This window comes from Rousettus aegyptiacus, unplaced genomic scaffold, assembly GCF_014176215.1.
Source record: "Rousettus aegyptiacus isolate mRouAeg1 unplaced genomic scaffold, mRouAeg1.p scaffold_m13_p_3, whole genome shotgun sequence".
Taxonomy (NCBI): Eukaryota; Metazoa; Chordata; class Mammalia; order Chiroptera; family Pteropodidae; genus Rousettus; species Rousettus aegyptiacus.
Window position 1 is genome coordinate 57,479,528 of NW_023416306.1, and position 576,716 is coordinate 58,056,243.

General features: G+C 37.2%; 3 protein-coding genes, 4 long non-coding RNA genes and 3 pseudogenes across 24 annotated transcripts; 5 read left to right on the top strand and 5 right to left on the bottom strand.

The window, feature by feature from the left end:
* The first annotated feature begins 316 nt into the window (after positions 1–316).
* SNAPC3 (small nuclear RNA activating complex polypeptide 3) lies at positions 317–26,827 on the top strand. Of its 4 annotated transcripts, XR_001598419.2 has the most exons (10): positions 317–672; positions 1,384–1,461; positions 7,581–7,665; positions 13,824–13,928; positions 15,737–15,886; positions 20,033–20,115; positions 21,364–21,528; positions 23,950–24,057; positions 25,179–25,789; positions 26,417–26,827. XR_001598419.2 is itself a non-coding variant. In XM_016157335.2 (9 exons), the coding sequence occupies exons 1-9, from the start codon at positions 356–358 to the stop codon at positions 25,324–25,326; spliced, it is 1,239 nt and encodes a 412-aa protein (XP_016012821.2). In that variant the 5' UTR covers positions 317–355; the 3' UTR covers positions 25,327–26,827. The 4 variants fall into 4 exon arrangements, 3 of the variants coding, with proteins under 3 accessions (XP_016012821.2, XP_036095100.1, XP_036095101.1); XM_016157335.2 differs by having other exon boundaries at positions 25,179–26,827; XM_036239207.1 differs by lacking the exon at positions 20,033–20,115 and having other exon boundaries at positions 15,737–15,891; positions 25,179–26,827.
* Positions 26,828–28,601: 1,774 nt separating this feature from the next.
* Positions 28,602–63,367, bottom strand: PSIP1 (PC4 and SFRS1 interacting protein 1). 4 transcript variants are annotated; one of them, XM_016157330.2, is made up of 16 exons: positions 63,198–63,354; positions 62,458–62,670; positions 59,333–59,409; positions 50,177–50,315; positions 47,877–47,981; positions 47,115–47,177; positions 42,688–42,784; positions 41,613–41,688; positions 37,206–37,434; positions 36,278–36,396; positions 33,542–33,597; positions 32,870–32,940; positions 32,585–32,686; positions 32,239–32,452; positions 30,963–31,068; positions 28,602–30,181 (listed from the first exon to the last, which is right to left on the bottom strand). In XM_016157330.2, exons 2-16 carry the CDS (start codon positions 62,527–62,529, stop codon positions 30,121–30,123), a joined length of 1,587 nt encoding a protein of 528 aa, XP_016012816.1. In that variant the 5' UTR covers positions 62,530–62,670; positions 63,198–63,354; the 3' UTR covers positions 28,602–30,120. The 4 variants fall into 4 exon arrangements, with proteins under 4 accessions (XP_016012816.1, XP_016012820.1, XP_016012818.1 ...); XM_016157334.2 differs by lacking the exons at positions 28,602–30,181; positions 30,963–31,068; positions 32,239–32,452; ... (1 more) ...; positions 32,870–32,940; positions 33,542–33,597 and adding an exon at positions 34,324–35,006 and having other exon boundaries at positions 63,198–63,367; XM_016157332.2 differs by lacking the exons at positions 28,602–30,181; positions 30,963–31,068; positions 32,239–32,452; ... (1 more) ...; positions 32,870–32,940; positions 33,542–33,597 and adding an exon at positions 34,324–34,871.
* Positions 38,811–38,929, top strand: LOC118601448 (annotated as a pseudogene).
* A 34,848-nt stretch (positions 63,368–98,215) lies between the features above and the next one.
* CCDC171 (coiled-coil domain containing 171) lies at positions 98,216–343,744 on the top strand. 8 transcript variants are annotated; one of them, XM_036239088.1, is made up of 28 exons: positions 98,216–98,494; positions 99,882–99,936; positions 104,662–104,814; positions 115,011–115,133; positions 117,831–117,966; positions 124,445–124,619; positions 128,373–128,563; positions 130,164–130,295; positions 140,471–140,617; positions 151,521–151,613; positions 154,997–155,157; positions 160,494–160,632; positions 172,538–172,640; positions 185,265–185,371; positions 187,108–187,197; positions 188,219–188,419; positions 191,034–191,201; positions 192,722–192,910; positions 204,179–204,683; positions 205,435–205,551; positions 217,785–218,020; positions 218,478–218,660; positions 223,811–223,996; positions 260,199–260,344; positions 262,274–262,328; positions 276,619–276,750; positions 301,376–301,528; positions 343,346–343,744. In XM_036239088.1, exons 5-28 carry the CDS (start codon positions 117,862–117,864, stop codon positions 343,565–343,567), a joined length of 3,936 nt encoding a protein of 1,311 aa, XP_036094981.1. In that variant the 5' UTR covers positions 98,216–98,494; positions 99,882–99,936; positions 104,662–104,814; positions 115,011–115,133; positions 117,831–117,861; the 3' UTR covers positions 343,568–343,744. The 8 variants fall into 8 exon arrangements, with proteins under 8 accessions (XP_036094981.1, XP_036094979.1, XP_036094984.1 ...); XM_036239086.1 differs by lacking the exon at positions 115,011–115,133; XM_036239091.1 differs by lacking the exons at positions 115,011–115,133; positions 343,346–343,744 and adding an exon at positions 311,198–314,371.
* On the bottom strand, positions 266,934–267,827 carry LOC107505809 (annotated as a pseudogene).
* A 43,222-nt stretch (positions 343,745–386,966) lies between the features above and the next one.
* LOC118600411 lies at positions 386,967–387,840 on the bottom strand. The gene is made up of 2 exons (XR_004950065.1): positions 387,767–387,840; positions 386,967–387,265 (listed from the first exon to the last, which is right to left on the bottom strand). It is a non-coding gene; the product is annotated as an uncharacterized LOC118600411 (long non-coding RNA).
* A 4,332-nt stretch (positions 387,841–392,172) lies between these two features.
* LOC118600422 lies at positions 392,173–393,117 on the bottom strand. Its single transcript, XR_004950079.1, has 2 exons — positions 392,936–393,117; positions 392,173–392,512 (listed from the first exon to the last, which is right to left on the bottom strand). It is a non-coding gene; the product is annotated as an uncharacterized LOC118600422 (long non-coding RNA).
* Positions 393,118–410,908: 17,791 nt separating this feature from the next.
* On the bottom strand, positions 410,909–411,027 carry LOC118600459 (annotated as a pseudogene).
* A 7,184-nt stretch (positions 411,028–418,211) lies between these two features.
* Positions 418,212–429,866, top strand: LOC118600395. Of its 5 annotated transcripts, none has more exons than XR_004950031.1 (4): positions 418,212–419,260; positions 419,795–420,833; positions 422,903–423,068; positions 427,993–429,866. It is a non-coding gene; the product is annotated as an uncharacterized LOC118600395 (long non-coding RNA). The 5 variants fall into 5 exon arrangements; XR_004950032.1 differs by having other exon boundaries at positions 418,212–419,067; XR_004950030.1 differs by having other exon boundaries at positions 418,236–419,912; positions 420,701–420,833.
* Positions 429,867–472,701: 42,835 nt separating this feature from the next.
* Positions 472,702–480,039, top strand: LOC107505813. Its single transcript, XR_001595792.2, has 3 exons — positions 472,702–472,852; positions 475,917–476,035; positions 479,750–480,039. It is a non-coding gene; the product is annotated as an uncharacterized LOC107505813 (long non-coding RNA).
* The last annotated feature ends 96,677 nt before the right edge of the window (positions 480,040–576,716 follow it).

Here is a 576,716-nt window from a genome sequence, read left to right on the forward strand (position 1 = left end):
GGGAAGCAAAAAGTCAGATCGAAGGACGAGGCGAGGAGGCCTCACCCAGCAGAGAGTGATGCTACGTAACTGGGAGCCAGGACCCAAAACCTACATGCTGCGCTGGATGAAAAGCCGCAACCGCTCCCCGCACCGCCTCAAGAGGAGAACAATGCGCTTAGCTCTGAGCGCTGAGGTTTGCGGTGCCGCGCCCAGAGGCGGGCCTGACCTGCAGCCTGACGGGAAATGCAGTGTCTGAGTTCCGGCTTGCGCAGTCCCGCTGCTCGCCAGCGTGAGCCACGTGCAACTACAAGTCCCATCACGCCCCGCAAGGCCTTGATCGTTCGGCTTTTGTAGGGAAGGGAGTAAGACGAACATGGCTGAAGGCACCCGGGGCGTCCCAACGTGCAGTGGGGTGGGCGGCAGGCAGGACACGATCCCCAGCAGCGGCGGCTGCGACTTTCCAGAGTACGAGCTTCCCGATCTAAACACGCGCGTTTTCCACGTGGGCGCCTTCGGGGAGCTGTGGCGTGGCCGGCTGCGCGGACAAGGGGACTTGTCGCTAAAGGAGCTGCCCGTATCCGCGATGCCTGGACTTGGCGGGGTCGCCGACTCCGGCCGGGAGGATGCCGCGGTGGCCCGGGATCTGGGTTGCAGCCTGGAGGCGGCGGCCGAACTGAGGACAATCTGTGGGTGAGTGCGAGGCTGGGGGTTCTTGCTGCTTGGCCCAAACCGGGTGCCGCCTTGCTCCTGCGCTTCCTTGGGAGGGCCTGTGGTTTACTTCTGGGGTAGATGGACTCTCCTTTTAAAGCTTTCAGCCTCTTGGCGCTTTCCCGGAACATCGGGAGAAGACCCGTGATCGGAATGCACGATTTCTACGAGTTAGAGTGAAGGTACGAGAGAGCTGCGTAAAAGATTAATTTTCTGTTCGCGAATGTTTAACGTGCTTGTTGAGGTAGAAAAAACAATCAGTAACAGCGACGTGTATCTGCCATTGACAGACGCTTTGACAATAGCGGAACCTAAGTAAGGGTGAGGTTGGAAGGAGATTTGACCAGAGGAGTGTTAAAACTGTGATTTACTGTTGTCTCTTTTGGGGACCTCCCGGGTATATTACTGAAATTTTCTCCCAAAGTGCTTTTTTTTGGGGTGAAAATACAAAAATAACCTTAAAATTTTTTTTTCTTCTTTACATAACACAGTATTGGCCTTCTTCTGTTGGCCTTATATCCGTTTCTTTTTAGAATATACGCCCAGAAATCATTACTTTGCATTCTAGCCTCCTCAGAGCCGCCTGCTGGGTTTTATCTGACTTCATAAGTATTCGGTGATGTATTTAGGGCACAACCCTGATTCTCTACGGACAAGATGAAGGATTGCTTTTCCTTTATGTTTTCCTTTTAGCCTTGATAAACTGAAGTGCCTTAAGGAAGGCGAGGATCCAGAAGTCATCCCAGAGGATACTGACCTAGTGACTTTGGGGTATGGAAGATTTTGCTTTTATTAGGTGCTGTTATGTACTATTAAATATTCTTTCAGCATATTCAAAAGTTAACTATGGTATTGTCATCTTAGACGTTTTTGCTTCAGCAGTATGTGTTTGAGATACCTTCTGCCTTTTTCTGTTGCTGAACCATTCATTCAGTTAGTTGCAGACAGCATGATAATTTACTCCTAAATACATGAGCATATACTCCTCAAACTGTCATTCTACTACATAATCATTAGTATTACACCTAAGAAAATTAACAGTAAATACATACCCTCTAATATACTATCCCTATTCAAATTTGTGTTTATTTTTAAATGTGTGTTTACAAAGGTACAGTTAATCTACTTAGATTTGAGGTGCAAACTGAAGACTCTGTGCTTCTCAAACTGTGATAAAAGACCAGTTTTTTTTGTTTTGTTTTTTTTTATTGTTGATACGTCCATACTTTTGTAAAATAGGATAAAAATGATTTATTAGAAAAATGGAATTAAAAAATAAACACAATAAAAGTTCAACAATTTGGGATGCATGTGACCCACCTGAAACTTACCCCATCTTTGAGCCCCTAAGATTCCTTTCCACATTGCGACAACCCCTCTCTCTCTTAGGGGGTAGATGCACTTGGAATGTCTAAGTCTTCTGACATTTCTAAAGTCTTTGAAGGCCCATTGGGAATCCAGACTCGTTGGTGTATTGCTTTTAAACCTGTTGTACTGCCCAGCTCCGATTGGTGCTTTTAATTGTTGATTGATTAGTTGAAGTTTTCTAAACTGTGTATCTGATTGTGTCACTCTCTCTTAAAACCTTTCAATGGCTCTTAAGCAAAAGTCCTGAGTTCTTAAGAAACTCACCAGGGCTTTTATAGAATGGATCTTGCTGATCTTTTCAGCTCTGTCTCTGCAGTGCTGCAGCCACAGTATAGTGTTTTTCAGTTCCTGGAATGTGTTCTCTCACTCCATGCGTTTCTCTAGAACACTCACTCTTCCTTTCCCCTTCAGTTTGCTGGCTTCTAGTCATCCTTCTAGTGTTAGTGAAGGATTAAGGAATCCATTTAGATCCCCTTTTAAACTTATGTAGTCTTCCATACTTCTCTATTGAAATACTCATCACACTCACAATGTACCTGTTTAATTTTCTATCTTCCTAGTTAGAGTTTAGAGTTCCATAAGTTATATCTGTCACACGCCTGCTGCTATATCCCCACTTCCTAGAACATGGTACGTAATTGGAGAGTTAGTAGATGTTTGTAGAATGAGTGAAATAATGAAATTTTCATAAACCTGAGAAAGTGACTTTTAGAGATTGGCTGATGATAATTCCAAACAAAGCAGACTTTGTGTTAGTAACATACTAATTGGCTTATAATGGTTTTATTAAGCCATGTTATATAGTAATTTTCAGACTCCTTTACACCTTGTTTCTTCTGGCTCTTTTATTAGATCACCTTGCTCTCCTAGGTTGTCTTTCCTTACATAAGAAATGTGGGTAGAATTATATATATAATCTAACATAAAAGTTAAATGCAGCCTTCCTCAGCTGGGATTATTTTGATGTACTTTGAAATTATTATCTTTAAAATATGACTAATATTAATCTTAACAGTACCACAAATAAATTAGTCTTATGTCAAAAGCCAAAATCTATATCTCTACATGTTTTTTCTCTAAACTGTCCTTCTCCCCACCAATAACTTAAAAACATAAAAATAAAAACAAAACCTAAGTACCTGACCCATTTAATATGGCAGAAAATAAATAAATTTCTCTTTTCCTAGTCTAACAGAAAAGCTTACCGCACTCATTTTGTGCATGTAAGGGGGTAAAAGGTAGTTGGTAGAGATCAATTCTCTACCATGCTGCTCTCCTTAATCCATTGCAAGCTAAATAATTTATCTTCATCACTTTTTAAATTTTTTGATTACTTAAAGAGAAGGTTTTAATTCCTAGGAATAGGAGAGATAATTGTTACTGCATTGGTGCTACTGCAATGTATCTGTCATCCCCAAAGCTTCAGCAAAATTATTTTTAATATAATAGCAATTTCATCTAGATTAGTCAGCCCATCCCTCTCATTTCTCTGACCAAGAAAGCACTGTTCATTATATCATTTAAAGGATGAAAAGGAGGAACTTTAGAATTCTACAAAAAAAAAAGAAAACCACACAATTGGAGGACTCTACCAACGAAACAAATAAAAAAAAAAAAAGAAAGAAAAGAAAGAAACCCTCTAAGATACCCAGGCTTCGTTAGAATGACAGAATAAATAAAATAAAATAGCCAACTTTATAAAACAAAACTATGGAAGATGGAAGGAAATATAACTAGAAACACAGTAACAATAGGACACTTTAATCTACCAGTTTCAGTACAAGACAGACTACTGGTTTAAAAAAAAAAAAGAGAGAGTTAAAAGCTCTAAACAACATAGTAGAATATGTTGATATCCTTATGGAGATATATATACACGTAAAATTTACAACCTGATAATGGAAACTGTGGCACATTCATAAAAATTGATTATATATTAGATCACAAATGAAACAGTAACTTCTATAAAGTAGAAATACTACAAACAACACTCTCTAATCACAACATAATAAAACTAGAATTTCCTAACGAAAATAAAAATCAGGCTGTTCATTTGGAAATTTTAAAATTTATTAAATAACACATGGGCAGAAGAGAAAATACACAATGAAATTACAGAATTTTAAAGAAATAGTGACATTGAAAACACCACATATTATAATATAAGCAATATATTTATAACCATGATTAGAAGAAAATTTATTGTAACAGTCTATTAAAAGTACAAGAATAAAAATAAGTGAATTAAATTCCCGGCTCAGAAAACTAAAAATGAACAGCAAAGTATACTAAAAGAAATAAAGAAAAGAAATAATAGTAATAAAAGCAGGAATTAATGAGGGAGAGAATAGGAAAAGGATGAATCTAATTAATCAAAATCTTGGCTTTTTGAAATAATTTATAAAATAGGCAAACCAATTGCTAAATAGTTAAATTTAAAAAAAAAGGAAGAAAGCAAAAACATACAAAATGAGGGAGAAATAACCATTGGAACACATTTTTATAAGAGACTACTTTGCAGGGTTTGGCAAACTATAACTTACCGGCCACCTGTGTTTTGATGTAAAGGTTTATCGAGACAGCTATACCCATTATTTTATGTATCGGCTCTGGCTGATTTTGTACTACAGTGGTAAGTTGAGTAGTGAAAGAGACCATCCAGCTAACAACCTAAAATATTTACCACTTACTGTTTGGCCCTTTAATGAAAAGTTTGCCAGTCCTTGCTCTACAGAAATAAATTTGAAAACCTAGGTGAAATGGATAGTTTCCTAGGGAAATATAAATTACTGAAATTAACCATGTTAGACTTTGAACCTTAAGTAGACTGATTTTCATAGAAAAACAAAGTTTTCCAAGGAACTATTCCACAAAAATTCCAGGTCCAGATAGTTTTACAGGAGAATTCTACCAAACATTCAAAGACCAGATAGTCCTAATGCTCCTGGGCCTTCTTGCAGATGAACCTTGAAAACATGTTAAGTATAATAAGCCAGACAGAAAAGCACAAATATTTCATGACTTCATTTATATGAAGTTATCTGTGCTAGGCAAATCCACAGAAACAGAAAGTAGAACAGAGGTTACCAAGGGCTGGGGGGAGGGAGAATGGAGAGCTATTGTTTAATGAGTATAGAATTTCTGTTTGAGTCCTGCAGTACACATAGCCTCCCTAGTGCCCAGCTCCTATAGTACCTATCAGTCATTAGCAACTATCACCCAGCAGCTTTCCCTGCCAATCCACTCCTTAACAACTTCCCTAAACAGCTTTTTCTGAAACCCTTGAGAGTGGATTTGAGCAGGATCCACTGATGAAGCATCATGGCAATTTCTTTGTTGTTTAGTGAGTCACAGCCATGCCCTCTCCAACAGGGCCTGATTCCCAGTCCTGCGGGGGAGAAAAGGGAGACTTCTTGGGCACCCTTTCTCAGACCAAGGGGTAGGGTACTCCTTTTTATTATTATTTTTATTTCTGTATTCTCTAGAGTTGTCTACTTCTTACTTGCCAATCCTTCATTACTCCAGCCCTTTGTTAAAGTTAATAATATTTTAGTTTAAGCTTTCTTGTTCAAATTACTCTTTAATTTTTTTCTAATTGAACTCAGAGTGATGCAGAAAGGAATACAAAAAAAATACACAGATGTCTTGTGATTCGAGCAAAGGAAATGGAAAGGATAAATCAAAACTATAGAGATTGGTTGCCTACAGAGTTGGAGGGTAGTAAAGGGATAGAAAGTAAGGGGGAATAGGAACAGGATAGTAGGGACAGAGAGGGAATGACATTTTACTGAGTGTGTGTGTGTATGTATGTATTGAATCTTAGAACCATAATGTTTCATATGTCTTCACATACCTCAAAAGTAATTGGACAGTTAAAACCAACTAGGACGGTGGGTGAGGGAACTCAGAATAGAATACAAAGCTAACAAGTGAGATGTGTTATAAATGAATAACATAATGACACTGAAGAAAATGGGGGAGGAAAAAGCTAATCTGAGCTCTGTACAAAAGCATATTTTGATTTAGTGCTGTAAGTCTAAAGACTAAAGAACTGTTCATGAGATAGTGTTTCTCACAGGGATGTTGGTTAGCAATTCTAAAACTATTTTCTAGAATTAAACAGATAAGTTAATAGATTGTAAATAATGGGAGTTGAGTTTCTCACCTGTGGAGGCAGAAGTTGTAAACAAGGAAAGGTTAAAAGCTAAAATGAATCCTGTGATTTTAATTTGAGGTTGGAAGTATCCATATTAACTCATGGTTTTAAATATATAACAGATAGAAAATTACCAAAATACAGATATTTGTACATGTATGGGTTGGTACATGTATGTGTTTCCTACCTTTTTCTGTTGAGAAGCCTAGAAGCAGTGACTGTAGTAATGATGAGGTTGTCTAGTGCCCAAATACTGCTCTCCAAACACTTTTCTCCATTAAAGGAACTAGAACTCCTAGGTAAAGTGGTTTATTCCAGGGCTGAGATAGGAAAATACAGGATGAGCCTAGAGTATCTTAGGGTGCTGGAAAGGAAGGAAATGCAGTAAAAAAAAAATTAAAAAGATAATGGTTTGTTGAAAGAACTGGAGCCAAATCGAAGGAACTCCTAATGGACAAAACTAGAACAATTTGAGCAACAAACTAATGTTAATATTAGATTTTATCCTATAGAGTAAAATAAATATGAGTTCATGCCAATGTAAATGATCAAATAAATGAGAGGAAAGACATGGGTCTTCCTCATAATGTTAATGAATAAATGTAGAATGAGGGAAACTGAGAATCTCTACTAGATATATACCACAGTAATAAATGTTGCAGACAGAATCTGATGAATGCTAAAATTCCAGGATGAAAATTTAAGGAGAAACAAGATTTGCATAGTTTCAAAATAACTCCTCTAAATACTTATCAAATACAAAGGAAATAGGAACCTGGCAGACAAGAACTTAACCAAGGTAAACAACTCCAGTAATAAAACATATTAAAATCATGAATGTCATGATGATACAGTGAGAAGTACAATATCATTCTTGTGATATTCTTGCCAAAAGTCTATAGGCTTACTCCAATCATGAGGAAACAGCACTCAGTCCCAAATTGAAGGACATTCTACAAAATAACTAGAGCTCTTCAAAGGTGTCAAGATCGTAAAAGACAAAGAGAGACTGCAGAACTATAAAAGACTGGAGGAAAAGGGAGAAATAAGAAATGCAGTGTGGCGTCCTGCATAGGATCCTAGGACAGAAAAAAGGCATTCAACTTAAAAATTTGTGAAGTTTAAAAAAGGTCTATGGTTAATAATACTATATTAATGTTAATTTCCTATTCTCGATAATTATTCTGTGACCATGTAAGTGTTTAACATAGGGAAGCCAGGTGAGAGATACAAGTAAGGGAACTCTTTGTGGTATTTTTGCAACTTTAAGTCTAAAATTAGTTCAAAATAAAAAAAACTAAATATTACAGATGATTTTGAAGCCCCAGTAAAGAATGAAGTTTAATTTTTTCTTGTATGTATACAGAGTAAGAAAGAAGCTTTTGGAACATCGGGAAGAAACCATAACGATAGATCGTGTCTGCAGACAAGAAACATTTGCTTACGAAATGGTAAGAGTCTCAACTTTTTCACCTTTTGCCAAGAAACAATATACTTTATCACTGAGTGAGTGTCAGTGATGACTGTATGGTAACTTTATATTAGATATGCTTAGTCAAGAGGAAACTAGAGAAATGTCATTGGGACTGGGAACTAGTAGTAGAAAAAGATCCTCAGAATTCAAGTGATTGCCTGTTTTACTCTTAGATCTATCTCTGGCTTTGTTTTTTCATTTGGCTTGGTCTTGCTCTCTGTGTTAGGATAAATTCATGCTTGTTAGCCACCTTATTTGTATTTTTTGTTCTGCTCCTGATTTTGGTTTAACCACATTTTTTTTCTTAATCTATTATCTCTTATGTAAAACCCTCAGAAAAATTCAAGATGGTAACAAGGAATTAAATGTTAGCAGATGTGATGGGTTTACTCAGTACATATTCTTGAGGACCTACTATGTGCCAGACACTATTGGGCACGTAATAGTATATAAGAACATCTATTGTTTCTCCCATTTTTGTGTGTGTGTCTGTGTGTGTGCTAAAATATAGCATAGAACAAAATTTACTGTTTTAACCACTTTTAAATGTTTAGTTAAGTGGCATTTACATTCACAATGCTTTGTAACCATCTCCACTATTTCCAAAACTTTAATCATCCCAGAAATTCTATATTCATTAAACAGTAACTCCCCATTCTCCTTCCCCCAGCCCCTGGTAACCCCTGTTATGCTTTCTGTCTCTGAATTTGCCTGTTATAGATACTTCATATAAGTGGAATCACACAATTTATGTCCTTTTGTGTCTGGCTTATTTTACTTAACAAAACATTTTCAAGGTTCATCTGTGCTGTAGCGTGTATCAAAACTTCATTCCTTCCTATACCAGAATAATATTCATTTGTATGGGTATACCACATTTTTTTAATCCACTCATCTGTTGATGAACATTTGAGTTTTTTCCATTTTTTGGCTTTTGTAAATAATGCTGCTGTGAACATTAATGTACAAATATCTGAGTCCGTTTTCAGTTCTTTTCAGTATAAACCTAGAAATGGAATTTGTTGGTCATATGATAATTATTATTTTAACATTTTGAAGAATCACCAAACTGTTTTCCAATGTCTGGATAATTTTTCATTCCTCTAGCAATGCAGAAAGGTTCCAATTTCTCCACATCCTTGTCAGTACTTATGATTTTCTGGTTTTTGATAATAGCCATCCCAGTAGGTGTGAAGTGATATCTAATTATGGTTTTGATTTGCATTTCCCTAATGATTAGTGATGTTGGGCATCTTTTCATGTGCTTGTTTGTTACATGTATATCTTCTTTGGAGAAATATCCAAGTTTTTACCAATTTTTTAATTGGAGTGTTTGTCTGTTTTTGAGTTGTAAGAGTTCTTTATATATTCTGGATATTAGTCCCTTACCATATATATAATTTAAAAATGTTTTCTCTCATTCTATGGGTTGTCTTTTCACTCTTGATAGTGTCCATCGATGTTCAGAAGTTTTAAAATTTGATGTTCAGTTTATGTTTTTTTCCTTTATTATCTGTGTAATTGGTGTCATGTTTAAGAAACTGTCATCCAATGTCATAAAGATTTTCCTGTTTTCTTTTAGAGTTTTATGCTTATAGCTCTTAGTTTAAGCCTTTGTTCCATTTTTAGTTAATTTTTATATATAGTAAAAGGTTTGACTTCATTCTTTTGCATGTGACTATCCAATTTTCCCAGCACTAACTGAAGAGTGGCCTTTCCTTATGCAATGATCTGAGCACCCTTGTTGAAAGTCAGTTGCACATAAAGTTTATTTCTAAGTTCTAGTCCATTGGTCCATATGTCTGTCTTATCCTGATACCACATTGTTTTGATTACTCTAGTATTGTGGTCATTTTTGAAACTTAGAAATGTTAGTCTTCCAGTTTTGTTCTTTTTCAAGATTGTTTTGAGTATTCATGGTCCCTTAAAATTCCATATGAATTTTAGGATGGGTTTTTCTATTTCTGCAAAAAAAAAAAAAAAAAAAAAAGCCATTGAGATTTTGATCAGGATAGCATCGAATCTGTATGTAGTATTGCCACCTTAATATTAAGTCTTTAATCCATGAATAAGAGATGTCTTTCACTTGACTAAGCTTGTCTTTAATTTCATTCAGTGTTTTGTATACAGGTCTTTCATCTCCTTTGTTAAATTTATTAGTATGCATTTTATTCCTTTTAGTACTATTTTAAATGTAATTGTTTTCTTAATATAATTTCAAAAGATTGTCCTTTGCTACTGTATAGAAATGCAACTGATTTTTGTATGTTGGTTTTGTATCTTGCAGGTTTGCTAAATTTGTTTATTAGTTCTCACAGGGTTTTTGTTTTTGGTAGATCCTTTAGGATTTTGTACGTAGAAGATCATTCATGTCATGTCTCTGCACAGATAACTTTATCTCTTCCTTTCTAATTTGGTTGTTCGTTCATTCTGTCTTCTTTCCTTTTTTTATTTCTTCCTTTTTTTTCCTTGCTTGAATGCTCTGGTTAGAATTTCTAGTACTGTGTTGAATGTAAGTAACAAAAATGCACATCCTTATCAGTCTTTCACCATTGAATATGATTTTAGTTATGGGTTTTTTATATATGGCCTTTATCATGCTGAGGACATCCCCTTCTATTATTAGTTGATTAAGTATTTTTATCATTAAAAAGTATTGGATTTTGTTGAATGCTTTCTTTCATCAGTTGAGATGATGAATTTCCATCATTTTGTTAGTGCGTATTACATTGATCAATTTGCGTATGTTGGACTTATCCTTGCATCCTGACGATAAGTCCCACTTGGTTGTGATATATAATCCTTTACATATGCTGTTGAATTCAGTTTGCTAGTATTTTGTTGACTTTGGCATTTGCAATTATAAGGGATATTAGCCTGTAGTTTTCTTGTAGTGTTTTTGTTTGACTTTGGTATTAGGGTAGCTGACCTCATAGAATGATTTAGGAGCCATTCCCTGAACTCCTCAGAGTTTTTGGAAGACTTTGAGAAGTATTGGTGTTACTATCTTTCTTTGCTGTTTGGTAAAATTCACTAGTGAAGCAATCTAGTCCTGGGCTTTTATTTGTTAGGAGGTTGTTGTTGTTGTTGTTTTCTTCTTTTTAAATAATTTTTTTATTTTTTATTTACAGTTGACATACAATATTATCTTAGTTTCAGGTGTATAACATAATGATTAGACATTTATATAATTTATAAAGTGATCCCCCTGATAAGTCTAGTACCCATCTGATACCGTGCATAGTTATTACAGTATTATTAACTATATTCCCTATGCTGTACTTTACATCCCTGTGACTGTTTTCATAACTGATAATTTGCACATCTTAATCTCTTCCCTTTTTTCACCCATCCCAATAACCCCTCCCCCTGTCTGGCAACCATCAAAATGTTCTTTGTTTCTGTGAGTTTGTTTTCTTTTTTGTTTGTTCATTTATTTTGTTTTTTTTATTTTTTAGATTCTACATCTAACTGAAATCATATGGTATTTGTCTTTTTTTGTGTGTGACTTACTTCACTTAGCATAATACCCTCTAAGTCCATTTGTGTTATCACAGATTTCATTCTTTTTTATGGCTGAGTAACATCCTATTGTATGTATGTACCATATCTTTATCCATTAGTCTGTCGATGGACACTTAGGTTACTTCCATATCTTAGCTATTGTAAATAATGTTGCAGTGAACATAGGGATGCATATGTCTTTTCAAATTAGTGTTCTGGATTTCTTCAGATAAATACCCAGAAGTGGAATTCCTGCATTCTTCTTTGTCTCTTGTTATAGCCTTTGATTTAAAGTCTATTTTGCCTGCTGTAAGAATTGCTACTTAAGCTTTTTTTGGTTATTATTTGCATGGGATATTTTTTTCTGTCCTTTTACTTTCAGCCTTTTTGTGACTTCATATCTAAAGTGAGTCTCTTGTAGATGGTATATAAAGGAATCACGTTTCGTTTTTTTTTTCAATCTGCCAATCTTTTGCTTTTTTAATAGAAGCATTTAGTCCATTTACATTTAAAGTAATTCCTGATAACAATTTACTTCTGCCATTTAGCTATTTGTATGTCATATATATCTTTGTTTCTCAATTACTCCATTACTGCCCTTTTTGTATTAAGTTGAATTTTTGTGGTATATTATTTTGCTTCTCTACTTATATTCTTAGTGATTACGTTGGAGGTTACAATTAACATCTTAAGATTTTAACAGCCTAATTCAGATAATACCAACTTTGTTTCAGTAATATCCAGAAAGATATCTACACTGTTCCTATACATCTCCCTCCCTCTATCTTTATCGTTATTGTCACAGAGTATGTCTTTATATATTATGTGTCTGTTCACCTAAATTTATAAATATTGTTTTATGCATTATCTTCAGGAAAAAAATTAAAACCAAAAGTACAGTAATGCTGGCTTCCATGTTTACCTACATTGTTAGGTAATAATAACACTTTACCAGTATTCTTTATTTCTTCTTATGAATTCAAACTAATCTCTAGTCTTTTCATTACAAATGAAGAATTCTCTTTAGTATTTCTTATAGGGTAAATGTATTGATAATGGACTCCCTCAGGTTGTGTTTATGTGAAAATGTCTTAATTTCTTCTTCATTCCTGTAGGATAGTTTTGCCAGGTATAGAATTCTTGATATTTTTTCCTTTCGTGGCTTAAAATATGTAGTCCCACTGCCTTATCTCCATAGTTTCTGGTGAGAAATTTTCTCTTAATCTTATTGAGAAACCTGATTTCCTTTAGTTTTCTGTCAGGTGTTCTTTAGATCATTGTTGAGTGCATTTAAGACCATTGATTTAAAATCTTTGACTATTAATTTCAACACCTCATCTTCACCAAGTGTGGTCTCTGTCAAATTCTTCATTTTTCTTGTGAATAGGTCTTATTTTCCTGTTTGTTTGTTCGTTTGTTTGTTTGTTTGTTTTATAAGCATTGGAAACTAGACATTATGTTTTTTACTTGCTGAGGACTGGAGCTGTCTATTTGTGACTTTTACAAACTATTTTACCAGTGTGTATGTTCCTTGTTGTGTATAGTCACTGATGTTTTTGTTTCATTATCTTCGTGGTCAGCCAGTATCCTGAACAAGTTTTCTAAAATGTTGCTTCCACAAATGAGAAAAATGGTTCCTGTCTCTTTAAATTTTGTTATAGCCGCTGCTAGGGAAAGCCACTGCTGGCAAGGGAGCCAAAACCAAGGCAAGTGTCTACACCACACCCTTAGGCTATTGCCAACCCAACCAAAGCACAACCCCCAAATTTTGGAGAGCAAGGTCCCTACTTCCAATCCTGGCATCAGCCATCATTTCCAGTAACACAGGCTGGTATCTCCATTTCTTCAGCAGAGCTGAGGAATGAGGAAATGGTAGTTGGTTTCCACCTGCTGCTTAGATCAGCAGCTGTCCCTTCACCAAGCATTCCCCTGGTTGATAGAACTTCCAGAGATCTAAAATAATTGATTCCAGTCTTTCTTCTCATCTTATTGGTTGCTTTGGTGAAGGTACTGGTCCCTAGAGTTTCCTACTCACCATTTTGCATGACATCACTTCCACTTATTTTTAAAACACCTTTTGCATCTTTACTTAACCAGTCTACCCTGGCAGCTCCGATTTTATAGTTATTAAGCACATATAAAAGAGTGTGGAATATTAAAGATAAAACAGTGTTGTAAAAAGCAAGGATTTTTATAACAGAGCTATATTTGCATCCTAACTTATTGATTTACCTTGGGTAAAATCTGAGCTTCATCTGTCAAATGGCTTTCATGATAACGGGAGAGGAGGTATATAAAAGTACTAGTATCTGTAAATGCCAGTGTTATGCTAACATTAGTTGATATTCCTGTTTTATCATCAGTTGCTAAGCATTTAGTACCAAACATCTTATTAGATGCTTTATGTACACATTCCCAGCAAAAGTTCTATAAAGTAAGTATTTTTGTTTTTTTATAGAAGATAAAACTAAAGCTATCAGAGGTTTTAATGTTTTTCTTAAAGTAGAATTAGGAATCAAACCCAGGGCTGTGTGACTCAAGTTCTTGCTTATGTCATTGTTGCATACTGTCTCTTATCTGTCCACAGTGCCTGATTTTAATGTCTCTTGTTAATTTGTTTTCTTGCTTCAGGAGTCACATGCCATAGGGAAAAAGCCTGAAAATCCAGCAGACATGATCAAAGAAGGGGAGCTTATCCTATCTGTGAATATCTTGTACCCTGTTATATTTCATAAGGTCAGTAGTAAAACCTTTGGAGTTCACAGATAATATGAGTGACTTCTGTCAAAAGGTTTATTTATTTGAAGAGTTACATACCTTAGGGTTCAAAGTAAATGCAAGTATATGCTATTGTAACTGGCATCTTGTCTATATTCTAGGGTTTTAATAAGGAATATTGTAAATAAGGCAAATTTCAAATAATCTCTTGACAAATAGGATTACAATTCTTATAATGTTATATCCTGTTTTCTGCACTGGAAGCAGCTGAAAGTATAGAGAAATTTATAATGATTCTAATTATATGAATTCTTGAGGGTATTTTTTGTTTTTTCCCCAATAGGTAACTAGTGAAATGTAGGTTCACCATTTTAGAAATACTTAGGAAGTTACTGAACTAACTAAAGATGCTCATCTTTGATGAAAATGTAGAAAGTTAACAGGTCAGGGGTATCTAGGAATTCCTTAGGAGTCTCTAATAAAAAGAACTATGCCAGCCCAGAGTATGTGTATTCTTGATTTCCTAAATAGATATGTCATAAACTTTTATAAGATTTAATTGAAATACTGCTATACATAAATTGTACTTGTGAATTATTGGGCGTTTATGACGCATCTGGGATATGGTTAATACTAATTACTCAAAGATCTCAAATTATCAAACAAAATAAATCTAATAAAACCGAATATGAGTTATAACATTAGGGTAGTGAATAGATTGCTTCACTACAATGAGGTAACTTCCAGAAAATTTTAAGACAGTGCTGTTAGATGAAGTTATAATCCAAAGCCCCTTTATGTTAACATCATTTTAGTAGCATCTTGATTACAAACTTATCTTAAACTAAAAAAGCTCTGTTGCCAAGTGTCTTAGTCCATCCCGGTTGCTATAACAAAGTAACCCAGATTAGGTGGTTTATAAACAACAGAAATTTATTTTTCACAGTTTGGGAGGCTGGAAGTCCAAGATCAGGGTGCCAGTATGGTCAGGTAGGGGTCCTCTTCTGGGTTGAAGGATTCTCACATGGCGGAAGAGGCTAGGGAGCTAGCTCTGTGGGCTCTCTTTTTAAAAAAGCACTACTCCTATTCATGAGGGCTCTACCTCATAACCTAATCTCCTCCCAAAGAAAGGCTCCACCTCCTACCAGCATTGCTTTGGGTGTTAGGATGGTAGCATGGGAATCTTGGGCTGACACAAACATTCAGACCATAGCTCTAAGTGTGTCAGTTGTATCTATGGTTTTCTTATTTATGAACAACTGAGTGACAACACTTAGAGACCAGTGCCATTGAAAAAAATTTTTTTTTTTTTTTTTTTTGTAACTTACATTTCCTGAGAGGAGAGGTGATACACCATGCTAAGCAGGGTCAAAGGGGAATCACCAGTGTCAGTCAGGAGGCAGAAAAGTAGGAGTGGAAGGCATATATATGTTAAAGCCTTTATTGGGGTTTCTGCGGGAAAGGCAAGGCAGGGCAGGATGAACAGTTTAGGGGGCTTTGGGGTAGTCCCTAGTTGTCTGGTACCTGGCCCTTGATTTAGGATAGCGGAAGTGTTGGCTTGGTGTGTGAGAATTAGATAAAGGAGGTGGTTTCAGAGTATAGGCTCTGGATCATAGAGGAGATGTTAACAACTTTGGCCATTAGTTCGGTCCCGTAACTAATGGATGCCAGATAGGCAAATACAGAATTTAAGAAAACACAGAACTCTAAGTTACGGGGATAACTTAAATTAAGAAAATCAATAACTTAATTTGGATCTGGTCATGACAGAATTATATTTAATTGCTTGTTTATAAGTGGACACTTATTTACTGTTTGACTTTTAGCACAAAGAACACAAACCATACCAAACAATGCTGGTATTGGGCAGTCAAAAACTCACGGAACTAAGGGATTCAATTTGCTGTGTCAGTGACCTCCAGATTGGTGGGGAATTCAGCAGCACTCCTGACCAAGCCCCTGAGCACATCAGCAAAGTAAGGTGATTTATTTTTTTTACCCCCATAAAGCAAGTAGAAATAATAATAATAAGCTAAGGAAGTAATGATGACTCTAGCAGAATCATAAATATTCCAGTAAACACTTTCTTCTTCTAACCATTCCCTCAAGCCTATCTCTTCTGATCTTTGTCATCAAGACCTTTTCAAAGATTAGGCTACAGTCAGTTTTGATTTCCTTATCTCACGTTCATTTCTCAGCCGGTCTATGTACACTCTTCCTTCTAAGATCGTAGTGACCACCAAATCGTTTAACCAATTGATCTCTTTCCCATATTCATACAGCTTAACCTCACTGTAGCATTTGAATTTGTTGTTCAAACTCTCTCCTCTTTCAAACTCTGTATGAGTTTGATTGTCCTAACTGCCCCCAGTAAAGGGTTGGAGTCTATCTGAGAGTCCTACTGCACCTGTCAGTCCATTACCAATACCAAAGAGGGACATAGCATCTGATGTTGGTCATTGCTAGTGCTCTCAAAAGGACAGAGAAAACCCTACTTACCCAGTGAATAAGGACAGAAAGAAGAAAAATGGTAGATTTAGCCACCCATGAGGTTTTCAGTAGAGTAGTAGGGCCTTGATCCTCCTGAATTTTATCTTAGGGTAAGCTCGAACTAACTCTATTACCTAATTCAACTCTAGAAGACGACCTCAGGATTTACTGTCCCTCTTAAGAGGGGCAGCATTTCCTGTAGATCAGTAAAAAGATATTTGGATCAACTAGAATGGACATAGAGTTTGGACGAGAACCATCACAGTCTATTTTTGCTGGTTCCTATTCAACCTGCCACTTACATGTTCTAGCTTGGTTTCATCTTAGTTGTTCTTATTCTAAATTCTTACCCTGATCTTTCTCCAGATTAGTATTCTCTTCCCCTGTCATGCTATATTTTTCTGAATTGTTCTAATCTCTACCTACACCATGTATTTGTATGTCTTCCTTAACTTGAATATGAATTCTATCAGGGTAGGGACTCTGATTTGTTCAGTGATATACATATCTTTATTCCTCTGATGATGTGTGGCACAAAGGAAATGCCCAAATAGTTGTTAACTAAATGAATGAACCACAGATAAATCAAGGTCAATGTTTAAATTAAAATTAAACTCATTATTTAACCCTCTCCTTTTTTCTTCACCTGAAACTCCCTTTTCATTCCTGTTTATTCTGCCATGATAGCTCTCTTTTTTTCCATTGCCGTATATTTTCGTTAAGGACTTCCTAACTGGTCTTCCCATCTTTAGACCTTCCTATACATGCTACTCAAGCTGTCTTTCAAAAACAAGTCAGACACCCAAAGTGAATCCTATGGATGTTGGGTGATTATAATGATGGGTCAATGCATGTGCATCCTTGGTAACAAATGTACTAATTCTGGTGAATGATGTTGATAATGGAGAGAGTCTGTGCATGTGTAGGGGCAGAAAGTATATGGGAAGTCTCTATACCTACCTCTCAATTTTGTTGTAAACCTAAAACTATTCTTTAAAAAATGAAATATTTAAAAAGAAATTGATCTTATCATTCTCTGATATAAAAATCTCAGTGGGTCTGCATTGCCTATAATCCAGACTTCTTAGGCTGACATATAAGGCCTTTTGTAATGATGATTCCCATGTTAACTTTCCATACTATTCACCCTCTACTTAGATACCTTGTGCTTCAACAATGAATGTGTTTATCTTTCTCAAGCATACCATACTTTTTTGTGCCTCTGAGTGTTTGAACATGGTAGGAAGCCCTTACCCTCCCTCTGTCCATCTAGTGAACTCATATTCATATTTCTAAACCCAGCTGAAAACTCATTTGTTATATAAAAATTTTCCTGACTGTTCTGTCTTTGCCACTCTGGCACCATTTCATTTGTCCATTAGAGTGCTTATAATAATATGCTGTTACTATTTGGTATGTCTCTCTCTGTCCCATAAGACTGGTGATATTCCAGCCTTCTTGGTGATTGGCATGAGACCAGCATCATGACTCACATAAATTTCACTTACGTAGTTTTTGAATTAGGTTGAAATGGTTTCAGGATATTTGGGTTCTTCAGCTTTGCCATGTTGATGCTCTTGGAGATAAATATTAAAGAGAAACAAGTGGAATTTCAAGGCTGTATGCAGACCAGAGAATAAGTGATTGTTCTTTTAAAGGAGAAGCAGTCTTCTCGTTTTTCAACCCTACCAGAAAAAGGTGTTACTGTAAAACTTATAAGAGCAATTAATAAGAAAAATCTGAATTCGTCCTTTTCATTCCAGCTGTTATCACTACTCAGAGATTTTGTGTCAGATCGAGGAATCAGCCTTAGTTTCAGGAACTCTGGGGGGTGTTTTTAACCAGCCTTGGTTGTACATCAGTGCTGATGCCTTCAGCAACTTTCTAAGCAGGGGGCTAGATGACCCAGTGTCCTATTTTAAAATGTTTACACATATATTATTGTTTATGCCTCTTCCATCTAGTAATTAACATCCTCTGATTATTGAATACTTACCATATGCTAGATGTATAATATACTATCTTTGGAAAGAATTTTCACCATTTTACAGGTATGAAAAAGATGGGTTAGAGCATTGTCATGAGTTGCCCATGTTCAGTAAGCACTGGTGGAAGCTGAACTCAGACGCTTGTCAGCTAGCCTTCAAAGCCCCATATTCTTTCTTTGCCATATTGGCATTACGCCTGGCTTGAGACCTCTTTCTCTACCCTTTTATTTACTTGGTGAACAGGCACTAAGTTTTGCAGTGATGACACTGAGCCCTAAATCACTTAAAATGAAGTTCTATAGGAACATTTTGTAATGAACAAAATTTTATATTTGCAAAACTTTATTTTTGTTTCCAAAATAAGGTAATAGTCATTTTTTCAGAACCTTTACTTTGGATCCTAGCTTACCTTTTGAGAGTTTGGATGTATATTAAGTGGCAGATTTTGTGTTAACAGCAGCTAGACATGGCATTATTTAGTACATTACAACCTTTTATCTCTGAGGCCACCTAGGAAAAAGGTAATACTTTACTCATATTTTACATGAGGAAACAGAGGGCCAGGGAGATTTTGGGAGTGATCCAAGGAGAAAGCATCTTATAAGGGTGTCTGACACCAACACCAGATGATCTGTAAATAGGGGAATGAAGACAAAAAAAAAAAAAAATGGAATTTAAAGAAGCAGAGAAATTAGGTTAAGATAAAATTGCTTTAATACCTGAAGTTTATATATCTTTTATAGTTCATAAACTGCTTTTGATTCTCATCACAATCCTGTAAAATAGAATGCCAGATATTACTCTGATTTTACAGGTGAGGAAACTGAGGTCTGAGGAGGTTAGGTTAAGGAAAGGAACACAGGTCTTCTTACCTACCCTCACCCGGGAGTCTAAGCCTACAGCAAAAGACAAGTCTAACAGTGGTTCTCAATGCTGCTTGTACATTTTAATCTCCTGGGGAGCTTGGGAAAACACTGGTACCTGGGCCACATCCTCAGGGACTTTCATTTTTTAATGTATCTGAAGTGAGAGTTGGTCTTTGATGTTTTTGTGATTCTCTTACGCAGTTAGGGTTCAGACACACCCCTCTGATAGAAAGTCTGGTAGACTGAAAGTTAAGAAACCTAAGGGTTCAGACAAGTTGTGTAAGTGCTGTGATACTTCACTGAAAATATTTTTTAAATGACAGATAAACAGAATTCCACGATCATTGTTGTTATCACTGGGGAAACACCAAAGTTGTCACTGTTCAGTTTTTAGTTCAAATATCTAAATAAATAACTGTCATGGCTGTGTATCATATAATAAAAAAATATTGAAGTTTATTTCATTTCAAATTGGGTTTCTTTCATGAATTTCAAGGGAATAAACATATTTTAAATTAAACCTAGTGATCAAAACAGCAATAGGATAAGACTGAAAATAGCCGCAAGGATCATGTCTTTACTTATCCCTGGTAACTAACATAATACTTGTCACATCGTGGGGTCCTATTAAATATTAAATTAATGAGCTGAGCATATTCTGTGAAGTTATTGTTAAACAGATTAGTGTGTTTTTATGACATAACAATTTTGAATTAATACTTAGAGCGATATCATAATTGTTAATAGTAGACTTTCAATACTATCTGTTTTCTCGTAGGATATATACAAATCAGCCTTCTTTTATTTTGAAGGAACATTTTACAATGATAAAAGATACCCTGAGTGCAGAGATTTGAGCAGGTATAGTTTCCAAAAATCTTTTCAAAGTCTTTCCTAGTTCTGGTTCTCAAAATGGTGTTATCTCCACAAATCCTATTGGTCTCTTAAAGATTTTTTAACAAGGAATTACTTTGCTAGGTTTTTTTGTTTGGGGTCAAAAATTCTCTCAATTAAAAAAATATTTTCAAAGTTATTTCACCTGGTTAGTCTGGGTACTAGTAAGTTAATCAAAACTTTTTTACTCCAAGAAAATTTTCCTACTAGAAACATATGTAGACTATTTTAAGATCTTTGCCAGCAGTCTAGAATTGTTTTTTAAATGTATTATCTACTATTTTAGAAATTAGAGTAAATCTTGTATTAGGCCTTAAATGCATCTAAAAAACAGTGTAATCTCACTTAAACATTTTCTTAATATCTGTTCTAATTATTAGGTGATAACAGTAAATTAATCTTTGTTTTTCTGCTTGTCCAGTGTATACTGCTGTTTGCCCTCAATGATATGTATGGTTGCTTAAGTCTAAATCTAATATCATGTTAATTAGACCATACTTTTTTTATCAGTGTCCTAGAAGCCAAAGTGTGTGGATGTATGTATGTGTATATATATATATATTTTTTTTTTTTCCTGAATGTTTATATAAATTCTCTTATAGCCATTTGTATCTGTATTCTGTGGCAGTTCTCAAACTTGTGGGTCTTAGCACTCCTTTATACTACAAATAATTGAGGATTCCAAAGCTTTTGTTTATGTAATAGCTATCAATATTTACCATATTAGCAATTGAAACTAAGAACTATTTTAAACATTAACATTTAAATAATCCCATTACCTGCTAACATTGATAACATTTTTATGAAAAATAACTTTTCCAAAGCAAAAGAATGGCATTGTTCTGCATTTTCCATTTAATCTAAAGTGGTAAAGCATGTCACATAGCCTCCAGAAAACTAGTTGTTTATGACAGAATAGAGTTGAAAGGGCAAATGACATTTTAGGATTATTGTAAAAATAATTTTGACCTCGCAAACCCCTGTGGAGTCTCAAGAACCATATTTTGAGAACTGCTGCTCTGATGGATGAAGAGAAATTTAGAATTCCTCATTCCAACATGTACCAACCAGTATGATTTTCATCAAGATGGCAACTGCCCAGTTAATTGAGAGAGCCAGGTTTTGTGAAATACTGCAGTCACAAACTGTTTTCTGTCATTTTTAGTTTTTTTGTGGAGCAGTGATATATCCCTCCTTGCCTTTTTCTCTCCTCAGAACTATCATTGAGTGGTCAGAGTCCCATGATAGAGGCTATGGAAAGTTTCAGACTGCTAAAATGGAAGATTTCACATTCAATGACTTGCATATTAAACTGGGTTTTCCCTACTTATACTGTCACCAGGGAGACTGTGAACATGTTGTTGTCATTACCGACATACGGTAAGTGACAGCACTCAGAACATTTTATTCTGTTTTCCTTTTCTTTATTTCACAGTATGAAAGCACAAGTAGGTCTCTTTTAAATTTTAAATTAAAGGAATAAAAATAATTATCTCTGCAGCTTGCCTTGAGAAAAGCAGAAATAAATGCTTTTTGTGCAATCACCAACTTCTCATCCTTTATTTTTTTGAAAATCTATAATAAATACTTTACTGTTTATTAAAGCTTTTAAATCTATAAATACTTTTTAAAATATCACCATTTGTATATTACCTATTATTCAGGTAGCAGTCGTCCACCCTGTATATCATACAGGCCCTTTGCAAATTTGCAGTAGTATTTCTAGGTTTCTTGTCTTTTGCCAAAATTTTAAGGAGATAAAAAGTAACTGGGGGAAGAGAAGAGTAATTTTAACATTTGACAAATGTGAAGTCTTAATGCTTTGATGAAGATTTAAAGTAGGAAGGACTAAGGTAGTCTAAAATGGGATTTTAAGAAAAGTTATAAATTTTGAGTAGCTGGTATCTTCTTTCTTCCTCATGAAAAAGACTATTCACTTCCTTATTTAGGAAATCTCAGTTTATGAAAGGCTAATATATAGGAATAAGCCTTGCTCTATCCCTGGTTTGATTTCTTTTGAGAGACCGTTTTTAAGTTTTTTGGGGGAATGGGTAGAGGCCGCAATGATATACCCATGTATTTATTGTACCAGTAATAGAAACTAATGCTTTCAGAAAGTCCTTGCTGCTTTTTGGGGGTCTTAGTGACCAGTCTCCAAAAATTTACCTTCCATGCACTGATACTCAGGAAGCTACCAGAGGAAGTACTTCACACAAAGACTAAACCTTAAAAAGGAAAAACATGGAATGCAAATCAGAATAGATATAAGACATAAAAAGAACTCTCAGAATGATGGAAAGGGAAATCCCAGAACGAAGGCTGTATGCAGACCTGGAGAACAACTTAGTTCAGAGACTGGAGCAGGACAGAGGACTCGGGAAGGGTGTCTAGAGCTGCAAGACCTCCTGTTGGTGCATACCATATAGAGTACTTTTAATGTTCTGTCAGAAAACGGAACTGAATTAGCAACAGGTACATTGAAAGCTAAGCAAATGCAAACATGAGAGATCTAGCTAGAAAACAAAATGCTACACAGTAAAAGGAACCTATAGGCAATTATGTGGTTTACGTGGCAATAATTCAAACTCCTCATAATTCAAATATTAAATATGTAACCAAAGTTATAGTAGTTCTATAGAGAGATGTTGAGGAGCTAAATTAAAAAGAAACAGTTAAGAATGTAAAACAGTTGTCCCAATGAGAGAATTTCTGAAGCAAAAGCCAGGAGAGCTCATAAACTGTATAGATTTATATGACTTTGAAAATTATATATTTATTTTTTTGATTCTATGTTCTTTAAATTTTACATAAGCTTGCTCTTCCACTCAGATGAGGGGAAATGTGTCTCAGAATAAGATAGAAGACAATCCACTATTCTGATTTTACTTTTCCTTACATTTCTTACAGAAGTGTAGACATATTACTGCCTGTAGTGTCATTCCTTAAACACAAGGAAACTTGGAATGTAATTTAGACTACAAGTCATTTTTCTCAGTCATTTTTCTTGCAGGTGGATGTCATTCAGTGCCATTTCATAGTTTAATAGTTGGTAAACTGTTAGAAGCTTATTAATCATTTTCTGATGAAGTTGATATAATGCTACCCTTCCTTACTGGAAAAAAAAAAAAGAATCAAATTTTAGAATTGTCAGAGACCTTTAGAGTACTCTTGTGCAGTCTCTTCATTTTTCAGAAGAATCTGAGGTCAAACATGGTTAAAGGATTTACCTAAACCCACTCAGCTGATCAGTGACATAGTGGAGATTGACTTTCACTTGAAATTCTTAATTTTGACACCTAAAACTAAAGTCCTACCAGTTCACATTATACGAGGAACCAGATATGGATTTTAATTAAGGAGACAGTAAACAAGAGCAATGTTGTAAGACATCACCCATTAATCTAGGTAGAATAGATAGATAAAATAGGATAAATAAGTTACTCAAACTTTGTTCCATAAAAAGGTACTAAGGAGTAAGACGCAAGGATTCTCTATCGGAATACATTCAATAAATGTCATATACAATGTCTCCCTTAGTAATGGCGCACATCACCATGAAGAGATTTGGAATGTTTCATAGGAAAGAAAAGAAAACATCATTTGATCCAAAATGTTTTTTGGGGTTGTTTTGTGGAATACAAGTTTTATCAAACCTGGTGTAACAAGTCAGTTTATACCTAAATCTTTTGTAAGAAAAAATTTGAAAAATATGCCTACTGTGTTAATGTCAAAGTACAGATATATTTGATTTACGTATCACAAAAATTTACACTTTAATCTTTATTTTCTCATATACAAAAGACTTGTGCATCGTGATGACTGCTTGGATAGGACACTTTACCCCCTTCTTACCAAGAAGCATTGGCTATGGACCAGAAAATGTTTTGTTTGTAAAATGTACACAGCCAGGTAGGTGATACCTGTATTTTTTTGAGGTATTTGTTTTGATTTTTGGCATTTCAGTTCTTTTCTGTTTTGAATATGAGGACTTATACTTTGGGGTAAACAATATATAGGGTTTTATCTAGTAGGGAAGTGCTGCAGGTCATTAGTTCAGTACGTTACATTATTTTTAAACAGTAAGGAAATGAATCATCACGTATAGTAGACGTCCAGGTGTAGGTTAGACTTTAGGCTGGTTACAATGGTCAGTGCCATCAAGTAGTCACATAGTCTTTCTGCCTCTTGTCTAGTTTACAAAATCAGCATCATCTACAAGTTCTCAAAAAATAACAGCATCTCATATATAATAGTCAAAATATGGTTTTATAAAATTTTTCTTTGTGATTCTGCATGTTTAGATTGTTTAACTACAGATCAGAGTCAAAAAACTATTCAGAGGAAAAGGGAAGAATTTAGTCTCAAAGAAACAGCAATATGTTTTCTTAATGATCAGTAGGAAAACATAAATCAGAGTTATCAGATGAAAATGGAAATCAGGGAGTATTAAAAACATTCCATTTGATGCAGAATTCAGGTAAACTGGAAAATAGTATTTTTATCTGTGACCAAACATCTCAGGTAAAAAACCAAAAATCTCAGTTGAATAATGTTGACTATATTTCTCACTAGTATATACTCTAACATTTTATCCTGAATGCTAAGTAAAACAGCTGAAGTTTTCAAATTAACCAGTACTAATTTACCAATTAGATAAATTAAGCAAAAAGTTTATCCAATCTGTAGCATCTGATTTATTATGGTTTTTCAAGATGGCCTTTTACAAGAAAATGATTGTTCATATTAAATTAGTTGGAGGGTAAGCTATGTCATAGCGAGTGTATGATACTTTCATGTATGGGTTTATAATCTACTTACCTTTAAGAAGTCTTTCAAAGAAACAGCATTCTGCAGCGTGTTAGTTGCCCTTTTGCCTTGAATTGAGTGATATTTTTGTGTGTATTATATACATATAATATATATATATAACCGTACAAAGGATTATAACATATTAGAATGAGAACGCAATAGGAGAAATGTTTACAACTTTCAGCATGTAATGATGTACATCTTTTTTTTTTTAACTACAGATGGGTGACAAACAATGACAGTTTTGCACCAGAGGACCCATGTTTCTTTTGTGATGTTTGCTTCCGAATGCTCCACTATGATTCAGAAGGCAACAAACTAGGGGAATTCCTCGCTTATCCTTATGTCGATCCTGGAACCTTTAATTAATAACCAGCAACAAAAAGTGAAATAACAGTCCTCTTGGTTATTTATTTCCAAGAAATGCCAGAGGATGAGGGTCACCCTGAAACAATCAACTAAAATTATCTCATCCCCCCCCAAATTCAAATCACACTTTTTCTTACAAAGTAACTTTATTGTATTTAAATGATTAGAAATATATTATTTTGTTATTTATTTTGAAGTATAATTTTTATGTAGTGCTTCTAGCCCATTTTTAAGTATGTTGTTTATGAGTTGTAGAGTGCTTTTATAGTCTGAAAACAAATCCTTTGTCAGGTACATGTATTCTGATTTTCTCCCAGTCTTTGGCTTGCCTATTCCTTGTGTCCAAAATGATTTTTGCTAATGATTATTAGCAAAATTCAATTACTGATACATCAAGCACTGGAAGGGTTTTGAAAATTCTCTGAAGAATGTGAGCTACACCATGTACCATGAAGCTTCCAAGGTAAAGACCTTTCAAATATATAATAAAAATGAGTCCAAGAAAAGTAGATTTAATAAATATTAATAGCTATTGTATAATGTAATCTCACAGTGGGCTCTTTTGTTATGTTTTGGTAGAAACAAGGCACTAAACATTTTAATGAGACTCACTGCATAATGAATGTAAGATGATCTTGGAAATGTGCTCATCTTTACAGAAGTAACATTTAATTGAAGCTTCATTTCTTGACTTTTTATAAATCAAAATATAACCAGGGAGATGTGGGAAATCAAGATCCTATGAATTGCTAGCTAGCTCTGGCTCACTTATTCTTCGACAATTACATCCAGTATTCTATATGCAAAACAACACCACCACTAAATAGTTTTTCTGGCATAGCTCTTCATTCTTTGGCTCCCTTACTATGGTGATCCTATTTATTGTCTCATTCTGGGCCAAAGCACAACTATGCAAATTTCAAGGTCTAGAGAGCATTAGGGGAAATTGCAGTTTATCTATACTGAAATGTTTTCTGGGAACCTTTTTTGGTGAAAAATTTAATTTTGTGTTTATTCTGTTTAAGATTTTTAGAAATGCTGTAAAATGATTCACTTTTAAATGTGTTATTTAAATTTCACTTTCTTCCAGGTTATATTTAAATTCACCTGAATTCCACATTCCCTAAATGGGTAAGAACAGATATTTACCACATAAATCAAAAACTGACGAAGCCTAGAAGCCTATAAGCCTGTGTTTAAAAGGTTGACAGTGAAATGTTTTATGGACTTAAATGCCACACAGCCAATTTGGTTTGTACACAAGCACCTGTTTCTGGTATGTCTAGCTCTGTTCTTACCCACTGATTCAGTCAGTACACCAGAGGATCAATATAAAGAACTAAGTGGTCCCTCCACAGCTGCTGTTATTGCTTAAATTTTTACTTTGTTTCCAAAGATGCTAAATTGAACTGATTTAAAATTCTGTTGGAAAATCACACTTTACCTAATTCCTCTAAGTTTCAGAAGTAAAAATAAATGTTTGCTTAATTTTTAAATTGCATTCCTTATAGGTCTTACATTAGTATGTAAAGGTCTTTTTACTTTTATTCATTTTCATTTTACATTCTCAAAACAGAAAATTCCAGAAAGGGAACTGTAATGGAAACATTAATCCATGTGCAGTGCCAATCAATTCACTATAGTGGATGAAGATTGTTGGTTAAAATAATACTGCTACTGACATTCTTGTTTTATCATTTATTGAGAATATTATCCTTAAGGTTAACTTTTCCACCAACATTACAAAGGGTCAGATATCTATTATCGTTTCTGGTGAAATCTAGAGTGGAACGGCCAACCAAGCTACTCCCAGAATTTGCCAATGTATCGTGCACCAGTTACACAGGTCTCCACCAAAAGAAACTCCTAACTTTCAAGTAGGCATAAATGATGTTTTAAATCAGGGATTCTATGGCTGCATAATGCAATATTAAACATAACATTATGTTAAATTACATATTTTATCTAATTAAGAAAAGCAAATATGAAAATGTCATGAACTATTAATCAACATCCTCTATTGAAACAAATTACATTTTGATATAATAGTGGATAGAAATGCACAAAATCACTAGAAAGTCAAAACCTATTTCCTTAAACATCTTTTTCAGACTTCAGTACCCTTTAATGATAATTTGATCTTTCTCGCAGTCCCATCACAATGTCTTCATCCCCATGGTTAAAGAATCACATAGCACAGTTTTGAACACATTTCTGCCTATATATAGCAGCTTCTTCATTTCTTAAGGTGTAATTATGGGTTTGCTATTTCCAATAGATCAACCTTTTTCTGGCCAATGGGACAAACTAAGTTGTTAGTGAAGCCCTCACAGAGCCCTGTAAAAGCCTTTACTCTTGTATAAGCCAACTCATCCTGACATCTTCAACCAGGTAAGTGTGTATGAGTACACTACAGTGTATCCTACTATTTGAAACCACAGGCAGGATATAACAACAGATATAATAGTAATTATAAGGCTTAAGGTACTCCAATCAAGCTGTTGACTCACATAAAGTCTGATTTAGGTTCCTTGATTCAGGATGGTACTTCTGAACTTTCTCCAAAGCACCTGGGAAAATTTTCCAACGATTGATTCTGCTGGGCAATGCATAACTTACTTCTTTTAAACATTATTCAATGGTTTAAAAAGCAGCAATGAAATAGTTGTTTATACATATCAAAAATTGGGGTTCGGGGTTTTGGTGGGCAAGGGAGTCTATTTCATTTAAATTCTCTCAACTTAGTGACATACTCAGCTGTAGAGTTTTGACCCAATACACAATTTAAATTGAGCCAATGTTCCTGAAAGTTCTTGACTTTTATGATTTTTTTTAAGAGTTCTGAGCGTACCATACTATGGTAGTTATCTGTGAATCGATGACAAAGAAAAATTTCTTGATATGAGGGTTAAGAGAGAAAGCAACTACTGTGTTTTAACACCACGTAAATTAACTGGTTAAAACAAGGTCACCCTATACAAGCAGACAGATTATCAGAATGCTCCCATACTTATCTCCAGAAACTAAATATTCTGTGGTTCTTGGTAAAACTATATAGATCTCTTGGGTCACCAAAAAAAAAAAAAAAAAAAAAAAAAAAGGAGGGTGAACAAAAAATAACAATTTCTTTATTTTCATAATTTTAAGCTTATTAGTTTCCTTGTCTCCCCAAACAGTATAATTTCTATGACCAAGTTAACTAAGAAATTACTCCCTTGGAAACAAATCCAGAATTCCAACACACTTTTATAAATAGCAAAGAAGTAATTTACTAGTAAAGTTTGATAGAAAAATTCTTTAATCAAAACAAGTTTACATGTTGACACTTATGGCTTAACTAGAATAAATCTGTCCAAATTTTAATTGTACTAAGGACCAAACAGATAAAATAGCAAAAGTTCCCTCAAAATAGTAGGTCCTAAGTTCCATTGTAAGACCTCTCAAAAGCAAAACTCCAATTATTGAAGTAATTCAAACTTTCCATGTATTGATAAAAACAATTATTCGAGAGGTCACAACATACAATGCATGTCACATGCAAACACTGAAATAGTAAAAGCCTTTTCCCCATATTCATAGTTTCAAAACACGAGAAGTGTCTTAGCTACTAAAAAACCAACTGACCTAATCAAAATATCTTAGAAATGTTTATTTGTTAAATTACCCTTAAATTTTGTGTGTTAAACTTGGTTCACCCTAATTTAGTCCATATACACGAATATACAGACTATTAAAAAGTACTCCCTTATCTACTGCCTCAGCACTATTTCCACTTTTTGCAGTTGTCACATGTATGATACAGAAATAAATTCCCTTATGATATAGCCACATTTTCAAATAGGTTAGTTTCCTTATATAGTATTTATTTTTATTTACTGCATAAGCATCATGGATTGTTTCCCAATTAAAAAAATATTACTTAGTGACTTCCTTAATGAGTGTGACTTTTTAAAAAATTCAGAAATGTCTCAAAAATAAACTTTTATCATTCAGTTTTCAGTTTCAGCTACTAGTGCCTAAAAAGGATCTTAGATTGCTGAACCCTAAGACAGATCATTCCTATATACACCCATTCTGTTTTCTGCAGGAAAGTCGTGTGACTTCACTGAATTCCCAGCCACAAAATTACATTACCTTCAACAGTTAACATGAGTTTTGTACCTTGTAGAATTGTCAGTTCAATGTCAGTTGGATATCTAGTTATACAAAAAGGCAATACAGACCACACATTGTTAAAAAGCAGCAGGATAATGTAGCACAAGGTAGACTGAGATTAACCTTAGATCAGAGAAGGGCGTGAGTACTTATATAGAAGTAACATTTTACCTACCATAAAAATGCATAACTTCTACAAAACCCACAAACAGTGAAAAGACAGTCTGGTAAATCCAAGATTTGTAAAAACTGCACAAAACTCACAGTATTTGGGAAAAGAGGAAAGGTTTATACAAGTAGCAGTTTTAAAAATGTAACTTTTCCCTACTATCAATTACACATTAACATACACACACTAATTGAAAATATGCTACAACCAATGTCTGGAAAAGCAGTTCAACATTTCCTAAATGGATTTTCTCCTCACATTTACTGTATAATGTAGCTGTTAATACTGCACAAGTACAATTAAGCAATGTTTAATTATTTTAAACAAAGATAAAGGATTTTCTCCCTCAAAACAAGTTTTAAACATCAAAACCTATGCTTATAAAAATTTAAAACTTTTAGCAGTCTAAATATTCAAATGAAAACCATTACAAACTTCTCAAATATTCTTTATATTCCAGGTATGTTAACCTAGTTATCTAGCGTAGAATCCTTCAGAGATATTTCAGTCTCTCTCTCTTCGCTGGATGGCCTAAAGAAAAGTGGGGGGAAAAAGGTGTGATAACTGGAATTAGGGGAATTTTTTTCCTCAGGAGAAAAAAAAAGACATTAAATCTGGCATTGTTTTTTAAATTGAAAGATTTAAAATTCTTTCAGACTTATTTTTGGTTAAAATATTTGTTTTACCATGTTGTGCCTTCTTCCCAAAATATGCAGTTAACTCAGGGAAGCATTCACGGCTTAGGCCCTTTTCCCATCATATCCAGCTTTAAAATGAATTCTCTTTAAGAACTAAGAATGTCATACCTGTGATACCAGCATATTACAAACCTTAATGAAAAGAGGGGATAGTATCACACACACGAGATTTCTCTTGTTTTAGAATTAGAAGGGATGCTTGATTCCAAGTCCTGATGTACAGTGGAACAAACCAAGACTTGATAACTACAGTTCCATATCTAGTTAGAGTGGGTATTATACTACAGACTAGCCTGTGATTAAGGTCTAATTTTTTTATTATCCTGTTGAAATTCAAGAAAGTGTGGACTTAAGTCATTATTAAAATTGTTATCAGTGAAAGAAGTCCAAATATTATTTTTTAAAACCAAGTTCCTGCCTTGCTCTATTCCCTTGAATACAGTGAAATTAGTTATAACTTAATTTCTACATCTTTTTGATTTGCAACTTGCTTCCTCAATTCAGGAACTGAGTGATCAAAATATAATCCCTTACTACAAATAACCTTGGAACAGCACTGTAATTTAAAAATTAAACAAAAATACACATTACGACCCATTAAAACATGTCCTCACTTTTTCTTACTGCTGGCCTCGTCTTTGCTTTCTTCATTGCTATCTCCATTATGCTGTGGTTGATTACTGTCTTGAGCATCAGATCCTCCATTTAGAGTCTTTGAACCTTTAGGAAGGATTCCAATGAAAAACTGTTAGAGCTTCTCTATAAAGATCCAAAAGTCAAAAAACATGGCCTTGAAGTTTCTAATACTTAATGTATTTTATTTGAAATTACACTGTAATCTTTACGGTAGCTGAGGCACACAATACAAATCGGTGTTACTAAATATATTTATGGGTAGAGGAAACAAATCGTTAATCTGATTATTCCATTTGTTACTGTTAACGAGATACAACTCTTTAGAGCATTATGATTTATTCTAGTTCTTAGAAAAAGTAAAATCTCTCATCATTATTGGTGTTTTAGAACAAAAAATGTCAAAGTATTTCCTAATTAACATGATTTTGTGCCCTATTACTAAATAAACAATGAAGGTGTTCATGTATATCTTATTTCATTAACAAATCTCTAAGAGGACCAGTATCATTCCTTAGTAACTCCTTTTGAACACTGGTTTCTTCATTAAAGCAGCTGCTGCTAAAACATTTAATAACATCGTATTGGGCAAATTGATAATAGTACTAATTGTTTTAAAGAGTACATCACAGATATATCCTAAAATATTTATGGTTTAAATGGTGTATCTAGAATTTGCTTCAAAATAATCTTCAGGGGTGTCACAGAAAAAACCTGATAAGGGTATGAAAAAGCAATGATCATGTATTGATAACTGCTGAAGCTAGGTGGTGGGGGACGTAGGAAGTTCATTTCTACTTCTTTTATGTAGGTTAGAATTTGTCCCTAATTTAAATGAAAAGAGAATAACTGCCACTAGTACAGCTGACCCTTGAATAACGTGGGTTTGAACTGTACTGGTCCACTTATATGTAGACTTTTCAATAAATACTGTCCTTATTTCTCTAGCATACTTTGATATAGTAGTATAATACATATACAAAATATGTTAATTGACTTTAAGTTCTGGGGGAGTCAAAAGTTATATGTGGATTTTCAAATGCAAAAGGAGGTTGTACCCCTAAACTCCACACTGTTCAAGAATCAATTACAATAGTAAATACTACTAGTATTTAACTACTACTATTTAAACTTGAAAAAGAAAAACAGAAGTTAAGATCAAATATGTTACTACCAATTTAATGTCATTAAGGTATTGAGATATATCAAAGCCATTTTTTAAAAGCAGTCTCAACAAATAAATTTTCAACCACATACCTGTTTGTTCCTTTTCTAGCTTTTTGTTTGGCCCTTTCTTCCCTTGATCTTTGGTTTTATTTGCTTCCTCATGCTGTCTTTGTTCAGCAAGAGATTTATTCAGCACTTGTGTGATTACAGAATCTCCTTCACCAACCAAAAACATGTTCTTAAACTTGTTATACAACATCGTAGACTTTTCCATGATAATCTGACTCACTTTGAATCGTCGTATCTGAGAAAACAAAATATACATTCATTATTGTTTTCCTCATGATTGTTTTCCTAATTCATTTTTAAAATGTTACTTTTTAATTAAATGGTTTTGAAGAAATTTTTTAAATCTGCATGACTTAAGATCACTTACTTTTTTCAGTGTTGTAATCATCTCTGTGTGTTTCTGAGCTTGTTGCATTGTTACCTGAAGTGAAGCAAGTTCATCCAAGGCTTCAATACATCTGTTCACATCCTTCATGACAAAACAGTAATTTCATAACTGTTAATTACCACAACCTATATAACTTTCTAAAGATTACTTTTAAAATCTAAAAAGGCAGTATACTAGTAATGGTCCCTTTTACTTTATAAACTCGTGAGAAAATAGGAAGCTATAAAAGCAGCACTATTTTTAAATGAGGTATTAAACACTTACAAGATTATCAATTTTGAGTGAATTTTTTATTTCAGCATGTATCCTTTGAAGTCGAGAATCCATTGATGTTTCTATAAATTAAAATGTGAAACAGTAAATAGTTTTTCCAAAACCAGTATTTCTGTATAATATGAACAAAGTATAATGCATAGATTTGGCAGTTTTTAAAAATGTTCTTAGTAATCTGCCTACATTGCTAAGAAGTTTTCTGCCATTTTTAGTGTTTGGTTTAAGAAAGTAGCATTCACTATATAAGCAAAAAAGCACCATCTAGCTATGTTTCTAAAATAAGCAGTCTGCACCCAATAATATACTCCTCTAGTCCAGTCTTTTAAGCACCTGTTTCATCTTACACATTTAACAAAAATACAAAATGTCTGAAACTAGATTTGTCAAAAATGGGAAGACATCTAGTTTTTGGCATGTTACAAAAAATTTGACTTAATCAGATAATAAACATTAAATTAATAACAAACATGTCTCCCTTAACATGTTCACCTGATTATACTTATAATACAATGCAATGTATATAGACTCAATTAAGAATTTGAAAAAAAGTGTATTTGTAGGATTTAAAAACTAAATGACAAATTTTAAAACCTCTACATAAAAAATTGAGTGTATAACTTCTTATGTATAATTGTATATATAGTAGAAAGTGAAATAACTAACCTCGCTTCTTCTCCACTTTCTTAACTTCTGGCTTCTTTCCTTCATCTTTATTCTGCCTATCAAATGTTAACACAGATATTTCAAAACATTGGAACTTGTGACTGATTACCAAATGCTCACAATCCCTTATGTAAGTTAAAATCTTTTTCTTTAAAATAATAAGTCAGTAGCCAAGATCACAAGGAATTGACTGTAATTATTAGGACTCTGTAATGCCACAGCATTAGAATTAATTACTATAAATATAAGCAAAACTCAAAACTTGTAAAAACATGCTAAAATAAATAATCTAACAATCTAATTTTTCAGTGCCATCACAAAATAATTTTAAGTCATAGTGAAATTTTTTTCCAGCAATAAATAGTGTGTTGTTACAAGACCAATATCAGGGTCAGTGGACAAACAGGAAGAGAATGCCTACAAATATTTCATGAATTCTACATCACACCTATTTTAAAAAGTAACATGTCAAAATAGACTGATTTAATTATTCCCACATCTCCAAAGGGTAGATAAATCTGAGAGGTTGAAGCTGGTTTCAACATTAAGTAGGCTGTTTAAAGATACTATCATATAAAAATGTTTCTGCCAATATATCAAACTTGTGATATTCACTAACATTTCCATACCATTTCACAAATGAAAAGGTACCATATTACTGTAAATCACAAAAATAACCACTGAAAAATGAATTCTTATTAATTTCTAATACCTTGGCTTAGAGTTTGAGCCTTATAAACCAATTCAAATAGACAAGAACAAAAAAAATATCTAAAAATCAGTTGTTTTTTGTAAAAAAACTTTATTTTAAAATTTTGGTTACAGTTTCATTTTTGTTTTCTTAACAAGGCTATGTTTAATCTCTCGATTAAAAAAACAATTAAGATTCTAAAGAATTAAACAACAAAGGAATGTCAAGGAAAGGGCACAACTGCCCCATTCTCTGGGGTATAATAGCTATTCCAATTTAACACCTAACTTCAAAGCAAAATTAGTTTTTATATTTTCTAAACGAAATAATGTACAACCACCATTTATTTCATCTGAGCTTATGCTAATTTTCAAACACAAAGCTTCACTTTAAGCTTGGAAAAAAACAGGAATGATGGCCGACCTTAGTATGTAGTGTGTACCTTACAGGAATTTTTTTTTTTTTTTTTAACAATCATAACACAGTAATAATGCCATTAATGAAGTCCTCAACTTAGAGAATCTGGAACATTCTTCCATCAAAAGGGGGGAGGGGGAAATTCAGTCCAATGAGTCTGTCTCAAGATCTTCATCTCTTGTTTGCTCCACTTGTATTTTCTTTTCAGTAACTGGATTAATGCTTTGAGCCCAAAATGAGATATATTTTTTATTACTGTAGATTACATGTTGTTTGGCTGGGAATACAATACAATAAACTTTATTTTGCATAATGCATTTCACACAAGCTGCATCTGAAATGCTTTACAGAGCAAAACTGTCCAAGTACAAAGTTTTGTAATAACAGGAGAAGGAAAGAAAACACAAATATTAGAATTTGAGAAAGTTACATTCGGAGGACATTCAAAAAGAAAATGAAATACATAAAGATAACTTCGGATTACTAAAGAAGATTTGGGCTAGATTTACTAAGCAATGGCTAATTTCCTCTCTTAATCTGGAGAGTACAAAGTTAAAAAGAACAAACAGTCCAACAACTTTTCAGTGAAAGGATGGAAAAGGACAGTAAGAAAAAATAACTTTAATATTTATAGAAAGTCTAAAGGATTAGAGGGAGTACTACAATTCTAAGTTTTAAATTACTCCCTCAAGCAGCTAAAACTGCTTATAATATCCTCCAAACTAAGAAAGCAGATAGTCAAATGTTATACTTGTGAAGACTTGGCTTACAAATGTACTATAAAATGAAAAAATACAGAATTATTTAAGAATACTCTAAAGAATTTCACTGTCATTAAGTCTGTCTTAGTAACCTAGAGCATGTTTTTAAAATCCCTCCTCACTAAAACAAAGTTTAATCAGAATAATACAAGATGCTCCACAAAGGAAGAAATGTTTTTTCAGAGAAAACTCAAAAGTGACAGTCTAAAGATAATCAGAAAAACAAATGTAATAAACACATGAAGCCTAGCCATCATTGCCATTGCTGTTTTCCTTCCAATAAAATTATTTCATAGACTAAAAGGGGAAAGAAAATCCCCATGGTTAAGTATTATCTCCAAGTATCAAAACTTAAGAGAAATCAGCGTTGAACTTGATTTATATTGCACACGTCTAATGCAAACCCTGTTAGCCTTTAGATTTATTTTTACTGGCTTCTTGGGTTTCCAACTGTGCTTTTGTTCTTTTTGCTGGTCTTTTGGGGGAGGCCTGCTGATATAACAAATAAGGATATTTCTTTTATTCTTTCTCCACTGATACTTAATCACCATTCTGTATTTAAGACTGCACAAATAAATAATATAGAGGATGAAGACATTTTCTACAAAGCCAGTAACAGTTAAACCTTATCTGCACTTTAATTTTAAAAAATTCACAGGGTGATTACCCTCAGTGAATTTCATCCTCTTACTAAGAATGGAGCCTGAAACATGATTATCATCATATACTAAAGATTTTTCCTAACGTATGGGCAAAGTCACATCTTTAAAGGCTTCAAATGTATGAAAAAATGATGCCATTTGTTTAAAAATTTCATGCTAGCTTAAAAAAGAAATCAAAATTTAGAATAAAAAAAAAAATACTTACTGCTCAGTTTCCATTTGTTCCTCTTGCTTGCGTTTTCTATCCGCTGCTTCTTTCTCATGTTGGCCTTTCAGCATATTCCTTCTATGAGCAGTCTGAAAGTTTCTTCCACCTTTTCTCTTCTGTTTTGAGAATTAAGATGGATTTAGTTAAATATATATATATTTTTGAAATCTCAGCATTACGCATGTTGTCGCTATCTAAATTTAACCTTTCCTTGATTTTGGGAATTAAAATCTATTTTCTATACTACTATAAGAGTGATGTCTTTTGCTTAAAATGATGAATGTATACTAGGCTATTTGCTTCTATGCCATGACTTTGAGTTCAGTGCATGTTTACTGACAAGTCTACACTTCAACCTGCACAATTAAAATTGTTCAGCTTCTAAAGTATTAAGTAATCATATAAAAATTAACAGTTCTACAAAACCTGGATATATAGATCCCCAAGGGTACACACGGAAAAAAGATGCACAGCTTTAATGAAATTCTTGTTAAACAGTGGTGTTCAAATTACCACTGATAAAATGTACACTTAAATAGGCCTGAAGAATGGTACAAATTTCGCGGGGGCAAATAACAAAAATGTACATATAAATGTACCTCTTTTACATGTTTCTACTGGTCACAGCCCATTTGGCTTAATCTCTACTTTCCTAACCTCTTCTATGTAGGTGGGGTTATTAGAAGTTGATTATATTACATTTACTATCCATCCATATCATAATTCTGAAAAGCTAAGACAAATTTAGAATGTAAAATGAAGTTTAAAATATGCTTTTTTAACACAACTAATTCAGAAAGGGAAATTCAGTTTAACTTTTAATCATATTTATAGACTTTCACAAAGATACTGAATGTTTCATAAGATTAAGAATTACATAGTAAACTAAAATTAGAATATTTTATTTGATATGTAAACATTCTACCTTTTCACCCTCTTGATCATCTCCTTCTTCTTCAGAATCGGAGGTTGATGTGACCCCCGTTTTAGCTAAATTTTTCCTTTTTGATTCAGTTTCTTTCTTCCCCTCTTTTTTATCTGGCTCTTTTCTTGGCTTATCTTCTTCCTTCTGGCCTTCTTCATCCTTTTTAAGCTGCTTTTTAGGTTGTTTTTCCTCTTGCCCTTTTTTCTTACTTTTGTCTTCTTCAGTTACCCTATTTTAGAGAGTACAATAATGGAAAATGAACTTTTATATATCATTAATACTTGTCATTCAACCATATTCTCCCAGTCAACAGAATAAGTATTTCAGATAATAAGCTATAATGTTATTTTAAAGACAAATTTCAAATGTTTAAGTAAAATATAATGGAGTGTATTTTTTATCCAATCATAGAAGTAAAAGAACATCTTTGAAACAAATTAAAAGATACAAAAATTATAGTGGCACTGGGATAAGAGAAAAGTGATTCCTTCCCCCCCTTTCCCAGATTTTTTGTAATGTGACTCAATCACTGAAAAAAATATCAAATATTATCTTTCTTGCCAAGGTACTATTGTCTTGACTCTGGGGATATGACAGTGTATAAGATAGTTGAGATCCCTAGACCTTATGGAATTTATAGTCTATATCTAATAAATTTGTTTAAAAAGTAGACATACTGGAAAAATATAATCACAGACATGAACTGCATATGGTCATTTTAGAAATCAAAGAAATATTGTTCTTCACAAGAGGCTCCCAACTTACACATATAAAATATACGGCCAGTCAAGCATAATATCAAACAGTGCTTAACTCCCTAGCATATCTCAGCATTCTCATCAGTTCTCAATTGCACAGACATCACTAAAGAAGTCACTATTGAAATTGCTCAGTCATCCTAACATTACCGCTGGGTAGTATTTACACGAACTACTACAGCAAAAGTAAATGAGTACTTATGATAACAGCTTAGAAGAATGAAATGATGCTAGTGCTTACCACATAAATACTTTTATAGGGTGTGTGCGTATATTCGACTAATGCGCAAATAAAATACAACTACAAGCTTCAATGAGTAGTTTAAAATCTAACCCCTTTTTACTGTTCAAAGAATTTCACTGAAATTTTCACAAATTATTGTATAATGACTTCAGTGGATTTGAGAGCTGGAAGGGACCTCAGATGATACAGTCCAGCCCATTCCATTTGACCAATGATAAAAGGTGGTGCAAAAGATCAATAATTAGCCTAGTATATCAATTCCAAATCCACTGGCCTCCTACCAGACCAGTGCTTCCTTGAACCCTCAAGATATTATTAAATTGGAAGAGAAAAAATTCGCTTTTTATCTCTTTAGAAATTTTGTCACATTACTATCATGGGTATGCTTATTTTCAAATGTCATATGAGTTTCATCCTTTTAACTGAAATAAAATCATTTAACTTCAAGATTTCCACGAATGTAAATATGTTGATAATTTGAGATGGGAATAGAGTCAAATATAAAAAGTACTTCCCAGACTCCTAACAGACACCGACCAATTACCTCTCCCCAAATGTTACCCCGCTATGGAAGGAAGCAGATATTAAAAATACAAATAACCAGTTTATGGCCATGCTACCCTGAACAAGCCGGATCCTGTTTGATCTCGGAAGCTAAGCAGGGTCGGGCCTGGTTAGTACTTGGATGGGAGACCACCTAGGAAGACCAGGTACTCTAGGCGTAAAAAATAAAAAATCAAGGGATAGTAAGCTGGCAAGGTCCTTGCCATCTGTGAGGTCAACCAAGGGTTGCCTCACCTTAAAATAAAAATAAAATAAAATAATAAAATAAAATTACAAATACCCTTTGACCCAGTAAATCTGCTTCTAGCAATGTATTCCAACCAGTACATTTGCACATGTACAAAACAAGATTATTTCTTGAACAGTATCAGAGAATTCCCACAAACATAATAATCACTACTTGCTACAAATAAGTTTTCCCAATGGTCCTCCTTACCATCTTCCATGAAAAACAGACTGCCCTATAGTGATGTTTCCTTTTTAAAAGGTCAAGTTACAACAGGATAACAGTTTTTGTAAATACCTTTAGCTTTATTTTATGTTACCATAAACAAAACTAATGCAAACATACCCCAAATATCTCAGTGCCTTGTTAACATATTTCTTTACATGAGGATTTATGAGATGGTTTCAGTTCTGGGCTTATTCCACTGTCTTGGCATTTCAGGACCCACTGCAAAGAAGCTCACTGACAGATACTTTGTTCTCAAGGTGGAGAGCAGAAGTTTCAAAAGTTTATATAGTTCAGCTGTGCACTCCACTGAGTTTGTGCCCAGATACACAGCTAAAAGTAGCTATTGCCAATGCCCACCTTACATATAGTATGAATGAATAAAACAGTAAGCTATTGCTATTTGGGGGTTGTGCATCACCTTAGCAAAAAGCTGACTAATAGAGAAATCTATACCAGTAACAAAAACCTGAAACATATGACACTGGCTTTAGAGCTGGGAAATTGAACTCTAATATACTATTACAATAGGAAAAACTGTCACATGCAGTAACTCTCAAGAAAATAAATTCAGTGAACTTCTGGCTTTGGGTGAAACGGTTTCAGGATAGAATGCTGGCATTTTGAGTTGGCTATTATCATGAAAAATTTGATAGGGTACTTCAAGAAAAAGACAAGTTCAAAAATTAGGAAGACAAAGGAAGAACAACTTAAAAATTCAATGTATTTCAGTGTTGAAAGTCACCTCCATCCTGTAAAAAGATTTTCAGTTTCAAAGACTGGGGTCAAAAATCCAATCACAGGTAAGCGGCCAGCCTTTCCTTAAGAATTTAAACTAGGCTACCTGGATCCTTCAAATGGACAAATGGTTCTAGGAAAATGACTAAGCAGTGGTTTCTCAGGAAAACCCACAAAGTGCCTGTAATTATAAAAAGATAAGCATGTCTGGGAAAGTCTTTTGAGTAAGACTATTGCACATGAAGCTGACTAGAATGAAACACACACAATGACAATAGCCTACATTAAAAAAAGGTAATGGACACCTAAAAAGGAACCTATGGCTCCCAAATCTTTAGTCTGAAAGCAAAATGAGAGCTGTTCAGCTGATAAGGAGGATAATATTCTCCAATGACCTTTTTAGATGCAACTAAGGATAATGAAATCGTGAACTCTCAGAAGAATTAGCCAAAAGCCGTGGAGAGAAATGGACTAGGAAGATACTGTCTGGAAAAACAGGCCCAATCAAGGGAACATTCCTTATATCTAAAATAAGGGGATCTCACAGTATGTTCCCAGCATAATTTCAGATTGCCAGGGAACAATGTTGTGTGCTTCTTAAACCTCTCCATTCCAAATGGGGGTATTCATTATGTGATATGTCACAGATCTGCATGTGTGTATAAAGGGGAGAGAGGAGCATATAGCTTGTGTTTTCAGTTCCTTCATCTCCAGATCAAGGCCTTATGTTGATCATGAAAATCCTAGACTTTGTGCCTGATGCCATAATTAGATAAGACATCTAAGGGATGAGATGAGTGCAATTTATTTATTATGTATTACAACAAAAACAAAACTCACCTGCATGTGTACCTCACCTTCTTTATTTCACTACAGTAGTTAAAACTATGTTGTAATTCTATGCCACTATTTTAAGAAAACCTTAACAGCTTGGCAGTAAAATAAAACTCTTAAGTATATTTTTGTCGAAGAGCCAACCCTTCAGTGTTCTGTAACTAAAACTTCCTTTAAAAATGTTTCATTCAAAACATTGTAAATCCATTCTTAAATGACATATTTACTTGAGCATTCTCTAAAAAATCTATAAACACGATAGGTAGAAAAGGTTTTGCCATCTTTGTCTAACTATACATTCCTTTTGATGAAGTTTCTACACAAAAAAGACAACATAGAAAAAAAAAACACTGATCATTTTGTTGATAACTAACTAGCTATTCCAAAATACTTTAAAATTTAAATTTTACCATTATAAAAATAAAATAATTTTAGCATTATTTTAAAAGTTATTTCAGAGGAGCTAAAGTTTGTGGAAATTGCTTCAAAAATATTTTGTCAAAAATATTTTTGACAATATTTCCCTATTACAGATTTTACCCTGTATTATCTAAGTATCTTTATATCCTGATACACCAAGAAAATGTCTTATTTAGATTAATGAAGTGATAATCACATCAGATTTTTTGATTATCAATTTTCAATTTTTACTACCTAATAACTAGAACAGGTTTTCCCATAATTTTTAGAAATACAGATGAGTAATAACAACTATCCTATAAAATGAAATTGGTAAAAATGCAAAGAGATTTATACATATTTTAAATTCAAATGTCTCATTTATTGCATAAATAATCATACATTAGAAAAGAACTCACATGTCGCTCTCTGAAGGACAGGTCTGTTTTACCATTTTGGGTCTGCCTCTTGGTTTTGGAATCTTTACTTCTGTAGCTAACATTCACAGGGGGAAAAAAAATTCATAACTACCAGCTTTACCAGACTCACATATAAAGATTACAAATTATTATATATCGAGCATTAGTATGGTTCATTAGAGGTACCATTATTTTAAGTTTTAAAGATAATATTCACCCAATGGTTCAAATGAGCAACAGAAAATTTGAAGAGGTGGATCAACAGAGTACTTCTTAATTTCTCCTTAGAATGACTGAAAGGGCTAAAGATCCATTCTTCACTTGAGTTTTCACATGAATATAATAAAATGATAGTAGCACTTACATTCACTATGAATGTATATATAATATCATATGTATATGTACATTTACATCTTTGAAAATTTGTATCAGAATTCACTGAGTGTTCATTAATTTGACCTATTATAGTATTAAATTCTAAAATAAATTCTTGGGAGGTTCTCCTTTTTGGGGCATTCATAGACTCCTATTATGAAGTAGATAAAAATTGGCTCTATTTTTTGTTAATTTTATTTTACTTTATATTAGTAGAGCCTTGCAAACTAGTTCCAATTTGCTAATTTAGGAAAATACTTTAAATGGGCAACGCTGATGATAGCTGTATACTGTAAGGGTCCTAAAAAAGAATGCAAAACTTAAAATATTAATGGCTTTAATTTCTAAAATGCTGTTTCTTATTTTTGCTATAACTGTTATTTGGGAAGTTTATGCTTTCTAATGTGAGAGGTAAAATAAACCCATCACTCATAGAATTTAAACCTTACCACAGCCTCATTTGCCGCTGTTAAGAGAAAATACAATAGGGATAAAACAAAATGAAAAGTCCCAAGCAATTATTTCAAATTTAAATACTTCATTACACAAAGCAGAAACCAAGTTTATCTTCTTTGAAATTTGTATTTAATATTAGACATAACCATCTGCCTGTCCAACTATTCCAAAGTATCTGAGCACAACCCTTAAATGTATTGGAATATTAATCATAAGCCAGAAATTTAAACATTAACAATCCTACCTGCAGGTCGTCCTCTTTTAGGACTCACTTTTAGATTAACAGATGCTGTTGCTGTTGTCACTACTCCTGCCTCCTCGGTTTCTACTTGCTTTTCTGCCTGAATCACAAAGATTTAATTAACTTACTTAGCAAACAGTAGGCATTCCAAGTTTAAGTCAATGGTAAAACTATACAACTTTAAGATAACAAATCCAAGTATAACATAATTTCTATATGATCTTCATTACTTTCAAGTCAACTCACAAGACTGACATCCTCAAACTTACCTTATAATTCTAGTGAACAATTCTAAGAAACAAAACTTCACTTTTTAGGTATTCTCAACCTAAAAAAGTCATTTTAAAAATAAAGGTAATATTCTGATGCAAAATGATGACCAAAGCATAATGTAATTACACTGTAACAACCCACGCATTGCTCATAAATGTACTGTATCTAAAAATGCTAACTTTATATTGTGTACTTAATAAAACCTAAGTTAATATTCTAATATTAGAAATGGCAAAAAAGTTAAGTTGCTGATATTTCTTATTTTTTAACTTTGTTAATATAATCCCTTTTTATTTTTGAACTGAGACTGAGATCTGCTGTTCTTCTCTAGGAGTTATTCTTATTTTCCAAAAAGAGAACTACCATGTAGAGAAAGAAATCCCAATGACCCTTTGCAAACTATAGTACCCCTAAAGAGACAATAGCCCCAAATGATAATCATTTTAACTGATCCAAATATTAGAGTAGAACAAAGGTTAAGAACCTCTAATTAGAAAGAAGTGTAGTCCTGATCATAATGGAAAAAGGAGAACAGTCAAGAGAACAGGGAAGTGTGAGAGGACCACTAGGAGCTGCTTCCCTTCTTCCAATCATTTAGAATTCAGCATAAACTAAATCAACAAAAATAAATGCAATAAAGCATGCAAAAACATCCACAATCCAATTTTATTGACAACAATTGAAAAATTTTAAATTAACAATCTGATTTGCAAACCTTTAAGAGATAATGCTGGTATTTCTAAGAATGTGGAGAATCATTCTTATATTGATTACTGATGATCAGTAATGTAATGATCAATAAGTTGGTAACACCCTTCTGAAAGAATGTTATTATGAATACTGCCCATAAAGAATATGTAAATCTGACTCAGCAATCCCACTTCTAAGAATTTATCCATAACTTTTGTTATTTTTTAAACATTATTTTTACTTGTATAATTGTAATATAAAAATGCATGTTTAAATCATTATTAAAAGTCAGTAAATTCATCTAAGGTACCCTTTGAATTGTTTTCATTTGCTCCTTAAACATTAGTCCAGGTTGTATTTCTAGAATTTTGAGAATTTACAGACCACCTACCCCTACCCCAATCCTGATTCAATAGACCTGGAGTAAGGCTGGCAGCTAGTTGTGTTTTTAACAAGCTCCCCAAGTACCAAAGATTGAGCACCCAAGATTGTAATTAGAGCTCTTTTCCTGATGAGGCATTAAGAGGGCAAAAGTTTTCTAAAATTCAGTTCAAATTGATAAGCGTTTCAGTGCAAAATAAAACCTGTTCACTTACACCTTCTACTTTTGCAAATAAATCAAGACATCAATTAAGAATTATAAATGAAATGGATCTTCTGAGGAGAAACCAATAAGAATAACAAGCTCAGAAGTAACTAATACAACAAATAAAAATATATTAACACTAATACTAAGCAAAAAAGCAGCCCTGCCATGGACACATTTTCCTATGTCAAAATCATTCAAGTCAAATCCATTTCTTATGAAAATAAAGAGTAAATATTTCATCCAAAGACTATTATTTTAAATATACATTTAAATATTTCATGTGCAAATATTCTTACTGCAAATTAACTTCTTCCATATTTTACTTGATCTAACTGAAACCACTAACCCTGACACATTTTCTCCCCATTTTTAGCTCTATTCCCTTTCATGACCTTACCTAAAAGCCTGACACTGACACACTGACACACACACACACACATACACCCCACCCACCCCATGGGACTAGTATTTCTATGCATGCTCAAGCCCTCTGCATTTTGCTGCACCTGTCCTACAAATCTCCATACTTTCCCTGCTCTATTATTCTCTGCTACTGAGCCCTGCTGAAAAAAATTATAAAAAATGCATTTATTTTATGCATTCTCCATTGGGATCTCAAAGCTACCCATTAATCCTTTACCATGTCTGACCCCCATCTTCCCCTTGACTTATATAAACTTCCAATCCTTTCTTCCCACCTTATACCATACATACAGTCTTGCTTTGAATTGAGTGCGGGAGAAAGGAAAAACAGGCCAGCAGGATGGAATTCCCTTAATATCCTAATTTCCAAGTCTCCCCCCACCTTGCCCTTTAATGTTAAAAAGGATGAAATGTCCATCTCCTTCTTCCTGGTAAGTCAGTTCCTTCAAATGTGCCCTTCTCATTCAGCATGTCCTTACATACAATAATTTATAATCTTTCCATATCTTTGATCTTTCCTAGTTTTTCAAAGAAAAAGTGTTATCTCCATTTTTTCACTTTATACACTCCCCCTTAACCATGCAAATCCCTGCTGCTACAGTAGGCTTTCTCTTTCCCTTCAAAGAGTAACTTTAATATTTTATTTACCAATACACTTATTAACCTGTCCTTACACTTATTAATCTGAACTTAAAGTATCCCGGGGAAGCCTAATTGTCACATATCATACTAGAACCCCTCAACACCATGGCACTACTGACAACTCCCTCATTCTTAAAATTCTCTCCTCCCTTTCAGTATTCTCTTCGATTTTCTGACAGTTCATTCTTAGCAGTAATTTTACAAAGCAACCTTTTATCTCTATTATATTGCCTCAGGATTCTCATTTCTGCATTCTTCCCAGTAACTTTCTCCCTTGACTACCTCATCGGTATTCATCTATTATTCTATCTTTATATTGGTGATAGCGTCTTGAACTTTTACGTTTGCCCCACTTGGTGTCAGAACAACATGCATGTGTGTGCGCGCACGCACACGCGCGCGCACACAAACACACACACACACACCCTCAGTCTAATTTCCATAGGTGTTTCACTTCCTCTTGCCTCTGCACCCTAGCCAACATCTCCTGCATTCTCAGTATCTAGTCATCCAAGCTAACACCTTAGAGGCATCCTAGATTCTTCCCCACTCCCTTCACATCCACTTCCAATTATCGACTTTACCTCCTAAAGTGCTCTTAAATCTAAAAAGGAACAAAACAAAACCTGCTATAAAGTTCCTCTTGCCCGTCCAATCTCATGCTAACACCCTGAAAGACTTTTCATAACTTAGTTGCCAAGTCATTATTATAACTCTCCACTTAGAACTCTCTTGGTTCTATGTATTTACTATCTGTCTCAACAGAAATGTTAAGTTCAATGAGAACTGAGACCTGATCTTCCTTAGTCACTGCTCAATCCTCTGCCTGGGCCAGTGAAATTACAAAAATTCTAAATGAATTAATCAGTGAACTGGTTTTACCGCGCCGATCCAATCCCCATCACTCACACTGCTTTAAAAGAGGAGGCATCTAAAATTTAAAATGATTCCATGGCTCCCCCATCACTTCTCTAAGTTCAAGTTATTCAGGATAACATCAGGTGTTTTGTACCCTTTTCCCTGTAACTTTACGGTCTGGTAATACTGAAATGCAATACTTGAAATGAAATTTTCTCTACACCTCGGTATACACTGTTCAAATTGCCTCAGCATGTCCTTCCCCTCCATCTGGCCGACAAAATTCTGCCTTTTAAAATCTTGTTATAGTTATCATAGCCCCTTCCACACATACCCTACAAGGAATTGAAAGCCACCATAATTATTTGTTTTCCTATTTTACTTCCTCATGAGATACCGAATTCAGTATTTTCTGTATCTCTGGCTTATAACAACAGTCTCAGACATAACACGTTAGAAAAAGGTATGATGAACAAAATTTCATATAGGAAAGGAGGAATTTACATTAATTAAAAGCATACAATGTACCTAGTCTTAAACTGTCACTCATTTCAAGCAGCAATACTGTGAATAACATAATAATGGGCAACACTTACACAGCACTTACTAATACCAGAATTATGAATATTACATGTGTTATTTAATCCTCTCGACGACTTTATGAGTATATATTATCCATTTTACAGAGATAAATTTAAGACAGCATCATTAAGAGGAAAGAAAATTGGTGCAGTTTACTTCCTTACCATTCAACTTTAAGGGTCTTGTATCGCGCTAAGAAAAGAAACATAATTTTGATTAAGTAAACATAACCTACCCTTTAAAAAAAATTAAAGAATTTAGCGTAAAAGGCCAAATTTAAATTAAATGGTTAAGGTTTCATTATCTCTACTCTTCTTTAATCCACCTAAATTAAAAATTATTTTAAGATCCCTCTGGTTACTAGTAAAATTACCTTTCTCTTTCTCCCTCTTCTGGCAGCTTTTGGCGTGGTTATGTCGATTGCTTTAGTCATATCCTAGAAAAAAATACAGATGAAATTGAATAACTTTTGCCAAGACTGAAAAATTTCTTAAAAAGTCATAGCATGATTTACTAAAAGTACTAGGGAAATTTGTTTTGCTTCTCCAACCTTTGAAATTATAAACATTAAAATTCTTAACATTATAAGGTGAAAGTAATAGCCAGTATCTTCACCTTAAAAAAAAAAAACCTTTCCTCTGCCAGATCAAATATAAAAGTCACAGTTGCTAGTACACCGGGAAGTTTATATATTTAAATTTATAGCAGAGAGTCCTGAATTTTAGGGTTGCAAATTTTCAGAGGTGGCTAGGACTTTGGACATCATCAATAACCATTTCATGAGGCATAGAAGGGCTAAATGAGTCTTCCCCACTCAAGATAATCAAATACAGAATTGGAAATTAAGTCTAGGTTTTTAAAAATTCAGTTCAATGCCCTTCCCAGTACACTCATCCCACAGTACCTTGCTTTAAAAACATTCCTACCAGTAACCCACTCTTCTATAGCTGGACCTATTTTGCACAGCAAAATTAACTTCAAATAAAAAAGTCCATGCATCAAGATGCAGAAATTATTTCCTTGTTCATTACTCAACTACTCTAAAGACTACTTTCTACTTTGCATCAAAGGAGCAACTCATTTTACACTTTTTTTCCTTGCAATAAAATGGGTTTAGAATCCAAGAGAAACACACCTCATTGCTGCCTTTTTCTTCATGGTCAGTATCTTCCTTTGAAACACTAGTTTCTTTTTCTTCAACTTCAACATCAGATGATGCATTTGATTGTTTTGCTGATGCCTATGAACAATCAAGTCAATTAATTTCACAAAGTAAGATTTTACCAACTTAAAAACTTTTTACCAATGAAAAATCAAAAGCCTGTTTGTAAGAAAGTTAGAAAAGTACCCTTATTTTTGTCCATAGGACACTTTCAATATATACAGTTTAAAATGCTACTATGTTTAGTAAAGTCCTATAAGGGATTGTATTCCTACAATTGAACATATATAAGTGCAGAGAATCAAATAGTGAGGCCTGAGGCCGAAATGAAAGTACAATTACAAAGAATACTATTCTGATGCTCTAACCAACAAATACCAAACAAGATACAATATAAGTTCATTTAGAATAGCACAGACCTGGGCTGTATTCAACTACTGAAATATTCTGGAGAGAGCAGTCTATCTATGTACTCTAAGACAAACAGCCTTAGCAAAGGATATATATCATAGCTTTATTTAAAGACTTTGATATATATTTCGAATTTACTTTATTTAAAATGCAGATTCCCAAGGCTCAAACCTAAGTGATTCTGATTTAACAGGTACTGAGTAGGAGTCCAGTAATCATTAAATTTTAAAAGTACCCCCAGATGACAGATACTTATGCAAGTGATCTAGGGGCCCTAGACTTTCATGACACCAACCAAAAGGATGAGTAATGAGGCAACAAAGTACACTCTGGGAGGTGAGGGTAAGCACAGATCTAGGTGATAGCATTATAATACAAAAAAACTGTGTCCATTTTTAGCCCTGTTGGTCCCTTAGGCAAGTTTTTTTAAACTGTAAACTCATTTCCTCTTCCATAAAAAAGGGCAATGCTGATAAACCGCAAAATTATTATAGTTATAACAAAAAAAATGTAAAAATGCCACACAAAGTATTTAAGGTACTAGTAGATATTTTTATAAATTATGATGGCCTTTTTTTTTTTTCTCATTTATATAAGTTTGGGCATCACTGCTTTTCCCAAACTCTAGGAAATGCACCACTGGGGACATATTTGTGCCAGGAACACTAAGTACATCACATCAGCACAATCATTCATACTTTTGTTAAAGACATAAAAATGTTGGGTTTCGTGCAACCTACCAAAAATTTCATTGTGAAATGAGAAATTTCAAGTATATATGGTGAACACTATTTGGAGATAAAGTAGGTAGATAGGAACAAAGGATAGGGTGACCATGCTGGGCAATATGGAGGATGAAAAAGACCTTGAAGGTACAATCACTGGACACACAATTCAAGTGAAGTTATAAAATGTTAGTTTCAGGAAAACGATCAATTGTTTCTTTGGACTCCCTTTACACAGTCAATGCAATACTGATATGAAACCATTCATCCATTCTTCCAGTCATGCAATAAGTATTTAGTGAATATCTATTCTACCCACACATACAACAATGCCTGGCACACAGGACATATGACTTCTTTGTTCACAGAGCTAATAATTCTGTGGCAGTTAAGACAACTACAGAAGCAATTATGTATGGTATAGTATGATGAGTACTGTAACGAATAAGTCTTGGATGGTAAAGAAGATGCTTAGGATCATCTAATGCAGTCCTGGAACATCAATTTAAAACTTTAAATGTTCCACATAGAAAAGCATCACAAAGTTCTCAAAGAAAAAGCAGGGCGCATGCAGAGACCTAAAAATATAGAGAGAGATTTAAAAGTACAAAGCTGCAAAATATTCAGTTTGTTGCTATCTCCTTCCTTAGGTTTATTCATACTCTTTCTGGTGTTTACTACAAGTCTAATATAAATGAACAAAAGCTTTGGGTGCATGAAAAAAAAAAAGGAGGTATATAGCTAATCTTCTAGATTAAATATAATTTGCACAGTGCTATAAGTACTTTTGTCACATATTTAATTTAACCCATGTGAGGAACATATTCTAATAAAATTTCATGGATATTAAAATTAAATAAGAAAACACTTCAAATTATCAACCTGAAAATAAGAGAATAGTACATATGGCTTTAAATCCAATTATACATTAAATAAACTCTCAATCAGAAGGAGTTAAATAACTGACTATATTCTAGTCTTCTGACATCTGTTTAACCATGCAGGTAGTGTTTTCATCAGTTCATCCAGATAAGAACAATTTAATCTGAAACTTACAAGACTCTTAAATATTTTCCTACAGCTAAAATTATTCCTCAAATACATAACACTAAACTAAATATTATGAAGATGACGCACCTGTTGACTTGAAAATTTCACTTTCGGATTGTTATCTATCTCCCATAAACCTTCATTAAAGCCTTTTCGTTTATTTGGTTTTCCGTACTTTTCCTTATTTTCTGAGTAAGGAAATATATCCTTTGGGCCTAAAAAAGCACTAAAAAAAGGAAAGGGGGAAAATATGAGTGTAAAGCAATCTCAGACATATAATAAGTTATTAAACAGCACTGCTTTATGATGCGATTATCAAAAATTCTTAATGTAAAATGCATTAAAATTGTTCATAAAAAAGGTAGACACAATTATATTTAATTCCAAATACTTTTATTAAATTCAACTGCAAGCTCCATAATCCTATTTTTTTTAAAAAGTAAGTTGCACAACAATGTGAATGTACTTAATGCCACTGAAATGTACACTTAAAAAATGGTTTACATGGTCATTTTTGTGTATACTTTACAGTATAATATGCATAAAAATGGGAAGACACGAATGCATTAATCGATACATTTAATGTACTCCAAATGTAATTTTATTTCAAAGTAATTTGGTGTATTCTACAATTCATAAAACACTGTCAATAAGATAATTACTATATGTATGTGTTTTGTATTTGTATATATACAAGCAAATTTTTTAATGTGTTAATAATTTTACTTTATTAAGGATGAAACCAGATGTTATAACTGGTTCATTTATTCATTCATATACTCACACATACATGCAAGTCAATTCTTGTATTTATGGTAATTATGTTCTATATAGTCATCGCAAATTCTGAATTAGTGGATACTTCACTACTGGCTCCAGGAGAAATACAAGGTAGGTTTCCTACGAGTCGCTGGTCACATTTTCATCAATCAATCAAATACATAACTTGTTTTATGTGTGTTTCTGTTTGAAGATACCTTTGTTACCATCTGAACTCTGGTGCTATCCAGTGGCATGGGGTCGGGGGCCGGTGGCAGCAGCTTATTTAATATATATTAGTAATTCACTAACAATGAACTCACAGCCAACAGTTTACGTAAAACATACTTCCTCCATAAGGGAAAGCACAGCATTCTTGCACTTAGGAACACTAAACAGCACCTCAGCACTACATTGAAGGGTCATTATAAACAGCGAAATGACCCAAAAAAGCACAAAAATGCAAAAACCATGGAACTACATAGACTAAAAAGGACCCTTGTTTACAGTATGAGAGCTGAAACAAGCAGGCAAAGCACTGTTTGTTCAGCCTCAGCTAGGAACAGTGCATCAAGTTACTTACATTTCTTGACATTTTGCACCCAGACATAACCACAAGGATTGACTTGAGATTACAAATTTTATTGACTAGGCAAATTCACAAATATGGAATCTGCCAATGAAAAGATCCAACTGTATTTTGTGTGCACATACGTATGTATTTAGATTTTTTCTCCAGAAAAGACCCCTTGTATTTCCCTATGTTTGTTTCATAGAAGACTGTCAACTCTACCAAGGTAAATAAATGCACAGTATGTACTAGTTTTTTGTTGTTGTTGTTATGAGGGTTGAGTATGTACCCTCCAAAGAGGAAAACAAAATCACCACTCATTTCCTCTACAATGTGCTATGATTTAAAATTATTAATTAGTATAAATCACAAATTCCTTTTCTGCTGAAATTCTTTAAGAATTGGGAACCTAATTACTATAATTAGCATTCCAGTTAGAATATTTTAAAAGACTTTAAGTTAAAATTTCAGTTAAAAAGACTTAGAGCTCTATTTAAATATGAGGGCACATAAAAGTCACTTTATCATTCAAATTCTGTAACTGAGAAATACTCATTGTATCCACATATTTTAACTGCATATCAATTAAGGCACACTTAAATCACCATTATCTCATTTGATCCAGAAATTCAGACTTTTAGTAGGCATCATTCATTCCTATCCCTAATCTCTAATTAGGAAAATTAACATTTAAACAGTAAAACAATTCCTCCTACATAATCAGTTCAAAATCCAAGTAAATGACTAGTATCAAACCTCCATCAAAAATAAAATATACTTCTAGTCAGAAAAAAGTAATTCAACACAATTCAACACATAAGACCAAAGAGACTAGAGACAATAGCAATTTGGAAGCTGGAAAGAAGACTGAAAAAAAACTGGGTTCTAAGCCTCAATGTATAGTCAGACAGCACCCTCATTTACAATTCAAAATCCCCTAAGGGCTCGAACTTGGTGACCATCAGGAAATTCACTAAGTGGAAGGTACTTAAATACTTCTGTAAAACTACAGAAAAAAATATTTTTAAATCCTCATACATGGAGCATTTTTAGGTATGATTCTAAACCTAAAAGCTATTCAAAGGACTAATTCTACCATGATGTTATTTAGTGTATATATGTTTGACAAGTTAAATTTACAAAGATTTTTCTTTTCTCTAAACAAGCAGTCCTCACTTTTCTTTTTAAAAGATCTAACTGGCTTTACTGAATGATTCATGAGTTGGACAACATCCCATTTAATAAATAGAAAGATGCTCTCTGACAGTCTTCACTTGGCATGACAGTATTAGACCATAAAGATGCCCGTGCAATGCAATCTTAATAAACAATTAGAAAATTATGGTTCTTCCACAACCTTTAAGTAATGTGAAACTTTAAACAATATCACTGATAGTGTGCAAGGAAATGAAAAATAGTAAAACTAAGACTTGTTTATTAGTACACTGTGATTTAGAATATCAAAAATATTGAGATTTAAAGTGTTTTATTTCAGTTTGAACAGTGCTTGCTGCCTTCTGATCACATAACCTATGATACGGAGTGATAACCTATGATACGAAGTGAACGTATTTTCAATGCCTTGGCAAACTGTCAAATTCCTTTCTAAGTCTGATCAGCTTCCAACATTTTATCTTTTGCACTACCTTTGGTGCTGTGAAATATCTTTAATTTTTTTGGCATCACCTCCTGAGACATCTTTATGTTATGTATATTTTTAAAAATATATGCACACATGGAAAGAGGCGCAAAATCATTAGCTATCAGTGAAATGTAAATCAAAACCACAATAAGATGCTATCTTCTCACCTGCTTCAATAGCTCTAATTTAAAAAGACACAACAAGCCTTAGCAAAGATATGGAGATATTGGAATCCTCATACATTGTTGATAGGAATGTAAAATGGTGTCAGCCAATTTGAATGGTCTGACAATTCCTCAAAATATTAAAGTTACCATTTGACCCAGGAATTCCACTCCCACAAAAATGCCAACTTGTCCACACAAAAAAACTTGTATACAAATGTTCACAGCGGCATTATTTATAATAGCCAAAAGTAGAAACAATCTATCAACTGATGAATGGATAAATATGGTAAATCAATACAAGGGAATGTTTGGCACTAAAAAGAAATGAAGGAAAAAAACAAAGAAATAAACTACTACCACATGCTACAAATAGAGGAACCTTGAAAACGTGCTAAGTGAAAAAAGCCAATCATTAAAGACCACATGTTATATAGTTCTATATGCTTGAAAAGTCCAAAAAAGGCAAAAAAAAGATGAGGGTAAAACAGGAGAGAGAATTTAAGAGAGATGAGAAGTACCAGCTCATGGGTAGAGTTTCTTTTGGGGGTGATGAAAATGTTCTAAAATTGTGTGAATGACTGCACTACTATCTGGATATTCTAAGATCTACTGAATTGTACACTTTAAATGGATAAATTGTTTAGAATACACATTATCATCTCAATAACGCTGTTAAATTATTTTTGTGACTACCACATCCTAGCAAAGAAAAAATGACCCATAATTTTACCAACTATAGATGGCCACTATTTTCAGCCACTTTTTAGTTATATACACATAAATATGTAATTTTAATGTATATGACATAAACTCATCTATAAATATGTTTTAAATTAAAATAAACATCTCATATCAACAGTTACTGTTAAGCGCTGCATACTATTTCACTGCGTGGCTATCCCAAAATTAGTCTATTGTTAGACAATTTTCTATTATAAAATAGTACAACTGTACTAAACATATTGCTCGATCTTGGTACATACCTTTATAATTTCTAAGTAGAACAGCTGGATCAAAGCGTGTATTTATTTAAGACTAATAAGCCCCTTAACCAGACAAAAACCTGTGGTGGATAAAAAAAAAAATCCTCCCATGTGTTCACAAAATAATAATGATGATGGTAACATGATGGAGATGCAACACTATGGTGGTAATATACTGCAATATATAAATGCATCAAATCAACACACCTTAAATTTACACAATAGTATATGCCAAGTACATTTCAATTAAAAAAAAAAAAAAAAAAAAAAAAGACGGAATCCTCTCTGGGGATGCAACCCACAGGTTTAGTGAATAGGGCCCAGATTAGACAGCCATCAATAGTCCCAGGAATGTTGCTGTGGCTGATTCATTTGTCAAAGTACTCCATTTTAAAATGACATGCAAATCTCAAAGAAAATATATCAAAACATTAATATTATGTCTCTAAAAAAAGAGTAAAAATGATTTGTTTCCTTTACAGAGAACTTTCCTTTTATGCTGCTTTAAAAATTTTTAACAATTAATAGATATACAGTAATTTAAAGTAAGTTACCCACCAAATTCCCAAGCCTAAAGGAACGTTAGGGATCATCAAAATTCTCATTTTAATGATTAGAAAACTAACAGCCAGAAAGATGAACTAACTCCGGCAACATCATCTAGAGCCTCAACTCTGTACAACATTCCTTAAAAATTTTCAGGGTTTCCTTTACCCAATATGATACAATCTTTGAAACATCTACTAATAAAATATTGATGCCATAGCCTTACATGTGTGGAACTCAGACTTCAAACACCAATGGCAAAACCTGTAAGAATCAAGTCTAACGTAAAATAACCCAAGAATATAGCAAATCATTAACTACAGTACCAATTTTTTAATTCTGAAGCAACTTAAATCCTCCAAGTGTATTTCTTACATAGCATACTCCTAAAGGCCATCAGTGTGTTCCTGTGTATCCCAGTTTTCACAATATAAGCACACAAAAAAGCAGCTATTTCTCTAAATTCACTTTTTTGTAAACAATGTGTATATCCACAAGCACAAATATATCCCTCACAAAAGCTCAGTTATCACACCTAGAACACTTCCTTTAAAGCAAACCAGAAGTTACACACACAAAAAAACGGGAAAACTCTCCAACTTGCTTCTTTTCTCCATTATTAAATCACAAAATATGTAACAGTATCTTGTAACTAGATTTTATATTTTATAACGGCATGTTTTTATAATAGAAAATTACTCGAGACATTGAATATACATCTACCATGTGCTACAAACCTGCTAGAGTACAGGGATGAAGGAACACCTCTGCTCATTATTTGGTATGAAGCTTTTAACTATACAAATCCCACACCAATACATGCAGCTTTGGCGAGAGTACATAAGTCATACAGAAGAACTAGTGCAGAAGAAAATAAAATCTTACCTTATGATTCCTTCCTTTATTCCTTTCTTGTGGACAGGTTATATAAAAAACTGACTATCACCAGTACCTCCCCATACACCTTCACTCTTAAAACTGTACATTCGGCTGGTTTTAAAACAACCTATGATGGGTAATTTTTAAGTTCCTAGAACTGAGCACCCAACTTTCTTTGTATTAAGTAAAAGCAGTTAGGAGATAAAAGTAGAAAAAAAAATCATCATCATTTAAATCTTCTAGACTTTAGAGAAATAGATAGGCCTAAGTGAGAATATTCCTTCAATTGGCAATGGTAGTAATTAGCCAAATTCAAAAAACTGCATGTCAAAAGTAATTTAAGAACACTATTAGTCTTAGATAAAATATGCAACATTATCTTTAATTAATAATAGCTGACATTTATTAATACATGCCCCTGTTCTAAGCATTTTTTCATGTAATATTCTATTTGCACCCCAAAATCCTAGGTAGATTATTCCCATTTTACAAATAAGGTAGAAAAGGACACAAGACCAAGTAACCTGCCCAAAATCACAAAGCACGTAAACGGCAGTCATGACTTAAAAACAGCCTTCTTGATCTAGTTGGCTAATAAACACATAAATGTTGGTTAATGGACGGCAAATTCATAATCAACAAATGATTTTTTCTAGGGCATAGAGCCTTCAATCTATCGCCAAACATTTTTTTAACAGCTACTATGTGCCAGACAACTTAAATAAATGATGACCAAACATAAAAGACAAGGTCCCTGCTCTCAAAGCTCTTCACTTGTAGTTGAAAGATGAAGAGGAAAAAATTTCAATCATGCAGTAGAGAAAATAAGCATAAAAAGGAGGATTTGAGCTAAGATCTAGACCTGGAAAATCTGAAGGCACTACCCAACAAAGGGAAAACAAGCAAAAAGGGCCTAAAACAAAATGTATTTATGTAACAGTAAAAAAAATGTGATGAGGTTGGAAAGGAAATAAGCATAGGTTATTATAAACAGCATTTGTAGAGAAATTTGGGTTTTGTTTGTTGGTAATTAACAAGAACACCATTGAAGGTTCATGGGCAGGAAAATGACATGGGCGGGGAAGTGACATGCTCTGACTGGGATATAAAGCTCACTTTATGTATGAAGAGTAGAAACTGAGGCCAAGATAAGGATAGGACACTATCTAAACAGTAATTGTGGCATGGACTTCAGGTGCAGCACAGGATATGGAGAAGAGTAGACAGATCAGCATGAACTTTAAAAGAAAAGAATAAAATCTGCTGGCTGACCAGATGTGAGGAAGAAGGTGGAAGACTAATATTTAATCAAAAAGAACATCAAGACTTTGGTCTCCAGTAAAGTACTGGGTCAATGTCAGTCTCATCTACTAAATCTGTTTTAAAGATGTTAGTTTTAAGATATCTAGTATATGGTCACAGTTAGTATACCTTTATTGTTGTATAATACTCAAAACTTCACTGCTGGTTGAATTAACTGTGACTGTTAAAAAACACTAAGAAAAGCCAGATGTTTTCATTAAAAAGTTACAAAAGAATTCTACTATAAATTCGCAATAAAAATATCTTCATCTATAAATCAGTTATGAATAAGCCATTGTCTAAGTTGCCATTTGATCTTCTATGTTCCTCCTTTCCCATCTCCCTAAACTATGGGCTATTAGCATAAACTGCCATTAGTGCAAAATACAAATTGAAAGAGGTTCAAATAACCCCACCTCGCCCTACCCCCTCCAGACTTCTGAGGTGGAAAAGGCACATCATCACAGATCTAGTTTCTAAAAACTAACCTTAAGTACAAAAAAGTTAAGTCATCAGATCAATAGATAGAGCAGCACTGCCTTTCCAAATATACTTATGAGAACACTAAGGCACGAAACATTACAGGTGCATTTTGAAATGAAAATGTAATATTAGCTTTACAGTAAGTTACATTCTAATTCTTTAAATATATTCTAATTTCTTGAATATCAGTAATTGTATTCATTAAACTCTTACTACCATTGTTTTGTTATTAATCAAACAATGCTTATGAAAGTTATTTGGTGTAGTTGGATTTAAAATTTACATACACAATGTAAAAACCCTCATTCTTAAATGTTAGGGAAAGGTATGATCATTCTTCATCTAAATATGACATAAGAATGAACTATGTGTTCTATAAAACTATAAGGATATATATAAAAGTATAAAATCTACCCCATTTCAGAAAAATTGAATTTAAAGAATTCTGAACTTGTAAAACTAAAAACTTCTAAGGGATGTCTACTCGCATTATTCTGATAGTGTCTGCAAACTTCACATGCATCAGATTCATCTAGAAGCCTTGTTAAACAGACTGCTGGGCCTCAACACCTCAGTTTCTGATTCTGTAGGTCAAAAGTAAGGCCCAAGAATTTGCATGACTTAGTAGAGTTTCCATGTGATGGTGGTGTGGCTTGACCTGGTACCACGCTTTGAAAATCCTTGCTCCAAAACAGTACACAAATATTTCATTAAAAGATACATTTCCCTAATAAATTTATGAAAGAGTTCTTTAAATGGGAGATCATCCTATGGAATCAGATATTATTTCTTACAAAATTAAGTTTTTATATAGAAAGTATACCTAAACCCAACTCAAAGTAATTATGGTGAAGGCCAATCCAAATCTGGACCCAAAACTGTAGTTTAAAGAAAATAGTTAAGTGGCGTTGTATGCTAGAATGTCCAGAATTGGCAAATCTAGACAAAGAGTAAACTAGTGGTTGTCTAGGGCTGGAGAGGAGGGAATGGAGAGTGACTGCTAATGGGTACAGAAGTAAATATTCTGACATCCACTGAATTATACACTTTAAACAAGTGAACTTTATGACATAAATCACATTTCGATAAAGCTGTAAAAAAGTAATTACAGGAACATTCTTATAGTCACTAAACAACATTAAACCGAATGCTGGCATTGTAGACTCTTAGGAATACATAATTTTAATTAGTATATTAACAGCTTTGTTTCTCCCAGTCCCAGTAAACAAGCCCCACTTTACCAAAATTATCGCAAATTTGAAACTTCAAGTCCAAATTGGAGATTATATAGTACTTGTGAGGCAATTAAATTATAGGGATGTAGGTTATTATTTTCCAAAACTGAGATAGCCCCTAGAGCAAGCCTATGCACCTAGAAGTAATAGTTCAATATTCAGTGGCAATTTCTGAAAAATTTGTTTGTTTCACCAAAGCAGGTTCTCTGCACACATATCCACCAGGGGCAGCAGAGCAGTCACAGTGGCTCTCAAGACCATGAAAACACACCGAGGAACTATCCCACAATATACCATTTGTGTGGCTAATGTAACAAAACCTACAATAAAGTGCCAGGTTGTCCTTATGAAAAGCACTGATATTAAATATGAATACCAAATGCCTTGTTAAAACTTTCCTTACATTCTTTCATGCAAGTCATTCTTCTAGTTGCTGAGAGGATCCATATATAATAAAATATCTCTTCCAATGAAAATTAAACCTACAGTGTTCAATTTTTCAACCCTAAAAATTAATGTAAAAATGGAGACGACTTTTTCCAAAGTTCAAAGATGATTTTAAAGTTTCCTATTATTTTACTGTTTTCCCTCTGAATTAATCTCGAATTGATTTTATTTTACTCCTAATGACTGCTAAATCAACTCTGATCTGCCTTTAGAGCTAAAAAAAACTTACGTCTCATGAGTTCCAAAAAAGAAAATGGGTAGTTTGTTTGTGGGTGGTTTTACAGCTCCATCAGGAACTTCATCTACCTAAAAGAGAGAGAAAAATTAAAAGCTTTTAAATCATACACACCTCATTACAACAGAATAAACTGGGAACAAGACATCCAAACAGGATCTGATATAAAGTGGACCAGTTCTATAGGTCCATAATCCCTGATCCCTAGGTTCTGAAACCCATGAGGCTCTAAAATCCTAGATATTTCTAAAAACTCATTTGGTAGCAAAACCTGGTCTGACAGTGAAGCTATTCCATCATTTCTTTTATCTACTTAGTGTTTCTACTGATGCTTCTCTGCAGAAATATTGAGATTATGTGCCATCCTAGACCCTACCAGGAGCAAAATATACAGAGTATGTACCATCATTACCTTTCTAAAATCCCCAAATTCTGAATTTTTAAACATATCTGACTCTAAACATTTCAGAGAAGGGAGTCTACACCTGTTTAAAAATCCTGAATGATATTTCTGCAGGGAGACTATATCAGAGTATATATCAAAGTAATATAAAAGGAGACATTAACAGAAATTTAAAGCACTATTTCCCAAAGACTGAAATACATATTCTGAAAAGGTATCATAGCTACATGGTTGAATCTCATGAGGTTACCTGTTCCTTTTTATTTCTTTCAATCTTTCTGGTTAGGTAAAGTAAAAAATTATCAGGTGCTGTTGTTATGTCTAACATGTCTGTAGTACTTGTTACTTTCGCTTATCAATAATGGGAAAGCAGATTTCAGGGATAAAGCCATAAGGCAGTTGTATCTATCCAGAATCTAATAACATTTCTTTTTCATAATTGCAGAGACACTTTAATTGAAAAATCAGTTGACTTTGTCAAGAAGGAAGCAGACCATTAGAGGATCTACTATTCTCTGCATGCATTACCATGTTGAAGAAAAGACCAGGGGGTGATTTGACTGGCTGGCAGTCCGAAGGTTTCAGGCATTAATAGAATCTTTACCACTCAACCCCTATAGGGACTTTAATTTCTTCACCTTTCCAATGATTATTTCACTTGTCATTTCAACTTGGTGAGAAGGTGCCGAGAAGTGTGACAATCCATAGAAGCCTTAACAGGTGTTTTCTGTCAACCCAGTTCAGATGCTTCATTTAGCTAGTAAATAGCTTTAAGTCTGTACAAATGTCTAGCACCTACAGAGTTTAATAAATGTTAGGTAATTTTTTAAATTTGACGATTAGTACTGGTACGGAATTACATGAATGTTCAAGACTTAAAAAATCATGAAGTTTGGGATATGAAGACATAAAATGTTAAAATCAAAATAGAAACAATAGTTGTCACCTTCAGAGTTGAGGCCTTAAATATATAGTCCAAGCTCTCTCAAGCAAAGATTTAAAATTAATAAAACTGGAGACAGGAAAAGGAACATAATTTTGGACATAGGTAATACATCAAAACCAAATTCAGTTGCTGCTTCTAAGAAAAAAGGGAAAAAAGGAAAGACAAATTTCTATTCCAATACAAATGAACTTGTTACATATAGAAATACTCTGGCCCTCTTAAGGCTCCTTTTTGTTTTTGTCAGCACTAACTCTTAGTCACCTAACATATTGAAGCATGTGGGGAGGATGATCTGGAAGAACAGTAAATAATTTTTAAAACATTTTCATTTGGCTTTTAACTGTACTGTGGCATAGAAATCTGAATACAAATGTATCCCATTACTTCAGATTTTGTAACACCTCTAAGTAATTAAGCATGGCAAAACCATGAAAAAAGTATCTTGGAAGGGCCTTAAACCTGCCAAGTTTCCCTACACTCTATTTAAACATGAAATACAGTGTTTTATGTGTGTGATTATGTACTAAGCACCATGGGAGTATTAAGAAATTCAGTTTTTCCCTTGCCCTCAACACTCTTACAAGCTATTTCAAAAGCAAAACATATAAATAAGAGTTAAAATAAAAGGTATCACAAAGGAAATAGATTACTGTATCAAATTTATAGACAAGAAATATGATTGACTGGTCAAGTAAGACACTGAAAAAATAGTCTTGATACATTGGGGGAAATTTTTTTCCAGATTGGGGAAGGAAACTTATAAACCTGAATCTACAAAGAGTTAAATGGGAAAAATCAAGAAACACTGAACAGTTTAAATTTGGATAGCACTCAGCAAAATTCCATCGTCTTCTCTAACCAATGGGTATGTGTCCTCCAGCTGACATAATTTTAATTATCTTTAAGAAATACACAGAAGTGAAAATTACAACTTTAGAATATCACATGTTTATGAAGGATTATGAGCTTACTAATCGAATGGATCTCAATATTTTTTAGGTTAGGTTCCATCACTATCTTAGAACCCGAGTCCTACCATAAACAAAAAGATCTCTTTTTCTGAAAATGGAGCTTGGGTACTTAAACAGTCTCAATTCCTAAATGACACAAAATAATCCTTGGTCCTTAATCACCTCTCTGTACTGCTAAGATGTGCATCCAGGAATCTGGGTATACGCCTTTTGCTCCTGGGAAACAGTCAAAGTAAAACAACTTCTTCAAGGTCACAAAGCAAACTTCACGGAAAAAATTGTGAAAATAAATGTTCCAGACTTTCCTTGGTGCTAACTTATTATACAATTTCCGTGAATATCCCGTTCTCAATCTCTTCCATAAACAAGCACATCCAGAAGGCCTCCCCAAATACAACACATGAAAAAATATATATATCTCGTTGACATCTAAGAGTATGCATAGATTTCATTGATATTACGTATTTTACTCAAAATTGAGAATATGTCAATGTTTCATTAATTTTTAAACAAATCCATACTCGATTATTTTCACCTACAATGAAACATTAACTGGCATCACATTTAAATATCTATTAAGAAAACCTGTCAAAGTCTCTCAAAAACAAATCCCTAAGTATGTAGAAAAACCTGGATTTTCACAATTACATGGGAGATTACTGGACAAAAATATAAAATGAAAGGTCAAGCGAATGAGAGAGAGAAAGGATATGAGGGGGGAAAAAATTAAGAGAAAGGGCAGAATGTAGGCCTCTAAGGAAGGTAGCACCGCTAACTGCGAAGGCAGAAAATCACTTACTCGAGCTGGCCAATGAGGATAACCTTTCATCTTGGCGAAGATGAGGTCTCCAGGTTTGAAATCGCGAGTCATGTTTCAGGAGGGGCGATGCCCGGGGTCCGAAGCCCAGGGAGGAGGTGCAGCGGTACAGCGGGAAGATGCGGGAAGACGGACCAGAGGCGAGGCTCCCGGGGCGGCAGAAGCTGAGAGAATGCCTCGGGAGTCCCGACAAGCCTGCGAGGGAGAGCACCGAGGGCGGTTAAAGCAAAGAAACCCGAAGGGAGGGGCCTACGGGGAGAGGGAGGACCAGGGAGGGGAGGATCGAGAGGGGTGGGAGAGTGAGGGGAGAGCCGCCTCCCGCTCCTCCCCCGCGAGTGCGCGGCCTCCGCAGCCCCAGAGCTACCCCTCCAGGTTAGGGCAGGTTCTCCGCTCTACGACCGAAAAGACGCCGCCACCTGAGGCAGAGATGCTTCTCAGCCCTAGATTCCCCTTTCTCCCGCTCTATCTTTCCTCTGGCTTTTTTTCCCCCCGGGCTTGAGCCCCAAGTGGGAGGGGGTTTGGGGGAGAGGAAAATAAGATGGCAAAAGGGGAACGTTCCCTTTCCAACCACACACAACCTCTCTCCCCCAACCTGCTTCCCGACGGTCTCAGCCCCAGGCTGCCTGCCACTCAGCTCCCGAGCGGGCCGCGGCCACTTCCCCGCTACAGCCAGGAGCGAGGCCACCGAGGGGGGGCGGGGCGAACCTCCGCCGCCCGCTCACCTGCCGGGGCCGCGGTGCTGAGGCTGCAGTGGCGGGCCGGCCGCCTCTGCCCGCGTCCACGCAAGCCACCTGCGCCACCAGCTGCCGCAGAGGCGTCTCAACCGCCCCGAATCGCAACCGCCGCCGCTGCCGCCGCCGCCGTCGCTGCGCTGCTCCCGCGCGGCTCCCGCTCGGCGCCCGCTAGCACTCGGGCGGGACCAAATGCTCGCCGATGAAGGGGGGACAACGCAGCACCCGCCTAAGGCGTGTGGCTCCGAAGCAGGACAATAGAAGACCCTAGATCCTCAAGTTCGCTTTTGCGTAATAGTCATAGCCAAATGGAGGGAGAGACGGATGCGAAGGAAAAGGGAGCGTGCGAGAATAGATCGGCCCGCTGCAGCTTCCCCCTGCGGCTTGCGGAGTGGTCCGGCTCGGCCCGCCCCTCCTGGCTGCTCTGCGTGTGTGTATTTGTATGTGTACTGTATGTAAAAGGCGGGGAGAGAGGAAACGATTGTTGTGGATGGGGTTTGGGGGCGGGTATCCGGGCCTCTAACCCTTGGCTGTGTGTTAGGGAGAACCTGGCACCCTGAGCTGCATGTTCTTGCATCGTTTCCCAGGGTGGAGAGGCTTTAATGTTGCACTTGCGCGGTTTGCACCATCCAAAAAAGAAAAACTGTACAAAAACCCATAGATGAAATCGGAGCATGAGGCGGTTGCAGGGTGTGGAGCTTTTAGGCCTCTTACACCTCGCTGAATGGGCCTTGCAGCCAACTTTTCCTTGAAATTGTAATATGAGAAAGCCTATTTCTTTTCTTTTAAATTTAAAGCACCAAGAACTGTTAAGAAAATGCCGTCCTAACGAATGCAAAATGTGATGGGTAGAACACAATGACAGGAAAGCTTAAGCCTTTTAAATAGGATGTGGGTTTGGGCCCTAAGTAAATTTTAGCTGCATCTAAATTTTAGTTCCCTACAAGAATTGTAGCTGGTAAGTGGTAGTATAGAAGTGTTACCAAACCTAAAATGGCTTGTTTCTTAAAATGCTTCTCAAGGGATTTCTAAAATTATTTTTTTATCCTTTTGCCAATATGTTTTTTAATATGTAAATAGGAATAGGCCAAGCCTTCTGATGTAAACTATTTCAATATTTTTATTGTACCAGAACTACCTCACCAGAATTGTCTAATTTTAACCATTAACATTCACCCAAATTCCAATCAATGTAAATATGACATTGTGAAAATTGATAAAAATTAAGTTTCGTTTCATTCTTCATTGAACCCCCCCCCCCCAAAAAAAAAAGTACATACTGTGTGTCACACTCTTAAATGCTGGGCATACAACCATGAACAAGCACAGATACTTCTCATTAAAAACAGAATGAAAATATGAAAAAAAAGCATCAGATTATTAAATATATACATAATAGTATATAGCTTATACTGCTTTAAATGAAGGACTCACAAGCAGGAATAAATCAGGAAAAGCTTCAAGTAGGTACACATTGAGAAGTATTTTTTGAAAGAGATGCACATTCCTTTGAAAGCACTTAAGACATTCCCAATGCAAAATGTCCTACGAGGATTTCAAGAGACTAAATCGTAACTCAGCAACACGCACAGCAGTCCAAGTGGTACAAAAAGAGAAGAAACTGGCTAGGGAGAGGGAAGGCTTGGGGAAATGTCTTGAAGATTCTCATCCTGACTTTGAGTTTGATATGATGTATACTGGGAGCTACTACATAGGTTGCTGAGCAAAAAAGGGTTAAAGATGATTCTTTAAAAAGTTGTTCTTGCTTGCTGCAAAGTAGATGACAATAGAAAGAGGCTGCAGGTCACTGTTTTGCTCCCTACATGCCCCATGTCTGGATGAGACTTATAACTATGAAAAGCCAAGGAAGAATCCCACTAAGTACACAAAGGAATAATTGTCAGGTGTTAGTCATAAAACGTGCACAGGAAAAAGTGGAGGAAGATGTATTTAAGAAATTACAAGACACTAAGTAGGAGAGATGAAGGCATCATTGAGCAACCATTTCTTGTGCACCTCTTCTAAGCCCTGTAAGGCTTTGCAACTCCAAGTGTGGTCCAGGGCCCAGCAGCATCGGCTTCACCTGGGAGCTTGTTAGAAAAAACTCAGCCACTCCCCAGATCTGCTAAATCAGAATCCGCATTTTAACAAGATCCCCAGGTGATTCTTATGCACAATCAATTTTGAGAAACTACAGATACAGAGGATATTACAGACTATAGAAACTTAAAATCAAGTAGGGAAGACAGACATATAATAAATAAATTATAATTAATATTAAAAGATAACTTTTTATTTTTATTAAATGATAGTACCAACATGCAAAGAGGGAGTGGTTACTGTGATGGGAGTTCCTTAGAAAAATGAAAAGTAGAAAGAAAATGGAAAAGAATTGATGTTTTAGTATTAGTGTTTTTTTTTGTTTTTTTTTTTCAAAGTACAAACATAGCTCTTTGTATCTTTGAGTTTTGGCAGTTTCAATTTGATAGTCTGTAGAATGGTCGATACCCTGTAAACAATAAGTCAGTACAAAACAGGTGGTAGTTTACGGCTCCAGAGAACAAAAGGCCAGGATCCCTGGGAGCAGCAGTTCCAGATGGGAGGGGGAGTAGGAGGGAAGGTTGGGCTCATCAGGAGAGTTTTTCTCAACTACAGAGTTGTGCTCCTCTCTAGCTGGGTTTGATGCACCATAACCACACGGTCACCCTTCTTAGTGGGGATGCCAGCAAATATATAGTAAGATAGGAATTAGAGTAATGAGAAAGGTGTAAGGAGAAAGAATACAATTTCCAAAACAACTGAAGCAAGAGGGAAGGGGACAGGAGATCTAAATGAATTGAGGCAGGAGCTTGACCTACTTTCTCTCATTTAATCCAAGTTACCATCCCCATTTTACAGATGAGAAACAGGCTCAAAAAAAGTTCAGCAACTTGCCCAGAATCACAGATCTACTCAAGCTGCCAAGGCAATGTTCCAGCCCATCTGTACTCCAGTCGTGGCCTTTGTGTGATCCCACACCACCTCTAGGTGGAGCAGGGGGCTTGCAGAGCGCAGGCAGAACAGCTTATAATTAGAAAAAGATGCTGGAAGAAAAAGCAACCCAGCAGCACTCTTCTACCTCTGTCTTTGGACTTGAAAGTATTCTCAGCTTCAAATTTCCTAACAACCTCCCTCTATTCCACCCCATTCCGTAGCTTGTCCCCTCCACCAGCCCATTCTGTTTAACTCCTTCTAGTCCTACTGGCCTCAACTCAAAAATTTCCTCTGGAAAGGCTTCTGTAGCGTAATTTCTTATTTACCGCCTTTCTGATTAATCTTTAAACTCTTTAGAAGTAGGGGCACTGTCTTTGTGATCAGTGCCTGACATTTAGCAGGCACTCAATGAAATTATTCTCAATAAATATTTGTTGAATAAATGAGAAGAAGTTAAATGAAAAATACTGACGGGGATTCCCTCATTCTTTAGGCTGAGAAAACAGATGACACATGAGGGTATTTATATTTGTTTTGACTTTGTGAATTTTTCATGTACTTAACTCTTTAAAAGCACTGACATTAGTCATTGACTACAAATACATTCATTGTAACCATTTTAATGGAAATCATTCTAAATGAGATTTGATAACTATTCCCCAAATTTAGTAATGCTAATCCTTTCCTTCACATATTTTGCATATAATATACATCACTCTACACCCTAATACACCTTAAAATTATTGGTATGAATAGCAATTATTGAACTGTTTCCTCATATGTGATTTTTAAGCTTTGTGAAGGTGAAGTTAGCAAGAATATGGGAAAGATAATGTGCATTAATCAAAGAGCTAGTTCAGTCAGAGATGTCATCAATCTGGTCTAGGCCTACCTTCCCCTAGAAATCAATAAGCATTTGGAACTTTGGCCCTTAGGAGGGGAAAAATCAAGATGTACTATTCTGTGAGGCAGTGACTGGTTACACCGCTGAGCTGGTTTACCAATGAGAAGAGCGTTCTCAGTAGGAGAAGCATTGTTGAGGCTGGATGGTCATCAGAATAGCTGGAAAGAAGCTAGGCTAGGACAGGGATTGCTAGATAGTTAATCTGTGTGTGCTGTTGGTGTCTATACTAAAGATTGCTTTAACTGTGTGCTGTTCCGGTGGAATGTTTTACATCACTGTATGACCTCTCTGTAATCACTTCTCTGAGACACTCGATTTGTTTCTTTCTTACATCTCCACATCCAGTTTGTTAAGACTTCTCTTATTCCACGTTTGTGAGCCACACTCCTCTTTACTCTTCTCTGTGTGTGTGTGTGTGTGTGTTTGTACATGTGTGCCTTTTTTCCTTCTTCATCTTCATACTCTTTCTTGTACATTCTTTCTCATTATTCTGCATGTTCTCACTTTCTGAGTTAAATATCTAAGAGGCGTGGCTTGGAAAGTAGAATGATCCCTTTTCTGGTGAACAGGCCTACTAATGCAATGATGTCTTTAATTATCTTTGTGCCTTTGATTCTTCTAAGGGTGGAGAAATGATTTGCAATTGCCAAGGGTTAGAAATTGTAAAAGCAAGGGGGATGGAATGACGATAAAGTGGTAGCACCAGAGAAATATTCATGATGATGGAGTACCTCTGTATCTTGATTGTGGTAGCGCTTGCCAGAATCTACACATATGATAAAATGGCATAGAACTATACATACCCATTGTACCAATGTCAGTTTCCTAGTTTTGTCATTGTACTACGTAGTTAATTTAGATGTAACAATTGGGAGAAATGAGTGAAGGGTACGCAGGAATGTTCTGTTTTATTTTTTCAACTTCTTATGAATCTATAATTATTTCAAAATAAAAAGTGAAAAAATATATTTATATATTGAAGGACCGAGGGAAGGTAATTGGTAAGGAAAATTTGGTTGTGTTTATAAATATTAGGAAGTTATTAGGAAGAAAGCTACCAGAGAGAGAGAGAAAACAATATTTGTAGTGTTTCCTCAACTCTGTGTGTGTGTGTGTGTGTGTGTGTGTGTTTTAACAAATGGTCTCTACAATGCTTTCTTTACCTGCATTACCACAAATATCTCTCTAGTGCTACCACTTTATAGTCCCTCCATCCCCCTCCACCTTTCAATTCTCAACCCTTGGCAATTGCTAATCATTTCTCCATCCCTATAATTTTGTCCATGCAAATTTTGTCATTTCATTCCATTACATGTAGAATCATATAGTATGTAACCTTTTCAGATAGGCTTTTCCCACTCATCTTAATGGCTTTTGCTATTAATTAAGTTATTCTGTGCATCAATAGTACATTGCTTTTTGTATCTGAGTAGATTCCATGGTATCTACGTACACAGTTTAAGCATTACCTATTGAAGGATATTTTGGTTGGTTCTAGATTTTTGCAATTTGAATAAAACTTCTATGAACATTTATATACAATTTTTGTGTAGATGTAAGTTTTCATTCTTCCGAGATACATACCCAGGAGTGTAATTACTGGGTCATATGGTAGTCGCATACTTAATTTTTTTTTTTTTTTCAGGCAAGGCAACCCTTGGTTGACATCACAGATCACAAGGACTTTGTCAGCTTACAATCCCTTATTTTTTATTTTTTACACTACACCTACAGCACCTGGTCTTCCTAGGTGGTCTCCCATCCAAGTACTAACCAGGCCCAACCCTGCAGAGATCAGATGGGATCGGGCTTGCTCAGGGTAGCATGGCCATAGACACATACTTAGTTTTTTAAGAAACTACAAACTGCGTTCCAAAGTGTTATACCATTTATATCCCACCAATAATTAATGTATGAGAAATCTAGTTTTTTTGCACCTTCACCACTATTTGGAATTGTCACTACATTTTCTTTTCACTGTTCTAATAGGTGTGCTATTAAACATCTTTTCACGTACTTATTCACTATCTGTATATCATCTTTGGTGAAATGTCTCTTTATGTACTTGGCCCATCTTCTAATTGAGTTGGCTTTTTGCTGTGGAATTTTGAGCATTCTTTACATATTCTAGGTAAGAATCCTTTGTCAGGTATGATTTGTGAATATTTTCTCCCAATCTATGGCTTGTCTTGTCATCTTCTTTACAGGATCTTTCACAGATTAAAAGTTGTTAATTGTGAGGAAGTCCAACTTATTCTTTTCTTTTATAGATTATGTGATTATTGTCATGTCATTTCCAAGCCCTAGGTACCAAAGATTTTTCTATATTTTCTTCTGAGTCTTGTAGTATGATCTCTTATATTTAAATCTATGATTCATTTTGAGGTGTTTTTCTTTTGCTTTCTTAAAGTATGACATTTAGATGGAGGTTCTTCCTCCCTCTCTCCCCCCATGGATAGCCAGCACCTATACTGAAAAACTATCCTTTTATTGAGTTGCTTTTTTACCTTTGTCAAAGATCACTATGTCATACTTATGTGGGCTTTTTTGTTCAGTTGTTCGCTGTGTCTTTCTGTCTGAGCCATAGTCAGTTACTGAAGTACTATACACTGTCTTGAAGCTCTGTAATAAATTATAAAATCAGGTAAGGTGATTCCTCCCACACTACTCTTGTCTTTCAATTTTTTTTCTGGCTATTTTAGTTCTTTGCTTTTCCATAAAATTTTAGAATAAGCTCGTCAATATCTATTTTTAAAAATCTTTCCGGGATTTAGATAGAAATTATGTCAAGCTTATATATTAATTTGTGGAAATTAATATATCTCTACTAGGTTTACTAAGTTGAGTTTCTAATCATGAACTAATCCGTGTCTCTACAGTAATTCAGACAGTGTTTAATTTCTTTCATTAGAATTTTGCAGTTTTCTGCCTACAAGCCCTATATATGGTTTGTTAGATTTACAGCTAAGTATTTGATTTTTTTTAGCTATTGCAGTTTAATTTCAGTGTCCGTATGTTAATTGCTAATATACAAAATTTGTTTTTTTATGTTTATCTTGTATTTTGAGACCTTGCCAAACTCACTTAATAGTTTTAGGAAGTTTTTTTGTTTGTTCATTTTCTTCACAGATTTCGTGGGATCTTCTTCTACATAAGCAACCAAATTATCCGCAAATACGGACAAAGAACACACTTTATATGATTTCAGTTGTTTTACGTTTTTTTTAAGGATTTTTTTATGGTCCAGGATATGATCTATCTTGTATATGTTCCATAAGTGCTTAAAAAGACTGTATGTTCTACTTCTTTGGGTGGAATAGTCAATAAATGTCAATTATATCTGGCTGGTCAATAGTACTGTTCAGTTACTCTATATTCATTATGTTCTCTAGTTGCCCTATCAATTGTTAAGAGAGAGATGTTGAAGTCTCCAAACATAGTTGTGGATTTACTTATTTTTTCTTTCAGATCTATCAGTTTCTGTTGCAGGTATTTTATACCTCTTTGGTGTATATTCATTTTGGATTACTCTGTTTTCTTGATGGATGGACCTTTTTATCATTATTTAATGTTTCGCTTTGTCTCTGGTAACTTGTTTTGCTTAGAAATCTACTTTACCTGTTTAATATAACTATTTCTGTTTTCTTTTAATAAATGTTTTCATGATATGACTTTTGCTATCCTTTTATTAATATGTTTTTATTGAAAAGTGTGTTTCTTATAGACAGCAGTTTTTAAATCCATGCTGTCCATCTCTGTCTTTTAATTGATGTATTTAGAGTATTTACATTAATGTAATTATTGGTATGTTAGGGCTTAATTCTGGCATTTTTTATGTTTGTTCCCTTTATTTATTTCCTCTTCCCTACTTTCCCTATTTTTTTATAATTCCATTTTGATTTATCTATAGTGCTTTTGAGTGTATTTCTTTGTATAATTTTTTTTGGTGTTGTTTTAGTTATTACATTATACATAAATAACTTATAGCCTACTTTTGTTGATGTATTACTAGTTTGAGTGACATGTAGAAAACTTACCTCCCTTTAAGTCTCTTTAATCTCCACCGAGTGTAATATGATTGCCTTAAATATTTCCCTTACATACAGTGAGAACTACTTTAGACAGGATTATCGTTTTTGCTTCAGCCATCAAACATGATTTATAATACTTAAGGGAAGCAGTAAAGTCTATTGTGTTTACCCACATTTTTACTCTTTCCATTGTTCTTTCTTCCTTTCTTATGTTCCAAGTTTCCTTCTTTTATCATGGAGGTAGGATCACAATTTTTTCCAATGTGTTTAGTTAAGGTAGTTGGTAATTGTATAAAATTTTTCTCTCTTGTTAGGCTGCCCCCTCTCCTGGTTCATTGGCTAGAGAGAGCAGGCTTTTCTTATGTTTTCTTTTGTTTGTGTCTGTTCGTGTTTCCAGTTGTTGGCTTCTTCAGCATCTAGTCCAAGATGTATGAAGCAAAAAGAAAATCCAGCAGGGAACTCACCACTGTGTCATACCTTAGATTCCAAGGTACCTAGCCAGTCTGTATTCTGTTCACCTTTCAAAGACTTCTCATATTTGTTTTATGTGTAACATCCAGTGGACCTATTTTTCTCCTTCCTTTTGTCACCAAGATTCTGGGGGAAAAATAGTTTATTTAAAAATAGTTTGCGTCCATTTCATCACTCACATCTCAACTTCATCCTCAGTGAAGTTTAACTCCATCAGGGCAGGGGCTTTGTTTTCTTCATGACCGTGTCTCAAGGATACAGTGTCTGGCACATAGCAAGCCTTTGGTAAACATTTCCTGTCACTACATTATCCTAGTAACTTTCTTTACTTTATATTCTCAATGCACCACCCAGGATAGAAACTCATTACCTCATGCATGGATTTAGGTATTGGTTTTGTTTTATGATTTTCTCCCTGTGCCTTTCTTCATACCATCATTCTCCTAAGAAATGTCCTTCAATTATTCCCTGCTTACTCATTTTTTTTTTGCCCTTAAGAATCAAACCTAGTTACACCTCTTAGTTCTCATCCTCTTAGCCTCAGCATCCTAAAATCCTGCATTCACTACTTTCTGAGTACTCATTTGTAAATTAACATTATCTCAGTTAAAAATGCTTTGAGCTTTAATTGAAACTCTGTTATAGTGGCTTATGCATAGAAGTTAGGAGATAAATGCTGATATTGCAGCTGGATGACTTCAGAGCCAGTGTCTTTTCAATTTGCTAGGCCTTTTCCTCATGCTGCCTGGTCTACTCAGGAGCAGGTGATTGCTCCTCTGGAAACCACATCTGGATCTTAGGTAAGAAGAAAGCACATAGGATGAAGGGATAGGCTAACAAAGTCCATTTCTTTTCATTTAGAAAAGAAAGCTCTCCCAAAAGACACATCCAGCAGATTTCTTATGTTGTCTCATTGGACAGAATTCTGTTACAAATCCACTCCAAGCTGGAAACTACAAATGAGAAAGGGGTTGTGTATAGAAATTCAGTTAGCCAAACAATGATATCTGCCACACATATGCATAAATATCTATATAATCAATTCAGATAAATCTTATGTCTCCCTAATTAGTTTGGAAGGTCTTTGAGAGCAGATATCTAATCAGAGTAATTTCATACTTCACACCGAATTATTGTTAGCATCCTCCTAATTTCATATATTTCTGCTAAAAACAACATAAATGTGGTGAATAGAGACTTTAAGCCAAAAATAATTATTTCGGAATTTTTAGTGAGTTCAGCTTCTTCTGAAATTAAAAACTTTCAGTCAGGGAGAAGAATTCCTTTCATCTCTTTTCTTTTTCTTTTTTATAGGAAGTAGATCATGCACAAATATAGTAGGAACTGGAGAAGTGAAGATCTAAGAAGTCTATTGGAAGATTAGATGCAGTAACTAACAAATGAACCTGAGAAACCAAGCATGTCCAGCTGTCAAAATAGGTCTTCATAGGGGCAGGCTTACAGGGTGTCTAGGAGAAGTTGTCCCTCCATTCAGCTACCACCTCTGTGGATCATCTGCCAAGCATCTGGTGTTGGGCCTGTGGTCATTGTTGGTCAACAGGATCAGGAGTTGGGAAGAAAAGCAAGATGTGGATTGGAGGAGAATGAGGACAAGCTGGACCCTTCTGATCCTTTACCTCTGTCTCTTCGTGCATCTAACCACAGTGAACTTCAGAGTAATGGCTGCTGCTTTACTTCCACCTTCCAAATCTGTCTCAAATTCTTCTTTTGGCCAACTCTAATTTACACCATCCAGGGAAATGGATTTGGGGAAATGTAACCCGACTAAATCATCATTCTAAGTAAGTTTACTATACAGATGAAGTTGAATCTCTGACTACTAGAGTAGTAAAATGATTATACTTCCTGGAGGGCTAGAATTATGTCTTAGTCCAATTCTTCTGTCCCCTTTGTCCTAGCCAATAATTTGATTCTTAAATTACACATCGACTTCATTGATATCCCCGTGCAAGCTATTTTTCCTCTGCCCTGATACACCTATCTCTCAGAGGGAAAAGGACTCCATTCTTTGGATTTAGGCTGTAATGCCCTGCCCATGCAGTCTTGTTTTTTCAACTTTTTCTGGTCTTTTTAATTTACTCTCTTGTTTCTTATATTTCTGTTGGCATTCTTCTCCTGTTTCTCTATTCTGGGTACAACTCTTGTACATTCTTTGGTACATATCCAGCTTCTCTCCTGCCTAAGCATGTTTATGAACCATACTTCCAGCTAATAATTTATCTTTGGATGATATAGTTCTATTTTTGTTTTTACTAACCAGTATGTATTCAATTACAGGTATTTATTGAACATCCAAGATATCCTACCCTCCGTAGGTGCTCAAAGTACAAAAATATTTATAAAACAAGATAAGAAATAAAAAATACCAGTATACAGCAACAAATAAACAGCTTTCAGAATTCAGAGAGAAGAATTAAGTTTGGCTTTCGTACGGGACCTTTATTGACCTTTTCCAATCAAGGAATTTTGTATAGGATTTCCAGATTTTTATACTATTGCCTTAGTGTTTATGTCGTAAGTTAGGTATGAACAGTAAAATTAGTTGTTTTAGTACATTGAATTCAAGCAATAATAAATAAACAGTATTACAGAAAGCTGTATAAATATATTTCTAAAGGAAGATATAATTAATAATTTTAAACAATATAAAAATTGAAGAGACACTGATTGTGAAAATATAAATATAGAACTAAGAAAACTAGGCTATAATTTTATTTCCACTGACTATTCAGAAATTATTTTTATTTTTGTGGTATTTCAGTGGCATGGACTTCTGGGGCTCAGAGTCACTTAGTGTTGCATGCATTTACTCGAGCTTACTTTTCTCATCATAAAATTTGTAATTTAATGACATGAATAAGCAATACTTAGTAGTTTTAGGGTGGGTGACCCCAAACCCCTGGTCACAGATTGCTACTGGTCCACTACTGGTCCTTGGCCTGTTAGGAGTCGGGTTGCACAGCAAGAAGTGAGCAGCAGGTGATCGAGCTAAGCTTTATCAGTATTTGCAGCTGTTCCCAATCGCTGGCATCACTGCCTCAGCTCCACCTAGGTCATCAGGCATTAGATTCTCATAGGAGCTTCGGTCCCTCATGCCAAAAACGGTTGGGGACTGCTATTTTAAAGCATTCTATCTATATTCAATATCATCACTGATGAATGCCAGAACAGTTCTTTGAGGACTATGCAGACATATATCATTTTATCTTTTTGATGCAATTATACATTTCCTCTTTGTATAAAAATTAAATACCAGAAACTACTTAGACTATAGCTTTAATTTCACAGTAGTATATATGAATGGAGAAGGGAAATATGACCGTGTTTATTATGAAGTTCAGGTGTGGATTCACACATAGCAAAGACAATTGTCCTGCTAGCTGCGCGGCTGAGGAAATGGTCATAAATGTTATGCAGGAGCAATGCTGAGAAGCTGTCATGTGTTTTCTTTGCTGATATTTTATGTAAAGGGAAAAATAGAATTATTTCTGAAGGATTCAAAACTCAGCTTCCCATTCAGTCTAGTCTCTTCAGTCCAGCTTAGATTGGTCAAGCCTCTCAAGTTCAATTCAGTGTCTTTACCCAGTCCTACTTTTTGTCTCCTGGTTAGGGGAGAACAAAAAGAGAGACAAAGATATACTGAATGTTTATGTTTATTTCCTGTTCTAATTTACTATCAATATGGTACCATTAAGCTTTCAAGGAATTTTTTTTCTATTCCAGGGTACCTTACAAAAGCTAGAGAAGCTGCATTAAAAAGAACATGCCTTTTTTTTGTTGTGATTAAATATAACATAAAATTCACCTTTATAAACTTTTATTTTTTTTGCACCTATAGCATCTGGTATTCCTAGGTGGTCTCCCATCCAAGTACTAACTAGGCCTGACCCTGTTTGGCTTCTGAGATCAGAGGAGATCAGGCATGTTTAAGTAGCATAGCCATAGACCCTTTTAACCTTTTTTAAGTGTACAATTCAGTGACATTAAGTACATTTACACTGTTGTGCAACCATCACCACCATTCATCTTCAGAACTCGTTCCTCATCCTAAAACGAACACTTCTTGTCCTAACTTAATAATAGGAGGATAGCATCATTGGGATAGAGAAAAAAATAGGGGGAAAAATAGAATATTCTATGTGTCAAATATATCCCTGATGGAAAGAGTAAGTAGGAGAAATTTGACCGTGGTTAACAGTCTATCTCTGGGCCTCATGAAGAGATACGTAAAGAGAACCTCTCAAATAATACGCACTGTTCCTTGCTGTGACATTGTATATTTGATCCCCTGGGTGTAACCCTTGGATCTGTTGCACTGGGTTGAATCGTAGTATTTTTTTTTTTAAGCCTTATAGCCTCAAACCTTATGACATTTTATAAAAAGCCCTATAGCTTCAAACTTGGCCATTCTTAAGGGCCATGAAAACTTTTCTCTAGAGTTGAGGAAAAAAACTCAGGAAGATAAAGCCAAAAAAAAAAAGTGATAAAAAAAAAAGAGAAGCATTTATCTTGAAAACATAACTTAGAGTAACTAGTCTGAGACATTTACACACTTCTGATCTTCTTAATCTTGGGCCCCACTCTCAATTCTCCTTAGTCTTCTAGTCAGGGTAGAGGGTAGGAAAATGAGAATCTAAGGCTTCTTACTACACCTGCTACACTGAAGGGGATGGTATCATGCAACCCAAAATAATAGGATGTTCTAAGAGAAAGAAATTGCAAAACCAAAAGAAAACAGAAAAGTCCAAAAGGAATGAAGCAATCAAAAAAGTCTTCCCAAAGGATTCTAAAATAATGATAATAATAAATTATCGAATACTTATGTATTCACAAAAATTCTATGATGAAAATGCAACTTTTCCCCATCTTCTGATAAGGAAACCGAGACACAGAGAAATAACTATTCAAACCATTTATTCCACTAATGTTTATCTGCTTGGTGAGAGGTGCTAGGGAAACAACACTAAATGTAATTGATATTGGCCATTCTGCCTTCATGGAATCTACAATCAAGTGGAGAACACAAACAAACAAAAAGGCAAACAAGTCAAGGAATAAAATAATTTCAGACTGAGTCAAGTGATATGAAGAAATGAAGAGGACGGTGAGTCTAGGACTAATTTAGGCAGGATACTCAGGGACGACCTCTCTATAGAGATGAAATTTATACAGTCTCTTAAAGGAAAAGAAAGAGCTAGTCATCGAGGAGTGAAGAAGAGGTTCCAGGCAAGATTAAATAGCATGTGCAAACAGCTTGGAATATTATCGAAGTTGAAATAAAAAACTTTTGGCTGGAATGTAGAGAATAAGGCATTAGATGACATTGAAAGACTCCAGATCATACAGAGTCTGTAGACCACACTAAAGGGTTTAGACTTTACTCTCTCTCTCTTTTAATGGACACAAATGTATTAACTGTCATTCATTCTTAGTAGTAAGGTTACATTGGTTTTTATATTTTTTCTTCCTTTTTTAACCTATATTTCTCAAGTTTTTAGAACAAATATATATTACTTATAAAAATGAATCTTTTTCTTTTAAAAATTAATGTGACATTATAGGATTCCATTTATATGAAATATCAATAAATGGTAAATCTACAAAAACAGAAAGCATATCAGTGGTTTCCTGGAGTTGGGGTGGAAGTGGGGAGGGACTACAAATAGGCCTGAGGGAACTTTCTGATTTTGAAATGTTATAAAACTGGATTGTAGTGATGATTTTTATAAATTTATAGCTCTATAAATATACAAAAAACAAATAAACAAAAACCAACGTCATCGCACATCTACAATGGGGAAATTTTCTGGTATGTAAAATTATACCTCAATAAATCTGCTTTAAAAAACGAAATTGAGAACACCCATGGGATGATTTCTAAAACTAGAGACAAGACAAGCCACTCGTAGAAGGCAAAAGAAAAGTTAAGCTGTTCTGGAGCCTGTAAAGGACCCTAAAGCTTTACCCAGATTTGCACCCTTTTGCAGAATTGCCTGTGCCTGCCACTTCTAGGCGCTCTTGCAGCTTGCTTCTGACATCTGCCCTTAATATTTAAAAGTTGAAATGAGTGGTGGGGTGGGGGTATGGGAAGAATATAAGAATTATAATTAATACTAAGACAAAAATAATAAAATAAATCATAACAGAAATAAAAATAAGGGCTTGGGATGTGACTGTCAAATTCTTTGACTTTCTGGGACAGCTCTTAGGGTTGAAAGTTTTTCAGATGCTTAGCATCTTTTGAAACAGCTTCTTCACATTTGGGTAACTCTCTACAGTAGGAATCTCCTTTCTTAAATCAGAATCCCAGCCTCCCTCATTCCCAGTCTGTGTCCAAATACCACCAAGCAGAAACATTTACACAACCTTTGATTCAGAAGCGAGGGCACTGGTGGGAAGCAAGCATTTGGCTGGCCAAATTGCCCACAGGGACAGCGTGTTTCCAAGACCGGTGACAGTGGCAACTTTCTTAACAAGTTGATTTGTGGGCTGGTTTTGGAAGTTTTTTTCTTCAGAGTTTGAGAGCAGTTTATGATTATTTATTGCTGTGTAACAAACTACTTCAAACCTCCGTGGCTTCAAACAACAACTGTGTTGTTATATCTTATAATTCTGTGGGTCAGGAATTTGAACAGAGCACAGAGAAGATATTTCACATCTGCTCCATGTGGCGCCTACAGGAGCTGGTCAATCCAAGATGGCCTTTTCACCTACATGTCTAATGCTTTGATTAGGGTAACTCAAATGGCTGGAGGCTGGCTGAAAAAGTTCAACGCAGGTCATATGTCTGGAGCCTTGTCCTCAAATTGACTGGGTTCCTCATGTCTTCAAGAGCTAGTGTTGGGCCTCCACCTTTCCATGCAGTTTCTATCCGGCTCCTCCCATAGTAAAGTTGGACTTCTTATAGGTAGAGAGTTTCCGCAGAGTACAAGAGCAAATGCTGCCAGGACTTCCTAAAACTTAAGCCCAGAACTGGCATAGTGTCACTTCATTGCATTCTGTTGATTAAAATAAGTCACAGGGCCATTCCAGCTTCAAAGGACAGGGTGTCCATAAGGGTTTACCAGCCAAGAGGCATGATTCATTATAGGCCACCAATGTTTACTACCCTCAGCCTAGAGCCTTTCCTCCCATTCTTCCAATTATTCAGTAAACTCTTGCATGAAATATAATAAATACTTTTCTGCTTGAAATATCAAGAGAAGATTCTGTTGACAATAACAAAGAGTTCTGTCTTATGCAATTAGCAATGCCAATATTTTCTCTATAATTAAAGAAAAAAAGGATCCCAATAATAGTAGTAACTTTATTTCTCTTTTTCTTAGCCCCTCTATGTAATTATTCAGATTCCAACATGAGCCCCCAAATTCCTCCACAATTATTTCTAGAAGCCTTGTGGTAGTTTCAAGTTACAACTCTTACTCTTCAAAAAACACTAAGGATAGGTTTGAAGTTGAGTTTTATCAACCTTTCGAAGAAACAATTATTCTTACAGATTTTAAAGATGAATATGAAAAGATCTCTAATTCATTTTACAAATCCAGTATAACTCTAAAACTAAAACATATGAAAGATAACATCATAAAAAACCTATAGCCCATTCTCATTAATGAATATAATCACAAACTTTAAAAATGACAACTCAAATCCAACAGTTATGCTAAGTAAAATAACTATAAATTTAAATGTGATGATCAAGTAGTTTTAGGATTGCAAAGGTGACTCAATGTTAGAAAATATTAATATAATTTGTTATATGAATAGGATAAAGTAGAAAAAAATGATTATGCAATAGGATATTAAACCTGAAGTTTTAGGTGAGGTACTGAGCAATGATGGATCAGTTCCAAAGTGAGTCAGGAGACAGACCAATCTGTAAATTCCCAAAGAAATAATAACTCATTTTGGACCCCATGCCCACTCTAAGAACATTAAAAAGGGGTCAGATTTAAGGGAATTCAAGGAAAATTTTTTTAGAGAAAATTTACGGTATATTTTGTGTCCCAAATACACCAAGCAACAGGGGTAGAAAGTTCCTCCAGGCTCCTCAATCAAGGGTTTTAATAGGATCCCTCAGAGAACTTGACCCACTGTCTCTGAGGTGGGGAACAGGGAGGATGGGACCAACTGAAGCCTTGTTGACTCCTGACCAAGAAGAGTTATGCAAGGGGAAATAAGACTGCAAAAGAGAGACCACATCGAGTACCATTGGAAAAGCAGAAGCTGAGCGGAGGGCAGCAGACAGAAATGCTGTTGCCCATGTCCTAGGAGTCGTAGGTGGAGGATGCCAACGAGGAGCCTCAGCAGAGTCCACGCGAGTTTTCAACAGAGGAAAAAAAAAAACAGCTTTAAACATTTACTGGATCCTTTGACATGGCAATTCCAATCCTAGTTAGTGACCCAACAAAAATATATACACGTGTACACCAAAGACGTGTACAAAATGTGTATAGCAGAATTATTCACATTAGCCCAACTGAAAGCTTCCCAGATATTTATCAACAGTAGAATGGATAAATAAATATGATATATGTTTATACAATGTAACATTACTGAGTAATAAATAAAAGGATGCCTTTCTGAATCATTCAATAGCATGGATAAATCTTACACGTGTTGAGTGTAAAAAAAAGGTACAAAATAGTACATGCTCTGCAATTCCATTCATAAGAGCTCAAAAAATAGGCAAAACTAACCTATATGGATAGAGTTCAGCAAAGAGGTTGAATTTAGTAAGCATAATGACTAAGAGGTGGTACAAAGAAGAGTTCTCGAGTCTGGCAACACTGTTTCTTGATCTGGGTTCTCAGTTATAGAGATAGTCTCATTTTGTAAAATTTCGCTGAGCCATATGATGTGTATTTTTTTTTTCTGTATATTTGTAATATTTTAATTTTAAAAAGTTGCGTGCACAGGCAAATTTTCTATGCCCAGAGAGTATGAGGTAATCTAAAGTATTAGAAATTAAGTGTAAATTGTCTGCTCTTCTTTCCCTTCCTCTTCCAGTCAGTGAATGTGAACAGAGAGAAGAAATTGACTATATTTCTTTCAGTAAAAGCAGGCAGTCTTCTGACCTAAAGGTGCATGGGTAGAGAAATCTTATCTTTGAATGCAGATTGACATGTCAATATACAGGTTTCCGTTGTTATCCAAAAGTAGAGCATTCTTATGAAATCTTTGGTAAGCTGAAATGTCACAAAGCAAAGCAATTACTACTAATTTATATGGAAAATTTTTTGAATGTTCCCAGACCCAAAACATAACCTACCAAATTGTAACAAATACACTTAATTACATCATTTTACACTGAGCAGAACAGCTTTATGAGCTCTCTTAGGTTTTTATGATACCTTAGAACACATTTTGCTAAAAGGATGCACAAAATAAATCAAGACACAGTACAGCCACTCATAGACACAGTTTAAAGAATTGATGCTGAGATCCTGAGTGTAGTCCTGGCGAAAGGAATCTGGCAGGGCCCATCACGTTGCCTCTGTAATGGTTCACTGCAAAAGATATGCTGAATGCCATTTTCATTTTTTGCCTTTTTTAAAAAAGCAAAAATCCTCTTTGGAGTTCTTTGAGTTAGCAAAAACAGGTACTAACGTAGGTCTTTTGCAAAAACTGAGCAGCGTAACGCTAACACTCAAAAAGTAGGGATACCTGTATGTCAATTCATATTTTTGACAAGACATTTTAATTACTAAATTAAATTTGCCTCCACCAATGATGTTTGGACTTCCAATTACCTAGGAGTGACCAGAAAAGTCAACCTTGAGTTTCATTCAGAGTAACGGAACAAATCTCATTCTTAATGCATCTTAAAGGGACCAACACATAGGTGCATTTTAGGACCAATATATAGGTGCATTTTGACTATATCTCGTTGGTTTGCTTGTTTAATATACCAATTACAGTGCTCACTACAGATGCAAAAATAGGCTTTTCAATTTAAAAAAAATAGGATATTAGTAAGAGAAAGATACTTTCCTAACAAAAATAATTTCTAATAAATACCAGTCATATTTACATTTAAAGGGAGTAAATACAAGAATTATTTCACATTAATGTCATGAATAAGATAAAAGTTATCACCTCTTTTATTCAAAATTGTTCTGAGAATTCCATTCAATGTAGTAAGCTGGGTAACAAAAGTAAGTTATAACTAAGAAGACCGAAGAGAACAAATTGTTATTATTTAGAGGCAATATAATTATTACCAAAATATTCCAATAGAATAAACTAAATAGAAATTACAGTTAATTCTGAACTATCTTAGGGTAACTAAGTGGAATATATTAAAAATTAATAGTTTTTCTTAATATTCTATATGATTACATTTCTATAAAGGTGAAAAATAAACAACAAAATTAACCTGTCCTGATAGAGGTCAGGATGGTGGTTGAATTTAGAGTAGCAAGCAGTGACCGAGATGTGATCCAGTTAGAGAAAGTAATGGGGGAAAATTCCATTTACAATCTCAAAAAACCAAACCAAACGAAAACAAACCTTCAAAACCTAGTAATAAACTTAAGAATCGATTCATGGGACAAAAACAGTTAAGGTTTACTGAAAGATGTAAAAGGAAGTCTAGAATAAAGAGAGAGAGATAGCATTTCTGCATAGGCAGACTCATCATCATAAAAACGCCAATTATTCCCTACATAATCTAAACATTTCATGTAATTTCTTAAAAAACTGATTTCAAAATTCACCTGAATGGTTGCCCATGTCATTTAGAAAAAAGGCCCTATACAACCTGTTTCCCTCCTATTACCTTTTAATTCTCATAACCAATCTCTCTACCATTTTATCTCTCCTCTCTACCCATAACGGATTCCTTGTTACTTCAACATGCCAAACATGTTGAAGGCTGTCCTGCCATATACATCCTTTGCAACTGCTAGTCTTTCTTTTTGGAATGCTCTTTCTTTAAGTAGCTGCATCCTTGCTCCCTTACCACCTACAAATCTTTGCTCAGATGTCATCTACTCAGGGAAACCTTCCCTGATTACCTAATCTAAAATCAGAAAAACCCACCTACCTCCCGCCACTCTCATGTACTTTCTTTTCCACTTCTTTGTCTATTTTTTTCACAGCACTTACACTCATCTAGTATGCTATATATTTTTTACTTACTTGTTTATTGCCTGTATCAACTATCAACCTCTAACACATGTACACCCACGTGCACATAAAAAAACCTATTGATCAAAAAAGCTAAGTTTATTTTACTTTCGATTTGGGGAAAACATCACCATGACAGAGTCTAAGAGGTGTCTCAAGATGAGAAAATTAAAGAAAGGCATTTACAGAGATTTAGGGCCAGGGCAGGGTGATTTTAAGGTAGGTCTTGCAGGGTGAGGCACTGGTTGGGAATGAGCACACTTTATGATATAACAGCTTTGGATTACTGGGCTCAATTAAACAAGAATTCTGAAGCAAGTTCTGATGAGCTAGCAGTTTTGATAAATAAAATGTTTAGTTAATTCCCATTACATTTTCTAATCAATAGCCAATGCTTCTGCTTTGTTATTATTTAACACAGGGACTTGAGACTTATGTTAGTTTAAATTCCCAGTTCTCCCTTTTTATGATTCTGCATGCTGTTCTTGAGGACCATTATTATTTGGGGACATCATTGATCTGGATCTGCTCCATGTTCGATGGATAGAGTGCAGTTTCTAAAGGTAGCTGTTTCAACCTCCACGAGCGTCAACTTTTTTGGTTCTTTTTGGTAGAAGATCATCAGGAAGTACAGTGACTACTCAGCAACATTTAATGATCTGGAGTTCTGCATTTGAGCATTGCAACACAAACAAATGCTAGTCTAATTTGGGTAAAAGTGTCCAATTAAGCTAAGGGAATAGATTCAACCATGAAGATCCCACAGAACCAGATATTTGGGTATTAGCCAAATTACTTAGTTTCATGATATCTTTATTTGTTTTCCAGATCTTTTGAGAGTAATATTAACAATCCCAGAGAATCTGCAGAAATATAAGTACAACATTATTTCCCTTAGAAGCCAGTATTATATCTAATGACTCAATCTTGTGAACCATCACCTGTCCAGCTTTATGAAATTCTTAGATGAGAAGTTCGATGGCCTTAGATACAGTACCTAGTTTTCCGAACCATAGCATATATAATATTACTTCTACTTTTCAGGCCTCTTGGAAGGCATAAAATGAAGAGCCTTGTGTGCAGAAGAAGGCAGTCCAAAAAATTCCCTTTAGTTTTAAAGTTTTTGAACTCAAATCAAAACACGATTTTCCTCCATGTTGAATTAAACTATTTAAAAACTTTTCTTCTGGTAGTGGGAATTTGTGGGCTCAAATGAACCTTGGGTAATATCAGGGCCTACCTTAAAAGCAGATATCAATTAACCAAGATAACAGATCTCTGTTCAGTCTGTTGGTAGCAGTCAGTTTGTGTGCCACAAATTTAATACTAGTTGCAAAAGCCAACCAATGGTATTTTTGGTATTCCTATGGAGCTGTCAAATGGTATGGTAATGTTTTTCGCTATTGCATAAGTGAACTGGGAACTGGGAACAAAAGCCAGCCAAATTATTTATTACACGTTTTCTAAGTATTGCTGCTTTGAAGGGGAACATGCTAGGGCATTTCTGACTATTGTTACTCTTAGAAAAGTCACTTAGTGGTTGAATCCAGGAAATCAACTGATTTAACAAGAAACTAATATAAAAGGAAAATATATGATACCCAAAGGAAAGAGTATATAAACCCAAGATTCGGTTTGATTTTGTGTTTTAGCCAAATCACAAGAAAATTGTAACCAAGCATTGGACTTTAACCAGGGAGTGACCAGGAATTCAAAAAGCACTATTAAAGATAGGGATTTTATAGTGTTACAGTTAACAACCTAAAATCTTAAAGCAACCAAGAGGAAAGAAAATAGCTTGGAAAATAAAAGATAAAAGCTTATTGATTAAAGCATAGCAGTCTGACTTCAATCATTTTGATGTTTTTTGCATGGAAGCTATGTACTTCATGCAGTCATTTTGTTCTAAAGTCTTAGGAGGAATCTGCCTCCCCCTGATCTTAGAGTTTCTGGTCATTACAGTTTTCCAGTAATTTAAGGGTGACTAAAATCTCTTTACTTGAGAGAAGTGGTTCTAAGGCTAAGCACCCTAGAGTTTTGGTATAGTGTTTATTATTTACAGTTTCTGATAAGATTCTTTTCATCAAGGCTCAAGGGCTATTTTTCACTGAGGTCCCTTCCTCAAGATGAAATCTCTCAGAGCATTACCATAAAAAAAAAATCAGAGCAGAATTTTTCTTAATATAAAATTGATACATAAGTATATAGCAATGATTATCCTAAGAGTAGAAACGGTTTACAAATAGGAAAGAGATTCCAAGAATTTTTCACTTGTACCACAAAGTATATTATGATGATGGTCACCGATTTACAAGGACATTGGAACTTAATAGCTTGGAAATAAATCTTTTTGGAGATGGTCATTGTACAAGTCTTTGGACATGAACAAAAACGTATTTCTAAGATTTGTCTGTCAGGGACCATTCAGGAGACAGAAACCGCACCAGTTTTTTGAACAGAAAAAATTTAATATAATATGCACTCATACACACACATGGAATTATTCACTAATAGGAGATAGAGATAAAAAGAAGACTCTAAGGGATCCAGAATAGCAGGTGCCAAAGAGCAGCTACTATCTCTAGGCTAAGGAAGAGCAAGCAATAAAAGAACTAAGGACTAGGAGAAGAGAATTCTCACACCTCTTTAAAGAGAGCATGCCTACCACATATACAGCTACATAGCCTGCCACAGATGAAGAAACTTGCTAGAGAGGTCTTTAGAGTAGTTAACTACTGCTGGAGATTATGGACAGGCTGAGTCAGTCAGTAAAAGTGGCCAGCTGCTGCCAGAGGATCTGGGTTAGTTCATCTGAAGTACCCTTGAGAAGAGGAAGCATAGCCTGAAAAAAAAGCTGGAGCTCTTCTGTTGTGTTCCTGTGTTGAAGAATGATGATGGAGGACTAAAGGCCAAAAGAAATGAGTCTTTCTGTAGCTGCTCCTATACAGTGTTACTTCATTGCCTTCTGTTGATCGGCCGTAACATCTCATCTGCTGATAAAGGAGAAATGATTATAGGGTCCAGCACTAGTATCATGAAAGTGTAGATTTGGAGTGGGACAATAATATTAAATTAATAACCAGTGTATAAGAAGTTCATAGTCATTGAAAAATATCAATAATTTTATTTTTACTCTAAATTCGATGAAGAGTTCTCACAGTTCTAAGTTAATGAAAAATTGAAGAATGCCAAAAAGCTAAATTATTTCTATTATCTTTCTTTATGAGTTGATAGACCAAGTCTTTGGCTGAACTGGTGGCTATTCCAATAAACGTGAAGAAATTTTTCATTTATTACAAAGCTTAACAATCCTATTATTCTGAATTTGAGGCCTGAATTTGAGACAGATAAAATCAAGAGTTGTCAGAGAATAGAAACATAAGTCATTTTATTCAAAGGCAAGGAATAACTAAGGTAATAAATAGGAAACACACAAAATAAGTAATAATGTTTATTAGGAACTTAACTTTTGTTTTTATTTTTTATTTTTTTGTCAAAATGATTCAACAGTATGCCAAAAGTCCAGAGAATTAACAGAGTATTTTGGGAATAAAAAAGAATTCTTGTTATCTGAGATAGAATAACAAAATTGTTTTAGAGACAGAAATTATAGATTCTCATTTCACCTTTTGTTCTCCATCTATATTATAATTTATGGTAAAAAATACATAAGCACTCAAATTTGTCTCTTATTATAATACAGCTTTGAAATATGTTTAATTTTATCAGTATTAAATAAAAAGAATGCATATATTATGTTGTTGGATTTAACATCTTCATAAGCTGCAAAAATACCCTTTAAAAGCAAACTGGCATGTCATATTTATGGTTTTGATGGCATACTCCTATTTCTATTTAATGATTCTTATTATTATAAATAACCAGAGTAATCAATTTTGGATTTTTCAAACACAAGAGAAATTAGAAAGTAGGAAACTAAAAGTATCTTATTAATTTTTTCCACTGAGCATATATATTATACTACTTTAATACATTTTAAGGTGGCAGAAGAATATATCTATGGAAATGTATACATACATATAATATTTTTAAAAAATTTGCACATATTGCTAATCTATAACCATTTTGTGTATAAAAATAAGGAGCAGAATAACTTAAAACTATGCTTAGTGATTAATGCCTTTACTTTTTTTTTTACAAACACAATTTTTTGGGTAACCAGCATATATTTGTTAGTTGACTCATTTTAATTGAAATTTAGGGTCTTATAATTGACTAAAAATCTGGAAATTACAATCTGAGTTAACCCATTGATTGAATCCTTAACATATATAGTATTATAAGAATCACGAAATTAAATCCTTCAGAAATACTCTTTAATGTAATTTCATTTAGTTAAACACAATTTTATGTTTGTAATCTTAACCTATCTGTGAAAATAATAACTTACTGAGCATATAAAATTAACATAGAAATTTTAAAAATTTAAATCATGAGAAACTAAACCCAAGTCTTACATTTAAAATAAATATTGAGCTCACCTTTTAATTTTGTTGCAAAGTCAAGGAGATGACATAAAGTTGTTTTAACCTAAAGTTATATCACTATATATTCAAAGAATCATCTATTTATCAGTAATATTACATGGACTTTTAAAAACTATAAGTAAAACTCTGCATTTATATATAAAACATTTTTAGAAAAGACTTGAAGTCATGTCAAAAGAAGAGTGTCTAGCTTTTCTTCTTTTCTAGGGATCAAGGCCATTACTTAAATTCACTTAGGTAGTGCCTCACAATGAAGAAGTTAGGAAAGAGCCTTTTAAAGGGAGATTTTTTTTTAAGGTGAATTTTTCTTGCAGGGGACTTGTAAGGATGGCTGGATTGTTGGGCACAGTGTGGAGGAAGGTCTTGAAACAAGTCTTAATGAGAAAGCCATTAGTCTTGGTAAAGAAACTGTTTAGCTCATTCACAGTGTTATCTTTCAGGAATAGGTGTTTTCTGGAGCAAATGACAAATTATTTTTCATTGCTGTGATAATTGTTTAATATAGGGACAAGAAAGCATGCTTAGTCCCATGATCGTGTCCCCTCAATAAAGTGTAAGCTCCATGAGAGTGGAGATTTTTGTGTGTATAGTTTACTTTTATATCCCCATCACCTATAGCATCTAGCAAATAATAAATGTCGAGTAAATATTTGTTAGTAAATTTTAATTAATAAATGCATAGAGTAGTCAAGAAAATTTTGAAAAATGAGGAGAGATGACCAACCGGTTAAAAAAGATACTACTACCAAGGTACAATAATTAAAACAGTGTAATACTGGAACATAAACAGCTAGATAGATCCATTAAACAGAATAGGAAATCCAGAAATACATATACGTATATTCTAAACTTTCATTCCTCTTAAAGGGTTATTCTTTTCAAGCATATTTTTTAAAGGGAGAGGGATTTGTCTCACAGTTGCCTCTGAGTTAACCACCGATTCTGTGTCGGTGAGCCCCTCAATCCCTCTGTACCACTTTGGGCTGCTCACAACCCGGAAGCCATGTACTGTGTATTCCCCCTTCATCAATGCTGACATCTCCACAAGAGCTTCTACGGAGGGCTAGAAGAGGGTAATATGGGGCAACCCTAGCTTTTCATAATGAAGCAAACCTTACTTTCATTACATCTCTGACTACAAAGCTGTTAATTTCTTTTGAGAGTTACATTTTTAAACTATGCATTAACTGTGACTTTTCACAGGTTTGGAAGAAAAGATGCCCACTAGGTTATACACTTTTTATGGACTCACTTGGATCTTTTTCTGCCCCCTAGTCTTTTTTTTTTTCAGTTAAAAAAAATTTTTTTTTGAAATTACTTCAAACATTTTAAAGGTATAAAAATACAATAGTACAAAGAACATCCATATACTTTTTTTGCATTAACATTTTATTTATTTTTCTTGTTTTAATTTTTCTTTTTTTAATTACAGTTGACGTTCAATATTATATTAGTTTCAGGTGTATAGCATAGTGGTTAGATATTTATATAACTTACAAAGAGATCTCCCCGATAAGTATAGTGCCCACCTGGCACCATACATAGTTATTACAGTATTACTGACTATATTCTTTATGCTGTATTTTACATTCTTGTGATTTTTTTGTAACTACCAATTTATACTTTTAAATCCATCCGCCTTTTTCATCCAGCCCAGCCACTCCTCCCATCTGGCAACCATCAGTTTGTTTCCTATATCTACAAATCTGTTTCTGATTTGCTTATTTTATTTTTTAGATTCCACATATAAGTGAAATCATATGGTATTTGTCTTTCTCTATATGACTTATTTCACTTAGCATACTACCCTCTAAGTTCATCTATGTTGTCACAAATGGTAAGATTTCGTTTCTTTTTTATAGGTGAGTAATATTTCATTTTATACATGGACCACATCTTTTTATCTAATTGTCTATTGATGAGCACTAAGGTTGGTTCCATATCTTGGCTATTGTAAATAATGTTGCAACGAGCATATGGATACATACATCTTTTTGAATTAGTGCTTTGGATTTCCTTGGATAACTACCAGCAGTGGAATTGTTGGGTCGTATCATAGTTCTATTTTTACTTTCTTGAGGAAAGTCCATTCCATTTTCCACAGTAACTATATTAATTTGCAATTCCAACAGTGCACGAAGCTTCCCTTTTCTCCACATTATCACTAACACTTACTGTTAGCTGATTTATTGATGATAGCCATTCTGACAGATGTGAGGTGATATTTCATTGCGGTTTTTATTTGCATTTCTCTGGTGATTGGCGTCTTTGAGCATCTTTTCCTATGTCTATTGTCCATCTGTATATCCTCTTAGGAGAAATGTCTGTTTAGGTCCTCCTCTGTCTAGGATATTTACTTCTCTTCTCAGGGCCACCCTAATTTCTGCCATAGCGCCTATTTTTCCCTTTTGGCAAATTCTAACTTTGAATTATGGAGGATAGTCTCACTGAAGGAGACGTTCTCTTTCCCAGAAGTATGGTTCTCTAAATTTGAATTATTTCATCTAGAACAAATGCTCAAAGTTTCAACATGGAACTCTAAGGTAAGCTCTGAGAGATAAAATCCTATCTAGCAGTCTTACGCAGGTTATTAACAAATCCGGATCTTTTTCAGATCTGTCCACCAGAGATAGATGCACATATACTCTTTAATGTTTGTGGAAGTCTATTGGGTGAGTAACTATGGGATTAGAAATATATACATTTATATTACTTAAGGATAAATATTGGTTAATGTTAATCTAAATTTACAAGTAGGAAGAAAAACACTTTTCCTGTTGCCTATAATATGCAAGAGCATCACTACTTATATTGGAGTAGTTACTTCACATTGTTATACATACCTATTTTGGTTTCTTTCTTCCATCATTGCCCTCACTCCCATCCCTTAACATTTCTGTTTTCAAATTGTGCTCTTTAAATCAGCCAGGAATAACAATAAATAGGCTCAGTACTTAACAGTATATATCTTTAAAGAATGTATCTTACTTACAGACACTTGAATATAGCTTTATAATTATTCACCATAAGGTTATGAATTAAATTCTTAGACTTGCCAATTCTCCTCTCTAATTTCTAATGGCAGTGGTGGTGTAGTAGTGGTTTCATGCTTGTAGTTATATAAGACAAATTTGGTATTTCTAGATGTTACTAAACTTTATTAATAATCAGATAAATGCAAATGAAAAGAACATTTAAAATGATGTATCACTTTTTTGTCTATCGGATTGGAACAATTTCAATATCACAAAAACATCTCATGCTGGCAATGGCAGCGGGATATAGACACTCTCACAATATGTTGATATTTCTTTAATTTGATACACTCTTCATGGACTATGTATAAAAATTAAAATATGCCATCAAATTTTGTTGACTCCTCAAAACTCATCATAGAAACAACTGATGAAGCAAAAGGTGTTTATTGGATTTACTGCAGTAAGGAAGTATACCACTTTGACAGTGTCTCAAAATAAAAAATTAGGGCCACTTATTTTTTTGGGTTTTAGGGATTGGGAATGAATAATTTTAGGCAGGTTGTTGCAAGTCAAGGAAATGTTTGGGATTGGGTAATAGCATTAGATTGGTGGGTACAGCCAGGCAATAGTTTTGAATCATTTCTTAGTAAGTACACTATTAGTCTTCATAAACAATCTGTTTAATAAGTTCACAGTCTTATCTTCCAAAAACAACTATTAACTGGAGCAAGCAACCAAATTATTTTTGGTTGGTCCTAGAATTGTTTGAAATAAGTATGTCTAGTCCTAGTATTATTAAACATAGGGACAGATGGTTATGTCGATTTTGGCTTTTCAAAGCTTATCCTTTTATCCACCCATTTCTATTCTAGAAATGTATACTATGACTTTAAAAAGACAAATATGCAAAGTATACCTACAAGTGCGATATTTTTATTTTCATTTTTTAAGTGAAGGAACAAGTCAGAAATAACATTGATGACTGGACAAATAATTTATGGGCATTCATAAAATAGATTACAGAATAGCCATAAAAATGTATATTTTTTTATGTTGACATAGAAATAAGTCTATGCTATCTTGTTAACCCATTTCCTGTTTGCCCAAAATACATGCCGGCAGTGCTTGTGGCTGCCGCATTTACCCTGAGATAACTCACGGATTATATTCCTAATTTTACTATCAAAGTGTGCCACAAAATGATTTTTGCATTACTCCGGTATATTCATAGTCTTTGGAAACAAACGACATTCTATTTATAGAATTCTGTTTTTTAATAGTGATATTTCCATTTACAAAATATAGTAACTCTTGATCTATGAAAAAGTCAAATTCTAGAAAATGTAGCATTTCTACGCATGACGTTAACATCGTTCTCAGTTAGCCAAAGATTCATTTGATGAATCCAATTTATATATACATTTCTGTTTCATTAGGAATAGAGACAAGTTCTGTTTAGAAATAACTCCAAGAACAGTTTTTATATTTTATTTTCACATTGAAAACCAGTCAGATTTGCTTCAGCCTCAATAAGTATGTTTATATAAAATTAAATTAATGCTGGCAGCGAGCTGCATTTTGTTTTTCTAAATGGGAAATGGGTTAAGTAAAAAAATATATAGAATTACAACATATCAGTGAGCATCTGTTTGGCATCGAGCAGTGATATGCTAGAACTGGTTCCTACAGGCTTATGAGATCACAGAGCTCTTGAGAGCCAAATACACCCGTCCCTCCATTCACGCGGATTATCTGTTCCACATGTCTTTTTTATATGTGTAAAGAAACTACGTAAAAAAAGAGTCCACCAGCAGGAAAAAAAATTCTAAAGACATAGGCCAATATAAGTTATAAGAATATTTATTTCACATATTTTCACAATAAAATGCTAATGAAAATTCAGAAAAACCAAAATAATTTTATTTGCTGTTGGTGTCTGTACTGTAATCTAAAGCAATCAACCTTCTCTTTTTAATTGGCACAGAGTCACTATCTTTATCACTTGAGATATTTAGAATTACTATTTTGGTTTCATTATTTATGTTTATTTTTTAAGATGATCTTTTTCCAACCTCATCTTTTTCTAAATTTTCATAAATTCTTCAATATTTACTGCAACATTTAAACTAAATCTTTTTGAAATTTTAAGATTTGTTGGATGTTTGGATCAATACCTAGAATTGCAGTTTCTAGTTTTGTGGCCAGTTGAAGAGCTTGGTAAATATTTTTTGCTGTTAATGAAACTGGTTCAAGGGCACTGCCATATTCATCGGCAGAATGGGTTTCTGATATTAAGTGTATTAATTCATTATCAAGTAAATCGTCATCAACCAGTAATTTGTTAATATCATCTACATTCAAATTGTCAGAGCTTTCTTCTTGAAATTCATTTAATAAATTAATAATGCTGGTTAATCCCTCCTCAGTTGTTGGAACCATATTCCCTGGTGCAACCACTTCCGGCCATATTGCTTTCCAGCAAGCATTTGAAGTTGATAGCTTTATATCGTCACTTGATACAACTTAAAACTGTGTATTTATTCCAGGCTTCTGTAACTCTAAGTGATTCATTATCTTCAAGTTTATTAAAAATGTCATTAAAACTTAGTTTAATATAATTAATCTTAAAGGTAGAAATAATATCTTGATCTAAAGGTTGGATCAAGGACGTTGTAGTTGGTGGCAAATATACAACTTTTACATTTGGATGTTCTAAATTGTGTGGACAACCAGGTGCATTATCTAATAAAAGTGTTTTAAAAGGAAGACATTTTTCCTTCATAAAATTTCCAGCTTCTGTAGCAAAATATTTGTAAAACCAATCCTGAAAAACATCTGTAAAACCAATCCTGGAAAACATCAGTGGTCATCCATGCTTTTTTGTTTTGTGTCATCCAATGAACAGAAAGATCATTAATAATTGTGAGTTAGTAAGTATTAGTTCTTTGTACATTTCTGAGTTAAGCTATTGCTTTCTAGGAAGAGTAATTGCCAATAATGAAAATAAAAGAACCATGTAAAATGAGACCAGGTAAGTGGAAACTGCATATAAAAGGTCCTTGTGAACGAGGGGAATATTTACCACATATATAAAAAGAACTAGCATAAAAAATACTGCATAAATCGAGGGATGGTGTATACACATTTTTTTTTTTTTTTGAAATTCTGCAGTCAGAGACTGCATATTGGTTGCCTGAAATTAGCCATAGTGTCAGTATTTAGAATATTTACATCAAGGAAATCAGTACACTGCTGGATTAAAAAAACAGGACTAGCACAGACAAACTCTAAGAGCATTTATTGTTTTGGTCAGAAGTGGTAGGCCGACCAGGAATGGATCAGTGACTAAATAGTATCATCGAGGATCAAGGCTCTTTTTATTGTTACCTTGGTAGATGTACCCTTACATTTCATTGTTCAGAACTGGTTACATAGCCAATGCCAGCTATAAGAAAGTCTTGGAGAGATAGTAGCTGGCAATAGGGAACAGGATAGCGTGATTAGAACATTAATCTCTGGAGTTCTACCTATTATCGCTGCAAACAAATTGGAGTTTATCAAGAAGGGTGGACTAGAGAATGGAAAAGCAACTGTCAGGGAGGAGGAGAGCTCCCCTTCTTTAGCTTTCTTAAGTTTATCTGGCTGGACAAATAACAAAATTGCCATGAAACTAGATTAGCAGGAAAAAAAATGTAATATGTGCATAGAGGAGAATCACAAATGCTGTTCAGGGAAATGTTGAATCAGGCAGCGTTTCATATTTTCAAAGAAACAATAAATTTGTGACTAATTGACAGAACCAAAAAAACCCAAAAATGTCAGTGCTCATTAGAAAAAAATTTAAACAAGGTTTAGGTATTCATTAGTGAGAAATCTATACAAAATTTGGGCTTGGATAGAAAATTAATAAATGGCAACGTGGCTTGTTTATACATGCCCTTTGGCCCTGGATCTCTTAGCTTTAGTGATACAATTGTCTCTCAGCCCTCCTAAAGCAGGGAGGGCACCTTCCTTGCTCAGGGAGATTTATTTCCTGTATTCAAGGAGACAAGGGAGGTTAAGGTACCCTTCAGCATCAGGTGCTTGTCAAATAACTTCAATTTAAAATAATCAACATGCCATTGTGTGATGTTTTGGAGTGGCCTGTCCTGGTCCCCCAGACAACTAACAGTGTCTGCTACTAGTGTGTGTGTGCACGTGTGTAAATATAAAACTGAATAAATGAGTATTTTTAAAAAAACATTTATGCATCAGAAATGTGTTATTCTTTTATATCTAGGGTGCAAATGTAGGACTTTGGGAAGACTTTTACTTTTCTACAGTTGCCCCAATTTTTTAAGCCGATATGTATTATCAGAGTAAATAAAAAAAAAATTTGCACTTTTGAAAAAAATTAGAATGTGAAACCACTTAGCATAGTGCTTGGCACGCATTATATGTTCAATACACAATGTTCTCTGAATTTAAATATTTTATGCTAATTTATATATCTTAAAACTTTCAATATAAGTCCATACCTACCTCTATTTACATTTATTCCCAAGTATTTTGTGTATTCCTTTCATGCTAAATGTTAATGAGAGGGAAGGTTTATTGTGAGAGAAAAGGCAAGGCTGGAAAGGAAGGTAGGTAGGGACAAGACTAGGAGCCCTTGACTGATGGGGAAAAAGTTTGGGTTTTATCCAGCAAAGACTGAGGAGCCATTAAAAGAATTGATCTATGTACAGCTGAAACTTATCGGATTTCGTAAACCAATGTCACCATAAAAAAAAAGATAAATTTAAAATAAAATAAAAAAATAAAATAAAATAAAAAAATTGATCAAGAGGGTAACATAATCAGAGTTTTGCTTTAGAAGGATCATTTCTGTTGTAGCACACAGAATAGGGATCGAAGAAACAAAGGACTAGAGCAGCTGGAGCAACAATTATGGCAAAGTTTTGCAGTTCTAAGAATTGATACTGAAGGTGCTTAATTATCAAAGCACCTGGTGTTAGAACCTTATGGGGGAGGTTACTGAAGGGTCAAAAGGATGTGGCTCATTTGGTACTTAGAAAACCCTTAGGCTCACATATATACAATGAGCACAAAATACTCTCCTACTGTCAGAAAGGTACATTTGTGCCCTTAGGCCTGCTTTTGATTTTTTCGACTTCTAATCCTCTCCTCTCATGTTTGCCAGTTTAAAAATGACAGAAATTTTGTTGTCAACTAGTAAAAATGGTTGAGAATGCATAGAAGAGGGAGGTGTGTGATTTGCATCAGGCCACAGCAAAGGTCCTGATCACAGAAGTCTGGATGTGAAGCCATAAGGAAACAAATAAATGAATATATTTAGAAGTAGAAAGAAGACAGAAGACTTAGAGAAAAAGTAAGTAGGACTTACTTATTCTTAGGTTTAGAAACTGAGAGCTTAGGAGAGAAGATTCTAAGTATCTTTTTTTTTCCATTTGAGTGTCTAAGAGATTAGAAGTGTTATTAATAGGTAGAGGAGTAGTTGCTCCAGTGAGATGTTGGGAAAAATAATTAAGTTTTAGATGTATTGAATTCAATGTTGTCAGATATTAAAATGGCACTGTTCAAATGGGAGTTAAAAACTCAAAACCAGAGCTTAGTTTATGATATTACGATGTCAGGTGGACAAAAAGAATTGAAAATTGAGGACCTAGAGTCCATACTGCAGAAATGGATGATATCACGGAGGAGGCTTATATGGGAAAATGTGAAGGTTGACGGCAGAAACAAATATCACTTTGAGGGGCAAGACGGGGATAATGGTTCCCTGAGCAGCAGGAAAAAGGTCAGAGTTGGAGAAACCCAAGAGTCACCTATGCTGGAGAGAAATTTGTGTATCAGTGTCAGTGATTTTGAGGGGTCTAGAATTTGGCAACGAGGTCATCAATTTTGGAAGCTGTTTTGGTGGAATGGTGGGGATGAATTGAAAATCTCAAAAGGAGTGGCAGAAAGAAGAGAGAAGAGTAAGGTGAATATTGTGATTCTAGGCAAAAAGGGAAGTGGGTTAGAGAGCATCTTTACACACAACTTTTCATAAGTAGTATTAGCATGTTAGGCAAACAAGAGACATCAGAGAATTGACTTTGCAACTACTAGAAAAACAGAAAATCTCTAGGTATTTTAAAACAGGCAGATTTATTGTGTATTTATATAACCTTTCTGCTTAGCACTCTTTATTAGCTTCGTTGCTTGACAAACTGAGTATGACCTAGAAAGCGCTCTGTGCTCTGGGTTCTGCTTACTTTATCAGGCTCATAGTTTATTCCCTGCTCCCCTCCACCCTCAAGACCGCACACAGAACTTCTTCCAGTTTGACAAATGCCTTATGCTGTTTATTGTTCTGGTGTTTCCTGCTTCTATGACTATCAATTCCTTCTCAGTTTGGTCAATCTGTAACCTCAAACTAAGCTCAAAGTTCTCTATAGAGTCTCTTGGGAGTGCTCAAGGTTGATATGAACATATCCATCTGTTTGTATTATATATTGTTTTTCTATCACCTAGCTCCAGACTGGGTGTATAGTCTATATTCGATAACTGATGAATGAACAAATAAATGAAGATTGCAAGTCTTCATGTTGCACCCATTTTTCATTAAAAAAAATATGCAGTACAGTATATTTGGCATTTATTCTTCCCACACGGTATTCAATTTTATGATTTTGTTAAAACATAATAAATTTCATATTATTTTAAGCTCGTAAAATAAAAGCCCTTATCTCGTTACTCTGTTGTAATTTTCCATTTCTAAAATTATGTTTTGTTCTTTCCACGAGCTCTTTGCTTTGAAGCAGTTATCCTCTTTCTGGCAAAATTATTAGCAAGCAGGATGGGCCTCCTTTTTAAATCTAAATGACTAAATTCAAACCAATTAAAGTTTCATGCTACAAGAATCAAAAGAGGTTTTAATCTCAATTTATATTTGCATTTATGACCGTCGACTCGCCAAAAACGGACAGTAAAGAAGGCCTCCTACACTTGGTTTCAGGTTGCTTACAATCAATATGAAACGATTTCAGCATAAAAGGCTCATTTTACATGATACACTCTTTTGCGGGGAGGAGGTGGTGATGGTGAAGATAACATTCTTAATAAAAATCCCGCCAATTTGCAATATTCTTTGGGGACTAGGCTTAAAAAAGCCAAGAAACAAAAGAGGGGATTTGGTTTTCCTATCTCCCTGAGGCTGCAGCAGATTGTGAAGCAGCTACGAGACACCAAGTGTAAATTATCAACACGATGAAGGCGTGTGTGCGTGTGTGTGTCCTGGGGATTGGGGTTACTGGGAAGGGGGGGGGGTAAGAGAGACAAAGCCCGTGTTGAAGATGCAAGGATTTTTTGCGAGGTACCTCGTTACGTAATATTTATGAAGAAATGCGCTGCAATAGCATCAGCGCACTGACTCGCATTCTTTCGGCCCCGTTTACGACCACAAGGTGGGATACAATAGGATTGGGAGGAGGGGGCAAGAAACGCCATGCAGAGAGCGGTCTAAACAGCGGGAAACCAGCCACTGGTGCATAAGCCTAGCTCAGAGAATTCCCCCATGTCTCTGGCATCAGAGCACAGACCCCGAGAGGCTGTTCTACCTCTAAGGATCATCAAGGGAGCTAGCTTTAAAATGCAGGATCCGGGACTTGACCTTTTAGATGTTATTCAGCAGGCTGGAGAAAAGGTGTTAGGACTCTGAAATCAGCATCTTAAGTCAGCTCTCTAGGCATTCTGAGACGGTACCCTGGGCCCCCTCTCTGAGAACGCCAGACAAACGTGGGCCGGGAGTTGCGCGTGTATGGCGGGGACGCGCGAAGCGCGGGACGGCGCGCGGCCGCCGCTCCCCAGCAACGGCGCATGCGTCGGCTCGCCTTCCAGGGAAGCCGCGCAGCTTCGCGGGCCCGGCGCTTCCAATCGAAGCGCGGTGCTCTCCGGGGGCGTATCCTGGAGGGGTGGGCGGCGGAGGCGGGAGCAAGGGGGCGGGCCCGAGCGGGGCCGGAGGCCTGAGAAAGTCTGCGAAGGCCTGCGAGGGGAGTCGAGTCTCCTCCGGAAGTGGCCGTTGTAAACAGCGTCTCCCTGGCGCTTGTCGTCCTCCTGTACCCCTTTGCTGTTTGTTCACCCTCCCCGGGTCCTAGAGTCCGTCCAGTTCCAACAGATTTTCTCTGCCCCACCCCCTACTCCCGCGGTCGTCCTGAGGCTCATTCTACCATTGAGATTTGCAGCTGCCCCTGGGGTCTTGGGTGTACGATCTGGACCACGGGAGACCCGTGAGGTAACCACGGGGTGCGGGTCTTCGAGGCGAACGATTTGGTGGGGAGATATTGAGAGGAAAGGTATGTGGGAGGTGCTGCAGGGAGTGTTATGGAGGACGCCGAGTTAGTTTGGGGCTGTACTGGGCTGTTCTTGTCGTTAGTGGAGACACGCCTCCAGCTCCCTGGTTGCGACTGTCCTCTCACCTGGAGGAAGTTCTCCCTGGAGCATCCTAGTCAGACTCTGCTGCTCTATTACGCAGAGGACTGGGTCAGGGACCAGGGGGCAGGACCAAGGGGTCCTGGACTTGGAGTTTCTTAGGTTTACAACTCCGGACTGAGGGACTCTTTTCCGATCATCAGTAAGCCCTTTGAGGACAAAGACCATACCTTTTTCATTCTTAAAAACAAACAAACAAAAAAACCCAGCCATATACACATTAGATGAAAGAATGAGTTGTACAAGGCTGCCTTCTGTAGCTTCTACTGCTTACCCACTAGGACTCTAAGAGACTTAGAAAAGTCAGCTATCAGTTTTCCTGAGACTAAATATTTTGCAGGAATTGAGTCTCCTTTTGACTGTTCTTTATTCTATTATGATATTTATCTTAGGAAAATACATACATATTTGTTATAAGCAGATCACAAATGATACTGTGTAAATTTACTTGAGAAGCAATTTCAGTTGGTTTCCAATTATTTTGACTACATTATAAATTGATGTTTTATAGTTTTATGACCTTGGAGAAAAGAACCTACCCTTTTGTCATTTGTTTTATTGAACAGTTAGTGCCTAGTAACAACAAAAAGACAGTAGAGCAGGAAATAAACATGCTTTTTCATGAAATGAAGAAGAAACAAAGGCAATGCCACCTGCTAAGAGGAAAGATGAAGAGAGTAGTTTTAGTCTGGAGCTTTCTACTAATCCTGGCCTACTCTTTTACAGGATGTGAGGCCTCAGGCCAATCATCTTAGCTCCATAGGCAATAGATTTATTGACAAGGAGGATAGATTTGGTCTCATTTACTTCTCAAATTCTTTGTCTCAGCCCTTTGTCTTGGTCTCGTTTTGATAACCAAACATCCCCTTAAAGGTGAAATATACAAGTGTGCAGATAGACATCCCAAAACAGATTGTGGTTACTTTGAAGAGAACAGTGTGTTAATGGAAGAGGGTGGACCTATGAAGTCAGCCAGATGTGGGTTTGAATTCTAATCCTCCTACTAAATATCTATACACAAGTTACTCATCCTTTCCAAGTTCTCATCTGTGAAATGTGCATAATAATCTCATAGGGTTATTGGTAGGATTCATGGGGTCAGGTATAATATAGTATGTGGCATGTAGTAATAATAGCAGTTTTTATCTTTTCATTCTCCTTGCCCTTTCCTTTTCTCTTGATCTGTGCAGATACGCTGAGAGATGAGTACTTTCTGGATGACCCACTAAAGGACTCAGATGTGAGGTAGGAGAACTTTGTACCAGCAGTGGCTCTGGAATCTAAGGTCAAATTGTCTTTCTGGCTACTACTTCCTCTCAGGATGTCCAGATCCTTGGTATCTTGGCTTCAGTTGCTTATTACCTCTTTCTAAAGAACTTCTTATTAAGGAATGATATAATAACATCCCCTCTTTTATTTTAGAAGGAATGGTGAGAATAGTTTAGCTCCACTACCAAGAAAATTCCTCTCTTAATACATTAACATAAAAATCTGATTTAAACTTTGTCTTTATCCATCATTGCTACAGCATCCTGAGTTTAGCCCAAGCCTATGAAAGTGCCATCTGCATTGAGTATCCACTGGAGGTCTGAGTCATCTTTCATTAAGAAGACCCTGACTTGTAGTTAATTTGGTTTTGGGGAAGAATGATTTGTGTTTGCGAAATCTACAGCAGGGAGCAGAAGTGCTTCCCTGACAAATGAGGTCTCACATGTTCCCTGGCCGAAGGTCAGCCATGTTTTAAAGGCCAATAGCAAGGCACACAGCAGAACTCTGGAGTCAGCCAATTTGGGTTTGAATCCAAATTCTGTCACTTATTAGAGATGTGACTTTGGACAAATGACTGACTATCTTTAAGCTCTAGTTTCCTCAGGTATCAAGTGGAATAATATATATTAACAGTATCTTCCCCTTGGGGTTAGTGTAGAGTTAAATGAAATTATAGACGGGTCTTAATATGATGCCTGGAGAAGGGATATTTGTCACAGTTGGAATGATGACAAGAGGGAGTGACTGAGATATCAGTTTGTTCATAGATAATGATGCATAGAATATTTTCAAATGGAGAGCATTATTTAAAGAGTTACATAGATGTTGAAGAAAAGGCCGACATTAATTGCATATCATAAGAAATTTATTCACGTAGATTTGCCAAGTTATTGTTTATCATAACTTGTGGAGTTTAATAGGGAAGTTTCAAGTAAAGCTAGGAATACATAATATATGGGGACCCTGCATTCTTTGACTTAATTTCCCATTCCATTGACATTTTCATTACTGTACCTAGCTACCGTCTTCATCATTCCTTACCCTCTTTTCACTCAGGTGGAAGAAAAAGGAGATTTTGCTACATCTTTTCTGCCATATTCAATAGCATAGAAATCCCATCATAGTTTAAATTCAACCATAGACCTAAGTGTGGCCCTTTGTTAATATAGTTATCCTGAAATATACAGAGGTAGGCCCTTGAACCCTAGTGTTATTAAGAGCTGACATCAGAGAAAGAGGAAGAAAATAATAGTTATGTAAAAGGGACTTCAGATAGGGTTTTTTTTTTTTTTATGATGATGAATTTAAAAGATTGAGATATAATTTACATAATCTAAAACTCGCCATTTTAAAGTGTACAATTCAGTGGTTTTTAGTATATTCACTGTTTTGTACAGCAATTATTTATCTGGGAAGGGGACTTTGGCAGGTCAGTTTTGAAAGTTCATGAGACAGACTGAACCAACTCTTTTAAGATTCTCTTATTATATGTCTATTTCATGTGAACGGGCAGATTTCTTCCACTTTCATCTGCTGTTCTCAAATTGGTCTGCAGTGCTTTCCATTAAATATCTGTTGGCTTTTTGGTGGTTCTGTTATATGCAGCCTTATTCTTTCCCGCTGATTTCTTCTTTGCAGGTTTTGTGGCTGTGGTGGTTTGCCCTTACTCATTTGTATATTGTTGTTCTTCTTGTAGATATTGCTCATGATTATCTAGTTTCTCTATCTAGTTACCTTAGATAAGATTTATACCAGCTCCCTCATTTAAATTTATAAAGATATTAAGCTATAGAAAAACAAAGAAACTTTATAAAAGACATACAAAGGCATGGCTGGTTTGAGAACCCATTTTTGTATTTTACCTGTCACTCAACTTCTTTTTTTGTCTTTTTAACCCTGTGAGAGCATTCCCAAGTTTCTTATCCATATTAGTTTTCTATTGTTGTGTAACTGGTTACCATAAATTAGCGCCTTAAAACAGCACACGTTTCTTATCTCTCAGTTTCTGTAGGTCAGGAGTCTGGGTACAGCTTAGGTGGGCCCTCTGTTAAGTTTCACTAGGCTGTAGTCAAGGTGCTGTCTGGGTTCTTATCTGGAGGCTTGACTGGAAAGAATCTGCTTCTCAGTTCATTCAGGTCGTTTGCAGAATTTATTTTCTGTTGGCATCTGTATGACTGAGGAATGTGGCTTTTTACTGGCTGTGTGGTGGAGGCTGCCTGCAGTTCCCTGCCATGTGGCCCTCTCCATAGGTAGTTCCCAGCATGGCAGTTTGCTTCTTCAAGACCAGGAGGAGATCGTCTCACTTCAGTCTACTAAGGCAATGTCTTATATAACAATGCGATCATGGGATGCATCGTCTTTGCTATATTCTATTCATTAGAAACAAGTCACAGGTTCTGCACACAAAGGGGAGGGTTTTATACAAGAGAGAAACACCAGGAGGCAGTGATGGTGTGGACCATCTGCCTTTTTATTTTTACATTATCCATATCAGGGATCTGGAAATCAGTGAAAGTTGCTCCTGAGCTATAGAAGACACTTTCTAGAAGACCATTCAGATTTGCAGCTGTTAGATACCAAAATAATGCACTGAAAAATGATGATTCTCCTTACTTTAGCTTTACTGAAACAACTTTATTAAATTTAAAGTACCTCTTCCCACATTTCTCTGCCCAAGATAAAAACAAGACCAAAAAAAAAGCAAAACAAAACAGACATTATTACAGCCCCATGTAAGTTCTTTTCCTGTGAGACAGAGGTTCTCTTTGTGCCTGTTGTAACATATATGCACATATGCATATGTGTGTTTAATCTTTTCACAAAAACGAACATTTTATATTTTTACTTTTAGTCTTGGACATTACTTTAATGTGTAGAAGGAGATCATTCCTTGTAGGTTCTAACTCTTCTATTCTGAAGGCAGTTTCTCTGGAGTTTGACCTTTGGGGGCGTGGCGATAAAGTGAAAAGATTCAGTATCAGAAGAGCTTGGTTCAGAGCTTAGTGTCTCCCACTTAGTAGCTGACTGCTGACAGGAAAGTCACTTATCTTTTCTGAATTGAAGTGAGGATAATAAACCTCAGGTAAAATAACTATGGTTCAACAGTGGGCTTGTATTAAAAGCTTGGGCTTTTGAGTTAGTTACAAGTTGGAATCTTGATCCTATAAATATGTGACTTTTGGCAAGTTACTTCTGATCTCTGAGTCTTAGTTTTCTCTGTTGAAAACTGGGATAATCTTTACATTGCAGTGTTGTAAGTATCAGAGTTTTGTATACAAAGTACCAAATACACTGGTTGGCGATGTAGTAGGTGCTCCGTAAATTAAGGACAGTGTTATTTGTCTGTCTACCACTATTCCCAAGCTTAGTCTTCTAGGTCCCTGGAGAAATGGGATACCCATCCCCCCATCCCATCTTAGTAAAAATTACATCCTCTTGGTCCTAGGTCAGACCGTTCTGTTATCAGCTGCATGAAACACTGACTGTGTTAAAGACCTCTTAATTTCTGTCTGTAGAGCCATAGTCAGTTCTCAGCACTGGGGTTGAATCTGCATCCCAGTTATCTTGAGTCCCTTTTCTTTCATTAATCACACTGAGGGTTGTAAGGGCAGGGACAGAATGGTTTAGCATTTTTGTTTTTTAAGTTTGGTCATTTAGGTATCTCTGAACACCAGCAGTTTTATTAAACAATTCTTTTATTACATCTTTCCCCCAGACAAAATCACCTCAAGTATCACCTATTTCCTTTGTCAGGGATCATTATATTTTTTCAGTAATACAAACTGACAGTGACTGAGCACTGTATATGTGCTATATGTATTATTTCAATCTCAAATATATGAGGTTAATATAGTTACGTGCTTATGGTTGAGAAAGCAGGCTCAGAGAGTGTAAGTGACTTGCCCACGGCCACATACTTGTAAGATATTTTTGGAATCCTAATTCAGATCTCTCTGAGTCCAAAGCTCATGGTCTTTCTTAGGATATTGGACTTCTGCTGGGATACTAAGAGACATTTGTGGGATCTTTATATTTATGTCTGTGTGGACTTAATTATTGTTATTTATTTGTTTAAAATGTTTACCCATGGACTCCTTCATACTGTAGTAAAGTAACTTTAAATGGTTGGCTCTGTAATTTGGAATATCTCCCATTGAAGAGAGTTCCAGAGAGAAGGCTGGTATAAGAGACAAGTACTCTGCTCTTTCCTTCTTCCTCTTTGATCCTTTAGGAGAAGGCCTTTGAAAATTACCATGAGATCTTATATTTGGGAGTACTTTGGCCTTTTATGGTAATGTTGCATTAAAAATATCTCATTTTTGGAAAAATCTTTGGAGATCCCAAAATGACCCTGGACTTCATTTTCTTTCAAATGTCTTTCTGTGGCCTACGGATAGGCACTGCATGTTCCTTTTCCAGTTCAAGAACAATTTGTCACTATTTTATTATAATAACTTTTTATTTGAGAAATGAAAACAATAGTATTAGCTTATTTTACAAGAAGGAAAATCTTCTAACATTTTCTTATTTTTACTGCTAATATTTTTTTAAAAGAAATAAAACGTGGCTTTTAAAAATGGAAGTATTTATATATTTGTTAGACCGTAATTTAAAAAATACAAGTAAGTTGTAGAACAAAAGAAAACTCAGTCTCAGGACTCACATATATAACCATTATTACATTGTTTACTGTTTTAACAGACTTCAGTACTTCTAACCTGTAGCCACAGACATCTTGGACAGGTTTAATCGTTAGTAACGAAGATACTTTAAGAAACAGTGGGGTATTTTGAAAGAGTTGGAAGACGTCATGAGTTTAAACACTTCAAGTAATACCACTGGAGATAACCAAAGGTAAGCCTCCAGTCTTTTCCTTCATTTCAGGATTGCTTTTGGTTGCAAGGATCAGGGAGAAGTTAGTAATTGGAGGCACTGATAGGGAAAATTCTCATACAATGTAAGGGAAATAGAAATTTCATGGGACTGCATGAGTAGGAATGATGCTTCATGGGAACTGGAGCAGGAACTGGATTGGACACTTTGTGTCATAATTTTTGCTCCTTTGTTAACTCAGTCCACAAAAGTCAAAATGTCTATTTTTGTCCCTAGATACTTACTCTTTTCTCTCTAAATATTTCTACTTACATTTCTGCTTATTCATATTTCTGTGTGGTTATTACTTTGGCTTGCCGTAATCTCTGTGACTCTAATTCAGTCTCTTCTTTCCTTACTGCTCCAACTCGCTTTCAGTTTAAGCTTTCTTTTAGTTTTAGATCCTGCTGCTAACTGCTCTTTTGCTTGGAGAATATATTCTGAGATTTGCTATTTCTATTCTTTTTTGTACCACTGATATCTCCCTTTGAGTGAGGTACCTTCACTTCTGATATGAATAATATAAAACTCTGAGTTTATAATATAACACTGAGCCACTCAGAGATTGTAACCCAAAGTGTGGTTTACATTGAAGTACAGAAATTGAAAGTAAATATTTTGAAACTCTTATAATCATGTAACAGAGTAATTTTCTGTTTGTTGAATCTAATCACTAAACACTTGAGGTTATATTTTATCTGTTTTAAACTTTTTTTTTTAGTTATTCATTTAAATTTATCTTATAAAAGCCTCATGGGGTGGGGGCAATATCCCTTGCTCATATTTAGTTTGAGAAGAACTGATCTAGACCGCATTGCAGCAAGGATGTGTGTGTGGGATGAGTATCATGACTAAGAGGTACTTCACCAATAAAAAAGGTTTGCTACTTAAACATTTCCCACCTATCTTTAGAAGCTACCTAAAATCCTTTCTGGAGCAAGGTAAGGAATAAATGAATAAGATATAAATTTTTTACTTTGCTGAAATTTTATTTCAAAGAGGACTTTTTCTTTTATCTAATGTTGCAAGGGCTAAGAGTGAAATCTCATCAGCTGTTCTCCACCACCATGGTGAGGAATATGGTTCAAAGGCTGCTGAATAGAGGATCTTCAAGGTGCCTTCTTGATCTGATATTCTGTTATGTATATGTATATATACATACATATATGTATAGTTTAGTGAAAATATATGTGTTTTTAGAAAAATTTAAAAAATACAAATGAATAAAACAATGAAACCACTTATAATCCTACTACTTACAATTAACTACTGATAATATTTTGATATATGCTTGTCTAGACCTTCTCTTATAAATATATAAGTGTATATTTAAAAATTAAGAATATTTTATATTATTTAGTATCTGCCTTTTAATTTAAGGCAGACAATCATATCACATCAGTATACATCTGTTGTAACTTTTGACGGCTAAATTACTCTTCAGATTCTAGAATCTGAATAAATGAAGTTTTTAAACTGCTATTTATCACTAATCTACATTCTGTTTTTGGAGATTTTTATGAACAATTCATGTAAATGGAATCATACACTATTATTTTCTGTCTGGCTTCTTTCACTGGGCATGTTCTTCAGGTTTATCACATTATAACATTTATTAGCACTTTGCCCTTTTTAATGCTAAACCGTATTCCATTGCATGGGTATACCATGTGTTGGTTAGCCATTCACCAGTTGATAGACATTTGGGTTGTTTCCACTTTTTGTCTATTATGAATAATGTCGTTTGTGTACATTTGTGTACAAGTCCTTGTGTGGAATGTGATTTCACTTCTCTTGGGTAGATTCTTAGGAGTAGCATTATCTCATTGTATAGTAAAATTCTGTTAATTTTTTTCAGAAACTGTCAAATTGTATTCTAAAGTAGCTGAGCTATTTTACGTTTCCACCAGCAAGGTTATGAAGGTTTAGTTTCTCCACATCCTTACCAACACTTATTATTTTTGACTTTTTGATTATAGCTGTTGTAACGAGTGTGAAGTGATATGTAATTGTGATTTTAACGTGCAGTTTCCCAATGAGTAATGGTGTTGAGCATCTTTGCATTTGCTTATTTGGCCATTTGTATATCTTCATTGGTGAAAAGCCTGTTCAGTTCTTTTGCTCATTTTTAAATTGGGTTATTTGTCTTTTATTATTGAGCTTTACTAGTTCTTTATATATTTTGGATACAGGTCGTTTATCAGATATATAATTTGCAAGTATTTTCTCCCATTGTTGGCTTGACTTTTAATTTTTTTCAATAATATCTTTGAAGTGCAAAAGTTTTTAATTTTTATGAAGTCTAGTTGTTTTCTTCTATGGATTGGTTTCATGTCTAAGAAATCTTTGCCTTATTTAAGGTCATTAAGATATTTCTTCTCTGTTTTCTACTAAAAGTTTTATAATTTTAGTTCTTGCATTTAGGTCTGTGCTGTATTTTAAGTTACTTTTTGTGTATGTTGTGGGGTAAATTCATCTTTTTGTATGTAGATAGAAATCCAGTTGTTTCAGCATCATTTGTTAGCTGACTTTATTGCAGAAAAATTGCAAAACTCAGATCAGTGAGAAATCAGGCTACACTCGGAGGGTTGGAGAACTCAGGTTTATTATGCCGGCGGTCCCAGAAGAGCTAGTGCTCTGAAAATCTGGGCCCTGAGCTTAGGGGCAATTTCGCTTTTATACCTTCATTGTTACAGTTGGCATGGGCTGATTTACAGACCCCAGGAGTTGTTATGGGCAGTTACAGAGCAGGAGAATTTTTTTTTTTTTTTTTTTTTTAAACCGGCACTAAGGCAATACATCTAAAGGGGAGGGTGAGTTAGTTCTCAGTTGATCCTGAGATCTTTGGCCTATGCAGCAAGCATGTGTACAAAAACAGAACAAAGAGCTGATTACAAAGTTAGTCATTTAAGTGGGACATTCCTCTTCATTCCCCTCTTTTGATACCCTTTAAATTTTTATAGGGCATCAGCCTCTTGATTTTCCTGGGCTAGGGGCTGATAACGTGCACAACATAAAGATCTTTGCTGCAATTTTTCTCTATCATAGCCTCTATAAGGGAGGTAGTTGACTGAACAAGAGGCATCAGGCAAGGGAGAAGAATGCAGGCCCCAAGGAGGAGGAGTACTGCTCCAACTAAGGTTTTAAAGGCCCAGAAAGTAGAGAACCAACCTCCAAAGAGGTTATTAGGGTCCCATCCTTTCCAACTCTGGATGAGTACGTGAGCTATTTTTCTAATGTTAGTAGCTATATCATTTACAGCCTGGCCATTGTCATCTATTTGGAGACAACAATCAGATCAGTTAAACTTCCCGCATACTCCTTCTTCTTCCACTAGCAAGTAACCTAAAACTAACCGGTTTTGATATATTGCCACACGCATCTGAGATGTTGTGTGGCCAGGAGTTCTAGGGTAGAGGCCGTCTGGTTAGTAATGATCTCTAGTATGACCTGTAACCTGATTCAATTAAGCATATATATGGGAGGCTGGTAACCCTAGCTCCCATCTTGTGCCCAAGTTGTGGAACCATAGTATTGGATAATACTGTGGGGTGGCCATTCATCCTCTCCTTATTTTTGTTGTCCCCCTACTTCAACTATAAGTGACTTCTTAGTTCTGGCTTTTAAGCTTTGACATAAGGGAACACCTACCTAGCTCATTTCCTCCTTGGTCTGGTAGGAGGAAGAAGCCAGGGTGAATGATCTAGATGGTGTAACTTCCCTTCCAGTTTGCTGGGAGTTAGGTGTAAGCCCTCTTCCCATAAATCCAGAAGAGACTATCTGGCGCTTTCCAACTCCTGGTGCCAGTGGAGTTCCCAGAGGATTTCCCAGAATGTGCCAATAGCTGGGATGGCATGGAAGGGGTTAGGAGCCGTGTCTTTCTTTATAGTACAGTTTGTGACAGTCGAGCTTTTGTCAAAGGAGTGGCACAAGGAGGAGGTAGTTATAGTGCTGTGCTGTTGGTAGCCAATACCAGAAAGGAATTTTGGGCTACTAGTTTAAGTTTGTGTGATTTTAAAAATAGCCTTCGTTTACATGGAATTTCCCTAACCCACCGACTGTATCTTGGACCTGTCTGGCCAAGACATTCTTCTCTTACTACTTTGGAGGAGAAGATCCAACTCTTGGGTCGGTCCTCTTCATGTTGAGCTACTGTGTGGTTCCACTGGAGGAGGTAAAAGGCATCTAGGCTAGTTCCCCTTCCAAGGCCAATCTTTGCTCATGAATGCTTCTCCACACCCAGCATTTAGTAACACCAAGTTCATGGGCTATCCTCTCAGTTAGATTGACAAAGAGGTTCTTTCCCAAGGTTGAAAGGTCTAGGTTTTGGCCAAAGTTTCTTTTAAGTGGGTCATAAATTGGACTGAGCCCTGGAGGTGGTTTAGGTTTTGTCTGCTCTATTGCTCGCTGTACAGTCTCTTTGACTAGTTGGTCTGAGGTATAGTCTTAGCCTCTTCCTCCATCTGAGATACCTATTTGCCCGTAGTATGTCTAACAGGCTCATTTTCTTGTTGCCCCTGGGCATGGACCTTGGCAGATGTATCCCGCCACATATTTGGTTTTTATCCATCCTATCCAGTACCTTCTGCCAGCATAAGTGCAAATGGTAGCTTATCTATAACAAGCAGGTGGTTGATGGATATTTGAGGTAAAGGTCTGCTGGATCCAACCACCTATTTGGATGGCCCCTATGCATTTATCACATTGAGGCTTGATGGCTGCCTCATGGGTGAGCTTATAAGTATCAATAAAGTCCTATGTAAGTACCCAGTACCCATAATTCCTGTGTAGGGTGAGGTAGGAGGCACCATTGCTTGGATGCTTGGATTACCTGAATATGAAATCCTACTTGAATTAACAAAACAACCAGTAATGATTAAACAGAGTTTCTAGAATTGTAAAAAAAGTACCAAAAATGAGTTTAGTCTAAACATGTAATAATTGAGAGGATCTCTAGATAGGATAGGGCTAAAGTGATTCTTTGACTCAGAGTCCAATTGGAGGGTGCTACTGAGGCCAAACCTAAAGCAAGCAGCAGGAGAAGTATACTAATGAGGGTTAGGGCTACAGGAGGATAACAATACATCTAGGCAGTTTGGACAGTTGATCTTCAAATCTTCTGCCATGCATAGACTGGCCAGCTTCCAGGGGTGGCCAGAGCAGGGCTGAAGATCTCAAGTGGATTTCTGCTCCCTCCGGAATGTGACTTGGAGCAGCTGATCAGGAAGAAGCTCTGAAGACCAAGTTTCTCATTTTTCTGGGGATGTTGCTCTTTTTACCTGGATGTGGTGGATCCATAGGGTGATACCTGCAACTTTAACAACAGTGGGAGTTGCTAACATAACAGTGTGAGGGCAAGTCCAGCTCGGCTGGAGTGGCTCCTTTTCCAGTCTTTAACCCATACTTTATCTCCTGGCTGATAGGGGTGGACCCAATTCCCTCAGGGAATAGTGATTCTTTCTAAAGTTCCCTAAGTGATGTGGCAGAGCATCCTCCCTATGGCCTGAAGGTGTTGGGACATTTCTAGGTTGGCCATTAATCGAGGGTCTCCTTTTAACTTCCCTATAACTGGGGGAGGTCTCCCGTAAAGGATTTTAAATAGCCCGAAAGCCTTGGAGTGCACTGTGCACGGAGTAGAGACAAAGGCAGCAAATCAATCCAAGATAATGGATTTCCTGACAAAGTTTAGTTAGAGTGGTTGTGAGGATCAGGTTCATGCATTCAACTTTCCCTGAACTTTGTGGTTTGTAGGCTTTGTGGAGCTTCTGTTTAATCTCTAGAGCTTTGGACAGAGTCTGGACTATCTCAGACAGAAAGGCAAGTCCATTGTCAGATCCTATAGAGAGGGGTAGCCCATCTCTTGGAACAGTTTCTCTCAATAAGGCCCTAGTTACTTCTCATGCCCGTTCAGTGCATGTAGGAAAAGCTTCAGCCCACCCGGAGTAGGTGCAAACTAACATAAGCAAATATCACTAGCCCCAGCAGGGCTGGACCTCAGTAAAGTCTACTTCTAGGTCTTCGAATGGCATAGTTCCAACTGTTTGCACCCCTGGATTAGACCTGGGCCTTTGACTAGCATTGTTTTATGCACAAGTCACACACCTAGCACTGATCTGGGCGCACAAGGTTGGGAGCTTGGGTATGAAATAGTAGCGGCCTAACAGGCTTTCTAAAGTAGTCTTCCCTAGGTGAGTTAACTCATGGTGGTGTTTTACCAGCTGAGCTGCCAGTGCAGTGAGAATAGAGTCTTTGATCTGGAAGCTCCCACCAGTCTTCTTTCCTCTTAGTTTCCCCTTCACTTAAAGCCCATTGTTCTTCTTTAGTATATTTTGGGGATAGAGGCAATTCTGGTGCCAGGAGAACCTTGGAGACTGGCTCAGGACCCGTTGTGGCACTCAGTTGGTTGGCAGCCTCCTTAGTTGCTTGGTCTGCCAGTTGGCTTCCCCTACTGACAGAGTCAGTTCCTCTCTGGTGGCCCTTGCAGTGAATGACTGCCACTTGAGAAGGCTTCCAGACTGCCTCTAACAGTTGGAGGATTTCTTCTTTGCTTTTGATTTCCTTTCTTCCTGCTGTTAGTAATCCTTTATCCTTATAAATAGCCCATGTATGTGCAAAGTAGCAAAGGCATACCTTGAGTCGGTATAGATATTGGCCTGTTTCCCTTCAGCCTTCTGCAGTGCCTGGATAAGCGCCTATAGTTTGGCCCGCTGTGCTGACCAGCCCTGTGACAGGGCCTCAGCTCTGATGATCTCATCTGTACTTTTTTGCATAGACGGCTTTGCGCTGTCCTTCATGGATGAAGCTGCTCCCATTGGTGAACAATACCAGTTCTGGATTCTGAAGAGGAACGTCTGTCAGGTCTGGCCTGCTTGAGTAGACTTCATCTGTGACCTCTTCACAATCATGGTCAGGAAGCCCCTCCTCAGTGAGCAGAACGTAGTGGGATTCAATGTTTGCACAGTCTCGAGGTGGACTTGGGATTTTCGCAAAGCAGTCTCTGATAATGAGTTATCCTGGTGTTGGTCTTAAGTCTTTGATTATTCATTAATGCAGTAACAGCAAGGGGACCTTTACGTTTACATTCTGTCCCAGCGTGAGCTTGTCTACTTCTGAGACCAGCACTTACCATGGCAGCTAAGCTAAGGCCCGGAGGCATGGTGGCCATCCCATGGCCACAGATACGTAATCGGGTGCTGCCATGGCCTGACTGTTTGTGTGTGGACCCTCAGTGCAGTATGATTCTTCTCATGTACAAAGAGGTTAAAGTCCATGTCACACCTGGTAGTCCTAATGCTGGGGCACTGGTTAAGAGTCTCTTTATTTCTCCGAAAGCTTTTTCTTGTTTAGAGCCCCATTCCAGGGGGTTGTTACCCTGTGGACTCATACAGTGGCCTGGCAATTTCAGAGAAACTTGGTATCCTAATCCAGCAGAATCCAGCAGCCCATGGGAGGAATTCATAGACCCCTTTCTTAGTGTTTGGCTGAGGTATTGAACATATGGCCAATTTCCTCTCATGTCCAAGTGCCCGGTGTCCTTCTCAGATGATGACCTCCTGTTTGCAGATTTGAGCCTTTTTTATGACACCTTGTATTCCATGGAAGAGAGTAGGGCCAGCAAGGCTTTAGTACCTTTCCAGCAATTTCGTTGGGTGGGGCTAGCCAGTAGTAGGTCATCTACGTACCGGAGCAGAGTGCAGTTCAAAGTCTCTCTGGAGAAGGCAGCAAGATCTGAGGCTAGTGCTTTGCCAAATAGGGTGGGTGAGTTCTTGGAGCCCTGTGGCAATCTAGTCGAGGTCAGTTGCATCGGTGTGTGGGTCTTCCCACTCAAAGGCAAACAAAGGCTGGCTGACCAGTGATAACTGGAGGCAGAAGAGGGCGTCCTTGAAATCTAAGCAGGTGAACCAGTTTGCTTTGGCAAGTAAGAGACTCAGGAAGGCGTATGGGTTTGGGACCACTGGATGGATGGTGACCACTGCATTGTTGACAGTGTGGAGGTATAGGGCGGTAGTCACTCCCCCTCAGCTTCTTGACCAATAAGAGTGGAGTGTTCCAAGGTGACTGACACTAAACTAGAATTCCGATGTCGTGCAAACACTAGATGTGGTCCCGAATCCCCATGCATGCTTCCCGTGTCACTGGATATTGCCTTTGTGTGACAGGAGTGGCTCCTGGCCTCAGGTCCACCATGATGAGTGCATGATCTTTGGCTAGACCTGGGAGCTCCTTTTCTGCCCAGACAGCAGGGAACTCTTCTGTCAGACTGGTTGGATTTGTTCTCTTTCCAGAGAATAGAGATGCCATTTGTCCTCCTGGGGCACAGTCACAGCCATCATTAGAGCAGGCTGGCTCCTCAGTGTGAGACTGGGGGGCTTTCTGGGGGCAAAAGTGATTTGCACTCCAAGTTTTGTTAATAAGTCTCTACCTAAAAGAGGGATGGGGCACTCTGGTAGATACAGGAACTCATGAGTTGCTAGGTGGCCCCCTAACTGACATGAGTGGACTTTACAGAATGAGCGGGTGACTTGGTCCCCCGTGGCCCCAACAATAGTTACTGTTTGGTCCATAAAGAGAGCCACAGGTGTGGTTACCAAAGAGTGTCCAGCCCCAGTGTCTACCGTAAAAGTCATTGATTGGCCTCCTACTTCTGTTGCGACCATAGGCTCCTGGGGGCCTAGGATCAGGGAGCCCAGTCGCCCCTAGTCTGACTGTGCTTCGGCCAGGCTCAGGTTGGTATTTTTCTTTACGAGATTGATTGAACCTCTTTGGCCCTTCAGATGTCCTCCCGTTCTTCCAATGGCTGGTCTTTTTGCAGTAGGCACATTGGTTGTGGCGTCATGGTGGTTTTCTTTGGTTTCTCTCTTCCATGGGGGAGCAGCAGTCTGTTGTACTGGCCTTAGGTTCCCTAATGCATCTGTCAGCAGAGATACCTTTTATTTTACCCACTTATCAGCTGTCTTTTGGGCCTCCTGGTCACAGTTTACAAACGCCTTGTTTGCGACTTCTAGTAGTTGGCTGTTGTTGTCCCAGCAAAGTCTTTAATATCTGAAGTTTGCGGTGGATGTCAGTTTAAGATTGAGCTGCAAATGCCGCATTGACCATACATGGTTTTTTTGCACTTCAGGGTCAAAAGTGGTATATACCCGAAACACCTCACACAGTCTCTCATAGAACTCTGTTGGTGACTTCCCTGTCACTATCCAGTACACAGCTCTAACAGTGGAGAGGTCTAGGGTCCCTTCTGAAAGTCATCCTGCCCCGAAGGAAGCCATTCAAGCTTGCAAAGAGTACAAAGTTTTCTTGGAGTCATCTTGACCCCGTAATCCTCTAAGAAAACTTTCTTAAAAATTTTCAACATACAATTTAAGACATTTGGCTTAGAGGAACCTCCCCCTGTGTCTCCTGCAACAGACAATAATCACGCCACATAGAGGGCTGAGGATAGGGTCGATGAGTCTTTGGAGGGGGCGTCACTCGCTTCGCCAGTCTTTGGCTGCACCCCTCATGGGGATTTTTCAGATGCTTCTTAGCATTGGTGGGTAAACTCCCAACCTGGACCACTGGAGTAGACTCCTCACGGAGATCCAGTGGGGCCACTGTAAGCCGTATGCGAATCACCATGGAACCGCTGATTGGGGTCAACTCTCACTTTGTGGCAAGGCCACATTTCAGCTGCTCAGCATTCACCCTCTTTTGCACAACCTCCCACTATAAGTTGTTTGCTAACTTGTGAGGGTGCTTGGTTGCCTTCTGGAGGGTGATGGAGCTCCCCCCACTTTCTTAGTGTTGACCAAACTCTTCTCAACCTGTGACGGTGTTGCAAAGACATGGATGTGTGCTCCCTCCAAAGAGGAGACCATTCAGATGCTCATCTGGCCATGTCCCCCTGCGGGGAACTTAGGTAATGCCTAGCCATAGCGGACTGAGCTTTATGACTTATGATCCGACACTGTTCTGATGCTGCCCTGGACTGTATGCCATTCACCACAAACCCACAGAATGAGCCCATACAAACTCCGTGGCCTTTAGGGGACCTAAAGAGTGCTCAGCCATGGAGCTACAAACTCGTACCTGACCACTAAGCCAACCAGGACACTCATTCATTCACTCATTCACACACCAGGTTAAAACATTGTCTCCCCCTCTTGGAAGGCCCTGAGCTATGTCTTTCCCTCCTTCAGAAGACCCTGACCTGTGTCTTCAAACTGAAGACTAGGAGGTGATCAAGCTCCTCTTCCGTCCAGAGACGGGACCTGACTAGGCGGCTTTGTCCAGGGCCTTACCTTATCTTGTGGCCGTTCCTGGTGAGTTGGTCCTTCCCTCCTGTGAATCTGGTTGGGGGCTCAGCCTCTGGAGAGTAGGAATGCCAGTCAGAAAGAGAACCTGGAATACCGTCAGGTGGCACACTTCCTCGTTTGTCTCAGAGCTCCTCCTCCCTGGCTTCGCCGAGCCACCAGTCCAGCAGCTCAAAGGGCCGGCGTAGTTGAGAATCTTGTTGGGGTCCCCAGAAAGGTTGCAGAAAAATTGCAAAACTCAGATCAGCGAGAAATCAAGCCGCACTTGGAGGGTTGGAGAAGTCAGGTTTATTATGCTGGTGGTCCCAGAAGAGCTAGTGCTCTGAAAATCTGAGCTCAGGGGCAATTTTGCTTTTACACCTGTGTTGTGACAGCTGGCATGGGCTGATTTACAGACCTCAGGAGTTGCTACGGGCTACGGGCAGCTACAGAGCAGGAGATTTTTTTTTTTTTTAAAACGGGAGTTAAAACAATACATCCGTTCAAACGGGCACTTAGGTAACACATCTAAAGGGAAGGGTGAGTTCTCAGTTGACCTCGAAATCTTTGGCCTATACAGTGAGCATGTTTACAGAAGCAGAATAAAGAATTGATTACAAAGTTAGCCATTTAAGTGGGAAATTCCTCTTCAACTTAACTTATCCTTTTCCCATTGATTTGCCGTGATACCTTTGTTGAAAATTAATTTACCATGTATGTATGAGTTTATTTCTAGAGTTTAGATTCTGATACATTGATCTACATGTCTATTCTTAATCCGGTTCCACACTGTTTTGATTACTATAGCTTCATAGTAAGTTTTAAAAAACTAACAGTACTAATTTCCTTGAGACAAATTACTTTCTTGATCTCTAAAAGAATCATTTTCAACTTTCAGAGATGATTTTTTAAAACTATATTTCTTAAATTTTTTTATATTGCTATTTGCATTTTCAGCTTCAACAATTATGTACTATTTTCCTACTGTACATGATCATAATTTTTAGTTTTAATTCATACTTTCTCCCTTTTCTATTTTCTCTATATTTAATGATATTGTAATCTTGGTTAGATTTGTTATTTAATGTTTACATTATTATAATTATGAAAATTTTCCCAATTGAGCCATGTAGTAGCACTTAGAAACAGTTTTTTTCTCTTTTACATTTTGTTATTTCTTGGATTTAATAATTGTCTCATTTACTGTTTAGTTTGCTTAATTTCTATGAACTTATCATGAATTTGACTTCATACTCCAACCAAGTTGTATAAATCTCTCAATATGTTTAGATAGTTGAAGTATTTTATTGTTTTCTGTTATCTTCTTCTTAAAGAAATCACTCCTGAAGGCTGGTTGGCTGACTTCCTTCCTTCTTTCCCTCCTTCCCTCCCTCCCTCCCTCCCTCCCTCCCTCCCTCCCTCCCTCCCTCCCTCCCTCCCTCCTTCCTTCCTTCCTTCCTTCCTTCCTTCCTTCCTTCCTTCCTTCCTTCTGCTTTTCATTTCTTAGTTTGTGTTTTCAATTTCCAAGAGCTCTTTTTCTGTTTTCCAAATATTTCACTTTTCATTACATGTAGTTCTTGTTTTATTGATGTTATTTCCTCTTCTGTTTTTCTAAAGATATTAATAGTAACAATAGGTTCTCTCTCTCTTTAAAGTTATCTTTTCCTTACATGATCTTTGAAAGCTTGTTCCCTCTACCCAGCACTCAATTTGGTCTCTGTCTTTCATATTAAATGCTTCCTAACTTCTGGTGATTCTTGGCTGTCTGTTCATATTTAAAGGTAGGGGCCTAAAAAGATGATTGGAAGCTCAGTGCATGAGGCTTTGTGTTTGTGGCATCTTCTCTTTTGCTGGAGAACCCCTAGCATCAGCAGCTTTTGATCTTTTTCACCTTATTGGTTAGCTTTTCCAAAGAACACCCTTTCAGTTTCTTCTTTGCCATTGTTCTGGCAGACAAGAAGTGTTAGAAGACCAGGGTTCTCATTTATTATATAACCTTTTACTTGAGTATCTTGTTGTTAGTATGGAGCCCTTACCCCATTTGTATCTGATGTCTCCAGTCCAGACACCTGTTTTTTTCCATCGAGGGAATAAACCCTTAGTGTTTTGCCACAGTGGGGAAGAGATCAGTACTCAGTTGTGTGGTGTATAGGGCAGAGGATTTAAGGATCTCATTATTTCTTTGGCAGACTTTCAACCAATTCTTTTGTTTTCTGTTCCACTTTTACTTCCATTTTCAAAGGTGTTGCCAATTAACTGAGCTTTTGAGACTCTGGTGTAAATCAAGTTGCTTTCTCCACTGTTGACTATGAATTTAACTCTCTAATGTAAATCAGTTACCACTTGTCCACCTGCTATCCGGCTTCCAGTATTTTAAAGCTATTGTCTCATCTTCTGTGTTCTTTCTTCTTGTGGGTTTTTACCTCTAAATTCTCTTTGCTATTATATTAATTAAAATAACAGCTTGTGATAGGATCAAACAGCTGTTAAGTACCAATCTTGAACACCGTGGTGGTTTCCCAGTGGACAGTGGTTTATTTCTAGTCATACACTGCTTATCATTTCTCCCTAGCTTTTGCAATTGACATCTTTTACTAGATTGTAAGTTTCTTTAGTGCAAGGGTCATATGTTCTCTGTGTTTTTTGAAAAATAAGTTTTCAGAAATACCAGAAATGTTGGAAATAGACCTAATGAGAATTATGTTTTATTATGATCTCATTTTTTAGGCTAAAGATTGCCTCATCTGATGTAAAACAAATGCTTAAAAGTGAAACAGACTTGGATATTACTGCTGATCTCAGAAAGAAACTTCATCGGGCTAAGAAAGAAAAATTAGAAATAACAACTAAGCACAATGCAGAGGTAGAATGTATTTTCCTCTCAAATAATGTTAAAGTAGAGTTTGATTATTTAGATTCATTTCATAAACTTCATGTTTAACATTTATCAGCATAACATTCCTGTGCTTAAAAAGTGAATTAGAATAAAGAAAACATAGATTTTTTTTTTTATTGTATAGGAATGTTAAAGTAGAAATTTAATGATTATGTTTATTTATATGTTGTTTTAAGTTTATATTAATGGGTTAAACTTGATTAAAAATATTAATTGATTAATTCATTTGGTGACCAAAGGATTTCTGAATCAGATATTTTTGAAATGTTAATGTAGGTTCCTCATGATCTTGATCATGAAAGTCTCTTAAATAAGCAGATTTGAGTATGGAATTTTTAATCATAGTGTAATTCATTAATTTTTAGTTTATTTTTTTATTATGTTATTTTTTAATTTATTAATATATGTATATATATACACACATATATTTTATATGTATATGTACAAATCGCAAGGACAGTAGTTATCTTTCACTCTAAGTCATGAATATATGTTTATGTCTCTTCTGCCTGTTTTTTTTTTTTTTCCTGTTTTTCTACTTTTTCCCTTTTAAAATTTTACTCATTTTTAAAGCTCAGCTTAGGCAACCTGGTGTAGTAGAAAGAATATTGAGTTATGCAGACCTAGACTCATTCTTGGTCCTTCCATTTATAAGATGTGTGACCTTGGGTGAGTTTTTATCCTGTACATTATTGGTTTCTTATTGTGAAATGCTGGCCCCAAAGGGTTGTTATGATAATTAAGTGAATTTTATAAAGTGCCTTGCACTATAATAGTTGCTATAATTTATTGACAGTTAAGCATAAACTGCGTTTTCCTTCCCTTTTTACTAAATTCCCATGCTGTTCTGTCTTGAAACCTTTTAAAGCCTCCCTAGATGACAATGATTACCTTCTTCCTCTTCCACAACATGTTGCTGTACAGATATTTTAGAGCTGAAACATTTATTTCATGCTTATCTGCTCTTCCTTAGTCTGTAAGCCTCCTGAGAGTTGAAAGCAGTGACCATGCTTTTTCTCTGTCTCTCACACTGCTTAAGCCCTCAGTGGCAGTGTTTTGAATAAATGTTTGAAAAAATGATTTTTTTCAGGATATCTAAGGAACAGTGGTTTCTCATTAAAGTAACAAGCAACGAATATGTGACTGTTTTATTTGTATTTTTAGTAGCACTCGAGGTAATTTAAATTGGTAATTGAAGTATTTGCTTTTATTTACATTGTAATATTCCAGATTAAATATAAACTGGTATTTGTTAAATTTATGCTAATTGTTCATCATCTCCAAACTTATTTTTAAAACCAAAATATACATTACTGTCATGATAATCATTCATCTATTAAATGTATTCTTTCACATATATTTGTAGTTGTCATCAGATTTCTCAGTAGAACACACTATTTATTGTCTTTATTTGATCAGGATGTTTGAAGTATGTGTTCACATTAAAGGGAAGAAAGAATTTTCTCAAAACAGGTAGTTAGAATTGATTCAACTCCTGGTTTCTATTACTATTTATCCTTATTGTTTCAATTATTTGTTTAGATGATTTTACTCATATAGTAATTTTTTTTAGCCATGTAAGCTCCAAATATGCCCTTTGTAAATGCAAGCTAGAAATGAATGAAACTGTCTAAAACTAAGGCCATATATTTGCCTTATCAAATATTTGTAATGCTAACATACATCATGCTGGGTGATTGACATAAAGTATTTTTAAAATCTAAATGCCTTTTGGTAGATGAATGGATAAACAAAATGTGATATATACATATAATGGAATATTATTCAGCCATTCAAAAAGAATGAAATCTTTCCATTTACAACAACACGATGGACCTTGAGGGCATTATGCTAAGTGAAATAAGTCAGACATAGACAAATATCCTATGATCTCACTCTTGTGTGGAGTTTAAAAAACAAACAAACAAAAATATAACCTCATAAATATAGAGGTGGGGTTGGGTGGGGTTTGGGTGAAATGGGCAAAGAGGGTCAAAATGTACAAACTTCCAGTTATAAAATAAATAAGTCATGGGGATATCATGTACAGCCTGGTGAATATAGCTCATAATACTTACTGTATTGCATATTTGAAAGTTGCTAAGAGAATAGATCTTAAAAGTTCTTACCACAAGAAAAACAATTTTTAAAACAACTATATTATATGACAGATGGGAGAGGATAAAGAAGACCAATATAACTTTTGACTTTCTTTAGTCAAAAGATCCTGCAAATGCAGGACCGAGCAGTAGGCTTTTTAGGCTTCAGGACCTGATGATGTTGTTTGATTGATTTCAGCCACTCCTCTTAAGAGCAGGGGTTCCTAAACTCGGGTCCTCAGAAACAGAGAAATCTGGGAATCCATGTACTTCGATGGGGAAAAGTATATTTTAATTTTTATTAACCTCTAACTCATATTAAGCATTTCCTTTAGTTATGAAGGGTTTGATCCAGTCACTCTTTCTTTTACCAAGCGATATCATTAGCAGTACTTTTAACTTTATTGTCAATAGAAATCATAGATACCTCAAATCAGTTATGGCAAATATTTTGAAATATTGCCTCTGCTTGTCACTACTTTGAAATCACAGTGGTTATTAGGCCTAAGAGTAAAGCTCATTATTTAATGTTATTAAAGAAATATATAGATTACAATATCACCAATTTGTTTTGTTATATATTTGCTTTTATATTTTGATTCTTTCTGTTATCCCATGTATTTTATTTTATGCATTTAATTACATAATTCTGAGAAGGCTTTGCCAGATTGCCAAAAAGGGTCATGGTATAAAAATGGTGAAAAACCATTTAGAGGCTGAGACATGCTATGGAGGACATAAAGGAAGAAGGAGGATGACAGTGAGAGGAAATTCTAAGATACCTGTTGAGCATAAAAACTTAAAAGAATGCAGATATGTTTTTAAAAAGAGGGAGATAACATTTGTTGCTGTTGCAAGTTTTAGTGCATGTGTTGAACCTTTATTAGATTGTAAAGGGCAGAGGATATATTTCTATCAGCAATGTGGATAGTTCTGGAAATCAAATAAGGTCCAATAAGGCAAACAGAGGGGCATTAATGGGGGGAATTGGTTGTACTGGTGATGGAAGACCTTGGAATCTACACCACCAGCTCTAGGCCGGAGGGCCAATGGGAGAAGATGAGGTTACCAGAGTCTAGAAGTTGGGGCTTTCTGGTTGGTGTAGAGCCATGGTAGGGGGTCTTCAGCCAGGGTTGGAATGGTGGAGGGAAGGGATGGGGAGCGGGAACCTCAGCACTACTGCCAGAGACACTGCCAGAAATAGAGCCATTTGGCAATGGAGCATGGGAATTTTCATTCCTATAACATAATAGTGTGGAGCAAAAGAATGGGTTAGGGAATGGATTTGAGATCAAATGGGCAAATGATTGGCAGTCCACACCTTTTGCTCTTCAGCATTCATTACCTATTGGCTAATTGCTACCATGTGGTCTTTGCCACTCTGGAAGTCCACCATTTCATTTGAAATTGGGGAGTCCATCTCAGTGGTGACATATCTCACTATTACCTCCACCATCCACTTTAATTTTTGGCATATAAAGATCAGCCACCAGAGCTTTCTAAGGATGCTTGTGCTGCCCTCTCCAGTGTAGTTTATAGCATTTTAATTAGGGAAAGAATGTCTTTAGGTCCTCCAATAGGACGTAGTTGGGGAAAGAGGAGGTTTATGGCTTGCTCATAATAAAAGTACTCCCATCTCCTTAAGTCCCCATATTATGTCAGGAAAGTACTGGCATTTTGACCTTATTAAATGATTGTAGGCTGATGTTGAAATCAATTTACAGTCTCCTGTCCAAGCAAGCTAGCTGTTAGAGCAAGCTTATTAAATCCAAATCAATCATATACATGTGTCTGCACGTTTCTGCTGATACAAGATTAGCAAAATCTTGCAATTCTTTTGATATACAAGCTATTTTCTCATGGAGCTGACTTTGCATTTCTCTTCTTGTGGCATACTGAGTTCTAATCGACTGACAAAAAGTTGTGGAGGTGGATCTTGCAAATCCTCTTGCAAGACAGCTGCTTCAGGTGTTTTCATTACTAAGTCTTTCACGAAGGGGAGACTAGTTTTCTCAGACAGGGAGGAGAGACTGCTTGGCAAGCGATGTCCAGGGAGGCATTCGGGAGTTCACAGTTTTCAGGTTTTTCTAACTCCAAAAGCCCTCATCTCATCGCCTTCCTTCCTACCTAATGTTCAACTGATATATAACATCTTAACATTAGAAACTTGGTGAGACTCTTTATTCAATTCGTATTGTAATTCTGCATTCCTTATAATTAGATTTTCTCTCTGGTCCTTAGCCTTTTTGGCCTGGGGCTGCAAAAAGTAAGAGATTCTTTTATAGTCAACATAGAAACATTCTGTTTTTCCGACTATCTTGAGCTGAAATTCTAAGCCCTGAAATCATCATTTTGTTTTTATGAGTTCTCTAGTATAGTCAGATAGAGCCTTCCCATCCCACTGGTCTTGAAGTAAACATTTTTGCCATAATGGTCAAGTGTACTTGCTACTTCATTTCTCAAAGGTTTGTCTTCAACTGGCACTTTATTCTGATCAACTGTACATGATAATTTAAAAAATTGTGATCCTACTGTATACCATGGATCACCAGGTCCCATTTCTGCCTGCAAAGAGTCTTCATTGTATTTAGGCTTATAAAGATTCTCCACGCAATATCAGAAACCCATCTTGAGACAACAGCATTACTTGGTGTCAAGGAAATAGAAACCACTCTAGGTCTTTCAGCTAAAAGACATTAGGAGAGGTAATAGATTTCACAGGTACTAGAAGAGCTGAAAGACAAATAGGGGATGTTAAACAACTCAGAGGGTAGCACTATTAGGAAGGTTCTTTCACTCCTAAGGATGATAAAAGCCAGAACCGTTTAGAGAGAGCTAGGGCCATGGAAGGAGGGACTATCTGGAAGGATTTACAGCTATAGGGAAGATGGAGATAATGCTCCAGGTAGACCTAGAGAGGGCGAAATACCCTGCCTACTTTTCTTCTCCTTGCCTCAGGTACACAGGTGCCTCTAATTGGCCAAACCTGAGACGCCAGTTTGTTGTCAAGGGAGCCTGGGAAATGTAATTCCTGTGGTACAGAGTGCAGCTGGAGAAGGATAGGGAGGGGATCTGAGGGCGAACAAGTAAATGACGCACACTGGGAATGCTCAAATGTTAACAACTTTATTCTTATGAGGGGAGAGAGGGAGTGGGCGGGAGGGATGGAGTTATTCTGAAACAGTTATCTTTAACATGTAATTAAGGTGGTTCTATGATTTTTTTCTTTAACTATTAAAAGATATTCCTAGGTTCTTATTTTGTAAGTATAAGTGCTTTGAAGACATTTGCTTTTCTAAAATTTTTAAATTGGAAATTATTTTATTCTTTATGTGAATAAAAGAGTGTAACTGCTGCTACACTCTGCATTTCACAGCTACATATAGTAATTTTTGATGTTGCTCTTCAGAAGTCCATTTGTCTTTTATTTGGTAATTAGATCATAAATTTCTAGCCTTGTAGCTCATTGCTTTCCTAAATGATACTTTTCTAGCATTCTCTCATCCACCATCTTTTTCTCTCCCGCTAGCAATAAATAATTTTGCTTTTTAAAAAACTATCATAACATTTTTACCTCTTTCATAAAACTTTTGTTATATACCTTCCTATGGCATTGGATTTTTGAGATTAAGGGCCCTATAATATTTGTTTTCATATCTTTCACTGTACTTGGCACATAGCAGATGTTTAATATTATTTAAGGAATCATTGACTAGATCATACAATTTTAGAGTGGGAAAGGACTTTATAAATCATCTAGTTCTAAACTCCTTGACCTATCTTTTGTCGTGTTACCTCATGGAAGGATATTAGATAAATTAAATCTAGTCATTAGATAAGTTAGTAGTTTATTAAAATGTCTGCAAGATTGGCACTTTATTACTTTATGCTCTATCAGGTAATGTCATAATCAAGAGAAATAATATAGCCAGTATTTACCAAACTATATTTTGCTGCAATTTGCTTCTCGATTTCATTGAGGAAATAGGAGAGGAGAGAATGAATTTTTTCAGTGCTTACTGTGTGTCATGCATTTTTTTTTATTTTTTGGGTATGACTGTTTGATTAAAACTTGGGATTATTTTTTCTAAGAAGTTCATATAAGACTTTTTTTTTTTATTTTTTTCTTTAGTGAGTTCTCTAAAATAAAATTACTAGTGTCATTTGGTGAGTAAGGCTAGTGTTTCTTTTCTAGTCTTTCAGAAAGTATAGAGTTATGAATTCTTGTAAATACTGTAGAAACAAGCTTCTCTAAAAATTTAAATGTTTGGGTGAATGATCTCATGATGATCTTGGAGATGTATTTTAATATTGGTTCATCATATCCGGAATATATATGTTTTTAGCTGGCTGGCTATGAGAGCCAGATTGCCAAGCTGCGATCTGAGGTTGAAAAAAGAGAGGCATTGCGACAAAGTCTGGAATATGACCTAGCTGTTGCCAGAAAGGAAGCTGGTCTTGGAAGACGAGCTGCTGAAGAAAGGTTGGCTGAGGCACATAGGATCCACGAAAAACTCTGTGGTAAGACCATTTTCATTTCTTTCCATGTTAAGAATTGTAACCTCATTGTGTATCATCCTTCACTGTTATGTACGCATTCCATATAGGGTCAGAGGAAGAGTTTTGATCCATTGATGGGCCTTTGATGGACAGATTTTACTGGACATGTATAAAGTCTTCTGGAAATTACGTGAACATTCATGTACTTTACATTAATTTTTTAATGTGTATGTATGGAAAAAGGGGTTCAAAATTCTGTTAATCATTTTTTAGGGCACTTGTTCATGAATAATCAGCAGAATCACATAGAGATTTAACTACCTATATATTCTAGGCCTCCTATCACATAGTCAGAATCAGAATCTCTTAACGAGACAATCTGTATGTGCAAGAACTACTGCAGGTGATTTTGTTGATTAGCTAGCTTTAGGAACCACTGGGTCAGAGTGTGTTGCCTAGAAAAGAAAAAAGCAGTTGATTGAATCCTCAAAAGTTATCTCTTATATAGAATATGACCATCTTTACTTAAGTATAATATATGTAAAGAAATACGCCTAGATAAGTGTAAACTGATAACAAGAACCCACATCATGGAATAGAAAATTACCAGAAGTCCTTCTATATAGATAATCACTATCCTGATTTTTATTAGTCGGGATTAATTTTGCCTTTTTTTTTTTTTTTTGTTACTTTATATGATTGGAATGTACTCTTTTGTATTTGGCTTTGTTCCTTCAACATGGTGTTTGTTAGTTCACCCTTAATGTATGAACTTCATATTAATGTTTAGTATATTGTGTAAAAATACTACACTTATATTTATCCATTTACTATGGACGGGAAGTTGAGTAGTGTCTGCGCTTTGGTTATTAAGAATAATGCTGCTATGAATATTTTTGTACACAGCAGGTTTTAATTAAGAGAGCACTGAACATGAATTCAGAAGATTTGAGTCCGGTTCTACCACTTATTTACTGATATTTGAACCTAGGTTGTTTTAAGGGTGAAATAAGAAAATGAAAGTGCTCTATTAACTGCGTGGGGCTGAATAAATGTTAAATTATAAATATTGCAAAGGTTACCAACCCTAGTCTTGGCCAGCTGTCTTGGGTTATTGCCATTGGTCAGAGTATTTTTGATTACCTCTGGCATTTAGTAAGTACACCACTATCTAGAACTTAGGAATAAAAGGATTGTAAGGCACTAGATATACAGGTTACTGACTTTCATTTAACTATGAGAAAATTGAAGTTCAGGGAAGATGGGAAGTTACTTGCCTAAAGTCAAATAATTTCAGACACATTTGAGGAAATGAAGGAATGGCCATTAATCACGTGAAAAATGCTTAATCTTGCTTGTCATTAGGGAAATGCATACATATCCATCAAGTAGCTCTAATTGAAAAAAACTCAATACCCAATGTTAGTGAGGATGTAGAGCAACTGGAACTCTTATACATTGTTAGTGGGAGAGTAAAATGGTACAACTACTTTGGGAAAAAAACCTGACAATTTCTTTTCAAATAAACATACCTTTTTTCTATGACCCAGCAGTTTCACCCTTTGGTATTTTTCCCTGAGAAACATGTCCACAAAAGACTTGCATACCAATTTTACAGCAGGTCCTTCATGAAAACCCCAAATTAGAAATTAAACAAGCAAACCCCACATGTTCATTGACAAGAGAATGAAGAAACAATTTGTGTTATATTCGTACAATGACATAATACTCACCAAAAAGAAATGAACTGACTACTGATATATGCAATAACATGAATGAATCTCAAAAACATTATGCTGAGTGAAGCTTTACACATAAGAGGACATCCTGTATGATTCCGTTTTTATGAATTTCTGGGACAAAAATCAGTAATTATTGAAAAAGAAATCAGAACAGTGGCTGCCTCTGGGATGGGTCAGCAGTGGATATTGACTGGAGAAAAGTGTGAGGAAACTTTTGGATTAAAGGAAATATTCTGTAGTTTAGGGGTCTGGATTACATGAGTGTATGTACACATTTGTCAAATCTCTTAAGAGTTGTTCATTTCACTATATGTAAATTTTGCCTATAAAAAGAAAAACTATTGAATTCTAGTTAATGATATGGATGCTGAATTATTCAGGAGTGAAATGTGCTCATATTTGCAACTTGCTTTGAAATGCATAAAAAGTATGATGGTCTGATGGATAAAGGAATGGATACACAGGTGGGTAAATGTGTGATAAAGCAAATATATCAAAATGTTAATCATAGAGTCTAGGTGGGAGGTTTGTGGGTTTTCATTGTACAATACTTTCAACTTTCTGTAGTTTTGAAATTTTTATGATAAAAGTTTGAGGGGAGAGTAAAAACCTAATGGAGTTATGGGATATTAAAAAAGATAATCTCATAATGATTGAGAGAATAAGAGACATGATAAGAAAGAAAATTGTGGAAACTAGAAAGCAAATGGAAAAGGAATAACTGAGTTAGCAGACCTGAGATGTTAGAATCCTAAGGCAGGAAGGGAGGCTGGCAGATAACTTGTTAGAGAGTTGAAAGTCTTATGAACTGGAAACTCTTTTGGTATTAGGAATTGAAATAGCAGTAGTTGGTAAAATAGAGTTAGATGAAAGCTGTTTGTTCTAGAAGCAGGTAGGTTCTAAGATCCCCTTTCCAAGAGCATGCCACTCTGGAATTGTTCTCACTCAGGAGGCTTAATCTCTGGAGATGGTAAAATAGAGGGTCCCCAGACTGGCAAAAACAGTAAGATAGCATACTCAGTGCTGAATATTGAGGAATGATGCCTTCCTGCTGGCTCCCTTTTTCTGTGGGCTTCCTTAAAAGCTATCACCGGATTTCTGTACCCTGTGTGGGAGCTTAGAAGACTCTTCTTTGGGTCATTTGACCAAGCCAAGAGGAAAAAACGAATGATACTGATATTGGGTTTTCCTGATAAATGGCCCAGCCAGATTCTTCTCCAGTGAATACTACAGGTGCCGAGCTCCTTACAACTTGGAATCTGGGTGGTGGGTATATAGATGGGTAAAAGCTATGTCACCCTTATAGTTATTCTTAATCAAGAGCAGACAACCAAGAATTACCAGATTCTTAGGGAAAGCCTCTAAATGGAGAGAAAAACAACTAACTTGGAAGAATCAGAAATTCTGCAGGGAGATTTAAAAAACAAGTAACATTAATATTTTCAGAGTTGAAAGTGAATATATTGCATCCATGAGGCAAGAACCAGGTCCCACAAAAAAGAAAGCTCTTAGAAATTAAAAATATTAAATCAGAAATGAAAAATGTCAATAGAAGTATTGGAAGATGAAGATGGAAGAAATCCTCAGTTTTTTGCATCTCATGTGTAAGATGTATTACAATGAATTTGTTGCCAATAGTCAAATATAAGAATTTGTAATCTATCAAGTCTTTTAAAAAAGTAGCCCTATATGTCACAGTCCTTAAAAATTTTTTTGATTTTCTTGACCAGGACAAAAAACAGTAGAGCTGAAGCTAGTGCCAGAGGTGCACCTAAACCAGGTCATATTTCTGGGAACATATCATACCGTTTCAGGGTAAAGTCACCCTTATCCAGAGCAGATAAGAGATCAAGAAACGATAGAAGAGTTGTTCTGGGACAACGAGTTTTTCAAGAGTTTACTGGTGTGAAGTGGTTACAGGTTTTGTCTTAATATTACACTGTAAATCAGCTCTAAGGTGTAGTTTTTTGAACTCTTAAGAATTTAACTTATGGTTGTAAGTATACTTATTATTATTTTATCTTTTTAATAGCTCAGAATACAGAACTTCAAGGAAGGGCCAATGAGATTGAGAATGCATTTCAGACTTCCCAGCAGAAATGGAAAGAAGAATGCAGAAGATTTGAACGTGATTTGGAGGAAAGAGATAGTATAATTCAAAATTTCAATCAAGAATATGATTCACTTATGAAAGAAAAAAGCAGACTAGAGAGAACTCTGCAGGTAAAATACTTTTCTAAAGGAAATTTGCTTTATGTAATATTCATTGAGATGTGTTATACATTATTTGAAGTTGCCCTTGGAAAGGAAGATTACTACCAGAAAGCAAGAAAATCTGATTTCCTCCTTCCTTCACTCCTTCTCTCCCTTTTTTCCTTTTTAGGGGCATTTTTGTGGGTCTATTTTGATATGTACTTTAGAATATGTTAACAAGTATACTGTTTCTTTTGTGAAAAACAGTTTCAAATCTCAGATCAAAATTTCAAAAACAAACACCTAATATGGGCATATTGTAAGAATATAAGAGCCTACAGCCTTTTTGGTCCAGCAGCATGAAAATTTGGAATTTTAGAAATATGGGTCCTAGATTCGGTCTAAATATATTATAAATATAGAAAAATACTTACATGTTTGATACACATTTTATTATTCATGTAGAGCTTATTATATATAGATGTGTAAAAAATTTGATTACCTTTTACTAAAATTATTGCAAGCTATTTATTTTCCATTGTTTGTACCTTTTTATTGCCCAGAGTAAAAGTGTGGTTTAAGGTTGAGGTTGCTGGCCACTTCGAAAATATATTTTGAATTGTCTTTGTTTACCATGTTTTTGAATACCAATTTTTTAAAAAAGTACATGATAAAAATGCTTTATATTTATCATTGCTGTAAATGGCTTTTCAGAATATTGGAAATTAATCTTCATGAAAAAATAATTTTACAAAAGCATTTACTAAATGTAAACATTTTGACACAAGGGTTCCCAGACATTGTCAGATGTACTTTCGATTTCTTTCACATCAATAGTCATACTTTGTGTCTTGTTTATCTCTGTATTCCTAGATCCTAGAACAGTGCCTGGCATCTGTAAGTGCTCCATTAGTATTTGAATGGAGGGAATTTAGGTGGCAAGTGGTACTACAAGTCCCTGGGTGGCCCTGTGTAAACTTCCCTACATAAAACATCTTGGAGGAATGGGAAGGGTAATGGTGGCAGCATTCCTTATAGTCAGCCTGCACCTCAAGTTACAAGATCTTGATCAGCTAGCTACCTAGACATTAGCTATAGTGCAAACTTTAAAAAATATTTTTTGACTTTTAAAATTTTTAAGACTAGAGTTTCTTATTCCGATTCGTTGTACAAAACTCCTTTTTTATCACCCTTTTGGAAATACAGTGTTTTCTGTCAGATTTTTAGATACATTATCAGGGATAATCCAAACAGTTTGTTCATAGGTAATGAGAGATTTTCATACTACTTTATGCATAGATTTAAATAGATTGCATATTATCTATGTACTTAGTTTTTGTCTTATGCATTTTGTTCAAACCTCTAAAGTTAAAATGTTCAGAAAAATTGATTTAAATATATGCATATATATGTATATATAAAATGTTTCTTAAATGGGTAAGCATAGTTTCTTATTCAGATCTATATTTTGATGATCCAATTTAATAGTTTTGTTAATGATTTTAACAAATTATAATGAGTTTTCATAGGGTAGGTAAGTAGAGCCCTTTATACATTTAAATTGGGGATGAAGGAAGAAAGAACTTTTATTGATCTAATAGTGAAGCAAGATTTTATTCATATAAATTAGGAAGCATTGGAAAAACATCAGCAGGAGAAGAATGACATGGAGTCTCATATCAGGGAGACCGCATTGGAGGAATTTAGATTACAAGAAGAACAATGGGAAGCAGAAAGAAGAGAGTTACAATTTATAGTACAGGTATTTTAAAAATAATAATACGGTTCCTTATGTAAGTCTTTTTAATGCTTATGATATTAAAAATTACTTTCGTGCTACAATTGACTGTCTTATTCAAGGGGAAAATAATTCCTAGTCTTTGATCTCTGGAAAGCCGTGTTTCATTTGTAGTTCTATGACAATATGATCAGCTGTTACCAACAGATATCATTAGAGTTGGGTGACTTCCATTGCATAAATTACGTGATTTTGAGAAGGACATCTGTATGTTTATATCCGGTATTTTATTTTCCCAATTAAAAATGTGAGACTGTTTGTCTCACATAGCATAAAGAAATAGAATGGATTTCATGTACAAATCTTATAGTAAGTAGAGTGATTATGTGCACAAACTTATAGTATGGTGATTTTAAAATTCTTTTTAAGTAGTGTGGATTTTTAACCATCTTTTATTAACTTCTCCTCTGCAATACACAGAATCCGTAGGGCTTCAAATAGTCCAGTTTGAAAATCACTGATTACATCTAACTCCCTTTATAGATGAGCAGATGGAGATTTATGATTCACTTGGATCATAGACTGAATGATTAATATGGGAAAAGACTACAAGTCTCCAGATTCTGACTCTGGTGCATTTTGCATTTTTTTTAGGAGATTATATGTAAATTATTTTGAAAGAGAAATTAGGAGAAATTCATAATGTGAATTCACTAACCAACTAACTTAAAATTTCAAATAAATTTTCATTATTTTTTCTATTATTTTGTGATGAAGCTTTTCAATTGAATTAGTCTTTATATAGACGTCAAAGATATGCATTCTTCACAGAATGAAAAATATCCATCCGAAATTAATTTTGGAGTAGCTGTGCGTTAGAAACAACTTTGCAAGGCAAAGGAGGCTAAAAACATGCAGAGGATAGGAGAAATTTTATTTCTTTAAGAGTGAAAGCTGGAAGTAAACCGTAAAAATATTCAATTTGTCATGTATGTATTCAGAATACCAATGAAACTGGTTTTCCCAAACCTTTGGTTATTGAGCAATGCTTTTCTTCCTAGTTACTGTCTCCGTAGAATCTGGAAAGTCATTGCAAACACTCTGTAGACTTCTTGGTAGTCTTAGAGTCTGTAATTTGTATGGTTTGTTCATTCATTCATTTCCTAAGTACTTGACAAGTTCCTGCTTTGGATACTAAGGATATCAAAGTGATTATGATAGGATTTCCATCCTGGAAGATCTTTCAACATAGAGATACATGTAAAGAGAGGAAATATATTGGAAAATAAAATTTTGAACAAAATGCTAGGGAACCATAAAAGAGAAATTGATTAACTGCTTGGGAGACTAGGGAAATTCTCACAGAACGGATGACATTTGAGCTGTGTTGATAATTAAAGGCTACCTGGAAAAATCAAGCGAATGTAAATAAGTGAAAATAACCCTTTCATTTCTAACCACTCAGAAATCTCCAGTGCCACCAGTCAGAAGCCTGAAACTTATAAACCATGATTCAAAAACCTGTATTAAGTACGGGGACGATGTGATTTTGGTGCCATTTCTGGGGCAATCCAATAAATCTCAGATGAAACATACATGGTTATGCCAGACTTTATATTATGAAGTAGTAAAACAAATTAAAATTCTGTATGATTCTTTAGTTATTATGTGTGGATTAGATTAGAGGAACATACTCTGTAATTATTACCACCTTTTGTAAGATAAATTTTATATTATTTTGTGACTGAAGTGTTCGGAACTCTGAATTTCTTGTCCTTTTTAAATTAACCAAAGAAAACTGTTTTTCCCTTTATAAAGCAAGAAACTATATATAAAAACTATTTTAAAAAGTCTTCTAAACAGCTTCAGGGTTAGATTGAAATTCTTTGTTGGCTGTTGATGGGTATAGATTTCCATCTATTAGTGCTAGCATCATATAGTGCTCTCTTTGTGTAGCTCTCTAAGGAATTCAGTTTTTAAAATAAGTTAAAAAAAAAAACCTAAGTGACACCTCATCTTTAACAGAAAGCTGGTGTAATATTTCTCTCATCTCGGCTTTATAATTCATATGCATTATAAAAAGAGAAATCTTAATTTTATGCCATGCTCCCTGTCTTTCCTAGTAATTGAAACTCTAAATAGAGGTGTACTTCTCTGGAATAGTAATGGGAATTTTTAGTGAAGTTGCCTCAAAAGTTATCTCTTTTTAGGATAGTACTCCTCATTTTTTAAAAATATTTTGCCTCTTTTGATAAACATGAAATTTCTATGTCTTTCTTTAGCATTATTTGAAATTTCAGAGCAAATCTAAACAGTGTAGTTTTAGAACAAACTAGTTGTGCTGATCTTGAAAAAATATGTATGTATTATTTTGTTTTATTTTTATCTCTATTTAAATTTTTTATTTAAAATGAACAATCATTTTGTTTTTATCTTCATTCCTGCAGTAGCAGTGTGAGCTTTGAAAAAGCTCACTTGCAAAAACTTTTCTGTTGTGGGCCGTGTGGGACATTCAGTGCTTATGAACCATCATGCCCTTTCCTTTGTCGTTTTTTCCAGTTCATTTCAATGTATAATTTATCAGGATTGTGAGCAATTTGAAGATAAACGTAAATTTTTTTTTTTTTTGTATTTATTTCATTGCTAAAATTCTACAACTCAACCAGGGAATAAAACGATCCTGTTCTCATTTAGCGACTAAATTTGGTTTATGTAACTAGTGATTAAGGAGTGTGATAGTTTGTGATGGCAAAGAGCATGGGAAACAGATTGAAAAGTCATGCCATAAACTAAAAAGAGAGGAGGAAGAGTAGGAAGGCATCAGACTAGGTTTAGGTATCAGTAAATTGTATAATAAGACAGCTGGTAGAATTGATTTGCAACATGCTAAAGTTTAACCTGGTAAACACAGTTGTTATCTAGGGATAGCTTCGAAAAAGTTACATGGAAAGGAAGTGTTTAAGAAGTTTGCCTAAATGATCTAGGCAATAAGTATTTCTTTGTAGTTTCCTGGGGAACTGTTCACTGGGGCCCTGTATAAGCAAATGGCCTACAGAGTAGCACTGGTACTGCACGTTTTTTCCAAACAGGAAATATCTTAATATTCAGTATATAAAATTATATTGTGTTCATTGTAAAAATGCTCCTAATTTAAGGAAATTTAAAAGCATTAAGTGAAGGTCTTCCTTCTCCCCCTGCAATCCCACTCTTTATCTAAGGATAAATAAACAAATATTATTGTATTTACATAGATGAAATTACATGCCTCAGTAATATTTGGTGTTCATCTTTTGACATCATTACATTATTCTTGTGTTTGCCTGATAATTTGTCATGTTGGAAGTTGCTAATTTATTTAAGGAATCCCTTATTGGTGGACATTTTATTTTCTTTAAAATTTTTTGCTCTAATTATAAACGATTCACTAATATGCTTGTCCATATCTTTGCGCTGTTGTAGAATTGGTTCAGCTTGTTAATATCTAGAAGTTTGCTGGGTCTGCAAGCTTATGGGTTTATAATAATGATAGGTATTACACAAAATTAGTACTAGTTTGTACTCTACTGCAGCAAACACTATTTTTGATTTTAGAACTGTGCTGACTTTGGGGGATTAGAGAGAAGGGGCTTGTTCTAGCTCTTTCAGGAGATAAGCATGTACTAGGTTCAGGTTGTAACTAGGTATATTGTTATATTTTATAGATTAGGAAGGAGTATTTTTGCTTTGATGCATTTCTAACCCAGCTTTTATGCTTCAGAACTGAAACCATATTGTGAGAAATGTTGTTTACATGACTACATATGAAGAATTATACTTGTTGGGCTGTGTTTCTGGAAGATGTGGAAAGAAAGCAAGTTTATTTTCTAATAGCACAATGTGGTTTCCTGTGATGTTAAATGTCAGTTCAAAAACAAGCCTCATTTCAAAATATTTTAAGTTCAACATCTCCCTCTAGTGGAAAAAAGAAAAACTCCCCCAGTTTCCAATGTCCTTAATATAATTTTGTTATGTGCTGCGTGCGTGCACGTGCACACACCCACACACCCATACACACACACACACACACACCACCCACCACCCTCCACCCCGTCTACCCACACTTTTTTACTGTAAGGAAAATAAATTGCGACAAATTTAAAAATTTTATTTGGAAGGAGGCAAATCTTAATGTATATAAATGTGTGAGATATTTTATAATTCTTCTTGGATTTTCTTGTATGTTATAATGCACCCCAGACTTGAATTGTATTGATAAAACCATAAACTTAAAACAAATATTTGAACATACAAAAATAACAGGGAGATATAAAATTAATATCCAATATAACCAACCAATACCATTAACATAGCCAATACTTACTATCTAGGTCATGTATTAGTCATATGTGCTTCAGAATTAAAAACCAATGATAAATTGTTAGATCACTGAAGACCGACTATTCTTAGTCACTTCAGCGTCCCGCCACCACCCCATCCCCAAAAGATAACCATCATTTGGGAAGTAGGTATTTAATTTTCTGTTTGTATATATGGATAGCATATCATTATCTTAGTATTTTGTTTTAAAAATATACATAGAATGTCACACAGTATGCATCTTTTTCCCACTTGTGTTTTTCACGTGTTATATTGAGATTTATTTAGGTTAATAAACTAGCTTTGTGCTTCATTCAGTTTAACTTCTGTATAGTATTTTATCCTATGCAAATACCATAATTAATTTACCCATTACCTGATTGTTGGAGTTTTAAGTTCTTTTCAGGTATTTATTACAGACAGTGCTTTTGTGAACAGCAAATATTTTTGTCTGTGTGGATATATATTTAGTGTATATGCAGTCATTAGGGGATAAAATATATGACAAATTGTTCTTCCAAATGGTTGCACCCGCTTAAGAGAAGAGTTTCTTTTCTCTTACAGTCTCTGGAACATTTGGTATTTTTCATATTTAATTTCTTTTGTAATAAGATGTGCATGAAATTATATATCATTCTTGCTTAAATATCTGTTTCTCTGACATTGAGCATGTTATGTTTATTGGCCATTCATATTTCTTCTTTTCTGCACTGCCAGTTTATATTTTTTCCTTTGGATTGTTTGTATATTTTTATTAATTTATAGGAGTTTTTTTTATATATTTGGTTACTAATCTTTGGTTATTTATATCCCTACTGCAAAAATCTTGGTGGAGATCGGGAGATAATTTACATTGTGTTTGATGTACAATTTTAAATTTTAATGTAGTTGAATTTATGTCTTCGTGTTTAGTGAGTGCTTTTTATGTATATGTAACCTGAAGTCATAAAGATAATATTTTTCTCCGTACAGCATGAGATGAGATCTAATTTTGTTTTTTTCCAAGTGGATAACCAAATGTCCTAGTACCAGTTATTCAGCTATCTATTCTGTTACCAGTTAGTGATTTATAATGTTATCTCTGTCATACACGAAGTTCCTTTACATCTAAGGCTTGGTTCCTGAGAACTCTGTTTCATTCCACTTACATATTTGTCTACTTATGAATCAATACTATTTCTATAGGTATTTCCTCAATTTTATAATGCAACTTTTGTATTGAATGTTCATTTCTGCTTTCAGGTTTTTAATTTCCAAGAGTTCTTCTTGTTCTTTGATCATGCCTTTTTATAATAGTAGACTCTTCTTGTTTCATGTTTGTAGTATCTTGTTTTAACTCTCTGAGGGTGTAAGTCATATTCGTATTGAAGGTATTTTTCCCCCTCTCTGATTGTCTTTATTTTCTTTCAGTGTTTTGCCCAATTTGTTTGTGGTGGTCTCTGATTTTCACATGAGATTTCCTCAAGTATCTGATGATCATTGGCTGTGTGTTCATATTAAAAATGAGGCACTGAAAAAGCTGAGAGGAAGCTCTGTGTGGAGAATTTTAAAAATGTCAGTATCCAAAACTCTTTTCTCTTGGACTGGCAGTTTCTCCACGAAGGAATCTAGTTACCTCCTTATGGAATTTTAAATGTAGGAGTCAGCATTCTGGGAGCTGAAGAGAGAGGGGGAGGTGTGAGGTCTTACTGGCCACTATGTAGATTTTACACACTCTCCTAATTTTTATAAGATGTCTCACCCTGACCCCCAATTATATCTGATTTTCATGACCTTGGAACCTCTTTGGATCAACCTTTATACTTAGTAAATTCTTTCCTTTTTTCCCAGGTTGGAGAGGGGTATTTGTCAGGGAGAGGTCTGGCAAAGGTGATCTGAGGATATAACTAACTGCTGCTTATAAAGGCTTCGAACAAAGTTCTCTGTTCATTTCTACCCCATGTCTTGCTTCAGGGGTCATTGGTGCTTCTAATTTCTGATCTTTTGTGGATCTTTATGAATCAGCTTACTACTAGGCTTATTCCTTTTTAAGTATTTACCAAAGTTGAAGAAGCTGAACCTAAGTCGTTTATCACTTGTCCTTTTGCTTTCCATCTTCCAAATTAGCTTTTGACCTCTCTTATTGGCTGTCATCTCTGCCATTGTTTTTATTGTTTATTATTATTTAAGTGGGGTTTCGGAGCAAGCACAGGTGATTGGATATATTCGATCTAGTCTTTTTAACTGTCGACCCCCTCTTTCTGCTCTTTCTTCTTACTATCTTCTGATAGACCTACATACAGTCTCACTTTTTATCTCATAGTTGAGTTCTGGTTTTACTGAATGCTAGTGTTAAAAGCAGCTAGGCTGCTGTATTTCATAGCTGCAGCAGGTTTTTTTCCTTCTAGTTTTATCGAGACATAATTGATATATAACGTTGAATAGGTTTAAGGTGCAAAATACAATGATTTGGTATATGTCTCTATTGTAAAATGATTACCACAGTAAGTTTAGTTAATGTATGTCACCTCACATAGTTACATTTGTTTTCTTGTGAGGAGAAGTTTTAAGATTTCCTTCCTTAGCAACTTTCAGATAGACGATACAGTATTGTTAACTATAGTCACCATGCTTTACATTACATCCCCAGAACTTACTAAAACTAGAAGTTCGTACCTTTTGACCACCTTCATCCATTTAGCCCACCTCCCACCCCCTACCTCTGGCAACCACCAAGCTGATCTCTGTTGTTATGAGTTTGTTTTCTTTAGATTCCACGTGTAAGTGAAAGCATATAATATTTAGCTTTCTCTGGCTTATTTCACTTACATAATGCCCTCAGGGTCCTTTCGTGTTGTCACAAATGGCAGAATGTTCTCCATTAATATTAGTCTATCTTCTGTCTAGCTAGCTATCTATATCACATTTTCTTTATATATTCATCCTTTGATGGACTCTTTGGTTGTTTCCATGTCTTGGCTGTTGGATTGAAGCTGTTGATTTTTAAGGCCATCAGAAGCTGGGATGAGGACAAAGTAAAATGCCACAAAGCTCACTATTTTTGTCAAGAGTCAGCTGATTTTCTTGAATAAATGCTTTTTGCATTATTGCAAACCTTCGGTTAATTTCTAGTTATGAAAAATTTGATGTTGACATTTTTTGCCAGTGTTCTCGTTGTTTTTATGGAGGAAAGGATTTTTTGGTCTTTACTCCGCTATTCTGGACCTATTTATGTTCTCCGAAGGTAATTAGAAGTTTTCTTCCTTTTAGTTTCTTTCAGGCTATTTTCCCTCTCCCAATTTGATTTAGATTTCATCTGTTATGTTGGGGAATTTTTTCAAACATCCCTTTTATCACCTTAAAGAGTAGGGGACTAAGAAGCTTATTTGATGCTTTCAGTGTTTTCGTTAGCTCTTTCAACCATGATCTTCACTGTAGGATTATCTGGCTGGATATTTGAAACTTAAGAAGAGGTAGATAGTAGAAAACTTGGTTGAGTCATCAGAATTTCAAGCCCTCATATTGCTTCACCAATAAATAAAATGAAACAAGGAGCAAATAATTTCAGTCTTACATAAACTCTACCAGAGAATGGAAAAATCTTGATAATATGCTAAACTGACAAATCTTGGTACTAAACTGAAAAGGATCCAGGAAAAGATAATTATAGTTAATGTCACTCATGTATATGGATACATAAATATACAAAATATTAGCCAACTGAATGCAACAAAATATAAAAATATAAAATATAAAAGGTCTTTATATAATAAATGCCAAGTGAGTTTAGCTTTAGGAAATCAATGTAATTTTAACAATATAATCAGTTAACTTGATTATGTAATGTGTTTCTTGTAATGTGAATAGAATTCCTAAAAATCTCCACTGTTTGAGAAAAGTGGTTTTTCCTATACAAACTGTGTGTGTGCATTTCTATCCATATTCAAGAATGTATAGCAATTATCACATAGTATTAGTGACTACTTGACTTCTGCATTAAAACTGTGATTTTTATGTCAGAATTACATCTACGTCTTGAAAGACCTTTGTTTAAAACCTGCTTGATAAATAATATTTAATATAGGTCAAGTGTCATAAAATTAAAATCACACCAAAATAAGCATAATAACCCCTAACTGATTAGCTATTGATTATTCAGTTGTTTCTTTTTATAGGATTAATTCACCCTTGCATGGAATGATGGACACGCTCTTTGTTTAGGGGAACGGTATTTTGAGTGACTGTATATTGTCTTTCTATACTATGTATCAGTAAAATGTGAATCACAAGTCACATTTTCTTATAAGTAAATCTCATGATGATTCCTGAATACTTTAATTTCTTTTACATTGTTTAATAAATATTGTTGGAAATAATTGCCATTAACTAGAATACATGCATTTTTTGGATATAGACTTTATTTTGTTTTTATTTCAAATTACTGGATTTACTTGTTGATTAACCTTGTAAATTGCTATTTATTCACTTATAAGTATACATAATACTCTAAGGGGCAGATAAGAAATATTTGTAAATCAAGAACACATGTAATTTAACAGTGAATTTGAATTATTATTGAAAGAGGTGGGGAGACCTATCATGTATAATAGTATCTTATAATGCTTAATGATCTTAAAAGTACTTTCAAACATGAAGGTACTCTTATGATGAAATTGATTATATAAGGCTGTTCACAATACCATTTGTTCCTGAATCCAAAGAGTCATAAAAACCGAGAGTGCTATCTGCTGGTTGTAGACAGTGTTGGCACACTTCTCCTCTGGTGCCCAGCTTTGTTCTTATTCATGATTGTTTACAGGCTGAAAATGTGTAGGTAGGTGAGCTTCTGTATACTAAGGAGTTTCTTACCTGAAGAAAATAATTCTTGAGAGTTCATGTATATAGTAAGCTCCAGAATTGTAATCTTATGAATGAGGGGTTGTGGAGAGATGAATTAAATTTTGTACTGCTGGGTACTTTGCTAACTAGAATCTTTTTATAGAGAATTATATTTGGTACTTGCAACATTTCTCACTCAGATTCCAGTGATACATTTGAGTGGCAAGGGATACTTGGAAGCATGCATAAATATTTGTCCCAGAATAAAATTACACTGGTGAGGGAAAGATAGGAAAGAGGGCTTTGTTAAAGACCTCAAAGGAGAGTGATGAATCTAGAGTATTTACTGGGGAAAATACCTTTGATATGCATGTTAATGTTATGTTTGAACTTCCATAAAATTCAACTGATTTCTGAGTATAGTTAGAGAAGGAGATAGAGAGATTTAAGTCGAGGTCTACCCGATACTATTTTTCTTTCAGTAGTACAGCAAAGATTCGAAAACTTAAAAACTGAAGAGAAAATGAAACACAGCCATCTAGTGGATGCAACTTTTAAGAGCTGCAGGTACGGATGAAGTACCATGAGCTCTCATAAAAATGTCTCCATGGTCATTATTGGGCATTGAGGCCAATCATTTCTTATCACACAAAGGACAATATACATTTGTATTACTAAATACTTGAAAATTTTATTGAGAGAGGGAAACATATATGGCAGTTGAACTGCAGCCTCATGTAAATACCCTCATAAGTCAATTGAACTAACAAAATTATAGCAAGCTATACACATTTCAATTGTATGTATTAATCAGATTTCTTAAATTATAAAACTCCAGTAGTGCTTTTAAAATACATGTATATTCTGAAACATTGCTGGAAAATATCTAGGTCTCCTTTGCCTGTATAAATTAACCTATTATTCTGGTTGAAGCACAATTTAGTTACCCACTGCCTTCTATAGAATAAGTTTTAGTCATCATTGGCTTATAAACTTTATTTACCCCAAAATGAATTATTTTCTAGGAGCAAGATAATGCTGTACAAAGTATGCATAAAAAAGTAGAAAAATTAGAAGCTGAACACATGGACTGCTCTGACCTTTTACGGCGACAAACAAGTGAACTTGAATTTAGCACTCAACGAGAGGAATGTCTTAGAAAAGAATTTGAGGTATATTTTCTCATTCTTTTATAACATATATTATCTAGTCAGTAATTTAAGGTCGGAGAATATTTTACCTTTCGATAAAATATAGAACTAATTTTTGGCGTTTATTTATATCGAATATTTGGTTTTGAAAACTTTTTTATCTGAGTAACTTACGTTTTGCCTTTAATTTTAAAAATAATTTTTTAACAATCGTGAAATATTAGGAAAGTTTGAGGGTAATTGTTTACAGTATAAGGCTGAGGAAGCAATACAGTTAGATTCTAACTTGGTAGTTTGAATCATGTATACTAGCTGCATGATTTTGTGGAATGATTTACAGGTAATACTAGATGGGAAAGGAATATCAATTTATAAATGAAAAAATATGATTTTGTAAGTAAATAATAATGACATTTACTTTTTAATCTTGAATCAAATCAAATCTTGGAATTCAATTTTTAATTCTTTTAAAAATTTTCTTTGTGGGAAATTAAATATTTTAATAAAGAAGTTTATCCTAAATATAACTTATAATTGTTATTAAGTAAATAAACATTTATAAAGACTATTTAATGATAAAATGCTAGCAGTACTTTTGTTAAACTCAGTGTTGTCATTTAACATTGTTTTGAGAATTTTAGCCAAATAAATAAATAAAGGCAAGAATAGCAGTATAAATTATAATTTTTGGAAAGAAGGAGGTATGATTCTTATTATTTTCAGATGATATGCTTATAACCTTGAATGGTTAAAAAAAAATCAATTCTAAAATTATTGACACTAGTAAGAACATTAAATTAGGAGGCCAGGAAGAAAATAATATGTAACAACTATATTTACATTCCGGTCTTTTAAATCAGTGAGGATAGGAAAGATCATTAAGTGAATTGTGTTGAAACAATTGGTTAACTATTTGGGACAAAATAAAATTAGATTCCTATCTTACATTATATTCTCAAATAAATTCCAGTTGGATTAAAAAGTGAAATATTAAAAATTATAATAAACTAAGAAGAAAATTTAGATTATTTTTTTCTGCTCTCTGAGTACAGTATGATTTACTACTAATTGTAAAAACAGTAGAACAAAATCAGTAAAGGAATAGGTTTATAACTTTGACTACAAAAAATTAAAGTCATTCTAAGCGGAACCCCACTTCAAATAAAATAGAAAGACAACCAAACGAGAAAAAGATTTACAGCAAAGGGTAAGTATATCTCTATTTCCATGTCTCTGTATCTATGAGCAGACAGTAAATGGCATTGCTATATACTCATCTGGCAAAAAATGCAGGTGGAGTAGATTTGGGAGAGATCAGGATATGTTTGGTTTTAGATATGCTATATTTGACATACCTGTTTGACATCCAAGTGGAGATATTGAGTAGGCAGGTGAATATGTGAGTATTGGTCTTAGGGAAGCGTTACTGTAGGATGATAATGAGAAGTAACAGATATCTCACTGGGAAATTTTTAAAAGTTACAATCTGTATAAGTCTTTTCTCCGTGTCTCTTTAGTTTCTGCTAAGAGTGACCTGCTAGTTTCCTTTTTGGTGGTTATAAAATGGAAAAAGGAAATGGAGAAAGAATCCGGTTATCATACTGTTCAGTATGCAGACTTTCTCTTGATTTCAGTCTTGTGTACCCCGCTCCCTGCCCGCTCCCTGTGTAACCCTGTATCCAGCCTCTGGTTCAGATTCACATTCTTCAGACAATAAACCTCCATTTTGTGTGCTGGTTATGGAGGGGTATTGTTTGGCTACTCAGGGTGCAGGTGGATGCCTGGAGGTTAAATTTTTCATATTGATGATATTTTAGAAAAATAGCTTAAAGATATAAGTTACATGCTACAAATTCAGTTGTTATAGTGTAATTCAGTGGTTTTTAGTATATTCACAGGGTTATGCAACCATCACCACATCAAGTTTAGAATGTTTTTATCACCTCAGTAAGAAACTGTATACCCATTAGCCATGACTCTCCTATTCCCCCATCTCTCTCAGCCCTAAACAACCATAAATCTACTTTCTACCTTTATATATTTGCTATTCTGGATATTTCCTATTAATGGAATCATGCAATATGTAATCTTTTGTGGTTGACATTTTTCACTTAGCCAGATGTGTTTAGGGTTCATCCATGTTGTATCATGTATCAGTACTTCATTACCTTTTATTACTGGATAATATTTCACTGTATATCACATTTTGTTTATCCAGTTCATTAGTTGATGGGCATTTGTGTTTCCACCTTTTGGTTATTATGAATAATGCCTCTATGAACATTTGTGTACAAATTTTGTGGGCATCTTTTTATTTCTTGTGGGTATACATCCAGGAATGGAATTAACAGGTCACGTGGTGACTCTGTTTTTAACTTTTTGAGGAACCGTCAGACGATTTTGCACAGTGGTGGCACCGTTTTACATTTCTAACTGTCAATAATAAAGTCAAATGTGAACTTGACAAAGATAAAATGATTTACATTCTTACCACACATGGTCTAATTTTATGTAAGGTTAGAGAACAAATAAGAAAGATTATATTTTAAATAATATTTTTAACTTGTTTGTCACTTGTGCTGAATATTTTTTCAGGCCAATATAGTCAAAAATGTACCATCATATTTTACATCATTGTTTTTAATATGTGGTTTGTGGATGGTCTATTAAAAAGAATAGAGTTAAAGTTCTGAATATACTTAGAATTAAAAAAAAAACCATTTAGAAATCTCATTACGATGCTATAAAACCCTATGATCATCACTAAAAACATTTTAATTGCCTTATAGGTATGAAAAAATACTAAATAAAAGTGATTTTTGTTGTCATTCATAGAATTCTTGGTAAGGCAGTTTTGACTCAATCGAGGAAATGTCTAATGCCTAAACTTTAGGATTTGTTTTTTGATAACTCAGTATTGATATTTTTCTTGTAAGATATTTACTTGCCCCTATTTATTGATGTTGCAAATATAAAATTGTTTTAGACTAGTTTCACCTTGTGTTTTTTTTTGTTTGTTTGTCTAGCTACTCTATAGATACATTTGATAATACCAGATCTCTGCTTTTGGAAAATTTGTCGGTTTGGGGATAGTCCAGGTAGTCTCTATTTTTATTCTGTTTATAAGGATTTTATAAGTGGACAAGTACAGTCCTTTGACTTACCTACAATTCTTCATTTTTAGACACCTTTAAAAATTTTGCTTTATATTTAAGTGTAATGTATTTTGTATTGGCTAATTTATAATAAAGAGGAAAATTGTTAAAGTTTTAATTTACTATAATACATTATTTAATGTCAGTAATATCAGACTAAAACAACTTGATACAGTAGACGTTTAGCCTAATAAGTATTTAAAATTTTTGTGAAGCCTTTGAATAGTTCCATTTCATGAAAAGTGATTTATGTACCTGGGCCAAAGAAGTTTAAATACACACACACACACACACACACACATTTTTTTAATTCGATGAGCTATATACCATTGTGTGGCTTAATTGTTTTAACGTGGATCAATGGTTTCTTAGATTAAAAAAGCAAACAAACTCCCAATCCAATTTTATAAATGTGGTGCTGGATACCAGAGAACCAAGGGAAAAGTGAACTGAAGAAAGAAATATCCATGGCTTTTATAAGCCTCCTTACAACTGGGGGAGGGTGTGTGTTTTTTTGTTGTTGTTGTTGTTGTTTTTTTATCATGGGAAATAAGCTTAACTCAATAAGAAAAGAGAAAAGAGAAGATGCAAACCTAATTCTGGGAGAACTGAAGAATCTTGTGAAGATTATAGCAGAGAGAGAACAGTCTTTGCAAATAAATTTTGAATTGCTTCTGTCAGTCATATTGTCTATTTCAGTAACATAAAAGGTAGAATATAGCTTTTGTCTCTACATATATACTACACTCAAGTGCAAAAGGAAAAGAAAAATGAATCTCACTTTTCATATTGTCCATGATGGCAATCTCATGTTTTCTTTATGTGCCTGGTGTTCATAGGAATTATTTTTAAACACCTATTTGTGTTGATTACTAACTAAAGTAGGTAGATGATGAAACCACTTGGATTAGAGAATTGTGCTTGTAAATATTACATATTTTTGTATATATGTTCATAATGGATTTTCATATTGAAAGTTCATTAAAAAAATTTTAAATGCCAAAGATTTTATTTCCAGAAAAGGTAAAGATGATTATTTTAGACCCTAAATTAATTTATCACCAAGCTAATCAGAATTTGCAGTCTACAGATTCTGTTTCTGAAATCCCCCATTTTCATTATCTTTAGTTTCTCTTATTATACCCGAAAGTAATGAAAACTTTTTTTCATTTAACTACTCTATAATCTGAGTGGTATACTTCATTATTCGTTCCTTGTGAGTTAAAAATAAAAGCTGCATTCTCCAATTTATTCCTATAGTCATCCTGCTGCCTTCATATGTCCGTTCTGAAACTTTTAAGGCTCTAATTGCTGCCATCCTCAGTGACTAACTTTGAGGTTCCTCTCTTGAAACTGCACAGTTAACCATGGTCAAGATGATGGACACATAGTGCTCTGAATATTTGTACATTTGGCTAGTTCTTGAAACTGCTGCGCAATTTAGAGTGAGGCCAATTTAAGTGAGCCTGTTTATGTAAAATAATCCAGAGGATTCTGGAAAACAGGAATTACTTGGTCATAAATAAAATGGCTACAATTTCAAATGAATTGTAATTCATAGCAGAGAAATATAAGGAGTGTCCCTTAGAGGCTTTTGACGTTCTTAGTAAACTTCAAGCAACTGTTTGGAACCAGAACTATATGACACTCTACTGAGAAATCTAGAACTAGTTTGTTTTTGTGTGATATTTCCTCCCATCTTTCTTGATACTCATTTTAGTGGGCTAAATTTTGTATATCAAAGTTTTACTGCTTGACTCAGTCCTTTGTTCAAGTATATCCTCTGAGCAGGGGATAATCGATTTGAGGGAAACAGTATGTAGTAGGAACTATTTTTTACCCAGTCTTTCAGCAAAATACATATGTTTTTATAACTTCTGTGAAACTTTCAGAACAGGCCTGCAGAAGCCATGGGAGCAAATATGATGTGGAGAACAAATGTCTAGATATGTTGGTTAGTTGTGCTTCTGAATTGGAGCTTGCAGCTCGTGCCCTGTGTTATGATAAACAACCAAAGGGTTGCATGGAGACATCAGTTTCTGTATTACCTTCTTTAGAGAATGAACACTTACTTTTCATAAGTGTGGTAGATTGTGTAGTTGTGCAAGTGTGACTTAATGAGATATAACTCTAAAGAAATTAGGTATGGTGAACATATACCATTTACTGAAAAAAAATCTTTTGGCAGTATATTACAGTAGGAAAGGACATGGCAGACCGTTAATAAATGATAAGATATGTAACCATTTTGTGTTACATAAAGAACTGCTGTGCACAGTGTTAGGGAACAGACATAGTGTAATACTTGTATTACAGACAAATCTGTATGTAGTTACACTGACTACACTATATGAATTTGTGTTGGATTTTGTATTTTAATCTGAATTCTATTCTGCTTTCTGCCCTTGTTTTGTTGACATATTATATTAGAATTGGATACTAATGAGACCGTTTATGATCGTTGTAGCAGTTCTCTTAGGCAGTATTATTGGAAAAAAATTTTGCGAACAGCATGTTGATGTTCCTCTAGCACCCTCTGCTGGATATAAGAATTAGTTCACCACACTAGAAGACAAAAATGTATTTATTGGGAGGGTTTTCATTTAATAATGTCTGTCAATAAAACCCGTTCTTGCAAGGAGTTTGTTTAAAGATATGAAAACTTTTTTTGCTGTTCTTATTGATAAATTAATATTTTTAGTAATAATAAACAATTTATAAGCTTGTTTTCTTCTGGACCTTTTGTTCGAAGTAGGAAAGTATAAAAATAAAGATATGATCTGTTGCTTATTATTTCAACCCATTTAATTTTGGTTTAGACAAGAAAAACAACTTCCTTTGACTTGGAGTGAAAATCAGTTAATACAATAACATATATAAGAAATGAAAAGAAGACTAAATTGTTGATTCTTTTATCATAGAATCACTGAATAGTCTGTATTTTAATAAAATATAAGGCTACTACTTTGATAGAGAAGCTTATTAACAAGCTTTTCTAAATCTAAAAACTACATGTTAGCATTGTTAGACTGGTTTCATACTTCTATCTGCTCTTTATTAGCTTTCTGCTTGTTCTAATTATGGTTATTTTCCTGTGACAGGTTAGACTTCTGACATAGAATCTGAAATGAACATATTGAATATGGAGAAAGTCAGCTTTAATTCTTTAAGGACAAGAACTTTATCTTGTGGGGTTTATGTTAAAAAAATTTTTTTAGTAGTATGGGACTACCTAAGGTAATGCTCATTTTAATCTGGCTAAACGTAAAAACTTCTGTGCTATAGTATGTACCATGCTTTATACCTACAACCAGCAAGATCCTCTTGTTCTAAAGATTCCAAGTCAGCATTTAGAGGAAACTTTTTTTCCCCCCCAAATCAAGAAGCTTGATTTAAATGGCTGTTGCTTCTTTGACACTCTAGTTCTTACACTCTGGAATTTTTTTGATTTTTTTATTGAGATACACTTCACAAAATTCAGTGGTTTTTAGGATATTCCTGAGCAATATTACCGCCGTCTAATTACAAAACATTCCTATCATTCCAATAAGAAATATCATGCCCCTTAGTAGTCACTGCTCATTCCTCTCTCTGCCCCTAGTTTTTGGCAACTACTAACACACTTTCTGTCTCTATGGATTTGCCTATTCTGGATATTCCATATAAATGAAGTTACACACATGTGGTCTTTTATGTCTGGTTTCTTTCACTTAACGTATGTTTTCAAGGTTCATCTATGTTGTAGATTGTATTGGTACTTAATTCCTTTTTATGGCTGAATAATATTCCATTGTATATTCCACTTTTTTTTTTTATCCATTCATCAATCGATGGACATTTGAGTTGTTTCTATTTTTGGCTATTATGAAAAATGCTGTGTGAACATTTGTGTATAAGTTTTTATTTAAACATGTTTTCATTTCTCTTTGGTATATGCTCAGGAATGTTGTTCCTGGATTGTATGGTAACTCTGTTTAACTTTTTGAGGAACTGTCAAACTGTCTTCCATAGTGGTGGCTCAATTTTACATTGCCACAGTTTCTCTACATCCTCAGCAATACTTGTTATTTTTTATTTTTTAAAAATTATAGTCATCTCAGTGGACATGAAGATATATCTCTTTGGAGTTTTGATCTGCATTTCCCCAATGACTATTAGTGTTTAGCATCATTTCATGTACTTACTGGCTACTCGAATGTCTTCTTTGGAGAAATGTCTATTCAAGCCCTTTACTCAGTTTAAAAATTGAGTTGCCTTTTTTGTTGTAAGAGTTCTTTTTGTATTCTGCATATTAGATCCTTATCATATGCATGATTTGTAAATATTTTCTCCCACTCTTTAGGTTGTCCTTTCACTTTCTTGATAATGTCCTTTCATGCTCAAAGGTTTAAAATTTTGGTGAAGTCCCAGTTTTTTTTTTTTCTTTTTTTTTGCTTGTACTCTTGGTGTCATAGCTCAGAATCTGTTGCCAATTCTGAGGTCATGAAGATTTACCCCTATGTTTTCTTCTAAGCGTTTTATGGTTTAGCTGTTATAGTTAGATCATTAATATCTTTTGAATTCACTTTTATATATGATGTGAGCTAGTGGTCCAAATGTATTCTTTTGTATATCCGGTTGTCTCAGCATCATTTAATGAAAAAGGTATTCTTTCTCAATGAATGGTCTTGGCACCCTTTTCAAAAATCAATTGACATTGATACATGGGTTTATTTCTGGATCCTCAGTTCTTTTCTTGGGATCTAAATGTTTATCCTTACGTCAGTTCCACACTGCTTTAATCACTGTAGCTTTGGGGTAGTTTTGAAATCAGGAAGTGTAAGTCTTCTAACTTTGTTCTTTTTCAAGATTGTCATGTTAAGTTAACTTTTTGAGAAGTCCTTCGGTAAAAAAATCATTTGGCTTTAATTCTGTGTTTCTCACATGTTTATGATGATGAAATTTCTTTTTCATATAATAGTAACATCACATGGGACTAATATTTAGTGTGATACATGTTTTGAGAAAGGTCGAAGCAAGTATGAATGGAATATTTTCTTTGATTTGGTAGGAATTGATTGACTTAAAATCATGTCTCCAATTTACTTTTTCTGTTTGGGTTTGAATGGCTTAATTCATTCTAATGATCTTTTGTTGTCATAATATAATTTTGTTGAGTAAATAATGATACCAGCACCATATGTCCTCATTAACCTTAATACCTTTGCTTTTGTTCTTAAAAATAACTTTTCGGTATGGTAGATTTCAATCATACATGAAAGTAGAGTGAATATTATAATAAACCCCATGTGACTATCACTCATCAACAACTATCGACTAATGGCCAGTATTATTTCATGAATACCAATACCCCTACTCGTTAACCTTAGCTGGATTATTTTAAAGCAAATCCATATAATTTCATCCCTGAATACTTTAGGATATATTTAAAAAATATTGCAGTTTTTAAAGAATACCAGTTATTATTACACCTAAAAAAGTAATAATAATCTCTTGGTATCATCAAATATCTAAATTTCCTCATTTCCAGTTTTTTTGAATGTCTTTAGTTTTCAGACTAAACTATGAATATTCACTGGTTTTATCTTTCAGTGGAGTGTCTGTTATTTCAAAATATTCTAGTAGTTTAGGACATAAATATCAGATTGTACTTTCAAAGAGGTTATGCCGTACTAATTTAAAGTATCATTTTATCCTTTTGGATCTAAATTCTATTTAGATCCCAAAGGATGATATTTGGACTTACTGCTTTTTTCTGCCCTCTAGAGAGAAGTCTTTTCTAGTGTAATAGCTTATTAAGAAATATGATTGACAGAGTTGCAAAACGTAAAGCAAAAAATCCAGTGTAAAAAATATTTTGTGACTTTTGTGTTTGTGTAACAGAGTGATTAAATCCCCAAGCAGAATTGCTTTCTGACTATGAAGGCACGTGGTATCTAAAAAGGCCTCTAGAGAAGGGATATTTGTGTTTATCCTTTGCACTATACCAGACATTATACAAATATGCTTTGCTCAAAAAAAAACCTATAATAATTTCTTGCTTATTCACAGACTACCAGTTTTTATTTATGGCTCTTCTCATTGTAATCCATTCCCATCTCTGTAAAGAAAAAAAAAATGGTGGGACAAAAGTGGAAAAATCAAAGTAACTAAGCTGAAAATTTTTAAAAAATCAGCTTAGGCTAAATGATAGAATGTTTATAACAAATACAAACTTATTTCTTGCCCAAATTTTATCTAGGAAAGGAAATCAAATTAGTAATATTTTTTTTTTCATCTCTATTGAACTATCTGTATTTGAGAGACAAGAGTCTAGGCCTCATTTTTCTTTGCTACTCTTATCCTGAGACATGCAGCTGGGCCTTCCCATAGGCCTCCTTACCCAGCTCCTAACAGGATTTTGGTCATGACCGAGGCTAGGTCATGTTGGAAATAGGAATCCAGTGTTTTACAGGGTTGCATTTTCTCAACAAAAATGACATTCAGAAATAAAGCTTTTGACTTCTGCTTCTGGCCAGAAGCTCACTCCTGCCTGAAAAATAGATAAATTAGACTTAATCATAATGAAAACTTTTGCTTTGTGAAAGACACTGTTAAGAGACTGTAAAGACAATCTGTAGACTGGAAGTAAATATTTAGAAATCACATATTCAAGGAATAACTTGTTTCCAGATTACATAATGAATTCTCAAAACTCATTAAGAAAACAACCCAATTGAAAAATGGGGAAAGGATTTGAGCAGATACTTAACCAAGGAAGATATACAGATGGTAAATAAATATATGAAAGAACACACTCAATATCATTAATCATTAGGGAAATGCAAATTGAAATTTAAATGAGATGCCATTACATGCCTCTTTGAGTATCTACCCCCGCCCCCCCTCAAAAAAACAAAAAATAACCCCAAAAGAAACAAAAACAATGACCATGTCAGGTGCTGGTTAGGATGTGTAAAATTGGAAGCAATCTGGTAAACATTTTGGCAGTTTTATAAAGCATTAAACATACACCTACCATTTGTCCCAGTTACTTCTATTTAGTGTAGGGTAGAATGAAAGTGTATGGCTACACAAAGATTTGTGCACAAATGCTTGTAGCAGTTTGACTTGTAATAGCCTAAACTGGAAACAAGTCAATGTCCATCAACAAGTGGACAGATAGAACATTTGGAATATATCAACACAGTGGAACACTTTAGCAATAAAAAAGGAATGAACTATTGATACAGGCAAGCGCATGGATGAGTCCCAAAATTAATAAGCTGGGAGAAAGCAGCTTGATATAAAGGGGACACACTGTATGATTCAATTTGGATGAAATTCCAGAAAATACAAACTGATCTGTAATGCAAAAAAGGCAGATAAGTGGTTACTTCTGGATTCTGGTGTGGTGATGAGGGCTGGATGAAGGAATTACCAAGGGACACAAGGATTCTTTTAGGGGTAATGGAAATATTTCCTGTCTTGATTATGCCAATGATTTCATGGGTGTATGTATATGTCAAAACTTATCAGATTATATTCTTTCAATATGTGTAGTTTATTATATGTAAATTATACCTCAGTAAAAAAGAAAATGTGTGCTCTGGAGCATTCTTCCTGAGGATGATTTTCACGTGATTTTTTTTAACATGACTTTTATACTCCTGCAAAATAAAAAAAGAGGCTATGGTAATCTAAATTATTAATTTCAATGCTAAAATATGCTCATTCATTCATTTCGACTTGAAATACCAGTGTTTCTAAGTTTAAACTTTTGTCTTTAGGCAACCACTCTACGAGTGAGGAAATTAGAAGAAAATATTGAAGCAGAAAGAGCAGCACATTTGGAATCAAAATTTAATTCTGAAATTATTCAGGTAAAATGTTAACAGATTCTTTTGGCATGGATTTTATTAAGCTGGGGAAAATAGCATTGTGTTCAGAGAACTAAGGTGTGCATTTAGAATGGGAAGCATATCATCAAAAAGCTTTCTCTTTACTATAAGGATATAATCGAGGATAGTCTTTACTGTTATCAGAGGAGGAATTGGCACAGTACAGCCCACTACCTGTGCTTGTGAATTTTTGTCTTGTCTGTGGCTGCTTTTATGCTACAGTGGCAAAGTGGAGTAGTTATGACAGACAGCTTATGGCCTACAAAGTCCAGAATATTTATCATCTGCCCCATTACAGAAAGATTTGCTGATTGGAGTGTTCTTTTTAAAACAGCCATGGAATGAATTTTATTTTTGAAAACATTTTAAAATATACACCTTTACATATTGCACATCCTTTGCATATCATCTATCAGTATATTAAGAGCTGAAGGTATAAATGCAAAAGAGCTTCTTTTGGGATTTATATTTCATCAGAAATATTACATAGACAGATATACAGATAGATGTATAGATAGAAATATGAAATACTAAATACTACAGGAACATAATAAGAGAAAGATTAAATCTGAGAGGAGAATTAAATGAAGGCATTCTAAGGAAAGTGTCTTTTTCCCTTTCTTAGCTACTTGGAAGGAATTTCTAAGTGAAATGACACATTTTAACTGGGGCCTGGCAAACTACTGCCCATGGATCATGTCTGACCTGCAGACACAGCCTATGTTGTAAATAAAATTTTACATAAATTTCCATGAGTCTGAGTTCTTTAATTTAATTTGGATTTTATTTCAAGCCTTAGATGTTTCTCCTACATTAAATTTTTATTACTAGATTTTGCAGTTTCACCTTGTTATTTAAATAGGTCTTAACGTTAGATGCACTAAATTTGTAAGAATTTTATAAATATTTTTAACTTTTATCTTTAATGAAATTCCCCTGTGACCTGCAAAATTCTCAAACCCATGTATTTGAGTGTGTCTGTATGTTAAACAAACTTATGTAAGTTAAGCTTTTTCTTTCCTAAAATTATTAGATCACTCCATAAGTAATAAAACTGAAGTTTTAAATTCATGAAAGAAGTATGATTCAAAATTAAGTTTTTTTTTATTGTGCCTATATCACCATGAATATATAGTTAATAGCTCTAAAAATGAAAATTATTACATGTATTTTTTTACTTATATAGATGAAAATTAATATTTAGATCATAGTGCTATGACTTAGAAAAGAGCAAAAGTTATATTTGAACCTTATATCTATGAAATATTGACAGGTGTTTTCAATGAGGTAAAATTTAGTCTTAGACTTGTACACCTAGTAAAATTTAGTCTTAGACTTGATTAAAAGGAAATGAGACCACTGAATAGTTGTAATTAATCACCACGTTTTAAACTGTGGTTAAATATATGTTTGAAGTATTCTTTTGTTAAATTCGTTTGGATACTGTGCCATAACAATGAGGAAGTAGAGTGAGAGGAGTTGACTCAAGACTGTTCACTTGAAGTAGACTCTTCTTTCAGTTGGATTGGTTTGTCATTTGTGACTGAGTGCTTATTTTCTGAAAGAAGATAGCGATGTAGTCAGAAGAAAACGTTTCCTATATTTGTTTTACTTGTAAACATTAGATTTAGAAACAAACGCAAAGAAAAATAAAGTTTAAAAGACCAAATTTGAAAATTTACAAACTTTTATTTATATATCCAGTCTACATCTGTTCCTTACTTTTGTATAAAAATAAATGTTTTAAATATTCCAAAATACATTTGTGTAATTAGAAATAAGATTTCTGATGGTTATTATTTGTATAGATTAATTTATGAACCATTTTCATATTGTCCTAGGCTGTATTTCTTGGTGAATTCACCTTTCCTAACTCAGGTTGTCTTTTGCCATCTCTGGGAGGCTTAATCCATGCAGAGCAGGAAGTATGATCAAGCTCTTCTCTGATTATGTGGCCCTTTGTGCATGCTACTGTGACAGGAGGCACTTATCCTGTGCTATTGTGGTCTGTCTTCTCCTTAAGACTCAGTTCCTCAAGAAATAAGATTTTGTAGTTTTTCATGATTAATATATATATCTTGAGCACTAGCACAATACCTTAAATGCTTAATAAATATCTAAAAATTTATTAAATAAATTTGTTAATATTAAATAAATATTATCTCATTGTATCTTTTTAGTGACCCTGTAGAGTAGATACTATGTTGTTGTTGTTGTTATTACTGTTTGCTGTTTACAGATGAGGAACCTCAGGTTTTTGGAATTTCAGTAATATGCTTACATAAGTTAATTTACAGAGCTGTGATTCAAACCCAAGTCTTAACGTTTCTGAAGCCCGTTTTCTATCTAATGTGAAGCATTTTTTATAATCCCCATTTCTGACCTTTAACAAACTTCTTTATTTTTAATTTCATTTTACCTGTAAAGGTAAAATACTGACATAGTTCAAAAATCAAAACAATATAAACAGTTGCAAACTCTTGCTTTCATTCCTCTCTCCCCAATACTCTACCCTCTTGCCTGTTACTTATTTTTATTATATTCATTTATTTACTAAAAATATAGCATAGTATACACTATGATCTTTTCAATATATATTAATACTACATAGAAAACTTCATTTTTAAAAGTTTTTTTGCCTCCTTTTTACAGCTATGTATTGTTCTTTTATGGGAATGCACTTTATCTATTCTACTGTTGACATCCGTAGGGACTCTAGTTTTTTAAAATGTTATATTATGTAAAATTTCAAGTATATGCAAAAACAGAATAGTAAAATGAACCTCCCATATACCTGTCACTTAGCTTTAAGATTTTTTTGAAGCTAGTCCCAGATGTCAAATTACTACACCCATAAACATTTTAGTCAAATAATATTATTCAATGATGAAAAGTTTACTTTCTACAGTAAGAGATCTCCAGGAATAAAAAGGTCTGTTAACTTTCTTAGGCTTATAAAGATGTTCATGTAATGATGTTTTTCATATAAGGGAAAGAATAGTTTTTTTTGTTTTCAAAAACCACAATTTATTATGTTTTATAAAAGAAGCATCCAAACGGATTAATAAATCAAAATTAGGCACTTGGATGAGACAGGTTATATCATATCAGCCTATCCTTTTCCATAGCAGTTGAGTCTTTTTTTTTTTTTCCCCCACTCTTCTTCCCTTGCATTAAATATTTTGAGAAAGGGAATAAACTGTCTTTTGTTTATTTTCCTGACTTTTGTTTATTTTAAAACAAAGCAGAAAGAAAGGTTTGGATGAATGATAATCTGCTGTGGACAAAGTATTCTACTCATTTTGATATTGATGCTAGCTAGCATTTCCCTGCCTGCTTTTAATCACTTCTCTGTCACCTTGTAGTTACGGATTCGAGACCTTGAAGGAGCTTTGCAGGTAGAAAAGGCCAGCCAAGCAGAAGCTGTTGCTGATTTGGAAATGATCAAGAATGAATTCAAAGAAGTTGAAAGCGCATATGAGCGAGAAAAGCATAATGCACAAGAGAGCTTCGCAAAACTAAGTTTGTAAGTGTTTTACTGTAAAATTCTCTAAATTAATATATAGAGCTTATGAAACCTATGTAAGTATGAATGTGTAGTATTTTAGATATAGCTCCTATTAATGTTAGTGGTAGATTGGGGGTAAAGGATTTCATAAAACATAACTATACTTCATTGTACAGGTAAATATAGAAATACTCTTTTGGGTTTTGAAGTATAATGGCTATTCCAAGTAGTCTCAGAAATGCAGTTCTTACAATAGAAAATAAATATATTAATGTATTTTATATTATATCTGCTGAGGTAGTATAGTATCTTTAAAGACCTTGATTTTCTAGGCCACCTAAGACGGTCCGTGTGGAGATGGATAATGTTTGAAATTTTCTCAAACTGTGAAAATAATAGTAGGCGTAATACTGCTACTAGTGGCTAGCATGTGCTGTGTCTCCCTTCATGCCTCACATTGCGTGGTTTCATTTAATTTATACAACACCCTATGTGGTAGCTACTCTTTATCTCTTTTACAGGTGTGGAAATTGAGGCTTAATGAGGGTAAGGACACACAGGTAGTAAGTGGCAAAGTCAGGATCTTTCTGACTCCTACTGATTTTAACCTTTTTCAGTTCAAAAGCCTTTGCTTTAGAACATTCTGTGCGATGCTTTAAGAAGTTTATAATTTTTAAATGTTTCCCCAAAAAAGTCACTAGTAGACATTTTAAACCATTTCCGCCTATTTCCCCACCAGTGGTATGTGACAAGGTAATAGGTTGGTAATTAGTTACATATTTATTTTTAATTTATGACAAATTGATTATGGTTTGCCATTTACAGTAGTAATATAAAGATTCCTTTTAAAAATCTTCATTTAACTTAAGTGAGTTAAAGAAGACTATTATTTAAACAGTAATTATTATGAGGGTGGCAAAAGTCATAAAGATGGCACTTGGGAGATAAAAGTTTGAAAAAATTTATAACTTTTTAACTATATTACCTTTATTAGTAATGCTTATAATATTTTCAATTTCCTTGCTTCCTCTAGGATGACTTAAATGACATCTGTGAATGTTATTCTAAGGTCTTCCTTTATTACCTTTGAACCATTGCCTGAGTCTGCACATTTACATATAAATATGTTTCAAGGACCTTTATATAGAATGTTGCTTTGATTAGAACCTACAAGTGAAACAGTAAGAAGTCAGATTGTGCTTGAGCAATTAAAGCTTTCCAATAGTGAAAGGCTTCTTTGGGAAACTAATAAGGTGCCTGCCTTGGAAAGTTCAAAAGAGAGGGCGGGTGATTCTGTCTGTCATGGATATTGATGAAGAAGAGAGTCCTGCAAAGAGTGGACTAGAGAAATTTTAAGATACTTGCTAACAATTAAGCTCTAAGATTTTAACCCATGTACTTTTCTAATTGGATTCCAGAGCAATTTTTGTTTTGTTTTGTTTTGCTGTTATTTGTGTTTTGGTGCTTGAAAAATTTTACTTGAATTTTGTATTCCCTTAAGCACCAACTAACAATTCTAAATATAGTAACGTACTTGTGCGTGGTCTAAAAGTAAAATACTGTTAAGCTCATGAAAAATAGCAGTTTTGTTCTCATGGCTCTCTACTGCCCGTTTCTACTCCTTTGAGACCACTTTTAATTCTTATTGCTATTTCTTCATTTAACTTGATATTTCTAAATAACATTGATATTCTGCCATTGTTTTTAATTCTCCATCTTTGATTTTATTTATCTCCATTGTACCTTCTTCCACACACTTACTCATTGTCTCCTTCCATTTTTTAATAGGGTTATATTTTTGGGTATTTTTTTTCTACAACTTTTTTTGTGTAGCTTATCTTTGTTTTTCATTATAGCCCACTTTATTATATTCTGTTTTGTGCGTTGTCTGTCTCCTTATGTGGAGAGGAACTTTGTTTTATTCATTGCTGTCTCCCAATGCCTGGAATAGTGCCTAGCACATAAGAGCTGTTAAATAATGATTTGCTGAATCATCAAATAAATGAATAGTTAATAATTACCTCATTTTAAATTGGATTCGTTTATGTACACCAATCACTAAGTTACTCTTTTCTTAAATTTATTTATTTTAATTAGTTTCAAGTATACAGTACATTGGTTAAACATCTATATAGTTCATAAAACAATCCCCCCCAGTTGCTCCCTCCCTCCGCTGACCCTCCACGTAGCCAACATATTAATGCTAACTGCATTCCCTATGTTGTGCTCCCCATCCCTGTGACCATCCATCAGCTACTAATTTGTACTTCTTTAACCTTTCACCCCATTCTCCCAGCCCCTCAAACCCTCTCCCCTCTGTCACCAAATTGTCCACTGTATTTATGAGTCTGTTTTTGATTGCTTTGTTCTTTTTATTCCTTAGATTCCGCATATAAGTCAAATCATATAGTGTTTATCTTTCTCTGTCTGACTTAAATCCCTTCTAAGTCCATCAAAGCAATATCTTTTTCCATCCCCTTCCTTTTAGTTTGTGTGCGTCTTTTAATCTGAAGTGAGTCTTTTGTATTTTTTCTTCTTAAAGAAGTCCCTCCAACATTTCCTGTAATGCTGGCTTGGTGGTGATAAATTCCTTGAGGTTATTTTTGTCTGGGAAGCTCTTTATCTTTCCTTTAGCTTTAACTGATAGCTTTGCTGGATAAAGTATCCTTGGTTGTAGATCCTGGGTCTTCATCCTGTCGAATATTTTTTGCCAAGCCCTTCTGTCCTGCATAGTTTCTTTTGAGAGATCAGCTGCCAGTCTTATGGGTGTATAAGTAACCATCTGTTTTTCTCTTGCTGCTTTTAATATTTAATATTCTTTCTTTGTATTTAACCTTTGCCATTTTAATTATGATGTGTCTTGGTGTGGGCCTCTTTGATCCCTGAGGTTTGGAATTCTCTGAGCTTCTTGAGGTTTAATGCTTATTTCCTTCACCAGGTTAGGGAAGTTTTCCATCATTATTTCTTCAAACAGCTGTTCAACATCTTGATTTTCTTCAGTTATGCCAATCAGACAGATATTTGGACCTTTAATAGTGTCCCATGTGCTCCTTAAATTATTTTTATAGTCTTGGCATCTTATCTCTTTCTATTCTGATTGCATGTTCTTGGCTTTCCTGTCCTCTAGATAGGGCATTTGATCTTTTTCTTTTTCACCTTGTTTATTCCTTCGTATATTCCATTTAATATACTTCTCGTCTCAGATAACATGTTCTTCATTTCTGACTGGTTCCCTTTTATAATTTCCATTTCTGTTTTTATGTTTTTTTTATCTCTTTGTTGAAGTTCTCACTGAATTTATCTATACTTCCCAAAAGTTCACTGAGCATCTTTATTATAACCAGTGTCTTGAACTCTGCCTTTGTTAGATTACTTGACCCCATTATATCTGGATCTCTGTTCTGTTCTCTCATAGGGTTTCTACTTCTTTGTCTTCCCATTTTGGCTGCCTTTCTGTGTCTGTTTCTATGTATTAAGCAAAGCTCCTAAGTCTCCTAGTCTTATTAGTGTGGATTTGTGAAGTAGGTGGCCAGTTGCACAGTCCTGAGAGGGGTTCAGCGACAGGTCAAATTTAGCCCAAGCCTCTACATCTCTGGGGCCACCTATTAAGATTCAGCGAGCAATCCACAGATGCTGTGCTTATAGTTACCTCAAAAGGCCACACCAGAAACCAAGGCTGCCTCCAGTGTGAGTCTAGGTGATGCTCAGGAAGGAGCACCTGACTCGCTGAGGATACACCTGGATGTGGCTTGGGTGGGGCTGTGAGTTAGGGGAGGCAGGGTTTCAGAGAATCCTCTGGACAGAGCAACCTCTGTTATCCAGTTTGATGACATCATGCTATGGTGGTGCTGTGTCCAGTGCACTGATATGGGGGAGGGCTCAACAGGGAACAATAGATTCCACTGGCGCTTCTGTACAAGGCGAGTCTCCCTTTGGCCCCCATTCTAGCAATGTTTTCCTGCAAATCTCTGGTGCCCGCTACATGCAGCCAAATAGGCACTGGTGCTCAGAGCAAGCAGGTCTTTCAATGTGAAAATCCACTTGCAGACGCTGCCTCTTTAAGAGAAGTCTGCCATTGCTGCTGCCTCCATTTCAGCCGATGGAGACCAGGCAGCCCTGTGTCCTTGCCCTGTCCTACCTTCTGCCATTGCAGGGTGATTTCTTAGATTTATCACTAGTTGTATGGCTTGTTCCTCTAGATCCCACACGATTTTTCCTTGGTGCTGCTCCTTGTTTCCGTCACAACTTTGATTTGGTCATCAGAAGGATGAACAGAGCCTCGATCATCTACGCCATTCTTTCCCCTCTCTAAGGAAAAACACAACGGAAAAATCTCACATTGTGTTTTTACACTTCAGAAATTCTATCGTATTTAAGTTTTCTCAGAGAAAACTGAGACTACTGGACTCCTCGCTCTACCTTCTCCATTCTGGATGAGTTGTTTTTTAGGCTCCCTTTTCACAGTCATCCTGGGGTTTCCCTTCACCATCATCCTTGGAATTCCTTCTGCTTCTCTTCTATGTTGGATCTCTTGTTGCTGATTTGGTACCTTTTTCCTCGTTTGATTTACTTTCTTGCAAAATAGCTTCTTGAGAAATTATACAGCAGAGGAAAAACTTGAAAACTTGCATTATGAAAATGTCTTTTTTTTCTTTGATATTTACCTTCTTTCATAGGTCAGTTGGCTATTCATTCAGTTCAAGTGTCAAGAATTCTGAAGTCATTTGGTGGATTATCTATAGCAAATTTGAAACTAGAATACTTCCAAGCTACTTTTCATCAGATGTCCATGCAAGAATGTAAATACAATTTAATGCCAGCCTGAGAAAAATTTAAATAGGAAGGAAGATCCTTTGAAGAGAAATTCATGTGTTTTCACAATGAATATGAATGATTTTTGATTATTATTGCTTTTGGATTTTCCATGCTACCACATCAGTTCCATTTGTACAGTCATTCAGGAATAAAACATTTGTTCCATTTCTTACGTTATACTTTAATTTTTAAATTGTTTGATAGGACTGATTTGTGTCTTAAGGCAGTTTCTGAGCTAATAGAACTGTGGTGGGTGGGTTTTGTTCATCAAAAACAATGATGAGGCCAAATAACACTAAATGTATCTTCTAGCTTTGGGCAGAGTACAAATGTCTGCTAACAAGGGAGGATGTGTTGTTCATTTAGAGTCTTTCATTTAAGAATGGCAATCCTTTTTATTTAAAAAAATGAGAGGTTACTTGTAAATGCCTATTGGCTTGAAATCATATATAGTACATCTGCCACTTGTTTTAAAGGTGTATAATAGGACTCGATAAAAGCATATTTGAAAAACTCATTCTGATACTTTAACTTTTCAGATTAGAAAGAGAGTATTTCTCCAAAAACAAGAAACTAAATGAAGAGATTGAAGAACAGAAGAAAGTAATTATAGACCTTTCAAAGAGACTCCAGTATAATGAAAAAAGTTGCAGTGAATTACAGGAAGAACTTGTAATGGTAAGGATAAAAAAGAAAACCCTATGGCAATTATTTTATTGGGTCAAATTTGATGTTTAACAAGTTTTTTCCTCACAACCTGCCATGAGATAGCAGTATGAAAGTAATTTTAGTGACATTGTTATAAAATTTAAAAACTGGAGATGCTGATTACAGCTAAGATGTATATGATAAAACATTTTTTTTTGGAATAATTGGGAAAACTAATTGAATTAGTGAAAACTCTGAACATTGTAGAATGTTTCAAATTTTATTCAGTGGTTTTTATTTATCTCCTTATTTTAAGGAGTGTGAAACATCATTACCTGGGTGGATGGGGGATGAGGATTTATAATTAATAGATTTAATGATTTCAAAGACTCCCTTTTGCAATAATTTTATACCTGATCGCTTTGTCCCCACTCCCCAATAATTTAGCTTTCACATCATCACCAAACTCATCTTTCTAAATATTGATTTGTTTTTGTAACCCTTTATTCAAAAAAACAATCAATGTCTCCCTGTTGCTTTCAGAGTGAAGTCCATCTTCTTGTCTAAGGCCCTTTCCTTGGGCTCCATGTTAACTTTTCCAGCTTTTTCTTTTGCCATTGCTTTGCCTCAGCCATATGAGAGTACTCTTGGCTTCCTGCACATGTTACGTATATCATATCATCTTGCTTTCATTAAGGCTGTTCATTTTTTTTTGCCCCACATTGACTAAAATGCTCTTTCTCTTCTTTTCCATTAACAAATACCTATATATCCTGTGACATCTCTCTCTGATACCTTGCAGTCTGTGAAGCTTTCCATGATGCCATCTTTCCCTACTTTATCATCCACCTAAAGTCAGAATTCTTCCCCTTCCCCACTTTGTGTTTCTTTAGTACTTAGCTTAGCGTCTTCATCATAACACTCACCAAACTGTGATGTTTCCCACATAATGGAAAATGCATTGAGGTTAACTTAATTCCTTTTGCATACCAAGATTCTACTATAGGACTTGCCTCAAGAGACATTTGTTTGGTGGATTTATTTGGTTGGTGCAGCATACTCCTACTCTGCAATTTTCTGTGAACCCTAACAGGGAGGACATAAAGTGTATAGTAATACCCTCCTTCCTCTTTGACTTGTTCCCCACATACATACCTTTCTCAGAGACTTGGCTACTTGACTTTCAATTAAGTCCTACAACTCTTGTTATCAGTTACTGAGGGAAATTAGTATTTTTCCTCCTTGTTAAAAAAGATGGAAACTCCAGGTTATACTAGGAAGTGGTGGCCAGATCAATGCTGCCCAGATAGAAACATAATGATGGGATAAAATGGCAGCTCTTTCTCATTTTCAAATGATCCAATATTATATACAGTCTTTACTCAAGATATTCAATGTGTTCTGACTCAGGGATTGAATTGTTGCTTGCTGTGTGGTTTAATTTATTGTTTGCATACTTGGGATGTGAGACTTTAGAAAGTTTAGAGCTCTCTGTGTAGCATATACTCTTAGTGTGTGTTCACTGTTATATGCTACCCTAAATTTCATGGGCTATCCCACCTTTTAACTCTTGGTTCAGGAGGGTGAATTAGTTGTGGAGCAAAGCACGTCAGAGTCATTTAGCTGAGTCTTGAATTCGGTCTGCTTGCTTATTAGAGACTGTACTCACTAGTTTGGAAAGTGAGCCAGAGTTATAACTGAGAATGCAACAGCTGAAGATAGAGGCATTAGTATAAATCGCATGCATCCTTCTAATTCTGGCCTTCCGGCACTCCATTGGCTAGATACAAAATAAAAAAAGACTGGCTTAATTCACCACTGAGGATATGGTTGCTTTGTGATTAAAAAATTTTACTTGATGCCAACCAGTTTGTATTTTTTAACTTTTCCAATTTTGTGAATGGTCTGAAATAAGGCAAGTTGCCTCTCACTAGCAACCTCTTTTTGTTTGGGCCTTTGGCACTCATTCTCTATAACACTATTGTTTTGATCATAGTGCTGAAGATTATAGATTGTTTCTTCAAAGCTTGATGCATTACTAAAAGCAGTTGCAGATCTGTGAATAGTTCTTTGCTGAGGAGCTAATGGGATGTTCAGAAAACTTATTCAGGTTGTAACCTAAGTGATTAACAGTTTCTATGGTTCAACCTAACTATTTATTCCTCACTATTTTTTTCATTTTCTTCTATATTTCTGTTTTCTTTTCTTTATTTTCCTTCATTATTATTAGCTTTCTCTTTTAACTGGTCCTGTTTTGTGCTTATTAGAATGGTTGCTTTCTATCTTTACATGACTGTAATTAAAATTTTAAAATTAATGAAAATTTATTTAATGGAAACACTATTAAATAGTCTGTTTTTCTTTTTATAAAAAATTCATTTTTTACTTTTCCTAAATACGTTTTTCTTGTACATATTACTTTATTGCTTTTTTCTTTTTTCAATGGATTATTAGCCTTTGGGGGGAAATTTTAACAATTTTTTTTCTGAAGAGATATCTATCAAATTAAAAATTTTAAACCATAAAAAGTAGTTTTTCTAGTTCTGCATCCTCAGTCTGGATGTTATTTTTGCTTTGAATTCATAATTGTTTTTGACTGAAGAGAAAATGACTTAAGGGGAAGCTTTTATCTTTTGCTTTTGGAAATGAAACTTTATGTTAATGACATTTCATGATTGTATATAACCTAGTGTGTCTTTCCCACAGTTATATTTCTTTCGAACTTAGTACTTTGAGTATTTTAGAGACTATAGATGGGAAGCATACATTACCTACAGGTAATTTTTCTCTCCCTTTGAGGTAACAGCTTGTTTTCTAGTTTAGGTCATGTTCATGGCCATTATTCAAGTCTTAGTTTTTATTTTCTCTGTAGCATTGCAAGAGAAAATTAAAGCCACCGTTCTCCATAGGTTTACTAGTGAGATCAGTGTGTTATTAATAATATACAGAGACTTGAGGAAGTTTTGAGACTTAAAAGTAACAATTGTATGATGCAGTGCAGTATATTATTGTCTTTTAGACTTGGAAGAGGCCTTAGAAATCATCGTGGTCAGGATACACAAAGTGTTAATAAACTAGTTGGAAAGCGATAGCTCCCCTGTGTAAAGAGATGTAATACAACTACCATTTATATTTTGGAAAAGTCAAAAATATAAATCCTGCCAACTTTTATTGTACTTTTATATTAATAAAATTCCTCCTATTCAACATACGGGTTTAAAAGATATGGTTAGTAAATGAATAGTGTATTATCTTTAATGTCATAGAATTAATGGAATTTCAACATTGGACATCTAAGGATTTAACAAAATTAGTTTCGTGTTCTGTGTTACACGCTATTGAATTTGACTTTAAAAGTTTTGATTAAAATTGAACCATTAATTTCTAAATCTATGAATTTAACAATGATTCAATTAACTATTAAATAAAACTGAATTTCTAGTTTAAGCTGCTTAGCGATCATGCTTATTAAAGCCCATCACAGGCCCAACAGATTCAGTCAGATCTTTTAGTCATTACTGTGAGTTTTTATATCTGCTTCTCTCCAAGCTGGGGAACTATCATTTTCAAATTGGTATTATTAGAACTTGCTTTGTGCTTTCTACAATGAAATTTTTTTAAGTCCATCATTTCTTGAGATTTGTTTTTCTGCCACTCAGTAATATTTAGTTACAGCTCTAGGAGAGACCATATATTGGAAAGGGAATTCTGGTTCTCATGAGGTTTTGCTCAAAGAATATTTTATTCTCTAAAGAACTAGTGATTGAAAATGTTCAAGTGTATATTTTTTCTCTATACTTTGGAGGCTTGGCTGCTTATATATAATAATGATTGCTAACATTAGATAGGATTTTGGATTATTATGCTTTGTGGTAAAGTTAGTGTTCCTTGATAATATTTTGCTTCAAACGATCTATTAGGTTTGCTTTAGAAGGATATATTTTTTAGTTTGAAGGAGGCATTCAAAACTGTTGGGCTAAAAATATTCTATTCTGAGTTTTACAAAAAAAAGTGTTGATTCCTGTTTTTCACCCAGAATAGTAGTAATATTTATATATATGAGCATTGTTTTTGATAATATAAACATCACTTTCTGTTTCTCTTAGTGGCCCTTAAACATTTATATTATTAAACTAAATACTAAGTTTTTAAGTATATAATATTCATCAAATGTGTGTGTGTATGTGTTTGTATTTGTATATTTAAATTTTTATTATATGGCTGTCTTCCTAAATTTATAATGTGGGCATAAAGCTTTTTGAAATTTATTCTTATATAAATTATTAAGTTTTGAAAATCAAAATCTAATTTTTGATCTGTGAAAAAGTAAACTGGTAGAGAGAGAGTGTGTGTGTGTGTGTGTGTGTGTGTGTGTGTGAGAGAGAGAGAGAGAGAGAGAGAGAGAGAGAGAGAGAGAGAGAAACATATTGAGAGACATATTGAGAGAGAGAGAGAGATGTTAAAGCTTACAGTCAGATTGGAAGGTAGCATCTACTGAAAAATAAACTAATTGTAAAGCTACATGAAGGAAGGTGACATTTCATCATATGAAATAAGTAATTGGGATCATAGAATATGCTTACATTCATGGAAGCAAGGTAGACAAGAAAGAAGGAAAGAAATAGTAAATGGTTTTATGAAGAGATGTTAGCTATCATTAATATGCTCAATGAAATGCTGCAGGTAGTGATGGTTATGAAACCTAACCAGATCGAACTCAATCCAGCTGAGCAAGCTCTCCTTGAGTCCTTAAAGATGTACTGGGTATGTAACTGTAACTAGGTGGAAGATATGTTGAAAAGGTGAGAGCTATGGAGCAAAAGAATGTATTTATTATAGGTTCTGATGTTCCTGTTTTTACACAGAATTCCTTCCTAATGACTGAAAATATATTCAAATTAAAAATTAAAAAACTAGAGTTAAAAAATGTTCAGAACTGTTTCAAAAGTTTGGCCTGTCTTTTAAATGCTAATTTCATTAAAAAACACCTTGGTAACTTCTATGGATGTATAGAATTATGATATTTGTTAAGTCAACAATTTAACGTTTAACTTAAACTTAGTTTTTATGTCACATGGTAAAACATGTTAATCAAAAATTAGAAAATTAGTATTTTATCCTTCACACTTTGTTTTTAACCCAAGGATTTAGCCAATAGATTCTGTTTTCATTCTAGAATTTTTTGCTCATCAAAAGGCTGTTAAGAAAACTAAAAGCTTTGGCAACAAAATTTAAATATAAGTATAATCCACACTTAAAAAACCCTATAAACACTTTTGCAATATGAGTGAAGAATGGAAATTTTATTTATAAAACTAAATTTATTATGAAAAATATTTGTCATTTGTAAAATAAGAACATTTTTTTTTTCTGGTCATTAGCTGGTTCATAAACATAACTATTAAATATAAATAAAATTTTTGTTGGTTATATTATGACTCTTAGCCAGTTATCTTGCAGAAAATTATAATGTACTGGTTATAAATGTAATAGCAACTTTCAGGCATAGTTAACTCTTCTTAAGCCTTGTCATTGATCAAACTTCTACTTTATTCTTTGAAAAATTTTATAGTAGTCAGTGTTTCCTGGCAAATTTGACATTGAATTTGATTTTAAACTGTAATGGTATTGAAATTTTTAGCTAATATTTTAGTTAGGAATGAGCCCTATACTTGGAGGAGGAGAATTATTGTTGAACTAGAAATTTAATTGCACCCTTATACTGAGCAGACAGTTATATATGCTAACAAATTAGACAATTTAGATGAAAGAAACAAAGTACTAAAAATGATAAAGAAGAAATAGACAATCTTGATAGGCCTATAACATGTAAAGAGATTAATTTCCTAATCAAACAGACTAAGCCCAGATGACTTCACTGGTGAAGTCTTAATGCCAGTTTTTCATAGATTCTTTTAAAAAACAGAGGAGGCAACCCTTCCCATCTCAATAAAAAAATAAAAGGCATTTATTTTGAAAAGGAAGAAGTAAACTATATTCACAGATGATATGATTTTATATATTTAAAATACTAAAGAATACACACACAACTATTAGAACTAATGAATGAGTTTAGCAAGGTTGCGGGATTTAATACAAGATCAATACACAGAATCAGTCGTATTTCTTTGTACAAGCAATGAACAATCAAAAAGTGAAATTAAGGAAACAATTCAATTTATAATATCAAAATGAATAAAATAGGAGTAACTACAAAAGAAGTGCAAGAATTATGTGCAGAAAACTACTGATCATTACTGAAAGAAATTAAACAAGACCTAAGTAAATGGAAAGACATCCCATGTTCATGGATCATAAGAATTAATACTATTGCTTGGTAAGATGTTAATATTCTTCAAATTGATATAGATTCAATGCATTCTCTATCAAAATCTGAGCTGGCTTTTTGCAAAAATGGACAAACTGATCTAAAATTCATATGGAAATGGAAGAGATGTAGAATAGCCAAAATAATCTTGAAAAAGAATAAAATTGGAGGAGTAACATTTCCCAATTTTACTTCTACAAAGCTATAGTATATTGGCATAATGATAGACATACAAATCAGTGGAAAAGAATTGAAAGTATAGAAACAAACCCTCAACAATTTAGTTGATTTTTGAAAAGGATGCCAAGTCAATTTAATAGAGAAAGAATAGTATTTTTCAATAAATTATGTTGAAGGAACTTGGTATCCACTCGCCAAATAATAATTTTGAACCCCTACACAAAAGTTAAATGGTTCATAGGCCTAAATGTAATAGATAAATCTCTTAGGCAATAATTTCTTAGGTGCCACACTGAAGAAGCACAAGTGGCAAAAAAATAGTTACTTTGGACTTTTACCAATATTAAAAATTTTCATATGTCAAAGGATACAGTAAAGAAAGTAAAAATACAATCACAAAATACTATAAAATTTTTGCAAATCGGGTGTCTGATAAAGGACTCGTATCCAGAACATATAAATACCTTTTATGCCACAATAATAAAAAGAGAACTCAATTAAAAAATAGGCTAAAGGTTTAATAGGCATTTCTTCAAGGAAGACATACAGATGGCTAATAAGCATATAAAAAGGTGTTCAAAATTAGCAGGATGTGCAAATCAAAACCACAGTGGGATACCTTTTAAAACTCATTAGCATGATCATAATAAAAAAAATGGACAGCAACTAGTTTTGGTGATATATAGAGAAATTGGAACCCTGACACACTGTTGGTGGGAATGTAAAATGACGTTAGCCCCTGTAGAAAAACATTTGACAGTTTTTCAAAAAGTTACACCTAGAGTGCCCATGTGGCACAGCAGTTCTACTCATAGGTATATACCCAGGAGAAATGAAAATGGACAACCACACAAAATATTGTACATGAATGTTCATTCCAGTATTCATAATCCAAAATTGAAACAACCCAAATGTTCATTACTTGATGAATAGATTAATAAAATGTGGCTTATCTGGATGGCGTAATATTATTTGGCAATAAAAATAAGGTATTGATACATACTATAAAATGGATAAATCTCCAAAATGTTTTTCTTTGTGAAAGAAGCCAGTTTTAAAAAGCTACATACTTTATGATTGCATTTATATGAAATGCCAAGACTAGGAGATGCTATAAAGATAAAAATAAAAATGAGAATGGTGGTTGCTTAGAGCTTGGGAGTGACGATTAGAGAATGGAGAGTGACAGCCAGTGGATATGGCATATCTTTTAGTGGGGACAACAGTGTTCTAAATTTAGGCTGTGGTTGTGGTTGCACAACTCTGTGAATATACTAAAAACACTGAATTGTACACTTCAGTTGGGTGAATTGTATGTTATATCAATCATATGTCATAAAAATTTAAAGAAAATATAAAATTAGTTTGGTACTGACAAAATATAAAAATTGATGGCACAGAACAGAGTTCAAAATACAGCTATGAATATCTGTGGGAATTTAATATTTGATAAAGTTGGTATGTGAAAAGGAGAAAACTTCAGCTTTGAGGAAAAACTCACTCCTGTGTGTCTACACACAACACTACTCTCACAGAACACTTCTGTTCACCAGGGATGTTGGGGATTTTCCCACACCAAGCAAATCTGCCACACACACAAGAGTCGGTTCTGTCCACTCGGAGATAGCCATCAGATAACTGTCTGTACATAAGAAGAAATAATGTAACTAAATCACTGCTATATTGTTTATATCAAACAAATTCTAGATTGATTATAGAGCCATTAAAGAAGATGAAAATCACTGGAGAAAAAGGGAATTAAGTATTTTTTAATTTTGGAGTTAGAAAGTATGAAAAGAAACCCAAAAGTCTCAAAGCAAATTATTGATAAATCTGGTTACTTAAAAATACAATTTTGGTTTTAAGAATATAGTCAGAAAGCAAATGAAAAATTGGAGGTAATGATTTGCAACATGTCTGACAAAGGGACTGTATCCATAATTTAAAAAGGACTGTTATAAATCACTAAGAAAAATAAGGAGAGTGTAATATAAAAATGGGCACATGATGTGAAAAGTCAGTTCAGAGAAAAGGAAGTACAGATGGTTAGTAAACTTATGAAAAGATACTTAATCTTATTTAAAATTAAAGAAATGAACATTAAAATGATAATGCCTACCACTGGAAAGCTGTTGGGAAATAGGTAATACACACTGGTAGGATTCTGGAGAGCAATTTGGTAACAATTGTTTGAAAACAGTTGTACATACTTTTTACCCATGAAATCTATTTCTGATTTATTAAGTAGATATAATTGAATGTGCATGCAAAGATGTACAAGTACACATACAAAGATGTGTATTGTAGTATTGTCACTAATATCAAAAAATGCAAATAACCTAGAAATCTTAGCAGTAGGGAACTGGCTAATTAATGGTACATCTAAATAATGGAGTATTATGCAACTAATGAAACGTAATGTGGAAAGTTGTCAGATATACTATGAATGGAAAAGTAAGTTGCATAGCAGTATGTGTACTATGATCCTATTTGATTTTAAAATTTTGTCTTTATATACAAAATATGTTATACTTAAAATTTTATATATTAAAAAATTATATATATCAGTTTCTGTAATTATAAGACAAATCATGAATAAAACTTACCTGTGAGTATTGAGTTATATTTTATTTTTCTCTATTTGACTTTTTTTTTTACCATGAGCATATTATAAACTCAAAGAATTTAATGTAATATTGAATATTTAATAATTAAAGATAACTTCATAATGTGTTACATAAAATTGATGCTTTATAAATACTTCTTTAAACTTTGGTGGCCATTGGTAATAATAAATTCTATTTTGACTCTTACTTTTTTAAATAACTAAAACTTGGTGTTTATTTTTCTGTAGATACAAACCTTACATCAGGCTGAATCTGTGCTTTAATAATATCCAGAAATCTCCCTCTGGGCCTGTTTACTCAATTGGTCCTCCTATTATTTCCATAAACACTAACAAAGTGCATGTATATCTTCTGTAGAAAAGTGTTTTTGTTTGTTACTTGGCTCATTTATTTACCATTTTCCAAAATCTAATTAAATTTTTAAAAATAGATAATAGGTCACATGATACAAGATTTCTAAGACACAAAGGATTATACAGTGAAAATGAAATCTCTCTCTTTCCAACCCTTGGCCACTCAGATTCTCTTTCTAGAGGCAGGCATAGTTATTACTATCTTGTGATTCTGTGTAGAGAACCTCTCCATGTTTACAAATGTGTGCACGCGAATGCACACCCACACACACTTTATATGAATGGTAGCATACTAAACATACTGTTCTCCCTTCTCTTCCCCCCAATATTAACTTGGTTAATATTACAACATTGAAAAACATGTTACTAATGGTATGCTAATGCAGAAAACTTCAAGTCCAATTTTGTTTGTTTTTATTTGGTTCTTTTTGCATCCCAACTCAGAGGGCTTTCAGTCACACCATCGATCATTTATTTTATAGAACACAGTTTTTCCACCCCCTCTCTTGTTTTTAACTCAACAGTAGTGCTTAGAGATCTTTCCATATTAGTACATGAAGAACTTCCTCCTATTTAAATTTGTATGGATAAATCATAATTAAACAGTCTTCTTTTGATAGTATGTACTATAATTTAACTATTTAACTCTCATTTTAGATACTTGATATTGTCTAAGTGCTGAGAATACACTGGTGAGGACAAAAAAATGGATTATATATACTTTCCTCATGGAGCTTAATTTCCATGAGGTAGACATTAAACAAAGACCTACTGAGATAATTGTAGAATCATATTTGTGATAAGTGCTAAGAAGAATCTAGTAGAGGAAATTAATGTAGTCTGGATGGTGAAGGGTAGCTTTTCTGAAGTGATAATTGAACTGACATCTAAAGAAAGAATTAGTAGTATTATCTATTTTAATGGAATGATTTTGTCCTATAGTATCTATTCTCCCATTTCTTCTGTATCTATAAGCAGTCTTTCACTAATGCCTCTCTATTTCCTCAGCTTTTAAACATGCTCAAGTTTCTCACTTATTTAAAAAAGACAACAAAAACCTCTTCTTCAACCCACTCTTTTTTCTAGCTACTGCCCTTATCTCTGCTTCCCTCTTTACCCAGAAAGTTTCATCTAAACTTCCTGTTCCCATGACTTATCTCTTACTCAATTAAGACAAAAAATTCAGGCTTACTCCTCTTCAGACTGTTCCAGTCTGGACTATAACAAATTTCTTCAAGGTCACCAATGACTTCTATGCACCATGAACACTTTTTAGTGTCCATTTTGCCTGAATATTCTGTGACATTGCATATAATTGACAACTGTCCTTGAAATGTTCTCTCATCTTGGTTTCCATGACACTATCCTCTTTTTTTTTATTTTTATTTTTAAGAAATCTGCTGGCTTTTTCTTTTCTACTAAATTCTGGAATTTCTTAAGGCTTTGTCCTAGGCTCTTTTCCCATCAAACAGTCTCAAGGCAAGCTTCACATGATGTCCGTAGATGATTCCCCTGCCTATATTTCACCTTTCTTCTGAGTTTTATACCATTATGTCTAGATGTCTCCCATATTTTTCTACTTTACTTATTCTTTGTTAGTTTAAGTACATTTATTTAGGGCCTGTTATTTGCCAGGCATTGTGCTCATGCTGGGAGTGTCTTAAAGGTATCTTCAATGTAATATAGTCAAAATAAAATTAATAGTACATATTTCTGCTAAAAGCAAGTAAATAAACAAAAGTAGCCAAAATAAGACCTTTTCCACCTCTACTGTTCTCAGTCAATTACTGAAACTGACCCAGTTCTTCTAACCTGAAACCTTGAGGTCAATCTTGACTCCTAATCCAGTTCTGATCCAGTTTTGTCTAATCCAATCAACCTCATCTAACGCAATACAATGTTACCTAGGCCATTCCACCAAGTATCTTTCCAGTATGCATAGTGCCACTTTTTTTTCATGCTAAGTCCCTAACCCTAGCCTAAGCTACCATCACCATTTGAATAGACTGTTGCAGTTCTTTTTAATTGATCTTACTGCATTCATTTTGACCACCATCTGCCAATTCGACACATGACTGCCAACGTGATCTTTTAAAGTGTTCCTTAATTCTTCTATGTCTCAGTTTTCTTATCTGTAAAGTTGGGATAATAATAGCCCTTCCCTTATAGGGTTGTTGTGAGAATAAGAAGAATTATAGTGTATAACATACTTAGAATAGTGCCAGGCACTAAGGCCTCAGTAAATTGTTATTGAGATCTTATACACTCACTGTTACATTAAACCAAGTAAAAGGTATGATTAAGACAGAAAGAGGTCTATTAATAATTGACTTGAATGGAGTCATTATTAGCTTGTTTATACTTAATTGTGCTATACATATTCACAAAAAAAATCTGCAGCTCTGATGCATGACCTTATCATGTGTAATTTTTTTCTTAATTAAAAGGCTAAGAAGCACCAGGCCTTTCTAGTAGAGACATGCGAAAATAACGTGAAAGAATTGGAATCGATCTTGGACAGCTTTACTGTGTCGGGCCAGTGGACATCAGGTTAGTTGAAGGTATAAGATGACAGATGCATCTGTCAATGTTCCAAAGTCACTACATTTTGGGAATTCTGCAGATGCCTCGTATAGTCCCTTATCTCAACATGTTTTGATTTGATGACATGATAAGAGCAGTCCTCACAGCAGTCAGTTGGCCTAGCTGGCTGAGAAAGGGTGATGGAATGTAGACCTGCTGTTGTCCTCCCAGAACTTGATTTACAAGTGTCAAAGTCTGTATGATTGGACAGACAAGGGCTCACTTGCTGTGTTCTGAACCCAACTGAGAAAAAAGTCCTTACAGTATACCTGCAAGGGGAGCAGATGTTTCCATCAAACTGAGCCAAATTCTGAGGCAACCTTCAGCAACTTAAAGGTCATGCATTCAAAAGGTTATGTAGGACACAGGCTGTAACAGTGCAGATTCTACTCTGTTGCTTTCTAAGCTGGTTTTCTTCTTTATTTTTTATTGCCATATATATATACTCTCCAGATAAAAATGCTTAGGTAAAATGTTTTGGTTTTAGTATTAGCATACTTAATATGATAAAGAACTATAAGAATTGTATATTAGATAGTTATATTTTGGAAACTGGCAAAAGCATTAGTTAGCTAATGAATGCTGTCGATGATTTCTGCTTTCTTAATTTTTGTGCTTATGCCATTAGTAGCTTTGACTTAAATACTTTTACTTTTCTGCTTCAGTTTTCTTTTGCCATATTGTCAGTCTCGAATTATTTATTTTCTGACTCAGTTGTGTTCTTTAGAAAGCATGTAAAATTATATTCCTTACACTTTAAAATTGAGGTATCCGACTGTTTTTTTAAAGGAATCAAACAGATATTCAGCAAATGAGTTCTTTAGGAAACTTATCAAATTCAGGAAGGTTTGTTGTCCTAGAAAAAGCAGAAGAATATAATCAAGGCCCATTTTTACCTGATGAACCTATGGATTTCTATTGGTAGACTGTCAGAAATTCAGTGTAGTTTGCTATTATCTGTTTTTTTGGGGTCTGCTTTTATCCTTCATGCTTTTTTAGCAATAATTTTATGAAATTAACATGTAACTCTCTTTGTTTTTATTTAAACTTTTCCCCAAAACACGAGTGTTTCATGGTTTGTTACTGTGGGAAGATATATAAAAGCTACATAAAAAATAATGGATATCCGATTTTCAATATATTTGATAAATCTTTGGAAGATAAAATTTTCTTTTGCAATAGTACAGTTTTATTATTAGATGTGTCATTGTTTAATGGTGTTAGGATCTTGAAAATTTATAAAATTATGACATATCTTAAGCCTCAATATTATTTTAAATGCTTCTTCAGAGTTGAATTAGAAAACCTAAGAATAATGAGGTCATGTCTCTTTTGAGTTTTAAAATGAAATCGTTGATAACAAAGCAACTCACAAGCTATTACTAAGCCTACAGAAAAATAATTGTCTTCTATTAAGGTTTTTAGTCTTTTGTAAGCATTCTTTTTTTAACTTTCTAGTTTCCCACTTATATACACACTATATTTGTTTCAGAGAAAATGTTCACAGAAAAGGGACTGTGTGCTGAATTCATGATTTTTGTTCTGTTAATAGAGTGGTCTTTGTTTCCATGTTAAGCTGGTTATTCACGCTTTTACTCACCAAGAACCATTCTTGTCTTTTCTGTTTTGCCTTGTAGAGGCTGACCTCCATCAGCTACATGATCTGGGTGTCTTTGCCCTCTGGCTTCTGGTTAGATTTGGACAGTGGGTGCACGAGCAGATTAAGAGGAAGAAAGAAAAGAAAATAAAGTCAGGGTATTTATTTCCCCTCTGGTCCAGTGCATTTCTGGCAGTGGCTTCATTTGTCAGCAGCTATAGCTCCTGTCAGGCAGGTCCTCTTCCACAGCCGTGGATCGTTTGGACTGTGGTGACAACGTTCCTTCCACTCGATCCTTTAGACTAAGACATGGTATTGATTTTCTACTCTTGCTAGTTCTTGGTGTCTCATCATATTTTATTAATTCTCTTAACCTGTCCACATTTCTGTAAATCTCTTCATTAAATTCTCCTCTGATGGACTTAGTTGTGAGTGTGCCATCTCTTTTCCTGCTGATACCCTAATTCACTTATCTGCTTGCGACCTGATTTCATCCTTGCTCTTGACTTCCATGAATGGGCCCTGTGTAATTGTAATGGACTCCTTTCTGCTTACATAAGCTCAGTTGGGTTTTTTTTGTTTTTTGTTTTTATTTTTACTTTACCAAGAAGAATATAAATAAAAAACTTTATTGCTCAATATTTTATAGAAGATCGTGAATGAACAATTAAGATTGCCGCAGTATGCCTGGTTTCAGCTACACAAAGATGACCAAATATTTTGTTCCTCTCAAAGGAAGTAACTTAAAAACTTATCATAGGCTAATTCAAGGATATATGTGTATATGCACATGATGTGTATGATATATATATGTGTGTGTGTGTGTATATATATATATACACATATATATGTATATATATATAAACGTATATATTTCACAGAATACATACACACCACACACACAACATTTGAGAAAAAGTCTATTTCAAATAGGGACATATTCTTACTATGTGATAATAGCATAGCCTTAGAATTTGTTACTAAATTAATTCAGTTATATTGAGAAGGGTTTTCCAGAGAGATCCTCCTTTTTGCAGTTATGGCCAGTAGGCAATAGTACTTTACTCCCTTCTATTACCTCTTCATACTTTTTTTTCAGATCAGTATATACTCTGCCCCTCCTTGTCCCCATTTCAGGAAACTAATTTATGGTAGAAATTTAGGGAGATGGTTACAGAACTTTTTCTTCCTTTCCTTTTTCTCTCCTTTCCCTCCCTCTCTCCCTCCATCTCTCCCTCCATCCATCCCTCCTTTCCTTCCTTCCTTCCTCCCTCTCTCCCTCCTTCCCTCCCTCCTCCCTCCCTCCCTCCCTCCCTCCCTCCCTCCCTCCCTTCCTTCCTTCCTTCCTTCCTTCCTTCCTTCCTCTCTCCCTTCCCTTCCCTGCCTCTCTCCTTCTCTCCTTCTCTCTTTTTTATTTGACTTGCTCTTTAAAATAGAATGGGCGAAAATTATTTTCTGAATTGTATGTCCAGAGTTCACAGGAGTTGCCAGGTGTTCTGTTCCCTGTCTTCTTCAGATTTGGTGGTCCTCTGCATTAAGAAATCTTTCTGAAGCAAGAGTAGCCCATCAGCTTATCTTCACGTAGTAAGCAGATAAAGCAAAGTTTAAGTTAGTCCAAGACATTAAGGAATTTATTTACACAGACGATTTAACTTGATCTCCTCACCAGTGATCAGTATGATAGTTTACATTTTCTTTCCTAATGCCCTCAGCACCTCTTGTTCCTTTTACTAACTAGTCTTTTTGCTTACACCTTGCTCTCCTTTAGTCTGTTTTCGCTACAGCTACCAGAATGGTCACTTGAAAACCTAAGTTAGAGCATGTCACTCCTTTGCTCTAAACCTTGGTGGGCTCTGCATTTTACTAAGAGTAGAAGCCAAAGTGCCAGCAATGGTGTGCAAAACCCTGTAAGTGTGCCCTTATCCTTTTTCACCACTTTGATCTCACCTCCTGCTACTATCTGTCTCCCTCCCTCTGTTTGGGCCACTCTGGCCTCCTGTTTCTTGAACACACTAAGGTGCTCTTGCCTTGGGGGCCATTCCTTCTACCTGGAAAGTTCTTCACCTTGATATATCTGCAAAGCGCTCTTCCTTATTCTTAAATCTATGCTTAAATCTCACCTTTTCCATGTAGCATACCCAATGCCTATTCCCATGCTACTTGTCTCACTTGCCTATCTTCCTTTTATGCTCTATTCTCCCCACCCCCTCCCATAGCACTTGTTTTGGCCTCACATGCTATATGGTACAGTTATTATTATGTCTGTACTGTCAGGGTTCTTCACAGAAACAGACCAAATAGAGTATATATAGGTATATATAAGGAGCAATTTATTATAGGAATAATCTCACATAGTTATGAAGGCTGATAAATCCCATGATCTACCTTCTTCAAGCTGAAGAACCAGGAATTTTGGCAGTATAATTCAGTTTGAGTCCAAAGCCCTGAAAACCTGGGGGCCACTGGTATGAGTCCTGGAATCTGAATGCCCAAGAATCGAGAGCTCTGATGTCCAAGAAGAGAATTAGCTCTTCTTTCACGCTTTTGTTCTATTGGGGTGGAGGTGTTGGGGGAGTGATGGATTGGATGATGCCTCCTCACATTGATGAGGGCAAATCTTATTTACTTAATCTACTGATTCAAATGCTAACCTCTTCCAAAATATCTTCACAGACGAAACCAGAAATAATGTTTTATTAGCTGTATTGGTATCCCTTAGCCCAGTTAAGTTGACCATCATAGGTTAATTTTTATAGATGAGGGCAAGGATTTTTGTCTCTTATTTACTAATGTATTTTCAGCTGCTGGAACAATTCTTGGCACAAAACAAGCACTCAATAAATATTTGTCGAATATGAATAAATAAAAGCATGAATGAATGAATATCAGGTCGAAGGCCTACATTGCATTTACATTTAAATTTTTTAGGTTATAAAGATGGTCATAGAGTCTCTTTCAAAATTATAACAGCCCTTTAGGTGTCACCAGGAAGATTAACCTTCAGTGGAAAGGATATACAATCTTACATGGGTCACAGAAATGTCACCTCGACTGACTACTACATTAGACAAGATCAACTCAATTTACTTGCTTAGGGACGTTTAGTTCCTATTTGTACTTTTTACTGAAATTGAAGTACTACAACTGCTTATGTATCATTTCTTTGGTAGAAATTCTTATAGTAAGTAGGGTATATCTGGGAAGAAATCTTTCACTACTTTGAACCTTTGTAGTCTTTCTGCCTCAAATGTTTCTTCTAATACAGTTTCACCTCTGCCTTAGAATGCTAGCAAACATAGAATTTGACTTTTTCTTCATTAGGTTCATGAAAGAAAGTTTTTCTTGTTGCTCAGTCTTAGATCCTCCTCAGGGTGTTGACTGAGACAGAATGCTTCAACCTTCCTTAACCTTCTTTCCATGAAGAAGCCATTTGTAATATTCCAGAGGTATTTTTCTTTCTACTGGAGAGCCTGAAGGACCCTAGGAAATAATAGTAACAGCATTTGGTGCCTTTAGGCATGTATATATCACACAGAAATTGGGCAGTCTTAGGGACTGCTGTTAGGAAAAGCAGGATGAGAGATGGACTTTGACTCTCCTCTCTCCCTCTTTAATAAAGGATTATTGCCTCAATCTAGTACCTTCTTGAGAGTTTTAATTGTGCTTGTAAACCTCATGGCTGGTACATTTTAGCTAGAGGTAATGAGTTACTGAGGAGCTGAGGATGCCTACAAGAGCAGCCCACAGGTCTCCTTTGGTGTCATTTGCTAATTTCTTCTCTCTTACTTCCCTTCTCCCAATTCACTGATGTTTACAAATCAAACTTGCCCTACTTCATCGTACTCATAGCTTCAGTTTGTGAACTCTGAGGGAGTGACTTCACTAAGAGTACACAACATTCTCTAATGGGATCACTAATTAATCACATGATTTTGGTGGCTGAAAAATCCAAGATCTTCATTTGGCAAACTGGAGACCCAGGAGAGCTGATGGTATAGTTCCAGTCTGACTCCGAAGATCTGCGAACCAGCCAAGCTCATGATGTGAGTTCCAGTCTGAGTCTGAGTCCAAAGTCAGAAGAGGACTGATGTCCATCTTGAAAACAGTCAGAGAGAAAGAATTCTTTTTACTTAGGCTTTTATTCTATTCAGGCCTTCAATGAATTGGATGAAACCCACTCATGTTAAGGGGGGCAAAACGCTTTATTCAATCTGCAAGGGACTGAATCAGATGTCAGTCCCTTGCAGAAACATCCTTGTAGACACATCCAGAAATAATGTTTAACTAAAAATATGGGCCATGGTCCAATCAAGTTTATGCACAAAATTATCCATCACATCCCCATTTCCTTCTCCCTCCAGCCTCTGATAACTACCATTCAACTTGCTGTTTCTATGAATTTGACTACTTTCGACATCTCATATAGTGGAATCATATAGTATTTGTCTTTTTGTGATTGGTTTAATTTACTTAGCATAATATCCTCTAGGTTCATCCCTGTTATAGCATATGACTGAATAATAAATCATAAATAATAATGAATATTCTTTATTAAGGCTTAATAATATTCTGTTGTATGGCTATATCACATTTTGTTTATCCATTCATCCATTGATGGACATTTGGGTTGCTTCCACTCCTTGGCTGTTGTGAATAATGCTGCTGTGAAGGTGGATCATCAAATATCTTTTCAAGACCCTGCTTTCAATTCTTTTGGATATATATATCTAGAAGTGGGATTGCTGGTTTGTTAACTGTTATTACAGAACATGATTTACTAATAGGTGCCCTGTGGATTGTCTTGCATGCTAGTCATACTCTTTCTTACAACCAATGTTCCCTTGTCCTTGGTACAGAAGAACCTTTTTTGCTCTTTGGTTTCCTAGTATAAGGAGCCCAGAAATAGCCAGGTGACATTCTAAGCTTCCATTTTAATGGAACCATTGTTTTTTTCCTGGTGGAAGCATTTTTCCCTTGGGAATTAAGATTTAGACCAATAGAGTCCATAGTTTCTGGGATGGGAAACAGACATTTCACTATAGGATTATTAGGTATTACAGTGAATTGAGCCATTCCCTTTTCCAAAATTTGATTCTAGAATCTGCGAATCCTGGCTGTGGGAGAAACATATCTTATATTGATTGCAGACCCAGAATACATACTGTATCCTGGAGGATATTATCCATATCTCACAAAGCAATACCATCTCTTCAACACCATGAATCTTCAAAAGGCTATTCTACTGTTCTATATGTCAGCTGCTTCCAAGGGCTTAAAAACATAGGAAGACCAGTGAATTTTATGAAAATGAGCCCATTTCCTTCATTTACCATACAGTGAGTTCCCTGGTCAGAAGCAACACTACATGGAATAAGTAATGTTGAATAAGGTATTTTAAAAATTCATGGATGATGATTTCTGCATAAATATTATGGTTACAGAAGGAAAATCTATATCCAGAGTAATGTCTACCTTAGTAAGAATAAAGCATTGCTTATTCCATGATGAAAGTGATGTATAATCAACTTGCCACCTAGTGGCTGACTGGTTCCCCTAGAGAATAGTGCCATCCAACAGGAGTTGTAATCCTACCAGTTTTGGTGAATGGAAGTCTATGCTGCTGAGCCTGTGTTATCCATCCTTGCCGTCATGGCTTTTTTGTTTTAAGGACAACAAAGGTGAGTAAGGACAAAGGTTGCTCAGGAAAAGATACTGGCTAACATTACAGAATGCTTTATCTTGTTCTCCTGTTTATTGAGATACTGAAGTTGATCTTTGATCTGGACATAGTGACCATTTGAAGAGCACTGTCCACCATACGTACTCCTGCTCAGACTACTTTGTTACTGATTTTCTAATTGTGTTCTTTTTGAGTCCCTGACTATTCAGCCAAATTGTTAGCTTCTACTCGTAAATTCATGTATATTTTTACCTTTGGTCATCTCTCATTTCAGGCAAAATGACAGTCAAGTCCATGACTTGAATTTGTGCCTACTGGAAGGCTTTCACTTCACCACTGTCTTTCAGGGTCACCCTTGGGTGGGGCTGTAGTGCTGCAATTGTCTACTTTCAAGAAGTGTCAGCATATCATACATAACTAGTTGTATACAAAGCCCATTTTTTCCCCCACTAGCAAACCGATCATAGAGAACTTTCCATGGGTCCAGTGTGTGGGTCAAGAGAGAGGAAGCAGTGTAACAAGAATAGGGTCCATGGGAACCTGGATTACTTGCTCATGCTACTTGCTTGTGCCTTCAGGACTTAGTGGAACACAGTTTTGTATGCATCACGTTCACTTGATGATAGGGTGCTGCTGTGCCTGCCCACATTTATGGCTTGGTGAATCATAAACTAATCATTTTATGATGGGGCAACTCATGATAAATTGGTGGCCATGCTTGTGGTATCTGCTGAGGACTAGCAGCGAGTCAAGTCTAAAGGTGATTTTCAGGAGATTAGTTATCTGTAGAGGAGGCTTTTTTGGTTCAAAAATCCTAAAAGTTTGGGCTGTGCTTCACTTAAAAAGACCTGCCAAACTTGACCTGCTTGAACTCAAGCAGTCAGAATAATATCTTGCTGGAGAACTAGGTGGAACATAGGATGTCTTCTGGAATGGAGAGTTGATCAAGCTCTCTATAGACTAGATTATGACAGAGAGTTAGAGTTGATATAGCTCTGAAGTAGGGCAGTGAAGGTATATTGCTGGCCTTGCCAGCTGAAAGGAGCTTTTGGTGGTTTTTACTAAGCTGATCAAAGAAATAGCTTAATTCCAGTTGCCAGGAAATGTACTGTTATGCTCCAACAATGACACTACATCTTTAACTGCAGCTGAAATTGGAGTCACATGTGATTATGCTTATAGTAATTCACTGTCCTTCTCTAAGATCCATCTGTATTCTGCACAAACCAGATAGGTGAGCTGAATGTTGATGTGGTTGGAATAACCAACCCTTTTATCTTTCAGATCCTTAGCAGAGGCACTAAACTCTGCAGTTTCCTAAGGAATGTGGCATTACTTTTGATTTACTATTTTGTTGACTAAAAGTTCTAGTGACTTCCACTTGGTTTTTTTTATTTGGTTTTTGTCTGTAAATTTCTCTCTTCATGTGTTAGTGATGGTTATGGACATTGCACCAGTTTCTGCATTTGTCTTTTCTAACTGTGTGTTCCAAACTGGGGAAATCACTATAAGGTGAGTTCAGGTACCTACTGGGTTCCCTGGAGATAGACCTTAGCCCAAACTCAGGTAATCACCTGACCTCTATAAGCTCCTACCCTAACTAGTGAACCATAACAGCATTTTAGGTCTCCAGGAATAGGTCAGTTCAGATCCAGTGTCCAGTTATCTCTGATAAGGGTGATTAACTCCTCTTTCTCAGTGCATAATCACCCTGGAAAATGGTCAAATGTTTCTTTGAGGAAGACGAGGAGGAAGATTGATAGTATAATCTTTTGATAATTTGTTAGGGTTTTTACAAGGGACCAATCCTTTTTGTTCAAGGGTACTGGGTCTGTGAACTAGCTCAGGTCAGTCTGAGAATTGCTTGAAGGCCAAGACTCTCTTTTGTGTTGATTTAAATCTTAGTTCTAGTAATCAGATCTAAGATTTCTTACTTATGCAAAATTAGGTAACACTTAAGTACAAAGCATATCTATTTCAGTCCTAGGAACCATGATCCGTTAGCCAATGCCAGTGATCTTCGTGGGTAAAACCATTTTGTTTATTGTTTTGACTTCAGTGCTCATCATGGTTTCTGTGTCCATTTTGTCATGAGAAGTTAAGTGCTACCACTTGGCCTGTGTCCCCTGAGATCCCATCGTCCTCACTGAATTTAGGAAACCTAGCTTCATGGCATCATTTCCCACTGTCATTCATGGTAGCTACATAGAGCTCATCAGGGATGCTGGGGCCCCCCTCACCAATACATTTCTCAAACCTTGGTAAAGGAAATGTTTTTTGGACTCTCCCAGGGAGCATGATTAAGGGGTGGGTGAGCAGGACTTACATGATAAATATACTCCATATGTTAGAAAAGTTATGAGCCATTTTCCTTAAAAACTGGAATGGGCACCAATGTTTGCAAGATGATGAAGATGTTTGTTTATGACCTCAGTGAATAGGACGAGTTAATATACAGAATTTAGTCTCAGTTTGAAAAGTATAACTGCCTATGAAGTATTTATATGTAATGCGTTTAGAATGAAAAAAGGGATTTTCCTAGGCATGTGTATTAAATATTTGGATTTTCTCAGGTGAAAATAAAAACCATTTGAATACTATTTTCTGTCTTATGATTCAATTAAAAATCAATATTAGACAAAAGGATTTTTTCCTAGCTGTTCCGAGGATGAACATGACTACTAATATTCTGTAACAGATTAAAAAAAAAATGTACCCTTCTGTCTTATATTCTTTCTCCATTATTTCGTAATAATTGTCTCCTTTTGAAGTTTTGCAGGAGACTGAAAAAGATAAGACATGGTTGAGAAGGTAGAGGCAATAGACTCACCTCATTCATTACAATTTAGTGTTTTTATTGTGCGACTATAGGTTACTGAGGAAATAACACTAGCTTGAAAAACAGTGGTTTATTTGTGTCATGTAAAAATGCTTAGTTTTTGAGATTGTCTAAAGGGAAAAAACTTAGAGGGCTTGGAATCTTTTCTTATACCCTGCTCCCTCCTGTGGTCTGATAATTCAAAGAAAAGATTTGCCAGGGTATACTCAAAGTTGAAATGTACTTAAAAGTGAGAGAGATTGAAACAGCCAGAATGACGTCAAAGTATGGGCCAGTATCCATGTATAGAGACACATACACATAGGGAGAAGGACAGAGAAACTCAGAAGATGTTGAATTGGTGTTACTGAAATACAGAGTGTTCAGACACATTCTGTTCTTTATTTAGACTTTGACCTTTGAAAAGCCATTTACGATCACTGCTCAAATATTTTTTACCTCTTCTTTTTCTGTGAATTTTTAGACTTTGATAAGATATCTTTAATAGTCTATTTTTGGGGGGCTGTAGTACAGTCATTAGAATAATATTAGGTTAAATTAAATCAGTTATGAAGGTCCTGGGTCCTCAGTGACCCTTTCTTTTTATTTGTAAGCATTTTGTCATATTAAGGGACCAGTAATTACATCTTTTTATAGTGGATGTGGGTTGGACACAAAACATAATTTTACTTTAACTGAACTTTATTCCATAAACAGTTTCAGGAAAAGAAACTTAATTTTATTTTATGTAGAATATAAGAATATGCATAGGTCAGTAAGGAGAGAGCATTTTGTCCCTTACCTCTCAACACTCATATTAAGATGATTTTATTCTTCTGAATTTCTAAAAGGAAGTTTTCTCCCTTATTGTAAAAGCCAGCAGATTTCCCGAGTGCCCTTGAATGATTTATTCATGGCCTACTTGTGTAGTAGCAAAAGAAAAGAATTATACATTACCTTTTTTTTTATCTTGTGCAAGAGAGCAATTTTAAAAATATATATTTGGTAAGACCTTTAATAAAATTTTTAATGAGTTGTCTTTCCAACTCATAGTCATTACAAAGAGAACTGTCTTTTCCATTACCATGGCTTAGAGCAGTGTGTTTTTTCTCCTTTAGCTGGGATATGGATTGTTTCTATATTACTTTTGTTTTTTAAGTTAAATATTCTTCTATTTAAGAAAGTCTAGGGTATACCCATACTTAAGATAATGTTTAAATTGTATCTTGAATGTAATAAATTTATTAATAACATTTTGTCTAAGATTAAAACACTAAATATCAATACTCTGAGATGAATAAAGATGGTCTTATTAAAAAATTTTCTCTTTTTTTTCCTTCTTTCTTTCTATATTACTAATTTCTTCCCTATTCCTTCAAAGTTTCAACAATTGGATACTTGAAGAATATATAAATGATTTTATGTCATTATCTGTTTACTATTTCTCCTCTTCTTTTTAGACTATTAATTCTTTGAGGACAGAGACTATACCAATTACATTCACCTCCATGTGTCTAGTGTCTCAGATTAGTGCAGAGTAGGAATTCAGTAAATCAGTTGAATGAATTAGTCAGTGAATAATAATACATATATTATGAATGCTTCTTTTAAAAATTATCTTCGTTGAAAATGTGTTTGTTGTCTATTGAAATATTTTTATCGTAAAATATAGGGAGAAATTATAATAGGAAAAATATTTTTAATAAGAATATTTTTAAATTTGTTACCTTTTTTTTTTTAACAGTTAAATAGTAGTACAGTAATCAATCAATTTAATATGGTTTTTGACACTAAACTTTTCATTACTTTGGGTTAATATTTAGAACTACATTTTACCATGTAACCTTGATTAGCTCAACTAATTTATGGCCTGGCTTAATTAAAATAGTTTGAGGCCATAATACAGAAATACTTATATTTTTACAGTGAATATCATTGTAATTGAAATGTCATATAGGCCTATGTAGATAATAGCATTTTCATTATTTACTTCAAAATGTAACTTGAGAATTTTAAGGATTGAAGAATATTTCCAAGAATAACAGAAAATTATGTGCTCTTGGATTCAGAAATTATTATTTAAACAAAATTGGTCTGACCGATCAGAAACAAAGACCGAAGTAAGTGTACATAGTTTCCCAAAACAATGTTAGTATAGACTGTTCATTTAATGGTTGGATAATAGGTATGTACAAAACACCTGAGTTAGGAGATAGGAAAAAAAGAACTCACCATTGACTGCAGTGAAGGCCTTGGTAAGGTACAAAGTAACCATAAGTTAAAACTTGATATATTATGAACTTAATCAGACCACTTTTTTAGAAAGGCTATTAATTTTTGACTATACAGTAGTATACTTTAGAGAATAATATTCTACTCAGTGTTTCATAGTGTCTTTTTAAGTCTATCCAATTGTAGTAATATCTGTTTCTATTTGCTTAGCTTTTGTCTCCTTGTGACTTTAAGGGTATCCTTTCATCCTTTATTTTTCTTTAGGCATCCACAAGGACAAAGATAAACCTCCCAGCTTCTCTGTTGTCCTTGAGATTTTAAGGCGTACCTTGACAGATTACCAGAACAAGCTGGAAGATGCATCTAATGAGGTAACACTTGCACTGTTTGGTTCCACACATATAGCCTTCGGCCTACAGCAGTACGTACCCCTTGCTTGTTATAAAGGTCAGAAAAATCGGGAATGTTGAATTGGCAGCTTCACAGATACAAAAAATAATAAATTGTCTGTCACTGTTCTTTCTTTAAGTGTGGCCTAAAGTCATGTCTCACTTATGTTTTTGTAACTTTAATAACACTGTTATTTTCAAAGTTATAAAGACTATCACTTCTTGAACTTCAAAATTTATTTATTTTATATTAATGGTAAGCTGTACAAGTCATTTCAGTTAATATGTGTTGTAGTTAAATGTTAATGTGTTTTTATGAAATTTGGACTAGGCAGTGGAAGTTTAGGTTTTATCAGTATTTTAGGTTTAGATTTCTATGAATTGTAGAAATCTTAATAAAAAAGAGATAAGTTAATTTTAATTCTCTAAAGGAAGTAGTAAAGTGTTGTTAGAAGTTTTTAAAAACAAGTGTTCGTTTGATGTAGCTTGGAAGTTTTTAGTTTGCTGACTCAAAAAGCTCATGCTTTTACTTAATCATCTTGTGTAGGTTGATAATTTTCTTGGATATTAAAATATTTTATGAATTTGTGCTTTAAAAATTGAAGTTTGCTTAGTTACATCTTGTCAAATTAGGGAATTGAAGTAATTACATTAAATACAGTTAGTAAAACAACAGATTATTTACACCAAAAACAACTACATACCGTAGAATTTAGTGTTTATTCTTCTTTTTATCTGTTTATTTCATATAATACAATGAAACCACTGCATTTCACATTTCAGAAGGGGCTTATTTTACTCTTGTTTAAGAAGGTGAACAAAGAAGGAAAAGTGAATCTTCTTAATACCCTCTGTAATTATTCAGAAGGCATAAAAGAAAGTGAGCATGAAATAATTAAATTTCTATAAAGAACAAATACTGCTAAGTCTTTCCCAGTGAGACAAGACAACCTGTGTTGTTAGTACTTTATGAAACTCTTTTGAGGCCTAGGTCTGGAAGCTGCAGGGTAACTAGGAACATATTACCCACAGCGAATTGTTATTTGGGAGGATGAATGTCACATGATCCTCAGCACAGTTGAAAAGTCGACTCAGCAGGCTTTGGCTTAGTAATGTGCTTTGTTGTGAACCAGTGCCAGAGACAGCAGTGGGGAGACCAAGGGGGTGGCTGCAAAGAAAGCAAAAAGAGCAGTCTGACAGAAAGAAGAATGAACTGTCAAAGAAAATAAATCACAAGCCAAGCAGGACCAACTGATGACCTGCCACAAGCCTTCCCAGTAGGACTGCATGTGACCGACCCTGAAGTTGTCATATGGAGTGAGAGACCAGTGAATACCCTCCTGATGTATAGAAAGAGCAGTTTTCTGCTTTGTCCTTTTTTCTTTCCTTATAGATGCCACTATTTCTGGCATTTTGGTCCGGCAGGATTTTAAGAATAAAGTTATGTTTGTTTACAGTACAAATAAAATCTTCTATCTAGACACATAGTAAAAATACAATAACATCACGGACATTTTAAGCTTGAATGCTTTTTCTTTTTAGCTATATGAGCTTGTGACAGAAATTACATAGTTAACCAAGAGAAATAATTTTTAAGGCTCTTAATTACTATTTAAAAATTTATATTAAGTAATTGCATAAAAAACATTTAAAGATTAGCTTTTAAGTTACCCGTCCTTGAAAAATATAAAAAAGTTACTTACATTTTCTCTCATCAGCTAAACAGCATGAATGATGCTAAGGAAAAGGCATCTAATGAACTTGATTCTACCAAACAGAAGATAGACTCTCACACAAAAAATATAAAGGTATTACGATTTAAAATAACTCTCTTCTTTGTTTTAAGAAACAAATATAATTTTTCAAGAAAACTTTTTAAGTGGAGATATCTGAAAACATACCTTCCTATTATTAAGTGTGTTTGGATACAGTTTTAATTTTTTATTATTGATCAAAGTAACAAGAATATTTTTTCATTAAAAAAATAAAATTTGATTAGATGTTGTTCTGGTTAATGGAAAAACTTCCCAGATTTAATTATAATATCATAGGTTCAAAAAATGATTTAAGATTTACTATTCACCCTTTGACACATAGTAAACATATTTTATGCAATCTCATCAGTATTCGAAGTCAGTTTTCATCATTTTAGGTGGAGACATTGTCTTTGCAATGGGCTAAGACTACACATGGCTCAGGTCCAGGACAACAGTTTATTTTTTTCTGTTGGTATTATGGACTACATCTTTGCAAAACTATACTGAAGAAACTCTCGGAGTTTCTCAGTATTGTTGGATTTGTGTGTGTGTGTGTGTGTGTGTGTGTTGGATCATGTTAAGTTTATCATGGATATACTTCAATAGAATTTGTTAAGGTTAAGGAATAAATAGTTCAGCAGAATTTTATGCCACATATTTGAGATTTGTATTAGTATTTGGAATGTTACTGAGAAGTAAATGTTCTTATGTTAAATCAAATGTAAGAGATTTATTTTTAGAATGTTATTTACATATATTAAAATTTTGTGAGCTACCAAGTTATTTCTTTAATAATGAGTTAAAGGAAAAGAGTTTTCTGGAATAAGCTCTCTTATTAACATTTTATGTTTAAGTGTTATAACAACACATTTTCTAAGTTTTTGCTATAATATTATGCTTAGAAAATGCATTTAATAAAATGCCTCATGTTTAGCATTATTATCAAATGCTTGCCTTTGTGATTCTTTTATGTTAAAGTTTTGGAAGTCTCCATTAAGTATTTTATATTTGTGTTCCCCACCCTTATGTTGGCCTGCCATCATGCAACCTCTTTTTTTGGTATCTCTGACAGGACCTTCAGGATAAACTGGCTGATGTCAGTAAAGAGTTAAGTCATTTACGCACTAAATGTGCAGATAGAGAGGCTCTAATAAGCACACTGAAAGTGGAACTACAAAATGTGCTGCACTGTTGGGAGAAAGAAAAGGCGCGAGCAGCCCAGTCTGAAAGTGAACTGCAGAAGCTTTCCCAGGCTTACCAGAAGGATGCCGAGGTATTACCTGAGACAAGATGACTGTCAGGAACGGCCTTTCACTAATCTCAGTTTTATACATTTACATATATCAAGTGGCTATTTTTACTCTTATTTGATTTAATTCAAAAAATTGTTTGAAGCTGACGATTTTGAAGTCTTCATGCCACCTGTAAAATCAGTCACTCAGCGTCGTCCTATTTTGTGAAAGAAGTAGTGTAGATTAACCCTTCTGTCACTTGTGCAACTAATCTTCTCTATTTAGTATATCATATCTCAAGCAGCTGTGCTCCTAACAGTCCTTTCAAGGTTTGCCTGATTGCTAATGACAAAACTTTTTTTTTTTTCAGTCATTTAGTAGCTAGGTATGATAGAAACATTGTCTCTGTGTGTGTGTGTGTGTGCCTTCCTTCCTTCCTTCCTTCCTTCCTTCCTTCCTTCCTTCCTTTTTTTTTTTTTTGTATCAGAAAGAACTGGACTTAGATCCTGGAACTTCTATTTACAAACTGTGTGAATATGGACAACCCACATAGCTTAGTCTCTCCACATCGGAGTTATCTTATTTTCAAAACAGAAATATTTCCTTTAATAGAGGGTCTTCTTACTCTTTATAGCCAATTTAGAAAATATAAATTCCACAGAATTAAAACTTTATTTGGATGCCCTAGAGAGTTGCCTGTCCATTTTAATTTATTAATGACTTCTTAAAATGTGATGACAAACTTTAATATTCTGTATGAGCCTGTGAATGGATTTGTTATCTTATATTTTCTTTTACCCATGGGATATAGAACTAGTCTAGCTAGTGTGGAACTGGTTTATCTGAGCCATCCAGCATATTGAGTTCATTACTCCAACAAATATGAACTGGAATGCCAAGAGAGTAAAAAGGAAACATTCTTTCCCCTCTTCTTACAGTCTGGGATTTAAATTGTGTCCACATGAAGGGGCTGGAATTGTTCTACACATCAGATAATGATTAAAGTAAAGGAAACTAGAAGCCTGACTGTATTGTAAAGTCAGCATGTCTACAGCATTGTGGTTGAGTTCAACATGTGTGAATTGATTTTGGATCTTGAGATTCTCTTTTCACACCAAGTGGATGATTATCATGCATGGTTTATCACAGCCCAAGCAAAAAGGACATAATAGCGACACAATGAGCTATCCTAGAGGATGAACTCAATGGCAAAATGTGGAGGGGGAAGGTTATAAGTGCCTGAATAGGGTAGTTATATTTAATATGATTTTTAAACATCTCAACCAGTTGACAATACGAAAGACATCTTTAATTCTTAAAAAAGAAAAAGGCATATAGCATATTTATGAAGATTTTTATATTTTAACTCAAGTTTATGGTTTTAATTACATATTCATATTTTTATTTTTTAATTGTTATATTTGGAAAAAATAAACTGGCATATAGAGAGAATTAAAGATACACGTTTTGATATAGATCAGAAAACTTCCCCATAATTTCTAATTACAAAACCTTTATATATGTTGTATTCAGTTCTTCTTATTTAGAAGGTTAGAACTTTTATTTTTTCCCTCTTAAAATTTCTCCTTTTAAAAAATTTCTGTTTCTGCTGATTTTTAAAAAAAATCTTAAGGGAACTTTTATCTACATAAAATATTCATTTTGCAGGTTCATTTACTTTGTCTTGAGTTTCATTATTTGGGGCTTTATAGATGAAACACCTTATAAGGACAGCCATTTGGCATTTCTAGTAAGTAAACTCTCCTTGTGTGTTCAAGATGAGATCAGCTTTTTACTGAATTCTATAACATAGTGTTTCTAGGTCATCGAACAACGGATATTTCGGTTATTGCAATGGCATTATAATTTTAAAGAACTTTATTTTTATGTGTTTCTAATTAGATGGTTTTGAAAGTATATTTTGGACAGCAGTGTCCATTTTTTTTCTGTTATTTCGTAATATTTAAACACCTACAAATGCCCAGTGTGCCAAATGCTATATGAACTTCTAAGTGGGGAAAGCAAATGAGCCCATCTTCTATATCTTTCATATCACTGTCTGCTTTGCCTAAGGGGCTTGGGATAGATTTCCTATAAGTGGTAAGTAAACTGGAGTCTCTGGAGGAGGAGGGAGAAACCTGAGTAATTGTGTACCTGGAAAGTACAGATATTGATATAACTTTTCCTTTGACAGAGTTGAGTAACACTCCTTTCTCTATATTGGTTTTTGACTTAAAATAACATCTGTTTTAGCAAATGTAAATATGATATTATAGAATTACCATACTGATTTCTAGTTAGAAAAGCTTAGAAACAACTAGTTCAGATACTTCATGTTAGAGCTGAGGAAGCTGAGTACCAAACGTGCACTTAACTCAGATCACATCCTCCGTAGTAGCAGAGCTGGGGTAAAATCCCTGGTCTTCTGGTTTCTAGACTTTAGATTTGGGTTTTGAATACCAAATGTAAGCCATGCCCAGTTTCTATCTGATGCTTAATTATTAATGTAAAAAAAGGCACCAAAGTGACACTATTCTGGGACTTGAGTATTTTAATTCCTTTCCAGGTTTTTGAAATAAATTCTTTACCACGTGATTTTTGTTTTTTAATTCTTACACTGTTTATATATGGGAATTAATTTTTTTTTTCTCACAGGAGAAGCTAACCTTCCTTCATACCTTGTATCAGCACTTGATAGCAGGCTGTGTGCTCATAAAACAACCAGAAGGCATGCTGGATAAATTCTCTTGGTCTGAGCTTTGTTCAGTCTTGCAGGAGAATGTTGATGCCCTGATCGCAGACCTTAACAGGGCTAATGAGAAGGTAACTGTCCTCAGGCACCAGATACCTCTATTAAATTCAGTGACATTTGTCCACATCACAGTATCATTAAGAGGGGCTGACATTCATCTTATTTCAAAAAGAATTTGGATGTTAATAATTCAATACCATTAATTATGACTTGTCTACAACTCAGTTTGATGCCATTGCTGTGGGCATGTAAATGTGACTGAAGTCTGTATGAAGTCTCTAAGCTCCACTTTCTGTGCAGGACATGCTAATACTACTAGCCAGTATTAGCCACAGGGACCTAATTAAAAGAAAATAAATTAATCTTACTGATGAAGCAATTCAAAGAACTTAGTCATTTACATTAATAAACCAACTCTTTATGTTAGCATAAAATAGAAACAAGATACAGTTATTCAAAAACATGATCCTAAAATTCTTTGCTTAGGAAATAATGAGGTGTTACTTTAAAAGCACTTAAAATTTTTAAATTATGCTTATGACATTTCTTGAAATATAACAAACCGTATATTACCAAACCCATTCAGTGCTTTAGATTATAAGAAGTATGTATTGTAGGAGAAAATGGTAGATGTTATAGTTACTTTATCATTCACAAGCCTGGGAAATCTTTAAAAAAAAATTGAAAACCTTTTGGTTATAGAAAATTAAAATGGCTTAGCAGGCCAACATATAACACCATTAAAGATATTGATTCTTATTTTTGGTCTGTCGAACTGGTCAGAACTATGTTTATGTGGTTTAGTTTCCATATCTTAGTTGCAATGACCTTTGCTCTTAAGGGACATGAAAAGAAAAATTGTTCCTCGAAGTTTTTCTTTTTAATCTTGGCCCAATTTTAAGGTAAGGGAGATCATTTTACTTTGATCCAACTGGGAAGCAACTGTAGGCACGGAGAAGTAGGAGTGAGGAAATGAGAGAATAAATTTTGAGAGGCATAGATGCTGTTTATGATTGTAAATGTGTGAATAATGGGTTTGAAAATTATTGATAATTAAAATGAATTCAAGTTTTAACCCTCTGAAATGGTATAATGTTTTAGTAGAATTTTATAGTTTCAAAATATCATTAATCGTCATATATGTTAGATGATGAGGGTTTTCTTTCCAGTGTTTTGAATGTGAAAAAATGGTTGGAAAATTCTGCTTTCTTGTATGTGTGATGTTCACAGATTTGTAAATCTCATTTAAATACTTTTATTTCTCATTAAGATATCTGAGTAATTTGAGCTTTGGTTATAGAAGTAAGAATATTCTTAATTTTTAAAGTAAAATTAGTTATAGAATGAGTAACTTTGTTAAAGAAAAATAAAAGATTTCTCATCTAAGCATACAAGTGACACCATTTCCTGCTAACATGATAATTTGCCCTAACTAATTCTTGTTTTATGATTTCTTAATTTCCATTTTAACTTAAAATATTTATTTTAAGGAATAAAATACAGTAGAAAATTTTAGATATTTTTTGGAAGAGGTGATACAAGGAAATAATTTATCAGCACATCTCATTCTCTGTCGTATTTTTCCATTTAGATAAGTCATCTAGAGTATATCTGTAAAAACAAGTCTGATACGATGCGAGAGCTTCAGCAGACCCAGGAAGATACCTTCAACAAAGTGGCAGAGCAGATTAAAGCCCAGGAGAGCTCCTGGCACAAACAAAAGAAGGAACTGGAGCTGCAGTACTCAGAGCTCCTCCTAGAAGTGCAGAAGAGGGCACAGGTATGGTATGCTCCTTCTACAAAGAGCTTTGAAAAATGAATGCTCAGTTTTTATTTCAAGTATTTTCTTTTAGTATCATTGCCAAGTCAGTTGAAAACTTCTTGAGAATCACATAGTACTTGTTAGGCACAAGTGATACGTATATAAACACACAAATACATAAATGGATGTATGTTGTGTGTGCCTATGTGTAAAGGATTATCTTTCACTTAAGGTTGAAAGTAGATGGGTTTACTGGTTAAAATATCTCAGGATGCATTGATCACTTGAAAGCTAAAATTGTATTTTCTTTATTTTAAAAATAAAAGGTTAAAGAGATACGGTAAAATATTTTCAGTTTGGTATAGGTATCTTCTTATCTAGTTTACTTCACTTATAGAGTCTCCTATGTGAACTGTCATTTTAATTTGTTTGGGGTGAAATTTGTAATACTATTATTAACATTGTGTAAGAACTAGAGTTATAGTTGTAGATCCAGTAGCAAAATAATTGACTGTTATATCTTCTATGTGGATTTGACAACAGAAGTTATGGGTAGTTAACATAACCATATTTTTTTTCCTACACAAATTAGTGTCAACTAATTTATATTGTTAACTGTCATTCCTGCCCAATCAGGAATAACACAATGGTAGCATATACTTTTTTTTATATTGAATTTAATAATAGGTCACTTGTTTTCAAGATAGGATACTTAGGAACTGAAGGGTTATTTATTCTTCCCATGCTTGATTCAGTGTTTAACCTCTTATTTTGTCCACTCATGTGTATATTAACAAGTATAATTAAAAAAAGAGAAATGAAATGTATTTTATGTTTGTTAATAAACAGTTTCATTTTGCTTAAAATACACCATTCTGGCCTTTGTGAACTTATGCCTTTCTCAATGAATTCGAATGAATTAATACACTCTCTTAAAGTAGCCGTTTGTTCACTGTATTAAAGATGTCTTGTGATATGCTCTGCATTTTTTACTACTGAAGTAAAAGACTGAAACATTTTATTTTATTTTATTTCAGTCTTTAGAAGTAACATTGACATACAGTGAAGTTAACAGATTTTACATGTACAATGTGATGTTTTGGTGCATGCAAACAGCCGTGTAACCATCACCCCACTTAAGACTTAAAACATTTTTATTACCCTAGAATGTTTTCATGTCCACTTACAGTGAGTTTCCACTTCCCATAGGCAACCATTGTTCTGATACCTGTCATAGGTTATATTCATTCACCTATTTTTGAATTTCCTTTTAATGAAATCATTCAGTATGTAGTCTTTGGTGATTGGCTTATTTCACTCAAGGTAATGTTTTTGATATTCATCTATGTTGTTGGGTGTATCAGTGGTTCATTCTTTATGGTAGAATAGTATTCATTTTATAATTACACCACAATTTGATAGATTGTGAATTGACAGATATTTGGGCTCTTTCCAGTTTGGAGCTATTGTAAAATAAAATTGTCACAAATGTTACTGTTAAAGTATTTTGTTGACATAGGTTTTGATTTCTCTTGAATAAAAGTGTTGCTAGGTTTTAGGATAGGTGTATATTTATAAAAAAATCTGTCAAAGATATTTTCTTCTAATTGCTCATTTACCTTTTCATTTTTTATGTTTCTTGTGATGATTATAAATGATAAAATATTGATGAATTTTAGCTTATAAATCTTACTCTCTTTTGGGTATTTATTTTTATGTGCTAAGTAATCTTTCTGTATCCCAAGGTCTTCTGGAAGCTTTATAGTTTTAGCTTTTTCATGTGTAGGTCTGTGATCCATTTCAAATTAATATTTGTGTGTGATGTTAGATAGAGGCTGAGGTTCATTTTCTCTCTACATTTACTGTTTCCATACCATTTGTTCAAGATTTTACTGTCCTCACTGAATACCCTTCCTCCATTTATGGGAAAAAAAAAAAATTGACCATATATGGGAACCACAGGTTTGTTGTTTATTCCTACAGTTTTACCTTTTCCAGAATGTCATATAAATGGAATCATATAGCATGTAGCCATTTGGTTCTGACTTTTCCACATAACAGAATATATTTGGGATTTATTAATGTTGTGTTTACCAGTAGTTTGTTTCTTTTTACTGATGAGTGATATGCCATTGTATGGATGTGCCGTTTGTTTGTCCAGATACTTGCTGATGGCCTTTAGGTTGGTTTTATTATTTAGCAATTATGACTAAAGCTGCAGTAAACATTCATGCATAGATTTTTGTGTGATTATAAGTTTTCATTATAAGAAACAATTATCGAATCATTTTTCAAAGTGGTTGTATCATCTTGCATTCTCACTAGCAATGTAAGGCAATACTAATTGTTCTGTATCTGTGCTAGCATGTGATTTTCATCATTTTCCTTTTTATTTTTAGCTAAATAGGTATGTAGCGACATGTCATTGTGGTTTTAATGTACCTTTTCCCTAATGAATAATAATGTTGAACATTTTTTTTTCATATGCTTATTTGCTATCTTCTTTGGTGAGTTCTGTTCATATCTTTTGCTCAGTTTTAATTGGGTTGCCTGTTTCCTTATTGCTGCATTTTGAGAGTTTGTAAATTCTGGATATAAGTCATTTGTCAAGATATATAATCTGAAAATTTTTTTTTACATGCTCTTAACAGTAGTTTTGCAGAGAAAATGTTTTAAATTTTTATAAAGTCCATTTTATTATTATTTTTTCTTGTATGAGTTGTGTTTTTGGTGTTGTATCTAAGAATTCTGCTTAATATGCAGTCACTAGGATTTCCTCCTATTTTTTCTTCTAGACGTTTTATAATTTTAGATTTTACATATTGGTCTATGATCCATTTCGAGTTAATTTTTATAAAGGCATGAGGTATGGTTGATGTGTTCTTTTTTTTTTTTTTCATGTATAGATGTCCACTTATTCCAGTACTATTTGTTGAAAAGATTACCTTTTCCTATTGAATTGCCTTTGCACCTTTGTCAAAAGTCAATTTACTATATTTATATAAGCCTATTTCTAGAATTTTCATCTGTTCCATTTATTTATTTGTCTCTTCTTTTTTAAATACTACCCATTTTTAATAATACTGATTTAATTACTGTAGCTTTTTAGTAAGTCTTGAAATCAGGTAATGTGAGTCTTCCAACTTAACTTCATTTCCTATCAGTTCTTTTATTATGAATCTGCAGAAAGGCATAGCAGTAAGGGAGTCAGTCATCACAAATGCTAATGTTTTTAAAGAAGCTTTCACTGAAGGCTTTTCTCCGAAGAATGTGTAATACCTTAGACTTTGATCCATGGGTATACAAATTGAAAATATCATATTCATTACTTCCAAAAGTACATTAATATTATATATTGGCATATAGTCTATATTTATATACATATTTGAAATATCATAAAATAGACTGGAATACACAGCAGTAATACACTTGAATTTTATATTTGGTAAACTGTTATAATATATATTACAGGACCTATAAATTTTATTTTAGGAAATTTTGTTATGATTAATGCTATATCTCCACTTACCCCCCCAAAGCTATAGTACAAATAATAGTATTTTCATTTTATAGTACTTAATGCATTTTTAAAAATTATGTTGATAAGGTTATGAGGGGGCAAAATCCACAGTTTTAGCACAGGATTACAGGTTGTAAAGGATGGTTAGTGTCAGATGAACGTAGCCATTGAGACCATCTGTTGGAAAACAAATAGCTTATCTGTAGAGACCTGTGTTTAATGTTTGGTAGTGTGAAGAAGTGGTTAGTAAAAGACTGTTAAGTAAAAATCAATTTTTTGCATTTAAATTTCTTTTATCTGAAAAATTTAGTAGAGTTATTTGCAAGATGTTTGAATGGGTAAGCTTTAAAACAATTAGTGGAAATGCTGTTAAGTAAATGAAACTTGTAGAAGAGGAAGCTTGGTTTCAGCATCACAGCATATTTTTAACATTAGGTGAAATGTGCTAGCCACATAGTTGGATATTTCTTGAATTTAAATATTTTGGAGCCATCATGTAAATATATCCCAAGCATCTATGCCTACTGAAGCATCTGGGCTGAATGCCACATTACATTCCACTTACTAAGTTTGTTTTTGCAATCTTAGTATACATGTTGTTATTTCTTTTCTATCTGAATAAGTTCCTACTAGAATAAGAACTTCTTTTCTAGAAGATTTTTTTACTGTCAGTTAAGTATGGTTAAGCCTTGATGTAATGTTTTTATAAACACTTTAGGTTTATTTGACATTTTAGTAAAATCAGGTGAGTTTAGAATGGAGAACAAAAATCAAAGAAACTCAGATCCATCATACTTTATTGCATTTTATTCCTCTTATATCGTGGTATTAAGAGTACTTTTGGCAAGAAACCTGGATTAGTCATAAAAGTATTATTAGATGTTGAAACTTTAATTGAATTCCAGAACTATTCAGAGATAGAGCACAGTTTGTTTATATTGTTGGAGGCAGTAGGTATGTACCCCTGCTTGAATTATTTCACAAGTAGTTAGACACAATTCTGTACACACTATATTTCGATGGGCTATAAGTTGGTATGAGTGGGCACCTCTAATGAAATATTTAACTACTTTTCAAATAATTGCTTTAGAAATTGTTTTTCTTAATAATTATGTTATCTGTCTAATTGGCATAATGCTCGATAGATTTTTTTTCAATACTTTTGCATACCTTGCATGCCATTTCTTACTGGAGCTCCACAACAATCTTGCGAAATAGGTTGTTTAAGCATCATTTCTATTTTACAGATGGGGAAACTAAGGTTTAGAGAACTGATTTCACTTTTTTGTATAGCAAGGAAGTTCTAGGGATAGGATTAGAATTGAGATAACAGTAAATGTTTTGTTTTATAAATATTTACAAAGTCAGTGTTATGTGCTCTTTTAATACATTTTCTTCATCTTTATCTTTCAGTCCTTTTTCTGTTATGCTACAGTTTCTATTAGAAAAATATACTATTTTTACATATAAAGTGATATCTGAAAAGAAGTCTAATGACAACTCAATTTCATATTTTCTGAAATCTCATTTCTGTGTAATTCTTGATTAGTTAATAATTAAACATAATAAAGTCTGAAAAAGTTAACCAGCGCCATACCGTCAGCCATTCACAAATGGTAGTTCCCTTATCTCTTATTTTTCTCAGATTTCTTTTGTTCTGAGATACTGAATTTTTTGTATATTTTATTGCAAAATTACTACTATAGGTAAGACAATCAAGACAATTTTTACATCATGTAGTTAATATTAATAAATACATGTTATATACCAGATATATAGGACACTGTTTCATGCTGTGGTACTAACAAAGAGGCGTAATACTTTTTTTTTTCCTCAAATAGTTCTAAATTTAGTTGAGGAGACGTTAAAAAAATACATGAAACACTAAATTGTATTAGGTTTATTATAAGGCTATACTTAATTAATTGCCAAAACATGCTATAAACATAAAAGAGGAGGTAGTCAGTGTTTGAGGGCTTCATAGAAGGCACTGTAATCAACTTAGTCCCTATTGCCAGGATCTGAAAACCCAGAGGAAAGAGACATGAGACAGATCATAATTTAGAGACAGTGCTTACTTTCTAACAATCTGAAGTAGTATCTTTTAACAGTCAACACATCAAGCATCTTGTCTGGATCAACACTTTTATTCTCAGTCTAATGATACTTGAGGGCTTTTTATAAATCGTATTGCCTTAGATGCAAAAGAGTAAACACAGGCACATAACATTTTTGGCACATTTGTTTTTGACGTGCTAAATTTACAAAATGAAGATAGTTTTTTAAGTAATGTAAATCATCATTATGAGGTTTGAGTATATGTATGAAGATCAGATTATAGAATTGCTACTAGCCGTCATATGGTAATGAACTATTTGAGGAACTGCCAACTGTTTTTAAAAGCTGCTGCACCATTTTAACATCTCCACCAGCAATGTATGAGAGTTTCAATTTCCACACAAGATGTGCTTTGTTTTTAACAGAGAAGCATTTACATCTTAGGAAAAGCAGGTAAATTCCTGTTTATTATGTATTAAAATATACCATTGTATAGAAAGACAAAAAATGTAGCTTATAAAAATAAGACATTTTAAATGAGGTTCTTTCATGTCTGTGTGTCATTGAATGTCTAGTTTTCAATTTGCCTTTTTGCCAACATAAAGAATAAAAATTCAGCAAGCAAAATTGATAAAAAAAAAAACAGATAAACAAATAATTTTACTCCCCAAGGAAGTGTCTAATTTCTGGCTCAAAGTCTTAGAGTGGAATGCTGTAAAGCAATAAGGCATCCCTCAAATCTCATATATTTCAAGAAGTAAGCGCATGATTAATTGAGGACAGAAGCTGTCCCCTATTTTGAATACACTTCGAATCTGTCAGAGAGTAAAGGAAAACTAGTGAGATTATATAGTATTTTTGATATGCCAAAGAAATCTGCATAAAAGATATCCATCCTTTATTTTCAGGTTTTATTTTTTTCAAGATAAGATTAGGGGGAGAATTTTTGAATATTATTTTTGGAATTAAACACAATAGGGAACTTTTCAGTATTAGAAATGCTTTTCTTCCCTTTTAAGGCGATGTTCCTTGTTTGCTTTAAAAATATTGGCCTTTAGTCTTTTTATGTGAAGAACATAGGATTTTTTTTTTTTTTTTTTAGGAATATTTGCTCTTATAGCTATTTCCAGCCTTACCATCAAACAAGCTTTGTTCTTCAAGGATAATTCACAGTAAATAATGCAGTACCTCTGAAGTTCCCTGTGGAATATCAGAATTAATTTAAAACAAAATCCAGACATGTTGATAAGTTCCAAATTACATTTAGAAACTATCTTTTTTGATTATATTTTTCTTCTCTTTACATTTGTAAAGCTTTTTATTCATTGGGTATTTATTTAATTCCTATTATGGGCAAAACACTGTGCTAAGCACCAAGGAAAATTTTATAAAAGATTGTTTAATTTATTCAATATTTATCAAATACCTATAGGGTATAGAGCACTGTGACAGGCACTAGAGTAAATAATTCCTGGCCTCTAGGAGCTAGCATTCTATTGTATTCGATGGAGAGTAGATATACACATATGATGTAAGTAGCCATGCGGGAATTAAATGCTTGAGTAGTTTAAGTTCAGAGATGCTCAAGGTCACTGTGAGTAAGAATGGTAGTAAAAGATGTCATGGAATATGTGGACAGTGAAATGCACTCTGAAGATTGTTAAAATTTGAATAACATTAGGAGAGTGGAAAGGCAAAGGCCCTGGGGGTGCTAGAGATGTAGGTAAATTGTGAAAAGTGCTGGTGACGTTCCTGTCTGGATACTAAAGGAGCAGATGGTTCTCTCCTATTTCTTCACATGGAAGATCCTGGGGGAAGGTGAAAGTTTTACAGGAGAAGGTGTGGGGGTCTTGCGACTCGATTGGAGGAGAACCTTGGTTTAGTAAAGACAAAAAGGTTAAGCAATAGGATTGGATTGCCATAATTGGAAGTAGCATTGATCTGGGCCTGAATGGCTAGTAGTGATGACAACTGTAAATAAGGTGGTAGCAGTGGAGATGGATTGGAGTGTATGTTATGGATAGGTGAAAGAAGGAAGAATTAAGACTAACTAAAAAATTTTGACTTGGACAGTTGTGTAGATGTTGGTGTCATCTACTAATGTAAAGAGGACCATTATGAACACTTTTAGGAGAAAAATCAACAGTACTGAATTGGATACTTTAGCTTGAGATGGCTGAGAGGTATCTAACTGGAGGTGCCTCCTGGGCAATCAGATTTGTGATTCTAGATCTCAGAGGAGATGCCAAACATGCAGAAATATAATTGTTAAGAAATGAACAAAACTCAGATTAAGTGTTAGTGTTACTATTTTTGTTTGTTTGTTTGGTTAGCCTACTGTTTGTCAATAAGAACTTAATTTTTAATATTTTTATATCTTTAATTCAAATATTCTACTTTGCTAATCTTAGGTATCTAATTGATATTGGCCTGGTTGATTTTTTTTAATAACCTGTGGTACTTAGTATCTTGATTATAATTACTTAAATCAACAATAATTTGAGACAACAGATGGTTGTTAAACAATTAAACAGTCTTTAGAGATTGTTTATTTTTACTTCCAAACAGACTCCACATGTATTCTTTTAGCAATTTTTATTCTTTTAGCAATTGTAAATGACATCTCATTCTTACAATACAAATTATACAGGTCTCATGAAAACATCCATAGTGATAGTAATTATTATTAATCAGAACTTTTAAATAAATAAACACTACAAGTGATCAAGATTTGGAGGCTATGAAATGACATAAAGATCGTCAAAAATTGCTTTATTACACTGCCACTACGCTATGAAACCTAAAATGAAAACTGGCTATGTAAGTCAGGAAACTCAGTCCTGTTTTAAAAAAATTCCACTGTGTTTCTGTTTTCCTTCATATAAACAGAAATGCTTTATTTTTGGTAATATATTTTAAATTTTTATTTTTTCTATCCTCATTTTGATTAACCTCTCATGCTCATCCCAGGACTGCCTGTTTCTGGATGCCTCTCTAAAATGTTTTTAGCTTTAACCTGATGGTTGGTGGAAGTGGACTAGCTGTACACGTTACAGTTTTCTATCTATCATGCACTAAAATTAGCTAAATCTTTATCACAATTGGTTTAGTTTACTTTTAGTAATCTTACAACAATCTATTGGATTTTGACCAAGAACTTTGAATATTACATTTAAATATGTAAAATATCATTGGCAAACATATCTTTTCATCATTTTTTTTGAAAAAAGTAAATTTTGTTGAAAACGCATTTCTGCCTGAGACTTCGAAAATGTGAATTTATAAATAGGCTGCCACTAGGAACCTGATTAGGTTCATTTTTATTTCTGCTACCCAGCTACAACCATTGTGCCTCTTTTATCTTAGATTTTCTATAATTTTCCTTTTTTTTTCTCTAATTGAGCTGATGGAATTGATTTTGGAGAGAATATGAAATTAACCTCTGTAATTTCCATTAGCTCCCCTCATTCCGTCCTCAACTCTAACCACGACTCTGCTGTTACCTTTGGCAATTTTTATTTATGTTTCTGATTCTCCCATCCATTTACTAACGCATACAGACTGTTCCAGGATTTTATGGCTTCTCATAGCTTTTTGGATAAAATTTAAGTTCCTTAGCTTAATCATCCATTATCTACCTACTTCTAAAATTTTCATCACTCTTCTTTTTTTCTTCGGGCATATAGCATCATTTGTACTTCCTTAGAACACATTATCCTGTTTTCTGGCTCTTACTTTTTTATGTACTTGTCTTCCTGCTTTCTCTAACTATAGTTCAAGGGTCAATTTTCCCTTTTCTTAAAGGTTCCCTCTCTTAAAAGGGTATCTCACATCTGCTTCTAAGCAGTTCACCTGGCTTATGCTTCTCAGAGTTCTTGCTTCTTTCAGCTGTTCCCAGTGGGACACCACTTCCTTTACAAGTGTCTTCGTATGGAGCTCTGGGACACAGTCCTAGTGATAGAATACTGCTACCACAGGTTGGCCATCAGTGATGCGATTAGGGGAAAGTCACAATTTTTTTATTTTCTCATTTCTTTATTTCTCACAGATATGGCTAGATTAGACTTTGGAGAAGAGTTAGAGTAAATGAAAGGAATTCTAGTATGAAAACATTTAAAATCATGTCTAGAACACTTTTTCCCTGCCCAAGGGAAAGCATCAAAGAAGTTTAAACCTTCAGACTTGGTAGGCTTTGACACCAAATCTTGTATAGTAGTCAGGAGTCTGTATGAATTTTTTCCTAGTCTGATCACCTTTGAGGTCTTCCTGCCAATGTAGGTTTTAGAAATGCCTTTGAATCTTTTAGTTGTTTAGTAGGTAACTCTTGAATCAGATACACACTCACTGTAAACCTGTCCCAAAGATCAGCATTAGATTTTAGAGTGTTCTGACTAATAATACAAAGAGAAATATTTTCCTTAATGCCCCCAAAAGAATTCTCTCAAAATGAAGACAGCACTTCACTTTATCATATATATACAGAGCATGATTTTTCTAACTTTGACCCACTTATTCAAGTTGAAACCCCCTGGCCTGCTTTTAAAAAGAAAGAGGTCCATGGCTAAATCATGGCAGATTACTTGGCAAAATAAAGATCCAAATGAAGCTGTTAAATCACCATTGATTATAGGGATTAGATTAAGTTATTATAGGGCAGCTATGGCTAGCCTCCTTTTAAAACAAAAAATCCCTTCTATTACGTACTTCAATCCTATTTGTCCTTTGTCATACCCTCCAAAAGTCTGTTAACATCATTTTGTGTAAAGCCCCTTTTATGTAACTCTGGCAATCTGGCATAACTCTATCATAGCATTATAATTGATTTACTTGTCTGTTTTCCTAGCACATGCAATTTAGTGAGTAATCAATAAATGTTTATTGAATGATAAATGAATCAGTAAAGGAAATTGGGACCTGTTATCTTCTAAAATTTACTCTACCTCAGCAATTCCTTAATAATTAGGCATAAGATTGCATAAAGAGCTAGTGTATTTTCTAATGATTAAAATATGGTATCTGCAGTTAAAATTTTTTAGTGTTTCAAATTAAGTTTTAGAATGTAAATACTCTGATTAGGAAAAAAGAATCAGATTGCTGCTGAGGCCCAGCTTAAAATTAGTATTTCCTCCCACCACTGGAGCTGTACTTTGTACAACCTTCTTTCTTGGGAAGGTAAGAAAGAAACTGAAATACAAGAATATATTCTGAGATCAGTCCTTCTCGTCTAGTAAATGGCAGACAGTCAGGTGCTATTTGTTTTATCATTGATTTAGCCCTTTGCTTATTTTGGCAAAAAGTAGTCTTTTTATATGTAGGAAAGCCTCTATTGGTTGTATGATTTTTGTTTAAAAGCAGGAAATACAAGTTAGTGAGGAATGGAAGAGGTGAAATTATGACAAATGGAAGATGAGAAATTTTCTTTTTCTAAATATGTGTATTTATTAATAAGTGTACAGGAAATTCAGGAAGCACTTTACAATTTATGTATTCTTTATATAAAACCTATGTGTAAGAAGATTTAAAAATCAGTGTGTACAATCAAATCTAAGCTGTTTGGCCCACTGTTGCTCTATCATATGTATTTTTTGTATATTCTAGAACATGGATCTTTTGAAGAAATAGTTGTCAGCAAAGTTTATTTTTATAAAGAGGAATTAATAAAATGCTTATTTATTTTATGATCAAATATATTATTTGACTTCTTATAGAAATTTCAAGAAATTGCTGAAAAAAATATGGAAAAATTGAACCGTATTGAGAAGTCACACGATCACTTGGTTCATGAAAATTCACGCATCAGAAATGTGTTATCTCAGACTCAAAAGGAACAAACATCCTTGCTGGCAGCCTGTGCATTGATGGCTGGTGCCTTATATCCTCTCTATAGCCGATCATGTGCCTTGTCTACACAGAGATATTTTCTCCAGGAGCAGGTTAACACTTTTGAGTTGTTCAAAATGGAAGTTAGAACTCTAGCCCAGGCTTTGTCAACTGTAGAGGAGAAGAAGCAAGAGGAGGCCAGGATGAAGAAAAAACCATTCAAAGGATTGATACGCACGTTCCGGAAAGGTGTTATTGCAATTTTGGCAGCAAACAGACTCAAGGTTTTGGGCCAGTCATGTGCTTCTCTTTTTACTTGGATGGAAAATTTCAAAGAAGGTATAGGCATGTTAGTGTGTACAGGAGAGCCCAAAGACAAGCATAAATTTCCAAGTAAGATAATTTCTACTTTTTCAAATCTCAGTTGCATGTACATGACATACAACAGTGAATATGTTTCACCATTGTGCAAAAACATCAAAAGATCATTTAATATGTCAAGTCATGTAACATAGTACTGTATGTATGTAGATATGTATATTAAGTATAAATTAGGTTTTGATTTTTTAATGAACTTTAAAATATAAAGAAAGTAGCAAATTATATAATTTCAATTTTGTCTAACTTTATTATATTTGAATACTCTTTTCACAGTAAAGTCAAGAGTTTATACAGCAATTTTTTCAGTTAACTCAATACAAAGACTCTTCCCTATTGAAAATTAATTAACAGTGTAGTTTATTTGCACTTTCTATGAATTGTTATAAAATTACCAAAATTAAAAATCTATTGAAGAACTCAATGAAAATGAGAGAAATATAACTTTCGCAGCTAAACAGAGAGATTGTTTGAATGCTTGCTTGACTTTTCTGAGGAAACATTGATTTCAATTTTTAACTTTTGCAAAGCAAGCTAAATAATACAAGTAGAAGAAAATTTTCTTCCCTTTTTTGATGTCAGTTAATACTCAAATATATAAAGTCAATCAAATCTAACATATCTTGTAGACTTTTCTGCACCAGGCAAAGTTCTGTCTACAAGTTTTGATCTAGTTCTTAAACAGCTAAACATAGCTATGCATTTTAAACATGGATTTTAGTAAATTTCTGTAGCATTGCATAATGGATTTTTTCTATTTTTGCAGAACATCAAAAGGAGCAATTGCGTTGTTTGCAAGCACTCAGTTGGCTCACCAGTTCTGACCTTCTTGCTGCAATAATCACTTCAATGGCAGAATTACAGGAAGTCATTTCTAAAACAGGTATTACCCCCTCTTTTATGTTCTTGCAAAATACATTTAAAATCCAAGGTCCAGAAATGCTTTACGGTATAAATTCTAATAAACCATCTAGGAAAAAAATACATTCATTCTCATCTTTCTTTTATTCAAGTACAGAGAGATTGTTAAATCTATATTTAATGATATAGGGAATTACTGTAAATTTCGATGGGTAATTTTATATTTATTTATGGCATTAAATGACATTTCTGGCAAATGTATCCACCTAAATTTTTTCTTCCTTTTGTGATCTGTTTTTCTTATGGAAAGCTCATCATTAGCTTTTTTATTAAGTAAAACTGATAATGTTCTTTCAGATGTCTTAATCTTTCTTCATTTCTATTTCTGGTTGAAAATTTTAGAAGTTTGAGTAATTAAACCAGTAGAAAATTTTTCTCTCTCATTTGGTGATGTGATTTTTTTTTTATGGTTAATTTGAAACAAAGTTAATTTGAATAGTCTGTTCCTTTCCACCAGATGTGGAACCACCTATAATTTGTGATTTCTAAAGGTCTAAAATTCAATTCTTTTTTCAAGACTGAGATAACATGATATGACGGTGTCAAAAGTTCAATGAAAACTATTTTCTCTATGCTAGAAGAATAGCATACTAGTGGTTAAGCTATGCCATTGGATTAATTATTGTCATTTCAGACACATTAATGCTATGAATAGTATAATGGACTTGTTAATACTTGCCTGCTTAATGAAATGCTGTAAGCATTAATGAAATAATAATTTGGGTCATAATCTAATTCTTCAAACAACTCTGCTATGTAAATATAGATCATTTACTATGATTTCAAATATCTAAACCCAGGCTCTTTTAGAAGGAAACTTATGATTCAAAGATTATTTTGAGGTTGTGGTCATTGATGTTGGTAAGCAATATGTTTGTTTAACGCATTGGCAAAACCTCAACATATTGGATTTGGAGTTTGGAATAAAAGTTGAATTAAGTGTATTTTAAGAATGTTGATGTTATAACTTCAAAGAAAAAACTAACATTTTTCAAAGAACTTAATAAAAGTTTTTGGATTTATTTTAATAAACAGATTTATATTAGCTGCATTCTTTGTAGGTATGTGGGCACTTAAAAGTAGATTGGTTTCTTAAGCTATAGTCTTGTTTTGATGATTTTTTTTTATTATTACTTTATTTAATGCACTTTTTCCTTATTACTATGCTATATATACCTTAAGAGATAAAAGAAAAAATATGTGACTCAATCTAGCCCTCTAGAAAATATGCACAGTGTTTATAGAACAAGAATGATAACTCATGAACAACGTTAGGCAAAATGTAAATGGAGATAGTATCATCTTCCCGGTTGTTATGGGGATTAAATGAGATAATACTTGTTAAAATTGTTTACAGTACCTGGCATAGAGTGGGTGCTAAAAAAAATTGTTTCCTACCAACCGTCTCTACACATTTTTAGACAACTAATGAATAATTTTCTATTCTAAAATTGCTGAAGTGCTCTAGTGGTGGCACCTTAGTATAGGGTAAGCAAGGTTTGTGCCTGGCTTTGAATACTGGTTCTGACACTAGCTGTGTGACATGGCAAGTTATTTAAACTTTCTGTGCTTGTTTCTTTATTTGTTAAATGGGAATATTAGTATTATTTATAGAGTTGTTTAGGGGACCAAATGGCTTAATTTGCAAAGTACTTAGAATAGTCTCTGTTTACTAGTTTGCTTATTTTTTTAGTTCAAATGTTAGTTATTAATAAGAAGTACAGATCAGTAGTTACAAAACAGTCACAGGGATTTAGAGTACAGCATAGTGCATATTGTTAATATTATTGCAATGGTTGCGTGTAGTGCCAGGTGGATGCTAGAGTAATTGAGAGGAATCATTTCATGGATTGTATAAATGTCTAACTTTTTAAAATTTAAAATGCAATTAAAAAAAATGTTTATTGCATTAACCGAATAATAAAGAACATTTATAAAAATTTGGATCAAATGAAAATATAATAGTTTATCTTAAAATTTCAAGACAATTTACGCATCTAATATCTAGCTCTAACTTTTTAAAATATGGTTGTACTATAAGTTGGTATATAACAATCAAGAGAAATGTCTTCTTCCGAGTATAGTGAAACTACTCTGTTTGGGGGCATCACAGGTTTGCTTTCTTTGTAACTAATAGAAGACTCTACTTAAAATAGCATAATTATATAGATTTTTTTTTCCTCCCAAGTAATAGAAAGTGTGGAGTAGGTAGAAATCCACACTGTGCCTTCTGCTCTGCTGTCCTTAGCATCTTCATTTTATGCCTCCTAGTTTTAAGCTGGCTACTTTACTTTCAGGCATCAGGATTGTGTTTGGGCAGGAATGAAAAGGGAAGGACATAATGTGAAGGCATTCATACAATGTTGGTAGGAGTGGAAACGATACAATTGCTTTGGAAAAGAGTCTGGGAATTTCTCAAAATGTTAAACAGAGTTATCATATGAGCCAACAATATACTCTTAGATATGTATCCAAGGGAAATGAAAATACATATTCGTACAAAAACTTCTTCGTGAATGTTCATCTCAGCATTATGCATAATGGCCCAAAAGTGGAAACAAACACAAATGTCCATCAACTGATTAATGGATAAATATTCAAATGATGTAATATTGGGCCATAAAAAGGAGTGAAGTACTGATAAGTGCTCTAACAGGGATGAACCTTGGCAAAATTATGCTAAGCTAAAAAAGCTAGTCGCAAAAGATCACATATCATCTGATTCCGTTTATAGGTATCTCATTTTTTTGCATTTCACTTTATTGTGTTTTGCATATATTATCTTTTTTTTTTTTTAAAAAACAATTTGAAGATTCATGGCAACTCTGTATCAAGAAAGTCTATTGGCACTGTTTTCCAACAGCATTTGCTCACTTCATGTCTCTGTGTCACATTTTGGTAAATCTCTTAATATTCTGTAGTTTTTCATTATTATTGTATTTGTTATGGTGATTTGTGATTACTGATTTTTGATGTTGCTATTGTAATTGTTTTGAAGTACCACAAACGGCACCCATGTAAGATGATGAACTTTATAAATGTTGTGTGTGTTCTGACTGCTTCACTGACCAGCTCTTCCCCATTTCTCTCCCTCTCCTTGAACCTTGCTGTTTTGTGAGAAACAGCAAGATTGAAATTAGGCCAATTAATAACTCTACAATGGCCTCTAATTGCTAAAAGGAAAGAAAGAATCACACATCTCTCACTTTAAGTCAAAGGCTAGAAATGATTAAGCTTAGTGAGGAATCCATGTCAAAAGCCAAGATAGTCTGAAAGGTAGGCCTTTTTCATCAAACAACCAAATTGCAAATGCAAAAGAAAAGTTCCTGAAGGAAATTGAAAGTGCTACTCCAGCGAACATATAAATGATAAGAAAGTGAAACAGCCTTATTGCTGTTGTGGAAAAAGTTTTAGTGGTCTGGATAGAAATCAAACCAACTACAACATTGCCTTAAGCCAGAGCCTAATCCAGAGCAAGGCCCTATCTCTTCAGTTTTTCGAAGGATGAGAGAGATGAGAAAGCTGCAGAAGAAAAGTTTGAAGTTAACAGAGGTTGATTCATGAGATTTAAGGAAAGAAGCCATCTCCATAACATAAAAGTGCAAGGTGAAGCAGCAAGTGCTGATGTAGAAGCTGCAGCAAGTTATCCAGAAGATACAGCTACGATAATTAATGAAGGTGGCTACACCAAACAGGAGATTTTCAGTATAGACAAAACAACCTTTTATATTCGAAGATGCTATCTCGGACTTTCATAGCTGGAGAGAAGTCAAGGCCTGGCTTCAAAGCTTCAAAGGTCAGGCTGACTCTCTTGTTAGGAGCTAATACAGCTGGTGACTTGAAGCCAATGCTCATTTACCATTTCAAAAATCCTAGCGCCCTTACGAATTATGCTATAAGTGACCATTGTGCTGTATACCTGAAACTAATTTAAAAAAAGAATTATGCTAAACCTACTCTGCCTATATTCTGTAGATGGAACAACAAAGTCTAGATGATAGCACATCTGTTTACAACATGGTTTAAGAATATTTTAATCCCACTGTTGAGACCTACTACTCAGAAAAAAATCTTCCTTTCAAAATATTACTGCTCATTAGCAAGGTACTTGATCACTCAAGAGCTCTGATGGAAATGTTCACAAGATTGTTTTCATACCAGAAAACTTGAGGAAAAAAAATTAGAGAATAACAATAACAAAACAAAAAGTTTCTCATTATACAGGAATAGCTACTGTTAAAATTTGTATATGTTCTTCTACTTTGTTTTATCCCTTAATCTCTTTCTATTTCTCTATCTGCCTGCCCACCCATCATCCCTCCCATCCTGCTACCCACCAATCCATCTATCGACTAACAGCCTAACAAAATGTTATTTTGTTTTATATTTTCATTTAAAAATTATTGTAAAATAACCTTATAGAAACTTATAGAAAAGTTTTAAGTATACAACAAAGAACTCTTTTTGCTGAATGACATGAGAGCTAGTTGCTGTTATATTTTAGTGTGCGTTTCAGAGACATTCTCGTACATAACTAAAGTGCAGTGATCAACATCAGGAAAACAACATTGGTACAGTCTACCATTCAAACCCTATTCTATATTCTGTAGGTGTCCTAACCCTGTTTTTTATAGTACAAGTATCTGGTTTAGAATTATGTGTTGCATTTAGTCGTGATTCTTTTGTCTTCCTTGGCGTGGAACAGTTCCTTAGTTTTTCTTTGACAATCTTGACCTAAAAGAATTCAGGTCAGTTATTGGTAGAATATCCCTTAGTTTTGATTTGTTTGAGGTTTCTTCATGATTAGATTAAGCTTATGCATTTTTGTCAATATCACAGAAGTGATACTGTGCTTTGCTTTTGGTATACTATCATAGGTTCAGCTTAAACAAAGGCATTCTTTTTGAGGATTTCCTTTATTTATATTAATATTTTTCTAGAGAATGATTTTTATTGCATATTCCGTAATTTATTTGAGCAATTCACAATAGAGTGGTTTCATCATACCACAGGTACCAGGAATATCAGTTCAGTGTTGGTTTGTAATTGATTCATTGTCTCTTGAATAATCTAATATTATCAGCAGCATCTTAATTCTTTCAACCAAGTGGGAAATTAAAACAGCAAAATCTAAGAAAGTCTTTTAAGGAAATCTGAAAATTCTGAAATGAAATAAGGTATTTCTAGAACTATGTTTTTCTTCCCTCCCCTCCCCTTCCTTGCTTCCTTTACTTTTTGAAGAACTTGCTGAAAGTTTAAACCATTTTGCATGTCAAGACTACATATTGATGGCATCATTGGCACTTCTTTCTTTTTAGCTCCAGGAAAACTGGTACATGTATGCCAATACCAAGTAGTTTTTTTTTTAAGTATTAAATAGTAACTGTATTGCTTTTTGTGTTATCTCTGTTCTAATATATATATAAAAAAATCAGTAAATTACTCTTTTTTAAAAATTGGGTGCTTTTATTTTTAGAGTTCTGAATTATATACATACTATTAACTATCTAGGAAGGAAAATTTAAAAATTGGGAGAGAAAATTAAACATGTTGGATAATAGTAGAGTATGGATTAAGGATTTTGACTCTAGATTTGAATATAATTGCATAATATATATGTGACATTGGGAAAATTGCTTAATCCCCTTTCAGCCTCAATAGCTTCATATATAAAATTTGGCTAAGAAAAGATCCCACTTCATAGGTTTATCAGGAGTCAATTTAACTTGTTTAGCCAAGTTCGTGTGTGTATGTGTGTGTGTGTGTGTGTGTACTGATGTCTTAAGTGAACTGGTATCTTTCCTTAAACTGTTTCATGAAACTAGAAATTCAATATGGTAGCTTGAATTCACTGCTCAGAAAGTACTGAAGGTGGTTGCCTCCATTTCCTTCTTAAACTTTGATGATGTATTTATAGACAGTGGGCAGAGACCCTAGTTTCCATGTTGCCTGTCTAAATACTGGACAGGTGGCAACCTTCTTGCTTTCTTTCATTAAAGTGTTTGCCCACTTGAGATAAATTACCTCTTCCAGGTATCCAAATGGTGTGCCTGCAAGAGATCATTTACCTCAAACAGGGGAGAATGTTACTTCCACTGAAGGAGTTGGGATATCAATCATTTTGGGAATTAACTAAAGAACCCTTTAGATATCTGAATGTTTTCAAATTAGTAGCCCAGACTCAGTTTTTCAAGATAGAAACAAATGTGCTAATTTGGTTAGAAATATCTCTGAACAAATACGGAAGCATATGGATATGAGTAGAATGTTAATACATTTTGTAACATTTATATATTTAAATTATAATTGAATCTTAATTATCTAGAAGATAGATGACCCAAATAGGCATACCCCTGCTATTACTACTCAGAACTTTTTTTTCATCGTATATACTTTGAACTAACTTTCTAGAGGTCATATAGCAACTCTTTCAGGCAAAACTCAAAAATCTAGGCTGTGTTCAGCATAACATTGAGGTTTCACTCTTAGGAAGTTTAATACAGTTCGTTAAGATATTTGTATTAGCAGGTAGTTATTAGTATATATTCATAAGCTTTTTAAGGCTTTATGTAATCCTAACAAATGATAAAAAAGAGTTTTGCTACTCCAGATGTGGTCTACAGACCAGCAGCATCAGCATTAACTGGGAATGTGTTAGAAATGCATAATCTCAGACTCCCCTTCAGAGCTACTCTGTCAGAATCTGCATTTCAACAAGACCCTAGGATGATTTATATGCATAGTAAAGTTTGAGAAGTAGCTTAGAGGATTTTGTTATTTACATCAAACATTTATATCTAAAATCGAAACAATACAATCTGACCATGGGCCGTTTCTGGTACCTTAGATACTAGGTCTAATTTGGGGAGCCACATTAACTTACTGAATTTTCTTTTATTTTTTGATTTTCTTTTTCATTATTACTTTTGCATTTATTCATATTTTTCACTCATTTTATCATGAGAATTTTCAAGCATATAAAAAATTTGAAAGAATTTTACATTGAACAGATATCTTGGTTTTTAAATTAAAATTTATTTGCCTATCATAATTTTTAAGGACAGATTTTGAATGGACAATTTATCCTTGGATGTGTTTATGACTATGTAAAATTCCATCGTAGTACAGCATGAAATTTGAACCATGGATTCACAATCCTTTTTCTTCCTGATATAAATTGTATTGAATATGTTGACCTAGCCAAAGATGAACTCACTGCCTTTAGGACAAATTCTTATCACAATAGGTTTTGAATTTAAAAGCCTTGGGGAATTCTGGTATTTTTTTGAGAGGAGCCTATCTTCAGCTTGTAAAGTGAAATTTAGAAACTTGAATTACATTTGCAGCAGTACCTATGTGTGAATCAGGATTTTCATCACTTTTGAATATAAAAAAATAAATAAAAATTTCATGTCCAACATGACATATATGGTGCCTTCTTGAAGATCAGTTCATAGTTCAGTGTTCTTAGTTTGGCTAAACAATAACTTTTACTATGCTATATCTTTTAAAATGTGTATATATACACACATACATACACACTATAGTTTACTCTGAATTCCTGATCTATGGATGTTGGTAGTTTTTCTTAGTTTTTCACTATTTTAAGTAATACTGTAATAAATTATGCTGTAATAAATATATTTGTGCATAAAGTCATTTTATAGTTATACAATTGTTTCTCAGGCTAAATTCCTGAGAAATGAGTTTGCATATTTTACATTGGAAAGTATTGCTAGTCTGCCTTTTGTAAAAAATGTTTTACATTACACTCTCATGAACAGTAGCGAGAGTTCTGGTTTCCTCATAATACCTTTGGTAGATGAAGTTTCGACAGTTTTTTTTTATCTTTATCAATTTGAAAGGCAAAAGAACCTATATTATTAGTTATTTTTGATTGTCAGATTACATATCTTAATTTGTTCTACACCCATTTATATTATTTTACAAATTATCACATTATGTTTATATAAGAGGGGGTGTGTTCGTTTCTTATGGAATTATAGGAACTTGAGTATCACCTATGTTAACACTTTGCCATATATAATGTAAATATATTTTTCAGTTTGTGTTTTAATTTTTCTGTGGATAAAATTGTCTTTTGGTGATTTGCTTAGGCTAGCCTCACCTCAAGGTTGTATTGCTTATGTTTTAGTCCAGTATTTTCAATTTTTGTATTAAATCTTGGATTTATCTGGAATTATTTTTGGTGTAAGTAGTGAGAAAATGGTTAAGATTTATTTGTGTTCAGATGACAAGCTAGTCCCAATATGTTTTAATTCAGTCAGCTGTTTTTTTCCCCATTGAGTTAAGATATATCACTTAGTATATATTAAATTATTGTGAGTATTTAGATCTCTTTCATGTCTCTCCATTCTGTTCCATTAGTCTCCCTGTCTTTTCTAGTACCAGTATCATACTGCTATTTTCATGAGTATATCTCGATGGTTTAAAATATGGTAAGACAAATTATCTTATTAATTTTTAAAATAGTATTTTGGGCTGTTTTTGTAGGATTTTATTTTTTATTTAGATAGAACACTTCTTTGAAGCAAACATCTTATCATAATGATTGACTCCCATGTTTGAAAACTGATGTCTACATTCACATTTCCCAAATTATTAGTTTTTTGGAGACACAAGCATCATTTTTGCTCAGAGGAATGCTTTATGATTGTGATGTGTTGATGTCACTTGAAAGGAATTGCTTATAGAAAGGGTAATAGTGAAAGGTGTTTTTGGAAAAGTCAGTAGAGATCAGATCACGTAGGGTCATATGAGCACGTTTTAAGGAGTTTGAATTTATTCTAAGATCTGATTAGAGTCAGTAAAGCTTAAAGGCAGGGATTATGACAGCATCCTAGTTGTGTTTTAGAAGTCACTGTATCTACAGTGGAGGATGGATTGAAGAGGGGAAAGACTGGAGAAGAGTAGGGAGACTCTTGCAAGAATATAGATGAGATAAGGCCATGATCACAGAGAACATCGAATAGATTGGAGAACTATTAAGGGCAGGATGTTGGGGAGATGGCAAGGGAGATGGAGATGTCAAAGATGACAGAACGTACCCAGGTGTGTAGAACTGGGTCAAAATTTAATGCAGTTAACATTATTACCATGATTAACATTTCTAACATTATTATTAATATCATTCGTTATATTACTAATTCTTAATATTACAATCATGACTACCATTATTCTTAAATAAACGATTACATATTTACATACATATTAATGAAATAATTACTCATTTTTCCCTTTTTTTCATTGAAATAGTGTTTCTTAATCTTTCTTGAGTGTGAGGTACTTCATTTAAATAAGAAAACATATTGTAGTTTGCTCTCTCCCACATAATACTTGTATTTTTGTAGCAGTTGACTTCTGCAATGTTTTAATGGACTTTTAATTTTATTACTCACAACATCATGAACATAAGTAATTCATGCTGTATATATTTTTTAGGGCTAAATAAAGATAAAATTGGCAATAGCTGCTTCAGTTAGAAGGGGTAAAACTCTAACTTTTCAGTCTCTCCTCTCTCCTATCATGAGATCTGTAACCTACAGTTTTAGATCTAGTGGTTGAAACAATTCTTTATGAATTTGTTTTGAAGTTTTAGACTTACTTATACCATATTGCCTCTTCCATTGGAAAAAGTAATGGCAGAACATAGGGTTCTCTTTTTTCTTAACAGATACATGCTATTAAATAGAGGAAAGTGATTAACAAATATATTTAACATAAACAAGAATTTGTTAAATGTAGCTAGTCAAATATTTAAACAATCTAGACAAATTTATTTAGTTTTATTTTTTATTATTTATTTTTTAATTTTTTTTAAGTTTATTGGGGTAACATTGGTTAATACAATTATATAATTTTTAGGTTATGTTATAGTTTGACATCTGTATATTCTATTATGTGATTACCACTCAAAGTCCAGTTTCCTTCAGCTACCATATATTTGATCCCCCTTTACCCACTTCACCCTCCCACTACCCTCCTATATTTGATTCTCTTCACCCCATCTACCTCTCCCCTCCTCCCCTACCCCTCACCCTCTGGTAACCACTAGTCCATTGTCCATAGACAAGTTTAGACATGAAAAACTTTGGTGGCTCTTTTTTTCTCTTATTTCTGTATCTTACACAGATAATTCTATAACTACATCATTAGAGGTTTTTTTTGTTTGTTTTTTCATTTATTTAATATTGAACTAATTGTGCTCTATATCATATAATGTGAAGTATATTGTAAAAATGCTTCTTCCTCATCAAAGAATAAATTATTTAGTGCTCTTTCTGTAGTTCGTGGAGAGTCAGTAGTCAGGGACTTAGAGAGTGTGCCTCTTTCCCTCTTTGTAAAAATTTAGAAGAATACCTTGTAGAATTATATTGTCACTTAATTTCAGCTTTTAGAGTGGTTAATGTCTACACAAACACATTTCTGTGATATACTGAAAACCACACTCCTTAAAATTTAATCGTAGTTAATTTTTGCTTTTAAAGTCACTTTATCTGTGAAAGTTTCTTAAAACAATGATCTTTTATCTTGTTTATTTAAAAAGACTAACTTTTGACATACCATAAAAGTTATTAATTTCTCCTGCTATTATTTAATGCAATTTTGTATTCAGCATTGTTGTAGTTGCTGTGGAAGTAAAAAAGAATTATCAATAATGTAACATATAAAAATATGCTAGGCTGGCACAGTGCAGATAAAAAGAGTTTACTAAGATGAAAAACGATACAGTTAAGGCGTTGCAAACCAGTTGGAGAAACAGGGTATTAGGCATTGGAATGATTGGCAAATAAAGCTATTAAATTCTTTTTTATTCATGATTTATTTAAGGAATCTGATTGTTAAAGAAACTGTGTATTTCAAATATACCTTGTCTGTCTTCCATCCATGGTATTCTCAGAGAGTGTGCTTATGAGAAGCATATAGAATTAAACTTATATTATCTTATGTTATATTCTTAGAAGTCAGTACATCAGTAACTGATAGAAATAAATTTTAAATGGAAGATATTATGCTTTTATTCAATTAATTTTTTATTTTATATTATGCTTTTATCCAATTAATAATTTTTATGTTATATATAACTTCTAAGCAGTATGGTTTTCAAATTCTGACTGCTGCATAGATTTAAAAATTGATCCTTTATACACTGAAGAATAAAAGAAATAAAACAAAGCTGGAATTTTTTAACAGGACTTCTGTGAAACAGTTCCTCATGACATAGTAAGCACTGATTGATTACCTTCTTAGTGTTGCACTTTACTCTCGAACCATACATATTCTTAGAATTATAAAACATTTTTTTCTATTGGATAAAACAAACCAAATATGCTTTTTCTGTGCTTATGATGCAAAGACAAAATTTAAATTAACACCAAAATCAGAGGCTCTTGAAATGTGGATTGATATACTACTGAATTTAAATAATATCTCCTTGCTTGTCATTTTACACAGATAGTACCATAAGACAAGTAATGACAGATTAATACCTGCCTAGCAGTGGGAAAACTAAATTACACAACTTTTATTAAGGCATAAATAAACCTATTAACCATTATCTGGAATACCAATTAGTAGAAAGAGCACTGACAATTTTATTTATCAACATTAAATGCAATTATTAATTACAGACCTGATGAATCTGGCAGTAAGCAGGCCATGTTGGATTTTCTGGGACCTTAGGTCCATCATATGAGAGGGATGATTACCAAAATCCATTGGGAAATAAGTAATTGTAGTTGTAAAGTTTAATTGCCTTGGAATAAGGCAAATTATATTTTCAAATTATATTTACATTCTTATCTGAGAATGTAAATAGTGTGACATTAAGGTAAGAAGCTTCAATAGTTGAAATAGAAAATGAATTTATATTATGTTTTAAAACAAAGAAAAGAATGGTGATAAATTTTTAGTATCCTAATGTTCGGTGTGAATGATATACTGTTAAGTCCATGCAGATTTTCTTAGATATATCATTTAGTAGGTGAAGTAAACGCATTCCTTTATTTATAGTGAAAATTAAAGTGGGAGGGGACTTTTGGAATGAATTACTATTACTATAATGAATGGGAATTGTATAATTGAGGAAACACTTCTAATGTGTTGTAATCGGAAGTGTTGTGAAATGAAGAAGAGACAATTCACATTTTTCTGTGTCTTTCTTTTTCTTTGAAGATCCGAATTCCAGAGTTTGTGGACATTTACTTATAGGTGCAGCCAAGAGTTCTTTTGCAAAACTCATGGATAAAATTAGTTTGGCAATGGAGAGTTTACCTTTGCACAGTAGCAGCAGCATCAGGAGTGTTACATATGTAGAAAAAGATTCCCTGGCTCAGAGGCTGGCTCGCGGACTTCATAAAGTAAACACACTGGCCCTGAAATATGGACTGTGTGGCCACGTGCCCATTTTGGTAGGTATGAAATTTTATTAAATAGGGACTTTAGGACTTGTAAATTTATTTCTGAGTGAGGCTTATTTGTACTTTAAATTAGTTGTACATGACTGTATCTTGATTTCCTTTAGATATCATGTACTTCCAAATGTGGCCAAATGTCAAAATACAGAGTTCTGGCCTGAGTTCTGAGTTGACTGTTCCCTACAAGTATACTGCAATGAAATTGTGTGAGACATAAGCGATCATCAGTTCTATTTTCCAGCCATCTAGATTATTTCTTTTCTTCAGTCGTTCATTTCATATAAGCCAAATTATTTGTCACATAAAAATGAAGTTTTCACCTCTAAATTTCAGCTATAGCTGGTATCATTCTCTGTGTAACCTGTTACATTAAATTTGGTAAAATGGTCATTAGTAATTAATTAGTAAATCTGTAGTTACGTCTTGTAAAATTGCTCTTGTTTAACAACAGAAAAGCACAGCATCATTACAGAAGCAAATATTTGCATTTACACAAAGACTGCATGCAGCAGAAGTGGAGCGCCGCTCACTGCGCTTAGAGGTCACAGAATTCAAACGAAATGTGAACGAAATGAAAAAGGAGCTTGACAAAGCCCAGGGTCTCCAAATGCAATTAAATGAATTTAAGCAGTCTGTAAGTATATATGATTTAAAAATTATGGTTTTGGTGAACTCTCCTTTGATTCTCTCCCTCTCTCTCTCTCTCACACACACACACACACACACACACACACACACACAAATGATAGCTATGTGGTATGATAGAGTTGTTAGCTAATGCTATGGTAGTTATCATATTTCAGCATATAAATTTATCGAATTAACATGTGGGCACCTTAAACTACATAATGTTTTATGTCCAATATATCTCAATTAAAAAAAAGTTATACCAGATGCTTAGGAATACTGATTCTGTGTCAGTAGAATGCTTAACTCTATTAAAATGTATGCTCTGACTGAAAGTAGAGAAAACGATTAAGTTAGGGTAGCTTAACTGCTATAGCGACTAAGCCCCCAAATGTATAATAATAAATAAAATGCCCCGAAGGGGGAAGACTGATGTTTGGAGTGGGGGGTGGAATTTCCTTTTTTCATCTTACATTGGATATTTTGAGTAAATTAGGTTATTTAGTATGAAATCAAGTTGCTTTTCCAAAGAAATGTTCATTTTGCGTAACATCCATCAAGGATTCATATGTATTATTTAAGAAAGCAGAAAATATCTGAGAAAAGAAAAGCCAAATAACGTTAGATCAAGATTGAAATGTGTAAACATATGAGGCACAACAAAATGCAGATCTCCACACATTCTATTTGCAGCTGGGTTAGTTATTGACTTTGTTTTTAAAATCAATATAGGAATATAGAGTTAAATGATTACTCTAAAACTTCAAAACTGTATACAACTGATGACAGCTAAATATGAATGTGAGTACAAAATTCGTTTCTTAAATTTAGCAACAAGCTACTTTGAGTACTCCCTTCTTTGGGAAACCTAAATTTTGCGAGTTAGCTTCAGTTTAAATGTACCTACCTGTTGGTTAATTTGGAATTTGTAGTTTTAACATTTGTTGGCACAGAGAAAACAGCAGATAGTTTAGTTATTAATCCTATGATAATGTGAATTGCTAATGTTAATTATTTTTTCAAATAGCTATCTCTTCAAAGGGTGAAGAGTTCTTATAAATTAGGCAGATCAGGTAATCATAAATTACCCTTCAGATTGGAGATAAGTAATAGTTTTCTTTATGGTGAATATCTAAAGACAACACTGGTTTTTCTTCACTTCCTTCATTTTTTGCTTAGAGAAGAAAAATTTATGAGTTGCTTCAATATTTCTTTTCCTGATTATAAAGGTAGTACATGATAGTCATAAATAAAAATATCAAAATGTGTAAAGAAGAAAATTCAGATCACTCGAATCTTACCACCCAGAACCAATCATTTCTGAAGAGTGGATGTGATTTGTTTCTTACGTTTTTCTCAGTGTACAGATTTATATGCGTGCCCTTATGCATAGTTGTGGTTTGGAATGATTTTGCATGTGCAGTTTGCATATATATATAAACAATTAAAGTACTGTTAACATTTTCCTGTGTTACTTATTATTAATTTAATTTTAGATAAATGAATACTGTTCTATCATATGGATGTATCAAACTTTGACTGTTCCCCTACTTATAGACATTTAATTTGTTTCCAACATTTTTTCTTTTGCCATTATACTTAAACATAGAAAGCTGTTGTGTGTACTTTTAAAAGCCAGTTCCTTTGGAGTGTCTCTCTCTCTTTCTTTGGTTTGCTTTCAATTTTACGTACTAACTAAATTTGGGATCTTGAGATGGTCTGCCAAAATGGAAAGAGATAGCCATTTATGCAATTTGAGATTTAGAATATAGTCAGCTATAAGTAGATTTAGTTAATAGTGGATTTCCTGAAAATTGAAAGATTATTTACCTATATCTCTCCTTGAAATATGTATGAGGAATTTTAGATATTCCACACAATATGATTTCCTAGTTCCTAGTTAAGTATTAGGAAAACAAGTTAACACCTTATCTTTAATTAGTTTGGAAGTAGTCAGGACTCAATTTGTAGAATCTACAGAGATTGTAAGAGTTTGAAGAAAAATTGCTGGAAGGTGATAGAATTTTCTTGTAAGGGCTTTGGTTAAAAGCTAACTGGCCTGGAGCAAAAGCTAAGAATCTATTACAGGAAATGTTTAGTGTAAATTACTTCCACTGAAGTGTAGATATAAAAATAGGATTAATTGAAGTAATAATTGAGGGAATGGTATATGTAATGACAGAGTGATGATTTCTAACATTTAATGACATTGACCATATATCAGGCACTGACCCTAAGCACTTTAGGGTGTTAATTCATTTTGTCCTTTCATATCAATAATAGTTCAATACTATTGTTATATTTCTGCAGATGAGAAATATGAAACACAGAGCAGCTACGTAACCTGCCAAAAGTTACAGTTAGTGAGTGGAAATGACAGAATTTGAATCTGGGTAGTCAGGTTCTAAAACTCATTCTCTTAACCACTTCACTGTGATGGTTAATGTTCATACCTAGCTATGTTAATAAAGGATTATTTTATTAAAACATAATAGATGGCAAAAAAGATATTTTCCTCTAAAAAAATTGGGAATGTGTCTGCAATGATTCATCTTTCACTGATTTCAAGCAGACTATGTAGGAGGAAGATAAAATAGCTTGATAAGGTTCGTCTAAAATGTAATGTAAAAGGAAACATCCAGCTTGTCAAAAGCTTTTCAGTACTTTCCTTATTTTGGGATACCATGCTTGTCTACTGATGCCTTTAACAACTAACCCTGAAGATCTTATTTTGGTTTATTAGCCCCTTTCAGATACCATCTCTTTCTTATTTTACATTGCAATAACTGTTTGATTCTATTTGCTTGCAAAAGAGTGAATATAATTGAGAGAATCTCTGGAAGGGATAGATGGACAGGAGTGAGGCTAAAATTAGCTAAGTATTTAGGTAAAGGAGGAATTCTGGAGGAGTGGGAAGAAGTCCTGCAAAATGTCAGGGATCTTGATTTATGGAGGTCAGGTAGATTGTACAGAACAGAGTGGTCTGATGGCAAGGAGTGGTGATTTAAAACAACATAACAAACAAAAGATAGAATTACATGAATATTTGTTCACAAGACCCAGAAGAGTGCTGTTTCTCTTAGGGAATAGAGGGATATTAAGTTGTTTAAATGGAGCTGGAGTGCCAAGAGGAGGCTGTTATAGTTGATGTTTTGAAAGTGAAGGGTTTATTTGTAATGAGACATTGTAGAGAGTGAGGCAGCTGTTAAGAGAAAGTAAAAAGATGTGTTCCCTAAAATCTAAACACTGTACAAGTTCAATGTTAGATACTAGTTGACTACCATCTAGTTGACTCTCAGTAAATGAGGCAGCTTTTGTATGTGCCTTGTGATCATTCTCATTACTTTGTATTAACTTAGGTTAATCATTAGGAAATCTATTTTTATGCTATACTGTTACCTTTTGAAATTTAATCAGTATTGAGGAATGCATTATCTACACCTTTGAAAAGGCAAATAATAGTAAAAGACAGTTTCTTCCAGGAGGTAGCAGGCCAGGTACCTGGTACCAAAGTAAAACAGTACTTATATATTATAATATAGAAAGACCCATGTAATAAATTTATCCTCAAACTTAGCTTTGGCAAAAGTTTTTCTCTCTACCTGAACCACATGCTTGCTATTGTTGACCTAAGAGGAAACTATAACTAAGCACATTTCTATTTTTGTCTCATTTGTCAGAAAACTCAGAGGTAAAGTCCACATTAAAATGTAATAATTTACACATTTCAGATACCTAGAATCAATAGGATTTTTTCCTACTCCTCCTCAACTAGATGTTTTTTAAAAATCAGTTTTTTAAAAAAAATCAGTTTGCTTTATATTAGTGGTTAATTATATTAATCCACATCCAATTCTTTTCAACAAAGGAAAGTTATCACTCTTAAATAGATAAAAGTATACACTTACTATGATTAAGTAACCTACGTGGTTTTCTTTAGTTTTTTTTCCTCAAGTTACCTTTTTGGAAACCTTCCTGTTGTTTGTACTTCAAGATCAAGATGTCAGTTGTTGTTTGTTGTAACTAATTTTCATTTGTTTAGATGTTTTGAACAGGAGATAATATAAATGTGTTCTCCTCTGGATTCCACACCTCTGAAGGAATGGCCGTCATCTTAGAACTGTCATAGTTATTCCAGAGCAGAGTGCTTCGCTTTCCAAAGCAGTCATCATATAAAAGCCATGTTGTTTATTATGGTGCAGAGTTTCATTGGCTCAAATATCTATTGAGCTCCTATTGAGTGTCAGCCACTCTTCTGTGTGTTGGTGAGGAAGGTGAATGAGGTCCCTGCCCAGTGGAGTTCACATCCTTAAAGTATGTAGTTGGTGGCGGGGTGTGAGCAGGCAATAAAAAAAAGTGGACAACTACATGAGATAGATGGAGGTAATGATAATGTCAGTGAAGAAAATAAAAGAAGATGGTATGATAATGTGAGCTGAGTGGGATTCAGGAAGTAATGGTCTGGCAATGACTCTCCAGGAAGGGACATATGACCAGGGCGACCTGGAGGGTAACACACCGAACACAGACTTTAAGTTAATAAAAGTACAGAAACTTGTTAAAGGCTTTAATTCTCGCAGTTGTAATCTTTATAAAATGTGCTTGTGTGTTAAGATTTAAACTGAGCATTATGAATCTATTTAGAACTCGAAATAAGTTTCCCAAGATTTTATTTATTTTTATCTATTTATTTCCCCCCCTCTCTGATCCTCCTTCCCCCCTTCCCTCCCTGACCTATAGATGTTGCCGTCTCCCCTTAAGAAGTGGATCTCTGAAAGCGGGGTGTTTGCTCCCACGTACTCACTGCCCACACCTGGGGCACCCGGGATGTGGTCCACGGCTCCACTTGGGGCACAAACCCAGGACTTTCTGCGTGTAAAGCCAGCGTACTAACCACTACACTCTAGAGCCAACCCCCAAGATTTTACTTGACTAAATATAACTTTGGAAGTATGGTTGTTGTGCTTTAAAAACCAGAGTTATGTGTGTGTGTGTGTGTTTTTAATCTTGACTTATTAAATTAAGAAAAACGAACTTTTTTGTCATGTATCAGACATTTACAGACATTCGTATTATACTCTTTAAGTTAGCAAATAGTTCTGAAGATTAAATGATACAAAATGCAGTTAGCTGATCATTGAATTTTTCCCTCTTCAGAAATTGATCACCCACGAGAAGTTTGAAAGTGCATGTGAAGAACTGAATAATGCGTTACTTCGGGAACAGCAGGCACAAATGCTATTGAATGAACAGGCACAACAACTGCAGGAGCTGAACTATAGACTTGAACTGCATTCCAGTGAGGAAGCTGACAAAAACCAAACTCTCGGAGAAGCCGTTAAGGTAGGAAAACAGACCTTGCATACTGGTTTGTTTCCTCTCTGGGTGTGGGTCCTTGTGTATTTTCTGCATAGGGAACTGATCCCAAGACATGAAATTTTTATTCTTTAAGAGCCTAGAAGGATGGAATGAAACATGGTTCCAGGACCCAGTTCCAAGTATGATTCACATGTATTGAAAATGTAAAAGTAGGCTTTACTTGTTCAAAACAAAGCAGAGATTGTTTTCAGTAATAATTTTCTTTTTTGTTTCATTTATCTTTCTTGTTTCTGCCTCCCTTTAGTTTTTTCTTTTACTTGATTTGTGCCCTCCAGCCCTTGAAACTCCATGTTATCTTTTAGATTTTGAAAGGTTTTCGATTTGGGTCTTTCAGATTCTTATGTAAGTAGGTGTTTGGGGATGAAAGAAGTTTGGTTAAGAAGAACTGTTCTATTTGTGGGAAAGGTATTCAGAAAGGAAAAGAGAAGTTACAATGAAATAGTTTTCTCTTAGAAAATTTCATTGGTGGAATTAAGACTGTGGTATCTTTTATAAATTTTGGCTCTAAAATATAATACAATTCTAGTTTATGATTATAATACTTGCGGAGTTTACACTAGTGAGGTTATACATATTAGAATGAAACAACTAATGCTAGGGAAAACAAAATTATATAATATACCTTTTATATCGGGTATCATACCTAATAACAGTAAGCAACTCAGAGTTAGTTATACTACTTATTCTAGTGGCTAATAACTAATGTTAACACTTCCAATGACGTAGTCAATGTTAATTGAGAGCTTCCTGTTTGCCAGGCACTATACTAAATACTTTATAAACAATTATCTCATATAAACCTGACACAAACTATGGGCTTATTCTCAATTTGTAAATGAGAAAACAGACACAAAGAGGTTACATAACTTGTACAAGCATTAGTAAATAATAAACCAAGAGAGTCAGATTTCACATCTGCCTTCCTGACCACCACATATGTATATTATTGATTGACATACATATGCCAGGCTCTATGCTGAATCTCTACATTAATTATTTTATATCATTCTTAAATAACCTCTCTGAAGTAGGTACTATTAGTGTTCCATTGTGTTTTTGCTAAAATTGAGAGAGTTGAATGGACTTGCTCAAGGTCTCCTGGCCTATAAATATTGAAACTGGGATTTAATTTTTAGAAAAACTTATTAAAATTGATTAACATAATTTTTTATTTCTGTAGACTTACAATCATTTCAGTTTCTCTCTTTTTTTTTTTCTGTTTTGCTATTATTAAGTATTTCTATGGTTAGTAACCCTGTAGCTAAATCTTTATTTACATATCTTGATTATTTCCTCAGGATAAATTCCTGGATGAGAATTACTAGGTCAAAAACCTTATGTATTTTAAAGTGTAAATGTTATCACTTGGCCTACGGCAAATTTTTACCAGTTACATTCTCTCCTAAAATGTATGAGGAGTTCACTTTTTGGCCAATCTAACTATTACTATTTCAAAATTTTTTTCCATTTTGATCCGTATGTCATTGTTACTCTTTGTATTGCTTTGATTACTAGTCAAGTTGAACATTTTTATAAGTAAATTGGTCATCGAACAACATTTTTATACTTTATGTTCTATTAATAGATAATGTAATTAACCATGCTTTGAAAATGCATATAGCTGTGTCACGTTGGAGTTTCTTCTCTTTGCAATAGCTTGAAATTTGCGTTTAGTTATAGTATCTTCCAGCAGATAAAAAGCTGTTTGTATTAATTTCTTTAAAATGCCAGTAGCTTAAATATTGTTGTCAGGAGTGAAGAACTGTTTAATTACTATCTCTTAATTAGAACTAGCAGGTGGTAATGTGAAAATGCTCTCTTGTGGGAGGCAGCATGATTCAGTAGAAAAAGCACTGGCCTCGGAACAAGTATTTCTGAATTCAAATCCCAGTTCTGTCACTTGGGCAAGTAACTTAACCTTTCTGATCTTCAGTTTCCTCTTCTGTAAAATTAGGGATAATGATACTTAAGTTACAGAATTTTTATGAGAATTAATTAAGATACTGTTTGAAAAGCATCTGTATGTTTGGTATTCTTTTGTTTTTCAATAATACTTAAATCATTTTTTAACATGTCCTGTGTATAATCTCTTTAAAAAAATAAAGTGTATTGCTTCTTTTTCTTTAAAACAAAAATAAGATCATGAATAGAAGATATGGGAAATACAGAAGAGAAAAGTTATTCATAACTTATTTTTTGAAAACAACCAATGTTAACATTTGGGGTTTGTTTTTAATCATTTTTTTTTTTTTTGGTAATAGTTTTTATAAATTATGCTTTAGACTTGATGCTCAGAATAGCCTTTCTTTACAATACAGCTAGATTTGGATAAGACACTTCTCATATAACAGTGGTGCATTAAATAGTAAAGGAACTCTCACAGAATGAAAATATAACAACACAAACTCCAATGAGTGGAAATCAAAGTTAGCACTGTGAACAGATGCTGGGTTTACCCTGCAGGCAAATAACAAATCCAGTACTGAAAGTAGACTAAGCTTTGGGCTCCGCCAACAGATCAGACCTTGAACCTGAGATGCCCATGTTAAGGAATTGCTTAATACCAGAATGGGATAATCTCAGGTCAGTAGTGTCTAGACAGAAGCAAATGTAAAATTTTCTCTAGAAGAAAGCTTGCCTAATTTAGTTCCTTCAGGAGCCCCCACAGACTAACATCAACTGAGTAACTGGCACATGAATAAATAGACATATATGTTAATCTTATAGTCATCCATGTTGCTAAACTCTCTTATTTCAAATTATACTTTATCGGTACTTCACAGGGTTTTCTAATTAAACCATCATATTATTGAGTTTTTCCTCTCCTTTTCAAACCTAATCATCTTTTGTTAATTCCTTACTATACTGGCTAGGATACGCTGTTGAGTAGAAGTGGAAACAGTAAACATTCTTATCTTGTTCCCAGTCTTAAAGAGAATCTAACATTTCTACATTAAGAAGGAAGTTCGCTACAGGTTTTCAGTTTATAATCCTTTTTGGGTTGAGGGAATTATCTTCCTAGATTATGCATTATTTTAAAAAAGTCATGAATGAACGTTGGATATTATCAAATACATTTTACGAATCGATTGAGATAACTGTATGATTTTTTTCTTCTTATTTTGTTAGTATGTTTAATTATTATCAGGGATCGGCAAGCTGTGACCACAACCTGTATTTGTATGGCCTGTGATCTAAGAATGGTTTTTACGTATTGAAAAGACCATAAAAAAAAAAAAAAGTAAAAAAAATGACCTGAAGAAGAATATGTGACAGAGACTTCGAGTGGCACACAGAGTATTTCCTATCTAAAATGTGGTGACCTGTGCATTACATTATTCAATATTCTAATGTTAAGGCAGGCTTACATTCCTGAAATAATAAAATAAACCCCACTTAGTTGTGATACTTTTAAAAACTACGTTGCTGCACTCAAATTGTTAATTTTTCACTTAAGATTTTAAAATTTATGTTCCTAGTCATGATTGTCTTGTAATTTATCTCTCTCATGCTATCATTGTCAGGTTTTGGTTACCAAAGTTTTGTTAACATGAAAGGACTTCTCTAAACGCATGGAGTGGAAACTAGGTAAAATATCACAAAAGTGTTATGGGGTATTCAGCCAAGCTTAAAAGGAAGTGAGAAAAAAGCTCAGTTACTAGAAATAAAGAGGATATTCAAAACCAAATGCTGAGGAGAACTGAAGTTTAAATAGCTCACTGGTGTGCAAACCTAGCTGGAGGCTGGACTTGATAATCATGACATTAGGAAAATCTAGGCCTCAACCCCTATGGACTAGAAAAGAGCTATTAGCTTCCTGTGTGAAGCTGGGAGGCAGGAAGGGCTGCCCGATTGTGAAATGGGGCCTAGAACATCCCTGCCTGCCACATACAGGGGAATTTTATGTCTACCGTGGACATTGGGTAGGAAAAAATTGGAACTCCAGGCCTGTGCCACACATGAAAGGAGGGTCTTAGTTTATGCTACTTCTATGTCCAAGGTCTGTTGAGCTGAGAAATTATCTTCAAAATGGTCTGACCCTTGTAGAACCAGTATGACCTTGTAGAAGGAAACTTGAAAATATTCAGTAGGGATGTTTTAGAGAACACACAAAAATCTTTAATAGGAAATTCAATATTACCAACTGTGGAAAGAAATGAATTGCATATCAAATGAGAAAATTTGCACCTCAGGTGGGAGGAATACTACTCCAATTTTTGAAAGGTGCTTTAAAAGTTACTTTAAAATAAGTATTTTTAAGTGTTCTAAGAAATAAGACATGAGTAGAAATTATAAGACAATAAATGAAAATATTATCATTGAATTTAAAAACTCAGTGAATGGTTTGAATATTGGGTAGGAATTTTCTACAGAGGGACAAAACGATGGATAATAGGAAGTTAATTGAAAAGAAAAAGAATGAGATTTATTAATAAAAGAATGAAAGTAGGATAAAATAGAATGAAAATGTTTAATAAACTTTCAGAAAGAGAAAATCACGGCAAGGCAATATTTTGAGCAAGAATGACTAAAAACTTTATAGATTTAAAGAAAGAGTAATTTATTAAATTAAAGGAATCCCTTGTACCATGAGCAGGATAAATAACAAATAAGCACATAGAAACATAGTAATGAGACTATAGAATGACAAAGACAAAAATAAAATATTAAAATCTGTGGGCTTAGGGTCTTTCTAAGTCAGTGAAAGTAACATACTTTGAAGGCAGAAACTGTAGTTAGCTATTATAGCACACCTCTATTATTGGAAACTATAGACAAATGAATATGGAATATGTTAGTGTAGAAAAAAATAGAACAAGTTAAAGAATTGTTTTTTTTATCTTTTTTCCCCCATTCCCCTAAATCATTTTTGAGATATTTTATATTGTTGTTCTGGTCCATAATATCATTAGTATTACTGGAACCCTGAGAGTTTTGTTAGGCAACATTTTTTTTTTTTTTATTTTCTGTGGTATTTCATAAGACAACAAAAGCTCTATATCCAATGTGTTTTTTTTTCTTGAATTCAAGTAAACTTAGACTTAAGTTTAATAACTATTTATGCTAACCATTTTATCTTGGATCCTGCCTTACATATTTTTATTCTTAATAGACTTCAGATTCTGTTTGTTAGTAGACACTCCATGTTAATACAGTAGGTGAAAGAATGATTAAAATAGTTACTTTAATGAGAGTGTCAACCTGTGAGCAATATACTTGTGGGAACTAGTACCAAAATTTACACCTTAAAATGGGTTGCTGCTGTAACCAATACCCGAAGTCTGAGGCAGTGTCTTAGAGGTCAGACAGTTTGTGGTGAAGATACATATCAAAGTTGGAAGGATGGAAATCCATGTTAAACTGTGGCAAAATGTTTGATAAAACTGTTCTTGTGATATTTTAAGACTGCTGATACTATAGTTGTTGGGGAAGTGGTTGGAAAGAGCTGACGATTGTATGTGTTGGCTTTGACACTTTGCTTTGAATAAAGTATTGTAAGAAAGGGATGAAGTCAGGAAAGAATTAATTAGCTTGTGACTATAAATAAAAGAGAGGAGAGAGAGAGATCCTAGAAATCTAGGACCTAGAAAGGAGTCCATTAAGTCTCAGTCCTATAGCAAAGAGCAAATTAGGGATACAGCTTTCTTATTCTCTCTTAATTATCTTAGATGACCTCAAGGTAACCACCATTATGTGCAATGACTGCATGCACACATGGGTATATAGAAACAGGGAAACCAGTAGTGACGGTAATCTCTAAGAAAGAATCTTGTTATATTTGTTGGCACATGGCACTGACTAGAAGCAAGGAGATTAAAAGCCTACCAACTTTTTGAGATAGTTGTGTTGCCCAAGAAACCACCAGTCTGGACTAAAACAGCCTATGTTCTTTAAACCTTACACCAGCCTTAAATGATCTAGTTATCATTTTAAGTGATGCACAGCACTCCATACTGTAAATGGCATTGTTTGTTTAGTTATTTATCTGCTGATGGGCATTATATTTGTGTCACTTTTTAAAATATTTTAGATTAGAGTAAGGGGAAACTGAATGACTTTGCTTACATGAAAAGAGACTTTAATTTTGCTCTCTCTCTCTAGTAAGTTTGACATTAAAAATGACTGACTCATTTAGGTTTAGACTAAAGGTATATACTTGTTTCTTATTTTTCCTGGGAAAAGTTGGATGTCTACAAAATTCTGATAACTCTCAATGACATCTGAAACATACTTAGTGTGTTGATTATAGAAAATTTAAAAATCTTTTTATATTTATATGAAGCAAAGAATCATTCTGTAAAATTAAAAAAAAATCACCACATGATTTATCTTTCTTAAAAAGTAACTTCTGATCATGTAATTAATACAGTTGAACCTTTACTGTATAGAAAGTGTAATACTTGGCTTTGTGGAGAATATATTGAATTTAATTAAAAAGAATGCCTACATTTTAGCAGTTGGTGAGATTTTTGATATAAGGATAAGGGCTTCCAAAAATATTACAGAATCTTAAATTATCTGAATTATCACAATTTTGTAATTCTGTTCATGAAAAATCATAGACATTCACTGAGAGAGAATGGCTTATGGAAAAAAATGAAAGATTTATTTACAGCAAGTTTGCCAAATAGTTTGTATTATTCTGATCCAGCTCTTAGTCACGTGCTCTTTTTCATCATTGTTTTCTGTCATCTGTTACTTCTGTTTTGTCTTCTATCCCATTAAGCTGTAGCAGCCTAACAGGATCTCAAACACTTTTGCATCCTCCTAGCTCCCTGTATCATTCTTCACCTTCTTGCAGCTACTTTGGTTTTTTCTTGCTTATGTCTCAATTTTAATAGTAAATGAATTCTGTGCTTTATTATTTTCTACTCTCAGTACTTAATCACACTTACACCGTGGATGGGAAAGAAGAAGCAAGAAAAAAAGGAGTATTTTTCAAATTTCAAATGGAATAATTTGTAAAGGTTTTTTGGGTTGTAGTAATGGTCTCAAAGGTCACATTATATGAATATATACCTTCTTTTTATTTAAAAAATGAACTAACCTTTATACTATTAATAAAATTATTTGCCATACTCTGAGGGTATAGAATGTGAACAGTCATTGATTTAATAATTTTGAATATATAGCCATATTTTTTCTAGTAAACTTTTCAACAAAAGAGCCCCCAAATTCATTTACTTTAAAATATTTGAACATTTTTTTAGTTGATAAAGCCTGATTATTATAATAATTAAAATCTATCACATAACCCATTTTCATATAGTAGGATTATTAACGTCATTACTTAATTTAAAAGTCTTATCATTTTTACTTTAATCTCATATATTTTTTATCTTCCTAATGACTAATACCATTGAGACCTGTAAAGTAGTCAATTATATTTCAAGGTCAGAGAAAAGAGAATTAAGAAAACAACAGCTCTCAGATCCTTTTTATAAAAATTACAATTTAACAGAGAAGATTCAAGCTAGAAGCTAAAGATTATTAAAAAGGTGTTATTCCCATTTTTGGTAGACTGAACAACAGAAAAATATGTAATAAAATTAAAAAAATTTCCTTTTAAAGCTTTTATGACATAATTTCCCTTTTTCAAAGTATTTATGTCCTCAAATATAATTTAAAAATACTTTTTTCCATGTTTAAAGTTGTCCTCAATGAGTAGTAATTTGAGATTAGAGCTATCATGTTTCTTAACAATATTAATATTTGGTTAGACCATATTTTAAATACTTAAAATATTTTGAATCATACAGTTGAATTTTGTGTAAATTTTTAAATAAACATTACCTTATTTTTTAAATTACATGTACAGTAATAAAAAATTTAAAAGCAGAAAAAACAAAGTATATGTAATCTCATCATCACCCATATATAAGCATTATTAATATTTTAGCAAATAAAACTGGAAGCATATATAGTTTTACATCCTGTTTTTGTGGTAGAGTGGCATTATTTACATTTATATCATAGTATCTATTAGACTGTATATATAGAAAAGTGGAAACAGAGAGACCAGTCAGAGGTTAACAGTATAATCTAGACTAAAGATGATGGTGGCTTAAAACAGGGTGCTAGAAGACAAGAATGACAAGATTTTGGATATATTTTCATTTCGAAGGTAAAACTTAAGAAATTTCTAATGGATTAGATGTGAAATATGAAAGAGATGAATCAAAGATGGTCCTCAGCAAACAAGTGATTGGGATTTACATTTATTGAGTATTTAAAAACTTTATTTTAATGAGTCATATAATATTCCCTCTATTGAATGTACTGAAATGTATATAACTATTTCCCTGTTATTGGAGATTCCGACTGTGTTCATTTTTCACTATTAAGATGAGCATCTTAAAATTAACTCTTTGTATAGCTGTTCTCAGGATAGAGCTCAAGAAGCAGATTTATTAGTTTGAAATATAGATACTTGAAAGTGGTTGTGTGTGCTTTTCTAAGGCCATGAATTTTTTTTGGATTGGTGTTTACATCTGGTGTGTACATCTGAAAGGGTGTGTGTAAGAGCACCTGCCCAGCCAGCCCAGCCAGCCCCGTTCTCACCAGCATTGGATATCATTAGGCATTGTCATTAAAATACCAATAACAGCCAATAAAAACCAAGGACATTTGCCAGATAAGGAAAGGTATGTTGTTTTGTTTTGCATTGAGCATAAAAAGGAACAATGAATTTTTCCCCCACTCAGGTGTTTTTTAGTCAGATAATTTTTTTGTGAAGTTAATTTGCTATTTGTAGTGTAATTGTAGAAAAGAGGAAGCATACACTTTGGTTAGACATATTGTGAGGCACTTCATATAATTTTATTTAACAGTTACAACATTTTAAGAGATAGGTACTAATTACTTACAGTGAAGATTAAGAAAAATCATTGCAAAGAACTTGACAGTATACAGGATCAAGTTGTTTTACATAAAATGTGAATACATTTTTTAAATATGCTTGAAAGGCTTTTCTTTGAGTCCTTAATAGTTTTAAATAGTGTTATTGTTGAAAAATTGTAATTGTAATCTATCACAGCAGGAAAATTATGTATTTTATATTTAAGAAAAATAAAATGATTCACATCTATTTAAAGGGAAAGTTGCTAAGTACTATATGTTTTCTTTGTATATTCTATAACAATATTTTCATGGCAGAGTAAAAAATTATTTGCCTTCTAACAAAATCATTAGGTTTTAGAACAGATATTATTGCTTCTAGACTTGAAAATATGCATATTTCTATAACCTGTCAGATGTTGTCCACTTTGAGAAAACACAATAGTAATGAATCTAATTTTCCCCTATCAAGCCACTTAATCGTACTCTGAGTTAGTGAAGCTACATGGCAGAGAAATTTTTTTTCTGAGCTTTAAAAAAGAAATTGTACAATTTATTATTAAAATTTTTATTTTATTAAATAAAAAAAGACATTGACTTTTCAGTTTTCAGTCATATTTATATGTACACAGTAGGATCTTGAATAATGTCACTTTGTTCAATGTTTCATATGTTGATGAGGTGCCGTAGGAACTTAACTGTTGTTTATATCAATTAGCTTATGGTGAAATTTGTTTCATTATATGTCATTTCGCTTAAAGTCACAGAACCTATGAATGATGTTAAGTAAAGACTTACTATATACACAGATATACATATAAATGGACATAGCTGGTTATACGTATATACATACACATACTACATACATAATTATACAATTTATATAAATTACATATATTTAATTTATGTTTATATGATATAATTTATATATAATTATATGCAATTATATATTTCTACTTATATGTTAATTTTATGTGTAAATATATAAACTATATAGGTATGTACATCTGAATTTATGTATGTGTGTATGTTGTGTTGTTTACTGTCAGAAACCTATGTTATGACATGTTTGGGGTGTGGTCTTTGTCATTTGCATGTTCAGTCTTCTATTGGCTCTTTGTCCTTCCAACAGTTAGTGGTATGCTGCCCCCAGGTGGTGACAGGTACTTTCAGTCACCTGAATTTATGGTCTAAATTGACAAAGCCTGTGCTTTAGCTAAGGTATAGATCAGAATTGAGAATTTCACAGGATTTTCTTTTTCTTTTTGGTAATTAATAAAAATCTTTCATTAAAGTAGCTAAACAGACCAAAATTCATGTAGGAAATTGGCTGACTTCTGTTTTCTAAACTCTTTTAAGAAACAAATATCTGTGTACAATTTAATATCTTTCTTACTAACCCTTTACTGTTGTCTGCCCTTGACTCATTGTACTCAAATGAGAATGGTCCCCTCTAATATACGTTGACAGCCTCTAGTGGTTAAATCGTTGCCTGAATTCCAGCATGGCTCACATTATTAGTAATAGATTGTCATTATCTACATGGCTTTGAGATTTTAGGCCAGTCTACTGTTAAAATGTTTCCTTTCTTCTTGGATTCTCAGACTTGGATGCTGGTAACCATTTACTATACATGCTTTTCTCCTGCTTTGTCTCTCTCAAGTCTTCTTTCTTATTATCTGGGAGCAGAAAATAAAACGAATCACTCCAGCTTTTCTTCTTCCTCCATCTGTGACTGAATCTCAGATGAGAATACTTTTCCAGTTCACACTGTTAGAAATAGAACCTATCAATTTGCTCTGTTTGCAGAAATCAGATTGCTACAGCCTCCTGCTTTAAGAACACAAATCACATAATTGGTAACTGAAAATACAGACAAGGAGTAGATGAGACCAGGCAATGGGTAGATCAGTTGTCCTAACATTAGTTCAGAGAATGTTTCTTTGATGATAGAAGCAGAGTGGAAATGTGGCTGTCACACTTGTGGATTCTCATGAGTATCTGGAATCATGCTAATAATGTAACCATTATGGATTAGATGATTTATATCTATAATCCTCATTACCTAGAAAGATAACATGTAATAATACATAAATGTAAATTATGAATATATAATGAATTAAGGATCAGAGTTATTAATAAATTTCCCCACAGTCACATATTTCTAGATTTTGGAGTCAGAATTTGAACTTTGGATCTGCCTAACTTCACAGTCCACTCTATTTCCAATACAGAATTTTTTTTCGGGGTTTGGGGTATTTTATTTTCTCTCTAGGAGAGACTTTAAAAAAAAAGGTTAAAATAGAAATGAAAATTGGAATAATTCTATAAGTGTCTTAATCTGAATCTTTTTAGCTTTCAAATTCTTTTCTTTGAGTGAATATTTGTAATTTAGACTACTTGAAGCTAAGCTCAGACTTGCTGGCAGGGGAGTACCAAAATGAGGTAGATACTAAGTCTTGGGAGAATTGACATTTTTACTCTGAAACAATACTAGATTGTTGCATCTCAATTCAATCTCATTTCCTCCTGTTTTTTCTTTTTCTTTTTCTTTCTTTCTAAAGCACCTCTTAGTCTGTGAGAAGGTGATTATCCTGGCTTGATCTTCTATAGTGTTTACATTTTCTCTTATATTTTCTGTCTTCTTGCTTTAGGTTCTGGTAAAGTCTGTAAGTTTGTCTTGATTTTTCTGTTTAATTATTTTATAGTGATACTCATTTTTAATTTCTAAATATTACTTTTAATTCTCTGGTTCTCTTTTTATAACATCCTTTTAAAAAATAGTTTCCATGTCTTCTTAAATTGTTTTTTTTTTAATTGTTGGTTTAGCAGACAATAAACAATTATTTAAGTTCTTTTCCTTTCTTCTGAGGTCTTTGTATTTTTTCTGTTTCCATTGATCACTTTCTTTCATGTTGGAGGCTGTGGAAGATCGTATTTCCAAGAATGGCCACAACAATATTTCTAGTCCTGCCAATGCTTCCAGAACCTTTCCGTTTCCATATCAAGAGGTGGAATCTGTTCCCTCTTTGTGCCTGCCCCTGTGAATAGAATAAGGGGGAATTGATACTGCATGACTTTTAGTACTAGGTCATAAAAGGTAATGCGGCTTCTGGTTTTTGTTCTGTGGCACAGCTACTCATACCTAGCTGCCAATTTCTCCCTTAGAGAACTTATCCAATTCTTGTTTGGTTTTAGTTTGTTGTACAGAATAGATTTCTTTTTCTTTTTTTTTTTCTTTTGCAGGTAAATGTCTGTTTACACTGAGTTCTACATGGTTGGGGGAAGGGCACATGGGTGTGGTTGGTCATTCTGATTTCAGTCTTTCAAATAATTTCTGTCTTTTGCACTTTGACTTCCTCCTGCCCTGTTTTGTACCTTGCGTTTTCACATCTTGAGCCTCTTCTCAATTGTTAAGCGCCATGCCTATTTTCTGTACATGTCTCCCATGTGTGCTCTAGAAGGCTGAAGCTTCCTCTGCTGCACTCCATTTGCATCTGTTTCTGCCTTTCATATATATATTTTGAAATCTTTCTTCTATTGAGGGCACCTCTCTCTTTATTTCTGTGGTTTGTTGATACTTTTACCTAAAACGAAGTAATGACAGGGAAGTGAAGTGTCATTTTGAACTGGACTTCGTGACTTCTTAAGTCAGTTGCTTGGCTCTATATTTTTATAGAAATCTTTCCTTTTATTCAAGTTTGAAAATGTACTTCATATATATTTAGGGCTGTGATACATCTCCTTATAATCATTGAAAGTTTACATGCATCTAGTATAATCAGCTCCTTCTTATTCGTAATTTTGTGTATGTGTGTTTTTAATCTGATTAAGCTAGTTGGGTTATGGTGCCCTCAGTTTTGTTCCTTTTAGATTGAATAGGCCACTTGAGTTCAGAGATCTTGTGATTGTTGAATCCCTTGTTTTTTGTAGCTGAATAAGCTTTTCTGCTTCTAAGCTATCTTTACTTTGTGCCTGAACAATTAATGTTAGAATTCTTCATACCTCACTTACTCTCCTCTGGGCCAGAATGAGAGTAAAGGATTAATTTTGTTATTTCTTATAACCCTTTTAAAAAAATATATGAGGTTAGGATCTTTCTTTTTTAGAAGTCTTCAGTAGAGGTGCATCACAACCAAGCTGATATTAAAGGCTATAGGAATTGAGCAATAAAATATGAATTAATATTATACTTTGTAAGATTAATATTTCTGACAAAGAGGGTGGGAGATCAGTTTGTGTAATGCAATAAATTATTATTTCAATTTTTGTTTTTATTGAATTTGAGATGGTTATAAATTTGAGTAAGGAAATGTATAGTTGGTAGTTGTAGTAAAGTGTTGTCAAAAATGTAAGAAATAGATGAACTATCTTGAAGATGTGAAAGAAAGAGCAGACAAATATAGGAAAGATCTATTTGAAAGGCAGTAAGAAAAAGAGATTAGGAAAACAGGACCTAGAAAATTTTTTTTTTATTATTATTAAGTTTATTGGGGTGACTGGTTAATACAATTATATAATATTCAGGTGTACATTATCATTTGACATCTGTATATTCTTTCCTGTGTTTGCCGCCCAAAGTCCAGTTTCCTTCAGCTACCATATATTCGATCCCCTTTACCCACTTCTCCCTCCCCCAACCTCCTATATTTGACCCCTTTTACCCCTTCTACCTACTCCTTTCTGCCCCATCTCACTAGTAACCACTACTCTATAGTCCTCTGGTAACCACTAGTCTATAGTCCGTGTCCATGAGTCTCTGTTTGTCCTGTTTTTTGTTGCTTTTAGGTTTATATTTCACATATAAGTGATATTATGTGATTGTCAACTTTTTCTGTCTGGCTTATTTTTCTTTGCTTGATTATCTTGAGGTCCATCCATGTCGTTACAAATGGCAGTATTTCATCTCTTATTATGGCTGAGTAATATTCCATTGTATATATGTACCACAGCTTCTTTAGCCAATCATCTATCGTAGGACACTTTGGTTGCTTAAATGTCCTGGCCACTGTGAATACTGCTGCTATGAACATCCATGTGCAAATATCTTTTTAGATATGGGTTTTCAAGTCTTGGGGGTAAATACCCAGTATAGAGGGATTGCTGGATCATATGGAAGATCAATTCTTAATTTTTTGAGGAACCTCCATACTGTTTTCCATAGCGGCTGTACCTATTTGCAGTCCCACAAACAGTGTACGAGAGTTCCTTTTTCTCTGCATTCTCTCCAACATTTGTTATTACTTGCCCTGTTGATAATAGCTATTCTAACAGGTGTGAGATGGTATCTCATTGTGGTTTTGATTTGCATTTCCCTAATAGCTAGTGATGTTGAGTATCTTTTCATAAAGTTGCTGGCCATTTGTGTGTCCTCTAGAGAGAAGTGCTTATTCAGGTCTTCTGCCCATTTTTGATTGGATCATTTGCGGGGGATTTTTGATGTTACTGAGTCATATGAGTTCTTTGTATATTTTAGGTATTAGGCCCTTGTCGGAGACATTGATTGCAAATATATTTTTCCATTTGGATAGTTCTCTCTTGACCTTGTTGACAATTTCTTTTGCTGAGCAGAAACTTTTTAGTTTGATGTAGTCCCATTCATTTATTTTAGCTTTTACTTCTCTTGCTTTTGAGGTCAAATTCATAAAATCCTCTTTTAAGTCCAAGGTCCTTGAGTTTAGTTCTTATGTTTTCTTCTATGCATTTTATTACTTCAGGTCTTAAATTTAGGTCCTTAATCCATTTTGTGTTAATTTTGATGTGTGGTGATAGACAACAGTCTAGTTTCATTCTTTCAAAGGTGGCTTTCTGGTTTTCCCAGCACCATTTATTGAGGAGGCTTTCTTTTCTCCACTGTATATTTTTAGCTTTTTTGTTGAAAATTATTTGCCCATATAAATATGGGTTTACTTTTGAACTCTTAGTTCTGTTCCATTGGTTTGTGTGTCTTTTTTTCTGCCAATACCAAGCCATTTTGATTACTGTTGCTGTGTAGTATAATTTGAAGTTGGGTAGCGTGATGCCTCCAGCCTCGTTCTTTTTTTTCAGGATGACTTTAGCAATTTGGAGTCTTCTGTGCTTCCATACAAATCTGATGATTTTTTGTTCTATTTCTTTAAAAAATGCTGATGGGATTTTGATGGGGGTTGCATTAAATCTGTATAAAGCCTTAGGTAATATGGTAATTTTAACTATTTTGATTCTTCTAATCCAAGAACACAGAATATCTTTCCATTTCTTTGTATCTTCTTTTAATAGGGTCTTTTAGTTTTCATTATATAGGTCCTTCACTTGTTTCATTAGATTTATTCCTAGGTATTTTTTCTTTTTGTTGCAATTGCAAAAGGAATTATTTTTCCCAGTTCTTTTTCTGACACTTTGTTATTAGAGTACAGGAAAGCTATGGATTTTTGAATGTTGATTTTATATCCAGACTTTACTGTATTTGCTTATTTTTTCTAGTAGTATTCTTGCAGAGTCGTTAAGTTTTCTATATAGAGAATCATGTCATCCACAAATAGTGACAGTTTGACTTCTTCATTTCCTGTTTGGATGCCTTTTATATCTTTTTCCTGTCTGATTGTGCTCGCAAGGACCTCCAATGTTATATTGAATAACAGTGGTGATAATGGACAGCCTTGCCTTGTTCCTGATCTTAGAAGGAAGGTTTTTAGTTTTTTATCATTAAGTATAAAATTGGCTGATGGTTTGTCAGATGACCTTTATTATGTTAAGGTACTTTCCTTTATACCTATTTTGTTAAGTGTTTTGATCTTGTCGAAGGCTTTTTCTGCATCTATTGATAAGATCATACAATTCTTATTTTTTAATTTGTTTATGTGGTGTATCACATTTGTCGATTTATGTATGTTGAACCATCCCTGTGCCCCTGGGATGAAGCACACTTGATCATTGTGTATATTCTTTTTAACATGTTGCTGTATTCGGTTCACTAGTGTCTTATTTAGGATTTTTGCATCTGTGTTCATGAGAGTAGTTTTCTTTTTTGTGTGTTATCCTTACCAGGTTTTGATATCAGAGTAATATTGGCCTCATAAAATCAGTTGGGAAATATTGCCTCCTCTTCAGTTTTTTTGGAAGAGTTTGAGGAAAATAGGTATTAAATCTTCTTTGAATGTTTGGTAGAATTCACTGGTGAAGCCATCTGGTCCTGGAATTTTACTTTTTGGTAGGTTTTTGATGATTGTTTCAATTTCCATACTGCTGATCATCGGTCTATTTAGATTTTCCAGCACTTGATTCATTCTAGGAAGAATGTATTTTTTCTAAGTACTGGTCCATTTCTTTTGGGTTATTAAATTTGATGTTATATACTTTTTCATAGTATTCTTGAATGAACCTTTGTATTTCTGTGATATCAGTCATAACTTCCCTTCTTTCCTCCCTCATTTTGTTTATTTGTGTTCTTTCTTTTTTTCTTTAGTGAGTCTAGCCAGGAGTTTGTCAATTTTATTCACTTTCTCAAATAACTAGCTGTTTGTTGCATTTATTTTTCCTATTTTTTTTGTTTTCAATTTCATTTATTTCTGCTCTGATTTTGATTATTTCTTTCCTTCTGCTGATTTTAGGCTTCATTTGTTCTTCCTTTTCTAAATTTTAAGATGAAGCATTAGGTTGTTCATTTGGACTCATTCTTGTTTTTGGAGATAGGCCTGTAATGATATGAACTTTCCTCTTATGATCGCTTTTGCCGTGTCCCAAAGGTTTTGATATGTTGTACTATCATTATCATTCGTTTCTGTGTATCTCTTGATCTCTCTTTTTATTTCTTCTCTGACCCAGTTATTCTTCATAGTATGTTGTTTAATCTCCATGTATTTGTGGTTCTTCCTGATTTCTCTCTGAAGTTGATCTCTAGTTTCAAAGCATTATGATCAGAGAGTATGGTTAGTATGATTTCAACCTTCTTATATTTGTTGAGGCTATCTCTGTGACCCAGTATGTGGTCAATTCATGAGAATGTTCCATGTACACTAGAGAAGGATGGATAAGCAGCTTTTTTTTGGTATGGAAGGCTTTGTAAATGTCAATTATGTCCAGTTGGTCTAATGTGTCATTTAAGGAGGTTATTTCCTTATTGATTTTCTGTTTAAATGATCAATCAGTAAATATCCGACAGTGGGGTATTTAGGTCTCCTACTACAATAGTGTTTTGGTCTGTTTTTAGTTCTGTTAGTAATTGCTTTACATATTTTGAGGCTATCTGATTGGGAGCATAGATATTAAGAAGTGTTATGTCTTGGTGCATGATTCGCTTTATCATTATGAAGTGTTCCTCAGTATCTTTCTTTGCCTTTTTTATTTTGAAGTCTGTTTTGTCTGATATTAGTACCGCTACTCCCGCTTTTCTCTGAATACTGTTTGCTTGAAGTATCATTTTCCACCCTTTCACTTTGAGTCTATATTTGTCTTTGGAGCTGAGATGTGTCTCCTGGAAGCAGCATATGGTTGGGTTTTGCTTTTTGATCCATTCTGCAACTCCGCCTTTTTATTGGTCCATTTCAGTCCATTTACATTTAGGGCGATTATTGAAATATGAAGTCTTCTTATAGCCATTTTATCTTTTGCTTTCTGGTAGCTCGGTGTTTCCATTGCTTCCTTGTCCTTGTGTTTCTGTTTTCTTTATTTTGGTTGGCTGTTGTGGGTTTTCCCTCTAGTTCTTTTTGTTTTATGTTATATACTTCAGTTCTGAATCATTGGTGTGTGGTTCTCATTATGAATATGTAAAGGATAGTTATATATATATAGTTGTCCATTTTCTTCTGCCCATGTGTTATTTTCATTTCCCTTTGTGAATGAGGATCTTCGAATCCTCCCCTTTTCAGTTGTTGTTATTTCAATTTGTCCCTGTATATGCTGAACATTCATTACTATCTTGGTTTAGCAATTCTGTTATTATTATTTAAGCTTATAATGCCTTGTTCTTAGTAAGGGTTGCACTCCTCTGCTTCTATTTGCCTGATAGTCACTTTACTCCTAATTATGTTTTTTGGGTTTTTTTGTCATTTTGTTTTTTAGGTAAGTTGACCCCTTTCAGTATTTACTGTAGTGCAGGCCTTGTAGTGGAGAATTCCCTCAATTTTTGTATATATGGAAAGGTCTTAATTTCTCCTTCATATCTAAAGGCGAGCTTAGCTGGATACATTATTCTAGGCTGGTAGTTCCTTTCCCTTAATAGTTTAAATATTTGATTCCGTTCCTTCCTGGCTTGTAAGGTCTGTGCTGAGACGTCTGAGGATAATCTAATGGGTTTTCCTTTATACATTACCATTTTCTTCTCCCTGGCTGCCCTGAAAATTTTGTCTTTATCATCAATTTTTGATACTTTTAATACAATGTGTCTTGCTGAAGTCCTTTTTGTGTTGAGGTAATTGAATGTTCTGTTGATTTTTTGAATTCCAAGCTCCGGCTCATTCCTTAGATTTGGGAAATTCTTGTCCACTATTTGTCTAAAAATGCTTTCTAGTCCCTGCTCCTTTTTCTTGCCATCGATAATGCCCATTATTCTTGCTTCCTCTCCTAATGTTATAAGCTAGTTTTTGAATTTCTCTTTCATTATTTTTCATTCTTCAGTTTCTCTCTCCCTCCTGATTTATTTCTAGATTTTGGGCTTCCATATCACTGACCCTTTCCTCCATTTGGTCAACTCTGTTTCCCAAGCTTTCTATTTTATTTTTTAACTCTTGTAGTGTGTGTGTTTTTTTAATCTTCAGAAGTTCTACGTGGTTCTTTTTGAGAGTTTCATTTTCCTTGCTCTGCTCATCCAGCCGTTTTTGCAATATCTGAAATTGCTGATATGACTCATTTTGGAACTAAGTTTTTCAGTAGTACCATCCTGAATTCTCTATCATTTAAGTTGCATATTTCTATGTCTGAAAACTTATTTTCTGTAGATTTTTCTCTTTTTTTTTCTGAGATACCTTGTCACCATGGTTGTTTATGGTGTTTAATGGACTGTTTCTCTGCCTGGGCATTAATGGAAGTGTATTCTGCTTCCCCCCCCCAGAAAGAAGATTTATTATATAAAGGTCTCTCTTTAGCTGCTGCAAAGAAGGCACTTTTCTTTTGGTTTCCAGTAGATATCATCTCAGCCGCTCCAATCCCTGCTTTATATAAAGCCTTAAAAATGCCTTTTTATTTTCTGATAGATATCTAATCATGCTCACTACCCTCAGTTTCAGTCCCTGTCAGTGCTAGCAATAGTTTTGGTAGCGTTTGCTCAGATTCCCTTGGTGCTCCGCAGTGTTTGGTCTTGAAGGATATAGGTGGAAAAGCCCTCTGGGTTGGGGTTTGGAGGCTGCGGCTCAGCCTTAGTTTTGCAATTGCGGCCAGTAAAAGTCAACTGTTGTTTTTTTGCCGGGCGCTTCTCTGCTTTCTGGCCTAATGACTGGGCCCTGTTGCCAGCCGGCTACAGAAAGCTCACAACTTTCCCAGGCAGGGCTGTTCAGGGAACTTTTAGGTCCTTCTCCCCTCCCCCTCCCCATACAGGTAGCTCTGGCAGCTATGAGAGGCAGGTTCTTTATTTCTCCTAGTCCACTGCCTGACACCCGGGGTTCTGACCTGTGGTAGTTCTTATGTGCAGATCCCACACTCAGACATGGTAGTGTGCTGTTTGGGTGTTTTTTGTTGAGTTTTAGATGTTCAGCTTATTATTGTTTCAAGGGGAGCGCTCTGGGGATATATCTCACTCCACCATGTTTCCTCCTATTTCTGAAATTCTTAATTTTCGAATATGGAGGCTTATTGAACAAATAATATAAAATCTAATTTAAATTAGAAAAAAAAAGAGAAAATATGTTCAGTGACATCAGATCCCCAGAAATATTATGTAGTAAGTTTGAATCTATGTTGAAACTTTGTTTAAAATATGTCTGCATATGCTTAGATTTGTATGCAGAAACTCTTTAAAAGAAGATTTATTCAACAAATAGCTGTTCCTGATGCAAAGGATATCTCAGTTTATTGGGGAAGAACATAGGTATGTATATATGTAAGTGTAATACAAAATAGAGAGGCCCATCATAGAGGTAGAGGGTGCTACAGAAGCCTGAATGGTATTATTTGTAAAAATTGTATGTTTTCAGAGAGTTGTAAGTTTTATGTTAAAACTGTTATTCTCTGTAACATTATTTTGCTCTTTTCTGAAGACAGGTTGTAAAATTAGAGTCTTTTGATTTGAAAAAATAATCACCAGGGTTTGTGCATCCTTAGTTTATAAGTGAGCTTCTTGATTGGCATTTGGAAGAGGTTGGACACTGGACACTAGCAGGTTGGGTCCTGCTCTGTTAGGAGAATGGTGGAACCAGAGGCCACATTTCACATGGCAAAGAAGAGCGAGCATTTAGTTTATTTATTAAGTGGTTACTGTGTCTGGCTCTCTGCTAGATGCTTGAAAGGTATCATCACATTCAGTCTTCACAACAACTTGTGATATAGGCAGCATAATTTTTTTTTAAAAAGATTAGGAAAATAAGACTCAGGAATATTTGTTTGATAAGTTTACTCAGCAAGTGTTAGAGTAGGAATTTGTATTTAGATTTGTTGGCTCTAAAATTCCTACTCTTTTATTATATCTTGTGTATGGATGGGGAATGAAAGTAGTTGATATAGATTTTTACTTTTTTTTTTTTTTTTGGAAATTAACAAGGACAGGAAGAAAATATGATAGATGATAACTCGAAAGGAGACTGTGGTCAAGTGATGTTTAAAGAAGTTAGGACCACCTAAGTATACCTGAATTGAAAGCCGTGATTCTGAATATACATAAAAATGAGAGAATAAGAAGAAACAAAGGAAGAGAGATGAAAGATCTGAAGATGTGGTAGAAGAGTTGGTGTTCCTATAGACTGGTTGAAATTTGACTAGGTCAGTGCTCCCTGACCTAGTCAAATTTCAACCAGTGATAAAATTGGTGTAGTCAGAAAATTCCTTGTTGGAGTGCTGTTTGGGTAAATTTTTATATTTTCATAAGTGAGTGAGGCATTAAGTGAATATCTAGTTTAAACTAAATATCCTCATAAGAAAATGTTTTTATTGTTGTTTGTTTCTATGGCGGTGAAATGTTCTCAGAAGTAAGACATGAAAGGTCCATCAGATCTAGATGACCTACTGAGATTTTCTTTAGCTTTAAACATTTCAGACATCCTATAACCAGATGTTACATAAACAACCTCTCATATTAAATTCATATATTCTCTAGTGACAGAAGAAAGCAGTGATATTTATTTTCTAAGTATCTGCTATACTATCGTTACTGTTTATTAGAAGGAAAGCATATTTAAAAAGAGATTTCCCCCAAACAAAACAAATCAACCCCCAAACAACTGCTTGGTCTTTTCAAGCATTTCTGATGATAATAAAGTCCATAATAATAGGAAGCATAGGCATTAAGAATTAGATATTCTTATTTAATGCAATGCTATTTCTCATGTTATACCATGCATGCAAAGTTTTTGACCATACATAAAAAACTTTTTGTCTCTGAAATATTGATTCTCTACTTATTAATGGGAATAGAAAATTAAGCCATTGGATATTGAAGGGCAATCGAGAACCTATTGGTATTGTGTAGATTTACAGTTCTATAGAGATAGATTTCAAGCACTGTTTAAGAATTGTATACAATGTTAAATATTTAGAAATTCTTCTTGAAGAATTTCTTTGAAAGTTCAGTGATTAATTACATTATAAATGAATTCCTTTCAGCCATTAAGCAATTTTGGCTCTTTCTCCCTCTTCTTAAACCCATAACTCAATTTTTATGATTACAAAACTGTACTTTGCAGGTACTTTTAAAAAATGTTAGTGACTTTAAAGATCAAATGAAAATGAAATCAGACATTAGCTCATGAAAAAAAGAGCTACGCTGGGAACTTTTTTTTTAGTGTGTAGGAATTAAAACCACACTTGACACTTTCTTAATCTTCTATTTCTATTAATTTATGAAACCTGGAACTGGAGGCTTAATGGTATTACTTCTATATTGTAATTATACTAATAAACATCTTTGTCCATGACCTTGGAATTTATAGTGCAGCTGGAAAGATTTATTGACTTATGCTTTAGAAGAAAAATGGAATTATTGCATAAGTAGATTGCATGTTAAGCACATGTACTTGCATACCACTTATTCCAGTTAGTTTGGGCTGTAACTTGTTTTTTAGATTTTCTTTCAAAAATAGAGAAGTTTCTTGTTAAATCCAGATTCCTGAGAGATCTTTGTTATATTATTGAGTCAAGTACAAAGTAAATACTTTACCTTGAAATGTGCAAAAGGAATCAATAGGCCTACAAAACTGCCTTTTAAAAAATGTTTGAAATCATATTTTTTCCTGGTAGCCTGAATATCAATATGACTTTTTGGGGTTTCTTTCTTTCTCTGATTTTGTTACAATATTAAAGTCCCTTATAGTTAGAGGGTGTTTGGATATTTGGTTTTGATTATTTTTTTGTCCCCTGCTCTGGCTTCCTATTTGTTCGTCTTGCTTTTCGTAAAGCATTACCTCTTACATGGAATTTTCCTTAGGCTGCCTTTACTTTTCACCTTAATCACCTTTCCCCATAATCTCTCTTTCCTTTTCACTAAAGTTTAAGTCTGTAAAGATACTTAATTTTTATACTTTTGGGTGTGAAAGATCATAGGCCAAGTAAGTTTGCAGTGGGCTTCTCAGTGGTGTGCAAGTCAGAGCTTTCTTTTCTGATTAGACCTTATCCAGCCATGGTTGGCATTTGATCTCTTGGTACTCCATGCTTAAATGAAGCTATGTTTTAGTCTGAAATACACATTTCAGCCTGAAAACAAAATTTCAAGTATATGTAAACTATTTGGAATTTTGTAAATGATATTCATTTACATTATGCCATATAGAATATAGAATGACTAAAGCTGGTTTTTGCCATTGTTAAATGTGAGTCTTTAGTTTCTGTGATTAATTGAATTGATAATATGCTAAAATACTTTATGTAATATAAATGTGCAAGTTTATAATCAGAAGAGGTTCTCTGTCGTCTTGTAACCTTCCGTTGTGGACTGTGGCTTCAGAGACTGTGTAAATTTTGTTAACATTTGTCTTTGTATTAGATATTATTTTCTTAGTATTCTAAGTAATTTGAAGACAATATTTCATCTAATCTTTAAAATATTTTTTGAGATAAATATTATTAATACTAATTTGCAGATGAGGACAACAAAGCACAGAGAATTTAATTTGCCCTAGGTCACAGTGCTAGTAATTGGCGGAACAAGGAACTGAACCCAGAGGTATTTATTGATGATGATAATAGTAAGACTCTATTAGAAAAATTATTTCCTTTGCAGGCACTTTCCAAAATGACCCAGAGTGTATACTTTAATTACAAACAGCCCATAGATAACTATGAAAATACTTTTATTTATTGTTTCAATGAGCCAATTTTTAAATTAGTAAATAGTACATTATAACGTAAAGGGCTAATCAAAATTTATTTACTCTTTGAATGTATTTGTTTTAGTTTACATTAATGTGAGACGGTGATGGTTTTGTTTCAGAACTATTTAATTTAACTGAACAATTATAGTAACCAACTTTAGAATATTACATTTGTAATGGAGTGAGCATAAATATGAATGTCTCAGACTTTGGAGGTAATTATCTAATTACATGTTTATATTTCTGACATGATTAAGTGGCAGTGTTAAAGTCATTTAAAAGGTGATTTTACTCCTATGTGGGGATATGTATTCTAAATCCTTATACTATTCTGTTTATAGGAAACATTTAATTAACATGCTCAAATTTTATTTGGAAGTTTAGTAATATTTTATTGTTATATCACTAACAACATGTTATTTCAGAAAACACAGGTGTTTGCTAATCTTGAAAATTTTTATTTTAGTGTTTTTATAATTAAAAGATTACCTAATGAATGACTTTGCAGTGCTTTGTTCTTATGGAATGTGGGCAAGTATTTACTATGTTTTAATTAAAAAAAATAAGTTAGTATTAACCTCTGTAAAATTAGAATGCCTGAAACTGTAAGGGGTAACACATATTTGTTAGTTTTGCATTCTGATAGCAAAAACCTGGCTAAATTCCAAAATGTAGTTAGGGAGGTATTTGTATTCTACCAGGATTATTGTTAAGAGTACCAACAAGAAAAATCGCTGTGATGGATGAAACAGGAAACACCTTTATAGTGCTTTTATCTTATTTCAGGACTAAAGTCAGAGTATCAAAGCAGACCAAAATCATCAAGAGCGCGTCTGTGATGGAAATAGAATTCATCTGTTTTTCTGATCTGAGTCCTGTGACACAGAACAGACATACGGTCCTTGTGGAATTTAGAAAATCATTTGTCTGTAAAGAATGTGGATTTAGGGCTTCTCTGCTGCATCATGGTTAAAAGTCTTAAAAAGAGGCAACTTTAATTATGGAGAAGGTTTGTCAAAACCCCCTGAATCAGATGGATATTATTTGGATATGACATTTAGCATAAGAAATACTAAAACCCTTACTGCTTATTCTCTGGAAAGGAAACAAATCATTGAAACCTCTTTCCCAAGGAGTTCGATAAATGGTAGTTATTAAATGCATATTACATATATATGTGTATTGGTGTGGTAAAAAATATTATGTACAAAATATTATGTACATCTGTATATGTAAATTTATATTATGTACATCTGTATATTTACATATTTCTAAGTTTTTACATATACAGATGTACATAATATATATTTTTTACCATTTGATAAGAAGTTATATAGCTGATTAATTTCCTACCCTTGTTTAGTAGGTCATATTTAACAAATCAACTTTAGTTACTGTTATGATATCCTGTATATAAATTTAAACTAAGATTTTGTGATGAAAGTTGATATTATGAAAATTATATCAATTGCAATTTTGGGTTACATATTTATACATGTTCTATTGAAAATAATGGAAAAATACTAATAAGAAAAAGGAATCTTTCTGTTGCATTTTAGTGTCTACTTTTCAAAATTTTAAATGCATACATTTATATATTTACTTGCATATTAGTGATGTATATATCACATGTATTTAAACATACAGTATCATGTTTTACAATGTTATAGTACTCCTTTTTAAAACTGAGAAATATATCACTGCTATTTTTAAGTGTCAGTGAATGTTATTTATTTTTAAGAAGGAAAAGAAAAAGAACAAAGAATTGCCTTGACATATTTTTTCCTCATTAGAGGAAAATATTAAATTTAAATATGCATATACTGAATATGTTAGGGAAGATTTTGGAAGAAAATTTTTTTTTATGAATTACAGTGATACAGATGAATTTATTATAATTTTTAGTGTGCATATTCAGTATTTTTCTGTAAGATGGTGATATGCTATATCAGTCAGGATACCCTGTGTAATGTTACAGTGACAAATGACTCCAACAATTTCAGTGTCCTTACAATAAGTGACTTCTCACATATAATACATTTCCATCAGGAATCAGCTGTGCTTCTGCTTTATGGTTTCTCACCCTATGAGTAAGGCTTATACCATAGCACTGTTGGTTTCACAGTGTAGATCTTTATAGGACATTGCTTGTCTTGTGTCTGCCATGAAGCGACATTATTTTACTTCCCACATTTAATTGGCCAAAGAAAGTAACTTAAGTACTTTCAGATATGACAGGATAGTATCATATAATCTTTCCGAAAGAGGCACTACCGGTTTACATGGTCAAGATAGTTATCAATGGGATGGAAGAGTATACTTTCTCCTCAGGGAGGTGGAGTATCACACAATCCACTACAATAACTAATTTTGTTTTTACTTTATAAAGTACAGAAAAGATGAAGAATCTGTTTTCTAGTTAGCCATATTGACTTGATTTGGTATAACTTTACATTTTAACATCTGCTGTTTTTATTCCTAGTTCGTTAGGAGGACTGAAGAGAGGGAGCCATATGTCTAGTTGGCACTCTTCTCTCTTGTTCTAGAGTATTTCTTAGTGTGAAAATAAATAAAAATATTATTCAATGTGTTGTGTTCTTTAAAAAAAAAAAAAAATTCAAATATTCTAGGTTATGTAGACTCCGTTAACCACATTCCCTAAAGCATTTTCTAGGCTCTAGAAGGCGTATGCCTGACATTTCAAGGAGTCACCACTAGATGGTGATCTCGTTCATTTAGAAGGATTGAACAGCTGTGTTTTTCTTCATGTGAATGGGTTGGTTACTGGAGGTGTCAGGAGTGTAAACCATACTAATTTTGTGGGAAGCTCTCTTTATAATCAGTATATATTGAAAATGTATATATACATGTATACACACACACTTATACACACTTCCTCACACAGGAAAATTCCATTCAAAGCAAAGCTATAAAATGTTTTGCTATATTGTTACATCCCCAGAACACACACACATACACACATATATGTGTTTGTGTGCGTGTTTGTATACATATATATAAATATATTTACATATTTACATATTTACCCCCTGACTCCCAAACTGTTACAACCCAAACACATACCAAGGTTTTCCTGAGCACATTTTCTCAAGAAATTACACTGAGGCTTTGGGTCCATCTCTCTGCTCTTCTATAACACGTTGTTTGAATTTACTAACTGTTGCTGAAACTATGGTTATTTTAGATGTGAGTCTTCATCTTTATTTTAACACCTTCTGTATTACTCAGCTTCAGTCTCACTATAATTAATAGGAGTGACGAGGGATTAAAAGCTATATGTTTCACTCAAATACGTTAAAAATAATGATTCAGTTATCACATAACCCTTTTAGTTATTCAGAAACTTCACTTAATGGTTATTGCTACTGGTAACTTTTTTCCACCTTTTTCTCTTAAAATAACCCAACATGATAACCAGTTCGTTATTGGTAAAATGTAAAAAAACCTTTTTAAAACTGTAGACCAAGTAATGTAATTTTCCTTAGAAAACAATAGCTAAGTTCAATTGTTAATCAACTTTTTGGTGCTCCTAAAATATGTTCTTCTCATCATGTATTTCTTCTGTGACTCAGAGTTTGTGGCTCTCTGTCATATGATTCAAATAACTTGTAGGAATTCATGTAGTTATTAGTAGATATAGAAAATGTATGGCTAGGATACTGCATTTATCTGAAGTAAACGTTTAATATATACTCTCTGCTTAAGTACTGTAAAAGTGAATTTGATATAATACTCTTTTATATACTAAAGAAAACTGTTATAAGCCAGTTCTTTTTAAAATGAGTTTTAATTTAGTATATCACTGGATCTTTATACTCAAAGATGAAATCTTATTAAACCTTCATTACAGTCCAACTGAAGATGTAAACGAGCTGTTGCAGTATGGCAGAGTGATCTCTTGTATTTATTTTATTTTGGCAGCTATGGTTTGTATACACGATCCTGGAGACAGAGATCAGAGAAAGCTGCTCCATGGCTGGGGATTCTTTAGCAGCTTCCCATGGCTCTCTATGCCGATTTACTTGCCAAATACTGAGCCATAAAGCCCTTTTCTGAACAAAATCTTATACAAAAGGTCATAGAAAACATTAAAGCAAATTCTGGTTGGAAGAAAGGTAGGGTTTGGAGGCCCGCTAAGAGATTTTGATGCAATTCTCTGCGGAACACCATATATACATCATTTACAAGATTAAAAGTCTAGTTTTCTGACTGTATATGGTCTCTATGTACCTTTCTAGTCTTTTCTCCTGCCGTTCTTAGTAGCACATAGCCTTCAGCTGTACCTAGTCTGTACTCCTCTGTACATGCCATTTCATTCTGCTAAGAATGCTCAACACTGACCATTTAGCTTTAATACCAGCTGCTTTTTAAACCTCTTTTTATCTTGCTAGATAGGACTTCATTTCCAAGAGGAGTATATTTTTTGTATTTGTTTATCTACGTGTCAGACTGCTCAGTTTTGAACTGCCTGTATGTATGTAATCTTAGGCAAGTTACTTGAACTCTACTTCAGTTTCCTCATTTATCATATGGGAATAATAGTATTACTTACCTCATAGAGTTGTTATGAGAACTGATTGTGTTAATGTCTGGCCTAAAATGAGTATTTAGGAAGTGCTAGATATTATAATTATTTATGGCTTTGACATTGATAAGCATGTAATGTATGTTAAATGAACAAATAAATACATTAGAGTCACATTCTATGTTGAGGTTAGTTAGATTTTAATATCAACATATAAGGCCACAAAAATATCTTTAGGAATTCCTTAGGGAAATGTAACAGGGAATATTTGAACTTATTAGTGAAAAATGATTAAGCCATTTTGTTTTGTTCTGTTTTTTACCTCTTTCTGTCTACCCAATTCAATAAACTGTTTATATTTGTTTTTATTCCCTTAAAAAGTCCCTGAAGAGGGGAGTTAAATTAGAGATGACATATTCTGAAGAAATCCAAAACAGCCAGATTTTCTTGCATGTTGGAATATATTGTCATTTCTTTGGTTGGGTACCAGTGAAGAGGTTGGTTTCATTCAGGACCAAGTTGAATGAAAATACATTAAAAAAAAAAAATACAGGAGAATAAGGGTTTAGATTTAGAAGACTTGGGTTCACATTTTCACATTTAGTATTTACATGACCTTAGCAACATTACTTAACTTCTCTGAGTTTTAGTTTCCTTGCATGTATTAGAAATGACATTGCAGTTTACCTCACTGAACTATGAATATAACTATAAAATGCTTGTATGATGATGATGATGATGAGGGATATGGTTTAGTTGTCACTCAAACTATTCTCTGCTTCCACCTCCTCCACTCCCCTAGGATTTGGGAGAAATAAATTATAATAGCAAATATTTATTGAACACTTACAGTATGATAGGCATTGTTCACGAACCAGGCGTAGTAGTGCCTTCATACAAAGATGGAATGCTCCAGATAGTGAAAGTTAACAAACATTTGCTATTCAGAATTTTTTCCTTCATGCATATACCACTAAACTTAAGATAGAAATTGTTGTTAAAATACTTAATATACAAAAATTCATCCAATGAATAAAATTTTAAGGAAGAAAAACCATTTCGTTTTGTTTATATTTAAGTCTAAAAGAAACTGTTAATTTTTCTAATTTAAATTTGACCTTCAAATTCTCTTAAATAATTGATTTTTACTCAGCTGATACTTGATTTACTATCATTAATATTATTTAATATATGACATTTTCAGGGTAGTCATTTAAATTCTATAGTACAATGAAATTATTAATGTGAGCGTGTTTTAATTATTATATAGGGTTATGTACCCTATTATTTAGTTATATCACAAAAAGAATTCTTGAAATTGAAAAGTTCTTCCAAATCATTTATTTTTTGTAAAATGTCAAGAATCCAACTATTTGAAGCTCTATATAAATTATTCATATTTTTTCAAATTCTTAGTTGTTTTAGGTAGTTCTCAAATGATTTTAAAACAGCATTTAATTCTAAATATATTTGTACAACCTTAACTCATAGTTTCACTTATTTAAATTATTGCCAGGGAATTCATCAAATTTTTGGATCTTCAAGTAGGTAGGATTTTCAACTGTGTTAAGCTTTTGGAATCTGCTGAGTGGTCTATATCCGATAAGGTCCAACAGAAGAATTTTAGTGTATTCTATCCCCTTGTATTTCTTAGATATTCACTGAGAGAACTTAGAGGTCAGATAAGGGCTGATTTTATTATAGCAGCGTCATGATGGTTGTTACCTGCAGCTAGTTCCTGTCTCCTAAGGTCCGTAGGACGTTTAATGCAGTTTGTTTTCTACTCTGAGAAAACATTACTACCACATTACTGCTTACATGTCATGTGTCACAATAAATGTAGCAACCGCTGTCTATTCTGTACTTTTCTGAATGCATTTTCTAGTTGAGAGAGCTCTTATGATTCTCTTTATTATCCTCCTTTTTGTCATTTAGAATGTATTTTTAACTATATCTCTCTCACTTTACCTCATTATTATCTAACACTTTTAGTCTACCAGAGTTTTGTAGTATATATGTGAGGCTTAGAACAAATAGCATTCAATATATTTTGAGTACTTTTATGAGATTCCTTTTCTTTGAATTATATTTTACTATTGATCCCTTTCAGTTAGTTTACTGGGGAGGATTAACTTTTTCCTTTTATACTGATGGAATTTAGGAGGACATTTTTAAAGGATCATGTGAGAATATGATACCAATAATCATAAGGGATTTTACAACAAAACCTTATAGCATATTTTGAAATTTTAAAAGTGGATTTTCATTACTCATTTGTACCATTTTTTAATAATCACCTACCATAAGGCCTATTTATACACGTAACTTATTTTAACCTTGTTTTTATTTCCTTTTATCTTTTTTCAAGTATGATAGAAATAGTTGTTTTTTAAAAACATGTTTATATATCATATATATAAAAACAATGATGTAAAAATAATATGGAAACATAAGTGACCACATATTGGTAGGGATTTAAAGAAGACCATGTGATGACGTTATATGTAGAAGTGTAAGTATTGCATTATGTATACTAAATCTGTATAACCTCTTACAGTTTATAGGACACTTCCACATCTGTTGTCTTACCAGACATGTGAATTCTTACTAGGATCGTTCAACCCCAAAAGTGGTTAAGTTATTTGTTCTTCAGCTTCAGTTTAAAAATATGTCACCTATCTTCTGCATAGGATTATTATTGGAAAATAATAAAAGATAGTGTCCCTAAGGATGATCATGTAAAATTCCAGAACTTTGAAAGATTGAAAATCTATTCCTTTAGTAATTTTACCACATACCAGCACCTTTTACTATTCTATATTTATTGTAAATTTTGTAGTTGCGTCTCTCACAGATTTTCAAGCTTTATTGTAAACTATTTTTTAGTTTCAAACCTAACTTGTGTGCTCGGTTGTAAACTTGTTAGTTGTATCATTTTAACTTTATACTTTCTGTGGCAATCTGCATAGCTTGACTCACCCAGCAGTTACTCAATTCTTGATTAGTGTAATTTTTAGCCGTCACATTACAATAGTAGGCCCGAAGACAATGCTGTTCCCTTTTCCAGTGTTAGTTTTAGTGCTCTGAGATGTTTTACAGAGTTTATCACAATCTGGGAATGTTATTTCAAAGCTTACACAGCAGTAAATTAAAAAAAAATGTTGTGATATTTTTTCCCCTGACCTAGGAAATGTAGCTTAGTTCTTTATAGCATGTGTGTTGTCTTTCCTTTCATTTTGTATGACTAACTTTTATACCAAATTGAATAAGCCATTAGCTTTTAGTCTGTAGGAATGTGGATCCATAGATATTTCCCAGTAGACAAAGGAAAATCTATAAAAGTGACATCCCCTAGTGCTTGGTCTTCCTAGCTGGCCTAATGGTCTAAAGCACCGCGATTCTGTACCCCTGTGAGAAGGAACTGTGTTGGATGCTTCCCTTAACATCCGGAAATATTAACTGGGGAGTTGTGCAGTTTCCGGGTAACTTTAACTTATGTACTATTTACATTTATTAATCAAATATTCTTATTCAGAGAATTCATGTTACAAATTTATATTTTTGAAATTGTAAGCTTTGTGTGTGTGTGTGTGTGTGTGTGTGTGTGATGTATAGTTTAAAATTAGAGTTTGCTGAAATGAGACATACTGTTTTTAGGTAACTATGTTATTTTGTTAAGTTTTGCTTTTTTTTTTTTTTTTTAAGAAAGAACTGTTCAAAAAAGATCTCCACTGGTGGTGGTTATACAACTCTGTAAATATACTAAAACCCACTGAATTGTACTGTTTAAAAGGGTGGATTATCGCCTAGTGATGTAGCCATCATGATGTTGTAGTGTAACACATTACTCATGCATTTGTAGTGGTGCTGGTGTAAACAAACCTACTGTGTTTCCAGTCACATAAAAGTATAGCACATACAAATATGTGTAATACACAATACTTGATAACGATAATAAACAACTATGTCACTGGTTTATACATTTATGATATCCTATACTATACTTTAAAAAAATTATTTTATTATTAGTATCAAATATAAAGTACACTGGTTAGACATTTATATAGTTTATAAATGATCTCCCTGAATACGATACTATACTTTTTAATCATTATTTTAGAGGAGACTCTTTTTACTTAAAAAAAAAAAAGTGCTGTTAAACAGTATGCCATATTTTGCAGTCAGCAGCCTCATACATCTAGTGTTTCCGAGTCTCTTGATTACATCATTTTCTCTTGTGCTTGATTTAATCTTGTGTTTTATAAATTTAGCGTAGCCTAAGTGTACATTGTTTATAAAGTCTACAGCATTGTACAGTAATGTCCTGGGCTGTCACATTTACTCACCACTCATGCACTGATTCCCCTAGAGCAACTTTTAGCCCTTCAAGTTCCATTCATGGCAAATACTCTCTACAGGCGTGCCATATTTGATCTTTTATACTGTATTTCACCGTACTTTTTCTACTTTTAGATGTGTTTAGATACACAAATACCTACAATTGTGTTACAAATGTCTATAGTATTCAGTACAGTAACATGCTGTATAGTTTTGTAGCCTAGGAGCAATAGGCTACATGATATGGCCTATGTATGTAGTAGTTTATGCCATCTCAGTTTGTGTAAGTGTACTGTATGATGTTTGCACAACAACAAAACCACCCACCAATTTATTTCTCAGTATACATCCCTGTCGTTAAGCAGTGCACGACTGTACTTCCTTGGTGTCCATCCATCCGGCCAGCTTTCATTAGTAATAAATAGCTTTTCAAGACCATCTGAGGAAAACAATTAGTGTGAAACTATATTCTTATAAGAATAGTTTAGTGAAAGCTTTGGCTTTTTTGTCCTGGACCGTGCAAGGTGTACATGAAGGTGAGCAATAATATCATTATCTAAAAAGAAATACAATAAATATATTGCAGAATAACTTTTAAAATATAGTCAGTTTAGGATTTTGTTGTAAAAATTTGCTTTAGAACATTTTGGATTTAAAATGAAAACTCCAGAATCTTTGATAAACAATATAGTGAAATTGGTTCTTGTATAGCTGGACTATTTCTCTATCTTTTTAAAAACACTTGTTATCATATTTAGCATTAATTTTCTAAAATTGTTCACAACTGTTTAAAGATAATTGCAGTATCAAGCTTTGAATTTTTTTTTTTTTTTTTTTTTTTTGGTAAATATTCAGACCTGAGTACTAAATGAGGGCTGTATTGTGGATTAAGTGAAATATCTCAAGGCTGTGCTGTTCTGATAACTGAACCTGAAGTGACCTTTCTCAGACACAATTACAGAGCTGTATGTTTTTCCTTTAATTTCATCAGGGGTTTAATTAGTATACAAATAAAACTTCCCTTATCTTCCTTTCTACCTAATTGGCTTGTCTTCGCTTATATATGAAGTATGTGAAAGTGGGCTGTAATTAGGGTGACCGTGTTAACCTTTTTTCCTCAAATGTACTGTTGCCTAAAGGCCTCAAGGCCTAAAAACAGTGCTTTGGATTATTGCTTTGCAATCACTATGGCTGTCCCATAGGTTTTCTCATGAGCAGAAGGGCTTTGGGTGCTGCAGGTTCCCACTGCTTAACAGGATCTTCATTCTTCTCCCCACTAAATGTTTATTGATTATCTTGCTGTTCCAGGCTCAGCCTCCAACAACTTAATATCAGGTGACAGTCAGGAGAGTTCTCCAAGTAATTAGAGTTGAGCATTGGGGGAACAATTAGGAGCAGAGTTATTAAACTTGATTTATCCTATTCTCTCCTGAACAGTTTCTTGGATATCAGAACATCACACTTTCACAATCTACCCTGGTTGAGAAATTAGTGGCTAACCTGCTGCTTATCATTGTTGCCTTGCTGCCTGGAGGCACACCCTCTTGGTTTCAGTCATTCAGTCAGAAATATTAGAGTCTATAAAGTTTATCATGGGTTTTAATTAGATAAATCTAAACAGGAGAAAAGAAAAGCTGAACTTAAAATTAAAATTTTATATATATATAACATTATATATGATATAGGTACATATGTATAATATATATATATACACACACAGATATATAAATATATTTTTCTTTCCCAAAAGCTCCGCGTTAGGATTTTAAAGATAAGTACTTTTGTCAACAAAAACAAAAAATGTGAATATTAGAGAAAAGACATATTATTGGATAACTTTTATGTCTTGGTGTTTTTTGCATATCTCCATGGACCCACTGATGGATATAGGTTCCATTGTGATGTCCCTCAACTCCTGAAAATGAGAAATCTGTGTCTATAATTATAGAACTATGATTAAAAGAAACTATTATCTCTTCATTTTTACACTCTAGAAGTATGATCTATATCACTTTGTTTATACTACATTTTCTGTAATTTCAATCTTAGAATAGATGATTCAGTTATAGCTCTGAAATAGTGTAAGCTGTAGAAGAGACTGGTGGCTCTCTGCCATTGTCCCTGAAAGATGAAAACGAAAGATGTAGACATATAGTAGAAATTTTAATTTTATGAGTTATATCTCATAGAATTGCTGAAAAGTCAAGTGTGGTTTTATAATGATTCCAAGGTCATGGGTTCACTCAGATTGGACAAGTGAGCTTCAATCTGTGCAAGGCTCGGGATGATATCCTGAATACCCCTCATAATTATCCACTTCTAGTCATAAGAATTACTGAGTAAGAAAATTTGAATGGATTGGCACAAATCTATTACTTCTGTTGGAAGAGAATTCAAGCTTTATGTGTAACTGTTGGTGGATCATTAGTTTTATCTTCATACCTGAAAAATAGCATTTTTTTATTACCTGAAAGGTGTCAGAAATACTGGATTAAAAAAAGACTCAAATATGGATTTCATTTTTTAAATGCTTTTAAATATCTTAACATTGGCACAAAATAAGTAGGTTTACCACGGTTTTTAAAAGCTGTTCTTTGTTGTTTTTTTGAAGTTGGTTTGAATCAGTGACTATTTCCATAGTTAGATGTTCTTAAAGATCTGTTAATACTAAAGATTTAAAATAAAATATAATATCTGACAAGTAACCATTTTTTTAACTTGCTTATTTTTTAACTTGACTGTTTGAAAAGTGAAATATTGAATTTAAAACCATAACATTTTAAAATACTTTATTTGACTGATGATTGCTTTCAATTCACTAACATTTAGAATGAATCGCTTTAGCTCCATGCAGGCAGCTTGAGTTTTTTAAGCTACCTATTGTGAATGCATTGAAAGAATATTATTAGAAGAATTTTAAACATGAAATTATCACATTTTGGTTATTCTTTACTGGATATTTGAAGTGCAGTTGTGGACAGTAATGAGTCGCTAAACTCTGAGCAAGAAGAAAAAAATATGTATGCAATCAATTATTCAGCTCACTGTCCAACAAATTTAAATGAAAAGCTGATAAGCTTATATTCTAGAAATGTCATAGGCAAAGGAATGAAAAGAGTGTTAGTGCTAAGAGATACTCTGACCCCCATACTGTTTTACATCCTAGAATTTGAAATGAGGTCTAGAAAATTCTCCTTTAAATTGTGAGTTTCTGATTCTAAGACTTTTAGCCCTAAAGTTCTAAGATTAAGTTGTGTATTTGCATCTTAATATTTTTATTCTAAGTGAATATTTCAGATTAAAATAAATACCAAATATCAGTCAATAGATTTTATACTTTTGTGACTAGAAAAATATTTACAGAATATATATAATTCAAAATGCAAGTATTATTTATACCTTCCTCTCTTGAAGCATATTAATCACATCGTGTTGCTGTTTTTGACATGAGAGTTATTTATGGAAAGTAAGTGAATTTTATTTTGGAGTCCAGTTTGTCCACTGACTTGTCTATAGCAACTATTATAGGCATATTTATAAAGACGATAATGGTATTTTTACATCTTGGGTTCTCTATACTCTTACAGGTATCATAATCCCCCTTCTTCTCAATCATATACATGGTTTGAGCATGTGTAGTTCTGGTTTTTAATAGGCCTAAATTTCATGTCCTTTCCCCCAAAATATTTATTTTTCATCATTAAAAGAAAAGCAACTGGAGGTTTTTATAACCAGATAGTTTTAGTAAGAATAACATATATTTGCCTTGAAGTATTTTAAAAAGTAAAATGGAGTCATGTTTTGTAGCTAAACATTTTTCAAAATCTTATCAGTTCTATCATTTCTAATTAGTAAGTATGTAAAATTTTTGCAGGAAATTTGTTAAACCTTGATGTGTAATGACCCAAGTCTACTTCTCAGTCAGTCTGTATCTTTCTTTGTTTAATAGCCTATGGCATAAATTGAAGTTAATTATCAGGGCTGACAAGTAACTCTGTTTTCTGTCTGCTTGCAGAGTCTCTCCGAGGCAAAGATGGAGCTGAGAAGAAAAGATCAATCTCTGCGTCAGCTCAATAGACATCTTACCCAGCTGGAGCAGGACAAGCGTCGACTGGAGGAGAACATCCATGATGCAGAAAGTGCCCTCCGCATGGCAGCCAAGTGAGCATTTGGACCTTGGGGAGATCACTTAAAACAGACAAAAGATCAATTCTTACTTTCATGCTCTGGGTTTTAGCCCTGGATAATACAGTGTTAGAAAACAAAAGTACAGCTGTCTCTCTTTGAAATTCTCTGATATATCCTCAAAAAAGAAAACTCTTAACATTCTAAATGTATATTTTATTGGGAAACTTCAGAAAAGTGTAAGTTTCTGTCTAACCTCTAAGTTTGTGTGTTTAGGGCTCCGTTGTAGTGTTACATGTTAGAAACCATGTTTTTGTTAATATGAAATATAAGACTATTTAAAAGTTTTGTACAGTTTTTTTCTATCACATATTCCTTTTCCCCTTCTGCCCCACTGCCCTCCATATTTTGTTATGCATATATTATAATATACTAATATTGCAAGTAATATTTCCACAAAGAAATGAAGTTAGTATACAATCAACATGTGTATCCTAGCCTCTTTACGTGCAGTAAAAACATATTGATCATGGAAAAGTCATTTAATTTTATAGCTCTATGTTCTAATATGTTAACTAGAAAATATATACAGTTTTCAGAGTGGGCAACTATGTAAATGTGATGAGAGTGTTTTCCCTTTTACCAGGTAATCAAGTTGACATACAACATGAAGTTCAAATTGAACAGTTCTCTTGGGTATTTTTATTTGTTCCCCACATTAAATTACATGGAGTACTTTAAGACAGTCCTTTGTACAACAGCGTGGTTTAAAGAAAATCTATTTATGGATTAAAGAAACATCTAATTTTAATAAACTCAGTGTTTTCTAAATTTGGAATTCTGGATTCCTGTACTTACCAAAAAATATGTATTAATTAAAATTTTTTTGAGACAAACTCTCGTTAAATGCTTATCATGAAATATGAATGTAGTCTGTAAACTAAATCACGGACAGGGAATCTGCAATCTTAGGATATCCACAGCTTTGCCAGTGGGCTTGGGAAATTGCCCATACGTGATGAAAAAATCAGTTTATACAAGGCCAAAATTTGGCATGTTTGAATACTCACCAATAATTTTTTTTCGAAAGTTGTAAGGCTCTGTAGTATTGCATACCATATTAGGTATATGTAATTGTCATTTAAAATATATATCAGCCTTTTGTTTTCATTGTTCTGTCTTAAGTTACCTCCTGTCAAATGAGAAACTAAGCCTAGGTAATTTCTAGTGTCTCTTACAACTGAAAATTCAGAGATTAAGGAAAACAAGATTATAAAACCTCCAGATTCATGTTGTATTTTCCAAATATTGCTGCTAATCCAGGAATTCGGCTTGTCTGTGAAATTTGGAGAGCTAATATATTACCTATAATTTTTAATTTATTAGTTACTGTTAAATTTTTGTCTTCAGTGTTCTCATCCAAACTTTAAAAAAAATTATTATGAGCAAATTTAATATACAAAGCTAATAGAAGAAACTAGTAACTTTGCATACTTCTGTTCAAGGTCATTGATGGTTTGTGTGTAAGTATTATAGCAAAAAAAGACTGTATAGAAAGAAAATATTGTTTTGAATTTTATGGCCATTAATAACATATCCCCACCAGTAAGATTTCAAAATTCTTTTTCATTAGAAACCAAAAGAATAAAAGTTTAGCCCATTCAGCACATTTTTAATCAATAATATAACCTAATTTTGTTTTTCTTTCTTCATTTTTCACTCTTTTTTAACTTTAAAAATGTCCTTAAGATTTTTTTCCCTCTAATCTATGGCAGCAGTATAACTGAAGATAAGAATTAAATGCATAAATATACCAGTGAATATAGTAAGGTTTTACACTTTTAGGAGTACAATGATAATTAACCCTTATTTTTCAATAATAGTGACGTATCAAAATATGTAACAGTTGTAGTTTTACTAACTACAGTTGGGTTTTACTAACACCTAATCTTTATTTTTTTCTAGAGACAAAGAGTGTGTTGCTAATCATATGAGAACAGTAGAAAACATGCTTCATAAGGTACTGTAACATTTCTTAAATATTATTTAACTTGTATTATGACACTGTTCTAGTCATTATTTTTATTAAGTGCAAAACACTTTAATTCATTTAGTGCTTTCTTTAAAAATGAATTAACAAAAAGATTCTTTCAAATGACTGAAAATTTATATTATACAATGCTTTATTGCATAACTTTTTTCAGAATTCACTTTATGTACTTGATAAAACTACGAAAATAATGGTTTCCCCAAACTGGTATAATTGCACTTGAATTATTTGTGGTCTTTGCTGAATGAACCAGAGCTCATTAAGATTCTTAACTGTCTCATAATGATAAAATGTTTGACCACAATGTCTAACCTCTCACAACTCTTAAACCTACTATCCTATATATGTATATTTATAAAGAGACATAATGTATTGTATTTGGCAGTACTCATATACCTTAACTAGGCAGTAATGTTTTTCAAGTTATAATTTACATTCTTATAAAAATGTATTTTTAAAGTAGAAGTTTAACATATTTAATGTTATATTATTCTCAAATTTGATTATTTCTGTAAGGTAATTTTCAATTCGTAGTGATAAGCAGCATAATAACGATATTATAATATTACTAAAAACTTAATGTAGTAACTGATTTCATCTTTTGTTAGCACTTCAGGTTCAAAGATGTGTTCACTATTTCATTATTTAAAAATAGAGAAATGTTATTTACGTGTTTCTGTAATTGTTTAATTGACACTTTGTTGAAAATACAAATACCTAGTCCTAAAGACATACGGAATTCATGAATGAATCATATTTAGAATAATTTTGTCAGCCAATTTATTATATAATATAGTTTGTAAACCACTTAAAAATACCCTAAAAGCTAACCCTTTTTAGGAGATATTGATTAAACGTTAGCAAACTAATATTTAATACATTTTACCATTTGGAAATGCTAAGCTTGTGTATTCTTTTAGGTATCTTAGAAAGTTACTAGCATTATTTCATATTATGAAAAGCATTTTGAAAAAAAAAATCTAATATTCTGAGTGCTATTTTTTAAGTAATATTTGTTTGAAGCTATCATTTCTCCTCTCGATTTAAAAAAGTTTAGCTATTCAGTATAGTTCAAATATAGTCACATCAAACCCATGTGCTAGAAATCTGAAATTTAGATTTGTAGGAAAAGAGACATTTTTTTTTTGTGCTTTAGATAGGAAAAACTAATTATGTATATAATATGTGTCATACCTTTTATACAGTTAATGTTGCCTTTGAAATCCAATTCTTTATTCATCTTCCTGGCTAGAGAAAAAAAATGTTGAATGGCAGATGTCTCAGGCAATGGATATTGACGTCAGAGAAAAACCATGATCAATATGATATATAAATGTTACCTTATCCTTTCCTTATAAGTATGACAAAATATATATTTTAAATAATAACAACTGATTCCCAACTGGACAATTATGGTTTTTCAGTTGCAATTCATCTTTTGATTTTAGTGTCATATGGGAAGAAAGATGTCTCTAGAATTGGGCTACAGTCACTGTAGATTTACTTTTGCTTTACGGCTTTTTTCCTTTAAATTTAATAGTTAATAATTTTGATATCTTTAGAAATTTCTTGTTTATATAGTGGTTTTAAATTATCAATTATTTTTAAACTTTGAAGTAAAAATTTAGGAAAGGTGGTAATGAACAGATTATAAGGAAGTGGCGCAGACAATCTTCCTGAAGTACTTAGGTTGGTGCAGAAGGTTATCATGAAGACATGACAACATTCACAGGTTTATTTTTCTGGCCACCTTGGACTGTCCAGTGGCCTTTCACTGTCTTGGAGAAACTAAGAGGAGTACAGAGGAATGGTTCAGGGTCTTTCACAGTCTGGTAAAAATGGCTGTTTCCATTCCAAACTCTTTAGCAAAGTCTACCTATTCACACTTTCTCTTTCTTTTTGAGTCAGTTCTAGTAGTTTGTATTTTTCAAGGAATTTATCTGTTTCATCTAGGTTATCTAGTTTGTTAACAATTGTTCACTATCTTAGAACTGATTTTATTTCTGTAAGGTCAGTAGTATATCACCACTTTCAGTCCTGATTTTAGTAATTCATTAATCTTTTTTTTTTTTTTTTTGGTACTTCTAGGTGAGATTTGACAATTTTGTTGATCTTTTTAAGAAACCAAATTTGGTTGTCTTGACTTTGGTTTTCTATTTTCTTTTTCATTTGTCTCTGCTCCAAACTTTTTTATTTCCCTCCTCTATTTTCTTTGGGTTTAGTTTACTTTCTTTTTTCTACTTTCCTAAGATGGATATTAAGTTATTGGTTTGAGATTTTTTTTTTAATGTAGGCATTTACATCTATAAATTTCCACCTGAACAGTTTTCATTGCATCCTATAATTTTGCTATATTGTGTTTTTGTTTTTGTCTATCTCAGAATATTTTCTAATTTCCCCGTGATTTTTTCTCTGACCGATTTATTGTTAAAGAATGTGCTGTTTAGTTTCCAAAATATTTGGACATTTTTCTCATATTTTTTATTGTCGAGTTCTAATGTAGTTCTGTATGGTTTGAATAGATATTTTGCTGGATTTCCATCCTTTTAAGTTTTAAACGTTTTATTGAAATTTGCTGTATGGTCCAGAATTTGGTCTATCATGGTGAATGTTACTGTACATTTAGAAAGAAGATGTATTATGCTTTTGTTGGATATTCCACATATATCTGTTATGTCTAGTTATTTTATAGTATTGTTAAAGTCTTCTAGTTTTTTGGTTATCTTTTTGTATTGTTGTTTTATCCATTAATGAAACATGATTTTGAAGTCTCCAACTATTATTGTTCAACTGTTTCTCCCTTCAGTTTTGTCACTTTTTGCTTTATGTATTTTGGGATCCTGTTGTTAGGGTCATGTATATCTGGAAATTGTTATATTTTCTTAGTGGATTGACTTTTTAATCATTATACAATCTTTTTTTGTATCTTATAAAATTTTTGTCTTAAAGTTTAAAGTTTAAGTTGTATGATACTATAACCACTCTAGCTCTCCTTTGGTTATTGTTTGCATGAAAAATCTTTTTCTATCCATTTACTTTCAACTGATCTGTGTCTTTGTATCTACAATAAGTCTCTTGTAGACAGCATGTAGTTGAATCATGTTTTTTAAATCCATTCTTCCAATCTCCAACTTTTAATTGGAGAGTTTAATCAATTTACTTTTAATGTAATTGGTGATAAGGAAGGACTTTTGCCATTTTTTCTATATGTAGTATATCTATATTGTTCTTAAGCTTCTGTATTAGTCCTCTCCCTTCTTGTGTGTGACAGGTAGATCTTTTCTAGTATAACATTTGATGTTCTTCTCTTTTGTTTTACTATATATTTTTAGTTAGTTTTTCAGTGGTTGCTTTGAGGATTACAATTAATGTCTTAATTCACAACAATCTAGTTTGAATTAATACCCACCTAGTTATACGAAAACTTTGCTCTTGTATAGCTCTAGCTCCCATTTATATTGTTCTTGTCACAGATTACATCTTTATACATTGTGTGCCCATCAACATAGTTTATAATTAATGTTTTATATAATTGTTTTTTAAAACATATAGAGGCAAAAGAGGAGTTATAAACAAAAATATCCATTAGCATTGTCTTTTATATTTACCTATGTAGTTACCTTTACTAGAATAAAGAATACTTTATTTCTTCATATGGATTCGAGTTACCTTTTAGTGTCCTTTCATTTCAGACTGAAGCACTCCCTTTAGCCTTTCTTCTAAGGCGGGTCTAGTAGGAATGAGTACCCTCAGCTATCATGTAGCTTGAAGTGGCTTAATTTCTCCTTCATTTCTGAAGAATATTTTTGTTGGATATAGAATTTTTGGTTGACACTGCTCCCTTCTCTCTCCCCCACCACCCATTTCAGTACTTTGCATATCTCAACTCCAAAATTTCTATCTGGTTTCTTTTTATACTTCCTATCTCTTTACTTATATTTTCTCTTTTTCATTTCCTTTGGTTCATTGTACATTATTTCCTTTAACTCTTAAAGAGTATTTAAAATAATTGATTTAAAGTTATTTGGTGGTAAATCCAATGTCTGGGCTTCCTTGGAGACAGTTCTTATTTCTACTTTTCTTGTGTATGGGTCATACTTTATTTCTTTGCATACTTTATAATTTTTCTTGAATAAAGGATATTTTGAATATTACAATGTGGCAACTCTGGAAATCAAATGTTTCCCTACCTCTAGTGTTCATTGTTACTTGTTACTCTAGTAGTGGTTGTTTGGTTAGTGACATCTCAAAACGAATTTTGTAAAATCTGTATTGTTTGTCGTGTACCCACTGAAATATCTTCTGTTAATTTAGTGGAGAGCTAGTGTTTCAACAGAGATTTCTTTAAATACTGAGATTCAGATGTTTTTTCTTTGATTTCATCTGGTTGCTATATATACTATTTCAGTTAGTTTCCAGAGTTCTGAAAAAGTTGATTCTGACAAACTTTGCCAGTTTATTTGCTGCTTTTGTGGAAGGTCTGGCTTTTGGAGTTCCTTCCTCCACATATCACTCACTAATATATATATATATTTTTCCATTGAGGCATTTTATTTGCATGTATGTATTACAGTCCTAGAAAAGGAATCCCAGGATTTTCTGTCCTTTGTGTTTTTGTCTTGCTTATTCATGGTCCATGAGGCCTGCTAAAGTTGTCAGTACAATGAAACCAACTGATGGGATGGGAGCAGATCGTTCTGCCATTTTTCTAAATCTTTGAGTTGCATATCAAATCTGGGGCTGATCACTCCACACTTGTTTAACCTGCCTGTGAGGTTCATAACAATTTTCCCAGCTCTGTGATCATCAGTGTTTTCAGATTCGCCAGTGTAACCATGCTTCGTCGTCACAGGCAGAAACCAGGCGATGACTTCGGAGCACAGCCTAATAAAAACCTGGAGTTTCCCTCTTTTTGCAGCATTATTGGTGCTCTTCAGTGCATGGGCCAGAAATTCACGTGTGCTATTATGGTGGCACGGAAAGGTCACACCACTATTATATACTTTTATTTTACTAATAACTTTACCAACAAAAAAGCTTCTAATGTTACTGATAGTATCGATGCTTAGGAATTGAAATTTTTAAAAATTAAGAGCCTTTTCAAACATTTCTATTTTGTTGGAAAAAAGTGAAAGTACAATGATTATATTGAATTTATTTTCAGGATAGGGTAGTGACTGGATAGATAGGATAATGCCTGGATTATTTAGGATTAGGTATGAGAAAATTAAGTTAATTATTTATTTCCACTTAACAAAGGTCTTAGCGGAGAGACGTCTTTGTTTATTATAACTAGGGGTGAAAGTAAGTAGATTTGGGTAAAATTTGAATGTAGAGAAGAATCTGAACATTTTTGGTAGTAATTTTTTTGTAATTGTTGAATTAGCAATATGGCTGGATTCTTTTAGAGATTGCTTGAGTTCTACAAGTTTGGTAAAATTACCTGAAATGTTTCCTATATATGGTCATGGTGTACTATAAACTTTAAAGTTGTCACTGAACATTTACTGAGAGGTGTTAAATATCTTTTCAGTAAATTGTTTAAATGGTAAAACAGGAAGCCATAATCCAGAAACCTCAAAAGACTGTGTAGAAGACCTTGCATATATGAATTCCCTAAATTGATCAGGCCGAAATGACACTGGAACAATAACCAATGAGTCACAGGAGTTTTTGCTGAAGCCCTTTTGGATTTGCTTCTATAGTAAAGTTATTTAAAACTTCTAAGCCATCATAAAATGCAATATTGACTATAAATAGTTGAGCCTATTAATGCCTTTTGAGTGTATATTATGTGCCAGAAACTGTACCCTCCTTGGGGAAACTGTGTGTGTGTGTGTGTGTGTGTGTGTGTGTGTGTGTGTGTGTGTGTGTGTGTGTGTATTTTATCTCCTAGTCCCTTCCCTCAAGGTAGAGACACAGATAATTCCAGTATACCATGGTAAATATGCATCCATAAGATGAGGTCTATATCCATTTAGATAGGGTGATTCATCAGTGAGACATACTTAGAAAACCCAAGAGTGGGCTGGAGGTTTCTTAGGAGAAAATTAATGCCTGAATGGGGCTTTGAAGTGTGAGGAAAGATGGGAAAGGCATTCTAGCAGAGAGTGTAGCATGTGCCAGTGCATGGAAGCATGAATAGCCAGATAGCCTCAACTGAGCATTAAATGCAAGGAGAGTATGAGTGATGAGGCTGAATGAGGCAGCTGGAAGCTAGGTCCTGAAAGAACTTTTTTGCCATTCCAAGAACCTTGAATCTTTTTAATGGAGACAATTGGGAATAAACTAGGGTGTAGCTAAGGAGTGATGTTGTCAGATTTCCTTATTGAATTTGGACTCTGTAGGGCGGATTTGCAGACTGGATGTAGTGAGTAAGAAAGGGGTTCTAAGAGCCATGAATCTGTAGGCTAGATGAGGGCCGAAGGTCTGAACCAGGATAGTGATGGTAGGTGCTGTTGAGGAAAGGATGTGAAACTTATTTAGTAAAATAGCATATTTAGTAAAATAAGAGAACAGCAGGGAGGTGATTCCCAGTGAAAGTAGTGAGATTAACTGATGTTAGAAGTACAGAAGAGCAAGTTTATTTGTTTGCTTTTTTCAGTAGGGCGAAGGGAGACGGTGACGAGTTTTGTTTTGGAACTAATGAGTTTAAGGTAATACCGAGTGATCAGCAGGATATGTGAGTCAGATAAAGGTTTGAGATTGATTAACGTAGTACTTTCTGGCAAAGAAAGAAGGCGGTATAGCAATTGACAGGAAAAACAAGACATTATAGATAAGTGGGAGGCTAGGAAATGCATTTTGAGAGATTAATTATGCCGCTACAGTTTGAAGTCCTTGAGGGATGGACTTCTTTACCTGAATTTTTATATCCTCAGCATCCATCACAGTGTCTGGTACCCAGTGGGCACATAATGAATGTTTGTTGAATGGGTCAAACTTTTATTATCACCCGGTCTCTAAAGATAACTAAAGCCATCTCTAGATTCCAGTGAAGTCTTGTTGATATTGTGACCTGCTTTGTTTATTTGATTTCTAAAAATAGTGTGTGTATTTACTTTGCCTAATCAAGAGCTAGAGGAGAAAGCCTAAATTTAATTTTAAGAATGTCTCTAGGAAATAGAAGTATACTAACAATGAATATAAAAGTACTAGCTAGTTCGATGCCTATGAAAAATAGAAAGATGATTACTTCTATTGTTAGAGTGAATTGTGGAACAGAATAGAGTCAAACAAGATCTGAAACGTGAAGACTCTACATAGCCAAATCTTTAAATGTGATTTTATAACTTTATAAATGGTTAACCAGAGTATTTGATAATACTTAGTTATCTTTGATTTTTAGTTTTTTACTACATTTATAAGTAATACAAAGACCATAGGATATTTTTTAATTTATGAAACTGACACTATTTTAAAAGTTGAAATAGTGATCTCCTGCCTCTCAAACCTAATTTTTAATGACTCATTAATGACTCTCTAAAATGTTACTGATGATCTTTGAACTCCTTTCCATTCTTAGCTTCTTGATCCTGGTTCTGAAGATCAGCTGTGCAGGACGTACAGGTGTTAGCACAGCTGGCTCACTGATGACAAGTCTGTCCATATAGCTGTCTTGTGTGTCATCATTCATATTGTTCAGTGTCACTCTGACCTAGCCAAGCTAAAAATGGTGCTCCAACTCAAGAGGGACTTAAAAACCTTGACAAACTGAAGATAAGACACTACAGAATGTCATGTACAAGTGCTTAACAGTTTTTAGCTTAAACGCATCTAAATAACTAATTTCAGCATATATTTGTCTTTCTTGTTGAAATAATTTACCATAGGAAAGAAAGTATGTCTGTGTGAAGGACTGTAACAATTCATTAATACATCTCTCTATTCTCAAGTATGGATTTCGTGTTTTTTAAATAGCTCAAGGTCACAGTAATCTGTTTGTGGGGTACATTCTGTGAAATATAACCTGCTCTACAGATTTATCCTACTGTCTAGTGCCTTTATAAGCTGTCCATGATTAAATCACTCTGTGTTCCAGCTTAATAATGTGATTTGAGGGTTCAGTTTTTCAGATCCTTAATTGGGATGTAGCCAGCGTGATAATTTGATTCAAGAGATCAGTTTTTTAGTTGCATAATTGGGATGTAACTATAATGCGTGGGGTGGTTGTGGTGGGGGATTTTGCCTTCTTTTCTGGTGACAGCAGCTGGCAGTCATTGGAGAGTTCTGGCTCCGCTCCAGAGTTGTAGGTGAAGTTAAATAACCTGCCAGTGAAAGAAGGCTAGTTTCCCACTTCCTTCTTTTCATACTGAGTGTCTGTGCTTGCTGCAGCACCAATGGAGTGCCTGCTTCTGCTGAGAGAGTGCCAAGGTCTCCTTCCCATAGGTGTGGAGCACAGCAGGAACTGTTGCATATATATTGGGACACCATAGTTTGGAGATCTTCCGTGTGAAATTGTGACCATTGTGTAAGGGTGATTCTGCACAGGTAACCTGATTCTCAGTGTCATACTTGTATGCGTGTTGGGGGAGGAGGAGAGCAGGGAGGAGAGAAAACATGAATGAATGAGAATGCTCACAGGCCCAACGAAACTACTGAGGAAAATAAGGATGTTTAAATAATAGTCTCTCTCGCTTATCACAAAAATCCTTTTATGAAACACACTTTTGCTAAGATTGCCAGACAAGGGACAAAGAAAAGGAAATAAAAAAATTAATGTTGCTGTTTAAGTAGGAAAATGAAAGAGGTACCAAAATCTTAAACAATTTCCTCAACTATTAACTGTTCATTAGAGATATTAAGAAGCATAATTATTTCTTGTTAAGAGCACTGGATTCAGTATCCTCATATTAGGTTGGCAATAGCTATTTCACAAGGTAGATGGTAGAATTGAGTGAGGTAATGTGGAGAGTACTTTTATAAGTATGTAGTACTTTTGAAAGTATTAATGGTATTATTACTAATAGGGATAGTATTGTACTCTATCCATTTCATTAATTAAATAGTTAGGGAAAAGGTAAGAGAAAGTGAGAAATATCCATTAAGCCATAGCTATCCAATTCATGAATATCATTTCCATTGTGTTGACATGCTTTAATCCCCGCTTTTATCACGAAGCACATACAAGAGGCCTAGAATTGTCTAAATATCTTTTTTTGTTGTTGTTATTCTCTCTTTCTACTGCCTTCTAGAATTTGTGAGTTTGGAATGACATTCTTATTACTTACTAAGAGTGTATGGATAGCATTTTTCTTGCTACTAGTGTTATTACAGAGCATATTTAACTCTGGCGGACTCATTTCTTTTTCTATTTACAAAAGGCTCTCCAATATGACTATTTTACTTGTTCAACCAAATTTTCTGTTGATTAGGTATAAGAACTGGTGATCAGTAGTTGTGCCAGGAAAGTGAGACTCAGTCAAGTTGTATACTAGATTTTGTGAACTTCAAAATACATCATGAGTTAGCACACTTATTTTATGAAACACTAGGAAAAAAAGAGCCAGAAAGTGTCTGAGATGGCACTCTGTGTTAGTGATAAAAGGTTGACTTTACTAGAGATTGCTTATATGTTCTCTGGTGAGATGTGGTTATTTTAAGAAACTTTATAGATGGTGAGAAATACTGTCTTTCCTTCTGTACCTCTAAGGCAGAGATGACCAATGTTTTCTTAAAGGGCCAGAGAGTAAATATTTTAGACTTTGTGGACTATATGGTTTCTGTCTCTACTCAACTGTCATTGTAGCAGGAAAGCATCCAGAGACTTACATACATAAATGAATGGCCATGGCTGTGTTCCAATAAAACTTTATTTAAAATAACAGGCAGTGGGCTGAATTTGGTTCTTAGGCTGTAGTGAGTCAACTGCATACTGTTCTCTACTGCCTTTGTTGAAAAATAGGGCATAGGCTGCTCTAGGTGTAGGATAAAAAGTTAGGATAAAGAGAGAAGGGAATGCAACAAGGTATCAATGGATGTGGAAGGAAGTACAGAGGAGGGAGGTGGGATAAAGGAAGGCAGGGAATGTGGAAGCAAAGTGAAACACTAACACAGAGTGCTAAGAATGGAGGTTGCAGGAAATATGGTAGAGGTCTGTATTTGATGGGATATTTCTGATAAGAACATTTATTTTGAAGTATTGGAAACAGTAATAGATTAGAGAAAATATAATTTTAGGTAGATTAAGAATGTGAAGTAGAATCCTAATATCAGTTACATTTCCTAGGCATTCAAGATGCAGGAATTGTGTACATTTTCTTATACATGTTCTGAAGTGTATCCGGAACTTTGATCTACTACTTACTACTTCTCCTTGGTATGTTATTGGTAAACACATAGATAGTAGTACATTTCATGAGTTTTTTTAATTTTTTTTTTTAATTAGAACATTGGGTCCAGAGGAATTTAGAGCTGTTCATGATACAAGATGCAGCTTCACGTTTTGAGAGTTGAGCAGCTTTTCTAAAAATGACTAATTTAATTTAATAGATATATGTAGGAGAAATAGCTTTTTTGGTGTTATGGTTGGAGTACAGAAAATAAGCAAAACAGATTGGTGTCTTGTAAGTAAAGGCTAATCAGAGGAATAGGAATAGTACAACATGGATCTTATGAATCACTTAGTTCTGGAACTAGCTTGCTATAAAAAGTAAATATATATTTTGCAACAATACTTTATTTCTTAGAAAGTTTCATTTATTTTTTTATGTACATCTCTTATATAGTATATCTATTAGAAATATCTGTTTTCTGAAACTAATAAGAAAAGGAGAAAGTAAACTCTATAAAAATCAAAATTTTAGAATGGAGTAATATAGTTATCTTCTTTATTCTTTGTCAAAATATGAAATTGTACAACTTTTATAGAATGTTATAACATTGTATACAATTTGACAGTTGAGACTTATATTATGAAATTTTATGAAAAAATTTGTTAAATGTTAAAAGTGAGCTATTAGCAATGTTGAAGTAGAAAAATGTATATATATTTTTTATTGCTCACATCTATAAATAAATTACTGAAAAGGGTATAGTATCTTAATTATAGGATAAATAATGATGTCCTATAAACAGAATTAAAGACTATCTTGAAATTATATTTAAAATGAATTTAAAATGTGAAATTATAATCCATGGACAGGTGACAGTGGTTATTTTAACACTAATTTGCATTAAAATCTATATTTTAAAGGGTGAACCTGCTTTTCCTTTAAGGGAAAAAATAATTATACTATTCTAATATCGTTAATTCAAAACTTTTGACAGTAAAGGAACTTACTTTAGATTCTCATTTTTGAAAGGAATCATTTTGTATCCAATGGATATTTCCTAAAAAAAAACCCTACTTATCTCTTTTCTGATTTTAGTTGCTTTGTTCTCAGCCTGCCTGTTCTATTTTTTTTTTTATGAACAAATTTAATGCAGTAAGGGGAGAGTCCTTTTTCTATGTTCTGTATTGAATCTCTGCCCTGTCTATCCTTGTTCACACCCTGAAATTCAAACTTGCCTTCTTCATTCTTTCTGAACCAGTCTCCCTTTCACCCTCGATTTTTCCCCCCATTCCTTGTCATTTTTCTTTCCTGCTCCTTTGCTGTGCTATTATATTTTTACTTGTCTTACTGTCATTGTTTTGTATTCTGTGAACATATATGCTTTCACTTCCTTGACCCATTAAAATAAAGTAATTCTCAGCCAATCCTTTTTTAAGACTTAAAAAATACCTTTTTCTAGAAATACTTGGAGAACATTTTAGATGCCTGCTCTCAAAGTTTTGCTATAATATAAATGTGGAAAAAATTCTTAAATTTTAGTAGAAATATTTGTGATATTACGTCTTTTATATATCTTGATGGCACTGTCAACATTTGACAGATAATTTATAATTAAATGACAATATTAACACATGCACATGAGTCAAATAATATAATTATGATACTCATCATTAGGTTTAGCAAAACAGCTGCATTTTGAGTTTTTAAATCTAAAATAAAGAATTATTAGGTTTGCCAAATTAAATAATGTTGTAGTGAAAATGTTAATTTCACAATAAATTTCAGTTTTAAATGCCAAACACCCAACCTTAATTTTGTTCGTAAAGCTTACTTAGAGAATACAAAATGTGGCTTATTGTTCCTGTTTGTAAGCTTCATCCAGCTTCACAAAAGTGTAGTACCTGGTGTGAATAGGGTTAAAGGACCTCCAGTGCTAGCACTGTGTTGTGGATTATACCTACATTGCTCCTAGTACCCTCACCCCCCTTTGTCCATATTAGCAATCTGCTTTTGTACTTTGACATCCAGGATTTCCCTAGTGAATTTTGTCATAGAAAAAAGAGAATCATCAATATCGCAGTTAAACTTGACTTTCAAAGCTAATAGTATCTCATTTGGGGGCTCAAATTTAATAAATTTTCTTTGATTCTTGGTGAGTTTTTAAACATCAAACAATGAATTGGCCAGGGTGCAGTAAAATATTTAGATCTATTGACTATGGTTCAGAAGGGTAGAAGGCAAAACACCAGTGGTTTGATGTTGATAAATTCTCAGTACCTTAATCCACATTAATGTTTTCTTTTATCTGAGTGCACATTGGTGACCAAAAAAAAAAAAAAAAAAAAAAAAAAAAAGAGCAAGGAAAGTTATCCATACATATAAAATGTAAAACCTAAAGCAAATATATTTGTAAAATATGATTTATTCTATTGTTAGGTAAGTTTAACAACATTCTCATACTGACTAGAGACCGGAGAATATTTGTTACAGATAAACATACGTTCTGAATTGGAACTCCATTTTGCATATAGTAGTCACACTATTCTAAAAATTGCATTATAGGGTATGTTTTACAGCATAAACTTTGACATTCACTTATTGACAGCTATTCTGCAGATCAACTTAGGAATATAAGGATTTTAATAGACAAGCATGAACAATTAAAGATGTCATCATATATTTGTATATATTTGCTGATTTAAGGAAACACTATATTGTATGATAGTTTATTCATATAATAAAAAATAATTTAAGCTGTTTTACAAGTTGCCAATGTAGAAAAGAAAAATGAAGAACAAGTTTTCTATCATATATTATTGCCAAGTTACATTTTAAGTTGTTCAGGTAAAAGTAGAGATTTAAATCCATTTATTTGAGCAATTAGTTATTTTTTATAGTTCTACCTATTTTGACCTTTGCTAAAAGTCATAAAACTCATAAAAAACTCTATCTATTCTGTGACTTTATATGTGGTAGCAAAGAGATAAATTTTTAAAATCAATTCAGACATAAGGATAGTTAGAAAATATGCCTACATATGAAAACTACTATCATTAATCCATGTGATTAAAAATAAGAGTTTATTGATCCTAAAAGCAAGCTAAACTATGGAATTGTTAGAGCCTTTACTGTTTGGATATTAAAAATGAAAATGTCTATTTCTGAATGTTTTCTTATATGTAGTATTTGTATTATAAAGGGAGTATTTTCTCATTTTTCCAGAAGGTGGCAGTGTAATATCAACTCCATGTGATATCTATACTGGATAGAGAACTGGTATTTTTCCTGTATCTGTGAATTGTTTGTATTGTTACTTTTCTGAATACTTAAAATAGAGTAAAAATACTACTGATTTTATCCATTATCTTATTTATAAGTTGCATTACCGAGTTGGTTTATATGTATTTAATCAATAAGACTTAAGTTTAGTAAGAGTAAAAAGGGCAAACAAACCTTCTTGCTAGTATATTTTTAAGTATTTTCGGGTGTCGAATATATTTGTTTTTATTTCAGGATGCCAATTATTGAAGTTATTTTTCAAAGACTAGTACCTAATAATTGCCTTGTCAAATATATGTTTATATCAGTTAATGCCAGTTAAATTAAACATCTTATTAAGAAAGTGATAATAATTAGGATGTTACTGTTTGTTTTTTATTTTGTGGCTGTTTTTTCCTTCTTTCCTTTTTCTTTTCAGAGTGCAACAGTGAAAAATAATTCAGAACCTCTTGATCAGAAGAGCTCTAGTGACTCTTCTTCCCTCCCTCATATCAAGCAGGAGGATGCTTTTTCTTCTTAACATTCTCCCCCAGCACTCCGAATTAGAGATTTATTTGCAACGAAAAATCAATTAGTCCTAAATTTATTCATGGATTTCAGGTCCAGCGATCAATGCAAGTCCACTCAGTGGGCTCAAGGGGACCCAGTTCATCCCAGTTAATGTGTCTGAAGGGGAATTACCATTGATGCTGTTTTTTTCCCTTTAGGTCAGAGATCAGATCTCGCTGTCACGGACTGCGGCAAGTAGGAATGACTTCACCCTGCAGCTACCCAAACTGCACCTGGAGACCTTTGCAGTGGAGGGGCTCAAGGGCAGGCCAGAGGTTGTAGCGTGCCAGGTTAGAGTCTAAATAACATTGTTTGCTGCTGAGACGTGTGGAAAAATAAATTGCACTAACCGGAGAGAATGGAAGCCTCAAACTATTGTGAATAACATAAAGGAGATGCAAAATTTTTTTCTTCATTTTTCTTCTATCGTGTTAACATTGTATTAAACAAGTAATTGTGTGTGTGTGTTTTTTTAAAGCCTCAATCCAGCCTGTTGAGTAATTCAGCAAAGTATTTTTTTTAACAAGGAAAAATGTCTTTTATAGATAAGTACAGTATTAAAAGAATACTTGTTTCATCAGCAGAGGACAATAAGACGCTAGGCTTTTATCTCTTTAAGCTAGTCTCAGTTTGTAGCTCTTACTGTTATAAAATAAATCACTTTAAGTAAAATTATCAAGAGAGAGATTTGAAAATTTTCATTGTTAATTTCAAAGTATAGCCAACATTTCTTACGTGGTAATTTATTTAATTTCAGCAAATCTAGAACCTAACTGTACTTTGCCATGTAGAGTATTTTCCCCTTTAATGATTAGTTTTAATGAACATTATAATATGTGCACATTGGGTTATTTCATTTATAAAACTCAAGCACTAAATCACAAAACCTCAAATAATTTAAAAATAATAAAGATAATTATTTTTTAAAACAGTCATTTTCAGATGCTGCAGTTTTCTTTCTGATCTAGGTTATATTGTATCATGATCTTTTTCATAAGGTTAAAATTTTTTTAATTTAATTTTTTTAATTGTGTTTGCTTTATTCTTTTAATGCCCAATGCCTTTATCTTTGAACATTATCTAAAATATAGGGAGCTTGATATTTCAAAAGAGGTTGTCCTTGTTCAATAGCAGCCTAGATTTTGCAATGTATTTAAAAGAGCAATATCTCTTAACATTCAGTTTCTGTTTTACATTTTGAGGTTTAAAGTAAACTTTTTCATTCTTCAATTTATGACCCTGGGAAATTTTAAGTTTGTGGAAAATTAATGTCAGTCCAAGTGGGGCTATGTTAATTTTCTCTACATATTCCATACCCTAATTTAAGTTGTTATTAATACTCAAATTGATGCTTTACAAAGAAAAAATAAAAACTAGTTGTTTTTTTCCATCGAATTGTCCACCAATATATGTAATTATAAAACTAAGCATAAAATTTTTTTATGTCCAATTATAGGCTAGAATACTGTACCATTATTTAGTATGAATTTGATTATCATTATTTATCATTATTTATCAATTCATTGTATGATATGATTTGAGATTTTTCTAGTGGTTTTAAAATAATCCTTTACTTGGCTGCCTTGATTCAGAATCTCACAGAGGTTAATTCTTGTCATAATTCAAAAATAAAGATTTTCCCCAAACTCTAGATTTTGGTGATTTATAAAGAGACTGATTCTTAGGAATGCCATTCTGGGGGGCAAAATGTGAACTCTCCATGTCTTTGACATCTGTGAGTAGCAAGAAGGGAATGTATAAACCCATATTTTAAATATCTTTTTCAAGTTCTAATAAAAATAATTATGTGTATTACCATATACTTAAACTCTTGGCTAAGTTTTGCCTGACATGCTGTAATATACATTGTAGTTTAATAATAGATATTTTGGTTTAGTATTCCATATAGAGAAGAGCATATGATTTGGGCCATAATAGTGTTTTACACATAAACACACACACACAGATGCATACACAGTTGGTGATATGCTTGAAGTACTTTGAGAAGAAAGGCAATGTATTAGTCGAAGACCTTAATTATAATAATAGTAGGTACTATTTCAGTGTTATGAAAATATTCATTATGCATCTATGTATGATATAGGTCACAGTTTATGCTGTACTGTAGACAAAGTCACAATAAAATACTGTGTTTCCATTTGACAGACTTATATTATGGAACCCTACTTTTTAACTTTTTGCAGTATATAAATATGTATATTTATGCTAAGTGTGTCTGCATATTTAGATATCCAGTATTTGTTTAGTTTTGTACTCAGTGCTGATGAAATGGACGATTCAAAGAGTGCATGTCCTTTGATTATGATGAGGAGAATATCACTATGCAAGTTGTGGTAGTGTATGAACCGTTCGGTCAACCTACACAGCATTTACAGCAGTAGATGCTGAAGTTTTCCTAGGAACCCTGTCTTTTCCAGTGGGAAAAGCTTTATTATAAGTATAATACTGGGCAGAAGGAAGACCAAGGAGCACGACTGACAGGCAAAATGGATGAATGGATTACCTTTTCTCTCTGGACCCAAAGAGCACATGCTCAGCTGATCTCGGAGATCTGCTAGCTTTTAGCCTCAATTTCCTTTATCTGCAAAAAAAGTGTAATACCACCCATTTCTCAGGCCTGTAGTAGGATTGAATGAGGCAGTGCATGTAAGGTAGAGAACACGGTGCCTAGCACAAAGAAAACAGGCAATGCATGGTGGCTGTTCTCTTTTAGCCATTCATGAGAACCCTTGTAAACATGAAGTATGCAACAATCGCTTGTTTTCATTACTTTTAAGAGGTGTGTGTGCAAGTTTTATTTTGAGGAATGGTTATTTAGAATATTCTTTTTATCTTTTTATTTGGTTCCTTCACTCTTCCTAGTTTCTTCAAAAGCTTTAAATAATTTCGATCAATATCAACTTTACCTCTCTATTTACTTTTCCATGTTTCTTTATGTTCCAGCGAGGCGTATAGCACTAAAATGCTTTGTCTAAGCTCCTGTGGAAAGTTTAGAATAATTATACCTGTGTTTTTATCTCTCAAATTACCAGCATATTAGTCTACTTGAATACTGGGGCGGGAAGGAAACCACGTAGATTAGGCAAGTTAGCTTTAGCTGAAAAGTCCGGTATAATGTTAATGCAGAGGAGTTTGTAATAAAACTATTCTGCCATACTTTTTAAAGATAATCTCCATTACTCATTATTTTATACTTCGAATTGTGTTCTTTCAATAATTATGTTATGTAGTGTTTTTAATATCTGGCAGATTTTAGCAGGCATGCAATAAGTGTATCTCCATCTCCATTCAACAATAAACAACAAAGAACAATATCAGTAGCTGACATTTGTTATAATGTTATTCTGTTACTAGTTACCATGCTAAGCACCTTATATCTATTATCTCATTTAATCCCTGCAATGACTTTATGAATAATAGGTGCTCTGCTTCTATACATTTTATAAAGAAACAAGCTGAAGTTTATTGATGTGAAGTAAATTGCTAAAGCTCACACATCCAGTGTGTAACTAGTCCATTCATGCGTTTAATTGTGACTTTCTGCCTTTTGTAATCTATGGCTTACTGGCGTGCGTGCGGGCGTGCATGTGTGCGTGCGTGCGTGTGTGTGTGTGTGTGTGTGTGTGTGTTGGCTGAGAGAAGAAAAGAATAAAGATGGGATCTGTCTGTAGAATACAATTTCATTTGTGAGGAAAATAGTGAAGAGAATAGAAATCCAAAAGAGATAACTGGGAAAGTTACTTAAACTGTGTGTTTCAGCCTCTACATCTGTAAAGCGAAGATAGTATAAAAGTTTCTAACTCAGTGTGACAGGCGATTAAGTGGGTTACTACATCTGAAGTGCTTAGAGTAGTGACAGATACATTGTAAACAATTAGTATTTGTTAGCCATCCACTAACTTGAAAGCTTCATGAGGCCAGGAACTTGGTTTGTTCACTGCTGCATCCTCAGAGTTCAGCTGTGTGCCTAGTTCAGAGAAGGCCCTCTGTGACTATGGGTGAAGAAGGACTTGATTCCAGACCCTTGACAAATCAGCCCTGGAATGTTTCGCCTAAGTTGTGCTTGTTCTCAAGAGAATTGGTATCAATTTTTCACTTCTAGGATCATTTAATTTAAAAAGAAAAAGTCCCCCAAAGCATCTCATAAAATTGTTAAAGGCTTAGTACATAATAACTATACTTCTGGAAATATAGTATATTTTATAAATATATGTTTATATACACTTAATTAGAAAGGCTTCATAATGAAACCATTTACTTATGAAGATTTTAAACAACAGAGTCATCACCATAAATGCAATAATCCTTTAATCACCCCTTACCCAACATGTTATTACATAGTCCTTACATAGTATGGCTTTTTGTTATGTGTTATACCCACGACTTTTGGAATACCATAGTTTTTTACATTTATACTTATTTTCCAGGTATAGAACTTTCTTCCAGCTATTTTGTTGTATTTATAAAGTTAAATCATTAAGAGCATCTCAAAGAGAATTTTGTTGTTTTTTATGTATAGAAAGAAGAAATAAATATCTGTTTCTAAACTATCAGGTGATAAAAATTTCAAGAATCACTCCTGGTAATTTTTTACATGTATTCTCTCCTACTTAATGTGGCAGACTTTTAAATGCTGCACAAGAAATTCCTCCTTTTCTGGCATATTTAGAAATTAAAGAGACGTTAGGCAGTTTCACTTGAGAGATTATATTGTTTAGATATTTTCTTTTTTTATGTTATCCCAACCACATAAGTTAATTTTCAGATATCTTATTATCTTTTAAAACATGTTAACCAGCCATTTTAAATGAAAATCTTGCTAGATATGTCAAATACTGTTTTTTAAATAAAAACAATATAACATACCTAATTAACATTTTTGTTTGCTGGTTCATTATTATAAACTGTAACATTATAATAATAATATAAAGTACTCATATATAATGTCATTTATCTTTAAACACTACAGCTTCATAGAAATTTTGCTAATATTGAAAATTAGCTTTTAAAAATTTATGAAAATCATACATGATTGTGACAATAAGTTAGACTCTGAAAGCATAGAGGAAAATTAAGATAATTTGACGTTCTGCTATTCAGAGATAACCAGCATTAAAATTTTGGTATATATCCTTATAGTTATTTGAGTTATTTTTAGTCATAAATACAAACATTCATGTATATATCACATATATAATATGTCTATATATACTTAGACAATAATTGGACCACACTGTATCATAAGCATCTTTTTAGCTTAATAACATCATGGATGTCTTTCTTGTCAATAAATACATATTTATCTCATCATCGTTGATGATTGAGTTATATTACGCTACATGCATTTACTACAACATATTTAATCAGTTTTCTATTGATGGATATTTGAGTCATTAATTTTTCTGGTTATTATGAATAAGGTGGCAATGAATATCTTTTTGCATAAATTTTTGCATGCTTTCCTATTTTTTTATTTAGAATACAATAGTGGATTTGCTGCAGTAAGATTAAGCACACACGAAGGTGTTTGTTGCATAGTCACCAATTGCCCCTGAAAAAGACTATTTCTGTTTACTCCTAAGTGACTCTATTAGTTCTTTAGTTTCCTTTTAAAAGTATGGTTCTTTATTTTATGATACTAAAAGTAAGTTTTGTCTTTATTTTGTAATTTAGGTCTTCCCCGATTTTCAGATTTCCATTTTCACTGGCCCTTAATTTAGAGTTGACAGGACTCAGTCTAAGGGTCTCGATGGCGAAGTAAAGAGACTATATTTTGTGACAGGTGTTTGTCCCATGGATATTCTTTTTCATTTATTTCTGGGTCCATGCTTGTGCTCTGAATGTTTGAGATTATTGGAAATCTGACCTTTTTGGCAAGCGGGACCATTTTAGTAATAAGGTATCAAAATGATTTTGGGGTTATCTAAAGTTGTTATCTATGAAAATTTGTCCTCAATCTCATCTAGCTGCTTGACAGCTGGTAGGCCTATAGTTCTACAGACTGTAAAGGGTGCTGCTGAGGAATGTAAATGTCCTAGGTTTCAGCCCTAACTTGAAGATGAGTGGAAGAATTAGTTTGTATTTTTTTTCTGTTGACATTTTCTGATGTAGTATTGTCACAAGAACATTGCCATTATTTGCTAGTTAAAATTTTAGGAATCTCCTCTGAAAATTTGGTATGCGCAAGCATTCATTGTTTCTTCAAAATTTCCAGGTAATAGAGCTGTAAACAATGCTAAATGAAACAAAATATTGCAAGAAATAAGACGTTGGTATATACAGAAGCACTTGTTTTAAAGGTGTGTTGCAAATTGGGAAAACAATTATTAAATACTCAAGCCATAGCATTTAAACACTGGTTATAGTCACTATGAATTATGCCTTACTATCCTCAATCTGTATTTTTTTCTAAGATTTTATTTTTTGATTAACAGGAAGATTTTGCTATAGACTTGGCCTAGCACATCAGTCACTAGAGCAGTTTTGGTATCATCACATAACTCTTCTCACCTTCCCTTCCTCTGCCGATTTGATTTACGCTATTTTTTTCTTTTTTAGTGGCAGTGATGGTGGCCAGGAAGGGAAGGGAAGGGAGGGGATAAATCAGTCAGAATTTTAAGACATAATCTTGAGAGTAAAAATGTAAAATTATGCTTTTCTAGTTTCAGATAATTTACCAGGTGATATATGTTACCATTCCTTTCTTAGTCACCATATTTTATTATAAAATATTTATTGTAAAAGTATTTTTCTTCACATCTATCGTTAAAACATAGTCTTGTGCACTACATGATAACAGACTTGCAAGAAATATCTTTTAAAGCTGGGAGTTCTAAAAAAAATTTTTTTTTTTTTTTTTTTAATATTCAGCAGATGAGACCTGTTACATCTCACATCATGGGTTTTATTTCAGAACAGTGGTAGTCTGAAACAACTTCTTATCTTTCTTGTTGGGACTTTCATCTCTCTTTCCCTTTTGAAAAATGACAGGATGACACGTGAGGGCAAGAGAATGCATCAGTATGAAGTTTCTGCTGCACAGAACCTCATGCTGAGGAATCTCATGACTCCTTACTCTTTAACTCGACTGAAAATATTCATAAATTATTACTTCTGGGAATAATCTGGTATCAGTGCTCTGAGCCCACACTAAGTGAAATCTGTTCAGAATTCTTTAAAAACTAGCATGATTCATAAAGTTATTTTTCCACTTTTGTTTTTTATCATTTCTTCCTTTATTACAAGGAAGAATATTAGAAAATAAGATCACAGCAGAGACAGTATTACAGAAGGTTGAAGAGGTTACGCACCTTCACCAATAGGAAGTCAGATTGGCCATAGAACGGATGAAATTTGTGCCTGCCCCTGTAGACACAAATTACACATGTGGCAGAAATTCCCATTATTGTTTACCCAATGGTTTTTTTCTCATGGAACACAGCATTGTTGTTTCTCGTGGCGGGTGAACATGAGTTACCATCTTTGTAGACCCGCACGTGCTACAGGAGCTCTGTCCTAGAATCACTATTTTCTGTGAGCTCTTGGTCCTTGATGCTTCTGCTGTGTCGGCTTCCCATCCGTGACATGGAGATGATGATACCTGCCCTGCTGCATCTTGGGGCAGTTGTGACATTCACATGATATATGCATGAAAGAACTTTGAAAATTAAACAGCACTAATAGATATTTTTTGAACTGTTTTTCTGTAAATATTTGGCATGTAAATGTTCCTTGATCAGATGCAAGCTTGCTTAGTTTTCAATTTCAGGTTGAGATTTTTGCCCTTCTAACAGACAAGCAGGTACATCAGATTACAGGCAACCATGAATCTGCAGTTTTCTGAACGTCAGTGAGTTTTGCTGGAAACATCATGTTAATCAGAATGGGAATTACTTTCATAAGAACATAGTATTTAGAAGCTATAAAATAACTGTTCGCTGGAAAGAGGCAAGCACCATAGGATTGGAGAAAGCCTATGCGGAGAGTCAGAAGGCATGGGTCGGAGTTATAGCTTCTAAATACTATGTTCTTATTAACCACCGTGGCACTTCACTCAGCAGCACTGGGATTCCATTTCCTCATTGTCAAAAGGAGACGGTGAAGCCTGTCTTTCTTTCACTCACAGGGTAGTGGGGAGATCAGTTGAGAGAGCATGCATGTGAGCATGCTTTTTGCATTATAAAATGCTAAATTAATATAAGCGATGTTGGACTGAACTGCAAACAGGTCTGGGGTCATGAAGTGACCTGAGTATATGGAGGTGTGTTTTAGTGTTTTGACTCTTGGAAATTTTTGATTGATGACCTGTTCGATACAAGTTTCACTTTAGTAGCAACATGCACAATCAAAAGAATAAAATGTTCCACAACTTCAGTGTTTTCCTTACAGTTTAGTCTAATACAATTACTAAAACTTTGATGAATGTATGTCATGTACTTCTATTTGAATAATTATTATGCCAAGAAACTGAAGTATTACTACTATTTTCATATTTTCTTTTAACTGGTTTTGTTGCCTTAATTTATACTATTTAATTTTTTTTGACTTCGGATTCCAACTCGGAGGGTTTTTTTTTTGCCTGTATGTGATGATTGTGATGATGATATTTGCCTATAGGTTAGATGTTTGAGACACACTTAAGTCAAAAACCAAAACAAAATCACAAAACATGAAAGTACAGAGCATTCGTTTTTTGTTTGTTTGTTTGTTTGTTTGTTTTTTGGTTACAGCTTTTAGTTCTAGGTAGCTTAAAGTAGAAAAGCTGCTGAATGCTGTGAATATAATTTCTTTTTTTTCTCATTTCCTATGCTGTACTTTACATTCCCATGAATATTTGAACATTATTTCTTTATCAGTAGTGTTAAGAGGCAAAAACTAAATCCCAAATTTGACCCTTTCTCTATCTTTTTTTTTTCTTTTTGAAGCCTATTTAAGTATAACCCCACTAGATAATACCTTTTAATGCTTATTATTGAGAGACCGAAGCCTGTGAACACTTGAACTTTCAAGTACTACAATAGAATTGCTATTCATTTTAGCTAGTTGGACAAAAAACAGCGTTTGATGGACTGCCTAGGTGAAGACCTGGAAAAGGAAGGGTTATCTACAAATTGAGTGAGTTTATTATGGCTTAGTGATTTGCTGATTGATTTCATTTGCTGTCAGTTAAGGCTCTCTTAATGTCAGTTTTCTTTGCATAATGCCTTGAAATAAAGACTGATGAAGTTCTTCAGATTGATGCCGCTTATATAAACTGACCCTGATTTGCCCTATTCTACATGACAATTTAAGTGACAGCAGTTAGAGGAAAATACAGCAATGAATATGCAACTTAAGGATTAAGGGAAATTCAGTAAATCATTCAGTCTAAAACTAGGTAAAAAAAGTAATTTCTTGTAATAATTCCACAGATGTCTTAAATTTTATTAAACAGACTATTATTACTCTCAAGAATGTGTGTGTCTGTGTGTGTTTGTGTGTGTGTGGAGAGAGAGTGAGAGAATCGAAATGAAAAAAAGAACTGAAAGTAATTTTAATAGTACATCTTCCTCTCCCCACTTATTTAAACTTGGAGTTGTCAGAATCACAGTTAAGAAAAAAATATTTTATTTGAGATTGCATAAGCGATACATATTAACCAATGAAATGCAGAGTGAGTAATTTTCAAGCTTTAAATGCTTTTTAGTCTCAGAGCCTTCTATTAATAGTAGTAGTAACCCTCTTCTCTTTCTTTTCTTTCTTTTCTTTCTTTCGTTCGTTTGTTCGTTCATTTGTTCTCTCTTTCTTTCTTTCTCTTTCCTTCCTTTCCTTTTTCCTTTTTCCTTTCCTTTCCTTTCTTTCTAACTTATTTTCTGAGTGAGGGCTATTTAACTGATATCTAGCCAGATTTTGCTTCAATGCTACAGGGCAATATTTTGCCCAGAGTATATTTTATAATGCATATCAATCAAAATGAACTTGGCTTGGTAGCGCTTCCTTAAAATTAAAAGGTGAACGTAGAAAACAGAGCCCTAAAATGGAGAAAGTTGCCTGGGGTCCCGTCCCTGTGGTAGGCGGTTTAGGACACTGACATTGAAGAAGCCTAAGAAATATCTGTGATGTATATAAAAGAGGCACAGGTTCTATATTTGCAAATAAGCCCTTAGATCTGTGGTCCAATAATTATCCGATAGAAGTATTTTCCCACACAATTTAAAACCTAAAAGAAGAGACTCCCATGTTCTAAAATTGAGAAGGAAATCACGATTAAATTAAAACATGCAGTTTAACCTTGTATACTTATTAAATTATCTCATAAGACAAAATAGAAAAAATAGTACAGTATTTTATACAAAGGCCTCAACAGATAGCAGTTATTATTATCAAGACAATGTGTATGACTTGAGCAATGGTATGATTCTTAATTGAAAAGAGGGTCTTTGAAAGTTAAGCTGTCTCATGTTATCACCAGGTTTTTAATTATTGCAAATTAAGAGGTTAAATTTTTTGTCATCATGGAAAAAAAAACTGGTGACTTGGAGGCAAAACCTGACAACCCAATTTTGTGGCAAAACCTGTAAAGAGCTGGCATGAAGCTCTTTATAGTCTCGGTTTATCCCCCTTGGTGTTATTATTCAGATGTTTTGCTGTAGAATGTATTTGGTTAAAGTGTGCTGCCCCAGATCCTGACAAGAGTGTTAGTATAATTGTATATGCCCCATATTTACCAAATCTGAAAAATCTTGAGCTCCAAAACTCACCTGGTTCCACGGTTTCAAGTAAGGGATTGTGGGAACTGTGTCAGCATTAAAAAACAGATTCCACACAAATAACACATACGGTTGCTTCAACGTAAGCTTTCTATTTTTCTTATAGTGAGGCACATTCAGCTTGTGGGATAGTATTCCTGAATGAAACTTAGATTTACTTTCTAACATCTCTTGTTTTTTTTTTTTGTTTTTGTTTTGGATTATAAAGGAATCATGTAACAATTTTTGCCACCTGAAAACTCAGAGACATCAATTGTATAATGTGCAAATCAGATATGGCTTTATTTGTTTGTGTTCAATTATCTTTTTATAAACTAAAGTCATATTTTCATTCCACATGATTAGGAATCCTCTAAACCATTTTTTTGGGCCCCTCCCACTTTATATCCCAAAAGCAGAATGAATGAAAATGTTTATCATATAACCTGCTTACCTTTTCTTCCTTATTTTTCTAATTTGTTTCCACCGGATAAGATAATGCAAAGTCTTAAAAGCTCTGCATAAGCCAGAGCTGTTCTAAGTAAGGAGAGCAAGGGCCCGGTTGTTCGTATCTCTGAGTCCTGGCAATCTCTAGGAGGCTTACGAACCAGGATGTCTGTTGCTTCAAAGTGTTCCCCGTCTTCTAGAGGGAAAATGGAAATATCATTTGAGAGTATTTAAAGACTAATGTAAACCATGAAATTGGCTTTAAAAAAATAAAATGGCCAACTCTCTTGATCATATAGATTTGGATATGGCTAACACCATTCAGTGATGTACTACCAAGTTCAAGTCATTGTGCTATGCTCCGCAATATAGAAATGACTCAAAAATCTTTTTTGAGGGGAATGATATTTAAGAGTGATGTGAGATGGGAAGCGTGATTGCTGTAGGAAAGGCATAGATACAGTACCATAGCCTGCCCTTTAGAGAAGAATGAAATTCATTCCTGCTAGGAAGAGTAGGAGAGGCTTCATAGAAGAGGTGGCATTTGAGTGGGTCTTGAAGGTTATGTAGCTACAAATCCCCTTTCCTATAAAATATCATTGTTAGAAGGTAGAGATGGGAAGTATTTGGCTTGGAGTCTCAGACACTAGGTAGCTCTGCAGCAGTGGAGTCTGTGGGATTCCTGATCTGCAAGTGGGAGATGAACTAAATGATTTGCCAGGACCTTTTTAGCTACCAAAGCTCTGTGATATTGTGGATAAATCATTTTCTTTCTGGAATTTCATAAAGATCTTATTTGTTCCTTCAGAATGTGCAAAAAGTAAATCCATTGATTTTAGTTAAATGTCAGAAAGCACCTTAGAACAAAGTTGTCCTTAAAACAATATTGTGATAATATTATTTCAGCGATATAGTTTAAAATACTTTAATGAATTTTGTTATAGAGTAGAGATTATAGGGATTATTGAAGTAGATGATAATGCTGACTGATGCATGTAGATTCCCAGGCCATTCTGATATATCAGAATCCAAGTGGAATCATGGTAATAAAAGAATTAGCTCTTAAGAAAGGCATTAAATATTTTCTCTCTCTACTGATTTGCTTTTCTTCAGGTAGATTGAAATTGTTCATGTTGTATTTAATTCAACTACAAACAGGTATATCATATTCTTACGGCTTTTTAGCACCTTTGTTTAAGTTAATGTAAAGATGACAATTATAGATGTCTTTTGCTGAGATTCATAAATAAAGCTAACAGTTTTATATGAAAAGAGGAAAGGTGAGATATTCAATATTGTGTATGTGTATATATATTTACTCTATATCAGTAGCTTAGATCAAGTGTACTTTCTGAAAGTTGAGAGTATTGAGATAATGGACCAAGAAGTTTTTCTTTGGTAGTGAACAACTCACTGTCAGCCCTGTAAGCCTTTATTCTTTTAACTTTTCTCTTTGTATTAACACCACTCTTTTATGAAAATTTGCATAATGAACCCCTAAAAGGTTCTAATGAGGATGTCTTTGGCACACTATCCAGCACCTAGAACATAAATGAAGAATTCAATAATGTTGAACACATTAATGAATGAACTGAGGTTTTCTTTATTGTGGCCTTTTAAAAATATAGAACCGTGCATATTAAGCAAAAGTGCAAGGAGTTTCGAATCAGATGGACCCATGATTTAGAGTTGTGCCACTTATTAGGAATGTGCTGTTAAGAAAGTTATTTATGGACTCTGAACTTCAATAGTAGCTTTATATGTCATATTGTGCTAAATTCCTATTTTGGAAAGATGGCATAAAGATTAGAGGTTATGTGTGTTGCTACAGAAAACAGACTGCTCAGATTTGTATGTTATTTAGTATCATTAGAAAATGCTCTTCTTTGGGGTAAGGTGTATCTATTACTTGATAAGAAGTAGAGAACAGTCAAAGTGACTGATCTCCAAAGAGTATACTCTTAGGTATCAAAAGTTCATACAAATATTTCCACATGTCACTGCCAAATGTTATGGTTTTGACATATGGGGAAACCTAGACTGCCTGAATTCCAGCTCACACCATCACAACTGAATCCCCAAATTCACCTGTACCATCATTCCATACTAAAACTTATTTCTATGCCAGTAGACTACAAAGCAGCATAATAATTTTCATCACAAACTGCCAATCATCCTAAGACATAGTAGCTGCTCAAGAAATGGTAACTATAGTAACATTTTTTTTTCCTCTAAAGGAGAGCTAAAATAACGTGGTTAAATTTCTTCACGGTTTCCTCTGGCACATAGTTAATTCTGTGTTACTGACTAGAATACCTTTATTTTATCAGGCTTTGTTTTGGACATATTAATAAACCCAATGCTGATTCTGTAATTTACTATATGACGAACATTTTGTATATTACTTAAAATTTTAAGCCCCTAAAGCAAGGCAGTTTCTCCTCCACCTCCTTCCTGCTGCTGCTGCTACTAATACTACTATTGATCTAGCAATATCTTCAGAGAAATTTATTCTTAGAAATTTTCCAAGATCACCGCCTCTTTTTATGGTTTTATGTCCATATGCAATAGTTTCCAATAGGAACTTTTTTTTTTATTTTGATGATTTCTTTTCCATATTCTTGTAGGAAACCAACATGTCATTTCTTATTCCTTTGGTCTTTCTTAACAGTAAGCTTTAGCATAATAAGAGCGGTAATCACCATCAATCTAGAAGCTGCACTTAGCCTCAAGATTGGCTTTGATTCAATTCTGATTGGAAATAACATACTTGAAAAAGAATTGGTCTTGTTTTTGGCACATTTAAGTTGTATATGCCATGGCTGAGTGGAGGCCAGAAAAAAGTTGAGAGTCTAAACATGATATAAAGAAAACATCATTTAAAAAAATCTGCTGCAAAAGTATTCTGCAACTGCTGAACATGGTTTCCCATGAGGCTCCTTTTCAAACCTGAAAAGCTACTACATTTACATTCTTCAAAGTGGTGCCAGTAAAAATTTTGAGCAATGGGATAAGTCAAGCCCAGAGCCATTACACATGGCAAAAAGGGAAAACAAACTTTGATTCTCTTTTTCTTACATAATATGACACCAACAAAAACATACCTGAACTCTATACATCTTATCAAGTCAATTCATGGTGTTTTGTCTTTGGCTATGCTTGACCAAAATTTTTTTTCTAATAACCTTTATCAATTTACTATCTTTATCATTGTCACTATCAGATACTAAAAGCACGTCAGTGTCTGTGTGCACATTGCATTATATACCTAGTTACACATGTTTTTAACCATGCCCTTTACTAAATAAATAGGAGTACGCAGTCTTAAGTGGACAGCAGTGGCCCAGACCAGTTTCTAAAGAAAATATAGTAATTCTAGTCCTGCACAGAATCCCATAGGACATACATCTATGGTCAAAAGTGGGCTGTCTAGGAATGGGAAAACATCTTGTATGAGAGAAAGGGGAAGGAAAAACCTGGTTCACCAAAATCTCCGTAAAGGAAAGGTTATTTTTCTGCCAGGAAATTTTCCAGATGTGGCAAGAGAAAAGAATTCCTAAATCTTAGGTAAAATGGAAATGAAATACAACTTCTTGGAATCCCATTCCTTCTATACATATATACAGTATGCCTGGGCCTTATACAGAATTTACATGTCAGATGAACTGATCTTGTATGGGTGGGATTAGGGATATCACAATTTTGGTATCTTGTTTCTAAAATCTTTCACTGAGGATATCAGATTCTTAAGTCAGGCTGCTGAGAGCTGTATAACACATTGTCATTTTATATATATAAGTCAATTAAACATGCTAGAAGTTTTTCCCCATGTTTTCTCTTTCAAAATAATCTATTGTGTGGATAATAGATTTGCTATAATCTCTAAAATTAATTTTTTCATATTAAAATAATCTCACAACCTTCTTTTCAATTATATTTTTCTAAAATCAAAAGATGTTTTGGGGAATTTAGAAATCATGTGACATATTTGCATAAAACAAGAGATTCTTTTGTTACAAATGTTTATTGAACCCTTTCTACAGAACGAATGAAATCCCTGAGAAAATATTATCTGAAGTTCTTTTATTTGAAATATTTCCATTACATAAACAAAAACTGGTAGCTCAGAGTCAATGTAGTATAATAATAATTGAGTTTGAGATCTATGAAAATCCTGGTTTTGTAGCAAAATTCAAGATGGCTTTGCTTTTGTACTTTTTTAGTCAATAGAGGAGAGTGTGGATTGACACATATGAATGTTGTGATAGACTAGCTATGCAATTTTATGAAACTTGGAAAGCCTTGATTAATTCTGCTGACTTCACTGAGAAACTTTATAATATAGACAGCCAACAAAGACAAACCAAAAGAAAAAAAAAAAGCACAAAGCCAATCCAAAGCAAACCAGAAAACTTGCAACATATAGAATGTGAATGGGCTTCGGAACTGGACGGACATGGATTTGAATCCCAGTTCCATTCTTTATTAGCTAGGTGACCTTGGATCAGGTACTTGGCATCACAGCCTTAGTTTCTTGTTCTGTAAAGTAGAGATAGTATGAGTATTACAGGGTTATTTTCAGAATTAGAAGACTATGCAAAGCTAATAATGTGGTATCTGGCGCATAGTAATTTTTGTTGTTAGAATTGGGGTCCAGGCAAGCCTCAGAGCATGGGGACTATAGAGGAAGTTTGGGCAAAGATGATCAAGCCTAGGCTTTACTGACTCAGTGTGTTCCAGCTCATTTGGTGAATCTTGGTCATAGATTGTACCCTCCTTGGGGTACTTCGGGGCAGATTTAGGGTTGATTTTGAGTGGAAAGTTGAGCTGAGGGCATATGCCTTTCAGATTGCATTGACTCCTTTGAGGCTACAGGCTGTCCTACAGCCCCGGAATACCTGATGTTGCTGTGACAGTGAGAAGGTATAGACAAGTGTCTGACATCCTTTCAGGTTGGGTGTAATAAGCAAAATGCTAGGTAGTTTCATCTGTGTATCTGCAGAAAGGAATCTTTAGGAATTATAGGCAGAAGACTGGCTGGTCTAGTCCAGGTCTTTTCCAGATAATAGATACCATTTAAAAATTTGGAAAAGATTTTATTCTCTCCTTGTTTATTTGTCTCTAAAATATATGTAGGTATGCCTATAAATTTGTTTTTATATTGCTTTAGTTAAATGTTAGCATACTATACACACACGTGCACATATATACTTAGCTTTTCTTTTTTACCTTTTAATTTCGAAATAATTATGAATTCAAAAGAAATTGCAAAAATAGTGACCACCCAGTTTCCCGCTACATCACATCCTACATAATTTTAGGACAATATCAAAACCAGAAAATTGACCTTGGTACATTGTATATGTATAGACTGTGACATTTTCTCTCCCCCCAGCCCCACACACACAGATTTGTGTGGCCACCACCATGTTATAGAACCATTACCACAAAGATCCCCCCCAGCTACTTTATGTAGAAATATCAACCAATTTTCCCCAAATCATCCCTAATCCCTGGTTACCATTAAATGTTTTTCATCTCTATAATTTTGTCATTTCAAGAACAATATATAAGTGTATTTATACAGAATGTGATTTTTTGAGCTTGATTTTTTTCACTCAGCATAATGCCCTTGAGACCCCTCCAGGTCATTGTATCTGTCAATAGTTTGTCCCTTTATATTGTTGAATGGCAGTCTTAATATGGATGTTACACCACTTGTTTAGTATTGAAGGTCAATGAGTATCATACATTGAAGGACATGTTTGTTTCCGATTTTTGGCTATTACATACACAGTCGCTATGAACGTTTGTGTACGTATTTTTGTGTGGACATAACTTTTCATTTCACTAGGATACTCAGGAATTTGATTGCTGGGCCATACGTAAGTGTATGCTTGGTTTTTTAAGAACTGCCAAACTGTTTTTCAGAGTGGCCGTGCCATTTTTCCTTCTCACCAGAATGTGTGAGAGATCCTGTTTCTCTGCTTCCTTGCCAGATTTTGATGTTGTCATAATTTTTTCTTTTTTTCTGTAGTAATGTCTCATTGTGTTTCTTTCATTCTCTAATGGCCAGTGATTTTGAAAGTCTTGTGTGCTTATTTGAGATTTGTATATTCTCTTTGGTCAAATGTATCTTAGTGTCTTTTGCTCATTTTCTAATTGGATTGTTTGCTATTGAGTTTTGAGAATTTTTCAAATATATTCTGGAAACTAGTTCTTTATTAGATGTGTGGTTTGCAAATGATTTTCCCTGTCTGTAGCTTGTCTTTAAATCTTTGTAATAGGATCTTTTGCAGAGTAAAAGTTTTACATTTTAATTAATTAAAATTTTAATTGATTATTTTTTCTTTTATGAATTACATCTTTGATATCTTGTCTAAGAACTCTTCCCCAAGCTCTGGATGCCAAAGATTTTCTCCATATTTTCTTCTAAAAGTTTTAGTTTTATGTTTTACATTTAAATCTGTGATCAGTTTTGATTTAGCTTTTGTTAAAGTGTGTGGTTTAGGTTGTGGTAATCAGAATTTTAAGATGTCCCACAATACCCTTCCCCCTGGTTTCCATGCACTGCGTAATTAATTTACTCTTCTTGAGTATGGGCAAGACCAGTAAATATGAGATCCTCTATGTGCCTGACCTCATCAGTTGAGTCTTTTAAAAGACGGTCAAATGTCGGAGAGATGCTCTTCTGCTCACCTGAAAGAAAGCAAACAGCTGTGTTGGCAAGGACCTGAGATTGGTCTTTAAGAGCCGCAGCTAGCAAGAAAATCACCTCCATTCTAGAACCTTAAGAAACTAAATTCTACCACCAAATCGAATGCTCTCGGAAGAGGACCCTGAGTCTCAGATGAGATTGCAGCTTCAGTTGACACCAGCCAGGTGAGACCATGAGCAGAAGTTCATCTCACCCGTGCTAGTCCCATGGAAACTATGAAATACTAAGTTTCTGTTGTTCTAAGCCATTACATTTTTGGTAATCTGTTATGCAGCAGTATAGATTTTGGTATCTTAGAGCGGGCCGATGCTTCTGTGCTTATGTAGATGAGGTTTCTGATTATTGGAACTTACTTACATCTGGGTGTGAGATAAAGAAGTGGGACATGCATGCTATCAGGCACAGTGGGTTGGTAGATTGTCTCTTGGATGTAGAGGCTCCTGAGGCCATACTTTGCTTTTCTGGTTCTAGGGTTCTTACTGTTTCATCTCAGCACAAACCCAGCTACTGCTGCTCTCAGCACCAGTAGGGGAAGAACTGACTTAGCTCAGTTGCTTCTGGTGTACTCCACAGATTAATTACCAAGTGATGCAGAGGAGTGTTCTCCACATTTGTTGATTGTTCACTCTTATTTTTGATCCAGCATCCCTCAATATATATATGTTTTATACTCATATACATGTGTCATTGTAAAACAAGCTCTATAACATAAAAAATAGAAAAGCAGGAAGTTTTAAAAGATGTAATTTTAAAAGATTTTAAAGAGAAAGATTTAAAAGTTAATATAAAAACTAAGGAGACAGTAATAAGATCAGTGATTGTCAGGAGTTAGGGTGAGGGAGAGATAAATAGCTGGAGCACAGAGGATTTCTAGGCCAGTGAAACTATTTTGTAAGATACTATAACAGTAGATACATGTCATTATATATTTGTCAAAATCCATAGAATGTACAACACTAAGAGTCAACCCTGATACAATCTCTGGATTTGGGGTGATGATTTGTCAATGTAGGTTCATCAGTTGTTACTCTGGTCCAGGATGTTGATGAGGGGGAGGCTTTGGATGTGTAGGGCTAGGGAATATATGGGAACTTCCTGTACTTTTTGCTCAATTTTTCTGTGAACCTAAAATTGCTCTTAAAAAAGGTATTTTAAAAGATCTAAATGTAATATAAAATTTATATGTAGAATTCTCTGATTTATTTTTCATTTTAACTTACTTTGGATACTGAATACATCCCAGTGGGTATGTAAGACAATAGATTCTTTCTTTTTTTGTAAAGTAAGAAATAAAATTTTTATTCTTTGTTATGGGCTGACACTGGTGTCTTCACTTGGTCCATTTTTTAGACATTAACATTTCCTATAAGTTATGTTAAGGGAAAGATGGAAGGATTTCACAATGCAGACCGAGAGTAGCATCCTTACTCCCTTATTTACTTTCTTTGTATTTCAGCATGAACTATTATGTACTCTGTATGATTTAATTTTAATTTATGGATTAATTTTTTTTACATAGCCTTATCTTTATAATGGTTAACAACTAAATAAGAAGTAGTTTTAAAAATCTATATGAGGTTTGCTGTTTTTCTTGTGACAGAGTGTTACAAAGTACTCTTGAACTTGCAGTTTTCTTTAACAAAAAGAAAAGAATTCCAAATCTGTAGACCTTTTCTTTGATGGTAAGTGGCTATCAAAAGCATTCTATCTAGAAAATATTTTTAAAACCCTCCCCAAACAAAACAAACTCTGCCACATCAAGGTAAATTGACATTTGTCAAAAGAAACCTAATTGCTTTTTTAAAGGAATTTTATGGAGAAAGCATTGTGAAAATAGTTTGGAAATATTTCCAGAATCACAAACATTTTTTTTTCTAGAAAAGATCTAAACGGGTAAAAATTCATATATGCACGCATAAAAAGTTTCAAAGCATAATTTCTTAACTAATAGTGTTTTGAATAATAGTTTCGAACCTTTGTTAAAATATAAAATATACTTAATATGAAATATATATTTTTAAAAATATATAAAAACATGGCATGTATTAGTTTAAAGAGTGATTGATTGATTCAGGGAAGTTGAATATTTTCTAACCAAAGTTCCAATGAAAATTTTCGTATAACTGATAGGATTAAAATATGGATGTCAATGTAATAGATACAACCAATGGTATAGTTCTGCCATTTGCATCTTACCTATGCACCCATGTGTTGTGTGGGTGTTGAGGGTGAGGATTCAGAATTAGATGTACAAATAACTACATCAAAAAAGTTAAACAAAAAAATTTTTAGAATTATAAAACAATCACGTTTTTTTTCATTAACAATCATTAATGATAACTTTGAGTGTAAAGGGTTGTAGGGCTATTGGTAAAGCATGGTTAAGCCCCTCTCACTTCTCGTGCTTAGCTTCAAGCTCACACGTAGTTGGCTCCACCTTTGTAGAAGTCGTCTCTTACTTGTGTTTTGATAGGATTTCTTTAAAATTTTCTACTTCCTTCTACATTCTATTCCTTCTTGATTCCTCAGAGTTCTTGTCAGCTGATAGCATTCTTATAAGCTTATCTCATGCGTGTATACATGCAAACACAGATACGCACATGCACACATATTCAGTGTGGCAGAGCGAGGCGGTGGATGGCAGTCTGCCATCTCCATACAGTCTTTCCTGCATAACTTTACACTGGAATGTCATGATGAAACATGCATTTGTGGACAGGACCAGAAACCAAACATCCAGACTGAAGAGTCTATTTCCAGTCCTTAGACTGATCTAGATTTGGGGACACAGTTGCTATTTGGAGACTTCTTGTAACAAGCTCTTTAACTCTCATTCTCTGTCATATCCCTACATTTATAAAATATTGGAATGAAAGTAAATCTACTAAGCAACCTTACTAGAGTAACTCTTTGATAATGAAGAAAATAATTTTCTTTTAATCCCAGGTGTCAGTGAATTAAAGGAAGACTTTGAAAGACTTTCTTAAGAACAATATTACAAACAGTAACTATTTTATTATCAATGGGAAGTTTTATTGTTAGGAAGTAGCCTCCAAATTTTTTTTACATTAAACAGATTTAAATATATATTCAATTTATATAGAATGTCTTATATTTAAAATATTTATGTCTAATTATACCCCTAAGAAACATCGAATGTTTCTTTTATGAGGTAATATAGTAATTTTCTAATTTGATATTATAGCTAATATTTACCTGAATGTTTACTATGTGCCATATAGTTAAGGGTTTTTCATGTATTGCTTACTTAATAGCCACAACATCTTTAAGGTAGGAATCATTATCCCATTATCTCAAACATATCTAGTGTTTCTGATCTATCTATTTTACATAGTATACTTTATATAGAATACAGAAAGGAAGAATATCTAAAATTATATAATTTAAAGTGAAATGTCAGAGTTTTTTGCTTTTCAATTATGCGCTCAAAAGTGTAAATAAAAGATTTGCTATTTTGGTATCTAGGCCTTTTGATATTTTCTGCTAATTTCTCCTTCTCCTAACATCGGGTCCCCAAGGATCCCATTTTCTCTGAAGTCTATTTTGGAAGTCAATCTAAACTACCTAATAATATGTACATAAACGAATAATATAAATAAGGGTCTAGCCCTCAGGTGACAGTTACCTATTTGTATCTGAACTTTCTTTATATTTTATTATAATACTTCTCCTTAAAATAGATAGGATGTGGAATTTTATATTTGGATTCTCTCATCATGTTATGTTGATTATAAACATTATAAATTATCTCCAAAACAAAAGGCTGTTCTTGTCCAGAAACTGTCTTTTGTTTTATTTCTCATGTAACTAGGTAAGCCCCACTGAAATACATATCTCATTACATGGTATAGTCAAAATCCCTAGGGCCAAAGATGACATAGGATAAGTTTTCAAACACTGGACATGCTGTACACAATATCATGCTGTTCTGTCATTGTTTCCTAATGTGAAAAGATGTGATGTTTACCACGGGAGGGAGCTGTATTGCGAAGGGTTAGACTTTAGGAAATTAACGTAGAGGTCATTAACTTATTCCCTCCTCCTCTTGCCCCCTCACTTGATTCAGACTGTCATTTCCATTTCTTCTACAACTTGGCACCTTCCTTTTAGAGTAAAAGAGTTGATTTTCACTGGCATCATTTATCACATGGTTTGAATCACATTTTAATACTGGAATTTAAAATTCTTTATTTCACAGAAGATCTGTGACTTCTTTGAATAACTTTGCAATTCACAGGTACTCCTCTATACCTTTCAGTTCTGAAGGAGGTTTTCATTTTAGAAGAGTGTATATTAGTGTCATGAAACATGCATTTTGTATTTATCACTGTTCTTTAATGCTCATAAAAAATCATATTCAGTAAGTGTTATACAAAACCGCTTTTGTCTCTCAAATAAAATACTGCTTTAAAGATTTTAAATGCTCAAGATTCTAAATCCTAATCAAAAAGTAGATTATAACGTTTTTAGTGTTATAAAGAAGTAATATGTGGTTTCTCTTATAATGCACTGAATATTAGAATTTAGTTATTAAAAGAAGATGGAGGAAGGAGTCAAATAATTATGATTTTGTTCCATTTACCACATAGATATTCAGATGTAATTCTCAAAAATGCATTTTTTAAAAAAGATTTTTTAAAGAAATATTATTTCTTTTAGAATATCATGTATGTGAAAATCTTTATGAATTGTTTCTCCAAATTTAGGAAATGGGGTAATTTTTTAAGTGTTGAACTTTTTTATTCTTAAAATTTGAGGCCAATTCTATCATTATTTACAGTGTAATAATAATCCATAAGCCTATTACTGAAAGAAGAGTAGTTCCTTTTTTTAATTCAATAAGCATATTTTAATTTTTAATTCAATAAAGGGCAATAAGCTTTTATACATTTTAGGTCTTCAAATAACAAGAACATATGTGTACAAACCACATATTATCTCATTAAGATCTTAGTAGAGAATTTAAAGAAAAACAATAATAATACTACAATGAAATTCAGTAAATACCATTTTTAGAGAACTTTCATGTATTAGAATTAGGAGAATAGCTTTGTATTAAATTGTTAATGATCTGAACCTTACAACAATTTGGAAGTAGGCAAGAAAATGACTTTTCCCATTTTTTGGAGAGAGAAATGGAGTCTCAGAGATGACTTGACATTGCCAAGTCATAATGCTAAGGTAAGTGGCAGGGTGAGGACAAAAAATAGGACTTGTGGTTCCTGATCCATTATTTCAGTAGAGAATATGAATTAATATATAAATGGAAAGAGAAAGAGACTTGGTGTAGGAAGAAACAGATATGATTTTATAGTTTCTGATTTTTATATGCTTTTGAAAGAAGGAAATATTTTGTGTTCATATTAGGCTATAAGCTTACTTCGAAATGGCTTAAAGTAAAATAGGTTAGGACATGTGAGATATTCCCAAACATGAGGTCATCCCATACTTATTTAGTGTCGGGTGATAGAATTCACTTTTGGGTACTCTGTCCTTTTATGCCTGCAGCTATACTTTTGCTTCATTTATCAACTTGAACAAAATACAGTTGATACTTTATTATAGTGTTAAGATTATGTTTCCCCAGATATCTTCATTTTTTTCCTGTAAAGTATTTTATGCTAGCGTATGGCTTTAACTTGTGGCTTTTCATCTTTTTCAGTTTTTCGTTTATTCAAACAAGTGCTCACTATGGGCCTCTCTCATCCCTGAAGATACAGAGGTGATTAGGCACAGTATCTGGCCCAAGGTGCCCCTCTTATAGTAAAGTTAAACATGTAAACTAATGGATTTCGGCCAAAGCAATACATGTAATAATAGAAGCAAGATAAGGGATCCACAGAGAACCAGAGTACACAATAATACCGCCTTTGGGCTCAAAAGAGGCTTATTGAAAGAGGTGGTGTCTGAGTTGGTTTTTTGAGGGCAAATAGGAATTTATTTGGCAAAAAGGTGTGAATTTTCTTACTTTTAACTACAAGTACTAACCTACTTCTGTTTCTCATACATTATGTATGTTGATACTCTTTGTTCACCAAATGATTTCATATGCATTCAGAATTGCTCAAATATCTAGTTTCTTAAAGCTCTCCCAAATTAGACTTTTCAGATTAAATATAATTTGGAAATTCTCCAATTATTTAGTATTGTACTAAACTGTAACTGCATTTGAAACTTTTTTTTCTTGTAAATATTATCACATAGTATTTGAATGTGTGAGAAGTGTTTGATTTTATTTTGTTATGTTTGAAGTATTTTGAGAGAACTTTATAAAAAAGGTGTAATAGTGTACTTGGATTTAAAATTTACCTTTTAGAAGAAAATGTATAAAATATGAACAATCTGTAATATGGAGGTTCAATAATCCTGAAAATATTATACTATTTAGGCGAGAGAAAAGTTTACCAGCACTTGCTCGTGTTACTTATTATATATAGTATAATGCAAAGGCATTTCTCTGTAATATAAATGAATGCGATTATGCTTTTCTTACAGTATAGAAATCACATTGTTTACTTTTTTAAAATCACAGGATTATTTCAGCTCCTTTTGTTTCACAAACATTTTTTAAGGTGGATTGAAAATTTTACTAAGCTCATTTTGAAGTATTTTGCTTATATATCCATCTGTTGTGTACCTTAAGATTGAAATTTAGGTCAAATTATAACTTGAATTTAACTTTACAAAGAAAATAAGTGTGCCATTTTTAAAAACTGCATTCTAAATTTTAAGTACAATAGATCAAAGTACATCTTATTTAAATAAATAGCCTAGAAAAGAAGTCTCAATTATTTCCCCCAAACTTTCTTAAAATAGTCACTGTTCTCAATATAAGATATGAAGTTTAGCTTTATTTTTTTTAAAGGAAGATGAAAATTTGTTTATTTAAAAATTTTAATGATTCTGCTTTCAAATTGTGGAAATTCTCCTTTGGGGACAGCTTTATTTGAATTGCATGTGACATTATTCTTATTTCTTTAGGCAATGATTAAAAGTTTCATGGATGTCTACCAGCTTGCAAGCACTAGAATTGCTACTTTAGAAAAGGAAATGACCTCTCATCGAAGTCACATTGCAACCTTGAAATCAGAACTTCACACAGCCTGTTTACGTGAAAATGAAAGCTTACAATCAGTAAGTCCTACAATATTTTTTTCTTCTTTGGATCCAGGGTCACATTTACATTTATGTATTTATTGCTCTTAAGATAACTTGCCAGTACATATAATTTGAGGTAAATGATCAATCAAGCAATATAAAATTATTAGTGTGGAGAAAATTTTGAAAGAAGGAAAGCAATTAATTTTCTACTGTATCATGTATAAAGATATGCGTAATGTTATCAATGCTAAAACACTACATCAAGATCCCTTTGTGTTTGGCAGTGCAGCTGACAGTTGGGTTTGGCAGTATGCATAGTTAAAGCTTGCAACTGTCTGAAGATTCAGTGTGTCCCATTAAGACAGAATATTATTAATTATGCGTTAAACCAAAATGGTAATTAGAACATGTGATTATTCTCTGTAGAAAACTAGACTTATCCATAATACATGCCTAGCTAAAATTCATGTTGTGATTCATCTATATGATTAAAATTCAGTTTCAGCAGTCATTTCATTTCTTAAAATTTTAGCCCATGATGAAATTTGGGCTCATTTAAGTCTAAACAAAATTTTCTACATTTGAAATATGTATTCAGGGAGTATCAAAAAAATGAATATAAGGGAATAAAATAAACATTTATATTTTTTCTCAAAAGGCAGATATATCAACAGTGATAGTCAGAGGGTTACCCATAATTGGAATGTACTTTTTGTTTTTTTAGTTTAATTACAATATATCAGGGTAACTTGTAAGGAACAGTATCATTTTGCCATTCAACTATTGACCCATTTCAAATGATACTTTCAACCAAAAAAAGAGGTAGCATTAAAGCAAATATATGTACAGCTATGTTTTGGTTCTTCAACTCCTTCGTGTCTTAGCTCAAGTGTCAGCATTCCAATGAAGCCTTAATAACCATGGTATTTAAAATTGCAACCATTAACCCTTTCTTCCCTCCAAACTGTCTCACTCTTGCCCTAGAGTGCCTATTTAGCTCCCACCTTCCCTAATTTTTTTTTTCACTGTAGCACTTATCATCAATAGATATATAATATATTTTATTTGTTTATTGCCTGTTTGCTCCCAACTCTCAGTATAAACTTAGTTTCATAAAGACAAGAAATTTGGGGTGTTTTTTTCACTGCTGTGAAGGTGTGTCAAGAACAGTGTGGCACACAATAGGTATTCAATAAATGTTTACTGAAAGAAAAATACTGGTAATTTATCCAATAAGTGTACAAACTAGCTGATATTTGGGACCTGAGATGTGAGTCCAGTTTTTTAAATATTAATTTCTTAACGAGAGAGTAGTAAATTTGACCGCCACGAGGAGAAATCAAAATGAGGAGGAAACTTAAAAAGTTTTGGATAAGTATTCGGAATTTATTCTAGTCTTTCTCTGAAACATACATTTCTTCCTGCAAACTCTTTGATCCCATTGGCTAGTATTATATTATGCTGTTTAGGTCGTGTCAGCTTGTTATCATTAAAACCTTTTCAGGGTTAATAATGCTTGAGCTAATAATATTTGAAGCCTGGATAGGAGTTATCTAGGGGTAGAAGAGAGTAGTTTTTCCAATCAAGAGGAGGAGAATTAGGGGCATCTACAAAGACTCTGTAATGAAAGAAGAAATCGAGACAGACCAGTGTTGCTGGAATAAAGAGGACACTAGGCAAGAGTGTCTGAAATAAGGATGTTCTGGAGAGAAGGTCAGAGGTCAGACTTTGTTGTCTTTGTTTTAAGTCATCGTAAAACTTTAAAGAAGGAGCGACACGTTCAGATTTGCCTTTTTAAAAAAAGACCACTTTGGCTGTGATGTGAAGAAACAGTTGGAGGGGAAGAACAAGAGCAAGTATGTCAGATAATTCCTACGGTTTTTGCTTTGGAACTGGATCAATAGTCTCATTCACTGAGAGAGAAACAATGGAACAGGAGGAAATATTGTGAGTTTAGTTTTGAGTGTGTTGAGTTTGAAATATCTTTGAGACATCAAACTGGGGATGTCGAAAAGACTGTTTGATATAGAATTTAAGCAAGATGCAATGGTGGATATAAAAATTTGAAGTCATTGTTGTATAGATGGGCCTCGAAGCTGTAAGCAAGAATGAAATGACACAGGGACGGTTTATAAGGCAAGAAGAGTAAAAGGCCTAAGAATGAAGCTTGAAAAACTCCAACATATGATGCTTGAGTAGAAGAGGTTAGGTTGCAAAGGAGGCTATGAAGGAACAGGCAAAGAGGTAAGAGGAAAACCAAGAAAGTACAATGCCATGACAATAGAGTAGTTCAAGAAAGGTGACACGACAATATTGTCATATGGTACTGAAGATCAAGTGAAAAGAGGATTGAAAATGGCTTTTGGATTTCATACATGGATGCCCTCGTCAACTTGGCAAAGGCTCTTTAAATAAGAGGTAGATATGTAAGTGGAAGTTGAATCTCCTATCTCTCCAAAAAAAAAAAACCCGGAATTTAACCAACTACCACCTTTGCACTCCAGCTTTCTTTTGACTAGTGTTTGCATAACTTATTTTTTTCCATTCATTTCTTTTAACCTATATTTTAAACTTACAGTGGGTCTCTTGTAGGAAGGTATAGTTTTTGTTTTGTCTATTCATTTGACAATCTCTGGCTCTTAATTGAGTGATTAGACCATTTACATTTAATATAATCATTGACATTTTTGGATTTTTGTCTACCATTTTATTTGTTCTATGGGGATGAAGGTGATGGGACATGATCTCTACCCTCGTAGTCACATAAGCGAGTCATAAAAATAGGCGTGTTTAAAGTCCGTGGGAGCATAGTTGAGGGAGGAGTTCATTCTGCATAACACTGTCAGAAGAAGGTGCTGAGAAGATGAAGTGTTTGGGAGTTTTTGAAAAATGTGTAGCAATTTGACACTTTATTAAGAGGCAGAACAGTCAAAACATTTTTTATTTTACTTCGAGGAATAGGCCTAAGGATATTACATATGTTTAGTGAATTAAATTATATAATGAGTTTTTTTGTATAATAGAAACTGTATTATTGCCCTAGTTCCCTTTCTTCTCTCAGTTAAAGACATCCAGCTCACTCAAACAGCCTATATCCACTGGATCCCGGCACTGCTTGCAACAGTCACTCCAATTCCCAACCCATTCTTGTACTAACAAGTCCCTATTTTTTATTCTGTAATCTGATTTGATTCTGTTCCTGACGTTTGCTCTCAAGTGTTTTGGTTTGGTCTCTCTAGTATTTGTTATAGTGACAATTTTCAAAACTCTTTTAATGGGCCCTCAGATGAACTATGCTCTCTCCTCTAATACCCGCCCCATTTACTGTGGCCTTCTAACCCTCATATAAGGCTTAGAGTGAGGCATGCCTGGGTGTGCTTTCTGGCACTGTTATTTATGATTCATACAACCCCTAAACATCAGTGTTTATAGCTGTAATGTGTGGCTGAAATTGACTGCATTGTAGGGTTGTTATGAGGACTAAACAAAGACAAAGTATCTGTCCTACTAGTAGGAACTCCATAAACATTAGTTCTCTTCCCTACACGTAAAAAAAAAAAAATATTTCTGATAGTTACATGTATTTCCTACAACTAAGCTAAGCATATAGATTTAAGAAGTATATGTGACTGCCAGGAAATCTTTTTATGAGTAGGCAAAAGAGCTAAAACAACCCTAAATCAGTGCTTTTGGCACATACTAAATACAGTATCAACAATGTTAGTTATTATTATCACTTATTTAATGAACCGAGGACATGAGTGAGGACATGAGGACTCAGTAGATGCTATGCTCATTACTGTCTTTTCCAGCATTTCATTGTATAAGAATAAAAGATGAATATTCATTATTAATCAAAAAATACATCATAATGTTGTAATGCATAGAAAGAGATGGATCATATTGTAGACATGAATAGTCACCTTTGAAAACTTTATCCCTCTTCAGGTGACATTTTCATTTTTTGTTCAGTAACATAATAATAATGCTAGAGTTTAAGAGTTCTCATCAATTGTAAACGTGCCAGTACTTTAACATTTTCAGTATGTTGGTCTTTGACCCATTAACTTAGGGCTGCTCTAGAGCTTTTATTTTGAGTAATAGTAACCAGGAAGGGCTTTGAGTAAAGAGTTTTTGAGACCCACGCAGCCCAGTAGAGAACAGTCCCGCAGTTCGAACCAATTACTTGTGGGTGTTTGGATTCCAGCACATCCACAGCTGCGGAGAAACATATGATATTTCAATCTGTGAAACACAGTATGCCAAACCCAAATACTTTGCTGTGAGTTATGATCCTGCAAGCTGCGGTATTGATTTGCCTCATTTCCACTGTATGTTTAAGCGATATGTTTTTAATTCTATTGTACTTTATTTATGAGAAAGTAATAAATTACAAATCAGAGGAGAATTTCAGTTAGTATCTTTGCAAGGGAGAGCTATCTTTGCATCGTTGTTCAGATTTTGCCAGATTTGGTAGTTGTCAAGTGGTATTGTTAATAAAGGTGAAAGCGTTAGATATTTTGGTTTGGTTTAGATAAAAATAAAAAAATAAGATTCCCCTTTCTCTTAAGGTCTCAAATAATATTTTGTCACATTTATTTTTATTACATCTTCTTGACAGAGAAAAGATTGTTAGTATTTATTAGTGTTGTGTGTATTAAAAAAATGAAAATTTAAGTAACTTATTCTAGGTAACTTGCTTTTATAAACTTTCAAATACTTTATTTCAGTTGATTCTTGATGTTTATTATCGAGGTTTTTACCTCTTCAAGAAAAATACTTCTTTTACATGAGTGGTAAGCTATGACTTAATTTTTTGTGAGAGGCTGTACAGTGAAGCTCAGTGGCATACAGTACAGATAGATTATCAAGTATCGCTCCCAGATTTTTAATTAGAACCCAATTAGATTAAAACCCAAGGCCTCCGATTCCTTGTCAGGTGCTTTCCTCTGAGATTGCAATGTGCATTAAGACAAATCTCTGCCATCGTGGCACTTCAAGTGTAGTGATAATATGATTATTAAACGAATAATTAAAATAATAATGTTCAAGTGGAATCGCAGAGTGCTGTGAAAGCCTGTAACTGAGGGACTTAATTTAGGCTTAGGGTGGCCTACTTGAAAAATTGAACTTTATTTGAGAAAATGAAGATTAAATAGAAATTGACAAGGGAAAGCATGGAATGCTCAAGGAATGGAAAGATATCTGTATGACTTGAGCAGAATGAATTAGGTGGAGAACTGTAGGAGAATTGACCGGAGGAGGAAGGGGCCAGATCCCTATACCTTACGAGCCATGGTTCTCAGCTTTCTGAGAAGCTCTCTAAGTGAGATGTTTCTGACGACTGAACTTTTTTTTTATATTTATTCTCAAAATTCACTGACTTCAGATGCCATAACATCTGTTTTAGTCTTTTGCTAAATGTTGCTTACTTAGATGCTCATTATATTCTCCCATATTTTTATCATGAGCTCCAGCTCTGGCCTTTGGATACTAACAGAGTTAAATAAGGGAAACATAAAATATCGAGAGATGGGTCAGCCCACTCAACATACAAATATTTTTCTTGATCTTTGATATATATTTCCAAACTTTTAAAAGTTTCTTGTAGCCCAGAAACTCAAGCTTATTTTTACACAATAAACTGGGGCCTGAATGTAATTACGTGTATTCCTTCAGCCTATTAATACCTCTTCTATAGTTTTTCAGTTTTTGTATGATGCAGTTTAAGAGGAGCCACTTTCTCAATGAATGATAGCTAGACAGTGACTGCGGGACCATGATATTATAAATTTTATATTTATATTAATATAAATCTGATATACTTATATAAATTATATGCAACATTTATATGATAAATAAATATTTAGATATACTTATATCTAGTGGATCTAGTGTATTAGATAAATTATGTTCTTTCTACACTCGTGGTCACATAATATATCTAAATAAATATTCTACATATAAGTATAAATATAAAATATAATAAATATATTTATATGATTCTATTCTTCAGTGATGAAATATTACAGTGACAGAGTAAGGAGTGGCAAGAATGAAAATTTCAAACTTATCATTGTAATCAATAATTAAGTTGTAGAAAATGTAGATGGTAATTTGGCAATTTAATGCTTTAATTATCTTTAACAGTTGTTTAAAGAGTGACAGCAACTAAATATGCTTCTAGGTATCTCTCCCACTATTTTATCTTTCTTATTAATTTGAGTTCTTTGGGGGCTTTAGTTGCCTACTAGGTTTTCGGAAGCCTCCACTCCATTTTCTGCAAATACTTCAAACTGAACATGTTGCCCAGCTTTACTGGTCCTATCTCTCTGACACATCTACCTTGCAGCCCAAGATAGGAACTTTATTCTCTTTATATTTAATATTTAATCAGTCGCTAAGTCTTAATGTTTCTTCCTCCAAAGATCTCTTAGATTCACTCTGCCCTTTCCACTCTAGTGGTCACATTAAGCATTCCTTGGGCCACTGCAGTGGTCTTCTAGTGAGTTTCCCCATATCTAGATTTCTCTTATGAACTTGTCTGTCACATTAGTGCGAGAGTTATCTTTCCAACACACAGATATTGTCAGGCCATAGCTTGACTCAACATGTATTTTAGCTCTACAATTTCTTCAGGATAACACGAAAATTCTTTATCATTGACATTAGGCATGTTCTGACTCCATCTGTTTTTTTAGTTCATCTCTGTACTTACCTGCATGAGCACTGTGTAGTAGTCTGACTTATATAATCAATTAGTTGTGTATGTATTATCATATTGTGAATCTGTGAGGTGATATTTTATTCATTTTTCAAAATCTATTATAATGATCTGACTTAAACAAGAAAGTCTGGATGATTTGAATTGAAATTAATTGGAGGAGCATTCCTTCAATAGTATTTGTTTAATATATAATTATAATGGAACATACACATTGTACAAACCAGATTTTACCCATGCAAAAATAATTCTCATCAAACTTTATTTCATATATTTCTCTAGCAAATACTTAATGAGAATCAATAGAATAATTCATTATTATATCAATAAATATTTTAAGTAAAACATTCAAATAAATAAATTAGATATTTCTTCTCTTCTTCACTACTCTTCCTAAAAAATTCTCCCAAACCCCAACACCATAAAGCCCAAAATTATTTGCAACAAAGAAGAACATTCTTTTCAACATACCACTTAAATAATTTTGAACTTTGTCGGATTTTTGGGGACCTTTGCTTCTCTATGTTTACCCACATAGACATAAAATGATCAGTGTAATAACTTTTACTCAATGGTGGGTACTTAGTAAATATCTGTTGATAAAAATGATATACCAAATGAAAATTAACTGTGCCCAGGCCTAGCAAATAGTAAGAGTATCTGAGGTTTATTTCAGGAATAGAAATCTAATTTATATAAATCAGTAAAAAGTTTATTTTCAAAAATGTGTTTCCTTGAACCCTTACCTCACGTCATCTACAAAAATTAACCCCAAATGGATCAAAGACCTAACTATAAGAACTAAATTCTTTTTTTTTTTTCTTTTCAACAGTATCGAGGTAGTTTTTTTCTGTATATTCTTGTAGGATTTCTGTTTAGCTAGACTTCAGGCAATTTTCAATGACAGTTGTTTTGTACTTTAGGTGTAATTTTAATATGGTCATGAGAGAAGGCAAGCACAACATTTATCTACTCTCCTATCCTGACCAGAAATCTAAAAACTAAATTTCTTTTTTTTAAAAAAAACAGCTTAATTTAAATATAATAGACAATTAGTTGCTCATATTTACATTTTACAGTTTGAGTTTTTTTTTTTTCAATTATAGTTGGCATACAATAATATATTAGTTTCAATTGTATAGCGTGGTGATTAGAGATCTATATAACTCACACAGTAATCACCCCACTAAATCTAGAATCCCTCTTCCCCTTTACATATTTATTACGACGTCATATGCTATTTTCCTTATGCTGCATCTTATATCTCCATGTCTATTTTATAGCTATCCACTTGTACTTCTTAATCCCTTTGCCCTTTTTCACCATCCCCCCAACCCTCCTCCCATCTAGTAGCCCTCAAAATATTCTCTCTATCTATAAATTTGTTTCTGTTTTTGATGTTATTTTGTTCTTTAGATTCCACATGTATGTGAAATCATGTGGTATTTGTCTTTATCTGATTTACTTCATTCAGCATAATACCCTCTGGGTCAATGAAGGCAATATCTTTTTCCATCCCCTTCCTTTAGTCTGTGTGTGTCTTTTAATCTGAAGTGAGTCTCTTACAGGCAGCGTATGTAGGGGACTTGTTTTCTTATCCATTCAGCCACCCTATCTTTTGGTTGAAGCATTTAATTTTTTTCTATTTGAGGTACTTATTCATAGATATGTACTTATTACCATGCTTTTTCCTGTTTTTGATACATGTTTTTTTCTTTTTAAAGAAGTCCCTCAAACATTTCCTTCAATACTGGCTTGGTGTTGATGAATTCCTTTAGCTTTTTTTTTTTTTTTTTTTCTTTTTTGGTTTGGGAAGCTTTTTATCTGTTTGTTGACTCTAAACTATAGCTTTGCTGAGTAAAGTATCCTTGGTTGTAGCTCCTGGGTTTTCATCACTTTGAATATTTTGTGCCAAGCCCTTCTGTCCTGCAAAGTTTCTTTTGAGAAATCAGCTGCCAGTCTCATAGGTACTCCCTTATAGGTAACTAACTGCTTTTCTCTTGCTGCTTTTAAGATTTTTCTCTTTGTACTTAACCTTTGGCATTTTAATTATGATGTGTTTTGGTGTGGGACTCTTTGGGCCTCTCTGAGCTTCCTGGGGTCGTATGTCTATTTCCTTCACAAGGTTAGGGAAGTTTTCTATCACTATTTCTTCAAATAGGTTTTCAATTTCTTGTTCTCCCTCTTCCTCTTCAAGTACCCCTGTGGCACAGATATTGTTACATTTAATTTTGTCCCATAGACTCCTTCAGTTATTATCCTAGTCTTGGCATCTTTATTCTTGCCATTCTGATTGAGTGTCCTTGGCTTCCCCATCCTCTATATCAGTGGTTCAATCCTCTTCTTCAGCCACTTTGTTGATTCCCTCTAATATACTCTTCATCTCAGACTGGTTCCCTTTTATAATTTCCATTTCATTTTTATGTCTTTTATCTCTCAAAGTTCTCACTGAGTTCATTGACACCTCATCTAAGTTCATTGAGCATCCTTATAACCAGTGTTTGAACTCTGCATCTGTTAGATTGCTTGACTCCATTGTTTCTGGATCTCTGCTCTCTTCTTTCATATGGTTTCTGCTTCTTTGTTTTCTCATTTTGGCTGCCTTTCTGTGTCTGTTTCTGTGTACTAAGCAAAATTCCTAAGTCTCCAGGTCTTATTAGCATGGCTTTGTGTAGTAGGTGTCCAGTGGCACAGTCCTGAGAGGTGTTCAGCTGCAGGCCAAGTTTAGCCCCAGCCTGTACCCCTCTGGGGCCACCTGTTAAAATTCAGCAAGCAATTTACAGAGGTGCTGTGCTTATAGTTGCCTCAAGAGGCCATGCCAAAAACCGAGGCCAGCTTCTACTAGCATGGGTGGAGCTGCTCAGCAAGGAGCGCAGGACTTGCTGAGGACACAACTGGATGTGGCCTAGGCAGAGTCATGAGTTGAGGGAGGCAAAGTTTTACGGAATCCTCTGGACAGAGTGACCTCTGTTTTCCAGTTTGATGACGTCTCAGCTATGACGATGCTGCGTCCACACACAGAGAAGGAGGAGGGCTCAATAGAGGAGCAATGGATACTCTGACCCCGCTGCCCAGGAGAGAGCCTCACATCCGGCACTTGCTCCAACACCTCAGCGTTCCCCTGTATGTCTCTGGTGCCTCCCGATCAACCAACCTGGCACTGGTGCTCAGAGCGAGTGAGTCCATCACTGTGAAGTCCATTCGTGGACATGGTCCCTTTAAGAAGAACATCTGCAGCTGCCGCAGCCTCCGTCCCATTCAGCCACGCAGGACCCAGCAGCCTTGAATCTTCACCCCCTCCTACCTCCTACCTTTGCAGGGTGATTTCTTATTTCTCTCCCTGGTTGTAGGGCTTCTGTTCATCTAGACCTCAGGTGACCGCTTGCTGTTTGTGCCATGCTTCCATCACAACTTTGATGCATTCGCAAGAGGAGATAAACAAAGCCTCTATATCCTCTATGCCATTTGCCCCACTGTGGCCAGAACTAAATTTCTTAATAAAAAACTTAGAGATACATCTTCATGAGCTTGGCTTTGGCAGTGGATTCTTAGATATGACACCAAAGACATGAGTGACAAAATTAAAAATAGACGAATTGGGCTTTATCAAAATTAAAAGCTTTTGCGCATTAAAAGACACTCCATGGAATGGGAGAAAATATTTATAATCACATACCTGATTAGGGTCTGATGCGTAAATAACACTTACAGCTCAACAACAAAAAGACAAAAAATCTAATTTTTAAATTGGGCAAAGGACTTGAATAGATTAGCAGATTAGTGGTTGATGGTGCAGGGGAGGAGAGCAGAAATGAAGGATGACTGTTTAATGAGTATGGGATTTCCTTTTGGGGTGATGGAAAAAATTAGAGCTAAAATGGGTTTTGATGATTGTACAACATTGTGAATGTACTTGATGCCACAGAATTGTACACTTTAAAGTTGTTTAAATGGTAAATTTTATGTTGAGTGTTTTACCACATTAAAAAATATTTCTTTAGTTTTTGGGTGGTATGGGACAGGGAGCTATATTGTTGTTTACACAGAATGTCAATATGTTGTACTGGAAAGTAGCAAGACAGAGAATCAGAGGAAACTTGGATTCTTAAACAACCTTTGTTATCGACTCACCACAAAGCTTTGGAAAATAAATCACACAATTTCCTCGGACTTGGTTTTTCCTGGCTGTAAAATGAAGGGTTTAAACTAGACGAATCTAAATTCCCTCTCAGCTCTAAAATTCTTTGATCGAAGTTACAAATACTCATTTTGAATACTTAGATTCTAACCATGTTTTGTTTTATTCTTGCTTCAATTTACAACAATAAAATGAGTAGTGTTTCTAAATTTATAAGAACATAATTATATTTTGAATTTGGAAATATTCAACACCAATAATCTATTTACAAATGTATACCTGTTGTATAAACTTAACAATAACTTGTAACTAGGCAGTCAAAAAGTCCCCAAAGTAATCTGAAAATGTATTAGTGTATTTGTAAGTATTTCCTTTTTTAAGCAAAGGTTTTTTTTTTTTTTGATATTTAATATGTTAGGAATGTGAACTTTTAACTCGTCAAACTATTGTAACATATTTGAAAATTATAGTAATTTGATTAAAATGTTGCCTATAAGGCAAAAGGTTTAGTTAATAGAATCCATATGTAATTAAAATGCAGAACTAAATGTAATCAGACTCCAGTGACTAGTGCCTTCATATTGATAGTTTTACAATGGCCTCTGGGGTTGAAAGTTTAAATGTTACAAAATGCAACAACACTGCAGAAAACAACTTCAGCTGGCAGTTTTTAGCTGTTTTGAAGACGTCAACACTGTTTCTTGATAAAACGTAAATATCACATCCTAGATTTTGATCATTTTAGGAGTACCTTCCTGTTGGCAGGTGGTTGAAGCACATGGCTGGTGTGCTGGTGGAGAACCACACTCTCCAGCACTGTTATATTAATTACCAGAGATGAAGGTCCCTGCTATGAGCCAAGTCATGGCCTTCTTTTTTTTCTTTTTTAATAACAGAGTTGCTTAATTTGGGGGAATTCATTTGAATCACATGAAAGTTATAGACACAACACTATGCACCAAGCCACAAAAAAAGTTAAAAAAAATTTTTTTCCTGAACTTAAAAAAATTATTTTCTCTGGACAGTTTTAAGAGTCGACATCCTGTGTTAGAGTTCTCTAATCATCACCAGCACAATTTACAATCAGAACACACAGAGAGCCAGTTTAGACCAGCTCATCTGTTGATCTTGGCAAAGACCCTTCATCTCACTTTGTGCAGCTGCCACTTGAGAGTTGGGGGACTCAGCAGAGAGCCAGAGGAGGGTGGGATACAACGCTGGTCAAGGCAGGAACACATAGGCCTGCTTCATTTCAACAGTGTATGTTACTTAAAAAAAAAAAAAAAAAGTAGTCTTTTTATTTTAGTGCACCCCCCTTCTTTTTTAACCTGAAATTAAATGAGGACCTCTCATGAGCCACTGCGCTCCAGGCATAAGAAATTGTAATGTCTGGCTTCCAGAAACTGTCCCGTCAAAATGTGCTTCTGATTAGGTGGCTTAATTACAGCTGTGAAAACAATGTTGATTTAGGCCTCAAGATTCCAGGGCATGTCAGCCGTTATTAGCTAACCTTGGACTAATTCCACCATTTTAAAACTGTACCACTAAAGTCACCCAGCTTGACAACTTTTTATGTAGGCAGAAAAGTTGCCAGAAGCAACACATTTTTATGCAAAATATTGTTCGATGCACAATTTCAACAACTGCACCATTAGTGGTCATTAAAGAGATAGTTAACTTTGCACTTTATCAAGAACAAGAAAGTTCTGTTTGTAAAAACAGCAAGTTTTGAATAGTATTTTTAAAGAGTTGACTGACATAAGAATTAATTTTAATTCCTTTAATTCAGTTTTATTTCAAGTCCAGCATGTTGGTTTAACCACCCAATTTTATTACACCTAAATTTTCCTGACAGTTTCATTTGCTGTTAGGAAATAAAATTGCAATTTTTTTTCAACATGGGAAATAATGGCTAGTTTTAAAAACATTATGTTTGAAACTTCCCTTGCCTCAAGCTGGTTCAGACACAACCTCAGTTTACTTATGGAAGGAAACGAACCTCATTAAATAGTTTTAAATATTTTAATATAATGTGTGTTTTTTCATAGTGAGAAAGTTTATTAGACTCATGTATTTATACCTGCAGGGGAAGTAAAAGTCTAATAATTATATGGTTTCAATACTTTGGAATTTTCAATACAATTGTCACTGATATCATAAATATTCTAACTACATATTTAAAGTTGTTTCAGTTTCATTGTATTTTAGAAGTCTAAAACTCCCCTTATATGCTGTGAATGGTTTTTTATTTGTCAATATTTTAAAAAGTAGATATTAAATAGAAAGCAATACCAAAAGAGTAAGGTGGGCAGCTGAACAATAAACATAAAGAGTCATATAATTCTCATAATTTTGGAAGAAACTTTTGCTTGAAAATCATTATTTATGCCAAACCGAATACCCAAGAGAGAGCTAAATGATTTCTTTACAATGAAATCTCCCACACCCAAGACATTAAATCCAACAAAGTGGGTGGTCAAGGCACATCTTTTTCTACTAGTCAGACTCATTGAACAGTTAACCAACTCTAAACCGTTCGTGGACAAGGAAACTTTTGTTCAAGTTGAATTAAGAGTTAATACATACCTAATTAATTGTGAGGAATGGATGGACGAATAGTTGTTTTTGATGATACAGTATGTGTGTCTTGAAAGAGGAAGCTGGGGAACTGATTCAAAATAGTTTAAATTAGTAATCCCACGATCTGAATAATATCAGTAACATCTAATCGCCAGAGACTTTAGAGACACTTTACATCTGTATCTGTTCCATCTATTATTAATTTAATCGACATATCAATCTCATGAAAGATATTATTTCCCCGTATCGCAGATGAGGCACCTCAGCCCCAGAGAGGATAAGTAACTTGCCCAAGATTATGCTGTTTGGAATTTAGATCAGCACCCATGTCTGTGTGTCCAAAGTGCATGATCTAAACTAAAGATAGAAACAGACATTTTTCTTGGAAAGTGGATTCCAGGTTGTGAAATAGTAGGGAAACATTATAATGATGAAGTTTATGTTGTGTGTGCCTTTAGACCATTTAGACCTTTAGACAGGAGAATTTAAACTTGAATAAGAGTTTTCTGTGCAAAAAAAAAAAAAGTTTTTTGTTTTTTGTTTTTTTTTTCAGTGAAAAATGACTGTGTATGAACACTGACAAATCCACTAGGTCTCTGGTTAAGGCCTTTTACCTAGAACAAAAGGACCTTTCTTTTACTTTTTGAAGTTGCTTTATGTACAGAGAATTGAAAATGCACATCCTTCCATGTTATATTGGTTTGAAGGTTGGACATATTACGTTTGTTCCTAAGATTTTATGTTAGTTGAGAATTTGGAAAGAAATTGCTGTTTTAGTTTCCCAGGACTGTTACTCAGGGCATACTTTGATAGATTCTGAATTCAACTTATGCTTTGGGATATCTTTTTGTTCTCAGTGTTTGCCTGACACCAATTGGAAAGATACCATTCCAGAATGTATGGGGCCAACTAAGGTTACAGCTTTATGTTTCTAGTCACCACCATCTTATTGCTGATGACTTCAAATTGAAAATATTAATTTTGTTGAAAAAAAAAAGTGCCATGTAGATTGTATACACTGTAGATTATATTTCATTTTATTATGATAAAATAACTGTTTTGATACATCATTTTGTTAATCCTTCCTGGTGGTATATGACTTAATTTAAAAATTTTTTATTATACTGTGTATTTTAGATTCTTATAATTATAATTATGTATACCCTAACTGGTTTTGCCTTTTCTTATTAATATAATCATCTTTTGGAAAAAAAGAAAAAGGCCTAGGAAGGAGTTTTGAACCTAGATATGTGTATTTCTGTGTCAATATTATCTTCTCTACATAGAAATATCTTATCCTATATAAATATAGGTATTCATTATTTTGGGATATTACTATATTTTTCCAATGGAGTAATTTTTTAAATATCTTGGTTTGGTTTATGTACTTATGCTTCCTGATCCGTATTTATTTAAATATGAAATCTTACCATTCTTTGAAATGTGCTAAATGTTTTTCCTAAAGCAGGTAAAAAAAAGAAAAAAGAAAAAAAAACCCAAGAAATTCTAAGTAAGGTTTCTAAATAATTCGGCTTTTATAACTGCATTGTTTCTTTTTTTAATGGCACTGATAACGGAAAGTATCAGGTCTGTAGTAATGCTTTTTAGCAATATTCAAAAGAGTTTAAATTGGTCACTATTGTAATGCTAAGCAAGCATGAAGAGTGCAGGGGGGTTACCATTATTAGAAACAGCTGTTGAGTAAACCTCAGAGTCTTATTTATCCCTGTCTCATATGGATACCTCAGGGTGAGTGGGGGAAACCTAGAGATCAGAGCTTTTACCCTATACCCCATATCCAAGCAGGATAACTTTTATTTCATTTGAAAATTTAATTTCCGAATAAGATTTCATTTAACAAAAGGATTCTGCTGTTAAAAAGTTTGAAAGTCCCTGTTATATCAAGAAGACACACAAAAACAGTCATCTGTTATATGAGTAGTCATTTAAACATATCATACATAGATTATTATCAGGCCCCCCCCCCAAGAAAAGTGAAAACATAAAAGATTGAATACAATGTCATGATAATTTCTGAACTTAGTCAAATCATCTTTGCTTGCTACATGGCTGCTTGAAGGCCTAAAACTAAGACTTGTTTTTGTTTCTTTCACAAATATTTTTGCTTTACTTTAAGCATAAATTTTTTTAATTGGAGTATAATTGACATTATATTAGTTTCAGGTGTACAACATAATGATTCGACATTTGTATATACTGCAAAGTAATCACCACAGTAGCTCTAGCCACCATCTGTCACCATACAAAGTAAGAAAAAATTATTGTTCTTGTGATGAGGACGTTTAAGATTTACTCTTTTTGCAACTTTCAAACTTGTAAATAGTATTATTAAATACAATCACTATGGTATATACACATCACATCCATGACATTTTATAACTGGAAGTTTGTACCTCTTGAATTCTCTTCACCCATTTTATCCACACCCCCAACCCTCCTCCCCTCTAGCAACCACCAGTCTATTCTCTGTACCTATGAGTTTCGTTTTGTTCCTTTAAGTAGTCCACATATAAGTGAAAACATGTGGTATTTATCTTTCTCTGTTTGACTTTTTTCACCTAGGATATTACCCTCGAGGTCCATTCATCTTGTTGCGTGTGGCGAGATTTCATTCTTTTTCTATGGCCACGTAGTATTCTATTTTATACATCTATCACACCTTTTATTTTTCAATTACAGTTGACATTTCATATGTACAGCATAGTGTTTAGACACTTATATAATTTATGAAATGATCCCCCCCTATTAAGTTTAGTACCCACCTGGCACCATACACAGTTACTACAATCTTATTGCTATATCCTTATGTAGTACTTACATCACCATGACTATTTTCTAACTACCAATTTGTACTTTCTAATACCTTCACCTTTTTCACCTAGCCCCCAGCCCTCTTCTTATCTGGCAACCATCAGTTTGTTCTCTGTTCTAAGTCTGTTTCTATTTTGTTTGTTCATTTATTTTCCCTAGATTCCAAATGTAACTAAAATCATATGGTATTTGTCATTCTTTGGCATTTCACTTAGTGTAGTACCCTCTAGGTCCATCTATGTTGTCACAAATGGTGCCATTTCATTTTTTTTTTTTTTACGGCTGAGTAGTATTTCATTGTACATATGTACCACCTCTTATTTATCCTCTATTGATGGGCACTTAAGTTGTTTTCATACCTTGGTTATTGTAAGTAATGCTGCAATAAACATACGGGTGCAAATATCTTTTGAACTTAGTGTTTTGGATTTATTTGCGTAAATACCTAGAAGTAGAATTTCTGGGTCATAAGGTAGTTATATTTTTAATTTTTTGAAGAAGCTTCATACTGTTTTCCATAGGGGCCGCACCAATTTGGAATTCCACCAATAGTGCATAAGGGTTCCCTTTCCCTACATCCTTGCTAACACTTGTTGTTTGTTGATTTATTGATGATAGCCATTCTGACAGGTATGCGTGACATCTTATTGTGGTTTTAATTTGCATTTCTCTGATGATTAGGGACATTGAGCATCTTTTCATATGTCTGTTGGTCATCTGTATGTCCTCTTTGGAGAAATATCTATTCAAGTTTTCTGCCCCTTTTTTTAAGTGGAAAATTTTTTTTTAATGGTGTTCATTTGTATGAGTTCTTTATAAATTTTGGATATTAACCTCTTATTGGATATATCATTGGTGAATGCCTTCTTCTATTCAGGAGGTTACCTTTTTGTTTTGCTGATGTTTCCTTTGCTGTGCAAAAACTTTTTAGTTTGATGTAGTCCTATTCGTTTATTTTTTCTTTTGTTCCCCTTGCCTGAGGACATGTATCAGAAAAAAATATCACTAAGAGCAATGTCAGAGAGTTTATTGCCTATGTATTCTTCTAGGAGTTTTGTGGTTTGGGGTCTAACCTTTAAGTCTTTATCCATTTTCAGTCTATTCTTATATGTAAGAAGGTGGTCCAGTTTCTTTTTTCTTTTTCTTTTTCTTTTTTTTTTTTTTGCATATATCTGTTCAATTTTCCTAAAACCATTTATTGAAGAGACTCTCTTTACCCCACTGTATCTTCTTACCTCCTTTGTCATATATTCAGTGAACATATAGGTGTCGTTTTGTTTCTGGACTCTTTATTCTGTTCCATTGATCTATGTGTTTGTTTTTATGCCAGTATCATGCTGTTTTGATTACTATAGCCTCCTTGTATAGTTTGGTGTCAGGTAACATGGTACCTCCAACTTTTTTCTTCTTTCTGAAGATTGCTGTGGCTATTTGGGGTCTCTGTGTCCATAGAAATTTTAGAATTATTTGTTCTAGTTCTGTGAAAAATGCCATTGGTATTTTGATAGGCATTACATTGAATCTGTAGCTTACTTTGGCTAGTATAGACATTTTAACAATGTTAATTCTTCCTTCCCATGAGTACGGTATATGCATCTATTTATTTGTATCTCTTCAATGTCTTATAATTTACCAAATATAGGCCTTTTACCTCCTTGGTTAAATTTATTCCTAGGTATTTTATTTTATTTTATTTTATTTTATTTTATTTTATTTTATTTTATTTTATTTTATTTTGATGCAATTATATGTGATATTGTTTTCTTAATTACTCTTTCTGATAGTTTGTTATAGGTGTGTAAAAATACAGCCAATTTCCAAATACTAATTTTATATCTTGCTACTTTACTGAATTCATTTATCAGTTCTAACAATATTTTGGTAGAATCTTGGTTGTCTACTTTAGTATCATGTCATCTGCAAATAAGGACTGTTTTACTCCTTCCTTTCCAATTTTGATGCCTTTTATTTCTTTTTCTTGTCTGATTGCTATCACTAGACTTCCAATGCTATGTTGATTAGAAGTGGTGAAAATATAAATTCTTATCTTGTTCCTGATCTTAAGGAAAACACTTTTAGCTTTTCACCATTGAGTGTGATGTTAGCCGTGAGTTTGCCATATATGGCCTTTATTATGGTGAGGTGTGTTCCCTCTGTTCCCACTTTGCTAAGAATTTTTATCACAAATGAATGCTGGTTTTTGTCAGATGCTTCTTCTGCATCTATCGATATGATTATATTTTTATTCCTCATTTTGTTTATGTGGTCTGTTACATTAATTGATTTGCAGATATTGAACCAACCTTGCATCCCAGGAATAAATCCTACTTGATCATAGTGTATGATTTTTTTTACCGTGTTGCTGAATTCAGTTTGCTAATATTTTATTGAGGATTTTTGCACATATGTTCATCAGAGATATTGGCCTACAATTTTCTTTTTTTGAATTTTCCTTGTCTGATTTTGGAATCCAGGTAATGGTGGCCTTCTAATATGAGCTTGGGTACCTTTCTTCCTTTTGAATGTTTTGGAATAGTTTGGAAAGGATAGATGTTAATTTTTCTTTGAATGTTGGATAGAATTCACCAGTGAATATTTCTGGCAATAACTACATATCTATCAATAATCACTTTAAATATAAATGGACTAAATTCTTCAATCGAAAGATATAGAAGTGGCTGAATGGGGGGAAAAAAGACCTATTTATATGCTATATACAAGAGACTCACCTCAGATATAAGGATATACACAGACTGAAAGTAAAGGAATAGAAAAAGATGTTTTATGCTAATTAAAATTAAAAGAAAGCTAGAGTATTTATATCAGACAAATAGACTTTTTAAAAAGGACTGTTATAAAGGACAAAGAGAGACATTACATAATTAATGATAAAGGGTCAATCCAACAAGAAGATATAGCGTTTGTAAATATGTATGCACCCAACATAGAAACACCTAAATATGTTGAATTTTTACTTTCATGATTTCTTGTTACTAGTTAATGCCATTTCTTTTCAGCTTAAAGAAGTCCCTTTAACATTTCTTGTAAGGCCAGTTTAATGGTGATGAACTCTTTTAGCTGCTTGTCTGGAAAATGCTTTATCTCTCCCTTTAATTCTGAATAATAACCTTGCTAGTGAGAGTATTCTTGGTTGGAAGTATTTTCTTTAAGCACTTTGATGTGTCATATGACTCCCTTCTAGCCTGCAAAATTTCTGCTGAGAAATCTGATAGTCTTATGGGAGTCCTCTTGTATATAATAAGTTGTTTTTCTCTTGCTGCTTTTAAGATTTTCTCTTTATCTTTAACTTTTGACATTTAAATTATGATATGTCTTGGTGTGTATCTTCTTGCATTCATGTTGCTTGAAACTTTATAGTCTTCCTGGATCTGATGTCTGCTTCTTTCTTCAGATTTGGGAAGTTTTCAGTCATTATTTCTTCAAATACTTTTTTGCTCTTTCTGTCTTCTCTTTCAGGTACTCTTATGATGTAAATATTATTTCACTTGATGTTGTCTGAAAAGGTCCTTAAGCTGAGAAATTTTAAAGATTTTTAAAATTCTTTTTAAAATTTTAAAAATTCTTTTTTTCTTTTTTGCTTATTTGTGTGGGTTAATTCCACTGCCCTGTCTCCTAGCTCATTGATTCTTTCTTTTGCTTAATCTGGTCTGTTGTTGAACTCTGTTAGTGTATTTTTCACTATAGTTATTGTATTCTTCATCTCTTTGATGTCTATTTGGTACTTTTAATATTTTCTATTTCTTTATGGAAGTTCTCACTGTGTTCATCTGTTCTCTTGAGTTTGGTGAGCATCTTTATGACCATTACTTGAACTTTTTATGAGGTAAGTTGCTTATCTCTGTTTCATTAAGGTGTTTTAGTTTTTTTTTTTTCCCCTTGGGGTTTTCATCTTGTTCTTTTGTTTGAAATGTATGCCCCTGTTTTCTCATTTTGCTTGACTCTGTATGTGTGTTTCTATGTGTTATACAAAAAAAGCTCTCTCCCACAGTCTTGCATGAGTTTCCCTGAGTAGGAGATGAAGCTTATTGTTCAACCTTGCCCTAGTTCTTGGTATGCTCTTGAAGCATTTCTCTGGTTATTTCAGATCTTTGGGGCCTAAAAATACATTCCCCTCTGACCACGAGAGCCTGGTGCTCAGGGGACATTACCTGTGTGGGCTGTGCATGCCCACTGACTTTGGAGGGGCTGCAAGAGCAGCTCAGGTAGAGCGGGGCTACTCGCTCAGTACCTCTGGCAGGGGTGACCATTCCTCATAGTCAGGAGTGACTATGCATATACTTTTGGGGGCACTACTTTGTACAAGGTCTTGATTGCTAATGCTGATTTTTGTCGTTAAACATATAAATTTATGTTACCTGTTATTGGGATAATAGTGATATACATATTTTGAGTAAAAGCATACAGGTAACCTTTACAGAAATAAAATCATATGATAGCATATATTTTTCAATCTAGGTCTTATACTAGACTTTCATAAACTTAATAAAGACTTTTCAGAGTACTACACTGAAACAAAGTTTTCTTATACACTGAAACAAAGTTTTCTTATCCACAGACTTTGATCTAATCTTATCTAATTAAGCTTCAAGTAACTTATGGTCGATACTTTTTTTCCAGGCTGAAGGGAACAGAAATACAGTGGTAACTGATTTGAATCCTCAACTTCCCCCTTGCTAAGGACATTCACAAAAATTTTTTATTGGGAATAAAAGTGGGATCCTTTACATAAAGCCAACCTTGTCCAGTGAATTTGGAAACCAACACGGATATTAAAATTAGCCAATCTATCAAACATTTCACTGATTTTACCTCTCTATTTTCCTGATCACAACTGACACATATTCACGATACTATAGTTTTATCTCTGCAACATTTTCTACCTATTATTTTTGGGGTACAGAAAAGTAGAGAGGATATGCCTTAATGAAGTGTAATGGAATGCAAACTGGACTGGAGAATCAAGAGTTAAGAACTTAATCCTAGCACTGCCCTACTATGTGTATAATCTTGGGTGAATAACCAATTTGGGAGTTTCCACATTTGTGAAAAGGAAGATATTGGCTTAGATGACCTCTAAGGTGCTTTTTAGTACTAAACAAATGTTTTTCCTTTCACTTTATTTTTTCACAACCTTCTACTCTGTAACCTTCAAAAGTGTGTAGGTACAAATTAAAGGCTGTCCTCTCAGGGGTTTGTATGGCTGCAATGTTACCTCATCCATCCGGCAGGTTGTTTTAGAGGATTCAGGTCATTAATGATAGTAATGGCATCTGTTTTGGGTTCTGTGTTTTAGGTTAATAAATAAAATGAGTCTTTAAATATTTTCACCTTTGAAATGTAATATTTGATAGTCCCTGAATGCATTCCAAGTTAGTAAGCTGGTTAGTGGAGCTCACTGTTAGTACTGATTCAACACTTGGTTAATTTATCACTTAGTTCAGCACTTCTGGACATTATTGTGATTTTAACAATTCTTATAGTTTAACTTGTTTTTAGTCTTATTTATATTTCATTTACATCCACAGTGTATCATTGGATAGACAGGAAGCATAAAGAACATTGAAATACAGTGGTAGTAAGGAACTCCCCCAAAAGAATAATTTTGGGAATTTATTTCACATGATCATAAACAGATCCATAAGTTCCTTTCATCTGATCAAAATTCTTATGCCAACACTTTGATGTCTTTAGTGTTTTAAATCCAGTGTTAAAAGAGAAAATTGTAAAAATGTATTCAAATTGTCTGTTCATTTGAAAATCAAGACTTACGGTGTATAGTTCAAAAGACATCCTAGACAAGGAAAAGCAGCCTGGAACCCTCTCTTTTAACTAGTCATTTAGGAACAAAATAAACAAATATTATATAAAATAAACCAATTCATTTTAAAATGCAAAGACCTAATATAAGGTTACCAGTCACAGGGTTATAACAGTCACAGGGTTCCCGATCTGTTTTTTTTTTTTTTAACTTAGATTTTTTTTTTTTTAACTTAGTAATAATTAGTACCGGCCTCTTTTTCTCATGAGCCTTCATATATGTTGATTCCTTTGCTTGGAACAGTATATTCCACTCTTTGCCTGGTTGATTTTCCCCTAAAGTCTTAAATCCCAAGTCTCTCGCAAAACACCCTATTATATTATTATACATTTTTGTATTCTTATACATATATTATTGCATAAACACATATTAAATTATATCTGTATATTAGTATACATGTTATATTATTATACCTTATTGCATTGATTATTAATTGACTAACCTTTTTAAAATAGAAGTGCCATGTGACTAGGAGATTGCTTTATTCCTATGTGTTAGCATAATACCTGAGACATAAGGAATAGTTTGCTAAAAATCCCATTGCAAATTCCACATTATGTGGCCTAACTTAAAGTTCACCAGCCTGTTTGGAAGTTCAGTTATCAAAAGCCAAGTTTGTGGCTCTGATTATTTTTCTGTCTCTGTGGGTTCGGATTTTTTTTTTATTCTTAAGATCATCTGTTATGTCAGGTTATTATCGAAGTTGTCCTTTCTATGGTCTTCCCCACTCCCTGTCTTAAGGGAAAGATACCAGAGAAGGAAAGAAATTTCTAATGTATAGGTCCATTTGAATTGTTCACCTGAGATCAGGGATTGTGTCTTTGTTTATGTTTTATTCAGTATCTAGCATACTATTGGAGCACAATAAATAAGTAATAATGGTGATGGTGAGGAGTATACTATTAGATCATCTGTAGCTCTTAAAAATAATACAAGAATAAAAGAGCTATTCTTTTAAGTTCTAAGTTCAAGTAAAAAGACTGCTTCAGAATGCATTTTTGAGTTTTATAGAAATCGTAATTTCTGCAACAAATAATCCTTATGTATTGACATCTCATATCCCTAAGAAAAAAATATTGATTTATTTTTCTTTACCATAAGAAATATAAGTAAAGATATAAGGTATTATAGAAATTTTAAACTATGATTAAGAACTCCTACAACATCAATAGCAATGTACACAACAATAAATTAAAGAAAAAAAGAAACAAAGTAATTGAAAAATCTGGCGGTGGGAGTGTCAGACCACCTGAGAATAACCCCAAACCCTGAACTATGGCTGCTGAACCCAAACCAAACTGAGTAAGCAGATGGATCCTGAGTTAAACTGCTGGATGGCTTGTCATCTCTATTTGATGTTAGTTTTCCTTTTGAAGATTCCTGTTTCCTGCAAGTTCATGGCAACATAGTAATGATTCTATAATACCCGTGAGTTTCTCAGCATTGCTAACAGTATCCTTACTGTTGTCATTGATGTATATAATTCAGTGACCTTAGAATTGATTTGCATGATGGCAGTTGGGCAATTTCAGTAGTTGGGCAATTTCAGTAGTTTAAGTATGAGAAGAACAGAAACCTTTAAAGGAAAATGTAAAAAGATCTTTTTAGATCAGCGCCAGGAACAATTATTTATGAATTCAGAACTTCCGAGATGCATATGGAGTACATCACATAGAGGATGTTAAGAAATTGTGCTTGCTTTTATTTTTGTAAATGCTAAGAGCATTATATGTTTAAAAAAACAGGCTTGTTCATGTGAAATTATATAATAATTAAGCCTGTAATAGCAAAGAGTTAATATTTATGAAATGAATAAACCTGAACTTAAAAAGTCATATATTTATTTTGAGATCATGTAGGAGAATTGAAAAATATTCCTCCAATTATTTATGATGGGATTTATTATGCACTTGGTGTTATATAAATTTATTTTCAAGTTGCAAACTTTTCATTCCTACTCTAACTCCTTCTGAGGTTCCAGTTTGGTCCAAGGGTGGTCCTTGATTTTGAAGAGATCTTGGGAACATTGGTAAATCCTCTCCTTTGTTTTTTTAAGTGTTTAGGAAAAGAGATAGAAAAGATCAGGTCCCAAGAATCAACTAATATCTCAGAGAGTATGCCAGATCGCTGCTACTCATTCAGACCAGATCTGTATGTTTAGAACTAGATCATGATCAAGACCTGATGGCCTACACACAGTTTTGAAGAAGTCAGGTATTGTGTTTAATCATCTTTAAATATAGCCTTACCACCCACTTTATGCCTGACTCATTACTAAGTATCCAACCAAAGTTTGAGTCAATGAATTTTGTTGCCTTTTCAAGGGTCTATAATCTTTTAGAGCTCCATCTTTTCCCATATATTATTCAAGAAAGATAGTTGTATCTGCACATGGATTGAATAATAATAATAATAATAATAATAATAAAGGTGTAATGAAGAGTCACTGAGTTGAGGGAATTTATAATCTCGTTGGTGAATTAGGACAGAATCACATAAAGCAATAAGATGGTAAATACTCAATGGAGTTTAAAATGATAGATTTATTTGGACTGAGGTGGTTAGGGAACTTTTTGGTAATTTGTATTTGAACTTGATTTTGAAGAAACAATAGGGTTTTAATAAGCAATTTTGGTTGGGGTGAACTATGGGAGCAGAAAGAGGATGCTGCTGATGTAACTCAATTAATGTCAGGTTATGAGTTGTTTCTTTTTTTTTAATGATGACAATTTTGTTAACTTATGTAAATATTTTTACAGTTTTCAAAATACGTCCATGTATATAACCTTGTACCTTTGTGTACGTGTGTGATAAAGGTGTTATTTATGAGATTCAGAGAGGCCGGGCGATTTGTGCAGTATCACCCAGCTAGTAAGCCAAATAGCTGAGACTCCTGGCTCTTTGTAAACTGCTGTGACCACTACTGTTTTCTTTGGACTAAATCATCTATATTTTCTTACTGATGCCCCCTTGTGACCAAAGGAAAATGCCTTTTAGGTAAAGACACAGTCTATGAACATGAACATGAAACAGAACAGGGCTGTGTGTGTGTGTGTGTGTGTGTGTGTGTGTGTGTGTGTGTTTAGATATACATATATATAGTTTTCGAGCCAAAGGATTGATACACAGAGCAGAAAGAGGAGGAGGAAGATTAGCTAACATTTATCCAGTACTTCCCATGTGTAAGACAATAGTCTAAGAACCTAATACGAGTTAACTTGTTTAATACTCAGAACCACCCCTATGTGTATGCATTATTTTTTCAATATTATTATTATCTCCATACTGTGTGACTTACTAGGTGCCAGAGCAAAGATCTGAGCACAGGCAGTCCAAATCAAGAGTCCTTTCACGGTGGCTGGTGTGTGGGCTTTGGAGTGGGATCATTCAAATCCTGGCATCACAACTCTTGCTAACAATAAGATCCTCATTCAATTAACAGCCTCTTCAAGAATGCTTCAGTTTCATCATGTGTAAAAATGAGAATAATAGCAGCTCCTCTCTTTAGGCTTCTAGGAAGATCAAAGGAAAGGATACTTATAAAGTCCCTGCCATTATTATTAATGCCATTTCTATTATGTTCTAATTAGTTAAGCAGAGATTATAATTTTTACTTATTCTCCAAATAAGAAGGAACTACCAGGGCCTCAAAATAACTCCCTATCCTAGGCAGAGCATTGTAGTTAGCCTTAGAATGCCTTCTTTTGGGCATTTTTGTGTCTTTGTCTTAAAACATGTTATTTAGTTAGGTTTCAAGATCTGTTGTTAAATGCCTGCTTAATGATGGCAGGGGGGGATAGTACTTTTATATTTTAATACTTTAATACTTTCTCGATACAGGGTTTTATTCCTTAGCTTGTAAAATTAACATTTTAATCTGACTCAATTTTTGCATAAATAATATCCTATTATAATAAGATTATGTTGATTTAAAAAATGAAACAAGTGCTACTAATAAATCAAGTTACTTTGGGATTTAGTAGAGACAAGAAATTGCTATAGCATGAATTTGGATAATGGAACAACAAGCGATGTTTGTCACTATGGTTATAAACCGTTTCTGCACGCGTTTGTTAGAAAATTATAGTTACACATATATTATAGAAATTCCGAGACCTTAACATTCATAGACTTTAAAATTTGTTTCATGAGGTGTTTGTAGAATTTTTGGATAAAAGTTTATGTTTATCATGGCATTGTTTAATATACTTTAAAAATACCCTACTTTCTGAACATATTTGGTTTATAATGAAAGTAAAATATTCAGCAATTGGAAATGAAGGTAAAAAGGTTAGTTCACTTTAAGATATAACTTGGTCTCATAAAATATTTGCTCCATTTGCTTAGTAACATTTGAAGACTAGCTTTACCAGAAGTGATGTTCACGAACAATGATCTTTAAAAGTTAATTGGGCTTAGGAAGTCCATAAGGTTTTGCTGAACTAATATTTAAGCTATTATTTAAAATAGTCAAAAGCAGAACTATATAGGTGTCCTGAGCCCACAATTATAAGAATAATAACCCTAAAACATTCCTTTTTATGTTGTTAATAGTTGATGCAGTCAATTGAATAGAATCCTCTAGAAAATTCATGGTACCCAGAACCTTAGAATGTGACCTTTTTTGGAAATTGAGTCTTGCAGAAATAATTAGTTAAATTAAGATGAGTTCATATTGGATCAGGGTGGCCTTGATGTCTAACCTATAGACTTCTAACCTATAGAACTGTTAGAAAATAAGCTTGTGTTATTTTCAGCCACCAATTTGTGGTAATTTGTTACAGCAGCCCTAGGAAAATAATACAGTTGGTAAGTTTAATATGGGGTTTAGTCTCATAAAAAGCATTATTCAGGGTAGCTATAAACTGAAATTAAATTTGAAAATTTGGCAAATTTTTGTTTATATTCCATACTAGTAATTTTTCTAATTGTGCAGCTTAATTTTGTTTTATGATTTGCCTTTGCTTACAGGGCATATAACAAAACATGGCTTGTCATTTTGGGTGAATTAAAGCTCAGGAAGTACTCCTGTATTTTATCAGTCCGAATTCCTTTCTGGTTAAGATGTTCAGTAGATTTGGGATAGAAAAATGTGAAGCTATTTTCAGGGAAACAAAGAAATTAAAAAGATTTAAAATGGTATCCAAATAGAAGCTTCATTTCAAATAAGCCATTTATTCCCATTCCTTAAAAATTCAGTAAATAATGAGACCTTCCTCGAATTAGATTAAGCAACTCATCAAATCCTTAAAATAGGACAGTAAATAAAAAAATGCCTCTGGACCAATAAAGGACTTATGTTTTTTTCTTTATGCTGGTTCTGTTATCTGTTCAGAAATAAATGTCTAAGAAACTTCCCAAATTCTTACTGATTTTTTTCAAATTTAGGTATTTTCAATTCTTGTTTAGTTGTATAAAAATGATATTATTAGAACTCAAAGTTTTAAATTCATCACTAATTCTCTTCATGAGAAATTTTTATTCTTCACATCATCTGAAATGAAGCAATAATCAAAGAAGTACTTAATTATTCATTTACTTAAATGTTTATGGAGTACCTACCATATGCTACGTCCTTTTTACCAGATAAGAATACTAATACTAGTAAGAGTAATAACAACTGCTATTTATTGAATACTTACTATGTGCCAGATGAAGAAACTCAAGTGTAGAGTCCAAGATTTGAACCTAGGTAGTGTGAACCCAAAGTCCTCATTCTTAAGCATTACATCACAGCACACCCTTAATAGGATGAGATAAGGGATTTTCTCTTAGGGATCTGGGAAGTTTTTGTGAGAAGGCAAACATATACATGAATACTTGTAATGAACTGTGACAAATCATATTAAAGAAGTCCAAGTGAGAAGTGAGAATTATCTGTGTGAAAGTAGTAAGTGGAGATAGAGAAGGGTTAGATTCTAGGTAGATATAGATGTAAAAAATTGGCAGGTCTTAATGAATAAAATGGATGCAGGGTGGTTTCCAAGCTGCCCAGGGATTCTATCAAGATTTACCCCTGCTTTGAGCTTCTGGTAGAAAGTGAGCAATAGTCAAAACAACAGATATGAGAGAGAGAGAGAGAGAGAGAGAGAGAGAGAGAGATTTCTTTCAATTTGAAGGCATATTACAAAAGCATCGCGACTTGAAGAGCTAACTTCAAAAGTGTAGAGCCTTCTCAAACTCATATTGAATGACAAGGCATGGTTAAACTCTACTTGGTCTGATGTAAAGGAGTGCTAAATCTCTACTAGGATTGATTCATGGTGGGGAGACTGGAACTTCTCATTCCTGTAATTAGATTTTCAGCTTTGATTACTGATAGGATCCTTGGAATTGAAATAACACTATCTTACTAATAAAGATCTGCATTTGGATGCTAATAATAGAGACCTATCATAAAGTAACTCTTTTGGTGGCACCTTTATTATATAGCTTTACAAATGTAGATTTCCAAAGATAGCATGGTTTATATTACTTTTTTTGGTTTATGTAACATTGTTTTCTTCATAATTTATACAGTGCAAATCAGTAAAAACTGATTATAAGCTTAAGTTTGAACATATTGGGAGATGAGAGGAAATGTGTACTCAGATCATTTTAAATAAGTATAAAAATTTTTATTTCTTAGCCATATGTATTTTCAAGTACAATATATTTCATCTGAAAGCTAAATAGTAAGGTAAAGATGTACAGAAAAATGTCAAGTTGTCAAAAAAATGAATTTTTAGGAACAAAGACTGAATTTCATACTCTTGAATTGTGCCTAGACCTTTCAGTCCTTAGTTGTCAAATGTTCTTTTTTTATGCCAGGTCATCTTTATATAGTATTATTATTAAAGAATTATACAGTATTATTAAAAATTTAGAGTAAAAATAACTATAAATTGATTGCTGGTTGATATTAATTTTTGATAGTTTAAAAATCAAATCTCAGAAGGGCTTAAAAAACTGATTTAACTTTAGTCATCTAGAAGTCAGTTTTTGAGCAGCTTAATGCATCACTGTAATATTTCCTAGATTCCTGTCCAATTCAATACATGGAATGACTAAATTGTAGTCATACTAGCTGTGAGCACACAGGCAGAAAGTACTTAAACATCTTGCCGTGTGTGAGCAGTTCGAGGGCAGGCAGACACCATGCACCTTGACCACCTATTATGAAGCTTTTTGCTGCCGTGTCAAGTGAAAGCGAGTTAATTGGGTGAAGCTGTGGAGCATGTTAGGGGCCTGGTAAAGGGTTGCTGTCTGACAGCTGAATGTCAGCAAAAGCCAGTCAAGTGTAGCTGAGAGACAGAGACCTGTCACAAAGTTCCTGCAGACTAGAGCACAGTTAGGAAGCTGTGGTTCCGTCTCACTTTCTCCCTCATTGCATCCAAGCACCTTAAAAGATTTTACACTGTATGTGTCAACTCTTGTTCTCTAAGCTGTTTCCCCCTCACTGTCCTGCATTCAAATGATTGAACAAAAGATGCTAATGTTTAGCAAAGTGAATGTAAATTCCCTCTTTTCCCCTTTTCTGCCCAAGCAGATAGACGTTCAACTCAAAGGCAACTTTGAAGGTTTACATCAAACAATTAGATTGCCTCCAAATTTAGTTTACGATAGGATCTTTTCCTCAAGAGAGCACAAAATTGAAAATTAAAGTAGTAGAATAAGCAATGCATTTTTCTCTGATACAGAAAATCTAGCTTAAGGGAGCTAGGATTCCTACCTGGGTGTCTTGAGAATGGACACTTGCCAAGGTAACTTTCCTCTTATCATTTGTTACAGGCTTCTTTCTTTCTTTTTCAGAGTGGTCTAAGTAAAATGCCATAATGACACTCACCAGAAGGTCAAGAAGGATGAACACAGAAAGGAACTCTTCTAAAACTCTAGCCACTATAGAAAGGAAGAATTAGAGAAAGTTAGAATTATAGAAAATGAAAGCCAGCACTGTCCATTAGAACTTGCTATAATGATGGAAATATGGCTGTTGAGCACTTAAGATTGTGGCTGGTACAACTGAGGAACTACGTTTGAAGTTTAAAAAAAAAAAAATCCCAGAAATTTATTTAATGTTCGCGTGGTACATTTGATAGAGAAAGGTTGAGACTATTTGCTTTGAGTGTCCCTGCTGAATTTTAAGTTTTAATTTAATTCTACATTAAATTAAATTTTAATTAATTTAAAATTAAAAGATTACATGTGACTAGCGGCTGCCATATTGAATAGTGCAAGTTTAAGCAAACAGCAGGCTGTGATATTGTGCTATTATAAAAATATGTGTGGGGTGCTATGATAACACAGAGAAGCGGCATCTAACCCAAATGTGAAGGGATAAGATCGCAGGGGAAGTTTGGGGGAAAAGTGAGCCTTGAAAAATTATAAAAACCTGACAGAGAAGCCTCTTTTTAAGTGGAAAGAATAGCATGAAACAGAGACTCTGAAAGAGAAGAAAGCAGGACATACTTCTGGATCGGCATTTCGATTAGTACCAGGGAGCAAGGCGTTTCATGGAAAATTTCCTTGATGCAGTAGTGGCCTCCAAAGACATGACCAGGCAGGTTATCCCAGAGGTCACAACAGAAGATCTCATAGACCGAATTAAGATATATACTCAAGTCATATGGTTTATCATATCAATTTAAAAACATATAGGGAGAAGGAGAAGGGATGTGGTAGGGAGCCAGCAGAGGGGTCCATGTACTTACTACCTGACTCCTTGCATGTGCAGTGTTCATGTGACTTGTCTTTTTGGGCTGCATCAGCCTTCTGCATTCTTTGTGAGGTTAGGAGGACCAGCATGGAGGTTTGAAAAAAGAGGCTTGGGAGACTAGGTGCCTTGGGCCGCTTAGCCACACTTGTCTTCGAAGAGAGATGTGGGACAAATACTGCTGGCCAGTAGCTATAAGCTTTCTACTTATGCTGCTCAACAACTATGGATTTTAGCTGTAGTTCTGTGTCCAGTTTAAGGATGACATTAGCCTAGAGGTGGCATCTCTCTACTTATGATATGGTCTTTCTATCCCTTTCTATCTATAAATGACCTTTCAGGGTGCTAACTTATTATCTATTCTTAGCATGTAGATTTTGCCTATGTCTCACAGACTTCTGGCTGATTCATTCTGTATGCTCAACACTTATTATGTGCTTCTATCCAATGTTTCCTGTCTTCAATAGCAAATTTTAATATTCTCAAATAATAAGCAAATATACAATAAAGAAGAGAAGAATAAGAAATAGAGATAAGTCTGAGGGGATGGTTTGTTGACAAAAATTAAAACTGCATTTAGGCTAGAGAAAGCGAAGGAACATTAAAATAACAGGATAGAATTTAAGTAAAGAGCTTTAAAACCTATGTCAAAATCATTTTGCGGATGCCGTACTCTGTTTCTGAACTTAACTGCAAACAAGTGTAGGCCTTTTTGAAAAGTCGGTGTGCAGGATTTGGGGGAGTTAATTTGAATGAGGGCATTGGCAGTTGTTGAAGGACTGGTGGAGATTTTGTGGGCAGATGCCCAGTGGAGGAGATGGGAAATGGAGAGAACAGCCTAGTGCCTCTCCTCCATGCAGGCCTCCGGACTGGTATCTGGATACTTAGAAAAAAAGATGCCTATAGGTAGAAGCTGAAAGAAATATTTTCTGACAGATATTATGTGACCCTGGGGTCCAGTCACAGTTGCAACAGTTTTCAGGTGACAAGTAGGGGAAGGTGGGCATGTTCTTTGTGGAACTGTCACCCATATGGCACAGGGACCCCTCTAATACTTTGGAGGCAGGACCTGGTGGAGGGATTGCAGGCACCCAGCAACACTTGATGGGGACTGTGCGAGGGTACTTGAGGTCTGTGTGAACAGCTCAGGGAAGAACCAGTGACCCATTACTGGGACCTTGTCTTTAATCACAGAACAATGAAGCTGGTGAACTCAGTGCCACTGTACAGCAAAATGTAACTATGAAAACAGCAGTTCTATGGTTACATACTATTTCAGCAAATTCCAATTTAAGGAGAACTGGCTCACAGTGCAGATGGTTAGGGACAATGTGAGCTCCCCGAGGGCAGAGAATGTTTTTGTGTGTAATTCACTGCTGTATCCTGGTACCTGGAACCATATCTGGCACATCGTAGGTACTAGATATATCTTTATTGAAGGAATTGATGAATAAGGCTACTTTAGGATACTAATGGTGGATGTGGGTTTAGAAATGTTTTATACATATTCAGCCATGAGGAAAATATATCATGGAATTGAGCATGTGAGGAATAGACTCCTGAAATTTAATTTATAGGTTTATTATTTTGGAATTTTGTGGTTGCTGCCTTATTCTCACAGTTCTATAGGATTTTCTCCTTAGAGATGAGTTTGGGTTGAGGCTGCTGAAAATGGCCTGGTTCTATCAGAAATAACATTTTTGCCTATCATGTAAAGGAAGTGTCATTGCCTGCTAATTGATTTGTTTTGGAGCGTACTCCCAAGTGCTTGTCGTGATTTCAAGGCATTCCACTGACGTGAACCCCAGATCACATGATTTGACTTACATCTGAAGTGCCCCTCTCTCAATGAGAAATGGAGAGACCACATTTTTTTTTAACTGAAGATAACCAGTCCCTCCAGAAAGGCCCAGCGGTGGCATTGGTCAAAGGGTCAATAGCCCTAAGACATATAAGACATATACCTTGAATGGTCAGTGGGGAAATAAAGACTATTTGTAACAACTTGTAAGAATTGCTGGGGATTTTAGATGTGATGTTGTGGAATGATGAGGGAGCATGGTTTAAAACAGTGGTGGAAGGGATGGGTATGGGAAAATGGTTTCAAATTTTAAGATGTGATTTTTTTTTTGCTAATTTCGTTGAGATATGCGACTGACAGGTACTTAGAGTGTTAGTAAGATTTAGGAAAGTCTCTTTCGAGCAACGTTAAATTTTAGATAATTCTTTCCTTCTTCTGTTCCTCTTTACCTGAATGTATTGTTAGTAATTTCACTCAGAAAAAAACATAGTGCCGAAAGGCCTAAGTTTATAGATTCCAGATTATTACTAAATTTTTGACATTTAATAAAAAATGTTTATAACTTTAAGAAGAAATTCTTCAGTAATGAAAAAGTGGTCAGAAAACTTTTGCCTAATAGTTCCCAGAGGGAGTGTGACATGTGTACTTTTTGACCACAGAAGTTGTAATTTGGCAGCTGAAAGTGCTATTTGGGCTAAAATGAAGGCACCCAAGTTGTAAGTAGCCACTCTACATAAGGAGTTGCATTTGTGCAGAGCAGAGGACCAAGTTACTCCTTGAAATTATTTGTGTATGTGATTTCTTAATGTCAGATTGTGAATATGAGTTTGATAACTTAAAATGTTGAAATAAGAATGTGTTCTTAGCTAAATTAAAATCTTTACAAAACTTTCAAAACACTTGGTAAAAGACCTACCCTCTGAGACCTTTAACAAACCAATTACATTTTCATTTTGACCACATAGTTCAAGTCATAACTCTACTAAAATACAGGTTACAGTATGTATAAAATTAGTCTTTTTTAAATAAAGGATCCTTAGTTATAAAAATAAGGCATATTATTGTAGGTAATTGGAAAACACTGAACTTTAGGGAAAAAATTCAACGATTCCAATACCTCAAAGCAAATATCATGTAATTTTGCACATTGCCTTTTTACTTACATGGTCTAGCTCAGAAGTAAGCAAAGCACAACGTGTGGGTCAGATCGGCTTGCTATCTATTTTCGTATAGGCTAGGAGCTTAGAATGGTTTTTATATTTTTAAATGGTTGAAAAAAGAGCAAAAGAAAAACAATATTTCATTTTGTGAAAATTATGTGAAATTCAAATTTCAGTGTTTATAAATACAATTTTATTTGGAACATGACCATACTTATTCGTTTACACGTTGTCTACAGCAGCTTTGGAGGCTACAGCAACAGAGTTTAGTAGTTGTGACAGAGAATGTACGGCCTGCACAAATAGCGTATTTATTACCTGACTCACCTTTACAGAAAAAGGTTGCTGATCCTTGGTCAAGCCTAAGCATTTGTCCATGTTATACACGAGTTTATAACCATAAATTTTACAGCCACATAATATTCCATCAACTGGCTGCAGCTTACTTAACCATACTTCTATTGTCAAATGTGGGATTACTTTCCATTTTTGCCTGTTATTATTAATGTAAGGAACCTAATCATAAATAGAATAGCTGGATACAATACTATTAACCATTTAAGACAGATTATAGCTCAAATGGTTCTTTGGATTTATGCAATCTCTAGCAACTTACGAATGCCTGTTTCATAATGCCTTCACTAATATTTAGTATCATAATTTTTTAAATTTAATTTTGATTTGTAATAAACATCTCATCTTTTCATTCTTGATAACTATTGGGATTTATTTTTTACTATTTATTTTTTAATAAGCTGTCTTTTTACTTTTGTGAACTACTAGTTCATAGCCTTTGTTCATGATTCAAATAGTTTTAAAGATCAAAAATCAATGGCATCTTTCTATATAGTACACATATATTAAAAATATAGTTTTTATTCAATATCTGTACCTTTTTTATAAACTTGAGCGTATGGATAGATTTACATTTCAAATTCTCTCTGAGTTATCTTGTACTATCTGTTTCTAAGACACAGGGGAAAAAATTGCCTCCTTTGCATTTTCTGGCCATTTTTGGCATTCTCTGCCATTAAGTGTATCAAAATTGCCAAGACAGTAACAAACTGGGAGCACAGAGGTGTAAAGAAAAGTAGGAAAAGAGATAACAAAAAGCTATTTGGAAAAATTCTTTTACTCTTTTTCCAACCTCAGACATGTCAGGAAATCTAAACATCCAAGAGAAGAAAATGGGAATTGTTATCTTGTCAGGCACAAGACATCTTTAAAGTAATTTAAAATTAAAGTTTAAATGTTCTACTGTAATTTAAAACTTCAGTGCTGAATTCTGTCTCTGAATATAACAACATATAAGTTCCTTTGGTGAAAGGACTAGAACTTTTATTTTATGTAAATGCCATAAAATCTATTTATTCCAGTACTCTGGATATTCAAATATTGGACTATGGTAAAATATATTACCAAAAATATAAACATTGATATTTAGCCTCTATTATAATCTATGTACTTTTATTTTTCAGTTTCACAGAGATTTGTCAAGTTCTTACTATGTTTATGAAACAGCTCTGATATTTTTTTAAAAAGGCTTAGGCTGTGTCTTTTTTGAGTGGCATGACAAAGTTGCGGTCAGGCATGTGAGAGGAGAATCAGGTGGATCAAGACTCACATCTCTTCCTACCACTTACAAAGCTGTGCAAAATGGAGCAATTTACTCTACTCTTCTGAGCTCCAGTTTCTTCAACTGTAAATAAGGACAGTTGGAGTACTTTCTCAATGAGTTGTTAGAATTGAGATAATGCCTACAAAACCAGTGCAGTGCCTGACATATGCTCAATACCCGTTAGCTATAAATTTGGAATTTATTATCGCTTGAGAAGAGTAGAAAGAGAGGTGAAGTGCTATGCATTTTGTGTATATTATTTTATTTACTCCTTTTAACGACCCTATGCAGGGTTAGTCTTCCTACTTTACAGATAAGGATGCAGGTTCACGTAGGTCAAGTAGTTTGTCAAAGCTCACATGCTTTATAAATGGCAGGATCAAGTTCGGAACCCAGGGTCCATTCAACTTCAAAGACCACATTCTTTCAACTATACTGTGCTACTTTTAATTGGGACATAACTGTGTGTTTTTAAAATAACCAAATAGAAATATAAGACCATAACCATGAAGTAATAATGTGCATGGTTTGTTCATTCAGCCATTCATCAGTAAGAAATCTTATTTAGTCTGAGATGCTCTGCTAAGTGCTAGGAATACAAGTCAAGAATCAATCACACTAGGTGTTCAGAGTTTTATAGGAGAGATATGAGTGTATACAAATAAATAAAAATAGAAAAATAAATGCTCATGAAAGAATATAAAAGTGTGATTGGATGTTACAGCTAATTGTAGTTAGGGAAGGGTAGGGCAAAGATCTGGAAAGGACTTACAAACAGTTACGTCTTGAGCAGATCTGAAAGGTGGAAAAAGCACTCATCCCACAAAGTGTAGAAGGGTATCTTGGACAGTGGACAGGCAGACGTGAACTATGGAACATCATATGTACAGACTCACAAGTTCTACATAACTAGATTGCTGAGTACAAGTGAGGAAATGGTAGCTGAGGCTAGAAAGGGAAGCAAAGAATTTGTGAACCAAAGCTGCAGAGAGCTTGAGCATCACTTGGCAAAGGACATGCCTATAAGGAAGCACAAAGAATCAAGGCCATTAATCCAGTTAATCTACCACATTAACCACGTAGTCAAGGCTGAATTTGAACTAGGGAGATTCACTTTAGAGCTCTGGCTTTAGAACCGCTGCAGAATGTCTGTTTGAGGACAAAATCATTGTGATGTAAATCAAATTTGTTATTAATAGCTTCCACCTCTCTTCTCTAATTTGTTTCTGTGTCTGTGATCGCCCTTCTTTCTTACTCTCTAGGTACTCAGGCCTCTTCAATTGTTTTCTATCTGTCTAGAGGCTCCTCTACGATGCTCCATTGACTGACATATTCCCACATATCTTGATGTCAGTAAACTAAAGTACTAAAATTAATGACTTATGGGGAGACAAACATATAAAATATTCTTATGGGTTTGGTATCGGTAGCCCCAAATTAGAATAATTGGTAACTATAAGAAATAAATATTCCATGATGTGATAGCAAGTATATATGAATGTATATGTATATATATGTTTATATATACACATATATAATGTATGTATGTGAATGCATGTCACAAGTATGTATATGTATATGTATATATATATATGTGTGTACATATATTTATCAGGTGTATGTATATGTGTGTGTATATATATATCAGGTATATAACTGAGCATTCCACAAGAGAAAACTATATATGTGATTATTGCCAACTCTGGTTATTTGCATAAATTACACTGTCCTATGATGCCAGCATGGCAGAACTGGAAAGTAGACAGGTAGAATTTGCTTAATTAACTTGAGATATTTGGAAGGAAGGAAACTGTGATGTTGAGAACTGAGACTCTAGCAGTAAGAACCCATTAGGAGCTAAAGTAGAAATGGTGAGGGAGCCTCATTGTAAGATCCGCTTGTGGGAACTTTGATTCCTTAATCAGTTTATGTGGGGCTGTGCGCTTCACTTAAAACCAGTCAATAATTTACAGAGCTTAAAACATCATCATGGAGGTCAAAGTAATAAAAAATATACTGTAGCATTTAATTGGATGAAGCCACGTCATCTAAACTGTGGCTAGTCTTGTTATCTGTTGGACATTTTTTAGAACCATGTGCAATATGTGTTCTTCCCCTTAAGAATGGCCTATCTATATCCCCTCAAAATCATAAATATTATATTTGGGAGACTCTGATTTCTGGGTTAATGTCATCCACAAAAGTTGAATGTTAACATTATATCTTACATCGTCACATATGGAATTACGGTGGACTCGTAGAAGTTCAGAGCAGGAAAGAGACTAGCTAGCTCCTCATTATAAAGGTAAGGCAAGTGAGACCTAGAAGGACTAATTCACCTGCCTAAAATAACTGAGCTGAATTGTAACAGACCTGGGAGAAAAAGCTATAGTCTTCTGATTTCATCTAGTACTCTTTTCACCATACCATGTGCCTAGTATAATCTCCATGCAATACTGTTCAGGTTCACTAAATCATACCAGCCCTCACTTTTTATAATACTAGATTCTAGAAGACTTAATTTGATCATAAATGCTACACAGGAGACATATAGCTTAGTGTCATTGTTTCAGAAGCTTTGGCCTGCAAAATTGCTTTGATTTATATACAATTTATTGAGTGATTATCTTGTTATTAGACTAATGCTTTATTTACTTTTTTTGTTGGAAAATACTCTTAAAAACTAAGATGTTAAAGCTTTGAAAAATAGCTATTGAGCATGTCCAATTATAGTATTTCATAAAATTTTTTAAATGCAGAAATTTAGTGGACACATTTTGTATTCTGAATATATATTTATTGATGGACTATAACAGTTCAGATAGAATCATTTACAGCTTATTGAGTAAATAAAAGTGCTTCTATAAAGATTCACACTACTCCTAGCTTTTATTTCAGGTAACTAATTTTTTTTGAAAAATTGCTTAAATTTAGATTTACATGAGAGAGTATGAGAACACCTCAGTAGTCTAAAAAGTAGTTTAAATGACCATAGACTTTATAGATTTAAAGTATAAAATCGGGTGATGAATATTAACTTTTAAGGTCTCCAATAAAAGTTATTTAACTGTCTTTTACTCACTGTGTTGTATTAAAAGTGTTATTGATATATTTCTGTGTGTTATTTGTAACAAGAAAAATAGTTCATATTTACTTGTTTTCTTAACATTACAGTCTGAAATCAGAATTTCACCAGAACTTTTGCTGGCTTGTTTTTAAGCTATTAAGTGACTTAAAATCAGATTTTATTCTATTTCAAGGAAATAAATTATTTTCTAGCAGTGTACGGAATATGGAGTATAATAAATGACCCTGGTAACAAAAAAAAAATTGTTATTATATACACAAAGGTATATCTGTTTACTTGGTGGAGGGCATACTTTTTGTGGGGTGCAAATCTTTAAGGAAATCACTTTTTTAAGGTTATTTTTTATGTTTAGGACATAAGATCAGAAGATAGTGTGCAAAAAGTGAATCTCAAATTTGAAATGGTAGAGAAATACTCAAAACCACATTTCAAGATCATTTAGTAAAAAGTTATGTTAGATGAAAAGATGCTTTCAGACAACATGGTTGAAAACAGACATATTAAAAACTAAGATGAGAAAAGACAAAAAGAGGGACCCTTTGTTGAGTGCTAGGATCTATAGAATATTAAGGAGAAATGAGCAATTAGAGACCTTCCCTAAAGAACAGCCTTCCATACATAATGTGTTAGGTTGATGGAGTCACAGAACAAACAAAGAAAACTTCAAGCACAGAATATAGATTCGAGTAAATTATATATATGTTTAACATTGCAAAACAGGAGCGATTGGTCAGTCTGGCACTGTTATCGTTCTCCAGTCTGAGGCATCAAGGAGAAAAAAATCCTCAGAGAATACTTGACCTTCTTTCTTCTGATTCTGCACATTCCCTTTTCATTCGTTGTTTTCTTAGACGAGCACTCGAAGTATAAAGATGTAACAACAAACTTTTGAAGCCTTGCCTGACAATATTCTTTTATCATAATAAAGAATACTATTGCTATAACCGAGTTTTGGTAAGCAGAAAATGAAGTCCCACCATCTCTTGCTCTGCCAGCATTCTCTTTACTCTCAGGTCTGGCAGAATAAGTTAGTAGGTGGCATTGTCGTCTTTTTTTTTTTTTTTTTTTTTTTTTGCAGTGCCATCAATCAAGTAATGCTGCTGCCAATTCAGACACGCAGCTGAAAATAAAATCAGGAAAGATGGTTCTCGGGGCACTAAAGGTGCAATAAAAGTACACCTCCAGCCTTTGATGTACTGAGATGTCTGTTCCAGTTCCGATGTGATATGCTCAGCCTTGTTCAGATTCTGCAAGTGAAACCTCATCAGTGCTACTAATCAGGATCAACACATGATCTCAAGAGTTCTGTCCTTTTGTGGGACCGTGCTAAACCCGCTCCTTTATAAAGCCATTCAAGTGGCCATTTTAGGTGTTTTTTTAACTTCCAGCATAAAAAGAGATGACTTCTGTCAGCTGTAGGCTTGCAGTGGAGTATCAAGAAATCAAAAGAACAGAGATCAAAGAAAATTGCTGAACTAGGTGTTAGATGCAGCCATTGATTTTTCTCTAGTTGTAGTTTAAAAAAATCCACAAAAATGGTAACACATACAACAGTTGAATTTCTAACACTTTTCTAACTGTTCTCGTGTTTTCACATGTAGAAATGGTTTTATATAACATGGCATAATAAAATAGATCCTTAGAATTCACACTATTTTGTTGTCAAAACTGTGAGGGAATCTACCTAAAAAAGTTCTGTGGTATAAAATATAGTTTTTAGTGGAGACACTTATGACTAGACTTATTATCTCAGCAACATTTATTTCCTGGGAATCTAGAAAATTCTGACATACAATTGATCACTACTTTCCTGCTATCTATAAATGTTGTAAAATAACACCTATCTGCTTTACTGGTAAGATTTTGTTCATGCTAACTGTTAACTACTCAGTACTGATGTTACTTAAGGCTTAAATATATAGCTTCTTCAAAATATTAATTCTATTTTCAAGTACTTCATGAGTGTGTATATTTCTTGTTTGATTTCCAATAGTTTCCAGATACCAGCAATGTTTTTAAATATGTGACACATTGTTTTAATGTTGCAATCCTATATTTTGATGCATGATTTTTAAATACTTATAATAGAACAGTAGTTATTTAAAAAGGGTTGTGGCATCATTATTAAAGGCAAAATGTTCATTTCACTGGCATTTTATATCTCAGTGTGCTATTTTCTAGAGATCACTAGGATTGGCTTTTTTTCTTTGTGCTATGTTTGTTGAATAAGTCAGACTCATAGATTTTAAAAACATAACATATCCATAGGTCATTTCCTTTTTTTAAAATTTTCAAATGAACGCTTATTAAATATTAAATGAGACATGGTTAAGAGATATACCTCTTTTGCCTGTGGATGATACCCTCCACTCTGTGTATCCTCACCTGGGCACGTCCTATGTTTCTCTAGTTTTTTACAGGTATTCAGTCTCCTATAATGGAAGAGTAGGCATGTTCAGAAGCTCAGAGGTTTCTTAAAAAGTTGTGGTTAATAGAGTAAAGATGACAGCCCGCGGAAAACCTGCTTCATTTTAAACAGGCGCTAAGATGAGCTCGTGGCTTTCCATGGAGGTGCTGGGTTCTTCTTAATAATCACGAGTGACATTTGCTGTGGCCTCCTCAGTGGCTTCTTCCACAAATCTGCAGGTGTTTGATTTCACATCAGTAGTCAATATGAAAGCCTGTGTATTCTCCAAATATAGGTCAATTCTGCATCACCAATAAAGTCTAGGTCAGCGGTTCACTCTAGGTCAGCGGTTGACTCTGAGTCAGTGGTTGGCTTTAGTGACTCTAAGTTACTGAACATGTCTGTGTATGAGTCAATGTCAACGTGTGGAGGTAATGCAGGGAACGTTACAGCCAGGCAGGTAGAGAGGACAAGAGCCTTCCTGATCACGGTGCTGGCGGGGAGCACAGGAGGCTGGAGAAGGTGTGGAGGCAGGTGGCAGGCCCTGAGTGCCATAGTTCATTTTCTAAGCAGTCTAATCTTCCATTGTATAAAGCATGTGTTATATTGCATAAGGAAATAAACACTATTAGCACTGGTTTCTGCAAATTGCCAGCGGATGGAAGTAGAGGTAAAAATGCCTGATTGTATTCACTCTTTGATTCAATAACTTTATAAAAGTTTTATACAAAGTTTTAGTGTCTAGGCAAACTCCTAATGTCCTGAAAACTTTATGACATGAACTAAATGAGAGATGCACTCCCACTTGAAAAACAATTTAACGCTTACTGTATTATGATATAGGTATATAAATGGCAATGTCCCCTCCATTTTATGCTACAGAGATTATTTGTCCATTCTTCTGTTTACAGTTTTAGACTCTCTAAGAGTTTTCAATTCCGTTTATTATTTTTTTCTTTTTTATATCACAGACGGGATCACGTGACCATTCAAATCTCTCAATTCCTGCAAGAACTGCTCTTCCTGCTGACACAATTGGCGTTGGGGATTTTTTGCCATTGAAAGCTGAACTCGATACAACTTACACTTTCTTAAAGGAGACATTTATAAATTCTGCACCCCTGACATCATCTCATTCCTCTCCAGTAACTATGTCTGCTGTTACCAAAAGACCAACTCAGATTGGATTATGACTTTAAGAAATAAAAAAATGCAGGAAGAATTAACAGTACAATTAAAATTGTTTTGAAGGGGGATTTTCCTATCAGTTGAATTTTGTTTCAACACAAGTAGCAGTGGGTTTTAAAAATTGTGTGATATCTTGGTGTGGGCAGGTATCTATATCTCCTTGAATAATGAAATAACCAACTTTTTTCCCTCTAAGTTTTATTTATTATCACAGTTGCTCATTTTTATGTAACATATTTTTAAATGTTAAAGAATGACACATTTTGGGTAATTTCCTTCAGACTTAAAAAAAATCAATAAGCCATTTTAGTCTCTATCTATCAAAGTTGTTTCATACTTGTCTATTTTAAAGCAGGACTGCAATACTTTAATAGGATTGAGAGAGCTATTTGAAATGTATGCCAATGATTCCTGTCATTTCATGGCAGCCCTGCCATGGTTCACTGAGCCCCCTCTTCTCTCTTGTCAGCTCAACTGAAGACAAGCATTTAGTTGCAAACTTTAAGCAGGTTGTGCAAAACAGAAATGATGTGACTGCTTCTCCTCCTGCACAATAATGTCACTCCTGGTCAATGTGAGAAGGTCAGGTTGCTCCTTGTAAAGCTACATGATACCACTTGCCCATTTGAACAAGTTAAGTTAACTGCTGAATCTGGTCCCTACAGGCATTGAAAACTCATCCTTTTATCAAGTCTGCATTTGATAACAAAGTGGAGCAATTGTCCTGGGAAGATTTCTGTGGTATGTTTATGCACTTTTTAAGGACAGTTCTCACACCAGTATAGCAGGTAATATGTTTAGTATAAGCTGAAAAACTTCAAGATAATGGCCGTTTTGACCTTCAAAATAGACTCCTTTTTTTGTTTTTGTTGTTGGTAGGACCCAAGAGTGACGCCCATCTTTGATGCTGACAGAATTTAAAACAAGGCCATTGCCCTGCATTTTCTGCCTTGTAGCACACAAAAGTAAAATTGTATGTCAGGCCGAGATGTCGGGGAGCTGACAAGATGCCCCAGTGACATTTCAGCTAGAAAGAGCAAGTGTCTTGCAACCAAGTGGTCAAATATCAAATAATAGGTCAAGCAGGAAGGAGCTGAGTTCTAACCACAAAGAGGTTTCTGGTAACTTACTTGACAAGCTTTTGGGCGCTTTGTGGCTTGACAAAGTGATGTTCTGTTGGGTATCGCTAGACAGACTGTTCTTTATCGCCTTCAGAAGATCAGACATTGACATTGATTAAACTCTTTAACCCTTAAAGGTTAAATCCTAACAGTTTGCATCATGGTAAGTGAAGGACAAAAGAATATTTGTAATATGTATTTGTTTTTTTGTATTAATGGTTTAAATTCCAGTGATATTAACTTCTGATGTGAACTGTAGTTTTAACGAAGAATTTTGATACAAAATCCATATTTTATATTACTTTTCATTATGGAGTTTGTTGTTATAGATACATTAGAAAGTAACAGTATGTATTATGGAATCTATATTGTCTTAACTTTACAGTGACATTTGATTCAAATACACCCAGCTTCTGAGGATTTTTTTAAATTGGACTTGGTAATAAAATTTGTACACTGACTATTTATATTGTTAGCCAAATTAGCTGAGTGATTTATGCCATCCATCTGAGGTAACACAGCACTATTACTGTCATTCTGTGTAGCGCAATACTATTTCTTACAGTACTGAGCCAGTATAAATAGTTATATATAAATCCTTAGAAAGTTTTTTATAGGGAGTAAAATTACATCTTTACCCAAATTTCTTTTAATTCTTTCCTTGGAATTCTTTTTATTAACCATTCTGGGTTTAAAGTATTACAAAATAATACCTTGTGTAATGTAACATGCATGAAATTCAAGTTGCAAATTTATTGTAACAGAAAATGCTATGGATTGTTTTTATATAGATCATAAAATAATTTCTACATGTTTCAAAACATTTTTTTCTGCCATTCCATACCATGATTAAGATATTGTCCATATAGAACTTGATATAGACCTTTTTAGTGCATGTCACATCATTGAGCTTCCAATTCTCACACTAGAAAGTATTACCTTATATCACTTACATGTCTGTGTGTGTGTATGTATTTGTGTTGTATCTATTTCCAGATCCTACTAATTTAAGAGAAATAAGAACTTTTGTAAACTTTGCCTTTTGTAAATTCTTGCCCTAATTTTACAATTTGTTAATGGGATAACACCAAAAATAAACATATATGTCTCTCCATGAATGTGGACATTAATTTTACAGATAAATTCTATGAATTCTTTACTGTAAATTCAAAAAGATTGTTAAATCAAATCAAAGGATGTCACATTTATAACCAACTAGGTACCAAAGGCCATAGAGATGGAAGGATGAGTCTTCTGAATGATTAGTATTCACTACCAAATACGGTAATTTTTTTTACCATATGCTTTCCCCTCACCCCCAGCAGTCAAACCCAGCAGGAGGAGAAGACTTAATGACATGTCCTATGGAGATCTGAGAAACCTAGACTGCTTCTGAGCACCTTAGTGACCAATCACTGCATATTTGAGATCTGTGTTGTGTTGGCAGAGACTGTTGCTCCATTGGCTTCTTTACTTCCTTAAAACCGATATATAAAAGAGACATTTCTCGAGAGTGACTTCAAATACTTTCGTAGGGGAAAGGAAGTTTTTTACTTTATACTTTAGTATGTAGATTTTCTTATTAACCTGTGATATAGAAAAATACGCATATCATCCATCATTAGGAAAGGGATTCTTAAAGTTAGTATTTTGATACCTATGTTGCACTTATTTTATTTAGGTTTTGCCAGCACTCGTAATGTAAACATTTTGCGAAACATAATACAAATGCGAAGAGGTATAGGATATTGCTAGAATTGCTAGCAATATTGCTAGAATTGAATGATAATTTAATGACTTAAGTGAATAACCTTTTAAATAGTAGTAGAATGACAACTTTAATTTACCAAAATTATGACTCTTTTTAAACTTAGCAACACTATTTTTTTTCACATTTATGATATATGCTGTTATCGAGGGTTAATAGAAATCAGTACTATTTTCACATTACTATATTTATCAGTTATATATGAATCATTCTATAGACTGTACTGAGCAATGGTAAATTGATCCTATTTTGCTGTGTGCTTTTTATACAAGTTTTCTAATATAAAAGGTGAAAATAAGTAATATTTATTGAGCAACTATTCTTTGTCAGCCAGCATAGGAAAACTCGACTGTTCTTACAATAAACCTCTGAAGTAGGAATTTGCATCATCATTCGATTGATGAGTGACTGAGCATCTAAAATGTTAAGCATTTGACTAATAAGATCACATAGAACCTACTAATTAGTAAGCCCAGAGCTGCAGCTCCAAAGCTCATACAATTTCCACTTTTCCAGGCCTGCCTTCTAGTAATAATTAGCACTTTTTAAAGAGGAGAAAAAATTTTTTTAATTGTCTCAACAAGTTAGTAATAATTTTGAGAAGTACGTTTTGGTTTTAAATCTAGATCACGTGTCCATTGATTGGACAAAATAAACCAACACCAACCACATTTATTCTCCTGTAAGACTAGTAATGGGAAGAATAGTGAAATTTGTACCTCTCTTTCAAAGGAATGAACACCCTTCATTATGTTACCCAGTGTCTCTAGCTTGGGCCAGGAGACTAATGGACGTTTTCAGAGACAGACCCTCAGTTGAAAGATCTTGATGGTAAGCCAGCCTGAACAAGCTATAACTTCCCAATGGAAAGTAATGATACATGGTTAATTTCAGTTAAAAGGCATTAATTTGTTTAACTCCTAAGCTGGAGATGGGGATTTTAAAATAAATTTTTTTGGACTAGCGTGGTAGACTAAGCAATGACCTCAATGATTTTCACATTCTAACTCCTGGAATCTGTGAATGTTACATGGCAAAAGGGACTTTGCAGATGTGATTGAGTTGGGGAAATTACCCTGGATAATCTGTGTGGACCCTAAATGCAATCTAAAGTGTTGTAAGGGAGGGAGGCAGAGGGTGATTTGACTACAAAGAGGAGAAGGTGATGTGATGCTGGAAGCAGAGATTGGAGCCACGTACTTTGAAGATGGAGGAAGGGGCCACGAGCTGAGGAATACAGGAACCGCTGGAACCCGAATAAAGCCAGGAGACAGGTTCTCCCCTCGGAGAATCCAGAATGGTAAGAGAATAAATTTATGTAGTTTTAAGCCACAAGATTGTGGTAGTTTGTTACAGCAGCCATAGGCAACTAATATAACCAGTAAACTTTCAGTGTTACATTATTCTTTCAGTATTTTCAAACAGAAAAATCACTTTTGAATTATCCTGATGAGTTGCCTTCATAATTTGAATTTAAATTTTTTTTTAGGTTTTTATGTTATATTCTTGACTTCTGAATATAATAAACAGTGATTATATTGGGACATTCAGTCACCCTATTGCCATTGGTTTTTGTAATTTCTTAATTAACCTGTGATCGCAAGTATTTATTTAATGTCTACACTTTGAAAAGGCTATCATGCTTTAAATGTATTAAATTTACCTTTAAGGTCTACTTTAAATGATTGTTTTCATTTGATTCCACTTTTGTTTGCATAGTTTTATAGCTTTCTTACAGAAATTTAATCTCGAAAGAATTTATATTAATCATGGTTTAAAATAATGATTTGGAATTTATAAATTATATCTTAAATGCATTAGAGTATTTTTTTTTTTTTTTTTTTTTTTTTTTACTGTTTACCCATGGGTTAAACTTATGTCCCTGGGCATTTGTCCATGCCTTTTATTATAACTAAGGTGAAAGAATTTTAAAATTTTTCAAACAATAAAATCTTTGAAGATCTTTATTGGATAATATTTGACTCTATTTTATCTTTCCCTTGGTGAAATCAAATAGTTTTTTTTTTTCCTAATGAGAGCAATTTTAACTGAAATGGTTAAGTGTTCAATATAATGAAATCTAAAATATTAATGATTTAAACCTAAAATCCTAAATATTTCAAGTACAGAAAAACCAAAACCAAACAAACAAAAGCCTCTGGTTCTGTAAGGAACACTCCAGTCATCCTGGTTAAGTGAGACTTAAATGTGTACATTTATGTATTGATAGAAGAACTCAATCTTTTCTCTTGAATCTCGGCAATTTCATTATAAGACTCATTCCTGGCTGAGGAATGGGTTGATTGGCACCCAGATGTCAGATGTCCCGGGAGTGCTTACATATTTTCTCTGAATTACTGCCTACATGATCTTTTCTTCTTTGTTACCTTTAAGCAGGTCTGACTCTAAACATCTCTCAAATTGTATCTTCTGTGCAAATTAAATTTCCTTTGATATCCCAAAGGGAAAATTTGTTCTTATTTTCTGTAGGGGTGAGACCTAATTGATATTACATATTAGAAGTTGTAAAATATCTGAATACACTATGAGACGGAGATAAATCAAAAAGAGTTTTGCTCTTTCCGCTAAATCATTTTGTGTGGGGTTTTGTTAGATGCTTAGACATATGTTTTTAAAGCACTGACCATAATGCTAGTCACGCAGCAGAAGCCCCACATAGGTTTGGAAAACTACTTGGTTAATGTTATCTGAAGACAGTTTTTTTTTTTTCTTTTTTCTTTTTTCTTTTTTTTTTTTGTGATTTAATTGAGTCATGCTTCATTGTCTTTTATTGCATGTTAATGCCAGTGAAACGCTGATTGTTGACAGAGTCCTCCCAGTGAATCCGCTCCAGAAATGTTATGCTGTTGTAGGAAACTACGTAAAATAAAAAGTCTTACTCAGATCTGAAGAAGACTCAGCTGACAGGTTAAGAGCTATCAGACATTCATAAATATTCACCAATGACAAGAATAAAAGGGAGCTACCTATCCTCAATAGAGCCCTTCTATTTTTTGAGGTATCTGTATAAAGGGAGACTCTTAAATGCAATCTGGAATGCATGAGATCATATTGGGTGCCTAGTAAAAAGCACCATACAAGAAGTAAACATAGGATGTATAATAGGATATTGGATTTTTGCCCCTTTTCCTCATATAATAAAATATGGCTTTCTTTACTTTTTCTAAGCTTACTTCTAGTCTGAAAGTAAGAGACTTCTGCAGTAAAACTGCATGGAAAACTCTGGAACTTGGACACTCCCTGCAATAATTTAGGACCTGAGGTTGAAAGGCAACAGTTCATTTTTAGTGACCTTGATGTACAGCTGACTATTGAACTCATCATAAGTGCTTTTACGGATACAGAAGCACCACTTGCGAATACACTTAAGTTTTCCTCTGAGCTGAGGAGATATATTCTAAAGATGTACTGTGAAGACCATAGAGAGATGCCTATGAAGCAGAATTCACATTCACAGTCAGAATAAAGAATTGTGCTTTTGGATAATTAATGGTGGTGATGTTCTTACTGAAGTGTGCCTGAGTCCAAGACTCCTTGAAGGCCAGAGCAGGGTTGCCAGCAAGCACAGCCTCAGAAGGCGCCATCTACGTCATAGTCTATGACTAGCACACAACCTGCAGGGCTGCACATAATAGTCCTGGCACATGGACACCATTATCAACTTCAAAGCCATTTAATAATCTGCAGGGTTTTCTTATTCTCTTATGTTCTGCATAAGAGAAGCTCCTGAGGAAGGCTAGCACAGTCTTCCCTGACTGTCAAGTTAATCAGAGTAGAAACCTTGTGTCACTTTATCACTGAATAACTTTCATAATTGATGATCACCCTGATCACCCATTGACTAGATTTATCGGCTTTATAATAATTCTCATAAGGCTTCAAAAGTCTAGATTGGAGGGCCTGCATATCTTCTTTTAAAATTACAACTTTACTGATATATAATTCACATATCATACAGTTCATTCCGTAGATTTTAGTACATGCCAAGGATGTGCAACCATCACCGCTTTCTAATTCCAGGACCTTTCCATTACCCCAAAGAAAATTCCATACCCACTAGCAGTCACTCTCCATTCCTGGTCCCCCCAGTACCTAGAAACCATAAAGTATTCCCTGTCTCTAAGGATTTGCTTATTCTGGACATTTTATGTAAATAGAATCATATGCATTGCCTTTTTAAAAACCTGGCTTCTTTATTTAGCAAGATGCTTTCAAGTTTTCTTCATATTGTAGCATGTATAAGTACTTCATTCCTTTTTTCGTAGGATTACATTCCATTATATGACTGCCACACTGTTTTTTATCCATTCGTCAGCTGACTGACATTTGGTTTGTTTCCACTTTGGGGTTATTATGGGGAATACTGCTATGAACATGAATTGTCAAGTTTTCACGTGAGCACGTTTTCGTTTCTCTTATTATATACCTAGAAATGGAATTGCTGGGTCATATGGTAACTCCAAATTTCCATTTTTGAGGTTTTTTTCAGACTTTTCCAAAGTGACTGTACCATTTTACACTTCCACCAGCAATGCAGGAGGTTTCTGGTCTCTCCACCTCCTTGCCAGCACTTGGTATTGCTCATCTTTTTTGACAATACCCTTCTGGTGAGTGTCAAGTGGTACCATTGTGGTTTTGATTTGCATTTAACTAATGACTAAATGATGTTGAGGGTCTTTGCATGTGCTTTTGGAAATTTGTATATCTTCCCTGGAGAAATGTTTGTTCAAGTCTGTTTTTTTTTTTTTTTTAAATTTATCTATGCATCTTTTTATTCTTGAGTCATGAGTGAGAGTTCTTTATATATTCTGGATACAAGTCATTGTGTGTGTGTGTGTGTGTGTGTGTGTGTGTGTGTGTGTGTGTGTGTGTGATTTGCAAATATTTTCTTCCATTCTGTGGGCTGTTTTTTCACTTATATAATAATGTCCTTTGAAACACAAAGTTCTTAATTTTGGTTAAGTTCAATTTACATATTTTCTTCTTTTGTCACTTATGCTTTTGGTGTTTTTTTCTAAGAAACCATTGCCTAACCCAAGTTCACAAAGATTTACTGTTTTCTTCTAAAAGTTTTATAGTTTTTGCTCTTACATTAGGGCCAATGTTCCATTTTGGGTTAATATCTGTATGTTGTGTGAACTAGAGGTCCAGCTTTATTCTTTTTCATGTGTATATCCAGTTGTCCCAGCACCATCTGTTAAAAAAAAAAAAAGACTATTCTTTTTTCATAGAGTTTTCTTGGCACTCTTTTCAAAAATTATTTACTCTAAGCATAGGGGCTTGATTTCTGGACTCTTATTTCGATTCTGTTGATCTATATATGTTTTTTTGTAGCCAGTACCACACTGTCTTGATTACTGTCGCTTTGGAGTTAAGTTGTGAAATTGAGAAGTGTGAGTCTTCCAGATTTACTTTTTCTCTTGCCTATTCTGTATTTCTTGCATTCCCATCTGAATTTTAGGATAAGTTTTTTTGTAAAATGACTTTTGTATATCTGCTTATATGTTTTATCCTTTATTCTGTTAATATGATGTGTTCCATTGATTGGTTTTTACATGTTACACCAACATCGTATTCTTTGAATAATTCCCACTTGGTTATGGTGTGGTATATATATATTTTTAAGCTATTGGTTCCATTAGCTAGGATTTGTTTTTGAAGTTTCTGCAGCTATATTCATAAGGTATATTGGTCTGAAATTTTCTTGTGGTGTGTTTGTCTGCTATGAGGTTAATACCTCATGGAGTGAATTGAAAAATTATCCCTCCTCTTCTATTTTTTGGAAGAGTTTGAGAAGGATTGATGTTAATCTTTCTTTATACATTTAATGGCATTCACCAATGAAGCTATCTGAGCCTGGGAAGTTTTTAAAACTATTTTTAAAATTTTTTTTAATTGTAATATATACATAACATAAAATTTACTATTTTAATGTTTTGATTGTTAATTAAATCTCATTACTAAGACTAGGCTGTAGCGTTTAGCACAACTTTAATGAAGACTTGAAAATAACCAAAGGGAATTTTATCATAGGAAAGAAAAATCAAAACTGGAAATAGATAGGAAGACTCAGTGTTCTTAGGAGAAGTCCTTTCACAGAATGACTCTCCTTGGTCTGCTGCCATGGTTTAGAGGCCGACTTATTTTCCCACAATATGTATGCTCTGTAGTATGTCTCCTTTACTCAGAGTCCAGGTACTCTACCCACACAGTGAGTGTTAGTAAGCGGGGAAAATAATCTCAGCTTTCCTTCCAATCTACTTCCTAGCCACAGTCTGCTGACAGATAGCTGCACACACAATAGAGTTTTAGGTATAATTAAAGCCGTTGATGTTTTCTGGACATTTTTTATTTTACACTAGCATTTTGACTTTACCTTTGAAGAACCAAAAGGTCTATTGAAGTGGTTTTCCAAAAACAAGAATAATCAGTCCCCAAAAGTGAATTTAAGTAATTACTGAATTTCTGAAAGTACACATTATTTTCAAGATTTCACAGGATCCAGAACTTAAGCAGGACTCGATCAAAGTTCTTGAGCTTCCTCTAGTCCTAGTTAGCACATGGCTGAGAGAGGGGGTGTAGCAGCTGATCTTTCCCCCTCTCTTAACACCCTCAGCATCTGGATTCTGTTCCTGATACAGTAACTTGCATATAAGGTCTATCCTCCCCTCAGACCTGTGTTTTGCAATCTGAATTCTCCCTCAGTAAAACCCTACTAAAATTATATACTTAAAAAGCCATTTCCCATGGCTTAAAACCTCCTTCAAATGGATTTTCTCTAACCTTCCCAAATTATAGAAGGCCCTTGGCATTTGTCCAAGCTTTATTATTCTACTTGGGCAGACATTTGTATCCTGTTATAATATCATGGCTGATATTATGTGGTGTTGCTCACAAAGGGTTTTTCAAATTGTAATAACTAGTTCAGAACATCTGCTACAGATTGAATCGTGATCCTTCCAAGTTCATATGTTGAAGCCCTGGACCTCACTATGATGGTGTCTGGACACTGGGCCTTTGGGAGGAATTATTGTTAGATAAAGTCATGCAGGTAGGGCCCTCATGACGGGATAAGTGGCTTCATAAGAAGAAAAGAAGAGAGATTGTTCTCTTTCCACCATGTAAGGACATAGCGAGAAGGTGACTTTCTGCAAGCTAGGAAGAGGGCCCTCGGTGATACCTGAATTAGCTGGAACCTTGATCTTGGTCTTCCTTGGTCTTTCCAGACTCTAGAACTATAAGAAATAAATCATGCTTAAGCCAGCCAGTCTGCAGTATTTTGTTATACCAGTCTGAGCCGAGTAAGATAGCATCCTAACTTCCAGTGAAAATGTTTAATTAATGTAGTCCTGATTTATGTATGATGAGGATGACAAATAGGTGGAAAGATTCATCTGGAATAGACAAATAGAAGATTTTAAAGTTGTAGCTCCCTAAACAATGTTAAGTGTTCTTTGTGGCTAGAAATACCCAGCTTATTTTAAAGTAGGCCAGAATAACTGGGAGATTCTTACTACATCAGAAATAATGTCTTACCTTTTCTTCTCCCTTCTCCCCCCTTCTCTACCCTCCTTTTCTGGCTCTGTCTGTCTCTTTTCCATATACTCTCAGCATGACTTCCTAAAGGTACAGATTAAATGGTTGGGGTTATTTGAAAAAGTGTCTGAAGTTCTCCTCCCAGCCGAAGGAATTGTACTATAAAGTAGAATAATTTGAAAGGGAGGAGTTTGTCTTTTTCATGCACAATAAAAAGCTTTCAATTCTTTTAATAACTGAAAGGCTTATACTTCTGTTGGAGTATCTAAGAACTTCTGATAAAGTTCATATTGTAGTAGTTTATTTCATGAACTGGAAGAATGCAAACTTCTTTTGCAAGCTTTTGGCTCTCTCTGACACACTTTCTCTTATGGAGCGTACCAAATGCTGATGTATGAGTAATGCAAATTAAGGTGTTACATTTATAATTTAATATAAAGGAAGAGATTATAGCACAAACCTAGCCTTTATACACTTCTGAGGACTTCTTATCAATCAGCAGTAATTGAACTTGTATTGTGTTTATAGCCCAAAGTAGTGGCATGAGAATTTAAAACTGAATTCACTTAGCGACTGTGTGACCTTAGGCCTGTTATTTAGCCTCATGAACTTCAGCTTCCTCTAAGGGAAAAGGGAGATAATGACACCTTCTTTAGCTGAGCGCTTGTGAGCATCATGTGCGAGAATATTTAGCACACAGCTAAATGGCACAGAGTAGTCACTGTCTCCCATTAGGGGTAATTTGATTATGAGGCACCAAATCTGACTCAAAATTATTGGAAAGAAAGCAGGATAATTCATGGAACCCCAGGGCAAGTAGTATCACACAAGCTCCAGAGGAAGCAAGGAGTCTTTCTCACATTGCAGCATCTTTCTCCGGTTCATTGTTGCTCTCTGCATTTCTGCTTCCTCTCCTCTCCCTCTACTGACTGGTTCTCTCAGCTCCATTCCCATATGGCCCAGTTATGGCCATCATAGCTCTGCTTCACATATTTTTCCAGTTTAAGAACCTGAAAGAGCTCAGCTTGAAACTCTTTGTGGCCCACCTGCTTGGTCATCTGCATCTGAAGAGAGAGGATTCTATGGGCTGTTACCAGCTCAGCAGAGGGAATGGAAGAGGCTGAGGGGGACATGCCAGATTCTATAAAAAGAGGATCTCCAGAAAAGTCACTCAAGGAACATTAACTTCTATACTCTCTTGAAGGTCACCTCCTACCCATATATCCCACCTAATTATGTCAGTTTTTTTCCTTGACTTCTTGTGCAGCACTTGACCATGGACTTGTTTCTGCTTCTTGGAGCTGCTATTCCAGCTTCCACATAAATACGTGATCCTGACTATCCTTCTACTTCTTTGGTAGAGTCTTCTTTTTTGGCTCCTCTTCTTTTTCCTTAAATAATGAACACTTTTTAAGGCTATATCATCATGTCTGTCTCTTCCCTAGTTCTCTGTCTCTTGGTAAATTCAACCGCAGAGTTACTGTGAACACAACACTCCAAAGTCAATGGGAGTCCTCTTCATTTCTCTTTCTTCTAATATCTTTAATTTCCAAGTAACAGTTGGCTTTCCTTTCTTGAAAAATGACATTATTAGTATTGTAGCTGATTTTCCAGACTCTCTCCTTAATGTTTTAAGAACTGGCGATATGCAATATTTTCTATATTTTATGCAGTTTGTATTACAGATTTTGTGTTTGTGTGTGTGTGTGTGTGTGTGTGTGTGTGTGTGTGTGTGTGAGAGAGAGAGAGAGAGAGAGAGAGAGAGAGAGAGAGAGAGAGAGAGAGAATCGCCAAAGTATGTAGAATATCTAGGAAAGCAGCTAGTCGGTACTTAGCACCATTTTAAGGGATCCTCAGTCTGCTCCCAAAGTCCCACAGGCAATTGTTCCTGGATAAGCAGTTGTGTTGAATACTATTTAGGAAATCTCTTTGACTGATGCCAGATAATTGTGTAAGAAGTTATAATAATCTGCTCATTGAGATGGATGTGATTACCTGAGATGAGAACAGTCTATAATAATCGCTTTATTTATGTTCATTTACCCAAAAGTAGGAAGACCAGAATGAAAATTGTGTGTGTGTGTCTGTGTGTCTGTGTGTCTGTGTGTCTGTATGTTGGCCTTTAGAATCTAAGCACTACTGTTTCAACTTTACCTCTACCTGCAAGATAAGGAAGAAATTTGGAGTAGGGAAACCAGAAACTCTGCTCAAAAACCATCTTCCCACCCAGAACAATTGAGGCAGCATAAACAGATTTTTCCAATCTGCTACAGAATAGAGACCAGGGGCATCAGTACTTCTTGGTGTGAGAAGAGACTTCAGTGTAGTCTCACTCAAGCAAAACTGGTCAGTATGACTTTGAAATAGTAGAGCTCAGGTGGGCAACAAGACAAAAAGGAAGAAGGTAATGCAAGCAAAGCCATGGCTCTTGGGACAAATATGAGGTAGTACCGATAATTTGGAGGCCTAAGACCTATTATCATCAAGGAAAGTACAGACTTCAGGGCTTAGAAAGCAGACCACAATGTATGAAATGGAATATAGCTTCATGACTATCTAATTAGAGAGGATTTTTGAGATGATGATAACTTTGTGTCAGTAAGTAAGTAGTGCCACAGTTGGTAGTATGTAAATAAGTACAATCATTCTGGAAAGCATTTGGCCAAATATATCATAATTTTTAAGTTATTACTTTTGATCCAACTTCTAGAAATCTTTCCTAAGGAAATAACCATAGATATACACTAAGATTTCTCTGTGTAATATGCATCACAGGATTATTTATAAAAGCAAAATAAGAAATTATCAAATAAATTTTGTATTCTTATAACAGTGTTATGCAATATTGAGAATCACAGTTTCATGGACTACTTACTGATATTACAAAATTCTCTTGATTTTATGTTTGATCAAAAAGAGGATACAAAAGCGTATGTGTATGGAAGTTACACTTTTTATACTTTCCAGTCAACAGATTTTCATAGATATGAACTAAGCCACACAACAGAGTTACAGGGGTTGATTTTACCCAACAACAATGTCATGCTAAGTTTAAAGTCACTATGAACTGTTGAACAAATGGATTGACTTTTCAGAATGTTTTTAAGTAGAAGTACTTTTGTAATGCAAAAGGACTTTGATTTGTTTCTACATATATACATAATGTAAATATCTTCATTGGTACATATTTGAAAGAAAACATACCAATATTTTATCAAAAATAGAATTATGAATAGTTTTTATTCTCTATAATTTTTATTTTCTTCATCGTATTTTTATATATTTCTAAATTTTCTACAATGAACATGTGTAATTTTACATTTAGAATAAAATAAACTCTATAAAAATAGAAAAGGAATTGTAGAGACAAAGAGAAGCCCAAGAAGGGAAGATGCTTAATATGCCCAATGGAAATCATCTTGCTTGAAATGCCATAAACCAAGTGAAGAGACTGTCGGTTTGTTTTTTTTTTAGTAATGGATCATGCAAATTCCTTTTCTTTCTAAGTCAGAGAAGAGATGTTTGCAGGTGGGAACACAGCTGACCATTTAGTCAGATTACTCCTGTCCATTCAGTTAGTATCCTTTAGATACTAGTGATACCAATACTGTTAACAGGGACAGTTCCTTATTAGGCTGTGTCCTGGTAGCCAGGCTCAGTGGCAAATACATTGTTTATATTATCTCATAATTTCCAAAATGCCCTATTTAAATTCAATTTTACAGATGAGGATATTTAGACCCAAGAGATCAATTGATTTGCCTGAATTAGGCAATGAGGGAATGACGGAGTCTCCTGATGCCTCAACCTTTGATATGCTGGAAAATATACCATGCTATGTAAAATAACTGACCATTTAAAGATGATAATTGATCTTCATCATCTTTAAAATACTTATTTTAAAAAGAAAAAGAATACGAGTCCTCTACTCTGGCGGATCCACCTGGGGCCTTAGAAGTACTTGACAGCAACCATCAGGAAGTGGCCAGACTCCTTGAGTTCTGTGTGCAGCTGTTGATGAAGTCAGACTGATTAATCAATGGAGAATTTCAGGGCATTCTTTTTCTTCCAATTATTGGCTAGTTGTAAACTCTGGGGTTGGTTGAAAGACACTGCAGAACCAAGTGATGAACAAGAAGGGATAACTTAGTAGAGGAATGAAAGCAGAATTTTAAGAAACTGCTGATGTTTAGGAAATGAAAGGGTCTAATAATAGCAGTTAATGATTGTAAAATCTGGGTCTCTGCTGTGAGTCTTAAAACTAGTTCTAAAACAGAAGAAGATTAAAATACGTATTGATCTACTGATGGGCCAAAGGTAAAGTTTAAAAGCAAAGAATTGACCAATATGTATTACATGAATTAAACCCTTCTCTGCGATGTGAATAAACACAAGCTGATAACTAGTATCTGTGAGTTCCTGAATTGATTCTGCATCAAGTATACTTCAAAGATGTGGGGCCATGTCCGTCTGCAATCACCTTCAGAAAGGCTGCCTTGCTGCAGAGGGATGCTGGAAGACACTCAAAGTTCTCCTGTGCAACTGATCTCCTTACTTACTATACTAATGCAGCAGCTGTAATGGCAACAGGCTTTGAAGTGCAAAGCTTTCCTGCAGTTAAACACTCATTAAAAACTACCACAGCTTTCGTAAAATCCAGGAACTCTAATGGAAAGGATTTCATATTAAGAGGGCAGCAAGAACCCAGATCGCCCCAATCTGTGTCCTCTTGCTTGCTTGCCTGGCACCCGTAGAAGCTGTGGACCATCTTATTCAACTTTAGACCTAGCCCTCTGTAAAAGTGGTGAGGACCTTGGAGAACTCTTTTATTGACTTACGTTGAGGTGAATGTTCCCATTTTGCTATTTATCTTATTTATTTTTTCACATATGGCCAATCAGCACAGGTTCTGTAAGGATCCTAAAGGACTGAGGAGCACAGTAATCAAGAAATACTATAGGAACTTAGAGTTTGGTAAAGGTGGTGTTTCAAATCAGTGGGCTAAGATGGTTGTTTTATACGTGGCATTAGAATTACTGGCAGCCTTTTGGAAAAAAAAAGTAAAACTAGATGCTTATGCTGAAATTTTTTAAATTTTTTAAATTTTTAAAAAATTAAATACTTAAAAAAGAAAACTATGAATCCAATAGAAATATACATAGGTGATTCGCTTTTTAAAAAATATATATAACATTGGTGTAGAAGTCATTCTAGGCACAACTTCATACCTAAAATCCATAACAGAAAATACTCATATATTTGAATATGTATATATTTTAAATTTCATGATATATTTTAAGTATATCACAAACGACAAAAGAGAAAAATATTTGTAACATGTCTGAAAATGTGCTTATTTCTTTAACATTTAAAGAACTCTTAAAAATCAGTATGAATAATATAAATAATCTAACAAAAAATGAACAAAGACATGGAGCATCCATTCCCAGAAAAGTAAATACAAAGAAATTCACTGCAGCATAGTTTATAGTAACCAAGTCCTGGAAATAAAAGTTTTTCAATGACATGACTTATTACCTAAATTACGATAGTTGTTAAAAAGACTAGAGTTACACATACTGACATGAAAAAAAATGTCCATATGTTCAAAATAATAGTTATAAGTTAAAAATACCCAGCAGATTGCATAACAATGTTTATTATGACCCAATTTGTATATTGAAAAATATGTCAATCTGTAAGGATATACAAGTTTATGATTAACTCTGGGGATTAGTACTAGAATAGAAATGGATACTTTTTGTTGTGTGTTGTTTGAATTCTAGATTGTATTATTTTATAATAATTTAAAACACTACTTAAGTAAATATGAAGGCAAATTGCAGTAAAGGCCCAAACCAAGTAATGAAAATAGGACATAAGAACAGATAGATCATGCACGAGAAAGAAGAATCAACGAAGTTGTCATAAATGAGTATAGAGTGAGGGGATGGTTCCTTTGTGTCCTGCGTCTCATATTCTTTAATCATCTGCGTCCATTTGGGTCATTTGGGAAGCAGAGGCTGAGACAGAGTTAGTAATACAACAAATTTATTGCAGAGTAACACCTGTGAAAGAAAACAGGGGAGGGAGCAGGACTTGGAGAAAAAGCCTTCAGATTGTGGTGCTGATCTGGCACCTGTAAGAGGCAAAGAAGGGAAGAAGGATTAGATGGGAAACATAAACCACAGTGCAAATCAGACAAAGCCAATCCTACATGGAGCTCCAAAGCAAAGATGCCTATTAGAGGAGACTTGTTTCAGGAGGAGACAGAGACCCTACTGCTCTCTTCATGCTCAGCAATTGTCTGGGGACGGCCCAGAGGATCTTGGCCGCAGCTCCTACACTGTCATGGATCCCAAAGGCGCTGCAGCTAGGGGCTCCTAGTTAACAGCACCCTTGCAACAGAACAGTAGGTTCCTTCCTAATGGAAGATCAGAGTGGACCACCCACCTCCTTGGCTGCTGGAGTCCTGATCCACTCTATCATGTAGGTTCAGGGCATAGCTCTTCCAGGGTGCCAGTGGGCCTCACTTTCAGAGGAGAAATTTAGAAGAGGGAAGTTAGTGGGACAAAGCACATTCCTGATGCTGCATTTGGTATGAGGGCTTCAAATGATCCTTTTTCTCCCTCCTCCACTATCTATTTGCAATTCTTCTTGCTCTCAGCTATTGCTTCTGCTGGTCTCAGTGACTTACCTGGTGGCATTATTACCCAAATCCTCAAACTCGAGGGATTTGAGTTCCTAATAACCATATCTTTCTCAGGGCTTTGCCTACTCACTATCACAACAGGCCAAGGAAGTACGAAGATGGGACACTATGGCTGTGGGGACAGGGTAACTCTTCGTTGTGTGGGAGTCACTTTGCGTGTTGCCCTGCCTCCCCACTCCTCGCAGCGTCCGTCATTGTGCAAGCCAAGACGAGCACACACATTTCCATATGTCTTCTGGCTTAGATCTACAAAGCTCAGCAGTTTATAAATTTACAAACCCAAATCATTTTCTCTCCAGATTACGTCTGTCAAATAAGTTTCAAAAAACAAAGAATTGACTTTTCTGTTCCCAACAACCTTTCTCCGAGCAATGAGCATCCTCTGAATTGCCTAAATGAGATATGTCTCAGGGACAAGGAGTTGTGGGTGAAAAACAAAAGGTTTGAAGAGGGAAAATAATTTTTTTAAAAAATCTTTAATGCTTTCCATTTTCCAATCAAGCTGAGGTGAGATCATCAGCAGACTAAGGATAGGAAAGTACTTGTGGAGATTTGAGGAGAGGAAAGAAGATGTGAAATGCTCATCTCAGAGAGTGGTGAGGAATGCTCTTTAGATGGAGCCTGTCTACTCAGCTGTGTAATTTTCTCCAGCAGTTGCTCATGTGAAGGCGTGAGTATCGTCGGGTTTATTCTGGAATGGGGTTTGCCCCAGACACGAGGGAAGACAGGAGAGGGAGTCAAGGGTACTTGTGAGGAGGCGTTTATAAGGAGGGGACAGCGCACCTGGTCTGGACAAGGACATACGCCTCCTCACCTTTATATACTTAATATCTCTCTGTCATCTGGTTTCTCTTAAAAATGGCCCAAGTCACTCCAGTCTTAGAAATATCCTTTCTTGGCCCCATTCAATGCCTGTCAGGTTCCACTTTATCTCTTGCCTCTCCTTCACAGCTAAATTTCTCAAAGGTTTGTCTATATCCGTGGTCACCATTTTCTCACCTCTCATCACTCAACTCCAAACCCGTTTCTGCCTCAGTCACAAACCTGTACAGTCTCATAAAAGTCACCCATGACTTCTAGACCATTAAGTTCAATGGATATTTAGAGACATTTTTAAGTGTTCCCTTACTTGATCTTTCAGGAGGATTTGACACTTTTGATCATTCACTCATTTGTGGAATTCTTTTGTCTCTCGACTTCTGTTGGGAGCCATTATGAGACACTGAAGAAGTCACATAGCTGATAGCCATGGAGCAGCTGCTGAGACTGCTTCACAATGGTTCAAGGAAGCAAGATATTAATTTAAACATTGCTGACCCTGGTGGGGAGATTTGCATCATAAAGAAACCCTTTTAAGGTAATGGAATATTTTACAGCCTAGAAAAGAAGGGTGTTCGAGAACTTATGCAAATGCAAATGTCAGCATTTCCCGTGGTATGTACTTTGTGCTTTGCTATTGTATCCAAAAACTTATATGCTAAATTATCTCGAGGCTGCAGCAGTGACTGTATGCCCTCCCGAAGGGCTTTCCTGTCTTCTCTTTTTTTCTTAGACTTCACCCGGCCCCTCCCTCTTTCAGGTACTGATCGACTTTAGCCAGCTGGCTCCGGCAAACTTCTTAAATATTCTCATAGTCTTCTTTTCTATTTCAATGGTGTCTCCTTCATTTTCTTCATTCCTGACTCATCCTTTTCTGCCTTACTTTTTCAGTTAAGATTGAGTCTGGATGCACTTAAAAGAAAACCAAACTAGCAGTATCTTAAGTAAGATAGAAGAGCAATTCTTTTATGAATGAAAGGAGCCCAATGATAGGCCATATAGGGATCCAGTATCTATCCTTCTGTGTGAGCATCCTAGCATCTTCAAGGGCACCTCAAGGTCCAAGATAGCAACCATCATATCCACATTCAAGGAAGCATCAAAAGTTATGGAGGAAAGGCAAAATGCTGCGCCTTCCAGAGAGTCATTAAAGAGGTTTCTCATGAGCCCCATGGAATCCCTCGTTTAGATTCCATTGTCCTCCCAACTGTAGCAGATGCTGGGGAATAGTGTCTTTTAACTATTCAAATTACTAAAGAAGAGAGAGAGGAAAGATACTGAGGAGCTAATTGGCAGTTAGATTGGGATATTCCTGGGGGCCTTATCCAGAAGCCTTATTTCTTATTCCATACTCTTTTTAGACAAACGCATCCATGTCCATGGCATCCACTTATAATTACAAACACATATTCTTCAGTGCTCTATGATCCCTTGACCAGAGCTTTTTCGGTAGACCGTTAGCCACAGAATCCTGAATGAACACTATACTGTGAGCTTGCACTTGGACCTAGGTGCATCCATCATCTAGGACAAAGCCAGCATTCCAGAAATATTGTTTGAATGAAAATAATTTCGAGAGTGGGGAAACTGAAGAAGCCTGGAAAAGAAACTGTCCGAGGGAACCATTTCTTTATGATGCAGCTTCTGTGTTGGGGTTCTCCGGGAGCACTGAGGGTGAGTGAGAGGCCAAACAGTTCCAGTGCCATCTCCTTCACTGATTCCAGGAAGAGACCTTTTGCTGCCACGACAGGCCTTGCTGCCTGCTCATTTATTCTCCTGTGACATGTTAGCATGTACATTCCTGCAAAATTCTGGCTAGCCTGGAGTACCTTGCAAGCAGTCTGGGTATTAAAAATATTCAGTCCGGGAAGTTTTTATTTTATTGAACATTACAGAATTATAATATAAAATTTGGGTAATGAGAACCAGTCCCAGAAAATCAACAGAATGTGAGTAAAGTCCTATTCTGCAGAGGAGCCGGGCTAGATACTGTAGGGAAACAAAAACCTCACCTCGCAATGCATACACACACTCAAAATTGAGAACATTCACATTTCTCTATTTAATTCAGTAATTTCTTGTTTAGGTGTCTACTCTATCTATACTGGATACTTTGCTAAGGTACTTGGGATACAAGGATGTAGATTACTCAGAATAGGAAATAGTTCTATTTTTTTTCCCTGAATTTTAATAATGAAGAATTAAGGAGGACTGATTCTTGTTTTGGAACAAAAAGAACATCATTTACTTTTAACAGAGTTGCCAGGATTCAATTTGCCTGCAATGCGGTTTTTGTTGTTATTGTTGTTGTTGTTGTCGTTGTTGTTTTAGATATAGGAGATTATTACCATTAACTGCTACTTTTGAGATTTATTTTTTTTCTCAAATTTATTTTTATAGCAGCCCAAGTAAATATGTTTTGTTAAAAATTAGTTCCATTTCCTTTCCAAATAATATTGGACTAAATAACTCAAGTTTATCTAAATTGAAAAAAACACAAATGCATGTCATTTATATTCACCTCATTCTTTTTAAAGGCATTTGGGTTTCTCAATTTTCTACCAGTTTGACTCTTGACATATGTGCTTGCTTTTCTGCTTTGGTAGGACAATATTAGAACTACTATGTGATTCTCACTGACTTACCAGGAAGAACCATAAGGGAGATGATCAAAAAGCTTAAAGATAACATGTTCGAGATAAATATATATTTCCTTGAAACCCAAATGGAAATAAGACATAATTCTTTTTCAAAAAAAAATATTTAAGCAAGAATATTTCTAACTAAAGAGTCAACAAAGAGCTAAAGAAAAGCAATTGTGATACACCAGGTGTAGTAACAAGGTTCCCGGAGACTATACCCCAATACCTGATGTCCTGTTTGATGGCCAAAATAAAAATAGGAGGGTGAGTATTTGCAATTTCAAAGTGCCAGAACTTTCCTTTTAAACTGGAAGTCGATACTGACTTCCCACCTGAGGGCAGAATGCTCTTTCGATTTGGGAACAACATTTTGTGAGTTTTTTAGTTCTGCAACGTTAAATAAAGCCAGATCATTTCTGGGACAGAGTGCTAAAGAGAACCTAAACTGCTCTCCACAATAATATTAAAAAATCTTTGCTATGAGCAGAGTTACATTGTTGCAAGATTGTAATGATGGTGACTTAGAGGAAGAAAAGATTTTCTATTCCTTCAGGCAAAGAGAGAGTTGGCGGACTGGTGAAGGACATGCTTATCTGGATGAGGTCTGCCAATACTGGCACTAAGGTCATGACCAGAGGCGATAGATATCCAGGGGATGCTTTGTGGACAAGCAAGGTGGGTGGAACCTAGGACAGCAATACCCAATATCCAACTGTGTTTTTGTCTCCTGCGCTCTAATTTCCTTCTGCTCAACCCATGTCTTTAGTAAAATTGTGTTAGATGTCAGGACATAGTCTTAGCTGTACTCTGGTTGTTAGAAGTGAGGCTTGTGGCTATGCTTGAGGTCCAGAAATCTAAGAACTGTGTGTGTGTGTGTGTGTGTGTGTGTGTGTGTGTGCACGCGAGCGTGCGAGCGAGCGAGAGAGATGGCTGTATTTCAGGACAAGCAACTACTAAGACAGACCCATGGGACACCTAAGCTTTTTTGGGGTGCTCTCAGGAAGACTTGGGGGTAAATCTGATTTAAAAAATGACATTTCTGCATTCATGAAAGGTAGGAACTCTAGCTATATTAGATGAGATTAAAGGGAGATCTTACCTCTGAAGGCTAAGAGTGTGGAGGGACATCTATGCCACAGACTGAGAAGAGATCTTAAGAAGAAACCTAGAAAGGTACCCTTCATTTGAAGAGAGAAGAGTCTTTTCAACAAATGGTGCTGGGACACTGGATAGCCACATGCAAAAGAATGAGGTTGGATTCTTATCTCACATCATATATAAAGATTAACTACAAGTAGATCAAAGAGTAAGTTTCAGAGATATAAACTATAAAACTATAAATTGTTGTGACCTCAGATTTGGCAATGGAACATTAAATGTGACATGAAAATATAAGCAACAAAAGAAAGATGGATAAATGGGATGTTTTTAAAATTAAAAAAAAAAAACCTCTTGTGTTTCAAAGAAAACTTTCAAGGTCATGAAAAGAAAATCTGTAGAATGGAAAAAAATACTTGCAAATTATGTATTCCATAAGTGTCTTGTAGTCAACATATATAAGAACTCTTACAACTCAAAAAGGCAAATAACCCAATTAAAAATGGACAAAGGATCTGCATAAAAATTTCTCCAAAGAAAATGTATAAAGAACCAATAAATACATGAAAGGATGCTCAGCATCTTGCACATCAAAACCACAATGAGATGTCACTCTATTAGGATGGATATAAGAAAAAGTTCGATAATAACAAGTGCTGGTGAGGATGTGAAGAAATCGAAATCCTCATACATTGCTAGAAGGAATGTAAAATGGTGCAGCTACTTTTGGAATCAGTCTAGCAGTTTCCCAAATAATTAAACATAGAATTACCATGTGGCCCCGAAATTCCACTCCTCGGTGTATACCTAAAAGAAATGACAACATATGTCCACCAAAAACTTACATATTGATGTTTCTAGCAGCATTATTCATAATAGCAAAAATTAGAAACAACCCAAATGTTCATTAAATAATGAATGGACAAATAAAATTTAATATATCCATAAAACAATATTATTGGCCATAAAAAATGATAGACTGATTCATGCTACAACATGGAAGAACCTTGACAAACTTATGCTAAAGAAGCCAGACACAAAGACCACATATTATGTGATTCCATTTATTTGAAATGTTCAAAATAGGCAAATCTACAGAGATAGAGTGTGCACTAATTGGCCCCTATTATGGGCAGATGGAAAGGGACTGCTAAAAGATACAGGTTTATTTTTTATTTTATTTTATTTTATTTTATTTTATTTTATTTTATTTTATTTTATTTTATTTTATTTTATTTTTCGAGTTGAGAAAGTTCTAAAATCGACTCTGGTAATGGTCGCACATACCTGTGAATATACTAAGAAACATTAATTATAGACTCTAAATGGGTAAATTGTATGGTATGTGAATAATGGCTCAATAAAGCTATATATATGAATACATGTAGTTTGCTTTCCACTTTATGTTCATTTGGACAACTCATCCTTCCAAGGCCAGATTCACCTATAATTTTACAGGCTACCAGGTAAAGGAGGTCTACCATCTTCTGCAAAAATTAGCTTTAAACAAACCTCAATGGCAGAACACTCATTCTTTACTCCATAGACCCCTTGTCTAGCTTTGCTCAGAAATCTCGATGTTCTACATCTTGGTGCAGAAATGTGTCTCATTGTAAGGGAGCCGTGGAGCACTTGGTGAACTGGGAAGTAGTTGGGAAATAATACACTGGGAACGTGTACCTGGAGTTGCGCAATGTGTGGCCCTGATAACTCACCAACAACTTTCAAAATGAAGACAAAGCAGAATGAAACACAACACATAGCCAAAACTAGATCAAACAAAGAAAGCGTACCATTGGGGAGATTTCTCCCATGGGTCATCGGTTCTTAATCTTTTGGCTATGTGAGATGAACAATAGCTGTATGTATGTTACCTCTCCTTTACCTGGCTGAATTTTTCAACATTTTCAAGGGCACATGATCTGAAAAATCATCTTCTTTTGCTATGTGTGATCCTTGGTGCTGGTTGTCCCCTAGGCTGACGAATTAGTTAAAACCCCCATTTCAACCAGGAAAGCCTCTTGTATCTAAACCTCTGCTTTGGGACTTTCCTACCAGCTCATATTACCCAACTTTGAGTTTGCCGTGATCAAAGGTGAGGTGGACAGATGTAGCAGTCGCCTTTATTTGTGCTTCCATCATGTCTTCAGATAGCCTAGCTATATCATCTGCAAATTCCCACTCGCTCCTCTCTGTTCCCAGCTGTAGCCCTCATTAGTGTTGAATTGATTTCTGGGGCTGCGGCACCAGGTCAATGGCAGACCCCTGCGCTCCCCTCTCCCCTGTGAGAAGTAAAAGGCTTCAGTCCCAGTGGGGAGCTTGCGCTTACTGTAAACCAATCCAGACTCCCCACTGCGTGTTTGCACACAGCCCTCACCTCTTCAGCTTCCTAGCACAGGACCCCTGCTCCACAGTAAACAACTTAGCAAAGTGCAGTTAGAGGTGGGTGTTAAATCTGAGCTCCAAAGGGACATTTTATAGTTAAGAGAAAATAGGACACCTCAATTCTTATACATGTAACACTTATTAATGGTCAAGGGTGAATACTTGGATTTTATCTGAGCCTGGAATTCTGTTTCTAAATTCCCCTATTATCTGAAGATCAGCAGAATTTGTTTCACTGGCAAATAATGATACAGAAAAGGCCCAATTAAAATATTTAGTCCTTATATGGTACGTTTCATCCAAATGTTTCAAAGCCTTTTTTGATAATCATAAAATTTATCCTCTGCCCTCCACTCCCAAAACTTAGCAAGTAGGTAAACATGATCAGTTTGGCACCTAATTAAGACATGTAGTTGAGCCCAGGAACTTGTCCTCTTAGACAGTTCTTGACACTTGATTCATCTCCTCATTGTTCTTTTTGCAATCAATTTTAGTGCAAATTCCTATTTGCTGTGTCCTCAGAAAATATGAGAGAGCCATTGTGCTATGTGATTATTTGATTTTTAAAGAGAGGGACACTAATCTCAGGCAGAAAATTCTTGAATGACAAAGCTGGAAAGGAACTTAGAAATCACTTGGCCCTCCCCCTCCCTTAATGTAGATATTCAGGAGCCACAGAGAAGGTGTATGACTTGCTCAAAGTCACACAGCAAAGTAATGGCTGGGACAGAACTAGAACTTGAGAAAGCTTTTGTTGTTGTTGTTGTTTTGACAATCACTAATAGATACAGAAATTATGCCAGGATTTCTCAACATGGCGAATATACAGTATGAGCATTATAATGGTGAAATATAAAGATATCAGTAAACTTGAATTTAGGCAATTGAATGGAAGGCCACCCTGATCCTCTCACCACACACGCACAGACTCACAGACTCACGCACACACATTTACATATATATGTTAACCAGGATGGTGGTGATATGACAAACTATAGGGAAAATTGAGCTAGACAACTATTTGAGGGTGCTTTCTTCAAGAGAGAGAGGCTCTATATTTAATGGGCTTACATCACCTGGCCTTTGGTCAGATAAACTTTTTCAGAAATTGGACAAAATGTCCCACAAGATTAACTCCTCCACTCTGATTATATACTCTTCTGTCAACTATCTGAATCTTATCTTAGTGATCTAAGCAACTGGGTACTGGAAAGGTAGGTCCCTCAGGAATGGGCATGACCTTTGAGTCACTAGAAAGTTCTACCTACCATTGTAAATTACTGTACCAACTTTCTAATTTATACCCCAATCTCTTAAAGTGTGGTTACGGTGAACCAGCCAATCATTTCTGGATAAGCCAATCATCATCTTAAGATCATGAAAAACTAAGGACCAGAGAGAGGACTATGCTAATCTCCCTCTCCTTTCTCCCTGAGTGGTTCAACTGGAGAAAGCTCCCTGATATCATTATTATTGCTCTAATCATGCATAAGAATAAGTAGATTTTAGCAAGGAAGCAAAATGGGAGAACATAACATTTAGTATGATATGGAGAACAGTGGTCGTGGCAGGTTAATGCAATTTGCTACTGAAGAGGTAAAATTTTCCAGGCAATTTTCTGAGTTAAAAGAAAATAAAGAATCAAAAGATATCTATAAAAAAGACATTCATAGATGGGCAAGGCATGAGAAGATCAAACTCAAATTTTGCCTACACATTTAGCTGTCCCTCCTTCTGAGTCCCTGAAGGGAATATAAGCAGAGAGGATGAATCAAGACAAATAAAAGTACCTATCGACTGTGACTTTGGTGCCAAAGCCTAATCTAAAAGTCTAGGGAGTCAGAGTGGATTCCCATAAGAGGGATTCCCTTCACCCAAGCTACTGGCAAGAGGAAGAGCGAGGCGAGAAGTGGAGACTTAAGCTCTTGCCAGAGGCCAATAACTTGAATCATGTCAGGTAAATATTTGCCTGTGGGGTGAAGGGCACTGGCCTTTCATGTATATGATGCTCTTCAGGGGAAGGTTCTCGTAGGCAGCATTTGGGTTTTAAATCAAGATGGTGAGTGGCACTGTAGGATCCCTGGGGAGCAATGGTGGAAGTGAGTTAGTCAGAGATGTCCCTGCATGAAGCTTCAAAGCAGTGATAAAGATCCTGCATCTGAGCAGAAGCCCTCACAGTGAGAGTCAATGTATTTTAAAGCCACAGGCAAAGAAGACAATTTTAGCAAAGAGATTGAGGAACAGCCACAGGAGGACAGGCCTGGAAGCAGGAATGGGAGATGGAATCTGAGGAACAGAAGCAGTATGAAAAATACTGTGCTTTAAATTTTTTGCAGTGTAATTCTCTTAGAGGTGAAGTTTTAATAATCCACATGAACTTATTATTCACAATTTTTCTGAAGAATGACAGGCAAAATGGTCTTCTCTGTTGTTAGGAGTGACAACAGAGCCCAATTATGCAGAATTTTATTTAATGATGGAGCAGAATGTGCATTCTTCTCAGAGGCAGCCACTGTCACCTTTTTTTATGTAACAAAAAGAGAAATTCATCTATTCCTTCATCTGTCCATACAGTCATTCAGCATTTACTGAATTACGCACTAGAACTGGGTAAGTGCCAGGTAAAAAATGCTAAATAAGATACAAGCGTTGCTCTCCCAAAGTTTATAGTTAATTGAAGGAACAGGAAATTATGAGTGTGAGAAACTCAACAGAAACTCAAGTGTTTCTCTTCTCAGAGGGGGTGCTCACCTCCCACCCATCAGTTAGAAGATTTCCTTTGTCCCTTATCTTCTTAGGGTTTGCTGGACTTATCATAGACACAGAAACTACCTGTTGACTCCGATCCTTGTCCCTAATGGGCCAATGTCCATTCCTTCTCTGTGGAGCCTGAAGAAATCATGAGAAGGGAAGACACTCTTCCTTCATTCCCTGGCTGATAGCATCAGACCCACGTGGACTGCTCTGCAAATAGGGAGTTTTCTCCCAAAAGGTAGAGAAAACATAGGAGGAAATTAAATCCTGGCTAACTGGGACTCTCCTCTGTGATGCCTAAGGCAGGCTCTTCAAGACTGAAACCTTCACATGGAGAGTGTCTCATGTGTGGCCTCCACTGTCCACTTTGTTCCCAGTCCCACAGCTTCCATGAAATTGGCCTGTCTTTTTTAGCTCTGGAAGATTTTAGGTTTTTATTCTTGGTGTGAAGGTTTTTCAAGGGTATATCTAGGTGTGGTTCTTTTATTCCTTCTGCCTGAACTCAGTGAACTCCTTTGACATGTAGACCCAAGCTTTCATTCTGGTATTACCTCTTTGATTGGTCAGAAGTTGGCCCACCTGAATTGGTCATCTGGTCTCTTTTCACTTATTGTGTCTTAGGTCTTCTTAACTACTTGGTCTGCTTTCTGGGGTATTTCCTTGACTTTGTCTCCAAATTTTCTATTGAAATTTTGTTACCATGACACTGATAATTTTTCAGACAATTCTTTATAGGTTGCTGGGTTGTTCTTCTATAATAGCAGAATTTCTATTTTATGGATACAATTTTGTCTCAAATTTCTTGCAGAATACTAATGAGAGTAATTTCGGTTCACTGAATTATCTCCAGTTCCTCTGGGGTCATTTTTGTGTGTGTTTGTGTTTCTTATTTATGTTTGAAATCTCCTCCAGTGTCTGATATTCCTTTGTTATTTGTTCATGGGTGATTGATGAGGTTGGTGTGCATGGTTGGAGAGTGTGGACTGGGTGGATGAGTAGGCAGGGAGCCAGCCAGCATCTTGGGAACTCTTAAATGCTCGGATATGTCAGATTAGCCCTGGGGTCCCAACCCATATATTGGTTGCCATAGTTCTCCCGCCTGAGGGCTTGAACTTCCCAAGCTAAAGTCTGATACCTCCTGAAGAACATCTTTGCCAATCAGATTTGCTAACATTTTCAACTCCAGATCCCCTAATCTACTCTCCTCCTTCACAATCCTGGTTCCCTCCTAGGGTTTCCTATTTCCCATAGCTACACTATCTTCCCAATGTTAAAAATCACAGAACATTATCGGAATGATCTTAGTCTCCATATTTAGTGTGTCCTGAGCCCTCGAAGATACCTCCTGTCTCTGTCTGTCCTCCCTCTTCCTGTGGCAGCCTCTCTAGTCAGGTCCTCATTATTTATTCCTTGGAAAAATTCCATGTTTCCCTCTAGCCTCCTATCTTTCACTGCCAGATTAATATTTCCCAGCCGTAGTTCCCTTTACGTCATTCTGTGGCTCAAAATTCTTTCCTGGATCCCTTGTTTCTTCATTAAGGCCCATCTCCTTAATCTGGCATTCAAAGGTTTAACCCACTTCTCCTCCCACATTGCCTCCGGGAGGCAGAAGCATGTGGTGTGGGCTGTGGGGACAGACAGACACAATCAAGTCTTGGCTCTGATGCTGACAGGGTAGATTATTTGCCTTTTCTGAGCCGTAGATTTCTCATCTATAACTTTGGGTTACTGAAAGTACCTACTTTATAGATTATTGAGAAGACTTAATGAGATACTACTAACAAACACAGCATCACAGGACCTGACATATAATAAACACTCTTTAAAGGTTATACCTCCTGTTATTACTGTTGTTATTATTGTGATTGTTCACTTCTTGTGCCCAGTATCTTTCAGCCAAATTGATTTCCTCCCTGTTTCCTGCTAGAGCCCATCCCTACGGGAGCCATGCTTTGGCTCTGCTGTTTCTCTGCGTCAAGTGTCCTTTCTTCTCTTTATACTGTCAAATTTTTTAAATATTTTTTCTTAATATGGCAAAATATACGTAACATAAATCACCCATTTTCACCATTTTTAAGTGTACAGTTCAGTGGCATTAAGTACATTCTCATTGTTGCACAACCATCACCACCATCCATCTCTAGAACCTCCTCATCTTCCCCAACTGAAACAATACTGCATTCCCTCTCTCTCCAGCTCCTGCCAACCACCAATCCACTTTCTGTCTCTATGAGCTTTACTATTCTTAATATTCAAATAAGTGGAACCATGTAATATTTATCCTGTCGTTTCTGGCTTATTTCAGTTAATATTATGTCTTCAAGTTTCATTCATGATGTAGCATGTTTCAGAATTTCATTTCTTTTTAAGGCTGAATAATATTCCATCATAAGCATCTACCACATACTTTATTCATTCATCTATCACTGGACACTTGGATTGCCTCTAACTTTTGGCTATTGTGAATAATGCTGCTATAAACTATGCCCAAATATGTTTGTGTTCCTGCTTTCACTTTTTTTGCTGAACTGCCATACTGTTTTCCACAGCAGTTACATACACTGTCAAAATTTAAATGTCCTTTGAGATCCAGTTCCACTGCCACCTCCTCCACAAAGATTTTCAGATGCCTTCTAGATGAAACTTAGGTAGCATCAGAATTTTGCTGCAATTGTGCCACTTGGGAGGTACAATCCACCTCCTTGGGTTACTGGGTAGCTCACTTTCCCTCAGCCTTCTTCTGGAGAGTTCCTTATTTCCCACACTGCCTGGCTCAGAGCAAGTGTATTTTGTGAGAGAGAAATACAAAAAGGAAGGAAGGAAAGGAGAAAGAGAGAGAGGAGAGAGAGAGGGAGGAGTAAACACCAGCCTTGATCCGAGTTACCAGGAGATGCCTACATATCACAGGGGAGGGTGCAGGGGATTGGTGAAAACCCTCCACCCCAGAGAGGTCGGCTCCCCTAATACTTTTGTATTTGAACGAAGGTGGTGAGCTGCTTCTGCAGCCTCCTCACAAGGCTAGCATCGAACTCTTAGTGTGGCTCTCTTGGCTCAGTCTCTTCTGTCACATTAAGAAGCAGCATGTGTTGCCAGTGTCTGTCAGATTTCCCTAATAAGGAAATCAGGTTGCCACTTGGGTCTGCAGAGACATTTTAGATGCATTGTATTTAAATTTTGTTTTCATTGAAAATTTATAGCCACCACCTTCTACTCTAATGTAATGAATAATTAGAAGCAATTACAAGGAAATTTAGCAAATTACCAAACCATCTAGGGGTAAAAATTAGTGTTTATGGTGTTTTTCCTTTGCTGTCTGGTAATCCAAAGTGATATATGATGTGCATGCAGACACCATGCACAGATACCTTTCCATGCACCTAGCAGTTTTCCAGTAAGATCATAAAAATCAATGCATGGCAGCAGAGTCTCGTGACATTAAAGGGTCTGCTTAATAAATATTGGATGACGGGGGAGGGAGAATGATGAATAAGAGCAGTAGAAACTTAACCACAAAATGTTTTATGCCGGTGCATTAGACATAACTTTTTAAAGTTTATTTTTCCACTTAAAAATGTAAATTTTAATTAAAGAAATTAAGAAGAAGAGAAAAAATGAAAGAACATTTTTAAAAATGCTGTATGCTGTGTAGACTTTCCACCTAGAGAATACTATTTTTTTTGTTTGTTTCGGAATATTGACTTTATATTTTCTATGCATGTTTGCATGTTTTATGTGTCATAGTTTTATCACACTGCACAAAAAATTTACTATTTTGATTTAAAATTTTAATAGAATCACATAAACATATCCTCATGTTACTGTGCCCAAGCCACATAGATAAGACATAATTATTTTATATTCCTTATGATCATAGTTTTAGCTTATTTCTACTTTTAAACTTTTATAAATAATACCTCAGTGGACTTCAGAGTACATACAGCTTTTTAACCCATATTTTAAAGTTAGGAGTCTAAGAAAAAGGATTCCTGGGTCAACAGTAATATATTTTTTCAAGGTTTTTGATTCTTATTATCTAATTGGTTTCCTAAGAACTTATACTTATTTGTTTGTCAAACTGCAGTGTTGAGAATACCTGTTTCATTGCACCAGCTCCAGCACTAGCATTAAATAGTGCCGTTAAAGCATTTTCCTACTTTAAGAGGCAATTTTCATTTCTTTGATTGTAACCCAGTTTGGGTGAACTTGGAATTAACCGGGTTCAGTAGCAGGGAATAGAAATCACCTGATCTGCTTTACAGAGATTTATTTCGTTATACGCTTTAAAGAGGAAAGAAGCCCGGTTTGAGTTCTGAAATATGACTTGGAGCGCTGCACCACAGAACTAAATCACAGAAGTAACTGCTCCTGCCACATGAAGCCACCAGAGCTGGGGCATCTCTACGGGAAAACCAGAGAGCCCATCACAGTGTCTGCGAGCGGAAACGGCAGGAGGAGGACAACACACCGCCTCACCTCACTTCCGCTTTTTAATATAAATCGCATTCAGAAGCCTAGTTGCAAGGAAGTCCTATAAATGCAGTTTTGAGATGTCCAGACTATAGTATAGGAAGATCCATGAGGAGGGTGGAATGATGTTAGGCACTGATCTCCCATATCCACCATGACTTTGTTCGACATGGCTGCGATATTTATTAACCTATTGTATCGCCTCTTAAATGAATCGTAATTTCCTAACTCTTTCTAGGCTATCTTGTAAAAGAAGTTACTAGTGACAGAAAGACATGTCATTATTTGTAAGGAGCTTATAGCCCTACTTACCCTTAGAAAATTGAGGCCGGGCAAAAGTGAGAAAGAACAGGAGGGGTCCAAAGGTTTAAAGTGTGTTTCTTTGTATATATATTAATGTTTAAGTATTACAAAGTGATCTTTCTCTATTGCATCTAATATGATAGTGATTCTAATTTTCCTTCCTTATAATATCTGGACCTTATTCATTCATTAACTTCTGAAGCAACTTGTTTCTCCATTGAATAAATTATGATTATTTAGGCATAGTTGGTAATAAATCAAAGACTCCTTCATACCCCCAGCTTACTTCCTGGGGCCGCATCACCCTAGACCTCACTGTTCACAAAGAACATAATATAAATGGCACCACGTGGCGTTGTGTTTTAATGCATCGGCCTTGTCAACTTGCTCAGTTCATTGCAGGACTGGTTCTACTTTTTCTCCATTACAATGCTTTTCAGAAAGATTTTAACACCCAGGAAACTACTGAGGGCTATGGAGAATGGGGCCCTTGGAAAGGCTACAACAGCCTTTTCTCAAAGATAGTATGAACTTAGAAAAAGTCCCCAGACCCACCGATATTCCTTTCCAGAGAAGTCCCTTTCTAGCACGCCTTTGTGTCATTTGAGTTAGCAGCCAAGATTGATGATTTTGCCTATGGATAACAGGCTTTTACTTTGAGGGCTGTTTGGAAGACTCAGTCTAAAGAAGTAGTGGATTAATTTAAGAAAGCAGGAACAAATCTGTTGCTAAGACAAAACATTAAAAGTTTCCTCTTAAAGTCCCCCTCCAAAGCCTTTGATTTGGGAGTTAACTCCTAATCCATGACTTTTATGGAATTTCACCAAATAACCTGCATACCTAAAGGAAGGATTCTGAGCTCTGACCTCTTCTCTCCAGCTGATCCCATCTAAGAACCAGAGGCAAATCTCTGGAATGAACATTCCAGATGTTCATGACTGGTGGGAACAAATCCAGCCCAGTTGGTTGTTCTTATCCGGTGCCTGCTGAAAGTAAATTGAGTGACATCTGTGCACAGATGAATGAGGGCCATTTCAAATAGAGCCAATTCCTTATTTTGAAGGGACTTCACATTCTGTCAGGAAGACAGAAGGTACCCAGCCTTTAGGTACCTTTTCAACTATTGTTTTGGGTCTTTTTATAGGCAAGGGTAAGAGTTGAGTTGCAATGGCAATCTGGGGTTAGGTAAAGGGTGGTAGGGTTGACAGAGAGAGAGAGAGAGAGAAAGAGAGAGAGAGAGAAGGAAAGAGGGAGAGAGGGAGGGAAGGAAGGAGAGTTGGGGAAAGAGAGAGAGGAAGGAAAGGGAGGGATGAGAAGAGGAGAGGAGAAGAGAGGAGATAGATTAGAGAAATTTCACTTGTGGGAGGAGGAATCGTCCTCTATGTTACCCAGGGCAATGCTAAGTCAGCTGATTAGTTCATTTATAGCAAGAAAATATAAATACTAGAAGGTGGGTGTTCCTCTTTTTTATTTATTTATTTATTTATTTAAGTACTACTGGTGGTTTTGGAACTACATCTACAGTTGCCATATATTCTGGATTTTCCAGAGCAGTCTGGATTTTAAATATCTGCTTTTCTTATCCCCATAAAACATCAAAATATTCTGGCAATGCAAATATTTCAAGTGGTTAACTGAATGAATCACGTCATTAGCATTAGAAATGTGTGAATTCATTCTGTTGGTTCCGAGTATGCACTCAAGGACCACAAATGGAAAGCTTGATGTAACTGATTAGTGGCTTCTGGGCAGCAGAGAAGCCATCGCTGTGTTCTGGCACTGAAAAGTCTCTTTTAAAAATTTAAATAAATTATTCAGAAACTTGTCAAGAGACATTTGAGGAAAATAGAAAAATTAACAATTACTGAACAAATGAAGTTCTTTTCACAAGTGTGAGTAGGAAAATATGCTAGCAACTTCAACATCAGGTAAAGAACGAAGATGAATGTAAATATTGCACTGTTATGTGCTTTTTGCTATATTTTATTTTTTTTATTTAAATTTCCCTTTAGTAAGAAAATCCTTTAAAAATAACTGATTTGTTATTTAAAAAAATATTTTTCATATCAATGAGCTCAGAAATCAGAGGAAGTTCTCTAATGAAGAAGTCAAGTTAGTAAAAAGCATGGATTTGGGAGCTATCTAAACTAGGAATCATAGCCAGTTTCTGCCAACTTGCTGGATTTGCAATTAGTTATTTAATCTAAGACTCAGGTCCCTTATTTGAAAAATGGGAGAAATAACTATCTCATAAGTTTGTTGTGGTGGTGATTAAATGATTGTAAAATGGTCGACCCAGAGTAGGTATTCAATAAATAATTACTATGAAAAATGCTACTAATGAAATGTGAGCAAAAATCTTTGAGTCAATACAAAATCGGCCACTGTCTTCCCTTATCCCTATGTGACTAGCTACGCTCTGGATGGTGTAAGATCTATTAGCCAGAACCCCTGAGGCCACTGTAGAGTAGTGGCCCCTGCTAATGAGAGATGGACATATGGATTGGGTAAGAAATACACTTTTGCTTTATTAAGCCACTGAAATATGGAGGTTGTTTATTACTGTAGCCTAAGAAGCCTCTCTTGACTGATGCAGGAAGGAACCCAGATGTTTCCAATGCTAGCCTGTGTAGGACCCTGGGAGAGACAGTTATTACAATGCACTGGACCAGGGGCAAATAGGCACATGGGCTGGGGACAGAGTGGTCATGACTGGATGGAGGTAAAGGGCACTCAAGCAGTAAGCAGTAGAGTGTGCATGGAACCTCACATCCTAACAGACATTAAAACAACAAAAAATATATATTATTCATCTGGGATGGTACAGAATTTACTGGCTCAGTTCCAGGGAAGTCTCACGGGAGGTTTAAGGGATCTGGAGACCTCCAATGTGTAGCTGCCATCTCTTTTACCTATCAAAATTGATAGGTTGGAAATATCATGTTAATGTTTCTGAAGGGAGACCACAGGTTGGGCGACTGTGACTCCTACGAGGACCTCCCGCCCAGCGGTGGAATGCACTGCCTTGCCTACTTGGTCTTATTTATTGAAATACCAGTACTCTGATCAAACCGTGGACAAAGTATCATCACCTAAATAGTTAATATACTGATTCTGTGTCTTCCAAGCTCTGTTCCATAGAACCCAGGTTCCAGAAGGTACGAATAGGTGACTAACAACACTTTTACAAAGTGCTTGAGGCTCTAACAAGTCCTTTAAAAACATCTCTTTAACTCGAATAAATTTAATTAGGTTCGACCTTAACTGCATTTTTCTTGAATTTATTTAAATTTGACAATGAGCCATTTTTAGCATGGGAAAGTGATTAACATCCTGAGAAACAATTACATACTGACTTAAGAGTTGCTACCCAAATTTATTTCTTGTGACTTGGGGCAGCACAACCTCTAGCCTTGTCCAAAGGAATAAATTCGTGAGACTAAAAATGTAATTCATGGGCCATGTTCAGTCTAGCAAAGATGTTTGCATGAAGTCCTCCAAGGAGTCAGCCCTTTTTCAGTGGGATGCCTCCAGAATAAGCAAAGATGTTTATGAATTCCTGGGGTTCATTGGCCATTACCAACTACTTATTATATATAGTATATATGTGTAAATAATATATATTATATATGTGTGTATATATATTACATATGTTTTTATATATTTAACTCTGTTATATATAAATATATATATATATCTAAATAAAAAATATTTTTAAATATGTTTGTGTGTATATATATCTGTAAGTTCCAGGAACTGTTCATCTCAAGGTCAGCAAAGAATTCACCTGGTCAGTCACAACCAAAATCTTCTGATGTTCAACAATGTCCACGATAGATGGAATAAGGCCCTCCCACTAGATGTCCACTTTCAAATTTCTGGAACCTGTCAAGGGGACTTTGCTGATGTGGTTAAGTTAAGGACCTTGAGATGGGAAGATTGTCCTATATCATCTGTGTGGGCCCAATGTAGTCAAAAGGGAGACAGAGGGTGAAAAATAGAAAAAGAAGATGTAATAAGGGAAGCAGAAGTTGGAGTGATACTCTTTGAAGATGGAGGAAGGGCCATGAGACAAGGAATGCAGGTTACCTCTAGGAACTTGAAAAGGCAAAAAAAATGCACTGTTCCCTAGACTAGAGCCTTCAGAAGGAATGCAGCCCTGTCTACACTTTGATTTTAGTCTGGTAAGACTTAATTTGCACTTCTGACCTCCAGAACTGTAAGTACTAAATTAATGCTATTGTAAGCTACAAAATTTGTGGTAATTTGTTATAGCAACAATAGCAAATGATTTAATGCCTTAATCCAGTCCTCTTTTGAAGTGGACCATACCCACATATCAAACCTGGAGCACCCTCTTTAAAAGGAGATCATTCTGAACTGGGATGAGTTCTGGGATGAGCTACTCCTAACATCTCATGTTTTCTGCCTTTCTTCAGAAAGCTGGGCCCCCTATGAGAGTCATTATCCTATACGGGAGTAAGAGTTAGTGATTGTTATTATGGCTGCCTCAAGGCATAGAGGGAATGCCCCAAAGGTCATGCTTGGATCATCAGAGCAAAAGTAGTCGAGACAGACCTAGGAGCACAAGTCCAGAACAGGGGCAATGTCCAGAACAAGGACCTTGGGCTACTTTCTTTGATGGGTTTGATTTTATCTTTCGCTATGTACCATGCAGTCAGTACCCTGAGCAATTTCCCCTATCCTGGAACCTAGAGCACATATCAAGAGGCGTCTCATTCCAGGAAGTCATAGAACCAAAGGAAGTTGTGGCCATGCATTTTGGGCCCAACAAACAGAAACAATATAGCAAGAGCATATATGAAGAAAGTATATCTACACATACGGCACCTGAGACTTAGGACCACTTAGAGATGGCCCTGGCAGGCTCAGCATGTTGGCATGTCTTACGCTTTAGCATCTGGTACTCCAGAGACAATCTCATGAAAATGATCATTTCTATCCCCTGCACAGGCTCTCCATCTGCATCAACCATACTCTTTTAAAAAAAAAAAAAAAAAAAAAAAGATATTCCACCTTCATGGATTCCCAAGTCATTTCTCGTTTCTGTTTGTTTGTTTGCTTGGGGTGGGAGGAGTAGAGGGCCTTCTTTACTTTTTCATGTCAGCCCTTGATGGGCATCCTTCTTTTAGAAGATGGTTTCAAAGCCTTTCATCACAAGAATTGCCTGCCCACCCTCTTCTTTCGACAGATTATGGCCAAATGGGGATTATTAATCAGGTTCTGGAGTCACATCTTTGCTACTATGTCTCCTAAGACAGTGATGAATTAACCCATTTCACTGGAGAGGGTCAAGGTCAGAAGAGTGGATATGGTAATGCATCTCATCATTCACATGGGAATCTAATGGTTTTAGACTCTTCTACTAGTACATCGAAGGACACTCAAATCCTGGGGTTTCCACAAATGCACACGGTGTTGGATGGACAGGGAAAAACAACCAGTCATTAGCAATTTCTCAAACATTTATGCTCATTTAATCACATCTGAAGGTGGTTCGATGGCTAAGAACCCAGACTCCTCCTCCCTGAGGTCTCAGGTGAGCTGGGAGATTCACAGGAAGCTGCCCCAGGCATCTGGATTCCAGCTAGTGGGTTCTCCAGCCCTTTCTCCTTCACTGCCCAGGGTCTACCTCCTCCAACCTGACCCGCTGGTCCTCAGTGTCATGTTCTGTTTAACTTACTCTTGAATCTTGATCCTCCTCAATTCACGACTTATAGTATTTGTTCATCAACTGGCAAGGAGAGAAGCATCCACTGCTGCCCATTCCTGGGCTCCAGTGAAACTTGGCAGGGATAGTCCAGGCCAACTGCTAGGGGAGGAAGATAAGTTGGGGATAGCAATTAAGGGATAGTGGTATTAGAAAAATCATTGAAATGGGAGGCTTAACTGGGTGCTACGGTCTGAATGTTTGTGGTGCCACCCCCCTAACTCATATGTTGATGGTATTAGTGGTGGGGTCTTTGAATGGTGATTAGGTCATGAGGGTATTAGCACCATTATAAAAGAGACCTCAGAGAGCTGGTTTATCCCTTCTGCCATATAGGACACAGCAAGAAGTCTGCCACCTGCAACCCAGAAGGGGGCCCTCACCTAACAATACTGGCATTCTGATCTCAGCCGTCTAGACTCAAGAACTGTAAGAAACAAATGTCTATTGCTTATAAGCCAACCAGTGTGTGTTCTCTTGTTATAGCAACCAGAATGGTCTAAGACACTAGGCGAAAGGAAAAAAGCTAGTAACGCAGTTTCACTGGGTAAAAAGCAATAGTATTTGAAGCATTCATGAAAATATTTATCATCTATATTTAATTCCTCTGTAGCATAAAAAGATTATGCATATCAGCAAATATGTATTATATTAATATATTGTCACTTTCAATTTGCCCAATTAACCCTCTACGAGTTTACTCAGCTTTTACATTTTATTGCTCTTGTAGCATGGTCATCTCTTTCCATCCTAGAAAATTAGTGGGCATATTCCTCGGGCTTATAAACTATCAGTTCTATGCCTTGACATTCTGCCTGGAGATGCAGGGCAGAGGTAGTTTGGTGGTTTCTCAGTCCAAGGGTGAGTAAACAGATGTCCTGGAGTTGATTTTCCCCAGGACAATTGTATACAATGAGCACAAATATTTAATTAATCAGGAATCTTGTGCTTATTATCTTTTTACTGGGTTTCCACTGATAATGACCCAGAGGAAAATTCTTTTCCTTTGTGTAAATGATATTTTATTTAAAGGTTTCATTTCATCATCTGATTTCCTCCTCCTTTTTAGTGAGAGAGAGAGAGAGAGAGAGTGAGAGAGAGAGACACTGAATGAATGAATACCTATGCCATCGACAAAAGAAAGTCATGCACAATTTTGTGACTGCAGAGGGGCAGGACTGGATGGAGGGCATTTCACCATTCAAGTCAATCTCAAAATGATGCTGAGGTCAGAATAATTCAATATTTTATGTTCACTAGACACAAACTTCCTTCCCTCAATCAAAGTTGGGAGGAAGGAAAGGGAGTTAAGGAAAGTTTTGGTGCACAAGAAAACAGAAAGACAATTGTGTATGAAATTAAGTTTGAGTTTTTAGGACTCGATGTGCAGGCTGGCTCGCTAAAGAAGAGCTTGCCTCCCTATCCTGGTGCATGCCACAAAATGTTTATCAGGATATTGTTTGTGTTAAAGGGCTGAGTTTTCTGGTGGGTAACCATCAGGGAAACCCAGTCAAGGGCAGACGAGGACGGCGGCCCTGATTAATTAAACATCTGCACCGGGGCTAAAAGCATGACTCACCTTGTCGTATGTAGGAGGGCTATTGATATTAATGCCACACGTGGAGTTGGGAAAGTCTGTTTGCTAAAGTCCACTCTGTATGAAAAGCTTGGTATTCAGGGCATATCAAGTTATATCTTTCTATATTATCTTGGCTTCTTCCTGTGTAAGTAGGTATAAGGAATTCTGGGCCATGCAACAGTGTACTTTGAAGAGCTTCAAGGAGAAAGCAACATGTGAACTAGCATTGAAGTACAGGTCAAATCTAGAAGTGTGGAGATCTGGGGGAAGGCTGTTCTGGGAGGGCATTCTAGAGAGGGGAACTAGCATGAACAAATGCAAGGTGTCCGAAACTGTAGGGTGTGTCTTGATAACCACAAGGTCTGGTCTGAGTCCAAGGGCTGTAGATGTGAGAGGGAATCAGTGTTGCAAAATAAGGCTGAACAACAGGCTGAGAAGTTTGAGGCTCATTCTGAAAGCCATGGGAGCTATTTGCAGTTTCGAGTGTGTGTGTGTGTGTGTGTGTGTGGCAGGCGAGTAGTGACATGATCAGAATTGTGTTTCCAGAAGACAAACTAGAGTAATGGGGAGGATGGGTGACTGAGTAGGAGAGACATTGATGAGAGGGACATGCTAGGATTATGCTGAATTACAGATTCAGTTCAAAAGATAAAGGTTCATCACAGATAAAATCTAACGCAGAAGAGCTACTGCTGGGGTCGCCAGATAAAATACAGGACATCCATATCTGGGCTATACTTAGACTAAAAATTATTTGTTGTTTATCTGAAATTTAACTTAGCATACTGTATTTTTATTTGTTAAATCTGGCGGCTCTGTCTGTTGTCAGTCATCTGGGGTGGCAGCACTGAGAATGCACCTCTCAGATCTCCAAATGCAGGGAAAATCATTAATTGGCTGAGTCCTCAGCTGCTGCAACCTAAAGCTGCTGCGTCTGAGCGGAGGCTGTGCTTCCCATGGCCTGCTCTCAGCCACTGATTCAGCACAGCAGGGATGCTAACACTACCAGACTCCTCTGACGGGTGGCTTGGGCTCCAGGACTTCTCGGAGGCTTTGCTGAACTTGCTTTAGTACTGCGCTGCAGTCCAGCATGCTTGCACCCAACCTCCCTTCCTTCTCTCTCTCCTATTCACAAGGTCAGACCTGCACTGCAGTCTGACTGTTCTCTCAGCCCCTCCTGGCTCTTCCCATATTTTCTCTAACGGGTCTTTTCCCTGGTAAAGCTTTGCATATCTAATCCCATCTTGACATCTGCTCCTTGGAGAATATATTTGTCTTGATATTAGTCTTGGACTAACGTAGCTAGCATCCAAATGGAAGTTGTTAGGATCTGGCTAGGGAAAGTTCAAGATTTGTAGCTGTGGAATAGGAACCAGTGAGGGTTATAAGGCAGCAGCGAGTGAGAAAAGAGTAGAGAGAGAATTTGGAGGGGACAGAATTTTCCGATTTGGGTTAGTTTTACTTAGTCCTCAATGAAGAGTACACATCAAAAATCATTCATGGTACATTAAAAAATGCCCCTATTTCATGTTTGAGTTAGATCTTAGGTGTCGTTCAAGTCCTGGTGGAAGAACATTGTTTTAAAGGACCTAGATTGGCATGGTAAATTTATTCTGCTTCCAGAAGACCTCTAATCAATTGACAGTGACTTTGGGGGGCTGCTCTTTGAAGGGCTGTGTGGCCATATGGAAGAACGCTGGGGTTGATTAACATGGTCTATTACGGTAGAGAGAAGGGTGTGGCCTGACGAGTGCTGTGCCTGTCAGCCCTGCCCATGGTGGTGAACTCTTATGCCTGAAAGGAAGCTTTTGCTATAGGCTGCAAAGAAAATAAGAGGGCCTGAAACAGCCAGAGTTGGGGAGGAAAAGGAAGGGAGGTTAATATGAAAATTATGGAACTAGGATGAGCAAAATTTGGGAACCAAATTGGTATACAAGGTAAAGGAGTAGGAAGAATCAGATACGATTCTAAGGTTTCAATGACTACTCTGTGTGTGTGTGTGTGTGTGTGTGTGTGTGTGTGTGTGTGTGTGTGTGTGTCTGTTTAATCTTAATCGGATTGTAAACTCCTTGCCAGCTGGGACTAGTAATTTGAGTTACTCTTCAGATACATAGTAGTAGTAGTGTCTTCATCATCATCGGTCTGACTTTCTATAGCCATTATACTTGCATGCATATTTTTATGTGGATGGAAAGTTTGGATGAATAGATTCATTCAGTTGCATTTATTTGATTGCAATCATTCAAATGCACAAGTTCATATTTAGTTATATACATATTTGTTCTTTATATGTATGTATGTATAGAGTAATTTCATCTGTTCTGAAGTTACTTAAAGAAACCTGAGGATATAGTCCACTGTAGATATGTATTATTCAATTTCTCTTTACTAGAAATAGAATGTATTGACTTAGAGTGGATTTAGATTAAGAATATGAACAACACTGGATGTTCAAGGCAGCAGTTTGAACGGTTGTGTTAAGGACAAAAGAACGTCTGTCTGGCCCTGCCTCACACCAGGAGGCCCCATGCTTAGTCAGGCGTGCACCCACAGGGAGGGAAGAGGGTGACAGAGGCGCTGGGGTTCATCACCACAGAATTCAGAAGACTGACTCACTTCCTTTCCCGAGATGCCGGCCATAGTTTGTGGTGGTGGCTCACCACCCTGGCTAGGCTCTTGCCATTCCTGTTCCATGTGACCTCATCCCAAGGTGCCAGCTCCTGGCTTTCCAGCTTAGGGATACATACATTTTTTTTTTTCAAGAGGGTGGAGGGAAAATCAACATGAAGATTAATAGACTTCAAAGCAGGAAGGGAGCGAAAATATTGGAAACTGCTGTGCACGATTCAATTTTCAGAAGCAAAAGACTATACCGGAGACAAGGAGGAGAACCAAATCTAGTTTTGAGGCCAGAGCCTTGAGTTTAAGAAATCACTTAGAAAACTCACTTAATGCAACATAGCCATGAAGGTAACTGTTGAATTCTACCCATGTTCTCGTTTTTCCTTTTTTTTATGGTGGTAGGGGCTTAGCTTTAAAATGAAGTTTAAATTTAAGAGAATTCATTTAAAAATAGGTTCTTCAGCCTGCATTTATAAAAATAATTTCTCCCAACTGGAACACAAACACATGTTCCACATATGTGGTCATTCTCTTGTACAACATGCTACTTCTGAATACCACACAAAAGTAAATTAGTAATCTAATTTTAAGTAGCACGGGAAATTGCAAGTGAGTAGCAAATTTAATATTTTATACCAGGAAAACTTTAAAAACTGTTCAGTACAGAACTAATAATAGGTGTTAGGTTGTACATGTCTGGGCCAGCATGCCCACTCTTCATTGTACATGTCGGCAATAATCTCGCCTCGCTCCAGTCACGGTGTTTATTGTGATATGCTAAATTACCTGAATCTGTTGTACCTTGATTTCTCTCTAAAAGACTCAAGTTGTTCGTTGCCAAAGAGCAGCTCTCTCAACTGGATCTGTAGAGGGCTTTAGGGAAATCACAGGTGTGAATTCCTCATGGGCCCCCGAGGACAGCCGTAGATTGTGCTTCCCAGCTGCAAGAGGTACCCTGAATTCTAATATGTAACCACTTCCTGAGGGGCGAGTGTAATCCCAGGCTGCCAAACAGGACCATTTTTGTAGAGACTCAATCAGGTGAAACATGTTTAGGTGGAAGAGATACCATGTGCCATGATTGTGCCATCAATTCCTGGGTTAGGTGAGGACATGGGACTCACAGGGCTCGGCCGTATAAGCAGCCCATGGACCTGGGTGGGGATGAAACTTGCCCTTCATCAGTTACTGCTGCTTACTCCCCAGCAGGGAAACTTGGCCAAAATGACACCAAATGGGCCCCTAGAGAAACATTATCAAAGGCCTTTTTGTCTCACAATGCATCAGTGCCGAAGAAGGGAATGTTATGCATGGCATGCATGAATGGGCTTTCAACCCACCAAGTCCAAACCTCATTTTCTCTCTGGGAGAGAAGAAGGTGGCAGGAGAGGAAGCCAAGAGGCCAGGATGTTGCCAGCATTCAAGTGGGAAGGGCCCCCCTCTGGAATGAGCACGTTGGCAGAAGAATGGGGCAGAGGAATGAATTTTAGAAATGTTGTGGTGAACGAGACACTTGAGATTGATTTTAAAACAAACGATTTATGAAAATAACCTGGTACCAGAAGAAAAAGAGACTTGAGAGTTGAAATCGATGATGGTTTCAGAGCTGGGATGATGTGGAACACAGGAGAGCAATGTGGCAGCAGAGAAGAGAAGGCGAGAGGCCAAGTGCAGGTCCCTGGGAAGGTACAGGGGAAGGGCACCGGCTGCCAGTCGGAGGCTGGCTTCCCTTCCTGCTTCCATGTTATTTCCTGTGACTGGGGAATTGATTTCTTCTATACAGGGAAGGGGGTACCAAGACCCACTGTAGCAAGACATGGAAGTCCATGCTGGCTCCAAGAAGCAGATGGAATTTATTGTAAGGATAGGCTGTAGCCCCTAGAACCTGAGGAAAGGGCGAAGCTCAGGGGAGCCTCAAAGATGCGGCAGAACAGAGACTGATGGACAGGCTCTTTAGGGCCTGGATCTCAGATTTAATTAGCTCTGAAAGTTTTCTTTCTGCATGTCACTGCTGTCCCAGATCCACAATCCCAGAAGGGCAACTCCAGTTGGTCTGGCTTGGGTCACATTCTCAGCCGTTGGCCAGAGGAGGGCAGCCAAACCATGAGCAATGGCAGAGAGGTTCTCCAGGAGAAAAGTGATGGGCTGTCATCAAGGAAAGAGAAAATAGGAACAGGCCAAGCAAGAACTCAAGCGCCCACTACACAAGGTTAGGGCAAAGACACCACAAGATGTTGTCTTGGGTACCATGGTATCATGCAATGGAAGGGGTTGGTATGTGTCTGACATTGTTCCCTCATTTATTTCTCTCAAGTGCCACAAGAGAGAAAACCCACTGAGGACTCAGGAAATGTCCCGGACTCACACTCCCCTGGAGTCTGACATCCAGTCACAGGGCATCAGAGTGAGGGTGTCTTCCGGTTTCTGTGGTGCCCGCTAAGGGAGTCCAGTAGGGAGGGAAGTGGACTGGTATTTTCCACCCTGAAACTCCTCTAGAGTTCTGAATGCTCAATATACACATGATGGAGTCTTTTCACCCAAGCTTCTTAATATAAATTTGAAGTCCAAGTGCTTATATCTTAACTATTTTCAGGAATGCTGGAAGAGGGGGGACTGGGACCCAGTAGTATTTCTGGAAAGAATTACCTGGGAACAAAAGGTAAAATGTGTAAGGCTTAGTCACTCTCTTTGGCTACAGCCAACTGCCTCCTCGATTCTGCAGGGAGAGGTATGGGTCTAGCTGTGTGGCAGTGTTCCCACTGACAGCTAGCTATAGGCCCTCCCCCGCAACGAGAGGCAAAGATTTAATGGTTTCAGAAGGGAAGCCACCTAATTTGACACACATTTGACACACACATTTGACACATTCCACACATTCTTGTGCTTGAATAACACCACCTGTAAGCTGGTGAGGTGGTGTTTTCAACTGAGTGGTAACCCAGGAAGCTGCCCTTTTCACCCCATTGTGTGAAGGGCCATCTCACACATTTTTTTTTCCACAGTAATTTCATCGGAGAACAACTGCAGGAGCTACTGTTGAGAATGCACCCCAAAGTTCAATGTTGGGGTCATTATTGGTATTAGATGTTCCAGGTCTGTGACATAGTTGAGTTCTATTGAATTAATCAAGGAAGCTCCTGTCAAAAGTTTTGTTGATTAGAACAGGCAAGGGTCCAACAATTCACCATCATGACAGAGAATGCCCCCATCTTGGGGGACAGGTGGTTTGAGTGTTTTGAAAAGCTAAAGCAGCCTAAAATTTTGCCTCACACAGCTTCGCTGGACTCTTGGTTGGCACTGCAATCATCTTTTTCATGTGATGGGTTTTATTTGCCAGAGATTTTACTGCGGAGTCCTTCCTTTGGTTTTCAGTTTCTGTGCAACCAAAGATGAGCTTGGGGAATGGGGTCTACCCCTTTTCCTCCCCACTTGAACTGTAATAAATACGCAACTTGAGTAACAACATAGCATGCTTGATATGCAAACAATTTCAAATTGAGTCTGCAAGGCTCCATGTTTCGACCAGATGGCCGCCCCTAAGAACTTTTTTCTAAAGAAAATGTGGAGATTCCATTAGTTGGCTGAACCCACTGTGTGGTATACTTATTAAAAAGAAAACCTGAGTAAAGCAGCATTCTGTTAGGGGAACTGCTTTCTTAGCCTCCACTGCAGCTCTCAGCTAATCTAAATATCTATTTATAATAGCATTTAGAGAGATCGTATTTAGAAGGAATCCACAGGATAATTTGAACTACGCATTTTTTTAATGCACAATTAACATGGGTATTATTATATATAAAAACCAACCTGGTGGTTCACTTTAAAATTTTCTCCATTCCTTTCCCCTTAAATCCCTGATGTAGGTATGCTTAAGAGAATTGTCTTCTTTTTGTGGGGTGTGTTTTATCTTAATATAACACCAAGCACACAAATGACGTCCTGCTGTGAGGGTCTGTGTGGGATGTCACTACCTGTGACAGGACTCTTATGTACAAACTGAAGAATATTCTCCATCTTGAATATGTACTAACTCAAAGTCTAGTCCAAGTTCTGAGTCTTTAAAGAGGTTGCTTTTCTCCAGCATTCTTTGCTAACTGCCTGCCTCAAGTTACTTATTTCTCTGGGAAAGATTTATCTTTCTCTTGGCATGGCCTTGCAGCTTTCTGTCTCTCTTTGAATGCCTTCTGCCTGCTGCCTCTGTGTGCTGCATTATCTCTTTACTGTGGAGTCAAGGAAGTCTTTGATATTTTCTTTCAACAAATATTTTTTGAATATCTGCTATGTCAGACACTGGGGTAGGTGCTGTGTGCAAGAGTAACTTCGAAATTTAATTTGAATTGAAGATGAATTCCACGGCTATGCGCAACCATGCTCACCTTGATCTTTCCTGGAAAATGCTATGGACACTTCCCTGATTACAACAGCTCAGACTCTTACCCTGAACAATGTTATGACTCAGCGTAGGCTACACAGTTACTGAGGGCAGAGCTTACACAAGAGAAGTATTGAGAAAAAGTTATTGGTTGCAGAAATGATAATTATTTCCTCCAATGATCATTTTGTCCCTTCTTCTAGGCCTTCTTGCAAGAGAAGTTCTCTCTCCAAAAACAGCCCAAAATGGAGTTCCTTAAGTGCTATGCGACCCTGTCCCTATCTACAGCTGATTGCATTAGATATGGATTCCTGATCCAAAAGAAGCCAGCCACATTTAGTATAAAGACAGAGACTACATTAGTTGTCTTATGAACTTGAATTGGAAAGGGAAGTGATTATGAATGCTGAGAGACCTACATTTTGCAGCCTTCATGACAGGCCAAATGCAGGCACTGCCAAGAAAGCCAATGACACAGGGAGACAACAATGAAATTTGTCTGATCTAACCAGAGATATGAGTACAAAGGAATGTCTCTCGATTGTGATTCAAGAAGTCTAAACATGAACTTAATGCCTTACTTGGGTTTGAGGTTTGATTATGCTATGTATCTGGTCTAGTAATATCTGAGATGAGATATGAACATAAAATGTTATTCCAAGCCATGATACTATACAATTTTAAGCCAAACACAAAACTCTCTGTTGAGTCACACCCTCAGTCTAGGCCACACGTGATCCTCACAAATAATGCCACACTAAAATGAATTTACCCTTCAAATTACAAAACATGTTAGCAAACAATCCTCAATGATAGTGAACCTACAGATAGAATATGCTTCAGGATTAAATTCTTAATAACTTCAGATAATGGATCTATTGTATAGGAACTTTATGTTTAGAGTAATTAGAAACATAAAACAAGTAATTAAAAATGTAATAAATGTACAAGTAACTATGAAAAAAGAAAATACAGATTTTAAAAAGAAACAAGTAAAAGTTCTAGAAGTAATAACTATATCATTAATTTTAATGGGTTAGATACAGCTAAAGAAAAAATTAGTGCTCTGGAAGAGAGATCTAATTCCAATTCTGAATGTATCACAAAGATGTAAACAGGTGAGAAAGTAATTAAATCTATGGAAAATAGAATGAGAAATAATAAGAGTTTTAGAAGAAGAAAATATAGAACGAAGAGCTATTAAAAGAGAAAAAGACTGAAGATTTTTTTTTTTTTTACAGTAGTTAAAAAATGAAGATGAGATTCAGGATACACAGCAAGCAATGAGCTTTCACTGTAATGAAATTACAGAACAACAAAGCAAAAAAGTTCTTACAGCAACAAAGAAAAGACATATTTCCTACAGAGATAATAGGATTAGAAGGAAACAGACTTACCAACAGCAGTAACACAAACCAAAATTCAATGAGATAATATACCCAAAACTCTAAGGAAGGAATGAGATCCTAGAAGGAAAATTAAAATTAAACAATCATTGTCTACAGAAATAACAATAATATTGACAAATTTTAAGGAAATAAAAGAATGTGAAACTGAAATAGTGGACAAAACAATAATATGTAGGAAGAGTCAAAGATGATTGGATCTCTGAAGATTGGTGGATGGAGAGAGATGCTGACTTAATATACTTTTTAAAGTCATGTATGTGTGATAAAAATGTGAGAGTGACACCTAAAAAGGTTGTACGAATTTACAAATATACAAATGAGGTGTATAATTACCGAATCAGTAGAATAGGAAAAGGGAATAAAAAACTTAATCAATCCATTAAAAGGCAGGAAAAAAAGAAAGCTGATATATAGCAAAGTAAATATAAAGCCCAAAACAGGATGTCAGAAATAAATTCTAAATAAATGTAAATGGATTAAATATGCCAGTTAAAACACAGAGATTGTTAACCTGATGGGAAAAAAAAATCTGTGTGGTTTATAAGAGACTCATCTAAAATATAAGGGCAGAGAAAAGAACAAAGGCAAAAAAAAAAAATCTAACCGATCAAAAACAAAAGATGGTGTTTATTAGAGTTATATTTATATCAGACTTTAGGACAAAATTTATGATTGGGACATAAAGATTGTTATAAAAATGACAATTATTATATGTAATATGTACCTAATAACCTCAAATAAGAGGCAAAAGTTGCATTCCCAGGAGAAAATCACAGAAGGAGCTGTTTTAATCCATCTCTTCAGATAGATAAAGCAAATTTTTAAAATTAGTTAAAGAAGAAGATTTGAATACATCATTTTTGGAATGATAATGACAAGTGTGCAAATAGTACTTCTGGCTCCAGCTCAAAGAGGTTTAGGGTTCTTCTCTCTGAAACTCATTTTGGAAGGCAAACTTTCTACAGGACAGACACTCTTTTATGGGAAGGAAGGAGCCAAATTCTCTGACCTTTACTCTAACCTGCGCAGGACTCCCTCGTGTGGATGAGACCTGTTCTAGCCTTGCCTTAGGGAGGAGGTGATTTGGGCATGGAAACACTGCTGACTGTTATGTAACTTGTCTAGGATTTTTTTCCTTCTGCTTTTTAAATCAGTGCAAGCTAGTATGGCCTCGAGATTCTTTGCACAAAGCTGAGGCAGCAGAAAGTCCCATGCATTAGTTTAGGTGCAGGCTAAACTGCTGTCACAAAGACACTGAAAAATACAGTGGCTCAGATGAGATTGTTTATTTCTCTTCCTGAGAACAGTCAGTACTAGGCAGGTAGGTGGCGCTGCTCATCCTACTTCCTTCTATTTTATTGTCCTCATCTTCATTCCCACATCTGCATCTCAACCCATGGAAAAGGCAAGCAACTCCTTTTGAAAGTTGTGACTTGGAATTTGCACGCAGAACTTCCACCCATGTCCCTCTCTCTGGAACTCAGTCACATGGCCAGTCCGAGCTGCGTGGGAGCCTAGGAAATATCATCCCCAGCTGGGCATCCATCTTCCTTGCTCCTCAGTATACATGTGTTGTGGGGTCATTCTACTGCTACAAGGAAGGAGATTATACTGGCCAACAGAAGAAAACGAGCAGTGTCAATGCCAGCATAAAACTTTATTTCTAATTGTAGCCCCACTCATTATGTGCAAGGGACAACAGAACCTCTTCGAACCTCAGTTTTACCCTCCAGAAAATCATATCTCACAGAGCCATTATCCCCAGCAATTAAGAAGAGAGTGGAAGTGAGAGCCAAAGAGCTCTCGGTTGGCCCCTGGCTCTGTAGAGTCTGTTCTACCAGTCAGGAGCAGAGGCCTTAGACAGGCACACCCTGCACCTCAGAGCCACAGGCCTTGTTTGGAGGGTGGGCCAACAGTTGACCTGCTCCTGACTCTGGCTGCCATTCCTGGAGCCCCTTGTTCCTTCTCCTGAATCTCCCTTCTCCTGCCCCCACTTCTCCAATGAAAGGATTTTGCAGATTGATGAACTGTCACCTGGAAGGTGGAGGCAGACCCCAGATCCCTGTGTTCTTAAAGGAAAGGATTAATGAGCTCCTCAGAGTTGTCTCTGGGCTGGTGTCTCTCATCTTGGTGTCTGCTCGGACTGGGGACGGCCCACCACGGAGAGACAGGCAGGCGGCTACAAAGCTTTGGTCATGCTGCCCTACATGTGACCTGTCAGGTTTTGTTTGTGATTCGTTTTTGCCCAATGGTGCAGGTCACACGCTGAGCTCCTCCCAGGAATCTGATTGTTTGCAGTTGTAAAGTACAGGAGCTTGGATCTGTCCGAGCAGAGGGTTAAATCATAGAGTGTTTTACAAGGGCTGCTATAGGGAATGTCTTGTTTTCTCCTTATATGGCTATTTTTCTCAGTCCAGAATCCCAGGGTGTATTTTACGTGGTTGAAATACACAAATGGAGTCATAGTCTTAGCCAAACATGCTATGTGGCTTTAAAATTAACAAGCCTCTCTCTACTTCTGTACCCCAAACACACATTCACACGCACGGTTTCCGTTGAGACGGTGGAAAGATACTCCTTCCTTTTTAGCCAAAAATATTTGATGGGGTGGATTTCTACAATTCCATTGCTTTATGCATGAGAAATATTTCTTTTGATCAGAGCAGTTTGCAAGCATCTGAGTCACATTTAAGTAACAAGTTTTTAATGAGTGGCTATTGTATGTGAAATGCTATGTTAGCTGATCCTGGGGTAAACAGAGAGAATGGGACACCGCATGTTAAAATATGAAAAGGAAGGATGTTTAACAAGAGTTCAAGATAACACTAGGAGAAGCATCAGAAGGCGGCACATGATGAATAAGAGCATGAGCTTGCCACCAGCGCTCAGGGGAGGGAGAGATCTGTTTAGACATTCAAGGTCAAGGCAGATGTTGTGGAAAATATGAGGGTTTGAACTAGATAGATCCGGCATAGTCGAGGGGACTTGGGAGCATTCTAGGTGGGGGAAGCTTTAGGAAAAAAGAAGAGGAAAAAAAATGAGGGGCTTTTAAAAGAAGAAAGTAAATAATCCAGAGTAACTAGAGCAAATGGTTCATGTAGGAGAAAATTAACTTTAGGAGGGAAAGGTAGTAGACTGAGGCTGGGAGTGGACTGGGAAGTCAGGCTGAGGAGCTGGGATTTCTGCTGCATAGTAAAGGGGGAGCCACTGAAGGCTTCCGGTACTTATTTTGGTCTGGATGAGTCCGGGCACCAGGATCTCAATAATTTATGTTTCCAAACTTTTTTTTTTTTAATTTTGACTACTTCCGTGTAAGCGACTTAACCCAGAAAATTAGGATTGGATTAATTAAATACGACTAGGTATTAAAAATAAGACTCCTTATCGAGGTTCCTTATTGGTGATTTCACAAATGAGAAATTTGGAGTTTCTTATTGAGTTTAATTCTTGGCCACACCTTATGGAACACAAACTATGAACTCGAATTTGCAGGGAAAAGTTGACAGACCAACTTTCATCCTTTGTGGACAGAGCGGCAAACTTTGGATGAAACATTCAGCTTTGGAGTCAGACCAAGAAACATCATATTTTGAGCAAATTTGGATGAAAATTTGCATTTCAGGGCCATTTTGTAGATAAAATCTGGCATGGGAATTATGTCCCCCAAAGCCCACTTTCTGAGTCTCATTCGATATTCACTTCAGTTTTCTTCCAGAGATAGAGCTAGAATTATGATGTCTATAACAAATGTGAAGAAAATGTCAAAGACTTTTAATGACTTTCCCAGGCTCACACAGCTAGTTCATGGTGGACCAAAACTCTCAGGAGTCTAGAGAGGTTCAAGCAGTGTCTTTGGAATAGTGCGTTGGCAGTGCATGCACTCCCGTGGGTCAGAGGCACTGGCGTGCAGTTAAGGAGGTAACAAAATTAGACAGAGGCTGCTTCAGCCAGGCAGGTGCGAGGTGATGACAGGGTGACCAGGATGAAGTGAGAAAGAGACAACTCTTGTGAAGAGGCTCGTGAGGATTCTAGCCTGAGGGAAGTATGGCAGCAACAACCCAAATGACAACTCTCACAGGCCAGGTGGCATGGCGCTGATAGGGAAGGGCTCCCATCCAGGGCTAGCCCAAGCAAAGACACTGCGAGGTTGAAGTCACTTGACTCTCCTGGGATCCTGGGCAAGTCACTTGATTTTTCCAAATCTCAACTTCCTGCTGTGCAAATGAAATGGATCATAACCTCTAAGGGTGAAGTGTTGTGAGAATTAGATGACGAGATGGAGGCAAAGCCTCTGGCTCTGTCCCTGGGACATGGCCATGTTCAGTACAGGTTTTTTTGAATGAATCCATCAATAGAACTGCCAACCAAGTAAGCTAGAAATGATAGGGAGATCTGCAGTTTGTCTAGGGAAGAAGGTGACATTAAGTTTTACATCTAAGAACAAAAGAGAGGCTCTAAGGAACACACACGCGCGCGCACACACACATCAGGTAAAAGCGAATGGCAGCCTCTTGCTGAGGACATGCTATAGGTGATCAGAATAGACAATGGAAAAGGCCTCTACTTGAGATGCCCATTTGTGGGCCTATCAAGGATCATTTGATGATGATTATGTATTCCTGTTTTAAAGCCTCCTTCTAAAATATTTAGTGCTTACAAGGGGGAATGCTGGGGTTCCAGGTTATTTGCATGGGTATTGGGTGAGTGGTAAGCCAGGGAGGTGTGATGAGCTCAAGTCATCTCTGACACAAGATCTACATTGAAATACACGAGGTCACAGGATGGTGAAGGCAGAGAGGTTGGGAAGAACAGTCAGGATATAAGTGGATTCTCTATCATTGCCTACTATCAAAATGCATGCTATTTACAAATGCTTATTTTCAAATCCATTGTGTAGTATAACTCATTATCATACATAATAATGACCACTATTATGTATTTCCATGTTGTTATTAATGATATAAATGTTCCCTTATACTTTTATATCTTGGATGATTCTGTTGCTTGTCAGAGCTGTACGAGTCGCATTGATGGGCAACATTATGGTGTTGAAGAGCAGTAGGTGCATTGGTTTAGCAAAAGCACAGAATCTTGGTGACGAGCACTAAAGTGTGGAGAACCCAGCCAATTATGAAGGTGGTAGCCAATTTAATAAAATCATTTTTGATTGCCCTGTTTGCTTGAGCTCTTCCAGAATCACATTCTTGCTGATTTCCTGCATCCTTTCCACCCATACATTCTTGAACTACATTTCTAATAAGCAGAACCTGGTGTAAGAAAGTCCCACCACATTATTTGTTTTGCACTGTAATTTCGACATGTATTAAGTGGGCTTAGCACCAAGAGGACCACATTTATTTGGGCCACTTCGAAAGTGGGATCTTTTTAAAGAGAGACTGGCAGGGTGCAGTGAAAAGGCATCTTTGGATATCAGCCGTGGCTCTGTTCCTTACATATCCTTTCTTGGATCTCCTTCTACTACACTACTTGCAGAACCTAAGGTATCTATCCATTTCTTAGAGTGAATTTGAGGATGACTTATGAAATCAAAACACTGACCTTAATATGGGGGCCATTCTGCAAGTTCGCTATTAGGTAGAGCCCAGGTCTTGCCTGAGTTTCAAAGAACAATGAGATGACCTGGCATCACTCATGTATGTCTATTTTAGTTGCATTTACTTACCCTTGTTCCTGGAGCTGAGATGCATGGCTGGCATTGGTAAGCCAGGCCAGAGTGAGAGCCCTTGCTACTCACTGGGGAAAACCATGCCATTTGTCCCAAGAATGTGCAGAAACAGCATTTGATTGGAAAGAGGCCTTAGGTCATTTATCTCCCACTTTTAAAATGATGAGATCGATGTGTCTCCCCAGTGGGCTGTCTCCTTCTATTCAGCAACAATACACTACTTCTTTTCAAAGAGAAATATGCTTCCAATAAGGGGGAAGGGAGGCAGGGGGTGGTAGCAAAGGGGATCAAGCAACTTTCATTGAAGGATTCATTTTTGATTTAAATATTTTGTTCTAATCTCCAACTTCCTTTTTGACTTGGCAGAATGACCAAAAGAAAAACAATGTCCCTCCCTAGCCCAGTTTACAGCCTGCCAGAGCAGGGGATCCGGTTACCTCTTCCAAATTGTATACGTTGGGTTGTTCAATATGTTAGCTCTTTTTTTTTTCCTTTTGAAATCTATTGCTCATGTACATAGGCTTTTCTTTTAATGACATGTCAAACTGGACTTTGGTGAAAAACCACAAGAGAAAAAAATCCAGAATGAAAAATATAGATCAAATTTAACCAGCTATTTAATACTTTTTTTCCCCCTGGTTCTTTGAGTAGGTTATGGAAGGAATTCTCTGCAAGCGATACATCCTGTAACTGTAGGCAGATGTAATCCCCTGGCCGTGACACCAGCAAAGATTTCCCTTCACACTGGAGACATTTGTAGCCGTTTTGTTCCCTCCCACAAAAAGGAAGCGCTCAGGGAGAAGGATGTTATGGGCCCTATGCACAGCCTGTAATGTTCCACGTTGTGTTGAAAATCCGCAGGGTGCCCTTCGAGCCTGGCCTTGGAAGGGAAAGAAACCCAGGGTGTTGGGACGTGGGGCTGGAATTGGGGAGCACCCACAGGGGTGCTTTCTCTTCCAAGAAAACCCTTCTTCCTTCTTGTTGCCAGTCTGCCCCACTCGCCACTTTGAGTCTCCTTCAAATCCATCTCCTCGAGGACATGTGCCTGGGTGGACTCTGCCCAAATCCAATCTCTACTCATTTTGGTGCTCTTTGTATTATGTCCTAAGAGGTCACCGCTGGTGTTATTTATTCATTTGGACTTTTGCCTTTTCTCTATAAATATTTTAAAAACATATTTTCTCTCATGGTGGGGAGTGTTTTTTCTACTAGGAGGATAGGAGACAGATTCCACTTGCTTGAGGTATGTCTTGTCTGGGAGCCCCCAGAAACACACCCTGATACTGATTTGAGATCCTAGGAGAGCAGTAGGGGAGGGAGGAAGGAAAGAGAAGGAGGACACTATAGGGGCCTCATCGAGCTAGTAGCCGCTGTGGGTGACCAGGGCTTATTACTGCTGAGAAAGCTATCTCCACCTTGGCACTACTGACATTTTGAGCCAGATAATTTCTTGTCGTGGGGATTGTCCTGGGAACTGTAGTGATTTACCAGCATTCCTGGTCTCTACCTACCAGATGCCGTTAACAACTCCCCTCTCAATAGGAGAGACAAAAATGTCTCCAGAGGGTGCCAAACACCCCCTGGTGGAGGCAAAACGGCCTGTGGTTTAGAAGCATGGGAACCATGGGGAGCCAGAGGTCGAGTTCAGGTGCAGGCTATGGGAAGTCTGGATGGTGGGCACTGAGATGGTAAGGACAAGGGGATGTGCCACAGGTGGGCATTAAGGCATCTGCTGCAACCTCTCCTGGAAGCAGAGGACTGAACAGAACTGTTGTCACTCAGTGCTGGTGGCTGACTGCAGACAGCTTCAGGCAGGAGGCCGTCCTGAACTAAAACCGACAGAAACATCCATTTGCAATGACTTCTTCCTAGTTCTGTAAGCTTCCATCAACATGATGTCCGTTCATCCTTCACCCTCATCGTATCCTCTCTGAGAAAAGATTAGATAAACTAAGGTTCTCTTTCCCCAGACTACAAATGCTTTCTGGGCCTGGAGAGAACTGAGCCTCAAGACACCCACTTCTTGAGCCTACTGGGAGTCAGGCAGTTCCCCTGGGCTGTCTCATTGCTTCCTGAGATCAGCCCTGCAGCAAAAGTCTCATTAACCTGTGTCAGGCACTGGGAGAGGTCACCACCCATAGACACAAAGCTATTGAAGGGCAAAGTTCATATATGAACCCAGCTCTCTCTGCATGTGAAGTGCATGAATTTTACTATTTTCCCAGTTGGTTGGGTACAGGAGAAAAATATTTTAGGAAGAGGAACATTTTCAGGAGAATGCTGGAAAACAAAACAAAACAAAACAAAACAAAATAAAACAAAACACCAGAGGAATGAAATATGGTGCTGAGTATGGGGAACTGAGGGTTTTAAAGGAGTGTGGTGTGTTAGAATAACACTGCTTTCTTTTTTACCAAGGCCCAATTGAGTAGGATTGTCCCCAGAGCCCAGGACTCCAGGAACTGCCTTCCTATACCACTGATGCTATTCTAGCAAAGATCTAGCAAAGACTCTCGAAATGGCCAAGTCCAATGGACATATTTCTGCCTTCTTCCACTTGACCTTCACATTTGACATGTAAACCACCCCTTCTGGAAATCATCTTCTTCAATCGTTCCTTGTACATCTTACCTGCTTCTTTTCTCCATTGCTCTGATCAATCCTTTCCAGTCTCCTTGGCTGCTTCTCCAACAGTTACCCTTAAGCATGGGCTCTAAAGGCCACATCCTCAGTTTGATCATTATCATTTATCATTTATAGTTTCCCTGGATGAAGCCATTGACTTTAATGTATCAGTTTCTATTTTTAGATTGGTGACTTGCAAGTCTCTGCTTGGGGCTGCTATAACAAAAATATCAAACACAGGGTGGTTTATAAATAGCAGAAATTTCTTGCTTATGATTACGGAGGATGGAAGTCCAAGATCAGAGTGCCAGCATGGTCAGGTTTGGTGAAGGTCTTGTTCCAGGCTGTAGACTGCCGACTTCTCATTGTACCATCACATGGCAGAAAGCAGAGAGAGTAAGCAAGCTCTCTTGTGTCTCTGTAGAGCACTAATTCCATTCATGAGAGCTCCACCATTATTACCACATCTAATCCTAATCATATCCCAAAGGCCTTACCTCCTGATACCACCACATTAGTGGGTAGGGTTACATCATATGAATTTTGGGGTGATACATTTAGTTCATAACAGGGGACATTTCTGTATGAATATCCTGTGGGTAAGTAACTTAGACTCAGCAAGTCTCAAACAGAATCCATTAACCTCCCTCCAATTGCTTTTAAATTTGCCCCCTTCCTGTAATCTCTTTCCAGTTGGTGATCCACATATATATGAAGCTTCTCAAGACAGAAGTCTGGGATGGGGGGTCCTAAACTTCTCCTTTTCTCCCCATCCCCCTCCGCCCATTTGCCACCCAACAAGTTCCATTCTACTTCCAATATCTTCTAGGTCTTTCTCCTCTCACCATCTAACACTGCTGTTTTAATGCAGAGAGCCTTTGTTATTCATCCCTCCAACATCACGCAGCCTCCAAACTGAACTCCCCGTCTTCGAGTCTCCACTGACCATTCTTTCTAAAAGGCAAATATGACCGTCACTACATTCTATTTAAAATTAAAAAAAATAATTCTCACCACATCCCAAATGAGCTCCAAATAGTTTATCCAAGTATACTAAGTTCTTAGTTATCTGAGGAGGGAGAATATAGCGTGATTTAGAATCGACACTCCCTGGATTCAAATCCTGGCACCTCAGGAAAATTACCCATCTTTTCTCAATCTCTGAGTGAGAACAGCGCGATGAGCCCAACGGTCAGTTCTTAATGTCCTTGTTTCACCCTGATACACCCCAGGGAGGCCAGCTGGGGGGGTCCCACTTGACCCACAAGGAAACTGAGCTCTAGAGCATCTCAGTCCCTTCATTAAAAAATATATATATATATATATATATATATATATATATATATATATATATACAGGGGTTGACTCAAGTCGGTATATAGGTCTACATGACCAAACTTTCTCATTTTCCATAACTGTAATGAGGCAAAGTTTCCTCAAATATAAAATGAGATCAATAGTACCTGTATAAATATTCCATAAAAAAAAGCACTTTTAACAGAACCTGGCCCATATTAAGAGATTAGTAAATGTTCTCTACCATTATAATTGTCTGACTTCCAAGAATGTTAAGCGTGTGAAGTAAGTTGAAACTTGTGGAAGAGCTCTGCCTGCCATATATCATCTTGTCACTGCATCCTGTTCTTCATCTGTGACAGAGAAACTTTGGCCCTGGGCTGCCTAGGGAGCAAGGATGCAGTAAGGATTAGCACACTGCCAGCACTGGCACATCCATCAGGAGGAAAGGCCCCAGTGGAAAAGGACGCGTGGAGGGTGCCTGGGTGAGGAACAGAGTTTTGAGTCTGTGCTGTGTCCAGCGACAATCTCTTATGAGTCAGGCAAAGCACCAATTGATTCATCAAGTTTTGACATTGATTGCTGAGCTTGAGCTGCCTCCTGTCCAAGCATTTACCATGCTGCCCTGTGAGCCTCTTTGGGAGCACAATTAAGGGGTCTAGAGTGTTCCCAGGACACACTGCCTGACCGATTGAACTGGGGGAGAATGTGTAGAGCCCTTACTGTATACAGATAGCACTCCACATGGCAGCTGGGCTGGCCAGAAAAGGTGCAGGCCGGGCTGGCAGGCCAGCGTGCTTCCTCTGTGAGTCCTCATCTGCTGCCTCAGCCCTCTGTTAGAACTCTCTAGGAGGGAGCTGGCTGGGGGAGAGAGGACAGGAGGTCCCCCTGGAAGGGCCCATCTCGGAGAGTAAGCTGTAGGTACTTGGTGAGGCATGGGCAGCAAACGCCACATTTCAGCAAATAAGTAGTTACCCTGTGTCCTGCTACCTCAGGAATAGCGACAATCCCCTCAGTTTCTTCAAGGGTCCCTCTTTGACAGTTATCCATTAGAAGTTCAGATCACAAATTTGAGGTGAAATCCTCAGGGTTCAAATCTCAGTTCTGCCACTTACTAGCCAATGTGATGTTGAGCAAGTGGCTCAAATTTCCTCCTTTGTGAATTGGAGATATTAACAGTACCCACTCAATGGAGTTGCTCTGAGGATTAAAGGAGTTATTTTATGCCAAGTACTTAGAAACGTGCTTGACACATGGTAAGTGCTGCGGATGAGAGTATTAGCAATGATTTCAAGGAGGCACTTAGGCCACAATCCCAGACTGAGGGGCAGAAGTGCTAGATTCTGTTCTCTGTGTCTCTGATTACCCACATCGCCTAGCCACTCTGACCTCAGCTTCCTTATCTACGGATAGTTTAGGTACAATATGTCAGCAGCCTGTGAGACCCAGGCCTCTGTCCTCAGTGGCCTGGCTGCCTTGTTTTGGCTTGGCTTCCCCTTCTCTACAGAGCTGTCTCTGGGACTGTACTTGCTGGCACCTCCTTGGCCCTTAGGGCCCTGTGCTGGTACCAGCTCTCTCTGTGACCAGCTCTCAGGTACCACCCTATCTTTTGTAGTTTTTCACTCGGGAAAGATGGCTTTGCACGGCCTGGCCATCCTTGTCTGCTGCTTCCATGGGGCTCTTTGTTCCTTGGGGCTGTTTCCTGTCGCAGAAGGAGTGACAGCACCTTTAGGGGCACTGCTGGGTTATGCTTGTGCTGTCTCATATCATTCTCACAAAATCTTTATGAGGAGCAAACTTTTCTTCACACCAGAAATGAGGAAACTGAGGCCTAGAGAGGTTAATGAATGGAACTGCATTATATACATTAGAACTTTCCAATTTTTAAAGTGAAATGTTTGCTCTTCGGACCTAATTTCTGGCATTAACATACTCTTAAAAGTTTAACTACGGGCCTTGCTACCCAAGGCAGATCTTGTCCTCTAGTTCATATGCTCGACAGCCCCCAGTGCTGAATTTGTCCTGTTTTGATCACTTTTTCTCTCTGTTCACTGCACAAATCCTCTTCCTTAACTTTCCTTCTCCCCGAGTGATGTTTTGAAAGGTTGTTAAAATCCAGAGTGAGTGAGCATGTCCCATTAAAACTCTTTTTCTTTTCAAACAGACCGTGAGGCTTTCCAGATTCCCTCCTCCCATCGCCCCACTCGCCATTCAGCCGCATTTAAGCCCACTGCTGACAGACGGCCTTCCGCCCTTCCCGAATATCGCCCTCCGCAGCCAAGAATATTCTGTGCACACATTGTTGCTGGAACGGTAACATTTGCAGAGTCTTAACATTCTGAGTCTCATATCCGCAGAGTAGTAGCTGGACAAATCTTCACTGATGGGTGTAAGTTCCAAGGATTGTAGAGTTTTAGAGCTGGGAGGCCTCTCGGAGATGGCCAGGCAACTCCACTCTAGACAGAGGAGAAACCTGAAGTCGTGGAGCTCAGGAGACCTGCCAAAAGTCGCCCACCAACCGAGCCTGGACCAGACCCTAGGCCTGCAGAGCCTCGGGAGCACCCAGCACCTTTCCCACCATCTCGAACCTTCTTCTACCTTCTGCCTCATGATAGTGCTGCTGAGAGCTTTTAGGGTGGAAAAGTGTAATAAATAGGAAGGGATCCGGGGAGTAAGGGGCATATAGACTCCCATCTCAGCACCTCCGAGACTCAGTTTCCTGCCCTTGTTGTAGGCATGTTGTGAGGATGTGAGGATGTAAATAACAGCAGGGTGCCTGATACAGGAACAAGTCAAGGAATGATTGCCTCTCTTTGCTCTCCCTCTCGCTTCTCTGCTTCCCTGAAAAGCAATCCGCTGGTCAGCTTGCATCGGAATGTGGTCCCTCACCATCAGTGGTGACAGAAACTACTATTTGTCATGAAGGCTGAATCCCCAGATGCTATAGCGTTGAGCCAGAGAGAGCTCCTGATGTGTATCTGGCGCCTGCAGAGGCTTTCAAGATACTGGCTGCCTCGCTATGGCTGCGCTTCATTTCAGGAGCTTTTTAGACCGATGAGGTTTAAGGCACGGTTTCAGAATTATTCCACCAAAAGATTTTTGGGTCCACAGATGGGTGTAAATGTGAGCATCCCTTCCTCAAGGCATGTTGCCTCTCAGATAATTAACGCATTCAGGGTCTTGCCCTTGTTATCACTCTCACTTTAGTCCCAGGGCTGAGCCGGCCTTTGTCAAGCAGGGAAAAGAGTTGGAGTTGGTTCCCCGCACCTGCCTGCCCGCTGGTGCCCTTTTCTGCCTCCTGCAACATGCTCTCCTTTGTCTTCAGGGCTCGGTGCAGTTTTCCAAAGTATGTGCATGAGTCTTTCACATCTTCTCAAGGATTAGTAGGAGTGTACCAGCTAGATAAGGAGGGGCAGTCCAGGCACAGCGAATTCTCATAAACATTTTCTGTATTCTCCAAAGATTCTCTCCTCTCCTTCCCCCTTGACCACCCTGGAGATTTTTTGATTAGTGGTGGTCGACCGTGATAGGCCTCCTACATGTCCCTAACAGCACCAGTGGGAAGAACAAAGTGGGGAGGACTAAATATAGAAATAGCTGGCTTCAGGGTTTGAAAAATCTCATTCAAACTAGACAATTACAAATCTCTTTCCGGTTGTCATTCGATGGTGGAGAGTCCTTCTAAGTTGGGTGTGGGGGTGAAACTCACTCACATCGACAAAATAAAGAATAATCTATCTCAATACTGTGGATCGAATCCTGCCCCTATTGCCTAGTTGCGTAGGAAGGAAGACTGTTCCACTTACTAGTTCTGTGAACCTGGACAAAGACTTACCCCTCTCTGTCTCAGATTTCTCGTTTGTAAAATAGGGACAATATACTTACTTACCTCATCAAGTTGCTGGAATGAATAGTGAGTATGGCCTGAGAAATATATGTTTGTTCTTTGTTTGTTTGTTTTTTCTGATTCCTGACACAGAGCTTCTGAATCCTTTGGAATTTTCTGAGTGATAGAAGCATTTTTTTTTTTAACAAGGTGACTCTTGGTGGGCCTCTAGATCAGGGGTCTCCAACCACTGGGCCAGGGACTGGTACTGGTCCATGGCCTGTTAGGAACGGGGCCACACCGCAGGAAGTGAGCTGTGGGCCAGACAGCAAAGCTTCGTCTGAATTTTCAGCCACTCCCCAGCACTAGCATCACCACCTCAGCTCCACCTCAGATCATCAGGCTTTAGATTCTCATAGGAGCACTGGTCCCTAGTGTCAAAAAGGTCAGGGATGGCTGCAGTCTAGATAGCCTCAGGATGGGAGCTGGTCATTAGGAAGACCAAGCCTAATTAAAAACTTGGAACTTTCAGCCCCATATTCTGATCTCCAGGATGGGATCAGGCTGGAGATTGCATGAAACAACAATGGTTAATGATTTAATCAATTAAATCTACATAATGAAATTGCCGTAAAAAAAAAAAATCCCTTAAATTATGGGGTTTGGAGAGCCTCCAGATTAGTGAACACATCAAGTTGCTAGGAGGGTGGCATGACCAGAGAGGGCGTGGAAGCTCTGTGCCCACTCCCCCACACCTCGTCCTATGCAAACCTCCAAACTTCCTGTCCTGAGTTGTACCATTTATAATAAACCAGCAATAGTAAGTGAAGTGCTTTCCTGAGTTCTGTGAGTTGTTCTAGAGAATTATCAAACCTGAGGAGGGGTTGTGGGAACTCCTTGAATTTACAGTTGCGTGGTCAGGTGTACTAGTGACCACCTGGGACTTATAACTGGCAACTGCAATGATGGTAGTCTTGTGAGCTGAGCCCTTAACTTGTGGGATTTGCTACCATCAGGTAGACAGCGTCAAGAAAGATTGAATTATAGGCCACCCAGTCAGTGTCCAGAGAATCGGAGAACTGGTCATTGGTGTGGAACAAAACCAGAAGTGTTGTGAGTAAAACCAATCCACAGCGGGTTAATGTGGCAGACAGAATAACAGCCCCACTCAAGGCCCACATCTTAACGCCAGGAACCTGTGAGTGTGCTACCTTATGTGACAAAAGACTCTGTGGATGTGGTTAAGGATCTCGGGATGGGAAGATTATCCTGGTTTACCCCAGCAGACCCAGTGTAATCACAAGGGTATTTTATGTGACAGGGAGGCAGGAGAGCCAGAAGGTAGAGAAAGGGGTCTAAATGGATGCAAGTGGCTTCTAGAAGCTGGAAAAGGCAAGGAACAGATTTGCATCTAGAGCTTCCAGCAGGAATACAGCCCTGCTGACACTGTGATTTTAGCTCAGTGAGAGCCGTTTTGAACTTCGGACCACCAGAACTATAAGATCATAAATTTACTTTATTTTAAGCTGCTAAATTTGTGGTAATTTGCTACAGAAGGGATAGGAAGCTAGTACAGTTAATGCATGCGGAGTGCTCGGGACAGAGCATGGCAGGTGGGAAAAGCTTCACTAAGGTTGCTTATTATTGTCATGATTTCTCTCCACCAGGTTCTGGTTAGATTCTGGGGTGGTGGCAGTGAAAAAATTTAAAACCATCTCCCTGCAGAAAATTCCTCTTATCATGGAGTTTGCATTCACATGGAAGGGCCAGATTACAAATGAAGAAGTAAATTAATGTTAATAAAGAGAAAGAAAGCAAAGGGGACCAACACCAATGGGGCTGGTGATGGTGGGAAAGGCCTTCCGAGGAGGTGAAGTTTGAGCAGCAGCCTGAGTGCGGGAGGGCGGGGCCAGGAGGAGCTCTCCAGGAAGTTGGAACAGTCAGTGAAGAGCCAGATCAGGGAGAGCAAGAGGCCATGTGGGATCCAGTGGAGGGAAGGGAGCAGGGAGTGGGGGCAGTTGGGGGCTGGGAGGTGAGGGCAGACCAGAGGGCCTCCTAGGTCATGGTGAGAAATTGGGATTATATTCTAAGTGGGATGGGGAGCCACGGAGGGTTTTAAACAGGAGGGTTTTGAACAGGGCAAAAATTTAAAAATGTGATTTTAGTTCTAAAACGATCACTCTAGTTCAGAGCTTCTCAGCGGGGAGCTATTGGCATTCTGGATGGGACAATACTTAGCTGTGAGGGACAGTCCTAGGTTTAGGATACTGGTCCCCAGGTACTAAAGGTTATGAGCATTATATGACAAACCCAAAAACCCTCATGTATTTCCAAAAATCCCACAGAGAGCGGGGCAGATGGGACCACTTTGGGGCAAGACCCTGAGGGACATGCATGGAGGTCAGTTAGGAGGATGGTGGCTCAGCAGGGGTGGCAGAGGTCAGGAAGGTAGAACTTACGGGATTTAATGATGAAGTAGGTGTTAGAGAAGGATGAGGACCCCAGGTTTTTGACCTGTGCATTTAGCAAAATGGAGGTGTCATTTATGGAGATGGGAAAAACTATAGGAGGGGCAGAGATTTTAGTTAGTTAGTTAGTTAGTTAGTTACTTAGTTAGTTAGTTAGTTAGTTAGTTTGTTTAGTGGGGAGAATATGGTAAAATTACATTTGAATTTTGAGATGCCTAGAGAAGATGTTCAGGTGGGCATATGGGTCTGGCGTCAGGAGGCAGAGAGAAATTTGGGGGTCCTCAGTGGTTGTCAAAGCCCTCAGTCTGTCTGAGATCTCCCGGGGAGAGGATGTAGGTAGAGTGAGGTCCAAAGGCAGAGCCTGGGGACCTGGACATTCACCGATAAGGAAGCAGAGAGGATCCAGGGAAGGGAACAGAGAAGTAGCAGCCAGTGAGGAAGGAGAAGAACCAGCAAAGCGAGGTTTGGGAAGCCGGAGAGAGTGTCCCAGGCACTGTGTGGGGCCTTTTCAGGTAAATCACCTCATCAGCTACTCGCATCAACCCTTTGAGGCTTATGGTAGATTGCAGAAATAATGCTCTGTGAGAGCATAAATCTTTTGCTTTATCTTTCGGCAAATGAAACGTGTAATTTCATGATGATTATCTTCGTTCTGCAGCAGGTTGCCCTTACTTGTCATCTGCTGAGCAAAGCCCTCACGTAGTGGGAGTCTGGTGTTCTGTGTGTGATGACACTCTTGTGGCCTCTGCCATTTTTAGAAGCTCAGGAAGGGCGATGAAGCTGCCATTGGTTCAGGTGGATTATACCTGTCTATCAGTTACCTGTTACTGGACTTTGTGTATGTTCCTAGAGAAATAAAATGGATTAGAAACTATCTCAGAATGTAGCAATTTCTCTGGCTCTTTTTAAAGCTAACAAATGTTGTTAAGTTTTAAATTTTACCTGTATTTTATTTTTTAAAAATTCAAACATGTGGCCTCTCTATGCCTACAGGGTAATGGCACCTCTACTTGGAGAAACATTCTGCAGCCATTGAAAATGTTTCCGAGAGGTATATAATAACATGGAAGAATGTTTATATCTTAAAGCTAAAAAGGCAGACTATAACATTGCAGATTGAATAGGTTACAACCATGCGATGTAAACAAAACAAAACAAAACAGATGTGCAGGGAAGAAAAGAAACACTGTGAAGAAGCTGCCAAAATATTAATAATAGTATTCACTGGATGGTAGAAAAATAAGAAGTATATTTATCTTTTTTCTGATTTTATGTTTTTTTCAAATTTTTGTAAGGAGTACATATTATTTTAGAGCGATGCTATCCAATAGAACTTTCTACAATGATAGAAATGGTCTGTATTCGTGTTGTCTAATCCATAGCCGCCAGTCACATGTGACTATTGAGCACTTGAAGTATCATCAGTGTGACTGAGAAACTGGATTTTTAACTGTACTAAGTTATTACTAATTTTAAGTTAAATTTTAGTAGCCAGATGAGGCTAGTGATACTGTATTTGACAGTACAGTTTTAAAGTACAAAAAATTAATATAAAATATGTATTATATCTCAATAAAACTGTTAAAATAAAATAAGCACTTAAAATGTGTCCGCTACAGCAAGGTTTGAAATTTTGCTGCAATGTGTAAATGAGTTTGAACTTCATAATAGAGAATATGAACACAGCACAAAAAAATACTGGGGTGTTTATTTAAATAGTTTATCTTCTAGTTCAACAAAAAGTGATCCCACATTAAGCTTGTTCATGCCCTAGTTCTGTTTTAGACCAGGAAGAAACAAACAATACTCAGATGTTATCAATTGTTGCTCTGCAGCGATTTGTGTTATTATGAATAATATTCTTTTGTATACATGTTTAATTCTTTATGCAAGTTAAAACCATGAGTAATATCTTTTGAAGTGGGAACAAAGCTTGTTATGCCCATTCTACAGATTAGAAAAATGAGGCCCATGGAAGTTCAGTTCCCAAAGTCATGAAACAGGAAGCGAAAGCAAAGTCTCTTAGTTCTTGAAGCCCAGAGGATTTTATTATCTTTCACAATATGGACAGACCATTTTCTGATAAACTGCCTTGGGAAGAGTACTTCCCCAGGAAAATGGAAAGAGTTGCTGTTTTTAAGCCCTTTAAATGAAGTTTGTTTTTGTTTTTTGGCTTTTAGAACTGTCCTAAGCTTAGTTCAGGGAAGACAGGTTGCCCTTTATGTGGTTGGATATGTGTCCTTATGCTTTCCTTGGAAATGCCACGCAAAAAATCCTTATCTTTTCATGTGAGCTCACTCTAGACCCTCAGCCCCATAACCTCATCCGTCTTTCCTCCCTTCCTCTTGCCTGGTGGGGATTTAGCCAATCGTAATTCCACATCTGGCGATTTAGAAAGATTTAGAAAGATATCGAGCTCTCCTGGGATCATGTTCCCTGGACGTGAGATGCAGTGGACATAACATTAGAGAGATGACCTTGGTTGGTTGAACAGGCTGCCCCCTCCCTATGCTTTCTTCATCTGGGTGGCCCTGAGTGTTTGCTAAGAGCAGCAGGCAGCAGTGCAATTTAACACAAATGAATCCACTGAATGTTTTCAAACCTAAAGTCTCAAGCCTTTTTGGTTCAAGTTCTAGGGAAAAGTTGGAGCCAGTTGTGATTAAAAAAAAATAAAATTAAAACTAGTTCACCCGTCTGTCAGTACCGCCAAGAAATATTCACACGAGGTGGACTATCCAAAAAAATGAAGAGTAGCTCTTTTCCAAGACGGATCTCTGGAACTCTCTCCCTCCCTTGCTCAGAACCACTTCCTCTCCTCAAATCTCACTTTAAAACCTTCCTGTTTGCTTTAGCCTATGACTGACTCAAGCCCCATTCATCTTTCTTTCCTCTCTCCCCACGACCACATCCTTCCACTCTCCCCTCACCGTCCACTGCGAGAACACTGGCCCGCCTCTTTCCTCCCTCCATTTTTCAGCCCCTTGCCTGTTACCCGGCAGTGACAGCTTGGCATGTCAGGGTTCTCTGCCGGCCTGCACGAGTCACCTTCACTTGGTCCAGACAGGTTTGTAAATGTGCAGGTCTTCTCCACATGGGTGCCTGTACCTCCCCCTCGTTCTCAGAGGAGAAAGAGGAGGTAATGAATTTCAGTGGTACTTCTGCCTGAAGAGGCACTTTGCAAGTTGTATTTCACAAGTTACAAACTCAGAAACTTGAGAAGCAGAACACAAAAAGACCTTGTGATAGACCTGCAAAGATACCAACTCCCAGCCTTGTTTCCCTTGGGAGACTTCAGGTAAAGCCTGCAGGAGAGGTGGGAATAAAACCCAGGCCAAACCGGAACTGTTGTTTCACCTTCAGAATAGAGTTATAATTGTCTCAGCTGTGCTTCTTATTTCCCTCAAGGAATGAGGAAAGTAAATTCCTCAGCAAGTTTCTTAGGCAGGATTGGCCCTGGGAAAAGTCCCAGAGTAGGCCCGAGTGTTTTAATTCTTTTTGCTCAGGGTGTACACGCAGCACTTTCTAAAGAGTGTGGTTTCGAGTCAACTCTCTGAACACTCTCCTCCATCCCAAGATGGCGCCTCCTCCCACTCCTGTCTCCACAGTGGCCTCACTGCTAGCTCCAAAAGAAATACTTTCAGAATCAAATACACTAGATTTTGTCTAATAAAACACATATCCGTCTCACTTTTGATCTTATCACAATAATAACAGCTGCCATTTTCTACCACAATTGAGTTTGCTGTGTGAAGTATGTAAGGCAGGTGTTAATATTCCCATTTTACACTTAAAGGTCTAAGGTCGATGTGACTTGCCTAAGGTCACAGAAGTGGTGAGTGTTGGAGTTGGAATCTACGTTTGTCTTCTATGGGAATCATGGCCCAGCTATAGAAATCCCCAGGTGAGCATGTCAGGGTGTGAAGAAGACAGTGCGGAGAGGACTTCCTCAGGCCGGGTGATGCGAAGAGCACTTAGAATGAGCTTTTCAGTGGATTGTGGGGGGTTGGTTTGATTTTTGGTAGCAAACTTTTATTTTATTTTTTTTTAAATCAGGCTTGCTTTCTTTAAATTTTTTTTTTTTTGTCTTTCTTTTATTTTTTTTAACACACCTACAGCAACTGGTCTTCTTAGGTGGTCTCCCATCCAAGTACTAACTAGGCCCAACCCTGCTTAGCTTCCGAGATCAGACGGGATCAGGCTTGTTAAGGATGACGTGGCTGTAGACTATTTAAAAATTTAAGAGTACGCCAGTGTTCCCCAAGCTCACTCAACCAGGTGGTGGAGTGATGGGGCTCAGAATTAACGCTTGTGGTTAAGCCAACCTAGAATTAAGTCTGGAGCAGTTAATTCTGCTGTGTGAAAACCCAATAAAAAACTTATTATTATTTTTTTTTAACTTGAAAAAGAAATAATAAAAAACAAGTTCCCAAATTAATTTTTGAGATAGAGCTATATAGAAAGATGTAGATGTAGATGTGGATATAGATATAGATAAAATAGAATTGGTATTTACTTTTGGGTTGGCTTTCTTCCTTTTTGGGCCTTCTTTAACAACCAGATGTTTCTCTGAAGGTTAGTGCCTCTCTCTGCACTTGGGTGGCAATGCAGGTCCAGATGAGATTTTGGACAGATGTGACAGATGATTTGAGAAAGGGGAGAGGGAGAGAGAGGGTTGTCAGCATGGACACTGGTACTTGGGGAGCTGTTACTGAGTGGAGGTGGGGAAAAGGGGAGTGATGGCCTCAAGAGTCCTTGCACAGTGCCTTCATACCACACCTGGAACAGTGACTTGGGAAGTGGCTGACGTGTTTATATGGTGTGAGGTCAGCTATAGCTCTGAGGGCAATAACGCTATCCCCATAAAACAGACCCCCCAGGCTGGGCGTCCAGCCTGCTTACTACCAAACAGGGGTGGTAGACTAATAAATGAGACATTGCTGTCAGCTCTCCATAAATGGTGGATTCATTTGCTTTATGGATCATGCAGGCTCTTCCTTGCCCTCCTATTCCTCATGTTGGTTGCTTTTTAAGCCCTTTCTTCCTGCTTCTTTCCGATGAAGAGGGAGGGGAAAGAAATTCGATTTCTGTGCCTATTAGCACTCCAAAAGAAGGTTTGGTAAAGAGTGAAGTCGAAGCTATTGGTAGAAGTTAGAAAAAGAAAAATCCCAGTTATAAGAACCGCAGAAAAAGTTTTGAACCTCAGAGGGTACCAGAAATGAATATGAATTAAGAACACAGCCCTCTTTTCAAAAGGCAACTGCAAAATGAGGGTGTGTTTTATGCAAGAGCAGCTGTTCTCACCATTGGGCTTATGGTCTCATTCTTTCATATGTCACAGTGAGACTTAGGAAATTCCCTGGGAGCTCCCTCTGTCACAGGGACTGTAATTTCTCCATTTGAGTATAATTCTGTTGAATCTTGGGAGATTATTTTGGTCTTGGGGAAGCTGTTATAAAATGGGTCTTCCTGGAGTGAAGAGACATCATGGTTCCGCGAAGAGGGAGTTGAGAAGACTGGAAAATGGGAATCTGGGTTCCAGTTTCGGTTTTACTAATACTGGCCTGGTGGCTTTAGAAGAGGTCTGTCCTTTCCTTTGCCTTAGTAGCTTCATCTGTAAAACGGAATGATATGGGTGGGATGATAAAAATAAAAGCATCCGCCATTATGCTTGTAAGTCCTTAAGAAATTATTCCTTCCTGCCTGTCTGCCTCAGTTTTCCATCTGCAAAGTGGAGGATTGAGCTAGAAGATCTCTGAGGCCTCTTCTGCGCTAACACTTTGTAACTCTGTTGGCAACACCTTAATACATTTCCAACTAACACTCCAGTGAATCTTAGTCTACAGATTTTATCCAATCATGATAGTGTTGTGATATTGGCTTCGTATTATGATTTTTAATTTTCTTTATCCTGATTTTTTATTTCTATTTTCTACTTTATGGTTTTGTTTTTTTTTAAGTTTTCACAAACACTCTGGGGAATAAGAAGAAAGTATAACAAATTGGATGAAAAAATGCGTTATAATACTAATACTAATATATTACTTTTATTGGACACTTACTATGTTTGAGGAGCTGTACTAAGCACTTTATGAACATTAAGTCATTTATTTCTCACAATAGCCCTGTGAAGCCATAATTATCATCCCCATTTTACAGATGAGAAAACTGAGTTTAGAAATACCAAGCAACTTGTCACACAATTAGTGAGTGAGTGGTAGAGCTAAGCCACACACCCAGGTCTGGCTGAATCAGAACAGTGGTGTGCCGACCAACGGGCTCTTAGAAACAAAACCCAAAATCTGTAACATTTACTGATTTCCACATGCAAATACTCCCACCATGGTCAATTTACCAACAGTTTAAAACCTTTTTAAAAAACTTCTGAATATTTAATTATCTGCCTTTGCAAACTAATTGGAGTGAAACCCCAAATGCTCCAGAGAGTGTTTGTTGATCACCACTGACCTACACGACCTCCTTGAATCACAGGTGAGGGAATCCAAGGGGAGATGATCATGAATAGAGAAAGTAGAGATGACAAGTTCGTTCATTCATTCATTCATTCATTCCACAAAGGCTTATTGCGTACCAGCTAAGTTCCAAGCTTTATGATATCTGCTTGCAATATAGGCATGAGTAAGATGGGCAGGATGTATGAGTCTGTGTGAGCCCAGGGGAAGGAGAAATGAATTCTTCCCAGTGGGCAGAAGGACACAGTTAGTTACGTATACATGGAGGCTTCCAGGTAACACACATTTTGCTTCCTTTCCAATTTGTGGAGGGGCTCCCCTCATTCAAGAGGTGTGCTCAGCTCAGCTTTCTGCATTTCAGAATGAAACAGAGAAACCAAAGATGGGGTCAAGAAAGGGACAATGATGCAGGAAGGAGGCTCCTTAAAACTGGGACGTTGTCTGATTTACCCCTGCATTCCTGACAGCTAGCACCATGCTGGGCACAGAGTAAGCACTTAATGAATATTAAGTGACCAGATGAATCATTGATGGATAATGACTTGTGAGCTTCAAAGGAGATTGTTGGAGGAAAGGGGACTAGTGATTGCTAAGAAAATGAGCAGAGTTAGTGATCCCTAAATATTTAAGGGCTCATATAGAGAAATAGAGTAAGCAGAAGGCAGAAAATGGGCAGGGACTCTAGATGCCCAGAGTGGAAGGAAAGTACTCTGACAAGCAAGCGTATGTCCCGGAATGCAGTCATGGCGTGCGGGTGCGGATGATCTTGCTGGGGATGATCTGCAAGACGGAGCAAATCTCAGGCTCCCACTCTGAGAAGCAAGAGGTCTTGTCACAAGCCTGCAGACATGTTTGGCGAGCTTGGGAATGCCAGGGATTATATCGTTTGTTGTTTTGTCTTCAAAGTTCAGTATGAGCGAAGCTAAAAAGTCATCGGTACAGCAAAGTTTGGCGATTTCTATGCATTTTATTCACATTTGTTTGCTCTCTTTTTTCTCTGATTATCTGAGAGGGAGCTGTTCTTATGGAAAACCAGGGATAGTTTGAATATTCTTCTTTCTTGGGATCTAGAATTCTTTTTGTAAGAAGTGGGTCTGCATGTGTATTTTGTAGATTATTTTCCTCATAAAAATGCCTTATATTTGCAGACAGTTCCTAGTTTCCCAAAATCTTTCCGATAATTAGTTTCACTGCGTCCTCAAAATAATCCATGAGGTCACAGCAATGAATTCTAGCAGAGCAAGGGCCCAAGATCGTTCATTTTAGACACAGAAATCTTCCTATTCTCCTAATTTCCCTTACGATGATACCTGCCTCCTGGAGTGAGCAAGTTTTGGCTGAGACAGAACAGCGGGTAAAAATGGTCCTTTTTACTATCTGAGAACTTCTTTCTCTGTCGTGAAGAACTGAACCCACCTGCCCCAGTTTCCCAGCCACCTTATGACTCGACGAGCAATTGCTTTAACTCTGACAAAATTAGGCCACCTCGAACTAAATGGAGCTCGTTTTCAGAGTAAGACCCTGTGTGGAGACAGCTCTTTCCTGAAAGGATAACAAAAGCATGCTTTTGTGTGTATTTCACTTGATGGAAAGGAATCCCCAGTGAGGCCATTTTTTCCCCCTGAATTCTCCCAAGTCCCAGAATATATCTAAGTTTCCAAGATAATCTCAGAAGAGCCATTCATCTATGAAGATGGCGTACTTGTCTTCCAGCTCAGTAGACAGGGTATGTTCAGAAGAGAAGGTGAGGGCGTGAGAATAGGGAAGTGGGAAGAGGATGAGGGAGACTGAGAGCAAAAGATTAAGACAAATGAAGAGAAAATGTGTACCGACAAATGCTGACGGGAAAAGGAAAGAGACCAAAGGGCCAGCCCTGACTCTGGGGTCCCATCTGCCAGCGACATTTTCAGCTGATTCTTTTTAGGACCTGTCACAGTTTGCCTGGTGAGCTGTCACTTCTCATCACTTGGCTCTTACTGAGGATCTTTGTGTCATCACTGTCATGAAGAGACCTGGCAACTGGCAAAGAATTTCCTGGGGCGCTACCTGATACACCATTACTCGCCTCTTATCATCTTAGCAGAGTAGTTACGCCACTGTCAGAGGTAATGGAGACCATGCCACTAAGAAAATTGGCTGTAATTTATTTATCAATTGTTTCTGCATACCACAGAAGCGGCCTTCTACTTTACGGCTGGGTCTAAGGTATTTGAGAGCCCCTGAAGTTCATGGTTTTCCGGTATTCTAAGTTCTACTTATGGCCTTTCCTGTATATGACACACAACACCACCCTTGTGGCTTGCAGGCGTTTTCTTCTTTGCTTTCTTTAGTCACAAATCATCCTGAGGCATCCCTTAAGTGCATTTGTATTGTTAAGTGCACCGGCTTGATTTGGTGTTAATTCAATTTGAGTGCCCTTAATATCTTGTGGGGGTGATGCAATGCAGGCTGCCTGTACCTTGTAAAATCGGGTCCCAGGTCTGCCTGGGAGCAAAGCACCTTTCCCATAGCCATTTACCAAAGTTGCTGATAAAATTTTCATAAGGGAACCTTTTTAGTCTGACCCTATTGTGTTATTCTACCATTAAGTCTCAGAGAACTGAGCTGGCTTCTAGTGACAGCTTATCACGTTCTCCATTATTGCTGCCTGCCTGAAATGCTAACTGATTGGGTGTAGTGCAAACTCCCTCCCTCCCTCCCACTCTGATCCCTTCTGGGAAAAGCTTATGGCCCAGCACCTAGGGGCTAATGTGCAATCGTCTCTCTGTAGGTGCCAGAGAACTGAGCTCTCTTCCTGATGAACTGGTTTGCCTTCACCTTGAAAAGCTTGAGAGGCCTTGGAGGACTTTGTGGAGCCAGAATGATAAGAAAGTGATGGGGTGGCCTGAAACAGAGTAAGAGTTACAAAGCACTTTACTTGAAAACCCCCAAAGCAGTACTGACAGTGTCGACACCACTCTGACACATAGCTTGAATTGGAGAACTAGGCCAGGTAGTTGTCTGTGAAATGCTGGCATTGGAAATCTGGTGACATCATTAATTCAAAGAGAACTCCAATATCTGGGGTGGGATATACCTGAGTTTGCACTTCAACGTGGTAGCTTATCTGCTTTGCGAACTTGATCAAGTTCTTTAGTCTTGGAGCTTCGGTGTTTCCATCTGTGAAATGGGAATAATAACATATACTTCATGGGCCTTTTGTGGTGGTTGAGTGGGACAACGCATGTAAAGAGCATGCAGAATGACAGGCATGTGGACAGCATCTCTTATGGTTGTTTTAGAATCTAGGAGGCCCTCAGAACCAGCGAGAAAGCTGGTTCAGGGAGTGATGAAATTATCTACCACCACAAGATGAGAAGGAGAAAGAGGTGGGTATAGAAATCTGGTCTCCTGGCCCCCACCTAGATCTCTTTCTGTCCTTCCCAATGTCTCCCCAATGATGTCCACAGACACTGGGAGCTTGGGTAGATTTGGGGTGCATGAGGCTACTTTCCATTTCCTTGATGATGACAGTTCTGAATAGCAGCCCAAACTCTTCCAGGCCTTCCTGCCATGTCTTGCTGGCTGTGTCTAAAGAGTGGCTTGAGCCTGCCCAGATATATGAGCACTGTCCTTACTTGTCTCTGCTGCCCCGGGTGAGAGAGCACGATGGTCTGAGAAACAGAAATGGAGATGCTTTCTCAAAAGAACATTTAAAAATGATTCTTATATAAGCAATACATGTCCTCTGTAGAAATGAAAAAATCCAGATAAAATACAGGTACTATAGTGAGGAGGAGAAAAATCAGCCGGCACCCTACCGCCTGGAAGCGTAAGCGGCTATGCCGTTTTCTTCGAGGCTCTTTTCTGTGCACACGCACATGCGCGCTTGTCCAGGTCCTCACTCACTGCAGCATATGGTAGTGGTTAAAAGTGCAATCTGGCTCCACCACTTGGGCAAGTTATTTAACTTTTCTACTACTGTTTCCTCATCTATAAGCTAGGGCTTCACATAGTACCTTCCTCAGAGGGTGGTTAAGAGAAGTAAATGAGCTAATCCAAGTAAAACACAGTGCCTAGCATGCAGTAAACACTGTAAGGGGTTTTCCTTTAGAATTAACGCACAATAGAAACCTGGGCTCATGTGATATATTCTGCTGGAAGTGCAGTTTTTATGAAGCTGTTTCGTCTTTGCTCACACACAGCTGCTAGACTATAATGCTCTCTTAAACTGCTCACCCAGACAGGGTCTCAAGGTCAGGTCAAGCCCTGCCCTCCTCCTGGCTCAGCATACCAGGGCTGCAGGACGCTAATCATGTGTTCATCTTCAAAAGGATTTGGCAGTATTAATGCACGAATTCCTACAGCCTGACTCCTGTTAAGGTTTTTTAGACCCATTTTACAGAAGGGAGAATTAAGATTAAATAGTATTGAAGTGACAGCATGAGGTCGCCAAGCAGATGAGGAGGACATTCTGGCTGCCGAGAAATAAACAGTGAATGAACAGCCAGAGAAGTAGCCAGGCTGCTCCCGAGCTTGGGATTGGTCTAATTTACACTGGAAAGAGTCTGGCCTCCGTGGAGCAAGGAGTAAGGCTGAAGTCAGAAGACGAGTTATTGGGATCAAATGTCTCACGGAAAAGGTCTGAGAGTCTTCCTGATGTGTGCTTGTGTGTGTGCATGTGTGTGTACATGTATTGCCATTTTGGTGTTCTTAAGCATCCTTTTGTGGGATGCAAACATTCCGAGACTGAAAAATGATCATTTTAAGCCAGACCGGGCAAGGTAGGGTCATAAATCAGGAAGGAGGGCCAAGGTCTGGCTTTGCGTATGTGTATGTGTGTATGTGTGTATATGTGTGTGCACATGTGAAAGTGTGTGCACATACACATGAGGGTACATGTGTGTATGCATGTCCATGCCCATGTGTGTACATGTGGGGAGCACAGGCACGGAGAAGGCGCCAGCATGCAGGCCTCTTGGGGTGAGCGGGAGGAGCAGATGTGAGCCTGCGGAAGGGAACTGGTTTTGATGAAATATTGGCTAACGCTCGGGGCACCGAAGGAGAAGAGGCTCTGGTCAGGGAACTGGACTGCATTAGAATTTATAATAGATTAGCTTATCTGCCCCTTGATCTTTAAGGGTATTTGGGGAGCTAAGGATGAGGCATTTCTGCCTTGATTTTCACAGTGAGAGGAAACCTCTGGAACAGTATTTCCAGCCTTTCCCTCCGCACAGCCCAAGGCGGTGAGAGTTTGCTATTCACACCCCCACTCAGGTCATTTGGAGGAGGCTGACAGTCAGTGCCCAGGAATGCTGACATGCTTCAAAACAGCACACAAGAAAGAACCCACTCGGATTCCTAAGGGGAGCTGTTGTCGGTCCATCCTGAGTTGGAGTGTAATATTGGATGTGATTGCCACGGCTCCCTCTCCCACTGCAGAAGCTCGAAATCCATATTCATCTGTCTGCTGGACTCCCCTCTCCCTGTTCATCTGTCTGTCCGTCTGTCTGCCTCTGTCTTCCTTGCTCTCTGAGGGAAAGGGTGCTCGCTCTCATGAAAAGGGGAGAGGGCCAGGATGTTCCAGATGAGCTGCTGCCAGCGATGTTGCTTTAAACGCCAATGAGCTGAAGCAGCCGGGAAAGAAAGAGCGAGGGGTGAAGTGTGGTTTGATGTCTGGGCGCGCTGGGGAGATGATTCATATAACATGAGCCCCTCAGGGTCCTTGATTAAATCCCAGCCTAGCTCCCCCAGCTGAACTGGAACTCTGAAGTCCAGCCAAGGAGCGTTACTGGTCCTGCCTCGGCAAACAATTGGTGGGTCAGAGGCAAAGGCCAGGGGAGGGGTGATTCTTTCACTGGAAAAATTACCTGCTGGGAAAGAAGGCATCGTATGATGTGTGTGGCGGGGAAGTCCAGCCAGGAAGGACCTGGCTCTCACATTACAAGACTGCCTTCTGAAGCCAGAGAGAATTTTTATTGCCTGAGAAGCCTGCAGTCCCCAGCCAAGGTGCCTGTGGCATGGCTGTGGCAGGCTGTGGTGATGGGGGGCTGTGCCCCAGGACTCTGGAAGCCAGGCTGGGAATGAGGAGGGAGGAAAGCTGGAGACGGGGGATCACTGTCCTCAGACTCACTCTTCTGAGGCAGGAGGGAAATGTAGAGGAGACAGGAGCTGCCCCGTTTCCTGTCCACCCAAATGTAGTGAGGCTTCTATTGTCCTTGTTTTGGCCTTTGTATGACATTTCACACTTTTGGCTACCTCTACTCCACCCTCCAGCTTCTAAATCCTTCCTTTGTTTCAATGGATCTTCTGCTTCTCTGAGTGCACTCATTCTCTCTTTTTATGGAAGTTGCATAAGCATCTTTCATATAGGGAAGCCCCCTGCCCCAATGCTTAGTTCGTGCACGTTTGGCTACAGAGACTTGGAGCGTGTAACCCTGGTCAGGCCATTGCGTTTAAAGATGGACCTGTGAGCTAAGATGGTCTGATCAAAGCCAAAGCTGGAACTTCTGTTAAAAACTTTTGTTGGAACTTTTGGGACAGAGAACTTCTCATTCATCTGAGTTAATGAGAGGATAAAAGCCTGGAGCTTCCTGGGGGCACTATGATGAGAAAATCTGTCTGAAAGTGAAGCTACCGGAAAGGGAAGAAGAGTAAAGAGGTAGGGAGAGATGGATTTCTGCTGGCATCATCTGAGCACTGGGATTAATTATACCCGAGGTCAGGGACCATTCCCAAACTCTTCAGTGAAACTAACTAAGAAATTTCTCAACCCCCTTTTTAAAATATAGTTTGAATTTTTTTCCGCTAGTTGTAATTGAAAGTGTATGTCTGTACATTAGATCGATACGGCATTTTTGTTCTTCCTGAATGGAGGTCCCTCTCTCTCTTTCTACTACTCATCTATGTGTATCTCACAAAGCTAAATACTCAGCTTTCTCCGCTTTCTTACTCACTCAGGCTTCCCATCCACTCTGCGGTGTCAACCTCTGTGAGGATGACCCTCTCTCCCACATTTGTGGTTCCAACTTAGATCTTGTTCCCCATGTCCAGTCATCTATAACACATTTCCACATGTGCATCATGCACACGGACACGCACAGCTGGCTGAAGTCAGTATGTTACTCACAATCCTTGGGAAGGAGAGGGGTCCTTCCTTCTTCACTTCCTCCTTTTCTGCCATGGCATCTGGTGCCCCTAGTTCAAAGTCGAAATTATCTTTGATTTCTTTTTCTTCTCCTTCCTGCCACACATTGAATCATCCATCAAATCTTCAAAAATTTCTCTGGTATATGTCATCTTTTTTCCATCCACCACTATCCTCTGGTCTAAGATCTATCACGTTTATTTCAAAAGCCTCTTACCTGGTTTTCTAACACCCATTTCAAACTGTCCAACCTGTCCAGCACCCGTCTGTTCATTCCCCAGATAACCTCTTTCACCTTTCAGCTTATCTGAGGAAAACAGATTTCTTACTGTTGCTCATCACCATGCCCCTCAGATATTGGTATTCATGACCATGAGAAGCCACAGGAGCATCTTTCTGGAATGCTAATCTGACTTCAAGATTTCTTGGGGGCAGGTAAGTGTTTTACTGAACAAATAATTAAAAACATTTTGTATTAAAACAGATTGATCTTACGTAAAGTAGAACGCCAAATTCAGATGAATTTTAAAGATGAAACATAAATTTAAAAGACATTCCGAGATTGGAGAAGTCACCGCCCAAGAGTTCTGGGGTTCTTTTTTGTCCCTGCCATTGGGAAGAAAGTTTGGAGAGGCACCAACATGTAGAGTCACGCCTAACCTCCTCGATTTGGTGTCCAGCTCCAATGGCCCTCTCTTTCCTATTCTCCTCCTTGTCTCATTATTTCTGGGAGGTGGAGGATCCTTCTGGCTGTTCTTTGAACTCTACACTTCCATGCCCAACCTCGTTTCATGTCACCGCTTCCTTTTCCAAATGATCTCTCCTTCTACTTTATCAGCCTAAATCACCTGCCTCTTTCAGGCATAAACACCAGTTCAGAATGGTCTCTTCCTTCTCTTACCTGTGTAGCCTTTGGAAACCAGACCACTAAATGGATTATATACTAGACAAGAGTCACTCACCAGTTCAAAACCCTTAAAAGTCTCTGTCTTCTCTGGCTGTGGAATGAAGTCCAAGCTCCTCAGCATGGCACTCTGGCTCTGGGCTGATCTGGTCCTGGCCTGATGCTTCAGCCTCAACTCTCTTCATGACCTTTCAATCTTTGATGTCCAGACTTTAAGCAAGACTGCAATGCCCCAAAAGCACAGTGGTCAGTCTCACTTTTATCTTGGGTCTCACCACCCTCTTCTCCTTCTCTTGTCTTTATCCATTATTGGTTAGCTCAGGCAAAATACCCTTCTTGGCCATCCCTCCTGAGCTATCACAGCCCCGTGAGCAGAGCTCCATCTTAGTGTCCACCAAAATAGTCTTGCTTACCTTTTTCTGTGCTCACTAGATTGTGAACTTGTTAACTGCAGGAACTAATCATCTTTGTTGCCCCCGGTATGATATTTCTTAAGTGGATTAATTCACGAATAATAGAAGGTATCAAGAAACAAGATTTAGTGTCTTTGTCTTTCATCTATGTGATCTTGGGCAAGTCACTTTACCTTTCTAAGCCTGTGGATTATTTTCCAATCAGTTGTGTTCTTTCTTAAAATTTTTAAATTACAGTTGACATACAATATTGTATTAGTTTCAGGTGTATGACATAGTTATGAGGCATTTATATAACTTATGAAGTGGTCACCCTAATAAGTCTAGTGCCCATCTGACACCACACATAATTATTACAATATTCCCTATGCTGTACTTTACATCCCTGTGACTATTCTTATAACTGCCAATTTGTACTTCTTAATATCTTTCCCCTTTTCCACCCATCCCCCACTCCTCCCATCTGATGACCATCGATTTGTTCTCTGTATCTGTGAGTTTGTTTCTTTTGTTTGGTAATTTTTTTTTTATTTTTTAGATTCCACATATAAATGAAAACACATGGTATTTATTTTTCTCTGTCTGACTTACTTCATTTAGCATAGTACTCTCTAGGTCCATCCATGTTGATCTTTATTTGCCTGAGGGTTCCTGGGAATATCAATGATTCCAGGTGTACAACATAGTTACTTATATAGACACTTATATAACTTATGAAGTTATTACCCCAATAAGACTAGTGCCCATCTGACACCATATATCAACAGACTGAAGCTAGACTAGACGGGATTAAGACCACAGATGAGGAACCAGGGATTGGTGGGTGAACAGGATCAAGGCTGCCTCTTCCTCTTCAAGGTGGCATATTTTACACATAAAACCAAACTCAGGTTTGGTTTAGGAGCTCTGGGTAGAGGTCAGTAGAGTGACAATTTGGGGTGAGACGGCATATTTTTATACAAATAATTCTGTCCCAGCCCACAGGGAAGCTGTCAACTACATTTTTTAAATTCTAAGAGCTCTTATTTTTTTTCTGAAAATCCCTTTTATAGGCACTCTATTCTTATTTCACGGATGTAAAATCTCTTATTTCTCAGAATATTAATTATGTTAATTAAGAAATATTTGTTCTGTTCTTTGCCTTGTCTCTATTTCCTGTAAATTCTTTTTTGGTCTCTTTCTTTTAGGTTAGAGGTTTTCCTCAAGAGTCTAAGAGCGGAAATCCTTTATATTTATATATATTTAAGAATGAAGGTCCAGAAGCTAAAGGAAAAACCCATGCGTGTAGGTAGGACTGCTGAGTGGAAGACCTCACCAAATTGTGATCTGGCAATTGATTCGACACTAACAAAGGTAGTTCTTTCTACTGGAGTCATCAGTTTCTGTGATCTCCCATCTCTTCTAGTCACCAGTCTCAGTGGGGGCAAACAAAGTGGGAAAGTGACTGAAAAGAGGAGTTTCAAAATTTTACTTAATCTTCTCATTTTCAGCATGGCATCCCACTGCTGCTCTCTGCTTTACCTGCCTCTGAGTCCAGAGCCTTTCTGGAATAATTTAGCCACAATGCAAACCTTTCTTTCTTCTTTTTCTCTTTTCTCTTTTCTTTTCTTTTCTTTTCTTTTCTTTTCTTTTCTTTTCTTTTCTTTTCTTTTCTTTTCTTTTCTTTTCTTTTCTTTTCTTTTCTTTTCTCTTCTTTTCTTTTCTCTTCTCTTCTTTTCTTTTCTTTTCTTTTAATGGGTTAGAGAAGGTGGTGGGGAGTGGCTAGATTTTCCATAAAGACTTTCAATCAATCTCTTGATTTTCAGCCATGTATTCTATGCCCCTCACGCCCTCCCCCCTCCCCACACACATAACTCCCAATGTTCTGTAACACCCAGTGCCTTCAATTACTGAGCCGTTCCAGTTCTCTGTGACTGACTGTGCTTCTTGTTGGTTCCCAGGCCCACCCTTCCACCCAGTGAGGTTTCATCTTTATTGACTTCGATAAGCTATCTTTAATACCTTTCTCCTTGTTCAGCCATGTTGGGCTGAACTGGAAGTTTGGCAGATTTCCCTTTTAAAACAAAAATTATGTTTTTACAATACAAATACTTTTTTTTCTAGTTTTTTTCCTATGCCCATCAGAGTCCTGAGTACTAGAAGGACATTGGTGAGCACCACAGACACTGTCTTTTCCTCACAATGTTTACCGTCTAGTTGGGGAGATAGACAGTCAAATAGGACACTTACAAGTGAGAGGGGTGCTACTAAAAGATAAATACATTTAAGGCTTCGTGGAAGGAGCAACATCAAAGCTGAGATGATGTACATAAGTAGGCATTAGCCAGGTAAAGAGGTTAGCCAGGTAGAAGAACAAAAATGTTAAAGTTTGAATGTAAGAGAGAAAGGCATATATAAAAATAAAAATAAATTCAAAGAGTTACAGAAATTATTAAAGAGAGTGAGGTATGAAGAATGGGGCTGGAGGTAAGAGAGACCAGATCACATAGAGCCTCACAAGCCCTGACACTAGATTTACTTTGAGGACAGTAGGAAGGCACCAAACGCTCTAAGTACAAATGTGACTGCACCGTTTGTGCTCTTGTTTGGGTAGGAGGGGTGGTTTACCTTGCTTTCTATTTCTTCCAGTTTTATCACTGTTACTTTATATACATTAAATGTATATTGTGAGGTTTCTGTATTCCAATGATGGTTATATGGTACTTGTGTTATTGTTCTTGATATTCTTTTTTTTTGGTCTTGAAGTTTATTGTCAAATATTGAAATCGATCCTATACTTTATTTATCCCTAAAGCTATCTCAGATCTATCAGTATTCTAGCCACCTAACATCTATCTATTATTTATCATCTATCATCTATCTATAATCTTACCCTGAACAAGTTGAACATGTTAGCATAATCTCATGTCTCTTTGCTTTTCATTCCTTTCTTAAATTTTCTTCTTGATATTAAAACTTTTGTTTTGTGTTATTATGGGTATACTATTTCTATCTGTTTCTTAATATTTTAGACAAAAATAAATTCTACTAAATTATTTGAATCCCTTTATTTCCCATATGTCTTTTAGCAATCTCCTCGATTTACTTCTTGCCTGAGTTTTCTAAATGGTTCTTTGTGCGGCAAACCTGCTAAAGCCTTATATGCATGAGAACATGTCTATTGAACCCCTAGATTTAAATCGTAATTTAGGTGAATATAGAATTCTATATTAAAATTGTTTTTTCCTTTAGGGTCAACAGTTACCATGTCTGGTTATCTGTGTTAATGAGAGGCTCAGATTCAGTAACTAGAAGAGGAGCAGGGATCAGTGGCAAGGCAGAGTGCTCCATGTCCCACAGGACATAGCCCACCTCCTCAATATTTTACCCCTCCATCAGGCCATAACTTTGCTTAGTATCCTCCCTTAAATGCCCTGGAAAGGCAACCTGGAAAGAGAATAATGTATACAGATAAGTTTTTCAAACTCTGGGAAGCAACCCATTAATGGGTCATGAAATCAGTTTAGTGAGTCAGCCAGTATAGGGGTGGGGAGGGAGAGAGAAGGAGAAAGGAGGGAGGGGGTGGAAATTGGGGAGGAGAGAAGAAGGAGAAGAAATAGAATGGAATGGAATGAAATTGGATAGGATAGAATAGAATAGGATGAAAAATATAATGGTTGTTCCAAAAGTAAGCATGATGCTTTCTGAAACTCTTTCATTTGTACAAGGTTATATAGATACTGAGTTACTATGTAATATATATATATATATATATATATATATATATATATATATATATATATATTTTTCACTGTGAAAGTCAAAATAAATCTGAAGAACACAGCTTTTAACTATGATCTACCAATCCTGAGACAAAGGGCCATGGAGGAGATAGGAGTCAATGCTTCAGGTCAGCTAGCCAGTCTACATTGTTTTATCAGTTCCTCACCCCACAGGGTGTTGGCACTGCCTTGGTTTTACCCACCTCCCACCTGGCTCATACTGCTGGCTTCTTTTCAGTAGGGGGACAGGCAATTATCCTCCAGAGGTAATGTGTGCAAGGGCAGAACTTGAGAGCTTTCCCTCAATTGTTCTTCATTAATTTACTGATATCCATGCCCAGGTTGGCCCTCTCCACATATGTAGTCTACCTAGAGGTTCAGCACAGTTTTTATGTTAGTTCTCCAAATCAAGTCTTGCTTCTTATTTCTGTAGTTCCTCCAGGTTGGTTTTATGGGAGGGATCTAGCAGCTCAGGCTAACAGAAACCATACCTGCAATCCAGCCTAGGACCACCGTGGTCCTGTGCCCTGCTCCTCAGCGTCCTGTGCCTCCCGCAGCCTTCACCCTGTCTCCCTGCTGCCTGGGCCCTCCCACTCAGTAAATTCTTATGCTGCACTCTCTCTCTTCCCCATGCTCTATCTTTTTTGACTTTGGCCTTTGCCTGTGATTATTGGAAACCTCAGGCCCTGGCCAGCAGGGAAATTTATAGCTAAGCAATTACATTGTTGAAACCCTGACAAGTCCACTCTGGTTAATGGCTCTGAAAATACGGGAGAGGTGTAAATGATTAAATCTATGAGGCTCCATATTGTGAGCTTGCAAAGACAGACTTGTAGAACCTATTTACTTTGATGGGAATTTTTTGTTTTCTTTTCTTCTTATGTTATTGTTCTAAATACTAGTCTCACTCAGTATGGATTCATTACTTGGAGAATGGCTCGGATATTTGGATAATCATCCTCTAAATAGTTTCTTTTTTCCCCTTTCCTATTATGGTTTTTGGAACTTGGCCAACAACAATGCAACAGGCAAACAACGGACTGAGAAAAAAATCTGGGTTACTGTGCTGGGTTACTAGTAAATTATCATAGATTGGATGCAGGTGGGATTCTTCAACTTCCCAGCCTGGCAGAGAGCTTTTAATAAAGCAGCATGAGGAGGAAGGAGCTGCTTTTTAAAAAGGCGGTGTCACGGAATTTGGGGAGGAAAGGAGAAGGCAGATGCTCAATGGTCAAAGATAAAAGTGCACTGCTAAAAGGGCAGGTGAGCCATCTTGGGCAACCTGAAAAATTGGGCCTTTACTTTACCAGTGTAGATCAAGTCACGGGTCTGATTTGTCACTTCCTTGTAGTAGTGTCATACCTGCACACCTTTGCCATGGTCTCTTGGTGGGTGTGTGTGTGTGGGGGGGGGTACTTCTCCACCCTTTGACTTTAGGCTCGGCTAAGTGATTTCCTTGGGCTGACAAGAGGTTCATGGATGTGATGCGAGTGTAGGCTTGAAATGCACTTGTGAGATTGGGCTTGCCCTTTTGGGCTCCTGCTTTTTGCCAAGGAAAGAGCATGCCTCAGGTAAGTGCTAGACAACATGAGAGATGTGTGGAAGAGCTCTAAATCCAATGCACGGCCAGCCAAGCTCTGCCTACATCAGTAGCCAAACCCCCGTCAACTCACAGATGTGTGAGGTAAAAAAATTTTCTCGTTGTTGATTTCTCCTGAGATATTTTGTGGTTTGTTATGCAGCTAACCTGACTGATGCGTCCACTTAATAGGGCTGCCCTTGGACAAATGAGGGAAGCACACTCTACTCTTTTCTGAGTTGATACTTGAGTTTAGTAAGTGGAGGTGGTTTCAGAGCCCAGGAAAACTCTAAACCATTGCTTTCTGTGGCAAGGTGACCAATTCAATGGCAGTGCCATCTTCTCCAAGGTATAGAGGGGAGAGCAGAGACATAGTCTTCAGCACTTGCAGAGATACGGCAAGGAAAATTGAGGGATCAGTTCCAGCAAAGAGTAAGGAAAGGGCATTTCAAAGTGTTGTTTACTGTGAGAGATCAAAGTGAAGGCCTTTGGGTGATCTACACTGAACTGTGCCAAAATAAAGGGAAAAAATGTTGTGAGAGTTTTTATGGTCATGGCTTCATCAAGAGTGAGCGGAAATTCACTTTGCCTTGACCAATGTAGTTTTTATTCAAAACAGGAACTTTGAATGATTTGATTTTACTAATGCTAGGCCTCAATATTCAGTACTTAGCATAGTGCTAAACAAATAGGAGATGCTCAATAAATTGACTTGTAATTGATAGATTATCAGAAAACTTAAACCTAATCACAGCACTGCCATTAATTAATTACATGACTCTAGACTAAAAGGTTAACCTCTAAGTTTCCTCATGGAGAAAGGAGCATGGAACTATTTCATATCTGTAGTCTTCATATTTGTTGGGAAGATAAAATGAGATGAAGATGGAAAAAGTCTGCAATGTACTAGAACTGATAGAATATTATTTCTCTATAGATACGGCTGCCTTGGTGCTTGGTGCTTGTGGAGCGAAAGAAATGCTGAAGCAAGAATGCAGCCTTGAAGTGGTCATAATGAGATATTTTCCCCTGTGGTCTCTACAGGAAGATGGACCAAAGAAGTAACAGCAATATTGCTCTGTCCTTTCACCACTGTAATTTGTAAGGCCAAGTTAGGTCTCTGGTTTAGGAAATTAAGCTTTTTATTGCACCTTACGCTGTATGCTGAGAGTCCTGATTTGACCTCCAATTGTTTTATAAAAGCATGTCCTCAACTAGTGACATTAGGCCATCTCACCTCTTTTTAAAGATCCCCAGCGACATGGTGGTATGGCTCGAACTGTGTTCCTTCAAATTCGTATGTTGGCATCCTAATCCCTCAGTACCTTATTTAGAGTTAGAGTCTTTACAGAGATAATCAAGTTAAAGTGAGGTTATTAGTGTGAGCCCTAATCTAATATGACTGGTGTCCTTACAAAAAGAGAAAATACAGTAGTTACCCCTTTGTTCCAAGACCACCAGTGAATGCCTGAAACTGCAGGTAGTATCTAATCCTACATATACTATGGTTTTTCCTACACATATATACCTTTTCCCTTAAAGGAGCCTCTTTACAGCTTTTCTTGCGCGTTTCCAAATTGCCAGCATCACTATTCTTGAGCTTCGATGCCACTATTAAGTAAAATAAAGGTTACTTGAACACAAGCACTGAGATACTGTGACAGTGAATCTGATAACTGAAGAAACAACTAGTGATTAACAAGACAAAGGAATAATTCACGTCCAGGGACGGATAGAGCAGGACTTGAGGATTTTATCATGCCACTCAGAAAGCATCCACTTTAAATGTCAGCAAGTGTGGAAGGGCCAAACTGAGAGAATTTCTGAGCAACAGAGCCTGGGTCATAATGTGCCTAGCCTTCCTGATAAGTGAGGTAATACATTTCTTCGCTGTTAAGAGTCAAATGTTTTAATTGATAGAGAGCCTTAAGAAAATAGGAATCTTGTGTTCTTGCCAGGTATGGTACAGCTCCTGAGGTGGGTTTGTATGAGAGAAAACCCAGATGTTAAATGGTGAACTGTTGTCTGTGTTTGTTTAATGTAACTGAAGTGTTTGTTTCCTATTGATTAACTTTTTAAAATGCAAGTCAGAGATGCTCACTGAGCCCTCAAATGACTTCTCCACTGATCCAATATTTTATTCCAGTTATTCCACCCATCTTATATAGAGTAGGGGTCATCACATGGTGAACTGGACACATCTTATAAATGACACTTAACTATAAAGACCTTTAAAAACCCTTAAAAATCTGATATTGATTTTAAAAAGCTATCTAAATTATGTTGAAAAAAAGGTATTTAGATCATGTATGACTGAAAAAAAGGAAAAATATATTATGGCCTTTCATTTCTAGATGGCTGCTCTTCGTGAATGTACTTGGTGTCATCCTCACAAAAATGTAAATATTTTTATAGCATCATATCTCTGAAGGCTTGAAGAACTTGGAGAATGAAGGGCTTTATGCTGTAAAATTATTATTTTCAATATTTATGATCAAATTGCTTATAAGGAGGTGACCTATATATAATTCAAACTGGTTTGATAAAAAAAAATAATAATAATAAATTTTGTCCATGTATTCATGCTGGGTATGATGGGTTTTTAAGTTTTAGGCATTCATTCTCTTTTATGCAGCCTCACTTTGATACCCAAGGACTGGCAACCTTGGTTCCCAATGGTCCCAAGTTCTCTTTAACCACTGTAAACTTTCATCAGTGTTTCTGACCTGGATGTGAGGTAATTTGCTTTTTCAGAGGCAGAGAAGTATCAATTCTTGAAAAAGATAAACTTTCCTACTTTCATTCAAGTAACCAATGTATAATTTCTAGTTTTCCTTTTAGTGAACTTATAAATTTGGTGTGTGTGTGTGTGTGTGTGTTTATGTACACACATGCGTGAACTTTTTATAAACCAGTAGCAAACAGCTTAAGAGATGTGGTCCCACAGAATGGACTGTGCATGCTTTTTTTGAGTGAGAGATAATAAATCATTCTTCTCAGGTGGAATCTTTTATTTATGCTTTGGGATTCCATTTTATTGAGAAAGCTTTGGTTTTCCTTTTTGGCTTTGTCTAAGCTGTACTTTAGCGAGTAATTCAAATCAAGCTGACATTTATTAGTGAGGACATGGTCCACTCCAGTCCCATACTCACAGTCCAGCTGTTGCCATATCAACTTTGCTATGGTCTTTTCTATTTGTAAGTATGTGAGCGTAATGACAATGTTGTATGGTTGCAGATATACTGCTTATAAGTCAGTGGAATAAAATAACTATCCATTCCCATGCCATAGGAGTAGGTTATTAAGGGCTTTTATTTTGTTATGAAAAGAATGATATCTTAAAATCTAAACAATTAGATAGGGTTACCATAATCAGGAACACAAGGTTTTAGTAATGGGTTATATATTGAGAATATTCCTATTGTCTAAGACATTTCACTCTCATCCTTTTACCCTCACAATAATCCTGGGTTAGGAGGGCACATGCCATTATTCCCGTTTTATAGTTGAAGAAAGGCAACTCAAGGAAGCAAAGTGACTTTTCCCAAGGCCACTCAATTAAAAAGAGGCCAGTTCTGGGAATTAAACTCTGCTTCTAAGCCTACTCTCTTTCCACCATAGAAAAAAAACAAAGTTTGAAACAGTACTCTGAGAGCGTGTCTGAAATGTTGCCCGTGTTGTTCTTGACACTGATTTTTTGATGATATTCCACAGAAATTTTAAATAACTCCCTTTGTTGGAAAATAGAACTGTTTATTTGGGTTCTCTGGCTGGCATGCCTGTTAAATCTTTTCTATGTTATTAAATACTTCTTAGGGCAAGGGCGGGGTTGGTTCTAGAAAGCCATTGCTTCATATTCCTCCCTTAGAAATCCAGAAATTTAGATTTTCTGAAGCTGGACTCTTTTTAAAGTTCACATGATGAAGGGATTCACTGATGTTGTCAGCTCCCCCGTGGAAGAGTTAAAAGTTTCAATGCTCTTTTTGCATTTAAGAGATATTATTTTGTCCTGATAGCCATAGCTCCTGGAATTCACTCTGTGATTCCAAAAACTCACTTAGTTAACAATTTTTTTGAGTGTCTATATATACTGGTGGTACTTGGCCCCTCCCTTTAGTGATCTTATCATGTTTTCTTGTTTACAGAGACTGTATTCAGGAGCAAATAGTCGATTTTGCTGAGATTAGTAATAGACTAAAGAGACCAAAACATTGTTTTTCTACTTGAGTTACTTTGCTTTTACAGAATGTTCCATTGAGTGAATGTTGGACACAGGTGGTTCCTTTTAAACCTGGATCAATATGTTCCAGAAGTTGTGCTATTAACATTTGAAATCTGTAAAGCAGGATGCTTAAAGTAAAGGCTGTTTCTTTACATTGGAGAAAGAATATCTTTTGGTCCTGGGCACCATTTCTGTTTAACTCTGGAAGGAAGGAAGTAGCTCGCATGCTTCCTTATCCTCTTCTCTGTACTCCTACTCTGATGTCGTTCCATTCCAATGGCTTGTTGCATTATTCAGAGCTTGATCAGAGAAACAAAAGCCACTCTAGGTATTATAAGCCGTAATGTCTTTAATTCAGAGAATAAGAGGCTTACAAAACTGTTGGGAGGACTGGGAGTTAAGGCCAGGGAAGCTCCCACTGCTCATCTCAGCTGCCTGCAGCACTGGACTGGGTAATTCTCAAAAGCTTGCCCGGAAGTCACTATGAAATTCTGTGAAGCCAATGCCACTGGCCTACAGCTCCAGAGCAGGTGACTCTCTGGAGCTTGCCCAGAAACTCCTGCATCTGCTGACTGACAACACATCTGCCTGGAACTCGTGCAGGGGAACTCTGGCTTCCAAACGCAGAGCAAGGGCCGCTGAGAGGCAGACTCTAACCCACAACTATACAAGGGAAGACTTCTGAGAAATGTGTTTTCAGGATCCTCCCCCATGATGCAGAGGAGAATACTGCAGGAGGTGGTGTCGATGCTGAGTTATCAGATGACAACTGAAGACATTGCCTGTATCCATTTTAAAGACATTTTTTTTGGTCCTTACTACATGTAAAACACTGTTACCATGTAAGAATGCATGAGACCAAGGCTGCATGATGATCACAAATACGACGATGATTACAGATATGAAGGTGAGTGCTAATTAGAATTGGTATTCTTTACCTCTTAAAAAACTTCTCTTTTAGAAAAAAAAAAAAAAAAAAGTAGAGAAATAAAAATGGAGAAGGAAACCAGTGATGGCCTCATTTTAACCTATCTTTGTATCCCCAACGCAAACAACTTCATTCACCAGTGAAGATAATTTTTTAAAATTTCCTAATAGTCATTTCAGTTACTTGCTTAGTCTTTACCAAGTTTAAATAAATTTCAAATATTGGCAAAGAGTTTATATTCCAACATTAAGAGAGAGACTCCTAAATCAACAGTTCCCAAAATGTCTGTGATGCAGTGAAGTCCTTCTAGCATATTAATACAATGAAGAAAAATCTTTCCTTTTAAAAGTAAAAGTGAGATGATGAAGGAAATAGAAAAATTAATCTCGTAGAGAATTGCCTTCTCGTTTTTTCCTCCAGCTCTTTCCTTTTCTAAACTTCATTTCAGCATTTACTTGTTCTCTGGTCTCTCTTTCTCTCCTCACACCAATTGTGCCCTTTGCTCTTCCCTTTCTTTCATTTTCCAAGGAAATTTGGCCAGGCCAGTAATGGTTGTCCCCCACCCCAAGAATACTAATTGTATTAATATAAATCATCTGTGGATAGCATATGATTAGCTGACTGCTCAGGCCAGTAGGTCTTGGAATGTGCCCTCCTTCCAAAGCCCTCTTCCTCCCACATATATCTTCATCACTGGATTTCAAAGACAGTTAATGCACAGGAAGAAATAAGAGCCATTTTTTTTTCCCTCACATCTCCTCCCACCAAAACTCACTATTATATCCAATGGGAAAGAAATGAGATGATCAGAATTTTTTTTCCTTAAAAAATTTGCAAGATGAAGCCCAAGAGACAGAGCATGCCAGATGTTGTGGAGAGCATGACCACTCAGTCCCTTTGGCCACACATGCTGAAGTCATGAAGTCAGGAAATCTGACTCAGGAGTCACCATGCAGTGTGGGAGCTGACCAAGCACCAAATGGTCTGGGACAACTGGTAACCCAGCCAATCCCTGGAGCGCAGGCCTGGTCTGAGGGCATTCTTGGGCAGGGGTCAGCCAGAAGGAGAAAGAGGGGATGGGACTACTTCAGCACATTCTAGGAAATCCTGAAAGGTCAGATCAGTTCTGGGGTCATGATAAACTGTGGACTGGGTACCCCTGCAGTCGTGAGGGAAATCCCATCTTTTCATCGATTCATTCCCTCGATTCATCCTGAGGCCAGAAGTCTGGCCCACATGAATGGCGCCTCAGCTGCCTGTGCCTAAGATGAGTAAGATATGATATCCGGTCAGCTTAAATGAGAGGAAGTGAGAAAGCACATACTTCCGTGGTTTTTCTAGTATGGCTTTATCTTAATTAAAATTATAATTTGAGTCTGTCATTACTTCCTATAAAAATGAACCAAGTCATAAGAATGAAACAAGTTTTTAAATGCAGGCTCTAGGCTCGACTTGTTCCTCACTGAGCCCAATTACAATTAGTTCCCACTCTGTCTTACACTGTCGTTCCCGGTCCAAGTGGCATATTTATACCAGTCTTTTATGGATTCAGAAAGCTCAAGCTCTGTGCTCATTTTTTCCTATCTTGACACAATTTGGCAAAGCAAACAGGATTCTTTTCTTTGGCCCTGCTAATCAGCCCGGAGCTCACATGGAGAGACATTCCCCAGATATGGAGCCGTGCAATCAACATTGGCCCCTGTGCCCTGGTTATATGAATTCACATAACAATCACCTGGGAAACCTGTTATAAAGGCAGATTCCGGGCTGCAAGCCCCAAACGTCTGGGTGGGCCACTGCAGATCACTGCTTCTTAGTAAGTTTCCAGGTGAGTCTGACAGAGTTGCTGAGAAATGCCAGCCTGCCCGGGACAGCTGCATCAGGAACTGCCTTTTTGCAACGATGCCTCCTTATGCCTCCTTTGGTTCTCCCACCCAGCAGGTGCAGACATTTGCTAACAGAAGTTCTTTGCTGGATGTCAGAGCATTTTACAACTAGCTTTCTGCAGAACAGTAAAAAACAATAGACTTCGACTTAAACATAGTCAAACAACTTTTAACGGAGCAGTCGAGTGATTTCTTCACTGAGCTCTGCTCTGAAGCAGATCTGAGATGCTCTGTTCACTCTGGACATTTTTGCAAGTTTTCCCCGGGCCCACCTCAGATTCGTCCTGTGAGAGACCGGGACTGCCATGTGGAAGCTAGTCTCCCAGGACCATCACACTGGTTTATTTCAGACCTGTGTCCCCAGGGGTCGGTGGGAGCTGGCTGAAGCCTCGGGCCAGCTAGGTAGCAGAGCCTCATGCCCAGCGCTGCCTGGTGGCCTTCCGAGCTTCGCAACATGGGTGGTCCGCTTGCTGGCAGGGTGCAATGCTGCGGGAGTTCACAGCCCCCTCTGGGGGACATGACGAATGGCCTCGCTGACAAAATGTGGTCTGCTTTCCATCTCTGAGCCATGAACGGTTTCGTTTTCAAAGCAGGAAAACAAACCACGGGAACCAGACACAACACACACAGGCCACAAATGATACAGCCATTTTTTCGTCTCAAATAAGAGACCTGAAAAGGTAAAAGAAAAACAGCTTTGTTAGAATTCTTTGATGAAAAGCTAATACGGAAAACTTAACCAGAGCTTGTAATGAAGCCTCCTGCGTCCTGGTTGAGATTCAGTCCTCTCTGGTGGGCAGCCCTACCTGATACTGGTCTTTTCCAGGGTCTTTCCAATTGTGCTCCAGCCCTGGTGCTTCCCAAGCTCCCTGGAGAGGGGACTGGGGCAGGCCACGCGGTGCTCTCAGTGCCCCTGCACTGAACAGCTCTATTTCTATCTGAGACATTAATACATTGCTACTAAAATCTCTTCTGAAGAAAAGGTTCTGCAGGTAAAGGACATCTGAAATGCTCTAGAGTACTGTGATCTCACATGCATTCTAATGGGTGGTTACACTAAAGAAAGGAAGAGAAAAGAATTACGAGAAGTGCATTGATTTCCGTGTTCCTCCTCTCTCTGATGTTGCCCACCATTTCCATCTTTAACACTCTGCTCCTCCCGCTAGGGGTGCGCGTGCTAACTTACGGCTGAGTTATCAAAAGCTAGAAAGAACTAGCAAAGAATTATGTCTCTATATATTGTGAATGACAAGAAAAGCATGTCGGCTTACCAATACAATAAGTGAGTCCCCTGCTTCAGCCCATCCCAGTGGGCAGACACTAGCCCGTGGGCATAGAGCCTGCCCTCTCTATGTTCCTATAGCAACATGGGAAATACAACAGACAACTCATGGTGGCCGCCTGGTTAGTCATGGTTCACCCTTCCATGCCCACCTCCCACAAACAAGTGCTCCCCACTGACTATGTCTATAAGTATACACATGTGTAAAATAAGTATGTTTAATAAGTGGCCTTGTTTCCCTAGCCATAGCTAACTGAACCAATCTGGGCCAGTGGATTCATCCTCTCCATAGTGTGGTGGTTAAGAGCATGGACTGGTGCTAATGCAGGAGGCGTGGTAAGAAGTAGGGTGATAGGTGTTGTGGGTAGAGAAGACATGATGAACCAGGTAGGGAGGCATAAATGGATAAAGAGTGTATGGTAGGCCGGAAGGAGCACCTAGAGAGGAGGGCAGGGCCCCTGCTGTGTCGTGTTAAAGTGCTTGTAATTTTCTCTTAGGCAACTGGCAGACATTAGGAGGCACCTTAAATAAGGAAGTGAAGTGATTAAATCTAAATCTCACAAAGTTAACTCTAGTGGCTCAGTAGAATATGAATAGGGAGTAGTGAGGTAGTTAGGAAACTCTCTCTCAAAATGGTTCATTTGTTCAGTCTTCGAGAACCTTTATGCAATGTTTGGCATGTGCCAAAGGAGAGAGGATAAAGGCTTAAACTGTGCTGGTCATTGTGAGAAAGAAGGAGGAAGAGATTCCCAACACAGATCCGACAGGACTTGACTGCTTTGATGTGGTATGAGGAAGGGGCAGGAGTCAAAGGTTACTGAGACCACAAAGGCACTGATAGGCCCATTATTCCAAAGGGCACAAGGAAGAAGAGGAGCTCTTTGGGACAGAGGTGGAGGGGTGGCGGGGATGTATACAGAACTGCATTTCCTCCCTAAGGAATGAGACTATCCTAATATTCAGAAGGTTTTCAGGAGACTTAGCATGAACTCACACTTTCTACAAAACTAGTGTTAAAGTGAGGAAGTATGTGCAGCAATCAGAACATTCTAACAGGGAGATCATCAAAAGAACGAATTATTAGAAAGGAGTGTGACCCCCCCAATGTGAAAGCCCTTTCAGAAGTGGTTGTGCCACCCAACAATTCATAGCAGAGCCAGGGCATGATTGTGTCCTGTGAGTGTGGGCTTCTTCAGAGAACTTAGATAAATATTTGGGCCCATGGAAAACTGCTGGCTTAACTTGTTTTGGGAAAGGATGCTCAGAGTAATGAGGTAAGGGAAGAAGACCCTCTTTTCTGCCGGTTTCCCCCTCTTCTTCACTCCTGTTCTTTTAGAAATCTCCTCAGAGGTGGTCTTCCAAGCTTCTGAAACCCACACCTGGCTCCAACATACTCCTGTCCCATACGCAAGCATGCATCAAAATATGGACAGCTCTGTGAGTTATCAGGATGTTTTTCTGCATCACCTACTTACCCATAGAAGTGTTAGAAAGATGGAGTGGTGGGGGATATGAGAAAGAGCAGGGCTTTGGTGCCAGACAAACACTGTGTTTAATTCCACCTGATGGGATCCTGGGTAAGACACTGAGCTTTGCTGAGCTTCCGTGTTTTAAAACCTCATTGCACTCCTTCGGTATGGGTGGTGATGTCTATGAAATCTCTAGTGCTTAGTAGGCATTTGACAAATATTAAAATGAAATTAGTACTATGTGACTATATACCGTTAAGGTTTCCTTGTTTCATTGTTCATCACAGTGAATAATGGTTTCAGCACATCCTCCAACAGGTAAAATCTCTAGAAACAAAACTTTAGCAAATATCAGTGTGGAATTTATTCATGTTTTATTTAATTACTTGGGGCATTTAATGAAAGAATGAATTATTAAGTGAGAACATTGATTGTTCCCTGTGTATGGCAAGATCTCCTGTGTATGCTTAAAATAGCTCCATAAAACGTAGAGCAGGCGATAGTAAATTAAAGAAAGGAAGGAAAATGGAACTAAGATTGAAAACACAGTTTAGCTTGTAAGTCTGCATAAAATGATAGCCACACCCCAATTACCCCACACCCGCATTCCCTACACCAGGACTTCTGGCTGTCTAGCATGGTATGGAGTCCAGACCCAAAAGAGAATCAAGTGCTGCTGCAAGAAGTTGGAGATGTCCGACTGCTTGGTTCATGGTGTCCGTGCCCTTCCAGATTCTCTGCCCTTCTTCACCCCGCTCTGGACACTAGAAGTCTTTGGCTTCTCATTGGGTTTCTCCGATGGGAAACCCTTGTAGGATGTGGAAGGAAGGGAAAGGAGAAGGTTCGAGGTATTTATCCCCTGGTTCTCTCAACTGAGATTATTGTCCCTTCCCAATGGGGTCTCTCTCTATGACACTCTCCTTCCAGGTTCCAGGTTCCCTTTCCTCACCCCTTTGGGTCTAGAGGTGGTAACAGCTCCCTTGTTTCAGGCCTAGCGTATTGCACCACCCCTTGTGTGGTGCATTTTTCCCACACTTGGTCAACAGTTCTTGAAATAAACCTTTCTAGAGTGTTTCCAATTTGAGTGTGTCATCTGTTCCTTGCTGGGTCCTTGACTGCAACAGTTATACAAACCGAGTCTCACTGGTACTTACGACTGAGAAATCTGGAGTAAAGAAGACAAAAGAGAAGGAAGAAAAACAGGAAGGAGCGAATGGAAGAGAGGACAGAGGTGTAGAGAAGGCAAGATACAAACCGGGGTAACATCAACAGAGTGGATACATGATGCGTGGGGCAAGGAGGTGAAACACCAAGCTTGCAGTCGGGGACCGTCCAGCACACTTAGACCACCCCGCCCTTTAGAACATGGCAAGTGTCAAAGTAAAGCCGCACAGGATGGTCCACACAAGCAGGTTAGAGTGCTCAGTGCAAGGGTAAATTGAGGTAACTTAAGTCAATAACCTCTGAGTGCTTCACTATATTAAAACACAGTATATGAGTTAATGGTTACAGTTTATGTAAGTGAACATCTTGGAAATAACACTAAATTATATTCGATATTATTCCAAAAGGGAAAGCAATATTTGTTGAGAGTCTACTCTTTGCCAGAACAGATATATTTTAATCCTCCTAGCAGCTGCAATGAAAATAGCATTATCCCCATTTTATAGGTAAGGAAGTATGTTCAGTGAAATTAAGTAACTTGCCCAAAGTTACACTTTTAAAAAGTTACTATAAAAAAGTTACTTTTAAAGCGAGTGTTTCAGAGATAGGAGCTGAACACGACTTTTCCGATTTCACTGAGCAACCACACTATCCCAGAAAAGGGTGAATGATTATCCATGATTATCCAGAATGATCCATGAACATTTTTAGTAGTTGAGAGATGACTATGCACTTCCACATTCTGCTTGTTTTTCTAGGGCAAACCTTGCTAAGACTGCATCATATATAAGGTGTATCATTTTACTTTGAGATTTGTTGAAATAAATAAATGGATCTCTCTTAGTGGCTATGATCTATTATTGGTGAGAAACCAGAAGTAGGACAATGTTGAGCCTTACATGGATTGAGAGAGAGAGAGAGAGAGAGAGAGAGAGAGAGAGAGAGAGAGAGAGAGAGAGAGAGAGAGGGAGAGAGAGGAAGCTTACATTTTGCTCTCCTTTGCACTCCATGCATTGTGCTCCAGATGGTCAGCCATGTATTGGGATCAGTCAGTTGCACGCTATGAAATGTTTAATGGGGCTGGCAGTTGGAAATGCCTACTGTGAGAAATGAGGAGAAAGAAAGTCTGAGCTTTAAAGGAAAACAGACATGAAAACAATCGGCCTAGTCTTTCTAACCAGGTGTTGCTTCAGTGCAAGCCAACAATTACCCAGAGCACACACAGTACAGCCCAAGTCAGAGCTTGCATATATTTTAGCTGTGTGACTTTAGACTAGTTAGCCAACATCTCTAAGCCTTTTCCTCCCCTAATTAATAAAATGGGGCTAATATTATTACCCTGATAGGACAATTTTGAAAATTAGATTAAATTCAAGCATAACTTACTGCTTGAAATACAATGTGTCAAAATAAATGTTCACCCTTGTTATCATCACCATCATCATTGCATTTGTCATCATTATCAAGGACTTCACAGCCTGGTTGGAGGGATATGTTAATAAGAGCTGCTATTTAGAAAAAATGTGTTCACTCTGAACAGCATTTCTCAAAAGGAGAGCAAGAAAGCTGGCTTTAGTCCATACCCTTGAGTGTTAGGGCAAGCCACCTAATTTCCCAGAGCCTCGATTTTGGCATATGTAAAATGGGGCTAATAATGTGTCAGCTTCCCAGAATACTGTGCTAATTACGTAGATTAAATGAAACCCAGTGCCTTAGAACATGGAATTACAAGGTAGTAAGAGTGCTCCTAACTTGTAACACCACCAGCCAGGTTTTTGTCACCTTTGATTGCTGTCTCCATGGTGTGCATTCCAGAACCAACATCTAAAAAATCCCTTTCCGTTTCCAAAAGCAATTTCTTGATTCACTTTCCTTTGTAATGTTCCCTCTTGGAAGAAGTACACTTGCATGTGTTAGCCAGAGAAGGTGTGTGAATTGGGATTGGGGGAGCAATAATGGTACAATGTGCTGTGCTCACATGTAGGCATGTTATGTTTCCAGTAAAATTGAGGTTGCTCTGAGAATTCCCAGATACACGTACTAGGGCAGGGAAGGCTCATTGTGTAGCTCTGACATGGGATTGCCTCTAAGGCCACACTAATAAGCCCTTATTTTGGGCAACCTTTCATTTGGGGAAGGGTTTTATTTTAGTAATTTCTCTTAAAATAGAAAAACTCATCAATATCAAATCCAGTTGGTTCAACAACTATTTAGTGAGTGACTGTTGAATATTAGACTCTGGGTTTGGAAGCCCCATTTCTTTAAGGCTTATTTAAACTTCGATTTCTTGCTGGATTCTTGCGATTTAATAAAACAAAGCATGACCGGGCTTTTGGCCACCCCGATAGGGGTTAACATTCACATTCTTCTTAAGAGCAGGTGCATGTGCGAGTGGGAATGCACCCTGTTCTCCTAATTTCTTTTTCCTGTTTCATTTTCTGAACAAAGAGGAGAAGGGGCAGAGGAATCCCCAGGAGAGAGGCACAGGCAGCAAAGGCCATTGCACAGAGCTCTGTGAAGGCTCTGGTCTGTAGGTAGGTGGCAAATGCAAGGGCGAAGATGTGGTAGGTGGAAGAGATGAAGGGTAAAGTGAGTGTGACTGGACTTGAAGATAAATCAGCCTGTTCTGATCTCCTACTGCAGACTAATGTCTAAGCATTTCTTATGCTGCCCTGCTCCTGAGAAAAACACCTCAGGCTTTCCCAGTGACGTCTTCTGCAACAAGTTTCTGAGAAGCAGGTAGTGGAAGGAACCTTAGCCTGAGGTGCACTAAGAGGTCAATGGAAGAGGGCATCCCAACCTCCATGGATATTCATGGGCTACTGGTGGAAGGTTGCAGCCTGTACTGATTTAGTAATGGGACAGCATCAGGAATAAATACAGATTGCACTACCAAGGCATTTAATAAGTATAATGTGGGGAAAAAAAAAGGGACTCAAATAGATCCTTTTTTTGCAAGCAGTTAGGAAACTCAGAGCAGACATGAGACAAGTTCATGTGTATTGGCCCAATATGAAGATGGAAAGAAATAATGATTATAAAAACACCTACCCACCCTTTCATTGGCCATTACATGTCTGTGGAAAAGCCAACTCACAACCAGCTAGACACTCTGAGAAACCAATGCTGTACGGCGATAGCTTTTTTCAGGTCAAAACAATCTCACTAATCCCTGCTTTGCAAAACATCAACGAGTACATGTAATACTAGCAAAACCTGAGCTTTCAATAAATCAGAAAACAATGGAGACATTGTCTGAACTCGCCAAATGGTCCTTTGCTCCCACAATGCAGAACACTCCAGTCTGTGTGCAGCCAAAACTCAGCCCAATCTTATCGAACTAAATTGATTTATGAGAGGAAAACCTAAAAAGGGAAGCAGCAAAATAATGATATTAATTCTAATAATGCATTGACTAGTGCTCATATAAATCACTCTCTCCACTCAGATTGATTTCATAAGGGTAAGAACTCCATACATTCGCCTATCTACAGCCACCGAGGGCCTCCTCTTGCAAATAGAATTCAGGGAAAAGGGTGGGGGTCTGCTGGAAGTTCACAGGAATGTTGCCTGAGAAAGGCCTGTGGGATCAGCCCCAGAGGTACCGCTATAATTGGCCACACACACAAATGTTGCCGCATCCGAACATTTTTGGCAACTCATGAAAGCCTCGTTCCTAGAGGCCACTTGAGTGTCCAAATAAAAGGGGATTTTTGTTAGTGAAACTGGAAAGAATAACCCATCTTAAGATCAGTCTAATAGGGCCTGGCCTGTTAAAATGTAACACTGGGCTGGCCAGAGTTTGAAGTGTTGCTGGCAAAGATTCGATTTGGATCGGCCGTGGGGAGAGTCAAACATTGCCCAGAAGGAAACTCTGCTGGTGAGGGGAGCTTTCCGTGGTCCAAAGAGCCCACATGACCCGCTTCATGGGCAAGAGTGTCTCTGGGGCAGGAATCTTTCACACAGTGCAAGAGGGTAGGAGGCCTGGGGTTGTTTCTGCCTCCCCACTCCAAACTCCTGCCCAAACTCCTCTCACAATTCCCTATCCCACCCACCAGGCTGTGATTCTAGGCAAGTGAGGCTCTGCGGCTGACCTTGGGGGCCTGCTTCTGCGCATGGCCTGGGAACAGCAGTTGCTCTCCGTGTGCTTGCAGGGTGTTGACAGCCATGGGCTGAGGGAGCTGGGGGAGAGAAGCAGAGGAAGTGATGCTGTAGAAATAAGGCCACAGAGGCCTTCTCTTATCACGAAAGGGCCCCCAGCTGAAGAAAGCCTACTGCTGCTTGCCTCACAAAGGAAATGCCTTCTCCTACTGCAGGCCACTAGTGGCCCTTTATGTGGGGAAAAGGCCCCTGAGGCTCTGCATCTGAGGTTGCTAGATAAAATCCATGATGCCCAGTTAAATTTGAATTTCGGATAAACAACGAATATTTAAATATAATTATGTCCCATACCATATTATGGGACATAATTATATTTAAATATTCGTTGTTTATCCGAAATTTAAATTTAACTGGGCATCTGCTTTTTTTATTTGTTGTGTGAAGAATTCTTAGATGTTCTTCCTCAATGACCCTCAGCTTTTATAATCTCCTTTCCTGGAGTGTGGGTGAAATCTGTCACTGTGATGGGACACCAGTCCTGTAATTGTGTTACATTTCATGGCAAAAGGGATTTTTGCAAGTGTAATTAAGGTCACTAATCAGTTGACTTTGAGTTAATCAAAATGGAGATTATCTAGACGGGCCTGAACTAACCACATGAGCCCATTTAAGTCTGGATCCAGAGGCCATAAACAGAAGTCTGAGATTTGAAGCCATGGAATTCTTCTGTTGGCCTTGAAAGAGAAAACGTCTTCGTTTTGGAGAAGGTGGCATGGCAGGGAATAGCAGTTGGCCTCTAGGAGCTAAGGACCAGCCCAGTTAACAGCCATAAAGAAAATGGGAAGCTTGGTCCTACATTGTAATGAACCGGCTTCTGCCAACACCCAGAAAAAGCTTGTAAGAAGATCCTGAGCCTTAGGAGAGATGTCAGCCTGGCCAACAACCTGATTTTACCTGTGCGAGACTCTGAGCCAGACTTCTGATCCCTGAAAACTGTGAGACAAAAATTTATGTTGTTTTAACCAGCTACGTTTGTAGTAATATATTGGGCAGCAATAGTGAACTAATATATTTGCTAAATCTGGCTGCCTTATCTGTGTCCTATGGTCTCCAAGACACACTTGTAGGGGGTCCTGGTGTAAGTAACAAGGACATGGGAAGAAATGAAGAGCAAGGAGACCCAGATGTACAAGACATCTTCTCAGTAGCAATCACAACAGAGAAAGAGCAAGGGCAGGAAGGCAAACCATACAAACCATAACATCGCGTGCTCTGGTGCCTGGAAGGCAAGGGTGACCTGGCTCCCCGTGGGCCCTAGGCCCAACTGTCTGAGTTTTCAGCTGTACACACACACACACACACACACACACACACACACACACACTCCTATATACCTCCCTTCCCAGGGAGAAGTGTGGGGCACAAGCCTGTCACTTGTCTCAGAAACAGCACTAGTTGCTAGTTCTGAGAGTACACATATGATGTCATCCAGAGCACATTTCTAACCTGAAGGTAAAGGTGTGTGTGTGTGTGTGTGTGTGTGTGTGTGTGTGTGTGTATAAATATAAACAGAAAAGGTGAGGCCTTGTCAGTCTACAACTTCCTTGGGCATCAATTCAGCTTTCATTTAGATCATGCGAACAAGCCCTCAGAGTCTAAAAGAAACTTTTTAAAAGGGTCAGAAGACCTGGTTTCGTGTTTCAATGCTCCAAATGTTCCTTTGCTTATGGATTCCTCTAAATTCTCTTTCCAACAGCTCCTTCTGTCCCTCTGGCCTCACGCTGCCCTTGAAAGTGGCCGGAGGAAACTGTTAGGTGTCAGCCAGTCAGCTTGGAGAGATTCTCTTTCATCCCCTGAGTGTCTGGAGATGCGAGTTTAATGAGAGGCATCGACCTTTGAATTATACAAATGGACCTCTTTAGCAATCACTTCCCTCTCCAGTCCATACCCACCCTCAGCTTTTAATCTTCTCAATTATATTTCCTTTTCATTGATTACTACTTTGCTAACTTTCAGATTGAGCAGGCAGTAAAACCTCAGCCACACAGGTAATGTAATTGCTTTTTGAGCCTGACGCCTGCATCTCACCTCCTGAGGGGGCCCTCAGGCCTCCCTCCCATCCTACTGGGTCTTGGCAAGTCCATCGGCCTTCAATTGATTTTGCAAGATGGCTCCTTCCATCCAAAGATCTGTGCAATACTAGCTAGGAAGATGGGGTTTCAGTTCTGAGCTTTAAACAGCAAAGGTGAGGGGTTGGCATGCTGCCGGAGGGTGGGAAGGATACTCACAGACACCGACTATTTCCAGCGTGGCCTGAGAATGAGCAGGTGACAGGTCTGGGATCAGGGAGCTCTGAGTTCTGTTCCCACCTCTGCTCTGACTTTTCTAGTGACCTTCGTTGAACCACTTAACTTTCTGTGCTTTCCTCTTGGTGCCATCTGCAAAGGGGAGACAATGACACTTGTCTGAGAAAATGCTTTGAGGGATGCTGGCATAAAAGATGCAATGTAAAAGCAAATGATGGACAGTGTTTCTCATAAAGAGCCCCTTGTTTGCATCTCCAAGAAGCCCTATTTGAGGGCTAAGAAGGAAAATTGAGAAATTTCCTTGATATTGAGGCCAGGCGGCGGACGTGGCTTGGGACCAGTTAGAAATCCCTTCTGTGGCTGGGGGCTGCTGAGCAGCTGCCGGGATGGCAGCTCAGCGAGGTGCATGATGGGACCTGGCCGGCTGAACAAACAGATCTGAGGTCTCTGCACCAAGCAGGACCCAGTGCCATATCAGGATTAGCCAAGGGACCTGATGAGCAGGAAAGGGGGGTGGGGCGGTGGCGGCCTCTCTGTGATTTATGAGCGCTGACGCAGGGACCTGGAGGGGGAGGGCGAATTCAGAGAACTTTGGGGACATTTTCAAAACTGGAGGTCGTTCAGAGGAAATTACTCAATAAAAACCAGGTTTCTCTAACTGAATAGATCAATTTACAGCTCATAAGGTGGAAAAAGTCTGAGACTTCAAGATTCTGGCCGGGAGGGTCTCCTACGGTCTCCTCCCTTGGCAGAGCCGCTGTGGCTTTGGCTCTCTCACACCGGGCACCCCTTCTGTAGATTTCAGGGCCAGAAATTTTCTCTAGTCTTGTTTCTCTCTTTCTCTGCTATTTAACTGTTTTTTTTTTTTTTTCTGGTTAAGATTCACCTCCTCTCTTTTCCTTTTACAAGCCTCCCACTTTCAACTTTTATCTCCCTAAAGTCCTATTAGAGAAGCCCTTATCATTTTTGTTTTCCTGATGATGCAAATTCTTTTCCATGACTCCTGCTCTCAGCTGCCTCCTCCTCCCCACTGCTGGTCTCAACGCCCGTCTTCCCTCTGTTTTTCCTTCAGGTCCCCAAAGCTTCTGCCTTTCCCCTCCAGCTGCCCATGGTCTGTTTTTTTCCTGCACACCTCTCAACCTCTCTATTTCTCCCTCTCTGCCTTTTATTTTCCTAGCCCCTCTCTTTGGTTGCTCTCTTGGCCTTTCTCAGTTGCTACTGCAGTAATTTATCACGAGCATCCAGTAACACCATCACCTATTGACTGGACTTCTTTAAATTTTGCACTGAAGCAACAAAATTCTCAGAAAGCCAGGATCATAGGAAGATGGACAGGGCTCAGATGGAGTTTAATGAAATTCCATCTTATATCCACTATCCATCCACCGATTCATCCATCCACCCACCCATCCATCTATCTAAGGCTTCGTTTAGCCATTCATTGATTTATTCATTCAACAAACATTCATTGAAATGTGCTATCTGCCAGGCACTGGACTGGACACTTGAGAGAGAATGGTGATCAAGTACTGACAGAGATCTTGGCTTTCAGTAAGGACTAAGGAGAGGTATATGGTACCAAGAGACTTTCTTGTTGGGATTTGACCTATTTAGGAATGGGAAATTTGGCTGAGATCTGAAGGTTGAGAGTGAAGAATATACAGACAATGGAAACAGTTTTTGAGAAATCCTCTCCCTCCTCATCCCTACCAAATCTCTCATTGTCTGGCCAAGAACTCTAAATCTACTAGATGTCAAAACTGATAGGTCAGAGTTCAAGTGCAACTCATCCTATGACCTGGTAATGGTGATTTAAATGTATTGAAACTAAGTGGTAAATAACAGACATCAGTCCTTTCCTGGGAACAGGTGTTATTAGAGGGTAAAAGGGACATTTAACAGCTGGAAACAGGAGATTTTGGGAAAAGAGTCACACCTAGTATGTGTATGTATCCCCAGGATGACGTGCTCACTCTACATGGTACCAGGGTGAACTCTGAAGGCCTTGGGGAACAGCATGTGCTTCCTTCCCAGCCTATTCTTCCTCCTTATGTTAGTTGGCTGGCCAGACAAGCCATTCCTTCCTTTTTGTGGGGGCCTCAGTGCTTCCATAAACTTTGGAGACCAGGCAGTTTTAGAAGCCCAGCACTTCCCTCCTCCCTTTCACTGGCACTGGTCACAAATTCAAAGCGGCCATTGGGTTTCATGGCTTGATGCCCTTGTAATTGTTATTGGAACTCACCTTGGATGGATTGATGGTAATGAACTCACCTAATAGCAAACCTGTCACTGGCCTCTTTGCAGACAGGATCTTTCCTGAGTAAAGATATTAGAAAATCATGCTACAAAGGAAAAGCAATACTGACTGGTGACTTCAAGTTTGGGAAAAACACCACTGTTTGGGTTTTTTTTGTTGGCCTCTAACTTTAAACACTTCATTGGCCAGTTGCTAACCGACACGATTTTTGGCCAGGGCTCTGTTTATGTTGGCACCAAACGTATGTATCACAAGCAGTTTGTGTGTTTCTGGGCATGTGCGTATGTGTGTATGAGTCTGTATATGTTATAAACTCCAAAACTTTTGAACACAAGGTTTTGTACTCTCTTTGCAGATTCTTCTGGCCAAGAAAACAGGCAACTGGCAGGCAGGGCATCTATGTGCATTAATAACTTGCTTTCAGGCCACCCCACCCCATCATAGCCACCCTCTGACTTAGGCCAGCCTGGCACTCCCTGAACTCCTGTCCTACTGAGTTATGAATGAGTGAGGTGGCCTCTGCCCAGCGAAAGGGGATCCGGGGACAGTGAGTGCTTTCTGTGTCACCTTGGTCTGCAGGACCGAAAGGTGAATCATCAGGAAGGCTTGGGACAAGGGATTTTTTCCTTGCTGGGGCTAGAAATCCTCCATGTTTTTGTAGCTTGGCATTAAGCAAACAATTGCTTTTTGTTCTCTCCTCAAATTATTTGACCAAACAAGAGAAAACTGCCATGGGGAGAAATGTACATTTTTTTCCAGGGTTTGCCCCTTTCTGCACCCCTTCTCACAGCATGCTTTCTGACTCTATGCATTTCCACAGCTCAGTGTCAGGTTTCCAGGGACAGAAAGGCAGGGTGTGCTGCTCTGAAATGTGAAAGTCACCTCTGCCTCTCTTGGGCCTCCTGATCCAGTGCAACACGGAAGCTAAAGGCAAATTTCACAGGACAGCACCTTCCCTCTCCAAAATCCCAAAGCGTTTTCCAAGAACAGAAGTCCCAGATCTAGAAACATTCCCCCAGGGACTGAAAGTTTGGATAAGCAGTGAATCCTAAGGCAAAGACGGTTGTTTCCCCCTCAAACTACCATTTCTTTAGAAAGTCTAGAAGTTGGATCTTCTGCTTAACAAAGAATTGTTATTTAATTTCAAGTCATCCTCTAGAAAAGATATGTCTTATCAATTTGTATCTCATTAGAATATGGTAAAATATGCTAAACAATACAACTAAATGATATAGAATTTAATCTTCCTCTGAGGCCTTCTGGGATTAGGCTGTGTCCTTATCTACCCAACACACTCATGATTCTCCTTCAAGACTTGGGGCAAATGTCGCCTTCCTGATGGGGACTTTCCTCGCCACCTACCCAGAGCGGCCCCCACCGGCCCCTGCAGAGTTAGGCCTTCTTCATCTGTGTTCCCACAACTCTTCCAGCACTGGCACATTGCAACGTTTACACTTTTTGTTCAAAAATAATTTCAGACTTACAAAAAAAAATGGCAAAAAAAGGCTAAAGAGTTCCTGTATACCAGTGTTTCTCAACTTTTTTCTCATTATTGCTTCCCCAAGAGCCCTTTTTAGACATTTTTTCCCCCTAATTGCCTTCTGCCATGAAATTTTAATACCACAGATATACTATATATCTGCTTATGGACTCTATGTATTTCTGAGCTTTACATGGAAAAAGAGCAAGATTTTTTTTTTTGCCCTCAAGAATATTTTTTTTCCTTTAAGTGGAATATTACCTCATGGAGAATGCATGCTATATGTCCTTTACCCAGCTTCCCCAAATGCTAATATTTTCCCATATTTGCTTTAATATTCTCTCTCTAAATGTGTGTATATATAAACATATATATACATATATAAATATATATCACATATACATAGACACATAAACATACATTTATTTATACACACACGTATATGTATATATACACATACGTGTCTACAATATATGTGTGTGTACGTGTGTGTATATATATATATATATTTTTTTTTTTTCTGCACTGTTTCAGAGTAAGTTGCAGACATGATGCCCCTTTACCCCTAAATGGTTTAGAGAGTATTTCTTGTGAACAAAGACTTTCTCTTTGCATTTTAACAAAAGAAACATTTTTAAAGATTTCTCATAACTTTAACAAGACTAAGTTTCTCAAGGTCAGGAACCCATGTCTTAAACATCTTTGGTGACTGAGTACCAGCGTAGGGCCTGGCATGTAGAAGAATATTTATAAAATAAAATATTTCATTAAAATATAGCATATGCCATGCATTTCTATATAATTTATATATAATGTGTATTGTGATAAAATAAAATAGTTCATTTTAATAGAAAATATATGATATGAAGTATGTTTTACATAATACAAAAATGCATTTTTACTTATAGATAAATGGAAACCTCAGGGTCAGCACTATAAACTTCAATCACAAAGAATTCTATCATTCAGAAGTTGGAACAAATCAGGCTGACAATTTACTGACTTTGGAATTTGCTTCAAAACCAGTAAATAACAAAACAAGAAACTACTCACCTTATGTCACTTTTATAGAACAAGAATGATGCTCCGACTTAGTTGAGCTTGGTGTTTGCTATTCTAGTCTCAGTATTTACGCTGCTCTTTGGGAGGCAGTATAATCCACTAATGCAAATACTTTCTTGTCTTCTTACATTCACTCACAAATATTTATTGGCAACTTTCCATTTGACATATGAATATTGAGGGCTCCTGAATTTTATATTTTATTTTCTATGTGTTTAAAAAATAAGTTAGTTAACTCATATTTGCCTTGATTTTCTTGATTCCAAAAATAAGTATTAACATATTGTACCCTGTGTTGCTTCCTAAGTCACTGGTTAAAATGATACTAGGTATGCAGAGGACAGATTTTTCATGGATTCTGTAATGGGCAGATGTGGTACACATGATTCTGGAATGTCTTCTAGAAATTTGGCATCATGAGATGCAAGTATGCCGTATAAATATCCATCCCACAATATATGCAAACGATATGTAAAACATGTAAAATATATGTGCCAGGTTAATTGACTTTCTTATAAATGAGTTTGCTAAATCGAATTTTACCAATAATGACACAATTCTATTTGACAGTCTAGAGCATAACTAATAAAAATAAAAATTGTTAGTACTTGCTGTTCTGATCACCATTTAAACATCTTCTTGATCTACTTGAGGACTGGCAAACCCCATTGTATTCTTGAGACTTTTCCCCTCTGTGCAGATCGTAGAGAAAACCCCCTCACTAGGTTATCCCAAATTCCATGGGAGATTCTTCTAACTTGGGGGGAAAGTTTGGGATTGGGAGAGCTGAGAAGAGGCCTGTGAGCGTCAATGGGCATAGAATGAGAGTGTATCACAATGTTCATAATTTATATTTCTGTACTTTGAGCCTTACATTTCCTCTACAACAAATGGCTAGGAGAAGCTATTCACATTTCCCCATCTGAGATAAGACAACCAGGGACAAATCACTGCAAGGGTTGAAATCAGTTATGGCGGATGGCCCCACATCACTGAATTCTGAACTGGGAGGGACCACAGAAGGAGTGACATTTCATCCTGTAATTCTGTAGAAAGAATAAAGTTCCTGGGAATGGGAGTGACTTGCTAAGGTCACAGAATACCTTAGTGGCAGAGCTAAGACTAAAATCCAGGTTTGGCTCCTTATCTGGGTAGTAGGATACTTTTTTTTAGTGCCTTAATTGGAAAATTTGAAGATTAATGAGTGAGAATATGTTTTGTTTCCACTTCTTCAAAAGAGACAGCTTGCACAAATTTAAATACTTTATGTATTATTATTTGAGATGATCAAAGGGCTCAATTAAGTATATTAAACTTGTGAGACTAAGAAACAAAATAGTTATCCTCATTAATTTAATTTAATTTAATTTAATTTAATTTCCCCATTTTTCAGGTGAGAAAAATAAGGTCTAGCTAAAGGCAGTGATGGTACTGTGAGCTCTCACTGGAGCTCTGGCAGAGTTTGGACAAGGACTTTCTTTCCTAATTCAGGTGCCTGTGGAGTTTCTATTAGATTACACAGGTTTTTTTTTTAATGCTAGAGCCAGCTATTTGGGCAGGTAATGTTTGATTTTATTTCTCCCTCATACCTCATTTTGACTATTTCCTCTCCAAGCTCCTACATACCCGTGTTATGGCATACCCTGGTTCTCTTTTCTTCCCCACAACTAGGCTTTGTATCTTTCTGATAAACAGTGGTGCCACATGCCCTAAACTTTATCCAAACCATTTCTCTAGTAAAACACATCTATCCTGTGTCTGACTCACTTAGAGTCCTGTTCATCTGTTAGGGCAAAGTGGATTCTAACAGATTCATCATAAAAATAATCTATATCAATGAATAAAATAGGCAATGTGTTTGACTATTCATATAACAATGTCACAACTAATTAAATATACACATGGCTCTGAAAAATTCCCTCCCTTATGATAAAAACAATTTTCTTTGCAATTTTAAGTGTTTTATTGAATCAGATTTACAGCAAAAAGGATAAGGCACAAACTTGACTGATTAAAAATTTTTACAATGTTCTTCAGTTTTGAGGGTGACACAAGCAATTGTTTTGTGGAGATGAACATCTCTGAATGTGTAGGTCCAAGGTCAGGGTTGTGAACGCAGGTCTACCTGAAATAAATAACAGCACCCATTGAAATGAAGAGGCTGAAATTCTGGGTGACAATCTTTATATCCAATTCACTGGGAACATAGGGGTGGGTGGGTGTGTGTGTGTGTGTGTGTGTGTGTGTTTGTGTTTTAGTACTATAGCCTCTAAACCAGCAGAGTTCTGAGACTGACACATGAATATTTCTAAGTAGAGCATTGAGTGAAATACTAGGGGTTTCTTTCCTACTTCTACATTTTAGTAGATCCATGTTTTCTGGCTATCAGAGAAACACCACTATTTTGGTCACTGGTTCAAAGCATATGCTACATCTTGCAAGACTCACTCCCAAGCTAGAATATGGTTCTCCCAGATGGAGCTGGAACTGAGTCTTCAAGAGTCCATTTTACCATCTGGTATGACCAGCTGCCTCTGGGTGATTGGTGACATAGCAACGTCACAAATACCATGAGCATGTCTATTGTTTTGCTTCTTTTGCTGAAAAATGAGTTCCTTAGGCAGGACAAAAAAGTCGTTAAATAAAATGTAATAACCGAAGTTCATCAAAATTAAAAACTCTACTCATTGAGAAACTCTGTTAAGAAAATGAAAAGGTAAGTCACAGATTAGGACAAAGTATTCAGGATACATGTACTGACAAATGACTTATGTCTGGCAGAGATAGAGAACTTTTACAACTCAATGATAAGAAGAAAAGTAACCCAATTAAAAAGGGCAAAAGTTGAACAGATACCACAAAAAAATATAAAAATAGCTAATAAGCCCATTAAAAGATGCTCAACATCATTAGACATCAAGGAATTAAAATTTAATCCTAATTAAATACTACTATACACCCATTAAAATAGCTGAAATTAAAAACATTAGCAATATCAAATGAGGATGTATAGCAACTGGAACCTTCATATACTGGTGATAATGTAAGATGGTGCAACCACTTTGAAAAACCGATGTTTGCTGTCTTATAAAGTTAAATATGCACTAAACATATGCCCCAGAAATTCCACTCTTAGGTATTTACCCAGGAGAAATAAAAACATTTTTCCACATAAAGACTTTACAAGAATTTTATAGCAGCTTTATTCATGAGAACCAAAACCTGAAAAAAAAATTCAAATGTCTACTAATGGATAATAAAATCGTGCTATATTTACACTTATTAATAAAAAGGAACAAACCGCCGATACACTGATACATGTAACCGAATGAAACTCTTGTGTTGTGCCTCTTCTCCTGCTTTGGACTCTGCTCAAGTAACCTTACACATTACTCAGCAAAGGGTCAGAGGACTAGATTTATGTGTGGTATATATTGCCTTCAAAATCCAGAGAGGGCCAATAAACGTGTTGCTTGTTCTTAGTGGTAAGGTATGCATAGTGCAAGTTCCTTTCACTTTGGATGAAATACTCTGAGATTATACAGAAATATAAACTTCTAGAAATGTCTCTGAGATCTATGAGTTTCCAATGGATGTATCTCCCAAACTCAGATACACATGGATTTTATAGAGTGGCTATAGCATCTGCTCCTACTCGCTTACTTGGTCTATTAGCATGATGTCATTGAAAGTGTGGTCCAACATAATGTTCTGTGGTTTAATAAGAGGATCAAAATTTACTCTGATCTAAATTATGGTATAAAGCAAAAAAAAAAAAAAAAAAATTAGTATAGCTCCAAACTAGGATGGTGAATATGTACTGTTATTTCTGTTAGGTAAAAGCAAACTTCTTCTAATAAAGAAAACGTATTCGCCAGATCGATAGCAGATAGCAGACACACAAGGTAAAGAGACGACATTTAGAACACCAGCTTCAACTGCAGTCATCACCTAATAACACTTAAAATGATACAATCTGTCTTTCAAAGAGGTCAAACAGGGAAGTTAAATAGAGATGTGCTAGGGACCGCTGCCTTCACAACTTTAAAGTCTTCGTTGGTGGGCTAACCTGTGCTAGTCCCCCAGGGATGTGGTATTGGCTTATGGTTTTGGTAAGAGGGGAATGCTGCAGTGGAGTGCTTCTGTTTTGCCTGTCTTATCATAAAAGCCCTTACTCTACAAGTCAAAGAGCCAATGTGGTGATTCTACCAGTTGCTGAGTGTATTTACTCAAACTAAATTTTTGGGAACTATGGAAATAACCAATAAATATTTTTATAGATATTTCATGCTGGGCCCACTGAGAGATTGAAGTAACCCCAAATTGTTTCAATGGACTCTCATAAACATCTACTTTTACCTGTGTATCATGGTGGTTTTCTGGAATCCTACTGATAGGGTTAGTGTCAATGACTGACAATTCCTAAAGGATCCAGATACTTCTCTTTATCTGGTATAAAATTATCTGTAACTTGCTTTCTAGTTTGCCATAATGCTTACCACTCCTAATTGTTTCTTAGATCTGTTATGCTTCCTTTGATCATCCCCTGTTGGCTCTTGAGTTCGTGATCTTCTTTCTGATTTAATCTCTTGCTGAACCCTTGTCAGGGCCAAGGTCCAGGAGAAAATAAGACCTACCCATACCAGGAGAATGAATCTCTCAGACCAGTAAATAATTTTCTTCAGAAGTGATTCTACAAGCTCCCAAGACAGTGGGAAGAATAAGCCATTGGACAACAAGAGAGATCAAGACTAACTGTTCTGGAATAAAAGCTTGATCAGCCTCTAGGCAAGACCAGGGCAACTGCTCTCCCATGCAATGTCCAACAATCATGAATGTCTCCCTCGGAACTACGTTGTGACCTGGCAGTCCAGTGTCTTCCATCACTGTGCCTGACTTGGGAACTCTCCTGGTCTTGAATCTCATCTCCATCTCAACACCCGCTTTAGCCTGATGCAGCTGAGCACCCACAGGCAAGGTCTTTTTGTGGCGAGGTGACTGTGATGGCTTGAAAATATTCCCAAACATTCTTAGACAATTTGCCCTTCAGAAAGCGGAGCCTAGTTCTTCTCCCTTTGAGTGTGGGCCAGAATTATCACCTCCTTTTTAAAAAGTAGAATGTGGGGGAAGTAATGGTATGGTACATTGTGGCTTTCTCCTTGATCTCTATCTTGAACTGTTCACTCTGGGGAAAGCCAGGCACTAAGATGTGAAGACGTTCAGACGGCCCATGGAGAAGCTCATATGAAGAACTGAGGCCTCCTACAGACAACCAACACCATGTGAAGCAACCTGTCTTGGAAATAAATTATTCTGTGCCAACAAAGCCTTCATCTGACTGCAGTCGCAGACAGACACTTAACTGCATGTATCACGAGAAACCTTAAGCAAATTCCTGATTCACATTAACTATGTAAGATGATACATGTTGGTCATTGTTTAAGCCACCTAAGTTTTGGCTCATTTGTTATACAACCATAGGTACAGTGATTTGGCAACAACCTCCTTTACTGTCCAAGCTATTGCTCATGCTAGTTGTGGGAATTATGAGACAGATAGGAGGTACCAGACTATGGTAGATCGATTGGGGAATACTTTGGGAAATGCGACCTCTTCTCAAATCACACCTCTTCATAAACCAGGGCAACTCCATTGTGTGATCTGGCTGTTGATATCACTAGATTTGTAAGAAATTTTAGAACTTACAAAGAAATAACTCAAAAATATTTCATCACATTTCCTTTCCAATAGCTCTATGTAGCAGTCAGAACAGATATTATTTCTCCTGATTTAAAGATGAGAAAACTCAGGCCCAAATTTACAAATTTCAAATGACTAATATGTGACAAAGCGAGATTTGAATTGAGATCTTTCTGATTCTGATTCCATGCCTAGATTATCATCATGCTCCCTTCAAGTGGTGCCATTTCTCCTATGTGGGCCAGTTAAAATCAATTTAGCATATTTTATGGCAAGAGATACTATTTACAAAGCACTTGGTGCATGGTAAAGTACCTGCTAATTGGTAGCTACTATTATTGCATTTACTGTATGCCAAGTACTGGGAACTTGTTCAGAGGTGAACAAGACTGAACCTTTTCCCCTAAGGACCTCAAGCTGGGAAGATAAAGCAGACCTTGCTGAGGGATATGCTTCAAAGATTGCCTTGAAAAGCCAGCAGCCTTGATTAAAAAAAAAGAAAGAAAGAAAGATTCCTGTTTGAAGTAAGTTGAGGCCAGGCAAATTAGGGCCAGGGGTGGAAAGCACAGGGTTCTTTATAGATCAATGTTCTGTCCCTGATCAAACTTAGGGGTGGAGCCTTCCCACCCCTGTCACCATGACCCAAAGCAGGCACCCACAGATCAGGTGACTCGAGGAAGAAGAAAACAGTGATTATTAGGAACACCTCACTCTTCAATTTAGCCAATAAATATTACCTTGTTTCCTTGGCTCTAATGTGACTTACTGAGGTGTAGGGCATCTTAGGAGAAACGCCCTAGAATGAGACACCTCAGTGGAGGTTACCCAGGAAATCGCTGCATTAAAACCACTTTCCAGAGTTTCAGGACAGAGGAATGGGATTGATTAGGGTGTGGCAGAGGGACACCTGTGGTCCCTGGAGAGAAGAGGGGACCTGGGCATTAGAGAAGGGGTCCCATGACACCAAATGTGTCCAAGGGTTCCCGGGGGCCACTGAAGGCTTTTTCTGTGGGAGAATGAGAACTGCTCTGAGTGGCTTCTCTGGGTCCTGTACAAGTAGGGCTGTTTTTATTTAATTTCTTTTGTTTTGGTTTTGTTATTTTTTTAAATTATTTTTTAAAAAATGATCGCAAAATTCCCATCGTTCTTTGTATGCAACACCCATTAAACCTAAGCGATTCTCCAAGACAAAGAAAACACCATGTCTGGGGACATGTGCCAATAAGGAGGACATGACCCTCTCTTGCTGGGGCACTGGTATTTTTAAAGCAACACATGCATGATATTGAATATCCCAGCAAAGCTCCCTTCTGAGCAGACCCAATAATTGTCCCAGAGAAGAAACAAACTGGGAAATGCCCCCAAACCATTATGGAGTGCCCACAAAAACAGATCATCAAATTCCTGTCCATAATCAGGAAGGCAGGGGGTAGGGTGTGCACGTGTACATGAGTGTGTGTGTGAGAAAGAATCGCTTGTTATGGGTCAGGAGACCCACTGTTGTCCCCTTATCAGCACAGGTGAGGACTTTGGACCTCTTGCTCCCCCTGTGAAAACACAAGACACCCCACGACTTCCCTCCAAGGACATTTCCACCCAGAGGTTTTTGCCTCAAGGCAAAAACATTAAATCTTGCACCCCTGCCAAGGCCCCCTGGAAGCTGAAAGTCCTCGTCTGGCTCTGTGAATAAGCGCAGGGCTTCTGTGACAGAGTAAGCTCCAGGACGCCAGGCGGTGAGGCAGAAGACCTGAGCAGGTGGAGCCGAGCCAGGTCGCGTCCAGTGACGGCCTCACAGGCTCCTCCGTAGGACGGAGCCCCAGCTGCAGCCTTTCTGATCCTCTGTTTTTCAGCAGTAAGTGGAGGCAACCTTTGAGGAAAGGAAAATGTGATCTCCAGTGAATTGCAATACTTTGCTTTCTCTAATCCTATTCAGGTGGTGACTGTAGCAAAAAGAAAAAAAAAAAAAAGGCCAACATGCAGGATGGATAAAAACCCTGATAATTACCCCCATGAATGTGTATTGGCTGAACTGAATTCAAATCCCAGTGATTCATTATTAACGGGCCTCAAGTTCTGAGCCGGGGTCGGATATGGGGTTAATGGGAAGGCAAAGCGGGGGTGGCTGTGAGAGGGTCTGTGCCCTGGAGAGGAGCCGGCCGAGCCGGCAGCTCTGAGCCTGGCCCAGACCTCCTCCAGGGCTGCCTGCAGCACACCTGCGAAGGGCCTGCTCTCCTCTCAGGGCTGTGCTGCTGGCGATTTATTCCCCCCTGGAGCCTCCCCAAGGCCAGGTTTGGGGAGAGAGTGTGCAGAGAGAGTGTGTATGGGAGGGACCACGCTCCATCTTCTCCATTCCCTGATGGGGGACTCCCCAGTGAGGGAGGTGGAAAACCCTGTCTTGCATGAGTAATACTCCTTCTCCTTGCTCTTTTGAAGCGCTGGGAGCACCTAGCAGACAGGATGTTCTTTACCCTCAACAACTCCCTGAGGCTAAATCAGGTTTTGATCTAACCCCCACCTCCACCCCTCCCCACCCTTTTCTTAATAGATGAGACAATGACAGCCCAGAGCAATTGGTCTCTGGGAGTGAGCTGTGTTGGGGTAACAGGAAGTAGACAGGGAAGAGCTGATTACGTAAGAGTCCTTTATGAAGACAGAATATTCTCTAGGCTAACCCCTGCTCAATCATCACAGGCACGTGAGAGAGATTGCCACTTCAAAAAGTCCTGGTATATATAGTCCCTTATATATAACCCTTTGCCCCAGAAATTGGTTAACTGATGGATTTTGTGTATGTGTGTTTCAACTAGCAAGGGGGTTCTCTTCCAAGAGGGTGCCCCTAGATCACGGAGAAGTATCACCACAACTATGCCTAAGCGGTTCCAAAGGCCAGAGGAGGAGGACTGCTTCTTTCAAGCTGTGGTCCCCTCGAGTCCAGGAAATGAAGGCAGAGATCCCCTGTTAGATGTCTCCATGAGGAAGGATTCCCAGAATTGTCTGCCACGTGGATGGAACCAGAAGAGAGGCCTAGGGTTTTCAACTTGCCACTGGGCGGCAGTGACTCATCTCTAATCCTCTGGCTTTTACTATTGTGCAGACTCTTGCTACCCCATTTCACTGCCTCTAGTCTTTCTTTTGCCATACTACAGCAAGAATGATCTTTTATAAAACCTAAAATTTGACCATGCTATTCCTGTACTTAAGACATTCAATGGCTACCTATAGTCTTCAAAATAAAATTCAAGCTCTTTAGCACAGCATGAACGACCGGTATCAGTCCCTACACACGTACAAAAATGCCTGCTATTGTTTTGCATACCGTGCTCATCAATGCACTCATTTATTCAGACATCAAACTGGTACTTAGTGAGGGGTTACTGTTTTCCAATCAGTTGCCCAGACACTGGAAATATATCTCTCCTGGCAGAGCCTAGAACATGAGCTGGTTGACCTATGGAGTCTGTCTCTAGCCTTAGAACTCATTTCTCTCTCTGCCTATAACTCCTTCATCTCCTACCAGCTAGCTTTACTGCTCTGTGAGTTGTCTTCCTCATCCCTCCTGTTCCTCACAAATGCCACTCCCGCCTGCTCTTATAGCACATGGTACTGGAATTGGGTGCTATTTAACCTGTTTTCCCACTTAGTCTATGAGGTTTTTGAGGCCAGGGACTTTGTCTTATTTACAGCACCAAAGGTAGGGCCCAGCTCATGGTACGAGACCACAGTGGTCATGGTTCCATGTCTACATTAGCTTTGACAATAAGATGTGAGGAGAACTTTGCTGGGGGTCTTCTGGGAGAGAAATTTCTAAATGCAACTGTCCCTTGTTTTCTCTTTGGTGTCATATCTGAAAGTGATGCTGAGAACTGCTGTAGCCATCTTGCTGGCCAAGTGCAACAAGCTTTAGAAGCCAATAATGAGGACAACAAGGTCAAAAGTTGGGAGTAACTTCAGCCTGGGATTGTCCTACTTCTGGACTTGACATTAAATGAATAGCAAATTTCCTATGGTTTAGGCTATTCTGATTCAAGGTCTTTACTTCCCTTTATTTCATTTCCCTTCCTTTCTTTTCTTCTTTTACCTGCTTCTTTGCATCCTCCTCCTCCTCCTCCTCCTCCTCCTCCTCCTCTTCCTCGTCCTCCTCCTCTTTCTTCTTCTTCTTCTTCTTCTTCTTCTTCTTCTTCTTCTTCTTCTTCTTCTTCTTCTTCTTCTTTTCTCTCTCTCTCTCTCTCTCTCTCTCTCTCTCTCTCTCTCTCTCTCTCTCTCTCCCCACCCCCCACCTCTCTCTCTTTGCTGCCAACATCTTCCTAACTGATTTGGAACTCAATACTTGTCTTTGGTTGGACTGATTATGTAGGGCTCAGCAACTGAGTCCAATTAATAGTGTCTGATATTAATCGTAATTATTTATATGTCTCGTTTCCTCTACTAAACTATAGACCATAGGTTCTTTGAGGAAAGAAAATCTGTTTTGTCCCAAATTGTCCTATTTTTCTCCTCTCCCAAGTGTCTACCTAGTGTCTGTTACACAGTAAGAAATTTCATAAATGTTTGTTCAATTGAATTGAAAGGTAGTCTTCAAGTACCTTTTTCTCCTTTTACTTAACCCTTAATTTATCACTTTTTGTACCATGTAATTTGGTATTTTATTCTATACTACTGTTCTTGCATTATTTCCCATTAAAAATCTTGCACTTCCCAAGAAAATGTTAAGGTCCTGAAGAACAACATCTGAGTCTCAGCTCATTTTTCTTTGGTTCCCATATGGTTTTCGGCATTTGCAGGGCTTCTAAGAGGCCTCAAATAACTTCCTGATGAACTGCACCCTTGCACAGTGTTGAATCCCACCGAACGAAGTTCATAATTATACACTCCTGCATGTTTGTCTTGGTTCTTCGATGGCAGAATTTCTCACCTCCTCTTTACTGGATACCCTAACAGTCACAGAGCTAGCATCAATAAAGCCTTTGTGATTAATATGTAAGAATATCAAACTATTTTCTCCCAACAGATTACAAGTCCATAAAGTGATTTTGGCAAACTTAAACCTCTGAAGTACTGGTGTGGTGGAGGTGGAACCAGGATTTTAAAATATCCTTGTACTGACATTGAGACCACTTTGCTGTTATGTGTAGGTAGTTATAAAGCCCGATTTTCTTTCTTAGCCTACCAGACTTCTACTTTTGAAGCTTTACTTCTTAGGTATGTCCTCTGGGTCTCCAAAGAATCTTGCAGTTACAACTGCTGTTTATTGAAAAAGCACTTGGTACCCTGTCTTTTTTTGTCCTTAAGAAGGTCCTCTGACAAGATGCCCTGGCTGCCTGTGTTTCATACCTTGCCTTATGACTGATATTCAAGAATACAGCTCAGCAGTTTAAATTATTTACAATGACTCCCAACAAATGACCAACCGGGGAGAGGTAAATATAGGGGCCTATACATCCCCATTTCTTCACCACCACTTTAAACAGAGTTTCTCCTATCCTGGTGATGGATTTTAACCCTGGTTATAACACAGTATTTCCCAGAGACAGCATTTTAAAACTTTAAAATCATGAGAAAACAGGGATTGAGGAAGAGTCAACAAATTCATCCTCATTTCTTCCTCTTTATTTTATATATCAGAGTGGTCTAGCTTCTCTCTCCAAATCTGATAAACAGGTTTTTCCTCTGAAGATGGCTATGCATTCGTTGCCTTGTTTAGTGTCCACCTGCGTATGTGAAGGTGCTGGTAGTGAGTTATGCGTGTGTTTGTGTCAGGAGGATCCAAAATATGTATGAGGAAATGCCAGAAAGTAGGATTTTTAAATTTAATCTCCTATGTCAGTGCTCTATGACCAATGAAAATATCCCAATTTAAGATAACTTTTGACATGTGAAGCAGTGTGTTATGTGCTCTAGGGGATAAAAATGTGTAAGACATATTCAGACCCTCCAGGTATACTGTAGGCTAGAAGCATTTCCAGAGAGGAAGAAAAACCTTTTTTTCCCCAAAGTAGGAAAAAACTTTTATTGTAAAAATAATTCACTACCGTAAAAATTAAAATAAATTAGAAACATATTTAGTAAAGAGAGTAAAAGTCTACTTCTTATCTAATCTGAGAGACAAGCACTATTAAGAATTTTATTGTAAACATTCAAAATTTTTGTGCACATGGAAACATGAATTTTTATGTGGTGGTATGATAACATGCATATCGTTCTCTAACCTGTATATATAGATACATTTTATCCTAATTTTAGTTTTCACTCATTGCATGATATTCCATTGTACGCGTGTACCATAAATGGACGTATGTCGTGTCTCAACAATTGGACTCAGTTCTCTCAGGTTTTTTACTCTATTAGCAATAATACTGAGGCAAACATCTTTGTTTATGTGTTTTTCTATATTTTTTAAACCAAATTCTTCTTGAGAAGATTAGAGAAGATTTCAAAGAGAAGGTGACATTTTCATAGAGACTGTGGGGAAGGGAACGACATGACCAAGGGTGAAAAGTACAAGGTATAGTTAGAGAGGTGTCAGGTGAGGTCTGTGAATAGACCTCTATAGGTGAAGTGTAGGAAGTCAGTGGAGGGTATCGACAGTTTCCTCACCTAGAAAATAGGGACAATTCCCATACTTCAGGGTTATTATAAACACCAAGTAAAACAATGAGTAAACTTTTCATAAGCACAGTTACTACTACGATAAATTTTATTTGCTTATGAATTTCCTCTGTGGTCCCCCAAATAATGGTCATCCCAATCGGGCTTTTGGAGTTGTTGCTTTGTGGAATGAAGAGGGTGGATTACAATGACCTTTTCAGACAGCAACTGTGAAGTCACGGAGGGAGGCTGACTGTGTTTTCTCAGTGATTCAGTGGAAACTTAAGAGTTACCTCCAAAAATGTGAATCTGGTCTAAATACTTCAGGGCACTTTCACATCTTTGGTTACCGAGTTCAATTTTCCCTTTTATCTAATTCAATCCCCCCCACTACCACCAAATTATAGAGGCTTGTTTTTACTTTTAGATCAGAAAGGAAGAATGAGAAGGCACACTCCAAATATTTAGTTAGTTTCAAAAGTATGTGTTATTCAAAGCACCTTCAAGTACTAGGTTTCTTGAAATAAGAAACTCTATCATCTTGCTCTGCTGTGTTCCCTTTGGCAGGAACAATAACCATCCACTTCAAGTGCATAACACTCGGCTGTTTGCGGGGAAAGAATAACAGCCTGAGAGCTGGGAGGGTGAAAACCCAGGCTCGGCATTCTCCTAGCTGGGACTTCTCTGGGCCTCACGTTCCTTATCAGGAAAACAAGAGGGCTGAACATGATGTCTTTGCATTTCTCATTGGTAGGAGGATATCACAGCCTCTGTTCACAAACCCCTGTGAGGTTAATGGGACAAGTATCAAGAGGCTTGATTTGCAGACTTGGAGGTGGAAACCCGAAGAGGTAAACGCTTGGCTAATGAACGTGATTCCCCTCCTCAAAGATGAGACCAGAACCAATGCCCGCTAGTTGATTTCTAGCAGGTGATGCTATCCTCTGAATTCCCTGAGTTCCATTAAGAGAGCGGCTTCGAGAAGGTCACATGTCTGACTCCCTTCACGTGGACAGCCGCTTTCCGCCCGTTGGCGGTCACTGCTCTGAGGCAGACCACTGCTAGTTCTCCCCTTTCCTCTCCCTCTTCTTGCTCTTGTTGCAGCCACGCTAAACCAACTGCTCTGCGTTCTTGTTAGGGCCCTACTCCCTCTTACCTCCTGGTCTTTGCATAATTCGAATTTACTTTTTATTTTGGGGCTTGGAAAACGCTTTTCCTCATTCATTGCTTTTCCTATTTAACTCCTCCTTCTGCTCCTTCGGGTTTGCATTCCATCATTGCTTCGTTCAGAAAGCTTTCCTCAGCCCTCCCGTCAAGCTGGAGAAGAGGCAATTTCTCTGGATTGCATAGCACTCTATACTCCCTCAATTATTGCAGTAATAATATTTACTGCCCTACTTGGTAAGTGCCTGTTAACTCATGTCGCAGATATTAAATATCCTTGATGATTGTCCCCAAATTGCAGAGGCTTATATAAAATAAATGTTTAATTTTCTTTCATTGTAACAAAAAATTTGGAGAGAGGCTGTCCAAAATTTGGAGAGAGGCTGGTATGGTAACTTCATAGTCAACGACAACCTAGGTTCTTAAAGCTTTTTGCTCCGATGTCCCTAGTGTTGCCTCATGGTTGCAAAATGGCCATTAGTATGCAAGTCATAGCATCCAGGAAAAGGACAGGAACTAAAGGGAAGGTCTCCCAGATGAATCAGCCCCCTTTAAGCAACTTCCTGCAAGCTCTTCCAAAAGACGCCTACTTGCCTATTGTTGACTGATAAATGTAGTCTTTTAGCACCTGGAAAACACTGGACGTCCTTGGTAATGTAGAAGAGAGTAGCCATTCGGTAGGCAATCTATGTCAGTCTGTGAGCAGATGAGTGCAGAAATATAAGTGTTTAGAAACTTTTACAGCAACTTGACACTGATGTGACATGGTATCAGTTCACAATGGATAGGTAGTAAAACAATAACTGGATTGAGAAGCCCTGCCTCTCACAAGACCTCTGTCGTTCCCACAAGACTACATCATAAGGGCAGGTAAGCTTTGCTCACTGCTGTATTCACAGGTCCTACCACAACTCCTAATGAAGAAATGTTTAATGAACCTTTGAGGTAGGATAAGCACCAAATCCACTTGCCAACACCTCATTCTTGCTTACATCACTTGCTCTGATGTGTCTGAATTTCCCTCCTCTCTTGTTTGCCTTCACAATCTCCTTTTCTTGCTTTTCCCGCACCCTCCTCTCAGCATCCTCTGCAGTGAGGTACCCCTCAAATCTTGGCCCCAGGCTGGACTTTCTCCTGACCCCTGATATTTTCCAGGTGTTTGCTGGAGTGGGTCCAAAATGGAACATCTCACTTCCCTTAAGTCATGCTGACTTCTGACTCCTTTCTCAGAAACTACTGGGATTCAACATAGACTCAAGAGAGGCCAGACCTTGAGTATGGTCATATCTGAACAGCTGGGAGAAAGCAGCGCTTCTGCAAGCAAAAAAGTATCCCCACCCTTAGATTGGGCCAGGAGGGGCCGCTATTGTATGGCTCTGGGATAGCGGACATGGTCCTGTTTTCCAGACAATGTTTTTTTGCATTGAGGAAGGAGGCATTATTAAAGATATGTCCTCCCTCAAGGATGCACCTTTGGTCACTGTGGGCAATTGCTCTTCCCTAATTAAGTACAAGGCCCACCCACTGTGAGCTCACTCCCCAGGTCCATTCAGGACTGACCTGGCTTTCTCAGCTTGCTTTACAATCAATAGTTCCAGAAAAAGGCAGCTTTATTCACTGAAGTCACAGATCAATGAGAAAGATTTGCATATGAGTTTAGTATATAAATCCTGGGGCAAGGTAAGGTAATAATTTTTCCCCTGCTATCTTCCGATTTTCCCTCCATGTTTCCTCAGTTCATTCTCCCTTTTGCTCTTTTGTCTTTCTCTTCACTGATAAAACCCTTACTTTAAAAACAGCTCCTTTCCCTAACCCCCAACAGCTCCAGCTGGGGGATGTGCCCTTCCTCTGGTGCTCCCCAGGCCCTGCATAATGATTATCTGTTAATTTGCCTCCCTCCAGCTGACCCCAGGATTCTGTGAGCAACTTGAGTGCAGAGACAGTGCATCCCTCTGGGTCTTCGGCGTGTGCTGGGGGCTACATCATGGCTCATGCTCAGCACAGTTTATTGAACCCATGAATCTTTGACAAACCCCTGTTATCCTCTTTCTCCTACTTTCCTCCTCTTTTTCCTACTCTCCTCTTGTTTCATTCACCTTCCTAGAGTGGAAGACTCCTAAAGGTGCCTGGGAAAGGTTGAGCTAATGTCTATCAGCTGGGACTTCCATAACCTATAGACCCAGGGGCCATCTTTGGTAATTAGAAATCTTTTTCTTGCATGGCAATATGACCTGCTATAATGTTCCCCAGTGTGCCTTCTCACCCCCAAATGACTTGAAGAACATGAAAAAATATTGGTACCCTTTTCTTGATTGAAGACTTGGGGAGGAGCCCAGAGAACCTGGTCATGGTAGGTCTCTCTGGGAGATAGTGCCCATAGGTTTCTTCTGTTTCTATTTTCTATCCTGACGAAAAAAAAAAAAAAAAAGATTGTAATGCGTGCACTGTTTCAAAACAGATACAACTTTTGGGTTTATTTTTGGCAGTTCTGTCATGTTTCCAACTGTTATAACTTTCTTTTGAGCATCCTGGGATATTGAAAGTTAGCATTACACATTTGGGGGTCCTCTCCTCAATGCTACACTTTTATTTAGAGATAGATAATCTTTTGAAATAAACATTTGCATGGGCAATTGCCAGGACAACTTCCTACCTCATTAGACATCAGTAGAGATTAGAAGGGCACCTCAGGTCCCATCTCATGTGCTGGCTAGTTGAGATCAGAGACTCCAGGGATTTGTTCTTACCTACAACAATGGTAGCTGCAGATATTCCTGGAGCATGTTACCATGTGCCTCCACATAGAATCTTATCTGAGTCTTGCATGAATGCTCACAAGGTCAGTTGTAATCATATCCGTTATAGGCGAGTGAAATGAGGGTCTAGGTGTTATGCAACTTACCCACAGTTCTGTAGCCAGGAAGCACCTCCTAAAGGTCAAACCCACCTCCTGTTGCTAAATTCCTTGCTCTTCCCACTATGCCACATGGTCCAGGTCTGAGCAATACTCCAGAGCGATTAACATCACTGGAACGTGCTTGGCCTGACTCACCTGTCACCCTCCTGGTGGCTGCCATCGATCTAGTTGACAACATGCAAATGGTCCCCTAATGAAGCCCATTGTTTCCAGGGCAGAAAGTCCGGTCTTTGGTGGAGGATGTGCAAATAGCTGAGTTTCCAGACTACTAAGGCCCATCGATAGGACCACCTTAAAAACTCTTCTGGTCTCTCCTCTTCCTATGGACATATTCCTTCTCATTGAGCCTCTCGGCACCCACCTTCCTTCTCCCTCCTGCTTTCTGACAGCCCCAAAGCCCATTAATATCTGTTGTCTTGGTCAAAAATATTGTGCAGTTACTCTCCTGTCCCAACCTTTGCTGAAAAGGAATCTGGTTAATTAACATTGATTACAACCCACCGACTGCAAGTAAAAATCGATTGCTGGGGTCCCTAATTTGAATGCACTTGTCTCTTCTTATCTCTTATGAGAAAGAAAGAGATGGAGCATATGAGAAAGAGAAGGGGTGATAGGGGAGAGGGTATTTTTTAAACAGTCCAATTTCCAGGTTCCCTGGTGAGGACATTAGTGATGTACTGGTCCTTAGATCTTTCCCACTCTCCTTCAGTGTGGCCATTTTTCAGAGTGACGTCTAATTGCTGCAAATAGTCATTGTGCACATTTGGGCCTTGTTCATAGCTCCCTACTTTATTGAGAGAGGAGCGATAGTATTGATTCTGGATGGCCAGGGAGAATGCCAGAGAATATTAGTAAGAAGCAGAGAGAACACAGTACATAAACTTTTATGACACGATGTCAAGCTGGATTGTGAAGACATAAATGAAAAGGACAACACAGTCTGTAATTACCACAAGCGCTCATTTTCCATCTGCTGGGGAAGACGCCAGGGCTGGCCAGGGCAAGTCGCGGAAGGGGGCGAATTGTCCCGCTCACAGGAACTGTGGCCCATAGTTGTTGCTCCTTGTTGTTGAGAAAGAACATATGGGACATAAAAAAGCATTTCTTGTTGTGTGTCACAGTGTGGTCCTGAAGAAAGCGTGTGGATTCTAATGTCAGGTCTGTCACTTACTGCCGGCCATGCAACATTGGGCCAATCGCTTAATTTGTCTCAGCCCAATTCTCTTTGCAGGGATGGTGTAAGAATTAAATAAGATAATGCATACAGATACTTCACATGGTGCCTGGAAAGTTATTGGCTTTCAGCAGATAGTAGATATTATCATCATTATTTATCGTCTGATTTAATAAATATTTATAGAGTATTTGCTCTGTGCTGGGGATAAAGTGGTGTCCCAGATTCATGGATCTCACAGCTGTGCAGGTGAGACAGACATCAATCAATCAATTATTGACTCAAATAAATGTGAAAATGCTCCTGTGCTAGGAGCTGGGAAGGAATGACACGATGCTGCATGGGGGATTTCCGTTGTTCCTGCTTTCACAACAGTCACATTTATTTGTTTATTATCTGTCTCTCCCAGAATAAGTTCCCTGAGGGCAGAGGCTTGGTCTGTTTGATTCACTGCTCCATCTTTAGTGCCTACAATTGTGAATGACACACAGTAAGCATTCAGTAAATATTTACTAAATTAATAAATAGCTATGTACTTAGGGTATAGTGGAAGAACTAGTACCTGATTTTTAAGAGCTTATAGTCGAATGCGGTATAGAAAAAATGCATAACATTTAAGGCTCAACGAAGTCATTAACAGGTTTAACTAGAAAACAACAGTTAAACTTAAACTTTGAAAACTCTCTTTACCTAGACTCTGGTATCACGTACCTGCACGGACATGCCTGATGTTGCACAGGTGGCATGTCATGGCAAGTAATGAAAGGAAATGGAAAGACAGGGGAACTGAATGGCCTTCCCTGAGTTTAGTGGCTGCAGTTCACACACTGTGAGCATATTAGTCAAGGTAGGCTAACTGATTTAACAAACAGTGCCCAATCTCAGCAGGGAAGCTGGCAGAAGGGCTCAGTTCCACTCCGTATTCAGGTCACAAACCTTGCTTGTCGGGCCTTGGGTCCTCCACTTGAGCTTACATATCCAGCTGACAGTGGAGAAAAGAGAGCTCTAGAATCCCAGGATGCATTCCCACTCTTACTGGGATAATCTGGAGGTGGCCATGTCACCGTGGCTCACATTACATTGGCAAGACAAGTCACATGGCCTCAGCTAAATGCCAGGGAACTGGAGAGTGTAGACAAATGGTGTGTCCAAGAGAAGGAGTTGGTGGGCACTATATGTCTCTATCGCAATGAATTCAACAGAGAGACTCCACTCTGCCGAACACCAGGATCCAAGATGGTCAGAACCCTCCAAGAGGACGCCATCTAGTGGGCAAAACTCAGGCAGATCTAAGTGCTGTACTAGAGGGAAAGCAAGTACTGTGGGAGTATAGAGGAAGGAGGGGTTAACACTACACAGATTGTGGGACAGTTTCAAGGGGCACAGTCACACTGGAAAAGAGGATAAGACTTTAACCCCCGGTGTAGTGGAGCTGGTTATTACACACCAAAGACCGTGTTCCCCTTCCCTTGGTATATAGACTTGTGGCTGATAAGCAGCTGTCCAGTTGTGGTCTCCATTTCACAGACTTCCTTGCATCTAGGTAAGGCTTGGGACTAGTTTTCGATAGTGAAATGTTAGCCAAAGGGATGATGGTTACTTCTGGGCCAATTTACTGAAGGAAAGGGTGTTTTTTCTCATTTCTTTCATTTTCCATCCATTGGCTGTTGATGTACAGCATCACCGTGAAAGCCCGAGTTGAGGATAACAGGGCTTCCAGTAGCCTGGTCTCTAAAACACTGTGTGCTCCAAGCGCACCCACCCCCAACACCCTGCCGATGTGGAACTACATTGTGAGAGGGAAACGTCGCTGCATTTAAGGGGTCAAACATTTCTGCTCTACTTGTTACGATCATCAGGTGGCCTAACAGGGGCAGAGGTGGCTAATGGAGCAGGCAGTAGCCAAAGGGTTTTCCAGGTACCAGGAACAGCGAAAGCAGACTCAGAGGCAAGGAAATAAAGACTGTGTTCAAACTGGCAGAGGTATAAAATGGAACGGCCATGCTGATAAACAGTTTGACAGTTTCCTACAAACTTAAAAATGTGCCTACGCTGTTTCAACAATTTCGCTCCTTGGTATTTATTTACCTAAGAGAAATGAAAACATACATCCACAAAAGAACTTGAGCTAGAGTGTTCATCACAGTTTTATTCATAATAGCCCTGAACTGCAAACAGTCCAAGTATCTATCAGTAGATGAATGGATGAAAACTATAGGATACTATTTGGCAATAATAAATAAATAAATAAATAAATAAATAAATAAATAAATAAATAAATAAAACCAATAAATGCAATGGATCATGTAAATATCAAAAAAAGAAAAGAAAAGAAAAGAAACTTTATGTTGTGCAGAGGAAGCCAGACACAGGAGTATGGACTATGTGATTCCTTTATATAAAGTTCAAAGCAGGCCAACTAATCTAATGTGACAGACATCAGGATAGTGGTTGTCTATGGGAGACAGGAGTGACTGGAAGGGGGCTTGAGGGGACTTTCCGAAATAAGGAAATACTGAGAGGTTGCTTACCTGGTTGTGTACATTTATCAAAATTGATCAGATGGTACGTTGAAGATCTGTACATGTCTCTGTATATAAACTTTATTATAATGGAAACTCAACGGAAAAGAATGTATTTAGGTAAAATGAATGAATAATTCTTATTCGATAGAGCATGGAGTTTTAGATGGGGGAAAAGGGGTAAAGTACAACAGCATGTAAGACTGGTGTAGAGTTTGGGGCATTTAATGTCAAAGGAGTTTGTATTTTATTACCTAAACAATGGGGAGGCGTCCAGAGCTTTTGAGTAGGGGAGAAACAAGCTTATGTGCAAGTTTTTGGAATGTGAATTGATGGCAATGTGGAGGAGGGAAGGGGGTAAGAGGACAAGTTTTGGTCAGGGCAGAGGCCCCCGAAAGTAACACACAGACTGGAATTTCCCTATGCACTTGTGCAAAGGCCAGCACAGGGGCACGGCTGGGGATCTAGTAGCTGTGTTCGCCAAAGGTCACATCGTGAAACAAACAGTTTCTTTCATACTGAGAATATTTTAATCCCTATGACTCTATAGTAAGATCAGGCCACGTGTTATGATTGGAAATGATTTCTATTATTAGTTACTATTACTACTCTTGGACTGTTGAATGCCAAGGCTTGGGAGGCGCTGGGCAGAATCCAGAGAAAGAAATGGTCTGTGAAGTTTGCATTTTTCCAGAGCTCAGTAGACAGGCACTCAGCCTTGCAGCTAGTCATTTTATGCTCGTCCACTCACACCTCGGGCTGTGTTCTTCAGTTTGCGTCAGAAGCACCAAGAATCTGGATGATGGAACCACAGGGCACGGACTCAGAGAGGGTAAAAGCTTCCTTAGACCCACTGCTGAGCAGCCGGTGTGTTTCTCAAGCGTCCTGAAAAAGACTATGGCAGAACTGCCTTCATGCCTTCCTGAGTTATATGTAGGTGAACCTCATGAATTTTTTCTGAGGGTCCAGAAAAGATGTAAGAACTACCAAAGCGTCTCATAAAATTCTTGTTTTTTAAGCCAAACATTTCGTAGAGTGTTTCCTCTATGTTAATGCCGGGACACAAGAGTGGATAAGACAGACGGGTCCCCTTTGTCCTCTTCTGTTTCATTTGTATCACCCAACAGCATTTCCATGTCGGGTATTTTCCAAGATAGTCCTGCATTTATGTTTTTTTTTTTTTTTTCCTTCTCAGAAAAGATGATTCATTAAATGTCAAACCAAAAGTGAACTTACTTTAGTACTTTTGTCAGCTGCTTCTTTCAAACCTGTCCAGATTTTAGAACAACGAATTCTTTGTCAGTCTCTGGAACAGGGTCTCATAAGTAGTAGTAATTATAGTTGTAATGTACACAACAGATGCTCAATAAGTGCTTAAAATGTGCCTAACCTAAGCCACATGGGACTTTGTAGATGTAAAAGCCAGGCGGCTGCTTCCCAGGGTCCAGCTCATCCTAGCTGTGATGCCCTGGGAGTTCCCATCCGACTGCAGACTGCGGGAGCTCAGAAATTTCATGGTACGAGTTCCTACTGAATTGTTGCAATGTTTGCAATCCCATGGTGACAGGAGTCTCTCAGTGGCTGTGTGTGTGTTGGGGGTGGTGGGGGGAGGGGTCCCTCATTTAGTCTGCCAGCTGTCCTGAATGTGCAATACTCATCAGGTTAAGAGTTCTTCAGGGGATCCTTGCCCTGCTCGGAACAGCAGTGTCTTGGACACAATGAATCAATCTTCCTGGAAGCTACAGATGGTCAGATTTCCTTCCAGACTCCCCTAGAGGCGGGGTTGATAACCAAAGATAACTAGCTTTCTCTGGCAAGGAGACCTGTTCCCCTCTGTGGGCAAATCTTGGACCTCAGAACCCTTGCCACACATGGGCCTTTGTCATGAAGAGTCAGCAAAGCAGAGCAAAAAGCCTTGGAGGCGGACAGACCTAGGTCTGAATCCTGGCTCTGCCCCTTACTAGTGATGATACGTAGTCCATTAACCTCCAAACCTCAGTTTCTCCATCAATAAGTGGAGACGTAATGGTGACTACTTACATTAGTCAGGGTAAACAATGCTAGGTATCATAACCAACAATCTTAAATATAAGCGTCTTACCATAAAAAAAGGTTTTCTCATTCATGCAGAGTTTAATGTGAATGTTTTAAAATTAATGGCTTCCTGGGATGTGGAATCTGATGTTTCTAGCGTTGTAAGTGGCGGGGGCGGGGGGGGGGGGCGGTGAGAGAGAGAGAGAGAGTGAGTTCAGAACAAAAGCTGTCAGTACCTCTGCTCACAAGATGTACAGAAATGTAAGAGACTAACGAATTGTCTCCCAGCAACTGGTAGCTTGAAATTGGCCACGATTAAAGTATTTACACCACAGAAATTGGCAAATGCTATAAATTGGTGCTATTTTCCTAGAGAACTGGTTGTTAAACATTTCCAATGACATCACTGGTCCCTCCAGCACTGAGTTATGTAAACATCCCTGGGGCTGAGTGCGCTCCTGAAACTTTGTGTCAAAAGACATCTGAGAAAGAAGTGGTCCTGTCCCCAAGTCTGTGCAGAGGGGCAGGCCCTGGCTGCTATAGAATGAAGAGTGCCCTTTGCCAGGTTCCAAATTCAGTTCCACGGCCTCTAGAACCCGGGTGCTTTCCGCTCTGCCCACTTTGTCTCACTGACAAAGTCCAGAGCGTGCGGTGGGAAATGCGGTGGGAAGCACGACATCTCACATTCTTGACACGGGAAACAACGTTTGGGTAGGTCAGGGCACGCTCCACCTGCCCTCTCTAATCCTGCCTCGAAGTATTCCACCACTCTTGACCGCTCTGCCAACTGCACCCCAAACTACCAGAATGGAGAGATTTCTGGGAGTTGGGAAGCTTGGCTAAAAAAGGTTCTCCTTTACATTACGCCCCCCCCCACCCCATACAGAAGAGCTGTTTTCTAAAAGTAATTATTAATGCCGCACAGCATGCACCTACACACATGCCCTGTTTCCTAATATTAACATTTCCTACTCTGACCATTTTCTTTTCTGAGACCTCTGGGAACGATTAACAGGGTTTTCCTACTACCCAGGATTTTCGGGAGAATGCAGATGGGCCCAGAGAGGCCTGAGTGACGTCTGGAAGGATGTGATAGAATTTGCTACTGGAACGGAACCCCTGCTTTTCTTACCTGTGGTGAACATTCGTCATCATTCCCCCAAATAGCGCAGACAGAACAAAGGCTTCTCTGGGTCTCCAGGCTAGCCTTGACCTGGGTCTGTTTGCACTGGGAGAGTGGGCTGGGCAGAGAGGGTGGGAGTTAGTTTCACTCATCGTTCCAGTGGGGGGAAGGCAAGGTTCAGTGCATTTCTGTTTGTTTTCACAAACTCAGTGGGACCACCTCCATCCCCACCACCACCCAATTTGCAATCAGACCTTCCCCAGACTCTGGAACACAGCCTCACACAGCCACAAGCTCCAAACGGCAGTGGATGAATGGCGAAAGCCTGAAATGATGTCAACGACTTGTGCGGAGGCCAAGGAAAATATGCGGGGGCCTCCATGGCTTCATCCCCGTGCTCGTTGCAATGCAGCTGCAAGCCGTAAGTTTGCCTTCTGAGCAGACAGAGCACAGTCCATCTGAATTAGATCGGAACCTAGCACACTCTTTCCAGACCCCCCGCACCCTCCCTCTATCCTCACCCTCCTTCAAGAGCTAAAGCTCCTTACGCAAGACAGAGAGAGGCAAGGGATGGAATGTGGGGTGGCTAGAACTGGTGGCATTTTGGAAGTATTTTGGAGGGAGCTTAAAGTCCGCAAGTCCTGGCAGTGGGCACAGGGGTGGGGGAGAATGAGCAGGCAGGGCGAGGGGGCAGGGAGTGTAAGAGATGGAATTTCTTAGCCAAAGCGACACCGAGAGTTGAGACAGCTGTTTTGATAATTCAAGCCCTTACGCCTACTTCCTCCTGATTTATATGAGTTTCGCATTTTGTTTTATGTTGTGAAGGGACCAGGGCTTGAGCTGCTTAAAATCATTGTTTCGATCTTCAGCTCCATTCTACCCATGGAGACATAGCCAGAGGGTCTCTGAGAACCCGGTTCATCCTTTAGGCTATTGGATGATGGAGCCATCTCCAGGGTCAGCAATTCTGCGTTTGAATCTGAATCCCACGGATGCAGCCCCAGGGGGAGTATCTTAAGCACCCAAGCAGAGCATTTTATGGATCAAATGATGAGTTGGTGGAAGCCGGATGATTTTTCTGAGTCCAGCAAGGCCCTTGCAGCCTGGGAGTATTTTAGCATAACTCCCTGCTGCCTCTCCCTCCTCCTTCTCCCAGCTGCCTCCTCCTCCTCCCCTGACCCCGCTAAATTGCTCCAGCCAAGTAGAGTTTAAAGAAAGTAGGGTCTGTGCGGCCTGACAGCATGATGGGATGCAGGACCTCTCCTCCTCCACACTGACCGCCGGGCCGGGCTGGGCGCGGCTGGCCATCGCCAGGAACGCTGCCTCTCCCCACTCTTGCTCCAACCCCTCCATCGCGGACACTTGGCTTTCATTTTACGATTGTGTTTATACAGCAAACATACTTTGGAAAAAGAAGAACTCTCCCATGGCTGCTGGCCATACCACCTTGTGGTTGCAGAAGCAAAGCAGGGTTGGGCCTGATTGGGTGTTGCAGAGTCCACCCAGGGGGACCTAGGTGTTCTGAGACAGTGAGGCCAGTGACTCATGTCCTGGTATCCCCTCTTTTGAGTCATTTGCCTCTGTGAGAAGGGCTTCGAATCTCCTGGGAAAGGTATAAAGCTGAGCCACAAAGTTGAGACCCAGTCTGTGTTTGTGTTTATAACATCCATTCCCTTCCACCAAGAATAAAAATAAAACAATCTAATTGCTACCAGGTCCCGAGAACACAGTAAATGCTCCCTATACTTCAGCTGTCATCATTGTTCAGGTATTGCTAGGCACTGTCTTGGTGCTTTGCATACGTCAAGCTAAGCCTCTCACGCCCAGCAAGAAAAGTACCATTATCTATCTCCTTTTTAGAAATTCAGCTCAGAGAAGTTAAGAAACTTGCCAAAGTCACAGAGCTCTTTCTAGGAAAACCCACAGCTTCTTCATACTTTTTCTGTCCTCTTTGTTATCTGTCTCCATGAACTGTACAGCAGTAGATTCTCTGGGTCCATGGGGCCCTTGGCCTTTCCTTGGATAAAAGCTGCCTCCTTGCTTCTCCTTCCCCTCAGCTTGTGCACTGGCCTCCAGGCCTCTTTAAAGAACCTTGACATGTTTCTGCGTGGCAGAGCTCTGAAGAGCAGTGGCCTTTCGGCCAAATGTCCTTTCGAATGCTCCTCGTGGAATTTTTGAAAATCTCACTCTGGGGTGGGGTTGGCTTGGACTTCAGAGTGTTACCTCCTGGGAATGGCCTTCCCACTGAGCTGACCGCGTCTCTGTGTCCTTTCCACCTACGTTAGCAATGAGAGCCATAAGACTCTGGCAGGCGGAGTTCTGACAGCTGTGGGAGCGAGGGGAGATGGCCAGGAAGAGAAAAGAGGTCAAAAAATCAGGCCCTGAGGAGTGGGTCTGAAGAAGGAGGAAGCATGGAGGATGGGTGCCCATCCACAGAGTCCAGCCAGGACTCCTGACCACGGCCACTGCTGCCAATGGATTTCCAGGTTTAATGGTCCACTGAGAAGGAGAAAAAGAAAGAGCAGTCTGTGACTCCAGGATCTGTGGGCAGAAGAAGGACCCCCGCAGTAGTAGATTCTTAAACCCCAACATTCCCTTCTTCATGGTGTGGGCTTCAATTTGGCCAGAGAGCACTTCCCTACCCTCTCTCTCCCTTTTGCTCTGTCTCTCCTTATCCTCATCTTTCTCTCTCTCTCTCTCTCTCTCTCTCTCTCTCTCTCTCTCTCTCTCTCTCTCTTTCTCCCTGTGTGTGTGTGTGTGTGTGTGTGTGTGTGTGTGTGTGTGTTTGTGTGTGTGTGTGAAGGCCATCATTATGCCCAGATCTCAAAACTCCCTTGCCTGGAGTTTGGGCAGAAATTCTTTAATTCAAAAAAAAAAAAAAAAAACAGAGAAAACATCAAGGCAGAACCTATCACATAAATAGGTCATAAATCTATAGTGGAATAAAAGAAGAACTGCATGAATGAATCAACCAACAAACAGATGAGAAGGGAGATCTATGTTGGGCTATTCGGGTCTTCCCTTTGGTTTTTCTTTCTCTCTACATACAAATGCCACACGTTACTCAGAAGCCCTATCTCATTCTTTCTGAATGAACAAAACCTGGATTGACCTAACAACAACTCTCAGATACAGCATCCAGGGTCACTGCCAAGGCGAACGCCATCTCTGTGGCCTATTCCATGCAGTTTGTTGAGAGCGTTGGTCCAGAATCGGAAGATCCACCTGTGAGCACTAGTTTGGCTCCCAGTTAACTGCATGATCTTAATTAGGACTCTACTGGGCACTAGCCACTGCTGCTGTCAAAGCGGGGGAAGATCTAGGTGGTCAGCTGGAGTCCATCAAAATATGGTTTTCTGTAAGATGCCACAGTCATTACACACTTGGCCTTCAAAACGGGAGCCACCTTTACCAAAAGCCACAGGCTCTTTAGAGGCTACAGTTGCATTATCAAGTCTCTGAAGCTCAAACCTTATGTTTTCCAGCTCACGGAAATGAGGCAATGAGGGAGCCAGCAGAGTGGCTTCCAGTCTTGTTGACAGGCCTGTCCTTGAGTGAAGGAAGATGGGCAGAGGTTCAAGATGAAGAACACCCAAGGCTGGAGGTGAGTTATAGGGCAGGCTCCTCTCAGAAAGGCAAGGAGAGCCCAAAACAGTCAGAGCCAAAGAAGGACAGACAGGAAAGAAAATGCAGCTTTTCTGAGCTTGAGACAGAGAACAAGAGTCATTTTACTGCCTAGGGTCCCCCTTTCTCCTACTCTCTGCCTGTAATGGCCACCCCGGGGAGGAAATAGGGAGAAGGGTAAGCTTCAGGTCTCTGTCCTGTGTCAGTGGCTCTAGACTGAGCTGATGATTTAGATGATTTACTGATGATAACAGTCAGAGACTCTGGAGGAAAAGCATAGCTTACCAAAAAACTTCATTGGGAGTTTGGGTCAGAGGAGGAAGCAGGGTCTAAAAGAAGAAAGGCCAGGAGGAAACATCTGCAGGCGGGCTGCAGGGACGGGGAGGGAGAAGCCAGCATCCACCGGCGCAGCTGCCGGGGAGCCTGAATCACGAATCAGTTCCCCGGTGGGGGCTGAGGAGCTGTGAAGATGGCAGGAAAAGAGGCCTAGACCGGTTGGGGACCCAGGGGCCCAACCTTCTGGTCCCCAAAACATCAGGTGTCGGGCCAATGCCACTCCCAGAGCTGGTGCTACCTAAATTGTATGCTGCAGGACCAATGAGCAGGTGTCCCATTCTCCCTAATCTCCAGTCCCCTAATAACCTTCCTACAGGCATGTGGAATTCTGTTCGAGTATGGAAAACCTTATCATTTAGAGAATTAGCAATAATAGAGAGAACTTTTATTGAGCACGTACTGTGCCAGGAACTTGCTCAGTGCTTTGTACGTAGTGTGTTAGTCAGGGTTCTCTAGAGAAATAGAACCAATAGAAGAGCTGTCTATCCATCTATCCTTCGAGAGAAAGAAAGAGAATGGGAGAGATTGATTTCAAGGAATTGACTCATGTAATTGTAAAGTCTGGCAGGTCCGAAATCTGCAGGGCAGGTTGTCAGCCTGGAGATCCAAGGAAAAGTTGATGTTGTAGCCTTAGTCTAAAGACAGCCAGGAAGCAGAATTTCTATTTTTTTTAGAGAACTTTAGTCTTTTTTCTTAGGGCCTTCAACTGATTGGGTGAGGCCCACCCACATTCTGGAGAGTAATCTACTTTATTCACACTCTACTGATGTAAAAGCAAATCACATCTAAAAATACTTTTACAGCAATACCTAGATTGGTGTTTGACCAAGCAACTGGGCATTGTAGTCTAGCCAACCTGACACATAAAATTAATCATCACCTATACTTTACTTCTTTTCATCTTCACAACAACCTGTGAAGCAGGCACTGGTGTAATTTACATTTACAAGCTAGGAAACTGAGACTCAAGAAGGTTAACGAGTTGCCAAAAATAATACCACTAGCAGATGACAGAGCCAGGACTCAGATTCGAAACAGCCTGATTCTGGAGGCCGCTCTGAGCCGTTGCACTGCGCTGCCTCCCTGGTTTTACTCTCAGAGACCCTTTTTAAAAACACGTGTGCTTGGGAGGGGTGGCATGTTAAGTAATGATCAATGATGTTCATGCTCATTCCATCATTCAAATATTTGGGATGATCCGTTACGAGCCAAACATGCTAATGAATGAGTTTGGTCCATCATCTTGTGCCCCCCGGATCAGCAGTTTTCAATCTTTTCTACAGGGAGTACCAACATCCGACTATCATTAGAGGATATGCCCAGCACTGGGGCAATGCCCCGCACATGTGTGGTGTCTCTACTCTTTTATTTTGCACTTTAAAAGAACTTTCATTCTCAGATTGTTACCTCTTTGAGACCCTTCCCAGAAGTTCACTAACAAATATCCTGAAGGACATTAAATTGGATTTGGGGCTTCCACTTTCTCAAACCGATCAGGGTGGTTGTCTGAGTGGCTGGGCTTCCAGGGATTGTAAGCTCGGGTGCCCAGCAACCTTCAGAGAACCAGACCATCCACCTCCTACCTTCTCTGCCAGGGGTCAAGACCCCATTACTCTCCTGCCTGTGCGTGGAAATGTGGGCATCCATTTAACTCCCAGTCAAAGGTAAGGGGGGAAAAGGAAGACACATTTAAATTCCCATGAAGAGACTTGAGAAATGATAAGTTTCAATTGGAAAGTAAATCTTTTTTTCCAGCTTCAGGCCCCCTAATGAAGGGTAGAGAACCCAAGAAAATGAGGCAAGAAAGATGTTATCTGCTCTGTGCCCTGTTTGCCAGTGACCCCCTCACCTGGCTCATTTTCCCGTTGGTCTCTAGGTCTCGTCTTCACCTTATTCTCCATTGAGCTGAATAAAAGAGGGTTAGCAAAATGACTGCCCCAATTTCTACTAGGTGATATCCCTCAGACTGTAGGTAAACACATGACAAACGGTTCTGTTATGAATCATGATCCTGACATGTTGCAGACCAAAAGTCAAGTATGCACCAAATGTTGAGACTCCCATACTATTTCTGCCATGAAAGAATTTGTTTAATAAATTTTCTTTCCAATGTGTGAGGGGGAAAGGAAAGAGACATCAGCCGGCTTAGACAGAAAGAGACGCTGAAGGCATGGTGTTTACTGCTTTGCTGCATCGCCCCTGTTCAGCATCAGCCACCAGGCCTTATTCAGCATTTACTCCCTGGTAGTGCCACAGACTGGTTGCTGGAAGAGGAGAAAGGCAGACAGATGTTGTTTCTCAGGTTTCAGAGTTTTAGGAGCCACTGGCTCCATGAGATTCAAATACCACAGGTGTTTCTCAACTCGAGCCAAGATGATCAAATTACAACAGGAGACAGAACCTCATTTTGATCAGAGACATGAAATCAGAGATGGCATGGTGTGAGCCTCTTGAAGTTGCTACTGAAGTCTGAATAGGTCAATTGATTGGTCTTGTCCTCTGCATAAAAACCTGGGTTTCCTTTCTATTTTCTTTATCAGAGACCTGATTATATAGCATTTTATCCCAATAATGATGTCTCCAAGAGGGTCCCTCTGATTGCCAGATTCATTCTCCAGGGAGTACTAGTTAAGGGTAAGACAAGCATAGGACAGTTAGAGGATTCCCTATGGTGGCCAGCTGTCTCTTATTACTATGAGTTGGTTACAACACGAAAGAGTATTTTGGCATGTGGAGACCCACTGTAGCAGTTTGTCACATGTACTATCCCTGCTTGGGTCAAAGGATAATGCAAAAGAAGAAGAAAGTATCTTTTAAAACACTTTCTAAAGTAAATGGTGTGAATAGGCAGGTTGACATATGATCCAGAATATCAACTATTTCCACCTCACAACACATGGTTTACACTGGAGGATAGCAGAAAACTCATATTTGGTATTTGGAAATCCCTCCTTCCCTGCTTTTCTCCCTTTCTCGCTTCCTCCCTTCCTCCCTCCCTCCCTCTACCTCCCTCCCTCCCTCCCTCCCTCCCTCCCTCCCTCCCTCCTTCCTTCCTTCCTTCCTTCCTTCCTTCCTTCCTTCCTTCCTTCCTTCCTCCTTTCCTTCTTTCTTTCCTTCCATCTTCATCTCCTTAATGAAAATAGAACAATATCTATAATAAAATATGTAAGAGTAAGCAAAATCCTTTAGAGCCAGACTTGGAGTTCATGATCGAATTGCCACATCCTAGGACTAGGTCACTGGTCTTGGGATACATTGGTTTGAATTCTCTTTGTGTGCAATTCTGAGAATCAGAAATTTATAGCTAAACTCATCATATGTAAATTATACATTTCAATTCCTGTCTCTTCTATCAAAGGAGGAAACCAAGACCAGAGAAGTTAAGATTTTTTGAAAATTATCACACAGACAAGACAAGTCCTCAAGTCTGAGTTTGGAGAAGTGGTGTCAGTTACAATTTCAGACCAAGGGGAGGCCTTCATTTTCCTGGAGGAGCACGAAAACCTTTCAGAAGCCACTACCAGCTCTGTGAACTCATCTTCTTTCATGGGCTACTATCTTCTCTCTCTGTCTTTCTGTCTCTGGAGCAGCCTCATGCTCTAAAATAAAAAAAGATATGAAGGTCTTTTGTATTTTGTGAAAGGGCACGCCTATGTTAGGCCAAATATCTTGTGAGGCTCTTACTGGCAGAAGAAAACTTTAACTTGGAGAGCCCACTGAAATATTTCATCCTTCCTTTGAAAATGTCTGACGCCAACTCAAACCGGTAAGGAGCCAAAATATCAGAGAGGGCTCAGTCTTGGTTAATGCTCAAAATTGAAGTTGCTGTAAGTGTGGGTATTATTCTGTGCCATCATTTTTCAGAGCTTAAAATTATTCGATACAGTGTTCAGGGAAGATAGACTAGAAAGCTGGTACAAATTCTACTTTTATCCTACTCTCTTCTCCTGGGACCCAGGAACTCCCCATTGTGTTCTCAGATCCATAGGGAACAACCTTTGGTGTTCTACTTCTTTGATTTTATTGCAGTGTTCCCATAATGAGATCCTGGGATTTCAAAAAGGTTAGTCACACAAAGGCAGGAATCCATTTGAAAAATCAAACATGCGGGCCTCTGGTAATCATTGTGCCTTGAAATGGAAGTCCAATTGTAACCTTAATTATGAAGAGCGAAACTCAATATAGCAGGTATAACCGGCTCTTGTAACCCAGAGCTGGTAAGTTGTACACTGCAGCAGTTGAAAAATTTTTCAAAATGTAAATCAGATGATGTCATTCTCTAGCTCAAGATCTTCCAGTGGCTTCCCTTCACTCTTAGAATAAAATTTGAGATCCTCACAAAAGATGCTGCATTATCCTGGCCCTTGCCCACCTTCACATCTTCACCTCCTGCCATTCCCTGTCCTTCACGCCCTGTTCTGACCACTGGCATATTTTTCTCTAATATGCAAATCAGTTCCTGTCTCAGGACCTTGGTACTTGCTGTTTTAACTTCCTGAAATGTTTTCTGCACCGATAGCCATATATCTAACTCTCGATTTATTCATATGTCTCTTCAAAGAGATTTCCTTGACTTATAACACCCCATCCATCATTCTCCGTTCCTTCATTTTACTTTTCTTTATAATAACAATATTTTTGTTGTTTATTTTCTGTTTCCTTCATTCAAATGTACATAGCAGGAGGCTAATAACTTTACCTGTATTTCTAGACTGTGCATAGCACATGGTAGGTATTCAATAAATGTTTGCAAAATAAATGAGTGAATACTTTATGTTTAGTGTTCACATATCTTTATATTTCTATTTTTACCTACCCCACCCATCCCAAGACACACATGCACATATGCACACATCACATATGCACACGTATTCCAAACGTAAAACATTTGGGCGTGAGGTCATTTCAAATTCATTAGGCATTAATGGAATGCTCCACACCTCTTAATTGAGGTCTTTTAGTGCAAAGCCTTCTATCAGGTACAGGGGCAGAAGGAAAGTCCTAGAAACAAAATAAAAATAGTCTTTCTCCAGTGAAATACTTTTCCATTGGCTGTTAACAAAACCTTTTTTACTTATTGTAATCGTAACAGAAAATTTACATGGGAAATTATGTGTTTACATTCATATGTGTTCTGAAATTTCACTTTGTTTTTAGGCATGTCAGTTCTTTAGATTTTTCCTTTTATGTCATCGTGTCTTTAGGGTTATAATTACCCTCTTATACTGTCTCAATTCTGGAATTCTTGATGAAAGATAATTCTAGTTCTGAGGTCGCATGATTAATCCTTCAGAATAAGATTAAGAAACTCTGCATTCTGGATGGAAGACCACGTCTGGTGATTAGTTAACTGGAAGAGCTTGTTACAAGCCAAATAGAAGGGAGCTGTCATCCTGTTGATGGTTTCCAGGGACTAAGGCTTCAGGACCTGCAGTAATTTCATTTGTCATCATTGCAAAAGCAGATAGTCATGTGAAAGCCTGCAGCAGAGGAGTTTCACTTGCCAACTGTCCTTAGGAATCGGAACACAAGGTAGACAAGGCAACTGCTGGAAATGAATTATTTCTAGCAGTTATAGTATCATTCTCATGAAAAATAGAGGCAGTGAGGTTGGATCTACTTGTAATAATTTCCCAACTGTAGGCAAAATCTTTTAGTGATGAAGATATCTCTATTATGAAGACAGAAATCTCCCTTGTCATTGTGAGAACAGGCTCTGAGAAAGCCATGATCAGCCAGGGCAGCAACACTGGACAGGAAGAAGAGAAAGTGTGACCTGGCAGAGCCATCCTATCATTTACCTGGTTGAAGAGTCAGCAATATCCCAACGGTATAAAGGTACAGGTGATACTGAGTCAAGCAACAGTACCAGCAAAAGGAGGGGAGAACCAAACCCCCCAACAGCAGGCAGGGCTGCACTCCTACTCTAGTCAATCTGTGTATCTGTTGATTCATGGAAGTGCCCCCGCTCATAGCCAGGGATAAAAGGAAAGGGCTCAAGTCCCAAGGAAAGATATCAGCAGGAGCAGAAAAACAGCACAAAAACCTTCCACAACCAGAACGAGCTAAATTATGTTGTGGAAACAAATCATCCCCAAGCTCAGTGACTAAACCCATGATCTAAGTTTGCTTCTTGTTCAATATTATCTGTGCATTGTACATAAGCAAGAGGCTTGGCTCATCGTGGTCACTCAGGGACTCAGGCTGATGGAGCAGTCATCATCTCAAATGTTGCCAGTGACACTGCCTGAGAGAAAAGAGAGCTTGGAAGGGGAGGGGGTCTTAAATGGTTATTAAATGCTCTATGTAAGAAATGACCCACATAAATTCTTCTTATGACTCATTGGCCAGAACTAGTTTCATGGCCCCTACACAAGAGAAAATACAGTCCTACCAAGTAGGCAGGTGAAGGCCAGACAACTGGAAACACTAAGTGAACAGCATTAATGACTCATGCAACCTCTTCCTGGTTCCAGAGATACACAGGAAATAATGAGGAAAATGTCCAAGTCAGGGCTTGAGATCCAGGGGAGTTTGGGGGTATGAGGGAGACAATCTGGAATATGAGAGATGGGGGGCATGCAAGGCAGAACCCCAAGATTTAAGGCTTATCTACAAATTAGAGATGGGAAGCCCAAGGTGGCAGAGAGGTATCTTATAGTTCAGTGGCTATGCCCACTCCAGGGCTGTCCCTGGGGACTGGGTCTGGGCGGTGATAACTCAATTCCAGATCCATCCTCTCCCAGCGGGGCAACTGAGGCCATGAGCATATTCCTTCCTGTAATCCTGATTGGCTGCAGGTCCTCCATTACTTGTAGGAGGAGCCCATCAACAGATGTACCTGTGAGGAGATAGGGATGGAAAAAATGCGGGAAGGGGGCAGACGCTGACACCTGACTCTTCTTCTGATTTAGAGAAATGCATTTATTTAATTTCCAAGGGCTGTCATTTTAAGTTCCAAAATCCATGGGAGTAGATATAAAGAAGAATTTTCTGAAGTTTTTGAAATTTTTGGATGAATTCTAAGAGAGGTAGCGGACTATTGTTCGCTTAAGACTCTACAGCAGTGTTTTGCACAGTGTAATTCAAGACCACCTGCATCTGAATCACGGGGAAGCTTATCAAACATGCGGTTCCCAGAGTTTCTCCCCAGACTTGCTGAATCAGAACTTCTGGGGACGGAGCCCAGATATTTGCATTTTTGTCGAGTTCCCCTGACACGAATTAAAGTTGGAGAACTATTGCCTTAAAAAGGAACAAGGTCGCCATTGGTGCAGCACAGGCTGGTCATCCCTAGAAACAGAAAGAAAACCCTTTTAGTCCTATGGTCTTATACTCCAGGGCAGCAGTTTAAAGATTCCAGTGGGTTTCACTAATTAGTCCTGTTTCGATCCTGATTGATAACCATATTCTGGCTCTAACCTCTACAACTGTTTCCACTTTCCCCAGTGTTTGCTGGAGTCTGAGCTACCAGTTGCTGCGATGGGGAAGACAGGTGGCTGGGCCTATGGGGGTAGGCGTTCTTCTCTCCACAGGAGACAATTACATGCTCTGAAAAGGACAACCATGGCTTGTCCTAGGCAACAGAGGAGAACTCTTGTCAGCATTTTGAAAAGCTGGCGCCATGCTTGAAAGGGGCTGACGGGAGCCACTGATGGGTCTGGCTGAAAAATGACTGCTTATGAGAAGGATCAGTGTCAACTTTGAAGTGAGCCATGCTCGAATTAGCACCATCGTGGTAACAAGCAGGATGAGAAAGGCCGAAATGACATATTTAGTCAGGAAAGAGGCTTACGTGTGAGGGCAGGACCCTTTCAAAGGAAACAATGCATGAGACTTGGATGAGAAGCTTCTGGCTCCTTGTTTGTCTGGCTTAAAAATAAAACACCTCAGCAAAGTTTACATTTCGTCGAGCGGCTCATTCCCTGAATTGTGTTACATGTGTAGCTTCCATATTTCCGTGGCAGATAGAACCTGCCCTTTGTGGAATGCAGTTCCAACATTCATGTGTTGTGAGTCCTTATGAGGCATGGAGCCTCTGTTTGCTCCAAGTTTCCGAAGGTAGAATTCCAAGCCTTTCTCAATGGTGGAGGGGTCTCTACACAGCTCTGTGGATACAATGAACCATGGCTGCTACCCTTTGGGAACTCAGGTCCATTTTTTCCTCCTCCTTAAGGTCGTCTTTCTCTAAAGTATTTGCAGAGAGTGATGGTGTTGTTCTGGGTGGTGATGGTGGTGGGAGAAGATTAGAGTGAATGGGCTGTTGCCCTCCTCCCAACCTCTGCTCTCCTTACTTTCCCACATTGCTTTTCACTCTTCCATGAGTCCACACCCACTAACTTTTCATCTCCCCTCTAAACTCCCGGATTCCTTCTTCTCACAGAGCCTCCTACACAAAGATCGTCACGGCCAAACTAAGTTCCCGGATCACGTCTTCTCCTCCCTTCTAGCTCTGGGTGAGAGGTGGGAAATGGGGCAGGAAGTCGGGTATCCTTCCAATTACACCTTTGGAAGCCTTTACTTTTTCTACTTCCTCATGTGTAAAATGTGGGAATGATACCTCCCTTTAAGAATAAAATACAATCTCTACTAAGCCTAGCTCAATGTCTGGGAAAAAATCAGCATGTGATATATATTTCTTGCATTTAATTGGACTATTTTGATTACTATTACAAACGATATTATTATGATAATGACTTCTTATTTGGGAGCACCGCTGATTTGGACTCCTACATCAGTCACATTACCGATGTCACAAAAGGCAGGATTTTTATTCTGTCTCTGGCATATAAAACTAACAGCTCTACTTGTCTTAATTTAAGAGTAAAACGTCTTTGCCTCTCTTCTCTTAAAATCATTGTTTAACAGAGCCCAAAACACAAGTTGGAATACATCATCAGCCAGTTTGTAGTAGAAATCAGGAATCCATCATTAAATTTCTGGACCTACACTGACTAGTTACTTAACACTTCTTCACCTGGTTTTCCTCATCTGTAAGAAGGGGACAATGTTCATTTTTTTTAATGGGCATTTGTCAGCTGTGTTGTAAAGATAAAGAGAAGAAGATCTTTCAAAGATTTCAATTCTTCAAAAGAAAAAAGTTGCTACAGCAACTCAAAGCATTAGTGGGGGTTTCAGTACATTGTTGGAAAATCTTTCAAAAAATAGTTTTTGCCTGAGGGGAAAAAAGACATGTTAATTTCATATCACCCATTCAGATAACACTTGACAACTTACTACAGGTTGGGGATCACTTCCGGAAGGGTATAGAGTGTGTAAGTTAAGAGTAACTTGCTGCAAAGAAAAAGCTTAGCACAGCTCCTTGCAGCTCAGCCATCTGGCGAGGCCCCACGCCCACCGCCCTTCTGTCGCTCACCTGGTGGAGCGCCTGCCCGGGACAGCAGGGGGCGGCTTTGCAGATACGAGGCCAGGCTGATGCTGCTGCAGCAACGCAGCAATCCAGCCACGAGACAGGCGAGCCCATTAATTGGCTAATTTTGCTTATAATGTTTGGTCACTGCTTGGCAGGCCCCGCTGTCTCTTGGGTAGTATTTACTTGGGCTCATTTGGAAAACTGGCCTGGCTTGGAATTATTTTTTTTTTAATGGCTTCTTGTCATCTTCTAATGGCTCCGATCTAAGATGAGCTCCTTTCTCTTTGCACTCTCTAGTCTAGATTAATTCTTCTGGCCCAAGTACATCTGGCCCAGCTGGTTCGGAGGTGAATCTCGGAAATTTCTCAAAATTTCTACTCCCCTCAACCTCAGGTTCTCTATTTCAGGTGAAGGGGGATAGCTGGGAACTCTGCACTAGGCACACTGCTTAGGAAATCATCTTTAAAACTAGACCCTTTAACTAAGTATGTCACTATCCAGAGGAAGTCTCTGGTTTCTAAAGTCCTTCTAGGTCTCTAGCACTGAGGCGAATGAGGTCCCTAGGTGTTTACTACAATATGGATGTGTGGATGTGTGCATGCGTGTGTGAGTGCATTCCTAAGGCATTGCTGAGCAAAGATAAGCCCACGGCCCCACCTTTTGATGTTTTAGCTCAATGTCAGTTACACCTAGATATTTTTCTATTTCTTTAAGGTTTTTTCTTTCAAACTTCTACAGGCCTTGGAAACATGTTTTTTCAACACAGCTTCATCTCAACACCCACCCCCAATTTTTTCCTCTAGACTGAGCAAGGGACCAAGGCTCCTACTATCAACTTCACTGCCTTTAAGAACTTCAAAGCCATGTATTGCCGCCTCCCCTCCCCCCCCCCCCCGGCCCTACCCCCCAAGAAAATGGCATTACCACCTCTCTATCACTTTCTACTCCTGTGTTGGAAATGCCTTTTCATTCCTCAGAGTTTGCCTACCTTCTTTTTGGTTTGTCGAGGATTTTCTGAAACCCCATTTCCTTCCCAGTTACAGTTCTGCTCAATAGAGGAATGTTGCTGAGTTTCTTTCAACAACCAATGCACATACATCTTTTCGTTCTTCCAGCTCCCTCAGCTTTCGCATAATGAAGACCCCCTAAGTTTCCTATTTGCCCGATGCTTGCACCTTGGCATGTGTGATTTCCCAGGTTTTCAGGGTGCCAAATTTTCAGCATCAAATGTTGTCTTTACCTAACCTTGTCCTCTCTCTCCTATGGTTCCAAGTACTCGGGATAATTTAATTTTTTCTTACACAACAATGAGGAGCCCTAGTTTACAAATGGCAAAATGAGGTGCAGATAGATTCCTCAGAGCAAACTAGTGGTTTGATTAGACATGGAGTTAATCTTCCACTACATGAGTTATGCGGCCATTCCCCAGAGCTCCTCATTTCTCGTAGATCTCACTATGTATGTGCAGAAAAGAGAGGGGCCATTTTTTTTTTTTTTTAGCCTGTGTTCTGCTCCATTTCCTCTACCAGTTGGTGAACAATTTATAAATGTTATTGGATGAAAATAAAAACCTCACATTACAAAGAGCAGCAACATTTGAGCCTTTATCTAATTTTTAAACTTTGAATAAGCTCTCAGAATGTGACTTGTTTTTCTGAGGCAAATAATTTAGTTAACAGTCAGTTACGGTTCTTCTCAAGGATAAGATAGAGTCATTGAAACCCAATTCCTTTTGAAGTTATTCTTTTGAGTGAAATTGTAATTCTGGGGTTGGTGTGTGCATGCATTAAGTGCGTATGTGTGATGTTTGTGCCATGTGGTGAGTGTGTGTGTGTGTGTGTGTGTGTGTGTGTGTGTGTGTGTTGGGGTCCTGGTGAGAAGGGCATACCGTAAGCATCTTGAAAGAAATGTTCAGAGCTAAGTTTAAAGTTAAGAGCTCCTCTCTGAGCTCAAATTACACTGAAAACCCAAAGCAGTGGCCAAATTCAGCAAAAGGCTGATTTGTGGTTGTGACCCTTGAGGACGAGGTGAATTTGATAGTTCATCTGGATTGGTTTCTGGGGGACCTAGGTTAGTTTGTGGGAGAAAATCTGTGTCCAATTAGGACTTGATGTGTGAGGAGAGCTCATCTCTGGTCTAAAGAAGAATTTAAGGTCCCTCTAAAGGGAACCCACACATACCTATACACGCATGTTCACTGACAGACCTCTTATCTGGTTGTATAAAGTTTGCACGTCGGGGGCTCTTCCCAATACATTTCACTTAAATGCTTGTAGGTTCAGAGGACCGTACTTTTTATTCAAAAAAAAAAAAAAAAGTTTTCTGTGGTAAGAAATTCAGAAACCCAAAACAGAGAGAGTCCTCAATTCAGTCCTCCACTGGCTACATCAGCCCCAGTTTTACTCCTCTAACTAGGCCCCTCTGGAGAGAAGGGTGATAATCACCAGTGCTCACTTTGGAACTCCAACTTTAAAGAAACATTTCTGACACATAAATAATTTGCAAACGCTAGATCTAGAAAAGCCTGGTATGGCTTCCCAATTATTAAGCACAGCCTGGCACTCATGCACGCTCTGCTCCCTGAGATTCTTTTTACATAAAACAATTATATCTGTCTACGGATCTTGTCACCAATCAAATCGTTGCTTTGTGTTAAAGCAAGACAAATCCAAGCCTGCATTTCTTACAAGGAGAAAGATATAAGTGAATTATTCTGAAAATTCGATTGGAAGATATGCCTGTTCCATCTGAGAGAGAGAGAAAAAGAAAGGGCAGAGAAGAATGACAATCTTTGTCCTATAAATGCCCTGCTGGAGAGAAATAAGCATCTCATGTTTGCTGATTAATGATGGTAGAAAAGAATTAGGCGATTGCTACTTTTTTGAAATATCATGAAAAATATGACAAAAACCAAACCCAAAAAAAGCCAGTGGGAGAAGAGAATGTAAAGTTGTTTCCAGGTAGCAGTTGGGTAAGGAATACAAAGAGCAGCGTCTTTCTCCCTCATGCCTCGCATGGTTTTGCCTTTGTTTTGACTCTAACCTCAGTTCTCCACATTTAGTAATGATAGATAGCAAGAAGACTGAATTCTACAACATGGATGACATTTTAAAGACAGTTTCGTTTACATGGTACAAGTTTAGAAGAGCTTTTTTCTTCACTAAAGGGAAGATAAGGGAGGAAAAAGCGTATGTGTATGTGTGTCTGCTCATGCAGGATTTATATTTAAAAACAAAAATCCCACGTGTCTGGAAATAATTGAGACACTGCACGATGTATAAATCAATGAAGGAAATGCATAAAAACATCCAGATAGCAGCCGAAAAACAGATTAACATGAAATAATATAATCCTGTGACACGCTGGCTTCTGCCTTCTTTTTAGGTACTGAAAATACATGAATACATGTTTGTGTAGTCTGGTTTCCAGGACATTCCCTCTAAAGTAGCTTCAAAAACATTATCTTATCTCTGGCTCACTCCCCTCTTAACCTTGGTCCGATATCTGGGATAATGATGGTGAATGCTCACGAGATCCAGAAAGCAGTGTGTTAAGCACACAGTGTTCAAAACCGTTCATCGGACGGAGATATCGGCGTGCATATTCTGTGGTGCGGCAGCAGAAAGGACGGACGGAGGGCCTTTATGTTGTCTGATAATGCATCTCTTTGAAACATTGCTGGCAGACTCTCTTCACATCATGTCACACAGGACAAGAAATGGGACAGGCCCTCTCTGCTTCTCGATTCATCGACCTGCCATACAATACAACAAACTAGCTTTTTCAAGGCCCCCTGAATGAAGGCCTGTGCCTGCAAGGGAAATTTAATTGGATTTCTTTATGGGTTGCAACAATCCAATGAAAAATTATGTAAGAATGGCATGATTCAGTTTCAGCATGCACTTGAATAATAATAATTTTTTTTTATTTATAACAAGAATTCTTTAAAAAATAATAAGAAGAATTTTTAAATGAAAACACCCTGCAACAGCAGCACTTTTCAGCTCAACTGGGCCGGGCAGCCCAACTTCATCTGCGGCAGCTTGTGTTGTGTGGATGTTTGTGTCATTGTCCCAGCTTAGAAAATGATTTTAAATGCACAGACTGCAAAGCATTCAGAATAGAGTCAGAAGCTTTCAAAAGCACTTGGTTTGGCTCTCCGGAAGAATAATGTTGTCTTTAACAATGTCCCCTGCTTTGAACCAAAGTGCATTTGTGCATCCAGAGAGGAGGGAAATGTCCATCGCTCCATCCATTCTTTGGAACCTCTTTGTGACATTCGAAGATTAAGTCCTCTGTAGCATTTTGACATCTCCAAATTGGTTGAAGCAGCATTGAGAATTATTCCTTATCCTCCTCCTGGAAGGGGTCAAGTAGCTAGTATCTGCCTAAAACGCCTTCCTTAATATTCCTTTGCGAAGACCCTTCCTCCTATTTCCATGGTTCCGGGTATCTTTTTTGGCTATTTGGGCAGCATATATGAGTTAAAAGGAGCTCACTGTGCCCACTTCCATCAACAAATATCCAAACAAACACAAGGCGTCTGGTAATTCAGGCTCACTTCCTTCATGGCCTCAGCTACACCTTCACGTATTCATCTTCCATTACTCTTTGAATCACATGCTCTTCCTGCTGCCCGAAATACATCTTCTTCACCTAGTTCACATGGAAAACCCCGTGCTCATCCTTCAAGACTGGGTTCAGTTGTCATCTCTGAAAGGCTTCTTACAGCCCTTCACCTATTCCAAAATAAATGCTTTCCCCTCTGTGCTCCAATCACCCCTTGTATGTCCATACCTCTCCATTATACTTCACATCCCATAGTTGAAGCTGCATTTACAGGTCAGGCTTCCCCAGTAGACGGTGAGCTGGACACAGGGGCCATTGACCATATTTATCATTGCATTCTCAGTTCTTGGTACAGTGCCTGGCACAAATAAGAATTTAACGAATAGTTCTTAAGTGATGAATGAATTGATAAATGGATAAAGATAAAATATAGGTAGCCCTCATGTAGACATGTCCAGCTGAAAAGAAAATATATTTGTCCAAAGAAGCAACAGTAAAATTCAGGATAAAATCCCGAATGATACTTCTGAATCAGGGCCCCATGCTGAATTTCTATAGAAATGACTAAAAACATGATACTCATTTGTGTAGAAATGACATGCTAAACACTAGACAGTGGAACACTTAAATACATGCATAAATTGGTTGAGCAGGGTAACCCAGTAACAAATCATTTAGTATTTGCATGATATCTCATGATAACAACAGTATTTGACATAGTATGTGCTTTGCAGTTTTCAAAGTACTTTTAGGTTCTCATTCTTGTATTTTTTAGCAAATATTTACTGAAGGCCTGCTATGTTCTAACCACTCTGCAACAGTGTTACATTGAGCTACAATTGTAAGCAAAATAGGCTTCATGGAGTGTACAGTCTAGCGAAGGAGGCGGATTTGAAATAAATCATTGCACCATCTATTTTAGCCACAGTACTGCTGTGCATGAAAGGAACAAAATATTAAGAAGATATCTATTTTTTTTTTGTTTTGAGTTTTACACCTTTGTGAGGATGAGGCAAGTATCCATCATTGTGTCACGGTTAAGCCAAAACGGACAAAGTTTTCAATGCTTAGTAAGAGTCGACACAAGATGAGAATCTGTCTACTTCCGAATCAGGATACACACTGAGGGCTGGAGGCTGACTGCTTCACTGCCAGCCTGGGGCACTGCAGAAACTGAGGCGGAGGTCAGAGGTCCCACACGGGAATGGGAAGGACTCGGGGGCCAGGGAGCAGCCCTTACCACAGCGAACAACACCTGGGAGGCTTAATAGTTGGACCGAGAGTATGTGTTCATGTCAGTATGTTTGGGGAGGAGCAGTGCTGGGAGGGGGCAGCGTTCATCATTTTCTCTAGCTTCCTGTTATTGAAATGATAATGACCACCATTGAAACACTTATTACATGCCTGGCATTTATAATCTATTAATCTCCATTTTACAGACAACCGAAAGCCAAGAGGTCACGAGAGCTAGTGCTTAGAGAAATTAAGGACCCTGCTCAAGAGCGCGGAGCCAGGAGGTGGTGGGACTGAGATTTGAATACGGATCTGTGGCCTCCAAACCCGTGTATGTTGCTGGCGCCTACTGCGTCCTCTGCCTCCTGACCTGCAGATCTCATGGTTGTTGCTGTCAGTGGGACTTTTCCATCTTCTTTTCTCTTATACTTGAGCACAGACAAGACATTAGAGGGTTCCCAGGGCCATCAGATTGGTTTCCTTTAAACTATGGAGGTTTAAGGCTTTGGTAAGAATGTGCCACCCACATGTGCACACAAGCACACACATATATACACATATGCACACATCCACACTCACACCCTTGCTCTACTGGTTGTCTTCATAGCCCTACTTTCTTGCCACCAAGAAGAGCCCTCAAATGTGTTTGGGGCCTCCTGACTTCAATGGGATTCACATGTATGCATCTGGAGACAGTGTTTGCCTGGTGGGGAAGAAATGAATTGTCATTTTCAGTGGCCGTAGAGAGAAAAACCGATCCAAGAGCTTCTTTTACCCTGGGAAGTAGCTTTGTTGGTAATGATTCCAATCCTCTTTTTCAGCCACCGAACAGGGTAACGGTGCTCTTGGCCGAGGGTCATGAGGAAGAGCGGTGCATGGCGGAGCAGTCGAGCATTCGTAGGAGGAAATGCAATAGCAGGAGCTGTAAAACCACTGCCATTCAGCCCACTCCAACAGCGTCGGCCCTTCCCATTTCAGTCACATCACTTTACAATAAATTTTCCTTTGGGGGTAAAACTTTCCAAGTTCAGTCTCTGCTCCCTGGAGGTCAGCTTTTTATGGGAAATTTGTGCTAAATCAGCATAGCTCTGTTCAAATTGGAGAAATACAAGACACGATACACTTTACCTCAGCCAACTTGAAAGAGATGGTCAGCAGGACGCATCCCTTGAAGTTGCCGTCTTGGGGACATCTCTTGTTTCTAAATATTCCAAGCTTGGATATCATCATAGCAATGATGAGAAACAGCATCACCTGTTTCAGAGATGTCTGGATCAATAATAGAGCCAATAAATGGATATTTCAGGGAACCTGAGACTGGGAGGAAGTAATGAATGAACAGAGAAATCTTATAACACAGAGAATATTCATTGAAAGGGACTCCTATGATTCAGGAAACCCCCACCCTCCAAAAACTTCTAGGTTTAAATAGAAAACATCTTACTGGAATGCACCCATTCGTGTCTAGGCAGGAAGTCACAAGAACTAGTCTCTCAAATTAGGTAGCTAGTGTCTCTTGAGCACCCACCAAGTGCCAGACACTATATGAAACCATTGGCATTATTTCCCCTCATTCTCACCATAAGCTTAAATGGCAGAAATTACTACCCTCACTTTACGGGTAAGGAAATAGAAGCTCGTTCGTTCATTTTGCCAATAAATATTTTGGAGAGTTTATCAGATGTTTAAAGCAGCGAACAAAACTACAAAGTTCGTTTATCAAGAAAGTCACATTCCTGTGGGGCAAGGCACAGGCAGACAACTAGAAGTGTCATGTCAAATATCGATAAGAATGATGAAGAAAAATAAAGCAGGGTGTGAAGTGCCGTCAGGTGGCCAGGACAAGGCTTTCTGATGAGGTGATATGTAAGCCGAGCCCTGAGGAGAAGAATCCTTGTTGGCTGGAGCACAGAGAACAAGGGAGAGGGGGATAAGGAACAAAGATAGAGGGCTAGTAAAGGTCAAGATTACACAGGGCTCCTCGGAAAGGTTTTAGATTTCATTCTAATTGCAAAAGCAAAGCACTGGAGGGTATGTTGCAAAGGCACATGTTCAGCTGCCATAGTAATATAATGAGATGAAAGTTTAGTTCTCTCTCATGTAATATCCAGAGTAGGAAGCCCAGAGTCGTTAAGATGGCTGTGCTCCACCCTTCGCCAGGATGTGATGGTGAGCAACGGCTCACCAGCTATAAGGAGAAGAGGAAGTGGAGGGGCCTTTCCTTCTTTAATGCATGGTCTGTACATGCTGTGGTATATGTTACTTCTGCTCATGGCCCATTGGCTTCAAACTAATCACATGACTCCCACCTAGACACAGGCATGCGAACTTCAGTGGAGGTGGAAAAATAGTCTTTAGTTATTACTAGATAAATTTTGGAGGGTCTGTTATTAAAGGATGAAAGGGAGAATGGATATTGGGAACAGCTAGGAGTTCTTCACAGAAGATTTTGAGTGGAGGAGTGACTTACATTTTCAAATGACTACTCTAAACGTTGGCTTGAAAAACTGTCTGGAGGGCCAGGGATAAAAGTAAGGAGGCTAGTTAGGAAAAATATTTTAATAATCCAAGTAATGAATAATGATGCTATATGCCAGGGTGACAACAATGGAAATGGTAACAAGCATACAGGTTCTGTATATACTTAAAAGTAAAGGAAGAAAGATTTCCTAATGTATAAAAATGTGAGACGGGAAAGGGAGAAACAAGGAGTTAAAGATGACTGAAATATTTTGGCTGACTACTAAAAAAATGGACTTATAATTTGCCAAAATGGGAAAGACTGGGTAAAGGGCAGGTTTGGGGGTGAAATTTAAAGTTTGGTTTTGTATATACTGAGTTTAAGATGACTATTAAACACCCAAATAGAAATGTCTAGGAGGAAGTTGGAATTTGACCCTCTGATTTGGGAGTGCTGGAGATACAAACTAGGGAGCTGTTGATGTTTTGATGATATTTAAAGCCACACTCAGAGAGATAATAAAATTGTTCCAGGTACTGGTATAGCTAAAATTCCCCAATACATGTCTGTTTTATGACAAAGCTTATGCTTTTCCCACTAGGCCACAATAATGATCCAACTCTCTATCATCTAGGACCTGATGATCTGTCTTTCAAACCCAGTGCTAATTACCTTTCTCCCTCTTTCTCTTCCTGCACACCATTTAAACTTTAATTTGTACCTTCACTATTTCCTTAGATAAAAGAAATAAAATATAATCCAGTCCAAGAGAGGAAGTACACAGAAAGGGGTGTCCTCAAGGCCAGAAACCCCAAAAGGTAAAGCAAAGGTGATGAGATGCAAACAGAGATGGGGTCAAAAGCTGGTGGAATGGGATCACCAAGGAAAGAGAATGGCAAGTCCTGAAGGCACAAGTCAGATAAAACAGTGAGAAGAGGTGGCAGCTGGGTAGGTGGTAGAGTTTGTCAGGAGAATAAAATGAGGAATACTACAAACTCCCATGAAATTAGGTGAGGAACTTCCATTACCATATCTTTGAAGGAATAGAACTGGCCTTTATTTTAAGGCTCTGTTTACCTGGTTGATAGCTGCTTGAAGGTACTGTTTATGGTGCAGCTATTAGGAACTGCTTTTATAAAAATATCATAGGGATTGGGGGAACCCTGGAGCAGAGTTTTGAGGCTTACAATAAACTTCCTTTTATTTTTGGCTTCTTTTTGTCTCTATCATGACTATATTAGCTGAAAAAGGAGAGCAAGTTTCTAGAAAAATGGAGAAAGTTGAGAATGCCATCATTAAACTTTACTTCTGTGGTCTTTCTTTATTAATTTACCTCCTTGATGACTTATTTTCAACTGATTCATGGAGACAGGACATTTTTGTGCCCCGACACTAGAGGCCTCATGATAGGTTGAATCGTGACTTCCCTGCAAATTCGTGTGCTGAAGTCCTAAGTACCAGTACCTCAGAATGTGATTTTATTGGAAATTGGGTCATTGTAGATGTAATTAGTTAAGATGAGGTAGTCAGGGTGGGCTCTAATCCAATATGACTGGTGCCCTTATACAAAAAAAAGGGGGGTGAGATTTAGACACAGACACACATAGAGAGAAGACAATACGAAGAGAACCAGAGGAGACAGTCACCTATAAGCCAAGGAAAGAGACATGAAACAGATGCTTCCCTCTAGCCTTCAAAAGGAACCAACCCTACCACACCTTGGTTTTAGACTCGCAGCCTCCAGAATCACGAGACGATACATTTCTGTTGTTTAAGCCACCCAGTTTGTGGTACTTTGCTACGGCAGGCCTAGCAAACTTTTACAGGCTTCCGTGCATATAATTTCAACAAATATAGACAATAGGGTACCAGACTTGGCCTAAGAATGAAGTATTTATGTAAAAAATGTTTCCTCATCTCGAATTTGTTGCAAAGTCCTGTGCTAGGCTCCCTGGATTTGTCTTTACTGATGCTGTTTTAAACCTGAGAATCATTTCTCCAGCTGCACTAGTGGCCCTGGTGAGAACAGACTCGTGGTCTATACATATACTTTAAAGAAAGTCAACTATGCCAGTTCAAGGAAAGAAAGAGAAAGAGAGCAGTTTGCATGATGCTAGAGAGTTTGCCCATCATCTCACTCAATAGATTAAGGCTTTATAAGGAGTGTGAGTGAGAGACAAAAATCTGCTGCTCTGAGCCGCTGTTTCCTCCTGCTTTCGAGTCTCGCGTGCCTTCATGTGATAGCATCTCCCCAGGCAAGGGTGATTATTGTGTATAACAGTGCCTATTTTAACTTTGGGATTCAATTTTTACCTTATACGATGACTCTATCACCCATCTCTACATAGGAGGTGGCTCCACATAATGGCCGGTGTGGGGCACCCTCCCTGGGTACAATGGCACTTGGTGGTGACCCTCATGTAGGTGTCATGCTCCATGCCATAGGTTGGAGGAGGCACAACAGGCTAATTAGAAGATGCCACTCAGAAAGCATCAGTGAAATTATTTCTTCTCTCATTCAAGTAAAATGTGACAGTGAATGGGTAGGCTGGGTATAAAAGACCAGGAAGATCATCTAAGCAAGTCATATTTAAACTTTGCTTGTTAAGCACCAGATAGTTTCATACAAAGCAATCCTATGTGGAACCTAATGTAGAAAACAGATAAAGGTGGAGCTTCCTCAAGGCTCAAGTCACACCAGTTAAATATCTTGAGGCAGGTCGCTTAGATGAGTGCAGCCCTGGTGGACTGGAGACAACATCCCCTGTCTAAAGAGGCAGCCACTCGATGGCTTCAGCCCTGTAGAAATTGATCCCATCTACTTCCACTGGGAACCAGAAAGCTAGACTGTTATGTGAAAACTCCTGATTTTCAAAACTTCTGCTCTGTGAAAGACACAACTAAAAGAACGAAAAGACAAGCCACAGACAGGGAGAAAATATTTGTAAAACACATAGCCAATAAACACGCAGAGAACTCAACAATATGAAAAAAAACAGCTCAGTTAAAATGAGCAAAAGATTTGAACAGACACATCACCAGTGAAGATACAAATAACAAATAAGCACATGAAAAAAATGTTTAACATCATATACCTTGACCTATGGGAATTACCAACTAAAACAATAAGATATCACTAACACCTATCAGCATGGCTAAACTCCAAAACCCTGACAACACCAAATGTTGGTGAGGGTGTGGAATAACAGGAGTTTCATTCATTGCAGGTGGGAATGCAAAAAGGTGCAGGCACTTTGAAAGACAGTCTGGCAGTTCTTAAAAAGCTAAACATAGTTTTACCATATGCTCCAGCAATCATGTTCCTTGGTATTTACCCGAATGAGTCGAAAACTTTTGTCCACACAAAAACCTGCACATGAATGTTTACAGCAGCTTTATTCATAATTCCCCAAACTTGTAAGCAACCAAGATGTCCTTCAGTTGGTGAATAAATAAATAAACTGTGGTATATCCAGACAATGGAGTATCATTCGTTGCTAAAAAAAGAAATGAGCTATAAAGCCATGATAAGACGTGAAAAAATATTCAATGCATATTGCAATATCTTGTAATTTAAAAACTTGTGATTTTGAGAGTGTAGCTACTAATTCATTATTTAAAGAAAATAAAACCATTGTATAGCCAAGAAAAACGTATCTGTAAACCGACTATAAACTGCTTAATCTTGACATATTGCCCCAGGCCCCTCTGGCTGCCCCAAAGTCGCTGCCATTGGAATATAGCGTGAAGACCACGATGCTGCTCCAATCTTGAGTCTTTTGAGAGAAAGGAACTCAGGGCTAAAGAAGGGAGGTGACTGGCCTAGTGTAGCCTGGCTCATTAGTGACAAGAGTTAAGACTGAGATCCCAGCCTTCTGCTTTCAGTTTCTTCCACAAGAGGCCTTTCCCAAGGCCTTGGACCCTTTGCTTCATTTTCCATTGTTTAATCAAAGAAAAAGGGCCACTGGGCTTATTTTTATAGAGGCAAATGCTGAATCGTTGAGGTATGGGCTTGGAAAAGGGGAGACAAAAATGGAGTAGAGAGTTTAGCTGAATGAACAAGGTAAGTTACAGACAAATGCATCAAGACTGTCCTCAAAGTTGCTAAGTTGCTGGTTCTGGCTGGAATCCCATCTGGACAGCCCCTCGGAGAAGTGCACATGTGGCTCAGCTGCTAGATTTCCTAGGCTGGTAAATGGTCAGTTCTGTCCTAAAACTTGGCCTAGTTAGACTAGCCCCTTTCTTGAAAAGATTCTGAGATTCTAAGTCTGGCCTAAAATATCACTCTCGATGACTTGGTAAGATGCTCAAACTCTCCATGAACAGAGTTCCTCAAGACAAGTCCTTGCATCTTCCAGGCTCCAGTTAGAATGAAAAAACCTTCCTAACTTGGAAAAGTTACAGGCCTTTTATCACTCCATCCCCCAGATTATTTTAGTAGAGGGTGACAGGAAGAAGGCCGCTGACATCTACTGGGAATTTAGTTTCAACGTGCTCTGTTTAAGCCACACCATAAATTGAGGTAGAATTAATCGTAGGTTATGGAGGAGAAAACTAAAACTCAGCATGGTGATATGAATACCCAAAATCATGTAGCTAATTTGTATAGATCCAGAGCTCAAAGCACAGTGGTCTTACTCCAAGTCTCCACTTCCAGTCTGGATAATGTCACTGCCCTACATCAAGCAGGACACTATTCTGTCACTCAGTTTTGCACACACTGATGAGGGATCATTTGGATTGAGAGGAAAAGCATTAGGAACCATTGGTCAAGTTTCTCCTTCATACCTCTTCTATGCTGTTTCTTGGTGGGGAAAGACACATCCTTCTATCACAGAGCTTCTTGCAAGGTCATGATGGCCTTAATTTTTGATCCACAGTCACTAGACTGAGATTGGATGTATGTTGAAGACAGTTGAGTGACACTAAGAAATTTGGGAGGAGGGAACATAGCATTTATGGAGTGCCTGTGAATAATTATAGCTGCCATTATTGAGCACTAACTCAGTGTCAGGCACTGTACACGCCTCGGGCTGTTTTATCCTCACCACCACATTACAAGGCAGGTGCCACTCCTGCTCCCACCATTTTATGAGACACTGAAGCAGATAGAGGTTAGTCAGTTGCTCAAGGTCATATAGGTTCTCGGTGAAATAGCTGGGATTTGCGCTTTGGTGATGTGACTCCCAAACCCCTGCCATGATGCCCTTTAGCTCCTACCAAGTGTCCAACTTGGTGTTTTGACTGGTACTGAATCCCCACACAGCCCCATGAGGCAGATGTAAGTGGTAATAAAAGTTTGTGGTCAGATGTTCTAGCTTCATCACATACCAACTGCATTATTTTGGAGCAAGTTACTTGACCTCTTTGTTCTGGTTTCCCATCTGTAAAATGGGGTTAATAATAGTGCCAATCTTGTGAAGTGACTGTGAGGGTTAAAAGAAGTAGTATGCATAAGGACACTAGCACTTTTTTTCCTGTTTAACAAATGAGAAGAATTAGTTTCCGAGAGATTAAGTCACTTGCCAAAGATCACACAGCTGGTGAGTATATTGCCTTCTTGGACAGGAGGGAGAAGGGAGTTGGGGGCTGCTTCTGAAATGAATGTAATTCAGTCTAAAATGAATGCAATTTGGACACCAAATGCAGTGGAGAGCATCGGCCTCTAATAGAGAAAATATGATTTAGTGGTTGGTTTTTAAACTAAACAAATTTACTGTGGTCTCTAAATGAGTCTCATGACAAGACCAAAACATTTCTTTTGCCCCAGATTACCAATATCATATGTTAAGGAGAGAAAACCAGATGGCTCTTAAGCTAGTGTCGGTAGAAATATATATAGGTGGGTTGTTTTTTATAGCTGTTGGCATATAAAATAAGTCATTATTCTAAATAGAAAAATATTGATGATGTCACGGAGGCCATTGAAAGACACATCAACCTGATCTGATGAACTGGGAAATCAATAGATACTTTCCAAACAAGATGACATGCCTTTTTAATTGGTTGTGTGAGTGTGATATACTGTGCACTGCAAAGTTCAAAGTTAATTCTCACTGGTTTGGGGTTTTGATTGTTGTTTCTGGATGCAGGCCCTTTTGCATCCACTTAGTGTATTATTAATAGCAATAATGGTATCTGCTGTGTGTGCTTTCACTCCAACAGGGGCAAATGTTTTGGATACATTTGCCAGCTTCTTGGTGAGATGATAGGCATTTCTACCTCTTTCTTGGGAGGTTAAGGAATGGCTGGTGTGGGTTTAGTGTACATTGAATTCAGGGCATATCAGCCACAGAATATTCCATTTCACATGGGACGTTCACTCAGAAGCAGGTGACTTATTAGATAAACTCAATAAATTCTGATTGTAGAATCTCTGAGCTATTGCTGTGTCCTCAAAAGAAGCCAAAGTGAACTGTGGGAACACACCCTTGTCTTTGAAACACCTTGTTGAAAAGGACTTGAGGCCAGAGGAAGAGATATTAAGAGTAAGGAAGATGGTGTCTTGCTATTGTACTGCATGGCTTCTGTTCAAGACCTGTGTAGCATTTTTCTGATCTGCAATTTCCTAAGAAGCAGGCCCTGGTAAACATTAAAGGGGTTTGTCCCTATAGGACCCGACAATGCTTGTGTATTTCTTGGTGCCTTTCCTTGATTTCACATTGTTTGGGGATAAATTTCCTTTGGGAAAGTGACTGAAAGTCCAGAGAGGCCCACGTGAGGGAAGAAGAGTGAGTGGATCCTGAAAATTTCCTGGGAAATTGGCACTGGAAGGAATTCTAGGAGTCATTTAGTCAGTTCCTTTCTTTGTAAATAAGGAGTGGCTTAGGCTTACAGTACAGCCAAAAGTATGGGCTGAGTACCAAACTCATTTAAAAATTTTTTAAATGCTTGCTTAGCGTGGTGTTATCTGAATGACAATAGAAAAGAAAAGAAAGTAAAATAACTTGACCTTCTATGACTCTCCTTTCTGGAATGCCCACATTTTGGAGAAAATGATACATAAAAGTCAGGGAGGAAAAGTCAGAGAGAGGATTAGAAGAGAGGGAGAAGAAGGCAGGGGGACAAGAGATAGAGGAGAGAGTGACGATAATTACAAGGAAACTCCATCTCAATCCACACACCACCTGACTCCCAAATATTACTGTGCTTTGTACTAGCCACTGGATTTGGTTCCCCCAGACCGAGAACTAACTGTGTGAAAGCCATCGGCCCACAGGCAAAGACACTTTTGGTGTTTCAGGTCCCTCAACGTATTCTCGGTATTTCTGGGTGATGTCTGATTATCTTTCCTCAGGAAGCAAAAATGATAGGCACTCAATTATTGTTAGAAAAGGAGAGGGACTAGGAATCTAAGTGTAAGGGGCGGGCAGAGTGGTAGATGGAGCTTGAAAAGGTGAGAAGTCAAAGGCCATGCCCAAGTGGGTGGGCTGGGAGGTAGGCCTGGACACTCCCATGCTCTGTTAAGAAAGTTCTTCAGCCTCTGCAGAGGGTCCCTGCACATGGAGTACACACATTAGAAGATAAAGTAGCTGTCATGCTCCAGACCAGACCCATATTTATAATGACCAGCACTGACTGAGATTTACAAGCTGGCTCTTAGGAGGGAAGCTCCTAAGAACACATACCAACCTTGAAATGGAGTTGGTTCATCACTCCACACCTTATCACCTCTTCATCAATCAGAATGACATTTTTTATGGTTGTCTTTCCAGTCCAGGGTCAGCGGTAGGGCAGTTGGGCTTCTCTTGTTTTCCCTCCTTCTGAGAATGTTAGGTGACCTCGCTGCATTCTTTCCCACCACACCTCCTGGAGGATTTTTTTCTGCTTACTCTTGGATGGACTGCTGATTATCAACGCCCAGTCCTTGCTGTGAGGGTGGCAACGCATCCTGGGGCTTTTGTGGCTGGGTCTCATCTTAGTCTAACTGTTCACAATCTCCAGTCAGAAGTACTTTCTCTCCCGAGGGCACTGTCAATGCCACACTGGATGGTAACCTGCTATAATATGCCAGGATGCAGCACCACATCATGGTACGAAGAGTGACATCTGTGCAGGAGCCCTGTCACTTGACATCACACTTTCTCTATGGAATTGTGACTTTAATAAGCCTCTGAAGTTTCCTGGGACTGAATTTCCCCATCTTGGATGATAAGAAGAAGAGGAAAAAGAAGAAAGAGGAGAAAAAGAAGAAGAAGAAAAGGAAGAGGAAGAAGGAAGAGGAGGATGGAGGAAAAGGAGCTAACATTCATTGCGTTCATATTTTGCATCAGACATTATCATCGCCAAAGCATTTCTTAATAAGCTAATCGTCTAAACCTCTCAAGAAACCTACCATGCAAGTACTATCACTAGCCCCTTTTCACAGCTCAGGAGACTGAGGCCCAAGGTATTTAAATGGCTCAATCTGAAGTTATTCAGCAGGTCAATTAATAGAGCTGGATTTTGGATCCAGGCAGTGAGTAGACTTTTGTTTAGAGACTTACACAGTTTGCAAAGACTTTCACAAAAGCTATTTTACTGACTCCTTGATATAGCTCCAGAAAGGAAGGAGGATAAAAATGATTTTTTTCCCAATTTACTAACAAGAAAACTGACTCTCAGAATTTAAGAGAGATCCAAGGATAGCTGACAAGGGCAGAATGGAGTCTTGAACCAGTTCCTTTTTGCTAACTCTAGACCCCTTAGCTCGGAGCCTCTGCAGAGTGCAGTGCTCAGGGCAGCGATTCTTAAGGATCCTTCAGCAGGCTCACATAATCGAGTGAATTGGGGAGCCAGCCACCTCTCTTGGTCATTAGAGCAAAGCTTCCTTCCATTTTTCTTTAACAGTGGTTAGCTTATAGGAAGGCATTTCTTCTCATTGTTTTAGCCTCAATGATACTTCCTTAACAACAACAACAACAACAACAACAACAACAACAAACCAAAACATTTGGTCGGGTATTATGTTTTTTAACAGAACTCTTTAACAGAAACCTAATATTTACTCAGGATTGCACTATCTAAAGAATATTAATTAGGAAATGATTAAAGGATATTGCATCGCTTTCCATTCATTGCCTTAAATATTTATGAGGAATGCATATTTATGGAAATGTTCATTTTGTAATCTTTGAATCTATTAGCTTTCATACTCAGTTTCGTTTTGTCAGGTTTCCCCCAAATCCAGTGGCTAAATAGGACCTAAATCTATTAAATATTGACTCCAGCTTTGCCAGGCAGAAACGTTATTCAGTTAATAATGCAAGTCTATTAAGCATCATTGATACTGTAAGTGAGATAACTTCTCAGTTCGAGTAGCTGTGCTTTCTGTTAGGCAAGAAAGCAGAGGGGTTTTCCAAATTGATGTCATCCAGTTTCTACCATGGGATGCTCATGAAAGAAAAAATTGACCAGATTAAAATTGGCCTGTGGGCTTTACTTTTTATTTCCTGTAGCTAAAAGTGTATAAATTGAACTGCACTAAATAAAGCACAATAATTTGTTCTTGAAATTAGCAAGCACACGTTTCACCCATAAAACCGTTGCTCTGTGATGTGAGACTGGATTTCATTTCAGTGGTCTTGATTTATTGTTTGGTTTGTTTTATTTTGAGGGGGTGGGGGTAAGAGTGCTGCAGGACAAATCTATTAACATGGTTGACAAGAACAGATTGGTGAAGGTTTATTAATCTTTAAAAAGTCTGAGTCAGTGAGTTGAAAATATTTAAATGTTAGGAAGAATTTTAAAAGGCCTTACAGATGTATATGTACAGCTTTCGCCAAAAATATTTGATGGTAGCTTAGAGAGATCTTCCCCAATCTATTTCATTCTCCTCTTTAAGGTCATTTTCTATGCACTGGCTTGTTGTACCTAAGGGACAGATTTCTTGTCATGCAGGTTGAGAACGTGGTGAATTAGGACACCTTGGCTAGCTTTGAGAGAGCCTAGATGCTGCTCTTGTAAACAACCTGCATCCAAACTCCCTTGCTCACCATGTCTGTGTGCATTCTCTGATATGAGCTGGTATAAATGAGAACGATGGAAGGCATTTTGGTTGGAAGTGGGAGCCAGGGGGCAATATGGAGAGAGGTAGATGGCATTGCAGCCACTTCCTTGGGATGGTTGTAAGTTTCTCTGGAAACACAGGTAAAAGGCAAAAGCCATCAGAACAGCTCAAAAGAGACCTGGCAAATTGTTAGATATAAGCGTAGCTCCTTTGGGACCTAGATAGTACCTCACAGTGCTTTGCCAAACAAATCATTTATTTAGGATTCTTGGCTCCAGTGATAACTCAATTCAACTGGCTTAAGGAATAGGAAAAAAAATGTATTGGTTCATGTGACTGAAATGTTCAGGAATAGGCTGGTTTCTGCTATAAAGTGTCCCAGGGGCCTAAATGATATCACAATCCTCCTCCTCTTGGCTCTGTCCTTTCCCAGTTGTTTTCGTGAAAAGGCTCCGTGTAGTGGCAAAATGGCTGCAAGCAGTTCAAGTCTAGTAGAAAGAACTCTAGTCTAGGAGAATGAGTGCTCTGATTGGTCAGGCCTGAGTCGTAGACCTACCCTTGGAGCCAGGAGAAACAAAGTCCACCCAAATACACAAATCAGAAGAGGAGGATCCGATGGTCCCCTGGATGGCAGGAACAGCAGGAAGCTTGATGTCCTCTAAGAAGCAGGATTACAAGTGAGACAGGGAGGGGCCAACTCCAGGTCACAGGCTATCACAGGCTGGGAGACACAAGAGATCTCTTTAGGGACTCCAAGAAATAACTGAGAAATACTTCAAGGAGACTCTGTTTCTGACAATTAATTAGATGGTATACGTAAGCCATCATGATTTAAGTATAAAAATGATGTGTCGATTTTCTTCCAAAGCAAGGTCTAGAGCATTCGATTACAGTTGGAACAGAAGAGAAGACAAATGTCACTTAAAACAGAGTCATATGAGCATACGTAATAAAATTCCTACAACATTATTTAAACTCTTGTTATGGTTTGTTGTAGTGCAGTTTTAAAATGTTTTGTTCTGGTAGAATTACAAGTCCATTTATAGACCGATTCTGAGGAACTGGAGACAAAGAAGTCTTTATCTAAGGCAGTTATTAAGTTGAAATTTTCCAAGTCAACATCAGCAGCTAAGAGATGTGATTGCATTTGTCTTTTAAAATGAATTTAGAGTTTTTTTGGTATCTGTGACTGTGCCTTTTCTTTCTCATTCCTCAAGTTGTACATTTTTGTTTCCTCTCTTGAGCTTGCTAGGGGTTGGTCAAATTTATTTGTCCTTTCAAAGAATCCACCTAGATTTTACCAGGCATTTATACTTTGTTATTAATTTTTTTTTAAATTAGTCAATTTCAGCTTTTCCCAATTCGCTTAAATTTTTTTTATGTTTTTTTCCATTTTCTTAAGTTGCATGTTTAGCTTACTTTTCTTAACTGATACAAGTTTTCATTTAAATACAACTTTGGCCACTGCTAAATCACCTCTTCTTTATCCATTCATTCATTGATGAATACCCAAGATGCCTCCATATGTTGGTTACAGTAAATAATGCTACAATGAACAGATAGATTCACATGTTCCTTTAAAGTAGTGTATTGGGTTTCTTCAGAGGCGAGGTAATTGGGTACTTCTTTGTCTCTTGTTATAGCTTTTATTTAAAGTCTATTTTGTCTGGTATAAGTATTGCTACCCCAGCTTTTTTGCGTGTGTTTCCATTTTTATGAAACATCTTTTTTCATTCCCTTTACTTTTAGTCTGTGTGTGTCTTTTGATCTGAAGTGAGTCTCTTGTAGGCAGCATATGTAAGGGTCTTGTTTTCTTTTCCATTCAGCTGCCCTATCTTTTGATTGGAGCTTTTAATCCATTTACGTTTAAAGTCATTGTTGATAGATATGTAGTTATTGCCATTTTCTTATTCATATTTTTTATCTTTTTTTCTTTATTCTTCATCTTAAAGAAGTTCTTCTAACATTTTCTGTAATACTGGCTTGGTGATGACAAACTCCTTTAGCTTTCTCTTGTCTGGGAAGCTCTTTTTCTGTCCTTCAATTCTAAATAATAGCTTTGCTTGGTAAGTACTCTTGCTTGTAGGTCCTTGCATTTTATCACTTTAAATATTTTATGCCAATCCATTCTGGCCTGCAATGCTTTTGTTGAGAAATCAGCTGAACATGAGAACAGCTGAATATGAGAGCACCCTTGTAGGTAAATAACTGCTTTTCTCTTGCTGCTTTTAAGATTCTCTTTGTCTTCAACCTTTGGCATTTTAATTACGATGTGTCTTGGTGTGATAATCTTTGGGTTGATCTTGTTTGGGACTCTGTGCTTCCTGGACTTGTATGTATATATTCTTCACCAGGTTAGGCAAGTTTTCTATCATTATTTCTTGAAATATATTTTCTTTCCCCCCGCCCCTATAATTCTCCTCCCCCCACCCCCTCTCCCCGCCTTCCACCCCTGACCTACAGATGTTGCCATCTCCCCCTTAAGAACTGGATCTCCGTAGGCGGCGCGTCTTCTTCCATGTGCTTGCGACACGCACTCAGGGCCTGGTGCACCCGGGGCCTGGAACCCTGGCTCACTCGGGGTGTCTGATGCACCCAAGGTTTTGTGAACTTGGGAGGCGTGGCACACCCAGGGTATGGTTCGTGGCTTCACCTGGGACGCAAAGCCAGAGCCTTCTACATGTAAAACAGACATGCTAACTACTACACTATGGAGCCACCCCCTGAAATAGATTTTCAATTCCTTTCTCTCTTCTCCTTTTTGTATCCCTATGAAAAGAATGTTGGTATGCTTGATGTTGTCCCGGAAGCCCCTTAAACTATCCTCATTTTTTAATTCATTTTTTCTTGTTTCTTTTCTGATTGGTAGTTTTCTGCTGCCTTGTCTTTTAAATCGCTGATTTGACCTTCTGCTTCATCTAATCTACTGTTAATTCCTCCTAAGGTAGTCTTCATTTCTGACTAGTTCTTTTTTATTTTTTCTATCTCCAGTTTTATGTTTTCTATCTCTTTGTTTAAGTTTCAGTAAGTTCATCTACCTTCTCCTAAGGTCATCTAGTATCCTTATAACAAGTGTTTTGAACTCTGCATCTGGTTTGCTTATCTCCATTTGTTTAGTTCTTTTTCTGGAGCTTTGTTCTGTTCCTTCGTTTGGAACATATTTCTTTGTCTTTTTATTTTGGCTGCCTACTTTTGTTAGTTTCTATGTATTAGTCAGGACTCCTATGTCTCCCAGTCTTAGTAGAGTGGCCTTATGTAGTAGGTGTGCTGTGGGTCCCAGTGGCACAGTCTTCCCTGGTCACCTGAGCCAGATGCTCCAGGTATGTCTCTTGTATGGGTTGTGTGTGCCCTCCTATTGTATTTGAGCCTTCATTGCTGTTTGTACATCAATGGGAGAGACTGACTCAAGCCGATTGGTCGTGGCACTGACTGAAGGAGCTGTTTTGCAGGGGCCGACCCTACAGAGCAGGATTCTCTTTAGCAGGCTCTAGTGCCTGCCCTGTCTGCCCTTTGGGTAGTTGTCCTCAGATGTGACCTTAAGTGGTGCTCCGGCTCACACTGAAGCTGGCCACTGAGCATGAAGCCCAGGGCCTCCTGAGAGGGGTCCAGCTTCAGGCCAAGTTCAACTGCAGCCTCTGGTTGGCCTGGAGCCACCTAGTATGAGCCACCAAGAAATCCACAGATGGCTGCCACCTACATTGGGTTTAGAAGTGTCTCAAGAGGTCAAGCTGCAAACCAAGTCTGGCTGACACTAGTGCTGGTCTTGGGGCTGCTCAGCAAGAGGTACAAGGCATTCCAAGGCCAGACACTGCTTTTTTAGGTTTTGCGAACCTTGAGAGATTTTAGGAAAGTCCAAAGCATGAGTCAAGATAGGCTGTTTGTATGGAAAATCCCCTAGAAGTGGCTTGGGTGGGCTCGCACACTGGGAGGGGCAGGGTCTCAGGGAATCACCAGGGTAAAACAACCATTGTTAGCCAGGTTAATAGAAATTCAGATACAGCACCTGCCTGGGTCTGCAAGCCAGGCATGGAAGGGCTCAACAGAGGAACAATGGTCTCTGCCAGCACTATTGTCTGGGAGAAATCTGCCCCTCCAACCCTTGCCCTGAAACCAGACAATTCCGTTTCTCCTCATTTGTCTCTAGTGCTCTTTGAGCTGCTGCCCTGAAGCTGAAGCTCAGAGCAAGTGAATCCATTACCAACTAAGTCTACACATTGGCTCCTTAAGGAGAAAGTGTGTGACTCCCTCTGCCCTCCGTCTCACTCTGCCACAATCTCCACTGGTTTTCACAGACAGAAGTTGTGGAGAGTTCTCTTCCTGGCACTGTAACCCTAGGCTAGGGAGCCCAGTGTGGGGCCGAAACCCCTCACTCCTCCAAGAAGACCTCTGCAGCCAAGAAATTCCTCCTAATTTTAAACTGCCACACGTGGGTGTGGGACCAGCCAGTTTTGCTTTTCCATCCCTCCTACCAGTCTCCAGGTGGACTTTTCTGTGTGTCTCCAGTTATAGGACTTCTGTTCAGGTAGATTTCAGGCGACTCTCAAAAATGACTATTCTGTAGTTTAGTTGTAATTTTGATACGGTTGTGATAGAAAGCCAGCACAGCCTTTACCTACTCCGCCATCTTGACCAAAAAGCCTCTCTGTATCCTTTATTTCTAAACTTTGGTTTTCATTTTGTTTTAGGTACATCTCTTATAAACCTACCTAAGTTTTTTTTATTTGCTTGTTAGTTTGTTTTTCTAACTTACCCTGTGAGTCTTTGTCTATTAATGAGAAAAGTAAAGCTCTTTGCATTAATTATGATATCTAACATTTTTGCTTTGATGTATTCTCTTATTTTAGATTTTTTTCTTAATTCTTACTTATCATTTCCTCTATTTTTTCTAAATTGAATATTTTTATATCCTTTCCTGTTCTTTAATATGAAGTTCTGCTATGAATCTTATTTTGTTCATAGATAACCATATTTTAGCAGTCATATTTAAACTTCTATGTCTTTATCAAAACAAAATAATAATTCTACTCCTACTCCCTTCCCCAAAAGCACAGACCTTCAGTAGGCTTTTGCTTCCCCACTCATAATTACTATATCAACCCTCTACCTCACTTCTGAATATTGATTAATTAATAAGAGATTTTATTTCTAACCAATTATTAAATTTTTATTATGGTATATATATTTTTTAATATTCTTTTTTAATGCTTGAATTATAATTCATTCTTATATTATTATGAAGCTATTTATGGAGGTCTTATAGTGTGGAGGGCAACTGTGCAGTCTCCAGAATCAATTTATCTAAGTTTGAATCCTGGCTATATGACCTTAGATAAGTTACCAAAGGAAAAATAATAGTAAAATGTGATTTTCTTCTACCATGTGAGGAAAGTAATAGTAATACATATAATATACTTAGAAAAATTCCTGATACATAGTAAACCACCCAAAATGTAAGATGGTATTATTATTCAATTAGATGTAATCGTAAATTTTATTGCATTATTGCATTTAGTCTCCCCCAATTCTTGTGTTCTGCCTTGTGTTCTGCTACCTTAAGATCTGTATTCTGATTTTATTTTTATTTGACTCACACATTTTATTAAGTAATTCCTTTAGAAAAAGTACAAAAGTCTTTCTATGTGTGGAAACATCTTCTTCTGGCTTCCCAATATCTTAGCCAGGTGGATAATTTTGAAATTATCATCTTTTACTTACAAATAGGAAAATCAAGGCCAGTCTCACTCTCTTCTCTATGTGAGTGAATGGTTCTTTCTTTATCCTCTAATTTTGAAAACTTTACCCAGATATCTCTAGATTTTTTTTCTCTTATTATATCTGCCTGGCACTTAGTAAGCCTTTTTGATATGAAAATACAAGTCATTTTTTAGGTCAGGTTAATTTTCTTCTAAAATGCGTTTGATTATTCTCTACAAACTGTTCCTTTGTCTCCTTCTGAACTCCTACTACTTTCACATTAGGTTTCCTGGATCTATCCACCATATCGCTTATCTTTTCACTCATTATTATAATTTCTTTGTATTTTTGCTCTATATTATGAGATAGTTTGTTCATTTGATCTTTTAAATCACTAGTTGAATATTCAGCATTGTCTTGTCTGTTGTTCAATTTCCTTACTCTGTTTTAACATTTGAAAGCTATATTTTTTTGGAAACTTTTATGTTCTTGGGTTGTTCCATTGCAACATTATCTTGTGTCACTTTAAGAATTTTTATATTAGTTTCCTATTTTTTTGTGTGTCAAATCACATTTTATTTCTATTATTAAATCATCCTAAACAGGTACCACTTACCTGTTTTAAACTTGGTTTTATCTTTTGGAGGTTACTGATTTCATTAAAATCAGTGTAGGTAAGGCTACCAGTGTATCTGCTTTGCATCTGTGTAGGTAAGGCTACCAGTGTCTTTTGGAGGTTACTGATTTCATTACAATCTTTCTTTGCTTTGGCATCTGTGTAGGTAAGGCTACCAGTGTCTCCCATGCATACACACATGGTGAAAAATTGGCAGGCTATCAAAGGGAAAGCAGGAAGATTTTCCCCACAGGTTATTAACAGATTAGCAAATTTTGTCCTGCTTCCTGGGGTGTGGATCTAGGATCTTATGATTCTTCATTAGTGACAGAAAAATTATGTGCCCAACCAAGTCCATGAAAGGAAGCTTTTCATTCCAAGATTGCTGTTGCCCTTGAAGGCAGCCAGGACCAGTGGGCTGAAAGGCCTTCCCAGGACTGCTCACAGCCAGCAGATGGAGCAGTTCCTTTGCCTGTGACTAGGGCATCCATGGGCTCAGCTGCCTGGCCCACCCAGACATCCCTGGAAGAGCTTGTCTTTGCTCCAGAGCACTTCGAAGCCCTTCAAATCACACCTTCAGTGTGACTCAGTCCCCCTCTCCACAAAGCTCCAGTGCCAAAAACATGGCTCAGGAAATGTACTCTTCACTGGCCCCTCATTTGTTGCTCTTTTCAAGAACCCAAAATCTCAGTGGTATGTGGATTCCCTCTAGGCTTCAGCAACAGACATTCCTCATTCTACGGGTTGTATTCCTAAAGTAGAGAATTGGAATCTCATGGAATTGTATTTGAATCTTAAGGAACTCATAAGATATCACTTAGTGCTAAAAAAAAAAAAAAAAAAATCCTCTTGGGAAGTAAATTATTTTTCTTTCTTTTTTAAAGAAAAACTAGAACATTACTTCTTTCTGATTTGGAGAAAGTGGATGGGGGTAGGGAGGAGAGATTAAAATTGTATAAATTTCTTTCTTCTTTGATGCCTAAAGATGGAGGACTGAGAAGAAGCAGGAAAAGCAAAATTTCCTGTCTCTATGTTTTTCAAATTGAATGTGGCACACACTATTATTTGCCTGTTCAGTGAACATCCTCATCTCCTTATTCCCAGTTAGCCATAATCCAAAGGAGGAATCATGATTAGTCTGGGTTAGTCATGGAAACTTCATTTGCCTTCGCAAGAACTTGCTTTCCAGCCTCCCTTGTAGCTAAGGAGGGTCACAACAAATTCCAGCCAAAGACACTTAAATATATATGTTTTGGGAGGGCTTCTTTTCCTTCCTTTTATTCTTCTTGGGATGGTGGTGTGAGAAGTAAAGCCTGGAGCTATGGCAGTCTTTTTGCGATCATGAAAAGGCAGGACAATCATGGAAAGCCAAAACATTTAAGATGGTGGATTAACTTAATGCACGGCATTTGGATATTCTGTTATTTGTAGCTGAAAGCATTTTTAACAGATACACTGATGTTTGGGTTGGCATGCTGGGATTATATAAAGGCAGAGAAAAAAAACATTATTTTACTTTTTAAATAAATGCCAATATGTTATAAAGGAGAATTTAAATCTCATGTGAATTTTTAAATAAAACAGGGCACATTAAAGTAAATTTATACTTGCAGTGGGGTTTTTTTTGTTGTCGTTTGCTTTTTTTGTTTGTTTGTTTTTGGGTTTTTTTGTTTGTTTGTTTTTGGCCCATGGTTATGGATGATCATTCTCCAGTGCCGTTAGGAATTGGAGGGAAAAGTTTCAGAAAAAGATTAGATGGTCAAACATTGGTTTGATCAATAGTCAAGTAGATTATTGCTGCTGTTATTTCTGCTGCTGCTGCTGTTATTGTTATTTTTCCATTAGTAACTGAAGAAGAACATATTGCTGAAAACTCAACATCAAATATCAACATCAAAATGTGATACATTTGATGCCAACATGACAGACTAGGAAAGGTCTAATTTTATATTAAATATTTGGGGAGAATTATGAATGTATTTTTTTAACTGAATTGAAGTTAAATGAGGCTGCGATTAAGAAAAGTTAAGAGTTAATGTTATATATTATTGTTTGAATTTTACTTCTGAGTTCATCTACCCTGTAAGTATTTTTTTCTTTCCAAAAGGAAAATTTCGAAAAATAATAATAAATGCTGCATATTATTGGGTATTTATCATGTGTCAGACACTGTTTAAGTACTTCATAGGCATAATATCATTAAGTCCTTATTGTCACAATCATGGTTCCAACATATAGGGAAAGCAAGACTTAGAAGGGTTATGTAATTGGCAGAAGAGCTTTTAATGTGCTGAGCCCATATTCTTAACACAACACTATGCTCTCTTTCAAAAAGCAGTTGGAATCTGGAAGAGAGCACAGTGTTGGATCTGAACATTATGGATCTTTCAATTAACATGCCTGTTTGATGGTGACATATTTGAACTTCAGGTTCATTTTTTAAAATATTATTTCCTACATCTTGGAAATTGAATTGGTAAAATTAAACCAGTTGATAATTAACAGAATATGGCATGACTTGTTTCTTCTTTATCAACCATTGGGGTATTTATTAAATAGTGATATGCATACTTCTATTGCATTAGAATCTTAAAATATCAAATTAAACACAACACTGATGGTTCTTGAGCCACAGGTTGAGTGAGGAAAAAAATCAAGGGTGCTGTGGGGCATGTTACAGATAATTTGAACATAGTACATCAGTTTTCTTCATAAGATGCTGCATATAGACTTTGATTTTTTTTCTATATTGAGAAAAGATAATTCCAATTTTCACACTGTCACAGTACAAATAGAAGTGTGACTTACGTATCACAATTTGCATAGCTGATTTGATGTCCTTTTGACCATTTCATCATGTGTCTGACAGTTACAAAATTGTTTTTCTTTGGGACATCATTGGTATATGCTCATGCTTCAAGGACTTTCCAAATTAAACCATGAGTTTATTATATGACACACAAGAAACCTGATTTCAAGTATATGATAATCAGGTTCAGCAAATCAGTAAATCAGGCCTCACAGATACTCAGATCTGCAATGTGTTCTCAGGAGCTCTTAGGTTTTTTCTGAGTGCCAGTGTACTCGGGTGCCCAGCTGTAAATGGTGAATAAACTGAGCATTCCTGAGGCCTGAGGTTAACCAGCCGAGAATCCTATTCTCCTGTGTTCAGTCCTGATATTCATTTAATTAGAACACCATAAATCTGCAAGTGGTGCCTGATGAAAAGCCGAGTTTGGGATAGTTTGAAGGTCTTTACTCTTTAGCTTGGGAATAATGCAGGAAACTTGAACGACTCTGGCTAGAGGCCAGCCGCCCTGCCTTAGTCACCTGCCTCGCCATAATTATTCTGATACAGCACTAAGACCACCTATCTTCTTAGAGATATTTCTCTATCTACAGCTCCTGATAAAAGACAAGTCTAGGCAGCCATATCACATGACTTGTCCCAGGCACAGCTTATTGATCCAGGGGTGGGCACTGACCCAAGGAAGTCACACCAAAGCTTGTCAAAGACACGAGCCAGGACATGGCCCCCCAAAAGATAAGCTGAATTGAGTGAAATCTCTATTTGAGCTGAGAGGAGAGAATGAAGAGTCATCAATGGAGCTGAAGTAGAAAGGATATCCTGTGGTAGGGTAGGGCTAGACAGGGTCTTGGGGAAACAATTTTTGAGATGAGGAAGCAAATACCACAGGGAAGCAGGAGCTATGAGATAAAGGATGTGGTGTGTAGGCTGAACGTAGGTCATTAAATAGAAGAGAAAGGTGCACAAGAAGAAACAGAGAAAGAGGGAGAAAGGGAGGCAGGGTGTCTGGTCCCTAAACTGTCTAATGACAACAGTTTTCTAATTTCTGTACATGACTGTATATTATCACAGCAAACCTTTATTTAAAAAACAAAAAAACAACAAAAAAAAAGAGTCTCTTTTCTGCAACCCAGAGGGTCTGAATCACACAACAGACAAATGAGGGGAGGAGGTTAGCACATCTAGATACATCTTGATGGTGAGTCCAGGTAAACACAAACACAAGTAGATATTTTTGTGTCTTTTCTTCTATGATACAAGGCTCCACGGTCTACTCTTGCCTCAGAATCTCCATACACTAGAATCTCAGCCCTTATAGGATCTGGGGCATTAAACATTTCACCCCATGAGGGCATTTTCAGTGGCAGAGACCTTGGAAGGCTCTCTCTGCAATGTTTCTCAGAAGTCTGAAAATTGAAGTTGACCCCGCTTGGCATGACTTTAACAGTGGTCTTAAAAATGTTACTATTAAGAACTAATCATCCTGAGATGTGGCGCATTTAGTAACCTTAAATGAAGAGTCTAAATTAGAAAAGCAGAGTCCTTGGATTTTCAGGTATTTAAGGAGAAACTCTGACTTTGCTTGGTTGGGAATCTTCTGAATTGCCTCTGACCTAATTCTGTGAATAAAACTCCTGAGACCAGCCACTGTTTATAGCTGAGGGAGGTATCTGTTCGCTTAAATAGGGCCCGTCATATTGTAGCTAAATGCTTTGACAAGTGGGAAAGGACAAGTGAAATTATCTAAATGGCTTGAGCTATTTATCTATATATTGTAAGTGCTATATTTCCTGGAAAGAAGCCGTGAGTTAAGAAAATAGTTTTAATTTGTTCTCTCAACTTCCTGGCTGCTGTGATACTCAAACCACATTTCAATATTTCTGGGTTTTGTCTGACAAAGTAGAAGTGTGTGGAGATGGAAGTGGTGAGGGGAGGCAGAGAGAGGATGTAGTGAAGACAAAATCATGAAACTGAAAGGAATTTCAAGGGTGTCAGACACTGCAACCTCCATTTGTAGGCAGGGCTGCCCTAAAACTAGGGTGCATGTGCTTCCTGCTTCAAATTCACAATGAGGGTATTATATGTATTTAGATGACTCTCTTCACCCTATCCATATCATGTCACCAAAAGCCACTTTAGCAAGAAGAGTTGTCTACGTGGAGTCTATTTGAAGGAATACCAAGTAATTGTCTTTCTTCTAAATTTCTCTTCCATTGTTGTATAAAACTTTGTAAGCTGAAACTCATTTCTTTGAACTACACACATCTCTAGGTATTCTCTTTTGATGTTTATATAAACTTATCAAATAACTTTTCCTCTAGGGTAGTAAAAGTTAACATGAATTTGATATTACTGGGCATCTATGTGAGCTGGGGGGAGTGGGAAAAAATGAAACTAATATTTCTGCAGTACCATAAATCTGTGGTTTGAGAAATGCTTCATATATTATTTCATCTCCCTCAACAACACAAAAGATAGATGTTATTATTCCCATCTCCCAGATGAGAACATTGAGGCTTTGAAGGATTCTACAAGTTTTCCAAGGTCTCTATATAAGAAGCAGGGTCCAGATGTAACTCAGGTGCTCAGGCTGAGTGCATTTTTTTTCTGCTCTAGGTGGACTTTCCAGGGAACCGAAAATACAACTGTTACAGGTCAGTTTTTTAGCCAGTGACCAGCAGCCAGTAGGGTTCAAGGCAATAGAAGGCCAAGTTCTCTCCCTGAGAATAGCCTCTAGGAAGTCAAATACCCCACCGCAGGTGAGTGGAGGCCTGGCCAGCCCTGGTGAAAGGTGATGTGAACTGTCTTTGTCCCAAGACAGAAATTATGACGGGAAGTTGCTACCCCTCATCTCTGCCTTCTCATTTTATACTCAAGACATGTCACTTTTAGACACCCAAAGTTTGTCGTTCATTTGATATTCTGTATTACTTCTCTAATAGTGAATAACAAATTAACCCAAAATTGAGCAGTTTAAAACAATAAACATTAATTATTTTTATTTCTATGGGTCATAAATTTAGGAGCAGCTTAGCTTGGTAGTTCCGTTCAGTGTCTCTTAGAGGCTGCCACCACCTGAAGGTCCAACTGGGACTGGAAGGTCCACTTCCAAAATAGTGCACTCACATGACCGTTGGCAAGAGGCCTCACCTCCTCACCCACCGACCTATCCACAAGGCTGTTCGAGTGTCCTCGCGAGGTAGAAGCAGGCTTTCTCCAGAGCTAGTAATTCGAGAGAAAGAGCAAGGAGGAAGCTCAGATGCCTTTTATGTTCTAATCTTGGAAGTCACACGTTGGCACCCATTCGTTAGAAATGGGTTGCTAAGTACAGCTCACCTTTAAGGAGAAAAATTAGAGTCTACCTCTTGAAGGAAGGAGTATCAAAGTATTTGTGGTCACATTTTACTCTTACCACGCAGGCCCACTAGACCACTCAAGAAGTGTGTGACTCTCAACAACTTTGAAGTAATGGAATCAGGAGGATGAATATTTCTCTTAGTTAAGCATCTAAGTCAGAGGTGGATTATAGGATTGTTCTGATGGAGCTCTGGGAAAGATGTGGTCATTCTTTTAAGAAGCACAAGGTCACAAAGATAATTACAATATACTGCATCTAGTGCTCTAACAACAAGGATCAAGCTTTCTTGAGCACTTACTGTATACCTGTGATTGCCAGTAAGGCTCTATTTGTGTTAAATCACTTAACTCTCACAACAACCCTATAAGATAGATACTGATGTTATCACCACTTACTTATGAGGACATTAGTAATTGGTGGAGCTGGGAGGAAAGGAGCATGAACAGAATGCTGAGGGAGCCAAGGAAGAAGGTGCCTCCTTCGACCTGGGTGGTGGCGAGAGCTGTAAAAGTCATCCCGAAAGACAAGATATTTGAGTTGGGCTGTGAAGCATGAGTAAGTATTCATTAAGCTGACAAGGTAAAAGAGACATAAGAACACAGTCTCGGCAAGAAATTGTGAACAATGAGTTTGGGGTGTGGAAAGCAGCTGGAATTTTCCCACAGCCCTCTCATATGTTCTGGTGGGTGTGAGGAAGCTTTTTGTAGCATTTACATCTGAGTTCTACACAAGTCGTGCTCACAATCTGATTTTGGTCCATCCCTGAGTGGAAATTCAGATACCAAATTCCTTCAAGGGAACCACGGTAGGTGTGAAGAAGGAGGGAAATGTCTACATCTTTCTTGCTTCAGTCTAGTTAGACGTGTCATTCAGAGCAGGGAGGGAATGGGGTTGCCCTCTCAAGTTCATTTCCTACATGGTCTGGCTTGCTTTTCTTTGATCCCTGTCACAGACAGTGACCACAGCCAGCTCTGACCCGGCTGGCTGTTCCACTGGTATGTCTGGCTGGTCACACTCAAGCTGGATAAATTCCATCCACTTTACTGGGAATACTTGGAAGCCTTAAAGCAATGCATAAGTGACAGTAACCATACTTCCACATGAAGGACACTACATGGCACAGCTCATCGTTGCCACAGTAAACTCCTGTTTAGCCTAAGCATGTAAGGTTGTGGTAGTTAGTTGAATATTTGATTAACAAAGGGTAATTACAGGAGTTATCCGTACATTACTAATTTTCAAAGAATTAGAATAATTCAATAGGGCACTACTCTGTTCTAAAATAACTCTGTTCATGATTTAATGTTTCTCTGAATGTTCAAAGGCACTGCAGATGTCATGGATTCTTAAAGTCCACATTAAAAAAGCACATGAGGTTGAGAAGGAAAAAGAAAGAGGGCAAAGAGTGTTTTCCTGCGGGAACCATCAAGTTTGCTCTGGGGGTTGAGGGTGGAGGTCAACTTAGAAGCCATACATCTTCCAAGTTGTTCGTGGAATGAGCAGAATACAGGGCCATGCCAGAGGACAGGTGCTACCACAGATAGTTTCGCGAAGCTCACCTGACCCATGGCTAGAAACGCATCTGTTGAAAACTTCCTTGCTAATCAAAACCAGCTTCAGAGGTGAATCAGAGTGTAGTTCCTTGGGGCATCACTTTCTAAGAGCACCAAAGCATTACTGGGTGCCATACGTTACTGGAAATAGAACAAGATGGAAACAGCTATAATTATCAGAGGTATAAGTGCAGTAAGAATATTTAAAAGAAGTATGGATTGCAATGGGTTGGGGTTTCATAATGGTTTCATGTCATTTTTTCTTCAATAAAGGGCAGATCTGGATGGCGCTGATTTGAGTAGGGTATGCCAATTTGGGACAGAGCAGAATTGTTCAGAGAGCAGAAGAGAGGTCTGGGACTTTGTCAGTTGTCCCCATCCTCTCTCTTTCATTTCTCTACATAAATGTAGAACAAATTTTTAAAGAAAATCATGTTGGAGGGATTCTAAATTATTAGGCTTCCCACTAAGGTCATCATGTCTCTGTCTGGCTTTGTTCCTAATGCATCAATTGCTTAAAACTTACTGGCCAGCTTATCTTGTGACGTCAATCATCACACTTTCTGCCATTCCAGGAAGTTAATTCTACTTCCATCAGATAGTGGAAACAATAAAAAAGAAGAAAGGGGATCTAAACCTGTCAAGTTTTAGACAACTCTAATTTTTAAGAGGGGATCGAAACCAGTGTTTAAAGTGAGGTTTAAAAATTGTCTATATCTGGTTTTAAAATAATCTATTCTAGAGAGGATGTTTGAGATGACCTAAGAGGCTTGGAGATGAGGAGACTGCTGTCCAAAGTGACTTGCCACAGATTCTGATGTGATTACAACATGGAATTAGGAGATAATTAATGAGATGCAGGAAAAGGATCCCCAAGACAGTCTGAAGAATGTATTCATCTCGTCATCATTTCTTTGTGTTCTTGCCTTCCTTTTACCTAATGAGAGATAGGGTAAGAGGAATTACTCATGATTACTTGTGATAACCCAGGATTACTCATGAAAATAACACAATCGGCCTGGATTCTGCACCTTCATTTGACAGACATTTCTATAGCAGTATTTATGTGTCAGGCCTTGTTCCAGGAAGATTCCGAATATGAGTCCATTTCATAATTATAACAACCCCATGAAGCAAGTACTATTATCTCCATTTTACAGATGGGGAAACTGAGACATGTAGCCAGCACATGGCAGAGTTGAGTGCACCCAGGTAGTCTGGCTCAAAATCTGTGCTGTTAATCACTAAGTCTGCCTGACCTCAGAGCTCTGCCTCTTGACTTTTTCCAGAAGTTGTTGTTGTCATCCCCTGTGATCTGCCTAAGTTAATGAACATGCAGAGATCTGGTGCTGGTGAGAGCACAGAGACTTTGCCGGACGGGGAGGGATCCCCGGAAAGGTCCTCGAAATTGAACAATAGAGCAGCACAAGACGCCCAGAGATTTTCCACAAAAACATCAGCTTTGTTGGGAGCAGAGAGAGGAAGGAGGGTGAGGGTGAAGCTGGGATGTAAGATGCAGTCCATATGCGATTACATAAAGACACATGTATATATGTGTTTGGAAGTCTGCGCACATGTGGTTCTGGTTGTGTGTGAATGTGTTTATGCATTCATGTTTTTATGCCCACTCTGTGTGTGTGCGTGTGTGCACGTGTGTGTGTACCCATGGACTTGCTAATGTACTGGGAAAGTGCTAGAATCAATTCCTTCTATAGTGACTTGATTTCTGCCTATGTAGTGAGTTCATATCCACATCTGGGTTCATTCTGCCTCAGGAGTACCCAGTCCTTCCTGTCTACTGAATGATTCAGATCACTCTTCTCCTTGAGGCAAAGGAAAATGAAGCTGAGAGACAAAGTAAAGAGAATACTAAAATTCACAATTTTTTTTTGTCTCTGAAAGGACTATTATTTGCTCAGAAGTCCATAGGATGAGCAATACCCTGGTGATTTTCCCTTCTCTTTAATAAAGCTGAGGCACAATTGGAAAGGACTGCAGAGTCCCCTGGTATGCTGGCCCCTTTCCCTGAGGGTGGCCAGAATGTACCCCAGTGGCTCGTAGGCATTACTCACTTGGCCAAGAAGTTGGGACCTGGGACGGCCCTTTAGGTTCCATTTCCCCAAGCCATTAAAATGTTAAGACCCCCATTCAAGACCAGCCCTGCTGCCTCCCAAAGCACTGTTTATGCAAGGTTTTTCAAGAAGCTGCTGCCTACCAGCAGACAGGAAAAAGAAAACAAAGAAAATCTTTGCTGCTGCCGTTCTAGCACAAACTGTGAGCACGACTGGGGACATCTGTCTCTCTGCACAAGTGTCATTCCAGGCTTCTCTCTGGAAGGTGATGGCTCTGGTGACATTCCTAAAGAAGCAAAGAATGGGGTGGACTGAGGGCGACCGGAAATGCTTGTCAGCCAGGATGATAAGCAGGACCAGCAGAGGGCGCCACTATGCTGACTGTCATCTCTGCAGCAAGGTACAGGCTAGGGAGAGGGGTGGACCAGGATGCTCAGGAAGACCAAAGATGAATCGATTCAACACCGTACCCCCACTTCTGTCTCCCTCCCTCTCCTGTCTCTTCTCTCCTCCCTGCCTCCCTCCTCTGTCCCTACCTTCCCTCTTCTCTCTCAGTCTTTCTTCCCATCTCTAGCCCCCATCCTCTCTCCAACTTGAGCAGCTCACCCCAGGGAACCTCAAGTCTAGTAACTGAGTGTTAATTATGTCTGAGTGGATTCTAGAGAAAAAGAAAACCATATACTGTATCAGCAGAGAAATGGTTTCACTATGAGGAAACTAATGATGCTTTTATCAGGAACAATATAAAGATTGCTTTTTTACTAGTGTGCGTCCCATAGGGTTCAGGGCTATGAGATATTTCTGTATCTGGCTTTAGGTTCCTCTGAGCTTTTACATAATCAAATCAATATAGCCATGATTCACCCTCTGGCAACAACTGCTCCCTGCAAGTTTGCCGTTGCTTCTTGAGTGGCTAAAGAGAAAATAAATAAATATATAGAAAGGAACTTATTATGATTCTGTAAACATTGATTTGTTTGGTCTTCGGTTTTCAATTTTAATTGCTCTGCATACACATGCACACACACACACACGCACACGCATATAAGTTCATGGTCAGAAAAATGAGGTGGTCGCGTATTGCCCAGGTATTTACCATTGTCTGTACAGGAAAGACTCATTTTGTTTTTTAAATCAAAAATTTGTTGCTTGCCTGTCCCCCAGTGTCCTTTTCATACATTTTATTCATCTTCTTTCCCATCTCTGTGAATTCCCTACATTCCGGGTGTGATTTCGGTCCTTGCCTTGTTCTTTGAGCCACACTGTTTTCATCAGGAATTTCCCTCCCCTCCGCCTGGCAGAGATGCTCTCTCCCTTGGACATATATCTCGTCCCAGTGCCATCAGCGAGGTTCAGGCTTCTCTCTCCCCTGTCCTGAGAACAGCTGGTCTGGACCCGAAAGAGAACACACACGGCAGTGGGAAGGAGAGAGATCGCATCGCGCGCGCGTACATTTCCTCGGGAAATGCAACTTCCCTTCCGGATCCTCCCTCGAGTCAGCCCAACCTTTACAGGTCACACAAGGTTAGCACTGGGAACGACTCTTGAAAGCTTTCAAAACACATGTGATTTACCACTCCTTTTTCTCCTTGTCCCTTCTTTCTCTAAGTAAATAAACAAAGACATCTTTCTTTCAGACTAAAAAGGGGCGGGGCGGAGGGGGAGATTCAGTGTCATGGCATTCTGTCATCTACTTTTCTTAGAGAAATTCAGATAACAGGAGCCCTTAATTATGGCTTTTTAAATGTCACTTGCTGCATTGAATTGAAATAAAGTTAACTGAGAAAATAAGTGTGTTTAACTGGGGTTGGAGAGTAACGGTGGAGCCCCACAGGCATCTGGCTGTCCACCGAGACTGGCAAAGATTGTTTAGTCATTTCTACTCTAGACCGGAACGTTAGAGGCCTTGTTTGCATATGTGTGCTTTTCCCTGTCTCTTGGAAGAAGAAAAACGTTGGAAGTGATATCAGAGGCAAGGCAGGAAAGAAAAACCATTTACATAATCAGGTGTGCCAAGCCCTGAGGATGACGGTTACCACCTAATGATGAGGGACCCTTAATGTCGAAGCCATGTTTTCGTGACAGGGATGCCACATTCCTCTGTGAGGACAGCAAGAATAAAATTCTTTACTATCGCCTTGCAGTGCTCCCAGTCCTGCTGTGCTCCAAGACCTCCAGGCGCCTGGGTACACATGATCTAATTTGCGTTTCAGGGAAGGGATGGAATATTCAAAAAGTATTGGATGTTGCCATGCCAGCAACACAGCATTTTAGGTGTATTGGGAGTCACGATGGCTGCCATTTATTGGACATCTGCTATGTACCTGAGACTGTGCTAGGAGCTTTGTGTGTATTTGCACATTCAATTAATTCCAACCCTCTGGACGGTATAACAAAGAAAGTCCTATTACCCCCATTTCACGAAAAAGAAAACTGAGACTTAAAAAAGTTCAATGTTTTCCCAAGGTCACAGAGCTGGTGTATGACTGAGTCTCTTTAACTCGCAAAGTCTGGACTTCCTGCCATGCCAGTGTCACAATATGCCAAGGTGACTCTGAGTGGCTCCTGGACAAACTTCCAAAAAATTATATAATTGCATGTTTCTTTTTTAAAAATTTGAAAAATCATATTGTCACCTTTCTTTTAAACTCAAAATTAGCCTTTTCTAAGAACAATATGGCTATTTTTTGGTTAAAAAGCAAGGGAAGCAATGTAAACCAATTCAGTAAATATATTGAGATGGCGGAGAGTGTTGATATGGTGAAAATCACATTGGAAAGAAATAAATGACTGGAGGTTGGGGAATGCCACAGTCAGCCACATTGCCTCTGAGAGCAGGAAAGCAGGGATAGTGTTAGCTGCCTCAAATTTTGTGTTGAAAAAGATTCTGAGGCCGCATGTGTTATCTATTAGTGATGTCTGCTTTGGGACCATGCATGCTTGGGGGAGAACTAACAGTGACTTGTGAGGCCTCTTTGATCAAGTCAACTTGCTTCTTTTCCAGAGGAAGAAGAAGCCCAGAGAAATTAATGGAACCATTCAAATGTTTTTGGGTCAATAATTCTACAATGAACAGGTCCAAACATTTGTTTATAGTTCCCTATCAATACATCTTGTCTTTTGGGGAAAGGTGGGGGTCATAATATATGCATAACTTCACTCAGTTTATTTCCAGTAGACAAAACTTGATTAACATCCTGTCCAATTCCATATGTGATCAGAGGAAGTGACTTTTGCCATTTCTTCCTCTGCACAGGAGAGCATCACCATGACAGAGTTGTTGTGACGGCTGGATGGGATAAACTACATAAAGCACCAACTATGGCAAGTAGAGTAAAAGTTCGATAAATAGCACCTAGTACTCTGCCATTCCCTTATCCATATAATGAATACTGTTCCATACCTACTACGTGCATTGAATTCATCCAGTAGGGCTTGCAGGGCAATGAAAATAACAGGCAATTCATTTGTCAGCGCACGCTTGGAAAGCTCAGCTGACACTTCCCGAGGCCTTTCTGGACATCATCTCTTTGGCACACAGCCCTCCATCCTCACCAACACATGAACGCCCAGATCCTGACCACATGCTCTCGCACCAGAAAAATCAGAAAATACACTAAGAAAAATCCAATAATACTTACTTGAGGTTTTTAAACTCCTTGGGGGTAGATAGATACAAGGCAGTAAACCAGCATAGGGAAAGAAAAACAGTTTTAAAAAAAAACTAATAAAAAAATCCCATAGGAAGGAAATGGAAACCCCCACCCCCCAAATAGAGCTCAGTTGTGTGGTTGCCGTTGCTGTTTTCCTGGAAAGGAGGCCAGAAGCTGAGCGCATGGAGCACACAGCCTGGAATTGTTTTCTAAACAGATTTTTTTTTTTAGCGTGTATTTTTCATATATTTTAACCTTTCTCAAAATGCTCTAGCCAAAAGCAGTAAAAATGCTGTACTATTGAACTTAAATTAGGGGTCGGGGTCAGCTGAGGGACCCACAGGGGTTTCTTCTGGCGACTGGGGAAAGGCCAAGGAGGGACAGCAGCACATCACAGGGCCCTCGGGTGCTCGCTGGGTGCAGAGGGGAAGCTCAGCTCACCTTGGCCCCTGGCAAATAATAGCAAAGGCATTCCCGGGGGGAGCAGTGAGAGAAACTTTAAAAAATAATGAAGGGACACATGTATGTTGAGAAGTTAAAAAATTAAATCTGCATGTTTCCAGAACCAGCAAAAGAGGCTATGACTGGAGTTTCATTTTGTATTCCTAATTACAAAAGGGGAGGGCCTCTTAGGACTTGGCAGAGGGTGCCTAGAGGTAGGGTATTTGGGAGCTGGGGAGTGGCCCAAGTTTTATTCAAAACAGTAGGTTTCAGCTAAAGCCAAGTTGGGCAAAAGAGACATGTTCACAAGTCATCACCAGTTGTAGCCAAAGAAAAGTCACTTTTCATCTTGTGATTTTCTACAGTCCTTGGGGACCAAATTGAGAGCTTTAGGACTTTTTTTTTTTTTTCTTCAGGAAAGCAAATTCTGGAAGAAGTATAAATTTTGGGTGACGCATTGGGTCACCTTTACCATAATGAGAGTCCAGCATGACCTGACTTGTCAGAAGGTACCTGAAGAAAGTTCTGTATTCAAGGATGAGTGTGTTTATTGAGCTTATTGGAAAATGGGCATTCCAGCATCTCTCTGAGGAATCAGCCTAGACGTGGCAGCAGAGTCTCTTTGGACACATCGACCCGAGATGAAAAATGTACTTACAACATTTCATGTCTACTGATTCTAGCGCTACTGGCTGTATAGTCGGATGGTCCATTCCGGAAAAAAATGGGAGGAAGGAGGAACAAGGATCGCCTCTCCCTACAGACTGCTCTAGTCCGCGTCTGCACCCAGGCACCTCACAGACAAGCCGACGCAGTTATGGAAACTATCAGGAACCTATTGAGCCTTGGCACGAAGATTGTTGCAGTTGGGAAGAGTCTGAAGCTGGCAGACATTTCGCAGCAAAGGTGGGACATCTGAAGCATCTGCTGGTGCCACCAGGCCTTGCAACTGGAATCCGAGCTTGGGCTGCTAGGACACGACGGAAGGAAACAAATGTTTGACCAGACATCTGAGAACATCTGTTTTGTTTTGCTTATGTGGATGCAGCCTGCCTGGCCTGAGGTGTCTGCTTTTGGCTCATAGACAAGATGGGGACCCATCTGCAAACAAGGCAATATCAAAATGAGCCAAGCCAACCTAGGTGATCGCGTTTTCCCTAATTAAATCTCTTAGTAACATGAATTTCTTCCTGTTTTATTAGAAATCTAAACTTTCAGTGTTAGAAGGAAGGGGACAAAACAAACCTGCGGTGTCTTAGGCATCAGTTGTTCTCTGGGCTTTGGCTCCTGTTATTCTGTCCCTTTCCCATGGGCTTAAAATCACTGCTGCTTGGACCCCCCACAGCACACTCCACTCCACCCCCTCCCACCCACCTTCTTCCTAGACCAGGACAAGAAAGGTGATGCTGAGGGAAGGGGTGTGAGTGGAGCTATCCTGGGAGGAGGCACGAACCAGAGAGAGAGAGAGAGAGAGAGAGAGAGAAGAGAGAGGAGAGAGAGAAGAAGAGAAATAAGAAGGGAGTATATTAGGCGATGGATGTGAGGATGTTTCTTCTGTCCTCCATCCTCCCTCCCTCCCTCCCTCCATCCCTCACCTCCCGCCTCACCCTCCTCCCTCCCTCCACCCGCCCTCCCTCCCTCCCCGTCAATCTTACACCACCACACACCAAAAAACTCCCCCCACACCAGAAACCGAGAGGAGTTATGTCTTGGTCATGTTTCCGTGGGCCTTTTAAGAATGCCCAGGCTCGCAGCCAGTGGTGGCTGCCACTTATCGGTGGCAGAGTAATGCCTGGTTTATTCTTAGTAAGTGCTTGGGGAGTGGGAGCCCGGGGGCTCTGGGATGGAAGAACAGCCAAGCAGAGCGAGGCTTGCCCTGCCTGTCTTCTGGAGCTGTTCAGAGCCGGCGAAGGAACGCAGATGGAGGCGAAGACCCAGACGCCGCTGCATTATGAGTGCCCCGGCCCCCGCCTCCTGCCCCCCAAATCATGATTGTTTTATGCGGTTCTTTTTCCCTTTGGTGAGGAAAATGGGATGTGGTGTCAATTACTGGGAAAAAATATACAAAGTCCTAATGGCTAATCTATTCTTCTAAGTATGAGGAGGGCTACTACACCTAAGAGACTTGATCTAATTGTATAATAAAACTCGAATCATTTCGAGCAGGATCGGACCTGCCGCGTGTGTTCGAGAAGGCTCGGGCCGCTGCCGCCGCTGCCCTGGGCAGAAGAGCAGCGAGCTGACCCTGGAAACTGCTTGTGGGGAAATTCAGAGCGGGGACAGAAGGGAGGGAGAATATGGCTGCAGGGAGCAATGAGGGACCGTAAAGATGCTGGACCGTAAACAGCATCTTCTTGTTTTATGTGTCTCCGAGGTGGCAGTTGTTTTCTCAACTCGAATGTCTATGTCAAGGGCCTAACCTTGGGAAGAAATTCACCATGCTGCTCCATGACGTCCACCCCCTTCCTTCCCCCCTTCCCGGCTCTCATCTTTTGTAGGGTGTTGTTTAAAAAACTCATGGTGCCAAGCCTTTCACATAATTTATCTTGTTTAATTCAATCCTCCCGACAGCCCTCAGTGGAAAATCCAATTATCATTTTACAGATGAAAAATCCAAGAAAGGAGAAATTGTCTAAAGTTACATGGCTTAAAAACGATGGCGCTAGGGCTCAAATCTGGGCTAAGTCGTTTCTGTCCTTTGCCACTCCCTCCCAGCTGTCCGGGTTTGGGGGCTGCACGCCCTCTTTGCAAAACCCTGCGAAGTGATTTGAGTGTAGGACATGGTAAGGAGCTGAGACTGGGGGCGGGGGATGTGCGCTGTAGGAAGCTGGTGGCAACTTGGATCCTAAAATTAGCTTTTCTCCTTTCAACTCTTTCTGATCCCACCTAAAAACATGAAAAGGCTTCCAACCCCCATGCATGTAAGTTCAATGACAGCTTCTAACATCACTGCAAAAGGCAAAGCCTCTGTTTATTTAAACGTTTGGGATTTTTTTTTTTTTTTTAAGAAAAATACATCTGGGAGTAGGAGTCACTGGGTTATAAATGAGCTCTCACCCTACCAAAAAAAAAAATAATAATTATAATAAAAATAATGACACCATATTCTCTGATAAACCAGTGCCAGAAAAGCTCTTGGGGATCAAGTTTTGTCAGTCCCCAGCTTTTACCAATTTAAATTCTTGGCAGAGTATTAAAAAAAAAAGTATAAGGTATTTGAAACTCCAGTCCCTCAGGTACTAAATCTAGTGTTTCCTGGCAATAGATGAATGTTGCTCAAGTGAAAACCTAGCACCACAGGACCATATCTCCATGGCTGTTCGTATTTATACTTAACAGAAAAATATGTCATTCTTTCGGGACCCCTTTACAGGGCCAATTTTTTTTTCACATGTTACCCACCCTTTTTTGATAAAAATGAAGGCAGACCAAAGCCAGGATCCGGTCTTAGTGTGTGTTAGTGTGATGCTCTTTTGGTAGCAGAAACCATGTTTCCTCAAAGCTGCCTCATTTCCTAAACCACAGACATAACGCAGAAGTAGGAACAGGACTCTGGACCCACAGCACTCTGTGGAGATGGAGAGTGGGAGCAGGGCCGCGGTAGCCTGCTGGCACTCCTCCCTGGGTCACTTCACATTTCCCAGTTCTTTATACTTCATCTGTGATCCACAAGGAGAGTTGGAACTCCATGGTCCCTCAGATGTCTTTGCCAGAAACGACTCGGCAAAGAACGTCCAACTCTTTCTGCACAGTTAGCAAAAAGATCCCTTTTTAGTATCAATGTCTGTCTTCCATCCATGAACTATGAGTTGTCTTATCTGTCCTGGGCTCCTGCAATCTTGCCTGATCACAGAATCCTCTAGTTACCTTGAGGAATACTTTTCTATTCTACTGCTTCTAATCAAGGTTTCTCTCACTCCTCTCCCCGAACTTCTACTAATGGAAGTTTAGCCTAGAAATAGCTGGAAACATCTCAGATGATTCACCTCCTTGAGTCTGTGGACCACATTTCAAACTTTATCATGAAGAAGGAGAGAGGACACATGTTTATTGAACACCTACTATGTTTTGGGCCCTATGCTTAGTCTATACCCAATTTTAAACTTGGACAATGGATCATAAGCCTCACAAAGAAAAGAATGGTATTACTATTTTAAGTATTTTCAAATCCTGAGAACCCCTGCATAAAATATCACGATGTGCACTTTCATTTCTTTGTCCAATCTAGAGTTTCATATTTTTGCGAGTGGAAAATTCATCCCTTAACTTTCAGAAAATGAATTTTCAGTTGAAGTGTTAAGATATCTCAACCCTCTGTACTTTGTAAAATATTTATATCGTAACCTGAGGGACACGACGATATCTTGGCAGGAATGGAAAATAACAGGGGTGAAGATTTTCAATAAGAAGTGGCCACAGGAACTTTCCCTGTCTCCCGTGAGTACCGCTTAAGCTTTAGCCCACATGGCTACCCTTCACTGGCCCAGGCCGGTGAGACGCTACCCAACCGTCTAAAGCAACTGAGAACCACAACATCAAATCCTAGCAGCTGTGAGATCGACTTTTCCTTTTCATTCTCCTGCTCCCAATGCAAGGCAGCTGCCCAAGGCAGCTTCTGCTTTCCATCCCTCCTTTCTATTCTTCTTCTGAGAGTTGTTCATCTTTTCTCACAATATCAGTCAAGACTTCTATGCTAATCTCTATGCCCCATGCTGACCTCTCCTTAGGGCTTTGGTCCTGTGTGCCCAGCTGCCTGTAGAACATTTAAACATAGTGGCCTCTCCTCAAACTCAGCATGCCCCCAAACAAATCCTTTCCTTCCCAGAGTTTCCTATTTTAGCCAATGTCTCCACTTGCCCAGTTACCTATGTCTACAATACTAGAATCACTCTGACTTGCCTGTTGTTAATATTACCAGCAGTTGCCATTTGTTGTTAATAACAGCTAACTCTCAGTTGGATTCTTCCTATGTGCTTTGCCTCATTTGGGTTCATAGTCTCATCGAGCCCTCACCACAATTCTGTGAAGTAGATATTATTATTATTATTATTATTATTATTATTCTCATTTTCTAGATGAGGAACCAATTCAGAGATGAGAAGTGATAGACCCAAGGTCACAATACTGAGTGTGGAATTACAAGTAGTGGGTCTCAGTGCGGATCTTGGTCTGTCCTTCTCCAGGGCCTGCGCATAACTCTCCTCACTATATGACAGTCAGATAGAGTCCAACCAGTTCTTCCTAAGAAATATCTCTCAAAGTCATCAGTCCTGGTCTATTCCTAGTTCACCTAGGCTCGCATCATCTTTCTCCTGAACTGATATACCAGCACCATGATTTCCCTGGATTCAGCCTTTTCCTGTTAAAAACATTATTAAGAGTTCATCTTTTAAGATACTGTGTTTACTGTAATGACTAAGAACTAACTGCTAGTGTTTCGTATGACAGCAGCCTTACCCAAAATGTATTCTGTAATATTTCACACACATCTCCTTATTGAAGGGTCAAGAGTCTACTCTTGGGCTCAAGGGTCAAGAGCCAGGGAGGGGACGGGACAGACTAATGGAGCTTTTAATCTAATAAAGAAAGAAGATGTTGAATAAAAGTTACAGAGGTAATGAATGTTTTGAGGAAAAGTGAAGAATGCTTATGGGAGCCCCTGAAAGGTGATCTAATCTTGCCTAGATTAGACCTAACTGGTGGGGGAATCTTCTTTTAGGAAAATCCACAGGGTGTTTTTAAGTATACATAGGGTCAAAGGGAACTAAATACATTTCTTTATTCCAGGTCTTCTCAAAGCGTGGCAATGTGCTAAAATGTAGTGTGACCTTCCAAGGAAGTGACTTGGTAATACATCATTTCCCAGATTTTCTTGATCACAGTGCCCTGTATTTTGTGACACATCTTAGAGTAAGTGTTCCATAGCATGCTAGTATAGACAAGTCTGCTCTAGAGGACAAAGTTCAAAGTCCTCATCCTGGTCTTGGTGTTTTAAACACAATTATCCACTTGACTTGAAAAATGTTGCCCTGTCCTACCTATCTATCTCTCCCTAATCAGTAATATAGCCAATTGCTATTAACATGGCTCCATTCTTCTCGTTGTACATGGAGGCCCACCTCCCTTGAAAAATGCTGCCTTCTTCACCCCACACTCACCAAATCATATTTCACTATTCAAGCTCCAATTTGAAATTCCTACTGAAACCAAGATAGCATTATTATTATTATTATTATTTACGTTCTCAGTTCATGTGGCTCTCATTTTCCAGTCCTCTAGCTCTCAGCTATATTAGAATCTAAAGATCTTGGTTCAAGTCCCAGCTTTGAATTCACTATCTATGAAACTCTGGGCACTTGGTTTTTCTAAGTCTCAGCTTTATTATCTGCACAAAAGGAACATGTTCCCTCAAAAGCTGAATTTATTTTTTTCCTTAATGAAATAGTCAAATGGAGCATGAATGTGGAGAGGAAGAACTTTTGTAGAAACCTTCTGTCTTGGTCTTTGAATGAACCCATCAAGCTCTTTCCAGAATTCTCTATGGCATCAGTCTGAAGCTGACTCTTCTTGATCCTATATGAAGAACACATCTGGGATTATGTCCACCACCTCCTCTTCCTCTACACTGCCAACTGCCATGCTCACCCTGATTACAGGCTTCACAGCCTCAGATTTTGACTGTAAACCTTTATCAGATTCTCACCTTGGCTGGTCCTCTGGGCAGGTGGCAGAGCATACCTTTCAGCATGGTGGTGAAGACTAGTGAGATGAAGCCTCTGGAAATACAACTGAGATGCCATAATTGCATTTCTTCTGTTCATCCTGTGTCCCTGGTTATCTCATATGGGCATAGAATCTCTTTATCACTATCTCTCTGTGGTTGGTACAGAGAAGGGACTCAATAAGCACTGCTGAATCAAAGTGACAATGCAAGGAGTACTTTGGGTATGAAGAACAGCATTTCTACATGCCTTATTTGAGAAGCCTTCTCTGACCCTACGCCAAACTAGATTAGATACCCTAGTCAGCTTCCAAGGTTCTTGACCTTTTCTTTTGAGGTGCTCCTGACTACCACATACCAAAGTTTAGGGATTATCTGCCTAACAGATGGTCAGCTTCAAGATGACCAAACCTGCCTTGTCCACTTGTGTCCCAGGGCCTGGGACAGTATCTGAAACAGAGTAGACCCTCAATAAATCTTTGTTCAAAGGATGAATTAATGAACAATGGAAAGCTCTTGAATGAAGCTAGTGTAGAGGTTGTTTTACCTCCAATATTTATTAAAATTTCACTATGCCTATACTCTCGCATCTTCTGAAAGGTAAACTCCATTAAGACCTTGTTTCCTTTAGGTTCTCAGACTTTTAATCCAGTCAAGAGTTTAAAAGGATCAAGGACTAAAATCAGGTAAATCTGGATTTGAATCTTTTCCTCCACTTATTAGCTATGTGAACTTGGAAGATTTACTTAACCTCTCTGTGTCAGTTTCCTCATTTGTAAAATGGACATTACAATCCTAATCTTTCAGGAGGATTGGGTGGAGTAAATACAATAATGCATGTAAAATCTTTGGTGTAGAGCCTGGCATACGGTCATGCAACAAATGGTAGACATTGATGGTGTTGCGGTTGTTACGGGTATGTCTCCAGCCTCAAAGGGCTTGTAGTTTAGCGGAGGAGGCACAGATCACCTTAATACTCACACCATCAGACTGGCCCTCAGACACCTCATGTTCGAATGTAACCAACCCAGCAACCTGAATTTTATTCGGATCTTTCTAGGGTTATGTTCAGTGTCTGTCATAGACAAGGAACTGACCTGACTCCCTTTAGATCCCAGTTGGAATTCTAACTCCTCAACTGGAAAGCCGTGTGATCCTAGTAAATCCACTATTCACCTTTCTGGTTTCTGTTTTCATGCTTGTAAAGTGGTGCGAATGATACTTATCTTGTTGGGCTGCAGTGAGGACTAAATTAAATAAAATAGCATTCGTGAAAAGGCCCTTTGTAGAGTAGGTGTATAATAGCTGTTAGTTGCCTCCACTTCTTAACACACCATCCCCTCCCCTACACCCTGCTCATACCTTCCCCCAGCTTCCCCTACGTCCAGGAAGCAGTTCTTACATAGAAAGACCCTACCTTCCTGGGGCTGGGATGTCATCTCACCCCTGTACAAGAATACCAAATACTGAATCCTATAAGAGATAAAGAGATTTTTCTTATGAGGATTCTCCCAGCTTTCTAGACCATCAGCATAGGGGTAAAATGCAGTTCCCCTTCTCCCCGAAGTCTAAATGTTCTTTCTTCCCTTGTTAAGCCTGCATGGTGGTCCTGGCTAGCTAGAGCCTGCAGTCAGAAGGAACAGGCATGACCTGTTCTCTCTGCACCCCACTGGACCTCTTTCTGGCTCTTAGAGTCAACAGTACAACTCTCCAAAGATCTAAAAAGCCCCTACCCCACTGGAAACACCCCCATGGATGACCCTTCTCCAGGTCTTCTGAATAATCTAGAATCTCATTTTCTCTACCTCCTGGTGGGCACACTGGCAGTTCTCCTCACCTGCAGAGAAAGGAAAGTATAGAGTGTTGTCTTTCTACTCCTACTCCATTTTTTTTTAAATTTCCGGTTTCTGTATTGGCTCTTCAGCATTTTTTACTGTATATTCTTAAGACTCCCAAGGTCCTAGGAAGAGATGGAGGAGGATATACACAACTAATTGTAATGTAACAACATTCCATTCTCTTAGAAGTTTGTATGGCAATGCCTCTTGAAAAGGTAATAAGTAAATTAGAATAAGTAAGGTGATAGAGAACCTGAGGACAGGAGTGAGAAGCTAAAGAATGTTCTCCAGTAAGTGGAGGCTGCAGAGGGGAGCAGTGAGTGGGAGGGCAGTGGTGGCACCAAGGAGGGACAACAGAGATCAGATCGATGGGGACTTAAGTTGTCTGCTGGGTAGACTTTTACCCAATTTTCAGTACAATCTATACCACTCATCAGAGCACTCGTGCAAATAGATTCTCTTTTGACAACTCCTGTAGGGGCTGAATTATCCTACTGGGTTGGTGTAGGACAACAATAAAGGGTGCTTAAGGAGAAGCAGGAACTGGAGGACAAAGGGACTACCTACACCTGGCTTCCAATGTGACAACATCTACAATAAGGAGGAAAGGAGTAAGGGACATGGCCATTTTCTTAAAGGTTATTAATAATAAATTCAACATACTCTGAGAACTACCTACCTTCCTGGCAATCATGAAAAACATTGCAGTGCTTCTTCTCATGGAGCAGATGATCTAATGGAAAAAACAGATAAGCAAACACCCAACTTGAATTTAAACACAATGACCTCAAGCCAATAATGGTGAGGCCATTAACTTTTGACTAGGAAAATCAGAGAAGGCTTCAAGCGCTTTAAGAGTGACATATACAGAGAAGGATAAGGCCATACATGAAGGTCTAAAACCACATGTTAGCGTTTAAGGAAACGAGGTTGAGTAATACCAGGAGACTCATATCAAGAGCGGGGGCCCGCACCAGGCAGAGAATTAAAAACACTCAGTGGAGAAGGAGATTCAGCACCAAGACAGACACTGAAGGTTTTCTTCCAACCAACTCTGACAGCCAGTGGAGGAGAGATTGGAGGAGTAATACACAGGATGCTCAGAGATCAGCTAAGAAGTTGCCACGGCCATCTAGATAAGAGAGGATCAAAGCCTGAACGAAGGGTCCTAGCAGGCCCCCTTCCAGCTAGATGGGCTGGGTTTAATTGTCCCCTTGGATGTGCCTATGGAAGAACTCTCAATTCCAAGTAATCAATCCTAAGGTCCTGACTTGTGGATCTATCAACAGATTTTGGCTTTCATTGTTCTCCTCAACCCTGCTTTTCCCGTTCCTATCAGTTCCTATCAAGGAAATGAATAAAAAAATCTCTAGTAAAATAGATGATTGGCAGGTAGGAAATGATGCTGGGAGAGGGTGTGGTTGGCCTGTCAGTGGGGGAGCTGGGTGTTAGGGGAGAAGGACTGATGTGAATCCACGTGTAATGTTCAGCTGCGTATTGATCAAGCCCATTTGCATGTGAACCTCATCATCAACTCCTGCTTAAGCCCTCACTTCCCCGGTAATTGACTCTCGCATATTGATTAAGATGTTGATATGTCCCAGGATTTCTCGGTGGTGATGCAGGCTCGCCTCCCGGCAGGCAGGGCTGGCAAAGCTCTCACTGTACGGCTGTCACCGAGTGCTCCTTAATGGATAAAGCTGTCATCTGAGAGCTGGAATGTCTTGCAGGCACATAGACGAAATTAACTGTTCAATAATGTATGGGACATGGAAAAAAACTTTACCCAACAACTCGAATTGATTGCTGTAAGTGTTTTGACTACACTTGCCTGCTTTGCATAAAGTCAGAGACTTTGGCTAGCTTGATTTTCACGCACGGCCATTTCTCAGCCTCTTTTAGAATAAGAGTTGAGAGACTTCAGTGGCTGTCAAGAATGGGCTGTCCTAAGGTGGGTAGGGCGGGGAGCAGGTGGGCACCGCTGACACCTCTCCCTTGGGATCCTCGAGTGAGCCCTGGTCTTTAAAGCGATGTGCTATTGGCAGTTCCATGGAATCATGCTGGAACTGATCATCTTGGGTGAGTGGGGTGAATCACTGGGTGTGGAATTCCTGGAGCTCTGTGAGCTCACTTTGCCTGTGGCTCTCCTCCTCTCCCCCAGCATTAGGCTGAGACCTCTTGCAGAGAGAAGCTGTCAGTCAGACCTTTGGGGGAAGAGGATGACTGGGTCACACATTTAACACCAGTTTGATAAGCAATTTCCATGTCATTTAAAGTGGACCTTGCTGCTTATTTGGGATTCGGTTAAACACGTGCTCTGTAACTATTCCACGGGTACTAGAAAACACTGTATCCCTCTCCCATTCTGCTTCCTTTCTAACCTAGAAAAGGAGAAAACTATCAAGGTAGCAAACCTATACCCCATGCCTTTTCTGCCAAGCTCAGGCTTTTAAAAACATAACAAGATTCTTTGAACATAGCTCTGTTTTATCACAGGATCTTTATTGAAGTTTTAATCAACACAAGCAGCTGACAAAATAGGAGATTGCAGATTCGGCTCTATGTTATGTATCCTCCTTGTGAGTCTGAGAAAAATATCATAACATTAAAAGAAGAGAAAATAAACGGCCTCGTTTAACAAACAAATGAATCCCGGCAAACCGAGGAAACTCTCTCGCACCCAGAGGAAGGCCTGCCGCGCGGCGTGCCGACTGCTCCGGGAGCTGGAAGCCTCGTGGAGATCGTTACCATAAAACAAATAACCGGCTCATTTTCTGTCGCCCACTATGAGTGAACTCAGAACCTCAGGGCCGCATCCAAAGATTCCTTCTCCACAGGCCCAGCCAGCTATGGATCAGGCTGACACCTCTAAAAAAGGGAAGGAGGGCATGGCCCCTGCTTCCAAATCCAGGTCCTTTTCTCCATCCGGCCACTGTGCCTTGGCCCATAGCCTCCTCTTGTCACCACTGTCTCCATCTCTTTATTTGTTTTCTTTGTTCTTATACCCAGAGATGGGACGAACACACACCAGTTTGAGTCTCCTCACTGAGTGTAAGAGAGCATTACATGAGGAGAGAGGAACAATTTTCTCCTTATAGCCTCATCTGCGTCTCTTTTTGAAGACAGGCTTCCACCTTGCACTTCAAAAAGGATGTCCCCTGGGCCTGCTGGCTACTTCATTTCAAAAGTGGTGCATGGAAACCATTGAGGAAAGGGTCCCTGGTGGCTGCAGCCCAAATGGAAAGGCTCCTGCTTTCATGGCCAATGCCACCTCTCTCTTCACTGAGACAGGAAGTGAGTGTAAAAGCAAGGAGGATGCCGCCCCCTGCTATCAGGTGGGGTGATGTGCTGTTGTGATAAAGAACTGGACTCAAGTTGTTTAGACCTGGATTTGAATCTGTTCTGCCACTTAAAATGTGTGGCATGTGCTAAATATGCACCGACAGAAGGAATTAATGGGGAAGAGAATAATGAGGATGTGGTGCAGGTGAAGTACCCAAGCAAAGGGGGGGATGCAAAGTACCAGAAAGATCAGCTGGATTGTGGTCTCTTCGAAAGGTTTCTTGAAACAATACTTTAACTGGGTTGTAAAATGACAGATGAATACTGATTGGCAGAAAAGCATTGATAGAGTCAAGGTATGCTAATCAAGATGTGACAAGAGGATTGGCCTGAGCATTCCCAGGGAGTCTGCAGAGTTGGATGGGACCATATCACAACGTCAGAGCACCCGGAATGCCAGACGGGACCCAAGAGCGAGCATTGGATTCTTAAATAGGAGAGTGGCAGGATCCGTCCTTTGGGAATGATTACTTAGCCATAATGGAATGATGGTGACTGGGCCGCAGGGAGTCAGGTTATGTGATCTGTCCAGGCTGGCCACCCAGGCGTGGAGTAACAAGGGTCACGGCTAAGGTCTGGGTATCAAGATAAAGAAAAATCACAATATCGACAGGTCTTGGGGGAGGCTGCCCAGCCAGCCTAAGCCTATCAATATGGTAGTGGTGTTTATATCAGAATTTCCATCTTGGAATTTCTTCCAAGAAACTTCCCTGGAGGTTCTGTTTTGGTGCATTTTATTGGTTAGCAACAAGATCAGGAGAACTAGATCACTAAGCCAAGACTTTTTCCAATCTCCACCATCCTTTCACTTCTCTTGCTTTCTCGGATATTCATCCCACACATGCTTTGGCATATCGTAGGGTACAAAGATGCAAGGCCCAGGTCCCAACAAACAGATATACAAAGTGTCCAAAGTGCCGAGAAGGCCAAGAAGACAAGGTGACTCACTCAAAGGAGAAGCACAGCTTTTGCTACCTTTGGACCGGTCTAGAGCTCACATGAAATGGACCTCTCCAAAAAAAAATGTAAAAAGTGAAGTTCCAAACTTTATTCATTGCAATGGGATGAGGCATAGATTGCGAGAAAATGGAGAAAATTCACAGAAGGGCATGATTGGGTCTGACCATGCACTTGGCTTGGTAGAAAAACCAAGCTGGTCCAGCAGCAGCTTCACATGTGAGTCCTCGGGCATTCAAGGGTCAACACCACTGGATGGGCAAAGGAGATTCTTGGAAAGACTTCATAATTATTCTGGTCACCTTTAGCCTCTAGACTTTCCAAAGTACAGAGAGTACTTGCCCCTTCACCAGAGGGAAGAGCAATAAATTAGGTCAGAACTGCAATTTATCCTCATAGGTAACTAGGGGGAATTGTCTCAGAGCTTGGGTGACCAACGACCAGCTCCCCAAATCTGTCTCAGGGCAATCACAGTAAGTGATTTGCAGTGGCGGGAATGGAAATGATTTATTCTGAGAAGCCTGTCACTATTGCTGTTAAATCATTTGTATTTTGTTATGGGACATGAGTGGGCTAGCCATTCCCCAAACTACATTCCTTTGCTTCAGGCCCCCATGCCATTTCCATAACTGGTTATTTCAGGTGACAATTAACGGAAAATGATGGTAATGGCCCCAGGGTGGTCACTTTTCCGAGAAACTCTGAGTATTAAGTTTCAATTACTTAGCATCTCTGATCTAGGTCTCCAAAAGGAAACAAGTTTCTTCTGCGGTTGTCATGAAAAATCACGTGTTTTTTTCTCCTTCGCATTCTCTGTTTTGTCAATTTTCAGGAAGTTAAACTCAGAGTTAAACCAAAGGTTCTCTGGGGTCTCATCTGGAGCAAACACATTTATCTCTCCCACTATCCAAATTCTAAAAAGCAAGATAGGAAACCGAAAAAATAAGAAGCAAATAATAAAGCCAACAAAATAATGTTGATTTGCCTGTTTCCCTTCAGTATGTGAATCCTGTTATTGAAAATGCTCCAGGCAGGGTCCCCGGGTGGAAACACAACGTCCCCAGTATTTCCTGCCCTGATGGATGACATGCTCATTCATTCTCCTCTGAGGATCTTTGCTTCAGATCCACAGAGTACGTTATGTTGGTTTCCAGCCCAAGGTAGCAAACTGGGCCCAGCCAGGAAAGGCCGAGCATACAGAGTTTCTGTCGACTGCTGCCACTGCAGCTCTTGGTCTGGTGTGGCGCTTTTCTCCGCCTCTGATAAGACACTGAGCAGTGTCTGTTTGAAGTCTGGTCTCTGGGAGGGAGACCCAAGAGAACATGAGCTGGGTTTGTCTGGATATCAAAGTCCAAATTAAAATTTTATTCCAGTGTTTGAAAAATTCCTGGCCAAAACCTTCATATGGATTAAAAAATACAAACTCCCTTGTTTCTTCGGTGTCTCCAGTTGAAAGATAGAGGATTTATTCCAAAAAGAAAAAGTAAAAGCGAGGCCAAATAGTTCCATAAATGGACTCAGGTCAGACGGCTTCTTAATGAAATCTGTAAGGAAAGTAATCTGTTAAACCACTTTTGGGCAACTGGGAAGCACTTGTTTTAGTTATTTTGAATCTCTGTTTTTTCCCCCTTCCTTATTGCATGTCAGATGACCTGGCTTTTTACTCCTGGAGCTGGAGGGTGAAGAATGAGAAACAGCTTCTCTTCTTCTAGCCCTAGACTCACCTGTACCCCACTGGACAGAAAAATCAAAACGAAGCGGTTTTTTTTGTTTTGTTTTGTTTTTTAAAGTTGTGGATTTGAGGAGGAAAATGATGGCCAAGAAAATAATATAATAGTAACCATGCAATTATAGATTGCAAGAACATAAAAATCATAGGCAAAACTAGGAAAAAATTAAATAAGGAAGGCATGAAATTTTAAACAATAAATTTAAACCAAGGCCATTAACAAAACTTATACAAGAAATAGAATTAACCCGATGTGAGACAGTATTAGTAAAACACTGAAAAAGAAGTTGAGAATGAGAAATCAGCTCCAAGGGCAAAACACCTAGAAGAAAAATCAGGATCAATATATCAAGTTCAGACAGAAAGCAAAGGGCAGAATAAAAGAAAGTGATAGAACTATATCAACAGACAGAAACAAAGGAAACGATGAATGGAGACAGCACTAGCACTGCAGAGACAGAAAGCAAGGTGCAAAGATGAATGCTAAGACTCAAACGAATTTGCACAGGTCCTGCAGTCCAGGGTTTTGGCTGTTGTTATTTTGGCAAGCACTGTAATCGGAGGTACAACTTACATACCTACCATTAGTGTATAGTTTAATGAATTTTTCAGAGTGAGCGCACCCATGTGACCACCATTCAGATCTGGCCATGGAACGTTGCCATTACCCCAAAGCTGCTGTCATTATTCCCATTATCCAAATGTGACCTCCCTTGAGACATCCATCAGCATAGATTAGTTGTGCCTGTTTTCGAGGGTCACACAAGTCATACAATATTTTTTAATTTCTTTTCTAAGTTTTCTTTCATTCAACATTGTATTTATGACTTTTATCCATGTTGTTGCAGGTAGTGATATTTTGTCCACTCTCATTGACATATAGTAACTATTGTATAAATATACCATAATTTATACTATTCTACTATTGTTTTCAGTCTTTGGTTATTTAAAATAGAACTACTGTGAACATTCTTTTGCATATATTTTTGGGGCACTTATACATACATTTTTGTGGGTATAAATCTAGCTGCAGAAGACACTGCAAAATAGTTTTTCAAAGCAGTCATACCTGATTACAGTCTTGCTAGCAGTATATGAGATTTCTTGTTGCTTCATATTCACATGAATACTCAGAAGTGTCAACTTATCTTAAATTTTACATATTTAATAGGTAAATGGTTAATATTGAATTGGGATTTTAATTTTGCATGCCCAATTTTGCATCTTTTCATAAATTTGCTACCAATTAAATACCTTTTATTGTGAAGTGACAATCCAATTATTTTTTTCATTTTTAATGTGCCGTATGTTATATTGTTGTAGTATAAGAAATCTTAATGTGTTCTGGATACAAGTCCTTTGTCTTGATAGATTTTTGGAAACATCTTCTCCCACTCTATGACTTGCCCTTTAAATCTTATAATTGCATGGTTGTATTTTTTCTTTTCTTTTCATAAGAAGAATATCTTAATTTTAATAAGACCAATGTATCTTCTGTTTTATGGCTAGTGAATTTTATGTCTTGTTTAAATTTACCCACATTAGGTGATAAAAATATCCTCATGTGTTACATTCTAGAAGTTTTATTGTTTAACTTTTTTATACCTAAGTCTATGATCCATCTGTAATAGATTTTTGTATGTAATATAAGATAGGAGTCAGCGTAACTTTTTTCCCCTTTTGGAAATCCAATTAACACAACCATTTATAAAAAATATCATTTTTCACACACTGCATTGTAAGGATGCTTTTGCTATAAATCAGCTCACATAGACAGCTCTGTTTCTGGATCTTCAGCTGTTCCATGGGTCTATTTGTCTCTATTTACACCAATTTCACATTGTCTTAATTATTGTCGTTTTATATCAAGTTGTGATATTTGGTAGTGCAAGTCCTTCAACTTCCTTTTTCTTCAATTTCACCTTGACTGTTTTTTACCCTTTGCATTACCACATGTTTTAAAATTATCTTATCAATTTTCATAAGAAGGAAAGGAAGGAAGGAAGGAAGGAAGGAAGGAAGGAAGGAAGGAAGGAAGGAAGGAAGGAAGGGAAGAAAGGAAGAAGGAAGGAAGGAAGGAAGGAGAAAAGGAGGGAGGGGAGAAGAAAGAGAGGAAGGAAGAAAGAAAATCTGCTGGGTTTTGACTGATATTGTACCAAGGCAAAAGGCCAATTTGAAGAGCATTAATAATTTTACAAGACTGAGACTTCCAATTCAATTTACATGATACATCCCTTCATCGATTTAAATCTTTAAAACTATTTTCTGTAATGTTTTGCATTTTTTATGCATAAGTCAAATGCATATTTTGCTAAATTTATTCCTATGAAGGTATATGATTTTAAAATACTATTATAAATGGTATCAAATTATATTTTTTATTTCCTAATATTTATTGTAATATACAAAAATACAAATGATTTTTCTATGTCAACCTTGTATTCATTAGCCTAACTAAATTAACTTGTTTATTCTTATAATTTTCCTATATATTCTATATACAGATCATGTCCACAAATAGCACCAGTTTTATATATTTCCTATTCCTTACATTTTAAAATCTCTTTTTCTTGTCTAATTACTTTGGCTAGAACCTTCAGTACAATGTTGGATAGAAGTGGTGAGAATGAGTATCCTTGTCTTGTTCCTGATTTCAAGGTGAAATTGATGCTAATTAGCTATAGGTTTAGTATATGATCCATCTGTAATAGATTTTCAAACAAATCAAGGAGTTTCTTTCTAATCCTAATTTGATGAGAATATTCTTTTTAATCATTAACAAGCACTAAGTTGTATGAAATGTCTTTTATTCATCAATTGAAGTGGTCATATGGGTTTTCTTCTTTACTCTGTAATCATGGTGAGTTATATTGGTTGATTTTTAAGTATTAAACTAACCTTGCATTTCTGGAAAAAACTTTGCTTAGTCTTTGTCATAATAAATGATTTTTTTGACACATTTTAATCTTTGATTTGCTAGTATTCTGCTTAGGAGTTTATCTTGTTCCTCTCCTGTAATATTCTTGGCAAGTTTCAGTATCAAGGTTATGCTGGCCTTATTAAATGATTAATATAGTTTTTGCTCATTTTTTTATCCCCTGAGTTTGTGTAACATTCATACTATATTTTTCTCAGATGTTTGAAAGAATTTTCCCCTTAAACTATCTAGGCCTCAAACTTTACTGGAAAGGAATTTTAAATTATGGATTTAATTTCTTTAAAAAAGAAAATCCAAATTACCAATTTCTTCTCATATCAGTTTTTCTGCATTTTTCTAAGAATTTGTCCATTTCACCTGCATTTTCAAATTCAAAATTATTCATAATATCCTCTCCATATTTTTTAGTGTCTATAAGTAGGTATTGGTAATTTATGCCAACTCTCTATTTATCTAGTTCATTCTTTCAAAGAATTTATTTATTAGTCTTTCTCTAAAGGATATAGTCAAATACACAGGAACTCATTATATGATAAAGAATTAGGAGAATGCCAACTGAAATGTATATAGTGACTTGGTGGTTTAAAGCCGGATAAATTATAATTGATTAGAAAGCTCGAGAAAGACTTATAAAAGTGGGAAGTATTTGAGATAAGTCTTAAAGAAAAGGTAGCATTTGAGCAGTGTAAATGGAAGGAAAGGCATTGTTGGAAAAAGGGAAAACTTGGAAAGTCGTTTGGATAAAGTATAGCAGAGAACTGGAGAGAGTGAGAAGTCTGAAAAGTCTGAAAGATGGGAAGATCTGGACTATCAAGAGACTTAAGTCATAGACAATGAGAAGACATGGTAAGTATTGTCAATATTTTGTTATCTTGAATAGTTGATGAACGTGGGGAACGAAGCTAAGAAAATTCTCCAAGTTTTCCAGCCTGGTAATTAGGAGGATGGTGACATTCCAGAAAAAAAAAAAAAAAAAAGGGAAGGCAGGAGAATTAGCATTTTGGGGGTTAGAAATGTAGACGTCATAGGTAGCAGTGTAAAGCTGAAGGCTGAAGCCAGGACTGAGTGAGACATCGAGGGACAGAGCGGCACAAGCAGACCACCAGGCTGAGTCCAGAGCCATTGACTAGCTCCCTTTAAATAGTAAGAGGAGAAAGAAGTTAATGAGCAAGTGTATGGAGCCACGGAGGCCAAGAAGGCAGAGTTTCCAGTTGGGGAGAATGAATCGTATCAGCCTCCAGAGCAGCTGCATGACCAGAACCAAGAGAGCGACTGGACTTGGTATGTGGGACATCGCCCTTAACCTCTGTGGTGTTTAAAGAGATCGTGAATGTTTGATGTCACTGGGAAGAGAAGACAGAGCTTCATTTTGATGGTCATACTTTCCCTAGCTATGCAACCCTCTCTTTCTTTCATTCAGCAATTACTTACTGGCTCTTTTGATGCACCAGGTGCCATGCTAGGTACTCATCAGTTGATGATGGACAAAAGGGACACGATCCCTCTCCTACTGAGCTTAGTGAAGAAACTAAACATTGAATTAGTATGCTTAGGGCAAAAGAAGAGGGGATTAAGAAAGAGAATAAAAGGAAGATCCTGATTTAGAGAGCAAGGAGGGGTGAGGGGATGCCTCACCACGGACGGCATGCAGAGACATAAATGGGTTGTGACAGTATTGAAGAACCAACAAACTGTCGCTTAGTGAGTGCCCCATTCAGGGACTGTGCTGATTATGAAGTTCCGGAGTTTACAAAGTATCACAACTCCCCATTTCATACAATGCTCTAGACTTACTCCCTTCATATGCCTTTCTTCAGGAGATAGAGATCGAAGGGGAAATTTTGTAGTTATAGGCAAATATTTCTTGAAAAGCAAGCACATGGGGAAGATGAATCCACCAGTGTTAAGTTATAATGTGGGAGAGACTATGAAGGCTAATAAGATTAATTGTAATTATCATTTATAATGTATATTCATAATCATATTGCTTCTAGAACATCTTCATTATCTTTCACTTTTGAAATGCTTGGGTGTCCCACCAGACTTGAGAAGGGGATTTTATTAGGCCCAGATCATCAATCCAAACCTTTTAAGGTAAGGGTGTGTTGCTACCTCAGAACCCAGAGACATTTGCTAGCCTGGAAAGAAAGCACTACACAGTCATTACCTTCTTCGATTTGTTTACCAACCCGCCTGTCATTGAGGTTAGACTGGCCTCAGAATTAACACTCAGCTCTCTTTGTCCATCAGCATTGTCGTCTCACAGAACACGGTCTCAAGTAGCCGCAGGCAAGCCTTGTTTCATCCCAGAGCTGAGTTCCTGTATAACTTACATTTAGTTTATTTAGTTCCATTTGAAAATGAAGCCAGTGTTTAAAAGTAAGTCTCACTCAATTCTTCTTAAGGCAAGTATCCATCACCTGATCTAACTGGTCTCAGAAATCCTGATGCCGGAAGTGTTGGCTCCCTTCTTTCATCACAGTGGCAACTTCATAATCAGGATAGTTTCTTCTCACCTTTCGTAGGAGCACGGTGCTCTAAGCAACACTGCTCTCCCCACCCCACCCTGCATCGAGCCTTCTCTCTCCATGATCTCCAGCCATGCTCTTGCTGTCTCGGCCTTCTGTCACTCTTCAGGTCTCTCGGGTCGTGTCTCACGTGGGCACCTCCTCCGTGGGAGCCCTTGTCCCTGAATGTCACGGTTGGCCCATGCACCTTGACCTGTCAGTGTTAAGGCCCTTTGGAATCCGCAGGGACAACTCTCCAGTGACCAGGGGCAGAGCAGCTGTATCAACTCAGCTTGGGGAAGCTCAAGTATCCAGTGATCCTGGCTGTGTGGAGTTTGAAATTGAGCCCAACATATCACTCACGGCAAAACCAGGGGCCGGCCAAGTTAAACAGAGCGCTCCCTGAAACGTTCAAGGACCGATGAGAGAAGGAAGCTCTGATTTGAAGAGAGGCTATTTTGTGCCTGCTTCTATTTTTTTAAAAAAATGTTCTCCACAAGTGAGATGGGAAAAGTAGAAAACTCAAAGAATTATATATATATGTATATATATATATATATATATATATATATATATTTTTTTTTTTTTTTTAATTTAGAAGGCTTAGGTCTATGACCATATGCCAGGTCCTTTTAACTTCATAAGAAAGGTTATGATTTTAGTTCTTTTGTCCAGAAATGGTACTAAGGTGCATTATAAGCATGTTCCCATTTAATTTTCCTGATAACACTATGATGTGGGTACCATTGCTGTTTCCCTTTGCAGATGGGCAAACTGAGGCCCTGAAAGAACAAGTGTAGCTGAAATTTGAACCCCGGCAGTTGGCCTACATAGTATTACCTGCTGTTTAACAAATGAGAGGATGTAGGAGCTTTCACTTAAAGAGCACCTCAAGGGAAAGCTGGAAGTTGCCCCCATGCATCTGGGGGTGGAAGCCAGTTTGTACTTGGGAGAAATCTGAAGGGTGGGACTTCAAAAAAGCTAAAAACGCCCTGTTGAACCAAGCAGGGCTTGAGCTTGCAGATTATTTTCCAACCAGAAGGAGTTCATTGGCTTGGAGGAAGAAAGGGGATCATTTAAAGGATATACAGAAAATATTTTTATTTTTGCCCTTCCTGCTCCCAGCCCCCCTTTCCCCAGGCAGAACGGTTGGATTGTCCCAGGCCGTGGTTTGTTCACTTTGTCTGCCTTCCTACCTGCAACGGTTTTGAGAGGCCTGAAGCTGAGTCCTGGGTCCCCCACTGGCCAGGCCTGCCCCTTCATTCGATCAGGGTACCTGCACCCCCTTTGCAGCTGCACATCCACACACACGTGTTTATTCGAACACTGAGAATCTCACTTCTCGAAAAGCCCAGGGAATTAGATTGTTTTCCACGCCGAAAGTTTTCATTTGAAAAATAACCTTCTTTGTTTAACTAATGAAAAGGAGGGGCTGCTGCTCGCTTCTCAGGCTGGGTAAGAATTCCATGGGCAGTAATTCTGTTTCTCAGTGGAAAATGTTTCAGTTTTTTAATGTTGTTTTGCAGACTGGCCCCTGCCCGGCCCTTGCTCCAAGGACCACACATACACACATGTCCACACCGGCCCAGGCACAGTGCAGCGCTTCCCACCCTCCCCTGTTGGGGGCTGGGGATGGCTGCAATCTCTGTCCAACACCTGCAGAACAAAAGCGAGGTGGGTCTGCGGCTGACACCCAGCCAGAGGCATCCCTGCCTGTTTGGGAACAGAACGCCTTCCCTGGCCGCACTCTCAACCCCAGAGGCTGGGTGGGCCACAGAGGAAGGAAATTGGACTCCAGACTTTTCTTGTTTCTGTGCATCTCCACGTCAAGCAATTCTCTCACACCATGGAGGGGGTGGTCTGTAACATTCCCTCCTCATTATGTCAGTATGAAATGGCGATGAACACGGCACTGTCATTGTCATTTACAGCGTGGCCAGCGTGGAGCTGAGCGGTCTGGACTGCACGATGCCTATCAAAACATGGCCCCAGAGGCAACTCGGCGGAGGGAGAAAAAGCACGGATGCTCAGATCAGACAGACCTGCTCTGTTGCTTAACAGCTCAGTTTATGAGCAAGTGGCTGCTAAACACTCTGAGCCTGTGTCCACAACTGTGAACGAGGAAAGTTGAATATCTCTCAGGGATGTGCAATGTCGTGGACAGTGTTTGTCACACAGCAGATATCCGAGGAACGTCTGTGTTCTTCTCGCCTTCGTTCTCTGAACACCGCCCAACCCGTCTAGCTGGCGAAACAAACCTCATTCCTGTGAAATAAGATACAAACAATTGAGTGCTGTTCCAGCAGAGCTGAGCACAGAAAAGGTGTCCTCGCCAAGGTATACCACAGAGTTCGTGTGAGCTGTGAAACGGGTGCTGTGTGTTCTAGGGATGTGGGGATCTGTCGCCAGTGGGAACTGTTAAGTGATATCCAGGGAATTTGAAGAATTCTCACTGTCTAAATTCTTTGTATAGGAAAAAAAAAAAAAAAAACACCCACATCTGCCCTGAGCACATGGCTTAAACCCAGTTCTACATAAAACCCGAAAAAGGGATAGGTTAGATGACAGCTATATGAAAGTAGAAATTTTAAAAATCCGTATATATAAAATGTAAAGAGAAAGTCAGCCGTTAGTATAGAGTAAATGAATGGGTTTCAAAGAAGATGGAGATGGTACAAAACAAGTGTTTAGACTGCTTTGGGTTTTAAGTGACAGAAATCCTCTTCTGAAGCAAATAAATAAATAAGGCATTCACTGGTTCATACAACTAAGACATTCTAGGTTATAGATGTTTAGCAGGGGCAGAATATACGATCGTATTATGTTGTTAGAACTAAGTTGTTTCTCCCCCGCCCCCCACCCCACCCCCGCACACACACACACATCTCCCTCTCCTCTCTGTCTCTTCTTTTTCTCTAATAGCTGAATTCTCTCCTCTTCGTGATTAGCTGCCTACTCTCAGCTTAGCAGCCCCAACTGAGAAGAACAACCTCTCTCACTATCTGAATATCCAAGCCAGGGAAGATTGTAATTGACTCAGCCCTGAACCTGTCACTGCCTGGAGGATAAGGTATTATCCTTTGTGGTAGTCAACCAGAATGTTTGTGGAGTGCCGAGTCTGTGCTAGGCATTGTCCTAGCCACTGGGGACTCAGCAGTGGGCAGGACAGATAACGCCCTGCCCCAGTCTTGTGAGAAGTCAGGAGCCAAACAGAAGGACGGAGTCCTCTCAGTTCACAAAGAAGCCAGTTCCTTCACAAGATTAACAGGAAGTCACCACCTACGATTATGTGTGCTGAAGGTTCCCACACGTAAGGCAGGCATGCATGGCATCTCTCCACCTTCCAAACGGCAGGGCAGCCTCGGCATGAATGGTGCCTCCTAGAGGCATGCAGCAGGCAGTACTGCCAACTGGGAATGGCTGAGGTTCGCAGGAGATCCCATGCATACACTTGGGGTTCCTTGCAGAAAACTCTCAAGAGGAATGCAAACAGTTTCCATTACAAGTAGGGGCAAACAAGATCACACTGCAACTCTTAGCATTGGCCCTTCTTTTCCTGGCTGCAGGAGGTTCCCAGGGGTAAGCATTATGCAGCTCCTACTAAGTTGTCAATTACTCCTGAGGAGCCATGGAGACCTTAAGGACCCAAGAATTCTTTATAAGGGGAAAATATATACATTTACTCCTATATAAATATTTTTTCTCTGGCCAAAAGAAGGTGGGATGCTCCATAGTCAATGATGTAAAGTGAAATCAATGCTGTGCCCCATTTGCACTGTAATGAGCACTATGGTTTTTGGTTAGGGGAGAAAAAAAAATGCCTTCTCAAAATTTCTATATCTGGAGAGACCAGTAGAATTGTGTTTCTTGATGACTTGAATGTGTGACGGGGTGGGAGGGAAGTCTCATCAAATATGATTTATTCAGTATTTACTGAATACCTACTATGTGCCGATGATCCCTGGGTATATTACTGCAACTGGTGCAGCATCTCTGTTTCATGGATAGAGTGTCTGGGGCAGGAACCGACACATAAACCGACCACAAGACAAGTGGGTATGTCTCCTAAGGGAGATGTGTAAGCTCATTGCACTATAATGTGTCCAAGCCACATGGTGGGCTGCCCATGCTTTTGGTAAGGATGGACAGTTTTGCTTCATCTTAGAATGGCTGCCCAGAACCCAGCAAGGGGCCTTGGCTGGAAGCTGGGAGATTTGGGAGAAAGGTGGGGGCAGGCTTTTGTCAGGCCTCACGGCCATGTGAGACCACCGCCTGCTAAGCACACTTAACCTCTGTAGGCCTGAGGTGCTATGACACAAACATCCCAGGGCCTGCTGGACAATCATTGCTTTTATTATGCTTCTTACTGTCGGGTACTCCGAAATCCACATGGACTGCTCTTATGATTTCAGGTTGTCCCAAAAGAGAAAGTCAAGAATCGGTGATGAGCACAGCAGGAGAGGGGGCCGGCTGCCTATCGCAAAAGGGCACATCACCATAATCACAGGTATATCGTGAGCATATGCAGAAAGAATGTAAGTGGGGGGCTGCATGTCAAGAACAGCCAAGAGGGTACATAAACTGGGTGCACCTCCCTCCTGCCCCCACCCCTCCCCGCCAGACAGTGCCTTCAAAACATGTGACGGGCACCCACATCTTCTCCCTGGCCTTGCAGAACCCCCTCCCCTAATAGCCACCTTTGAGGCTATCCCACTCAATCCACTCTGGGCCTCCCCTGGGCTGGCTGTTGCCTTCATATTTCATGCGGAATGTGCAGCTTCCCAGGAGCCTGAGGCATGCCCTGCATTCTGATGCACTGGCCGCGCTGACACCAGCCAGCCCCGGAGCATGCCTGACGAGGGAGCTGACACCAAGGCCGAAGAGTCAGCCAGGCCGCGAGGGCCGAGGGCCGGGCTACTGCAAGCTTGGAGTGGGGCGGCAGGAAGGCAGGGAGGGCAGATCGGGGAGAGAGACAGCAGGCGCCTTCTCAAGGCACTGTTCTTTCACCAGGTACGACAAATGTGAGCCAATTTAAGCGACACCAGAAATAGACTGGAGGCTCAAATAAAGAGCAGTTTAGATCAAGGGACATGCTTGGAGGGGAAAGCGTCGGTGTAGAAGGGAAAGGAGGAGCTGCTAGACTGAAGGGAGGCTGAAGCTCTGAACCACTCGCGGCCAGTGGGCAGGGCTGCTGCCCACTTTCGTGTCCCTTCCAGGCTGGGGCTGCTTCACGTTTCCTCAGAGACCACTTCATTCAGAACAACAGAAGTTTTTCTTTTCCTTGAAGCTCATCTTCCTTAATTTCACGCATTATTGTTCGTTTCAACAGGCTCTATCAGGATGAATAGACCCTTGTTTCCCCTGGTCTTTAGGGCATTTACACTTTGGGGCAGAGTTAAGTGCCTACGTCACCATCCCAAAGCTGGGAGGATGCAGTGCTGACACACTCAACATTTACACTGCCCTCTGCCTGACACTCTCACCAAGCCTCGTCCTGTCTGGTCATCCCACCAACCTGAGGTGGGTGAGGCTAGTTCCATTGCACAGATGAGAAAGCCAAGAGCGAGAGAAGTTGATCCAAGGCCACACATCACTTCAAGGTGTCAAACACGGGCCAGCCTTCACTGCTTTCAAACGGGCTGGTTACCCATTCACACTTGTCCACCATTCCGCTTGAGCGTATGTGGAATGACATAACAAATCATGATTTCCCGGTAATTTAACTTAGATATAACATCGGTAAGTGAAACTTTTACATTCACTAGGAAGGATAATTAAGTCATGGAACCTGACCAAAAACTTCCTTTAAAATTTTTATTTCTATCACCCCATTTTCTCTGTCTCTCTCTGTCTCTCTCTGTCTCTCTCTTTGTCTCTTTGTCTCTCTCTGTCTGTCTCTCTCTCTCTCATTCTGTATGCGTATAATCAGCCTTCTTTTTTAGCTCTGGAGACAATAATTTCACAATAAGAATAGTAACTGCTTCTTGAATTCTTACTATGTTCTCACACTTCATTCTCATGTCATCCTGCCAACATGGGGAGCCAGGTAATATTGTCCGCCTCTGCAGATGAGGAAATTCTTGCTCAGAGAAGTTAAGCAGATTGGTTAAGGCCACGAAGTACTTGAGTGGCAGGAAAGAAATCTGCCTGACTTGAAATGCTATGCTTTTACTCCCTGCAGATAATGCTCATTAAACCACACTGGTTTGTAGCCACATCGCATAAATACATCTTTAGTATAATTCAATATCCCTTTATTCTCAGCATCACTCTTCTTCACGGCCTTCCTGACTACTGGGTTCTTGAAATATCTCCTTCATTAATACCTGCGCATTTTCTTGCGTAGAATTATATTTTACTGGTTATTTTGGTGATTCTTTAGATTCTGTCCTGTCTAAGAACAGAAGAATTTCCAATTTTAAATTTTAAGTTAACCTTTGTTTGTCATTGAATATTTTTAGAGTTAGAACCAGAACACGTTATAATTGGAGGAAAACATAGAGGCGATTCATCCGCATCTTACTCCCAAGGCAGGGTTTCCCCCTATAGGATCCCAAGGAGGTGTCCAGTTTCTCCTCAACCATCTTCAGTGCCAGAAAGCGCACTATTCCAAAGACAGCTCAGCCCACTCTTGGGCAGTCTGAATTGTTAGACACCTTCCTTCTTCTGACGATGTTGGCCCCGCCTGCCCACACACCCAGCCCACTCCACAGCAAGAGTCACATCTACCACTGCACGACTCCAGCCCTGAGTTTCCTGGGGCTCTCTTCACAGAGTACTGCAAACTGGGTGGTGTAAACCACGTAAATTTATTGTCTCACAGTTCTGGGGACTGGAAATCCAAAATCAAAGTGTTGGCAAGGCTGGGTCCTTCTGAGGGCTGTGGGGGAGGATCTGCTCCGTGGCTCTCCCTTAGCTTCCGGTGGCTCGCTGGTGATCGCTGACATTCCTCAGCTTGGGGATATTTGCTTTCGTCGTCTCTGGTATTCCACCTGTGCGCATGTTTGTCTTCAAAAGTCCTCTTTTTATAAAGACAATAGTCATATTGGATTAGGAAGTCACCTCGCTCCAGTATGACCTTATTTTAACTAATGACATCTGCAACAATCCTATTTCCAAATGAGGTCACATTCTGAGGTGACAGGAGATAGGACTTCAACATATAAATTTGAGGAGGATATAAGTCAACCCACAACAGTCTCTCTTCTACTAATCAGTCCTACAGACACACAAAGTGGCACTGTTGTTACCCCCGAGGCTTCTGTATTTTCTGGTTTAACCACCTCCAGCTTTTTGCCAGCCTCTTCTTCCCTGGAAGTCTCTTCTGAACACACTCTTCTCCGTCAGTGACTGAAAGTGTGGCACTCTGCCAGATGGGCTCTGAGGAGTCGCTCTCTTAGCCCCGTGACTCTACTTCTCCACATCACCTCAGGTCCTGTTGGGGCTGCCTAGGGGTGCAGAGTGTGGCTCATGGTGATCCCAGATTCCGCTGATCCTCCCTGATCACTATCACACAGATTGCTCTGATACCCGGACTCCTCCATCCAGCAATGTGCTATTTGATTCCCTTTCCAGAATGTCAGTGAAACTATCCTGGCCAAAAAGAGATCCTTTTTGCACTTTGCTGGAAAGTTCCTATCTCAGTCTAAGGCAGTGCCACCCGTTTGTGGGTTTTTTTTTTTAAGTCACTTTCCAATTCCCATTACTGAAAACCCTCTTCCAGTCTTCATATCAAATCCATCACAAAAATGAAGATATATGAAGTGCTTTGAAGGCACCTCATTTGCTACCCTGAAGCTGAAATGTTAGAAGACATCCAGTTTGTTTGGCAAGCTTGGTTTTTCATAAACAGGATATATTAACTCCTCATCGTCCTGCTGTCTTGCTCACTAAGAGGTTCTCTCTTAAGATTTCTTCCATTTTCTGGTAAAATATTGAAACTCCCAGTTCTATGTTTTCTCTGGATTATTTCCAGGAAAATAATGTTTCCTTATCTTGGAAATTGGTCCCACATGTCTTCTTTTAATACTTCTGATAAATCCCTGATCATGATTCATATTTTTCAGTCTTTTAATAAATGGACTTCTTAAGCAAGTTCTGATCAGTTTTTTAATTTGGGGGTTGGGAGGGTGGTTCCTTCAGATCTACTGATCTGTGCTCATTCCAAGGGCACCCTTTCTTGGGTAGGCTTGCTTTGTAGATATCGAAGAACTAAGGTGGGGCCAAAAAGAAATCCGGAAGTGGAAATAGGCTAAAACAAGTTACAGGCTTAAAAGCAAAAAATATATAGTCAGCACTATTTTCATAAATTATTTTTGTGAGGCTATAAGATAGGGTAACTAGAAGAGGTTCAGAGTAGAAAATGTTGGGAACAGAGAGGAGAAAGTAGAAAAGAGGTAGGATTATGATGAGGCCTGAATTGCCTTGGTGTACAAACATGAGATAACTCTACCAACTCTAGCAACATTCAGGTTGTGGGTTCAGACCCTAATCCTTCCAGGTCAACTCCTGGAATTTCTGGAAAGCAGTGACGTCCCTGTGTTTTTAACACACAGAACATGTCAAATAATCTTTCCTCTATGCCATGACACTAATTTTTAGAAACCAGTATTCAGTCTTTAATAATAATTATTTCTACTTGTTATTTAGCTTTAAAACTAACAATTAGCAATTTTAAAAAGAGGAAATCTCTTTTAAAAATATTATTCAAAGTCAGCAAAATATTTCATGTGTGCACCAAAATTTACACATATTAAACAAAAACATTTCACCTCACAGTTTGCACTCCATTTCACTGTCTTGAATTTTTAAAACAAACCCTCTAAGAGGTCACATAAAATAACAGAATTGATGCAAACCAAGTTTTGTTGTTTCATTGTGTACTATTGATGGTTTTTATTCATCTATGGTTTAAATACAGGAATATGTTTTATCACTGGAGTTGAGTACATAAACTGCACCCAATGTAAACTCAAAGGCTCTCTAAAAATTTATTCCCAAAAGGAACATGAATACGTGTCTAACTGATTCGAGACTATATGGCTGAGAATTTCCGAATTAGCTTCCATGTAGAATACAATATTTATTAAATGATAAACAATAATATATATATACATATATATAATTACAATTTAACAGTAACTATAACAATTGTTTAATTCAGACCAACAAAAGTTTTTCGAGGTTGGGAGAAGTATTTTATCATTGGCATTTTTTAGAATTACTGGTTTGTGGTGAAAATAAAAACGCAGTCGTACCTGGGGTGCTCTCACTGTCTATGGTGGCCACTGTTGGACAGTCGTGGAGAGTGGTGAGCAGGATAGCACACACAAATACACCTGGAGGAGTGTTTGCAAGCAGGAAGAATTAGGACCCAAAATAAGGGTCTACATTTTTTGTGAGGTAAATTATGCATGGATATTGCATTTTCCATGTTTATGCTTTGTCTCTAGTTCTACAAATATCTTTAGGGCACTGTCATCAAGAGCCATTCGAGGTCTCAAACCCTGTACTGTCCCCCTCCTCTGTCCCGCACCCTAGATATAGCACAGTGCTTGGTTCACTTTTAATTCCCCTGTAAATGTCTACTGATAGATTTCTCCAATCAGTATCTTCAACAATGTAAAAGCAACTCATCCTCTCTGTGCTGTTTGAACTCATGAGTTGCACCCTCCTCTTTCCTTCATTACCTGCACTAGTGGGCTTGTTTTTCCCTAACACAGTTATGTAAGACTCTTGATTCTCTGCAACCCTATTAGCTTGGCTTCACTGCTTTTGGCTTCTGCTGCCTCAGAAGACCAGCCCAGCGCAAGGAAGAAAGAAAGGCACGAGGCAGAAAGAAGACCCTAAAGATTTCAGTGCTCTGCGTCCACCCATGGTCATTCGGATGCAGATTCTTAGCACCTCCTGGAGTGGTGAGGTCTCTCTGATATTTTTACAAAACGGAAGTGACATATCTACGGAAATGTCCAGGGACCCTGGTGGGGAGTGCCTGGGGAAGCCAGAAGATGAAGCTTGGGAAACTTCGCAGGCCCTCGTCTGCCTTTGTCGGGGGAGATTCCGCTCTGTGAGTTGGACCAATTCCTCCTTCCCACTTCTAGATCTCGAAGTTTAGTTCTTCATTAAAAGAAGGTCCACAGAGGGGCTTAAACACAAAACTCCCCATAATGGTGAATACTCAGAATTACTTTCCACCTGATACTGCTTCATTTAATTGGACTAAAGCAGGCTCCCCTGGCTCCGGGCTCCCTTGAAATCCTGCCCAAATTTGCCTGGCTCTGCGTGGGCCTGAGGAAATATGCACAGGTGTGCCGAGGGGCTGTGAGCTGGGCTCCCTTGAACTGTAATGGTTGCTGCATGACTGATTCCCCAACTCCTCCACCCTCCCGCTAAATCCCAGGACCCTCCCTGCTTATGCAAAGAGCAGGCTCCCCTGTGCCGTCTTATGAAGAAGTGGTAGAGCAATTTCATTTAATATTGCTAGTGCTTCCATTAACCTGAGTATATTGCTCTCTATCCTCAATTTAAGACTCCCTCTTTCTCTTGATTATCGCTGTATTTCAGAGAGCCTGAATGTCCTCCCCAGACCTCTAAGCTAGCCTGGAATATGTTGATGATCAAAACCTATGGTTCCTTGAGATTTATGTATTTAAAGAAATGCAACCTTCCTGTGCCCCACCCCGAGGCCTTGGAAACCAGCCTGGGGTCACCATTTGGTCTGGATGGGACCTCCTCTAGCTGGTGCTCTCTGATATTCTCTGTATTCACTATCTCCTCTGTTTCCCTCTCTTTCTTCTTTCTCTTCCTTTTTTTCTTTCATCACTCTTTTTGTTGTTGAGATTTGTGAGGAAAGCAAGTGCTTTTGAGCTTTGTTAGAGGTGGATGGACAGAGGTCTGTTATAAACTATTTTGAACCCACTGGTTAATATTTAGATGCATATGACTCACTGTGATTTATTCGTTGATTCAATTATTAATTCAATAAGTAGGATTAAGTGCCTACTATGTGCCAGGCACTCTTGTAAGTGCTGAGGATGAATTGCCAGCCAAACTGATAAAGGTTCTGCTTTCTGAAGTTTAAATTCTAGCAGAGAGAGATAAATAATAAGCAAATACATTCATAGCAGCAGATGATGATAAATCGTATGAAGAAAAATAAAGCAGGCAGGATAAGTGTCTAGACAGTGAGGGGAGGCCCGCCCATGAGTGTTCTTGTGTACATATACACTCCTTTGAATGATATAGGCGTTTCTGCATCAGAATTCTACAGTAAGGATGATGGTGGAAGTGAGCTAAGAACACCCATCCGGGGGAGAGTAGAACTGGCAGTGTACCTGAGTCGATGGCCCCTATCCCACTGCTTCCCCTGTCATGGCTTGTAGGAAGCTGGGGCAGGGCCCTCGGTAGCACAACTCCAAGCTTTCCGCTGGAGTGCAGCCCTAGAGGATGAGGCACGGATATGACTACAGAAAGCGACATGGTGATACATCCTGCTTCATCCTGTCACTGCCATCAGAGCCCCTCACTCTAACACCAGTGGTTTGCCAAGCTCCAGAAAAAGCCCAATGCTCCCATCCCTTGCATCCTGTGGGCATCCCAGGGCTGAATGCAAGTTGACTTTTCAAACCTATGATAGTTGGATTGATAAGCTGCTGTCAGTTTCCTCCTGGACCCTATTGCCTTCAGGGAGTGGTCCACTGCAGACTGACTGACCTAGGCAAAGAATGGGAGTCAAAATGTTCAGAGGAAAGGATACTTCTCTAAGAAAAAGAGGCCAAGTCAAGGGTAGCGTTTAGAGGGAGAGAAGAATCATATGGCTTCCATGAAGATGGATTTCTATGCCTTCGTATATAGCTAAAGAGGGATAGAGGAAAAGCCTTAGAGCTGGTGTGATTTGGGTTTGTATCTTGGCTCCACAAGTCTCTAGCTGTCTGGTTTTGGATAGTTTACTATCTCTCTCTGAGCTATAGTGCCCTTGTTAGTAAAATGGACTAAGCACACCTTATTCGTAGTCTTGTTGTAAAGATTAAAAGAAAAACATAAATGGACAATTCCAAGCATGGGGCAAGAGCCTGGCACTGAACTGATGACCATAAATGTCATTTCCTGGAACTTTGCCTAAGATGTCCTTATTTTTCGAAGAATGAGAATTTAGGAGTGAAATATGGTATCTATGGCTTATTTAAAATATTCTCCAAAATATTGTGAAGTAAATATGGTACCCTTCTTTCTTCCTTGAATAACCTTTAGCCAACACAACACTTACCCATATTTATTCAAAATCTACATAATATCATTCATTGTCTGGGTTTGAAAAGCCATCTACTTGTCAATAATTCTAAATTTATGTCTCTAAGCCAGACCTCTCTTGAGAGAAACTCCAGACTCAAATATTTAGCAGCTAATCTGACATCTCAAAGCTAGCATGTCCCAAAGGCAATGCTTAATTCCCAATCCTCAACCCTATCCCAACAACCTGGTCCCCTGCCCCACTCAAACCCCACCTTTCCCGTATTAGTAAGTAGCACCACCATTCACCCAGATGCTTGATAGTCCTGATCCCTCTTCCTTCTTTATTCCTCACAAACAACCCATCAGCACTCCCTGCTGAGCCTGAGGACTTCCCAAATCTATGCCTTTCCCACCATCTCCACTGCCACCCTTACCTGGACCACAACAGCCCATGAATTCATCTCCCTGCTCCTTGTAATCCATTCTCCTGTGTAGCCGGCATAATCTTTTAAAAGCATAAACCAAATCACACCACCTGCCTGCTTAAAACTATCAGTAACTTTCCTTGCGCTTACAGTTAAATCCAAACACCTCCCCTCTGCCAGGTGCGATTCCCATCTCCTTTTCCACCTTCTCCCTCCTCTCCTTCTCCATTTCCTCTCTTTCTAGCTGGACTCCAACCTTACTGGGCTCATTCCCATTTCTCAAATAAGCCAATTTCCTTCCCCTTCTGGGCTCTGCTTCAGGATGTTTCCTCTAGCTTGAATTCTCTCTCCCTTCCTCTACGCTCATCCAGTTTCTTTTCATCCTTCAGCTCTCGACTTAAATTTTACTCTTTGCGTACCCTTCTATGACACCTTAAATCTCAACTAGACCCCTCTGCTGTTCTCTCTCATACCACATTGATCTGTTAACCTTCAGAAGGGGGAAGGATCTATTCACCAATGTGTATTCTGTGTCTGACAGAGCTCCTTCAGTATTTGGTCCATAAATGAATGAACCAATTAAAAATTCCACTGCCCATATTTTAAACCCGCATCTGAGCCCCACACCTTGATTATCAGTCATAGGCATCAAGCTATCCCTTCTGCTAGCCCCACTATGGCCACAGAGCCCCCTCTTATGAAGCCCTCATACATCTTATCTCTGCCCGTCATGCTGCACCTGCCTCCCAGCAGCTCCACCAGCATTCCAGCGCCCTTCCAAGGCACGTTGGCGGACCTGGTGGATGAATGGTACCTTCGCTCCACAACGCTGTTCTGCACATGTGTATGTGTGTTAATCATATGTGTTTTGTATGCAATCTTTTATTTCTTTTGTAACAACTGCTGCCTCTAGGTTGCCCATCTAACAACTCTTGCAAAAGGGGACTGTGCAAATGTTAACAGCAGATTACAGGCCATCGTTTACTCATGTTGGACCCCATTAGAGGCCTTCTTGCACTTTTCGAGGTGGTTTCCTGCCATTGCCGAGGTCAGCACTGGACCAGCCTTGAACATGGAAGCCTCTCCCATCCCAGGGTGACTCTGGCTTTCCTATCAAACTCTGCACTAATGAGAAGTGAATGCTGCAATCGCAGGGCACACTCCGAGGTCGCAATTACGTAAGGATTATTAATGAAGCAACAATGTCAAAATTGTGTGAAATCAAACTCAGATTTAAGTACTTAAAATAAACAGATATAAAGTAACAGATGTCCCGTTTTGTTCTCAGATGATTTCATCCCTTGTTAAAAATAAATGTCTGGCTTGAAAGAAAAAAAAAATAAAAGAGAACTTTACTTCCATGTTAAAAATTAATTGAATCCAGAGGTTAGTAAAGCAACTAAGTGGTGTGGGTTTTTTTTTTTTTTCTTAAGGCAAAGACATATTTGTGTTGATTTTTATTTCAGCGAGTAATAAATTCATTGCATAACGCCAACTTTGACAGACCAAACTCACATCCTTTGAAACCCAAAAGGAAAATTTCTCCATAGTTATTATGCAGATAAGAATGGGGCCCAGTGTATCTATCTGAGGAGGATTTCGTTCCATGCTAATCCCCAAAGGATGCAACATCGGAGGCTTCGAAAATCACACGAGCCTTGATTGCCATTTTTGCAGCCATCAGCATCCCACTGAGGTATTCCTGCCTTGGAATTTCAGCGTGGAATTCCCAGAGAAGACTCCTACTGAAATTAGTAATGGGAAAGGCAAATTAGGTCATCTTGTCCGTCCCCCTGCCGGCTTCCTACACTGTGGTTAATTTTCTCCTCCTTTGATCAAATACATTTTAAATGTTTCACAAGATGGAAATCGCACCAGTTGTCTCCCTGGAGAGTCCCCCCATCCAGCTGAAGTTATGGGACTCCACTTTCTGCCTGTGAGACTCTGTGGGAATTTTTCCAAGAGTGGAAGGTTGTTTGTGGGTGGCGAGGTTGGGTGGGGGGGTGCTGTCTTTACTCCCCAAATGTCTCCTCGTTGTTCTGGTATGGCCCAATTCGAAGGGATTAGGAATCCAAAGGGATCTTCGTCTGTCCAAAATCACAAAATGGCCCCAGAACATTCAGAGAAAATAATTTATTTGTAGAATCTGAGTACAAACACAAGGGGATTGATATTGATGCCCTTGAATAAAAGATGGAGCTGCTTATAGCCCTGACGCTGGCTCTCTGTGCAAGAGCATTACACGTAACAACATTTATTAGAGGGGGATAAATAAACCAGATAAGAAAACACATGTTTCCAGGCAGAAAATACATGTGTTTCTAAGCTGTTAGTCACCTCAAAAAGTAAAAATACTTCATATTTTGAAATAAATTAATTTAATTGCCCTCTATCAAATCTCCAGCTTTGAACCCCATACCTGAAAAAAACCAACGTTAGATTAACGATGAAGAGCGAAGGACGGGATATTGCTGATGATTGCACAACATTGCCAGTGCTCTTAATGGCACTGAATTGTATGCTTAAAGAGGGTTGAAATTTTTTTCTTTTTTTTTAAGTAAAAGATGAAACCATTCTCTGTGTGCCAGAGGGCAGCAGAGGGGCACTTTATGGAATGGATAGAGTGGCAAAAGGGTGGCATCTTCCACCTCACTTTGAAGCACACCCTCTAATTGTAGGAGATAAGAAATGGAGTGATGAAGTGTGCAGTGGGCAGGGCATCAGAGACCTGGGCGCTTGGTCTGGCTTTGCTCAGTGCCACCCCTTTGCTTCTCTGCATTTTACTCTGCTTGGGACACAGTGTCCTCTAAAGTCTCTCCAGCCTCAGCATGTGCCCATTTTGTGGAGACACTGCTATTGCCAACTCCCCATCCTACTCACTAACCGAACCTGCATTTTGGCTTTACATGTCACCCTGCCCAACTATTAGAGGTAAGTAAAAACCAAACCTCACTTCCTAGCCTTCCTTGTACCTGGGGGTGGCCATGTGACTCAGCTCTGACCAATGGGAGGTAGGCAGAGCCCCTGGAGGGGCAGCCCCTTGGCCTCTCTGCCCCTCCACCTTCCACTTTTTTCCTTTTGCTCCTTCATAGTTGTGATGCCTAAAGGAGTGGCAGCTATCTTGCAACAGCGGTGATGACACAGAGAGGAGGCTTAGCCTGTGGTGACATAACCAAGCTGCTATACAAGCCCTGGACAGACAAATCAACACTGTGTGTGTATGCACATGTATGTGCACGTGCACATGCACACACACACACACACACACACACTCCTGGACCAAATAAATGCCTTTACTTAAGCCACCATAGTATGGCTTTCTGTTATAGCCAGATACAATCTTAACTCATATAAATTCTATGTCATATCATTTGAAGTCCCACATTATTCACTCCTCTGAATGAAGTGCTGAAGGCCGGTGTTAAAATACAAATACTCTTTGGGAAGGGAACATTTTAAGTTATAACAAGCCACCGGCATCTCAGTTCAAGTGAGTTCTCCGAAACAGCTATCCAGTTCATAGCAGGGGCCTGACGGGCTAAGGGATAGATGGGTTTTGACAAGAGGGAGGGTGTTCTGTCCCTGCTGGGGCTGGGGGCTGGGGGTCCCAAGGAAGGTGGGCAGTGATTGATTGAGAAAAGTTGGAGAATGGTTGACAAGAAGGATGTGGAAAAGGCCAAATTTCTCCTTGAATTTGTCTCTTGTGGAGGAAACGTCAACCCTGAACACACCTGAAGGCTTTGGGCGTCCACAGCAACCACTCTCAGGCATTTAGAAGGGAGATGAGAGAGTTTCATAAAATTTACCCTGAGACTCCAGACTCCAACTCGACGATACCTCTGGTCACAGTTTCCTTGCCTGGGCACGTGCTTCCCTCCCCTGTCGCCACTCCTTTATATCTCAGCCCTCTTGCAAGAGCCTGCTCAGAACCCAGAGCCCGTGTGGTCCCTCCAGTTCCCCAGGACCCCGACAGCATGTCTGTGCTGGCTTTACAGCCCTTCCCTCCTAGTTTGGATGTGCAGTCACCTCGGCCCCTCTGGTTGAATGTCCCCTGGGGCTGACCTGGCTTTTATTTGTCTCGGTATCTCCTGCAGCACCTCATGCCTCCTGGCCATTTTTTGAGCTAACATTTATTGAGAGCTCACAGTAAGCCAGGCACCATTCTAAGCTATTTATGGGAGCCCAGTCCTTCAATCCTCAGTCCTCCGGTTCATCTCCTCACCCAGCCAGGGGCCAGAGCCCTCACGGTTGTCTTGACAAAGCAGGGGCCCCGTCCACTACGTGATAACCCTGGGTCTGCTCATTCTACTCCCTGTTCTTTCCTCCCATCCTCGCTTGAGGTGACCCTCTCGCTTCTCCTGCCAACGGTGCCATGCTCTTAGCTACCTCTGCTGTTAAAAGATATACCAGTCCCTATAAAGATTTTAATGAAGGAAATGACTTCATCATGAGGCTTAGGTCAAGAGGCAGGAAAACAAGGGTCCCGGAGAAGGAGTGTTGTGAGGAGAGAGCCCACTGGAATCGGCCCCATGCAGCACAGGGGAAGAAGGCTCTATCTCTGAGCAACCACATGACCTCGATGACATAATCCAAAGGGGGAAGCAGAGTTGCTCTTGAGGACAGAGTTAAACACACTGATTTAGTCATCAGACAGACCTAGTTTATGTCTCTGCTTTGTTACCACCTCACTATATGACCTTGGGCAACTCACTCAGTGTTTCTTAGCCCATCTGCAGAGTAGGTCTGTAGGTTTAATAGCTCACATCTCATAGGTTTCTCTGAGAATGCAATGAAAAGATTCAATTATAAATGTTTTTAGAAAGGCTATTGGAGCAAACCTAGGAGAGCGATGTTACCCAGAGAGATCAGTAACTGTAGGAAGAACCTACCCTCTGGAACGGGAGGAATAAAAGGGGGGTGGGATTACCCATAGCTCACTAGCTCTGTCTCGTGAGGCTGCTGCTCCTTCTGTTGGAGCCACCACCACGGCCATGGTGAGGAAGCCAGGAGCTCGTGCCCGTGCTGAGGCTGCAGCTGCAGGAGCCTGGAAGCCCGACAAGCCCATGGGTACTGCCACTTACAGTGTCCTGCCACCACCTTTCATTGCCTGCTGCTGCCACCTGGACCAGACAATTAATTAGTTAAAATGTGGCATAATGGTTTCTTCTTTTTCCTATTTCTCAGTGTTCCGTGAGTGCTTCCCAATGACAGAACTAACCAAAGATGACAAAGAAGTCTGGGAAATGTAGTTTTTAGGCTTCCAGCCACAGCATACAGAGAAGAAAATAGAAGAGTGAATGTACAGCTAAGAACGGACTAAGAAATAACCAACACAAACAGCACAACTCAAGCACTTGATTTTGTTAACTATCATCCTCAACATCATCACCATCATCATCATCATCATCATCATCCTCATTACTATTATTTCTGCAATGGACAAATAGTAGGACTTTAACCAAATTATTTCACCTCTCCAGGCTTTAATTTATTTATTTTTAAAATGAAAGAGTCGAACTGGATGCATACTGATTCCCTCCCAACAAACCATTTTCTTCTTTCTTTCTTTCATTTGTTCAATCAACAAACATTTGATGAGCAGCCAGTATGAGCCAGGCACTGAGCAGGCAACCATGGATGTAAAATCAGCAAGATCAGGTTTGTGTAAAGGTCACTGTTTAGTGACAGAGACAAACAAATTAATAATCATTCTATTTAGTAATCTCGAGCTCACCCGGCTAGTTAAAAGCAAAACGAACTGACTCCCAGTCCAGTGCTCTTTCCTGTTTATCCCCTTACCACCCAACTGTCCTAGCAAATGCTACAGTCAGAGAAAACTCTTCTGCCTCTGGGTGTTCACATAACCGATAGTCCCTTTCACCAATAAGCTCCACTTTCCGTTGTCCATATCTACCGCCTCCGCCTTCTGGGCCCCAATATTTATCAACTTGTCAGTGGTGCAGCAGGGAGACGAGCTGCAGAGTGTGTCATCAGCCTGGGGCCCTGGTCAGCACCTGCCGAGCAATCAGAGGAATAAGGAGTGTAAAAGTATGAATGCTCTGGGTCTCCATGATTTCCCTGTTTGCCCTATCTGTCACTCTGCTATCCATGGATTTCCCACTACAGCCCATGACCCTAATGTGGCATGGGAGACCCTGTGTATTCCAGCTCTTATTCCTGCTCGCTTCGAATGCATTTCAAATATTGCCGTGGAAACGCCAATTCCCCAAGCCAAGACGACCCCCGTTTCCCAGAAGCTACTTTTACAAACTTTAGAATATAGATGAGCCTGGCCCAATCACGCGCTACATCTGGACCCAGCGGATTTGCAGCACACCTACACTGGAGGTAAATCGATTGGTGCTTCTTAATCCTGGCTACTACCAGGCAGGTTCTCTCCTACTCATTGAAGCTTAGTAGCAACATGCCCTTCACTGTAAAGAGAATTTTTTGTCCTCTCACTTGGGACTAAAGGTCAAAGTTTAAATCTATATTTAATGCCATTTTCTGAAAACTGGATTTGTGATTCCCTTTATGTTGGTATTACATATCTTAAGGGATTTCTGGGGGAGAAATCTGGGAAGCCCAGTTTCTGAGAATGACCTTTACTTTAAATGTGTAAATAGGATGGAGCTTGTGTTTCTGCTTTTTAAACCTTCTAATTGTGCTTCCAAAGACAGTTCTGGAAAGCATGGGCTGCACTGAGTGGTTATACAGAAGCCACTTTGAAAGGAAGAGACTTTGATTTTTGTCTTGCACAGATGAAAGGCCAAAGGTTAATGGCTCCTGCTCAGTTGGCCTGCTAGGGACAGTTTCTTTTGAAGCTTTGTACCTTGAGCTACAGTGATCCCGCATTAGAATATGCAAATAGTACGGCCTTTAACTGCCTCGGAAAAGGGAAAGTTCAAATTTACTTAATTCTATTTTCCCTCTGAATTTTATAAAACATTATTGAAGTGGTATCAGAATATCATTCAGAATGTCAGTTTAGAATATTTCAAATATTTACCAAAAGGTTTTTTAAACGGCAGCTTCCACAATCTGAATGTGGCACTAAAGACAGATAGAAAATTGACTTTCCTTGCACTTCATAAGCTCAAACTTGCATATTTAAAAGGTAGCCATAGGGATTTCTCAGTTTGCTAAGTGTCTCCAGGCATGGTCAGATAGATTAGACAGTTAGGTATGAAGGTAGGTAGGTAGATAGGTAGGTAGATAGATAGATAGATGGATGATAGATAGTAATAATTGCAATATTTAATAAATATGTTATGATAAGCTATTTTCAAAAACAAATTGATCTTCACTTTATTATCACATAATCCCCAACACTCAGACCCCTAAAATTTGGCATCTGTTATTTCAAAACAAGATACGATTTATCCTCCGTGGATGCATTAAAAGAAGGGTGACTTTGGAATTAGATTTTTTTATTGCTCAACAATATAATAAAATCTGGCCCTGGGAAGTTCACTCTCTGGGTCCTACCGAATTGTTTGGCCCCCCTCCTCCCTGTCACTCCTACAGCTAACGTAAGACCCTGCAACCTGCCAACCCCTCTTCAGAGGTTTACTCACTGCAAAAGATCCATTCATGATAACCTAAGATGGGGTTGCTTTTCTATAGATGAAGAAACTGAGGCCCAGGAAAGGGCATAATTTATCCAGATTCAATTCAAAAGTGTCAGGACCAGCTTTCGACCCCAGGTTTGTCTGACCCAGACCCCACACCCTCCCCTTGAAAATGAAGCTCGAAAATGAAGTTCACTGGGCTCTCTCCTTTGAAGGGAAGGGGGAGGCAGAGATTCTTTTAAAAAAAGAGAGCCATTTCTTATAGCATTTAGTTTTTTTACTTTCATCTGCACCTGTCCAATAGATGCCTCCTCCCAGCCCCCTGACTCCTTCATCAGAAACCAAACTCACAAATAGGTTGTGGCAGATCTGGGCTGGTGTTTCAGCCACTTTAATGACCAGACCAGGTCTCTCTGCAGTCGGCACTAGGCTGGCCAGATGGACCAAAGCTGTACCTGCCTGGGGCAAATTTGTTCATAGTTTATAGCCACAGTGAACCTCAGTTTTCAGAGAGGCATCAAAATATGCACTTTGCGATTGCCCCAAACTTTCCTCTGCCTTCCATAGACATTTATGCCTTAACCGACGCACTCCTGCCGGCAACTCCCAGCCCCCGAATGTTTCAGCAGTTCTTCTGCCTCTGTCCCTTCGTCATTTTTCTGCTTTCCTCATTCTTGCAAATTGGGCTCCTCCCACTGTCTCCTCACCTTTGCCTCTTTGCCCCCAAAAAGATATCAGTGATACCACTGTTGACCTTTGCCTTTCCAGGATAGCCGCTCGCCCAGCATCCTTTATTTAACTGCAGCTGCCTTAGGCGAAGCTGATTAAACTGGCCTCCTCCACTGCTACGCTTCTTCCCTGGGGCTTTGTGCTACCTCTGGCTTTCTTCTTACTTCTCCTGTGATCTTTTACCTTCTGTTCTCCAAGCTCCCTTCAATTCTCTCTCTGCACTTTGTTTCTATCTGACCTCTTCTATTCCTTCACTTTTAACTGTAGCCAACTCCAGGGAATGTCTCAAAAAAAAAAAAAAAAAAAAAAAAAAAAAAACACCTGAACACACTATCTTCCCTCTATTCACTACCATATCTCCCCCAGCTCCTCCTTTCTCTTTTAAAGCAAGTTGCCACCATGTCAAACTAAAATCCAGTTTTATTGTCTTTGCCTGGGGCTGTTTCCTCTCTAGTTCTCAACTCCTAATATCCAAGCCTAAGGTACTCATATGATTTCTCATATTGAGACCCTCTCTTCCTTTTTCCTTAAGATCTCCAGAAGTCATTCTTCCACTGCCCTCTTACCAGAAATGTCTTAATTCAGGGTCCGTGTCTCTTACACCTTGGCTAATGAAATTCTTGACTTTTTCAAGACAAAAACCAAGACTGTCACCTTTGGGGAAAACTTGGATGGCATGTATAGTTGCAAAACACATGAGAAATGCTTTGTTCTTTGCAGGCATTTAAGAAATATTGAGGGAGTATAGAAATAGTTGAGAGCAAGGTTTCTGCTCTCAAGCAGGCAAAGTGTTCGATTCCTGCCCAGATCCCTTACAACTTCTGGGACCCCAGGAAGTGACTAAATGTCTATGAGTCTCATTGCCTCTTCTATAAAATTGAATTTGTTGTAAGGATTAAGTGAAATAATGTACACAAAGGTTTAGCCACAAGTCTGGTACGAAATATTGTTAAAAAATATTAGTTGTTATTAAATAGTATTCAGAGAACAAACTTCATGGAGCAGAATCATGGCTTCTTACAGCTTAACTTTTAACTCTTTTTTTTCTTTTTTTTAAATCTCTGCTTATTTCTAGTTCAATTGATCAAAAATGATACCTGTTGCTTCTTATGGCAATTTCTAGTTCTTGACTATGATGCACATTTTGGACATGAAGTTTACGTGACTCAGGCAGCCTCCTAGCTTTGTCTAAAATTTTCTAAATTCACCTCTTTACTCTCTACTGGAACCCATTGTCTGAGAGCTTTGAGGTGCCCAGAGGTCACCTTAGTATAGTGTATGCCTTAGGAAAGAATTCTTTCTGATATGCTTTGTCCCCAACCCAGTTCTATGCGTTATATATCACTTAAGAGCAGTCACAAGAAAGGCGTGGGCACAATTCTTCCACAGGAAAAGTTGTACTCTTTTAGTTAAATTGGCCAATAAACTCAATAAGCATTAAAGTCCAAATTTTAAAGAAGGACCAATTCAAAGAAACTGGGAATTAAGTCTAGCTGTATAGTGAACAAGCCATCATTACAAAATGGCTGCATCTGAATTCTATCAGCCTACTCTAAGGCACTTCCTAGGAAGCTGCCTTGACCAAAGTTCTAAGAAGTCAGCATTTCACTACCTTCTCAGCAAATGGTAATTTTTTTCATTAGCCCCATAAAGCGAAAGCCTAAAGCTAAAGTGTTAGTAGTTGGTCTCACAAGAAGAAAAAGGAGCCCAGCGTCACCGCCAAAGTCAAGAACTGGATGCCAGAATGCTCAGAGCCTCGCTTCTAGTACGTGGCTAATCCTACAGGAAGGCGCTTCGTTTCCTTTCCCTCAACTTCTGCATCTATAAAAGAGGAGTGAGTGGTACCCTAGAATGGCCAGAGATTAATAGGCAGGAACAGGCATTAATGAGGTGGCGTATGAAATATTTGGTGAGATTCTTGGATAAAGAATTATCAAGGATTACATACTTGCTTTCCACTTCCAGATTTAATTAATCTGTTAAGTTCGTGCATACTAAAAATTAAAGGATAGCAAGAAATTCAAATTTTACTTTACAAAAAGAGCCTCAGGCATTTCTAGTTTAGTAATGTACCTCCGTACTTCCGGCTTCATCCTAGTTTGCTTTTCCAGATCAGGCACTAACTTCAGTGTGTGACAGTGGTCGGGCCTGCAGTCTTAGGGTCACACTGTACCCCTCCTCCCTGAGGTTTGTGCTATGGGCTCCAATCTTATTTCACAATCAAAGATCACAAGCTGTCTTTTTTCTACTAAGTCTCTAATATGCCCTGATGTTAACCTTTTAGAAGCTACAAAATAGTGTCATTTTTTTAAGTGCTGTTTTGCTATTTCTATAATTATGTCATCTAAGTTGCAAGAATATACACTTTTCCTCCACAAGACTCCATAAAGTTGTTCTTTGAATGAAGGACTTAGATGCTTCTGTGAATATCTTGGTTGGTTTTTTCCTTAATTGACCTGTTTGTGAAGAAAGTCGTATGGTGTCTGCCCTGCCATCAGATAGCCTTATCCAATGAGTCATCTCATAGGGACAACTCTTCCCAAACATACTCCCACACTTCACTCACTCCCGCTGAAAAAAATGAAGGGATGTGTTCTACTCTTTGGAGGATGAAAAAGATTCAGACCGCCACTTTCACTCAGAAAAGGCACCTGGCCTCCTGAATCTCATCCTTATTCTCCTTAGTTTTTCTTTGTCTTGTTTCTGAAAAGAGACAGCTCGGAACATGTGTGAGTTGGTCTCCAGGGAGTAGCATGCTGTCGCTAGTGAAACCAAGGGGGGAAGCCAGACAGGGCCATGCACGCGGACCCCCTTTGCCAGTAGTCAGATTGGAATGTCTAAGGAACAAGATTCTGGCAGCCGATCTAATTGCACAATCCCACAACTCCTCTGAGCCATGAGTCACCCGCCCCCTGTGAGCCCACAACTCTGATGCAGCTCTTCTCATAGCCCTGGTCACATTGCAGGCGTGCCTGCCTAGCCCACTCCTCTCTGGGCAGATGGCACTACATTTTCTTTGTGTCCCTCTGTGCCTAGCACTGTGCCTGGCACTGGAGCTCCTCACTAATTATCTGTCAGATGAATGAATACAGATAAAATTTCGGTTGACAATTAACCTGCTTCAAAGGATGGAGAGCTCTATTTCTGGAAACTGTATTGAAGTAATTGGTTCAGAGATTAAATTACTCAAGTGCTTACTGGACACATGAGTGAGTGACTTTCTTGGCACACTTCATAACAAGTGACACATCTTTGACCAGTCACAAAGAATGTGAGTTTTCCATCGGGTATTTATCAAGACCCAGCTACATGCCCAAGACTGTTGCAGTCCCAGGGGAGGGCCACAGGGAAAGGGAGGCATAATAGAAGAGTGAGATTGGGCCCTGTCCTCAAGCATCTTAGTCCTAATGATGCAGAAACCCCTTTGCTGAACCTTTTTGACACTCAGAGCTGGCCCCAGAACCCTGGATGAATTTGCTGATGTTTAAACATGGCTCATCCAGACAGATTGGTTTCAGTCACAGTGTCTCAAGACCACAACATGTCACAATGGGCTATGGTCACATCACTAAAGCATCCAGACATGCGTTCAACCATCATGCAGCCAAACCAGTGTCTGTGGGGAGATGAGTGGTTCCAGTACAATCACAAGTTTGAGAGCAGAAAGGCCAGTGGAGAACTTCGGCGAACGTACCTACTGGAAAAGAGATGGTCATGTGCCAGCCTTTTCCAGCAGAGCTGTTGCCTCTGCCTCATGTCTGTCTAGATTTCCTAACCGTCTCTTGTTAAGGAGAGTGTGGCTAACACATTTTTTTGATAACTCAACACCTATTTCCAACCCCCTTTTCTTTCACATCCCTCCACTACGGCAGCTGGAAAAGTTGACTATGATCTTTCCCAGCCTGCCTTGTGAGGAAGGGCAGTCATTTGATCTCTCTGGCCAGGGAGATGGAAACTTAAGTCTGTTACGGGCTTCTGGGAATGCTTCTGCTTTCCTAATACCACCTCTACCCAAACCCCCTTCCTGTCTTACTGGACACATGAGTGAGTGACTTTCTTGGTCAATGTCCTTGTGAACATGAGAGAAAATTCAAGATAAAAACAGCAACATCAGTTCTGGTATCACTGAGTTGCCAAAGCAACTTTCAGACTTCTTACTACTTGAGAAAAATTCAGTTTTGTTTAAGCCATGGTTAGGTTTCCTGTTAACTTGCAGCTAAACATATTCCTAACTGGATTAGAGAGTTAAAATTTTCTTTACAGGAGGAGTGATTGACAAAATGATAAATATGAACATGTAGGAAAAAGAAAAATGGTAACAGAGAACCTGGTATCTCTGGGACCCATGAAGGCATTTGTGGACGAAGAGCCCATCATGGCTGGCCGTGGATCTGCAAGTGGACCCTTTTCTTGTTTCACAAATAACACAGCATGAAACCCTTTAAAATAAATCATGTTTTTAACAATAAAACCTCAATTAGTCAACTAAGTATCCTCTTGTATCTATCTAATTAGAACTCTCTAGTAACTGGACAAGTGCACGTCATTGATGACTAATACTTGGACTGATGCTTTAAAGTACTAGAAAGCACTTTCACATACGTCATCTGGTATGCTTGCCATAACCTTCTTCAGCTACATGTATGTAGATGGTCAGAGAAATGCCTACCTGGTTTTAGAAGGGCAATTCTTGAATCCCCCAGGAAATAGAACTGTTCGCTTTTAAGTCATCGTATGTTAAATATACACAGATTTTATGTTTTTAATAAACTTGCAGTCACTCACTATACTGTGCTGATTTGTAGCAACATTACTCATAATACACAAAAAGTGGATATGACCCTAAGGTCCATAAACTTAAGGATAGATAGAAAATTGTAGTATATTCATACAATGGGATATTATTTGGACATAAAAAGTGTTCAAGTACTGATACATACTGCCACATGGATGAACCTTGAAAACATCATGCTATTGAAAAAATAAAAAAAAAAGCAGACACGAAAGACTACATAGTGTATGACTCCATTTGGTGTATTTTTTAAATTCTATTTATATGAAATATCCAGAATACGCAAATCCGTAAAGACAGAAGACAGATTAATGGTTACCAGGGACTGGGCAGAGAAGAGAATGGTAAATAATGTTCATGGATATAGGGCTTCTTATGGGGGTGGTAAAAGTGTTCTAAAATTATAGTGGTGATAGTTGTACAACTCTGAGAATATACTAAAAACCACTAAATTGTATACTTTAAAAGGACAAATTTTATGGTATGTAAGTTATATCTCAATAAAGCTGTCATTGTGTGTATGTGTGTGTGTACATATATATACACATATATATACAACTATATATGTGTGTATATATGTATGTATACACATACATGTGCACACATGCACACTCACACACAAACACGTGTATTTATAGAGGGAGCGATTGAAAAAATGGCAAACATGCACAGGTAGGAAAAAGGAAAATGGTAGCAGAGAATTTGGTATCTCTGGGACCTATGATTTTGAATACCACATATTCTCAAGTAGTAAATTTCGAAGTGTCCTTCCTTTTCTTTCGGGTGTCCAATAAGGAGCTGGCCTGAGCCTATAGTCTGCCCACATTTCCTTCCCCTCCTGCCCTAGCTCCGCTAAAGCTACTGGTAAGAACCCTACTGTCTCTGGAACAGTGTCTCCAGCGCACCCACCCAGGCGCCCTCTCCAAAGTGCCCAGAGCAAGGCAGTGGCCCTGTGCAGAAGGGAGGAGAAGAGAGACCGCCCCAGCCACTGCCACCTGGGCCTCAAAGCAGCAGGTCCCTGCCCAGAGTCTGACAGACACTCTCAGGAGAGCAGTGCTCTCCTGCTCTGGCTCTCACACCTCTAGTTGTGGGTTCAAACCCTGCTCACCTGACCAGACACAAAATAGTTGTTCCTGCCATTCGAGCCAACATCTTCCTTTCTCTCCTGCCTTTTTCCCCTATTAGCTGCCCCAAAAAGTAAGTTCCCAATGCAATAAGAGTCACAAGTAAATACGAGCAGGGGGCGAAGACCATGCCTGTGTGCACTAGCAGCACCTGGGACCCAGCTTGGCCAGGAAAATGCTCTATCCTGATACTGAGAGGACTGCTACCTTAACACTTCACAAGAGTGTGCTGGAGTAGGACAGTCTTTTAAAGGCTCAAGCAACACAGATTCATTCAATAAATAGTTATTGATCACTTGCTAGTTGCCTGGCATTGGGCTAGTGCCAGGGGCACCATAATGAATAAATATAGAATCTGGCCTGAACCACAATTTCCAGTGAGGTGAAACACAAATGACTTTGAACATGTTTTTTTTTTTTCTTTTTCCCAGTGAAACATCAATGATGTGCTATCACATTTGGATGAGTAAGACACATTCCCAGCCTGGACCCTCCGAGTCCCTCCATAGAGAATAGAAAGATAAACATTCTTTTATTTGCAGTTGACATGGTTTTATTTTCATTAACTAGGAGTGGCCTTAATAGACAACAGGCCCTGCTTTGCAATTACTGCCAGAAAGAAGAGCTACAGAACATCTTTTCTGAAACCATATCTCTGAACATTTAACCCACTCAGAGTTCACAGTCCTATATGCAAGTAGCCTTTATGTCTATAACACAATTAGACATATTTGATACCCTCCAAACCAAACCTCCAGGATAGCACATTAAATCTAGTTCCCAGGTGGTCATACTAAACTATTCTTCTAGGATAAAGACAAACTCTCTCAGGACATGCTGTGTAGTTTGTCTAAAAATCAGAATAAAACATTTTGAGAAGAATTTCAGCATGAAACATTTGAACAAAAACAGAGATGTCTAATTAACCCTGTGTTAACCAAAATGTCCTTTACCTCTTAAGAATTTATCTTGGCTTCCAATCTATCTCAGTTCTAGTTTCCTTTTTCCCAGTCCCTTTTTACTTTTAATGTCAGTGTCCAGTTCTATGGAAAATGTTTTCTTTAAGGAATTAATAAACACAGGCATTATGCTGGATTTTCGCATTTTATTTACTAAACTGGGAAAAACAGCTTTGAATTGCTCACTCTAAGAATACTGATTAATGAAAGTTTTATTAGATTTTCAAAGATGTGTAGTCACCTACCCAAATAATTGCCCAGCAAGTCCTTGGGGCGCAGCTTCAGTGTTTGAGTGGTGCATACACTTCCACGCCTAGGTATATACCCCAAAGAATTGAAAACAGGAACTCCAATAGATATTTGCATGCAAACACATGACTCGACATCACTAATTATCAGGGAAATGCAAATCAAAACTACAGTGAGATACCACCTTGCACCTTTTAGGATGGCTACTACTGGAAAAAGAAGAAAGAAAGAGAGAGAGAGAGAGAGAGAGAGAGAGAGAGAGAGAGAGAGAGAGAGATAGGGAGGGAGGGAGGGAGGGAGAGAGGGAGGAAGGGAAAATAATAAGTGTTGGTGAGCATGTAGAGAAATTGCAACCCTTGTGCACAGCTAGTGGGAATGTAAAATAGTATAATCGTTATGGAAAATAGTTCCTTAAAGCAAGAAAGCAGTTCCTTAAAAAATTAGAAATGGAACTACCATACGACACAGCAACTCCACTCCTGGGTATATACTCCAAATAACTGAAATTGGGATCTGAAAGAGACATTCGTACACCCATGTAAATAGCAGTATTATTCACAATAACCAAAACATAGAAGTAATCCAAATGTTCATCAATGGATGAATGGATAAACAAAATGCGGTATATGCATTCAGTGGAATGTTATTCAACCTGAAAAAGGAATAAAATTCTGATACATGCTACGACATGGATGAACCTTAAAGACATTATGCTAAGTGAAATAAGCCAGACACAAAAGGACAAATATTGTATGATTCCACTTGTATGGGGTACCTGAAACTGTCAGATTCAGACAGAAAGTAGAACAGTGTCACCAGGAGCCAGAAGGAGCTCTGGGAAGGGGAGTTATTGTTTAACAGATACGGAATTTCATAGGGGACGATGCGAAGTGCAGGTGATGACTGCACAACAATGCCATCGAATTGTACACTTAAAATGATTAAAATGACAAATTTTATGTTGCTTATATTTTACTACAGTAAAAGAGTTAAATTAGAAAAGGAATGGGTATACGCAGAATGCCACTTGCATGTATGTTGCATGTATATGTAAGAATGGTCACAGGCCGCTGGTTCTCTTTAGAGCCTCTCAGCCTGCTTATGCTGTAGCCTAATCCTCGGCCTTGGCCATAGTCTCTATTCGCACTATCCAGTAAGGAGTGTGTGATTTAATGGCATTGCTGCATGTACATGTGATTGACAAAAATAATATTTCATCTTCACCATCAGTACTGTTTGTGGCTGCACACTGAATAGGAATAATTTCAGAAGGTTCCAGCTGGCCTTCCTCAAAAGGTAAAGAAAATCCAACGTTTTTAAGGTCTCTCTAATCTTTTGTTGTTTCAAGTGAATGCTTCCTCTAAAGGACTATTTCAGCATTTCTGGGATCTATTAAGGAGAGCATAATGAATGTTACAGAACCAGCCAACTTAGAAAAAGAGAGAGAGAGAGAGAGAGAGAAGAAAATATTGCCGACTTGCATAAACCCGTCCTACCCCCTTTATACCAAAGGAGCCATATCTTCATGCCGTAATAAATGCAAACTTGGAAAGGCTCGCAAACCCTCCTGCCTCTTCAGCTAATGACAGCCTCAATTATGGGGCCTAATCCTGCATTCCTGACACTCCCCTTATCCCTGCATAACTTCCAGGGGAGTCAAAGGGCCCTCAGCCCTGGCCCTGGCAGTGAGACGTTAGTTATGCAGGAGCAGTGCCTGGGGCGCGCTGGCAAATTTAAGGATCTGTTCATATAACGACACACACTTGGAAGCCTTAAATCCTCATGCTTTGACTCTTCACCTCATACTGAAATAAAAAGCCACAGTAACTCCATTAAAAAATATAAAATTCCTCCACAGGAAATGAACACTAGTTTGCTTCCAATTTACATTGGTTTTAGGTTTCTTCTTCCCCACCCCCTTTTTACATTTCATATTAGTGTCCAGTTCTATGGAAAATATTTTCTTTAAGGAAAAATAATAAACAAAGCATCATGCTGGGTCTTTGCATTTTATTTTCTAAACTGGGCAAAACAGCTTTGCTTTGCTGGCTCTCACCCTCCAGTAAATCACTGGGAATCCCTCACAAACACACCCTTAAGTCACCCTATGAGGACACCTAATGACCTCTGGCTTATTGAGAAGTGGCCTTGTTTTATATTAACCAATTGTCCATCCAGCTATATTAATAACGAGACGATAACTCATTTTCATCCTAGGCACATGCTGTGCATTATCACTCTCCTAATTAATCCCAGGCAATTCAGGGGGCAGGTATTATTACTTCCAATTTTCCTCACCGCTCTTCATGCCGGAGACTCTGCAAACAGAGGGTCACGCTCTGTGTCCCACAGGCAGGCCCCTGAGTCCCAGTCCAGAGCCCACTCTACCCCAGACACCCTCCCTACAGACTGGGGAAGCCCTGGGAACTAGCACACCCCTGCTGATCTCTGAGGCAGAGGGGCTTCCTCAGGGGAGAGAGAACCTGGGGTCAGCAGACATACGGCAAGCCTACTTAATGGACAGAGTCAACAGCGGCTTCCCCGGAGTCAGAAAATAAACTCAGAGCCCCAGAACACTGCATGGCTGGGCCTGCGCTCTGGGCAGCTGAGACTCTGTGCATTCACCCGTAAGCTTTCCTCACACCCACCTTTATCCCTCATGGCGTGCAGGTGGGGGTGGCTCCAGGCTCACCTCCTCCCTATCTTCCTTTTAGCTATTCAAAGTCAAGCTCTTGGGCTGAGTGTTCAAACCTCTCTACCTCATCTCACACATGCACGATCATAACCCAGGGCCCTTGATGACACACTCTCCAAAAGAAGATTCTTAGCTTTGCTGGAAAAGGAGCTTCCCTTCCTCCTCTCACCTCCCTTGTCCTCAGAGTCGGACAAGACCAGTGTTCAACCATGAGCATGAGCATCCACAAACACCATCAAAGGAGGAGCAGCTCCCTGACACCTGGGCCCTCGAGCACTGGAAAAACCTTCCCTGGATGCATGTGAAAGAGCTTAGTCCGGAGGCCTGTATTCAAGGATTAACCTGAAGGCGACTTAGCCTCGCCAAGCCTTGACTTTCTCATCCTTAAAATGAGGGAAATGATGCTTGTGCTGCCCTTTCCTTTGCAGGTCCTTCTCCCTCTCCTTTAAAAGCTTCTCTTCTAATCAGGCGGTAATGCTAGATTTCCTCAGCACCGGGCCTTCACTGTCCTCTCTTCTCACTCTCTCCCTCTCAGCAATCTTGTGCACCTCAATAGTGACAACATCAGTGCTTCACTCAGTGACCTTGGGGGCCTTTTTAGGGTTTCTGCATGCCATCCCACTGCATTTCTTGGAGGGAGAAGTGGAAGACTGGTCTCAGGCTACAGGAGCTGCTTTGCCTGCAGGGCAAAGAGGGGGAAATGCCTGGGGGTTTGTAACCCCTGCACCAATGAGCTTCCTTCGCTGTGAGGTGTAAATCATTTTTCAGGGTTCCCCTTAGAGATCAGGCTGCCACCTGCCCCCTGTGGGGATTCATGCAAGGTCACATGCCAGGTACCTTCTCTTCCCTTATCGTCTTCCCCAGGAGCACAGGCTCAATAAATAACTTGCACACAACCCCTCATCTCAGGGTCTGAATCTAGGGATCTCCTCTGATAGTAACACCCACAGTTTCAGCCAGATTCCTCTGAGGTCCACACCCACACATCTAAATCGATCCTTAACAAATCTCGAATTCCTCAATGGTAGCCTTAAGGTCAACACACTCAAAATAGAACTCAGAGTCCTCCCACATCCCCAACACCGGATGCCGTCCAGCTCCCCAGCTCAATGAACCCTGCCTCCCACTCCCAACCATTTCACAAGGCAGAATCCTAGGAATGTTCTTAGACCCCTCCGTTTGTTGAACATGCCTTGTCCTCTGTCACCACCCCACCCTTCACTCCAAATAAGCCATCTTCTAAATGTATCTAAAATCTATCAAATTTCCCCCATCGACTTCAAATGGCACCCTGTTCAGGCCACCATCCACACTTGTCAGGACACTTGCAATTCTCTCTCATACGTTTGCATACCTCCTTTCCAGAGTTCAACCGAAAACTAAAGTTTTCACCTTTAGTAATTGTTTCAAAACACTCATCTAATCACATCACATTCCTACAAAGACTCTTCGGGAGAGCGTCATTGCTATTAAGTACAAAACTCTTTACCAGGCTCCACCTCTCTTCACTCCAGCCATGGGCATTTCCCTTTTTTGTTTCTTCTACCCATTCTTCTTCTCCTTCCCCCTCCATCTTGATGTTCTGTCCAGGCCTTTTACTCAGCTCAAGCATCACTTTCCAAGGTAACTCAATCTGATCTCCCCACCTAGGACAAATTCCCCGTTTCACGTTCCTGCAGCACCACTACCTTTCTCCTC

What these genes read in the sequence shown, in the direction of transcription:
- PSIP1 (XM_016157330.2), bottom strand. Translation starts at nt 62,529, where the DNA reads ATGACTCGCGATTTCAAACCTGGAGACCTCATCTTCGCCAAGATGAAA. An exon ending in GAACAAATGGAAACTGAGCA is followed by an intron (nt 33,598 to 36,277) that starts GTAAGTATTTTT and finishes AACATTTGATAG; the next exon opens with GCAGAATAAAGATGAAGGAA. An exon ending in GCTAGAAAAGGAACAAACAG is followed by an intron (nt 31,069 to 32,238) that starts GTATGTGGTTGA and finishes TCCTTCCTAAAG; the next exon opens with GTTCAAAGACTCTAAATGGA.
- SNAPC3 (XM_016157335.2), top strand. Translation starts at nt 356, where the DNA reads ATGGCTGAAGGCACCCGGGGCGTCCCAACGTGCAGTGGGGTGGGCGGC. An exon ending in GAACTGAGGACAATCTGTGG is followed by an intron (nt 673 to 1,383) that starts GTGAGTGCGAGG and finishes TTTTCCTTTTAG; the next exon opens with CCTTGATAAACTGAAGTGCC. An exon ending in CCCCTGAGCACATCAGCAAA is followed by an intron (nt 15,887 to 20,032) that starts GTAAGGTGATTT and finishes GTTTTCTCGTAG; the next exon opens with GATATATACAAATCAGCCTT.
- CCDC171 (XM_036239086.1), top strand. Translation starts at nt 104,771, where the DNA reads ATGAGTTTAAACACTTCAAGTAATACCACTGGAGATAACCAAAG. An exon ending in GGAAGTCATTTCTAAAACAG is followed by an intron (nt 205,552 to 217,784) that starts GTATTACCCCCT and finishes TTTTCTTTGAAG; the next exon opens with ATCCGAATTCCAGAGTTTGT. An exon ending in AAAATGAAAGCTTACAATCA is followed by an intron (nt 301,529 to 343,345) that starts GTAAGTCCTACA and finishes TTTATATCACAG; the next exon opens with ACGGGATCACGTGACCATTC.